The sequence below is a fragment of the Chelonia mydas genome, chromosome 20 (genome assembly GCF_015237465.2).
Source record: "Chelonia mydas isolate rCheMyd1 chromosome 20, rCheMyd1.pri.v2, whole genome shotgun sequence".
Lineage (NCBI taxonomy): Eukaryota > Metazoa > Chordata > Testudines > Cheloniidae > Chelonia > Chelonia mydas.
Genome location: NC_051260.2, coordinates 3989762 through 4500086, shown reverse-complemented (window position 1 = coordinate 4500086; position 510325 = coordinate 3989762). Strand labels below are relative to the sequence as shown.

Sequence of the window (510325 nt, the reverse complement as noted above, 5' to 3'; positions counted from 1 at the left end):
TTCATGTTCTATCATACACACTGTAACGAGAGTGATCACTTAAGATGAGCTTACACGAAAGCTTATGCTCAAATAAATTGGTTCTCATCTTAAGTGATCGCTCTCCTTACAATGTGTTTGATAACACCCATTTTTTCATGTTCTGTGTGTATATAAATCTCCTCAATGTGTTTTCCACTGAATGCATCCGATGAAGTGAGCTGTAGCTCACGAAAGCTTATGCTCAAATAAATTGGTTAGTCTCTAAGGTGCCACAAGTCCTCCTTTTCTTTTTGCGAATACAGACTGACACGGCTGCTACTCTGAAACCTGTCTTCTGACAGTAGCCAATGCCAGATGCTTCAAGAGGAATGAACAGAATGGCAATTATTGAGTGATCCATCTCCTGTCGTCCAGTCCCACCATCTGGCAGTGAGACTGAGCGGAAACCCAGAGCATGGGGTTGCATCCCTGACCATCTTGGCTAATATCCTCCATGACTTTATCTAATTCTTTCTTAAATCCAGTTATAGTTTTGGTCTGCACAACATCCCCAGCAGTGAGTTCCACAGGTTGACTGTGCCTTGTGTGAAGAAGTGCTTCCTTTTGTTTGTTTTTAAGCCTGCCAGCTATTCATTTCATTGGGTGACCCCAAGTTCTTGTGTTATGTGAAGGGGTAAATAACACTTTCACTTTCTCCACACCAGTCATGATTTTACAGACCTCTGTCATATCACCCCTTAGTCGTCTCTTGTCTAAGATGAACAGTCCCAGTCTTTCTATTCTTTCCTCATGTGGAAGCTGTTTCGTACCCCTAATCATTTTTGTTACCCCTTCTCTGGACCTTTTCCATTTTGAATGTATCTTTTTTTGAGATGGGGCGACCAGAACTGCACACGATATTCAAGGTGTGGATGTGTACCATGCATTTATATAGTGGCATTATGATATTTGCTGTCTTATTATCTCTCTCTTTCCCTTTCGTCACCCCAAATCTAGATTTCCCTCCAGTATAGCTCTGGTGGAAAATGGTATCACACCTGCGGTGGGTCGTTGGTGAAGAAGAACTGGGTGATGACTGCAGCTCACTGCGTGGACAGGTAATGGAGGCCCCAGTGGTTGGTTTATCTACCCATTAAAGAGACTTTTTAATCAGATGCGGGTCAGGGTCTAAAGCAGGAGCGGGCCCGGCTCCCCGCTCTGACTCGTTGGCTCTCAATCCTCACAAATTCAGAGCCCACCCCAGCATCGCATGAGGCGTGGGTTCACACGCAGGTGGGGCCCTCCCCCCACAACATCCCTCCCCTTTCCTGGCCCTGGCGCCGTTGGATGCAGGGTCTCAGGATTCCCCCTGCCTTTGGGACTCCCTTTCTCCCCCACAATCACCTCAGGATCCCCTTTCCCATTCCCAGGGAGCGCTGCTCAGGAGCCGGCAATCCCTGCTGGGACTGAGGAATCTAGCTCCACTTGCTGGGAATCACCTAGTGTGTAGGCAGGGCCCTCCCCCTGCTATGCCTTTGCCTGGCATGGCTGGACAGAGAAATTTCGGCGATGCGGGGGGGGGGGCCTAAGCCTCCTCTAGCCCTAGCCAGTGCCTGTCTATGCCTGTAGCACACAATGACACAGCGTGTTATATACGCACCCTCCTGTGTGTAATTCTGCCCATTCCAAGTAGCATCTGAAACGACCAACAATGCAGTGTTGTTAGTCTTCAACATGTCAGATCCGAACATGACTTAAGTAGCTCACCCTCCTTCCTGGCGGGGCCTAGGTGTGCCAAAACACGCACTTCCTCTCTCTCTCACCCCACCGCAGGGCAGAATCCAGCCACTGAATGTTTCCGGGGCGGGTGCTAGCTACAGCTGGCTGAAAATGCTAATTATTTTCCCAATAAATGTATACCGTTCTTGTTCTCCCCCCCCCCCCCCGTATTTTGTCAGAATTTCCCACATTTTCAGTGAAAATTCTTGGGTTTTCACTGGGGAAACCTTGTTCACCTCAAATTTTAGTTTTCGGCACACACAAAAAAAGCCACCTTTCATCCAAAGGGATATTGGGGAAGACTTTGACTCCTAAGGCTAGTGAAGCCTGAGCCCCAGCAAGTCGAACACCGGCCCTGGTGACCCCATGAAAACTGGGTTGTCTCCCACAGTTTGAGAACTGCTGGACTAGATGACCTCTTTAACCGGACATTTTTGTGATATTTCTGAGATTATGTTTCAATGGAAAAATTTCAGCCAGCTCTAGAGTTAGGCAGAAACCTGTCCATTGTGCAGTTTATTTCACTAATTGCCCATTATAGGGTTTCTTGAATTTTCCTCTGGAGCAGCTGGGCTCTGGCTTCTCAAACAGGACTTGGTTCCTTTTTATCATGCGGCTATTTAATAATTCAAGGCCCAGTCCTGAGGCCTGTACTCAACCTTCAGTGAATTCCTGGATCTGATCCACTATGGCGATTCCTATGTGATTCCTACTCGGGGAAAGGATGGACAAGTGGCTAAGGCACTAGTCTAGGACTTGGGAGATCAGGGTTTGGTTACCTGCTCTGCACAGACTTCTTGTGTGATGTTAGGCAAATCATTTAGCCTCTCTAGGTCTCCGTTCCCCATCTGTAAAATGGGGTCAGTAACAGTTGCCTACCCCCCCCCCCCCAGAGATGTTGCAAGGATAAAGATTGTGAAGATCTGGTAAGAAAGAGCTGTAGATGAGTTAGTTATTAACATTATGTTCAGCACCCTTCCCCTCAGAAGTAGAGAAAGGGGGGACTGGCTCATATTCCAATTGCATCACGATGCCGTCAGAACTTGGGGGCGAAGGGGGATTGATGCCAACTTGGCACCTTACAACACATCACAGCTTGTTCCTCTTCTCCACAGTTCCTTGACTTTCCGGGTGGTCGCCGGAGAGTACAACCTGAATAAGAACGATGGCACGGAGCAGTATTTGAGCGTGGCGAGTAAGGTCATCCATCCTAAATGGAACAGCAACTCTGCTGCTGCTGGGTAAGGCACCTCCTGTTTCACACCTGCGTGGCTTCGGATAAGGGATTTCACGTGAAAGGTCACAAAGTCCGAGCTCCTTACACGCTGGAGAAATAAGAATGCGCTGCACTTGGAGCTCCCTTCGTCTGAGCTACTCAGTGACGTACAGCCTGAGTTGGCCCCCAGTATAGACAGTTTTCAAAACCCTTGGGTGGAACCAGAACCCAAATGGATATCTTGGAGAAGGTCCCACTCAATAGTGTTCTTCGCTGGTACGACAGGTCGGTTCAGACCAGAGCCGGATGGTCCAGGGCCTAAGGAGGTAGAGTTGCACAGGCAGAACAAACAGTGTTTGGAAATGAGGAAAGCAGACTCCAGTTTGGCCAGTGTCTTCCTACAGCTCTAATGGGTACCAGGGTAGCACTTGGGTCTGCATACTTTTTCCATACAGACTGTCCTGGGTAACCACCAGGATCCTCCGGCCGACTAGCTCAGGAGTGGGCAAACTTTTTGACGAGAGGGCCGCATCTGAGTATGAAAATTGTATGGCGGGCCATGAATGCTCATGAAATTGGAGGTTGGGGTGCAGGAGGGGGTGAGGGCTCCGGCTGGGGGTGTGGGCTCTGGGGTGGGGCCAGAAATGAGGAGTTCAGGGTGCGGGAGGGGACTCTGGGCTGGGGCAAGGGATTGGGGTGCGGGGGGGGGATGTGAGGCCTTCAGCTGGAGGTGTGAGCTCTGGGGTGCAGGAGGGTGGGACTGAGGGGTTTGGAAGAAGGGAGGGGATCAGGGCTGGGCAGGGGGTTGGGGCTCTGGAGGGGGTCAGGGGTGCAGGCTCCGGGTGGCACTTACGTCAAGCAGCTCCCAGAAGCAGCGGCATGTCCCCCCTCCAGCTCCTATGCGGAGGTACGGCCAGGCGGCTCTGCATGCTGCCCATCCGCAGGCATCACCCCTGCAGCTCCCATTGGCCATGGTTGCCGGCCAATGGGAGCTGCGGGGGCAGCGCTTGTGGCGGGGGCAGCGTGCGGAGCCCCCTGGCTGCCCCATGTGTAGGAGCCGGAAGGGGGACACGCTGCTGCTTCCGGGAGCCGCACAGAGCCATGGCACACGTGGAGTGGGGCAAGCCCCGGACCCTGCTCCCCAGCAGAAGCTTGAGGGCTGGATTAAAAAGTCTGAAGGGCCGGATTCGGCCCCCGGGCCATAGTTTGCCCACCTCTGGACTAGCTGCTGGGGAGCTGGGTTTCTGATGGTACTGGGTGCTTCTGGGTTGGGCTGGCAGTGGGCTCAGGTATTTTTCTACCTTATCAAGCATCTGCTTAATAATACAAGGCCCAGTGCTGGGTCCTCGTCCAGTCCTCTGTGCTGTCCTTCGGTGGGAATGTGCCTGAGAGAGCTGACTTCTGAGGCCCTTCTTCTGTGCCTTCTTTAGGGGACATTACGGCTCGGTTGCTCAAAAGAGCGAAGAGTTCAGTGCTTAGCTCCAATCAGCTTTCAATCAGGGGTCAGCAACATGCCCATGGTAAAAAATTTTGAGGTCCATGGTAATTTTTTAAAAAATTGAATGACATAACCACCACCCCCGCCCCCAGTGTCCATCACCAAGTACGGTCATTTTGTCAAGTGACCGTCGCGCAACACGGTGGTCCCACCCCCTGCTTTCAATTGATTGGGGCTCCTTTGAAAGCCCCAGCCTCGGTTTTACCATCGGCGACAGCGGAGGTCACTTAAATGCAACCCCTTTGCCCGTGAAAGGCCGTTTGACGCGGTTTCCTTTGTTCTTCTGCAGCTACGACATCGCTCTGCTCCGTCTCTCCCAGAGCGCATCTCTGAACAGCAACGTGCAGCTGGCCGCGCTGCCCAGTTCAGGCCAGATTCTGCCAAACAACAATCCTTGCTACGTCACTGGCTGGGGCTTGACCCAAAGTAAGTGCCGGAATTTAGGAACATTCCAGAGGGGGCATGGGATGGCCCAGTGATTGAGGGCACAGACTTGGAGGTGGGTGAGGCTTGGATGTGACTAGCATCCCCACTTTGCCCCACACTTCCTGAGAGTTTGAACAAACCCCGGACCGTTCCGTGCCTCAGTTTCCCCCTGTATAAAACAGTGGTGATCGCTCAGACTTGTTGCGACCCATGGCTTTGTTAATGGTTTGCAAAGCCCTTTAAAACCCTCCCAATGAATGTGCTATAGAAGAGCCAACGTATCACTTGTTACACAAGACCTGTGGGAAATTCCGGCCCTATTGGGACTTTTGCCATTCGACGGGACCAGGATTCCACCCTGGTCTGTAGTTTGGTGCGTAAGATCTAAACCCTGTTTGCTCCCCCTCCAGAGGGAGCTTGGCCTCACTTCATTCCTCCTGGACAGTGGCGCAGCTAAGGGGAGGAGAGGCCGCTCCCGCGCTGAGCAGAAGTGGCGCCTTGTCAATGTCTTGCCGCCTTTTTAAATTTTCCCCTGTTGAGGGAACAGGGGGGAGAGATCCAAAAAGAAAAAGGCACCTGCCTCAGCACTTTTACTCACCCGGCGGCGCTCCGGGTCTTCGGCGGCGGGACCTTCGCTCGCTCCGGGTCTTCGGCGGCACCTCCGGAGCGAGTGAGGGCTGGCCGCCGGAGCGCTGCTGGGTGAGTGAAAGCGCCGCAGTGGGTGGGCGGTGCCTTTTTTCTTTTGGATCGCTACCCCCTGTTCCCTCCACCTGGCTACGCGGCTGCCCCTGGATGGTTTTGCAACACGACCTGACATGCAAGACCATGCCATTCCCGGCCGCACCAGCTAAGTGAGGAGACGCTATGGAGGAACGTCAGAGCTGCAGTCAGCTGCCCTTTGGAGATCTGCTCACTGATTCACACGAGCCCTGAGAACACCTCGGGGAAATGTGGGGTCATCCGGCACTCTCCCTTTGCTGTGGTGGCCAGCACCAGTGCAGCCTTTAGAAGCTCCCTTTTTTTCCAGAAAATGCTCTAGACTAAAACAAATTTACGAACTGCTGGGCCTCGTTCTGATCTTAACACTGGGCGTAACTCTGTTGAAGTTGTAATTTACACTCATAAAAATGAGCTCAGAATCAGGCCCAGCCAATGACCTATAATTTGGGGATCCCGAGACGTGCCCGTAACAGTCCAGACTGACTCCAATCCCTTGCTTTCGAGCGTATTGAAAGCAAATTCCCAGCCAAGTTTTATGGCCGTAACTCCATAACAGGGGAGAGATTAGCATAGCAAAGCTCATATATTGGATAAGAAGTTGGCCAACGAGTAAGAAAATATAAAGGAATTCTAGATCCCGAAGTTGGTTGTGTTTGATCCTGCAGCTCAGAACTTCACCCCAGGTGTCTGGGGAAAAACGGGCCATTTTCCTTTTAAACTAACCCCAGGTCTCTGATGTATTTTGCGCAGCTAATGGGAAGCTGGCTGAAATCCTGCAGCAAGCTTCGCTTCCCATCGTATCCTACAGTATCTGCTCCAGTTCCAGTTACTGGGGCTCCACGGTCAAGGACACCATGGTGTGTGCTGGAGGTGACGGTGTGCACTCTTCGTGCCAGGTAACTGCCAAGCGAGTGAACCAAGCAAGAGCATTCCCAGGATCTCAGCCGCTCTTGTCGCCTCCTTGGACGGGGGTGTTCTATACAAGGTTTACACTTGGGTATTGTTCCGAATTGTGGTCCGGTGGCACCTGGGTTTTGTTCCTGGCTCTGCTACCTAGCTGCTGTGTGATCTCAGTCCGGTCATTTCCCCTCTCTGTGTCGCCCATCAGTCAATTCCTTGCCAAAGCACTTTCAGATGAATAGCCCTTTAGAAGGGCTCTCCACCTCCTGGAAGGGAGGTGCTGTGTAGGGGTTAAGCTTGGGTATTGTATGTTATTTGGGTTGGTGGGTCGAAGCTGGAGATCATACACTCACAAGGTTCACTTGGCTGTGTCCCCTTCCCAGGGGGTTAGGGCTGAAAAAAATGATTTTCCAAGTGACCCGCTCGCTTTTCCATTCTCTTCTCCTGTGCTGACTTTCCAGCTCGACCTTCTGTCTTTGGAAGTCAGGCTGCCGTTGGTGCTTCGCCAGCTGCTGCGTTAGTTTGCAGTAACCCCTTACGAGGCTATGAATGGTAGATGTGCGGCTGCAGTGCTGCAAGTCTGGCCACCACCTTGATCAACACTCTGGGAGCTGAACGGGGAACCTCCAGAACTAAAGGGACAGGGTGCTGCAGCAGACGCTGAAGAGCCAGCGTGTGACAGCTGGGGATATAACAGACTCGTCTCCTCTGTGGACGGGCACAAAGGGAGACACCACGCTCGCCCGGGGGTTTTATAAGTGCTGATAGGAAATGAATTCACCGGACATTGCCCTATATATTGTGGGAAGAGGAGTTGTAGGGACCAGTGGATGGCCCAGGAGGAGTTGTCATAAGAGCAGCCATACTGAGTCAGACCAAGGGTCCATCTAGCCCACTATCCTGCCTTCTAATGGTGACCAATGCCAGATGCTTCAGCAGGAACAGAACAGGCAATCGAGTAATCCGTCCCGTGTCATCCACTCCCAGCTTCTGGCAGTCAAAGGCTAGGGCCACCCAGAGCAATGGGGTTGCATCCCTGACTATCTTGGCTAATAGCCATCGATGGATCTATCCTCCATGAACTTAGCTAGTTCTTTTATGAACCCTGTTACAGTTTTGGCCTTCCCAACATCCCCTGGCAATGAGTTCCACAGGTCAGGATGCCTGTATTCTAATGCTGGCTATTCTGTTCAGTCACCTCACTCAGAGATAGTCTACTTCACTGGGGAAGGGGAGACGTGGAGTCTTGAAGGCACTTTGAGGTTGTCTGTTGGAAAGTGCTAAGAAAGCCAAACATTGCTGTTCGTTGCAATATGTGCCAAGTTTTGTTGCCCTTTGGCTTTGCTCTGCAGGGTGATTCTGGAGGCCCTCTGAACTGCCTGGTGAATAGCAAGTACTACGTCTGTGGAGTGACCAGTTTTGGTTCCTCCTCGGGCTGTAACGTCTACCGGAAGCCCTCGGTGTTCACCAGGGTGTCTGCCTACATTTCCTGGATCAATAGCGTAAGTTGGCTTTGCACGGAAGGGAAGCTGCACTGAGGAAACACCCCGCTGCAGACAAAGGCCTCTTGCTTGTAGTTGTTTGGTTCTAATTATATCAGCTGTTCTGAGCCAGCTGCAGGACACGTGTCTCTTAAATGCGGCCTCTGCAGTCATGCCGAAGAGCGTGGCTAGAAACCCTCCCCATGCATGGTGGCTGCAGCATGGGAGCGGGCGGATAGATGACAGTAAGCATGTGTTTTTTTTCCAAAACGATCTCTTCTATGAGGCTGAACTTGCCAAGAGCTATTCTCCTAAGGGCATTGCTTCAGGGGATCTCTGTGGGACTGATTGCCATTCAGCATTCTTCCACTCGGGATTCAGTTTGCAGTATTATCATCCCTACGGAATTGCTATCGTTTATGTTCAGGTGTTTCCATCTGGGTGTTGGTTACCAGATCTGATCATTACCCTGCATGAGAGTATAATCTCACCTTAATGCGAAGGGATCCTAACCGTGTCTTCTCTCAATTCTCCCCCATGTGATGTTCTTACACACACACACACACACACCCGCTAGCATTGATGGAAAACAGCAAGGGAGGGAGAAAGTTAGGAAGCAACTTGATCACGGTCTAGACATATTTACACAGGAAGATCATATCTGAGGCTGGAGGATTCTTTAATCTAGCAGACAAAGGCATAACGAAATCCAGTGGCTGGAATACGAAGCTAGACCAATCAAAATGCATATTTTAACAGGGAGGGCAACTCACCATTAGAACAGCTCATCAAGGGATGTGATGAATTCTTCATTGCATGAAGTGTTTTAAATCAAAAATTGAATGTCTTGGTGTAAAAGAGATGCTCTGTTTCAACTGTTTGAACTAGGAAGCAAGAATCACTGAACGAGATTCTTTCTGGCCTGGGTTATGCAGGAGGTCCGACAAGAATGTGGTTTCAAGCTATTTACCATTGTGAGTTGCATCCAATACTACCTGTATGGCCCTGAAGATGTCCTCTGGACTGGAGCGCTGTGCTGATTGGGCCACAGGTTGAAAACCACTGGCATGAGATGATCACAGTGGTCCCTTAAAAATCTATGAATCTGAGGTCATGCAATGCCAGAGTAATACTTCTTTCTGGCCTTGGAATCTGTGAATCAAAATGGACCATTGTGTTCATCTGGTCTGACCTGCTGGATAACACAGGCCATAGAACCTCCCCAGAATAATTCCTAGGGCAGATCTATTAGGAAAACATCCAGTCTTGATTTAAAAATTGTCAATGATGGAGAATCCACCATGACCCTTGGTAAATTGTTCCAACAGCTAATTACCCTCCATCATAAATTTACACCTTATTTCTGGTCTGAATTTGTTTAGTTTCAACTTCCAGCCGTGGGATCTACGTTGAACCGTTAGAGTTGGGAGTTTTGCTTCTCTGAACCCTCTCCAATGTATGGTTTGGATCGTGTCTAACAGAAGTATCACACAGGCTTTATGAGATAAATAATATAGTTATGGAATTAAATAGCTGATCGTTAAAGAAATATATCATACCCAAAATACAGTATGTAATAGGGGAAGCTGAGCAGGAAGCATTTGCAAGGGAGAAAAGAACTTGAGTGAGATGAAGGCCCATTTTTAACTGTGAGGGTGATAAATCATTGGAATAAAATGCCAAGAGAAGTGGCGGATGCTCCATCCCTTGATGCCTTCAGATCAAGACTGGATGCCTTTCTGGTAAATGTGCTTTAGCCAAACACAAGTTGAGCTCAGTGTCAGGGTAACGGTGAGATTCTAAAGCCTGTGTTATACAGGAGGTCAGACTAAATGATCTCATGGTCTTTCTGGCCTTGAAGTCCATCAGAAGAGATGAAAAGTTGCAGAGGCAGTGAGGTTACTGGCAGCTGTTCCAGCCGGTCTGTGCCAGTTCCCAATTCTGCACATAAGAATGTATGTGCTGGAACCTTTTATCAGGAGCTGAAGTTTTAGCGTTGGCCACCTGGAGCCTTTCCGGCTTAAAGATTTAAGAATGTATAAATTTCATTCACGCTTCCATGCCTTCAATTGATGCCACTCTGTTGAAAACTCTTGAGAAACAGCCTGATGTGAATTTTTTTTTCCTCCTTTCAGATAACTAGCTGAACAGGCTGAGAGGATGGACTCAAGGTCAAAGAACAATCCCTTTTCCTAATCGGAATACACTCTCACGCTGTCCGTCTTCATCTTCTCTACTGCCCATCTGCTCAATTATCCCATTTGCTCTGTAGCATTGTACCTGTAACTCTAGTGCCAATAAACCTATGTTAAAATTACTCTCTTCTCTGTTCAGTAGTGATGAAACCACATACAAAGTCCCTTTCTTCTCCAGTCCCCAGTGAGGGTTCCTTTGGACATGCATGATGGAACGTTTTCCCCTCCTGTACCTGACACCAACATTATGGCAAAGATTAGTGTAGTGTGTTGGTTTGTGTTGTGGCAGTGATGCCTCCTTTGAACGGTCCCCGCTCCCTGGAGCGGTTTGATTTGAAGCATTAATGACGTTCTACAGTGATAATGAGAAGTCCTTTTGTGTAGCGATTTACGAGGGCTTTCCCGCACCATGGAAATCAATCAAATCATCTATCATAGCTACTTCTATGGCTCCCGTTAACTGAAGTATCAAAGCACCTCCAGCCTCAAGGAACAGCTTGTTGGGAGAAGGGCAGGAACCGAGCTCCATAAATTTGACACACGCTGTTTTGACCATTCACAAAAACAGGGGAAAGAGGAGGAATGATGGGTGACAGAGGTAACTTTCTTTCTCTCTTCCCCCCTGTAACCTTCAGCCCAGTGGTTAGGATGCTCACCTAGGATGGAGGAGAACCAGGTTCAAATTCCTGCTCTGGAACAGACCTGAAACAGACTCGTTCAATTTACCAAAAATTCAAAAAAAACCAAAACAAAATCTGATTTCAGCTTGACCTGAACCAAATTTACGTTTTTGGAACTGCCACCCAAAATCAGTTACCAGCCCAGCTCTAGTCTTGAGGCCTTTCCAAGCAGCTCACTGCTACAGTAACTACCAGGAAAGATCCCTGAGCATTGAGCCTCAAGATCTTGCAGAAAAATCCACCTTACAGGCATAGCTGGAAAGTGCCGGCCAACTTCCTCCAGAATGTAAAAGCTTTGAAGGAGCCAGGAAGCTCCCAAGATTTCCTCACTTCTTCCATAAAGATAATAGGGAGGGGTGTGAAAGAATCCCAGGTCAGGAATCCTTCCTGCCTAACTCCCTTCTATATCCGCCCAGGCTTGGTTATCATTTGCTGTAATATGGAATCCATAAGACTTTAAAATGGGGGTTGGAGTAGGAGGATGAAGTTATTATGGGGGCCAGAGGGGCTCAGCTCCCATTTATCTTAGAGAATCGTGCACAGAATTAGAACTCAGGAGACCTGGGGTCTATTCCTGGCTTTGTCACTGGCCTGCTTGGGCAAGTCACTTCCCCTCTCTGTAACTCTGTGTCCCGCGCTGTGTGCTGGAACAGGGGTGGCTAGGGGTCCATGGCCCCATCACTTTTAAAAGTGGGAGAGCTATGCCCTCCCACTTTTTACTGGCTGTAAGGGAGAGCGATGGGAGGGAGGCAGTGGAGAGGAGCGAGCAGGGGGCGGGGCCTCGGGGAGGGAAGGGGAGGCGGGGCCACAGTTCAGGTGCTTGTGGCCCCCTCCACATTGTGGGAGCTTCCATCGCCCCTGCTCTGTGCAATCAGGATACCAGTGCTGACCTCCTTTGTGAAGTACTCTGAGATCTGTGGATGAAAAGAGCTATCTTAGAGCTAGGTGGTGGTGTGAGATGTATGAGTAAAGCAAATATCTCTCATTACATTAAATGGGCTGGAATGTAAGGTTATAAACCCACATGCTTCAGGGCATAAATTAGCCAATAACAGTCCGGGGTTAGAAAGACTTCTCCTACCTGGGCAGATTATTCCGTAACTGTCCATTTATAAATATTCTAGCACCGAATTCTGAAGTGTCTGGTATTGGCCTGAGCTGGACCGTTGGGTATGATCTAACTTGGCATTTCCTGTGTTCCTGTTTAAAACCTGGCAATTGGACAGCGCAATGGTAGATGGAATGTGCACAAGTTGAAGGAAACGAACACACACGGGAAGAGACTAAACGACTCACGGAGAGGCACAGATTTTGAATGAGCTGCCACCTCTCACAAGAAAGTTCTGAGCATCTCTGTGGATGGTTCACTCTGCAATAGCTGTCAAAAAGCAAGGAGAGGTGCTGGGATGGGGGGAAAAAAGAGGGAAAGAGATTACTTCAATGGCAAACTCTTTGGGGCAGGGACTGTTTTTGTTCTCTTCATGAAGCACGTCACACAGTGAGGTCCAGGTCTGCGACTGCGGCTCCCAGGCACTACGATAATACAACTAGGGAAGGAATTTTCAGAAAATTATTTTTCCCAAGGGTCAGTACAGTCATACAGATACGAGGCTGGATTCCCAGCTGGTGTGAATCGCCCGAGCACCAATGGAGTGATGGAGTTATGCCAATTTACACCCATAGAAGATGTGGCCTGTAAGAGGGAAAACCAACCCTAAAAAGTCACATGAGCCATGCCGATAACAAAACCTACCAGGCTTTGAAATGTACACGGTTCATGTAGGACTTCATACGTGACGGGAACAATAGAACCTCATGAAAATTTGGAAATTGGAGCTCACCTTAGGCCTTCACTGTCCTTTTAACAAAGTCTTTTCCCCCAGGCATTTTAGTGACTATTTCACCCACCACCTTCAGTACATCTAACCCAAACAACTTCATTCAGGGGTAACATTTTATAGTCTTTAATTTAATGCCCACTGTGACCGGGGCCCTAGTGGGGAGCCAGCTGTGGTCAATCAATTAGGGCGAACTGCAAAGAATGAAATGAAACATGAAGCATGAAACAGCTTCTTTATTACCTTACTGGTTGCTCAGAAGTCCAAACAACACAGTTCCTTTAAAGTGATCCAGCCTCAGGCCTCCATCCAGGTACCCACATCAAATATGATGAACACTTCTGTAAATCTTATTTCATCATACAAAAGAAAAGGGTCTACCAATCCCAAAGGATCAGACACATTACCTCCCATGTTAATGAATGTTTCAGATCTTACCCAAATACACGCTACAGCCAATTCTTATAAACTAAAATGTATTAAAAAACAAGAGAGAGAGAATATGGTTAAAAGATCAATATACAGACAGACATAAGTTCAATTCATTGAGGTGCAGATTCATAGCAGAGATGGTGCGCTTCATAGTTGCAAAGAGTACCTTTAGAATTCAGTTCATAGGTCACAGTCCAATGTCCAAATCTCATATTCAGGGCATACCAGCATAACTGGGACCTCGGTCTTGTGACTCAAACTTCCCCTAATGAAGTCTAAGCGGATCTGAGATGACAGAATCAGGACTCGAGGCTCCTTTATACAATGTCATGTCTTTTGACAAGTTGGAATTTCTCAGGGAACAAAAGGTAATTAGGATGACTTTGAAGGAGGTCCATCACTGCTACTTAGCAATACGAATTAACATAAGGCCATTTGCTTGTTCCTCCACCATTCACAATATATTTCAAAGAGAGATGAATACTGAGATGTCCCGTGTTTACAATTCATTTACATGTTAAGCTGTTCTTTTGACCTCTGAATTATCAGAATACAGCACAGACAGGGACTGTTGATTACATTGTCCACCCTACTCAGACATATGTAAATACACAAAAACACAAACATTATCTCCCCACATGTCTTCTGTGGGTTACTTATCTTGTGGGATGTTTAACCCTTTCTAGCCAAGCATCATACCCCCAACATGAGACTGGTGTGGAAGGGCGAAATTAGAGCTCCTGGATACACCTTAAGGACCTTCCAATGTTGATATGAGCTGTGTTCCCATTTAATTTTTTTTAAGGCCAAATTATTGATGCATGCTTTGGCCCCAGCCAAAAACTTAGCGCATACTTTGTGAAACACTTTAGACCAAACCCTGGAATCACTATGTGTTAACTTAACATAGCTACTGGTGTTTTTTAAAGAGCACTTATTCTGGCATTCAGCCATGAAGGCTGTGAGGTGTTGTACCTCAGTTTCCCTTTGTGCACAGCAGTTCAAGCTTGCAGTGGTTTTTCTGCTGTGTATAGTTTCAAGATTAGATACAGGCACTAACTGAGAAATATCCGTATCACCAGGCCTTTTCATATAGTGTGTGTTATCATTTAATGAAACAGTCTAACCATGAAGGCTTTTACACCATGATGATTTCTTATGTATCACCCCCTAACATGTTTCCAAAAAACCCTGCACATTGTACATTTTTACAGTTCTTGGTATCAGCAACAAGTTAGTTACAATCATTAGCAATAACATCAGTTCTATCACAAGTGTACATTTACAATTGTTTTTGTCACACCAAGCCTTTGGTTTAGACAAATCAGTCTTTAGGTCAACTTGTTCAACGTCCCTTTTGAATCTTTGTAGCTTTTTCTTGATCTCAGAGTCTTCCTTAACATAGGCTTTCAGTTTAACCAATTCCTTGCGGTTTTGGTATTTTAGGGTTAACCTGTGGCTTTTATTTGCAAGGTTTAATCCTTTCCTTCCTCCCTGTCCAGTAGGGTCAAAATCCGAACTCTCTTGCTTAACAGAATTCATTGGCTGGCTCGGTGTGTCCTTTTTGTTACAGCTACAGGCAAGTATTTCTCCCCCCAGTCAGTCAGGTAATTTGCATCAACACAGACACTAGCTTGTTTACTAGTTTTCAGATCCTCAAGCTTTACCAATTTGAAGGCTGGACTCTGCCTTAAAGAGATTCCATCCATTTTCACAAGCATGTTAGACTCAAGGTTCTTTTGTCCTTCCCTTACCAACCTCTGCTTCCACATGGAATCAAATGTCAAGTCCACTAAGAGACGACAAGACAGATCCAAAATATCTAGAGATGAGAGTTTGCCTGCTCTCCCCTGCATCCTTGTAACCCAGTAACCCAATCTCTCCTCAGTTCCTGAGTCACAGACTGCTTACTTAAAGAATCAACATGGAGACACTAATGTTCCAATAACATCGTCTCCCCAACAAGCTGGTTAAGCTTATAGGGCTGTTTAAATTCCCTAATCGTTTTTATTTCATTTGAAACCTTTTCAAAGCTATCCACACTGGGTCTTTCTAAAGCAGAGTCAGTGGATCTACACAGGCCCTCCCAGAGGTCCAGAGAGGCCCGGGCCACTTCCAGCTTTTGAGGTCCCTAGCCATAATAAAAATAAAAATAAATGACGACACATGAAAACAAAATAAGGCACCAAAAAAAGAGTGAGACATAATTTGAATATTTTTTTTTTATTTAACAAATGCTTTTCTAGCCTTTTTCTGTGCAAATGCACTAATTATTGAGGAAAAAAATCTAGCTTTCATGCAAAAAGAAAAGGAGTACTTGTGGCACCTTAGAGACTAACCAATTTATTTGAGCATGAGCTTTCGTGAGCTACAGCTCACTTCATCGGATGCATACTGTGGAAACTGCAGAAGACATTATATACACACAAAGACCATGAAACAATACCTCCTCCCACCCCACTCTCCTGCTGGTAATAGCTTATTTAAAGTGATCATCAAGTTGGGCCATTTCCAGCACAAATCCAGGTTTTCTCACCCTCCGCCCCCCCCCCCCCCACACACACACACACAAACTCACTCTCCTGCTGGTAATAGCCCATCCAAAGTGACCACTCTCTTCACAATGTGTATGATAATCAAGGTGGGCCATTTCCTGCACAAATCCAGGTTCTCTCACCCCCTCACCCCCCTCCAAAAACCACACACACAAACTCTCTCTCCTGCTGGTAATAGCCTATCCAAAGTGACCACTCTCCTTACAACGTGCATGAAAATCAAGGTGGGCCATTTCCAGCACAAATCCAGATTTTCTCACCCCCCCAACCCTATGCACACACAAACTCACTCTCCTGCTCGTAATAGCTCATCCAAAGTAACCACTCTCCCTATAATGTGCATGATAATCAAGGTGGGCCATTTCCAGCACAAATCCAGGTTTTCTCACCACCACCACCACCCCCAACACACACACAAACTCACTCTCCTGCTAGCAATAGCTCATCCAAACTGACCACTCTCCCCACAATGTGCATGACAATCAAGGTGGGCCATTTCCAGCATAAATCCAAGTTTAACCAGAACGTCTGCGGGGGGGGGGGGGGGGTTGGAAAAAACAAGGGGAAATAGGCTACCTTGCATAATGACTTAGCCACTCCCAGTCTCTATTTAAGCCTAAATTAATAGTATCCAATTTGCAAATGAATTCCAATTCAGCAGTTTCTCGCTGGAGTCTGGATTTGAAGTTTTTTTGATGTAAGATAGCGACCTTCATGTCTGTGATTGCGTGACCAGAGAGATTGAAGTGTTCTCCGACTGGTTTATGAATGTTATAATTCTTGACATCTGATTTGTGTCCATTTATTCTTTTACGTAGAGACTGTCCAGTTTGACCAATGTACATGGCAGAGGGGCATTGCTGGCACATGATGGCATATATCACATTGGTGGATGTGCAGGTGAACGAGCCTCTGATAGTGTGGCTGATGTTATTAGTCCCTGTGATGGTGTCCCCTGAATAGATATGTGGGCACAGTTGGCAACGGGCTTTGTTGCAAGGATAGGTTCCTGGGTTAGTGGTTCTGTTGTGTGGTATGTGGTTGTTGGTGAGTATTTGCTTCAGGTTGGGGGGCTGTCTGTAGGCAAGGACTGGCCTGTCTCCCAAGATCTGTGAGAGTGATGGGTCGTCCTTCAGGATAGGTTGTAGATCCTTAATAATGCGTTGGAGGGGTTTTAGCTGGGGGCTGAAGGTGACGGCTAGTGGCGTTCTGTTATTTTCTTTGTTAGGCCTGTCCTGTACTAGGTGACTTCTGGGAACTCTTCTCGCTCTATCAATCTGTTTCTTCACTTCCACAGGTGGGTACTGTAGTTGTAAGAATGCTTGATAGAGATCTTGTAGGTGTTTGCCTCTGTCTGAGGGGTTGGAGCAAATGCGGTTGTATCGCAGAGCTTGGCTGTAGACGATGGATCGTGTGGTGTGGTCAGGGTGAAAGCTGGAGGCATGTAGGTAGGAATAGCGGTCAGTAGGTTTCCGGTATAGGGTGGTGTTTATGTGTCCAGGAAGTGGATCTCTTGTGTGGACTGGACCAGGCTGAGGTTGATGGTGGGATGGAAATTGTTGAAATCATGGTGGAATTCCTCAAGGGCTTCTTTTCCATGGGTCCAGATGATGAAGATGTCATCAATATAGTGCAAGTAGAGTAGGGGCGTTAGGGGACGAGAGCTGAGGAAGCGTTGTTCTAAATCAGCCATAAAAATGTTGGCATACTGTGGGGCCATGCGGGTACCCATAGCAGTGCCGCTGATCTGAAGGTATACATTGTCCCCAAATGTAAAATAGTTATGGGTAAGGACAAAGTCACAAAGTTCAGCCACCAGGTTAGCCGTGACATTATCGGGGATAGTGTTCTTGACGGCTTGTAGTCCATGTTTGTGTGGAATGTTGGTGTAGAGGGCTTCTACATCCATAATGGCCAGGATGGTGTTATGAGGAAGATCACCGATGGATTGTAGTTTCCTCAGGAAGTCAGTGGTGTCTCGAAGGTAGCTGGGAGTGCTGGTAGCGTAGGGCCTGAGGAGGGAGTCTACATAGCCAGACAATCCTGCTGTCAGGGTGCCAATGCCTGAGATGATGGGGCGCCCAGGATTTCCAGGTTTATGGATCTTTCATACAGCGTCACAGTTGATATTAAGCATGGCGAGCCCGTTCAAACGCTCTTGTCCCATAGCTGAATGACGATAGTTCTTTACCTTCTTCAACACGTTGGAGGTGCATTCACCTGGAGCCGCTGATGCAGACAAACTGACAAAAATACGCAATGCAATTGTGATATTAGGAAACACCCCAGAGAGTCCAAGTTTGAGTATTTCTTGAAGCAATCCCTTTGGCTTGCAATCCAATTTAAAGTTTGTGGAATATATTCGTTTGAGGAAGATGACCTCGTTACTGAGCTCTTTTGAGATTTCTTTGTTGTACTGTTGCTGAAATTGTTCAGCTGCACATCTTGATTACTCAGTCTGTTGAGCTGCCAAGGAATAAATTAGTATAAATTAGTCTCAGTGACTCAAATCGACGTGTGAGACCTGATTGAATAGAGTCAGTGACGACAAGGAAGACATTGACCCTATAACGTTGCTCGGCATCAGATTCCGTAAGTAAGTTGCAATTGGTGGAGAGCTCAGATGAAATGCCAATATTCTGTGCTACTAATTTGGACTCAGTTGGGATTGCATCCCATTGTTCACGAATCCGTTGAATGTCATTGATAAGACTTTCAGTGTTATCCCTCTCAACATCAAGTGTAGCATTGTGTGCTTCAATTACTAGATTAGTTTGATGGATCATTGTAAGTAGCTTCATCCACAAAGATGACATCAGAATGCATTCAAATTTGGACATGTGCTTCCGAACAGACTGAAGTTCCAATCAAGCCTGTGCAGTGAGATTGAGAGATTCAAGCTCATTTAAACCCTTTTTCACTTAATTCAAATGCTGCGCAACTGGCTGAACACCGTCAATCCGTGCAGACCATCTAGTTTTGGACATCCCATGCAGTGAAACAGGAAGATATTGCTTCAGAATTTTCCCACCTCTGTGGACTGCTACTGAAGAGATTGTATGTTTGCTGAACAGTTCCAAAGTAAGTAATTGCCTCCTTGCATGATTCAGCACAGTCAACACCTACAAGGTTTAGTGTGTGGTTTCCACAGCTGGAGAAAATACAGTTTGAATTATGCTCAAGCAGAACTGCTCGTCCACCTTTGTATATCCCAGCCACACTGGATCCCTTGTCATAGGCTTGACCAATGCAGACTTGAAAATCTAACTTAAAACCTTCTAGAATTGCTAGTACTCGAGCAGCAATTTCTTTTCCAGTTTTTCTTGTGAAACTATCAAACAAAATAAACCTTTCTTCAATTGAAAATTTTGAGCTGTCTACAATCTTAATGTATCGAATAACCATAGTAGTCTGTTCCTTGTGAGAACAATCTGGAGTGGCATCCACAATGATTGAAAAATACTTGGCATTTTGAGTCTCAAGAATCGTTGTTTGTACGAATGACCCACATAGCTCAATAAACTTGTCTTGTCTGCGTGTGGAGAGATAATGGACTTGCATGCGCTTTTGACTCTCTTGCGATTCTCTAACATGTTTAACATGCTCTGATAAAAGTGGGTCATATTTGCTGAGGAGCTCAACTATGCCTAAAAAGTTTCCATTTGCATGATCACAAATACATTGACTGGAACCAAAGAAAGTCAATCCCCACTCAGAAAGAAAAAGGATGACATTGAGGATGCGCTCAAGAAGTTTTTTTCCAGTTATTAGTTTCTGCAGAGAGTTCAGTCAGGAGTAAATTCTCAACTGAACTTTCAGCTGATGCTGCCCTACTGGCTGATTTCCATGCAACATAGTTTTCTTTGTGCAACGTTGAACTCTCATGTGATGGTATTCGGTCTTTCAACTTCCTCCAACCTCTGTTGATGCTCCATCCTGATGGATCAGAGAGAACTCATGCATTTGCAGCACTTTTGTTCAAAATGAAGCAGGGTGCACAGTACAAAGATTGTTTTTCCATACTCCAGCATAACCAGTCTCTTGTGCAGGTCTCACCGTTTGGAAGAGTTTTTGTCAGCAGAAGAGTAGGGAAAGCATGATTATCAGCATCTCGTGGAATGTTACCTGGAATTTCAAAACAACTAATTTGAAGAAAAGATTGCATGTGGGCAGCATTGCTCTTGTCAATACTTCCAATGTCAGTCCCAGTCAAACCTGTAGTACTCATGAATTGCTCTTGCTGCGTAATATCTACATCTTCCTGTAGCTGTTGAGTTTCTTGATCGTACACGGGATCTTCTGCTGCATCTGTTACTGTTGGCACATCTCCTTCTTGACTATTGTCCTCGTGTTCAGGTATTGGCATTGAAATATCACCTTTTGCAGTTGCGGAGTTTTCATTATCTGTAGCATTGTTTGTTGGGTAAGCAGTGTTTTCCAATGGTTTGAGAAATGAAGGTATTGGCTTTGAGCTCTTAGCAGCTGCTTCACTCATTTGTTTTTGCCGTCTCTTTCTTGCACCACTTTCAAATCTCCTCTTCATAGTGATCTATCTGGTCAATCTGTAACCTATCCACACTTGAAATATTCTTCTGTAAATAAGTAGCTTATCTACACTTGAATCTTCTACCGTAAATGTACACAAATGCTGAATGGTACACAAAAGCTGAAAAGACTTAAAACGAAGGAATACTAATTAAGAACACAAAATGAAACAGGTTATTATCCTTCTCACTGAATCAAAACTCAAGCACACAAGGTATAATATAACAGGCTGAGCTGAAGACAAAAGGATGACATATATATATATTAATTATAGTAAACACAGACACAGGGATAATGTCCAAAAATTTAAAACACGTGTCCCTCCGAAACTCACTGTTCAAGATTGTCCTCACAAATTTTTACCTTGAAGCTGGGCCTATAGACTTCAAAAGCCTATGATGATGGCTACCAAGCCCAGGGCTCAACCAACCAACCAGTCACCTCTCTTAGCTACTATATGAAAATAATAATGAGTATTCTCACACACAAATAATTCCTTAGTCAACTAGATGTAAAACTATAAGGACGCTAAAATGTAACAATTCTCTACCTTTCAACACTCACTTGATCCAGCACCAGCCACTAGTAGTGGTTTGTTTATATAATCAGCTGATCTGAGAGGACACGTTCATCACGGTCTAACCTTGTGCCACCAGAACCGATATATTTTAATTAATATTTATGAACATTTTTAATTCTTTAATATGACACAATCTATATCAGTTAACAAAATTGTCTTTTACCAAATCACATCTCTTATTTGCTTAAATTTGCAGCTCTGGGCTGTGTGTGTGTCACATTTTGGTCCGGTAAAGATGGGCATAAAAACAAGTTGCGAAACTTATCAAATGCCAAAAAATGAACAAGTGTCTAAATTTGAGGCCCCCTTTGAGCTTGAGGCCCAGGTCAAATGGCCCTCCTGGCCCCCCCTCTGATTGGCCCTGGATCTATATACCTCAGAAAGACTCTGGCAGTTAGAAACGGGAACAAGTCTCCCGAACAAACTGTTGCTTTCTCTATACAGTGATTCACCCTGCGTTAACTCAATCAAATCACTTCCAAACCCATCAGTTGCAAAATCTACCCTGAAGATTTTCCTCTTCATGAATCTTTCTAAGTAACAACTCATTTTTCACAGAAATTCTGCCCTTATCCTTTTCACCTAGGGCTTGCTCTAAAGGAACATTTTCCTGAGCAACAACAGACGACTTCTGGGTTTCACTTAAATCCAGAATGACTTCTGACCCATCAGTAGGATTTTCACAAAACCCCCTTTCAGGTAAACTGCTCGACTTCGTAGTCAAAAGATTAGAAGTATTCTCTTCCTGTTACAAGTTTCCATGCTGTCAGTGGGTAACATAGTCAAATCACCTTCATGTTTTTCTTGTGCCCTGGCTATGATATCACTGTGATCAGGCAAGATTGTCATATCTTTACCCAGCAACAGGCAAAATAGAAGCACCAGAATCACTTGGTCTCTGGGAACTATTTATGACATCAATTGGATGCAACCTAGTTGCAATGTCATCTTCCCTAGCAGACACAAATTCGGGACCACTTCCTTCCTGGGCTTTAGTTGTATCCAGAATCAGCCCTGGGTTAACAGATAAATTTTCAACCATCATAGGCTGACAAGCTTTTTCTGTCTGCTCTACAAACAGAAAAGAGATGGAGAAACATTCCCCTTTAACAGACAAAATACCTTGGGATATCCTTTCCTTTGTCCCAGCACACATGGCTGTTCACAGACAATTGCTTGGAGATTAGGGTAGCTCCCTTCATAGGCAAGTCATTACCCCTGACAGACACAGGACCGTTTCCTTCACTGTCACAATTCTCCACAGTGCTAACAGGTAAGGTATAGGGATACTCATGTTCCACTAACCTTGCCAACAATCCATCACTTACCAAGAATGTACCCTTTCCTTCCTCAGTTAGGGCTTTAACCTGATCACCAATTTTAATTTGCTCTAGAGAAACGTCTTCCTGAGCCTTATCTAAAGCCAGATTCACTTCTGAGATACCAGACAGACACTCAGAAATTTCTTCCACGTTTGCACTGCTTCTTTGCACAGACAAACATTTGGAGAAACCCTCCATAGGCAAATCCTTGCCCCAGTAGATATAGGTTCAGGAATATTTCTTTCCTGTGACTGATTTATGTTAACCTGACTGAACAAAGCTTTAATCTCATCCCCAGTCAAAAGATCCTTAGGCAATAACTTCCTTACACCAGCTATAACTTCATGTTTAACACCATTCCATTCGAGATGGATTCTGGCTCAAGGCACACTTACAGTAAACTCATAGAGGATTACAATATACGCACTCTTATCTGGTAAATAATCTTCCTCTTTGACAAAATCTGTTCTAACAGGAGTGATGTTAGAAGCTGTAATTTGCTCTAAACAGCTTTTTCCATTGACTTTTACATTCTCTGCACAAGGTATGGGGTTACCTTCACGTGAGCTCACAGTAAAAGCATTTACATAAAAGGTGGCAGTGTTGAGTAAATTTGGTTACACACAGACAACTGCTTAGAGTCAAACAAAGTACGAACATTCTTACAAACTGGATAGATTCTATCCCCAGCTTTGCTGTTGAGAGGAGCTGGCTTTCCAGAATGATACAGTTCCTGTTGTTCCTTTATTCTCTTCAGTTGGTGCTTAAGTCTGTCCACTTTTGCCTTAGCTTCCAGTTCCTGAAATCAAATATATGTCATTCTTTGTTCATGTTCAAAACACTGGTGTTCTCTTTCAGCAGGTTCTCCTTCCATATAAGCAATTTTTTCCTCATTTCTGGTTTCTCACTGCAAGCATTTTCACTGGGTCTGCTTCCTTATCACTGGCAATTAACAGATTTCTCAGTTCCTGCTCTGGGATCTTTTTCTTAAGACAACCCCCTCTGTGAGTACAATTCTTCCAGGCTTTTTCTGTCAGGATCTTGATCATGGGTCACTCACTGTAACTGATTTTTAACCCTTAAACTATCCAATATCAAAATAATATTTTGACAAACGTGTGGTTCTGATCCAAAAACCTAATTAACCTGTGGTAATGTATATCCAAGCACGACTATGCCACTGTGACCGGGGTCCTAGTGGGGAGCCAGCTGTGGTCAATTAATTAGGGGGAACTGCAAAGAATGGGGCAGACAATTCCCATAAAGCTGGTGGATATTCCAGTACTTAGATTTACCAAGCCAGCATGAAACAGCTTCTTTATTACCTTACTGGTTGCTCAGAAGTCCAAACAACACAGTTCCCTTAAAGTGATCCAGCCTCAGGCCTCCATCCAGGTACCCACATCAAATATGATGAACATTTCTGTAAATCTTATTTCATCATACAAAAGAAAAGGGTCTACCAATCCCAAAGGATCAGACACATTACCTCCCAGGTTAATGCATGTTTCAGATCTTAGCCAAATACACACTGCAGCCAATTCTTAGTAACTAAACTTAAATGTATTAAAAAACAGAGAGAGAGAGAGAGAGAGTATGGTTAAAAGGTCAATATACATCCACACATGAGCTCAATTAATTGAGGTGCAGATTCATAGCAAAGATGGTGAGCTTTGTAGTTGCAAAGAGTTCCTTTAGAATTCAGTTCATAGGTCATAGTCCAATGTCCAAATCTCATATTCAGGGCATACCAGCATAACTGGGACCTCAGTCTTGTGACTCAAACTTCCCCTAATGAAGTCTAAGCAGATCTGAGATGACAGAATCAGGACCTGTCACGGACTCACAGGTCGTGTCCGCTCTTGGCCTGGGTGGTCCCTGGAGGGAACCCCCTTCAGTGGGACAGCCCTTCTCGGGGGTTCACTCTCTCTTGAGGGTTAAGCCCCTCCACCTCCTGGAACTGCACCTCTCTGAGCCTTAGCACGCCTCAGGGAGAGTCCACTCGCTCCAGACCCCCGAGGCCTCCACTCCCAGAGGGAATAATGCAACCCTTTTCTCTAGACTGGAGTGACTCTCAGCCAGCAGAAAACAGCAGGGTTTATTGAGTGAACACAGCATAGGAAACTCTTGGGCCTGACCTCCCTCAGCACAGTACATCTAAGTCTCTCCTGCATCCAGGTGGGCTCTGCCTGCTTCCTCTCTCCAGCCAGAGACCCTGCGCTTTCCAGCTGGGCAGACGATATCACCCCTCGCCTCTATCCAGGTAAACAGAGTCACCTGGGCCTCTTCTCCTCTCAGCCGACCTTTGTCCTCCTCTGGCTGGAACCGGCTGGTCAGGTCACCGGGGTCCTCTCTTCGCAGCCCATTGTCCTCCCACTGGCCAGAACCTGCTGTGACTCCCGAGCTGGGTCACCAGTCACTGGGGTATCAATTCTCCAGGCCATTGGCTGGGGTCCCAAGTTCAGTCACTGGTCCTCTGTAACAACAAACTCCCTCTCCCATCATCTCGTTAAACCAGTAACGCCCAGGGAAACTGAGTCCCACCCCCACTGCATGCAACCTATTGAAAAAACCAAGAGAACCACCCACTTTGTTATAGGACCCAAGGATCTTTTATATAATTTCATGTATTTTGACAAGTTGGAATTCCTCGGCGAAGGAAAGGTAATTAGGATGACTTTGAAGGAGGTCCATCACTGGTACTTAGCTATACGAATTAACATAAAGCCATTTGCTTGTTTGTCCACCATTCACAGTACATTTCAAAGAGAGATGAATACTGAGATGTCCCGTGTTTACAATTCATTTACATGATAGGATGTTCTTTTGACCTCTGAATTATCAGAATACAGCATAGACAGGGACTGTTGATTACATTGTCCACTCAGACATATGTAAATACACAAAAATTATCTCCCCACATGTCTTCTGTGGGTTACTTATTTTGCAGGATGTTTAACCCTTTCTAGCCAAGCATCACACCCACCCAAATCCAACCAGCCAAACATACAGAACCTTCGATCCTTGGGCAGACCAGACAGTGGCTGCTCAGTATTCAGCAATGGAAATTAAACACTCCCTGATCTGATTTTTAAGCGGATGCTGAGCATGGTGGCAACTGACGGTCTGTTTACTTCCTCCCCCAGAAAACTTTAAAACCACAAGTTCATACTGAAAACAGAAACTGCATCGTGAGCTGCAGCCATGGCAGATGGCAAGACAGGAGGAGCTGGGCAGTTTGCAAAGCAGGTCCAAAAGCGATTTAGCCGAGCCCAAGAGAAGGTACGCTTCATTCATTTGTTACTGCTTTGTGCCTTTGCAAGGAAAGCTCAGAACGTAGCATCCCCTTTCAGTTGTCCAGCTGCTTCGGGAGCTGAGAAATCATGCTATGAAACAAAGTGAGTGAGTGGGAGGCGTGTTCTGAGCACTAGCCTGTGTGTGTGTGTGTGTGTGTCTAATTCCCAGTGCTTTTGCAATCGTTGCGGAATTTGTAATTCAACTGTATTATGAAAAAATGATGCGCAGAGACAGCTGCTTTGATGATAGCAAGAGTGATGTCCTGCTCTCAGTGAGCTTAACTCTATGTTGACTGGAGCTCTTTGTAACAAAAATAATGAGAGAGAGAGAGAGAGAGAGAGAATTAACTCCGTGTCTGTGTACCTGGCTTAACTTCCATGGAGTGCTACCTACCGTTACTAGAGGGGGGCTTCATTCGACCTATCTCCAAAGGTCTCTGAGGAGGTGAGTTGCATTGTTTCCCTCCAAACCTTCCCCCAAACCATCACCTTGTCACTCAAAGTGTCTGCAACAGATGATGATGCCGAGTGGCAGTTGCCCACAAGTACTGCGTGGCTGAGGGCAGTTCCTTTGGAAGGAGAGCAAGCCCAGAACAGGGCGGAGGGAGGGCTGGCAAGTGGAGTGAACTCCAGAAATGCTAGCTAGCCTAAACTCTCTTTTTATGAACTGTATCAGGAAGAGATGGGGGCTGGGCTCAGGAAGTGGGTAGAAACAGAGCTGGCCTCTGCTAGTTCCTCTAGTCTTGGTATTTCTCCCTTTTTAAGTGCAGCATCTCTGAAAGCAGAGGATTTTTGCCTGTTTCACTCTGGCATAGGATTAACCAAGCTGTCCTTGTCAGGACAGACCAGCACCATATCTCCCTTTGACCAAAGCACAGAAATCCTTAGCTGAATCTTTCACCTCCGTGTCATTGATGTTGAATCTCCCCCTTAGGTTGAGTGACATTTGATGGCTGGTGGTGGCCTGGGTGGAAATCAGTTAGGGGTGATCTCCAGCTGGTTTCCAGTGGACAACTGTCTTAGAAGAAGTTTCTATGGTGCTCAGCGTTCTGGGGCTCTGACCTGTTAAAGGCCTCTCTAGGTACTACAGCAGTAGAAATTATGGCTTAGCTCTGATTAGCTACTTTGAGCCTCATCCTATCAATCCTCTCATGTGAGCAGCCCTAACTGGCCTCCATCTTTCTATAGTATCTGAGTCTCATTGAATGCGACCTACTGGTCACAACAGTTTTTCCCAGCTGGTAGTCTCAGTAGGGAGCATGTACCTTAGATGAATTATCCTTCCATTCCAGTGGTCTGTCTACACTGCAATCGGAGGTGTTAAGAGGCAGCAGGTTTAAAACAAACAAAAGGAATATTTCTTCACACAACACACAGTCAACCTGTGGAACTCCTTGCCAGAGGATGTTGTGAAGGCCAAGACTATAACAGGGTTCAAAAAAGAACTAGCTAAGTTCATGGAGGCTAGGTCCATCAATAGCTATTAGCCAGGATGGGCAAGGATGGTGTCCCTAGCCTCTGTTTGCCAGAAGCTGGGAATGGGGGCCGGGGGTGATGATTCCCTGTTCATTCCCTCTGGGGCACCTGGCATTGGCCACTGTTGGAAGACAGGATACTGGGCAAGATGGACCTTTGGTCTGACCCAGTATGGCCGTTCTTATGTTCACTGCAGCACATGTAGACATACCCGAGCTAGCTTGGCTCTAGCTAACTCAGGTACCAATAGCAAGGAAGCCACGGCAGCATGAGTTGTACAAGCCCATCCAGGATCCTGGGTACATAACTTGGGTGACTAGCCCTAACGCATGCTATTGTAGCTTCACGGCTATTGATACCCAAGTTAGCTAGATCAAAGTTAGCTTGAGTATGTTGACATGTGCTGCAGTGATATCTCTGATTGCAGTGTCGATCTATCCAAGGTAAGAATAGAGGCAGGGTGGGGAAGGTTGTCCATGCTGTACTTATTCTCTGAGATAACCAGAAGGCTCCGGTCTCCAGGGCTGTCAATCTGACGCTAAACTGCAACCAGTTTCTAGTGCTAAATTTGCATGCATGCACACATAGGCATCTGGAGCACCGTCTGCAAAGTTATTCTGGGGAAGCGCAGTTTCAGATTTTTACCATCCTGTAAATCGCCTTGCCAGCTGGAATGATCTTCGTGGCCGTTTGCAACTTTGGGTAGTTGTCGGCCTTAGCTGCTGTTCGTCAGCTACACCCACGTAGCGTTGGCTCTGTGCCTCCAGAATTCAGATGTGTGAACATGCAGAAAGGCGTTTGCGCTTGTCTGACCACAAACGCAGCCAAGAAACTTTTGAGCGCGCCAGAAAGTGGTGGTGTGCTTAACTATGAGAACACGGATTTTCATTTGGTATCTAAGAGAAGAGAGAGGAAGTGGTTTGGAAAAGCCTTTGGAGACTAAATTATTGTGTATTGTCCCTTCTTAGCTTCCCTTGAAGTAGATTCCCTGCTCTTCCACAGAATTCCTGGGTGACTTTTGGCAAGCCCCTTATTCTCTCTGTGTCTTTAATTCCCCATCAGCAAAACGGGGATGCTAGCACTACTCCTAGGGGTGCTGAGGATAAATACATTAAAAATTGAGGCACTCAGATCATGGAGGCCACATATGCATCGCAGACGTTTGAATTCTTTCTGTGCTCATTGGATGGATCCCTCTTCTCTTGTAGATATTTCATGTAGTTCAATAACCTGGATAGAATTTCTACACATTGCCCAAAACATCCGGGGCCAGCTACCCTCTGAATAATATGTGCAGATCCTGCTGAAAGGGACTGTCTAGATGTGGTCCCTTCACAGGCTTTCCTGGGGAACCCTCTCTTCCTGATGAGACGCTAGGCACCTACTTGGGGAGCAAATATTTGATAATGGGCCCTTCAGTCTAGCAGAGAAAGGTACAACACGATCCAATGGGTGATGGTGAAGCTAAACAAAGTCAGGCCGGAAATAAGGCATACATTTTTAATAGTGAAGGTAATTAACCATTAGAAAGATTGACCAAGGGTCGTGGTGGATTATCCATCACTGGCAATTTCTCAATCAAGACTGGAAGTTTTTTGTAAAAGAGATGCTCTACTTCCAAAGGAATTATTTTGGGGCCGTTCTAGCATAAGTTGTACTTTATCCAGGAGGTCAGACTAGATTATCACAATGGTCCCTTCTGGCCTTGCAATCTACGAAACACACACATCTCTGATGCTTAAAGAAACCAACTTCTGCAGGTCAGCCTCCTCCTATGTTCTGTATTTCAAGCTCCTCACCATTTGGGTTTAATCTCCCAGAACTTCGCTCTTCGTCCAGTTGAAGCTATTTGATTTTGGGGGGGAGGATTCTTTTCAGGAGGAGGATGATTTTGTGAGTGATGATGGGAAACTCCAGAGGAGAGAAGCTCTGAGGTGCAGATGTTCTCTCAGAGGTTGGGCATGTCACTGACTGGCACATGTTGGCGTGGGGAGAAGTTAGCTGACCTGGACTCCAGATGGGCTGCTTCCCCTTTAGCAAGTACAGAGTGACTAGTTATTTCAATTCTTCATAATGTTACCAACCATATAGTCTTCTGAACCATCAGACAACACCGGGCTCAAAATGATTTAAAGAGAAAACTGAGTCACAGAAATGGCGGCCGGTGCTGGATATTTTGCTCCGGCTTGGCCTCAAGTCACGAAAACATCTCTGTTTACCTAAGCACTTATGCACGTGCTTAAGTCCCTATTTCTGAATGTGAAGGCTTAGCCAAGTGCAGTACACGTTCGGCTGAGCCCCTGAATGGATCGTCACTGGGCGCAGTGTGCCACGCTGGAATGGACACGTGTTACACACTTCTTTTGGCTGAGGAAGTCCCTTCTGAGCCCCAAGCCAGCTCAAATCTCCCTACAGGCCCCCACTACGTCATGCACCTGGGTGGGTTGTCAGTAGCAGGGATCAGACTTGGAACCTCCGGCTCTAAGAGTATGAGTTTCTACTACTTGAGCTAGCCAAGGCTGCAGCAAACCTCGTCAGTCTCTATGAGTGGCCCAGGGGGCGCACAGCACCGCACTGGGCACGGGTTCCATTTGTTTTGGCGTGTCGTCGATGCAAACGGAGGAAAGGGGATTTTGAAATTCCACGGCATGTTGTCTTCCCTGGGTGGCTCAGACCTCAGCGAGTTTAAGCTTTTGCCAAACAGAAGCCTGTTTTTCTTCAAAGATGAACTAACGTTGACCTTTTAAATCTGCATCCTCAGTGAAATTCATTTGGAAAATAATTACACAAGATGAAGATTCAAAATAGGTAGCAGGATCTATTCAGGAAATGCTGGGTAAAATTCTCTGCCTTGTGTTGTACAAAAGATAAGACTAGATCATCCCAATGGTCCTTTCTGGCCTTAATCTATAAACCTACTTGCAGAATTGAAAAATTACTAATAGTCGCATGTTCCAGTTGAAAGGAGACTAATTTTTAAATTATGAACATTCATACACTTAGTAGCACTTAGATGCCTCAGCTGAGATCAGGGCCCCTTTGTGCTAGGTGCTGCAGATAGAATGAGAGATTACAAGGAAATAGCTTTCCAATGATTAGTAATTGTTGTTAATTACAGTAGTGGCTAGCTTCTCCATCCCCCGTTGTACAAGGTGTTGCACATGCTCATCGTGAGGGATTAAAATGGGAACTTCACAGCACCCCTTGTAGTTTATTAAGAGTTTTTCTCAAGGAGATTTTTTTTTAAAAAAAACTTGGTGTCTTTTTCTACCCCCAGGTGTTGCAGAAACTGGGCAAGACGGTAGAAACCAAAGATGAGCAATTCGAGCAAAGCGCTTACGATTTCCAGCAGCAACAGGTTGGGTCTGACTGAAGGGGGCAGAGGGGAGAGAAGACAAGATCCTGAAAGACATAGGGGCAGAGGGTGGGGGAAGGGTCTTCTAAAATATGGGAGGGGCAGGGACATGGGAAGGTCATCTGAAATGTGTGGGGGAGGGTCACTGAACATCTGGAGGAGGGGGATTCTCCTGAGATGTGGAGCAAGGAGCGGTGGTGGGGGATCTCCCATATAGCGGAAGGGAAGTAGATCAGGAACTAGGGGGAGAGGGTGTCTGATGAGATATTGGAGAGTGGAAGTGGGGCGAGAGAGAAGCTGGTTTTCTTTCAAAGTCACTCTCTGGTGTAACCAGCCACTGCTTGAACTCCAGCAGGGCAGATGCAGCCAGCCCAGGAACTGGAGCATGAAGGTTAAATGGGTAGAAAGGCTCCAACAAAAAGAAATGCAGGTTTCTGATTGGCTAGAAACCTGCTCCATTGTCATGAAAGGTCAGGAACAGGAAATATGCCCCATGGATCCACACCTTCTTTGGAGCCTCTCATGCTTGTACACATACCAGTCTGGATACAATATGCCCTACCCTGCCCTGTCCAGCTCTAACTCATCTGCAAGGTTTACCTTATCCCACCTTCTTGGTTTCTCCCACCACCACCATCCGATGCCCCTTGATTACAAGAAGGAGGGAGAGAAATCGTTCTCCTTAACGTCTGAGGATAGGACAAGAAGCAATGGGCTTAAATTACAGCAAGGGCAGTTTAGGTTGGACTTTAGGAAAAACTTCCTGTCAGGGTGGTTAAGCACTGGAATAATTGTCTAGTGTGGAATCTCCATCATTGGAGATTTTTAAGAGCAGGTTGCACACACACCTGTCAGGGATGGTCTAGATAATACTTAGTCCTGCCATGAGTGCAGGGGACTGAACTAGACGACCTCTCGAGGTCCCTTCCAGGACGATTCCATGATTAGAACTGGCTGGAAACTGGATTTTCCGTTTTGTGGGAAATCCCGCCATTTTGAATTTTTTCTGTTCTGAAATGGAATGAAAACAAAAAAATTTCAAAATTTCCTCATGAAACAAAATTTAAAATAAAATCAAATAAAATCATGTCAGGTGCATCAAAAGGGTTTGCGTTGCTGATATTGAAACATTTCATTCCGGTTGCCACCTTTTAAAAACTTTTTCATTGGAAATGTTGGAACAGGACAAAGCCGCATGTGACGACAGCGTCCAAACGCTTTGTTTTGGGGGTTTTCTTCAATGAAATTTCGTTGAAATTGACATGTTCCGATCTCTACGATAATGGCATATTTTTTGTCTGCGGAAACCATTTTGACAAATGTCCAGCCATCTCTACCCTTGATTCTTCGCTGGATTTCTTTGAGCCTACTCGCACCCTTTGCTCCATTCACCTTCTCCACTGTGGCTGATGTGGCGAATTTCTGCCTCTGGCTGTTTTGTAATAGAAGTGCAGAGTAGAACGCCAGCTGCTGACGCAAACCCTGGCTGTTGCTCTTCTTTGCTTTACAGATTGAAGGCCAGAAACTCTACAAGGACCTTAAGGCTTTCCTCAGCGCTGTGAAAGGTATGAAACCCCAGTTCCTTCTTCAAACTTACCTTTTGCTGCTTGGCTCCCTGCCACATCGCGACTGACGCGCTATGTGGCCAACCACGAGCCTTGAAAAATCATCAGACTGGCCGAAAAATCGTGAGAATTTAAAAAAAAAAAATTGAGGTTTTATTTGGCTTCTGAATCTCTAGAGCCATGCTTGGATCACATTGTCAAGCCTTTCTCTGCAACCATGAGGTCTCAGAACATGCTTATTTTATTTATTTTTTTTGAGATTTACACCTAACCACATGACTCCAGGAGCTGGGGCTTTAGGGAAAATATCAAATAACTCAGGACGTGAGATAAAATTGCAAGAGTTGGCAACACTTGGGTGCCTTATTTGTGTTTGTTAGATAACTGTGACAGTTTTTTTTTTAAGCACTCCAAACCAGGTCTGGGAGCCAGGCCACCACCCTGTTCTAATCCAACCTTTTATACTAGCTCCCTCTGTGGCTTTGGACAGTTGTTTCTCTTCACTGACCCTCTCTGTAAAATGGGTATCTATCTAAGTTTTTATATGGCCCCCATCAATGTAGTTTCTGAGTGTTTCACTGCCCTTAATAGGCTTTATCTTCCGAGTTCCCCTAGGAGGTAGAGCAGTGCTATCCTCTGCATTTTACAAATGGGAAACTGAGGCACAGAGAGACTAAGTGTCTTGCCTGAGCTGGGTGTAGAACCTAAGTCTCCTGAGTCCCAATTCCACTACCAGACCACCCTTCCTACCTGTATTTGCCAGACCTCCCAATGTTGGACGGCTACGGTCTTGGGGCTAAAAGAAAAGGAGGACTTGTGGCACCTTAGAGACTAACCAATTTATTTGAGCACTAGTGAGCTGTAGCTCACGAAAGCTTATGCTCAAATAAATTGGTTAGTCTCTAAGGTGCCACAAGTACTCTTTTTCTTTTTGCGAATACAGACTAACACGGCTGTTACTCTGAAACCGGTCTTGGAGCTGAAATTTTCAAAGCCTTCCTAGGGGATTTAGCCACACATCCCATTCATTTCAGTGGGGAACTGTGCATCTCAGTTCCCTGGGAGGCTTAGAAAAGCTCAGCGTTTAGAAACGGCTTTTGAAGAAGAATTTTAAACCATTGGCATTGATTCTTGAAGCTCCCTGCTACCCAGTGGCCTCCCACCATCCAGTGTCTCTGTCCAAGACTGGAGAAGTCACTCCTGGATCCAGTCAGACAGCTTTCCCCTTATCCCAGACTTGCTGGCTCACCACGTTCACCTTGGGTTTTGTTCTCTTGGGTGCCTGACTTCTGTTAATGTCCCGGTCTTTTATGCCTATGGGATGTGTGTAGGTTTCACAGGGAGACTCCAATGGTAGCTCTAAACCTTAATGATGCAGCCGGGAAGTTGGCTTAAGGGGTGCTAATGACTCTGGGGTGGTAGCAGGTTTGCCACATGTTGGGTTGTCTCTTCCAGTGATGCACGAAAGTTCCAGGAAAGTGGCGGAAACCCTGCACGAAATTTACAATGTGGAATGGGATGGACACGGGGACTTGAAAGCCATTGCAGAGGTAAGAGATGGGATGAAATCTCCCTTGGGCAAGAAACACTAACTAGAAAATCTTCATCCAACTGAAGAGTGGAGGAAGAAGACAGCTCGTCCAGTTAGGGCACTAGCCTGTATTTTGGGATAACCAGGTTCAAGTCCTTGCTCTGCCACAGACTTCCTGGGTGACCTTGAGCAAGTCGCTTAACCTCTTCTGTGTCCCAGTTACCTGTCTATCCCCATCTTTGTTGTTGAGAGGAGCAGGCTTTTCAGGATGACACAGTTTCTGTTGTTCCTTTATTCTTTTGAGTTGGAGCTTAAGTCTGTCCACTTCTGCCTTAGCTTCTAGTTCCTGCAATCAAATATATGCCATTCTTTGTTCATGTTCAAAAAACAGGTGTTCTCTTTCAGCAGCTTCTTCTTCCATATCAGCTATTTTTTGCTTTTGTTCAAGTTCTAGCTGCTGGTTTCTCACTGCAAGCATTTTCGCTGGGTCTGCTTCCTTATCACTGACAATTAACTAGGGTGACCAGATGTCCTGATTTTATAGGGGCAGTCCCGACTTTTGGGTTTTTTCTTATATAGGCATTTATTACCCTCCACCCCCGTCCTGATTTTTCACACTTGCTATCTGATCACCCTACAATTATCAGATTTTTCAGTTCCTACTCTAGGGCCTTTTTCTTAAGACAACCCCCTCTGTGAGCACAATTCTTCCAGGCTTTTTCTGTCAGGATCTTGATCTTGGGTCACTCACTGTAACTGATTTTTAACCCTTAAACTCTCCAATATCAAAATAAAATTTTGCCAAGTGTATGGTTCTGATCCAAAAAACCCTTAACCGGTGGTAATGTGTATCCAAGCACGACTATGCCACTGTGACCGGGGTCCTAGTGGGGAGCCAACTGTCGTCACTCAATCAGGGTGAACTGCAAAGAATGGGGAAGCCAAACCTTAAAAAGCTGGTGGATATTCCAATACTTGATTTACCAAGCCAGCATAAAACAGCTTCTTTATTACCTTATTACCTTACCTTACTACCTTTATTACTGTACAGGCCTCCATCCCAGTACCCATGTCAAAGATGATGAAAATTTCCGTAAATCTTATTTCATCATACAAAAGAAAAGATTCTACCTATCCCAAAGGGTCGGACACATTACCTCCCAGGTTAACAAATGTTTCAGATCTTACCCAAATACATGCTACAGCTAATTCTTATTAACTAAACTAAAATGTATTACAAAAACGAGAGACAGAGAGGATGGTTAAAAGATCAATATACATACAGAGTTCAATTCATTGAGGTGCAGATTCATAGCAGAGATGGTGCGCTTTGTAGTTGCAAAGAGTTCTTTCAGAAATAGTTCATAGTTTATAGTCCAATGTCCAAATTTCATTTTCAGGACGCACCAGCATAACTGGGACCTCAGTCTTGGGACTCAAACTTCCCCTGACTACACCTAAGCAGATCTGAGATGACAGAATCAGGGCCCAAGGCTCTTCTATACAATGTCCTGTCTTTTGACGAGTTGGAATTCCTCAGGGAGCAAAAGGTCATTAGGATGACTTTGAAGGAGGTCCATCACTGGTACTTAACTTTACAAAACATAAGGCCATTTGATTGTTCCTCCACCATTCACAGTACATTTCAAAGAGAGATGAATGCCGAGATGTCTCGTATTACATGATAGGATGTTCTTTTGACCTCTGAATTATCAGAATACAGCACAGACAGGGACTGTTGATTACATTGTCCACTCTATGCAGACATATGTAAATACACAACAATTATCTCCCCACATGTCTTCTGTGGGTTACTTATTTTGCAGGCTGTTTAACCCTTTGAAGCCATGTGTCACAAGGGATAATAGCTCTGCTCTGCCTCCCAGGTGGGTTGTGAGGGGAAAAAGTACATCAAAGAGCTTGAGATGCTCAACTGATAACGGGGGGGGGGGGCATATAAGTACCTAAGATTTATAGAAAAGGAATAATAGGCAACTTTCACTTTGTTCTGGACTTTCCCTAAGGTAGCTGCATGTGGATGGAGGCGTGGGTGATGATGGCTTATGCAGTGACGTAAATTATTATATTTATATTGCAATAGCCTATCAAAGCCACACTCAGAGTGAGCCTTGTTGTGGTAGGAGCTGACTAGACAGGCGGTGGATATTACAGATAAGTGGTTAGAGAGACAATGTGGGTAAGGGGATCTCTTTTATTGGGCCGTCTTCTGTTGGTGAGAGAGGGGAGCTTCCGAGCTGACGCAGGGCTGAAGGGGAAAAAAGCCTCTTTTTCTTCACGTCTTGTGTGTGTGCGTGTGTGTGTGTGTGTGTCATATCCTGGGAGCAACACAGCTGCCCCAACGCTGCGTGAGACCAGGGGCTGTCCTTTTCAAAGCCAACTCCGAGGCTTAACATGAATAGAAGCTCTGTGGCTGGAGCCTCCAAATCCGCCTGGAACGTCTCGCCAAGTTTCTGTGCTCTAACGGGTTTACTGACTAATTGAAAACACAAATGCGCACACACACCAAGCACCTGCGCATCATTTGGAAGGATAATAGTTTGTTTTATAATGAAGCCTTCAGTGATCCACTGACTCGAAAGAAGAACCTGAGGCATTAATTGTGTCTAGTCATTGTACTTACTGAGCACTCACCACTCCAGTACCCGAGCCATCTTTAAGGTATTTATCCTCACAACGCCTCCGGGAGGTAGGCAACCGCCACTCAGCTCATGTGTAAAACTGAAGCACAGAGATGCTAAGTGACTTGCTCAAGGTCACACAGCCTGTGGCAAACAAGGGGACTGAACCTGGGTCTCACAAATCCCCCTCCCCCCAACTGCTGAACCATCCTGACCCGGACCAGTCTAGGGAATGAAGCGCGGAGGCGTGAGTCTAGGGACACAGCAGCCCTTCAAATGTCCCCCGTGTGTGTGTTTCCAGAGCAATGACCTCCTGTGGGAAGACTATGAGGAAAAACTAGCTGACCAGGCGGTGAGAACCATGGAGAACTACATGGCTCAGTTTGGTGAAATCAAGGTACCGGCAAGTGGAAACATAGGCTGTATTTTCAGAAAGCCGCACCCCAACCCCACTACAAAATAAAGTAGGGGGCTTTGCATTTATGGTAGGCGGCACGGGATAGGCCCTGGGCAGCGATGCAAACAGATACTGCTCAGATTACTGAGTACACAACACTCTGGTAGGGGCAATGCACCGTGTGCTAGACACAAGCTACATTGCTCATGGGGTGTCCCAGGGGTTCAAGGTACAGTATGACTGGGTGACGTGTGCAGCTATAGGGTACAACACCCTTGAGCAGGGCTGTGGATCGATTCGAAGGTACAGAACACCCTGCTAAGGGCCCTCTCCTCCTGAACTAACTCACCTTCCATGCGTTTGGTTTCTGACCAGGAGCGAATTGCTAAGCGGGGGCGGAAGGTGGTGGATTACGACAGCGCCAGGCATCACCTGGAGGCGCTGCAGAATGCCAAGAAGAAAGATGAAGCTAAGATTGCAAAGGTAAAGGCTAACTGTGCCGAACAGAACCTAGGAGGGCCCATGGTTTTTGCGCCTTCAATGCTGAATACTGGGTTAAGTCCCCGATAAGCACCTCACGGGGCCTTAAAGCGGGGCTGTTGCCAGTCTCTGAGACTGGGGATTGGCTCTAGCTGTCCAAGTGACTTCCAATTACCTAGCATATCTGGAGCGCCTGTGTGCAAAGATTCTTGCAGCTCCGAGTTCGGATCTCACCTCAACAGCTCAGCTCGTCTGTTTTGTTAATGCCTCCTTCGCATTGCTGTGTCTGAAGACAGCTGTCCCCTTCCATCACGCAGGCTGAAGAGGAATTCTACAAAGCGCAGGCTGTGTTTGAGGATCTTAACAAAGAACTTCGAGAGGAGCTCCCGGTTCTTTATAACAGGTAACGTCACGTCCCCACCAGCTAAACCAGCCGGAAAATCACCCCGCTTTAGAGAGCAGCATAAAAAGGGCAAGTTAAATCTAGGAGAACTTGCATGTAGTCAGGAGGACTCTGGGGAGCCAAAATGTTCATTTCCATGGCACAAGAGAGCATCTCATTCTTAATTCACAAGCAAAATGCAGCCTGCTGCTGCCCTGTGCTATGGCAGAGACAGATCATAGCAAGGGTGCAGAATGGCAGAGAAACCTAGCTGGGGAATGAGCTCCTTTATGCCACTGGTATATTTGCCTGATAGGCAATAGGGTTTAGTGTTAATATCTAGATTGGAGGAAAGTATGAGTAAATCTTTGACCTATACGCTAAACTCCTTCAATTCCGAGGTTCTTGCTGGGAATTAAGAAAGGCAGAGTAACTTGTCTACAAAAAAAAAAAATTAATCTGATGTGAGTTAAAAACCTGGAGTTCTAATAAGTATGGGTCCTTGTTATCCTCCTAGCTTCTAACCCTTAGCTTCTCAAATCTTCCCTGTTAAAACCACATCCTCTCTTCCTACCCCACAGATAGCTGAACTGGGTGGAGGGTGTTAATCACAGTTCTGGCTGCTGCCTGTTTTGGGGTCAGGGTGGATGGGGGAGACTAGATGAAGCAATTCCACAGCCAAGGCTAGTTAACGTCTTGTCAAGCCATGGAACAGTGTGATATACAATCCAATTCAACAAAGCTGTAGCACACAAGCAAATATCTCCTCGTGCTTTAACAAATAATTGTGTCCGAAGGAAAGATACTGGCCAAAATGTCGCGCTCTGAAGCTAGACACTGAACTCTGCATTAAGACTCCTAAAATTAAGTGTTCCAAAACCGGAAACCAAAATTCACGGCCAAATTTGGAAAACGTGCCCTTAACCTCACCTTCCTTTATCCCGCTGTAGTGGGAATAATAAGACACAGAGCGCCCTCCCGTGAAAGTGCTTTGAGAGCTGGGCCTGAAAAATTCGGATGATTAATGACCAAAAGATGGCAGTAGAGGTTCACAAACGAGAATGTGGCCAATGTACTTTGTAATAATACTATGAATTACATTTGTATGTTTCAGAGTAACAACTGTGTTAGTCTGTATTTGCAAAAAGAACAGGAGGACTTGTGGCACCTTAGAGACTAACCAATTTATTTGAGCATAAGCTTTCGTGAGCTACAACTCACTTCATCGGATGCATATTGTGGAAAAGATATGTATTTTCCACAGTATGCATCCGATGAAGTGAGCTGTAGCTCACGAAAGCTCATGCTCAAATAAATTGGTTAGTCTCTAAGGTGCCACAAGTACTCCTTTTCTATTTGTATGTTTCTTTGTTTGAAAGGGGGACAATAAAAGGTTACGCAAACTGGAGCGAAACCGTATGATCTATCAGTTAGCAAGAGCTCTTGTGCGTGCCCCCTGTCATCCTGCAGTGCCTTTTTGATACCCAACTCCCTGCCATACCAATGACTTTTAGAAATTATATTAATTTATCGACATGTTTTACTCATTTTAATTTGCAAGCAGTTTGTATTGGAATAGAACCAGGGCAAGAGCAGTTGTTAATGCTAGTTTCTATCATGGTCTTATGGTTACGACACTGCACTAGGTCTCAGACACTCTATTCCGTATAAGTTCTTATATTGTGCTCAGATGTTACAATGATGAGCACTGTATCAGAACCTATATAGAATAGAAATCCCAGTATTCTGGAGAATGACCATTCCATTTTGTAACAACTTTCAAGATTCCGAAATTTTGGGTTTTGCCCCACAGTGGAACAAAAAGAAAACCTTTCAAACGTGTTTGTGACAACGGAATTGGGTTGAAATGTCCATTTGGGATCCAAAAAAAGTAAGGTTCTGTCTCTCTTCTCCCCTGCGTCAGAAAGTCTACTCTGGACCTGAGCAGCCATTCCGTCGAAGGCCAGTTGAAATCATGGCGTTTTCACAAAAATGTTTCGGCTGCAACAAAATTTCATTTTTTGACCAAATTTTTTTTTTTTTTAAATTGACAAATTTTCCAGCCAGGTTCTATTCCTGGCTCTGCCATAGACTTCCTGTATGCCCTTGGGCAAATCACTTAACTGCTCTGTGCCTCGGTTTCCCTACCAGCAAAAGGGGAAGGATGATGTCTGTGATCTATATTCTTAGATTGGGGGCCATGCCCATACTATGCGAGTACTTCAATAACATAACCGCACGCCATACCTGTCAGGGAAATATTGTAATTCCCGTTTTACAGATGGGGAACTGAGCACTGTTACATGCAGTGTTGGTGAAGCCATGCCAGTCCCAGCACATTCAAGAGACAAGGTGGGGCAGATAAAAGATATCACCCAGATATTACCTCACCCAGCTTCTCTCTCACAGTGGACCAGTCAGATGTGCCATTTTACTTCTGCCTACCAACCAGTTCCACTGGCAGCATGTGGTAGCTTTTGCATGAGTGCTCTGCTCAGACAATCTGCCAGTTCTCCAGCTCAGTTCATTAAGTCACATGGAGGACATACCCAGCTCATGTAGAACCAAGTCAGCTGGGAAAGCCAGTACACTCGAGGGGTTAATGTAATGGACAGGGAATCAGGATTCCTGTTCTCTATTCTTAGCTCTGCCATACACCCACAAGACATTTCATCTCTCTGTACCCCAGTCTATAAAATGGCTACAGTAAAGCTGAAGCTTCATAGTGCTTTGGATGCAAAGTGATGTGAAATCTCGCACAAAAAGGATCGACAGCTGTGCAGAGTGATTAGCATTCCTAGCCATAGATTTAAAAGCCAGAAGGGATCATTCTGACATCAGGTCTGACCTCCTGAATATCCCAGGCCAAGGAACCTCACCCAGTAACTTCTGCATTCACTCAAACAGAAGTTAGGGTCTTAAAGCATCTCTTTTTAAAAAGAGAGACAGTCTTGATCTCTAGACTTCAAGTTATGGAGACTCCATCACAGCCTAAGGTAAGTTGTTCCGATCCTCGATTACCCAATCGTTATTCCAGCCTATTCTCTTCATTTCTTCACCTTCTGTTCCTTTCATTGCATGGCATGACTCAATTTGCTATTTATTTATTTTTGGTTTCTTTCTGAACAGCCGCATTGCTTGCTACGTGACCATCTTCCAGAATATTTCCAATTTAAGAGACATCTTCTACAAGGAGATGAGTAAGGTGAGAGACTGGTCCTTAAAATGTAAGCCTGTTAAATGACGCACAGAAGATGTGTTTTCCCAGTAATGGGGTCTCAATTGCTTTAAAAACTGTTCCTTTGAGCATTAGCAATAATTGCCCACTGCTGCCACCTAGAGGACAGTTAGGAAGTTACTAACTTCCTAGAGGACAGTTATTACAAAAAGTAATCCACCTACCTCTGGTCCTTTGTTTCCCCTCCTCCCGCCATGACTGGAAAGGTCTTAACAGACCTCTTAACAGTCTCTCTCACCAACAGAAGTCGATCCAATACAAGAGATTCCCTCACCCGCCTTGTCAGATTATCCAAGGAATTTGTGTTCCCTTGAAATGTAATTTTAAGGGAATCCATCTGATGTTGCTCTCTTGTTGGTCGGACGATCTGTGTTAACCAGATTAGTCCCTACCATATCCCAGTGCTGCCAGAAGAGCCTTGCGAGCTGGGTTTTTATAGATAAAGTCATAGATTTTTAAAGGGACTCTTAGATCGTCAGTGTTTCCAACCTTTCCAGACTCCTGTCCCCCTTTCAGGAGTCTGATTTGTCTTGCGCACCCCCAAGTTTCACCTCACTTAAAAACTACTACTTACAAAGTCGGACATAAAAATACAGAAGTGTCACAGCGTGCTCGTACTGAAAAACGGCTGATCTCATTTTCACCATATAATGATAAAACAAATTGACTGGGATATAAATAGTGTACGTACATTTCAGCATGATACTTGAGCCTGTTTTTCACTTGTGAGCCTTGTCTGAAGCCCAAGCCCACCACCCGAGGCTGAAACATGTAACTTAGTTTCGCACGGCTCCCTGTGCCATGGGGACCAGGAGCAATTGCCTTGCTTGCCAACCCTTAACACCAGACCAGTGCTTGTAACGCGCTCCCCACCCCCACCCCCCCAAACCTGTCCCATGACCCCATCCAGGGTGCAACCTCCAGGGTGAGAAACACCAATCTAGATGAGTTGAGTATCCCCTGGAAGACCTCTGCATCTCCCCAGGGGTACACGTACCACTGGTTGAGAACCACAGGCCTGACTCCTGCATTGCACAAGCCAGAGAATTTCACCCAGTTACCCCTGTACTGAGCCCAATAACTTGTTTGACTAAAGCATCTCAGAAAGTTTGACTAAAGCATCTCAGTCTTGATCTGAAGACCTTGAGATACCACTTCCTTGAGTAGTTTCTTCCAATGGTTCGATCACCCTCACCGTTAAAAATTTCTGCCTGATTTCCAATTTTAAATTGTCTGGCTTTAACGTCCAATCATTGGTTCTTGTTATGACCTGGTTAAAGGGAAGATTTGGAGAATGTGGGGGGCAGGAAATGCAGCCCCAAATGAAGGGAAGGGAGAAACACAGAGGGCTTCTCATGGGCGGCGAGTGAACCCTGGGCTCGGGGAGGCTAGCCCCCAGCCCGACCTGCCCCTCCTGCCTGAGGTCATGCCCCTCCCACCCCAGCCCAGAGAGCCCCCAAGTCCTGGAGCACCGGGTGTGGTGGTGGGCCGGTAGCACAGCCCCCCCCCCCCCCCACCCAGGAGTGCAGCACTGGGAAGGAGGAGATCTGGGGACAGAGCATGGACAGGGCCATGCAGGGATGTTTGGGGAGGCTCAGCCTCCCCCAGCCTTTGATACCCGCCCATGGGGCTCCTCCAGAAGCGACTTCCTGTCTTGAGTCATGTAGATCAGTGTTTCTCAACTACCGGTCGGCAGCAGTCTCCTTGCCGGTCCCTGAGATTTCCCTGAGACAGTTTAGGAAGGCAGTAAGCCAGTCCCTGGTATCAAAAAGTTGAGAAACGTTGGTCTAGGTAGTATATGTTACAGTGGTTCAGACAGTGGGTGAGCAGAAGTCCATGCTCACAGGGCTGTGAAGAGAAACCACGTGAACTAATTCTCCCTGATAAAAGAAGAGAAAGCTGTGAAGTATCATCTCATTGTAGGTTCTGATGTTTGCTTCTCTCCCATTGTTTCCAGCTGAACCACGACTTGTATGAGGTGATGAGCAAACTGGAAAAGCAGCACTCCAGCAAAGTCTTTATCATTAAAGGGGTGCCGAGGTAAATGGCTTTCCAGTTCTCACGGTAGATGAGGTCTAGAGGGATGCTAAATCTCAAACAGGGGAAGCGCTGGGTGCCATGTTAGATCACGGAACATTTCAAAAGTACCTCAGTGAGTCAAGTTCCTATTTCCCATTGACTTTTTCGACGGAACTTAAGCTTCTAAGTCTCTAATGCATCTACGCTGCCTCTCTGCTGACCCATCAACGTCAAATTAAATGCTACGCCTCTTGCAGAGGTGGAGTAATTAAGGTGACATTACAGGAGTGTTAGGTTGGCAGAAGGGAGCTGGTAAAGCGTAGACACATATGTTATTAGTTCGACTTAAGGTGGCTTCCGTCGGCCTAAATTTGTAGCGTAGACCAGGCCTTAGGAGCTATGGAGAATGTTCTCCTATGCCTTCAAGCCCTGATTCCCTGAGGTTTCCTGTTTCTTTAAATGAATGTAAATAAAATGCAGTAAATCAGAAAATAATGACGTGAACGTAAAGTTGACTCTGACCAAGATTTTCAAATCTAACTATGGATTGTGGGAGGTGCCTCAACCCTCAGAAGTCTGGGCTGAGGTTCCTCAATGGAGCCTGATTTTCAAACTGTGCTGAGTGCCTCGTCTCTGAAAATCAGAGCCCATAAATGTGTCTCAAATGTTGGCACCTCGGAATCATTAGTTTACTTCTTTTTTTAATCACCTCCTCTGTCTCTGGAGCAGCCTCCTCAGAACCCCTGGCTAAGATACCCTTGGGTGGAACTCCTGGCCAGTTGTACTTTGGTCAACGTGTGGGTTTTTGATACTGGTTTTTTATTCCTTTATCGCTGGGCAGTGAAGAGAAATCTAACTGGGTATAGTCATTGCCTCAGTGAGTCTTGGAGTATTTAAAATCCAGCCTCCCCAGGAGGGCAATCTCACAAATTTCAGCCAATATAAGCCACTGGTTAATATGTGATTTAGACCTCACACCCCTACCCTGGGCCTGACCCAGAGAGAATGAGTCTGCTGCAGTTCAAAACTAGGGAAGTTCGTCCTTTAGCTCAGGCTATAGAGGCTCATGCTTTAGCTGTGGAGATCCCTGGTTCAATCCCTGGTGAAGGCCAAACTGACCGTCACTACACTGGGATTAGTTAAAGACGTCTGGTATCTAGGAAACACGCATTTGGTTGTTGCAGTCTGTCTGTCTGGAGCCTATGGCCAGTCGTACTCTTGCTGGGGTTTCAGAGTAACAGCCATGTTAGTCTGTATTCGCAAAAAGAAAAGGAGGACTTGTGGCACCTTAGAGACTAACCAATTTATTTGAGCATGAGCTTTCGTGAGCTACAGCTCACTTCATCGCATGCATACTGTGGAAATTGCTGCAATTTCCACAGTATGCATCTGATGAAGTGAGCTGTAGCTCACGAAAGCTCATGCTCAAATAAATTGGTTAGTTTCTAAGGTGCCACAAGTCCTCCTTTTCTTTTTGCTGGGGTTGTATGCATTGGGGGGATTAATGTTGGGTGGAGTAGGTGCAAAGTACTTAGATAGGTGACATGTGTCACAGAGAGAACACCCTATGCAAGTAAAAGCACTGTCTTCTTTAATGCAGTAACAGGCGCTCGCTGGTCATCTCCTCCCCGGTGAGTCGTCCTCCTGTCGTTTTCACATCTCTGGGAAATTCTGCAGATGGGACCCCTGAGCTGCCTCCTAACGATTCAACGTGTCACGCGAGAGAATCTGTTTCTTCAGCAGCAGAGGGGGAGGCCGCATCCTCTGGTGGCAGCGAAATCCAGGATGAGCGACCGGCATCTCCTGCTGCTGTTTTGACCCCCGACAAGAAAGAGTCCATGTCAGCAGCAGAGGTGCAGTCCGGGTCCTCTGGTGCCAGTGAAATCCAGGATGAGACACCCACCTCTCCTGCTGTTCCGATGCATGACAAGAGAGAATCCCTGTCAGCAGCAGAGATGGAGTCTGGGTCCTCTGGTGCCAGTGAAATCCAGGATGAGACACCCACCTCTCCTGCTGTTCCGATGCATGACAAGAGAGAATCTCTGTCAGCAGCAGAGGTGGAGTCCGGGTCCTCTGGTGCCAGTGAAATCCAGAATGAGAATCAAAGTGGGACTCTGGAGGAACCCAGCCGAGTGACAGAGAGGTCATACCGGGGAGTTGAAGATATTGCAGCAGCTACGGCTGCAGAGATTCTATCTGCCGCTATAGCTGAGGCTGTGGGCAAAGCCAAAACGTCTCCGCCGCCCTCTGATGGTGCATCAGCCCAAACCCAGACTCCAGGAAGCCTGGAGGCCGACACTAGCGACCTGCAGGGGGGAAATGAATGCTCTGTACTCCATGCGAGCAATGAAATCCCATCTCTGCAAGCACCCCCTTCACCTGACTTGAGAGAGGAGGCCAACCCATCAGGAGATACCCAACCCACAGCTTCCCAGCAAGAATCAAGTCAGCCAGGAAACGGGATGCCCCTCGGTGAGGTTTTAGTTTGCCCTGAAAATGCCACGTACCCTCCTGACGAAGACGCTTCCCCTCCCACCCCAGTCCATGAAGTTCATCAAGACCCAGCCAGCACCCGTGGCTCCAGTCCACCCGAAGCAGAGGAACGGGCCAATGGCCAGAAGCAGCCGCAGCCAGAGACTGAGCGGACGATTTGCCAGCCAAGCCGGGAGGCCGAAGAGGACCGGGGCAGCGAGGGGAGCATGGAAGAACTAAACATTTCCCCAACGGTGGCTGAAACACAGGTAAGAGACAATAGAATGAATGTGGGACAAGGGTTTGGCTGCTGACCAGTGGCCTGAAGCAAAGTCATTGCAGGTATCTGCTGTAACATGGGAATAACAAGCAAGCGGGTGCATTGAGGAGATGAAAGGGGGGCTACTGGAGAAGCGGGGCGGCAGGTGCTAGGACCCAGAGAAGAGACCTGCTTGAATTGTACTTGTCCTTGCCAGAAATGTTACTGACAACCAAGGCCTTTACCGGGGCAGTCACCTGGGTCTGTTGCCTACACGAACCTTTGCGGCTGAAAAGCAGTTTGCTCGTGGCAAAATATATTGCAAGTTTCCCAACTTCCAAGGAACTTGCAGGGCAGTGGGGGGGAGGAGAGCAATTCCCAGCAGCAAGGAATTGGTCACTCCGTGGAGAATGCTCTCCATGATGTGGTTTGCTTTTTCACTGGGGATGACTAGGAAAGTATTTGCTGAATAAGATTCGTTTCCTCCTCCTTTTGTTCCAAACCCAGTTGTGTTTGGATAGTCATTAAGGTGTGTCTGAAAAACCCAACTTCAACCAAGAAACTGCAGGGACAGCAGTTAGTGTTCATCATTATTTCGACTGCCACAGGAGGGTGCATCGCATTTTCCGAATAGTTGCTCTTCTGCACGCCCAGCTTTTGCCACTCTAACGCTGGGACTTGTTTCTCACACACCGATACGTTCTCTGTGGCTCCCTTATATGCCTCCAGCCCTCCCAAATGGGAGGTTTTTCCCACACCCAGAAGTGCTCACAAGTGCCCTGAAGATCATTGTGTATTTTTAGCTTCTCCCTCACCCATCCATTTCCCAGGGTCATAGAATATCAGGGTTGGAAGAGACCTCAGGAGGTCATCTAGTCCAACCCCCTGCTCAAAGCAGAACCAACCCCAACTAAATCATCCCAGCCAGGGCTTTGTCAAGCCGAGCCTTAAAAACCTCTAAGGAAGGAGATTCCACCACCTCCCTAGGGAACCCATTCCAGTGCTTCACCACCCTCCTAGTGTTTCCTAATATCCAACCTAGACCTCCCCCACTGCAACTTGAGACCATTGCTTCTTGTTCTGTCACCTGCCACCACTGAGAACAGCCAAGCTCCATCCTCTTTGGAAACCCCCTTCAGGTAGTCAAAGGTTGCTATCAAATTTTGTTGCATGGTAAGGCTGAGATTTTCGCAGGAGCCTAAGGGATTTAGGTACCCAACTGCTGCTGGGTTTGTGCACCTCTTGTTCCAAAACCACAGCAAAAGGCGTTTCCAGTCAGCACGCGTTTAGAAACAAGCACGCTTGTTTGGCATGGTCGTGCTCCTTGTCATCAGCCATGAAAAGGGGAGAGCCTATCTGGGAGGAAACAAACTGCATCCAGGCGCTGTCATTGTACAGCACCTTGCACAGTGGAGTTCTGGCCCATGACTGGGGCTCCTAGGCACTATTTCAGTACGAGTGATATGATGATGATAAAGCAAAGTTTAACCAAAGTTTGTGGCTTTCCCCATGCGGGGCAAGTGAGCCGTGCTGTGTGCAAAGTTCCTCCCATGGACATGAAGCTGCTTAGCATTCTCTATTAGTGATCTGCACCTGTGAATCTCTTCCTTGATAGGAGATGATTGAGTTAATAGAGTGGAAATGTTGAAGGGTCAGCTTGTCCTATCCTGACATGCAATTGTTAGTGCTTCACTCTGGGTGTAGTCCAGGAGGGCTGCTGGCCATATCAGAGTAGCAGCATCTGGATCTAAATCAGAAGATCTGGGAATCCACTGAAGGAAGCAGGGACTCCGGGCTGAAAGGCCGGATTAGTTCCAGTTCCCAACTATAGTCCTACATTGTATTTTCTAAAAACTATTTTGCAACGTTGCTTTCTGTTTAGTCTGTGATGCCACCAGCAGCCCAAGAGGGCCAGCCAAAGGGATAGTTCTGTGCATGGGCAAAGAAGCTAGAGTAACCGGACCCATCAAATGTCTTTCTGATTTCAGATGATGTTTGCCTTCACTCCAAATGGTGAAACAGGCAGCAGCAGCCATGAGCTGCCTGTGGGCTTCCTCTTCAAGGTAAGAAGACAACTAAGGGGGGATACGATTGAGGTCTATAAAATCATGACTGGTGTGAAGAACATAAATAAAGAGGTGTCATTTACTCCTTCTCGTAACACGAGAACCAGGGGTCACCAAATGAAATTAATAGGCAGCAGGTTTAAAACAAACAAAAGGACGTATTTCTTCACACAACAGTCAACCTGTGAAACTCCTTGCCAGAGGATATTGTGAAGGTCAAGACTATATAACAGGGTTCAAAAAAGAACTAGGTAAGTTCATGGAGGATCGGTCCATCAATGGCTATTAGCCAGGATGGCCGGGGATGGTGTCCCTAGCCTCTGTTTGCCAGAAGCTAGGAATGAGCGACAGGCGATGGATCACTTGAGGATGACCTGTTCTGTTCATTCCCTCTGGGACACCTGGCACTGGCCACTGTCGGAAGACAGGATACTGGGCTAGGTGGACCTTTGGTCTGACCCAGTCTGGCCGTTCTTATGTTCTAAGAAACGCCAACTACCTGCTGTACCATAAGGCTGAGCAGATCTGGCCTAGTGGCTAGGACACTGGCCGGGGAGTCGGGAGACCAGGAATTCTGTTCATTGACCTGATGTGTGACCTTGGGCAAGTTGCTTCTTGTCTCTGTTTCCCCTCCCATCCTTTGTCTTATTTATTCAGACCGTATATTCTTCATGGACCATTTCTTCCTATGGGTGTGAACAGCAGCTTGCACAGCGGGGTCCTAATCCCAGTTGGGGCCTTTAAGTGCTCCTCTAATACGAATTCCCAATAATGACACAGCTGGGGTTGATTCAAAGGCCGACCTTGAGCAAAAGAATTGTGTGTTTCGCTGGTGCCCGGGGGCCTGTTGACACTACACAGGCTATACCAGCAGTGCCTCCTAGTGGAGACACTGCTTATACCAGCAAGAGGAGTTAGTTAGTTAAACTGCAACAGAAGCTATACCAGCAAAAGGACCCTCTTTCTGGCACTGTATAGCTGCATGTACGGGAGGTTTTGCCGGCATAACTGTGTCAGTCAAGGGTGTGGTTTTTTTGCGCCTCTGACTGACAGAATCATGCTGACAAAACTCTGTAGTGTAGTCCTGGCCTCTGTCAATATTAATACTTACTGTGATTAATCATGCATGAATAAGTGCCTAGGGATCCGGCCAAGACTGGGACCCCATTGTGGGAGGTGCTGTACAAACACAAAATAGTGTCTGCCAGGAAGAGCTGATAATTCTAGACAATGCAGATGACAGAAAGGGGAAAGCGACACCACACACAAGCAGAGTGAACAATGTGATAGCAATCAACTGTTTGATACAATCAGCAATTGCAGGAGGGGAGGTGGTTGTCCTCCTGAGATGTCACCAGCAGCAGCCCTTTGCATTCACATTTTAGGGACACACAAACTTTGGATTTGCAGGCAGGATAATCCCAGGGGATCCACGTTCTTTTCTTGCCTGCCTACTCCATCGCTACTTTAAAAAAATAGGTCCCAAGGGCCAAATTCTGCCTTCAGATGCATACTTCTTTGGCTTCAGTGCCCTAAATAATGTAAAGCAGCAGTTCTGAGCAGTATTCCCAGTCTGGGTCTATGAGCTGCTCCCTGGGGTGTCATCTGAAAGGGACCTGCTAATTAAGCAATGACAGATGGTATAGAATGTGGCTATCAAGAGACAATTGCACCATTCTGACAGAATCTGTGTATCCGAACTCCACCATGTACCATCTCATCCTGCTGGTGGGGAAAGAGTCAGTGATTCCAAGGAAACTAACTTCTCACTAATCCCATCTTTCACATTCCAGGCTCAAGCAATCCAGACTCACACGTCAGACGATGAAAATCATCTGCAGTTCAGGGAAGGGGAGATAATTCTGGTGGTAACCAACTCTCAGGCCCAGGTAACAGCGAGCCACCATCTCTCATTTCCGAGCGGGGAGGCGGTTTGTGGGATTTCTGACGCTTCCAAAATTTGGGTGAAAAATTGGTAAAAAAAAAATATATATATGAATAATTGCTTTTGTAAAACCCGGGAAAGTTTCAGTAAAAGTCGGTAAAAACTGAAAACAAAGAGCCTGACTATTTGGTAATGGGGGATGGGATGTCTTGGCAATTTCCTGTTGCTGCATACTGTGTAGGTGGGACCTGATATGATCCTGTTGCAGTCTCTTCTCTCAGTATGTAAGGGCTTGTCTACGTGGGAAAGCTTCACAGTCTAACTTTAAATTGTATCCGGTTAAAAAAAAAAAAAAGACAATTTAACTGATACAAAAGGCGGTGTGCGGATGCTTTTATTTTGGTTTAATTAAACCTGTTTCTAATTGACGAAAGCCAGATCTACACTAAAAACTTTTGCTGGCATAGCAACGTCAGTCGGAGATGTGGTTTGTGACCAATACAGCCAGCAAAAGCCCCTAGTGTAGCTACAGTAATACCAGCCAAACTGCACTTTTCTCTCACTGGGGTGGAGCGGGGAGGGGGCACTGGAATAAGTTACACTGGTGAAACCAAAGTTTTGTTGCATCCACTCTAGGAGCACTTTGCCAGTCTAGTATATTGGTACAGCTAGAGCAGCAAAGCCTTCAAGTGTAGAGCTAGCATTGAGCTAAACAGAAGTAAACCACTCTTAAACTGGATCAAGGGTTTATCTACACACAGACAAGATGTACTGCTTTAACTATACTAGTATAATTAAAGGAATACGACTCCCGTTAGGGTGAGTGCAGGTATACCGTACAGGAAGAGGAATAAACCAGATTGATAGAACTATAAGTCCACACTAGGGGTCATACTGGTAGAACTTTGGGTAAAAAACAAAACAAAACAAAAAAACACCACACCTCTAAGAGACATCATTTTCCTAGTAAAAGAACTGTGTAGACCAAGTCTAAAAGTGTCTGTGCAGTGTTTACTCCGATTTAAATTCATACCTTCAGTTATACAAGTGCAACTTTCCCATGAGCACAAGGCCTAATAAAATGTAGGCACAGTGCCCGCAATACACATGCGTCTGTTTATCATTTCTCTTTCACCTTAGGTAGGCCTTCAGTCAATCATTAACTGATCTCCCAGCTCCTTTCTCCTCTTGCTAAACTATTTCCTTGGTGCTGACAAGTCACTTCCTGTTGGTGAAGAGATTTAGAGGCAAATTGGTAGAGCAAGCTGGGAATTTTCTGATGAAATATTTTTTCCATCAGAAAATGCCGGTTCACAGAAACACATTTTTCACGGGAAAGGGTTGGTTTTGACAAATCTAATTAGAAAATTTTGGGGGGAAAAACTTTAAAATTGTTAAAATGACCTGTTTCAGTGTTTTCTAAATTAAGTGTTTTGTTTTCTGGTTCAAAATAACTTTTTGTTTTGAAATTTTCGTTAGCTTTTACTAAAAGCTTTTTTTTTAAAAGTCGAAACCTAAATTAAAAATTTTAATGGACTTGATGGAAAAAAATTTTTGGACTATCAGGTTGCAAAAATTTGAGCTTTTGACTTTTCAGCCTGATTTGAGGCAGGAAAAAATTTCAAAACCTCAAACTCACAAGATAGGAAAACCATTTCCCACCCAGCTCGTCAGTTGGTTCCTTCATCTGCACACTTGAATCTGTGTACTGTCTCTGTGATGAAGATGCTGTCGCAAGAGGGTAAAACTAAAGAGAGGTGCAATATTAAAGCTAGGTTTCAGAGTAACAGCCGTGTTAGTCTGTATTTGCAAAAAGAAAAGGAGTACTTGTGGCACCTTAGAGACTAACCAATTTATTTGAGCATAAGCTTTCGTGAGCTACAGCTCACTTCATCGGATGCAATACTGTGGAAAGTTTAGAAGATCTTATTATATATACACAAAGCATGAAAAAATACCTCCTCCCACCCCACTCTCCTGCTGGTGATAGCTTATCTAAAGTGATCACTCTCCTTACAATTTATATGATAATCAAGTTGGGCCATTTCCAGCACAAATCCAGGTTTTCTCACCCCCCCGCCCCCCCCCCCCCCCCCCCACCACACACACACAAACTCACTCTCCTGCTGGTAATAGCTTATCCAAAGTGACCACTCTCCTTACATTGTGTATGATAATCAAGGTGGGCCATTTCCAGCACAAATCCAGGGTTTAACAAGAATGTCTGGGGGGGGGGGGGTAGGAAAAAACAAGGGGAAATAGGCTACCTTGCATAATGACTAAGCCACTCCCATTAAAGCTAAATATTAAAGCTGAGATTTTTTCAGAGCTGTCTAATAGACTCAGAAACCCCAGTTAGAATTAGCGGGAACTGGGTTTCCACACCTCCTAGGTGACTTTAAAGCAAAGAACTCCTCTCTGAATCATGAAATGGAAAAGACTGGATAGGTTCCACCCAGTCCATCTCTCTGGACCCAATGCAGGATTGTTCTGTACTGCTGAATCTAATCTAGTTTTAAATGTTCCAAGCCATGTCTCCACCCTGCAACCTTTGGGAAACTTTCACAGTCCAACAGCTCTCACTGTCAGGAACATTTTCCTGCTACTCAGCCTTAGAAATCCCTTTCCACTCTTCCTACTGGTCCTGACCCAGGTTTGTTTTTTCTCCCCAGGAAGAAGGATTTCTGACCGGCTTCAAAGAGAGTGACTGGAAGGTGAACCGGGATCTCCTACAGAAGAGAGCTTTCCCCCAAGATCTCATCAGACCCATCTCCTCCAAATGAGTCTAGTGCATCAAAGTGGGTGGAGTGGGAGAGAAACAGGATCTATTTATGACAGGTTTCAGAGTAGCAGCCGTGTTAGTCTGTATTTGCAAAAAGAACAGGAGTACTTGTGGCACCTTAGAGACTAACAAATTTATTTGAGCATAAGCTTTCGTGAGCTACAGCTAACTTAATCCGAAAGCAGTAACGTTGCCGTTGTAACCAAAGAGTGCTTTGCCACATCCATCCGATTCAGAATGTAAGACTGCAACGGGGCATGTGGGGACGGGAGACAAAACCCGTCATGTTCATTTTGTTTTGAGAAAGTGGGAATTAATGGAGCTGTACCTTACTGGCAGGTATAGGAACAAGCTTCAGTTTGATTCCACAGTGCCTGCTGCATGCCCCTTAGAAAAAGCACAGAAATCTGAACACCCCCTCCCCGCCATAAATATCAGGGAATTTACTGTCACAAATTGTTTGGCAAAACCAATAGTGAAGCATTGGTTGAAGATACTGCAGCCTAGTTGAGGGTGTTTTATCCCTATGCTTCAATCCCCCTGCATTTATGCTTGGTGAAGGCCAGGTTCCCCAGAGCACATGGTTAACTTTAAGCACCTGAGTAATCCCAATGGAAATGTCTGCAGCTACTCATGTGCTTAGCTTTAAGAATGGGCTTCTATGCTTTGGTGGATCAGGGCCTTAATCCCTTAGCAACTAGGTTCCATGAGACCCTCCATCCAGCTCCTTCCTGCAGACCAGGTGAGCCCCTGGAAAGGCCCAGCTGCCTTGGGGATGCTTTTCAGGTAGGGGGCTGGCTCTGTCCACTCGGGTTCAGAATCTGGAGGGGCGGGAGTTATTTTGTGGCTCTGCTGGCCATGGGTGGCACATAGCATCAGCTGGGGAAGGCTGTGCCTCCCCAAACAGCCTGGCGTGGCCCCATCCTCACTCCTCCCTGAAGCCCTGCTTGGCCCCAGCCCAGGCAGGCTGCTCCTCTTTAGGGAAGCAGCATGCTGGGGCTAGGGCGGCTGCGGGGGGGGCGGGGGCGCTCAGGGGTGGGAGACAGGAGGGACTGGGGCTGCCCTCCCATGTTTGGGGGCCAGGGGGGGTGCGCATGCCCAGTGCTCCAGGGCTTGGGCGGGGGCTCTGGCGGGGGATGTGGGGGCAGGGTCAGCTGGGGGCTAGTCTCCCCCAGCCAGTGGTTCACCCGCCGCCCATGCTGCTGGTCCTGTAAATGCACCATTCGCTGGGGCTGAATCCACAAAAGATTAGCTTCCCTCACTTCCTTGGCAACGCTGTGACTTCTGTCTGCCACTTGCATGGTTACTGGTAATTGTCCCTAAGGCACATGATGGTGACCAGTGCTGGTGTTAGCCCGCTGGGGGCCCTAAACCAGAATATTTTTGCCCTTCCCCCAATACTAAAAAGCTAATGGGGGGCTCCTTGAGCTGCCTATGCCTAGCACAGGCTCTAACGTGACAGGGGTTGATCCATGGGATTGGCCTCGATATCCTGTTATTCCAGGAAAGGCGTTTCACTGGCCCTCCCCAGAGAGGAAATAGCAATAAATAACTCATGGCATCTTCTTACCACTAGAAATTTGGCCACCGTTTTAAATCCCAAGATATTTCAATAAAGACACCGTGCTGAATAATTCCTAACCCTTGCGTGTGCGTCTATCACTTGGTGAGAAGGTCTCACAACTGGTGGCCTCTCGTATTTGGTCTGTTTCTTGCCTGCCAATGAAGAGTTAACAAGGGCAAGGCATTTGGCTGACTATGCCTTTTATCATCAATGTGGGGAAACTGGAAAGGTGAGGCGGAAGGGAACGCCTTAGCCTCCCAGCGGTTTCAGGAGCTGTATGAGAATAGATGGTGGAAGGGAACTCTGCAAACACCTCACTCTGCTGGAGCGTTTTACTCTGATGACATGGTATCAGGTAAGGCGGGGCGGGGGGGGGGGGAGGGTTTCCCCCTGGCAGCACAGTGCTGTTTTGGGGATAGAGACTTACTTTCGCAGTCACTACTGGTTCTGATCCGCTTTACAATCCATGTCCACTCATCTGGGGTGTCAGTCAACTCCCAATCCAACCCTACAGCTGAATATGGTCTGTGGCGTAAGGGAGAGACAAACCTGGGAGACCCTGCTGAAGGCTTGGTTGGGGTGGATTAACTGCAAACCCCACAGGTACAGTTTTTTGAAAGAGCTTAGCTCTCATTTAGGCCCCTCAGTGCGAGCTGCTGGGTGCTTAAACATTTATGAGAATCTGGCCCATTGGGTCAAATCCTGACTGGTTACTGCCCTTGCTGGTGCTTACAGGAGCTCAGCACATGACTGGTCCAGGCCCAGAGTCAGAGAGAGGGTTTTTAACTTCTGGACTGTGTTGGAGCAGAGGGAGGATGCAAAAGCCAAAATGCTGCTCCCCCTTTGTCTCTATTCCTCTTTCAGAGTTTCCCTTTAGAAATTGCCTCCGCATCAGTGGTTTTAGCAAGGCGCTGTGTTTGCATTTGAGTTTAAATTCAGCAGACTTGTAAAAGCCTCTCGAAGGTGCGGTTGAATTGTCAACTGGCCTTCCCTAGGAAGGTGCAGGAAGTGAAAAATCCTCCCCAAATAAACAGATGAAACAGAGCATGTGGACTACAAAGAGCAGACGCTAGAACCATGCCAGAATATGATGGGCTTGTTAGAGTCAACTCTTTAGAGGGGAGACCCAGCTGTCTAGTGTCATTGGCAGCGAGAGATTGAGCCTTTAGGTCACTGGTTGGAATCTAGCTTAGGTTTGATCATCACATTGCTGTTACAAACTGAATTCCGGGGGTCTCCATCCAGCCCCTACTGTGCAGGCATCCCTGACCGTGGCAGCGTGACTTGGCTGGTAAGCTCTTTGGGATAGGGACCATCTTTTGGTTCTGAGTTTGTACAGCACTTTGCACAATGTGTCCTGGGTCAAGACTGGGGCCCCAGCTGCTTCTGCAATACAAATGAGGCTAGCAAGAGAAAATGACGCTCTGGGATGTGGAAGGCCTGAGTTCCAGCCCCTGCTCCAAGGAAAAATATATCGATATAAAGAAAGAGATTGAAACCCCCACCACGGCATGCCCTATACCCAGATGGTTCAGGCACTCATGTGGGAGGCTGGGTTCAAAGTCCCTGCTTCAGAACGGATTCAAACACGTGTCTTCTATGTCCCAGGTCGGTGCATGCTCTAAGCACTGGGGTAATGGTTATGGGGCGTTAGCACCATCATCCTTCCCTTTGTGAATGATTGCCTTTGCTTTGATTTTAAAAATGCCTGAAAACTAAGTGTTTTGGGTCAAATGAAACATTTCATTCAAACCCAAGATGACTTATTTTTTTACTTTTTCGATTGCAAAAAATGTTGGTTTCTTTTTCACAATGGCCAGTGCACCAAAACCTTGGTCACATGCACAGCCATTTGCAATGCCATGTTGCTTTAAAAACACTTACAGATGAGTAAATATCCAGTGTGTTAGGGAAGTGAGTCACCGGCTGGGGAACTACACCCAATCAGCAAGGAGGCTGGAGAGGAACCAAGCATTAGAGACTAGAGCCTCCCAATATCAGAACTGGATTCCCAAAGGAGTTGGTGGTGGTGTTCGTCCTTTCAGAGACTGGCCCTAAATCAGGACTCAAGTGCCTAGTCCCACTGATGTCAAGGGTGAGGGTGCTCCGCACCTTGCAGGACTGGAGCTTCAGAGAGGCCTGTCTGAGTCAGCACCTTTGTAAGGTAAACCCCTTGCTGGGTCTCTGCTTTGCAACACACTCTCTTGCCTTCTATAGCACTTTTCTCTTCCCTCCAGTGCTTGGACTGAGGTTCACGGCACAGCCAGCAAGCTGGCAGCATGCTCTCCTCACTGGGGTTCTCCTTCCACCCCTACAGCAAGGGTGGGCAAACTACGGTGCGTGGGCTGGGTCATTTTAAGTCGGCTCGCAAGCTCCCACTTGGGAGCAGGGTCTGGGGCTTGCCCCGCTCCAGCCAGGGCGCCGGTTCACGGGGTGCTCCACGTGGCTCCTGGAAGCCGCAGCATGGCCCCGTTCCGGGTCCTACACAGTCCAATGGGAACTGCAGGGGCGGTGCCTGCAGATGGGGCAGCGTGCAGAGTCGCCTGGCCATGCCTCCACTTAGGAGCCGGAGAAGGGACATGCCGCTGCTTCCGGGAGCCACTTGAGGTAAGCCTGCCCCTGAGCCTCTCCCCACGCCCCGCCCCTGATCCCCCCCACCCGCTCTCCAAACCCCTCAATCCCAGCCTGTAGCACCCTCCTGCACCCCAAACCTCTCATCCCCGCCCCACCCAAGAGCCCACACCCCCAGTCAGAACCTGCACCCCTTCCCGCACCCCAGCCCTGATCCCCCTTCCGCCCTCCGAACCCCTCAGTCCCAGCTTACAGCACCCTCCTACACCCCAAACTCCTCACCCCCAGCCCCATCCCAGAGCCCTCACCCCCTCCCGCACCCCAACCCCAATTTTGTGAGCATTCAAGTCCTGACATACGATTTCTATTCCCCAATGTGGCCCTCGGGCCAAAACGTTTGCCCACCCCTGCCCTACACTGACTGCATTATACACTGTCACTCCTAACTTCCCTGATTCACAAGGGCATCATGCTCCAGTACTGCCTTGTAGCATCTGAAGGCAATGGGTTCAATGGAAGAGAAAGTATACAAGCTTTGTTCACGGATTCACCCTGTTTTTGCAGGCATGGTGTACTTACCTTTAACTGCTGTCTGACTGTCATTCTGGAGGTAGAATTTCTTTCCAGCCTCTCACTATGGCATTAGCGTTTGCAGATCACAGTGACTCCTGGATTGCTCTGTAGCCAAGTTTTGTGTCTGTTGTAGCTAGGTGAGTTTTGTGCTCACATTTCAGTGTGCAGCTCAATAGGGTCCAAGCAAAATGCCCATCATGCAGGAGTAAAATTATAACCAACTGTTCCATACTTTGTTGTAACCACTCCACTGCATCATGCTCCAGCCTTTGCTAACCTTCATCATATTAACCAGTGCTTCCTCTTCCTCTCTGAAATCCCTAAATCAGGTTGCCCCCAAAATCATCTGACTGCCGCTGAAATGCCCTTACTCACTGCATTCCTCCATGCTAAACACCATCTTTAAAATCCACTGAAGACACCATGACTGAAAGCACAGTTGACAGTCTCTTTACAAACCCTGCGAGGCTTGTAAAATCACAAGCTACCTTTCCTGGCTTTCACAGGGGCAATTATCTTCAGGAAGTCGGTCACTTTCCCGTTGCTTGCTCAGGTGCATGCTCACATTCTGAACGTCCAGGGATGACATTTTACCTTCGTATAACTTGGCATCACACTATGGAAACACTTCTAAAGCAATGTTGTCGAGTGACTTAGACTCAGGTACTGACGTCAGAAACCTTTTTACAAAAGGTATGAGTATAGCAATGTTTTCATGAATCCAATTCACTAGAAAGGCTTTTTAGTTGGATTTCAAACGTTTGCTCTGTACTGTTTGCAGCTCTAGGTGGTAGCACTTAGCAGATGGCGGTGAGTGCAGTATAAACGCTTACAAAGAGGTAGCCGTGTTACTCTGTATCAGCAAAAACGACGAGGAGTTCTTGTGGCACCTTAGAGACTAACACATTTATTTAAGCATAAGCTTTCTTGTGCTACAACCCACTTCATCAGATGCATGGAGTGTATTTTCACTCCATGCATCTGATGAAGTGGGTTTTAGCCTACAAAAGCTTATGCCTAAATAAATGTGTTAGTCTCTAAGGTGCCATAAGGACTCCTCATTTTTATAAAAGCTTAGCGAGAAATGATAGTGTCAGTGACACTATGACCAGTCTATTTCTCGTGTTCAAATTAAGGAAGTGCGTTGTCTCACAATTTGGCCTGTGTAAGACAGTGTGGCGCTCTAAGAGCAGGTCATGGGACAAACTGTGACTCAGAGTCACAGTTCACTGGTTCCCCTTTTTTCTAAGAAGTAATCTGCTACTGGGCTAGACCAGCAGTGGATTACTTCCCGGCTCAGCTAGAATGCATTTTTGGAAGGGAAGAAGGGGCGGGGGGGGGGGGGGTTCCAAATGAAGTTTCTGCCCCTGCCTGCCTACCTATCTACAGGGGTATGAGAGAAGCTACTGGTCTTCACTGTGCCCTGCGCTGGGGGTTGTCTTCCTCTCCTTTACTCCCCTCCATGGCTGTGCAGCCTCCCATTAGGTGTTACAGTAAGATCTAAGTAAGAACAGTTAGATCCCTGAGTGATTGTACGAGGCACTGTACAAACATGCAGCAAAAAGGCAGGACCTACCCTGGACAGCTTAAAATGCAGGTCTAAAAATGAGAAAGAACAGGTGGACATAACACATATGGGGAGAACATAAGTTGATAATGAGCTGGTTAACAAGAAGATACCATCTGGCCCTAAGTCAACCACAGACTAAATTGGAGTGTAAATAGTGGAAACTAATTTAGATCTTTCAGTTTCAATAGAGAACATCTGGGTTTTCAGCCTTACACTGTGCCATATGCTCTTAAGTTAACAAGATGCTTTTAAATACAGAGACTGATACTGAAGTAGAAACTGTAGGACACTTCTCTGACCCCATTTGTGTGTTGTTGAACTGCTGTTTTAAAATTTATTTTAGCCTGACACCTAGTGGTCAGTTTCTGCACAGCAGCTGAGTCACTTGATTGGAGTAGGGAAGCTGCTGCTAATTTTATTGCAAGTACTTGCGTGAGTCATTTGCTATGAGGCAGGCAGCCTTGGGAACAAGGGGTGTGAGGCAGAGCCCTGCCTAATAAAATACACAGAGATCTAACTGCAACGGCCATTAAAACTAGACATGCAGATATGAGGGCGGGTCCACTGACAATGTAGCTGAGAAGAATCTTTACAAGAGCGTGGAAGTAATGCATGCAGCCTTTTCCACATGTTTAATTGTTGAGATCCTGTTTTTAAGTGTGGGGGGTGGCAATGTGAATGCCGGGCATTACTACTTTGATTAGCAAGACATTTGGACTTAAGCAACGCGAACTGCCGTGTAGCAGAATGGGGTGAGACATCTCCGCTTGCTTGGGGTAGAGCCAGTTGTCTAGAACTCTTTATTTTCTCATGTTAAAGGCTTTATTCTGCCTGTTCAGAGTTTGCTTATGCACGGAGATTCAGAGTTATTAGATTTTAGAAACCAATCAAGTCTATTAATTGAGCAAGATCACCAAAACCCCTGTCAAATTACGTGTTCTTGTAATTTGAGCCTAGAAGTTCTCACCTAACTTTTCAGTCTCTTTGTATACATGTACTTACCCACTAGGGTTACCAGCTGGCTGGTATTTGACCAGCCTGGCCATTTTTTTTAATGGATTTGCTAGTTACCAGAAAAATTTACTCTGCCGGGTTTTTTTACAAGGGTCTAAAGATTTGCATTATCACCACCATATACTGGGATACCTAATGTTAAAAGTTTGTGTCCAGCTAAAGATGCTGCAGTGTTCCCCACTTCCACAGTTTATGTGAGAACAGATCAGACCTGTTGAAAATACAGCAGCTGACTGACTGCCCCACCAACACACAAGCACACTTAGGGTGACCGAATGTCCCGATATATGGGGCTTTTTCTTATATAGGTGCCTATTACCCCCCACCTCCTGTCCCAATTTTTCACATTTTCTATCTGGTCACCCTAAGCACACTGCATGCGTGTGAGAGAGGGTTTGAGTCCTGGGAGAGTGAGGAGACCGGCAATGTTATCAATCTTATCTATACGGTGTTCTCTCTCTAGATAAGTGTCTGCTGAAGGGGGGTTGCAGAGTTGCCTTGTGGTTGGGAGTGCGGTGGACTTGCCTTGTGTGGGGGGGGGGGGGGGGGGGGGGCTGCATTTCAAAGATGGTAACCTTATTACCCACCCAGACAGCTCCATAAGAGTGCTCCTGATCAGGAGAGTGATGGCAAAGGTCAAATTGAAAACAAGAATCCCTAAGTCTAGCGGTATGAACATAGGCCCAGAAATTCTAAACTGACACTTGAATCCAAAGTTTTCAAAATAGCTTCCAATTGAGGGTGCCCATCTAGCTACACTTGGGGCCTTTTTTTCAGAGGGCTGAGCACCCACCACTCCCAATGAAGTCAGCAGAAGGTGTGGCTGTGCCCAGCACCCTGGAAAATCAGGTCCCGTGTGGCTGATGGGAAGCACTCAAAACTCAAGCCCCCAAAATCAAAGGCCACCTTTAGACATTCTGGCCTTAACATATCTGTGCCTCATTGTCCCCTTTTATGACAAAGAAAATTATATGCATAGCACAGAAGTTGTAAGGACTTACTAATTAGAGTGCATGGAAAGCATTGTGAAGGTGTAAAGTGTCATATGTGTCAAGCATCTCCCTCAGGGAACGGATGGGTAGGATCCCCTGGGGGACTAACATGAAGGGGAAAGGAGTCCAGGAGAGCTGGCTGTATTTCAAGGAATCCCTGTTGAGGTTACAGGGACAAACCATCCCGATGAGTCGAAAGAATAGTAAATATGGCAGGCGACCAGCTTGGCTTAACGGTGAAATCCTAGCAGATCTTAAACACAAAAAAGAAGCTTACAAGAAGTGGAAGGTTGGACATATGACCAGGGAAGAGTATAAAAATATTGCTCAGGCATGTAGGAATGAAATCAGGAGGGCCAAATCGCACCTGGAGCTGCAGCTAGCAAGAGATGTCAAGAGTAACAAGAAGGGTTTCTTCAGGTATGTTGGCAACAAGAAGAAAACCAAGGAAAGTGTGGGCCCCTTACTGAATGAGGGAGGCAACCTAGTGACAGAGGATGTGGAAAAAGCTAATGTACTCAATGCTTTTTTTGCCTCTGTCTTCACTAACAAGGTCAGCTCCCAGACTGCTGCGCTGGGCATCACAGCATGGGGAGTAGATGGCCAGCCCTCTGTGGAGAAAGAGGTGGTTAGGGACTATTTAGAAAAGCTGGACGTGCACAAGTCCATGGGGCCAGACGAGTTGCATCCGAGAGTGCTAAAGGAATTGGCGGCTGTGATTGCAGAGCCATTGGCCATTATCTTTGAAAACTCGTGGCGAACGGGGGAAGTCCCAGATGACTGGAAAAAGGCTAATGTAGTGCCAATCTTTAAAAAAGGGAAGAAGGAGGATCCTGGGAACTACAGGCCAGTCAGCCTCACCTCAGTCCCCGGAAAAATCATGGAGCAGGTCCTCAAAGAATCAATCCTGAAGCACTTACATGAGAGGAAAGTGATCAGGAACAGTCAGCATGGATTCACCAAGGGAAGGTCATGCCTGACTAATCTAATCGCCTTCTACGATGAGATTACTGGTTCTGTGGATGAAGGGAAAGCAGTGGATGTATTGTTTCTTGACTTTAGCAAAGCTTTTGACACGGTCTCCCACAGTATTCTTGTCAGCAAGTTAAAGAAGTATGGGCTGGATGAATGCACTATAAGGTGGGTAGAAAGTTGGCTAGATTGTTGGGCTCAAAGGGTAGTGATCAATGGTTCCATGTCTAGTTGGCAGCCGGTGTCAAGTGGAGTACCCCAGGGGTCGGTCCTGGGGCCGGTTTTGTTCAATTTCTTCATAAATGATCTGGAGGATGGTGTGGATTACACTCTCAGCAAATTTGCGGATGATACTAAACTAGGAGGAGTGGTAGATACGCTGGAGGGCAGGGATAGGATACAGAGGGACCTAGACAAATTGGAGGATTGGGCCAAAAGAAATCTGATGAGGTTCAATAAGGATAAGTGCAGGGTCCTGCACTTAAGACAGAAGAACCCAATGCACCGCTACAGACTAGGGACCAAATGGCTCGGCAGCAGTTCTGCGGAAAAGGACCTAGGGGTGACAGTGGACGAGAAGCTGGATATGAGTCAGCAGTGTGCCCTTGTTGCCAAGAAGGCCAATGGCATTTTGGGATGTATAAATAGGGGCATAGCAAGCAGATCGAGGGACGTGATCGTTCCCCTCTATTCGACACTGGTGAGGCCTCATCTGGAGTACTGTGTCCAGTTTTGGGCCCCACACTACAAGAAGGATGTGGATAAATTGGAGAGAGTCCAGCGAAGGGCAACAAAAATGATTAGGGGTCTGGAACACATGACTTATGAGGAGAGGCTGAGGGAACTGGGATTGTTTAGTCTGCAGAAGAGAAGAATGAGGGGGGATTTGATAGCTGCTTTCAACTACCTGAGAGGTGGTTCCAGAGAGGATGGTTCTAGACTATTCTCAGTGGTAGAAGAGGACAGGACAAGGAGTAATGGTCTCAAGTTGCAGTGGGGGAGGTTTAGGTTGGATATTAGGAAAAACTTTTTCACTAGGAGGGTGGTGAAACACTGGAATGCGTTACCTAGGGAGGTAGTAGAATCTCCTTCCTTAGAAGTTTTTAAGGTCAGGCTTGACAAAGCCCTGGCTGGGATGATTTAATTGGGGATTGGTCCTGCTTTGAGCAGGGGGTTGGACTAGATGACCTCCTGGGGTCCCTTCCAACCCTGATATTCTAGGATATGTGCTTAAATTGAATCAGAGAACAAATGGCACGTCTAGAGACAATTCCCCACTTCATCATTGGTCTGCTCTGATCCTGGCTTAACGAACAAATAGAACAGGACCTACTTGAAGATGCTGGATAGTCACCTAGGCTTTCCCAATCCCCGCTTTTCTTAACTTGCTCCTGGGTTGACCCTGGGCTCAACTATTCCAATGAGGTCTGCACAAATTAGACTGTTTTGTTTTCTTCTCAAAGTAAGTGCTGCTTTTGATCGTGCGTGACTGATCACAAGTTCAGATTCTACCATAACTAAGCATGAGGGTAATTAGCTGAGTTGCACTCTCCCTTGTGAGACACTAATAAATCTAACATCACTTTTCTGGCTGTTTTTGTAGTTCTAAAAGATCCCAAAATTTAAAGTGGAAGGATAAAAACACCTGCAACTCAGCTAGATCCATGGCATCTACTCCACCACCTCTGCTACCTACAGGTAAGAAGCGCTTGAAAGTTTGGCAGGTCGCAGACCTGGTAAGGAGTCAGTAAATCACAGCTTGGTTTACTAGCTGGCAAGGAAAAGCAGCACCTCTTGCATGATACAAAATGAAGAGGCAGGTTTATATGTGGCCTCATCTGCCTCTCCTGCTAAGATGTTGTATTGTAAGAAGTTTATAATAAGCCAAACTGTAGAAGCATTTGTGAATGCAAGTTTGTTAATGCTGAAGACATTGCAGGAAAAACACACGCTGTGCATGCAGCTTGCTTCTATTTTTTTCCTGGTTTCCCCTACCCAAAAGGCCCCTTTATAACTGTCCCACATGAAGACAAACCCACATCCCTAAACAAATAATCCCACCCACTCTTGAAGCAAAATGTAGCCAGAAGAAATTGTCTCAGATTGAGAACTTGTAAGACAATTTGTAACAGAGCTACTGCCAGACCATTCCTGCTGGTAGCACTGCAGCTTTTTATAACACGATGTGCAAGGAGACAGCCCGATTACATAATGCCATAGAATGATGGGAAAGATGCTGTTAAACCATGTCTTGGAGTCTTGAATTGAGCAAAACTCACAGATTCCAATAGGCATGTTGCACCATTAAAGTCCACAGATTTGACCAAAAGTGTCAATTGCCTCTGGGCTGCTAATGAAGGCCACTGCTCTAATCATTTAATTAAGGGGACAGCTGAGCAGCTGCATTACTGCAGTGGCTGCTACACATTGAAACCACATGTTGGTTTCAAAGTTTCCAGATTTCACTCTCATTCGAGGGTTCATCTGTGGTAAATGACAGAATTGGTCGGAAAACTGATTTTCCATGCTGTGAGAAACTGAAATTTCGGAACACGGAATTTCGGAATTTGACTCAAATTGGGACAAATCCAAAATTTAAAAAAAAAAAAAAATTCAAAATGACCTGGAAAAAAAAATCACTTCAGGTCTATCAAAACATTTAATTTGGATTTCAACCGTTTTTTAAAAAATATCTCATGAAGTAAGCTTCAAACCAGTCATTTTGCCAAGAAAAAATCAAAACTTTGTTCTAAAAGTGTCACACTGGGTTGTGTTTACATTTTTGAAACTATTTTTTTCTAAACAAAATTGTCAGTACAATTTCACTACCAAAAAAAAAAAAAAAAAACTGGTTTTGCCAAAAGGGCATTTTCATAAGAACAGCCATCCTGTCCATCTAGTCCAGTATCCTGTCTTCCGACAGTGGCCAATGCCAGGTGCCCCAGAGGGAATGAACAGAACAGGGAATCATCAAGTGATCCATCCCCTGCTGCCCATTCCCAGCTGCTGGCAAACAGAGACTAGGGACACCATCCCTGCCCATCCTGGCTAATAGCCATTGATGGACCTATCCTCCATGAACTTATCTAGTTCTTTTTTGAACCCTGTTATAGTCTTGGCCTTTACAACATCCTCTAGCAAAGAGTCCCACGGCCTGATTGTGCGTTGTGTGAAGAAAACACTTCCTTCTTGTTTTAAGCCTGTTTCCAAACCCAAAACTGTTTCAATGAAAAATTTTCAACCAACGCTACTAAACAAGTCTTAGCATAAGACCTATTCTTGTGTAACTAAGTGCCTTGAAGATGCTTCAATAACAGTGTCACTTACATTCTTTCCTTCCCTGGCGTTCTAAAGAAGAGCTGACCACCCCTTTTCTGAAGATAAATACGCCGTCTCTCCAAGAGGAAGCCAGCGTGGGTGTCATTGCAGGTAGGACATTACTATCATTGCATATTGATCCCAAGCAGCACATAGGCCATCACTCTGCTCTGTACCGTGATACATAGGGATATAGACACTTTCTGGGGAAAGCTCAGAGCCTAATCAAAGTAGCTCACTGTACACGACCTACTCATCTTTCCTCCACGCTGAGGCGTTAATGGTTCTTTTCACTGCTGCGAGGGGCCATATGGCAACTTGGATGACCTTGGCAGTTCCCAGCTAACGCACAAAATTTCAGCACTGACCTCGGTAAATATGTACGCCAGGAATGCACCATACCGAGGGGTTATAACAGCGCCTGAAGCTAGGTCACTTTTATCCAGCTGACAGCTGCTGAACTTTTCCAGGCGGAGGAGTTTAGTAGCCTCGCAGTCCCTTTTTACTGAGAACAATTCTAGATTGACCCCCACAGAGATGGCCTACATGAAGCTAAAGCAACAGTTTCCAGAGTAACAGCCGTGTCAGTCTGTATTCGCAAAAAGAAAAGGAGGACTTGTGGCACCTTAGAGATCAAGTGAGCTGTAGCTCACGAAAGCTTATGCTCAAATAAATTGGTTAGTCTCTAAGGTGCCACAAGTCCTCCTTTTCTTAAAGCAACAGTGCATTTTACCCAGCCCAGGTTCTAAGCACAGAGAGGAGACAAAAGAGATAGTGTGGATTTTCCTCCGGCCCTGAACTAAGAGAAAGAAGAGGAAATGGGTATGGAAAAAAAAAAAATCTATGGATTATACAGCTACTGACCCAACCAAATCAATGCCACCTCCATCTCTGTCCATGCACATAAGGTTAGTCTTGCCTCTTAGCCAGTCTCCAAGCCTTGTCATAGGCTGCTTCGATAACCTTATTTCCAGGTGTAACACTTTACTACAGGTGCTGTTGTCTGAAGCATCTCTTCAGGGTATACTGTGTTGCTGGTTAAGAGCGATCTGCCTGCTAATGGCTGAAACGCTGGGGTAATTTCCCGTAACAAAGAAACCAGTAGCCAGCAACTGCTGATAGAAAAAGCAGTTTATCACCTTAGCATACATCTCAGCTGCTTTACTAATATTCCATAAGCTATTCTATTTAAAGATCAGGAAAAAGAGGAGCATCCTAGATCATTTCTAGACACCACGACAAATCCATCTTGCTTCTGAAGTTCTCAGACATCAATTGTTTAAGCTTCTCAACAGCAAGGGAGATATTACTGTCATTTTATGGGTAGGGAACTGAGGTACAGAAAAGAGGAGTAGCAAGTCCAAGACCACAAGTCAGGCACAGAGCCAGACATGAAACCCACATCTTTTCCTGTGCAGTCCATGCCACACTGCTTTCCCAAATTCATGCATGAATATAGTAAATGATATTACAGTACTATATGGTCCCCATCAGCATAGTATCTGAGCCTGTCACACTCTTAACATATTAATTCACACAACACCTGATGAGGTAGTACTTTCCTATTCTCTCTATTTTACAGATGAGGAACTGAGGCATACAGACCAAGGGATAGATTTTTAAAAGGTATTTAGGTGCCTAAAGATTGTGGCAAAATGGCTGATGTTGGGATCTGTGCTTTTCTTGACAGGGAGGCTAGACGCCACCCCTTGCCCCTGCTCTTGGGGCACAGAGGGCCCTGCTAGTGGCCCGGAAAGGTGGTAGAGGAGGGAAGCGGGGAAGAGGTCTGGGTTTGCTCTGCACTCTGAGCCCCAGCCCATGTGGGTTTCTTACCCTCTTCGCCCTTGGGTAGGGTTACCCTTGGTCCTTGATGTTGGGGCAGGGTGTCCCTTCCTCCAGTTCTCTGGTCTTTCAAATCTCAGCAACACACCTCTAAATCCTAGTCCTCTCTCCTTCCTTGCACCAGGCTATCTGCCTCAAGCAGGGTGTTTTTATTAGGTTCCTGACATGGTCTTAATTGACTACAGGTGCTCCAATTAACCTGCAGTAACCTTCCCTAGTCTACAGGGAACCACACCTTAATTAGCCTAGGGTTTATATATCTCCCCTCTCCCACTGCTCCCTGGCCCTACTGTATGACAAGATAGGGACCTAGTGGGATTTTCAATCTGCATCTTTAGGAGCCAAAATGCCTTTAAAAATCTGTCCCCAGAGAAGGGAACGGAATCTAGACTTAAATCCCAGGCTAGCGCTGTACCACTCTGTACCTCTTCCTTGCCCCCTACAGTGAGTTATTTTTTAATATACACTTTTGTACTGTTTTCCCAGTTTGAAATAAATATAGACCTGCTAGCATCCCATTTGGTTCTGCTGCTCTTCAGACCAATGCTAGTATTATTACAGATCAAGCAAGCTTTCTAAGTGAGCAGCTAGAGGCTGACCTGGGCAAGGCTATATCCTAATCTGGCTTTCTTCTTCTTCTTCGGAAGGCGTCATCACGGTGGTTTTCATCACACTACTGACAGTCCTGGTAATCATCATCACATACCTGTACAAGAATAAAGGTAGCTACTATACCTATGAGCAACCAGAAGCAGATGTGTCTGTACAGATGGAGAACCTCCCTTCGAAAGGAGAAAAGGAAGAATATTTTATATAACCCATTCAGTGTGGCTAACAGCTTCTATGCCATACTCAGGTTTGACACTAAGTTACCCATGTTTCCGGGACTCGGGATCTAGAGACTTTTTCCCCCTAATTTATGAAGTTAATCCAAGAAGGAAAAGTGTAATACGTGCACAGTGCTAACCTCAACCATCATTCCACTGCGTAGAATTCTGGTTAAACTGAAGGCAAGGATCTCCAGCTTAATAAAAGTGATTGGTTTGAAGCACTACACTGTAAAAGTGCTAGCTGGGATGATAGCACACTTCTTTGTCTGGTTTGTAAAATGGACTACCAAACATCTAGAGTTTCTCTCCTCAAGCAAAGAATGTTAAGGAATGGGGGGGAGGAGACACAGATTAAAGGCCAAAGTTAATCAAGTTGTTATTTGTGTTACAATAAAGCCTAGAGGCCTCTATCATGCTAGGCTCTAATACAATTGCCTAGTGAGTCCCTGCCCCAAAGAATTTAGTTTAAAGGGCCACCAAGCAGAAGGGGAACTGGAAGCACAGACAGGGGAAGTGACTTGCCTAAGGTCATACAGCAAGTCAGTGGTAGAGCTGGAAGAGAACCCAGGGCTCCTCATCCCAGCCCAGTGTCTTAACCCTTGGAGCACACTGCCTCTCAAAATGAGGACAGCCATTAGCTGACAGAGGCCAATTAAAGAAACTTGCCTTAGGAGCTAATTATTCAGTGTTGTCCACTACAGGGTTTCTTGCACTTTGAGGTGTTGCATGTGGCACTGGCCAGTGTCTGAGACCAGACAGATCCATGCTCTAATAAAGCACAATAATTCCTATTACGTCCTTACAAGCAGTGAGGCGAGCAGCTTATTTCATGTAAACAAAAGTCACTCAGCATAATAAAGTCATGCCTCCTTGTGGTGTAGGCTGTTGTATCACTGTTCTGCACAGTGCCTTAGTCTGGTGTCACTAGTGCCACCACCAAAAGGAAAAACACCCATATTTAGGGCAAGTTACATGATCTTAGGCTGAATCAAGCACTAAAATTCAAAGCTCTTTACCTCTATCAGCAATAATTCCCTGTTAGGGATGGAAAAAAGGTGCCTGAAACTACATTGCCCTTATGTTTGCTGTAGACCATCAGCATTAAATGACTGAGCCCCTCTAGTCTAGATGACTCAACATGCCCTGTATTGCTTGCGTCTGAAGCAGTATGCCAGTGTCCAAGAGACTAAAAATCCTTCAGTTTGGCATGACCCTCTATTGTACCGCAAGTCCACTTACCCATCATGCCATTCTGTGATATCCTCACACAGCAACAGAACAATCTACTCAAATTTCCTTTCATCCTTCCCTGTGTTAGGTTAGACTAGTGTGAAATGCTCTCAGGAGATCTACAGGGTTCTCCTCACCTCTTAAGAAAAGTTCCCCTTTCACAAAACCTGTTTAAGATGAAGTTTGCAAGAAGGCAGGAAAGATGATGCAAGCCTTTAAAAAAAAACAAAAACAAAAAAAAACAACTAACCACCGAGCTGAGTAACAGTCAGGAGTTCTTTGTGAGGTCTAATGCAACTTTGTCACTTTATTCAAATTTTCAAAATAGTCTTTATTCTACTTTTTTTTAGTATAAAAAAAATCCACAAGTTAAGTGCACCACAGTGTATACAGAGAGAGACATAATGCTGAACTTCCAGAACAGTCAGTTGTACGGTTGAACACAACATAGAATACAGAGATTTAGATTCAACTGAAACCTCAAGATAAAATATATTCACCAAATCTGATTTTTTTCTTCATAAAATAAAAACCAAAAGATTGAGGATCCCTGAAATATTCTTCTTAACCCTAATAAGACTTCATTATACTCAAGTCATTTTTAAAAGGATGCATTCATAAAACAAGCCATTCACCAAGCTAACCTGTGTTGATTGACAGTTGCTACACACTCAAGCACAGATGGAAACCCGTCTCTCTGTTCTGAGTAATAGCCTTAAGTTTTGCTGTCAAGACAACAAGTTGCTTTTAAAAATGTGGTTTTGTTATTAAGCTGTAGTTTTAAAAGTCTAGTTTGCATTTAATGAAACGTTCGAACAGGAGTTGCACTGTGTTTCAGGCACCAAAGCATGGCTTTGATTAGATTCAACGTGCAAAGGAGTCCCAACGCTACTGGGAACGTATCAAAAGAACATCCCATATCACACCCAAGCTGCATACCTTCCTGGAGAAAAATGAAGAGCGAATGTGAGCACAGAGAGTGCTTCAAGGGATCCATTCTACTGTGAAGTCGCGAGGGAGAAAAAGCCCTATTTGGCCACCAGAGAAATTAATGTGCTGGCTTTCTATCCAGCACCATCTATGGAAGGAGAAAGAGGATGCATGAATCTCACTCCTATTGATAAGCAATAGATTTGAGATTGAGCTGCAAGAATTATAGTTTGATACTTTGAAGTCAGATTTCTTTCCGACCCTTCTCCTCCCACCCCCCACAATTTATAGACAGTTGATTAATAAAAGCCAAGAGACAGTGCTGCAGTATTACTCCAGTGGAATTAAAGGAAGATCTGTGGGGCTGCTTAGCTCACATTCATTTCATGAATTAACCCCTCTTTAATAGAGGCACTGCTACCATTACATGGTTTCTTATTAAATTTTAAAAGTGCCTGAAGGGTTGGGCACCAGGAAGACACCCCACCGTTATGTGTCTAAACTGCAACTTCAGGTTAATATGACTAAAGCAGTTACATTGTGAGAAGTGCTGACAGTATGTGATGTCTTTCCTTACACAAACATCGCCTCTGTGTTCACCAGATAGTGTAGCCACCATCCGAGCCCCCCATGAAGTAGCTTCCCTTCCGTTGCGTCACTAACACATTGGCACCCTGCATGGCTGCCAGCTGAGCTGCATTGGGAGGGCAGCCAGGAGGAGGTGGCTGAAAAACAAAGAGAGGATTAGGTAAGAGGATCAGAGGGCAACCTCCATGTCTTGGATTACAGTGAACCAGGCACTCCCTTTTGTAACACAGAATAATAATTACCATCAGTGCACCCACAGCTATCTACTGAACTGCGATCACCCGTAATAGTACACAAACAGATGGGCAACACCCTGATCACCTGGTTTGAACTAGTAGAGGAGTCGTCCCTGCTCCATTCATAGAAGGACAGAATGGGTGAGGCAACGGGACAGGAAAGAATTAAAACTATGAATGCCACCTTGGCTTTTTTTATCCACCCCAAAGCCAAGTAGAGGCGTGATGGCAGAAAAAGACGGCAGCAGAACACCACGAGCTCTACAAGCACAGGTCGCTCACACCGGTTCTCTCCTAGTAGCCGATTGTTCCTAAATAGGGACACAAGCACCTTCTGATAAATGTTTAGAGGTTGAGGAATAGCCTCTCTTGCCTATGCTGTCGGCCTCCCATGTGACTCTGAAAGTGAGACCTACAGGGTTTCCACAATACATTTATACTTACAGGAACACTACCAGTAGCACCAGCCCCAAACCTTGCTCCGGCATCAAAACCACCTTCAACAAGGACAGTCGACCCAGGAGGGTAGACGGGACCGACAGGATAATATGCCATTGGAACTGAAGAGCCCATTGGGCCAACAGCCATAGACTGTGCCATGGGTAGGTACAGAGAAGTACCAGGATATGCAGCAGACACAGTAGGTACAGTGGCAGCCCCTGGATGCACAAAGCTTGGACGATAGAGCTAGAACGAGAAACACAAGGAAGTTACAAGATTTTCCTCGCCCCAGAACCATTTACGCAGATTCTCTCTCAAAGCTCTGATAGTAAGTCATAGGGCTACCACCCTCCCCCAAGTACAGAGGTAGTCCCATTCCCTTCCCTGAAAGTACAACTCCATCTGGCAGGAGAGAGGAGTTTGTTCAGATTATGCCACTTTGAGGCACGGTGCTTCTCGATTGTCTGCCAGAATCGGTCCAGGAGAACCATCTTATTGGCTTTTGCCTATGCAGGTTAGCTCTAGTGGCAACTCCAAGGGAAGCTTTGACTAAAGTTTCTGGCATTTTAAATGGATTTGGGAAAGGAAATGTTATTTGTGGATTTCAGCCAGATCACAAAACAAGTATTTTTTCCCATTTCAAAACAGACATGTTGTTTGTATCCATACATGAAGCCTCTGTCAGACAGCAATGTCGATTCATTTTTACTCAATGTTATGCTTGAGCATTTAGCTAAAGCTATTATCTAATGCTTTACTGATTTCTGAAGGTGGGAGAGAGGGAGAGAGAGAAGGATTTTGAAACCTGAAACAGCTTCCAAAGTGCATAGAGCATGCTTTTCTAATTAGTAGTCAGAATGGCATGCCCTAACTCAGCAGATTTCTCACTAGACAGAGCTGCCAGACTGATTGCTGCCCAGTCTTGGGAGGTGCAAATGGTCATTCCAGGCTAACAAATGCAGGTATTAAGTATTCATTTGTAACCAGTTTGAGTTTGCTTTTCAGGTGTGGAGCAAGAATACAAAAGGGACATATTGCGTACCTCAGAGTAAGCAGGAGGTGCATCGGTATAAGGTGGCGCTTGAGGAAGAGGTATTGTCTGTGGGTACACAGAAGGATTACCAGGAGGTTGCACTGGGTAGGATGGCTGTGTCGGATATTGACCTAAGAAGCAGAAGAGAATTAAGAGAATGTTAACTGAATTGCCATTATGGAAATGGGACAGGAAGTTGAGTTTATGGAAAGCCCCTTCTTTAGGGATCTGAGAGAGAGGGGACCACAAGGGATTGAAATCATGGATGTTTTTACACACATAACCAGAGGCAGAGGACGTAAGAGGGAAGGGAATGCAGCTGTGTCAGGTACTGAGTAAAGTCCACTCAGTCATGTTCAGGCAATACTTGCACTCTGGTCAGAATTTAAAGCAAAAAAATAATTTCTGTACTATTAAAATCCTTTAAAGGAACAAAGCTACTGCAAAGTTAAATTACCTTCCTGGGCAGAGTTGCTTATTCAGAGTTGGGCATTCCACTGCTTAGACTAGCAAGTCACAAAATTTTGACTCTCTGCCACAGATCTACGACAATTACTGGGACCTCAACAATACTAGATCCTGTATCATTTGAAGCTACTGATAGGTTGTTATAAGTGCAATTTCCAGAGAGCATCTGTTAATTATCTTAATGTTTACAATTAAACACTGTCACTCTACGTGCCTCAAGTCGCAGAAGGCAGAGTTCACAGAAAAGATAACTTGGTTTCAACAAAAGAGAGGGGGCATAATACACACTGAAGTGAGAAACAGATATAGTCCCCAGAATAAGAGAGGACCTGCTCCCAATCCCAGGCTCTCCTACACTAATTACTCTTCCTTACCCCTTTATTAATTCATACAAAAGTTGACATTCCATTAAAGCGACATGCATCTTAATGTATCAAAAGTAAGTAGTTCTACAGTAGCATTGCTCTTAAAGTGAAGGCCAATAGGAAGTCCTGCTTAATATCTTGGTGAAATTTTGAAGGAATTACCTATTAATCTTTACTGCAGTTAGCTCTACAGTTTGTTTTTCTCATCAGGTCAACATCATGTGTTTAAAATAAATAATTTCTGTGTGTTTTTTCAGCTGCATGTAAGATAGCTAGCAATGGCAAGGAGGTGTGGCTTTAATGTGTCACCATCAGGTCAAAGCAGGACTCTTGTAATGATTGTTAAAAGCTCTATCACACCTAATGCCAATATCAGTGTTTCTATGAGAGTTACAGATTCAACACAGCATTAAAGAGGGGAGCAAGAGGGGGGGAAATATAGGGGCCTTGGAGGGTTTGTAACTTGAGTTTTAGTCAAGCTCTTATAAGATGCTCATCCCCACAGTGCCCCAGCCCCAGGAGAGCATCCAAAACTAGAGGGAGCCACTGCCCCAAGGAAAATTCAGAGAAAAGAAGCAGCTTTGTTAATGGCAAGTAACCAAGATTCTTGAAGCGATTTAAAGATTGTGATGATCCCTTGGGAAAAGCCAGAGCAGCTCACATTACTCAAGGCAAATTATGAACCTGATCAACTGGAGTTATACAAATGTGCATTAACCCCTCAAGTGACACCCATCAATGGCGCAGACCCCACCACAACCCCCAACAGCCTCCCTCCCCCATGACTGGCATATCCACCTCCAGGGTGCTGCTGTGGCACGGCGCCATCCCGCAGACACTGCAGCTCTCTTACAGGAAGCGTCTAAAGGGAGACCTCGTGACACAGTTTAGGGATTCCGAGTTAGCAAATCAAGGTTCAGGCATTGAACTGTTGAGCTAACCGTTAAATATAGGCCTTCCACCAACGCCTCAGGCTCCCTGCTTCTTCAAGACGACAAGGAGCCGCCACAACTGCCCTCACCCTCTTGTCCCAACCACCTCCAGCCCCCACCCGCCCCTGGTGCCCTCACAACTGCCCTACCTTGATCCATGACTACCGGCTCCTACAGCTACCACCACCGCCACTTAGCTGGGACAGGCATCCACCTCCAAAAAAACAAACCACCCCTCCCCCTCCTCATGGAGCACATCCCTCCCCCTTGGAGAGCACCCCTTCTCCTCCTCCCCCCTGCACTCCTTCCTCTCCTCCTCTCCCCCCCCATGGGGCGCACCCCTTCCCCTCCTCTCCCCCCTACACCCCTCCCTCCTGCACCCCTCCCTCCATGGGGCGCCTGCCTCCCTCCCTCCTGCACCCCTCCCTCCATGGGGCCCCTCCCTCCCTTCCCCTCCATGGGGCCCCTCCCTCCCCCTCCTGTCTCCACGATGCTCTCACCCTCCCCCACCTCCACACCACCCCACTCACGCCAGCCGCCCCCCCCCCTGGGAAGCACCCGGGCCTCGGAGCCCGCCCCCCACACAGCGGCCGCGCGGCACCCAAGGGGTTAACGACTAGGCCCAGGCGTGCGGCGTCATGGAAACCGAGCCCCCGCCCCCCGCCGCGCTCCCACTGGCCGGGACTCCCCGCCCATCACGGGCTCGGCCTCACGGTAACCGACGGCGACGCCCGCTCCGAAGGGGCCGCGGCCCCGGGCCCGGCGACCGGCGGAGAGGGGCCCCCGGGCTCCCCCCCGCCCTTGCCTTTGCTGTTCATGGCGGCGCGGGGTTCGGCTCGGGCTCGAGGACTCGCTGCGGCCGGTTCCGGGCCCGTCCGCTCCGCTCACTTCCTTGTTATTGTCACTGCGGCGCTGGGAAGGGGGCGGGGGCAGAGGAGGGGAGATGACGTCTTACGTTCGCCGCGTGGCGTCATGACGTAAGGACGCCGCGCCGGGGGCTGCGGGAGGGAAAGAGCGAGGGGTCATGGGGGGCGTGGCCTGGGCGCGTTTGGGCAGGGGCGGGGCTACCCCCGTTCCGAACGATGAGCCCCTGCTGGGGGCGGGAGTAGTTAGCCCCGGCCCGGACTCCCGGGTTCCTGGGGTGGGGGCTGCTTATCCCAGCCAAGGAGGGGAGGGGGAGCCGGGGGGGCCGCTTATCCCAGCGAAGGAGGGGAGGGGGAGCCGGGGGGGGCTGTTTATCCCAGACAAGGAGGGGAGGGGGAGCCGGGGGGGGGGCTGCTTATCCCAGACAAGGAGGGGAGGGGGAGCCGGGGGGGTTGCTTATCCCAGACAAGGAGGGGGAGCCGGGGTCGCTTATCCCAGCCAAGGAGGGGAGGGGGAGCCGGGGGGGGGGCTGCTTATCCCAGACAAGGAGGGGAGGGGGAGCCGGGGGGGGGGCTGCTTATCCCAGACAAGGAGGGGAGGCGGGGGGGGGCTGCTTATCCCAGACAAGGAGGGGAGGGGGAGCCGGGGGGCCGTTTATCCCAGCCAAGGAGGGGAGGGGGAGCCCGGGGGCGGGGGAGGCTGCTTATCCTAGCCAAGGAGGGGAGGGGGAGCCGGGGGGGCCGCTTATCCCAGCGAAGGAGGGGAGGGGGAGCCGGGGGGGGCCGCTTATCCCAGCCAAGGAGGGGAGGGGGAGCCGGGGGGGGGCTGCTTATCCCAGCCAAGGAGGGGAGGGGGAGCCGGGGGGGGGCTGCTTATCCCAGCCAAGGAGGGGAGGGGGAGCTGGGGGGGGGTTGCTTATCCTAGCCAAGGAGGGGAGGGGGAGCGGGGGGGGCTGCTTATCCCAGCCAAGGAGGGGAGAGGGATTGGGCAGGGCCTGCTTATTCCATGCATGAATGGGGGCTTTGGGCAGGCTGCTTATCCCAGCCAAGTAGTGGAGGGGAGCTGCTTATTCTAGCCAAGAAAGGGAGGGGAAACTTTGGGGGGCTGCTTATCCCAACCAAGGATAGGAGTGGGGCAGCCACCTCTTATCCCAGCCAAGGAGGAGAGCGGGGGCTCTTCCTTCTCCCCCTGTAAGTACCAACATGTGATAAGATTTTTGATAGTAGAGGGCTCTTTAATCAAGCAGACAAAGGCATAACAAGCTCCAATGGCTAGAAACTGAAACTAGATATTTTCAGGCTAGAATTAAGGTGTACATATTAAATAGGCTAATTAACCATTGGAATAGCTTTCCAAGGGAATGAGGCTGATTCTCCATCACGTGAAGTCTTTAAATCAAGACAGGATGACTCTAAATAATAGGCTCTGGCTCAGCCACAAGATACAGGCTTGATGCAAGAATCATTGGCTGAAATTCTCTGGCCTGTGTTATGCAGGAGGTCGGACGAGATGATCGTAAAGATTCTTTCTGGGCTGTATTTTCCACTGGATGCATCCGATGAAGTGAGCTGTAGCTCACGAAAGCTTATGCTCTAATAAATTTGTTAGTCTCTAAGGTGCCACAAGTCCTCCTGTTCTTTTTTTCTGGGCTTACAGTCTATGAATTTGTGCTTCGCTTTCCCTATAAGGAGAACAGGGACAGGATCACCGTAAAATGAGGTTATGAAGCGTAATCCTTCAATGTTTGTCAAGAGCTTTGAAGAGGGAAAGTGCTAAATATTGTTACTAATGAATTCTACCCCAATTGGCTAATGCAACCCTTTCATTTACACCCAATCTTGGGATACTCCTCTTTGGAGCATAGAAAGCCTGAACCCTGGGTATAGCACAGGGCTGTAAACGGACAGTTGAGCAAATCTGAAAAAAAAATATCCATGTAACCTTCCTTTTTTTTTTTTCCTTCTGAATTGGACGTAGAAAAAGCAGCCATTTCTAAGTTCATGCATAAAAGATCAATGGAAACAGCTGATAACCTCCAAATATTTTTAAATTTAATTAAGCCTTAAGGCTGGTAAAATTTCATCAGGCACTAAGTTCTGTTCATTAGCACCAGCTAATGCTTTATTAGTTATTTTGTCCTGAGCTTTAGGATATGTTAGTTATTTTAAAACATATCCTCTTCGTTGTTATAACAGGAAGTTGGTTCCCCAGACGCCTGTCATACACCCTCATGGGACTCACTCAGGAACTGTGACCCCACACACATAAATGTCCCCAACCCCTCTTTATAAGGTGATTGCAGAACCCAGAGGTGGAACACACTTGCGTCAATGTGATCGTACACAGGCAAATTTTGTGAAGGTAATTAATTATTTGAACAACTTACTTAGGGACATGGTAGTTTCTCCATCCTTTGCAGTCTTTGTCAAGATTGGATGTCTTGCTCAGTGATAAGCTATTGCTCAAGCAGAAGTTATGGGCTTGATGCAGAAATTATTGTGGGAGGTTCTTCTGAGTTATATAGGAGGTCAGACTAGATTATCATAATTGTCCTTTCTGGCCTTATAATCTATGAAATCCTGAATGGTTTGAGGGTGAGCATCCCATGGGAAGCAGCTATTCCCCAGCCAGTCTCTGCCCAGCTATGCCCCTTTATCGCACAACAACACAGTCTCAGTAGGGGCCGCTAGGAGATGATGCCTCTTTGATTTACGCCTCCTCTCCGCTTCTCACTAACAACAGGCCCATGTTTGCAGAAATGCAACAATTTTTGGTCCACATTGGAATTTTTCAAAGGGCGGGTCCATCCTACAGCATTAACTGAAATGATCCAACCTTGGATCACTGCCTTCGAGGTAGCCTATCACAAAAGAGAGTGGCCACACTGCAGTATAGCAGTTGGGTTCTGTAGGCATTGCTTAGATATTCTGCATCCACAGTGGCTCTGAATTCAAGCATTTGGCACCAAGACTTCTGGGGTTATGTATGAGCGTGAGTCAGTGGCCTGGTGGAAAGGAACAATTGGGAGCTGTAATACAAATGATAAACAATCAAATGATCTAGGAGGGAGAAGCTCCTTTCAAATGGTCCCAGATGACCACAGCTATATCATAAGGTCCCTCCAGTTTGGTTTTGTTATAGTCAAGCTAAAGAACTGCAACATGCCAGGAAAGGTGGACTCTCAATACCAACCATTCAGCCACTTCTTATCTCTTCTCCCAGCTTCCGTGTCCAAAGCCTTGATTATGCACTTGTCTGCATCTCCCAGAAATGTCTCTATGTTTTCTTCCATGCTGCTTCTTATGTATGGTCCAGAGCACCCTTGCCTGAATTGAATTAGGCCCTCATTCACCAAAGCACTTAAGGACCAGCTGTACTTTGCTGAATTGAGGCCTGAGACCCAGATCCTTTGGTTCTGAGTGCTTAAGGCCTGATCCAGTGCCCACTGAAGTCAATGAATGGACAGAGTCCCAGTTGAGTTCAGTGGGCTTTGGATCAGGTCCTCCTTTATCCATAAGGCTGCTCCTCTTTTGTGCTCCTGATCCAACGAAGCAGTTAAGCACACACAGAGTCCTGTTACCCTCAGTGGGATTCCTCATGTGTTTAAAGTTAAACATGCACTTAAGTGCTGTCTGGGTTGGGTCTTAATCACACTGAGATGAACCTTGGGACACGAGAAAGCTCAGCACCTTCAAAACCTAGAGAACTGAAACAAACCATGTGCTCTGAGGATCAGCTATTGTGCGCCTACCTGTTATCATAACTCTGGTCTGATAGTCACAAAGTCAAAGATGCTAGAACAGAATTTATAGTCAGAGGCCCAGGGGTAGGTGAAATAAAGGGCTTGTAACTATTCTCCCTTAATATGACTATTAGATTCCACAAGTACAAATCTTCCTCCTTCATAAATAGAACAGATGAATATTTTATATTTTGGTCATGAGTAAAAAAAATGCCACTTTCTGTCTTGACTCTTATATGCAAACTTTCCTGATGCAGTCCGCTTTGGGGTGAAACCCCCCACTCCGCCACGCACACAGCTTTTATCAAGCTAATTCTTAGGCATCTCAATCAACAATTGCATTGCTTTCTCACTGTTTAAGTGAACTTCTCATGAATAATGTACATGGCTACTGATGAATATGCACATCAGTTGCTATGCCTGTGAGGGCTTTATAAATAATTTATGAGCATAAAATGTTCTTCACCTTGTTACTGTACAGGAACTATAAAAAAATATTTACCCTTTAAAGTGGAGGAGAGATCTGTGTAGATAGCTTGAAAGCTGCCTGTATAAAATAGCCCCAGTTTTACAGCGCTAAAAATGTAAGCGGTGAGAAAGAGCGAGAGCAAAAGAAGGAATGAGCATCTCCATCAGGAGAAGTGGCAGATCGTTTTCCTGTCGCATACTAGGAAACGGTTTCTGAAATGGTGACTGAGTTTTGTCGTCTCTCTGTGAGGGCCCAATCCTGCAAGGTGCTGATTAGAGTTGAAAGTGATGAGTGCCCCCTATACACACTGAGATTAGTGAGAGAGCTCATCACCTGGAAGGATCGAACCCCAATTTATTTGAAAGAGCGTATGTTATTAATCCTGTTTCTGCTCGCCAGATTTCATTATAAAGGAAAAGGGAAAGTGTGCATTCTTTTGGAGGGGTTTTTGATTTGGTTGGTTTGTTTTGAGTAGCCAGATTGATAAACTTTGAGCCTGATGTTCAGACTCCAACTGATGTCACCCGCCCTATAAATCAGGCCCAAAGGGTTTTGAAAAACTGAAGCACTTAAAATCAGAGACTACTTTTGAACATTTAGCTGTGTGCCAGAGGACCATGCTTCCTGCCCTGGGTAATTCCAAATGGCAACAGGACAGTTTTCGTAGCACAATGATGATACAATACAAATAAAATGCAAAATAGATGAGTATAGGTTCCGTTTGGTTTTGGCAAAGGATAAGTCCAGACCTGAGCTAGAGTTACTTATCTACTTTACTGGATAATATTTAACACTGGCGAACAGTGACACTGAATTGGACTGTTTCTGTTGTTTCTACTTGAAAGAAAGAAAATCATGCCTGTGAAATCCCTGCCCCTGCAAACAGCCATGAGTGTAACTTTACTCATGTGAGTAGCTGAAGGTTAAAAGGAGTTGAGGATACTCAGTACCATGCAGAATTAGGCCCCTAATTAGTGTAAAAATAATTATAACAATACAAATTAATTGTCCATTGCCTTATGGCACCTCCTACTTCCAAAGGACAAAGGGCAAAATTCTAGCTCCATTTAAATCAGTGGGAGTTTTGTCATTGATGGTAATAGAGTGAGAGTTTCACCGCACATGAGTAAGCTTAGCCTCAAAACCAATGAAGTAGGGAAGTGTCTGAAACTGCAGTGCAAAATCCTGATCCTATTTACAGCCCTAGAGGAGAAAACTGAGAAGGGCTTGATTCAGCAAAGCATTAAGCACGTGCTTAACTTGAAGCATCTGCTTAAATCCCTCCCTATCCAGCAAAGCACTGAAGCATGTGCTGAAATAGCAAAAGTGCGTAAACCCATGGGATCTTTGTGTTTTGATAAATCAAACAGAAATGCTGGCTTTCTGTTGCTTGGATTTTGTGCTGTGGGGGGAAGGCAGGCCTCCCCAGAACCTCTGAGGGAAACGGGTTTATGGCATGATATTCATCACTTGTGGAACTGAAGGCCTTTCTGTAGAGAGTGAGATATATCAGAGACCACGTAGTCAGGTGCAAACACTGATCTGGTCCAGCGCTGTGTGTGGATAGGGAAGCTAAATCCTTAAGTCAGCGAGAAAGAAAAAGACAAGAGAGGTAGAATACTAATTTGGTCCTCTGTCATGCGTTCCTGTGGCCAGAGAAGGCACTGGAGGAAAGGGCATTTGACAATGATCAGCCAGACAGAATTTTATTCCTGCCAGCTATTCTTATCAAACATATGAATATCATTTTTTTCCCCCTCTAAACAAGCTGTTTGCCAAAGAAATAGTTCTGGAACTCGCAAAATCAATTCATCTTCAAAATAAATTAAAAATGCAATGTGTACCCTTTCCCCATATGTATTATATTAATAGTATGCCAATGTATGTAAATGAGTCTGAAATTCAACTAGATGGAAGTATTTAAATATTCATAATCACGGTACAGCATATGCAAACCAGATTCTCAACAGAATTGTACTGCGGAGTCTCAAATAGCTGTACTGAAGCAAAGCCATTTTAACATAACTGATTTGGTTATTTTAAAAAATGTTGTCACCATTGGTTGTGCATTTGTTAATATCTGTGCATTGGTATTAACATCTGGATCGAGCCTCAATTCAGGAAGCCATGTAAGCGTGTGCTTAATTTTAAATCCATCCTTAACTCCTGTTGAAGTCAATGTATTTAAGTGCTTTCTTGAATCAGGACCTCAGAGAAAACTGCTTACATAATATCATGTTTGCTGAGTTCCTCTACAAAATAGATTTGTTACTAATTAGTACTAAATATGATGTTATGCCAGTAGAGATGGGATAGTCTAGTTTAGCTTATTTTCATTCGAGAAACATTTTTGTATACAGAAATAGGATGCAGAATAAAGGGTAGCCCCCAAAAAATTACAAATAGTGTTTACACATTTAAAAAAATGAATGCATCTCTTGTAAGTTGTGATATATATAAATTCACGTATATCCTGAAATGTATTTTAGAGGCACATTTTGAATATCTTCTGGTGAACTCAGAAAGGTGCATTTTAAGGCAACAATTTAAAATTAATCCAATAGCTTCTCTGTGAAGAGAAACAGAAGCTGTAATTCTTTCTAATTGATCCTAGATGTGAAAGAATGAGGTAAAAATAATTCTTCATCGGACCATTTGTTGTTTGTTTTTAAGAGGCACCAGCAATTGAGACATGCCTTTTCCCCCTTACTTCTGCTTAAAGATAAGAAAGAAGTTATAATTTATCCAATTATACATTTTAAAACATGCACAATGCAAGATAATAATATACTTTCTGTTCTTTTGTAACGAGTCAAAACTAGCTGTAATTGGTCCATAAGTTGGCTTGTTTTGAAAAACCGCAAATATTGCATCTGTGCTTTTAATGAGGTATACAGTTAAAAGAGATCTTTGTGTTCCTTTTATCTGCCTCAAAATTGGTAGGTTAGATCTGAAATGGAGGTAGAATTCTTGTACAAAATTTGAAGTGAACTGGACAAAAGTTTCCTGAATGATCACACTCATAAAATACAGGTGCTCAATAGAATTCAGAAAGTCGTCTTTTATATATATATATATATTGCCACTTCAGTAAAAGTAATCAGTGCATCACTTTCCTGAGTATGATTATTATCTATTCACTTGATGATGCCCTTGTTGCTGAGCAAAACAAATAAAGACAGTCCCTGCCCCATATAGCATACAGTCTCAAAGTCAAAATTCACACCTAAATTGAATGACTGTGAAGTAACATTAGGAATGAATTTGGCTCCATGTGAATTAGAGGTAGCTTGCTATTTTACTAAGGTGCTTATATGGTCACCATTATCGTAAACATGCCACAATCTTTAATGTGTTACACAACACCTCTGTGAGGTCAGGTACTATTACTGAGGCTCACGGCAAGGAGACTTGCCCAAGGTTACACATAAAGCCTGTAGCAGAGGTGGGTGGATGCTGAACCCAAGTCTCAGGTTTGCAGCCTAAGCACTGGGCTGAGCCAAGCTATAGCAATGCACTGAGTTAACAACCCAATTCCTTATCCCAACAACTATTAATCCCTAGGGTCTAGCTCCAAAATCCTTGAAGTCAATGTGACTCATTCTACTGACTTCAAGAGCTTTGTCTCAAGTCCTAGGAGAAAGCAAGTAACCTGGACAGCTAAGGAATGCAGGGTTGTTTGGCAGGCACATGTCATAGAATCATAGAACTCGAAGTGACCTTGAGAGGTCATCTAGTCCAGTCCCCTGCACTCATGGCAGGACTAAGTATTATCTAGACCATCCCTGACAGGTGTTTGTCTAAGCTGCTCTTAAAAATCTCCAACAATGGAGACTCCACAGCCTCCCTAGGCAATTTATTCCAGTGCTTAACCACCCTGACAGTTAAGAAGTTTTTCCTCAAGTCCAACCTAAACCACCCTTGCTGTAATTTAACCTCATTGCTTCTTGTCCTATCCTCAGAGGTTAAGAAGAACAATTTTTCTCTCTCCTCCTTGTAACAACCTTTTATGTATTTGAAAACTGTTATCATGTCCCCTCTCAGCCGTCTCTTCTCCAGACTGAACAATCCCAATGATGCACAATGTTTAATTTCCTCGGGACTGCATTGCTTGCGAGGGGTTGATACATTTTATTCTCTTCACCAGGCTTTTTAAGTACACCCACAGATCTCTCCAACAGCACTCGCTGTGTTGGAAATCAAAGTGTGTATGAGCACAGGTCTGCCTCGGGGCATTTAGGCCTGTAGGTTGGTTCAAGAGGCCAGCCAGGATGGCCTTATAAATAATGGTACAACAGTGATACTCAGACAAGGTTCAGGGGCTGCAAGCAGTTCTTTAATGTGTCTCCTGCAGCGCTTTGCAGCATCTGATATTAAAACACCCCGTGCTTTAATTATTAACCAATCTAAGTTCTTAACCAATCAGGATGTTTTCACTATATTCTTGTTACAGTGTGTACGGTAACACCCATTGTTTCATGCTCTCTGTGTATATAAATCTCCCCACTGTATTTTCCTCTGAGCGCATCCGATGAAGTGAGCTGTAGCTCATGAAAGGTTATGCGCAAATAAATTGGTTAGTCTCTAAGGTGCCTCAAGTCCTCCTTTTCTTTTTACTATATTGTTAACCATGTGTAGGGTACTTGATCAGTCTATATAAATAGAGAGAGAGAGAGAGCGACTACTGTGGTTCTTTTGGGTAATGATCATGAATTTGGCTCCGGAACTATAATAGTCAGGGCAGGCCTTGTAGGGCTCCAAGTGGAGGGACAGCCAGGCCACAAGCTGCTTCTGGTCCCACTAGGGGTCCTCTGATTGACTTCAGGAAAGGATGATAAGAACCACAGTTCGTATGGAATGCAGGCTTCTTTGCATTCTGTGCTTGGAGAGTACTGAGAGTAACAGTACTACACAATAAAGTGTAGCTCTTGCAACATTACTCTTGCAAAGTGCGGAAGGGACCTGCAATAATTGTGCTATTCCTCTCCTAGCCAAACCCCTGCTTTAACGTATATCTTCAAGGTTTCCAGTACCGTTAATGGATGCCCTGACCCCCGACTGCTAACTAGGCTGGCCCCTTGGAACAGTTTTCATGGTACAGTATAGTTTTGTTTTTATAACAAGGGCGGTGGGTAGGGTTGCTACCTCTGAGGTACAAAAACCAGGACATCTGGGAAGATTCTGATCCCACAACACTGGACAGCTGGCAGCGTGTACTGAGGACCCTGACAGATTTCCCAGGACAGCTACCTTGAAAAAGGAACGATCCTGGGAACACCTGGATGGGAGGCAACCTTAGTGATGTGCAGATTTCCAGGTCCAAGCTATGCCCCACGAGAGAGCCAGATAAGGTGAGGAAACAGTCAGACTCCTTTGTCCTGCCCCCAGGCGGCTCATGTGAATGCTATTCTTAATGTATTAATTTATTATTATGAAATGCTGCATTAGGGTTTTGATGAGCTAGTTGAAGGGAGACTGGGAGGAACGAATCAGCAAGTCAGGCCTACTTCGCCCGGCTCTGTCGGTGGTGACTTGCTGTATGACCTTGATGGGGGGCAGTGATTTCACACCCCCCCCACCCATGCCTGAGATTCCCCCCACTGGGCGTCATGAACCAGCTCATGTTTGCCAAGTGCTGGGAGGGGAAACGCAAAGTGTCTGATACCAAAGGGGCACTTTTCAGGTTGGGGTGGTGGTGGGGGGGGGTTATACAGGGAGATTTGGGGGGCGGAGGGAGGGTTGTTACAGGAGGGGGGGGTCCCTGCGCCCCCTCGAGGCCGCGGCCAGCTCTGCAGCCTGCGGGATGCGGCAAAGGCCTTTGCATAAATTATGTTCATGACGCAGCAGCTAAAAAAAAATCCAAGTAACCAAAAAAATCCCCTTCCCCCGCCGCAACCCCCCGAGCGGGGGCCCGGGGCTGAGGCGGCTGCAAGCGGGGGAGGCCCGGCGCAGAGCCCCGGGGGTCTCGGTGCAAGGGCTGGGCTGGGCAGGCGGAGTGGGGGGGCTGCCGCCTCCTTCCCCCCCCCTTTGTGTGCAGCAGTCTCCGCTCGGCTGCTGTGAGATGAATTGTTAATTATTCCCAGCAAAAAAGCGGCTCGGAGCCCCGGCCCGAGCGGGGGGCGAGCGGGTGCCGGCGCGGTGAGTGCGGGGCCCGGGAGAGGGGGTGCGGTGGGGCGGGCAGGGGGGGCGGGGGGGACCCGGTTCGGTGAATATGCAATGGTCTTAATTAGCATAATTTATATATTTATGATAAAGAGAAAAACCGGGGCCGGGGCCGCTGCGAGCGGGGGAGCCGGGGCCGGGGGAGCCCGGGGAGACGGGGCCGGGGGAGACTGGGTCGTGGGGAGACGGGGATTGAGGGGGCTGGGGTTGAGGGGGGGAGACCGAGGAGCCGGGGTTAAGGGGAGCCCCGGGGGGAGCCCGGAGGTCAGGAAGCCGGGGTTGGGAGCCCCTGGGATCGGGGCCCCCGGGGGTCGGGAGCTCAGGGGGTTCTGGGGTTTGGGGGGGAGCCCCGGGGAGTCGGGGTGGGGGGGAGCCCCATGGATCGGAGCGACCTGGGCGTCGGGCGCTGAGGGGACCCAGAGATAGGAGGAGCCAGAGGCTGAAGGGGATTGGGGAGCCGGGGTTCGAGAGAGCCTCGGGGGCTGGGGGTGATCCGGGGATCGGAGGAGACAGGGGTTGGGGGGACCCGGAGATCGGAGCAGCCCCGGGGATCGGGGGCTGGTAGGACGCCCGGGGATCGGAGTCTGGGGGACCCCCGGGGATCTGGGACTGGGGGGGACCCGGGATTCGGAGCGGATCCGGGGATCGGGGGAGACAAGGTTTGGGGGGACCCGGAGGTCGGAGCACCCCCGGGGATCGGGGGCTGGGGGTACCCGGGGTTCGGAGGAGCCAGAGGCTGAAGGGGATTGGGGAGCCGGGGTTCGAGAGAGCCCCGGGGATCGGGGGCTGGGGGTGCTCCGGGGATCGGAGGAGACAGGGGTTGGGGGGACCCGGAGATCGGAGCAGCCCCGGGGATCGGAGTCTGGGGGACCCCCGGGGATCGGGGGCTGGGGGGGACCCGGGATTCGGAGCGGATCCGGGGATCGGGGGAGACAAGGGTTGAGGGGACCCGGAGGTCGGAGCACCCCCGGGGATCGGAGTCTGGGGGACCCCCGGGGATCTGGGGCTGGGGGGACCCGGGGTTCGGAGGGGATCCGGGAATCGGGGGAGACAAGGGTTGGGGGGACCCGGAGATCGGAGCAGCCTCGGGGGCTGGGGGGACCCGGGGGTCGGAGGAGCCAGGGGCTGGGGGACCCCCGGGGATCGGAGGCTGGGGGGGACCCGGGGGTTGGAGGAGCCAGGGGCTGGGGGGCAGCGGGGAAGGGACCGCGGTAGGAGCTGCCCGAATCGGGCAGCGGGGGCCGGGCTGTGCCCGCCCCGGGGGGCGCTGTGCTGTAGGCGGCGAGCGGACGGCGGGGCCCGGGGGTGGGGTCTCAGGCTGCACTGGGGGCTGCCGAGGCACCGGCCTGGGGGAGCAGCTGCCGGGGCCGGGCCATGGGGCTGAGCTGCCTGATTGGGAGGGAGAGGCGTTGCAGGGACTGGGGTACCGGGGCTTCTGCTCCCTGCCGGGCTGTGTCTCATGCCTGGCTGGGTGGGGTGGGGCTGCCCCCTGCCCTTGGGCCCTGGAGCCCCGCTGCCCTGGGGGCTGGAGACCCCTGGGTGGCTGGGGAGGGGCTGCCCCTGAGGCTGAGGAATATGTTACTGGGGCTAATTGCCACAAACTGGGGGTTTGTATTATCTCTGTCCAGGACCCCTTTAAGCATTCCCTGAGCTAGGTGCCCCTGTAGGGAGAGGGGCTCAGAGTCAGAGAGAAGTGCCTCCCGGGGAAGTGCCTCTATGCCTAACTCTGCTACTGCCATGCTGGTGACCTTCAGCGAGTCATGTCACTTCCCTGCCTCAGTTTCCCTCTCTGTAAAATGGGCACAAATGATACTGACCTCCTTTGTAAAGCACTTTGAGGTCTACTGATGAAAAGTGCTAGATGAAAGCTGGGTATTATTGCTAGTGCTAATTTGCACCAGAGCAATGGAGGATAATGGTGAATTTGATGGCACCCCAAACCCACAGGCTGGCAGGCACCCTGGACAGCAGTGGTCAGCACGACAGACACCCCAGTAGCTAAATATGTGTCCCTGATTTTTTACTGGGGTCTTTAGGCATTACTCCGATACAAATAAATACGAATTATCAAAGGGACTGGAAACAAAAGATTCTGGAGTTGTCTTAAGGCTGCATTGGCTGGGCTTTGTATAGGGAAAGCGGCGAGCTCCATGTTCTCATCCCCTCAGGATGCTAACCTGGTAACGATTGTACTTGCTAGTGACAAGGTGTTAAGACGCAGGCTGCCCTTCCCCCAGAGACAGCACTTATACGTTAGAGATGGAAAGAAGGAGCAGGCTGACCCAGAGGCGGATTGAGTAAACGGACTTCTTTATTGCAGTACTTGTTCCCCTCGACCCAGTTGTTGAGTAAGCCCCGAGTTAATCAAGTCACATTCTTTTATCTAAGTTAATATGTAAAACACCCACATTTACTACAGCGCCCCCAAAACCTTTATTTAATAATATGAACGCCCATATAATGAATATTAATAGTTATATACTGAATATAATTATACCCTCCCCTGTTTACTGTTTACAGCATTAAGCATATTGTACAGACATGTCTTTACCTTGAAGGTACGTTTCTTTGCAGTAATTGTAGCCACAAGTTCCCTTAATCAGCAGTTCCCAGGGGAGGGAGGAAGAGGTAGGGTGACCAAACAGCAAGTGTGAAAAATCGGGATACGGGGTGGGGGGTAATAGGAGCCTATATAAGAAAAAGACCCAAAAATCAGGACTGTCCCTTTAAAATCGGGACATCTGGTCATCCTGGGAAGGGGCCCTGACCCTGAGCTCGTTTATGTAGCTGGGAGAGGGGAGATAACACTTCTTCACACAAAGATCCTTCAGACAACCATATTTCTCATGCAACTGCAAGGCTTATCTATCCTTAACAAGCAGAAGGGAAGGGAAAAGGACGGCAGCTTTATCAAGCGAAGAATCAGTGCTTGCATGTGCCTCGCTCCCTATTACCATGATAGCGGCTACCCAGGTCTTTACTTAACCCTTCCATACCCCAACATTATATATTAAAGGCTTTAAATACTAATAGACCTTGGTAGTAAGAGTTGCTTGACCAGGAAACACCTGTTGAGACAGATATCCTGCCAGTGGGGGGGTGGGAGGGGCTCGATCAGGGCCATGGAAATGCCCGGCAATTCTGCATTTGACGCACTGAGCAGTATGACCTTCCATCCTTGTCTCCAAGGAGCTGGCTTTATTCTCTGTCTCACCTTTTGCAGTCAAAGTGACCAAATGTTTTTTGGCATGAAATATTAAGAAGAAACCAGCCGATTTTTCTCATGCATTCCCATCACAATGATGCACATGGTGGTGGTGGTTTTACCACCCGTACTACATAGGTAACGATTGGGGAGGGAATGTTAGGTTTCTGCAGGATTACTCAGGTGCCACCCTGTTGGAAAGCTGGGAGATGTGCATTTTTTTAAGTTAGGGTTGCTTGGTAGGTGACATATTTTTATGTTGGCAGGACCTGCCGGAATCAATATTATGAACTTCCTTCACAACTGATAGACTGAGTTTATGGTTAATGTACTGGACTGGGATTCAGGAGATCTGAGTTCTGTGCCTGGCGCTGCAGTAGGCTTCTCACCTGACCTTGGGCGATTCACTTAATCTCTCGATACCCTAGCTGTAAAACAAAGATAGTAATACTTCCCACCCTCTCAGGAGAAAGTAATGAATGTGCAGTCCGGAGATACTTGTAAACAAATACGGCTTCCAAGACCACACTGACCGAATTCAGGAAGATGTCAAGCAAACATATTATTAGGATTTGTATTACAGTAGAACCCTTTGTGCTGAGTGTGGTACGAACCCATAGGGAGAGAGTTTTTGCCCTGAAGAGCTTACAATCAAAATAGACAAAGGGTGGGGGGAAAACAAGCCACGGGGCAATTAAGTGATTTGCCCCAGGTCATCCAGCAGGTCGAGGACAGAGCTAGGAACAGATCTCCTAATCCAGTGGGTCGCACTGGCTCTCTAATAGAGTATCATCCTTATTTCGAAGGTTGCAGCGATTGTAACAAGGGAAAAGCAGGGAAAACAAACGTTTATTTTAAAGGTACTAAGAAGGTTTGGCAAATAACTGGGAGTTAAACCCAGAAATTGGCAGGAGTTATCGAGTCACGTCTGGCTTCTTTGTTTTTTAACGTATTTAGTAAAATGTTCTGGATGCAGATGAAAGCTCCCTGTTCGTTACTCACTGCTCCACTTGCCTTGAAACGGGAATGGCAAGTGTTTCGGTAAAGGGATTGGCAGGTTGTCTCTGGCTTTCCTTGAAGTCCCAGTTATGGCAACAGGTTCTGGAGTCTGCCCATGAGCAGTCGACTGCAGGATCAGGGCTAAAAAAACTGCCAACCAACTACTGGCAAATGCAAGTGACCTCTAGTTCCTTTGCACAGATGCCAGTAAGTACGTCAACGTAAAATAAGGCATTCTTGTGGGTGGGAGGTGCTCTTTAAAGTTTGCAGAAGCTGCACATGCTTTGCAGACATGAATTCCCTCTTGTGATTTCTTCAGTCCTGAAACTCAGCTTGAAGCCGTGGTTCATTACAGGCAGCCCTATGGCCCGCTGCTATTTGTCTCAAAGTACATTTAACAGTAACCAATTTGTAATTCGTTCTGCGGACGAAACTGTCATCTTAGGTCAGCCGAGCAGCCTGATCTGATGACAGCCCACTTTATAGCAGCTCAGTACAGATTTTCATAGCTTTACGGTAACGTTGGAGCGGCTGTCCTTTATGTGTCACAAATGAGTTTTCATTGGCTTGGCTGGTGGAGTTAGCTGGCCCAGCCCAGCCCTGGCACAAGCTTTCCAGGAAAGAGGCTCACTCCTCTTGTAGGAGATAGTAACCAAGAGCTTTGGGGAGCGGCCGTATGTTCCAAAGTTATCCTGGTGGCAAAAATCTCTGTCTTCGAAGATAGTATCAGAGGGGTAGCCGTGTTAGTCTGTGTCCACAAAAACAACAAGGAATCCGGTGGCACCTTAAAGACTAACAGATTTATTTGGGCATAAGCTTTCATGGGTAAAAAATCCCACTTCTTCAGATGCATGGAATCGAACTCTGATCAGAGGCTGTCTCTGATTTTTCATTACCCCTCCCCCCCATCTTTAGGAGTTTAAAAATAGCCATAAAACTTCACTCTGAAACGTGCCAAGCAGGGTGCATTCCCCGGGGAGCAAATGCACATTTTCAGAAACATTGGATTGGCCATTTTGAAGCTCCCAAGCACAGAACTGAAGTTTCCCCCTATTATATAGAGTGGATTTTGGTTGTGGTTTTATTTTTACCTTCAGAAGGGGGAATCCAGTTTTGTTTCAGCAAACAGTTGGGGGCTGTCCTATGATGATTACTCGTAGAAGAGTTGCACCCTATGTCTGATGCTCAGTTCTCTAAGACCGCTTTGCACTGTTCTGGTGCAAATGGGGATTTCAAATGAGCATACGTTACATTTACTTGCCTCCTTGGAGAGCCACAGTGATGGGAAGGGGCATTACTGTAAATGAGAATCAAGCCATGCCCGTTGCTCTGGGAATAACTCTTGTGCTACATTAAGGGATGGGTAAGGGTGCTGGAAGTTTGCCCTGCTGTTGCGCCTAGATGTGTGTGTGCATGTTTCTAGCTTTTAACCTCTTTGCGAATCCCAGTCCCGGGGCTCGTCTTAATCACGAGTAAACGTGATTTAGAGTAGTTGAGTTAGGCAACATGCTGCAGAGGAAAGGATGGGCATGCTGTCCACTGGTCATATGCTATTCTTGGCTCCGCCACTGGCCTGCTGGGTGACCGCAGGCAAGTCACGTCGCCGCCCCCTGCCTTAGCTTTCCCATCTGTAAAATGGAGATAATGATGCTGACCTCCTCTGTGAAGTGAAGATCTGCTGATAAAAAGTGCTGCAATATTATCGTTGTTTTATTATATTAGAGTGAGGCTGGAAAGGACTAATTGGATAAGTACCCAAAATGTGATTTCAGTGGGAGCTAGGTGTCTAAATACCTCTGAGGATCTCAGGCTTAAGTGCTGAAGTCACTTTTTAAAAATGGGGCTTGTGCTCCTAAATGACTTAGGAGCTTTGGAAATTGTTGCTCATAAATCCCCATTTATATAGACTGTAACTCACATGAGCATCTGCCTTGGAGCAAGATTGGCTTGTTTATTTTTATGAATATTTATTTAGAATTACACTAAACTGGGATTTAAGACTGAGGTGCTTTTTCTTTTCTACCTGGACACTGCTTCAGACTGTAAGAAACACTGTGTGATTCAGCCATACTAAACGGGGGCCTGTCCTCTAGGGGTCTGATGCTGTAATTGAATCTTTCTCTCTGGGGACCTGATTCTAGGATCAGAGTCTAGATCAGAACCGTAGGAAGAATGGGCGAGTGGATTGAGAAGGAGCCCAGGGTTTGTGTGCTCCTGAGTTCTAGTGTTCATTCTGCCAGTGATTCACTGTGTGATGCTAGACAAGTTATTCCTTCTGCCTCAGTTTCCCCTTCAGTAAATGCAGTTGGTAATATTTGCCTTCCTCTGAGAACATTGTGACGTTAATTGTGAAGTACTTTGAGATTCCCAGAGGAAAAGGTTTGGTCGAAATGCAAACAAAGGTTTAGTGTTTTGTGGGGGAGGCTGTTGGGGGGAGGAATTAATTGCAAAACCAGGTTGAAATGTCCTTAATATTCTGAAAACGAATATGAATGGAAAAGAGGGAGATTAAACATGAGGCACAACATTTGTGCTTGGACCCATGTGATGATGAATGGCTTTTTATGATTAAATGCAGGGTTTAATTTAATTAAATTGCAGTTTAGACCTTTATGTAGCTTCATTGGAAAAGCAAATGTTTGTGGTCTTTGTGAGTTCAAGTTTGTCCATTTAATTGATCTCTCAAGAGATACAAGTGCAACCAGTCTGGAAGATACAACAATCCCTGCAGACCACTTAAAGTCTTAAACAGTGAGAATAAGGACTTGTCTACAGGGAGAAACTGACCAGAATAGCTATTGTGACATAAACTACTCTACAAAAGCAGTTGTGGTCAGTTTCCTCTTGTAGACAAGCATTTAGTCACATACATGTGAAGGAGGGGAGGGATAGCTCAGTGGTTTGAGCATTGGCCTCCTAAACCTACGGTTGTGAGTTCAATCCTTGAGGCGGCCATTTGGGATCTGGGGCAAAAAGTGGGGATCAGTCCTGCTTTGAGCAGGGGGTTGGACTAGATGACCTCCTAAGGTCCCTTCCAGTCCTGATATTCTATGATTCTAAGAACCTTTAACTCCATGAATTTTGTGCTGAATGGCTTTACAAATTGGGAATACTGATTTAGTTGGGGATCGGTCCTGCTTTGAGCAGGGGGTGGGACTAGATGACCTCCTGAGGTCCCTGATGTTCCATGATTCTATGATACTACAAAAATGAGAGGCAGGTTTTCATTTGGCATGAGTCAGCATAACGCCACCGAAGTCCGTGACACAATGTCACCCTGCACCAGCCCTAATATGAGCCTGAGTGACTGTGAAATTGCTTAATGGGCTCGATCCTGCAAGATATCGAGCACTTTGTTCCCAATCTATCAGAGCGCTTCAGCACATGCTTAACTTTAAGCATATGAAATCACCCACCTTGCTCAACGTTAAAACCACGTGACGTTCTTAAGTGTTTTGCTGTATGGGGACCAGAGTGCATGATTGAACCCCTAACTCTGGATGGCAGAAGTGGGAGGCTCAGCAGTCTCAAAGCTTCTAATGCCTCATGTCTTAGTCTCCTCTTGTGCTATTAACCACTGGTGCAGATATCAGCACTGTAATTTCAGCCTTTTGTAACGGGTAACCTCTTTCCCTAGCCCCCTTAATACTGAGCCCCAGTGCATTGTGGCTGCCCATTTTCCATTCAGTGTGTGCGTGATCTAACCCACAGTTGTACTTAGGATACGCTCCCTGATGGGTTAGCTCTGGTGTAACGGGACAGGAAGTGGTGGTCAGCAATGGGGTAATCACAGTCTTGCCTTGGCCTAGTGAAATGGTGCAGTGTCCCAGAAGGTTGGGGCTAGTTGCCTTACAGTAGAACCCAGGGTCCATTTCAGATTGGTAGGGAAGATGGTTCAGATTCTCCATGCCTCAGTTTCCCCATCTGTCAAATGGGGATAATGGTGCTGACTTCCTTTGTAAAGTGCTTCGAAAGCTACGGCTGACAAGAACTATTATCATCATTAGTTACTATTCCCTTTGCTTGCAGGCTCATGGGCCCCTTCCGGTGGGGTCCAAACTTGCTCCCAACGAATCAATGGGAACTTTGTCATTAACTCCAACAGAAACAGAATTTAGTTGGTAATATTGACATTTCTGTGGCACTCCCCACTTTAGTACCTGAGCATATAACACACCTCAGTGCAGGAGCCCTCACAGTACTCCGATGAGGATGGGCATTAATTTTTCAAAAGTATTTAAGGCACCTAAAGATGCGGATGGGTGCTTAGTGGGATTTCTAAAAGGCTCATAGCACGTTACTCATCTAATTCCCATTGATTTCTCTGGGAGTTGGGGGCCCAATTAGCTTAGGCGTTTTTGAGGACAACACTAGGTACCTATCTGTGTCCGTAGATGCCTAAGCACCTTTGAAAATCTGACTCTTCGGACTTCTCACCTGTGGCATGTTTGTTCAAAGTGAGATTCCTACTGGAATGGTATCCAGGCCGTCACATCTCTGACTCATCAACACTAGTAATTAACACATCAGTTATAGTCACAGTGAGAACTGGAGCTTCGTAAATCATCTTCTCCCTCTCTTTTCCAATTCTTTTTTATTAGTAGTAGTATAATTTAGTGCATTTCAGTTTCTCGTCACCATCTGTTGTGAAATGGCTGTTTTCGTGCTGCATGCGCTCAACACCACCATCTGGGCACATGATTTGTCCCATTGATTGCAAAAATGTGCGAAGAAGCAAAATGAAATGGTACAACACACTCACAGAATATCTGCTCAATGAGCGCCAGCCCGTGAGGAAATCCAAGCCATGCCACGGAACTGCACTGAGCTTGACATTATGAAATGTCTGTTTAATCGTCCATCATGCTAATGGGTCTTTTTGCACCACACTGAGAGAGATCTTGGCTTCTCTTCTCTGCCCATTATTTGACTCTGCTGCACTGGGAAGGCCTGAAAAGATCGAAGTATCCTGCTCTGATAAATACAGTAGATAGAACCTGATTAGTGAGTCTTGTTCACTCTTGTTAGACTGTACCTGGGATTCTGAAAGTGGCTCTTCATCTTGTTTTGTTGCTGTAGATCTGTGCAGAGATAAACTTCCCATAAGCCGCAAGTATGTTTCCCGTCTCGAGCTGCTCTTTGCTGCAGTTTTTAGTGTTACTTTGATCAGCAAAACTCCAAGGCTCTGTTGAAAGAGGCCTTTTTTTTTTTTAATCCTCTGCACACTTTGAAGAAGGCATCTTGCACTGAACTTCATTCTGATTTACACAAAGTCCATTTTATACCTCTCTGGCAGGGCAAAGGCACCTTAAAGTGTGTGTAACTGTAAAGGCTTATGCTGCTTTTTAAACACTCCATTGTGCCCAGGTGCCTCCTTGGGAAAGCGCATGGGATTTTGTTTGTTTTTCACCGTTTCCTGGAGACGTTCCTAAAATGCACAAACAGGAGGGATGTGACTGGGGAGCAGATGAATAACCTTGGGAGGACCAAGAGAGCTGGGGCATTTTCAGCAGCAAGCTTTCTTATTTTGCAGCACAGCGAGTGAAATCATAGAAGCTGATCACGCTGAAGCATTTGCCCAGCTCCCTATGGGAGACAAGTGCACAAAACTCTCCCGACTCGTCCCAAGATTGTGCTTTGCCCAAAGCCGAAAAGCAAATGAGTAGCCAGCATTAGAACTCAGAATTTCCTGGGTTCTACGCTTGTGATTTTTCTAACAGACCGGCTAATAACTGCTCAGTCCCATCTCCTGCCAAGAATGACACTCACTCAGTCACTAGAGAGTGTGTTTGGAATTATACCTTTCCTTAAACAGCTGTTCCTGGCGTCAGCGTTCACTGCAAAGGAAAGTTGCAGTGGGGCACAGATGTCTGGTTATTTTTTTAAATATGCACTGGCTTTTTAGGAATGTGTCCACTGAATATCAAGCAGTCTCCCTGTGGGTGCCCAACACTGCCGCGATTTTTACCATTTGGTTGTATTTTAAAAATTATAGCCATCTTAAATTTTGAAATGAAAAGTCGTTTTGACAATTTCAGAACTTTTTAGTCGAGTGGAAAAATTTGTCGAGACGGGCCCCCCTTTCCTGTGAAAAGTTTTGGCTTCATTAAATGGGCAATTTCCGCTGAAAACGTTTTCCATCAAAAAATTCCCCATCAGCTTTACTGCGCTGTGAGATACACATTACCTGGCTCTTGATGGCAGACTCCCAGTGAGGGTTCAGTACATGAAGGAAGGCTCACCAGGAATCAGCAGCTGCATTTCTTTAGCCTCTGAGGGGGTGTCTACACTGGTATAATTTCCAGCTCCAGCAGACACGCCTGCACTAGCTCTGATCAAGCTAGTGAGCTAACAATAGCAGTGTAGCCATGGTTGGGAATGGGCTAGCTGCTCTAAATGCATACCTAGGATTTCAGATGGGATTGTACTCAGGGGGCAGCTACCCCGCCCACGCAGGTGTGGCTATGCTAAATGCTATTTTTCGTACGCGAGCTGGATCAGAGCTGGTGTGGGTGCCTCTGCCCAAGCTACAAGTTACATCTCCAGCTCCAGGGTAGACACACAATAAGGGTCAGTCCGCACACACGTTTTTTACCGATTTAACTATATCGGTTTAGAAACAGATGTAGGTAAAGCAGTAAAACCCTGTCGTGTGGGCACAGTTATACTGGTACAATGGTGCTAAAAAAGGACTTGTTCAGGCAGAAAAATTATGTGGCGTTATACAGGTATAATTAAAGTGGCACAACCCCCTTAATGTACATGCAGTTCTACTCGCATAAATGTGTTTCTGCCAGTATAGTTGGGTCCCATGTGGGAAGGGAACCGGGAGGCCAGTGTACACTACAAAAGCTCTGCCGTATAACTATATTGGCAAAGCCTTCTGGATGCAGCTTATACCGGCAAAAGGACACTTGAAACCACCTCCCCAAGAAACATAAACTATACCAGCAAAAGGACACTTGCAGACATGAGCTGCTTTCTACACAGGGGGATTGCTTGTGTGATGTTTTTACAGTCTTAATCAACAAAGATCTGTAGTGTAGACCTGGCTGGGGAATAGGTTATACATACCAGTATATTAATCAGTTTGAAAAAAAACAACCCTTAAATGAAGTAGTTAAATCAGTATGAAAACTGTGCGTAGAGCAGACCTAAGGTAAAATTACAGGAGTAAGCTTTACAGGTGTAAGCATCTTTATATAATTTTATGTATTTGTGTTACCATAGCACCTGGAAACCGCAGTCATGGCCCTGGACTCCATTGTGCAAGGTGCTGTACAAACACAGAAGGAAAAAAAGACAGGCTCTGCCCCAGAAGAGCAGACAATCACCAGTATAACCAGATCCCGACCCAGGGATGATACCACTCTAACGCTGTTGGTGCACAATCATGCCCCAACTCTAAAGAGGGAAACCGGTACGCCTGTATGTACACCAGGCTGAAGTATTGTGGAGGGGATTTTTAAAGGAATTCAGCATTGGATGGACCCCGATTCTAATTGAAGTCAGCAGGATAATTCTCAGTGGGAGCAGGTTGGGTGAATGCTGAAAATTTCCACTCTCTGCTGCTTAGGCTGATGAGGGATACAACATTTCAGGCTGCTTTTAGAAGGTATTGAACAGAAACCCTCCATAAACAGAATTTGTGCCCAGGCAAACAGCGAACAGCCCAGCTAACAACATCCTTAACCCTTTTATTTTTCGATAGCTAGCTAGCTAGCTCGATACAGATGTTCCTGCTGAGTTTGTTCAGAAACAGCTTGTTAATTGGTCTCTATATGCAGCAGTCTTGGTATTGCTCATTGCTGTTTATTCACGTCCTGCGTTTGCAAAGCTGGAAGATTTTACTGCAGGTTTCATTATGCCTGTGTGCAAAAGATGTCTCCGTCAAACAGTATTATTTAGTACAGCAGCAGCAGAGAAAGCCGGGACAAGGCTTGTCTTGGGTCTTGTCTGTACGAGCAAGCTGAATCTTTTTAACGAAAGGGGTGAATTTCAATCATGTTGGTGGTGCCAGTGCAAACCCCTGTGTGGACTGTGATTTTTGGTTGAAAACGGGCTTATTTCGGTTTAGCTTAAAGGAATTTAAGGAATTTAGACCAAACTGTTATAAACCACTCTGAAACCAAAACCAGAGTGTCCAGTTTAACAAACCAGTTTGAATTTGCGTGTAGACAAGGCCTGATAAAAAAGATCTCTCCAGTGGACATTTCTCTGCCTTGACTACCTCCTGGGACAAACCAAATTCAGCCCTGGTATAAACAGGCTGAGTTTCCATTGATAAGCATGAGAACTGTGCTGAGTTATTCTGTACCGGGACTGAATTTGGTCCGATGCCTTTAAAAACATTGCAGCTTTATTTATGAAACCTGTTCTCTAATTGACGGGGCGGCCGATGCTGCCCCCCTACTCCAGTCTCTCTATGCCTCTCCAGCAGCATGGAGGGGTTGTGAATGAGCCGCAAAGGGCAGAGGAGAATTCCCCCAGCAAAGAGCTGCCATGTGCATAATTATGCTGTTCCCCTCTTACCAGCTCAGGTGCAGGAGACAGAAAGGGGAAGGCGCCATAATGCTCAGTGCTAAGGTGTCCCGGGCGGTGGTACCACCTGAGAAAGGCTGCTTGAGGGTAGAACAGCCCCTGGGGCTGCTCCAACTTATCCAGAGAGCCTTTTTGTGGGGTCAACGGTTATTTACGATTTGCATTATAGTAGAACCTGGAAACCCCAGGTGAGATAGTGACCCTATTGTGGTAGGGTCTGTAAAGTGAAGGATAGTCCCTGCCCCAAAGAGCTTACAGTCTCCTCCCAGAGACACACAGCAGGTCTTACCACTGCCAGGAGACCAGCAAACCGGTCACTAGCCACCACCCTGTCCAGCTCACAGATCTTCCCTTCCTGGTGGAATGACTGTACATTCGGCTCATCTCGTCTCTTCGTCACAGGAGGTTTTGCAGCTTTAGTTCTCTTCTTTTTCTTCCCACCAGCACGTCCCTGGTGCAGCAAGTGTCCCTCGCTCCAACTTTTCCTGCCGGTTCCTGTGCTCTGGCTGTAGGAGAACTAATTAACTATTAATAACGCCAGATGCATCGAAGAGCTACCTGATGGCCCCTGACTCTGTTCTCTGTTGCACTGGAATAAATTGTTAATTAAAGCAGGCACCGGCATCCCATGGCGTTTGGCTACTCTGAAGTCAAAGCGGGATTTAAAAACTTTTATCAGATATTACAGATCAGTCACTCGGCTGATCTCAATCAGTTCAGTCGCTCAGGCAGCAGGGTCTAAACCTATTAAAAGCCACCGAGCGTAGCGGAGAAGACGGCATTGGTTCTGGGCCGCGCCCCCTGGGATCTGTTTGAATGTTTAGGTTGTGATTCTCAGAGCCAACTAGGGGGATAGTTTTAAAGGGAGCTGGGCAGCTACATTTACAGTTTAGTGTGTGCAGCAGCTAGGAGTTGCGTAGTATCCCTTTAAATAGCTTGTGAGCCTTCTAATGGCGCTCACTGGGTTTTATGTTTCAGAAGCCAACAGACTATTGCCAGTAGCATGTATATGTGTATAGGTTGCTTGTCGTATATAGTTAGTAAACACAGTTACTCGGACTCCGCTGTGTTTCTGTGAGGTTCCTTCCTGCAGTAATAATTCCACACACTGTTTAAAGGGATACTACCCAGTTACTACACACTGTATATTGTAGGGTTGTCATTTTGGCCTCATTGCTGTTAACGGGCCAGGATTTCATCCTATATTATTAAAACGTGAGTGCACGTCATAATAACATGCACACCCAACGTCTGCTCCAAGGTCCCAGTGCTAATCTTTAAAGCCACCTGCTGTTTGGTGGGCCCTACCGATCAGCTTCTCCCTTTCCCCCCAGCACCTCCCGCCTGCTGCCGATCAGCTGTTCGGTGGTGGGCGGGAAGTGCTGGGGAGGAGAGAGAGGTGAGAGGGTGGGAAGAGATGAAGTAAAGGCAGGGCGCAGGCAGGGCGTGCTCAGGGAAGGGGTGGGGCCTCGAGGGGAGGGTGCGGGAAGCGGCGAGAGAGGGTGAGGCTTTGAGAGAAGGAGTGGAGTGGGAGTGGGGCCTTGAAGTGGAGCAGAAGAACATAAGAACGGCCATACTGGGTCAGACCAAAGGTCTATCAAGCCCAGTATCCTGTCCTCTGACAGTGGCCAATGGCAGATGCCCCAAAGGGAATGAACAGACAGGTTATCATCAAGTGATCCATGCTCTGTCACCCAATCCCAGCTTCTGGCAAACAGAGGCTAGGGACACCATTCCTGCCCATCCTGGCTAATAGCCATTGATGGACCTATCTTCTGTGAACCTATCTAGCTCCCCTTTGAACCCCAATATAGTATTGGCCTTCACAACGCCCTCTGGCAAGGAGTTTCAGAGGTTGACAGTGCATTGTGTGAAAAAATACTTTCTTGTGTTTGTTTTAAACTTGCTACCTATTAATTTCATTTGGTGGCCCCTTGTTCCTGTATTAGGAGAAGGAGTAAATAACACTTCCTTATTTACTTTCTCCACACCAGTCATGATTTTATAGACCTCTACCATATCCCCCCTTAGTCACCTCTTTTCCAAGCTGAAAAGTCCCAGTCTTATTCATCTCTCCTCATACGGAAGTCGTTCTATACCCCTAATCATTTTTGTTGCCCTTTTCTGAACCTTTTCCAATTCCAATATATCTTTTTTGACATGGGGCGACCACATCTGCACACAGTATTCAAGGTGTGGGCGTACCATGGATTTATATAGAGGCATATATTACATATATTTATAAAAATATGATATTTTCTGTCATATTATCTATCCCTTTCTTGATAATTCCCAACATTCTGTTCGCTTTTTTGACTGCCGCTGCGCATTGAGTGAATGTTTTCAGAGAACTATCCACAATGACTCCACGATCTCTTCCTTGAGTGGTAACAGCACCCCCAGGAAAAGCTGAAGGTCGGCATCCATGCCGTCTTGGACCGTCGTAAAGGGACCCTGATTTTCAGAGAGTGCTAAAGGCCTCATTTTGGAAAAGAGGACCTTTTAGGTCTCTCATGTTAGGCACCCAGGAAAAAAAATCACTAGTCCTTTCAAGCCTTGAGGGTCCTGTGCCCAGGGAAGAGGCAGTGTTCTCTTTGGAAACAGCTGCTCTTTAAGGCTGGAATTTTCAGCGGGTTTATGGGAGTTAGACGCATAACCCCCATGGACAGCGGGAGAGGAAAATGCCAGCCTAAAGAAATGTGTTGGCATGAGTCTGGTTTTCCAAGGAGAGGGAGAATGGTTTGATCCTGAGGGGTGGGTTTCGCTTTTCTGTTGGTGGATTCTCATCTCCTGGGATGATTTCTCCTCCCAAAATCAGTAGACATTCTTGCACCGATCCATTGCTTCGCTTGGGGTGAGGTGGGGCTGGGTATTTCTAGTGGAATCTCCAGCGCCTCTTTCTTCTCTCATTGGCTGTTCAGCCCTTCCACTTTACTAAATGAATCACACTCACGCACAGACACACAGACACACACGCCTTGTGAGATACGATCAATAGTAGCTCACCCGCCTCCCACACCCAGCATAGAGAAGGGGACTCTGACATACCAACCCCTTCCCAAGGAAGTTAGTGGTAGAACTGGGAGTAGAACCCAGGAGTCCTGGCTCCAAACCATAGGCGCCAACGGCGTGGGTGCTCCGGGACTCAAGCACCCATTGGGGCCAGTGATCAACTGTTGGGCGGCTGGTGAGGAAGCGCTCAGGGGAGGGCGGGAGACCTCAAGCACGGGGGCAGAGCCGGGGTGGAAAGAGGTGGGGCAGGCCTCAGGGAAAGGGGCGGAGTGGGGGCGGGGCCTCAGGGTGGAGCCGGGGGGTGGAGCACCCACCGGGAAAAACGAGAGTCAGCTCCTGTGCTCCCAGCACTTGACCTTCCATTGCCCTGCGCTTGTTGCAGTCAGTGACCCGTCGCAAAGCGGAACTGGTTCGGAAGAGGAGTGTTTTAACACCCGCTTTGCACGGGTGTGAACGGCTCCGCAAGGTGTAGTGGTATGGAGAAGCCAGGCTGCCTGTGTCTCGCTCTGACAGCTACCCCACCGTGCAAAGGGAGGCTGGTCTCGGGACAGTTCCCGTGCGGCTACGGCGTGTGAAACGCAAGGGTGCATGTTGTTTCAACTCTTGCAGGTTGTTCCAAGATTTGACCCCATGGCGGGTGTGACACCGGTTTAGCAGCAGACGCTCTTGTGACCATTGTCTTCTTGCTTGCAGTATGTGGAGAGTCTGAGTCCACCCCACTCCGCCCAGCGCGCAGTGACCAATCATGGACGTGCAGCCCCAGGAAGCTTCTCTGACGGTTAACGAGCAAGTACGTTGGTTTCTTTCCACAGGTTTGTGGCAGCTGAGCCTGGCGTTGGGCTTGGGACTATCCTGCCGTTCTAACACTGCTGGCATGTGCAGGGCCAGATCCTCAGCGGGTGTAAATCAACATTGGCTCCAGAGGCGCGTCACTGATTTACACCCTTTGGGGCTTCGGCCCATTGACTTCAATAGAACGGTGCTGATTCACACCAGTTGAGGGGCTGCCCCGTTGACGTCAGCAGAGCTGTGCCAGCTCACACCAGCTGGAGCTGTGGCCCAGTGACTGATGGAGCTACAGCTGATTTACACCAGTTGGGGATCTGGCCTGGCTGTTTGTGACTAACTGCAATGGTGATGAAAAAGTTACAGCTGAGCCTAGTGTAATTAGACGGACAGACAGATAGATATGGGGGTGGCTGGATAGACAGACAGATGTGTATGGGGGTAGATAGAAATAGATAGAGGGGGTGCATGGGTTAGATAGATAGAGGGGGTGCATGGATTAAACAGACGTGTATGGGGATGGCTGGATAGATAGATTCGATAGATAGATAGAGGGGGTGCATGGGATAGATAGATAGATTAGATATGGGGATGGTTGGATAGATAGACAGATAGACGATGTGTATGGGCCTGGATGGATAGACAGACAGCTATGTATGGGGATGGATTATGGATGGATGTGTATAGGGATGGATGGATAGATAGATGGATCCAGTCTAGCTCTGCCTTTTGCTGTGGATGGAGAGTGTGAAGCCCAGAGAATCATGCCTTCTTCTTGTTCGTCTCTTTCAGGGTTTGTGCCCGTTGAGATCTTACTTACGCTTTGCTGTCTGCTTCCAGGTCATTGTGATGTCGAGTCATGAGACTATCCGAGTGCTGGAGGTGGGAGTGGACGCCCCACTTCCAGCAGAGGATGATGGGAAAGCTTTGGAACCAACAGCTGGAGAGGTCGCAAGCAGCTGCCCCGTGGAAACAAGTGAACCAGGAAGAGAAGATGTGCAGGCAAACCTAGAGACCACGTGTGGAGGGACAACTGGTACGAGGCCCTCTACGCTGTGCTGTTTCACTGTTCCCCCACCCCACACCCATTGATTAGGGCAAATGATTAGGAAAATGCCCAAGACCTAGAAAACCTCCTGAGTCGGCCAAAAGCTTCCCTGAAAAATATACTCCCAATTTCAATTCACTTTCTAATCCAGTCCCCAGCGGTGGGCAGCTCCAGCCACCCCAAGTCCCAGCCACCCTAGCCCCAGCGTGCTTCTCTGAAGAGGAGCAGCCTGCCTGGGCTGGGGGCAAGGGGGAAGGGCAAGCAGGAGGGGGCTTCTGGGAGGAACATGGGCGGGGCCACGCTGGGCAGTTTGGGGAGGCACAGCCTTCCCCAGCCTATGCGACGTGCCGCCCAGGAATACGTGGGATTAATACACGCTGGTTGTGCAGAAGAAAACACTTCTGCATACGATGCTTGCACCTTCCCAGGTTGCTGCCTGGCTCTTTGTGGAGATCCAAATCCAGTCCACCCCTTTGACAGTAACAGCAAGGAACGCTCCTTGATATAATCCATAAAAAGGGTTAGAGGGAGTCTCTTTTTCTCCATGTGCCATATTCTTTACCATCCGGACCTTAGAGAGGAGGGTGGGCTGCGGCTTCATTTGCATCCACACTGCAAAATGACAGGAATTGGACCTGAGTCACAGTGGGACCCAAGCAGGGTCTGCGGAGCTGTCGGTGTCCTGAGGGCTTGCCTGCCCAAACTCACACTGATTTGTGTGTGCACACAAGAGGGGCTTGGGCTTAGACCTGAGTCAGAGCCTGGGCTTAGTATGCAGTGTAGACATACCCAAATCAAATGGCTGAAGCAGTGTAGGGGTGCGGGATTTTTCTTCCCTGCCTGCCCTAGGATGTTCTGTAGCGTTGATATGTGCTGATATACAGCTTCTGCGTCCCACCCCAGAGGTGGCTGCCTTTCAATGGTGGGTGAAGTATTCTTGGGTTTCAGTTTGGTAAGTTATGATTTTGGACACAGCTGCAAAGATAGTGTTGTTATCCTACAATCGTCAGCTCCTTTGGGCAGAAAATGACTTCGGCCTTAGCGTCCAAGATGGAGGAGAAGGAGGATGCATGTAATGTAGCTGTGATGCAGTCTCTCTTACCCAGGGGTAGCAATGGGAGGATGGTGCTCACTAACGCAGTCCGTGCCAAAAAATGTCGCTGCCTTTTCGGAACTCTACTGCCGTCCCAGGTTCCAGAATTGCAATGCCTATGTCTGGCCACAAGGTGTCACCTTGACTCCATGCACGGCTGAGGTGGCCAGACCAGGGTGGTGGTGATGGAGACTCAGAACAGTGGGTATGTTAGGCATTACCAACTGGGAGGCAGGATGGCCTAGTGGATAGAGCGCCGGCATGGGACTCCGAACGCCTGAGTTCTAGTCCCAGTTCTGCCACTGAGCTCCAGAGTGACGGTGGGCAAGTGGTGTCCCTGCTCTGTGCCTCAGTTTCCCCATCTGCAAAATGGGGGGTAAGGATCCTGACCTACTTTGTAAAATGAAAACACAAGAGCCAGGGGTCACCTGATCTGAAATTAACAGGCAGCCGGTTTACAACAAACAGAAGGAAGCACTTCTTCACACCACTCATAGTCAGCCTGTGAACCGGGGGATGTGGTGAATTCCCAAAAGCATAAGTGGGTTATAGGACAAGTCCATCGATGGCTATTAATCAAGGCGGTTGGGGACCCAACCCATGCTCTGGGTGTCCCTAAACCTCTGACTGCCAGGAGCTGGGACTGGATGACAGAATAGATCACTCGATACATTACCCTGTTCTGTTCATTTCCTCCGAAGCACCTGGTACTGGCCACTGTTGGAAGACAAGATACTGGGCTAGATGGACCCAGTATGGCTGTTCTGATGTTCAGCTTCTTATGGGGTAGGGCAGGGGTTCTCAAACTAGGGGTTGGGACCCCTCAGGGGGTCGTGAGGTTATTACATGGGGGGTTGCGAGCTGTCAGTCTCCACCCCAAACCCCGCTTTGCATCCAGCAATTATAATGGTGTTAACTATATTTAAAAATGCTTTTAATTTATAAGAGGGGGTCACACTCAGAGGCTTGCTGTTTGAAAGGGGTCACCAGTACAAAAGTTTGAAAACCACTGGGGTAGGGAGAGGCTGCCACATTAGAGCCCCGCTCCATTGCCTGAGCCAAAAAATCCAGCTCTGCCAGCAGCGCTCATTTGTGCTATCACCCCTGGAGGGAGACAGAGAGCCTCGTTATGTAAGTAGGTGACAATGTGGCCTAGCAGTTAGGGAATGGGACTGCAACTTGAGTCCTGGGTTCAAATCCAGGCCCTGCCACTAATTTGCTAAGTGACCTTGGGCAAGTCATTTCCCTCCCCCCCCCCGTGCCTCAGTTTCCCCATTTGTGAAATAAGGGTAATGATGCAGCTCTGGATATCTGTAGTTGAAAAGCCCTATATAATTGTTATTATCATTACACTTAAGTGACAGGGTCACTTGACGTTGTGTTATTTCCTCCTCTCAAGGCGAAGTAAAGTCACTGCCTGGAATAGCTCCCGCCAGCGTCTCATCTGTCACCACCTTCAGCCCAGCAACGAGCCAGCCGACCCAAACCCTAACTCCCTTGGCAGTGCAAGCCGCGCCACAGGTAACTACCCGGCAGTCACGCGGATGGGCGTGGGAAGGGAGCAAATGCGGACGGCGAGCAGGGGGAAGAGCGCGGGGTATTTCTCCTGTGTCCTACATGTGGGAATCACAGACGCCCTTCCAACGCTCCCCGGCGTGTATCGGTTGTTAATGGTCCCTGAAACAGCGCTGTGTGTTTTGCACAGAGACTTGCCCAGTGGGATAGCACCCGGTGGTGGGGTGGGGTTTGAATGAAACAACCCGCCTAGGCATGGAGTGTAGGTTCTGTGTCCTGATCCATCCCTGGCCACTCCTCCATATAGCGCCCGCCACAGAAGGCCCCGTGGCGTTGAGCTGCTGCTGGAAATGATTCTGTAGGGTTGCACTAAGGAAAAAAAAAAGTCCCCCTCTGGTGGTGATTTGACAACCAGCCTCCGGGGGGCTCCACTCAGCTGGAACCCAGCTGCTAAGACGGGAGCGATCCCATGCCCACACATGGCTCAGGCAGGCTCCCCCTGGCTGGGGCAAAGTGTGCCTTTGGAAAGACCGCGTGCGCTCGCTAACGCGGCTGGTGCTGTCTGGAGTGGCGTTGATTTTTTTTTTCCTTTTCTTTTTTAAATCTTGTTTACTTTTGCAGGTCTTGACTCAGGAAAACTTAGCAACAGTTGTGACAGGAGTAATGGTTCCAGCAGGGGCAGTTACTCAACCTCTTCTTATCCCCATCAGTATTGCAGGTCAAGTGGCTGGTCAGCAGGGGCTGGCTGTGTGGACATTTCCTACAGCAACGGTCGCTGCCCTTCCCGGACTGACGGCTGCTTCTCCTACAGGGGGAATTTTCAAACCACCTATAGCCAACTTGCAAGGTAACGGCCACTCCTCTGCCTTAGAGCATCCCTGGTCGTGTCAAATGTCATAGAATACCACGGTTGGAAGGGACCTCAGGAGGTCATATAGTCCAACCCCCTGCTCAAAGCAGGACAAATCCCCAATTTTTGCTCCAGATCCCAAATGGCCCCCTCAAGGATTGAACTCACAACCCTGGGTTTAGCAGGCCAAAGCTCAAACCACTGAGCTATCCCTGTTCCATGGCTTGTGCTGAGTCAAAGTCCACCTGGCGTGGGAACAGTGTAAAGCTGCAAGCCCCGGGTCTGAGTCTGCTGTTCTTTTGCAGGCAAAAGCTCCCATTGGCTCCAGCTGGCTTTGCATGCATAAGGACTGCAGGCTTATGCTGGGCAAGGAAGGTTACACTGATTTCTCTGTGTCTGGGAGGAAGCGTGGGCCAGTGCTTTTGAGCACAAGGCCAGGATCTGCATTTAAATTCTGAGTCTACTGCTGGGTCGGTGGGGAAGCCATGCTTGCTCTGTGGGTGAAATCCACCGCGCGCAGGGGGCCGGCATGAGGTCTAGGCACCACTTCAGTCCACACGGCTCGTATACCACGTAAGCCAAAAGGCTTCAGCAGTGCCCAGGCCTCATGCTGCCACAGGGGTGAACGGTGCCCTCTTGGTTCATCTGGCGCAGAGCTAGGAGACTAACGCTGACCTGTCTCCTGGTAGAGCCGTGTTTAGCTAATGCGTCTAATTGCTTTGAAGCCCCGAAGGGCCGGCTCCCTCACGCTGCCTAATCCTGCAGTTGCCGCTGTGCGTGTTCGCGGCCCGGTGGCCAGTTTGGTTCCCTTTACAGAGTTAAGGGTGGATCCAGATTGGACCTTTCAGGTTCTGGGGTTGTTAGACAGACCAGGGTTTTTGATCTTTGCCAGCTCCCTTCCAAAAAGGGGTGCAGGGGGGATGAATCTGCCTCTCAACAAGAAGCTGCTCCTAAATGGTGGTCTGGCGGAGAAGGCAGCAGATGGGGACTCTGCGGAACTGGGTTCACATCCTGGTTCACTCATGGATTTCCTGTACCTTGGTCCCCCGACCTGTAAAATGGGGATAATAGTGCTGTCTTCCCTCAAAGGGAGTTGTGTGGGTCAGTGTGTTACAGATTGTGAGATGCTCTGATACTAGGCTGTTGAGGGCCATCTGGATGTCTGGACAGGCAGCACAGAGGGAGGGGAGGGTGGCGTGGATTGTGCCCAAGCCATATGCCAGTTTTGTTGGCCTTCTAGTCGTTAGAGATTTTTTTTTCCCCTTGCGTTGTGATGGCTGTGGATGGAACTCAGGTGCCCTGCACTCCTGGATATCCGTGCGAGCCCTGCCCATGGTCACACACAGGCCTTGATACAAGAACTGACTTGTGATATACCTAGAGCATTGGGCTGGGACTCAGGCCTCCTTGGTTCTTTTCCTAGCTCGGCCACTGGCTTTCTGGATGACCATGGGCCTGTCACATCACTGCCCTGTGCCTCAGTTTCCCCATCTGTAAAATGGGGGCGTGATGATCCTGGCCTCCTTTGGGAAATGCTTTGAGACCTACAGTGACAAAGCGCTAGGGATGTTTCCCAGCTTCTCTCTGCAGCCGCGGGGGCTAGAATCATACGTCCAGTTTCTTAGACGAAAGCTGAGATTCTTCCGTAGTTCCATGACCCCAAGAGCTGGGGCTCCATGAGGTGAATACCCTAAATCACGAGATGGGTGATAAAGCACCAGAGTTGGCAACTGGTCTTCTGCCAGCCGGCTCTGTCCTGGATTCCATGCACCCTTCTCCTTTGCCCGCTTCCAAAGGACGGAACAGAGGCCAGGGCTGGTGGGTGGATAAGAAGGGCTCGCGCGGGACCGGTGGGGGCTCAGTTTAAAGGCTCTGCATGAGGCTATGTATTACGATGATGATTTGTTGCAGGGACTGGCAGAGGGGGTGCAAAGAGAGTGGCATATTACGGCTATTCAGCGTCCATGTGTCTGCTCTGCTTTCAGCTGCTGCGGTGCTGAACACGGCAATGCCAGCCCCCGTGCAGCCTGCCCAGCCACTGCAGGCTCCGCAGACGGTCCAGCCGCGGCCCTCCATCCAAACGCAGGCCGTGTTCCAGCCGCAGTCCTCGCTCCAGAGCCCACCGGCCATCCTGCCCCAGCCCGCTGCCGCCCCACCGCCGCCCGCGGGAAAGCCGTTGGAGACGCAGACGCAAATCACAGTCCAGCCTGCGGGATTTGCCTTTAACCCTGGCATAGTAAGGAGCTGGTGTGACGCTCCAGAGAATCTCTGGGAGCCGAGCTGTCTGTCCTGCGTGGTCAGGAATCCCTGCCGGCTGGCCTGACGTCGGGCATTCTTTATTTACGGAGCAGCTCGCAAAGGGGCCTGATTCTGGCCCCTTGCGTCATCATTTATACCTGCCCAGAACAGGAGGCAGTGTTTCCTTGTGGATAGAACACTGGACTGGGAGGGAGGAGAGCTGCGTTCCATTCCTGGCTCTGCCACTGACCTGCTGGAGGACCTTGGGCAAGTCGTTTTGCCACTCTGTGCCTCAGTTTCCCCATCTATAAAAGTGGGGCTGATGATACCCCCTTTGTAAAGCACTCTGAGAGCTACTGGTGGTATGAGCCAGGTGTTGTTATTAATCATTCTGACGAGGATTTTTCCCATGTGGGTCGGGAGAAAGGACACGGGCTCTGGTAGGGGAGCAGCTGGTGGGTTGGGCCGGCTGCCGTCACTGACGGAGCAGAGGCAGGCTGGATGGCGAGACCTCCTTGAAGGATGGTACCTGGAAAAGGAAGGATGGTCTAGTGGTTATGGTGCTAGCCTGGGACTTTGCAGGCCTGGGTTCAATTCCTTGCTGTCTCCCAGGCTTCCTGCCTGACTGTGGCTAAGTCCTTGAGGGCACAAATGAAGCGGTGACTGTCAGCGTGCGGAGGTGTCCCTGCACTAGCTTTGATCTAGCTAGCACAGTAATAGTGAAGATGAGGCCGCGTGGCCTAACTGCCCAAGTACAAGCCCGCCGGGAACCCTGGGTACAAATTCAGGTCGCTTGCCAGCCCCAGACTCTGTCCCTCTGCTACGGTTACCTGGGCTAGCTAGCTTAAAGCTAGCCAGGGCTATGCCTCCTTGTGCTACAATTACATCTTCATTTGTGGTCTCTGGTCTCTCTGCACCTCAGTGCCCCATCTGTAAAGTGAGGATAGTAGCACTGCCCTGCCCCCCAGGGGTTTGTGAAGATGAGCACAATAAAGATTGTGAAGTGTCGAGATACTTCCATAATGGGGGCCAGATAAGTACCTAAGGCAGCTAGGCCATTCCTCCCTCTAAGAGGGAGCCAGAGTGGGGTTTCCCCACTGAACGAGGCATGGCTGAGTGCGTGTGTTTAACCTCCGACTCCTGTTTTCTCTACAGATCAGTGCGGCTTCTCTCGGCGGGCAAACCCAGCTCCTCAGCTCGCTGGCCGCCGCCCCGGTGATCGCGAACACCATTCCCAGCGTCCAAGGGATAACGAGTCAGATCCTGACCAATGCCCAGGGACAGGTACGTGGGGACGGGCTCCAGGAGACAACAGGAGGATAACCTTCCCTTGCCACTCGTAAAGCCTTCCTATGGGCATCCTCTCCCTTCCCGAGAGCTGTCACTCAGGATAGAGTTAGTCACAGAGTTCAAGGCCAGAAGGGACCACCAGATCAGCTGGTCTGACCTCTTGTGCATCACAGGCCATCGGCACCACCCAGCACCCGCACGCTCAACCAGAATTAGATCCACATGTGGCAGCCCACAGGTGACCCAACTATGCCACCAGTGCCCAGGGCCCATGCGGTGGCAGGGAACTGATTAAGTGAGGTATGCCCAGATGATCCTAGGAAGTGACCGGGCCCCGTGCTGCAGAGGAAGGTGAAATCAAGGTCACCTGGGGGAAATTTCTTCCCGACCCCTCATAGGGCCATCAGTTAGACCCTGAGCGTGTGAGCATGAACCAGCCAGCCAAGCCCTTGAAAGAGGAGTTCTCAGCACCACCCCCAGAGCACTGGCCCACCCCATCCAGTGTCCCGTATCCAGCCTCGGGAGGGGGGGAACTCCATCCTGCAGGACGGGAGGCAGGGAAGAGTATTGGTGTGCCACGCACCCAGCTCCCGTTCTTGTCTCCTCTGCAGGTCATTGGGACGCTGCCCTGGGTGGTGAACCCGGCTGGGATCACGACGGCCAGCGCCACCCCAGCTGTTTTGCCAGCCCAGAACCTGCAGGTGCAGGCGGTGACCCCGCAGCTGCTGCTGAACGCCCAAGGGCAAGTCATTGCTACATTAGCCAGCAGCGCCCTCCAGACGGCGGCCATCAGGAAACCCAGCGCCCCAGAGTCCCCAGCAAAGAACGAGGTGAGCTCCGAACGGCGGGTGACGGCTGTCTAACAGGCACCTTCTCGGAGAGCCAGCCGGCTGGTGTCTGTGGCTGGCCAGCAGCTCCCAGAAGCCTGGGGAGGTTGGTGACTTTACAGATCCACGTACTGTGCATTAAACAACATGTTGGAGCCTCCGCCAGGACCTAGCACCCTGCTGAATTCTCTGGTGCCTCGTTAGGATGTTCAGAGACTGAGCCTGACCTCTCCCTTTGGAAGGAGTCAAGGTGGCAGCTCCATCCAGAGGTCGCCCCAAGGGGGCAGCTCCCGGATCCAATGCCAGAGGTCACTGTTTAGGACACCAATTAGCCAGGTCAGGCGGCCCTGGCATGTTGGAATTGAAGAGACATCTGCTTTGGCTGCAGTTCACTTGTGCAGATTGCCTGACTACGGGCCAGATTCTGTCCTGCAGCCAAGCTCCATTCAGCCCAGGGGAAGACCAGAGATCCAGTCTGTGCCAGCCGTGACCCTGGCATGAGTTAGAATAGCATGGGGGCAGCTTTACATACGCCACCAATGCATGGGCCATATGCCAACGGGGAATCAGCGTAGCAGAGCTGTGCTCTGCCCCCTATGCAGAGGCAGGGTGGGTGGCCAGGGCTTTACCGCAGCGGAGAGCTTGCCAAAACACTCTCCATCCGTCTGGACTATATGCACTTATACGGCCCTCATCTGAGCCTTGTTTTTTGCTGTGTTACCAGATTCAGCCAATCCAGCCTGCCCCTGCTCTGCCCCAGCCAGCTGTGGTCATCGCAAACCCAGCCCCTGCTGCTAAGCCCTCTTCCGTGCCTGTTCCCATCACTTGCTCGGAGACCCCGACAGTGAGCCAACTCGTTTCCAGTAAGCACCTCTCGGGTCCTGTCCATTTCATGCTGGTTGCGGGGGGGGGCAGGCAGCTTGCACTCCCTTCGCAGGAATTGGAGAGTGTGTGATGTGACCCCTGAGGTTTATCCCTTCCCGGTGATTGTAGGAGAGGAAGCAGGTTCTATTGGTGAGAGGACACGGAGTCAGTGTTGTGCACACACACGCTGGGTTGTTATTGTAGGGTCACTGGCACGTGCTGGGTGAAACTTCCTATTTGTTTATAAAACGAAGCAAAGTGGAAGCATTTATTTTTGATGGGGAGGAAAAAGCCTTTAAAGAGCGAATCAGACATTGCGAAGCAGTGCAATGTTAGTATTGTTATTTCTGTAGCGACGCCAGTGCCCTGCATCAGGCAGATCCCAGCCTCGATGAGCTGCTGCCCAAGACACAAAGCACTCTGGAACAAGCCAAGTCGCATGTTGGACTTGCTTCCCCTAGCATGGCGGTATGGCCCTGCGGATGTGGTGCTGGTCTGAGCCTTGGGAGACCTGGGTTCTTTTTCAGCCTCTGCCGCTGGGCAAGTCACTTCCCCTCTTTCTGCCTCAGTTTCCCCTTCCACTGCTTGTCTATTTAGACTGTAAGCACCCTGGGGCAAGACTGTCCGTCAGCCCAGTGGGGCCCTAACCATAGGTGAGGCTACCAGGATGCCGCCAGTCATGGACAGTGTCTGCTCCCACTTTGAGATCTCCCTGGAGGCGTGAGGAGATGGACTGTGGCTGGAGGTGATGATACAGAGCGCACTGCGCTTCATAACGGTATTCCCCTCCCTACCCCAGAGCCTCAAACTCCAAATACGGGCATCGAGGAGGATGGAATCAACCTAGAGGAGATTCGGGAGTTTGCCAAGAACTTTAAGATCCGACGTCTGTCTCTGGGCTTGACGCAGACGCAGGTGGGTCAAGCTTTGACGGCTACAGAAGGACCTGCCTACAGCCAGTCTGCCATCTGCAGGTAAGTGGCTGTGTTCGGTGCCGGCCCTGTTACGGGGCTCAGGTGTTCGGGGCGGACAGTGGCTAGGGCGCCGCTCGGCTGTGTAGCATTTAGGTGACTCCCTCCCCTGAAAAAGCAAAGAGGAAACTGAGTCGGCCAAAAGGAGAGAAAGCGTTCCTGAACCCACTGACTTCACTGGGAGAATCCCCTGAGCCAGGACAGCAGCACCTGGCCCTGCCCACCCCAAAACCGGTGTTCATAACACTCTGCTTTCAGCCAAGCACTAATGCCCCCAATAGAGAGGGGAACTAGGCACAGAGAGATGGAGTGACTTGTATAGGTCGCCCAAAGCCAGATATAGAACCCAGGAGTCCTGACTCCCGGGCCCCCCTGCCTGCTTTAACCACTATACCCCGCTCCTCTCCCAGAGCTGGGAACAGAACCCAAAAGTTCTGTCTCTCAGTAATCTGTACACCCCAGGGCCCACACAAAGCTATGAATAGAACCCAGGCAGCCTGACTCCCACTCCTTTACCAGTCCTGGGAAATTAACTCAGGATTCACGACTCCCACTCCCCCTCTAACCTTTAGATCACACCAGGGACGCTGGGCTGGGGGGGGCGCCATGGCCCCCTGCTTTTTTCCAGCCATAAGGGCAAGCGACACAGGGAAGAGGGGGCAGAGAGGAGTGAGTGGGGGGTGGGGTCTTGGGAGAAGAGGCGATATGGGAGCAGGGCCTCGGGAAGGGGTGGCGCAAGGGATGGGATTCGGGGAGAAGGGGCGGGGTGGGGCCTCGGGGAAGGGCGGTGTGAAGGCAGGGGATCAGGGAGAAGGGGCAGGGAGGGGGAGAGGCATCGGGGAAGGAGCATGGCGTCAGGGGGAAGGGGCGGTTTTGGGGCGTGGCCTCAGGGGGAAGGGGCGGCTAAGGGGTAGGTGTCAGTGACCCCACCCCTTCTCAGAGCTGGTAATAGAACCCCGGAGTCCTGAGTCCCCATCCCCACTGCTGTGACCACTCTCCACCCAGAACTGGGAAAAGAACCCAGGAGTCCAGTCTCCCAGCGCCCTGCTTTGGCCCCTCTTTGTGGGCAGACCTAGATTCCTGAGGATCCCCCAGAACCATGCGTCCACGCCTGCATCCCGTTTCAGAGTCCTCTTTTCTCACTAGCCTCCGTTGTCGTGTTTGTTTACCGTACCACCGGCACGTGACCACATAACCGGCTTGATCTTATGCCCCTTCCACCACCCCCCAGAGTTTGGTCAGTGCTGCTTCTGTCTGTGCCGGACCCCTGGCCCAGGGCGGGACCCTCACGCCTTCTCTCCCTCCCCGCCGCCCTGCCTGCAGGTTCGAGAAGCTGGACATCACCCCCAAGAGCGCCCAGAAGCTGAAGCCCGTGCTGGAGAAGTGGCTGAGCGAGGCCGAGCTGCGGAACCAGGAAGGGCAGCAGAACCTGATGGAGTTTGTGGGCGGCGAGCCCTCCAAGAAACGCAAGCGCCGCACCTCCTTCACGCCCCAGGCCATCGAGGCCCTCAACGCCTACTTCGAGAAGAACGCCCTGCCCACCGGCCAGGAGATCACCGAGATCGCCAAGGAGCTCAACTACGACCGCGAGGTCGTCCGGGTCTGGTTCTGCAACCGCCGACAGACACTCAAAAACACTAGCAAACTCAACGTCTTTCAGATCCCCTAGGGGGGCAGGTGGGAGGAGAGAACCCTGCCCGGCTCAGCCCGGCCACCCCCAGGATCCTGCCGTGAGCACTTTGTGACTAACTGTTCCCTAGGCCTTGCCCCTGCCCACCTCCTCCCCCCGCCCCACTAGCCCAGCTTCGCTGACTGCAGCCGGGCATTATTTTCCCCCCGCTGTATGCATATATCCGTGCCCTTCGTCCTCACAGGATCTGACCATGTACACGTCGGCCATCACACGCCTAGCTCCTTCCTTCTCTTGCGCCTGAGTGTAACATGTAGTGAGTGCTAGAGCTGCCAATGTGAGTGTCCCCAGCCCCCCTCTGCCCCCAGGGGCAGAAGTGGGGCAGGGCACAGGGAGTGCTGTGATCTGTGCATTTCTGTGTCACACAAATATGTCAGCCAAACGAGCGATTTTCTTCTTTTCTAGAATTTCCTGTTTCTCCAAGGTAGCGTCAGGGCCTGCCAGGAGGCCGGTTGGGTCCGGGAACAGGCAGATGTGAAGCCTGCTTCATTTCAGTCCCTTTTTATTTCGAACCCTGGCTGTCCCGTGTGAGACACAAGCTCTTGGTATCTAACGGTATCTAGGCAGAGTAGCTTAATTTATATCCCCTTCCCTATGAGTACAAAGCACTATCCATCAAAAGACTTTAAAAGGAAGTTTCTGCATATGATTAGCTGCTAGGGCTTGGGATCACGTGTGAAGAGCCAGTAGGTAGCTCTCTTACTAACCTCGTTTGCCAGAGGAGAACCGGCCACCTGCGTCCTGGCATCTCCCCTGCCACCCTTGGGAAACGGAAGGTTCAGTTGCACTAAATGGGATTGTTTCTAGAGGAAGAAATGGACAGAACCAGTTGGGCCAGGCAGCTTCTTCACCAAAGTGAGGCCTCTGAAGGCGGACAGGGTGTGAGCCCTTTCATTTGCTCCATCCTCTTTCTTTTTTCGCATTGGCTCCTGTTGAAGTCAAGCGTTACACCTTCCCCTGCTAGGGCTCGAGCCTGGGGATCTAAAGCATGGGCCTCTGTTAGCTGGGAGGCACAAACCACCCTAAGTGGTCTCACCAGGAGAGGGGGACCAAAGAGCCATGCCGTGGAGCCGGGGCTCTACAGGGTACATTTACCTTCCTCCTGCAGGGTTCTACGCTTACCTTTTGAGTGTGGCTTTTCTGAAGGGGGTGATCTGGAAAACGAAAGGACGGGCCGACTCTTGCTAAGTGCTGGAAGGGGGATGGGGAAGTGGCAGCAGCTTTCCCAGCTGTAAGAGAAGAGACCATCAGCTGATTGTCTTGTCGACTTGCCAAGTGAAGGGGGGGCCGACTCCAAGCCAGCAGTGCCAGCCCTCCTCCCTGTGGGAAAGTGGCCAGGCAAAGGACTGAGACTCTTTACAATGGAGACGAACCAGGCCCGGGGGTGTGTGTGTGGAAGGAACAGCCTTCAGCTTTGAACTACAAAGTCCCTCCTTGTGCGGCTCAACAATCAGGGGACGCTCTCCAGGGGGCGTCAATGCCTTCTTTAACCAGCAGCCTTTTAGAGCGCGTCGGATGTCGCCTGAACGTGTCGTCCCCCGTCACCGCCTGTGTGGCGTCATGGCAAAGCGCGCCAGAGCCCAGCTCTCAGGCTGGATGCAGGCAGGTGGGATCCGTCCCGCGATCTCTCCCAGGTGGCCTCTTTCTCAGCTGGGTTCAGTGCAAAAGGGGAATAAGTGGAGGAAGCTGTGTGTATTAGGGTCCTGCAGGGAGGGTGGGGCCAGCCTGTTCCTGTCTGTATATGCACTGTGTGTCTTTAACATAAGAAGGGAATGGGAGGTGTGTTTTGATGTCATGTGAAAGCCAAAATATATATATATATACAAATGATTTCACAGTATCCCTTAACTGTAAACCCAGGAAAAGGTCCTATTTGGTGCTGCTTCTTCTGTTTATCTTAAAGAGACAGTGCTGGTTGCCTTGGGCCTAAGCGTTTAAAAAAACCAAACCAAACCAAGGTCTAAATTTCAGTCCCAAAGCAGATCATCAGAAAGTAGCTTCTGCTGCTAAGTGGAGTGGGAGGTTCTGCTTGCCTGCATGGTAATGAGAGATGGTATCAGATCCTGGCACAATTTCATCTGCAGCCAGGGGCCCACCTGCGGGCTAGGAAAGCGTCAGATAGCCCATTAGGATGAGAATCTGGTTTCGGTGTCAGCTGGCCCTATGCTTTATGGGAGCTTCCAGTGTCCCACAAAGTTCTCTTTATCCCAGGAGATATAGGATAGTTATGGGTCTGACATCCTGATCTCCAGGACACATCCCAGAGGCTAGTCGTTATTCCTAGAGGAATCTCAAAAGAGTCTGTGTCCTAGTTCATCGCCCACTTTCCGAATGGCAGCAGGAGTGAGCTTTCTGCTCTGGAAGGTGGCGCTGGGGGTTCAGCGTAACTCGCTGCCAGGCAAAATGTTTACACGTCACGTTGATTTGGGGACAGCCGACCTGGGCGGGATGGGGGCCAGTTGAGGGTCTTGCTGAACTCAAAAGCTGCTTCGGTTTTACCGCATTTTTATCCGGCAAAGACGGCGTTCCACAGATCTGCCTGCAGGCTGAATGGAGCGCGAGTGTCACCAGCCCAGGACCATGAGACTCAGCAGGGAGAGGAGGACCAGGGGAAAGACCAAGTCGATTAATTTGGAAGCAGCTGCTGCCCCCATAAGCAGACTTCAGTCCCAGCATCAGCAGGGCGATTCTGCTGTGCAGTAGAATTTCTTGGCACCTTCCCCTTCCAATCAGGCTTTCGCTAGCACGTTTGGTTGGTCCCCTGCCCTGAGTTGATGCTGCTGTTCCCAAGATGCTACAAGCAAAGCTAGCCATTCTGTTGGCTGCCTGGTGTGGGGGTGATACCAATGCCACACCGGCATTGCTGATTCCCCAAACTCGGCCCCGTTCAGAGCAGAACGGGGTGCTCGAGGGGCGCATCTGAATCTGTCCAAAGAAGGTTTCTTAGAGGGAGGGTTGTGATTTTTTGTTTTTCAGGAAGTACCTTTCCGGATCTGCTGTCCCTCCACCTCCGTTTGGAATAGCTAGGGCAGGGTTGGCAGGCAAATTCCTCCCTAATAAAGGTGATCCATCTCCCTCTCTTCCTGCCCTAAGAAATGAGTGTTTCAGTGATTTCCAGACATGGCCAGAGTGGTGGGCAGGACTGGGAGCAAAAGCGGTTTCATTATCATCCTTGGAGCAGGAGGTGGTTTAAACACCGCCGCCCTGGGTCAATCAGAACCCGACATGCTATCACCAGTCCTGTGTCTCCAGCTTCCAATCTCCAGGGCTCCCCGCACTTAGCCAGTCCTCGTTGGGCGGGCCATTCCCCTTTGCCTCAGTTAACACCACTGCTTAGTTTCAAGAGAAGCTGGTGGATTTCACAGAGTGCCGTGTGAGGTGGTGTAAGTTGTACAAGGAGGGAGGGACAGGCTCCATGAGGGTGGGGAGCCGGTCTGGGGTCTGGCTGTCTTGCTCTGTTAGACTGATGCACTTGATGTAGTTGTGTGAAATAAACAGTATTTTTTCTTTTTCTTTTTTCACTTTCTTTTGTAAAAATGTGTCGTGTGGCTCCCGGACGGTTTATTTATTTGCAGTCTCAGGGGAGGAGAAGGGGCATGCGAGGGCGGTCCAGGTGAGGACTGCATGGAGCAACTTCCAGCCATGCTGAGCTTCTTCTGCATCTGCCAGGGTGAGGTAATTGGTTCCTACCTGCTTGGTCCAGGCTGTGGTGCCCAGCTCACTGCAACTCCTACCGCCTGGGATAGCAGAAGTCAATGCCCAGTTCAGCCAGCTAGTTGGTCAAGAAACCCATGAATGCTGAGTGAGTCCTCAGTCAACTTATGGAGCCAATCTCCATTCTGTCCTCTAACCACAGGCATAACTCTTCAAGGAGTTAGGGTATGTCTACACTACGAAATAAGGTCGATTTTATAGAAGTCAATCTTTAGAAATCAATTTTATACAGTCGATTGTGTATGTCCCCACGAAGCGCATTAAGTCGGCGGAGTGCGTCCTCACTACCGTGGCTAGCATCGACTCACAGAGCGATGCACTGTGGGTAGCTATCCCAGAGTTCCCACAGTCTCCGCTGCCCATTGGAATTCTGGGTTAAGCTCCCAGTGCCTGATGGGGCAAAAACATTGTCGTGGGGGGTTTGGGGTACATGTCGTCAGTCTCCCCTCCCTCCATGAAAGCAACGGCAGACAATCGTTTCACGCCTTTTTTCCTGGGTTACCCATACAGACGCCATAGCACGGCAAGCATGGAGCCCGCTCAGCTCACCGCTGCTGTTGTGAGCATTGTCAACACCTCGCGCATTATCCTGCAGTATGTGCAGAACCTGGCTAAGAGACGCCAGCACGAGGACGATTGTGAGGAGGACGTGGACACAGATGTTCCTGAAAGCACGGGCTGTGGCAATTGAGACATCATGGCGGCAGTGGGGCTGGTTGATACAGTGAAACGCCGATTCTGGGCCTGGCAAACAAGCACAGCCTGGTGGGACTGCATAGTGTTGCAGGTATGGGATGATTCACAGTGGCTGCAAAACTTTCACATGCATCTGGCCACTTTCCTTGAACTTTGTGAGTTGCTTTCCCCCACCCTGAAGCACAGGAGTACCAAGATGAGAGCTGCCCTGACAGTTGAGAAGCGAGTGGCGATAGCCCTTTGGAAGCTTGCAAGGCCTGACTGCTACCCATCAGTCGGGAATCAATTTGGACTGGGCAAATCTACTGTGGGGACTGCTGTGATCCAAGTAGCCAACGCAATCACTGACGTTCTGTTATCAAGGGCAGTGACTCTGGGAAATGTGCAGGTCATACTGGATGGCTTCGCTGCAATGGGGTTCCCTAACTGTGGTGGGGTGATAGACGGAACGGATATCCCTATCTTGGCACCGGACCACCTTGCCCAGCAGTACGTAAACCACAAGGGGTACTTCTCAATGGTGCTGCAACCACTGGTGGATCACAAGGGATGTTTCACCGACATCAACGTGGGATGGCCGGGAAAGGTGCATGACGCTCACATCTTTAGGAACTCCGGGCTTTTCAAGCAGCTGCAAGAAGGGCCTTACTTCTCAGACCAGAAAATAACATTGGGGCTGTTGAAATGCCAATAGTTATCCTTGGGGACCCAGTCTACCCCTTGCTCCCATGGCTCATGAAGCCATACACAGGCAGCCTGGACAGTAGTAAGGAGCAGTTCAACTATAGGCTGAGCAAGTGCAGAATGGTGGTAGAATGTGCCTTTGGACGTTTAAAAGCTCGCTGGTGCTGTTTGCTGACTAGGTTAGACCTCAGCGCAGCCAACATTCCCATTCCTATTGCTGCTTGCTGTGTGCTCCATAATATCTGTGAGAGTAAGGGGGAGACGTTTATGGTGGGGTGGAAGGTTGAGGCAAATTGTCTGGTGGCCGATTTTGAGCAGCCAGACACCAGGGCGATTAGAAGAGCACAGCTAGGCGTGCTGCGCATCAGAGAGGCTTTGAAAACCAGTTTCATGACTGGCCAGGCTATGGTGTGACAGTTGTGTGTGTTTCTCCTTGCTGGAAACCCGCCCCCTTTGTTGATTTTAATTCCCTGTAAACCAACCACCCTCCCCCCTTTGATCACAGCTGGCAAAGGAAATAAAGTAACTATTGTTTTGAAATCATGCATTCTTTATTAATTAAAAAAAAAAGTGAGATAACTGACAAGGTAGCCTGGATGGGGTGGGGTGGGGTGGGGGAGGAGGGAAGGACAAGGCCACATTGCTTATTACTACAAATCAAAACCGTTTGAATGACAGCCTTCTGTTGCTTGGGCCGTCCTCTGGAGTGGAGTGGCTGCTTGCCTGGAGCCACCCCACCACGTTCTTGAGTGTCTGGGTGAGGAGGATATGGAACTTGGGGAGGAGGGCAGGTGGTTATACAATGGATGCAGCGGGGGTCTGTGCTCTTGTTGGCTTTCCTGCAGCTCCACCAGACGCCTCATCATGTCTGTTTGCTCCCCCATTAGCCTCAGCATCGCCTCCTGCCTCTGCTCTTCACGCTCACTTAATGCTTTCCTGGCCTCTGCCACCGAATGCCTCCATGCATTCAGCTGTGCCCTATAAGTGCAGGAGGACTGCATGAGCTAGAAAAACATGTCATCGCGAGTGTGGTTTTTTTCACCTTCTAATCTGCGATAACCTCAGGGAAGGAGATGATGGGAGAGCACAGAAATATTTGCACCTGTGTGGGGATAAAAAGGGAGAGTAAAAGTTAAGATGATACATTTCTGAGAAGAAAAGGGGGACTCTTTCACAGTGAATCAAGCAGTTCACAGCAGACAGCACATGGGCTTTAGGTACAAGGTCGCATTTTGCCTTTTATATTGAGCGCCTGCCAGTATGGTGCCACATCACACATGGCTGGGCAACAGAATTCGGTTTCCAGGCAGCCATGGTAAGCCAAAGGGTATGCGGGTTTGGGTTCTAATGCCTTCATAACTTGTGGGAATGTTTTCAAACTGCAGTGCCCTCCTTTCCCATAGCAAGCAATGGTGGTTGGGTTTGCCATTTAAAAGGAGCAGGGTGCAGTTTTCGGGTGGATGTGCAGCACACATCTCCCCGCACCCCTCCGTGTGGCTGTTTGGGATGATCCCTTCACCCTTCCGTGTGGCTATTCTCAGGGATGATCCCTTTTAGCCAAGTGCAAACAGCCCAGCATGAACGGGGTCCTTTTACTGTTCCCTTACAAAAATTCCCCTATTTCAACCAGGTGACCATGAATGATATCACTCCCCTGAGGCTAACACAGAAAGATATAGACCGAATGTTGCTTGAATGCGACCAAAACCCAGGACCATTCGCTGCCGTGCTTTGTGCTGCAATGAGTCCAGACTACTTGCTACTGGCTTGGCGTGATAAAGTGTCCTACTGTGGAGGAGGAAATAAGGCAGCCCTCCCCAGAAACCTTCTGCAAAGGCTTTCAGAGTACCTCCAGGAGAGCTTCATGGAGTTGTCCCTGGAGGATTCCCATCCCCAGACACGTTAACAGACTTTTCCAGTAGCTGTACTGGCCACGAATGCATCCCAAGTCTTCAGGGCAAATCAAACATTAAACACTATCGCTTTTAAACCCTGTACTGTAGTTACAAATGTGCACTCACCAGAGGTGCCTTGTCCACCTTCAGGGTCGGGGATCCCACCTTGGGAGGCTATTGGCTGCAGGGTGAGGAAAAGATCCTGGCTGCCGAGAACAGATTTCATGCTTGCCTGCTGTGCATTCTCCTCCTCCTCTTCCACAAAATCCTCCTCCGTGTTGTGTGAGACTCCCCCCTTGCAGGTGTCCACGGTCAGTGGTGGGGTAGTGGTAGGGTCCCCCCCTAGAATGCCATGCAGCTGATCATAGAAGCGGCATGTCTGGGGCTCTGACCCAGAGCGACCGTTTGCCTCCTTTGTCTTTTGGTAGGCTTGCCTGAGCTCTTTGACTTTCACGCGGCACTGCTGTGTGTCCCTGTTGTAGCCTCTGTCCATCATGCCCTGTGCGATTTTGGCATCTATATTAGCATTTCTTCTTTTTGATCGGAGTTTGGCCTGCACAGATTCTTCTCCCCATACAGCAGTCAGATCCAGTGTCTCCCGTTCACTCCATGCTGGAGCTCGTTTGCGATTCTGGGGGACTGCATGGTCACCTGTGCTGCTGAGCTCGCCACGCTGACCAAACGGGAAATGAAATTCAAAATTTCCCAGGGCTTTTCCTGTGTACCTGGCTAGTGCCTCAGAGCTGAAAGTGCTGTCCAGAGCTGTCACATTGGAGCGCTCTGAGATAGCTCCTGGAGGCCAACAACGTCGATTTGTGTCCACACTACCCAAAATTCGACCCAGCAAGGTCAATTTTAGCGCTACTCCCCTCGCCGGGGAGGACAGAAGTTGATTTTAAGAGCCCTTTAGATCGACGGAACGGGATTGCTTGTGTAGACGCATTCATTATAAAATCAACCTCATGCGGCTAAATTCGACCTAACCCTGTAGTGTAGACCAGGGCGCAGACACGCCCTGTCCCTGTCTTCAGGGCACAATCTGCCAGCAAAGAGTCTCTAGACCCCTTCTGCTGAAGCATGGAACTGGGGGTGGGGTGGGGGGTTCACAGTCTTATTTTTCATAAGACTTGCCAGCGGGCCAGGGGGCACAGACAGTGAGTGGTTTGTGTTGTACCTATCTCCCCATGCTAGCTTAGCCAGTAGGCTCCCACCTCTCAACACATACACATACCGGTCAAGAGAATACTAGAGATGACAGATGTTTGAGATAAAATTGACAGCAGGAACATAGCTGCTTTTGTTGAAATGTATGAGGAAGACCCAAAGAGCCATAGTACCACAAACATAAAGAATCCAAAGGGGAGGTTGATTCTGGATTCAGAGCCTGCCGTCTAAAGGCAAAATGCCCCTGAATTGCCTACCTGGAGAGGTGCTGGATCATTGCTGTTTCTAAAAAACAAGCAAAAAACACATACATTAACGTAGATTTGAGGGTGAAATTTGACCTCCTGGTGCTGACAGACAGCACAATGCCTATGCACCACTTAAATTCACCGAACAAACAGGCCAGTGTGCCTAAATTTCACCTGAGGGGAATTAATTTGCTGATCTTTCTGCCAAGGAAGGTGCCGCTGTGGTCCAGAGATGCACACGCAACATTGGCACAAACCAGGCAGCAGGATTTTGGAACCTGCTTTTTTATTTCAGAGTCCACTGATGATTTCCAAGCCCTTCTGACTGCAGGGCCTGGTGGCCGCCAGGTGGCATTGTTTCCCAAATGCTGCAGCTGCAAGTTGCATAATGGATATAAAATTAGGGCCCCATAAACACCAATTAGCAAGGGCTGGACCGGAGGGGAGGGGGAGAAGAGTTTGCACTTGCTTGATGGTTCATAGGCTAGGAGGGCCATGGGCCAGCTACTTTTAAGCAGGGGTCCTGTACTAAATATGTCAGAGGGCTGCCTCCAGGAACTATCTGAATTGGTGCCACTGATTGAAAAGTTCAAAATGTTCTACTGTTAAGAACAGAAAATGTTTTCCCCGAAGCTGTCGGGAATAGGGCTCGGGCAGTGTGTAAGGGAAATAATATGTGCTAATCCTCTGCTGTCATCTGGATGAGAGAAGTGCAAGCCCCATTTTTCTGGGAAGAATACGGCCCAAAATAATAGGGAACGAATTCTGCAGGGAGAGAAACTTTTATTATAAAGGATGGAAAAATAGAGAGACAGGTTGAGAGTGGAGGGAAATTACAATCTGCTAATGTGAGCACATGACTGAATGTAAACGCTTTGGGCCAAGGAGTGTCTTTTTGCTCAATGTTTGTACTGCACCAATAGTTTGTACTGCACTATTGGTATTGCCATAGCACCTATGAGCCCGAGCCACAGACTACGACCCCACAGTGGGGTCGTAGTCTGTGGCTCGGGCTCATAGGTGCTCTGGCAATACCAATCATAAATAATAGGTAGGAATTTCCAATGCATATTAATTGTATTTACTCTAGGAAAATAATACAGATGGCGTTAATCATATGTCCCTCCAGTTGGGGCTGAAAACTGATTACTAATGTAAACAAGCCTGACCCCATTTCCAGCAGACATTGGGCTGAGTTTTCATTGCAGCAGGGCTCTCGCCCACTTCCCAGAACAGCAATGCCGGCAGCCATTGGAAATCCACCCTATGAAAACAAGCCTCCCACCCCAGCTTGAATCTGTCAGTGCTGATGGTTCCTGGGAAAGAAACTGCCACCCAAATTGTAGGGCAGCAGCCAGCCTGCCATAGTGGTGGGAATGCCAGGCCCCCTGTCTGCATGCTGAGGGCTGTGTGGATGGAAGATTCTGTCTGTAGCATCTGGATGGAGTGGGGGAGCATTTCAGTCAAAGCCTTACTTTTCTCATTTGAAAAAAAAACAAGGAGTACTTGTGACTAATAAATTTATTTGGGCACAAGCTTTCATGGGCTAAAACCCACTTCATTGGATGCATGCACTGTTTGAGATGCATTTGAGTTCTAGATCTACCCTGAAAAGGGCATCCAGCAGCCAGATCACCTGGAGAGGACCAGCAGGGTGGGGTGGCGGGGGGAAGCTATGCACAAAGCTGGAGTTCTCCTCTGTTTGCTACAAACACTCAGCTAGCCCCAGGGTTATGTTAAGACTTAATTGATCCATCTGCAAAGTTGGTGTGTCGGACTGGAAGGATTTTGTCAGGTTTGTACCAAGTTATTTTAAGAAACTCGCTATTGGTTTACACTGGTTTTGCTTTTCCAGCCCATTGGATGTGAAAACTCAGCAGCTGTTCAGTACATATTTATTGTAATGCATGAAATAAGCAAGTGCACTATTTGCCTTTGCTCCTCACTCAAACCCTCTATTATTCTTGGAGTCCTCCAGCTCCACCAATGCCCTTTAGATCCCATCTGGCATTCCAGCCTGGCATTCTCCCTTCCTGCTAATGCCCCTCAGTCCTTACTTGCAGCCCCCTGCTATCCCAGCCCTGGGCTCATTCCCCAGGACAGTTCTGCCACTGCCCTTCAATCCCAATCCACGCCCCCCACTATCCCTGCCCCCTCCCTCCAGGTCTGCCACTGCTCTCATTCCCGACCCAGAGCCCCCCTGCCATTATCCAGTCCCCTAAGTTCCAGGCTGAGTTCACCCCAACTCATTGCACTTAGTAGCCAGGGACAGGAATCGAACCCGTAGCCCTCAGAGGCACTAGCCTGAGCCAATTCGTACAACTGTAGAGGGAGAGGAATCCGGACTGTACCACGCCGAGCGGTTCCTGAAGCCTTAACCCCGCTAGTCCCGCCCCGTCCGGCGCGCTCAGCCTATCGCAAGGGTGCTGCCGAGGCGACGGGCCCGCCGGTGAGAAGTGATTGGCTAGCGCTCGTTTCGCGTCTGGAGGGGTCTGGGAGCCGCTATTGGCCGCGAGTGAGTGAGGGGGCGGGGCTTGTTCCCGGCTGGGCTGGAGGAGGGGGCTGCGGCGCTGCCGCCGCCTCCATATTGCGGGGCCGGACGACGAGGTGGCGGGGTCGTGGGTCGCGCTCGGGGCCGGGCAGCCGAGGGGGCCTAGGTGCCGCTGAGCGCGAAGGGGGGGGGGACTCTGGGCGAGGGGTCCCTTGGGGGGGTGCTGTCCACTGGGAGGGGGGACTCTAGGTGAGGGGGTCCCTTGGGGGGGTGCTGTCCCCTCGGAGGGGGGACTCTGGGCGAGGGGTCCCTTGGGGGGGTGCTGTCCTCTGGGAGGGGGGGACTCTGGGCGAGGGGTCCCTTGAGGGGGTGCTGTCCTCTGGGAGGGGGGACTCTAGGTGAGGGGGTCCCCTGGGGGGGTGCTGCCCACTGGGAGGGGGGACTCTGGGCGAGGGGTCCCGTGGGGGGGTGCTGTCCTCTGGGAGGGGGGACTCGGGGCGAGGGGTCCCCTGGGGGGTGCTGTCCTCTGGCAGGGGGGATTCTATGTGAGGGGGTCCCCTGGGGGGGTGTTGTCCCCTGGGAGGTGGGGACTCTGGGGGGTGCTGCCCTCTGGGAGGGGGGACTGTGGGTGAGGGGGTCCCCTGGGGGGGTGCTGTCCCCTGGGAAGGGGGACTCTAGGTGAGGGGGTCCCCTGGGGGGTGCTGCCCCCTGTGAGGGAGTGACTCTGGGTGAGAGGGTCGCTGGGGGGTGCTGTCCCTGGGGAGTGGTGACTCTGGGTGTTGGGGTTCCTAGAGGTTAGTATCCCCTGGAAGGGGGTGACTCTGGCTCTCGGGGTCCTTGGGATGTGTGGGAGTAGTGGCCCCTGGAAAGAGAGTGTCTGTGGGTATTGAGGTCTCAGGGAGAGAGTATCCCTTGGAAGGGGGTGACTGTGTGTTGAGCCCTCTGGGAGTTGGAAATTGTGGGTCCCTGGTAGGGAAGCATCTCCTGGAGGGAGCTCCCTCACTATTAGGGTACTGTAGGGGGAGATTGTGGGTTTTGGGTGTGCCCGGGGTGTATCTCATGGAAAGGGTGACTCTGTAGTGAGTACCCTGCTTCCCACTGATCTCGGAGAGGGTGGGGGGTTGTACATTTGCCACGGGGCCTGAGCCACAAGCCACTGGGTGAGGATGGCGTGGGCTCTGAAGCTGCCGCTGGCGGACGAGGTGATCGAATCGGGGCTGGTGCAAGATTTTGATGCCAGCCTCTCGGGCATTGGGCAGGAGCTGGGCGCTGGCGCCTACAGCATGAGGTAGGTGAGAGTCTCCTGAACATCTTGTCCTACACCATGAATTGAGAAGGGTGATGAGAGTAGAATATGGAGGTTGTGTTTAGACCACCACGGGCTGGGAGACTGCAGAATCCAGGAGTAGTTGGATATTCCATTGGGCTGGGCTGAACAGACAGCACAGTGTATCACAGGTCTTGCATTTAATGGCAGATGACTTTCTGGTGGGCTGATTGAAGCCATCACTAGGTTGGAGCAGATCAAGGGGCCATTTAGTGCAGTATCCTGTCTTCAGTTGTGATCCGTAACGGGAGTAACGTAAGTAACGGGAGGACACCTTCCCCCTTGTTTGCTCTGCATGCTGCATTTTTGAATGTGAAAGATGAAGTGAAACCAGTGGCTGGGAGATTTGGACAGCAGTATAAAACGCGAAGATAAGGTAGAATTTAGAAATAAGATGAAAGTGTGTCACTCCCTTCATGAAGTTGGCCTGAGGAGTTAGTGGTTGCTGGGAGTCAGAGTTAAAATTTAGCCACATAACTCAATAGTCGAGATGGATAGTTTTTATGAGTTTTGTAAATCCTAAAATGGGAGTAATGGGGACTCTGTGCTTGAGAGCATCGTCTAAACTCAGGGTCAGGAAGGATTTACAACACCTGCCTTTCCTCCCCTCACGTTCAGCGTTGCACAGCTGGTTAGATTTGGGGCAGTTCACCCCCTCTAAAAATCAGGTATTGGCCATGGTCGGAGGCAGGTTCTCAGGTGGTATGGACTGTTCAGCTAAAGGGGATATAGCAAATCCATTCCTCTGGAATCTGTCCTCTTGCTGTTGTCAAGTTATGGATAAATCATCCAGACTTAGGGTATGTCTATGAATGTAGTGCTGCTGTACTGTTCTAATACAGCTACAACACGTCTGGTGAAGATGCTATATATACTGACTGGAGAGAGCTCTTCCGTGGGCATAAACGAACCACCTCAGTGAGCGGCATAAGTTATGGTGGAAGCAGCTCTCCCACCAACATAGCACTGTGCACACAAATGCTTATGTCAATGTAATTTATGTCGCTCCAGGGGAGTGGAATATTCACACCCCTGAGCAACATAAGTTTTGCCCTAGTGTAGATATAGTCTAAATCCTGTGCCTCCCATCTGTTGCTGATTAGGAGAGCCTGTTCCATGCTTCTTTGTTCTATGCTCCGTCAACTAATCGGGCCAAGAGTCTCTCTTCCTTAATCTTGCCCCGAATAATCACGCCCAAGGGGTAGGAGAAGCACCTTCAGCTCTCTGTGATCTGAGTGCAGGCATTAGTATCTTAATACTTTAATTCAAGAAGGAGGTTGATGAAGTGGAGACGGTTCAGAGAAGAGCCACGAAAATGATTAAAGGATTAGAAAACCTGCCTTAGGGTTGGTCTACGCAGGAAAATTACATCAGCATGGCTATGTCTCTTGAGGTGTGAAAAATTCACACCCCTGAGGGATGTAGCTAAACCCTCAGTGTAGACAGGGCTAGGTTGACAGAAGAATTCTTCTGTTGACCTAGCTGCCACCTCTTGGAACTCTTCCCATTGGTGTAGGTCGTGGCTACACTGACCTGTACAGCTGTGCCCCTGCAGCTTTTCAAGTGTAGATGAGCCCTTGTAGTGATAGTCTCAAAGAGCTCATTCTGTTTCACTTAACAAAGAGAAGGTTAAAGGGTGACTTGATTACAGCCTATAAGTATCTATATGGGGAACGAATATTTAATAATGGGTTCTTCAGTCTAGCAAAGAAGAATCTAATATGGTCCAGTGGCTGGAAGCTGAAGCAGGCTGGAAATAAGGTGTAAAATTTTGACCGTGAGGCTAATTAACCACTGGAACTGTTTATGAAGGGTTGTGGTGGATTCTCCATCACTGATCAATTTTACAGCAAGATTGGATGTTTTTCTTAAAACATCTGGTCCAGGAATTATTTAGGGGACGTTCTGTGCCCTGTGTTGTGCCCATGGTCTGACTAATCACAGTGTTCCTTTCTGGCCTTGGAATCTACGCTTCTCTGAAATTCTGGCTCTCTTCCTTTCTGTGGCCTTGGGGGAAGTCGCTTTCCCTACTTTGCAGTGGGGGCTGGGAGGGAGTTTAAGGATCATATGGTTAATATTAAAGTGCCTAATTAATACTTGTATTATGATAGTGACCAACAGCCCTGCTCAGGATCAGGACCTCATTGTGCTGGACACTGTACTGACCTGTTCTTGCTTAGAAGAGTTTGTGTTAACCCACAGCTGAGTGTCTCCTTGGTCCCTCTCTGTACCTGATCTGCAGGGGATAAGAGACTGTCACAGCCCCAGCTAAGCTATAGCAGCTCATGCTTTCAGCTCTAGAAGTCCTCAGTTCAATCCCTGGTGTGGTGGTCATCACCCTTGCAATCAAAGATGACATATGACATGCAGTGTCAGGGAGAATTTAATAGACACATGTAGGTTGGCAGTCTGTTTCCCCTCCCCCGCCCAATAATTCAAATATATAAAGTACCACCTATTTCCCTATATCTCTCCAGCCATTATTGACTGGCTGACTTGATGTGGCATTGAGAGGTGATCTGAAGATGATGAGGGTGGTGGCCTCACTTGTCGGGAAGGCATAATACTTAATAAAGCGCTTTGAGATCTACAGATGAAAAGTGCAGTATGAGAGCTCGTATCATGTCATGGATAAGGGGTGGTATGGAAGAAGGTGCAAATGAGTTTGGGTACTTTTTGGCCCCGCGGAGGAGAGGGGCAGGAGGACATTACAGTAAGGCAGTGGCAGGGAGGCACGGAACCATGAAGGACCTTGATGGGCAGGTTGGTGATGGAACAGGGGGAGCCAGTGGAGAGGTTTAGTTAAGGGGGTGTTGTGATCAGTGTGATGGGCAAAGAGGCATTCTAGAGATCTTAGGGTTGGTCTGCATGAGAAAGTTGCACTGGTTTAACTTAAGGTGTGATTTTTATTTTTATTTTAAACTGGTGAAAAAGTGTGTGTGTGTACATTCCTGTTTCGACTGAAACCAGGCTTCTTTCAGTCAATCCTAATCAACTGAAGCTGAATCAAAACAAAGCTGGTTTGAAATACAGTGGGGGAGAGGTGTCCAAGATGTCTCTTGATTACAGACACGAGTGCCTGGGAGGATGGTGGAGTTGCCAACAGTGATGGGGAGACAGCTTGGCAGGAAAGTTCAGGAGTTTGGCCACCTTAAACTTAACATCTGGGAGGGGATGTTGGAGAGACAGGCCAAGGGGTGGCATAGGGTGGAGGGAGATGGGTCAGGACTGGAGAGGTAGAGTTGAGTCACCTGTGGAAAGATCGTGATCAAAACTGTCCGTGGAAGCAATCACCCAGAGGGCGGGCATAATGGGATATGAGTGGGCCAAGGATGAAGTCCTGTCGAAACACTGCCCACAGAGTGACAGAGATGTGGCGGACCATTTGAATGTGACCCTGAAGGGCTAATCAGAGAGATGGGAGGAGAAGACAGGACAAGATTTAAAGGAACTGTGTGTGATCAATGGTGTCATAAGCAGCCGGGAACTGAAGGAAGCTGACGGTGGAGCAGGAAACTTGATGAGCGGTTTTGGAGAAGTGAAAACGGAGGAAGCCAGACTGGCAGGACACCCAGGATAGAGTTTGAGGAGAGGATTGTGAGGTGGGGAGAGATGGGGCAATAATTGGCAGTGTCCACGGTTTCAAGGACATGTTTGAGGAGAACTAGCCAGAAGAGAGCAAAAGGAGAGAGGGAGGAGGGGGAAAGCAAACTTCTTTTTTTTTTTCTCCAGGAAGAGCTTCTCCCAGGATAGGTTGACATGAAACTTCACCACCACTAAGTTGTTGCCATCTTAATGCCAGCATTTAAACCATCCCATTGGGTAGAGGTGCACTGTGAAAAGTTCAAGCAGGGGACACATAAGGTGGAGTTTGAAATGTGCTAAAAGTTAAATGACATTTCCTGGAGGAGGACGTGTGCAAATGCCAAGGTGCTTTAAAAGCAACAGGCTCGCGTTAATCTAAGGCTATGTCTACACTACAGTTTGTCGGCGTAATTTATATTCCTCAGGGGCGTGAATAAACCACCCTCCCCCATAGCGACATAAATTACACTGACCTAAGTGTTGGCGTGGCCAGCGCCATGTTGGGGGGAGAAGCTCTCCCGTAGCTACCGCCGCTCTCGGAGGTGGTTTTATTGTGCTGACGGGAGAGGTCAGCTTGAAGCATCTTCCCCAGATGTGCTGCAGTGTCACATCTGCATCAGTGCAGCTGCGCTGGTACAGCATCACTGTATGTGTTGACATGCCCTTAATCCAGTGGTTCTCAACCCGTGGCCAGTGGGCCGCTTGCAGCCAATCAGCACACAGCTCCAGCCTGTGTGACATCCTCAGGTCCATACTGGTAGTATATGTATTGTGTGGATGTAGCCCACATAACACACACACAGCTGCGTATGCAGCCCACAATGGTACATAGGTGGAGAACCACTACCTTAGTCCATTGTCAATAGGAAGTGAAGGGCTCCTTGCTTTCTGGTACTTCATCTCCTTTAGGGGACAGATGGTGTTAAATAGCAGCTGTTATTGTTCAGGCCTGGTCTTTTATTTAACCAGGTGATGGGGATAGCTAGAGCCTTCTCCTGGTTGCCTCTGAGTGTATGACTGAGACTACTATCAAGGCTATACAACACCAACGTATTCTTGTGGCGTGTCTTACGTGCAGACGGTACCTGCTCTGTTTCAAGCATCTGGGACACGCTCACGTTTATCATATATAACTCTTAAAACCAACTCCTTTAACTATCTTACTGATAACACCTTCAAATATTAAAATTAGATTGTAAGTTCTTTGGCGCAGGGACTGTCTTTGTTCTGTTTGTACAGCGCCTGGTGTAATGGGGTTCTTGTCCATGGCTGCGGCTCCTAGGTGCTACCACAATCCCAAAAAAACCCCAAAACGAACCTTACAAAGAGGTAACATTAGTTGGTGAGTGTGGCTTATTATTTATTTATATTAATTTGTATTCCCATAGTGCCTACAGACCATAGTCCAGGCTCAGAACCCCTTTGAGCTATCAGCTACACAGGTACATAACTGAAAGATGCTTCCTGACCCAAAGAGCTTACAGGCAAAGTCATGATGCAACATCAAGGGGATTACAACAGACAGACATGGAACGCAAAGCAAACAGATAATTTGTGATGAACGTAATAAGCAGCAGTTACAGCACTCCCACTTTCCTAGCTATTATCAAGTGTTTCAGAGCTAAATGGCCTGTCTCCTCCTGAGAGGAAATGCAAGCAGTGAAAATAGACTGGTCAGGTTTGCTGTAGCTCTTTGCCGTAAGTTTGGGCTTCAGACTTACAAACTAACACTTCGCTTATTTTATTTTTGCTAAAACGCTAGGTCTGAGCTTCCTACCATTGTTTAGTATTCAGAGTGACTGAGAGGGAGAGAAATAGAGAGGTGTAAGCAAATGGGGAGATGTTTTCAGTTAAAACTTGAAGTGAGATAGCGGAAACCTGTTCTAAGTGGCAGGAATGTTCTGGCACCAACACTCCCCTGCAGTGCGCAAGGAAGGCTGAGCCTAGATAGCTGGTGGAGGTGGATGAGATTGGGGAGTGGGGGTGGCAAGGGGCCTGACTCCATTGCCCTGCATCTTGTGGCACCAGTGCAAAGTGCTGCTGATCTGACCTGGTAATGTCTTGCACTTCAGTGGTGGAAACAATGGTACAAGGCGTGGTGCGGTGGAGAATTGGGCCTGAGGTCTGTGAAGTCAGCTGAGCAAGTGCACAGAGCATTTTAAGAATGACAGACTTTGAGCTGGCTCCTGGAATGAACAGCCAGCCAGGAGAGGGGTTTGAGAATTGGGAGTGACTGGCTTATACTTCCTACATGTCAGAGGGTGGGCAGCAGCGTATCTTGCCCATATTGAAAGTGGAGTACTGTCTTATCCCCCTTCAGATAGTGGACTTCGTAGGACTATTCCCACCCTCCCATCTATGAAGGAACATAAATGGCTATTCTGAATTGTAGACAGATTAGAGGTGTCCACAAGAATGTAGAACTCCAGCGTTACAGGATCAGGTCTGACGATGCCCAGATGAGATGCAGCGTGGTCCAGTGGCTAGAGTGCTGGTCTGGGAGCTGGGTTCTGGTTTTGCCTCCACTACTGACTTGCAGTGCGACCTTGGAAAAGTCACTTCCCTTCTCTGGGCCCCTTTTCCCCCTCCCGCCCCTCTGTCTGTCTTATCTATTTAAATTGTAAAAATCTGGAGGCAGAGATTCTCTCCCGCTATGGGTTTGTGCTGTTACGAGCATAATGGAGCTCTTTGCCTTGGTTGTGCTCTCTCGGTGCCACCTCCTGCTATTACTACTTCTTCTTCCTTTATAATCCCCAGTCATCCTCCTCTTTCTGTTCAGTTCAGATGCGTGCCTTTGGTTTATGTGCTTTGTCATCGTGCTGCTCGGTTTATGGAGTCATATGCAGCTTGTGATGTAGTTTCCAAACAGACAGTTCTGAACCTTTTTCAGAGTAACAGCCGTGTTAGTCTGTATTCGCAAAAAGAAAAGGAGGACTTGTGGCACCTTAGAGACTAACCAATTTATTTGAGCATAAGCTTTCGTGAGCTACAGCTCACTTCATCGGATTAGGTTCTAAACCTAATTTGTCAGCCATAGTGAAAAGAGGCTGGACATGAGGCTCCGGAACCAAACTCTGTGACTACATTTCAGCTCTTGTAATCTGGCAGTGCAGGCAGGCCCCCTCCCTTGTAATAGCAGGTGTTTTTTTCCAAAACAGAAACACAGAGAAATTAATATATTCAAGTGAAACCCTGTTGGCTGCATTTCAGAGCTTGCATTCCATAAAGGCGGCTTCGGTTAGCTTGCAAAGAAATGGGGGGAGGGGGATTTTACATCCTTAACTTGTAAAATGACCTTGGTGAAATGGCTTGTCTTCTCCTTCCTCTGTAAACCCAGCTGTGCACTTGATAAAAGCAGGGCAATAGTGCTGAATACCAGGAGTCTGAATGGAGTTTTCCCCAGGAAATAGATACCCAGAACACCTGGCTCTTCCATACCCTCCCAGCAACACGCACCAACCAGAGGCAGAGCTCTGCTGCTGAAATATTACCTGCAACTCCAGGGTAAAGAGCATTTAAACACCAATAAGTTTTCATACCAAGTAATAGTAATTCACTTAAGCAAACTCAACTCCCTTCTCTGTGGAAAGCATTCCATGCCTTAGGTCTGAACTCTGTTGGCCTCCTGAAACCTAACTCTCTTCCCCTGACATTTGTTGACCTAAGCTGAACATAAATAGTGCCTGTCCCACTGTAGGTAAATGCCTTCCTGACATCTGACATTTTCTCCTGTGTCATGGCCGTTCCACACGCCAGTCACAGGGAGGAAAGACTTCTGTAGCCATTTTGTTTCCCCGCGTATGGTTGTTTTTCCCCTCCATCACTCCTTGTGGTTTTCAGTTGCTCTTTAATCTCACTATGGAAGAGGCACAATGCTACCCTGGGAATGTACACTGGTAGATGGGTGTGGAGATGATCTTCACCCTCAGAGATGGACATTCTCGGCTTTACCTTATGGACATTCTGCAGTATAGGATCAGAGGATGTATTTCTAGGTATACTAAATCCTGCCTTGAAGCAAGGGGATGGAAGGCCTAGATGACTGCCTGAGATTGTCCCTTTCAGCTGAACATTTCTATGGTTTTGCTAGTGGATGCAATCACTGGTGTTACTAGTAGCTTTATATAACATAGCAGTTCTAAGAGGTCAGACAGCTTTGAAAGATTTCATTAGTAACTGACCATACATTTCCCTTTGAAGAATTCCTGGAACTCTTTGTTGCTTGTTTGACTCTGTCAACTGTACAAGAGGGTCTCAGTTGTGAATCACTAGTTGTCTAGGACCCGTTAATGGGAAGTATAAATTGGCTAATGGGGAATATAATTGTATGTTAGAGTACCAGCCGTGTTAGTCTCTAAGGTGCCACAAGTACTCCTTTTCTTTTTATGTTAGAGTAGTGGTTCTCAAACTTTTGTACTGGTGACCCCTTTCACATAGGAAGCCTCTGAGTGCAACCCCCCGTTATAAATTAAAAACACTTTTTAAAATATGTTTAACACCATTATAAATGCAGGAGGCAAAGCAGGGTTTGGAGTGGAGGCTGACAGCTCGCAACCCCACATGTAATAACCTTGCAACCCCCTGACGGGTCCGGACCACAGTTTGAGAACCTCTGTGTTAGAGCTTCTCAATTTTACCAAAATAAAACTTACAACTCATCATCTTCCTGAACTGAGCAGATGAATGGTGACATGAAAGGTCAGAGCATGAGAAGATGGGACTTGGCAGTGTACTGTGTCTTAAAGAAGGCTGGAGATAACACATGAGGTCACAACCTCTTGCTATCGCTTGGTAAGTCATTAAGAGTTTCCACTGGAGATGCTAGTTGTGAGTCCAAGCATTTTTGAGGACCTGTTGAGCTCTTTAAGCTCTGGCTGTCTTAATGATACCATTCCTATAAATATTTAAACTTTTTATTACACCATACAACATGTAAAGCTGACCCTACTACCCGGGTTGCATAGCACAGGAACGTAATGGCCTTTAAATGATTAGAACTCCCAGCCTAGGGGCTCTTAACATAATCCATGACTGCTGTGACTGAGAGGTGAAGAAAACTGCTTTCTTTGGATGCTGTTTGTGATCTTTCTAGTGAGGATAACTCCATGCAGTTAACCATATCAGTATGAACACTGGGCCAGAATGCCTGTCTGTATGTTCAGTTAGTAATCAAAGGCTCAGAAGGAGCTGTGCTTCTGTAACCTATACAGCCTTGTTAGTAGCTATTAGAGAAAGCACTTATCTTTGGTAGTGATGTATTGCTTGTTTTACACTTAGCTAACAAGTGGGTAACTGTAGGAATTCTGTGCTTGATTAGAGTAATTCTACCAATATGGCAGTACAGTGGTCCAGAACTGACTCTGTGTAGCACCTATTGGGATGTGTAATATTTCTAACAGAAATTCAGAGTCCAGGTTAAGTAGGGCCCCAAATAGCTGGGGTCCTAACAGCTTTGTCAGCTGCTAAATCGGATCTGTAGCTATTATAGACTTGCTAAATATTTGGTGCTGTGAAAAGCAGTCTGTGATGTAACAGCGAACTGCTTTACTGTCTCTTAACCTGATGTTAGTTCCAAGTTGTTATATAGAACTCCAGATGTTTTCCACCTGTTCTAATGCAGTGATGACTGGATGTTTCGTTATGTAGTGGTAAGGCTGGTGTTCTCAAGATAGGATGGTTGCATCCAGGGGAATTCTAGCTCAGGGTATCTTTCTGTAGGAAAAATAGCCATCACCATTTTCAAATGGGATGCCTGAGCTATAGCAAAGATCGGTTCTTCATCTGTCCGTTCTGCAGAGAAACATCAAGCCAAGTCTTTTAACTGGATTATGTAACATGCCCAGTTGTGTAAATTCTCTTGCACGTTCCTTGATGCAGCAATGCTGTGTTTCCAGCACCCAGGCGTCTCCCTGGTATGTCTAGCTGGTTGTGTGGGGGCAGATGACTGCTACAGCAATATATCCAACAGTTGATGATGATGTGGCATAAGTTTCTTATACACACTGGGTGTGAGAGAGCCCCTAAAATCTAAGAATTTACTGTAATGTCTTGTGCATGTTCCTGGCTCTGTTTTTCCCTGGTGCTGCTCCCCCATCCCCTTGGCTTTCTAGGGATGCTAAGTACCTTTCATTGTCTTTCTACTTTGTTTCAATGTGAGGGTTAGTATGTATGTTCTGTTGGTGTTTGGTATATTGGTGTTTTCAGTTCTCCCCTGATGCACTTACTAGGAGTGTGAGTCCATGAACAAATAGGCACCTGCCCAAGTTAGTTCCATAGTTGACTGGCATCGTTAAATATTATTTGCTTTCCTAAAATTGTCATCCTTTGGGGTTAAATGAGCTGCAAGCTTCTGTGGTCTCATGCTGTAGGGCTGACTCTTGGCACCAAGAGATGGGCTTGTAGCTGTTGGTCTGTAGCAGAAATATGTCGTCTATACATATAGGGCCATACCAAATTCACGGCCATAAAAAACTCATCATGGAAATCTGGTCTCCCCCCGGGAAATCTGGTCTTTTGTCCGCTTTTACCCTGTACTGTGTAGATTTCACGGGGAGACCAGCATTTCTCAAACTGGGGGGCCCTGACCCTGCGGGGGGTGGTCTCAAGGTTTATTTTAGGGGGGGTGCGGTATTGCCACCCTTACTTCTGCATTGCCTTCAGAGCTGGGCAGCCGACGAACGGCGTCCAGCTCTGAAGGCAGCGCCCCCCAGCAGCAGCGCAGAAGTGTGGGTGACAGTGCCATGCCACGCCATCCTTACTTCTGCGCGGCTGCTGGCGGTGGCTCTGCCTTTCGAGCTGGGCTCCCGGCCAGCAGCCGCCGCTGCTCTCCAGCTGCCCAACTCTGAAGGCAGCACCACTGCCAGCAACAGTGCAGAAGTAAGGGTAGCAGTACGGCAACCCTTCCCACAATAACCTTGTGACCCCCCCCGCCCCCGAACTTCTTTTTGGGTCAGGACTCTACAATTACAACACCGTGAAATTTCAGATTTAAATAGCTAAAATAATGAAATTTACGATTTGTAAAATCCTGTGGCTGTGAAATTGACGAAAATGGACTGTGGATGTCTAACTATATACATTGCTAATGGCCCTTGACTCTGTAGTATGTGAACATCTAGTGGAAGGCAGGGATGGTGATGCATGTAGAATGGATGATAGAAATCAGGGCATTTAAAAGAAATAAAGATAAGATGTCAATGCATCTTATAGTGAGGGGTGGCTGCAGCCAGCAACTGCCCAACTTGCCTTCTACATGGGTTTCTCTCTTTAAAAGCAGCCACTTCCTGTTATGATAATGATGGAATCAGATGGAGACTGGTTACTTTTGCAGCATTTTGGGGGGGAGGGGAGCCCATGAATATTTCATCTCCTGAAATCAAAGGGTTAAAACTTTGCTCAGGGGGCAAAATGGTAAATGTTTGACTAGTCCAGTTCTCCCTCAGCAGACTTAATGTTCAGCAAAAAAAACAACAAAAAACATGTTGACCTTTAAGGGTCTGGCTTAACCCTCCTTCTCTACCTTTCTTCCCCATACCCCCTACGTTCCCCTAAAGTAGTTGAAAAGTAAAGTAGTTGAAAGGGGTGTCAAGCAAAACTTAATGTGCTTTTAAACTGTTTTTAAATGAACTCCCAGTGTGGTGGAAAATTTCTCAGCCTCTCCGAAGCAAGGTCTGCAGTGGTGTTAAAATCTCCGCTCTAGAGCAGGGCAGCCCCCACCGATATCGATCTGTGTGTGTTGGGCATGGTGGAAATGTATGCCACAATGTTCCTTCACTCCTCCTCCAGGCTCCGTTTTTGTCAACAGGGCACAGGGTGAAACTCTAGCTCACAAAAGCTTCTGCCCTAAATGCATTCGATGAAGTGAGCTGTAGCTCACGAAAGCTTATGCTCAAATAAATTTGTTAGTCTCTAAGGTGCCACAAGTCCTCCTTTTCTTTTTGCAAATACAGACTAACACGGCTGCTACTCTGAAACCAAATAAATTTGTTAGTCTCTAAGGTGCCACACGGATTCCTTTTTTTTTTTTTTTTTTTTTTTTTTGCTGATACAGACTAACAGGCTACCACTGAAACCTGTCAAAAAGTCTCCTATCTTACAACCTGCCACATGACCACACCTGAGATAGGATGGTTCAAAACAATCAGAGCTTATCTCCTGAAAGCAACACATGGTCCCCAAAATCTCCTGTTCCACTAATAAGTAACACTGACTGTTAAATTGGATTAGTGACATTTATTTAAAAAAAGAAGTAACTCAACTCTCAGGCCCAGATCCTCAGTGGGATTTAGGTGCCTAACTCCAATTGAAATCAGTAGGAGTTAGGTGTCTGAAATACCTTTTGTGTATCTGAGCTTCAGACTCTTTGAAAAGTACAATGTTACATATGATTGGAAGGAACCTCCTGGCTTATCGCAGGCAACTCCATCATACAATCCCAATAATAAATTTACCAAGCCCTGTCTTAAAACAAGCGAGCTTGTTGGCCTCCACACCTGTGTTCTGTTAAGTACAATGACTTCCCTCTAAGAAGAAAAGGAGTACTTGTGGCACCTTAGAGACTAACCAATTTATTTGAGCTAAGGCTGTAGATATTTCTAAGAGCTGACGTGCTCATTGCGGTATGAGAAACAAATAAATTAGAGCTCTGTGTAAGATCGAAAGCTTGTCTCTCACCCACAGACTTTGGTCCAACAAAAGATATTACCTCACCCACCTTGTCTCTAATATCCTGGGACCGACGCTGCTACAGTGACACTACGTACATGAGAACCAAACAGACAGTCTGCCTCAAAGAAGTTGTAAGCTGAGATGCAGAGATAAGAGGAGATGTACTGGGAGACCGAAAGGAGGTTTAACTATGGCTGTATGCATAGACTTTTTTTGTCACTGGTCTCAAATGTAATGTTATCGTGGAGAAGGCACTTTGACTTGCATAGGTTCGTGGCTTGTCAAATTTGTCAGTAACTTAAATTATTCGAGCTGTCTCCCTGCCAGTGCAGGATTGTTCCCTAGGGTACAAATTCTGGCGTTCTTGAGCTGTAGACTGGACAAAAGTTACAGTAGCATCAGATGATAGATTCACATAGTGCACTGGAGATGAGATACAGGACACTGAGCTGGACCGATGCAAATGGCTGGGCTTTGCCTTGGGTTTATTTTGATTTCACTAGCTTTGTGTCCTACAGCTGCAATCTCTTAATGTGGGATTTGTCTGTGCCCAACGTAATCATCCTCCAGCCAAGGTAGGATGTCTGTGCTAAGAGGTGGCGTGTGTGTTTCATGTTTGTGGTCAACAGCATGCTAGGCAAACTGGAAAGAAGCATTAAATAATAAAAACTGTTGCATCCCGCAAGGCATAAGGAAAGTGTGTGAGCCATTGCACGGTCTCAATATTTGCATGGAAGCAAAGTTTTGGAAACTCTCAAATACAATTTAATTCAAAGGAAGAGGTGCATCTGACAGTGGGGCTTCTACAGATGAGCTGCCGTGTGGCCCAGTGGGCATTGGCGTGGGTCTGAGACAACCTTGGTTTTCATCTTGGCTCTGACATTGACTGTGCGACCCTGAGCAAGTCACTTCCCTTCTTTCTGCCTCAGTTTCCCCCCAATCCACCCCAGCCTTTGTCTTGTCTGTTTAGATTGTAAATTCTCTGGGGCAGGGACTGTCTTACTATGTGTTTATACAGTGCTTAGTACAGTGAGGGGCCTTGACCTCGGTTGGATAGCTAGGCATTTCTGGAATACAAATAATGGACAAAGGAGAGAAGAAAATAAGGGCAATCCCTCCAAGATTTTTACGCTGGAAAAACTCTCATCCCCAAGTTTGTCTGTGTGAATGTGACATATATTTTAATACCCAAAATACTTTGCTTAACCAGGAAATGGACTCTGTGTGTGCGTGTGTATGTGGTGTTTGTTCGCTCTGAACTGTCTAGACTATTTTTCCCCCCCTGTGTTTGTAATGGTATCAGTGACCTTAGTCTGAATAGGGCCTCGCATTCCATTCAATCTTACCCTTAGGGGCAAAGTAGTTTCTGGTTACTTTGCTAATCTAGCAAGTTGAAATTCCCTTGTCTCATCCAGTGCTAGGTGTGACGGGTTTGTCTGTTTATGCAACACTACCGCTGCGTCTTGTGAGCAGAGCTCTGCTTCTTTCATTGTTTGGTAAGACTTGACTTCCTCTGACCCATAGAACATTCTTTCTTGAGCCCTGCCTATGCAAGGACATTTTCTGGAAGAGCTATTGTGGAATGCGTGACTTTTTTTTTTTTTTTTTTTTTTGCCAGAATGAAGTATTCCCCACTTGGTACTGTTCCAAAACAGTTTATTCTGCACTAGCTATGCTGGTTGAGGACTCCGTATAGACAAGGCTTTGAGCAGCTGCTGCCTCAATTGCAGTATCTCCTCTGTAAGGTGCTATTCCTGGAGATACCAGTGTATCGCATGGTGGGCAGCTGGTGTTTGGCGGAGGGCTTGAGTGGCAGAACTGAACTGAAGGGGGGAAGCGTCTTTTCATTTTAAAAAAAAAAGGTCCCACTGTTATAGCTGCACTTCAGCGCTCTCCACCTCGAATGCACCATGGTGTGTGTGTATGCGTCAGTAACAGTCACGTATTGGCAAAGAATGGTCAGACTTCTCCAGCAGAGCGCTGTATCAGATTCTGAAACCAGGTCTCCAGAGCGCCCCTCCTGTCAGTGCTATGGACCGCTGATGAAGTCTGAGAGACTTTTAGCGACATCAGCTGGGATTTTCTAGAAGTGCTGAAAGCCTGGTTTACACCCCAGGTTTTTGTAGTCGTAGAACTTTCCATTAAGGGCGTATTCCCCCCCCACACCACACACCAACTGATGATAATTCTACCAGTACAACCCCTAGTGTGAATGCAGTTTTACCAATATAGCTTATTCCCATGTGGGAAAGGGAGTAAGCTATACCAGTTTACCAGCACTTTGATAGCAGTATAACTGCATCCCTGCTAGGGGCACATATGCTGCTGTAGTTCACTCTCCTTACAGTGTGTACGATAACACCCTTTCATGTTCTGTGTGTATATAAATCTCTTCCCTGTATTTTCCACTGAATGCATCCGATGAAGTGAGCTGTAGCTCACGAAAGCTTATGCTCAAATAAATTGGTTAGTCTCTAAGGTGCCACGAGTCCTCCTTTTCTTTTTGCAAATACAGACTAACACGGCTGCTACTCTGAAACCTGTAGTTAAAGTGATACACCTTTTGTGTGCTGACAAGGCCTTAGGGCAGTGGTTTTCAAACTTTTTTTTTCTGGAGACCCAGTTGAAGAAAATTGTTGATGCCTATGACCCAACAGAGCTGGGGTGAGGGCTGAGGGGTAGGGCCAGGAATGAGGGGTTCAGGGTGTTGGCTGGGGCTCTGGGCTGGTGCAGGAGGGGGTCAGGGCTCTGGGTTGTGGGTGCAGGCTCTGGGATGGGGCTGGGGATGAGGGATTTGGGGGGCGGGGGGGGCTCCGGCTTTAGGGGGTGGTCAGGACTGGGGCAGGGGATTGGGGCACGGGCTTACCTGGAAGCAGCTAGCAGCAGGTCCAGCTCCTGGGGGAGGTGCACAAGCCTAGCCATGCTGCTCTCACCTGCAGGCACTGCGACCCCTCCCCCCCCATCTCCTGTTGGCTGGGAACCGGAGTGCGGAGCCGGTGCTCGAGGTGGGGGCAACACGCAGAGCCCCGTGTGTTTTTTTTTTTTTTTTTTTTTTTCCCCCCCCATACACATCAGGAGCTGCTGCTGCCCACTCCCAGGGCGCAGTGTGGTGTCAGAACAGGTAGGGACTAGCCTGCCTTAGCCAGGCAGTGCCACTGGCAGGACTTTTAACGACCCGGTCGGCGGTGCTGACCAGAGCCGCCATGACCCAGTGCCTTCCATTCCACGACCCAGTACTGGATTGTGACCCGCAGTTTGAAAACCACTGCCATAGGGAGTTGGCCTGTTTAAAGTCATTGGGACTTGGGATACTTACCTTGGTATCCCTTGTGGGGTCCTACTTGAAATTATTGTTGTTGGTTTGTTTTTTTTGGGGGGGGGGGGGGGCGGGGGGAATCCCTGGCTTATTGTAAATCTGACAGGTCAGTGATGTACCTGGATGATATGTTGTGGTACTGTTGGAAAAGGTCACTAGCGCATGTTGCTTTAGACCCTTCAATGACCCAGCCCCTCGCAGTGGCATCTGAGGCAAACCAGATTTGTAAACGGCCAATGACAAATGAGGTGTAGAAATCGATGATCTAATAATGATTTACTGGTAATTTCTACTAATTGGAGTTAAGGGTGCTGAGAAATGTCACTAGCTAATGGAAGGTGCTGCAGTTTTGTTTTTAAGGTCAAAAGGAACCATTGTGTTGGTTTAGTCTGACCACCTGTGTAACAAAGGCCATAGGATTTCTCTGTAAATTAATTCCTGCTTCAGGTTCAATACGCTTTGGTTCAAGCACAGCTATCTTTTTGAAAAAACATCAGTTCTTGGTTTTTGAAATTTCTTGTGATGGAGAATCCACCACAACCCTTGGTAATTTGTTCCAAAGATTGATTATCGTCACTGTGAAAAATCTGCCCGTTATTTCTATTACGAAGGAATGTCTGGTTGGGTTGCCATCCTCGATTCCATAAAAGCTGCTCCATCTCCATGGCAGCTCGGTGGGAGGATCTTCTCTTCTAGTGACTCCTGGACATGCTTGCTTGCCTGGATGTAGGAGTTCAAATGCCTAGAGCCCTGCAAATCTGCAGAGATCTTCTTTATATCCGTGGACCATGTTTGTGGATCGGATGCGGGTACAAATTTTGTCTCCGCGCAGGACTCTACAAATGCCCAGAGCTCCCACAAGCATGATGGTACCATTCGCTCACATGGCTGGCTAGTTGGCGAAGATGGGTTGGTGATTTGCTGTGCAGCATTTATATTGTTGAGTGCTCCCGGTAGATCCAGACTGGGGCCTTGTGCTAGGTGATCCACAAACTCAGGCGTGGTCCCTGCTCCAAGGAGCACGTTCTAGGGGTTGTATTCATGTTATCATAGCTCTTGTTGGCTGTTCGTTGTTTGAACATAGCAGTGATGGCTCTGAATTTGAAAGGGATTGACTTGACTCAGCTCTCCCAGTGACGGGGCAGAGAGGGATGAGAAGTGGTTCAAAGACGCTAGGCCCTGAGGGAAAGGCAAGGTGAATCATCCCTGCCCTTCCCATCCCTCCCACCCCCAAGGTAACCTAGCAAACTGTCTAGCTTTTGAAAAAATGCTGCCTGCAGCAGATGTCAGTGTTGGGGAGTGGTTTGTGACCAAGCACGACTCCTTTACGACCTGTCTGCACATTCTTCCTTGAAAAATGTGATGGTGCGTGACAAGTGAGTTCAGTCCTCAGCCTGTCCGATGGAGACAGCTGTCTGTATGCACAGACTGAATACAGAAGCAAGAATTTATCTAACTTTTTGAGCTAATGGAAGGAGCAAAGTTGATGCTGGAGCTATGACATACCTCACTTCCGTGAAGGTTAATGGTTTGCTATAGGACGTGCCTTTTGCATGCACGCTATACGTTTTAAAATAAAAAATCAGAATGGATAAAAATCAGTTATTTTTTTTTAAAAATTAAATTTAAATACACTTTTCTTTTTTAAAAGAAAACCTGTTTAAAATTGAAATTGGCAATCTGTATTCAAGCTTTAAATTTACTGTAAACTATTAATTATTCAAATGATATTCAAGCAGTGTGTGTTTGGTGCTGAAGTTTCACTGAACTGGTGGTAGTTTGAGTGCTAAACTAGCTGTAGGCAGCAGTGGCGTTTTCTGCAGGTGCAGAGAGAGTATTTTCTCCCCTTTGGATTATTCAGCTAGTTCAGTTCAATAACTAGTTTGTTCTTGGTTGAGAAACCAACTGGGAGTTGAAAAAACAGGGAAGCTTGTTTTCCTCTTCCAATCTATGACTAGAAACAAGGTGTGAAAGGATGAGATCTACTAGTTTTAAGATCTTAAAAGACATGGTGATCGGAAACAATTCAGTTCACTAACTACAGATACTTATTCTGTTTAATAAATCAGTTTGTTTTAAATGCAAAACATATTTTGATAAAACTTTTTCTTGCCTATCTAACACATTTAAAGTAGTCTTATTTAATTAATAAACACAAGTTTAGAATTCAATTAAAAATGCTCCCAAAAAAATATAATTTCCATCTAAATGAAGTTAGACACTAATCAGTTGGTAAACTGTGAATGGTGCATTTCTTATTTTCTAATGCTATAAAAATATAAAAACTTCAAAATTTAAATTAAAGGTATGTTAAGCTACACAGGTGCTTAATAAATATGTATAGTTTGTGGTGTTCTCCTGGTTAGCAAAAACTACCAAATATAGTTTGAAGGCTTTATTTAGTTGCAAATCAATACAGTGTAGTGGTTACCAACCAATGAGAATCAGTTTGTCTTTAGGAAAGTTATTAAAAAGTACAAATGCAAAACAAGATTAAAATGGGTTGAAATCAAGGTTTCCTGGTTGCTGATTTTTGAATCCGTGATTGGAATCGGATTTAAATCAGCCCAACCTGAGATACACGTATATATCTGTACATAGTTCTTGTTTTAAACAGGGATCAGCACAAAGTGACCTTTCCAGGAGCAGCATGCTGAGGCATTACCAGTGATTGCTCCCTTGAAGCTCATGAAAGCTCAGTGTTACCAAATTAGTTTGGTGGTATGAGCTCTTGCGCCACGGCTTATAAAACAAACCAGTCACTGGAAGCTGGTGCAATTGGAGACCCAGTTTGGGTTGTGGGTAGCTGCACGGGTGGATGTTACAGCTGTGGAGGTGGTTACCTATGGCTCCTGAGGGTCAAGAGGGTGACTGGCCATTTTTTGCAGTATGACATTAATGTCTCTGTTCACTTACCCATCCTCCCATCTTGGAGAATGTGCGCTGCAATGTTGGTTGTGTGCCATGGGGTATAAAGGTAGTAAAATAGGCCTGCTGTTAAAGGGGATGTCTCTGCATTTAAGCCACATGCTGATGATGATTGAAGCAGGGAACTGATCGTATTTAGAAGGGCAGGGAGGATAATAATAATAAAAAAAACTTGCAAGAATCAGTCTTTGGGGCTGTTCAGGATAGTTTGCTTCATGCCCTTTTTGTACAGCCTGAAGATGGGCGTTAGATGGAGGGAGGCGTGAGGTGTGAAATTGACATCTCTGTGCAGTTGGAGCCAAAACCAACCTGACTGACAAATCTCTGTTGCAGTGATGTTCTAGCCCTGCCCATATTCAAACAGGAAGAATCAAGTTTGCCTCCCGACAACGAAAACAAGATCCTGCCTTTTCAATACGTTCTGTGTGCAGCCACATCCCCTGCAGTGAAACTCCATGACGAAACACTCACCTATCTCAATCAAGGTGAGGCTATTCTGGGGGGGCAGGTGGAAATCGGCTCATTGGCTCACATATATTTATTTATTAAGGGTCTGACTTTCATAACATACTCTTAAAAACTTTCACCCTTCACATGTGAACCATCTTTGTACTAAAACCCAAGCTGCTTCGAGGCTCCCGGCCTTTTCACCTCATTTCTCTCTACCCCAGCAGGTGTGGGATTAGCTGGTTTCCCCAGGTTCCACCACAACCAAAAGTCCTAAAGAAAACTGAGCCATCTAACCCCCCCAGCCTGATTGGCAGAAAATCTACTGCTAACCTTTGTGGTTCTTAGACCAGGGCTAGCATAGGACTGGTTAGTGTCTATAGCAACAAATACACTATATCTTACAGGCATTATAGACAATCTTCATAACCTAAAGCAGACTGTGCTACAGATGCATCTCCTGATCCTACCTGATGCATCAGAAGCATACCCCTTTCTCCTTACTAGGACTTTGCTCACCTGGCTGCCAGCACATGTTCTTGTGACTGGCTATAAGAGGAAGTAAGTTAGAGCAAGCATATTATTGGGGATAGGAAATTCTTCAGCATGTGTATTCTCTTGGAGGAGTGGGTGAGGTTTTGTGGCCTGTAATGCGCAGGAGATCAGACTAGATGATCATGATGGTCCCTTCTGACCTTACAGTTCGAGTCTATAAATTCCAATCACCTCCATAGGTGGGATTTTGGAAAGATCAGGATAGCTGCTGGTAACCCAATTAAGTCAACATAATGGGTTTCTTCTCATATTCGTAGTTTGCAAGTAGATGAGCTTTTAGTGTGGGCAATTCCTAGAAAGCTACATCTTGGTTCACAAGGAAGGACAGGAGCTAACATCCCAACAGGGCCCTCTCCCTTGGACAGTGTTCATCCAGTCCCTGATCAACATGTCACTTACACTTCTTGCCACTTCTGTCACTCTTGTATTAGATGGCAAATTAAATGCCAAAGAGCAAAACCCATGTGCGGCTAACAGTTGTTAGGCCTCTTCCCTAGGTCAGTCGTATGAGATCCGGATGCTAGATAACAGGAAAATCGGGGAGCTGCCTGAGATAAATGGGAAACTGGTAAAGGTAAGTGAACGAGAATGAGTGTCCTTTTTATACAGACATCCTCACACAGGGCACCCTGCCAACGCAGCAAAACACCAGGCAGTCTGCACGGAAAGGTCCTCTGGGCATAGGGATTGATAGGTGCTTTCAGGCACTCAATGCCACCAACCTGCACAAGGTGCTCCCCAGCAGATGTGGGCTTAGCTGCTCTCCCCAAGGCTCCACCAGAACCAAAGGCCCTACGGAAAATTGAGCCAGCTAGACTCCTCCACCTCCTTGGCAGAGAATCTGCTGTTAACACTTGAGGATCTCAGGTCCAGACTAAGGTACGACAGTCCAGTGCCAAGAAAAGAGAATGTGGTGGTTACACACGTCTCCTGAGGGGTATAGAGGTGAGGGAGAACTTTGCATTTTGCAAAAGGACCCCCTTTCCCCCACAGCTAATGCTTCACCTCATTCCATCTTTGGACGGATCTTTGAACCATTCCCCACAAGCACCCTGATAGGGAAGAGCTGGGATGAGAGGAAATGCTGACTTGGTGGCTTGTCACTCACCTCACAGGGCCTAGTTTAACTCCTTCTTTTGCCCCTTCAGCTTCTGTGTATGGCTCTAGGTCTCCCGTATTCTCCCTCCCTGCTCTTTCACTGAGCTGGGGAACCCTACCGCCTGAGCTGCTTAGTGACGGTTGTGGGATGGGACACACGGTGATTCTCTGTTCCCTCTAGAGTATATTTCGAGTGGTGTTTCATGACCGGCGGCTGCAGTACACGGAGCATCAGCAGCTTGAGGGCTGGAGGTGGAACAGGCCTGGGGACCGGATATTGGATATAGGTGAGTGTCTGCAGCAGCCCGGATAGGGCATGAAGAACAGATTTGCACGTAGTTTGTCTTAACTGATGCAATTCCCACTGATCCAAACCTCTTCTGTGCTCTAAGTAACGCAAGATTATTTTTATAGGCAAGAAGAGGGAATAATAATGCTTTGCCGCTCCTAAAATAGAGGGTAAATTATTGCATTTAGTAGTGACTCATGACTTTAGCTGGCAGTTCTGTTTTGAATATGACCTCCCTCGCCCTTAGCCCTTCAGAAAAAAACTGACTAACTCATCATTGTAGGTATTAAAGGGTTTAAAAACATTCAGTATCCCTTGTTCCATGTCCCCAGCGCAACAGGAGCCTTCACACCACCGTAATACACGTCTTCACCTAGCTGTGGCCGCCATATTGCTCTGTCTCCCTTGCCACTGCTGCGTGGCAGGCTAGGATTGAGGTGCATTATCAAGGCTGGGAGTGGGGAAGCTTGCACAGCGTCTGCCTGAACTATGTGGAGCTCTAGCCAAACTCCTCGATCCCTTGATTTCTTGCACACTGAACTTGCTCAAGAAATTCACTCCGATCTGGTTCCTGCAGGGCAAGTGAAATGGAGACGTTGCCTCTGTCACTGTACTGGTGCTAATACATCCAGAGGGTCAGGGACTCTTTCTGCCTTGTGCTTGCCCTCCAAGTGTGTGTTGTGCTTCCACAGATATCCCGATGTCTGTGGGTATAATTGACCCCAGGGCAAATCCAACACAACTAAATACAGTGGAGTTTCTCTGGGATCCTTCAAAGAGGACTTCAGTGTTCATCCAGGTAAGACAGGAGTTGCGGGGAACACCCAGTTCCTGCTGCTCCTTTGCAGCAACCCAGGGAAGGGGAGAAGTTGTCCTAGGAAAAGGGGCTCTTTCCTGGGTCAATACTCAGAAACAGCAGCCAGCTGGGTTTTACAGGAGCTGGGGAAGGATCTGCACAAGAGCTCCCCCTAGAGCAATGCATGAAGGTGGCATTGTCTTGTTACAGTATGAAATAGGAAGTGCCTCTGACTAGATATAAAACAGTGAAATTACCTGTGCATTTGGGCCAAATTGTCAAGGGTATTTAGGCACCAAGTGGGATTTTTTTGAAAGCATGTAAGCTAGTTAGTTGCTAATTTCCTATTGAAATCAATAGGACTTGAGTGCCTAACTTGCTTAGCCACTTTGAAAATCCCAGTGGGTGCCTAAATATATTTGAAAATCTGGTCCTTTGGGCCTAGAAGGAATAAACTGGAAAAAGTGTGGGTGGGGTTTGCAATCTGCTTTCAGTGTTAGTGATCTTGGAGCATCATTTGTAACAATAGTAGGTTGGAAATCTTGTAGGCAGAAAGTGAATTAAACACACACACTTCTGCTGGTGTCTCTTTAATGCCTTAATGTTCATGCAATGCGAAGCATTTCCATCGCAGCCCTGCACTGCACGCATCTCACTGGGATCTGTCCAGCTGAGTGTGAGACTTTAGGGGGAACATTTTGCCTTGAATGTTTACCAGGCATGTTCTCGTTCCGCAGTGTTGGCTCTCTACTAATGGTGCCCCTCCTGGGTGACTCTCCTCAGGTGCACTGTATCAGCACGGAGTTCACCATGAGGAAACATGGCGGCGAAAAGGGAGTGCCCTTCCGAGTCCAGATCGACACCTTTAAAGAGAACGAGAATGGGGAGTACACTGAGCACTTGCATTCTGCCAGCTGCCAGATTAAAGTCTTCAAGGTACCATGTGCGCTGTGGGCACATCCTGCTAAAGAGCTAGAACCAGACACACACGTCCCCCAGGTGAAACAATCAGGGAGCAGACCCCAGCTGACTCGGCTGCCTCAATGAACTGCAGGGACAGGGCCTTGCCTTTGTACGCCACAGAAGTATCTCCTTGCCTGTCGTGACTGGCTCCCTATAAATACCGGTATATAGGCAGAAAAACTTATAGGCTGGGAGTAACGTAATGTCACCCAAGTGGACTTTGCCTGTGCTCTCCTAGGGCTCCATATCTTGGCCTTGGGTAGTTTTCTCTGTTTTAGCTTCTAGTTATTGTGGGATAGGTGCTAAAAAAATTTGTTATAAATCTAGTCCCTCTCTAGCCCCTGGGTTAGTGCAGGCACGAGTGAAATGTGTGAATGTAATATGAGGTAAGGATCGGATCACAGGTTTAATGTCAACATAAGCCTGGGGTGTGACGATCTGATCTGTCCTTAGCTTTTGGGGGGGGGGGTGGTAAGAGGAGTAGGTAAAAGATCAAAGCCTAGGGATAGCCCTAGAGGAAAGGCTGCTTGCCAGCAGAACTGCTTGGATCTGGAATAGATGGCCGATGGCACCCCCAGGATGTTTGGGACAAGTGATACTGTCTTAGACAATTTTTGCTCCCGCATAATAATGCAAAACCCTGGACAACTTCCCTGGCTCCTCTCCAGCTCCAAAGGGGAGCCCAGCGCAGAGAGCTGTCAGAATGGCTTGGTCTAGTGGCCTGGGTGCTGCACTAAGACAAGAGAACAGAGGTTCTGGGCCCAACCCTGCCACTGACTTGCTGAGTGCCTTTGGGCGAGTCACTTCACCTCTCTGTGCTTGTTTCTCCCCCTACCTCTGATCTGTCTTGCCTGTTTAGATTGTGAGCGCTTTAGGGCAGGGACTGTTTCCTAGGCTACGCGTACACTACAGCCTGTGTCAGCAAAACGTATGTCGCTCGGGGTGTGAATATTCCAACCTCCTGAGCAACCTAGGTTACAGCAACCTAAGCGTTTGTGTGCACAACGCTGTGTCAGCAGGAGAAGCTCGTAAGCTTATCGCTTTTGCCATGCACGAAGGTGGGTTTTTTAAATGCCGACAGGAGAGCTCTCTCCCATCAGCACAGAGCGTCTTTACCACACCGTACACTGTACGTATAGACATGGCCTATGCTTTGGTACAATGCCCAGCACAATGGGACCCTGATCTCGGTTGGGTCTTCTGGGTGCTACTTTAGTACAAATATATAAGGTAAATGTAACCTCTAGCATCCTGAGCTGTGATATGATGGCCTCTTGGCCAGCTCACTCTCAAGAGCAGGATTTGCCACTCTGGTATTTTTTGCATCTGTTGCCATGTTTCCTGGTGTTAGAAACAGAAGCTGTGCAGAAGTTCAAATTCCCTTTGAAAACAGAGGAAGAACCACTCAGCTATTCAGAAGTAAAGTCCTGCTTACCAGGCTTCAAGCTGGTACATGTAAGGACAGAGGCATAAACCCTTTCAGAAGGGTTGGCTGGTAGGTAGGTCTGGGGGCATCTCCATCTAGCGTCAGAATGATTCATGATCTTCGTGCACTTGTTGCTCCCACTCTTACTGACTGTGTGAAAAGCTGTTACCTTGCAACAGGACTTCTAGCTGTTTATCCTACAGGCAATCTTTATATGCTCTGTTTGGGTTCCTGGTGGAAGTAGCTGCTCCCATTTTGAAGTGTAAATAACCCTTCCCTCTCAAGAGCTGATGGGTGACAGAGATCACAGGAAACTCTTTTGAACTCCGAGTGGCTGAGAGCTTGGCAGGGATTCCTGACTACATGGAATCAGGTTAATCTGAAACCTGTCACTAGATACAGCCACTGAACCTGTAGCACAAGCACTGTTTGGGCTGCAGATAACATCAGTGCCTGGGGTAAATCTGTGTGCGATCCTTTCGCTGCAGGAGATTCTCAGGACCTTCTTACCCGCAGGCGTAATATCGACTGTGGGAGTAGAAGTCCAGTGTGGCTGTGTTTTTGAAAGTGGCTTGTGAGGGCTTTTATCAGGTCTTTCCCCGTGTGGAGTTTGGGTCGTCTTCCCAAACCTTTGCAGAGACACTTGACACAGACCCAAACTGAAATATTGGGCAGAGCAGGGACGCAGGTTCTGTTTTGAACCAGCTAATGTCCTCTTTAAAGGGCCTTGTTGCTCTAGTCGCTGTTTCTAAGCCAGGGAGGGGAATCTGCTCTGCAGGCTTAACACTTGGGCAGGAAAGAAACTCCAGCTTTGCATTTCAGATCCTCAGTTTTGAGGAGTCTGGGGGAAAGCATGGCGCTCCATATGTCTGCATTAAGGAATCTGGTACCATTGTAACTACATCATTGCAAACCGTCCGGCCAGGTCTACACTACAGACTTATCAGTTTAACTACGTTGCTCAGGGGTAGCAACATATTTATACCAACATAACCCCCTGTCTAGAGAGCCTCTCAGGGAGGTGGATTAACTCTGCCAACGGGAGAAGCTCTCCGGCTGGCATAAGAGCATCTTCACTTAAGTGCTTTTAAGTGTAGACCTGCCCTTTGTGTAGACATGTAGCAGGGTTTACACCTGTGCAGCTTACTCTTGTATAGGCCTCGCTTTGCACTGTTGCGGCACGTCTACATTAGGGGTTTGCATCAATGCAACTATATTGGTGTAGTTGGGCCAGAACAAATTTCATTAATGCAGAAATGGCCTGAGGGCCATAGTCCTGGGAAGCACGTTAAAGAACCTCTGAATGCAAAGCAGTTTCTTCAGAATCCTGAACCGGAATTCCAGCCTTCATTTACAGACAGCTTGAGTTATGTTGTCTAACAACTTACACTGAGCTGTGAAAGGGTGTGTGCGCCGCTAACCAGATTACATAGATGAAAATCTAGCAAGGACTTTCACAAAGTGCAGGAGGTGCGATAAAACAAGTTATTTGAAGGCTTAAAAGCAAGCATGGAAAAAGAGATGAACTGAAATAGTCTGTGAAATGTTGCAGGGAAGAGCTTTGTAGCCAAAAGAACTTGGTGATCCTTTCAGTTCACTGCTGATACTGAGCTTATACCAGCACCCGTATGAAATACCGAAGTGTTGGAAAAAGTACTCTGGGTGTTAGCATGCAGAACCCAATTCACTGCATGCATCTGATGAAGTGAGCTGTAGCTCACGAAAGCTTATGCTCAAGTAAATCTGTTAGTCTCTAAGGTGGCACAAGTCCTCCTTTTCTTTTTGCGGATACAGACTAACACGGCTGCTACTCTGAAACAATTCTCCATCTCCCTTCCCTGATCATTGTCAGCTAGTCTATGCCAAGGAGCCAACACAGAATTATTCCCTACAGTAATTGCAAATCTAGCTTTAAATCTCTCCACAGGGGAGGTAGAAGGGGAATGGGGAATCTTACTACTCTCCTAAAGGAATAGTCTCCTTGAAGCCCTAAGTCGTAATCCCTAACTCTTTGGTGTTTTTCATCAGGTCTTAGAGCACTTTACAAAGCAGTTCAGTTCCATTATTCCATTTTACAGATGGGGAAACTGAGGTATAGGATGGTGAAGTGACTTGCCCAATGTCGCCCAGCGGGCCAGTGGCAGAGCTTGGAATAGAATCTAGGTGGTCTGATTCACCATCCAGGGCTCTTTCCCTTACGCTGCAGCAGACTTAACCCAGAACAAATCTGCCGCCACACCCCCCCCATGTCTTTGCCCTGTTAGAGCTCATTGGCGTGGCATAGCATCCTGGTCTGTGCCTAATTCCTTTCTGAAAGATTTTTCACTTTCTAGTTAAGACCTTTTGAAATCTTTTCCTGGGGGAGGACAGATCGGGTTAGTAGGGAAAACATCTAGTAATACGAAGATCTGTCACAGAGAGAGCATTATTCTCTAATTCTCTGCCCATACCAGCCGGGCTACCTTCCCCTAAGGCAGCAGTTTGGAATCTGTCCCCCAGCTCAGTAACTTGAAAGGTTCCCAAGCGCTCTGTCAGCTTTTCTATTCTGTTCCAGTTTCCATCTGTCTCTTTGTGCAGCCAGTGTGAATCTAACTCTCCTTCCTGCATTTGGCTAACTCCCTTCCAAGATGCCAGGCATTTGTGATCTAATAAAAATGTTGGACTTCCAGCCCAAAGGAGCAGATCGAAAACAGAAGACGGACCGAGAGAAAATGGAAAAACGAACTCCTCATGAGAAGGAGAAATACCAGCCTTCCTATGAGACCACAATACTCACAGAGGTAAAACATCTTGGAGGTGCATTTGGCTGCTGAAATCTGTGTCTTAGCAAATCAGCTTGGTTGGGGGTGACCATATCATTCCATCTCTTGAAGGGTCATTAAATTGTTCGGCTCTTGAGCCCAGATGGTGGGTGTGATAAATAGCTAACCCTATCAATAAGAGGCAGCTCTCTCATTCTTTGGACCCCCATGCTAAACTGATTCTATATCCCTTGGGAAGTGCTTCAGTAGAACAGTTTGAGTATTTGATCTGGTTAGAGTAAATTCTGGGGTATTCCTCAATTTCTAAATTCAGTAACAGGCTGCTTGGTGTGTGTGCACGCTCTGCAGCTGGCACAGTGGGAGAATATTAAGCAAACATATAAAATGCCCAGGAGATCTGACTCCAATCCAAGAGCTCACTGTTTTGAATATTGTAATTTGAAGACTGTCCAGTGTTTCACAGGGTCTGTACTACCCCTATAAATTGTAATGCAGCAGTAAACTAGCTCTTCAGAGTAAAGCTGCTTTTGCAGACAACTGCTATAGTCTGCATTAAACAGAGCAGATAACAATTTTGCCCTAGTTCATAGAAGCCAGCTTAAAGCTAAATCTAGAGAAAACAGCTTTGTAAAAGTTAAAAACAATACTGTGACTTTCCTGGGGATCTCACAGTTGGCTTTTCATTTCTAGTGTTCTCCGTGGCCAGAGATCACTTATGTCAACAATGCACCGTCTCCTGGCTTTAACAGCTCCCACAGCAGCTTTTCCATTGGTGAGGGGTAAGTGTGGGCAGTGAGAACTGCTTGGCTGGCTGTCATCCTCTTCTGACTTCCCTGAGGGATGGAAACATTTGAATTGTCTGTTGACCTTATCCTAAATGATTTCCTAGCATTTGAGAACCAGCAGCTAGAGCATCCTATTTAAAAAGCGCAAATGGCAGCTCCTGGAGATCTAGACTGTTGCTCATTTTGATCCCTAACATGTACAGCCAACTTTGCCCCTGAAATGAGAACTGAATGTGCATTTGTGTAGCTGTTCTGTCTGCATTCAGCCATCAGCCTTCCCCTGGCATGTCCATTTGCTCACATAGTGCCGTTCGGTGTTCTGCGGGATATTTCATTTCCCTGGCAATGATATTGACGTGGTCACGTTGCTACTTGCAACCAGCCATGCCTACAGGTTTCTGAGCCCACTTTCTAAAATGCACTGGGTGCCAGTCATTGTGAATCGTGATTCGCAATAGAATACGTGACGCCTTTTGTCAGTGTATTTTAAAGGCATCAGACTGGGAGGTGGGGAAGAGCAGATTCCAACCACGTTTTTGGTTTTGTTTTTTTTTGTTCTTTCTCAAAATCTAGAAATGGCTCTCCAAATCACCAACCCGAGCCACCTCCTCCAATCACAGATGTAAGTCCCACCTCAAATCTTATGCTTGTGGTAAGGATGGTGTTAATCCTATTTTCTAAATTTACTGTTGGAAGTTTGTGGGTTTCTAGGTGTCTATGTTCAGGAGCTTGCTGGTATGCTGCAGTATGGGGTCTCTGGGCTTGTCTACACAAGAAAGTTAATCCGGAATAAGGTAGGGTTTAACTTTAAAGTGGTTTAACTATTCCTGGTTAGCTCCATCTGTGGACACTCTTACTCCAGATTAATTTAATCCACTTTCAGATAACTTGGAATAAAACGCTCTGATTCCGGAATAAGAGCATCCAGATGTTAATCAGGAATAGTTATTCCAGAATAATTCCCCATGTAGACAAGTCATCTGTCTCTGGGCTGTCCAGACTTCCCTTGAGAATAAATTTCATAGACCATTTTAAAGCCAGAAGGGGCTGTTATTGACTAGTCTGACCTCAAACACAGGCCAAAGAAGCTCACTAAGTAACTTCTACATTAAGCCCATAACTTCTTCCTCAATGGCTCCTACTTGGCGAGAGAGGCTCTAGAGTGAAAACTCTCTGAAGCCATACAAAAACTATGACAGTGGTAATCAGCTGGCATGCTGTGACTTCTGCTCTGTTTTGCTGACCAGCATTATCTCATTGTGGTGCTTCTGCCCTCTTACCTGCCCCCCTCCCCCCCCAAGTCTGTCTGTGTATTTCACCTGCTGTCTCTAGTGTTATACTGAAATTGTAAGCTCTTTGGGATAAGGACCATCTTCATTCTATGTTTGTAGAGGGCCCTGATCCATGCCTTGGGGTCCTAGGTGTTACCATATTACAGTAGTAATCTAGCTGACCTGTGCTATACTTTTAATGCAAGTGGCTTGTGTGTTACCTAGTCTAAGGAAAGTAACCATTTTGTTCCCGTGCCACAGAACCTTCTGCCAACGACAACGCCTCAGGAAGCCCAGCAATGGCTGCATCGAAACCGCTTTTCCACGTTCTCCCGGCTCTTCACGAATTTCTCAGGTTGGTGATGAAAGCCCATCTCTGCTCACTCCTCGCCTCAATAGGCTCCTGCTGCATTCCCTCCTGAGGAGGTATCAATTGCTGGCAGTATTATAGTCTGTGCAAACTCCGCTGTGATGCGTTGTATGAAATTTACCTCCATCTTCTTTAAATGAACCATTCCTACTCCTTTTTTTTTTTTTCCCCCCCATGGTGATCTGTTGGCTCCTTGTTTTAAATTCCAGGTGCAGACTTACTGAAGCTAACCAGGGAAGATGTTATCCAGATCTGTGGCCCTGCAGATGGCATCAGGCTCTTCAATGCGTTAAAGGGACGGTGCGTATACTTGTAAAAGCTGAGAATGAGTGTTGATTTTTATACCCCACAGAGCAATGGCCATGGGATGTCTGCTTCTCTATCACTCCTGTAGTTCTGGGCCTTATCGACCCTAGAAAAGGTTGCCAGTATAGCTGTAGTCTTAGTGGAGACTCAGTTTCTCCCAGCAAACGGACTCTTTTACCCATATAACTACATCTGTATTAGGGCTCTTGCCAGCATAGCTATGATGGTCACAAATCCCACCTCATCGCACCCCTGACTGATGTACTAATCCAGCAAAACTTAAGTGTAGACTGGGCCTCTGGCTCATCAGTGCATTGCTGTCATGATGCCTAGTGCCTCCGTAAACCCAAGACAAAGGAGGACTTCTGTGGCATGACAGGAAAACGTTGTGGCAGGTTAGAAATGTCAGGGCTGACCTTATTCCAAAAACTTGCAGGAAAAAGCCAGGGATTCCATGGATTTGTTGAAAAGCCTAGCACAGTTAAAAGCAAAATCCTCCTTCAGGATCTGGCCTTAGAGTGATGATCATCCAGTTCAGAAAAAGCAAAGACAATACAGCTTGAAAGCCAAAGTTAAGTTACTGCTGATGCTTGGGAGCTAGAAGGTCCAGAATTCAGATTTAGGCACTTGTGAATTGCTTGTGGCAGAAAGAGGAAACCTGCAAGAAAATTGGTAGGTCATCTGGATGAGTGGGGAGGAAAGGATTAGGAATGATGACAGTGTTCCAGAGGAACTCGATGAGTTCTTTGCATCAGTTTTGGGGTATCATTGAGCAGTCTGCCGTGAATAGAACAAAAATAGAAGGGGTCCAAAGACAGGCAGTGAAAATGATTAGACGGGTCACTTCCAGGTGAGGAAAGGTTGGGTTTTGTTAAGAGAGGACAGCAAGGGGACGCAAGGTGAGTAAAACCTATGGAGTAGAGAAGCTAAACTGGATGCTTCTGTTTATCACTCCTTATAACATAAAAACTTGAGGGCATTCGGTGACATTGCAAAGCAACCAATGCATAATAGCTAATGGAAAATAGTTATACATTTTGGAAAATTAACTCCTGGAACTCTCTGCCACAAAATACCATCGAGGGCAAGAGCGTAGCAGGGTTCAGAAGAGGATTAGATGCTTCTAAGGGCACGTCTACACTACTGCGCTACATTGGTGCAGCTGCACTGACGAAGCTGTGCCTCTGTAGCACATCTGGTGAAGATGCGGTAGGCCGACAGGAGAGCATTCTCCTAGTGGCATGATTACTGTATCTCCGTAAAAGGCGGAAGCTACGTCAGCGGGACAGCATCTCCCGCCGACATAGTGCTGGTGTGGACAGCGCTTAGGTCGATGTAAAGGCTCGGGGGATGTCATTTTCACTGCCCTGAGCGACGTAAGTTACGTTGGCTCAAGTGGTAGTGTAGACCAGCCCTAAGAAATACTTTGTCATATTTTTAGGGCATAAGGCCAACCAGTAAGGGTCCAGATTTTCAAGAGCTCTGCATATTGGGCGCTGAGCAATTCTGAGATTCCAGACCTTTGTTGAGGTGCCTGAATAAGAGCTGAGCTCTCTAGAAAATTTGGACCGGATCATTAGTGCTGGACAGTCGCAAAATCTGGCCTCAGGTTACAGGGGTAAAAAGAAACTTCTCTTGTGGGCAAGTTCCTCCATTAGGGAGCTTTCCTTGCATCTCCATGTGAAGCCTCTGGTATTAGCTTGCGGTTCCAATCACCCTGTGCCTGAGATGGAGGATCAGCTAGTGGAGAAACTGTTGCAGGAATTGCAATCAGGCAGATAAGCATAGAGCCACCAGGAGTGTATTAATATCGGTGTGTGTTTTGGGAGAGCGTGGCTTTCTGATAAGGGACGGCAAGAGTCGGTGGTAGTGTGAGCATTCCAGGGAATTAATGTACCAATTCCGATGACTGGTGAGATAGCACTAAAACGTTGTCGCAGCTTTGCATGGGGGTGGGGGACCAGACATTAGTCATCTCATAGGTCACTCAATTCAGAAAATGCTGTGACAAGCTTCATCTGTTTCTTATGCCAGTGTTCTCCGCTGCTCTTGCCGCAGCCTAGTGTCCCCCTGGTTTAAACCCCAGCCCATCTACTCCCGGTTGCTATTAATCCCACTTAGGAGGGCTGAATGGGACACTTAGCAGCCAGTCGTCACCCCCGTGAGTCTGAATGCTGCCTGATTCCTCCCCCCGCCTCCTTTTGTGTGTGTTGTCTCCATGAAACAAAACTTGCTGTGATCTCCCTCTTATTTCTGCCTGAAGACAGGCCTGTGTGTCTGGTCTTCTGCATCAAGGAGCCTGAAAAGTGAAGCATGGGACCTGAGCATCAGGGAAACTGGAAACATGCTCATGGGTAAACTCAGTGGTATTCACCTGTCCCACCCTCCCTCCCGCAGGATGGTACGGCCCAGGCTGACCATCTACGTGTGCCAGGAGCCTCAGCAGCTGAGGGACCAGCAGAAACATGAGGATGGGGAGCTGGCAAACAGTACTTTCTTTGGTAAGTTTCCAGAAGCGGTGATGTGCTTCCTCCCTTAACAGGCTGCGTTCATGGCTCAGTGCTGTGGGGTCTCTACAAAAGCAGTAAGTAGGGTACCAGTTATCTCAGAGGAGAAGCAACATGGTCCAGTGGATAGAGAATGGGACAGGGACTCCGATGATCTGAGTTCTAATCCTGGTTCTTCCCCTTTGGGCAAGTCCCTTCCCTGCTGATGCTCTGTTTGTCTATTTTAAGCTTTTTAGGGCTTGATACTCTCTCAGTATGTGTACAGTGCCTAGTAAAATGGGACTTCAGGCTCAGCTGGTGCCTCCAACCGTTACCATAATGCACATAATCTCACATAGAGGCATACAGGAATCTTATGCAAGCTTGCCTCCATTTTCAGCTGCCCTTGCTTATGCTAGCCTTCATCATTCTTGCTTTTCTTTTGCTGCCAGAAGGTGGAAGGTTTCCATGGAAGATAACCCAGCATCAGCCTGAAGGCAGTAGGGCTCACACAGCCAGCACTTGGGGGAAGGTTGAGTGGGGTTGGAAGGAGGGCTCTGTGCTGACCTGCCATCGTTCCAGTCTGCTGGCTTTTTCCTCCCCCACCAAAAGTGTGGCTGCGGCATCTCATTGTTGGCACGGTGCCTGTGCTGGGCTGATAAATTATAGCTCGTGTGGGAATCCAGTGTGGCCTAGACGCACTGACTGACCTACTTTCTGGAGCAGCTTGATGCCAGTACGTCCACTTTCTGCGTTCTGGGAGGAAACTGCAAAGCCAGTGGACTCTGTCCTCCCTTCTTGTTATGACTCCATAACCTGTATGCTTCCCCTAGTCCCCTCCTAGGCGATGGCATTGGTATTCCAAGGGGGCTCGTCAGTTGCACTTTGATTTCTTTTGGCTGACTGGAAATAGCTGGGAATGGTGTGGAGTCACGTTTGGCCAGTAGTACTGAGATTGGAAGCTCTTTGGGGTAAGAAGTGTCATTCCGTTCTGTTTGTACAGCACCTAGCACAGTGGGGCCCTGTTCCATGACTGGGCTGCTTAAGCACTACCGTAATATTTACAGTATTCAGGAAGCTCAGACTCCGTCACAACAGATGATTTGGAAGCTAACTGTAATTGCTCTTGTCCCTGTTGCAGTATATCATGCTATCTATCTGGAAGAGCTGACTGCAGTGGAACTGACAGAAAAAATAGCCCAGCTCTTCAGTATCTCCTCCCGACAGATCAGCCATATCTACAAACAAGGCCCTACAGGAATACACGTGCTGATCAGCGATGAGGTAAGTGCCTCTTGGCACTTAGCCTGGAGGGATCTTCAAGTCATGGTGGCTCAACTACTTTAAGTCTGTTGCAAACCTGGTCTGGTTCTGTGATCTCTGACGTGGGGAAACGTGCTAAGGATTCCAAATGGACAGGGGTGGTTTGAATATTGGCCCTTTCTAGGTAAACGGCTTAGGGGCCCTACGTACCTGTCTGCGGAGCCCAAGGGGCTCGATTTTACAATTGCGTTTATGCTCTCACCTGTACTACTTGTTGCGTTCCTCAGCTTCAAAACATTAATCATGAACCACCCAGCCCCATGAGGCAGGTATTATCCCCATTTTACAGTTGCCAAAACTGTGCCCAAGGCCACAGAATTGGCATCAGGGCCCAAATAAGATCCTGGAGGGAATCCGGGCTCCCAGTTCTGTGCTTAGGCCATGGCACTTAAGATCTGAGCCACCCAATGTTGTCTGTTTTAAAGGGAAAGTTGGAATTACTCATTTAGAGTGGGTTTCCCAGATTGCTTTGTGTGCAGGGGGCCCAAGTCTTAGTGTAAATAAGACCCCTTTTGTACCACTCACGCAATGTAAAGGAGCCTTAAAGTTGGGCACCTTTATATTGCTAGAGAGCTGGGAAGGAGCCGTGGTGTAAATGAGAATCAGGCCCACTAATTCACCTAATACCTGGCCATTCTGTCTATGGGCAAAGTCCTGGATGATCGCCTAGGTGTCTCTAACTCCTGTGGGATCCATATAACCCTCACTTCCCAGTGCAACTGAACTGCTAGTAGAGGCAGTTAGCTGCAGCATGTGTGTGTCCAGCTGCAAGTCCGCTTGAGAAGAAGGGAAGTGAGATGTCCAGCCTCCCAGAGGGGCTTGCCGCCTGCTCAGCCCACTCATCTAGTACTGGCACAAACTGGTGGGGTAGGTGCTGCGACTCCTGCCATAAAGGTTGCAGAGAGGCCTCTAGAAAGGCGAACAAAGCTTTTAGTAATAGCCTCTATGCTGGCTACTGGGACTTGACTTCAGGGATGTGCCACAGGAAACAGCCTCTGCCTTGAATCTAAAAATAAATGCAAACGTCCTGAGCAAACGCTGCCCTTACGGGATGTAACAATATTGCCACTAACACTTAATTATAACCAGACTGTCACAGGGTGTCCGGCCCCTAATGGGGAGATGAGCCTCAGTCCATCTGCGACCAGCTTGTCTCGCCTCTCCAGGTGTGGACAGAGGGACGTGGGACACAATGAGGCACTGCTGGGGCGGGAAGGGCGCTCGAGTGGGAGTGCTGGCTGCAGTTTCTTAGGCTTCTGCCGTAGGCTTTTTCCACAGCTAGGGAGGCAAGTTAAGATGGGGGCCTATCTTTTCTTAAGGGGCCAGCCACCCTCTGAACTGTGCGCTCTCGCTCGCTCTCTCACATTTGAGGATTTGGGAAGGGGCTTCAATATCTGAGGCAGGAGTCCTAAAAATCTGTTCTTTTGTTTGATTGGGTGGGAGGGAGGAATAATTATTCCAGGTGGTGCATTTTATACATCCCAAAGCACTGTAGTGTGGCTGAATAGCTTCCAGCTCTTTCAGTGGGCCATGGCTAACTCCACCATTGATTGACTGATTCATATATGAAATTGAGCCTCGGTCCAAAACTTAAACACTCACTAATGGGTTCAACTGATCTCATGGCTTCTTTCAGATGATACAGAACTTCCAAGACGAATCGTGTTTTGTTCTGGACACAATGAAAGGTAACTGCATTCATTCAATGTGCCTTTATAAAACAGTGTGTGCTCCCCTCTCCTCTTCGTCTTCCTTCTCCCCCAACCACTTGTTTGGCAGTCTTGAGAACTCTTGTATAGAAAGAGGCACGTTAAATTTCAGCCGCTTTCCTTGCGGTTGGGGATGTCTGACGCTGCTCTGCTTTCTTTGCAGCTGAAACCAACGATAGCTACCACATCATCTTAAAATAAGAGGGAACTGGACTAGGAGAGAGCCCGTAGCCACTTCTCGTCTCACACAAAGACCCATCGCCTATTGCACAAGGATGCAAGCAGAGATCAGAAATTCATGGGAGGCTTCTGTAAAGATCCCGATCTTTGTTGTTACTGCGCTGTACCTTCTGGCAGGTGACCCCCCCCCCACCCCCCCGGTAGCTCTTCCGGCATGCAGCCTGCTGATGATGCTAGCGCACTGCTTAACCTCTGGAGTTTAAAATGGAAGTAGTTGCAGATGTGAGGCTAAACTTGCCAGGCTGTGTTGTCCTTCGCTATTGATAGAAACTTGCCTTTGTGTCTTGGGAGCTGCGTATGGGTTTAATGATAAGTGTGTTACACTTTGCGAGGTGTTGGCTCCTGTGTTGTGCTGGAGACTTGCAAGTGAACATCTGTTCTAATAACTCAACCCAGCAACCTCTCTGGCATACACGGCAACCTCTCAAGCACGCCACCCCCCCAAAAGACACCTTCCAACTGCACTGATGGAACTGGGGGAAAGCATTATTTTTTAAGCTTCTCCTTGATGTTGTCGGACAGCTGCATTGTAAAGGTGTTATTCTCATTCTCCCAATCCTTGTTGGTTTAGTTCCTGTGTGTGTGTGTGTGTGTGTGTGTGTGTGTGAGAGAGAGAGAGAGAGAGAGATTGATTGATCGTAGTTCTGTCCTCCAGGTCAGTGTCAAGACTGTCAGGAACTAACTCCAGTCTCATGGATTTATAAGGTCACCGTCTATATGGACAAATGTGGTTTTACTCTCAAAACTCACGTGACTTTGACAAAAAATGAAATTTGATGAACTAGCTAACTGATGATATGGTCTGTTTCCTGTATGATTTCTTTTTTTTTTTTTTAAAGAACTAAAATTCTTTGGGGTGGAGGGGAAGTGAAAAGCTTCGGCTGTACCTTCGGTGTAAACATGGGTGGCATTTTATTGGCATGTTGACTTTTATGTCTCATTGGCCTGAAACTCACTTTTGGAGCTGGAACGGTATGGGACCAGCACGGAGAGAGATTTACATAGCAAGAGCCTGCAGGCCGTGCTTAAAGCTACTGAAAACGCCATGGCGACAAAAGGGCCTCCATACAGATTTCCAGGACTGCAGCTGTTGGGTCTCTTGGGGGGTGTAAAAAAAAAAAAAAAAATCGGCTTTCTAAACCAGATGCCTGAGCACGTCCCCTCTTTGCGAGAGCAGCTATTATAGCCTGAAAGAAGATGTCCTAAATAAAAAGCATCTTATAATAAAACGAGGCCTGGATTTATATTTGCCCAGAACGTGAGGTTCTTGGGTAAACAGATGGTTTTTATAAACATACATGAAATACTTTTACAAGAAACATAATACAAAGCAGCTGTGTTCAAATGATTAGGTTGTGACAGTAACCAACACAAGGCAGGAAATGCCAGGTTCTGAGTTGGACCAGGAAAGGCCTAGCTGGGGCGGGGAGTAAGGCTGTGTATGTGACAGTCTGACAATCATATCTCCATAGTTCTAAACAGCTGGTAAGATACTGAATGCTCCTCTTCTAACCCTAAGAGGACCTGTATGAACTCCCCTCTGCCTCCAATTCATTCGAAAGCCCTGAAGATGGCAACCATTATGTATCTATTCCAATCTCTTCCCCCCCGCCCCCCCCAAAGATGATGGCTTCTGTAGATGCTATTTAGTGATGCGTCTGAGAGCCTTTCACCTCTAGACTGGATTTGAAATGATGAAACAACTCCGTGATGGTGCAAGAGTTGTTGGCCATTTGATGGCAGCTTGGTAGCCCCTGCGTGAAAGGCGATGGAAATCCTTGCCCCCCAGTTCCCTAGCAAATGCCTGTCAATGCTATATCATTGGCATCATTGTTGGCGAAGAACTGAGTGAGCCAGATCTAGAAATAGCCCCTCTGGGTTGATGGTGAGTAATGTTTTGCTGGACAATGTGGGAATGTGCTGTGCTGCTTTGTACCTGTTCTGGGGATAAATAGAGGACTTCAGGACAGCCTCTTCTATCCAGTTTTGTCACCCAGGGCTGAATTTGCTTCAATGCCAAAGCAGTTGTTTTTTCCTGAGATTTGCTTAAAAAGACTCTGAAAGCCCCTTTGTATCACAGCCTGATTTGTGGGCAGCAACCTGCCTTGTCCCTCTACCTGGCTTTTTGATGGCTTGTGTCATAACAGTTGTCACATTTGAATCTTGAACTGAGATATAAACACTCTGAAATTGCTGTGGCTCTATGTTCTTTCGTGGATCTTCGCCTAATAAACGTGGAGGCCTCGGCCGCTTAAATTGATGGGGCTAAAGATGCCAAGAAAAGCCTTAGAAAAAGCTGGAGCGATTTCACCTGCTTTCCCTGCTGAAGAACCGTGTGCGCTACTGGTGAATTGACAGGACTATGAACTCTGCATACAGAGGTGCTATTCTTTTGGCAGCTGGCCTTTTGTATCTGTTTTACTACATCAGCAATAGATTGGGAAGATACCTGTATTTTAATCTGGGGGGCCGGGTTCTCAGTATGCAAGAGGCGTAATAGAAAATGTACAATAGTGACAGACTTGTTGAATTTTTTGTATCCATGTTTCTGGGTGCGTACAGATTCTTAATGAATCCGTTGTTTGGAAACATAAACTTACTTGTGCGTCTGTGTTGTTGATCTACAACTGCTCGTTAAACAGTCCCTCAGAGAAGGGTTAGAGGGCAGAACAGCCAGAGGTTCGCCTCTCCTCCCCCTGAAACTTAATGGCCAGTACTGGAAATAAAAGATAAAATAAAGGGGAAATAGAAATCCTTTTGATCAACTGCTGCTTTGCCTAAACAGCTTCACTAAAGAGATCACTTGACTTCCTTATTATCTAATGTAATGGAGACGAAGACTCTCCCTTTGAATTGATACCCAAATTTGGATTTTTAGAACAACAGTTGTTTGGTGGTTCCATTCCCATCATCAGCTGGTCGAGGTAAGTGACAAAGTTATTGAATATGTGGGAAAAGCTGGTGGCAGGCTGTGTAGAAAATGCCTTAATTGAAACTGGGCTCTTGTTTGCCTCCTGGGTCCTGTCTAATTGCACTTCACATTTATATTGTGAAAAGTTTTCATACAGCACCTTTCAGACCGATTCCTACTGGATGGAAAACAGTGCTGCATGTTGTCTTTCTGCCTGCCCTTTTAAGAGCAAGCATTAGTAGTGTACTTAACAAGCAGAGCTGGAAACAGGATCCCTGGGGACAGAATACAGTAGATGTTAAGTGAATGGCCAGTAATTGAAACTTGCCCCATAGAAAGCTGTGGATTGAAAAGAAACTGAATTTAACGTGAGAATTGGAATCTGCTAGAAAGCTTTCTGTACTCCATAAACTGCTTCTTGCTTGATTTTTAACTAGTCTGGGGCTTAGATTTTCCAACTGCTTTTTGACTCAGTTGCCCTTTGACCCCCTACATCAGGCTGCAGCTGCTCACTATTTCTAAAATAAGGTGGTTTTGCCTGTTCCTGCTGGTTCTGGCCTTTCTAATCTCTTGTCTAGACTCCTCTGTAATTCCACTTCTGGCCACCTTATTTCTTCCATCTGGAGCTGTTTACACCCAGAGCTCAGCAGTTGGGCTTCTTCACTGCAGACATTGCACTTATCCCATTACTACCCTTACTAACAATTCAACCTGAAGTTCTGTTGATAACATATGGTGGTGGCTTATCTTAATGTAAGTGCTGATCTGGGGATTTGTTAACTGCGGGTCCTCTTATCTATCTTTCTAAGTTGATTTTGCTGGTCTTGTTAGAACTCTTCAATGGGTGGGCTGATTCCATCATCACTAGGAAATTTACGCTTAAAAGTTTTGTGGAGTTACTGTTTGAAATTTCAAACTTTCTCTTCCTTAGATCTGGCTAATCCAGCTGTTGCTTCTCAATTCTTGTTTCTTTTTGTAACTAGTTCATGATTGCCTTGGGGTTTAAACTGTAAAGATTATGTTTAATGATCTGTAAGGCTTGGCGATTGCTGTACATGGGAGAATGAGAGAATCGTTTCCAGCCTGGAGACCTCAATGACTGAAAATGCACAGAGGCTCCAAGGACCTTTCTGCTAAATGCATCTTTATTGCACATACTCCATCCAGTGGTGATCCAGGATATTACATTACTCAACATTTGTACTCTTTGTAATTGAAGGGTGAGTAATAATATTAAAGCGAAGCTAAAAACCTTTGCAATAAAGGGAATTCATTTTGCAATGCTGGAGACCACACCAGCCTTATTCCTATCAGCTGTCCGTGCAAGCTCTTTCTGCAGGCAAACAAAGAGCTGTGTGGTGCAGAAGATGAGTACTCAAGGACACAAAGCAGGTAGTGGGATGGGGTGGGGAGGGGCAGCAGAGGTAGTGTATATTTGGTGAGTTAGTTTTTGCCCAAATTCCTCCCTTGTTGCCTGCACTCTTGATACTTTAAATGTGTGGAATAGCAAAAGCTTCACCTTATTCCTCCCTAGGCCCTGCTCTGTGTTGCAAACTTTCACACTATGTGATGTTAAAACTGCAGCTCTGTGTGTGTTATGAATGTGACCGTTTACTTTTAGAAAAGCTTATGCTTCTCACTTTTGCTTTTTTAAAAACAAACAAAACAACGCCAAGCTCCTCGCTGTGGAGCAGCTGGAGAAAAGCCTGACCCTGTTCCTCTAAAGGCTCTACTAGCAGAAGGCAAAAAGCAGCGGTGGCTCTTTTTAACAAAAGGCATCTCTTCCTCCAAGCTCCTCGCCAGCCGGCTTGGTTTTTAACTAGCAGGTGCAATAGTGTGTTCTTCCCAAGGCAGCTGGGAAACCTGATTTTCCCTTGCAGCTGGGAAGCCTTCTGTCTTCCAGGCTTATCCCCCTTGCTTGGGGGCTAAGCATTGGCCTACACTTCCTAGCAAGCTCTTCCTTCCGGACTCCACTTCCCAGCGGCCATTGCGCGGGCCGGGCCCTCAGGACTCCATTTCCCAGGCTGCCCGGGCGGGGGAGAAGGTCACGTGCTCCGGGCTATATAAGGGGAGGCGCTGCGCCGGCAGCCCCATTGTTATCGCGGAGCGGAGCCGGGGCGGGTGTGTCCGGTTAGAGCCCGAGAGCGCCGAGCCGCCTCCGCCCCGCTCCGCCCGGCCGGACCCTCCCCCCCGCTCCCCGTGGCGCGGAACCGCCCGGGAGCCCGGGCCTCGCCCTGCAGCCCCGGCCCGCGCGGCGGGGAGGAGGGAGCGGCGGGGAGGGACCCGCAGCCGGTGAGTGACGCGGGGGCAGTCGCCGCTTCCCGCCCGGGGGGAGGGGGGGGGCGAGTGGGGGCCCCCTTGACCCCTACTGGGGGCGGGTGGAGCATGGAGGCTCTTTCCCTCACGTCTCCGGCGGGGGGGGGGGGCGAATATGGGGGGGCTCTTTCCCTCAGTCTCATTGGGGGGGCGAATATGGGGGGGCTCTTTCCCTCGGTCTCATGGGGGGGGTTTCTCCTCACATCTCCTGGGGGGGCTCTTTCCCTCACGTCTCCGGGGGGGTGGCGAATATGGGGGGGCTCTTTCCCTCACGTCTCATGGGGGGGGCGAATATGGGGGGGCTCTTTCCCTCAGTCTCATGGGGGGGGGGTTCTCCTCACATCTCCTGGGGGGGATTGGGGCATTTTCCACGTGGGTGGGGAGGCGTATGCGGCTGGAAGGGGTATGGGGGGGGGGCAGGTAGGGCATCTGCTCCCCCTTGGGTGGTCAAATAGTGTTGGAGGATAGGTGGGGTGACCCAGCTCCCTTGGGTGTTGGTATGGGGGCTGCATAATGGGGGGCGTCCCCTCTGGCTGGGATGGGGGGGCAGGTAGACCATCCCCTTCACCGCTGAATGTTCATGGGGGGGGGGGGGGGGCTGTCTTATGGGATTACCATTGGAGGGGAAATGTGGGGCTGTGGGGGATGTATCTGGAGGGGCAGGTGAGGCAGCGCCTCTCCTTGGTTGGGGTGTTGTGCTGAGGGTTGCAGTGGGGGGCTTTTGGGGGGGGAGGACATTTGGGTTATGGTCCTTGAGTTGGGAGCTGGGAGCGATGAGCTGTAGGGGTTATTGTGGAGCATTCCCTGGCCCAGCCTTACTAGAGACATTGGGGGGGGGGGGGGGTTTATAGGGGGGAGGGGCAGGATGGATGGAAGGTTGTGACTTTCCCCCTCAGGGAAGGAAGTTGGAGGTATTAAAGCATCCCAGAACGGGCTCTTGGTGATGTGATGGACCCATTCTCTTGTAGGAGGTGCTGGAAAGCATGTTTCCTCACAGGCATCCAGGCCAAGGGGTCAGTGTGGCATGGCATGCTCCTCTCCCCCACCCCCATTTATAGTAGGAGCTAAGGTCACAGAGGGGATAGAGCTGGCCCTGCTGGAGTCTTGCAGAGCCATGGTAACCTCCATGTGCCCCCTCTTTCCTTCTTACTGACATTATCAGGGGCGAGCTGCCCCCTCAGCTTCACGCTACTCTTTCCACCTCTGTCTGAGTGTGAAATCTTTCCCTTTTAAACCAGGTGAGGAAAACATCAGTAAAGCCCAGCAGAGCTAGCGCAGTTTCTGACTCTGTGACCTTACGCCTGTCCTGTTTGAAGCTTGGCTGGAAAGAAGGTCATGGATGAGTATGGATTCCCCTATCATGTTATCCAGCAGTAACCCTAATATCATCAAAGTCTTTGGAACATGACCTTGATGCCCATCAAGTCACCATTGGTGACTTGGGGCTGATCAAGCCTTAAAGGCCTGATTCTGATATTAAACGGGCCTCTATGAGCATCAGCATGTATTGGGGTCGCACTTTTTGCAGATGAGCTTAGCTGTGCAGAGGAGGTTCGGTAAGAGCTTTAAAAGGTTTGTCTAGCTGTAGCATTTGTGAAAGATAGTATCTTTAGGGTGCATCTACACTAGGAAAATTCAGGCTATGTTTACCTCTGGTGGTAGCAACCATATAAGCTGTAGTGTAGATGTGGGACAGGTATTTCTACCACTGTCATTTTGATACAGTGGTGAATATAAATAAATATGTCTCTTGAGTATGCTATAACTTTCACCATTGCTACCACCGGTGGAGAATGGAGGGTCTGTATCTTCCATGATCTGATGTGAATCTTGTGGCTCACCTGTTGTTTTAATGAACAGACAGACTGAGCCCTGATCTCTGGCATGTCAGCCCTACTAGAGTTAGAGCATGGTGTGTGAAATAAAATAGCCACAAATCTGAATGGCTGACAAAGGATGATAGCTGAACCCAGTGGGAAATCCTGACTGGTTTGTAAACAGCCTGGGCAATAACTGCTGAACTCTTGACATTTACCAGGAAGCTGTCACTTTGTGCATTTTCTTAGGGGTTGTCCCATCACAGTGGCAAGTCTCTAATCTGGTGTGTAATTAACCTATATTCTGTGGCTTGCTGACATGGGTTTTTGATGACACTGCCCTAGTCAGCTATATAGAAGCTATTTGAGGTCTTGACTGGGTTCTCTCTGCTCTCACTACACTTCAGAGGTGAAACTCATGGATATGCATCCAATCAGATTGTGATGGGAATCTTACTGGTTATTCACATTCTTGTTGCCAGCCTCTAGTTTGATAGTCTCAACTTCTGGAACCTGCGCAGAGCTTTTCATGCTTTATTCCTCCTCGCCTCCCCCAGTTGAAATGGTTACCAAACACACTGTTCTAGCCCTAGCTAGTTAAATAGAAGTTGATGATTGTACTTCAGAAGCAGTTCCCTCAATCAAACCCAATGCAAATCCCTTTACCATATGTATATCAAATACATTCCACAGGCTTCTTATTAGGATGCATGCCCTTGTAAAAGGGGTGGGGTGCTTTACTTGCCTTTAGGAGGAATGGTCGACATCGGGTTAGATTCTTTGTGGCTGCTATTTCTTCTCTGGCATTACAGTCATTTCATGGTGTTTGTTGTGTTCGGTATTGTGCCTTGGAGTGTTGTATAATCTAGACTCCCTGGTATGCTGGAGATGTGTAGACCACACACATTTGTCTGGCATTCGCTGAAGCAAGCCACTTTACATTTATTCTGAAACAGTTTAGAGTATCGACTACTCTGCATGCTGGCACAGGTATAGAATTGTTCGTTTTATATCTAATGCAGCTACTGACACCTGGCCAGTGAGAGCAGCTGTAGTAAGGGCTGCTCTAGTGTATGTGTTGCTTTGTGGCTTTCCCTGGTATTTGTGGAGGTCTCTAGATGTCGAGTAGTAGGTATTTACGGCTCTTTCCCAGACCCTCAGCATGTTTCACTGTTCTCTCTCTGACATCACCTTACATCAGTGGGGTGTGTTGCTCTGCAGTGATGGTGCCGTGTCATTCTGGGCAATGTTATTCCTGCTGCATAATTGGTAACGAGTGAGATCGTAGTCTGGGATCTTGGGTGAGCTTAACCCACAGCAGAGGGGTGTGAACCCCTTTCTCTGGAGGCTTCAACTTGGAGGAATGTGAGCCTCCCTCACCCATTTGTTTAAAAAAAAATAAATCCTCCCCCTTAAAATAGCTGCTGGGAGCAGCCTTGCTTCTCTCAAGTAAACGTGAAAGCGCAGGCTAGTTCCTGTTCTTATTGACTATTCCTCATGTCTTAAAGCTGCCCTGGCTGAAGAAAATTGGAGTTTAACACTTCACAGCATAAAATGGGGCCTTTCTGAATTTCTGGACTGATCTGATTGAGCATGATCCATTCTTAAAGGTGCCCTGTACCACCTAGAGCAGGAGTGTGGAGTTCATTCTGTGGATAGGGATGAATCCCACATCTAATTATGGTCTGTATACCAGACTAAACATTGAGGCCTGTGTGTTGTCCTTGAGCCGCAATGGGGCTGCCACTGATGTCAATGGCAGTGTGCACAACAATATGGAACTAAAAGTTTAGTTGTCATTTTATTGTTCAGTACCTTATTATCATAGAGAGCATCACCCTGTGGGAGAATATGCTCCCCTTAAGATCCCTGCAATTTCTCTTTTCTTCCTCTTCATTTCTCTTCTTCCCATCCTCTTCAGGGAACTCATCCTTTCTTCCCCCTTCCCCATCCATCTGCTAAAATGACCAGTAATGAAATAAAGTGCTGTCAGCACTGGCCTAGTTAACACTCCTGTGAGACTACTCTAGGGCAGGGAGTTCACACTTCTCTGAATCATTATTTCTTCTTCAAGTGATTGGTCCCTATATGTATTCCAAACATGAGTGCCCATGTGCACAATGCACCGGAATCAGGTGGTTTTCTTAGCAGTGTCCATTGACACCCCCTCTGCCCCCCACCAGTGTCCCCTCGTGCTCACATCCGAGGGTATAATAGGCCGTACTGGTTGATGCCTCTTCAGTTCCCTCTTACCACCATATGGCCAGAGTCTTAGCTTGCTAAGAGAGTGATCTGCTTTCTGTTTCCTGTATATAGTTGTACATAGCTGTTTTAGTGGTTTAGAGTTCTTCTTAGATAGTGTAGGTTTTCTCCCCGTTTGGGGAAACGGGCTTTAAGAACCGTGCCTCTTGCCCGTGCTCATTTTCTGTGAGCGACAAGCACCAGAGTTGCCTCTACTGCCTTGCAAGGCCTATATCACAGCCCGCTGTGCTGTTTGTAAGTCCTTTGCACCTTGAATATGGGAGGCTCAAGAGCTTAGCCTCTGGAAATTAATGGAAGAACCCATGCATCCCAGGGCGCACCCAGATCTGGGACCCGCAGAACCACCGGTACAGAGACCATCACAGGTGGTGAGTACCCTTCTGAGCACCTCCCAAGCTCTGGATCCATTGGTACCGAAGGTGATGGGCAAGCCTGCCATGAGGGTAAAAAGCATGGACACGGGCATAAGAGCAGATCCCCGTCCCAGATTGCCCAGCGGTTCCTCCCCGAACCCTGCCAGGTCAGGTAAGAGGTTGCATGTGGATCCAGCTGGACCAGCTTCCAAGCTGCACCACATTGAGAGCAAGGCAAAGCGCAAGTGGGATCTGGTCGTACTGACAACTGTCTCAATACCCCCGCCGGCACCCTCACCAGCACGCGCGCTGTCCGTCATGCCAGTGCTTCTAGGCTTATCGGATCAAGCAGCACCACTGGTGCTGTCTGGGCCCTCTGCCGTGTCCAGGGGGACACCATGCTCTCCTGGGCAGTTGGAGCCTCTGCTCTTGATGGAGGAGCTGCTCCTCTATACCTACTTTCTCTGCTCCTCTCCGGACCCCCACTTGCCACGGTACTTCCCTCTCCGGCGGATGAACCTTTGCTGCCACTGGAGGAGCATGTCCCGTTGCCATATCACAGCCCTCTGATACCAACAGTCCACCACAACCACCTGCTTGACCCAACCCAGTAGCAGTTGAAACAGCAGTTTTGACATGCAGGTCGAGAACTGCAAAGCTCCCCCAATATCTCCTGCGGCACCCCCTATTGTCATTGCGGGCCATCTTCCCCTATTTGCCCACAATTGGGGCAAGCTCACATGGACAGCTGGGTACTGGAGATCATCCATCATGGATACTCCATAGAATTCTTATAATTTCCCCCTCATCATTCTCCACCCAGGGCTTCCCCTGGGAACCCATCCCTTCAGCGCATCCTCCCACAAGAAACAGACGCTCTGCTTCTCACTGTACTTCCTCATCCCGAAGAAGGGTGAAGGGTAGCACCCCATTATAGATCTTTGGGCACTCAACGCCTTTATCAGAAATCCAAATTCCATATGGTGATGCTGACATTGATTATCCCAATGTCTGGGGCCTGGTTTGCGGTTATCAATGTGAAAGATGCCTACTTCCATGTCGGCATTCACCTGACCCACCGGAAATTTCTCTGCCTCTGCGTGGGCCACCGCCGTTACCACTTCTGAGTCCTCTTCCTCAGCATAGAGACGGCTCCCTGAGTCATCAACAAAGTCTTTGCCATAGTAGCAGCACAAATGCGCTGCCTTGGCTATTTGGTGTATCCCTACCTAAACGACTAGCTCCTTTGTCGCGCTATCCTGACAAGAACTCACCTCTGCCATCCTTGCCCTTTGTGCTCTCCTCACATCTCTGGGTATTTGCATTAACGAGGAGAAGGCAGCTGATCGACTCCATCGCAGCACGAGCCTTCACTCTGGAGGACCTCTTTGCAACGCTGACAGCTATGATTGCGGGCCTCTGCCACAGCCCGCGCACCATGGTCCACCATTCTCTCCCTCCTTGGACATGTGGCAGCCTATACCTCCGTGACACCACACACACTTCTACGTAATGCGTTGCCTCCAACTGTGGCTCCTCTACAGACCCCAGAAGGACCATTTGGAAGCTGGGGTTGTTGTCCCCCACACGGTTCTGGCCTCCCTTACCTGGTGGGCTTATGGCTCCTCCCTAAGTTCTTCCCAAAGATGGTGTCAGAATTCCACCTCAATCAGTGCATCCACCTCCCTGTCTTCTGTCCCAAACTACACAACTCCCTGCACTCCCTCAACGTCAGCTGTGCATTGGCATTCTACCTCCATAGAACCCGTGCCTTTCGTGCATCAATGAATCTGTTTGTAGCCATCGCTGACCGGTCCAAGGGCCAGGCTCTCTCTTCCCAGCAAAATCTCCAAATAGGTCTCTAGGTGCATCCGTGAATGCCACATGCTATTCAACATACTGCGACCTGATAGAGTTACAGCACGCTCCATGCGAGCACAAGCAGACACTTCGCCCTGCTTAGCGGACATCTCGTGGCAAGGCATCTGTTGTGCAGCAACATGGCACTCCATACACACATTCACATCCCACAATGCCACCGCCCCAGGGGCAGCTGTGGATGCTGCAGTGGGCCACGCCATAGTACAGACTGCACTTCCTCTTGCATCCTCACACCCACCTCCACAATGATCACTGCTCACTACTCTCCCGCATTTGGAATGCATATAGGGACCCTCAGTCGAAGAAGAGGAGGTTACTTACCTGTAACTGGAGGTTCTGCGAGATGTGTGGTCCTATTTGTATTCCAATACTTGCCCTCCATCCCCTGTACTGCGGACTGGACTACTCAGCAGTAAGAGAGTCACTGGAGAGGCGCCGACCCACAAGGCTAATCTACTCTCTGCTGCGAGCACGAAGGGATGCACAATGTGTGTGCAGGTTAACGGGCATTGCTAAGAAAACCTTCTGGCGCATGGTGTGAATGTGCACCCGCGTTTGGAATACTAGGGACCACACATCTTGAAGAACCTCCACTTACAGGTAAGTAACCTCTTTTTTTCGGATGCCCGTAGACTCTGAAAGGCAATGCAAGATTTGGGTACACTTGGATCTTGTTTCAAAGGTTTTCTTCTTAGACGTGGGCTAGAAACTGCCTTTTTTTAGCTTTAAAGCTAAAGATCCTGACTACCTCATGCAGCTGACATAAATGCAGCAGGTGGACTGGGTGTTTGACACTCGTGGCCTAGAGCAAAGATCTATTCTAGGAGTCATGCGAGAACAGATTTGACTTTTGCCTTTTATCCTTTACAAGCTGCTTATTTAAAGACAAAAAATTAAAAAGACCCAAAGTTGCCATGTTGGTGTGATCAGTGTCTTGTATTCCCACAGCTGCTTTATGTGTAAACATGACCAGGCCAGCCACTGCATTCTGCAGGGTGAAAATCTGCCCTAAGCAAAAAGGTTTTCAAAAATTACGCTGCTGTGTTTTTTGGTTTTGTTTTTTTTGTTTGTTTGTTTTTTAAGAAAGAAAGAGATGCTGTTACAGTATAAGCTTTCCAGGCAGTTGGGCATGGGGCAACCCCCAGAATCTGAAGCTTAAACAGTCCCTCAGCTGAAACTCTATGGACTGAGGGAAGGGAAGAAATAGTAAACTTTTTTTCTGAATTAGGAATTGGCACTATAGTGAGTAGCCAGATACCGATGAGGAGCAGACTTGAGGGATCTGGCTAAGGCTATTCCTACAGCCAGTGTGTGGGGGAGAGGACCAAATAAAAGATAGGAAATCTATCTGATGAGGAAATAATGAGCAGAGGTACCCAAAAGGCTTGGGGTTGTAAAGCGTTTCCCTTGAGTCACCCCAGGGGCTTGAAGGTTTGGAGCCTTCATTTCCACTACATGTGGTATGAATGAGATTACTCCATGGAAGTCTTGACTCAGGCAAAACGAGGTTCAGTGTCTGCCTTATAATGAAGGTTTAGAGAGTCTTACAGCTTGCCTACATCGGGAAATTCACCAGAATAGCTATTGCAGAATAAGCTATGGCTCCCCATGTGGACACACGTTTTTATTCCAGAACAGAAAACTTTATTCTGAAGTAATCACTGTGCTTCCAAAGATGAAGCATTGTCCTGAAATAGTCGTTTTTATTCTGGTATATTGTTCCCACAAGGGGCACTATTCCAGAGTAGCTTCTTCTGCAGGAGCTATTCTGGTCAATTTCCCCATGGAGACAGACCCTTAAGCAAGTAGGAAACCAGTCTGTAATTGTATCTCAAGTAGATTAGAAGCTCTCAACCCTTTGTTATGGATGTGCCTTTGTTATGGTCCTGGGTGTCAGCTATACCCAGGTCCCTACAGAACTACTCCATTTTGGTTACAGGAAGAATAGTTTCTCATGTGAACGTGGGAGATGAAGGAAGCAGGGAGGACTATGGACATGAAGCTGCTTTTCCTCATTAAAGGAGAAAGCGCTCCCAAGTTCATTCTGGAATCTGGTATTCATTCTGGTATTTGGTCCCAGCCAATGGCCTTAAGGAACAATAGTGATGCCTTTTTATGTGGCTAGTGTTGCATCTAAAAGAATTTACTCACCCGCTTTCCTGGGGATTTTTCTGGCATGTTGACCTGAGATCAGTGAGAATGGATGGATTGGGACTTGCTGTCATATATTCCTCCCCAGACATTGCTTGGTGGGAACCGCGTTCGGTATTTTCTGTACTGCTTTTGCCAATAGGAAGTCCTTGTGAATGAACTAAGCATTCTTTGACAGCTTTCCGCCTCCAATGGTGATCCGTTGGTGGAAGGATTTCTAATTGTGACTGAAAGCTGGAGTCTGGTAATGGGTGCTAAATTTATAATGGATTATGAACAAGTAACTAGCGTCTCCAGCTACAATGTGTTACTGATAGGGCCTCATGGATCTTCTGCTTATTAATCAGCCCAGTACTAACTAGCTTTGAACTGGTAGCCATTAGCTTTCTTGAAGACCTGGGACAAAAGAGATGCCGTGAGAAGTTCTGTGCAGCCTTTGGGCATGTTAGCCTCAAACTTCTTCCTGGTATGGACCACATGTTAATGCAGAGGCTACCTTGGAGACATCCCTGTCCTTGCATTCCTTATCATGTGGACCTCCATCTCCCCTTCTGTTCATGCTAACTACCCTGAGGCAACCACAGCAATTGCTGACATCGAAGACTTAATGTTTTCAGCTTCTTTGTATGCCATTTATTAAATGGAAACAAGAAGAGTTGATATGGTGTGACCAGCCATGGAACACAGTATGGAAACGTTTGTCCTTGGCTGGCTTTTCGTAGTGGAGTTCCCTTGCCAGTTGCCACCTTCAGTGATAGAATTCTTCTCTCATGTTGAATTCACCACCCAAAGAGCAGGCCACGCTCAAAAATCTTGGTGTGCTGGCACTAAGCTTTCCTCCTACTATCTCTCTGCGCATACCTGCCTATCCTCCTCTCCACCTCAAAGTTTATGGACCCCATGCCTTTTAATCTATCTATCTGTGCTCACCATCTTGTCCTGAGTATCAACCTTTAACTACATCAAGGGCATTGTCTTTGGTCCCCCAAAGTCCCTGCTCTGCAGCATTCTGCATCTGCCTTCTCTTCAGTGCGAAACGGGACCATTCTCGCCCCCTCCTCCGATCTTGCCTTCCACTGGCACTCTTTATTTTCTCCCTCTGAAAACTCTGCATGGATTTGCTCCAGCTGACCTTGTAGCCTTGGTCTTCCTGTGCTTTCCCGACTGCTTTGCGCCTTCACGCAAGCTCACCACTTTTGGCATAAGGGCCTTCACCATTGCAGCTTTAACTGTATCCAACTCTTAAAGCCGTTTGTCTTGAAAGTTGTTACCTAAGACGACATTTTATATTTTAAAAGCAGTCACTTTTGGGGTATGAATTGTCCCTTCTTGCTTCTGCTGGAAGTAGCACTTGTCCTGGTCTGATAACATACCAAAATCCTAATCCCACTGAATAGCCCTAGTGAATGTGGAACTAGAGTGTCTCCTAATAGAAAGATGCTATGGGAAAGTTTCTTAAATGTTTCCCTGGTGCCAGGTTTTGGCATACGGTACCTGCCAGCGCTGCCCGTGTGCCCATTCCCTGTAGAGAGATTAGCAGGTGCGTGTCTCTTGGGCTCAAAGGCTCCAGAGGTCTCTGTGCGACCTGCCGCGGTGTGTCTCAAATGTTTTTTACAAGTGCATTTTCTGTAAATTCACGTAGTTTGATACAGTGAATGAATGAAACTGGCCTTTTCCTCTATCCTGCAGAAAGGATGTGCGTGCTGGGCAGGGACAGCTGCCCTCCCCTGCGTACCGGGGAAAGGAATTGAGCTGATGAAGAACAAGCTTATCTGGGTAGATTGGCTAGTGTTCCAGGATTAGCTGGAATTCTCTCAATGCTCTCTCATCCTCTCTGGCACCCTCCTCAAATTCATCTTTGCTCCCCCTCCAAAGAAATTTACACCACCCCCCCCCCCCACACACACACACACACAAAGAATCTACTTTGGTTCTGCTGGCCCCTTTGTAAGGAGTCTTTCACTGTTCAGCGCCTGCTGCTCTCTTCTGCCTTTCCCATCAACACTTTGTTCCCAGCACCACGGGACTATTCAGAAAATACTTGAAATTCCTTCCTGTAATGAGAAGCAGGTGATCTAACCCACCATTGAACCGTGGATCTCCTTTTTAGGGGACAGCCTTAGAGCCCCCTTCTGTTTCTGCCAGGGTCTGGTGCTGCAGAAGGGTCCAGGGCATGTCACATGTGGTTTGCTATATTATTCCTTTTTTTATTATTATTATTATTAAAGGCCCTGTAAGGCGAGTCTTGGAGAATGAGTTGTAGGTTAATCCTTTCCACTGTGCATGGGCTTCTGAGTAAACCAGCAGGACTGCAAACAATGGCGTACCAGGGAGTAGCAGACAGGATGCTGCTGTTGACCTCTTAACCCCTCGGTGGAGAAACTCATTAGGATGAGAACCCAAGTGACTGACTTCTGTCAGGCTGTATGCCGGAGGAGGCAAGCTCCACCTACACTAATGTGTTGCTGAGGGAGGCTAATTCAGAGGTGCACTGGAATCCGGAGATTCAGTGGAGTTTATTGTTAGTTAAATTCTTGGCCGTTTGCTTTCCTTTCTCCCCTAAGGAGAAATCAGGTCACTTAATACTCAGCCGAGGTAACATGCTAGCACCAGACGTGAACAGGGCCATGTGGTGCAAAAAAAAGACTGTCTCTTTTAGCACTTGTTACCAGAAGCTTCTTTTCTTTCTTTTCCTCCCTGCCACCCATGAAATATTTTTCAGTGTCTCTCGCCTTCTGTGGGTGATGAGTGGAAAAGGAGGAGAGATGCCATTGGGCTCTGAGTACAGTTTCTGTCAGTTGATTGTGAGGAAGGGAGCTTGATCTGCTTCCGCTGTTGTCTTGTCCCACGATGATGATATCGGGGCACGAAGTTTGAGAATGAAGTTGGCAGTTCTTACGGCCCATTTGTAAGATCTCGATCCAAGGTGTCAAATCTGAAGAGCTTCAACATCCCCAGTATGGTTCTGGATGCCCATTACATACACATGCATGATGTCCTAGGGGGCAGACGCCTATCTGTTGACAGCTCTGCTAGAAACTGTAAAAGGGGATGGGTCAATTTCCCTGTAGGCAGTAGCATCGTGCTTCTGAACCCTCTTCTGCAACTTCGGGTGGGAATATGATTGCCAGAGCCCCATTAGCCAGAGATTTCTTCTGGAAACACCTCAGTATCACAATGAGGTGGGAGATGGATTTTACTGTTGAAAGGAGCTTGTTTCTTGGGGGTGGTGGTGTCCCCCTTCTTCAAACTCCACCTTATGGTTTTGACTTGACTACCTCTGCCCTTTGCCAATGTGTCTCTTTGCTCCAGCTGTCTCTGTCCTCCACGCATCAGTGTCATTGCCTCTTACTATCTTCTCCTTGCCCTGTTCCTCTCATTCCCCTTCCTTTCAATGTCCCCTCTTCATTCACTTTCCTTTCCATTTAGCCCCCCCATCCCCCCCAAAAAAAACTGTGGCACTAACATGCTGTTTGGTGCCATCCCATTGTTCAGTCTGCTGTGTTGTTCTACCCCTTCCCCCACCTCATTTCTGTCTTGTCTATTTAGACTGTGAGATCCTTGGCAGGGACTGTCTACTACTCTGTGCATTGCCTAGCACGGTGGGGCCCCTGTTCTTAGTTGGTTCTTAAGCACTACTGTAATAAAGAAGACAAAAAATAATTTACCAAATTTGATCACACCCAAGATCCATCTAGCTTGGTGTTCTGTCTGCCAGCAGTGGCCTGTGCTGTAATTTTCAGAGGCAGGCATAAATACCGCCAGATGTGGGATAATTTGCTCCCCCTCACACACTCCACATGACCTCTAATAGAGATTGGTTCAAGCCCTGAAGCATGATACTTAATATCCCTTCCAACATTTTTGTTGTCATTAAGTAAGATAACACTGGACATTCTCGTTATCCATATAAATTGTATCTCAATAGGCAAGATGGCAGGAGTAAGATTTTTGGGAGGGACCTGACTGAGATGGAGGTGGCTTGAAGGAGACGGAAGAAATTTCCTGTGTTGGTGAGAAGATGGGGGGGGGGGGGTCGTTAGCATTGCGAAGGGAGGTGGGAATGTGAAAGAAGATCAGGTCAGATGTAGGCAGGAGCTTTGAGATGCAGAGCTTTGGAGGCAAAGGCAGACCATGTGAAGGGGATGCGCAGTGCAAAGGGGAGTGGGTGGAGCATCTCCAAGGGGAGAGGTGATATTCTGGTCAAACAGGTGAGCAGGATGCCTTTGGCAGCAGCAGCAATTTGGAGGGATTCATTAGTCCCTTGGAAGCATCTGGACCTCAGTCCAGTTAAATCAGTGCAAACCTTTGTGTAGACACTGAGTTTTGGTTGAAGAAGGGCTTATTTCAGTTTAGCTTAAACCAGTTCCTAATCAGTTTCAGCTAAAATGAAACAAGCCTGGCTTAAATCAAAATAAGAGCATCCCAGCAGCCTTCGGCACTGGGTTAACTAAATCAGTTTAACATCCCACCTCTTCAACTGGTGTAACTCTGCTTATAGGCAAACCTGAGGATGCTACTGCTCAGCCTCCTGGGAGTAATTTGATATTTGCAAAGTGCTCGTTGACTTCGTAGCTTCTCCTTTTCTGCTGTGTCAGCTGTATGAGAATCGCAGGTTTTTACTCCGCTTGTTTTTGGGGCGGGGGAGCAGTCTCATTTCCTCTTGATTTTTGAAGAGGTTGGAGGCCCCCAGAACCCTGGAGCAAATCCATGCACTTTTAACCGTTCAGTGCAGGGAAGAGTCCGAAGTTGGAGGCTAAGGGGTGGGGCTGCTCCCCGTTTTGTTTGAAAGAATCGAGCGTGGAATCATTTGATTCCCCCAGGAAGCTCCGTCCTGCAGTCAGAAGCCTCTTGCCTCTCCTGCAGTCGGCTGACATGTTTTTCAAACCCATTTGTTCGACTTGTTGTCATGGGAACAGTTGCTAGCTTGTTGAAGGGAATAGACAAGTGCAGAGAAGACTGAGGGGAGGGGAAGGCTGGGTGGGTGGGTGTTGGGCTCAGGATCCCAACCCCGCTCTGGAGAAATTAGTTTAAAAACTATCCTGAACATGTGCAATGGTCTGGGCAAGGTGTAAAGGGTAAGATCGCTCACCTTGGCTTGTTCTGATACAGTTGTGTTATGGTTTGAATGGCACTTCCTGTAAACTTCAACCTGACTCTCTGAGGAGGAGATCTCAGCATTTGGCTGGCCTTATCACATTCTCCTGCCCGCCAGACCACTTCCCCATCACACCGCACCTCTGAAGACAAAGGTCTGTATGTCTGGGTCTCTCTCTCTTGACCCTGGCAAAGATGCCTTGTTAAAAAGCATAAAGACTCTCTCTCCTATCTAGCTCTGAGGAGACTGTCAGCTGCCCCAGGTTTCCCCGGGGTATTCTGTATTCATCTGCCTCCGAAGAAGGACACAGATCAAAGTCATTGTGGTCCAAATCATCCGTATCTTGGTGACCCATGCCTCTAAACATCAAGCACAAGAGAAAGGGTGCCTGTTTCACACTGCTCTGCTGTTTCTTGACTTGGCAAGTGAGCACTGCTTTTTAATGAATGTCTCTCTCCTTGAAGTGGGGATGAGGAGAGAACTACCCACTTTGAGTCAGTCTCTTCTCCCCACTGAGTTTCTGAAGTGCCCGGTTTGTTAACGAGGCTGGGTGTGTGGCCTTTCCAGGCTTCGCATAGCCTGGGGTCTGTGCCCTCCTGTTAGGGCATGCTGGTGGGAAGATGAGGGGGGAAACATGCATGAACCTTTTTTTTGGAGCAGAAGAAATACAGCCTCCTGTAGGCTCAACATCTTTCAACTCCTAGGATTTGGATAGAGCAGCTGATCTGACTGGAATTAGTTTAGGCCACACTCTATTATAGGTAGGGCTAGTTAGTGGTTTGTTCCTAGAACAGTCCCCAGCTCTGCTTTTAGTGTGGAAATCAGCTAGGAAGACCGCGCTGAAGCTGAGAACATTGCTGCTGATAGCAGCTGGTTCTACTTTTTCTCTGTGTTCAACTCTAGTCCTAGTGTTAATAGCAAATACAGCATAAACCTGTGACCTGTTACACTGGTCTTCTCATGAGAGCACTGGATCCTAAAACGAGAACTTGATATAATCATGGCTGCTTTTGTGTATAGGAGCCCCCGGCTTCCTGTGATGCCACTTCTAAACTAAGGCCTTGTCTACATGAGAGAATTGAATGTGTTTTACCTTAAAGGGGGTGATTTTAAACCAGTGTAGTTAAACTGGCACAAATGGCTGTGCGGACTCTTGTATTTTTATTTCAGCCAGGCTTATTTTCATTTAGCTTATGTCAATTAGGAATTGGCTTAAACTAAACCAATAGAAGTCACTCACTCTTAAACTGAAATAAGAGTGTCTGTCTATGCAGGGATTTATACCAGTTTAAATAGGTTTGATAACTGATCTAAACTTATATATAGGTGTGACTTTCTTACATGTACATCATGAGAAGAGTCACTCAAATTGCAGTAAGTTATTACATAGCTCATGATGTGTGCTGGGAATTGTGTTCTTGGGTATAGTAGAATCACGGTTTATCTATTTTTTTTTTTTTTTTTTGAACACCAAGCTTGTATACAACCAGTTATATGAACCATTTTTCCCAATGGGGGAAAAAATCACATAATGAAAGAGATGTCAGTGAAGAACAAGTTGACATCCCTTCACATCCCAGTGCCTTCAATGCATTGGAAATTGCTGTGCAGTGGTTTGAAGGACAAGAAGAAAACAATGCAGTGCACCAGATGGCAACTTATGCACTAAACCTACTGTAATTTTGAGATGTCCAATTCCATGAACTCCTCAATCCCCAATTATTTAGTAAAATAGGGGCTCTGTTGTATTTGTGGAAGCTACGGGCTCTTATCTGTGGGCTTGATATTCAGCTAAACATGTGCCATATGAACATAACAACCGCCATACTGGTTCAGACCAAAGGTCCATCTAGCCCAGTATCCTGTTTTTCGACAGTGACCAATGCCAAGTGCCCCAGAGGGAATGAACAGAACAGATAATCATCAAGTGATCCATCCCCAGTTGCCCATTCCCAACTTCTGGCAAACAGAGGCTAAGGACACCATTCCTGTTCATCCTAGCTAATAGCCATTGATGGACCTATCCTCCATGAACTTATCTAATTCTAAGCCTTTGCCATATGCCTTTCTTCCTACTGTGGAACTCATGTAACGCTCCATTTTTGTGTTAGCTTCACGCTTACAGTCTTCCCCTAGGCCTTGTTTTAAGAGTGAGATTCTCCCATAGTTACAGAGCAGAATAGACAGAGATGGTTAGATAAGAATAGGAAGAATACCTGGGCAGGGTTTGCTGATCCTGTTACCTCTTCTATGGAATACTTTGAAGTCTTTATAGCTTCTGTTCCTCCATATGTGGTAAACATTGTTCACAGTCTAACATATTAGTCGCTATTATGTAAAAGCTAGGTGACAGGTCCCTTCTCTCTGTGACAGTCAGTGCAGAAACTGAGTAATCCTAAAGTTAAGAACATAAGAATGGCCATATTGGATCGGACCAATGGTCCATCTAGCCCAGTATCCTGTCTTCCGACAGTGGCCAATGCCAGGTGCTTCAGAGGGAATGAACAGAACTGGTAATCATCAAGTGATCCAGTGATGGGTGGGTTAGTGCTACAATATGTCGAAGTCTCTTCTGAACCCTTCTTGATATGATTCCTCTGTGCTAATTTGGCCACCAGTTACATTCCATCACCGCAGTGGCTTAGGTCCAGCTGATTCTAAGTATGGAACCTGTTTGATTTAGGCTTCCGGTCCAGCTTCCTTTGGTGGTTTGTGGGCATGCCTTTTTCCTCATCATATCTTCATATGCTACACATAAAGCAGGAACAGACTTTTCTCCCAGTCAGCTGAGTGTATGGGACCACGTGTCTGACATGTAACATGTTGAGGAACAGAAAACCCAGCTGGCATCTAAAAGTGTAAATAACTTAAACTCCATGCAGGACTTCTGTCTTGGCAAGTCTGTAGCAAAGGAGGCATTCAACCCTCCCACGGTTCTGTTATGACAACTCTGTATGAGCTTTAGTGTAGTCCTCCCTCTCAGGCCAAGAACAAGTGGTGTGTCGATGGTCCAAATGATCCCTGTGGGCAGCAGAGTTTGCTGGAGTCCTGGCACAGAGAGTTCTCTTAAGCCAACACACAAGGCAATAGAAAAGGCTAATCATTTAATGCATAAACATCGCTGTAGCACTAAGGGTTTGCCACTGCTGCTTCTCAAACAGTGTGCTGTTACTGGGGCTTGTAACAGCAAGTTTTGGGGGTCTCGATGCCCCAACTTGGAAGAGCAACTGCTAGGAACTCAGCCCAGTACCCCCTTTCCAAGAAGGCGTTTGGCAGTCACGGCAGCCGTGCATGCTGTGGAGATATGGGGCCTGCTGTACAACAGCCTGTAGGTGCATCGGTGTAAGCTCAGGGCCGTAGTAATACAGACAGAAGCTTGGCTTGGTGCTGGTGGATTGCTGACTTTCTCTCCCCTATGCTCCCTGTTTATCCTCAGGTACCCGCTGAGCCTCTGCGATAGCCCTGGGGCTGGTGTTGGAGTTCTTGCAGCTGACCTCTCCTTTTTTATGCTCTTTGGCTCTCCATGCGAGCCAGAGACAAATGGATGCAATCGCCAGCGGCAGCCTCAAGAGGAAGTTCGAAGATGTGGATGTGGGCTCGCCCATCTCCAACTCGGACGATGAGATCTCCAACAGCGACAGCGCCGACAGCTGCGATAGCCTCAACCCGCCAAGCACCATGGGCTTCATACGTGAGTGGCTGAGCTGGTGGACTGGGGGGTGTTTCTGCAGAGCTGCTCTGTGGCGTTTTGTTTGTCTGACCTCACGGGTGGACCCAGCATATGGCTCGTTTCATGTCACACAGTTTGGTCTCACTAGCATGAGACAAGTGCAAATCACACCCAGGGGAATGCTGGTGTCCATGCTTTGTGGGCTGAAAACATAGTCAAATGGGTTCTGTCTGGACAGATCTGGTCTCTGCCCTTTCATCTTCTCACACTTGGCTCAGATAGATGACCTTGCCTGAAATTGGACTGCATGGATGCTAACAAATGGTGTGGGGGGGAAGCATGGATTGCATGACAAACTGTCTCCAACCAAGAGCACAGTTGAGATGCTTTTTTTAATTTCCCTGTGCAGCTAACTCTCTTCCCTGAGACTCTCTAGGGATGCTTTAACATTCAGCATGGAAGCTGAGAGAGCTTACCAACCTGACCCTAAAAGATGATCCCTGCTTACTGCTCCAGAGGAAAGTGGTAATGCTAGGAGTATTGTCAATTACCCACTGGTGGTCGGGAAGGATCGGAGGAAGTAGAAATTCATAATTCCCCATCAACCCCAAATTTACCATCCCTTTAAAGAAATCACTATCAATTTAGCTTATTTTAACACTAACTTTAAAAAAAATAGTTTGGATTAGAAATTCGCTTGCCCTGAATTATTATTAAAAAAAAATTGATTTTTAAAGAAATTTGGAAGGGATTTTTCTGTTTCCCCCCGTTTGGAAAGGTCTCCTGGAGGGGCCCAAAAGCCAAGCCATCAAGCCTGTTCAGCCGTGGCTCTCCCCTCTCTTCAGTTTCAGCCTCGCTGTTCCCAGTGGTAAACCCCTTGCAGTGTCAGAGAAGAGGGGCGTGCGGTCAAAAAAAAGCCTGGTGGTTCTAACTATAGATGAAGTAAATAAATTGATAAATATGAGCAAGAGTGAATGAGTGTTTCCAGTAAAAGGAATTTTAGGGCTTACTTGCCAGAAATCTTCAAATGGAAATGTGATTTTTCCCCTTGACACGCTCCCTCTAACCCTATCAGACATTTACAGCCAGAGAGAGGGTCAGTGTCCCTGGGACTGGCATCCCTTCCCCCACTCCCCAAATAGGGTCCTCTGAATGTAACTCTTGCAAAGCCCTAGGGGAGGGTAAGGCATTTCCACGCATGAATTCCTCCTCCGTGAGGTCCAGGGTATGGCCTGCTCTGGAAGTTGGCAGCCAGTCCTGATGGACGCAGACATCCCACTTATCCCTCTCCCTCCCGTCCTTGTACCTCAGATCAGCTGATCAGCCTTTTCAGGGGCCTATGCATCAGCAACTCAGAGCAAACCCGCCAGGGTTCGTGCGTCTGCTGTGTCATGGAAGAGCTGGGGGTGGTCGTGGCATGAGTAGGGTCCATCCAGAATCCCGTGCGCTCGCCCTGTGTCTGACGCTTCCTTCTCTCTGCTCTCAGCCACATCCATCTTGAAGAGGCAGAAGCAGCTGCGCAGGAAGAATGTGCGTTTCGACCAGGTGACCGTGTACTATTTCGCCCGGCGCCAGGGCTTCACCAGTGTGCCCAGCCAAGGGGGCAGCTCCCTGGGCATGGCCCAGCGCCACAACTCCGTCCGCAGGTACACGCTGTGCGAGTTCGCCCAGGAGCAGGAAGTCAATCATCGGGAGATCCTCCGGGAGCACCTCAAGGAGGAGAAACTCCATGCCAAGAAAATGAAGGTATCACTGACAAAGAGGGGGGAGTGGGAGGGGTAAAGGCGCCTAAGAACTCAGTGACTGCTGTGAGAATCCTCAGTCCAGGATCCTCTGTCTGGCCAATAGCAGCTGCTTTGACGGATGGTGCCTGAAACCCAGCAGCTGGGCAGGCATGTGATAAGTAGCCCCCAGAGGAAGTGTCTTCCTAACCCGCCCCCCACCCCGGTAGCATGAGGGCTTGACTTAAATCCTGAAGTAGGAGGGCTTAGATTCCTGCCAGAGATCTTTTAGTACTTACTCTTATAACTCCGGATATTCCTGTCACTGTAAATGTGCACTCCTTTTTTAATCCAATTTGAGCTCTTGGTGTCAATGGCATCTGATTGGAAAGGAGTTCCACCAGCTGCGTGTGGTGTGAACAGGATTTATTTCGACCTCCTTTTAAAGTATGCTGTCTTCCGCCATCACTTGTCTCTTGTCCTCACGTTCTGAGAGCAGGCGGATAGAGGCGCCTGGTTGCCCTTCTCCAGACCATGTTTGATCCTGCGTCATTCTGTTGCTGTTGGCATAGGGAAGGCAGATCGGACATTGCTATTCACCCCTTCTTGGAATGCAACTGCCCACTGGGGGGTGGATCTGTGACAGCCAGTTCTGGAGGGATTGGGACCCAAGTTGGGAAGAGCGAGATGCGGGGACGGGGATGATGACTGAGCTTCTTAGGGAGCAGCCAGAGGTAATTTTTTGTCTCAAGTCATCTACTTTTCTCTGTTGTGGGTATTGACCAGAGTGAACAAATCTGTGATGGGGCATGGCCTGCGGCCTGGCAGAGTTCTCCCAGTGGTGCGGCTGCAGCCTGGCACGCTAAGAGACAAGATCCTGGCTGGAGCTAAACCTCCTCCCTCAGCCTGGCACTAGGTTTTCTGAAAACTTGCCCAATTTCCATCCAGCTTCTAGAGATGAGGCACAAAGGAGACTTGATCAGTGGGGCATGCTATCCCCAATGGGTGGGTACCTGGCCTGTGCCCTGGGGGAAGGAGGATTTGCCTAGAGACTGGACTTCCCTTACTGAATGGACGTGTCTGTCTGCAAAGCTAGCCTTTCAAATCAGCCTCTTGCTGCCATGGCAACCTGCTTGGCAAACGGTCACATATCCATCCAGCCTTTAAAGTGCACGCCTCAAACTAGGGCTTTCCCTTACTGGGGCATGTGGCTGCAGGGTGGGTTATGTGGGGCAGATAAACAGGTGCAGAGAGACAGGGCAAATGGTGAGCTGGGGTCTGCAAAGCACCTGCAGCCAGTGCAGTCACGAGCAGGAAGCAAGTGGACTTACAGCCACAGGACTTGAACCAGACCCCTGTCCCTTGCCCCAGTGCAGCTACTGTCCCAGGAAAAAGGACTGTGATCCTGGGGGCCTGGCATGAGCCATCAGTGGGCAAGGGGCAGTGTCAGTACTTCCCCAGCGGCAAGCAGGGCTATAGAATTGCCATCTGTTGCAGGGAACCTCCTGGATTGCGGAGAATGAAGGTGGAGTTGCTCTGACTTCCATGGCTCCTGAAATGAGCATTATTAAGCTGGAGTTATTGCATCATGTCTCTCTCAGGAATTTTCCTTCTGCCTCCGCAAACCTGTGGCTTGTCTGATGAAAGCAGCAGCCTCTAGTGTATTGTCATGTATCCAGCAGCAGCTTCTCCATCGTGCCTGCATTAGGAACTCTGATTCTTTGCATTTAAAATATAAATGGGGACGAAAAAAGCCCCGGCCATAAGAACACACTGTATTGTCGGTTTCGGGGAGTAGAAGGAATGAAAGAGAAGCTGCTGCTCGGCTCTGTATTCCTGTCGGCCCGATCAGGGAGCGTCCTTCATTTCTGTAATGGCAGAGGATTGGGGGCAGAGGGTTCAGGTTTTCTTCAGCTGCTCTGGGGGACAGGCCTGGTGTATGGGTGGGGCCCGCGGCAGCCCAGGAGCCTTATCTGTAAGTCGGTTGCCCTGCTGAAGCCACACACATTGATATTCCTTTAGGATCCCGGGTGCCGGGTCGTGGCACCTTAGCTGCTTTTCAACCACAGCAAGCTGGGAGAGACTTCACTTGCCTGCTCTCCAACAGACGATGCCATGTATGCTGCATCTGGCCCATGGGGGTGCTGCTGCTGCTCCACTCTGCTCCTCTCCTGAGGGGCCAGATATTTTAAGACACGGTGGCCTCCTTTTATCTCCCCACTTGCAGAGGGTGGGGAAGGGCAGCCCGTCTCCTCTGACCTGAGTACAAATTCCTTCCCCAGCACCTCTCCAGTGGGTCAGCGCAGACGGTGCCCTGCAGGCTATCACAAGCTGAAGGGTTGACAGCTGGCCTGGCCTAGCAAGGAGCTGAGGAGGGGAAAACCTGGGGCCTAGTGGAGAATCCACTTGCGCGCGGCAGCTTGTTTGTTCATGCTGACTGGTCGCTCAGATCCCCCTGTGAAGCTGATGTCATGTGGAGGGCTGAGTCCCCTGCCTCTTGCTCCAGTTGTGTTGGACAGCTGAGTGAAATGGCATTTTGGCTGTAATGACCTTGGGGCGGGGGTGCAGGCCCAGTGGTACATGAAGCCTGTGCATGGGTGGGTGGGGATGAGGCAGTAGGTGACTGGGTCAGATGATGCTGTGCAGGGGGAAATTGGGAGGAAAAATCTTTCTCAGCATCTGCTGCTGCTGTTGAAGGTCCCTAGGTGCGTGGTCCCAACTGAGTCTCCCCTTTCCCGGCAGATCGCTTCTCCAAGAGGTAATGCTAGCGGCTGTCTCACCAGGCATGTGCTGGGGCAGAGCGCCAGGCCTTGTGCCCAGGGCCCAAGCCAAGGACTAACTCTGCCCGTGTCTCCCCAGCTGACGAAGAATGGCACAGTGGAGTCGGAGGAGGCGGACGGCCTGACCCTGGAGGATGTGTCAGACGACGACATTGACGTGGAGAATGTGGAAGTGGACGACTATTTTTTTCTGCAGCCGCTGCCCACCAAGCGGCGCCGAGCCCTGCTCCGGGCCTCCGGGGTTCACCGCATCGATGCTGAGGAGAAGCAGGAACTGCGCGCCATCCGCCTGTCACGAGAGGAATGCGGCTGCGACTGCCGCCTGTACTGTGATCCTGAAGCCTGCGCTTGCAGCCAAGCTGGAATTAAATGCCAGGTCTGTTGGGGCAGCTCTAGGTAGCACCTGGGTCTGGGCTGATCTGTGCTGGATTGCATTGGTGCATTTCTCTGGCTTGGTTTGTCTCTAGGCTCAAAGGCTGTGGGTTCAGTTTCTGTGCCAGGTCTCTGGCTTATCCCCAGTGCTGAGCTTGCAGGGCAGGATGGGAGCTACCCTTCAGAGAAGACCTGCATCTGCATGGTTCCAGGGGCTGCTGTGCAGGGCAGCTCCCGAACTGAAGGTGGTAACAGCCCCTTCTTGCAAATCAGAGGCATCCCAGGGTGTGGGGGAGCTCTTAGGTCTGCAGCATTGGCCTGCGCTGAGCGCCTCCCTGCCCTGGAAAGAGCTCTGGGGACCTTAGAGGAATAACACATCAAATCCCTACTCTGGTTAGGTGGGAAGAAGATTCCCCATTAGCTGGGGTGCCGTCCCTTCCCTTCCCTGCCGCCCCCGCCCATGGAGATGAACCCCCTGTTCAGTCTGACAGAGATGATGGCTGCAGCAAAGAGCCAGTAATCAGATCCTGATGGTGTCTGCCGGGTTGAGATCTGGGTTTGGGACCAGAGACTGCCCAGGTATGTGGCAGGAACTGTGGACTGCACTGGCTCCCCCTGCTGGCTGACTCATGTAGCACACCGATGGCACCTTCTGGATAGAGGGGAAACCAAAGCAGTGGGGGTGGGGTGGGCAGTTTGGCATTTAAGGGTCAGAAATGGTGACAAGGGAGTAAGAGTGGAGTGACCTCCCGCTCTCCCCATCACCACCAAACACCTGGGGTCCTTGCATCAAAGCAGGGATCCCCTGAATATACTCATGAGAATCCAGGGGTAAAGGGCCAGACCTGCTGTTAGGGTGGCCTGGCCCCTCCTGCTCACTGGGCATTTGAATCTCTGGTTGTTCCCATGATGGTGAGACACAGGGGGGTTGTTCCTGGTTAGCCACACTGTCCTTGGCTGGGTGCAGGGGGAGCAGTGCTGGCCATTGTCCACTGATCCCTCCCGTCTGATGAGAGCCACAGCGATGTGCCCTCCTCTGCCCACCCCCGTCACCTGCCAGCCCTTCTTAGCCATGTGCTCAGGTGGGAGGAGGCAGGAAGATGCTGCAGGGTCACCTCACACTCCCCAGGTTTGGCTGGGGATGTGGAGCTCCGAGAAGGACCAGGCATTAGCCTGAGGGGTTCTGGCAAGGTTAATGGGGGCTGCACTTATGGGCTAGTTAATGGTTTGTTGTAGTGCGGTGGCAGACACAACCCTGTACATGTTTCCTTCAGCTGAGGTCTGAGCCCGAGTGCTTTCCCTGGAGAGGTGCTCATGCCATGTCACCCTGTTGTTGTCAGCTGCGGTCTCACTGCTCTTCCCTTTACTCCCAGGTGGATCGCATGTCCTTCCCGTGTGGCTGCTCCAGGGACGGCTGTGGGAACATGGCCGGGCGAATAGAATTTAATCCCATCCGGGTGCGGACTCACTATCTCCACACCATCATGAAGCTGGAGCTGGAGAACAAGCGGCAGGTGAGCCGGCCCCAGGCCCTGGAGGAGGAGTCTCTGCATGGCTCCGGCAACGACTGGCTGGGAACACAGCCCTCGGAGACGCAAGACTTCCAGGAGTTCATGGCGGAGAACGAGACAGCCGTCATGCACCTGCAGACGGCGGAGGAGCTGGAGAGGCTGAAGGCTGAGGAAGACTCCAGTGGTGCCAACATAGAGAGCTTAGGAGTGTGCATCCTTGAGGAGCCTCTGGCCGTGCCCGAGGGGCTGTGCCCAGGCCTACCCACGCCAATCCTCATTCAAGCCCAGCTCCCTCCGGGCTCGTCTGTCCTGTGCTTCGCAGACAGCACCGAGCAGGCAGCCTCGGCTGTGGCCGACCAGTCCTACTTGAACAATGGGCCGGTGGTGTACTACCAGGTGGACCAAAGGTCCATGCTGGGGGTGAAGGGCGAGAGTGGCACGGAGGAGTCGGAGGTGCCCTCTCCTTACACAAATGAGAAAGATCTGAGCGTCTTCTCCGTCCCCGTGGCCTCGCTGGTGCCTTGCAGCAGAGCCGTGGCCCCGAGCAAGACGGAGACGGGGAAAGTAGCCGCCTTGTCTCTGGAGCCCTCCCTGCCCCACGAGAGCTGCAGGGCAGCTGCCTCTCCTCCGTTCCGTACAAACGCTCCGTCGTCTGGACCAGAGCAGGCCCCAGAGAGAGCGTGTGAGCTGCCTTCCCCGGAGGAGCGCTCCCTAGGGCCCGCCCTGGCCGTGTGACCCAGCCCCTGGCCCCTCCATGTGCTTTCTCTGATGTCTATTTATTGACAGATATTTTATCGAGTGGCAGTGGCCGCTGAGGATTATTTAAGTGGGGTGGGGTGGGATGGGGGAGCCGGGCTGCTTTGTACATATGATTTAAAAGAAAACCAATGAAACCAAGCGCTTGTGGCAGTCTCTTGAGAGGGTGGGGCATCGCGTCTAACGCTGGAGGTGCTGCTCCATGTGCCAGATGAGGGAGGAGGCTCAGCTGAGCTCCCTCCCATTTGTGGAACTGGGTGTCTCCCCTCCCCCCACACCCACAGGGACCATCCTATGTGAATCTGTGTCCGTCTCCTATAAGCAATAGTGCGAAGCTGCCTCTTGTTCCTCCCCTTCGAGCACCGGACTTGGTCTGTGGGGCAGCAGGGATGCCTTTCCGTGGTTGCTTCCCCCCGTGATCTCGAACGTGTTTGTGTGGCAGAGTCTCATCCTGCTTCTCATCCCAGGTGAAACTGACAACATTCCTACCGTACCGTCTGCTTCAGCACTTGCCCTTGGAACCTCCTGTCTGGACCCCTCCCCAGCAGCAGAACAGCCTGGGTTCTCCGCTCTCTCTCCTGGTAGCTGCCACCCTTACCTTGCCCCGAAGAGATGGCTTTCTATGGATCAATCATCCTCCATGACTGGTTACGTTTACTCTTTCGGCATGCAACCATTTTATAAACTAACACCCAGCTTAGAGTCTCCTGCTTCTCAGTAGCTTTGTCCTGGCCCCGCCCTTCCTGCCTCCCAGCACTGCATCACCTGCCCGTTATGGGCTTGATGGAAACCATTCATTTTTTTAAGGTTTTTTTTTAATGTGCTGAATGTTTACTGAGCCATTCTGTGACCCATTGCCTGTAACTGATACTACAGTCCCTGTGCTGGGCTGTAGGCTCCCTTCCCTATGGCAAAGAAGGGAGCTCCCTCTTTGGACCTGGACTACTCCAATGGAATTGATCTTCTCTGTGGAAGTATGAAGGTTGGATGGTAAAGACTGGTAACCTGGTGGAGACAGACGGGAGGATGCCACCTGACTGTTTCCTAATCAAGTCCATGTTTTCTGTTTTAATTGCACAGGAAGTGGAGTGGGGAGGGGGAAGACCAAGAACATGATCCACATGGTCACCTAATAAAAAGCTTCCCCCCACCCAGTCGCTTAATAGTGATCCTCTGTCCTGGCTCGGTCTAAACTGGAGGGCGAGAGGTTTGCATGCAATGGAATTGCAGCTTTGGGTGACTGGGTGAGCAGCAAATATTTCCACTCCTGAAAGAAATCGGCCCTTTCCCTACTAGGGCTGTCTGTGAATTCAGCAGAGATTGCAAAGGTGCAATACGTTGGTGGCAGAGAAGGTGCTGTGCTCTGGGCTTGCATCCCAGCCTGGTGCAAGGAGGCACATAGTCATCATTCTAATAAGCCACAGCATATTCCCCAGACTCCTGGGGGAAAGGCGAAATCTTCTCAAAACTGCCACAATTCCTGTCCTAACAGCCCATGAACCCTGCCTTCCAGGCAGGTAGCAAAAGCACTTTTCTCCCTAGCCTCACAGGCATCTTCCCTTCTGTGGCAAAAAGCTGGTACAGACCCTGTCCCCTAAGTCCCCTCATTCTCCTGGCCCAAGGAGAACACATCCAGGATCCAGTTGTATTTCTCTGCACTGTACTTTCTGAAAGGCCAGGACCCAGCACAACTGCAGTACTAAACTTCTGCGAAGAGCAGAAATACCTTTCCCTTCTCTTTCAGACTCATGGAACCTGCCGGGCTGCCGAAACAATCTCGTCCATTTCACTTTTCCATTACAGATTTCTCCCATAGTAAGTAGCTTCAGCACTTATTTGTGCTGGAAGGATACTAAGCAGTTGGTGGTGGGTCAGCTACATGTTAACGCCTTGCTGGATTTCTAGGGTGAACAGAGCTGTGTTTTGGTGACTGGTATTTAAAATTCCCTTGCTGCCTGACTTCTTCCTGGCGCAGTGAGCAGTTAGAAGTGAATGTTGTGTTCAGCAAACTAGCTTTTCCTCTTTGGTTTAGACTGTGAACCTCCTCTGGCCTCAGTGGCCATGTATCCTTAAACATCAAACACCCAGGCCTATCACCTGCCTGCTGGGGCTATGGCCACAACCCCATCAACATGACTGTGAGAAATGGACAACAGCTCACACTGGTGCAGGTGATGTTTCTTCTCTCCCCTGTTTGTTACAGGGGCACATATGAAATCACTAAATTCCCTATTTCCAAATTCCACGCTCTGAGCTATAAAGCTGGGTGCTGTAGAATAGATAGATGTCCAGCCCACCCCCAGGGCAGCTGTCTTTTCAAAAGTGGGTCCCTAAACAGGATGCTGAATCTTGCACTTGGTGCAGCCACAGCTGGGCATCTCCTGTAAACAGCCCAAACACGCTCCCTGCATTTTTGTTGCCTTAATTCCACAGCCAATCCCCTTCCTCTGGGACAGCAAGAAGCATAAAGGCTTTAAAAGTCATTCTTGCAGTAGGACAGCAACAGAGCTTGTGCTACTGAGCACTTTAAGCTTCACCCCTCGGCCGAACTGTAACCAGCAGAACGTGCGCTTGAGACTGGAATTAACCATTCACACCTTTTCCTAGCAGATCCCTTTGAAGCCTTTAGCGGGGGGAATTCTCCCCCCAACATTCCAAGATGGTGCTGCCAGTGAGTAGGAAGAGGCTAGTTGAACCCACAGGTAAAGACTAAAGCTCTTCTCCTCCTCCCCCCCCCGCATCCCCCATGGAATAACAGTCACCTGCGCCAGTAGGATGATAACTCCCTCCACTTCGCACAGTTAGCTGACCCGGCTGTGTGTGTTGATCAGGTGTGGAGTAACTGGATTGGCCATTTGCCAGACTGACACCGTGTATCCATAAGGGCTTTGGGCACGCGGTCTGCTCCTATGTGAAACAGGGCAGCCCTCCTTTGCGAGGGAAAGCAAGTGAGTGGTTCTGCCTGGTGACATTTAATAGGTAAAATCTTTGATACTAAAGTTCCCTTCTTGATTCGTATCCCAGCCCTTCCATGCTATGGAAGCGAATGAAACTAGGCTGGGGCCTTCTGGTGATGTGTGGAAATACACAGGCTGACCAGAGGCTGGACTGCTTTAAATGAAATTACAGAAGAATCCTAGGGCAGCAGTTAGGCTGGGGGCTCTCACACTAAACAAAGAACTAATAGGATTTACTCTATTTTTACAAAGATAACTATGCTGTTAATAGTGCAATGAAAGTGCATTTTGGCCTTTTCCCTCCCCCCTTCCCCACACACACTTCGTGACACTAATGCTGGTACCGCACTGTCTCCTCCTAAACCACTTTTGTTAACCATGTAGTAAACCCAACAGCCCATCTCACTTCTGGTGCTATTGAGCTGTTGCCTGTTCCCGATCTGAGACATTTTGGTTCTAGCCCTGCTCCTCTTCCTATTTAAATAGTGACTTCGCTACTTCTAACTTCTCCGGTCTCCTCTCACACACTGTATACAGGTGGAATTTTCAATGTGAATCCAAAGCTTGTCAGGTCCTCCGCATTTTTTTTTTTTTGGCCTTTTAGGTTCTTTTCATTGTGATAATGCTGTATTTAAAGAGAATATTTAAGTGTAAAAATAAAGAAATGCTCAAACTTGCATCCTGTGCCTTGTGTTCTCATCTCAAAGGGGATAAAAGCATATGGTTTAAGCTAGTTAGGGTGAGGCTACCTCTGTGCCACGGGGTAGGGATTCCTGTTGTGGCCTGTTAGACCCTAATTCAAGCAGATTAGAGAAGTGAGGTCTATTTGTGAAGTAACCATTGCACATCTCTGGAAATTGCAGTGTGGTCTGGGTCTATGCTGAAGGCATAAACAAACAAAGGCTGTTTACTCAGACTGCCGCTTAATATCCTCTGGTTTATTAATGGGACATAGAATAGTGGGGCTTTAACAGCTCACTTGATCCTCTGGGTTAGTCATCCTAGACATGCCGTCATGCTGCTTTAAAATCTGAGAGCAGGGCTCCAGTCTCAGCAATCTTAATCAGAGTTCCAGGTGCTGGGAGACTAATTGGACACCTCACACAGGATCTAATTTTAAAAATGCACCAGAGACCTTTCCTTAGCTGTTGTCTTTAATGGAATATTTATGTAAGGATACCACAGATTTAAGACAAACATTTCATGCATTTGTACTGCCATAAATAACTTAAGACACTAGTTATAAGTAACTTTTTTAAAAAATCCCTTAAACTCAACTTGCAGCCTCTGCCACGAGACATTCAGGTGCACAGGGATGGAGCTCCTGTTGACCAAACTTCTGGCTCCCAAATCCTCACACTGAGCAGAAAGTTCAGGTCTAAAAATTGATTAGGCAGAACTTAAATCACTTCATTGACAAAATGAAGCTGAGACTGTGTCCTTAACAGGTAAGTGCTGTTTAGCATTTATTTCTATGGCAATAGGCTCTAGGCCAGCATTTTCAGATTGGGGTACCCATACAAAGTGACCTGAACTCAGATCCTACTGATTTCAGGGGAAGCTGCAGATGCTCGGAAACTGAAAATCAAGCTAACTTACAGTGGAGCCAAGTTTGAAAGTGGGAACTGTTCCTATCTGGCCTGTATCTCTTTCCAGCAGTCAGCTAGGGCAGAGAGGAACAGCCACAGTTCAAGCACTAACAGGGCGCTGCTGTGAACTAAAAAGACAACTGACCAAATACATGGATCCTCAACATTAAGGCATATCACTGGCCAAAGGGGCAAGGTCACTTACTAAGCCCCAGGCAATTAGGATGCTCCACTCACAACCCCTCCTAGTAAAATTCACCTTATTCCTAAAACAACATAGTAAATAAAGCTTAACAACTTAACAGGAAAAACAACAAAGAGCACTGCTCCAGACAGGTGTCTCTTCACAGGTCCTGGAGAACAAGGAACCTAGCTGGCTAATGCCCACTGCTGTAAGTTACCAGTGGGAGCCTCCTGGGGAAGCTTACAAATCCAGGGGAGACTAGCCTTCTCCACTGGAGAGGATTACATTTAAAGTGCCACAGTTTGAGGCTATAATAGCAAAGCCAGGGCTCCTGGCTGCATGCCAACATGGTCTCTTTTGGAAAATGACAGGGAAGAGCATGGACATCTGCATGGCTCAGAATTGCAGAATCACTCCCAACCCCAGCAAGGGCCAGTCTTACACATTCAAAAACCATGGAATCTACCACCTAGTGACTGGGAGCCACAGCAGGTTCTTGCTCTCAGGGACTTGACGATGTAGCTAAGGTAAAGGAGCTTGCAGCTCTCATCGCTGGCAGGGCTGAGGAAGGGTTTTACTCTTCGATGCTGTACTGTTTAGAGGTGGATCGGCAGGCAAAAAGCAAGGTGTTTCTCGCTAAAGTCCAGCCCTCCTCCTGCAATGCAAGCAAAAAACTCTACCCTGCTGCAACCACCAGCACTAGAAATAGGTCGACAGTTGAAGGCGGTGCCTGTGCCGTCACTCCTTGGCCCCGAGGTAGTTGGTGGACATTAAGACCATGCTGTGTGCCAAGAGCGAGACCTCCGAATCTGAAAACACAAAGTCACGTTTACCTGACACCTCCAGAGCCAGCAATCGGGAGTCCCCATCTTGAGCGTGCTACTGTAGGCAGGCACCCCCTGGCCCCAGCAGAAGGCATTTCCAGAGGTGAGAGGAAACAGTGGCAGGTGCCAGCTAAAGTACCCAGCCCTTTTATCCTTCATTTACCGCAAAGGCTCACTGGACGGCTGGCAGACTGGGACGCAGCAGCAGCAGTTAGCAGCGTAGGCTCACACTTCACCCAGGCCACAGCACCATCAAGAAGGTCTGAATACAAGTTCTCCTGACGTCCGGCTCTGGGCTGTACACCTGTTCTGTAATGACCCCTACTACACCCATGAACAATGCAGAGGCTGGAAGGTCAGCCTCCTGTTTCACCAGCACTGTCTGGGCAGAGACAAATCCCTAGTTGGTTCTCGCATCAAATCCTCTAAAGAGGGAGGGGTAACACCTACACAGTGCAGTGATCACAAACCTGCAGCCAGGACAATCCCCCTCCCCACCCACACCACCCATTTAGAACAGTGCTGGGGACTAGCTGAGAGAAAGAAGCAGCATGTTTGACGAAAGCAAGAGTTGCCTACACCTGCACTAGCCCAAGGAGAGAACTGCAACCTCCACCACGGCATCTGGCCCACAGATGTATGCCAGGGACTCCACAGGTTTGCCCTGTAAATCTGCAGCAGGACCAGCTGACAGCACTCATGTTAAGCTTTTCTGTGCCATTCTCTGAGTGACAATCCTTGGCCAAGCTGTCTGTCATCTGGCAGCCCTTTTGGACACAGTAGCTCAGTTTTGCCCTGAAGAGTAGCTCAGTATCACCATGATACAGAGTCCTAAACCCTTTGCCTTGTTCCTTGAGGTTTTATAATTCCAGCTGTGCTCCCCAGAGACCTGACAGATTGTGAGGGAGGAGCTGGCAGCAGGTAACTGGGATTGGCAAACTCCAGCTGCCAGGATGCTGATAAGGGGCCAAGAAGAATCAAATGATTCCAGAAGAAAAGCTGTTCATTTGTTCGCACAGATTTCATGGGTTGAGATACTCTCTAGCCAGCAGTCCTGTCAGAATTTAGTATTTTAACTAAAGCCACCGGTGACACTCAGGACAGGCACAGGGGAGGGGAAATGTCAATCTCGTTCTTGGAAGCCAGGGCAGAGGCCAGCTCCTCTCCAGCTAGTTGTGAGAAGAGAAAGTGAGAGGTTAGAAGCTCCACCGAATGGGCTGATCCCAACCCATTAACTGTGGGGGATGCGGTTCCCCCAGGGAGCCAGCCTGGGAACATACTCCATTTAAACAGCCATTTTTTAGGTTAGAGACTGCAGTGCTTTTGGCCATGTGCTCCATCGCCGCTCGGCCTCCCTAGCACGCATCACGGCCAAATAAGCCCAGAAGCTGCAGCTAATGCACTGGCCTGGCCCAGTTGGCGCTGTTTGAATGTTTTATGTCTCTTCATATACTGAGAAACTCTTCTTCGGATATCTGTTCCTCTTTCCCCATGTACCTGCACTCAATCAACGGTGCCAAGAGGACACGAGATGGCAATATTATGATCTGCCTCTGAGAGTCCTGCAGCATGAACTCTTTTTTTCTCTGTTAAAACACACGCATAACCTGGGCTCTCCCGAGCCCAAGGATTTCAGTAAGGTCCCACTTCCAGGACACCAGAGCAAGACCATAACCTTATGGAAGGACACCGTGCTCAAGGTTCAAACAGACCAGCCAGAACTCAGTTCAAGGTCTCACCTAAAAGTAAATGGCTCAGAAATCAGCTTATCCACCTCCAAATGCAGAAGGGCCGGAATGTGAACCTGTGGCTGCAGGGAACCTAGGCATTTCAGACCTGAGGTTTGGACCATTATGCCCACCCCTCCCTATTGTGGGCATCTGTAGGGCTGCCATTCAGAAAGCCCTGAAGCTCCATTTGTTTTTAAATGTATAACCCTGTGTGACACGTAACTACAGCTTTGATGTTCACAACCTCGGGTGCATTGCCTGAGGTCAGCCCTATGGGATCTGCACCGCACACAAGAGGAAGAAGCCGCCAAGAGGCGGCCAGCTGGCTGAGCTCTGCCAGTCTTACCTTTCAGTTCACAGGACAGCTTCACCCACTGCTTCAGCCATTTTTGGCATTCCGATGGGCTGAGGTGGGTGGAGTTCAGGCCCCGGACATAACAAGCCTAACGACCACAGAGGAGAGAAAAGCAAGTGTCAGGGCAGGCGCGTGCAGACTGATGAGCTTTCATTTCAGTGGGGATCACTGAACACAAGGGGCCGGAATCTGGACTGAGACTCCCACGAAGTGCAGCCCAGGAAAGAGGGGACAAAAGTAGCTTTAAACCATGGGCTGCTCTGGTCCCCTGTGTAAGTTAGAGCAGCCCCATTGCTGCTCCACAGCCTAGAATGGCCAGAGTACTCCATCTGCTTCCCTTTTACCCCCAGCATGCCCCTACACTGGAGAGTGAGGTGCAGGAATAGCACAGGGCCATGTAATCCAGCCCTACTCTGGACCTCCACTTGAAGTATTCCCCCAGTGGCTGCTTTATACTCCCTCTATTCTGCTGGAAGTGAAGCTCAAACATTCACACTAAGGCAATCTCTTGTGCAGGAAGGATTGCAACTCTAGACCCCTTTAAAGTATATTCAGAGCACTAGTCAATTTCAGAGGCAATACACAGGTGTTACTCCTATGTCCCCTGTACACTAAATCTCTTTTGAATCCTGACTCCCTGCTGGAAGGTGTATTCACAAGGCAGCTCGTTTATTTCTGATGGGAAGAAACAGGCTTAATTCTCTGGCTCAGTTACTTTTTGGGGGCATTTGGATAAATACAGCTTTAAATGGACCAAAACACCATGTAGTTTCTCTAGTGCAATTGCTTCACACATGAGATGGCATGGGAGAAGCTTCCCCCTCCCCCCAGGAAACATGTATAACCCTGCCCCTCTCCTCAAATCCCTGCCCACTCCCTCTGCTGAGGAAGGCTTATTTGTGTGGCCCAGGCATGGCATAGCTATCCTCCCCCATACATACACTTCAAGCAGGGAAAGTCACTGATTCATGTATTTCTTCTTGGCTCATTGTGCATCTCTGGAGCTGAGCGATTTAAACTCAGTGACCCACTTTCCTCTTTTCCCCGGCGCTAGCTAAGCAGCAGAACAAACAACAGGGCCTAAGCCTGCAATCCTCCCTTGACTTCAACGGGCATTTTGTCTGAGACAGGAGTGCAGGATCAAGCCCCAAGTTATCGGCCAGGATCTGAGCCTGAATAGTATTTCTTTGATGTAGACAGAACAGGAGAAACCGTGACCGGTTCATAACACAGCAAATCATATTCCACCACAGAGACGCTGTCACACAAGGCTTTTTGCTCACGAGTGAGAGAAAAAACCAACTGTGTGTCTAGTTCTCCCCAACAGGATTCTGGGAGTCTCGTATTTTTCTAAGCTAGCCGGCACAACGTGAAAGGGGTGGACTCAGTCTTACCATTTTCACTTCCTCTTCAGTTAGTTCGCTCACTCCCAGCTTCAGCATGGCTCGGTCCAGATGCTGTAACTCCAACATGTGGCTCCGCAGCCGGTATCTCAGGAAGAAGATTGGCAAGTGAGGAGTCAGGAACAGGATACGGCTCAAGGCTTTCTGTGGCAGGGAGTGAAAAGCAGGGCAAGGAAAATCCGTGAAGTCTCAAGGAAACCTGCTAAGATTCAAGGAGGGTGGAACAGCCTTCTGCCTCACCAAGGAGGCCATATGGGATAGTGGGCAGAGCCCAGAGAACCCTGGGATCTAATCCAGGCTGAGCTATTGGCGATGATCGTCCCTGGTGGGTTCAGACTTGGAGGTGAGGTTAGCCTTGGCATCTCCCTTGACCAAGCCTTTCAGCCTCACAGCAGTGCTGAGAAGGCCTTCAGCAAGCAGTGGGCAGAGGGCGTCGTGAAACGGCAGCCGGCTGCTTCATGACCATTCAGAGTTCAACGAACTGCCTCAGTCCTCAGCACTCAGCTGTACGTACAATCCCGGCTATCTCCTTAATCACTAGCACAGACAGCCTCTGCAGGGAGAGGCACTTACCACTTGCCAAACGCGCAGCCTTTGCAGGCCCAGGGGATGTCCCGTAAACAAGCTTCTCACGGCCACAAGTTTCTCCACCTCTGGATGGGAACCGCTCTGCACCTTGGAGAGCCAAAGATTTTTTTTGCTCGTGATACTTCCCACAAACAGATGACTCGTCTGACCCCAGCTACTGAGGACTCAGCAGGACCCCTGGAAATCCATCTGGGCCCAAAAGGTAAGTCGCTGACCTTGTTCCCTCAGCATTTCTAAGCGCCAGGTATTGTGGCATTAGCATGCTGTGTGGTGCCATATTACTCTCAGCCTACAGCAAAGCAGAAATGCCTCTCTGCTTGGATGGTCTCCATTGAATTGCTTTGGACCAGCAACTCCGGGTAACCACACCCGCTCTCCCATCACCGTGGGTTTTCTCACCAAGCCAATGCGACCTGGGCACTTTTTTGCTTGTCATAAGAGGGTTTTACTTCTTCCACCTCCCAAACTGGGTTCCTACCTACCTATTAGCACAAGGGCAGCCTTTCAGCCTCTTAAGGAGCTTTGGATTCATCTCTGTAACTGCCTCAGGTGGAACAGATCGAGACTGTTTCCTTTTTGTGAGGTTAGAACAATGAAAATTCAGGGGAATTTGTCTGCCCATGGACAGCCAATAAAGCTGAGGAAGATTGGAGGGCAAGAAATGAGGGATCAGCCCTTCTTTAAAAGGATTTGAGACTTAGGATGACCCACAAGCATAGGCTCAATCCCCATCAGAGACAGAATCCTAGACCCGCTGAATGGGATTCCTATTCTAGCAGACAAACTCAGCGTTTCAGATGTAAACAATCCCTCCAAAACTACGGGCCAAATCCTCCTCTGACCCCAGTGGGGCTACACAGAGTGCAGTTCGGCATACAATTTGATCCCATGTGCCAACCAGGTTAACTCAGCAGCCAGTAAGGCTATAACCTAATGATGAGACGCTGCTGACCCTACGGTGTCCCCGAGGACCCGTCCCCATGGGGGCAAGGAGGCCCTGTGTTACTTACCTGGGTGCAGAGCTCTTGCATCTGACTTCGGAGCTGCTGGTCCGCTACAAAACGAGTCACCTGCTCTAAGCCATCAATGAGTTCTGGGTACACCTCTCTCCGCATACCATGATAAATGTTCAGAAACTCAGACTGCTGCTTTGGGGTCCAGAAGTGGCGTATCAACAGTTGCCTTGGGAACAAGTACCTTGGAAAGAAAAGGTCATCCACAGGTAACACACTGAGCTTCACAAGCAGGGACACTGCAGCTACACAAAATCCAACACTCCGCAGTCACAGGCCAGGCTCGTGGCCTAGCAATAGTGCCTTGCCCTGTCAAACCGTAGACACGCTGTGAGTGTTCTGGGACCTGACCCCATGGTTACTGCTCTGCCTGTGATGTGGCAAACCAGGGCTTGATTCCCAGTTCCTTCTGTCCAGATCTGGGAGCTCCACGGAAGTGGGATGCTCAGACCCTTGCATGGGGAAGAGCCTCCCCTTCTGGCCAGTTAAGGGGCAGCATCGATGAGCTCCAACTAGTCCCATCTAGCCCTCGGCTGTGACGCAGGACCACCAGTATGCAGGTATAAAGATCTCCAGAGCGCCGATGATGCAGAAACCTCACTGATAATAAGTCCTTAGTTTCCATTAAGATACTAGATAAATAATCTGTCAGTCATTTAGCTGTATCAATTAACCCACAGAGCACAACATAGTCTAGTCAGGGCTGTGCAAGGAGCTTGGAGGGGCATTCCAGGCGCTTGGGGGTGGAGGGTAGCATCCGGGAAGGGAACTGGATCACTTATCTGGGTGGGGTAGCTGGGAAAGAAGTATGGATCACATGTGAGGAGGCCACTTTTACAGTCAAGTGTCCACCGGACTGTTTACTGAAGACATACTCAGATGCTACAGTGATAAGCACCATATAAATGCCAATAAAAAGGTTGCACTGTTCTTAGGGTTAGAAAGAAGGAACTAATTGCATGGGGAGGTACCTAGAATGCAGCAGAAATCTCCTCAGACAAAATCAATGCTGTTTGGTTTGTTCATCTGGATTTTCTTTTTGCTATAAGGGGGCCCAGAACACGCACTAATATAGTGAGAGCAGAATGTCCCAAGAGATCCAAGGCAGTGGATTTTTACAGAGGTTAGTACAGAAATGGGAACTTTAATCTGTACAGAAGGGAGAAATCAGTTCGGATAGAAAACATTCAGATTCCATCTAGTTCGTGATGTCTAGGTGATGAATTGTCTACAGACAAACAAGAAGTTAATGATTCTTCCCTCTTGCGCTTACTCAATTTAGACAACTGGAAAACTACATCGGAAAAAACGAATCAGGCCCAGAATCATCATTTTCTATGAATATGAGTGTAGCTTTAACTGCTGCAAAAAATAGTCTCCAGAGGAACAAAGACAGCTGTTCTGTAGCAAACCCTCTCATCAGACAGCCAGGAATAGTACAAGTGTCAGCTGAGAGACAAGAGAAGAAAGGAGCCCAAAGAGAAAGATCAGCTCCACTGACTAATCGCTTCAGTTACCATCTAAGCCTCTGCATGGTGACTATTCAGGGCAAGGACTTGGCAACAGGATGTTCAACAATGTTTTAAAGGCTCGGTAAAAGACATACTTACATCAGCAAAAAGACGAAGTAGTTGGCAAAAGGTGGAAGGGAGAGAAGCCCAATAGGAATGGCCTTGATCAGGTCCCTGCGAAACTGACCAAAAATTAAAAAAACACAGTTATGACTTGATAGCAAGTTACAGCAATGCAGTTGAAAACTGATTGATAGACTGTCTCAGATCGGCCAGCAGCATTCTAACCCTGCTCTCAATAAGAAATGCTCTGTAAGTGCCAGGAACATTATAGGCCAGAGCAAACTGCCAGGCTGCCTTGGGTTAAATACCCAACTTCGTAAAGCCACCATGCTATGATGGCAGGTTCTTTAAAGTGTGTATCTTGACCCTCCCTTCACAGAAAGGATAGAGAGTCTACCCAGTGACAACAGCAGATCCACCCTCTAAAAGCAGGGCACTCTCTCTCTCAGTCATGGAATCACAAGAGGTGTAAGTCACTAAACAAGGTTGGCAGTTGCATGGGACAGTGTAGTAAAATGCTTGATCGTTTGAGAAATTCAGCATAATTTACAGATACCAGAGTAAGAAACAGGAACCTGAAAGGTGGCCCCCACCTGTCTTAATCTTTCCATCTCCCTGTATGGAAGCTGATGAAAATCGATCTTTTGAAGGGACATGTTTAACTTTATTCTTCTTATTTCTTTTGCTTCCGAAAACAATGTCCGAAATCCTGTACAGAATACAGATGTTACCTTCAGGCCTGGAGCTGTGCTCTGCCCCAGAGATCCCTTGACAATGTCCTTCACAATCCCTTACATCCTTATTTAGTCTGGCTACTGAGAGGAAAGAGTGCAATACAACACAACTTGATGCATTGTAGATTGTCTCATATAGGTTGTTCTCCACACAGAGTTATTCAGAGAACAGAAGAGGCTGAGAGTGAAACAAGAATAGAGGCTGGAAAATGTAGAATCTAACTCAAGCCATCAAAATTTCAACAGCTCTTCCAACTGTCGCAGCCATCTGCAGAATGCGAGAGCAGTTTACCTGACTGATCCAAAACCTTTAGTAGCACAGGCTGCAGACTGGAGTAGCCCATCAAGCTGTATTACAGGATTTTTTGGAGGGATGTGTGTGAGGAGGGAGGGCAGTTAGACACAATTACCTGCTTCCTCGGTACACATAAAATTCTGACTTCAAATCAAAACAGGAAGTGCCAGGGTAGATCAAACCAGCGGTCTATCCAATGTGATCTCCTGTTCCTGAGTCAGCTGGGGACAGATGTTTCAGAGGAAGGTACAAAACCCACAGAATGGACACTTCTGCATTAAGGATTCATGCAGCCGAGAAGTTTCTTCCTCTGCTCTAAAACATGAGGGCTAATATCCCTTACGGGCAAGATTTTTCAAAAGTGCCTAAGGATCTATGTCCCTTTAAAAAGCCCACCCTGTACACTCATCCTAGAACAGTAGGCATTCATTATCCATATAAATGCTGAATTCTTTTTTCTGGAATCCTACTAAGCTCTTGGCCTTAGTCTATTATGGCAATGACTTACATGGGTGAATTAAGCATTTTGTGAAGGCCATTAAAAGTATTAATTTTAAATCCGTTGCTTTTCAGGTAAAGAGGCTGACCCCTTGGTCTTGTATGGAGAATAAATAAGCTTACAAAACTTAATATCTGTCTATTATGTCAGCTTTTTTCTGTCTGCTCTCTAAGTAGTCTGAACCTTTTTATTCTTCCCCATATGGAATTGTCACTTTTGTTTCCCATCACTGAACGCTTCTATTTCTGCTTTATCCTTTTAGTGATAGGGTGACTAAAACTGGATCTTTTTTCAAGGGGAGGGAGCCTCCTTATCACCTCTGACTTGGATATACAAGAGGTCTTTAAATCTCATAGTTAATATCTAGTCCCAGTACGCTGGTCCAGCCTTTACAAACAACATATCATAGAGAAGCCCAGAAGATGACTATTGTGATCATCTTGTATGACACAAGCCATAGAATTTCCTTGAATTAACTCCTGTTTAAACTAGAGCACATCTTTCAGAAAAATATCCAATCTTGATTTAAAAATTGCCTGAGCTGGTGTATCTACTGCAACCCTCTAAATTGTTCAAATGGTTAATTACCCTCACTGTTAAAAAGTGTGCCTTATTACCTGTCTGAATTTGTCTAGCTTCAACTTCCAGTCACTGGCTCTACATTGGATGTTATTGGATATAGAGCAGTTTTCAAAGCAACGTTGTCTGGCAATTCAGATTTAGATTTTGTGAGAAAAGATTTTACAGAGCTTAATAGAAAAGTTTTCATTGTTTTAAGAAGTTTTTCGGGTTTTTTTTAAACATTTGTCTGGAAAGTGTTAATTACCCAAACAGCCTGAACCAACAGAGTGAAACTAGCTAGTCTATTTTCATTGTCCAAACTGAATGAAATGCAAAAAAAGCCAACACCCATCGTAAGTGATAAGTTAATGCTATGTTACGGCTGAGACTTTCAGTCAATTGCTTAAGGGACTTGAAAAATTGGCTTTGAAAATCCCACCCTAAAAATTCTTTCATGTGCAAAATTCTGAGGACTATTCATAAAACACAGAAAAAAATAAGCGATTTTTAGTCTTATAGTGTCCCTTTAGCTAACAAAAGATAGGCTACAATTATTGAGCCTGCCTTTTCTATAATCAGTCAAAGAAATCAGTTCTCCTACTCAAAACCTACCTTTCAGAAAAGTTGAATACAATAGATAGAAGCGGGGGAATGTCCTTTCCAAAAAGCTCTCATATTTCCCATTGGCGTATTTGAATTGTGATATGACAGCAGCAAGGAGGGCTTTGGGGTTTGTCTTTGTAGAGAGGCAGCATGCTGGGTGCCTGCAACAAAAAGTAACTCACAGAAAAATCTTATAGGAACCAGGTGATCTTTCCATACCCTGCACAGTGAGGCTGTAAAGAGGAAAGTACATGTACTCCAGCCAACCAGCAAAGCCTTGTGGGGATGTAGGGCTTGAGCTGAAGTGATTTGATTGGATGCAAAGCCTGAGTAGCTGTGAGGAGAGGGGGGGTGGAAAAAACCACCACTCACAATGAGGAAGATGGGACAAAACTCTACAGGGATTTCATTTTTGAAGTGTGCTGGTAACAAAGGTTCTGCAGGCCAAATTCCATTCTCAGATGAACCTATGTACCACCACTGCCTTCAGAGTCTGTCTTGTTAAATTTGTGCAGCTGAGGGCAGAATTTAGCCCAATAATCACACCTTAGTTAACAATTCTGTTACTGATGCCAGAGTCAGAATGGAGTCCAACTCTTTTTTATAGCGGTCTTGGCCACTGCAGGGCCAACAAAAATAATCAGATACTTCTGATTTACACTAATGTGAGTGAGAGAAGAGTCGGATCCATTGTGTCTGAGATGGAAACCTAAGGAGATCATGTTACAAAAGAGTCTCAGGAAGCTTCAGTAGCTCCTAAATGTGTTGGCTGAGGTGCCCATCTCCACAAAGTAGCCCTGAGCTAGCTAATGAGCATCCAGCAGCAGCCGCAGGGAGATGCAGCCAAGCAAGAGGCAAAGTCACCTCCAGAACCACCTGGGGGAAAAAACTGACATCCAAAGATTCAGACAATATCCGCGGGCAAACCCTCCCCTACCACCACAACCCAACCCCAGGGTAAGCAGGCACAGCGGGTGTGAAAAGGCAGGAGCACAGCTGAACTGGCAACAAGGATCCTCTACAACAGGTGTAGCTGAGCGGACAGTGGGGGGCTGTCCGCACAGAGGAGGAAGGAGTCAGTGGGCGCAGCTGGCGTGGGGGGGCTGGGCAACAGAGGAGGACTGGTCAATAGGCACAGGTGGCACTAGGAGCCATGCAGGGGGCACAGAGGGGGAAGGTCCCAATGGGCCCGGCTGGCAGGGGACAGAGGGGGAAGGGCCCATGGGCATGGCTGGCACCAGGACGCACGGCGGGGACGGCTGAGCGGTCACCATGGAGACCAGCAGGAGGCGGGGAAAGGCCAACGGATGCAGCGAGCACCGGCGGGGGGGGAGAGGGGGGGTCAACGGCCACAGCGGGTACCGGGGGGAGGGGCCAACGGACACATCTTCTGTCGCCGGGGGAAGCGGCGGGGGGAGGGGCCAACGGCCACGGCTGGCACCGGGGGGGAGGGGCGAACGGCCACGGCTCCCGTCACTGAAGGGGGGGCCGCGGGAGGAGGGACCAACGGCCTCGGGGGGGTTGCGGCCCCCGCGCCTCCCCCGGACACCCGGTGGCCGCACGCACCTCAGCGCCCTCCAGGCGGGGGCCGGCTCGGGAGCGCGCAGGACCCGGCGCAGGCAGCTGGCGGGGACGGTTACGGGCCCGACGCCCAGGAGCCCGCCGTGCAGACCTCCCCAGCAACAGCCCAGCCTGGACAGCGCCATCTTGGCAACGGCGCTAAGGTCATCACTAAGGGACAAAGGGCAAAGGTTATCGCGCGGCTGGAGTGGCGGGGGGGGGGGAGGAGCGGGGCGATGGACAGGCCCGAGGGCTGATTGGCTGGAACTTCCGAACAGGCGGGGTCTCCCCATCGATTCACACGTGACTATAGGCGGATGTGCTCCCGTGCAGGTGGGGCATGTGACTATAGGCGGAAGTGAGAATTGGGCGGGACTAGGTCTGTGCCTGGGCAGGCTGCGGAGCCTGGGGGTGAGTCTCCCCCCCCCCACCCGCGAGAGGGAGTGGGTAGGAGGAAAGGTGAGGCAGGCCCTTCCCCGGGCATGAAGCAGGAGCTGGGGCTGAGCCACCCTCCCTGCCACCCTCCAGGGAAGTTCCCCAGCTGTGGGGTGGGGGTAGTGAGGCAGGGTGTGCCCCCCAGCAGGGGGAGGGGTAAGCCAGACATGGAGCAGGGGGGTAGGGGGATATAGCCAGGCAAGGCCTTGCTCCCCCCGTCCTCTCATCCTACACAGCAGGAGGAAGGGTGAGAGCAAGGCAGGCCCCGCCCTTGGCATGGGGATGGGTGAGGTATTCTGGCCCGTATCCCCTCCCAAGACAGGAGGAGCACGAGCCGAGCTCCCTCCAGCATATGTGGGACCTGCTGCAGCAGATATTACCCCTGCTGAGTGAAGTGCCAGTCGCTTTTATTCACGTGACCCTGGGGTGCATTTGGGAAGAACCAGTCCCTGCCAAAGGGGCAGTGATAGCCTCCTGCCTGCGCATGGATCAGGATGCTCTTGTTGCCGGCACCCAGTGCCGAGAGGCAAAACAACAGCAGGGGTTCGCTACCCGGTGTGCGTCACCCAATAATCACAACGGGGTGGAGAAGCAGAAAAGTTTATTTGCAGCTGCAAACAAGGTACAGAGAGAATAGACTCTCCAATCCTGCACCCAGAGCAGGAAGTTACACAGGCTTTTATACATCCTTTCTTCAGCATACTTATCCAATAGCAAGCTGCCCTAAGTATCCATATAGCCAGCCAATTCAGTTCCCAGCTAGTTCCCTTGTTTTTTTTGTATCATTTATTAAACTATACATAAAGCTGCTTTATTCAGCATTGTTCTTCCATATCTGCCCGGTTTGGCCTTGTTTAGTTTCAGGCAGTCTGACTCTGCAACATATTGTTGCAGATCCTCAGCATAACTGCTGCGAGTGCCTCCAGGCGGGGGGGCCAAGGACACTTGGGCCTAGTGCGAGGGGGCTTCATCGACACTCGTGGTCTTCCATCCCCTCAAGTTACCTAGTGGCCATGCCCCAGTGTCCCCAACAACTCCCTCCTTTGAGAACACTCAACAGCCTTGGCTCTGAGTTTTCTCAATTGGGCTACTTATTTCTTTACAATAGGACTTTGCATAAGCACTTTGTGATAGCCCTGAAGAGAATGACTTATTAACTTTTGCAAAAGGGCCCTGACACATGATACTGCACAGCATAATACCATTAATACAAGCAATACAGGAAAGAGAAGTTTCAATAACAGGCTAAATAAACCACCAAGCCAAAACGACAAACCCCAGCCTGAAAACAAGGTTTGCAACCAATCGCTCTCTGGGGCAGTATAGGCAACCTGTGCTCCAGCTCGGGCATGGGCCTCAGCCTGTACCACCTTTTCATAGATCTCATAACTGCTATCATTTACATATACACAACATCGGGGCCCGATGAGGGCACAAACCCCTCCTTGGGATGCCAAGAGATGGTCCAAAGCCAGCCTGTTTTGGAGGGAAAAGGTCCTGAGCTACTATACCTCTTTATTTAATGTTTTTACTGCTGACCCTAAATCACTAACCGAGTCCTCTAACTCTAGGGCCACTTTCTCAAGTACCATTTGCAGCCTTACAGTATAGCGGCCTGTGCATGCCATGGCTGGCCCAATAAACAGTGGCGCTATTCCCAGTACAGAGCACCCTACAAGCTTCTCGGTTGTGAGGAAATTTTTCATATTGCCCTCCAATGCCGTAGTCAGTCGCCGCAGGGTCTTTTCTCGTGACTCAACAGAGGTATCTCGGGCATTTCTAATCTTTCCTTTGGGCAGTGTGGCAGTTATTGACAGATGAGGAACTCCATGAGCTATATAACAGCTACCTGTCCAGTTGGCTGGCAGCACCTTGTAAGCCTTTCGGCCACATACAAAATAGTGACCCTGTAGGGCCCAGTAAGGACTGTTTCTTAAGGGGATTCCTGGGATATTTAGGGCTGCTTTTCCAAACAGTTCACATGCCCCTAAGGGGGCATCCCATCCTCCTGATTGGATACAAGTGGGGGCATTTCTAATTGTGCAGTTCAAATTACACTCGCCATAGGGACCACTACAAACCCACCACTGGCTTGCTACATTGGAGATATTAACTGGACGGCAAGTTATATTTCCAAACCTTTCTTTTGTGGTAAGATTATTTGTAAGAGTTTCCCCCAAAGGGGAGGAACCATTACACCCACACTGCTGGCCTCCCCTTTTGGTCTTTATCCAATACCCATCAGCCCACTGTGTAATAACACAGGAGCTGTTTCCCACAGGACGCCCATAGTGATCAGATTGGTTTCGAGTAAAACATAATACTTCCTTAGTGAGTACTGCAACTGAATACTCCTGGTCCTGATAGGTGGCTTGCTGTAAAGAGGTCTTATTTCAGAACGGCGAGTCCATTCTTTTCTGCTCTTTGGTGGCGGCTAATTCTGCTAAGGTCAGGGGCAGCATGTCAAGGGGCATTCCCGTTTTGGGGGACAGTGGAGTCGGAGCACATACCCAGCAATCAGTCTGGTTTGTTAAAGTAGCAACATGGTGCGCAAGCGAAACAAAGGAGTTATGCTCCCGATATGCACAGTTTGGAAATACCAATACAGAGAATAACAATGTTACCCAATTAATTATCACCAGAGTCTTCCCAACCCAGGGTCTCCAGTACCTGGGTGGGCCCATTTTGGCATTAAGGTGTCCGATATTTGTGTCCTTTAAACAGTAGCTTTAGCCCAAGATCGTCACTAGATGAGGAGTCAGCAGGTTGGACGGTCCGCTGTTCTGCTGACGAGGGGGCGGGTACTGCCTTCAAAAAGAGTGATGGATCCAGTTCTTGTGTCCCTCGATCTTTGCCGCTGTATGGGAGATCAGCAGGACGGTATAGGGTCCTTTCCACTTTTCCTGGAGAGGCTCGTCTTTCCAGGTACGAACAAGCACAGAGTCACCGGGCTGTAAGGAGTGGACAGGAGAGTCCAAGGGGAGAGGCTGGGAATCCTTGGTATACCTGTGAAGAGACAAGAGAACAGCAGACAGGGAACACATATACTGTGACAAAAAACCATTACCCAACTCCCATTCCCCTGACAGAACCGGGGTGCCATTCATAGGTCATGCCCTTCCAAACATAATTTCAAAGGGACTAAGCCCTAATCTACCCTTTGGGAGAATGCGGATACGAAGTAGGACGAGGGGCAAAGCATCAGGCCATCGCAGTGAGGCTTCTTGGCACGCTTTTGAGAGATGCCGTTTAAGGGTCTGATTGCTACGCTCCACTACACCACTGGCTTACGGTCTCCAGGGCGTATGGCGTTTCCAGGGGATCTGTAAGGCATGTGAGATGCTTTGGATGATTTTTGACGTGAAATGTGTCCCGTTGTCAGATTCCATCCACAGGGGGAGTCCAAAGCGAGGAATGATCTCCTTAACAAACTTAAGGGCCACTGTTCTGGCAGTGCAATTATGGCATGGGAAGGCTTCTGGCCATCCGCTGAACCGATCCACTATGACAAGGAGATATTTGAACCCTTGGGTCCGGGGAAACTCAGTAAATTCTATTTGCCACACTTGTCCGGGGCCCGGAATGGGTTCTAGGGCAGCTGGTGGCACAGGATGTCCCAGTCGGGGGTTATTCTTTTGGCAGACTAAGCAGTCCGCCTGTACCTGGGCAGCCAGGGGTCGGAGTCCGGAAGTGATAAAGTATTTTCCCATTAGCTGGATAAGTGCTTCCCTGCCAGCATGAGTGGTTTGATGTAGTTTCTGCAGCACCGGCTGGATCAGGCCCTTTGGTTAGGAGGACCTTCCCTTCCGGGGAATGGAGCCATCCCTCCTTTTCCCGGAGACCGAGTTTGTCAGTTAGCTGTCTCTCCTCCCCAGAGTACTGAGGGGTTGGAAGCTCCCCTACTGATGGGATAAGGGCATGCATATTGGCGTTCTCAGCCTGAGGGGAAGGCAGGGTGGCAGCATGCTTAGCCTCTCTATCTGCCCGGGCATTACCTCTGGCCACATCTTGATCTTCCCTTTGATGGGCTTTACAGTGTACCACCGCCACTTCCGAGGGAAGTTGTACGGCTTCTAGGAGCCAGAGGATTTGGGGCCCGTACTTGACTGGGGAGCCTTGGGCTGTCAGCATTCCCCTTTGCTTCCATAGGCCAGCATGAGCATGCAGCACACCAAAAGCATACTTTGAATCAGTAAAAATGTTGACCCGCTTTCCTTTTGACAGTTCAAGTGCACGGGTCAGGGCTATTAGTTTGGCAAGCTGGGCAGAGGTCCCAGCAGGCAAACCTTCAGCTTCCACAGTGTCATGGAGGGTCACAACAGCATAACCCGCCCTCCTTTGCCCATCTATTACAGTACTGCTACCATCAGTGTACCACTCATAATCTGCATTTGGGAGGGGTACATCCTTTAAATCCGGACGGCTGGAGTACTGGGCATCTATGATCTCTAAACAGTCATGTTTTTGTTCCTCTGTTTCTGGCAAGAGGGTGGCTGGGTTAAGGGAGGGGCAAGGCTGTAAGGTGACTTCAGGGTTCTCTAACAGCTTAGCCTGGTACCGAGCAATCCGAGCCTGGGTGAGCCAAAGCCCTCCCTTTGCATCCAATAAGGCTCGGACCATATGGGGAGTATAGATTTGCATAACCCCTCCCAGTGTTAGCTTCTTGGCTTCCTCAAGCACTAGGGCAGTAGCTGCGACCGCCTGTAAACATGCCGGCCAACCCTTTGCAACCTGATCCAATTGCTTAGAAAAATAAGCCACGGGATGTCTCCGTGCTCCTAACAGCTGTGTGAGCACTCCTACGGCCACCCCCTTTCATTCATGTACATACAACTGAAACGGCTTAGAGAGATCCGGCAGGCCCAGAGCCGGGGCTTCCATCAACTTCCTTTTCAAGATTTTAAATGCCCTGTCAGCCTCTGGGGTCCAATAGAAGGGATCATGATCTGCTCCTTTTACACAGTCGTACAGGGGTTTAGCCCACAGTCCAAACTCTGGGATCCATATCCTGCAAAAGCCTGCCATACCCAGAAATGCCCTGAGCCGCTTACGGTTACTTGGGGTAGGAACTTGACAGATAGCTTCCTTTCTTTTTTTTTTTTTTCCGCTTGAAAGCTGACGCTCCCCTTGCCTTAGCTGTAACCTGATTCCGCTCTACCTCAGACAACAGGGTTCTCAGGAGGATATTACAGTCGTCTCAATCCGGCTTGTTACTACTGAGGCACCCCTCAAAGACTGAAATAAACCGGCTTGGGTTCATGGAGAATTCCCCAGCCTGTGTTTTAAAAGCTGCTAGGTCTATTGGATTGAATGGCACATAGGTGTAAACTTGCATAGTGGTAGCCTGACGTCCGTCTGCCCCTGGGCAAGCCACAACAGTCTCGGTAATCAAAGGATAGAGTCCCACCGAGGGGGCAATCTCTGTAACCCGAGGCATCCTACCCTTATAAGGTGGGGGTGTGGGGGCCAAAGGGGACACCGGCTCTGCCATTACAGTGGGGGTGGGGGTTTGGGGACTAACATTAGCTACTACCGAACCAGTCGGAGTCAGATTACAGCTCTGCAGAATTACAGCTCTGTTCTGTTTCTTAAAGCCATAAACGCTTGTGCATACAAATGTTCATTCCATTTACCCATTCACTGACAAAACAAAACTAATTGGAGGATCGTGTTGTAATTAATTGACCCTCCTGGTGGCCACCACTCCTGGTCCTCTAGTTGATATTGAGGCCAGTCAACTGTACAGAATCGTTTTAATTGGCTCTTAGTCATGTGATCCGCACCAAATACCTTCCAGTTTGCTAGAATGCACTCTAGGGGCGTACACTGTGCCCTAACCCCCGAGCTCTGTCCCTGTCCCAGACCTACAGGGTAACTCTGGGCATCCCCAGTTCCAACAGAGCATACAATCCGGATTTCAAAAGGTTCCTACCTCATCCAAGGGACCAGTTCTTCACCGTTTTCCACCACAACTGCTTCTCCACTATCTGAGTGCGTTGCACCATTGTGCCCTCCGGGGTCGATCAAATCGCATCTCCTCCGAGGTCCCCGATGAACTCACCGGTGCACGCTGGGCGTCGGTTCTCGCTGCAATCCTCGACCTCCAGGAGGAGTCCGGGCAAGGCTAAATAGCAGCCTCATCGCCCACCCAGGGACGCCAAAAGCTGTTGCCAGCACCCAGTGCCGAGAGGCAAAACAACAGCGGGGGTGGGTTCGCTACCCGGTGTGCGTCACCCAATAATCACAATGGGGTGGAGAAGCAGAAAAGTTTATTTGCAGCTGCAAACAAGGTCCAGGGAGAATAGAATCTCCAATCCTGCACCCAGAGCAGGAAGTTACACAGGCTTTTATACATCCTTTTTTCCCAGCATACCTATCCAATAGCAAGCTGCCCTAAGTATCCATATAGCCAGCCAATCCAGTTCCCAGCTAGTTCCCTTGTTTTTTGTATCATTTATTAAACTATACATAAAGCTGCTTTATTCAGCATTGTTCTTCCATATCTGCCCTGTTTGGCCTTGTTTAGTTTCAGGCAGTCTGACTCTGCAGCATATTGTTGCAGATCCTCAGCATAACTGCTGCGAGTGCCTCCAGGCGGGGGGGCCAAGGACACTTGGGCCTAGTGCGAGGGGGCTTCATCGACACTCGTGGTCTTCCATCCCCTCAAGTTACCTAGTGGCCATGCCCCAGTGTCCCCAACACTCTGAGCTCTCCTGTACCCTGATTGCCACCCTGCAATTTTGCTGATGTCAGACTGTGGACACCTCAGGGCAGATGCTGTCTCCTGAATGTTCTGGAAGATGTCCTGCATAAACCCATTCCGATGTGTGCGGAGACCCAAGGCTTCTGTCCTCTCTGGACTTTACCAGCACTTGTACAGCCAGGCGGGCCAAGACATAACTCATGATTTATGCCTGTGCCACCTGAAGCCACTAGAGGGGGTTATTCCTAGTGTTGTCTTGTAGTGGGATCTTTACACCCCATTCCCCTGCCTTCAAAAGATATGTTCTGTCACATCCACATAGGGTGACCAGACATCCTGGTATTAGGGGCTTTGTTTTACATATGCAACTATACCCACCTCACCAAAAAAAAAAAAGTGTTCCAACTTTTCACACTTGCTATCTGGTCACCCTGTGTCCACACAAGGGCGTGAGACTTTCCCCTCGTGGCACTGGGTGTGATACTGTAAGAACTGCTGAGCTAAATAAACTCTCCAGGAATTTCTGAGACGTGCGAGATCTTTCCACTGTCTAACAATTTCCAACCCACCTGTCAAACTCTCTCTTCTCTGGTTTCAGAGCAGCAGCCGTGTTAGTCTGTATCCGCAAAACGAAAAGGAGGACTTGTGGCACCTTAGAGTGCTGTAGCTCACAAAAGCTTATGCTCAAATAAATTTGTTAGTCTCTAAGGTGCCACAAGTACTCCTTTTCTCTCTTCTCTGTTTCTCCATGAGTCCCTCTTCCTGTCCAATTGTGCCTGTCCCTCCCTCCCTCTTTCTCGCACCCTTCCACCTTCCCTCGTTTCTGCCAGGACCCCTCGGTTACCTTAACTCTCTTTAGATGTGATTTTCTTGTTCCCTAAAGTGCCAATAAAGGGAATGGCTAAATGCGGTGGTACAAGTGCCTCGCCTGTAGTTGATGCTATGCAAATAATAACTGTATATCTTACCCACCAAACTTACAAATGTCTTGATGCTCCTGCTTTTTTCAAATGGGGTAGATTGTGCTGTTCTTGTACAATATCATTTGACCTGTTGGTACAGTTTTCAGGAACAAACTTGGAAGTGGCATCATGGGAAGAGTTTGGCTTTAAATCTTTTTGCATCATTGTTCTGGGATAGTATTCTTAATATCAATTAATTAGCACTTCAATAATATTTTGTTTTATCTTCAGTGAGCTTTACATTCACTAAGCAATTCACAGACTTCCGGCAAAGTTAGAGAGCGTTCTCCCCATTTTACAAGGCCGAGAGGGAAATATCTTGTCTGTGGTCACAGAAGAGAATCAATATCAGAGCCAGATGTCACAATTTCAGAGTAACTGTGCCTGGAACTCCCAATCAGGTCTCCAGCCATCACCTGTTTCTTGTCCCATTCCTCACTGACCCCGGGGGTTTTAAGGCTGTATTGCTCTCTGCCTTACTCTGTGATATCCCCGGCATGTCAGTCTGCCTAGAGACCAGCACCTATGCTTTGCTTTCTCTCTGAGTGTCATCACACAGCCCTTTCCAAGCAAGCACATTCATTCTTAAGTTAAAAGCATTATAGAGAAAATATAAAAAAACAATCAGCGTTCCTATATGCTAAAAGCTTACCAGAGGTCACCATCAGTTTTCTGGGGCACTAGTAGATCAAAGTCCTTCCAATCCTTCCCCAGCGTTGCCCCAACCGTTGGACAGAAGGTCCTGTCTGTTTGCTGGATCAGAAAGAAGGCCCTGTGTCAGTTCAAGCCAATCTTTTTATAGAAAAAGGCCCTTTCTTTGTCTCCTAGTCTATGGAAAACTTAGCTTGAGCCAGTGTATGAGGGCTGATCCCTCTCTAGAGTTGTTTAGTCTCAGTGATTTACCTTAGTGTTTTTTAGCTCCTGGAAGAGCTAAGATTACTCGCCCACATGAAGTAGAACACAATCAGACATCAACCATTCATAAATTTAACACAGTGTGGTATATTCATCGACTGATAAATTCAGTCTTTATGAAACTTTCAGATCAGCACTGATCAATGATACTTTGTATCATATTTACCCAGCTGATGCCCTATCAGCGCTGCGAGTATCGTGACACAGCAATGCCAGTTCTGGTTCTAAGCTGTGGGGAAAATGGCCCTGTCAGACCAGAGTCCAGCGTGTCTTATGCATTTAATTGCCAGAGACCTGCATAACGTTCTACCAAATGGCTTTTTGATTTAGTTCCCCATATTGATAACATTTGTTATCAATACAATGCCAATATCTGTCACAAGGTTCCTGGCTCCCTTTCCTATACTCAAGCCACTAAACAATGATGTCTGAAAGACTTTACTGAAACTGAAGGATGTTGGTTTAGTTTCTGTAATTTACAGTGGTTGTCACCCTCCCCTCTCCAAAAATTATTAATGGAAGACTGTTGGGTGCGATAGGAACATGCCCAACTATTGAGAAGGGGAAGTAAGAAAGGGAATGATCAATATTGCGTCATTCCATCTGTGACATTATCTGATTAAAATATGACCATGCAGATCATTGTTGCTATCACTGTTATATAATTGCAACAAATCTTGTCCAAAGTATGTCAAGTACGGTGTCTATAGAAAGGTTATGATTTGCTGAATATTATTATGCTATTTGTATGCATGTATCATTTTTGTATCTGAAGTTATGAATATTAACTATGTACCTGTATTTCAAATGTTTGCTCCTGTGGTAACAACAAGGTGTTTAGCCAGCACATTGTGAAGGAGCTATTCAAGTTGGATGGCCCATCAATGAACACTTAACTCACAAAAAGAAAAGGAGTACTTGTGGCACCTTAGAGACTAACAAATTTATTTGAGCATAAGATTTTGTGAGCTACAGCTCACTTCATCAGATGCATGCAGGCTTAACACTTGGGCAGGAAAGAAACTCCAGCTTCGCATTTCAGATCCTCAGTTTTGAGGAGTCTGGGGGAAAGCATGGCGCTCCATATGTCTGCATTAAGGAATCTGGTACCATTGTAACTACATCATTGCAAACTGTCCGGCCAGGTCTACACTACAGACTTGTCAGTTTAACTACGTTGCTCAGGGGTAGCAACATATTTATACCAACATAACCCCCTGTCTAGAGAGCCTCTCATGGAGGTGGATTAACTCTGCCAACGGGAGAAGCTCTCCCGCTGGCATAGGAGCGTCTTCACTTAAGTGCTTTTAAGTGTAGACCTGCCCTTTGTGTAGACATGTAGCAGGGTTTACACCTGTGCAACTTACTCTTGTATAGGCCTCGCTTTGCACTGTTGCAGCACGTCTACATTAGGGGTTTGCATCAATGCAACTATATTGGTGTAGTTGGGCCAGAACAAATTTCATTAATGCAGAAATGGCCTGAGGGCCATAGCCCTGGGAAGCACGTTAAAAAACCTCCGAATGCAAAGGCAGTTTCTTCAGAATCCTGAACCGGAATTCCAGCCTTCATTTACAGACAGCTTGAGTTATGTTGTTTAACAACTTACACTGAGCTGTGAAAGGGTGTGTGCGCCGCTAACCAGATTACATAGATGAAAATCTAGCAAGGACTTTCACAAAGTGCAGGAGGTGCGATAAAACAAGTTATTTGAAGGCTTAAAAGTAAGCATGGAAAAAGAGATGAACTGAAATAGTCTGTGAAATGTTGCAGGGAAGAGCTTTGTAGCCAAAAGAACTTGGTGATCCTTTCAGTTCACTGCTGATACTGAGCTTATACCAGCACCCGTATGAAATACCGAAGTGTTGGAAAAAGTACTTTGGGTGTTAGCATGCAGAACCCAATTCACTGCATGCATCTGATGAAGTGAGCTGTAGCTCACGAAAGCTTATGCTCAAGTAAATCTGTTAGTCTCTAAGGTGCCACAAGTACTCCTTTTCTTTTTGCAGATACAGACTAACACGGCTGCTACTCTGAAACTTAACTCACAAAGGACCATGGAAAATGCCTATCCACATGTAATGGACTTTCCTGTGAACGTTCTAACTGTAGTATGGGATGGCTTCTGCTATGACTAAGCGAAATCACACGTGGACATGTGACTCGGCCATGTGACTCCAAACACCATCTTGTTACTTGTGGTTTTCCACAACCTAGAACAACAGGTTTCCCCTTCACTTGGCAAAAGCTATAAAAGGCCCTAGAGACATCTCCATTTTGCCTCTTTCCTGCTCAGATCTCTGGACTATGAACTTATACTAATGGGAGCATTCTAACCAAGAGACTGCAGACCTTCCAAGGATTTGCAAGCAACCAGAGACTTAACAAGCCAGCAGTTTATTCCATCGCTGCTACAAGCCTGAACCAAGAACTTTGCAATTATTGTATGTATTTGATTCCTTTAGCCAATTTTAATTCTCACCTTTCTTTCTTTTTCTTTTTATACATAAACCTTTAGATTTTAGATAGTAAAGGACTGGCAACAGCATGATTTTTGGGTATGTGGCATGTTCTTTGGGATCAGAAGAACCCTTTTGTTTGATTAAATTGGTTTTAAATAACCACTCATCATTAAATCTAGTGTTTTTGGTCGTGATACAAGGATTGGAATGCCTAAGGAGACTGCTTCTTGTTAGTCAGTGTGGTGAAACGGAAGTTTACTTTTGTTGCTGGTTTGGTATATCTCATGGGAGAATAACCCACCAGTTTTGGGGTGTGCTTGCTCTATTTCTCAGCGGTTTGTCCTGAATTGGTATTCGCAGTTGTGACCCACAGAGGCACGGTCATACCATCCTATCCTTTCAGAAGGCCTGGTGGCTGCTTCACAGTCATCATGAGCCAAATACATTTATGTATTCTACCACCTTTGGGGAAAGGCTGAGGTGGCACGATACCTCCCATGCCCTGTTGGGTGATAAGTCTGTCAAATGAGTATATGGCAGCTCATGTTTTGCATGTTCAGCTTTTGCTTATCAGAAGAAATGCACAGAAGCTTTTATAGGCTTTACTGATAGCTTCCAGGTCATCGATTGATACCTTCAGTCTTTACGAAACTTTCAGATCAGCATCGATCCATGATACTTTGTATCGTATTTACTCAGCTGATGCCCTATGAGTGCTGCACGTACTGCGACACAGCAATGCCAGTTCTGCTTCTAATCTGTCGGAAAAGTGGCCCTGTCAGAGCAGAGTCCAGTGTGTCTCATGCACTTAATTGCCAGAGAGCTGCATAAAGTTCTACCAAATGGCTTTTTGATTTAGCACCCCATATTGATAACATTTGTTCAGGGCAGTGGATTAGCCACAGCCACTTGAACTAGGGAAAATCCTCTGGATCAAGGTTTCTGATACCCAATTAATGACCCATTAATAACCACCCTGTCAGTTCTTTTCACAACGATAAGAGGAAAGCCGGGTTAATTGTGTTTGGAAAACAACATTCCAATTGGTTTCTTAAGCTTCTTTCAAGCAGCTCTGCCCAATGCCAGCCAATTCCTGGGCATATCTGAAGTACCGTTATCTTATCGGAGGGAGACACTTGTATAAAGACAAGAGCAGAGTGGGCTCCGCTGCTGTGTCCCAGGAGCTACGGGATAAGTGGCAAACACCGCTTCGGCATAATGACTAAGAAATATATTCTGGACCAGAGTTCTTCGATCAGCGAGCTGGGTAAGTAAGCTGAAGAGAGGGGAAGAGCTAGGAAATCCATTCCTAATTATTGGTTTCCTTAACTCAGAGGGGAGTCAAGCTTCCTTGCTATGTTTCGCACCTGTAGAGGCGTTTATTTTCTCAAAGCAACGGAGCATTGTTCAAGTAATAAAGTGTTTTTGTCGCCCTTCCTAGGCGCTGTCAATAGCAGACGTTGTCTCATGGGCAGCACCCGCATGTTGATCTTTAACAAGGCTACTGGCAGCTAGGTCAGATTATCAAAACACAAAGCAACCCAAGAGTTTTGGAAGCAACATAAATCTTCCTGTTCCAGGGCATAAATTATTGCGGGTCAGGAAAAATTTTTCCCTGGGGGGTAGGCTACCCCATTACCGCCACTGCGGGGCTTCTAGTAGCTTTCTCTGAAGCAACTGGTGCTAGCCACTGTGGGAGACAGGATGCTAAACTAGATGACCTCGGATCTGATTGAGCATGATCAACCATCTATTCCTAAAAAGAAAAGGAGGACTTGTGGCACCTTAGAGACTAACCAATTTATTTGAGCATAAGCTTTCGTGAGCTACAGCTCACTTCATCATATGCATCCGATGAAGTGAGCTGTAGCTCACGAAAGCTTACGCTCAAATAAATTGGTTAGTCTCTAAGGTGCCACAAGTACTCCTTTCTTTTTGCGAATACAGACTAACACGGCTGTTACTCTGAAACCCATCTATTCCTAGTAGTTACAACTTCCAGCTCAGTTTGATGATGTCGTTTTCAACCTGCCGGAAGGGGGATTTATCTTTCAGGGTTGCAGACATACAAGGGAATTTTTCACTCCATTGGAAATGCACAATTTGCCCTTTAGCCCAGAGACAACCACAGGGAAACGAAAAGCTCCACACATTCGCTGCCTGGTTATCTGTGCTGGATTCAGTGGTTTTGTTTCCCTGATAACATGTGTAATTATTTTGCTCCCATGTGTTTTAAACAAAAGGAAAGCAGCATTGCAAAACTTGTCTGCTTGTGAAAAGTTGAAGCTTTGGACAAATATAATGAACTTTATTCTCTCCAAACCTCTACAGACATTAACTAAAAGCCAAAGATTAGTCTTGCTTGCTTGTCTACAAAGCTCTCTCCTATTCCAGGAGTACAAGCAAGCATATGCTATGTGCACTGTGGCATATAGTTTAATTTATTGAGGGTGACATTTCTTTATGGTGACTGGCAAGCTTTTCTCTTCTTCATCTGCCCTTAACACATAGCTTGATCTATCCGTCTTGCATTCCCTGATGTGTCAGGGTGAAACAGCATGTCTGTTTCGGTGGATTATAATGAAATTGTGGGGTGGGGAAACAGAGATAGGGGAACATGCAGTGTGCTGTGCACTTTTTAAATGGCCACAGTGATGCACCAGCCACAGCCCAATTCTGTTCTGATTGTATCACAAACTTGGGTGACAAAGGTGACAACATTTCTTTCTTTATTTTTGCATTATAGTTTTCAGAAAATAATTATTTCAAATATTTGATCTCTAGGTTTCCCTAGCCAAAAGTCATCGTGAAGCTGTGTGGGAACCAGAATTTGCCTCCCAAATAAAAGTTTTCATTTCTGAATAAAAATGTCCTTCTGTATTGCAACAAAAAGTCAGACATAGGAAATTTTCCATCGGAGGGACATTTAAAAAAAAAATCCCTTTGGGAAGAACTGAAATGGAACTTGTTCAAAATTTCTGGTCCCGTCTCCCCAGGTGAGCTGCCGAGGATCCAGGGAGGGGCAGGAAATCTGCTGGTTTCCATCAAAATTGATACATTATTGCAGCATTTTTTGAAAGAAAAATGTTCTGTTGGAAATTTTCCGACCATCTCTAGAGAACAGAGCACTCAAGCTGAACAGTCTATTTAATAAGGGGGGAAATCACTTATACTTTATGGAGTTAGGTAATAAACCAGTGAAGGATAAAACAGACTTTTACATCATGGAATGGATCTTTAATATGTTTTATAAGAACTAGAGTATTCTCCATTAGCCAATCTATATAAAATCCTTGTAGATTTTCTAAAAAAAACGAAGTCCAGGATACTGCTATGAGCACATATTATAATAGGTAGGAGTAGAACCTAGGAGTCTTGACTTCCAAAGTTCCTGCTCTAACCACTGGACTCCATATTTGTTATTCGGAGAGGCCGCGAGATCCAGGGATTGGGGTACTGGATTGCAAGCCGGGAGCTCTGGGTTCTATAGCCACCTTTGCCACTGACTTGTTGCATGGCCTTGGGAAAGGCATTACCTCTTTCTGTGCCTTAGTTTCCCCCTTCCATCCTCCTCTAAGTGTGAGCTCTTCTCAGGGATTGTCTGCCTGGCATGCTGGGGGCCCACATCTCTGTCGGAGACTCTTGATGCTACTGTAATACAAATAATCAAGCTAATATAAATATAATCACTTCTCAGTATTTCTCAAGACACTACTGGAACTTAAACAATAATGACATTCTTTTCAGTTCCACGCAGTGTAGTAGTCGGAAATAACGTCAATCTCATAAAAAAATTCTGCACAGAAGCCCCATTGCTTTGGAAGCAGCTAGGTCAGGGGTGGGCACACTTTTTGGCCCGAGGGCCACATTGGGGTTGCAAAACTGTATGGAGCGCTGGGTAGGGAAGGCTGTGCCTCCCCAAACAGCCTGGCCCCCACCCCCATCCGCCCCCTCCCACTTCCTGCCCCCCTCAGAACCCCCGACCCATCCAACCCCCCTGCTCCTTGTCCCCTGACTGCCCCCTCCCGGGACCCCCCGCCCCTAACCGCCCCCCGGGATCCCACCCCCATCCAACTCCCCTGCTCCCAGTCCCCCAACTCCTATCCACACACCCCACCCCCTGACAGGCCCCCCGGGACCCCGTGCCTATCCAACCCCCCCCCCACTGTTCCCTGTCCCCTGACCGCCCCCGCCCCCCTGCAGAACCTCCGCCCCATCCAACCGCCCCCTGCTCCCTGTCCCCTGACTGCCCCCCAGGACCCCTCACCCCTTATCCAACCCCCAGCCCCCCTACCATGCCGTTCAGAGCAGCATGTCTGGCAGCCGCACCGCCCAGCTGGAGCTAGACACGCTGCCGCTCTGCTCGGCAGGAGCGCACAACTCCGCCGCCCAGAGCGCTGCCCACGCAGCGGTGTAGCTGCGGGAGAGGGGGGACAGCAGGGAAGGGGCTGGGGGCGAGCCTCCCCGGCCGGGAGCTCAAGGGCCAGGTAGGACGGTCCTGCAGGCTGTAGTTTGCCCACCTCTGAGCTAGGTCCTAAAGATTATGCACCAAGTTGTCTTGGTCAAATTGTCTGTCTACAATAAAACAGAAGGTTTATTGGACAACAGAAACACAGTCCAAAACAGAGCTTGTGGGTACACCCAGGACCCCTCAGTCAAGTCCTTCTGGGGGAGCAGGGAGCTTAGACGCCAGCCCTGGGGTTCCCTGTGTTCCTCCACCCAGCCCCAAACTGAAACTAACCCCCCCCCCCCCCCAGCAGGTTCCCTTCTGCAGTCTATCTTCACATTCCTGGGCAGAGGTGTTACCTCCCCCTCCCCCTCCTGGCTCAGGTTACAGGCTCTCAGGTCTCCCATCCCCAGGGCACATTCCCAGGTCAACACTCCCCCCTCCCTGCTGCTTCACATCCTCACAATCATGCACCAAGTTGTCTTGATCAAATTGTCTGTCTGACCCCTGAGTTCTTGCATGAAGAAGGAGGATTCTGTTTATCAAGGTACTTTCATAGGTCCCATCATTATAGTATCTGAGTGTCTCCCAAATATGTAAATGAGCAATAGGCGACTAGAGACCTCTGAAGATCTGGGCCTTTATTCTCACAGCTCCCTGGGAGGTAGGGAAGTATTATCCCATTTTACAGATGGGGAAAGTGAGGCATGGAGAAATTGAACCCACATTTTTTTTCAAAAGTGGCCACTGATTTTAGGTCCCCAACTTGACATACTAAGGTGAAGATCCTCAAAAGTATTTAGGCATCTAACTTGCATTGATTTCAACCTTTGAGGAGGAAAAGGGCCTGTGTGCTTGTGTACCCTCTGCTATCACTATGCTCTCGGATGAACTCTCAGATCAAAAAAGATAAATGATAAAAAGACAAAAACACCGTATCACCCATGGGTGAACACTTCACAAAGCCAGGTTTCAGAGTAGCAGCTGTGTTAGTCTGTATCCACAAAAAGAAAAGGAGGACTTGTGGCACCTTAGAGACTAACACATTTATTTGAGCATAAGCTTTTGTGACCAACAGCTCACTTCATCGGATGCATGCAGTGGAAAATACAGTGGGGAGATTTTATATACATAGAGAACATGAAACAATGGGTGTTACCATACACACTGTAACGAGAGTGATCCGGTAAGGTGAGCTATTACCAGTGGGGGGGGGGGGTCGGGACCTTTTGTAGTGATAATCAAGGTGGGCTATTTCCAGCAGTTGACAAGAACGTCTGAGGAACAGTAGGGGAGGAAAATACATGGGGAAATAGTTTTACTTTGTGTAATGACACATCCACTCCCAGTCTTTATTCAAGCCTAATTTAATGGTGTCCGTTTGTAAATTAATTTCAATTCAGCAGTCTCTCATTGGAGTCTGTCTTTGAAGTTTTTTTGTTGAAGAATTGCGACTTTTAGGTCTGTAATCGTGTGACCAGAGAGATTGAAGTGTTCTCCGACTGGTTTTTGAATGTTATAATGCTTGATATCTGATTTGTGTCCATTTATTCTTTTACGTAGAGACTGTGCGGTTTGGCCACTGTACATGGCAGAGGGGCATTGCTGGCACATGATGACATATATCACATTGGTAGATGTGCAGGTGAACGAGCCTCTGATAGTGTGGCTGATGTGATTAGGCCCTATGATGGTGTCCCCTGAATAGATATGTGGACACAGTTGGCAACGGGCTTTGTTGCAAGGATAGGTTCCTGGGTTAGTGTTTTTGTTGTGTGGTGTGTGGTTGCCGGTGAGTATTTGCTTCAGGTTGGAGGGCTGTCTGTAAGCAAGGACTGGCCTGTCTCCCAAGATCCGTGAGAGTGATGGGTCCTCCTTCAGGATAGGTTGTAGATCCTTGATGATGCGCTGGAGACGTTTTAGTTGGGGGCTGAAAGTTTTCATTTCTGAATAAAAATGTCTTTCTGTATTGCAACAAAAAGTCAGACATAGGAAATTTTCCTAGTTTAGTTAGCTAGCGGCGTTCTGTTGTTTTCTCTGTTGGGCCTGTCCTGTAGTAGGTAACTTCTGGCTACTCTTCTGGCTCTGTCAATCTGTTTCTTCACTTCAGCAGGTGGGTATTGTAGTAGTAAGAACGCTTGATAGAGATCTTGTAGGTGTTTGTCTCTGTCTGAGGGGTTGGAGCAAATGCGGTTGTATCATAGAGCTTGGCTGTAGACAATGGATCGTGTGGTGTGGTCTGGATGAAAGCTGGAGGCATGTAGGTAAGTATAGTGGTCAGTAGGTTTCTGGTATAGGGTGGTGTTTATGTGACCATCGCTTCTTAGCACTGTAGTGTCCAGGAAGTGGATCTCCTGTGTGGACTGGTCCAGGCTGAGGTTGATGGCGGGATGCAAATTGTTGAAATCATGGTGGAATCCCTCAAGGGCTTCTTTTCTATGGGTCCAGATGATGAAGATGTCATCAATGTAGTGTAAGTAGAGTAGGGGCATTAGGGGACGAGAGCTGAGGAAGCGTTGTTCTAAGTCAGCCATAAAAATGTTGGCATACTATGGGGCCATGCGGGTACCCATAGCAGTGCTGCTGATTTGAAGGTATACATTGTCCCCAAATATGAAATAGTTATGGGTGAGGACAAAGTCACAAAGTTCAGCCACCAGGTTTGCCGTGACATTATCGGGGATACTGTTCCTGACGGCTTGTAGTCCCTCTTTGTGTGGAATGTTGGTGTAGAGGGCTTCTACATCCATAGTGGCTGGGATGGTGTTTTCAGGAAGATCACCGATGGATTGTAGTTTCCTCAGGAAGTCAGTGGTGTCTCGAAGATAGCTGGGAGTGCTGGTAGCGTAGGGCCTGAGGAGGGAGTCTACATAGCCAGACAATCCTGCTGTCAGGGTGCCAATGCCTGAGATGATGGGGCATCCAGGATTTCCAGGTTTATGGATCTTGGGTAGCAGATAGAATACCCCTGCTTGGGGTTCTAGGGGTGTGTCTGTGCGGATTTGTTCTTGTCGTTTTTCAGGGAGTTTCTTGAGCAGATGGTGTAGTTTCTTTTGGTAACCCTCAGTGGGATCAGAGGGTAATGGCTTGTAGAATTTTGATCTATCAGTCCTCATCGTCAAAGGAAACCTGTCCAATACTTTCAAAAGACGAGTCTGGGAGCGCAAAGGAAACCTGTCCAATACTTTCAAAAGATGAGCCTGGGAGCTTAATTTCATAACTGTTAGACACTAAAAATCATGACCTTAATAAAGACACTGGATTCATGGCTTATTTAAAAATTTTATTAAGATGATGTTAAAATAAAAAGAAAACAATAAAGAGTTTAAGAATAGAAGTTTCTGTTTATCAGGGACTAATGTACTGATTATCAAGGGGTGCGAAGTTCGGTTTAGGATCGTATGGCGTAAGGAATACATAATCTGCAATATCCCCAATTGCGGGTAAAATGTTAACGGGTCTATTACAACAACCTGTAACCCACTAACCCCCCTTTTTGTCCTACAACTACAGAGGTGTTAATTGGCCACTTCATCTTGAATGGTCCCTTAGAATATGTGCTAACTTCTTATGCTAAACAATCTGTTTGATCTTGTATTTAGCAGTGACTCATAGACTCATAGATATTAAGGTCAGAAGGGACCATTATGATCATCTAGTGTGACACTCTGGCAGGGCCGGATTAAGACCTTTAGAAGTCCTAAACACTGAAAAGATTATGGTCCCCCACCCCCTATGTAATTCAAAATAAAAACAATACTATACCGTAAAATAAAATTTTATTTTTTGAAATGACATAAAACTTACATGTATGCTGAAATTAAAATAGCTTCTTTCTAGATTTTCTGATTGCAAAATTCTGGATAAGTTCATCAAAGCTGATTCGACAAAGCATGTCCGCTTTCATACACAATAGGGAAAGTGAATCAAGTCTGTCCTGACACACTGTTGTTCCCTGAGGGTTTTTTTCAGCTGAGAAAAAGAGCATTCTGCGGAGAAGTTAGTAATCATCAATGTTAGAAAAGTACGTAGTGCAATCTCTACATTTGGAAATACACATTGTATTCCCAAAAAGAAAAGGAGTACCTGTGGCACCTTGGAGACTAACAATTAACTGGATACAATTAATTTAGGCTTGAATAGAGACTGGGAGTGGATGGGTCATTACACAAAGTAAAACTATTTCCCCATGTTTATTCCCCCACCCCCCACTGTTCCTCAGATGTTCTTGTCAACTGCTGGAAATGGCCCACCTTGATTATCACTACAAAAGGTTCCCCCCCCTCCACTCTCCTGCTGGTAATAGCTCACCTTAAGTGATCACTCTCCTTACAGTGTGTATGGTAACACCCATTCTTTCATGTTCTCTATGTATATAAATCTCCCCACTGTATTTTCCACTGAATGCATCCAATGAAGTGAGCTGTAGCTCACGAAAGCTTATGCTCAAATAAATTGGTTAGTCTCTAAGGTGCCACAAGTCCTCCTTTTCTTTTTGCGAATACAGACTAACACGGCTGCTTCTCTGAAACCTGACATTGTATTCCGTCTTTCAATATTGTGTCATGAAGATCAATGTGACTGAATTTCATTTTTCCTGTTTCATTAAACTTTGTGCGCATATAACAGTGGACAGGTTTCAGAGTAACAGCCGTGTTAGTCCGATGAAGTGAGCTGTAGCTCACGAAAGCTTATGCTCAAATAAATTGGTTAGTCTCTAAGGTGCCACAAGTACTCCTTTTCTTATAACAGTGGAACTGCCGTACTTCTCCACACAGATTCATGTTCAAGTCAACAGGGTATGAATCAACTAGCTTTTGGGAACTTTGTGAATATTGTTCATCAGATAAGTCCATATCGTTTAGAAAAGAAAATCTACTTGATACGTCTTTGTACACGTCACCTCTCCTCTTCATATGAGCTTCAAGTGTATCAATTATAGCATAGTAAGTAGATACGCAAAATTTGTCTCTAGCATTCAATGCTGTTTCTGTTGCACTGCTGTCATTTGCTTGTTTTTTCCTGATTCGCTTGCGGGACTGGGCTTCTTTGTAGTTAGTATCAGGCAAGATATCTTTTGATATGTCTTCAAATCTTTCGAAATCATTCCTCAAAGTGGGTAAGTGGTCTGCTAATGGTTGACAGAGGTCTGCACATGTTTGCAAATCCAATTCTTTTTCTTGGAGAGCTTGATTTGTGTGGTAAAAGTGTTGTAAAATTTCATTCCACATGGTCAACATGAATACAAACTCTAGTTGTTGCATCTTGTTTGCAATGTTTTCTCCTTCTCATATAGTTTCTCCCTTTTGTGATTGATCTTCAGCTATACTTGTTAATGCATCCACAATCTTTGAGTAGGACTCCAGAATTGCACTTGTTGCCACTGCATGTGCCTCCCAGTGAGTATTAGAAAGAGATTTCAACACACAGTCATTGCCCAAATATGTTTTAAGAACTGCCCATCGGTGTGTTGAGGCAGAGAAAAATGTATAAACTGGACTGTTGAGAAAAAACTTACTGCCACCGGATAACAATCAACAGCATTGCGGCCAACAAGATTGAGAGAGCGTGCAGCACATGGTGTGAATATGGCATATTTGTTCTGTTCTAAAAACTTTTTCTGCATTCCTCGATAATGCCCTGACATGTTAGCAGCGTTGTCGTAAGATTGACCTCTGCACTTTGAGAAATCTATTTTGCAAACTTGGCACAGATAATGCAGTACTTGATTTGCCATTTCTTCACCAGTGTGGCTTTTCAAATTGAGGAATGTTATAAATCGTTCACTGGTTTTCCAACTGTGGGGGAGACGTATCTTAGTACAATACTCAATTGACCAATATGTGAAAGATCAGGTGTAGAGTCGACAGATAAACTGAAGTACCCCGCAGTACTTATTTCATCCACAATAGCTGAACGAACTTTGTCACTCATTAGACCAATGAGTTCATCACATATTGTCTTGGGTAAGGATGATGGGTTACTGTATACAAGTAGTCTGTATTCGCAAAAAGAAAAGGAGTACTTGTGGCACCTTAGAGACTAACAAATGTATTTGAGCATAAGCTTTCGTGAAGTGAGCTGTAGCTCACGAAAGCTTATGCTTAAATAAATTTGTTAGTCTGTAAGGTGCCACAAGTCCTCCTTTTCATTTTTTTTGGTGCCCCCTGCTTTGCTGGTGCCCTAAGCATGTGCTTAGTCTGCCTATTGGGTAATCCAGCCCTGCACTCTGGGTACATTTCCCAAACCTGAAGAGGCGCTCTATGTAGCTCAAAAGCTTGTCTCACTCACCAGCAAAAGTTGGTCCCGTAAAAGATATGGGATTTACCCACCTTGTCTCTCTACTGTGGAAGTCAGCGGTGGCAGTGAGCACGCAGTGCCTTTGAAAGTCAGGCCAAGGCCCTTCACGTGGGGTTCCCAAAAGACAGGCAGCAGTTACCCCAAGTCCATCCTCCTACCCCTTAGGGGTAAATGCTGCTCTGTTGGTTACTTCAGATTTTCTGTCCACAGGGAGGCTTGGGTAATATTTTTTCTGAAAGGGGGCAGAGCTTTAAGGGAATGTCCTGCCACCGTGTGGTCTGTGAACTTCCCAGGGCAGAGATCCGTCTTCCTCTGTCATCGGGATGGGACCAAAAAGGGGTTACAGTCACCTCCTCCCTAGAGAGCTCCCCCTCTCATCGATCTCTGTTGATCACTAGGGCCAAAATGCTGTTGGGCTGGGTCTCAGGCGGCCTGGGTTCCAGTTTCTGCGCCACCCCTGCCCTGCTGGGCATTCTTGGACAAGTCAGGGCTCTCCGCCTCAGTTTCCCCAGTGCCGTACTGCACCAGGAGGCCTCGCAACCCCAAGGCGGAGCTGCCCTAGAAAGCCTTTTGGTCCCAGCACGGAGCGGCACTGGGAGAGGTCCCCGTCCCCACGACGGACCGTGCGGCTCCAGCGCAGAATGGTACCAAGAGGCCCTGCGTCCCCACGGTGGAGCTGCACCAGGAGGCCGTGCGTCCCCACGGTGGAGCTGCACCGGGAGGCCCTGCGTTCCAACCCCCCCCCCCCCACGCCGCAGCAGCTCGGCTACTCGCAGGCGAGCGCGCCCCCCCCGTCTCAGTTTGACGGGCGCGCGGCGTCAGCGTAACCCCACTACGTCAGCACGCAGCGTAGGGGTCAGCCGCCGCGGGGGCTAAAGGGGCGGGGAGCAGGGGCGGGGCCTGGCGGCTAGGGGGCGGGGCCGGGGCCGGGCCGGGCCGGGCGGCATGGAGCCGGGGCGGCCAGCGGGGCCGGGCGGCGGCGGCTCAGGAGCGGGGCGGTGAGCGCCGGAGCGGGCTAGGAATGGGGCGGGGCTGGTACCGGGGCGGGGGGAGAGTAGCCAGAGCGGGTGGGACCCGGGAGCTGCCACTGTGGGGAGTGGGGAGGGGGGAGGGAGGCGGACGGAGGCCGACGGGATTGAGACACTAGCGGGGTGGGGGGGGAGATGCCTGGGGGGGAGGGAGGAGCTGGCATGGGGGGGGGGGAGAGGTGCCTGGGGGGGAGGGAGGAGCCGGCATGGGGGGGGGGGAGAGGTGCCTGGGGGGAAGAGAGGAGCCGGCATGGGGGGGGGGGGAGAGGTGCCTGGGGGGAAGAGAGGAGCCGGCATGGGGGGGGGGGAGAGGTGCCTGGGGGGAAGAGAGGAGCCGGCATGGGGGGGGGGAGAGGTGCCTGGGGGGAAGAGAGGAGCCGGCATGGGGGGGGGGGAGAGGTGCCTGGGGGGAAGAGAGGAGCCGGCATGGGGGGGCAGAGGTGCCTGGGGGGAAGAGAGGAGCCGGCATGGGGGGGGCAGAGGTGCCTGGCGGGGGGGGGGGAGAGGAGCCGGCATGGGGGGGCAGAGGTGCCTGGGGGGGAAGAGAGGAGCGGGCATGGGGGGGGCAGAGGTGCCTGGCAGGGGTGGTATTGGTACCAAGAGAGTAGAGGATTCTAGTGGGGAGAGAAGCTGGCAATGGGGGAAGGCCAGGATCCCGGGTGTGTGTGTGTGTGGGGGGGGAATGAGGTATTAATTGTCACTGCAGGGGCCTCTGGAGTGGTGCATGTGCCCTGGGAGAGGGAGGTCAGTGGGGGGGTGGGAGAGCAGAGGTCACTGGCTAGGGGGATTTGGTGCAGATCCCTGGGATGGGGAAGCAGGTAGCAGCGCACTGGTGTTGCAGAGATGGTGTATACTCCTGAGGGAGTGAGGAGGTGACACCTTGGGGGGTGCAGGGGCTTTTGGAGGCATTGTGGGTGGGTTGAGGGGGTTGCCTACCCGTGTGGGGTTTGGTTAATGTATACGCAGGCCATTGTCGCAGGAGGCTTCCACTGCTGTTGCAGCAGCCATATGGGGGGGGAGGAGGAAGGTGACTTGTGACTCAAGTCTGTACAGCAGGGTATATTATATTCATCTCATTCTTATTCTCTCTTCCTAGGGCAGTGCCCCTTTGTGGTTTGCTGTATTCAGCACACCAGACACTGACCTTGCATAACAGGGCAATGGCAGTGCATGCATGGCTTGGCATTCCCCTACGTGCTCTGTGACCTTGTGGTGTCCCAGAGCCTGTAGAGTTGTTTGGGCTTATGGAGTTTGGATCTTGCAGCCTGCTTTTTTGTTGTTGGTGGGGTTTTTTTTTAAAGTGCCTAAAGTCTGCTTTAAGAAAAGGAGGACTTGTGGCACCTTAGAGACTAACCAATTTATCTGAGCATGAGCTTTCGTGAGCTACAGCTCACTTCATCGTATGCATCCGATGAAGTGAGCTGTAGCTCACGAAAGCTCATGCTCAGATAAATTGGTTAGTCTCTAAGGTGCCACAAGTCCTCCTTTTCTTTTTGCGAATAAAGACTAACACGGCTGTTACTCTGAAATAAAGTCTGCTTTGTGCTTTAAAGGCCATGACAGAGAGAAGATTCCTGGCCCAATGAGTTTATAATCTAAATAGCGTTAATTCTTACGTGCTGTGGTAATAAGCACTGTACAAAGCCCTTAGGGCCAGGCTGATGATATACGGAGAAATGTGTGCAACACGATATCAGTGACTGTGCCCTGCCCTTCTTCCCAGAATTTTTAATTTGGATCGTAATTTGATGTAAGATAAATAATTTTGCATCTCTTTCTTGGTCTAATCTTCTTTCTCCCCGCCGTCTTTACTTCACTTCAAGTGACTGTGCTGTGAAAATTCCTCCTTCCCTTGTTTGTCCTCCCTTACACTACTAATCCATCTTGGCTGAGTCAATATTAACTTCATTTTACAGGTGGAGAAACTGAGGTACAATGGGGATGTGGCTTGCTAAAGGTGTTTGCAGGGATTCAAAGGCAATGATAGAATCCAGGAGTCCTGACTCCAAGTTTCTCCTGCTCTGACCACCAGGCCACATTCTACCACATCCTAGTGGTAGAATAGAAACCCAGAAGGCTCCTAGTCACCTGTTCACACTTCCCCTGTTTGTTTTTAAATGTTTGATTACATTGTAAATCAAATGCAGCTTAAACTGTTTCGACTAGCACAAAGACAGCCACATGGAAACAGCTCTTCAATTGGATGTTGAGGGAGTAGGGGCATGCTTGTTCTTGCTGCAGTTGCAGTGGATGCCTCTGTTCTGTGAGAAGGCCGCTGCTACGAGGAAACTCATTCTGATTCTAATAAAAAGTATTTATGTGCTATACAATTGGTATCTTGTAGCAGGAGAAAGGTTCTCTTGAGAGGTGACTTCCCAGGATCCTATGCTTAGCTTGCAGGCCAAAATGTGGTTAGATAGGCAAGGGTTGGTGCTATATAAATACCTTTGTATTAAAACTGGGCACACTGTTTAGGGACACTGAGTAAAACTGTTGATCATGAAACGCAGGGGTAGTCAATAGGAAGACCACGGGCCAAATCTGGACCGCCAGACGCTTTTGAATGGACTGCAACATCTTTTTATTTACTTATTATTATCATCATTGTCCTTGCAATGTGAAAAACGTTTCTCTGCAATCTGGACCTTGACCAAGAAATCTGGACCGTGAAAAACAATAATTAACTACTCCTGATGTAATGCTTTGTTTGAAATGTGGTGACATCATGTATCTCTGTGCCTGTCTTCACCATGAAACATGGACTATTATTTGACTTAGTATTATCACAAAGCCACATCACGTGTCCAGGAGTCCAAACTCCAGTGTTCACTATGTGTGATGCAAAGTGGGAAGAAAAATTACATCCGTCTCCTAGTGCAGTACTTTTTGGCTAACACAATACAACATAATGCCAGGCTCAGCCCAGGACAGGTCACTGTAATCCTTCAAAAGTTTATATCCACATCTGGAACTCCTGTGCCTAACCTTCAAGAGCAAATAGTGAAGGTTCAGGTATAAGCAGAACTTTTGGGTGGAGCATTCCCATAGTGAAACCCACACAGGACTCCCACTAAGATCCAGATGCTTGTTGAAAGGATACTAAGATCAGAGAAAGAAAAGGAGTACTTGTGGCACCTTAGAGACTAACCAATTTATTTGAGCATAAATAAAAAACTTATGCTCAAATAAATTGGTTAGTCTGTAAGGTGCCACAAGTACTCCTTTTCTTTTTGCGAATACAGACTAACACGGCTGCTCCTCTGAAATAAGATCAGAGCAGTTTAACCTCTCCCTAAGTCCTTTTGGAACACATCTGGAGCAGGAGACATGCTCTCATTCATTTCCTGATCTCCTTGCTCAACAGATCAGCATCTATGTTTTTCCTCCAAAGCAGCCTGCAATCCTAAAATGAGCGACTCTAAACATAGGATGAGTTCTGGGTTATAACGACAGTTGAATCTGTATGAAGAAGCAGATGTTTAAAGCAGAAGAGATGCGTGCATCATATCTTCAGATACATCAAATGGTGGCCATGACTTTGTAGCTCTCTTAGTGATGAATACTGAAGCCATTGTTGAAAAGAGGGTTTCATAACTTAGTTCAGTGAGGGCATTTGCAGTGGGAGGGGCTTTCAACATAACTAAAAGGAAAGGCTAAATCTTAAAATTATATGTCATTACCCACTGTTCTTTTGAGACATGCTAGAGACCTGAGTGCAGAAAGGGTTTGGGATCATTGTGTGTCTGTGTCTCCCAACGGGTGTGTGTGTGAGAGGTGGATGGCCATTCCCCCTCTTTGCCCCGCTGAGCCTGGGTGAAGGGAGGCGATCTGCTCTGTTGGTGCTGAAATATCTAAAAAGGGATCATTGTGTGTCTGTGTCTCCCAAGGGGTGTGTGTGTGAGAGGTGGATGGCCATTCCCCCTCTTTGCCCCGCTGAGCCTGGGTGAAGGGAGGCGTTCTGCTCTGTTGGTGCTGAAATATCTAAAAAAGGATGATAATGGAAAGTGGGTTTCATTCTCCTATAGCTAAAATACTACTCAAGATAGTTAAGTCCTAGGCAGTGTGCGAAGATCTACAAAGGGATCTCTCAAAACTGGGTGATTGGGCAACAAAATGGCAGATGAAATTCAGTGTTGATAAATGCAAATTAATGCACATTGGAAAACATAATCCCAACGTTCAGAGTAACAGCCGTGTTAGTCTGTATTCACAAAAAGAAAAGGAGTACTTGTGCACCTTAGAGACTAACCAATTTATTTGAGCATAAGCTTTCGTGAGCTACAGCTCACTTCATCGGATGCATACTGTGGAAAATACAGAAGATGTTTTTATACACACAAACCATGAAAAAATGGGTGTTTATCACTACAAAAGGTTTTCTCTCCCCCCACCCTACTCTCCTGCTGGTAATAGCTTATCTAAAGTGATCACTCTCCTTATAATGGGTATGATAATCAAGGTGGGCCATTTCCAGCACAAATCCAGGGTTTAACAAGAACGTCTGAGGAACGAGGGGGGGGAGGGGGAATAAACAAGGGGAAATAGGTTACTTTTTATAACTCAACCATTCCCAGTCTCTATTCAAGCCTAAGTTAATTGTATCCAATTTGCAAATTAATTCCAATTCAGCAGTCTCTCGTTGGAGTCTGCTTTTGAAACTTTTTGTTGAAGGATAGTCACTTTGAGATCAGAAATCGAGTGACCAGAGAGATTGAAGTGTTCTCCGACTGGTTTTTGAATGTTATAATTCTTGACATCTGATATGTCCATTTATTCTTTTACGTAGAGACTGTCCAGTTTGCCCAATGTACGTGGCAGAGGGGCATTGCTGGCACATGATGGCATATATCACATTGGTGGATGTGCAGGTGAACGAGCCTTTGATAGCGTGGCTGATGTGATTAGGCCCTGTGATGGTGTCCCCTGAATAGATATGTGGGCACAGTTGGCAACGGGCTTCGTTGCAAGGATAGGTTCCTGGGTTAGTGATTCTGTTGTGTGGTATGTGGTTGCTGGTGAGTATTCACTTCAGGTTGGGGGGCTCTCTGTAAGCAAGGACTGGCCTGTCTCCCAAGATTTGTGAGAGTGTTGGGTCATCCTTCAGGATAGGTTGTAGATCCTTGATAATGTGTTGGAGGGGTTTTAGTTGGGGGCTGAAGGTGACGGCTAGTGGCGTTCTGTTATTTTCTTTGTTAGGCCTGTCCTGTAGTAGGTGACTCCTGGGAACTCTTCTGGCTCTATCAATCTGTTACTATACATATAAAATGATGGGGTCTAAATTATCTGTTACCACTCAAGAAAGAGATCTTGGAGTCATTGTGGATAGTTCTCTGAAAATATCCACTCAATGTGCAGTAGCAGTCAAAAAAGCTAACAATGTTGAGAATCATTAAGAAAGGGATAGATAATAAGACAGAAAATACCGTATTGCCTCTATATAAATCCATGGTATGCCCATCTGAATACTGCGTGCAGATGTGGTCGCCCCATCTCAAAAAGTATATATATTAGAATTGGAAAAGGTTCAGAAAAGAGCAACAAAAATTATTAGGGGTATGGAACGGCTTCCGTATGAGGAGAGATGAATAAAACTGGGACTTTTCAGCTTGGAAAAGAGACAACTAAGGGGGGATATGATAGAGGTCTATAAAATCATGACTGGTGTGGAGAAAGTAAATAAGGAAGTGTTGTTTACTCCTCATAACACAAGAACTAGCGGGTCACCAAATGAAATTAATAGGCAGCAGGTTTAAAACAAACAAAAGGAAGTATTTCTTCACACAACACACAGTCAATCTGTGGAACTCTTTGCCAGAGAATGTTGTGAAAGCCAAGACTATTAATGGTTAAAAAAAAAACTAGATAAATTCATGGAGGATAGGTCCATCAATGGCTATTAGCCAGGGTGGGCAAGGATGGTGTCCCTAGGCTCGGTTTGCCAGAAGCTGGGAATGGGCAACAGGGGATGGATCACTTAATGATTACCTGTTCTGTTCATTCACTCTGGGGCACCTGGCATTGACCACTGTTGGAAGACAGGATACTGGGGAAGATGGACCTTTGGTCTGACCCAGTATGGCCGTTCTTATGATCTTATGACTGGTAACAGTTAGCTGGCAGATTAACTGTGTCTGTGTGGTCTCATTATATCATAATTAAGGCTGAGAGTCTGTCACGGAAGTCACGGATTCCGTGACTTTCCAGGACCTCGGTGACTTCTGCAGTGGTCAGTGAGGCTGGTCCAGGGGCTGCCCTGGCTACTGTGCTCCCTTCCCCCTAGCAGCATCTTAATATTATTATTTGTATTGTATTTGTTGTGAACTGGGACCCCATTGTGTTACAGGCTCTACAAACACAGAACAGTCTCATAGGGGCAGCTGCAGACTACTCTGCTGAGTGCTAAAATCTGGTCGGTTCTGATTTCACGTAGAGAGAAACAGGTATTTTTTAAAAATAGTCTCTATCTTTCTTTCTGCAATAAAAGCACAATTTGGTTAGAACAATGATGAGCAAAATCTGGAACTACAATACAATAATCCCAGCCTAGGGGCTGGGTTGCCCCTTCGCATGGGGCCCATTGGTAATTAACTTATAGTTGTGGTGTTAATAGAAGAGCTCAGAGACCCTTGCTGTCATGGCCTTTGCTCTGAACTGGAAATGGTAGACGGTATTGGCAGTATTTTAAGAAGTGATGTAACGGCCAGGGATGAGGTTAATTTAACCCCCTCAAGGGCAATTTAAGCCACTTGTTCAGGAGAAGCTGATTTTACCCATAGTCAGCTGCCTAGCTGCCTTGCTGAATCATCTTTTCCACTCCACTCCCCCTTATCTCTGGTCATCAGAATGTCTTTGTGTGTTGAAACTGCCCAGATAACAAGAGGGAATGCTATAAAGAAACTGCTTTGGGAGGGCAAAAGCTTTCACAGAGAGGAAAGAGACAGTTCTGTCGTCAGGACATTGACTCTCTCACTTGGTCAAGAAGAACTGACTAGTGAAAACTTCTAGTGATGTAGCAGTGTCGGTCACAGGACATTAGAGAGACAAGGTGGGTGAAGTAATATCTATTATTGGACCAGCTTCTGTTGGTGAGAGAGACAAGCTTACACAGAGCTCTTCTTCAGGTGGTAACTGGCACAGAAAGTTGTAGGTGCTGGGAAGCCTCAGGAGGGCTGGAGAGGGTCACGCTATGGGGGGCTAGCTGTATAATGGAGGGTGAACGGCTAACTGGATATACCAGAGGGATTCGACTGTAAACTTTTGGGGACAGGGACCAGGAATTTTCCTCCTGGGCAGATTGGAAGAGGCCCTGGAGGTTTTTCGCCTTCCTCTGTAGCATGGGGCATGGGTCACTTGCTGGAGGATTCTCTGCTCCTTGAAGTCTTTAAACCACGATTTGAGGACTTCAATAGCTCAGACAGAGGTGAGAGGTTTTTCACAGGAGTGGGTGGGTGAGATTCCGTGGCCTGCGTTGTGCAGGAGGTCAGACTAGATGATCATAATGGTCCCTTCTGACCTTAGTATCTATGAATCTATGTTTTGGTCCTGTGTTTGGACAGGGCCTAGTACAGTGGAGTCCATGACTGGGGCTCTTAGCTGCTCCCACAGTACAAATAATGAGCCATAAAGAAGTGTAGCTGTTTCCCCCATGTAAGTGTGTAATGATGCTGAAAGATGGTGGGATACCACTGTGGGTGAGCACTGTATAAATGCCCAGATAGATAGGATGACCAGTGAGCAAGTGGTTTAAAATCGGGACAGGGGATGTGGGGAATAATAGGTACCTACATAAGAAAAAGCCCCGAATATCGGGGCTGTCCCTATAAAATCGGGACATCTGGTCACCCTACAGATATGGGTAAAATAACCATATGGCCCTGCTCAGAGTTCTGAGGAGGGATCCTCCATTCTGGCTGAAGCCATCTTAAAAACCAGTAACTGCTCCAGCATCGAGAGGTCACATGGCCAGCGCGGAAGCCAGGAAAGATCAAAGCCCAACACCAACTGCAAGAGCCTCTGAAACCCTACGTGCTGCTTTTGGTATGTTACTATACCGGGTTCCCCCTTGTCTAATATACATCCCCATCTTATGATAATGACTGGCTAGCAGTCATCAGCTATTCATGATTTCCAGTTTACTGCTGCTGGGAAGCAGCATTGCAAAACCCTAGAAATGCCAGTAAAAAGAAAGGACTCGCTGGACTGAAGTGTGTAACTTGGTAAGTAGTGGTTCAGGATTTGTGCAGGAGAATGGTCTGTTGTTTGCTGAAAGAGGTATTGGATGTCTAAACAAAAGAGGTACTGTATTTGCCTTGTGGACTAGAGCAGCTTCAGAGGGTATGGAGAATAATAATCAAGAGTACGACACACCTTCCAATTACCTGTTGGAACTTTTACAGTTCAAGGAGGCGTGCACACAGAAACTGTTGCTCTTCGTATTCTAGAGCAAGGTAGTTGGGATAAAAAATTATCTGAAGCAGAAATGCTTGATGGAGCTGTGTAACGTAGTAATCAGCCTCAAAAATGGATTCCTCCTTTTGAGGGGAGCTACAGGCTCTAAATCTTTCCTTGTCCGCCTGACACTGCCTTCCCTGTTGTATTGGCATTCACAGGCCTGACTGTCCTTTTGATTTAATTCCAGGGAGTTGTGTGTGATCAGCATGTGGATATGTTGCATTACTGGGAATGTCATACACAAAATAAAACCCACAAATTGTTACTCTGACCCAAGAGGGCAAAAACATGGCTTTCCCGCAGAGTTCCACAGGACATCACTAAGAATTGGGCTGGAGGGGCTTATCCAAACAAACTCATAGATTTTTAAAGCCAGAAGAGACCATTAGATCTTTTATTCTGACCTAAAAAGAACAGGAGGACTTGTGGCACCTTAGAGACTAACAAATTTATTTGAGCATAAGCTTTCGTGAGCTACAGCTCACTTCATCGGATGCATTGGGGGGAGGGATAGCTCAGTGGTTTGAGCATTTGCCTGCTAAACCCAGGGTTGTGAGTTCAATCCTTGAGGGGGCCATTTAGGGATCTGGGGCAAAAATTGGGGATTGGGGTTGGACTAGATGACCTCCTGAGGTCCCTTCCAACCCTGATATTCTATGATTCATTCAGTGGATAGTCTCTTAGGTGCCACAAGTACTCCTTTCCTTTTTGCGAATACAGACTAACACGGCTGGTACTCTGAAACCTGTCATTATTCTGACCTGTATCCCAGACAATAGAACTTTATCTAGTTATCTTTATATTGAGCCCTGGTATTTACTAAAATGTGCCTTTCAGAAACACATCCTGTCTTGACATCAACAGGCAGAGAATTGACCATTTCCCTTAGAAGTTTATTTTAAGGTGTTTCCTTCATGCCTTGCCTATTGTGGCTTGTTAGTACAGATGAATGGAAGTGGTCGAGCATCAGGTGTTGAATAGTATGTTGTAAGAGGTCAGGTTTCAGAGCAGCAGCTGTGTTAGTCTGTATTCGCAAAAAGAAAAGGAGTACTTGTGACACCTTAGAGACTAACAAATTTATTTGAGCATAAGCTTTCATGAGCTACAGCTCACTTCATCAGATGCATGCAGTGGAAAATACAGTGGGGACATTTTATATACACAGAGAACATGAAACAATGGGTGTTACCATACACACTGTAACAAGAGTGATCAGGTAAGGTGAGCTGTTACCAGCAGGAGGAAACCTTTTGTAGTGATAATCAAGGTGGGCCATTTCCAGCAGTTGACAAGAACGTCTGAGGAACAGTAGGGGAGGAAAATAAACATGGGGAAATAGTTTTACTTTGTGTAATGACACATCCACTCCCCGTCTTTATTCAAGCTTTATTTAATGGTGTCCAGTTTGTAAATTAATTCCAGTTCAGCAATCTCTCATTGGATTCTGTCTTTGAAGTTTTTTTGTTGAAGAATTGCGACTTTTAGGTCTGTAATCGTGTGACCAGAGAGATTGAAGTATTCTCCGACTGGTTTTTGAATGTTATAATTCTTGACATCTGATTTGTGTCCATTTATTCTTTTACGTAGAGACTGTGCGGTTTGGCCAATGTACATGGCAGAGGGGCATTGCTGGCACATGATGACATATATCACATTGGTAGATGTGCAGGTGAACGAGCCTCTGATAGTGTGGCTGATGTGATTAGGCCCTATGATGGTGTCCCCTGAATAGATATGTGGACACAGTTGGCAACGGGCTTTGTTGCAAGGATAGGTTCCTGGGTAGGTGTTTTTGTTGTGTGGTGTGTGATTGCCGGTGAGTATTTGCTTCAGGTTGGAGGGCTGTCTGTAAGCAAGGACTGGCCTGTCTCTCAAGATCCGTGAGAGTGATGGGTCGTCCTTCAGGATAGGTTGTAGATCCTTGATGATGCGCTGGAGACGTTTTAGTTGGGGGCTGAAGGTGATGGCTAGCGGCGTTCTGTTTTCTCTGTTGGGCCTGTCCTGTAGTAGGTAACTTCTGGCTACTCTTCTGGCTCTGTCAATCTGTTTCTTCGCTTCAGCAGGTGGGTATTTTAGTAGTAAGAACACTTGATAGAGATCTTGTAGGTGTTTGTCTCTGTCTGAGGGGTTGGAGCAAATGCGGTTGTATCATAGAGCTTGGCTGTAGACAATGGATCATGTTGTGTGGTCTGGATGAAAGCTGAAGGCATGTAGGTAAGTATAGCGGTCAGTAGGTTTCCAGTATAGGGTGGTGTTTAAGTGAGCATCGCTTATTAGCAGCGTAGTGTCCAGGAAGTGGATCTCCTGTGTGGACTGGTCCAGGCTGAGGTTGATGGTGGGATGGAAGTTGTTGAAATCATGGTGGAATCCCTCAAGGGCTTCTTTTCTATGGGTCCAGATGATGATGTCATCAATGTAGCGCAAATAGAGTAGGGGCATTAGGGGACGAGAGCTGAGGAAGCGTGGTCAGTGAACAATGCTTTCAAGCTTTCATACTTAAGCATTTGCTGTCAGAACAAAGGAGGACAGGCATAGTGAATGAATGTGTCATGAGAGTTTAAACTGGGCCAGGGTTTGTAGCTTGACAGCAGAGATAGGAGGGAAATGGTTTATCTCACACCCAAAGAGAAATGTGTTTTGCAAGGAGATATTTAGGTCAGTGTCTTCCTGTAACGAATGTTTGTCATGTGATCATCTTCCTTTTTGCCTTTATTAACCTCTCTGAGGCTGGTGTTAATAGAACTTGCTGCAGAAATAAGTAGTTTCCTTCTGGGGACCTTGTTTTGAGGGAAACACAATGTATTGAGGAATCCGTTCTATTAGGTTTTAGAATTAAGATTTCATCAGAATGGCTTCTAAAAATAAATAAATCTGTAAAGCTTTAAAATTCAAAGGGAGGATGTGTGAGGATTGTGTTCCGTAAATAGGCTTCTGTAGAGCAATGGATAAAGTTTTCAAAAGTTCCTAAGTCTCATTGAAAGTCAGCAAGACTTAGGCTTTTAAGTGCCTAAATTACCTTTGAAAATGGGACTTCAGAAGCACCTAAGTGACTTAGGGAGCCTAACACTTTACCCATAGTGACTACATCTACTCCACTGTAAGGTAAACTGTGCTGAAAGCTGTCTCTACTATCCTGTAGAAAATCAGTCAAGATCTCTCTCCAGCTGGTCTGGATGGTTGACCTGACCTACCTGAGCAACAGCGAGCTTTATACTCCGGTAAATCACATCCATTGTAGTCAGTGACCCTCTCTAAGACAGAACTGTCCTGGCCAGTTTGGGATCACTTGCACATCACACAGTCGCCTGTTTAGCCTCTCTGCCCTGTTCTGGCAAATTACCATGGTACTGGAGTTTTTCAGACTGCTCTGTAGGATGCGCTTGCATTTGTTGCTGGCTTTTGTACACCAACAAAGAGAATTGTTTTGTCGGTGGTGGCTGCTTAAGATTCTAGTATAAAAATCATTTGCAGCTCTTGTTCTGAAAGAGCAGTAAAGAAGACAAGTCACATGCTCACATAACTAAGGTGGGTAAAACTTTGATCTAGCCTTGAAGATGGGTGTCCATCTGGTAGGGAAGTGCTTAGGCAAACTAACAACGAAGTCTAAGGCAGAACTACTGTACCCTTGATCTAAAAGAATCTCTTTGGCATCAAATCTTGCTGATGCTATATCCAATCATTCAATCTTGGTGGTGCTGTTGAAACTGCTGCAGACTGTGGTAGTTTCCACGTCATTGGATCAAGGTGATTATTTCACCTAACTATTTTAATTACCACAACAGCATTCATTTCTGTAACGGATGTGGGTTTCTATGGAATTCTGCTGCTTTTAAGACTCCAAGAGTATATGGCATGTGTAACCCACACACTTCCTGGGTGTGGTGTTCTGTCCCATCTAGTGGCACCGAGACCACTTAGAGAGAGATTGAGTCTGCTCTACAGCCTTAGCTAATAGGAAGTTGGCTTTTAGCTCATGCGGTAGAGGCTCATGCACTAAGATCCTGAGGTCCCAGGTTCGATCCCACCTGCTGACGACCGGGGTCTGTTGGCGTTACAAATGGGGGCTCATCCGGGACTTCAACTGGGAAGTTTCTGAAGCTTGGGATGTGCTTCCTTAGCTAGGGAAAGTATGTACCCCACACACCTTCTGGGTGTGGTGTTCTGTCCCATCTAGTGGCACTGAGACCACTTAGAGAGAGATTGAGTCTGCTCTACAGCCTTAGCTACCAGGCAGTTGGCTTTAGCTCATGCGGTAGAGGCTCATGCACTAAGCTCCAGAGATCCCTGGTTTGATCCTGCCCACCGACGACCGGGGTCTGTCAGCATTACAAAACAATAGCTTTCAAACTAGGATCACCAATTGTCTGGTCCTCTTGTGCCTGCAGAGTTGGAAGAGGTGATGATCCATAGGAGGATTTTTTTTTTTTTTTCCACTTGCAGAACAGGTGAAAGCTAAAGCATTGCACCAAAATATTGCAGCCTTTGTACATTGCAAATGAAATCTGAAGTGCTGTGCGAGGCACTGAAACAGACAGTCTGAACTTCTGTAGGCCCTCATCTAAAGTGAGCAAATGTGTTTGTTAGTGACATGAAGAGCAAACAACTAATTTGTCCAAAGTGGCGCTAGCAAATTTCATTGAGAACCGTGAGGTGCATAGAGCTCACAGAACAGTGTTTACTTTGCATTAATATGTTGTTCTAGAATAAACCATTTAAAATCTTGAGCATATTTGGGTAGATAAGTAGTAGGGTTGCCTTTCCTACAGAAAAGGAACGGTGCCATTTCAACTGAGCAAATTGCTGTGAATGAGCTCAAGTCTGTTCTTTTACAACGTCATCTACACATTAGCTGTGCTAGTTTGTTCAGAATGGAATGTATGAACTGTAATTATGCTTTGAACACCTTAACTTTGGCACAAATTCACTTAATGTTAACATCCAACTGGCATTTTCCTTGTATGCCCACATTAAGATGGAATTTAGGAAGATAACATTGCCAATATATGGCATTGTCCCAGGAGCAAAAATACCCTGTTACTACATAACAGGCTTTGAGGACATTAAGTGCTTTACATACCATGCTTAGATGTTATCGGGACTTGAATATATCATTGAGATTTTTTTTAAGTTGACATGTTAATATTTAGGGAGGATGCCAGCTTTCATCTGAAACTCTGCACCCAATTCTGGCCTCCTTCTAAATCTCCTACATTTTCATTTTTAAAAATAGGCACAGGAAGAGGTCCTGACTGGCCATTTAGTGCCATTAGAAGAGCATTCTGATGCCATGGTGATGAACATGATCTCAATCCTTAAACCACAGCCCCATAGCGTAGGATGTGTGGTTGCCATTTCTACACATAAAGGAATTTCCATTCTTTCCTGCTTCCCTGTTGTGGTTTCATTGTTTGTAAGTGTCACAATTCAGAGCAACCGCTTCTGTGTTTCCCTTCTGTGATCCATCAAGTGCACGCATTCTAGGCTTCTGGGTCCTCAGCTGTCACTCTCTGGGGTGGCTATCCAGGCCTCTCTCCCTCCTGACCACGGTTTCTCCAGGCTGCACCATTCCCTGCCTACACTGTGACATTCCCAGTAAGCCGGACTGCCTAAAGAGGCCAGTGTCTGCTCTTTACTTTCTGTTTGAAGGCTATGAACAATGTATTGGCCAGCAGTTATGAATTACCACGCAGCTCTTTATAAGTAAGCACATTGCTTCTTAAGGTAACAGCATTATAGAGAAAACATTTTTAAAAAAACCAAAACACTACATGCATGCTAATAAGCTTACCAGAGGTCACCCGTCAGTCTTATGAGGCCTTTGTAGGCCAAAGTCCTTCCAGACCTTCCCGGGAAGGATTGTGGGCCCCCCTTGAACAGAAGCTCCTGTCTGTTTTCTGGATCAGAAAGAAGACCTTGAGTCAGTTTAAACTCAGGCTATTTACCCAAAAGTGCTTTCTTTATCTGTTGGTCTCTGGAGAATCTAGTTTGAACTAGTATATGTGAGCCTTTCCAGGAGGTAGTACCCCTCTCTGAGGGGGGTTACAACCTGGTTAAGTTGCCTTAATCACCACCCACTGTTTTAAGTTCTTGTAGGAGCTGTAGTATTTCTCTTCCCCCTCCGCCCCCAACCCCCAGAGTAGAACACACAAGCCATTCATTTAAAACAGTGGACCCCAAAGATGGGGTTGAGATGTCTGTCACAAGCAGCACTAATCTGGGAGCTGGCACCAGAATCTGCAAGAACTAATGTCCATGTTGATTAGTTTCTCTAGGTGGTCTGCTCACTCACTCCCCCCCTAATTCTTGTTTTAAGTTCCCAAGGGACTTGTTTTCTTTGTTCAAGCAGGCTTTTTCTAAATCAGGTCCACATGAAAACGTCTATTTCTAATATTTGGTGAAGCCCTTTTAAAGCCGGGAAAGGGCTGTATAAATTCTAAGCATGCGGCCGTTGTACTTTAATCTGTCTGTTGGAAGTTGCTAGTTCTATAGCCAATACTGTAGCCTCTCTTTTTTGTTTTTTCTCCCGGATTCATGCAGTCTCTGTTTGATGTGTTCTTGCCCTAACTATGCCTTTTTCCCTTCTTTTTTGCAGTTAATGTGACCTATTCTAAGGATTCCCCCTCCAGTCAGAGGTCTTCCACCATGGCACCTGGCAAGGAGCGGAAAATATTATATGGTAACACTCCACACTCGTGTGCAAGTTAGGAACACAGGAATTGCTATACAGGATCAGACCAGTTGTCCATTTAGTTCAATACCTTGTTTCAGGCCAGTGGTTGGTACCAGGCTCCTTAGAAGAAGATACAAGAATTCCCATAATAAACAATTATAAAATAGTTTTAGGCAAAGTTCTTTCCTAACCTCAGGCAATTTCCATCCTTCTCCTGTGAACTGGCAAGGTTATAGATTGGAAACCACTTTAAAATGGGAGAACCAAGGCTGGGATTTTTCAAGACCCTAAGGGAAGTAGGTGGCCATATCCCACTGAAATTTCATGGGGTTTGGGTGCTTAACTGTACTAGGCTTTGGAAATCCCCGTGCAAATTCTTCCCTTTCTTAATCAGGAGATTGGACTGAATCCAGTCTTAATCGTTATTTGCATGCTACTTGCAGTAGAAAGCAACAGGTTTTGAGATTCCATGAAAAGAGTGTAACAAATCTCTAGACAGATAGGACTATCTGTCCAAGTGGTCTGGTTACCATCTTTCCAGTTGCACCGTCTGCCACTCTCAAAGAATTACAATAGGCAAGAGGGTGCCTGGCTGTGAGCAGGGAGTTTCAGTGTATTGCATAACATATGTTGAGAGGTTACCTGGGAAACGACAATCTTACTGCAGTGCTAAAGGGGCCCCCTGCATTGTGGATTGAATTTTAGAGGATGGCTTCCTCATGCCCCCTTCCCTTGCTGTGCCACACAGAACATCACCGTCTACACTAGGGGAAACTACTTGGTTTCGACCATGGTTGTCCGCTTTGAGGGGGTTTCCTCCGTGAAGACTGTAAGAAAACAAAGTGGATTTCAGCAAATAAATGACAAAGATGGTGAAAACTCAATCAAAGCCCCCAACTGTCAAAGAAGGGCAGAAATTGACATTGGTAAAACTTGGTTGGACAGGCTGAGAATTCTGTCCCTGTTTTCAGTTGCTTCAACCATGGCAGAGAATGATTTGAAGTAGATAGGATAGGGCTGGGGCCTCTACAATCCACTTACTATTTGTATTGTGGTAGCACCTTGGACCAGGGCCCACTTGCGCTAGGCGCCAAGTGAACACGGAACAGAAAGAAAATCCCTGCCCCAGAGTATTCACAATGTAAGACTCATTGTCTTTCTCTGGTTGCCTCAGCAGAAGGAGTGGTGGGTGAAATTCTGTGGCCTGCGTTGTGCAGGAGGTCAGACTAGAGGATCATAATGGTCCCTTCTGACCTAAATATCTATGAATCTATGAAAATCATGCTTAGAATATTGTGTAGGTATATTTAATCCTGCCTCAGCACAGGGGGATGGACTAGATGACCTCTCGCGGTTCCTTCCAGCCCTATGTTGGCTGCTGTAGATTGCTGTCCTCTGCGGCTAGCTCGTTCTGTGTGTCATTTCCTTCAAAAGTGGGATGGATACTAGAGCGTCAACACCATAACCTGGGTACTAGTCTAGTCAATGGAAACCAGCCTTTATAGTAGGAAATGGTCACTGTTGAGGCAGACAGGCCTGACAAGACCTGTAATGCTAGTTTTGGCTTGCAGGCTGGCCTGTTCTGGCTCTCCAAGAGCAGTATGTGAAATACAATAACCAGCTCATGGAGCAGAAGAGTGGCTCAGCAGCATTCATGCTTGTATCTGTGCTCACAGAGGAAACACTCTAGACTCACTATTGGTGGCTCTCCCGGAACAGGAGCTGATGTTACAGCTGCTCTGTGGTCTTCAGAATCCGGTTGCTTAAAAATCTAGATGGCTTTAACTTTAGTCCTGTCAGCATTGCCTGTGAACCAGTTAGTGAAAGCAGTGGATAAAAGAGGAGAAACCAGACAGTAACTTTAAATCGGTTTCAGAGTAGCAGCCGTGTTAGTCTGTATTCGCAAAAAGAAAAGGAGTACTTGTGGCACCTTAGAGACTAACAAATTTATTTGAGCATAAGCTTTCGTGAGCTACAGCTCACTTCATCAGATGCATTCATACCATTTAAATCCTGCTTCCTTAGTCTAATTAGAGTAACATTGATCTGGGTTTTGTGCAGTACTTGCTTTGGATAGTGACAGTATCACAGTTGGGTGCAATTCACTTTTAACCTTTGAGTGTCCCAAAATGCTTCTGGTATTGCGGCTCCCTGCCTAGGACTTACACACAGCCAGCATGCTCTTTGTATGCTGTACAGCTTTGATTCAGTCACTTGGAATCCAGCAGTCTGCCAGCAGTTATCCCAACCAGTTTTGTCTTTACCAAACTTGGTTAATGTTAGGAGGTGATCACAGCACACCCCTAGTCCCGAACTTCCCTAGACCCATGTACTCTGCAGCCTCCACCCCTGTTCAAAGGAATAAGATCTGTTTGCTCTTTTAATGAGACAAAACACACCAGTTTGCCCCATTAACTGGAGTTGACATTCACTTTAGTACAGTGCTTTTCAACCTCTGGTCCGCGAACCCCTGGAGGTCTGCAGACTGTCTAAGATTTCCAAAGGGTCTGCATCTCCATTCAAAATTTAAGGGTCCGCAAATGAAAAAAGGTTGAAAACCACTGCTGTAGTACAAACACAGTGATATTGGTTTAGATTAATAGTAAAACAAGTTTATTAACAAAAGAAGATAGGATTTGAAGTGAGCTCAAGTATAAGATAAAGTTAGAAATGGTTACAAGCAAATAAAAGTGAAAACACGCATCTAAAAGTCTAAAACTTAATCTAGCAAGTTTTGATTCAAGGCTTTGTTCAAAATGGCCTTTCTCACCCGTAGTTTACCAGCAAGATGGTGACTGACCCTCTCCTCAGTCAGGTTTCAGAGTAGCAGCCGTGTTAGTCTGTATCCGCAAAAAGAAAAGGAGGACTTGTGGCACCTTAGAGACTAACAAATTTATCTGAGTGTAAGCTTTCGTGAGCTACAGCTCATTTTTGCTAGTCTCTAAGGTGCCACAAATACTCCTTTTCTTTCTCCTCAGTCAGGATCTCTTCCAGAGGCCTAAAGGTGCTGGTGCCTTTTTCTGCTTAGCTGAAAGAGAATTTGGGGTTCTCTGCCCCTTTCTTTTATAGCCTATTGAATCTTTGAAGTGTATTCTTCTGAAGTAAAGTTTCACTAAGCTCTGAGGAAGGTGACATGGAGTTTGGTAGAGCATGGAGCTTCCTTCACCTTCTTCCCTCCCCATTGTGTTTGCTAATGTGTGGATTGTTCTACTTCCTGCCATCTCCTCCCCTGCTGTCCTGATGATCCTGTTTACTTCTTACATGTATATTGAGGTAAACACATTCCTTTGTTTCGGATTGTTCTCTTTGGCAACTTCTGCCCAAGCAGGGCTGTCTAGTTTTGAACATGTGCATCATATGGGGGAATTCATAACTTTCCATATAATGTTGCTACGTATATTTCACCATATTATTGCCCAGGGAAGTATTAGTTTTTAAATGATACCTCACAAGGCATATTTTGTACAAAGATTGTTACAGTACTTTGTAGGGAGTTACTAAAGGGGTTCTTTGGGTCACTCACAGGTAGAACTAAGACATTCTGGCTGGCCTGTTTTGGTATCATTTACACCTTTGAGATTAGCTGTTCCAGATGGATGAAAATTGTGGCTGAAGCCAGTTCTCAGGCTGTCACTTTCCAGCACCATTAAGCAACAGATTGACTGTTCATATAACTTCCTTAGTTTAGTTGAACTAGCTCAGCAAGATATTGTGCAACCAAAGCCACTAGGAAAAGAGACAAACAGGTGCTGTTGCTTTAAATCTATTATATAAACAGATCTGCTGGCAGTCCGGTCAGGTATTTAGGAGGCGGGGAAATGAGGAGGAACAACCAGCTTCAGTTTGCTTTGATGATGCAACTGGAAACTGTGTAAGAGCCCAAACCTTGCTTGTACTTCTCTGGTTATAAATGGTTACTTTTGCCTTTAGTAAAGGAGGCAGGATTAATTTGGATGCTGCTTTTCCTCCTCTGAAACAAAAGCATGCCAGGAGGTGGTAGCCAGAGTGAGTATAACATGGGGGCTGGAATTGGCTTTTTGTTCTGGGCCGGTGCTGGGAGGAGTGGAATGGAGTTAGAGGACTTGATGTGAAAGTTGTTGGGAGTTATAATTCTGTCACTGGACTGACCCTGTTTACCTGACTTACAGCCTAAAATTACATACTGTCTAGAGAATTCAGCAGGACTGGGTGTCTGCTGTGTACTCTCTTTCAGATCTTGGGAGTTGGGAAAATGATCTTCTAGTCTCCTTTAAAAAGAAAAGGAGTACTTGTGGCACCTTAGAGACTAACAAATTTATTTGAGCATAAGCTTTCGTGAGCTACAGCTCACTTCATCAGATGCATGAAGTGAGCTGTAGCTCACGAAAGCTTATGCTCAAATAAATTGGTTAGTCTCTAAGGTGCCACAAGTACTCCTTTTCTTTTTGCAAATACAGACTAACACGGCTGCTACTCTGAAACTAGTCTCCTTAATGTCTCTTACTCCTTGCTTCCAAAGATCTAACAAACTGTGCATTGTGCCTTCCTGAGGCTGAATTCAGTGCATTAACAGCATCTTCTAGGGGCTTAAACTGAACTTCCAGGCATGCGGCAAAAGATGGTAGGGTTTTTGGAAGGGCTAAGGTTTGTTGAATGAAGGGTGCGGGGAATGCCTGTAGGTGTTGGCCCACCTGAGTTGCACTTTCAGCAAAATCCCAGCAGCAGTGAAGTAGTAATTTCATTTATTCTATTGGTAATGATTTGGTAATGAGAGTTTGGGCAGGCATCTTAATATTTGAAATAAAAAATAAACTAAAAAATAAATTTGTCTCGCTCGCATGTGAACACGAGAGCTGGAGAGTCTCAAGTGGAGAACCCAGTCTCATTGCAGTAGCTTCTTTTTGTGGATTTGCTGCTCCACACGTTTCATTCCTCCACGTGTTTGAAAAAAAATGAAACCCCCAACCAACCAATCCTGGCAAGGGAAGGCAGGGGGGCTAGAACACTCGCTTTTTGCTTCGCCTATGGCACTTGCTAAGAACGTGGCCGGTTTAAAATGGAACTTGCATCATTTCAGCACAATGACTCCTCCCTTGTTTTACACATGGCTTTTGTAAATGCAGAAGATGTCGCAGAAGATGTCTCTGAAGACCATGAGGAGGTCATCAGCACGATCTACAACAGACCGGTCCCGCAGCAGTCTCCGGAGTCCAATGGTGAACCATTCGCCACCTACTTTGATGAGAAGATCCCTATCCCTGAAGATGAAAAGGTCAGTGTGGCTGGGCCCCAGACTTAGCAAGCTCACCTTGGTGGGGAAATGGCTTTAATGGAAGTGGTAGTAATCTAGATGACTTGTTTCCCTTTGTGGGCGCTGGGTCCCTTTTCAGTTTAAATTGAGGTGCTAGGTAGGAGAGCTGGCTGCTTGTTTCTAACTATGGAGAGCTACGTTGAGAAGGGGGTGAAGCGTCTGCCATGCTTGCATGGGATTCAGTGACCCAACTAAAACAAAACGAGTGACTGTCCGCCAACTAACACAAACCAAGTGACTGCCAGGTTCACTACCTGCTGTGGATGCCAGTTACCCACATGGCTATTGCTGCATTCAGAGTAAACAGGTCAGCTTAATCTGAACAGCAGACGCTCCTCATGCTGCCTCTATCAGAGTTGGCAGACTTTTACAGAACCTTCAAAGCAGTTGTCTGTTTCAAGTGAATGCACACTCCTAATGAGGATCGGTGTAGCACTCACCCCAGAGCCACATTGCTGTCTTTAGTTATGTTTCCCAGGACAGCAGTTTCTGCTTCTGCTAAAGAGCAGAGAGATGTCTAGTGTGTGATTCCCAGGTGAAAATTGGCTTTGCTCTTACCAAGAAAAGCAAGTCAGAATAGCTGTTTCAATGCTAAGCTGGGCCCATCAGCATAATGGCTGAGCCATATGTCCTTCACAAGGAGCTCTGTAAGGGATGCAGTTGCTGTCCTCTCTGTAAAGAGCAGGCAAGCCAGCACTTGTCAGAGGACTGCATGCAAAGTTAGCTTGATATCATCCCGCAGCTAAAGTGCGGGTGACACTGAAGGTCTCGGAATAAAGGGCTGCACTTTGGATTTCAAAATGAAGAGAGACTGATGAGGGAATGGAGAGATCTTGCCAGGGGCTGGTTATTATTTTGCTGGCAGCTAAAAAAGCTTGTAAGCGCCTCTTACCAATTTTTTTGTCTTAAAAATGGACTGGTTCCTGGAGGCTGAGCTCTGTTTTGTTTGGAACCCACACCAGCCTTTGGTGTAGAGCAGAGTCTTAACCTCTCAATCTTCTCTTCCATTTTAAAGCACTCATGGTTTAGCTTCCGCAAACTCTGGGCCTTCACAGGGCCAGGTTTTCTCATGAGCATCGCCTACCTGGATCCTGGCAACATCGAGTCGGATTTACAGTCAGGCGCTGTCGCAGGGTTTAAGGTCAGTGTGAAGCTTTCCAAGCTGTGAATCAATTTTAGGCTGTACCTCCAGGCCCACCACCTCTCCTATCAGGTGCCTAACACCACTTCCAGATGATAGCGCGGAACCTGTGTTCAGCTAAGTGCCAAAGGCCTCATCAGTGCTGTTGTGCTGAAAGGTTTGGCCAAACTCCCAACTGCAAGGGGTCTAAAGGTCTGCCCCCTGCGTTGCTTGGAAGTTACCCTCTAAGCTTTTCACTGATGACACATTGACTCCAGGCTGGTGTTACTGGTGAGGAGTGGGTTTAGCAAATCTTAGGCTTGCAGTATGCCTGAGAGTGAAACCGGGCAACAAAATGGCTTGCAGGTTTATTTGCTTGCAGCCCCTTGTGTATGTCAGTGCCAGGCTTATAAAACCAAGCATGGAATCTCAACAGGACTGCACTTCCAAATGGATTGACTACGTTCCTGGCTCCTATTAACAAGAAGGCCTGCGGAGAGAACTGTAATCTCAGGAGACCCAGATGCTCTCCAGTGCAAGTCCTTGTAATGATGCTGGTTCTGCTGGGACCCAACTGAGAGTGCCAATTCAGGACAAATTGCTTAAAGCAGGGCAGTTACAACCCAAGGCTGGGGTTTCTATGCACACCAAGGCAAACCAAACCAGCCAAACAGAGAAGACTTTGGTCTTACCCCACTGGCTCACCACAAATCACACAAGCAATTCCCTTAGACGCTCCAGTTTCCAAGTATCACCACCAGTGCCACACGTTATGGGGACAGATGGTTATGAAAACCAATACCCCAGTAAAAGAAAAAAGGTTCTCTCGATCCCAAAGGACCCAAGCCCCAGGCACAGGTCAATATACAAATCAGATCTTACTCACAAATCACGCTGTTGCCAATCCTTTAGAATCTAAAATCTAAAGGTTTATTCATAAAAGGAAAAAGATATAGACAAGAGCTAGAATTGATTAAATGGAATCAATGACATACAGTGATGGAAAAGTTCTTGGTTCAGGCTTTTAGCAGCAATAGAATAAACTGCAGGTTCAAATCACGTCTCTGGAGGACATCCACAGCTTGTTTCATTCCTTTGTTAAGGGCTTCCGTTTGTAGCAAAGTCCCTCCAGAGGTATGAAGCAGGACTGAAGACAAGATGGAGGAGTTGCAGCAGCTTCTTATATTCTCTTGCCATGTGGTCTATCTTTCTTTGTTCCAAAGTCAAGCTGTCCATCACGTGGCATAGAAAAACATCAGAGTTCTGTCCATGGGCATGTCCCTGCATACCTTGCTGAGTCACAAGGCGTGTCTGCCTTCTCTCAGTGGGTCATTTGTATAGCTGATGGTCCTTAATGGGCCATCAAGCAGGCTAGGCAGAGCTGACACCAGCTTGTCTGGGGTGTCACCCACAAGCATAGCACAAGTTTGAAATACAGACGGTATAAAGCCAATACTTATAACTTTAAATACAAAAATGATACATGCATACAGATCGCATAATCATAACCAGCAAACCATAACCTTGTCTTGGACACCTTATTTGACCCCCGTTATACAAGAGTTGGTGCCACTACAGGACCTTGGTTGCAACCATGTTCTATATGGTCCCAGTTCAAGTCAATAACGTGACGGTCCTGACTTGTTCATCTGCCTCCGAAGCACCTCATTACTCAAGGTTACTTACCGTATATTGTTGCATCTCTTTCAGCTGCTTTGGGTTCTGCTGCTGGCCACTGTCATTGGTCTCCTCCTGCAACGTCTGGCGGCGAGGCTGGGAGTGGTAACAGGACTGCACCTTGCAGAAATGTGTAACCGGCAGTATCAAAAGGTGGGTGACCTAAAGGCCTTTAGATTTGAAATAGTGACTCTGGATGCTGTTCCCACGTACTGGGCTGCTTTGCTCATCTGAGATCTTAGTCGTGTCACTGAAAATAAAGCTTTCTGAATGGCTGGGACCCAGGAATGTTGAGGAATTGAAATGCCAGGAAGGGCTGAGAGGGAGAAGAGCAGACGTGGAGCCTCCACTTCCAGACAGTGCCTTCAAAATGGTTCTGAACTGAAGGGCTTGGGGATGGTACAGGTGACACCTCCTTTGGTCTCCACTGTTGGTTCAAAATTGGCGTGAATGGTGCTTCCTCCTTTGTCTGAGAGCTAGTCAGCACTAGAATCGCCGCAGTTTGCACCAATTGAGCTGCAGCGCTGCTAGTGCAGAGACACTGTTCCGACGGGAGCTTAGCTACCACCGCTCAGGGAGGTGGAGTAATTAAGCCAACGGGAGGGCTTCTTCCACCGACATAGTGCTGTCCACACTGACACTTAGATCACTGTAACGTACGTCGCTCAGGGGGGTGGTTTTTCCACACCCTTGAGTCATTCAAGTTATACCAAAGTAAGCACTAGTGTGTGCTTAGTCTAGGCAGCCTCTTAGGGGACAGATTTTTAAAAAGCCAAATACGTCTCTTTAGGGAAAGAGTTCTTGCTTTTCTGCACGCAAAGCAATAAAGGCCAGTAGAGACACGGTCCATCTCAAAAGCCATTCATTGAGTGTGTGTCAACTCTTCCTTTTGTACAGTAAAGCACAATGGGTTCAAAGAAAAGCCTTGCTCATTGGTGGGCAGGGGTGTGTGTGGAAAAGCAGCCTTGGTTTCCCAGTGACTAGTCTGAAAGGTGGATTGTTGCTGGGCAGTGGCTGGGGGATGAAAGGAAAGATTAGACATGAAGCCCAAGGGTAGATTCAGTGCATCCTCTGAAGGGATAACAAAAGGAAAGGGATAACAGTAGTTTAAATGCCTTTGCTGAGTTTACATTGGTCTTACTCCAATTTCTAGCCTTCGTTTTACAAAGAAACTATCTGACGATCTTGTGGGTGTGTGTCAGTTTGTGACTGTCTCAGGCAGTCTGCACCTCTCTTGTGGTTCATGTGAATGTTACTATTGATCAACATATGTTAAATCAGCCTCTGACGGTGGTGTTTTATTTCTAAAAATAGACTTGTGAAGTTCACTTTTGCATAATGCCCATGTAGCTAAGGATTTCAGGATTGACTTCTGCAATGGCCTGTGGTTGAAAGAATGGCAGGGTTACGTGCTGATACGTGGCAAACAAATGCTAATGTTACCCCGGATTTAGCACTAACAAAGTCTCTGGATCTGCCTCACGCTAGCTTCCTTTGATATAGGCTTTATAATACAACTTTACACACACATTTGAGGGTGTTGATGTACTTTCCAAACATGAAACCTGACAGCATGCCTGCCTACCGTGAGGTTGGTGGTATTGTTCCCACCTAGAAAGGAGAGACTGGGGCACAGACGTTGAATGATTTTCCTGTCATCTCACAACATTGGCAGAGTCAGGCATAGAACCCAGGATTGTCCTGACTCCCTAGTTTCTGGTTCAAACCACTGAATCAGGTTTCCTCTTCAAATGACTGGAGAGACTTAAAACTAGTCTTTGTTTTAAAAAGCACGGGGGGGTGTCATGAAGAAAGAACGTGCATTGCGGTTGGCTGTTGAGGAAATGCTCGTGGTTGTGTAAGGATATGGTTATGACTTACTTTTCAGCTGAAAATGAGTAAAGCCATCCGGTGGAAAACATGGATCTCCCCTTAACCAGTATTTCCAGTAATCTTACACAAACCAGTTTAAAGGGTCTGAGTCAGACAATCAAGGCCATAAGGTTGGGTTGCCCAAATCTCTCATAAGAAAAGTCATGACAACTTGATTACATTTCTGTTGGGAGGGCATTTTGGGGTGTTGATTTAAACCTGTCACAAATGCACACCTGCCATCCTTGCCGCTTATATGCTGCAGTAAACGCATCTGTCTAGTTCACTATCCAAACTGAGCAAGGAGCAGAAAATAAACTGTAAAAGTTGATGCGCATAAGGTCTTCAAAACTCGGTAGCAATGCCTGATACAGTATATACTGAAGTCATGGGTGTCTTCCGTTGTCTTCAGTGCTGGAAGAGGAGATGGGTTTCCTAAATGGTGCTGTAAACCTCCATAAGTCCGGCAGGAAGTTGGGGAAAAGAAACATTCCCTGTAATAATCTATTCATTATTTCTGGTTTTAATTTCAAGTATCTGAAGCTCAGTGTTTGTATCTAGGTCCCTCGAATTATGTTGTGGCTGATGATTGAACTCGCTATCATTGGGTCGGATATGCAAGAAGTAATTGGCTCTGCAATCGCTATAAACCTCTTGTCTGCTGGGAAGTAAGTTGGCTTTTATCACCTGAGAAACAGGAAATGAATGTCATTCTCCATCTGCTGCCCATAGCCCATTAGAAAACAACACTCTTTATGCCAAAAAGGACCATTCTATTTCCTGTAGTTGAGAATCTTAGCAGATCACTGCCCTGTATGAGCTCCCTCTTTGCATTGTGTATTACATAAAAAGCGTTTGAGATTAAAGGTTTTTAAATAAAATGGGTATTTCTGAGCCCACAATTGCCACCAGCCATTGCTGACGTGACACATTGAAGAACTGTAAATAAGCTTCCCTTTGGCTTTTAGGCCTCATGTTAAACCAGAACCTTACTATACATAACACCGGAGGAGCTTCTGTTAAATCCGAACTAAAGCTGGAAGGAAATTGGTGTAGAGCAGGGGTCAGCAACCTATGGCACATGTGCCAAAGGCAGCACGCGAGATGATTTTGAGTGGCACTCACACTGCCCGGGTCCTGGCCACCAGTCCTGGGGGCTCTGCTGCCAGTCTGGGGTCCTACCACTGGCCCCTGCCACCCAGGGTCCTGTCCGCTGGCCTCTGCTCAGCCCGCTGTCGGCCCTGGTCTCAGGCACTCTGTTGCCATCCTGGGGTCCCGGCCGCTGGCCCGGGGCTCTGCAGCCGCCCTGAGCTGTGGCCCACTGGCCCCAGCCTGGGGCAGTGAGGGGTGCAGACAGGGGCAAGAGGTGGCGCAGCTCAGCATCCCCACCTTAAAAATTGTTCCAGCACCACTGTACTGGGATATTTTTAACTCCTAATTTGCTGCTTACATCACTATCACATCACGTGGAACAGCACATTGCTTTTGACATTGTGTGTGCCATCTGTTGCGATCTTTTTCCCCACTGTAAGTTGAGGGTACATTTGACAAAATGTCAGCTCCTAAGAAAGCAAAGTTAGATGTCCATTCATTTCACTGCACAGCAACATTTGGTGGCTAAGTCATGGCAAGGCTTTGGTGTGCTTTGTAAACTGTTTTGATGCAATCAAGGCCTTTTTGTCAGAAAAAGGACAAAACTACCCCGAATTGGATGATGACAAATGGCTGTGTAAGCTCATGTTTCTTAGTGACCTCACCAGTCACCTAAACGAACTCAACCTCCGTCTCCAGGGTGCAGAGCAAATGGTTCTGGATCTTTGTGAAACCTGGAAGGCATTTGTTGTAAAACTAGCAGTTTTTTCTCAGGATATATGAACTTCAACTTTCCGCTACTTCCAACACATAAAAGAGCTATCAACATGTTGCACGGTCGGTGTCGATGAGATTGGAATGTACATGCAAGAACTGGAATCAGAATTTTCTGACAGATTTCAAGATTTCCAGCGATTTGGCCCAATGCTTTCTTTTCTAATTAAACCTGAAAAGTTCAAAGAAAGCGACTTGGATTTGTCTGTATTTCAGTGGATGGATGTTGAAGATTTCGAAATGCAGCTCATTCAGTTAAAAAGCTCAGAATTGGGGGCATCAGTTTTGGAGATCTGCGGAGTGCACTTAAAGCTACCGAGAGAGATCATGGGGCCTCTATTCTGACCTGCTGAACGTCCCTGCCAGTGAAATTTAACTGTTTGTAGAAAATTGCTTTTGCAATGCTTTCAGCATTTGGATCCACATACCTGTGTGAACAGGTATTTTCACACATTAAATCTGTCCTCTGTCCCTCTTGGAACTGGTTAACAACTGATCATTCAGAAGCCTGTGTGCATCTTAAACTATCCAAATATGTGCCAGACATTGGAAAACTCAGCAAGGAAAAGCAAGGGCAAGGATCACACTAAAATGATAAGATCTGCATTTTAATTTAATTTTAAATGAAGCTTCTTAAACATTTTAAAAACCTTATCTACTTTACATATAACAATAGTTTAGTTATATATTATAGAGAGAGACCGTTTAAAAAACGTTAATGTATTACTGGCATGTGAAACCTTAAATTAGACAGGTTTCAGAGTAGCAGCCGTGTTAGTCTGTATCCGCAAAAAGAAAAGGAGGACTTGTGGCACCTTAGAGACTAACACATTTATTTGAGCATAAGCTTTCGTGAGCTACAGCTCACTTCATCGGATGCATCCGATGAAGTGAGCTGTAGCTCACGAAAGCTTACGCTCAAATAAATTTGTTAGTCTCTAAGGTGCCACAAGTCTTCCTTAAATTAGAGTGAATAAATGAAGATTTGGCACACCACTTCTGAAAGGTTACCGACCCCTGGTGTAGACTCTTAGCCTGGAAGTCCAGAGCCCAACTGTGTTTTAGCTTGGGTGTTCCCTACAAGTTAGCCACTTCCACCAGGCAGCACAGAAATGGAAACTTAATCAGAAACTACAGGCTCTTTGCCCTACAGTAGATGAGAAGTATGTCTCGCTCCAGAAACTCTTGGCTCTCGCTGTGCAGAGAAATGTAGGCATGGTTTAAGGTGGAACTCTTCTATGAACTGTTTATGTAGAAAACAGAGTTGTCTCTTGTCTTAAGTAACCAAGCAGCGTGTCAGATTACAAATAAAACCTTGAGATAAGTGTTTGATAACAGCACACAAAGTGGCCATGATCCCTGCCCTGAATATAGGGAAGCTTGGACTGACATGGCTAGAAGAGCTTGTAAAAGCACGATTCTAACTAACCCTTGTTGTTCTGTTGCAGAGTCCCTTTGTGGGGTGGAGTGCTCATAACTATTGCTGACACTTTCATGTTTCTGTTCTTGGACAAGTATGGTAAATTCTTTTATTTTCCTTTTTAATTATTTTTAATGTCCCATGAAAGTACATGTAACCAATTAAATCTGATAGCTGCCCCCTCAACATTATGCCTGAGACTTGTCCTCCAGAACTTGCTAATGGCACGTTTCTTCCACAGGCTTGCGAAAACTGGAAGCATTTTTTGGCTTTCTTATTACCATCATGGCGCTTACATTTGGATATGAGGTAATTCTCACTTGAACATCTTCGAGCTTTACTTAGCAATTAGGGTGACACTCCCTCTCCCCCTTCTTTCTGTTGAACTTGTGTCTTCATTCTCTTCTCTCAAACATTTTAGAAACCAGACAATCTCATTTCTTCCTCTGAGTTTTGTCCTCTTCTGCCAGGCCCTTGTGAAGTCTCCTTCGCCCATGGCCCCAATTCTGGAAAGCACTTTAAGCCCAGGCTTAAAGATAAGCATACCAGAGCTGATCCAAAAAAAAAAGTTTTTCCCATGTGGCTTCTTGAGGTTTTAGTCAAAAACCGAAAAATTCTGGTTCAAAAAACAAAAATTTCCATGGAAAGCAGTTTCTTTGGAAAATTTTAGACCAGTTCTAAAGCACGTGCTTTAATGCTCTCCTAGATTTTTTTTTTTTTTTTTTTTTTTGAGGTGGGGCCCACTTTAACTGCCCTGGGGCTCTGTTTGCTTCCTGGCTCAAATCTGGTTGGCACTGAAGGTTAGACCTTCCCAATGATTGTTAGCTGTTCATCTGCCTCCAAATAGCTACCTGGGGGCGTACAACACTCCTGTTTCAGTGCTAGTGGGTAACCAATATCTAAGTTTTTTAAAGGTGGAAGCTATTACCAAATTACCGTAACTTTTAGGTGGGGCAAATCTGGGGCCTTCCAAGTTGCCCATCTAAGCAACTGTGTGAACTCTGCCAATCCAGAGGTACTAGTGGCTCTCTTGTATCTGTGCGCAGTATGTAACAGTAAAACCGGACCAGGGAAAGCTGCTGAAGGGGATGTTTATACCTTACTGTGACAAGTGCGGTACCCAGCAGCTAGAACAAGCTGTGGGGATCGTGGGAGCGGTCATCATGCCACACAACATGTATCTGCATTCTGCTTTAGTCAAGGTAAGAGAGGACTGAGTCCCATCTCCCTTCTAGTTCACTCTGCAGGAGTACAATGAGACTATTAGAATGTGATCATGAGGGTTGAGAGGAAAGCGCCTTGCAAGGCCTGGTGTGTCTGAATCGTTGTGACTGCCCTTTTCAGAGTGGGTGTCGTCAAGGAAGTCAGTGGCAAAACTCCCATTGATTTTAAAGGCTGTAGAGTTAGTCCAAAGTCGGTGGGAGTTTTACCTCTGACAAGTGAATGCCAATGCTGAGCACCTTTGAAAATCCCCTCTATAGTAGCAGTCCCTGTAACCTTTGCGGAGAACTCTCCATAGTTTGGAATCAGTTCAGTAAGCGGATTTCGATGTTGACTGTTCTGTGTAAGTTTTCAGAATTAGAATATGCCACGTGCACCTGATAAAGAAATACGGTATTTATTACGTAATTAGCAGGGTAAATTGAATACATTGGCTGAACACACGTTAACTATGTGTTTGTGTGACAGAACCTGGGGTCTAGATTAACACTTGGCAAACACCTGAAAACATATTTCAGACATCTGAACAGTGTTTCCCAGTCTCTCTGCTTTGTGGGATTCATCCATATTTAATTCTGTTGGGGACAAGATGACCAACCCAGATTAATTTTAAAACTGAAGGGCAGCAGTCTGTCCTGCAAACAAGATGGGCTTTTTTTCTCTTTTCCCCCTCCCTGCAGCAGCATATGTTTAGAGCTCAGGCTGAGGCTGCCCCTTAACTTACTGTATTTTCCACTGAATGCATCTGATGAAGTGAGCTGTAGCTCACAAAAGCTTATGCTCAAATAAATTGGTTAGTCTCTAAGGTGCCACAAGTCCTCCTTTTCTTTTTGCGAATACAGACTAACACGGCTGCTACTCTGAAACCTTAACTTACTAGCTCCTGTATCTTGGGGCACATCCCAACATTACAGCAGAAGGCTGGGCAGCCTGTGCGCGCCAGGGTAAGCTGGGAAGCATGTCCAGCATAGTGACATTTCATTTGGAGCTGCAGTTGACCATGGGGAAATCCAGTCTGCTGGAGCAATGTGCTCACACGTGGTGTTGCTAGTGCATCCTGTGGATGGGTACTTGTGTGAATGTGGTCAGCCACAGCCCTGCTTCTTGTATGTACCCCACAGCGTTATTGCATTAGCAGCTGCTCTTGGCTAGCTGGTGTCTAATGTCTCATGGTGTTTGCTGCTGTATGTAAGGCCTAAAGAGGGATCCAGTCAGGGGCAGGGCTCAGCTCTTAATATTTGCTGTCAGACAGGATAGATGTATTCTGGCCAAAGTTCAATAACAATCAGAGGAACCACCTGTTGGAGATACAGCTGGTCCATTGACTAGAGGTTCTGAAACATTTTATCATAACTATCTTTAAATGTTTTCCCTCCAGTCGAGGCAGGTGAATCGTGCAGACAAGAGGGAGGTGCAAGAAGCCAATAAGTATTTCTTCATAGAGTCCTGCGTTGCCCTCTTTGTCTCCTTCCTCATTAACGTCTTCGTCGTCTCTGTTTTTGCTGAAGCTTTTTTTGGGAAGACGAATGAACAAGTGGTGAGTCTGTGGGGTTTGTTGGGAGTTGTGTGCTTGTGTTGTGGAGATTCTGGATTACTGGGAGTAATATACACAGTGGGTATATCGACACTGCAGTCGGGAGGTGTGATTTCAGCACATATTGGCATACCCTTGCTCGAGTAACAATAGCAATGAAGCCAAGGCAGGCAGGCAGCAGCATGGGCTAGCCCTGCCCACATGGGACCCCAGGTACCTAGTCAGGGCTAACCCATGCTGCCACAGCTTCACTGTTGGTTAATCAAAGCTAGATCAGGTATGTCTACACATACTTCAGTCGCACCTCCCAGCTGCAGTGTAGACACCCTAAAACACTGTGCACCTGGGTTAATAATAGCTACTGTGTTAACAGTGGGCCTGAGTGTTGCATACACTGTGGGCCTGATTCTCATTTACACTAAGGCCCCTTTACAGTGCCCTGGCATGCATAAATGTAGGCACTGATCTCACCCTAGCCTGCAAGATGCACCCAACACATTAATGCTACTGCATTTCATCTGGCCAGCTCCTCTACCCCAAACTCTACCAGCCGTGGTTTCTGCTCTCTGAAATCTGTTTACAAAAATGAAACTTCCTAAACTGTCTTGTCCTGTTCTAGAACAAAGTCTGCACAAACAGCAGCAGCCCCCATGCCGGACTCTTTCCAAATAACAATGAAACCTTGGAAGTGGATATCTACAAAGGGGTGAGTGGCTTTATAGTGAGGCCAGGCAGTGTGGTCTTCTCTGAATGACTTTAACATCCTTGATTGAGTTATATGCAGCTGCTTCTTCTGAATAAATGGAGACTATTCAAGGCTTGAACCTTTAAGACTATAAGAGTTGTCCTGTTGGAACAGAACAGCGTTCCTTCCTGTCTCGGCCCATGATCAGTCTGTTGGAGCAGCTGGCTCCAAGAACTCTGCTTTTGACTGAGCATTTAAATCTAGGATTTAACACCAACTGACTTGTGACTGGAAACCCTCTGTGTTTCAGGGTGTTGTTCTGGGATGTTATTTTGGCCCTGCTGCTCTTTACATCTGGGCAGTTGGGATTCTTGCTGCAGGTCAGAGTTCAACAATGACTGGGACCTACTCTGGGCAGTTTGTCATGGAGGTATGTGACTCTACAGCTGTGCCGGCTTATGTCTGTGTTTTCCCTCTTCCCCTTGTAATCCCCTGAAGTTGAGATGGTCAGTGGAGGCCTAGGTTCCTTTCCTGGTCATGTAGTTTGCCGCAGGATCAGACTTTCCTGCTATTGACCCACGTGCCAGACTCTTAAGTCCCCGATTCCCCCTTGGAAAATTCCAGCCTAACTCAGGTTTCTTTAAGAGAAAAAACTCACCCAGTAGTAGATCATTCCCTTTAACTCTGTGGAATGTTGCACTGTAGCAACAGCAGCTCTTCCGTTTCTCTCCTCAAAGGGATTCCTCAACCTGAAGTGGTCGCGTTTTGCTCGAGTGATTTTGACCCGCTCCATTGCCATCACTCCAACCCTGCTGGTTGCCATTTTTCAAGATGTTGAACACCTGACTGGGATGAATGACTTCCTAAACGTTCTTCAGAGCTTACAGGTGAGCGGCTGTTAGCTACTAGCAATTCCTCGTTCAGAACCAACCTCTTAGTCACTACTGGTGTTGGCTTTAGGGCCTTCTGTTGGCCCACTTATAAACATTTTTGAAAAGTGGTTGGCTGAGGGGTCCTGAGTGCAGAGAGCTCAAGTATGGAGGGGAGCGGGAGAGACCTGTAAATGGCAGCAGCTGCCATCAGAATTGGGTTTTCCAGCAGCAGTGAATTTAGGATCTGCCCCTGATCTGTAGCTGCTTGTGGACTGTGGCCAACATTGGTAATAGCAGTGGTTCTCAACCAGAAGTCCGGGGCCCCCTAGGGGGCTATGAGAAGATTTCAGGGGGTCCGCCAAGCATGGCCAGTGTTAGACTCACTAGGGGCCCAGGGCAGAAAGCCGAAGTCCTGCTGCATGGGGCTGCAGCCGGGGGCACCAAGCCCCACCACCTGGGGCTGAAGCCAAAGCCTGAGCAACTTAGCTTCAGAGTGCCCCCTGTGATGTGGGGCCCCGGGCAATTGCCCTGCTTGCTACCCCCTAATGCCGGCCCTGGGTTTTATATGTAGAAGCACAATTGTTGTGACACAGCTGGGCCGTGGAGCTTTTATAGCATGGTGGGAAGCCCTCAGAAAGAAAAAGATTGAGAACCCCTGAGTTATAGAACAGGTAAATTACTTCTCGGCTCTTATATGCCTCTCACTGGATTATCTGAGCACCACTTGAATATTTACAAAGAGCAAGAACCATATTTAAACAGGGTTACATTTACACCTTGTTTACATTTAAAAGTCATAAAAAAATAACAAGTTTCCTGGCTGGTCCAATTCTCCTCAAGTTTCCAGCTCTGCAACAACCTAGATATGTATTTATGGTGCCTTGTTCCTGTTGTAAAATGGAGAATGGGAACTGTCGAATTAAGTTCTCGGAGTAGAAGAATTTTAGCTTCCAATGGTTCTTGTCTGAAACTTGCTCCTCGCACTCAAGAATGATACAGTCCATATCCCAGCATAGAAAAAAACTCCTATTTCAGCTGGACTATGAAGAGAGAAGGAAAAATACTGTGGGGTCATGCTTCTTTAAATAAAGCTTCTGGATTCTTTCACTGAAGAATCTCTTTGTTGAGGGGAGGTGGGAAAGCACCATCTGTGGCTTTAAACTGCTTCCCATTTCTAGCCGTGAGAGGTCTCCTAGGTGACACACTTTCAATAGCTAAAGAGAAAAATTATTGTGTATAAACAAACTTTGGGTGGGTTTTTTACGTGAACAAAGTCCCAGCCCTAATCTCCTGCATCGTGTTGCCTTATTCCAGCTTCCCTTTGCTTTAATCCCAGTCCTCACGTTCACCAGCCTGCATCCTGTGATGAATGACTTTGCCAATGGACTGTAAGTATGAAAAGAATCCCACCCGCCTGACCTTTTCCTGATTTAAAACCATTTGATTTAGCCCTGAATACTGATGTCTATCTTGGGTGCTTGGTCCCAACAAATGTGATATCCGAGCCCAATTTTGAATGTATTTATTCTCGCAACACCCTCTGAGGTGGGGGGAGTTTTATCCCCACTTTACATATGGGGAATTGAGAGGCTAAGTGACTTGCCCAAGGTCACATGGGAACTTTGTGGCAAAGTAGAAGAACCAAGTCTCCCAAGTCCAGGCTGGCACCCTAACCACCAGGCCTTTCTTCCTCCCTCAGTTCAGTTAAGCAGGGTTAGCTGTTCACAAAAACGTGTGAATTGTTTTTATTCCCCAAACAGTATTAGAGTTTTTCTGCTTCTAAGCTTCTTATACATAGCCCAGTCTCCCCAAGACCTGTTTGACAACTCACTCTCCTTGGAGTGGTGCCCAATATGTCACTGCTAGAAACTGGTGTGTGTGTGTTGCTTCCTGAGCTCTGTCTTTACATCTTTTCTTGTCCCTTTATCTAGTCTGTGTTTTGAGTCTAAAAGTAGCAACCCTATTAGAAAAGAGTCAGTGCCGTTCAATGAAAGTTTTTGTTCTGGTGACTTTATTTTCAGAGTCTCGGCATTTACATTAGAAGAAGTGTTCCCTCCAAACACCATGGAAAATAGGAACATCCCTCTCCCCCCAAATGCCCTTGTAATCCCGTTTCTTTTGGCTTCCCTTTCAGAGGCTGGAAGATCGCTGGCGGTGTGCTCATTCTCATTGTCTGCTCCATTAACATGTATTTTGTGGTGGTCTATGTCAGCGCATTGGGACACCTTGCCTTGTATGTGGTTGCAGCCGTTGTCTGTGTTGCCTACCTGTGCTTTGTTGCATATTTGGTAAGTATTGTTCTTCCACACTCTTTGGCAAGACCACTGCTGTATAAAATTGTGATTCCAGTAATTATTGGGCTGAGGCAGCTTGTAGGCAGGACTGAGACAATGAACTTGCTTTCCCAGGAGCTGGAAACTTTTTTGTTTATAAACCATAGAACTCTTACAAACACTAAGTAATCCTCACCATCCACGGGGTGCATAATTTCAGATATGTGCCTCAGTTTCCCATAAGTCAAGATCCGCTCAAACTCCACTCAGCCAGGAATTTGTCTCCCCATTCTGTGCTCAGTCCACCACTCCTTGCAACTTCCTCCATCCCAGTTCCTTTTGTGACTCATCTAATAATCTGATGGGGAGAGACCTTCAGAATCATGCAGAATTCCAGATCTGTTTGTGTGTATTCAAATGGTAAGAGGAGACAGTTATGCATTTGTTTAAAAAAAAAAAAAAAAGGGGGGGGGGGGGACGTCTGTCACCGTGCAGTTTGACTTTCCTTCCTGTGACTGCTCCTGTATCTCCAAGTTTCTACTGATTGTGAAAAGTGTGCCAAAGTTTAGAACAGCTTATAACCATGCTCAACCATCTATTTAATAGCTTTCACAATCTCAGCAGGCTTAATGTGCTTTAACATCCTTAACGTTCTCTGTAGAACTCATTATGAAGAGATTTGGTAACTTGACTTTTGAGTAATTATTGAAAAATAGCACCTAGTAATCCCTCCATGTCTCCATTCAATAAAGTGTGGCTGCTAAAAAGATTGTAACTTGCAGCAATGTTTCTCATAGTCCACTCCTTCTTCTTTAATTCCAGAGCTGGCTGTGTCTGATTGCTCTTGGGATTTCCTTCCTGGCCTGTGGGCAAACGGTAAGCGTCACTAGAACAGGGCTTACTGAAGAACCGCCTGTCACTCAAATTAACTAAACACTGGGTCTGTCTGAACACAACAGGTAGCCATCAGAGCCAGTGCGTTTCTATGGTTTACTGTGTGAACATATCCAAATGTATGTGCAATTTGCACAGAGAATACTTGTGTAAATTTGTTGTATAAAAGCTCAGATGTACGTACTGGGAAATATTTTATTGCTAAGGTAATTAAAGAGATGAGTAAGTTTCCTTGCTGACCCCCTCTAATCACAAACATAATGTTACCTTGCTGCTGGAATGTAGGAACTGCCCGTAATTTACCTATTATCCAGACACTAACCAGTTTAACAGACTGGCAAAGAGACACTATGTTCCAAAATGACACTTCCATTTAGCTAGTTCTCGGCCTCTGAAGTCTTCCAGTAAATCTGTAATACAAGCTAGTAAACAGAAATCAAGCTGCTTGGACAGTATCTGAAGTATTAATCCTCCTTCTCACAATTAGACAAGCAACGTGTAAAGTCTGTGACACTAAGTGATACAATCTACCTCCACAGATCAGAACTCCATTGTATTCCATAATCTCAAATTGACCCTGTTTATCTCACACTCTAAATGCATTAGAAAATAGTTACTGGTTTCAGTTAATCAGGATGAATTTGGGGTGCAGAAATTCCTTCCCAGAGGTGGGAATTGTGTTGGAGAAATCCTAGCTCACAAACACTAGAAGTCTAAGCATTAGAGCTGTCATGTTTTTTTCCTACCTAGTATGTGATTCTGGTGATCAGCAAAGGAAAAAAATAAATCCGTGTTTACAGGTTGTTTGATTCTGTGATTTATTTTGTATGTATGGCATTAATAGAAATGTTCTCTGTATTTTCTGCAATTTGCTGTATCATGACTCATGGAGTGTAACGTAACAGAATGTGCTAAAAGCCTTCCATGATTTGGGTCTCCATTTTTTTTAAACTTGCTTACTTTCACTTCCCGTCTGGCCCTTTTATACTCCAAAAACTTTCCCCATTGTACTTCCTGCTTCTTCCACCTCCCAAGGCAGTCTTAAATCTAGTATTGCAAAGGTCACAGTGAGAAATGTGCATTCCTTTTCTCTGTTTGGAAAAGACTGCACATTTTGTCCTAATTTTATCATGAATCAAGTGGTTATATCCTTGGGGATATAATATTGTTTTTAGGGGAGGGGGCAGGGGGAATGTGTGTTCATGAGTGGATCCTGTAAAGTGACCCTGTAGGGAAACTGAAGTCCTGGATCTTATTGAGTAAGATTTTTCTTCTGTTACTACTTGATGAAGTTTTAGCTGATAACTCTGTGTGTAAGCATTTGTGTTTGCGTTGAGATATTTTAGTAGGTATTTTCACTAGAATTCAAATGATCTCAATTCTGTCCTTCATCTCCTGTGCCCATCAGATATTTTGATCTTTACTAAATTTTAGTTTGTGCATTAGTTTTTTCACCTTTTTAAGAGAACTGGGTGCAAATCCTGACATGGGTCACAAGTGAAAGTGGCTTCCAAAGGACTTCTCAGTCCCTCTGTGTGAACCTCCCAAAAGCATGGCATGATTGCAGTCTGCTCAACAGAGGGTAGGGACTGGAATAGCCAGGGTATTACAAGTCAGGATTGGGGTCCCCTGGAAGATCTGTGTGGGTTGCACAACATCTCCCCTTGCTTTGCCTGATTTAACCCATGCTATTAGTCCTCCACTCTCCTGATCACTAAAATTAGTCCTCTTTTTTTTTTTAAGTGGGAATATTTTATTGAGAATGGCTAATGTAGGTATGTTTTCAAGCTTAGTTTCTGTAGTTCTAACTGGAGACAAGGTTTTCTGAGGTAATTCATTGTCTTAGTGTTTATCATGCTCACCACAAGAGAGGTGATTCTTCTGTGCAGATGAAGGGGGTTATCCCTGGCTTTCAGAGGGTTGGAGAGACAGATTTCACAATGGAATGGTAGCTTTTTCTTTTTATTGTAATGCCTCTTGTTTGGACAAACTTCAGACTGTAAGGGACATCCATCAGGTTGATGGGAGGTGAAAGATATGTCCAGACTAAGTGTGGAGAATGCCTTTAAATATTTTCCTGTATGGAAATGGGATGTGGTTCTCACTAGGTGGTGTGAGAACATTCAGTTTAGTTCGGGCTTGACCACTTCCATCTTCCTGTCTGTTGTAGCAGTCAGAAACAGATACTGAATGTTACAATTGCTGTCTTGCCAAAGCAAAGGCATACAGCCTGATTCTCCCATTGCCCTGTGACTTGCCGTAGTCCATTATATCTGCTTTGCACTGGGGTCAAAATGCTACAGAATCAGAACAGTAGAAGTTTACAACTGCTTTGCCCTAGACTGCACAAGGTGCAGGACAATGGAGAGTCTAGCCCATAGTCTCAAATTGCTAGAGTTAAGCATAAGCATAAGTTTCTCATAGTAGTAAAGAACACCTACATGTGCGGCTCCTGTTATGATAATAAGTGCAGACGTACGGGAAAGAATAAACTCCCAAGTGCATAAATGAGTTGGTATCATAAATTTGGTAAGGAATTCAGTGTTAGGAAGGCTGTAACTGTGAGCAAGAGACACGATGAATTTGTGATGGCAAAAATTAAAGCTGCTAATCTTTTTTTAATGATCGTTTTGACTAAGCCTACAAAGTTGGCTAATGTACTCTTAAGATAACTGACAAAACATACTTGATTTAAGTATTAATGCTTGATATAAAGAAAAAAATTATTTCACTTAGGGTTTTAGTTCAAAATTCCAGCTAGAAATCTTGAGTATGCATCCTACTTACTGCCAGGGTTTGTAGTTTTATATCTAATTCCGCTGATTTGTGTGTTAATCTGTCTTCCTTTGGCTGCAAAATTATATAGACTGTCTAATCAAAGGCATGTTTATGATCTAGAACTGCTGTTAGGCTAGAATCTAGCTGGTTTCATTCATTTATAAATTCCTGTAGTTTAATTTATATGCCTTAAATTTTCATGCATTTTAAAAATTTCTGGTTTGTAAAAGTGTCAAAAATGCACGACCACTGTGAACATGCATGACTGTCACTGTTGGATATGATGTGAACTGTATATCAACATCACCGCTATACGCAGGAGCTTCTGTATAAAGTCCTCTCAGTGTGCTATAATTTAGCACCTATTCTATTCTTTGTGAAACTTAATTTTTTTAATTGACCATGAATCAATTTGTATTTACTACATTTTCAATTAAAAGGATAGACACTTTTTCAACTTGGTTTCTTGGGTCTTTTTTTTTAAAATTGCGACACCCAGTATGTTGCTTTAAAAGAAACTCATATTGATGCCCAAATGATTGAGATGCTCACCTTAAGTGATCACTCTCGTTACAGTGTGTATGGTAACACCCATTGTTTCATGTTCTCTATGTATATAATTCTCCCCACTGTATTTTCCTCTGAATGCATCCGATGAAGTGAGCTGTAGCTCACAAAAGCTTATGTTCAAATAAATTTGTTAGTCTCTAAGGTGCCACAAGTCCTCCTTTTCTTTTTGTGAATACAGACTAACCCGGCTGCTACTCTGAAACCTATAGAGTTATTGGCCCTGTATGCTAGATTGCATGCAAAGCTTAGTATTTCTATACTAACTCTCTCCAAGCTGTGCATAGTAACGTCTCACTAACTGCTGGTGCCAGAAATTGTCACTACAGTCCTTGTTCGTGCAAGACATTCAGCCAAGAAGCTATCTTTGCTTGATATTCTCCACTCCCTTCAGGGCAGTATTGAGTGCTTCTGCTCCCAGCAATAGCGAAGGATTGATATGCTGTTAGTTTATGCAGCCTGACTACCTGAAAAAATTATTTCTAGGGTACAGTTGAGCATTTTTATAGGTGTCTTTGGGTGGCTCTATATGGAAGACAAACTTACCATTCTACATTTAGACCATTTACTGCTATATTTCTGCATGTCTTTCCACTTCCTGATCCTCAGTCAAAATAGCAAATGCACTAAAACAATCTGGTTTTAGGCTATCTCGCCTACCCACTTACTAACAAAACGAATCAAATGCCAACATGTTTTGGCCAGGAACAACCTTAATAGGGGATAAACTCGGCTTAGTTAGAATAGGAATGAATACAGGTAATTGGGTGAAATTCTGTGGCCTGATCTTATTCAGTTCAGACTCGGTGATCCAATGGTCCCATCTGGCCTTAAAATCTATTTGGGAGTGGGGAAGAAATTCTGATAGAAGCAGGCATTGCACACTCCTTTCTTGTTTTTCCTTTTTTTCAACAAGCCTGAACTTTTGCTTCTGTTTAGAAATTGATCTTTGTGATATGGGAACTTTCTTTCCCGTTTTTTATTACAAGCTTTCCCTATCTGCTTTAAGTGAACTGGAAGCTGTAAGTAATGCATATTATTTATTTCTCTTAGAGGAAACACTGAATTTGTAAGCTCACTACAGGCCTTTAATTAAATTAATACCTATTTAGTTTCTTTGTTTCTACCTTGTAAGAAACACTTTTGGTAAGTTTCAGTCCATTGAAAATTCTTGTCTTGCCTTTTGATTTCTAACTGAATTTAACAAATTTTGAATAATTAAGCATGAACTTAAGAGTCACAGAGGAGAATAACTATCTCCTATATACATGGAATCAGTCAAACTTGCATGTTGATGTAACAGGAAATTGTAACTGAGAAAAATACCATCCAGAGTCCCCCCAACAGAAACAGTAACGGGATATTTCATCTGTATCCCTTACATGTTTTTGTAATATGTATTGTGAAGTATTGTGTCTATTAAAAAAAAACTTATCAACAGCCATTGCTCTCATAAGCTAACTTGTAAATCAGACACAAATCTCTTTTAAAGAGAGTCCTCAAACTACTGCAGCTGAGACATAAACTGGATACAAAACAGGATTTTATAAAGATGTAACTCTTGGGTCCTAGAGCATAGCAGCGTATTCTTTGGCTGGCCACTAACGACTGAAGCCTGTCCCGATATAAGATAAATTATTATCTCTGGCTAATTGAGAGTGCACCCTGGCATTGGAAACCTGGTGCACTGAAACAACTTCCACTGTTTGGTTAACTAAACTTTCTGTAACGAATCCACACTACTTGAAAAGGGTGAATCCTGTGTTCTGATAAGTGGAGACTGGGTTTTCCTGTTGGATCACACTCTGCTCCTACTAGTAATTAATGTACAAGATCTGCTGAAATAAGTGATAATCAGCATGGAAAGAAGGAAAAATTTGTCTCCTGTCTGTTCTACCAGCTGAATCACTTTTGTTTTTTAATCAGCTGCATGTGGCTTCAATCATTCCAATGACACTTCTTCAGATTAATCAAAATAACTTTAATAAATCTGTTAACTATGGTACAGTATTTATTTATCAGATTTATAAGAAGTCAGATTTAGTGCTGCTGATTAAAGAATTAAAAATTGATTTAATGCTTTGGTTTTAACATCTAACAGCCTCACAAAACTTGATTTTATTTTATTTTGTATAAGGAAAGTGGCAGGACCAAAGAATCAGTCACCTGTGTTAAATACGATTCTTACCTATCAGATTATGGTGTAGATGACCTTTTGAGCTACAGTAGAACGTCAGAGTTATGAACATCTTGGGAATGGAGGTGGTTCGTAACTCTGAAATGTTGACTCTGAAATGTTCAGATGCATCTGAAGAATGGGGGTTTTTACCCACGAAAGCTTATGCCCAAATAAGTCTGTTAGTCTTTAAGGTGCCACCGGACTCGTTGTTTTTGTGGATGCAGACTAACACGGCTACCGCCTTATATCTGAAATGTTTGTAACTCTGAACAAAATGTTACAGTTCTTTCCAAAGCTTACAGCTAAACATTGCCTTAATAGAGCTTTGAAACTTTACTGTGCAGAAGAAAAATGCTGCTTTTAACCATCTTAATTTAAAGGAAACAAGCACAGAAACAGTTTCCTTATTTTGTCAAATATTTTTTAAATTTTGCCTTTTTTTTTTTAGTGTTTACATTTAACACAGTACTGTACCGTATTCACTTTTTTCGTCTCTGCTTCTGCCTGTTTGCATACTTCCAGTTCCAAATGAGGTGTGTGGTTGACCAGTCAGTTCATAACTTTGGTGTTCGTAACTCTGAGGTTCTACTGTACTGTGTGGCTTGGAGCTACTTGGCCTTCTGGCAGTACCAGTTCCTAAGGGCTTGTCTATATTGCACTAACTAGCCACAAAGCCCCTGCTTCCGCGCACTAAAAATTCCATAGTGTGATTTGACATACTGCTGTTTCAAACACCCTGGCTTGCTGTGCACTAAATCACGGTGTAGGCAAGCCCTTAGTGAAATAAAACTGCAGGGTGTGTAGCAGTTAGGAGAGAATAGCACTTAACTGCTGGAAAAGAACTTGGTCTTGGTCACGCCTAAGTACCTGTGGCATGCAGTTGTCTCAAAAACTACCTGCCCTGGAGGAGTATTCTCTACATGGACTCCAGGCGAGCCTGCTTGCACTTCTGGATTGTACAAGTCCTATGAAACTCATTGTCTGAACAAAATAAGATGTTTCTGTATTACTTCAGGATTTGAAGCATTGATTAAGGACTTTTTAACAAAGTTTTAGGCTGAAGAAAGCCAAAGCACAAAACCCTCTGTTTAGTGATTTCAACCTAATCACCCTTGATTTCACTGTCTTTGGCTTCTGTTTCAAAGTGGTTTCCCTAATTTTCTTCTTTGCCTTCTCTAGTATCGGCTGGGACTTACTACTCACCCTGAACAATTCCTTCTGAACAATGTTGATGCAGACTCAAATGTGACTAGATGATTCCCTGAACTGCAGTAGCAAGAACAAAAACAATCTTGAAGCCCCTTTGTGCTGCGGAAAAGGATTTTCCTTACTTTTGGTTAGTTCAGAAACGGGTATGGTCAAGCATCATGAATGATGGAAAGATTTCCTCCAAGAAGGAGCACGGGATAAAACTGACATCTGCAGAGGAGTGTCAGATGGAATCAACAGACATTGCACTTGACATCAGCCATGAAGGTTCTCATAGGACCAATGAAGAGCCAGAGTCAAACCAGTTCATAATATCACACACCCTATGGGTTTGTCTTCCCTTTAGGTACTCAAAATATTTTCTTTAATCCTTTTTTTAATTGTAAATTATTTGGGGAGTAAATTATAGATATTTGAATATCTTATTGATTTAGATCTAAACTTATTCTGCTTGGTGTTTCTTAGGCCAACTAAATGATGGGACACTAACATGTTTTCCAGCTTTTGGAAGATTGTCCAAATGAGTAATATTAAGATTTTACATTTGATTTTGAATCTCATTTATGAAGTACACTAAGGAGACTACACAATGAGAAATAATTAACTCAAAAGCATGGGCAGATTCTGAAGTGTAAATCCATTGGAGCCTAAGGAAGAAGCGTACAAGGCTTCTGTAAAATGCAGAGTATGTTCTCAAAAAGAAAAGGAGTACTTAATGCAAGGTAGCCTATTTCCCCTTGTTTTTTCCTCCCCCCCCCCCCCCCCCCGACGTTCTGGTTAAACTTGGATTTATGCTGGAAATGGCCCACCTTGATTATCATACACATTGTAAGGAGAGTGGTCAGTTTGGATGAGCTATTACCAGCAGGAGAGTGAGTTTGTGGCGGGGGGGAGAAAACCTGGATTTGTGCTGGAAATGGCCCACCTTGATTATCATGCACATTGTAGGGAGAGTGGTCACTTTGGATGAGCTATTACCAGCAGGAGAGTGAGTTTGTGTGTGTATGGGGGTGGGGGGGTGAGAAAACCTGGATTTGTGCTGGAAATGGCCCACCTTGATTATCATGCACATTGTAAGGAGAGTGGTCAGTTTGGATGAGCTATTACCAGCAGGAAAGTGAGTTTGTGGCGGGGGGGAGAAAACCTGGATTTGTGCTGGAAATGGCCCACCTTGATTATCATGCACATTGTAGGGAGAGTGGTCACTTTGGATGAGCTATTACCAGCAGGAGAGTGAGTTTGTATGTGTATGGGGGTGGGGGGGTGAGAAAACCTGGATTTGTGCTGGAAATGGCCCACCTTGATTATCATGCACATTGTAGGGAGAGTGATCACTTTGGATGAGCTATTACCAGCAGGAGAGTGAGTTTGTATGTGTATGGGGGTGGGGGGGTGAGAAAACCTGGATTTGTGCTGGAAATGGCCCACCTTGATTATCATGCACATTGTAGGGAGAGTGGTCACCTTGGATAAGCTATTACCAGCAGGAGAGTGAGTTTGTGTGTGTGGTTTTTGGAAAAAGGGGGGAGTGGGGGGTGAGAAAACCTGGATTTGTGCTGGAAATGGCCCAACTTGATTATCATACACATTGTAAGGAGAGTGATCACTTTAGATAAGCTATTACCAGCAGGAGAGTGGGATGGGAGGAGGTATTGTTTCATGGTCTCTGTGTATATAATGTCTTCTGCAGTTTCCACAGTATGCATCCGATGAAGTGAGCTGTAGCTCACGAAAGCTTATGCTCAAATAAATTGGTTAGTCTCTAAGGTGCCACAAGTACTCCTTTTCTTTTTGCGAATACAGACTAACACGGCTGTTACTCTGAAAAGAGTATGTTCTGGGCATTCTCTTCCATTTCTGCTTCCTTCTCTCTAAAAACACCCTTCCTATCTGTCCAGGTACTTAGGTGCTCGGTTACTATAGCAATGAGTCCTATCATCTCAAACCTCTCTAGCCTCCACTGTGGCTATCTCAAGAGGTCTCCTACCAAGAGCGTGGCAATCCTCACTTCCCTGCCCACCTCTTCTAAGCATCTGGCCAGTTCTTCAATACTGAGCTGCTCTAGGATTTTATTTCAAGTGCTTGCCTTGCCCCCCCACAACTACATTGCTGACTGCTGCTTAGGAGATGGTAACTACAGTGTAACTGAAATGGGAGGATAAAAAGAGTTGTATGTTTGTGCATTCAGTCTAACTTTGTTTTCTTTGTCATCGCATCCCAGCTTTTATTTGACCGACAGTGTGTTGAATTGCTTAATTCTCAATTTCAAAATACAAACAGTTTGCAGAGGCACTGCAAGTTTAGGTTTTACTCCTGACATCAGAGGTGGGGATCTATAGAATCCTTGGTTTAAGTACCTGTCTATACAGTTATAGGAGTGGACACTGCTCTTTTAAAAGTGCTCACCATGGAAAGTGCCTGTTAACTATTAAGTCCTGAAGAGGGACCGTGAAGAAATTCTTTATGTAGTTCTTCCAGCCATAAATGCAACTGAATAAATCCAAAAACCACAGAATGGGGGTAACTTTTCCTGGGACTAGCTTTACACAAATGGCATTGAACACGAGCTTTGCATTTTCCTGCCATTTCAAGAAGTCTTGAATGATTAGGATAATTTCTGAGAATTGGATGGTTCCAAGCTCAGAGCTTGAGGCCATGATATTCTGGGTGGGAAAGTGTTTTGTTTTTGTTTTGTTTTTAAAAGGATAAATCTTTTGCAGTTGTGCTAAGAACCCTGAGGCAGGAACTGCCTTCTCATGGAAGATGCCCTGAATTATATTTTTATATATGTCTATGTGGGCTCAGTTCTGAGGCATCTTATTTCTGTTTTTTAATTAAATCTCTTACACAGGGACAGAAATGCTTCACGGGTATTTGGCACTAATTTATTAAATATATTGATTACACTTTGACTTGAGCAAGAAGTTGCTCAGGTACATGATGGGGTGGCTCCCCCCCCTTTTCATCCTCCTGCATTAACACTGCCCCCAGACCCCTGTCTGAGGTGTCGGTGAACACCATAAAGGGCTTGTCAAAGTCTGGGTTTGCCAGAACTGGGCCACTGACCAGAGATGAACATGATGGAAGTCCAGACTGTCAAATAAATGTGTCAAATTCACTTTAGCTTTTTCTGTTCAGGCTTCATTTGCTTAAGAAATAATGCTGATATTCTTCAGATCAGATTTCCCAGAAAGTTGTTAACTTTCACTGGCTATTTTCTGTACAAGAACAGACTGTACAGTATGAACAACTGCAAAAACTTGTGGCTATTACATGTGAGGGAAGTAAAACGCCCCCGGTGTGAGTACTGAATGCAATACACCAGAGGATATTCTCTGGCTCCAAACTGTAGAGAGACCCTAAAGTTTGGATTGAAGTGTAGCATGGGCAATGGTGTCCAAGTTTCCACCAGTTAATGTGGAAACACATGCTGTAAATGTTTTTGCAAAATGAGTCTTATTCGGATACTCTCTCTCACACTAAAGTTTTGTCTACACTACCACTTTTGTCAGTAAAACTTTTGTTGGTCAGGAGTGTGTAGAAGAAAAACCACACACCCCTGACCAACATCAGTTTCACTGGCAAAAGTGCTGGTGTGGACAGCACTATGTCAGCAGGAGAGCCTCTCCTGCCAACATAGCTAATGCTGCTCATTGTGGGTGGTTTAATTATGCCAGCAGAAGAGCGCTCTCCTGCTGGCAAAGCACAGCTACACAGGAGACCTTACCACTTGTACAGCAATGCCGCTGTAAGGCCTGTAGTGTAAACATAGCCTAAGTCTATTGCAGGTGGTACTTGCCTTTGTTTTTAGTAAATCCCATTACAATGTTACCTTGGCCAGTGTGGATTAGGCATCTAGCAAGCTGGCCTAGTGTCATTTAGATACTGGGCTTCTGCTTGCTGCTGTAGCTACATACAAGGGACACTAAGGATCTTGGTTTAAGGCTGAGGAATAGTACCTCCTCAGCTGATTCCCTCTATAGGCAGGCTGGCTCTAGCCTTGGTCTCTACCCCAGTTGGTGCTAGCTGTAATTTGTTGCCATCTTTCCATGTCAGGCAAGTCTCAGCCTGTACAGTAACTGAACCAGGAGTCCCTCTAATGTGTTATCTCTGGGGAGTTTTTAAATAGCTGCCAGAGCTTTTGTTTGCAAACACTTGCTTTAGTTGGAAGGAAGAGGCTCTTGTTGTAATCTCATTACTTGTATCACGTTAATCACTGCTGTGGTTTAGAGAGAATCTTTGTTAAACCGAGTCCGGCAGGTGAAGGTCTCAACAGCAATGACATGAGATATGCAGCAGGCCAAAGAGCAGTGACCCAGTATTTCATGGTGAGCACCTGTTCAAAATCTACTTATTGTAACAAACCATTGGCTTCAGCAAGTTGAAACATGAGTAGTGTATTGTAACCAAGTGGGTTACACTATATATAAAGATTTAATAAATAAAACAGCATAAACAAACAGCAGCCTACTAAATATATTTGTACGAAATATTTAGACAACCAGCAGTGGTACAAGACATTCGACTATTCAGGTCTTCTGTTAACTGTCTACTGCCAACCCCAAAGAACAATCTTGTAATGCTCTCTTACCATACTGTAGCCCTCTTTCCTAACTAGGCTGCATGGGAGGAGTACTGCAACATTCTGAGCTTGATGTAGGTCGATGGCTGCCTCTGCCCTAGATAACAGTTCTCCTCCTTGCACAGTACTCTAGCTGGCAGGAAATGCTGAAACATTGGTACTGACTGTGCTGTCAGTCACGCTGAGTCTATTGCCTCTAGCATCATAGACATGGATATTGTGAGTTTAGGTATTGATCCCAACAGTTGGCTTTAGCATAGAGCAGCCATTCAATGGCAGAGCTAACAGAAGTCCTGGTGGTGATTACTTAAAATTCTTACAATGTTTACATATAGAAATTCTAAATAAATAATTCTGAACATATGCTTTCCTCTCCTGCTTGGTCCTATGGAGTTGGTTCACTTTTTGGCCCCATTCTTGAACTGAGGTTTAACGTAATCCTTATACATAGAGAAGAGAACACCTAACAAAAGAGAGCAGATACTGTTATCTATTGGTGTTTTTCATATGAAAGATAGTTCAGCAATTACTCTTCATGCAAACAGTTTTGCTGCTTTTCATTTAATTATAGTGTCTGCAAAGTAGCACAGGTAAAATTATGCAGCAGTAAAAATGTCTTCTCTAAATATCCTAAAAAATAAGTGGTGCAAGGAGGTAACAGCTGGACATTAAATGGTCCAAGACATCCCAGTTTGAATAGCTATATCATGAATCATGAGCTATAGTGATTTACAGAAGATATAGCTGTGAGCTTTGAAATGGGAGAATACTTGCTGAAAGTAGAGGTAAGTCAAGCAGCCTATGAGTAGGCTCACTACAATATGGGCAGAAGACTAACCCATCCGCCCCCCAGAAAGAGGCTCATCTACGGCAAAGGTATCTTAAAAAGGTCTCTGCACAAATCAGTATCTTACCTATTGTTATTGCTCCTACGACAAAGCCTTGTGCTGCAACTCTCATGTGAATGAGATGGACTGACATTTTCTGATCTCCTCTGTGTTTTAGCTTGTAGAGACCATAGCCCACGACAGCAACAAAGCCTGCCATCCCTATGCATTCAGAAGGAGGGGGAAGTTCAATAAATTTGTACAACCAGAAAATGTAACTTTGGCTTAAAGAATGTCAGATATTATTCTAAGTAATACATGCCTTAAGCTAAAATCTACCAAATAGTGCATAGGGTGAGGAATCAGCATATTAAGGTTTGCAGAATCTGCCCCTTCTGACTTAAAAAAAGTAGTGTTTACCAAATGCTAAATTGGACATGCTGTTTGAACAAAGCATCCAACTTTCTGTACCAGGAAATGGTGGTTTTGTTCCCAAAACCATCTAGTATAGCTATAACCACACTCATATTATCTGACTTCTTTTCTTTCTGAAGTAGGGAAGGAAGCATCAGTTAGAGGTTTAATTTTATCTCTACCTTTTTTGCTTTTGAAGTGAAGTCAGGGCCTATAAATCACTTTCAATTACTTTTGTTATTTGGTATATAAATTGAACAACAATTATTCTTTTATCTTTCAATTAATCACCCCCACACTCTGCAAAAAAGCAAGCTGTGTCCTCGCAACCTGCTAAATTGACAACAGTGTATACAGATTAGCCTGTGTTCATTTAGTCTGGTACATACAAATCACTTTACGGTTTAGAAGAGCTTCTGTTCTGACAGTCCTGCTGTTGCTGCTAAATGTTAGGGAAGCCTAATGAAGTTTGATGGATGAAACTTTGCCAGGCTTCTCCTTGCCTTTCCAGGTCTGCACAGTTCCTGAAAACCTAGTATTCTGGATGTGATCCATCTCTCTTAGTTTATTGGTTTTTAAAGGAAGGTCTGATTCACTGGTGTGTGAATATGAAAACCTGTAAAGCTCTGTTTCTGAGGGAAGAACCCCCATGCAGAAGGTACTATAGGAAGCTGCACAATTACACCTTTTAAAAAGACACCTTTTAATGAAGGTTATAACAAGCTTCCATCAGACTACTGATAAAGTAACAGCCACTTTTGCAACAGATCTATACTCCAGTCTGGCCATCCTATTAGGATAGAGTAATGCTGTACGATAGGTGACAGTGGAAGGAGAAAAACCTTTTCACACTATCAATTTTGCTGTTCCATGTTTAACTAGTGTAAATTTTAGCTATTTCTGGAAAAAATCCATTAATCTCCATTACTAACTGAAGAGATTATTTCTGAGGAAAAACAGGCCAGAATTATTACAATAAAACCCTGTCCACAGTACTCTGTGTGCACAGAAAGATTCAACTCACCTACAGGAACAAATGGAGAGTCTCTGGCTTTCCGTGTCAGTTTAGATACTTGACCGTCCTCTTCCTCTGCAGACCAGTGATCATCAGAAGACATTTCTCACGTCTAAAAACAAAACGGGGCTGACAATTCAAATCCAGAGATTCTTTCCTTCTCCGGTGTTTATTTGCTAAGGCACCACTTACTTATGAGACTCTCAGGTGTCAGAGCAGCTAACTTGCAAACTGATCCTGGTCGTACGTAAGCAGATTCTCTTTTTCTAGTTGTCGTTCATTTAATGCAATATCATCTGCTGCTTAATTTCATTTTAGAGGCCCTCTGGTTCCCTGTTAAGGGTTTTATTTTGGCATTACAATTGGGCTGGGTGAAGTTTGTCACTTATACCTGCTCAGTTCTCCAAAAGATAATTCAGCAGGACCTGCTCGGAAATGAAGCTTCCCCTTCGTAGCTGTATCTGTGGAATAAACACATACTTCATTCAGAAAAAAATTGGATGTTCTAGAGACCCATTTCCCCTTCCCTAGAGAAGAAGAAATGGGCAAATATAGTACCGAGCTGTAAAAAGGGGAATAAGGACAACCCAGGGACTTATAGACCAGTCAGCTCATATTCTGTATCTGGAAAAATAATGCAGCAAACAATCAATTTGTAAGCATCTAGAAGAAAACAAGGTATCAGTTAACATGGATTTGTCAAGAAAAATTGTATCAAAATGAACTTAATATCCTTCTTTGACAGGGTAACAAGCCATGGGGAAGGAGTAGATGATACCTTGACTTTAGTAAGGTTTTTGATACTGTCGCTTGACCTTCTGATAAACAAACTAGAGAAATATAGCCTTGACAAACCTATGAGGTGGGTGCACAACTGGTTGGAAAATCGTACTCAGGGAATAGTTATCAATGTTTTCACAACCAGGCTGGAAGGGCATATCAAGTGGAGTCCCACAGAGATCTGTCCCAGGTCCAGTTCTATTCAATATCTTCATAAATGATATTACCAATGAGATAGAAAGTACACTGATAAAGTTTGTGGACAATACCAAGGTGGGAGAGGTTGCAAGTACTTTGGAGGGCATGATTAGAATTCAAAATTATATTGACAAACTAGAGAAATGGTCTGAAATAAACAGGATGAAATTCAATAGGCATAACTGCACAGTACCCCTGTTAGGAAGGAATAATCAGTTGCACAAATAAAATATGGGAAATGACTGTCTAGGAAGGAGTAGGGCAGAAAAGGATGAGTGGTTATAGTGGATCACAAAGTAAATAAGTCAACAATGTAATACTGTTGCAACAAACAAAATAAAAAAACATTGTAAGCAGTACATAAGAAGTAATTCTTCCACTCCATTCCACACTGATAAGGCCTCAACTGCGGTATTCTGTCCAGTTCTGAGCACCACAGTTTGGGAAAGATGTGGACACAGTGGAGAAAGCCCATAGGAGAGCAACAAAAAATATTAAAGATCTAGAAAACATGACCTATAAGGAAAGACTGAAAAAATTGGATTGGTTTTGAAAAGAGAAGATGGGGGAGGGGAGGAAATGATAATTTTCAAGTAGGTAAAAGGTTGTTATGAAAAGGAGGGTGATAAATTGTTCTCATTATCCATTTAGGACAGGACAAGAAGGAATGGTCTTAAATTGAGCAAGGGAGATTTAGTTTAAACATGAGGAAATCTTCCTAACTGTCAGGGTAGTGGAACAAATTACCTAGGGAGGTTAGATTTCAAGAACAGGTGAGACAAACACATGTCAGGGATGGTCCACATAATACTTAGTCCTATCTTAGTGCAGGGGCCTGAACCAGATGACTTACTGAGGCCCCGCAGTACCCTCCCCCTATTGCCCTTCCCCCCTACAGCCACCCAGCATTCTCCCCCTCCCCACATTGCCTCTTCCCCTACAGCCCCTACCCTGTACAGCCCTCCCCAGTATCCTCCTCCTCCTCCCCCTATTGCTGTCCCCCTTTACAGCCCCCCAGTACCCTCCCACTATTCCCCCTTAGTACCATCCCCCTCCCCCATTGCTCTTTCCCCCTGTACAGCCCCCCCAGTTCCCTCCCCCTATTGCCCACCAGTACCATCCCCTCCCTCTATTGCCCCTACAGCCCCCCCAGTATCCTCCCCCTCCCCCATTGCTCTGTCCCCCTGTACAGCCCCCCCAGTTCCCTCCCCCTATTGCCCCTACCGACCACCAGTACCATCCCCTCCCTCTATTGCCACTACAGCCCCCCCCAGTATCCTCCCCCTCCCCCATTGCTCTGTCCCCCTGTACAGCCCCCCCAGTTCCCTCCCCCTATTGCCCCTACTGCCCACCAGCAACCATCCCCTCCCTCTATTGCCCCTACAGACCCCCCAGTATCCTCCCCCTCCCCCATTGCTCTGTCCCCCTGTACAGCCCCCCCAGTTCCCTCCCCCTATTGCCCCTACCGCCCACCAGCAACCATCTCCTCCCTCTATTGCCCCTACAGCTCCCCCCAGTATCCTCCCCCTCCCCCATTGCTCTGTCCCCCTGTACAGCCCCCCCAGTTCCCTCCCCCTATTGCCCCTACTGCCCACCAGCAACCATCCCCTCCCTCTATTGCCCCTACAGACCCCCCAGTATCCTCCCCCTCCCCCATTGCTCTGTCCCCCTGTACAGCCCCCCCAGTTCCCTCCCCCTATTGCCCCTACCGCCCACCAGCAACCATCTCCTCCCTCTATTGCCCCTACAGCTCCCCCCAGTATCCTCCCCCTCCCCCATTGCTCTGTCCCCCTGTACAGCCCCCCCAGTTCCCTCCCCCTATTGCCCCTACCGACCACCAGTACCATCCCCTCCCTCTATTGCCCCTACAGCCTCCCCCATTGCTCTGTCCCCCTTTATACCCCCTCTCGTACCCTCCCCCTACTGCCCCCCAGTAGCCTCCCCCTCCCTCCATTCCTCTGCCCCCCTTTACAGGCCCCCCCCTTGTTCTTTCCCCTCTCCCCGGGACCATCCTACACGCCCCCCCAGCCCCGCCCCATTTCGGCCCTTCCCCTGGCCCCGCCCACCAGCCGCACGAGCATGACTCAACCACCCGGCTCCGCCCAGCCGGCCGCACCTCCGGGCCAAAGCCGCACCCGCTTTGGCGTACGTCACACGAGGGCGGCCAATGGCCAGCGAGGCGGGGGAGGGGGCGACGGGCGCTGTCGGGCGGCCGCGGCTCGCGCTGCCTCAGAAACGGCGGGAAAGGCCGAGCCCGGGGCCGCCCCCGCCCTAAGGCTCGAAGCTGCCCCAGTCAGGGGCCTCCCCTACCCCGGGCAGCTCGTCACGGGGCAGGGCTGCGCTGGCCAGGCCCACCTGAGAGCTAGACTAGGAGCCCCCCCGCGCCCTGTTATAAGGCTTGGCCCAGCTGCGCCCTCACACAGACAGCAGCAGCTGGTGCAGTTAGGGTGACCAAACAGCAAGTGTGAAAAATCAGGACAGGGGGTGGGGCGGTAATAGGAGCCTACATAAGAAAAAGACCCCAAAATCGGGAAGGTCACTATAAAATCGGGACATCTGGTCAGCCTACATGGAGTCCTCACCTTAATTTCCGGACCCATTTCTCCCCCAGCTGATCACTAGGTTTTTTTATGTCACAAAAACCGGCTCCTGTTATGGAAGATATTTATAGGCCCTCCCTCCCATGACTGTAGGAGCTGAGCCTCTCGCTGTCCTGAATGCATTTAATCTCACAACGCCCCTAGGATGTAAAAAAGTGCTGATTTCACAGGTGGGAAACTGAGGCACGGGAATTCTGGAGCAGCTTGCTCAAGGTGAGGCAGGAAGTCTGTCCAGGCAGGGAACTGAAAATAAGCCTCCCCAAGTCCTCTGCTTGCTCCCTAACCACTGGGCTGTTCTCCCTTCCAACCCTTAATCGCTTCCACCTGGCTCAGCTGTTTCCTTGCCTGCAGGGAGAGCAGGGCTTGTATTGAGCTAGTGCCCTGTACCCATGCTCACCACCGGTGCCTGCAGTTTTCTTTTGTGGGCCCTGTGGGAAGAAGATAAGGAAGCAGGCTCTTTTGTGGCTCCCGTGGCATCCCTGAGATTGGCTGAAAGGCTGTAAATATGCGAGTGGCTGGAGCATCCTTCCATCAGGCAGAAAACATCTGTGTATGGCGCCTGGAAAAAGTATGTGATTTTCAAAAATGGATATGGGTTTTTTTAAGGGGGGGGGATGACAGTTTGGTTGTGGGGAAGAATAATAAAAATAACAGGAGGAAGGGAGCGTTTGAGCTGATTGCGGCTCTGTTGTATGGGTCAGGCCGCAAAAGATGCGGGGCTTTTTTGTTTGACCAAAGAAACCATTTCATGTGGTGGGAACCTTTAAGGAGAGGGACACAGCCCCCAAAATAACACAGCAGGGAGCTGGAAATGAGCTTTGTGGTACACCAGGGGTTGTCAAACTCCGGCAATGTGGGCTACCTGTTAATAGTGAAATAGTTAATAGTGAATGCATCCGATGAAGTGAGCTGTAGCTCACGAAAGCTCATGCTCAAATAAATTGGTTAGTCTCTAAGGTGCCACAAGTACTCCTTTTCTTTTTGCGAATACAGACTAACACGGCTGATACTCTGAAACCTGTTAATAGTGAGGACATCTCCCCTCTCAACACCATCCCATTTGCAGTCAGGCATCAGCCCTGTGCAACTACTATAATAGCTTATGTGGAAAAGTAAAATGAGGAAAGTATTGAGGTAGAGTTAATATCTTTAATGCAATGTATGTTTGGTTTTTTGGTTTTTTTTTTTTTTTTAAACCGATCACACCTCAGTTTTCACTCTACACTTCTCCCTTTCTCTCACCTCTGGTACCTGGCATATAATTTTCTGTAATCAGGTCCCTTTCTTCTCCACTCCTCTGCACCAGCTGCCCGATTCCCTTCTGCTTTGAACATTCCTTTCCCTATGGAGGTTTCTGGTCCCATTGGCAACTCCTAGTTCCACTCCTGATGGTGGCTGGTGACTCCCCTTTCATCTCATCCTTCTCCTATGTAGCAGTCTCTTCTAATAGAGATGGCTAGGCTGGCTCCTCCTCCTTGTTTAAGCTGCTTTTATAGGCATTCAGGCAATGGGAAACGAGGAAAAGCCAGCACCCTGTGACTTTCCAACTCTCCGCAGATTACCAGCATGGACATACTCCATTTTACTTAACCAGTTTCACCATCATGTTCTATAATAAACAGTGTGATATAAACACTAGGGTAGGAGTGTGGGGGGTAGAAGTAAATTTGGTTATGATTGAGAGATCAAGCCTGTCTGGCTTAAATGTAGCTTTAGCCCATTCTTCACTGTCACTGATGATCCAAATAGTTGTTAAGGATAAATTTGGGTGATATTATGCCTGGTTTTACTGTTGGTGCACCTCCAGCAGGACACACATCAGTCACTAAAGAAAGCCCATTCACAGTGCTGTTCCAGCTGATACTTAAATGTCTGAATGATGTATTTAAAATGTTAACATGAACAAGATGACAGCAGTACAAGGAACATTCTGCCGGTAGTGATGATGGGATAATTAGCAATAACTCAGCAACCCAGAAGCAAAAAAACAACCACCCCCCGAATTTATTTTATTTAAAAGGCCTGAAAATGTTACCACTCCATATATATAGAGAGAGAGATACAATAATTAAATATTATTGAAGAACATTCACTGAACCAGGAAAGATGAGTTTGTCTGACACCTTTGGGAGTTCTCAGATTTAAGTACCACTCTAGATATATCCAAACACAGCAGCTGAAAGCACAGAAGTTATCCATATTTTACAAAGATAAACGTATTGCAGAAAGGAAGATGTCCAGGAGGGGGAGCAGTTGACAAAGAATAGAGAGAAGAACATACATAGAAGAGAATCCTCACCTATGATTAATGAAATATTTATTCTCTGCCTGTGAACCATATGCTCGCACAGCTTCATCCTCAGAAAGCAGAGGAATTCGGTAGTGCAGATACTAAGAGGAGCTCTCTCTGTTATTATGACTTCCTAGAAAGTATTTCTGGCATAACTAAACACCTGCTGCTGTACCACCTCATGCTGTGATTTTGTCTGCTCTTACAAGCGCTATCTTCCTCAAGGATAATGCTGCAGGAAGTGGGACTGGTGATTCAGCAGGTGTCAGTCTTCCCTCTGAGTGAGTACTGACCCAATGTCTCACCATGATGTTAGGGGACAATGCACTGCTGGATATGCTGTTTTGGGTATGATGTACACCCAAGATCCTGATAGTTTGTTGTCATTAAAGATGACATGGCACATTTTTTTTACAGGAGCAGGTATGTGAACCCCGATGTCTTGTCTAAATTCCAGTGCAGCTAATTGAGAACATAAGAACTGCCATACTGGGTCAGACCAAAGGTCCATATAGCCCCGTATCCTGTCTTCCGACGGTAGCCAATGACGAGTGCTTCAGAGGGAATGAACAGATGAGGTAATCATCAAGTGATCCATCCCCTGCGCCCATTCCCAGCTTCTGGCAAAGAGGCTAGGGACATAATCCCTTCCAATATTGACTAATAATTAGATTCTGCCTGCCTAAATTTCTCTTGCAGTTTAGAGTAATGGCATTAGAATCAGACCCATAGGTATTTCACCCAGTGGTACACTGGTGAATGATATAAGAAACTGCACCAGCCACATGGTCACATACATTTCCTTTAATCAAGGGCATTTTGTGCTCTTATGCCAATGGATTTGGACTGCAAATATCTGAACCATGAGGGGAATCAGTTGCTGGATGCCAAATATCTGAACCATGTGGGTGGGGTTTAGAGGGATGTGTTGTTTTCCATCGGAACTAAATATGGTCTCACAGCGGAAACACTACATTGTGCCCCTAGAAGGACTGAACCTGTGATCACAGCTGAAATTTCTGTTGAGTTTGAAGACATGAAAATATGAGTAGTAATAATTTTAGAGAAAAATATCTGAAATCTGCCAGTCAGGTTAGAGGTGGCTAGGTGGTAGAGTGGAAATTATTTGAATACCCCTTTTAAAAGATTTTACAGCAGGTGCCCAGCAGGTGGCATCATCTCCTCAAACAGACTATAAAAAAATGGAATGTCAATCTGCTCTATTTACCCAAGTGCTGCTTTGTTGGTGGTATTTTATGTAATTCCCCTCGTGTTCTAATAAACTGGTTAATGAGAAGAGAAAAGTAATGGCTTTGGATCTTCAGGTTGTTATCCAGAGAATGAGTAGCAAAGGGTTACTGAAGCAAGCAATACATGATTAAAATACAAGTGTAAAAAAAATCTCAGAGCGTTAGAAATCTCTAATTTCTTAAACTCCATGTGTTGATCCAAAAGAAAATATGTAATCGTTTTGTAGTAGCTGGGACTGACACCTGCCAGAAGCCACAACACACATCTGAACAGGTAAGGCACAGATTCCATATCTAACCCCCAAGGCTCTAGGGAATGAAATAGAAATACAGTAGTTCCAGATTGCTGGCATGGCCCCTCCTGGACTTTTATCCCTGTTACACCACCACCAGATTGATGTTCTGGATTTGGCAGCCTCTCTGCAAGGGAGGCCCAGAATGGGAAGGGTAGAGATGTTACAAATCAGGAGGAGAGGGGACTCAGAAAACTTTGTTAAATGCTGACTCTGCCTAATCTGCATCAGACCATACCAAATACAGTGTAATTGTAGCTGTGTCAGTACCTCACCCTCCTTGTCTCTCTCATACCAAATACAACACAGTCAAGCCAAAACTTCTTTGAGCGCTAAGATAAACAACAACAAGAAACTCAAGAAGGATAAAGAGGAGGAGAGGAGAAAGGTTTGAGAAACCTTTTTGTCCTACTTAGCTACATACCGAGGCTTTATTAGGCAATTGGACTAAAATCTAAAACAGGTACGTAAATCTGAATGAGACAGAATTCGAAAAAGGATAACTTTATTTCAGTTTCAGTAACACCCAGGAACCACAACCAAGATTGGGACCCCCAGTGCCAGGTGTTTTATCAACACATGAGGTCAGGAGCCCCATCCCAAAAAGCTAACAATGTAAGAAAACTAGCAAAATATGAAGGGGGGGAGGGATACAGTCAAATCATTGTAAAATGGGCTATCTGATTTGATTTTGACAGCCAGTCACTGCGGTGGTGTTGGGGTTTTTTCTTTCTAAGATACTGTTAAGGTGTGGAAGGGCCAGAATTTCCCACATCTATTGTTTTTGTCTGTCAATAATCTATTCTAATCAAGTTCTTATAGGGTCCCAGTTATTACCATTGTATGAGAGTGGCTGTGTACAGTACGCATATAATTATTTTATTCAAAATAAGTACTTGAGTACTTATTTAAAAATACAGTGCCAGCATTCCAGCACAAAAAGCAGTCCCCAAATTAAAAAGGTGCGTATCCCCGCACTCCTGAGTTACCGTATAGCCACGAACCAATGTGTGCAGCCCAACACTCAAGCAACCCTACAACAGCAAACCAGTTTGTGCAACTCGAATGCTTATAAGCTATCATGAAGTAGCGAATCACTGTGCTTATGCAGCTGAAAGAAGCTTTTGTAAGGAAGGGTTTCAGTTTCAAATTTGCAGGTGGTGTTATAAATGAGGAACATTTATTTAAAAATTATGAACAGTAACATGACCGTGCCCTTTTAAGTATGGCCGTGTCAACTGTACATCTGCGCATATTTCCTCTAACCTAGTGCGCACACACACAAAAAGACTGTGTGAATGAAAAATAAGTTCAGCATTTCAAAAATGCCTACTAATGAAGGGGGACAGGAGGGAAATGCCTAATCCTTTAGAGAAAATGTAAAACACTAAATCCCAGTTTGCTAGTATGTTTTAAAAAAAAGTGTATATGCAATGCTGTTGAAACTCAAGCCAGATCATATTCACATGCTAGTTCCCCAGAACAGTGTAACAAGTATAGCTTCATCTGATTTTACATTAAAATATGAAAATTTGAAAGTTGTGTTGCTATTTTTATAAGAAGTTTTTAATTTTATGCCCTTATTTGACAGGATAAACACAGCTGCTGAAAAATAATGTAATTGCATACTGCTTCAGTGACATGTACTGATACAGGCAAAGCAAAATCAACTGCCGCTTGCACACTGCCAAACCCTGTCATTGCTATGCACAGCTCCACTCAGGTCAGCCATAAGCCCTTCCTTCCCAGAATAAACAAGTCTCTTCACACTCACATTCCTGCCCACTTGTGCACATGCACAAATACACAGGCACACACACCATTGTCTCTACCACAGACACACTCCATTCCTGCCACATGCACCACACTTACATGCCTTCCCTCACATAGCAACACAATAATTTCCCCTGCATACACATATGCACTACTTCTCCCATGCACAGAACACACTCAACACCATTTCCTTCCACATAGAGATTTGCGGCACTCTCCCCCATAGACCCACATGCTCTCACTGCCCTCCTCTGCTGTTCCCACATCCCTCATAAGTTCACATCACTTGCTATTAGTTCAGTTGATACTGATGTGACTAGTCCTTCCCTGAGAAGCAATCTACACCCTACCCTACGAACCTTAGAAGATAAATTTAAAGTTGAATAGAACAGACTAACATCCCAAGATTTACCAAGATTTATCAACAGATTCCAAGGCACTGCAATAAATTACTGTATTTATTGGGACTGCCATATTCTTTTCTGGTGTAACTCATCTGATTTAGTGGAATTACACCAGAGAAGAATTTGGTCCAAGGTGTCCTAGCATGAGATTCGTCACAGGTAATTTTTAAATCCAACAACAGTATATCAGTTTGGGTCAGTCCTGACCTTGCTGTTGTGGTGTTTGTAGTGCCTGTATTACCTGGTATTCTTTCTATTGATGCTACATTTGTGAATCAAGGCTACTTACCCCTTCCACGCCCACCACACTACTACTGTGGGGGCTGACACCTCTAAAATTTACAAGATACCGTGTTCACAACTGACAGCAACTCTGGCATGCTGGTGGAGATGGTGGTTGCCTAGGAACAGCAAAATATTTGGTGACTTTCTTTCAGAGAATTGTAAGCGGATGGACCCCTTCAGTGTACATATGGAAAACAAACAAAAATAACAAAACTGTTCATAGCTTTCCAAAGAAGTAGTTCTAGGAGTAAAGGTGGAACTAGAAAGTTTAAATGGGTTTAAAATGCACTTGATCAGAATCTCCCATCCCTAATTAAAATTTTGGTATTTTCCAGAAGATGTCTTTGAACACTTGCAGATGACCTCTATCTGTTTGAGTGAACAAGTAATCCATCAAAGCAGTCTTGATGCAGACTCTATCATAGAACTGCCCCTGTCAGCGACAGAGCAATGAGTGCACATGATTGTGCTTTTCCCCAATCCACAGGAAGTTTCGCCTTGTAGGAGCAGGATATTCTTTATGGCAAATACTTGCAGCATGTGGCATTGTGTATATAATCTTCCTGACAACATTGATGCTATTACGATATAGAGATCTGAGTCCACATTCAGCCCAAGTAAGCAGGTGTAATGTCAGTGAAGCCAATAGAGTCTTCCTACTCCAGGACTGAACTTGACCCAGAATTTTTATGTCTGCTACCTGGATGATGATGTAACAAAGAACAAAAGAGGAAATACTTGTGGGAGGAAAGGGTTTTATATCCCATGTTTTTAGAGTGTTATGAACTTTTATATCTGTGGAAGGATTTTAGCCATTTGAAAAGTCCTGTTTCTCTCTGTCCCTTTTCAGCTTGCTGATTCCCCCCCCCCCCCCCCCCCAGGTAATACAATGTTCTGTGAAGCCCAGCTGCTTCATTATTAGTGTCAGACATTGTGAAGTGTTGCATAAAATAATTCATTATCTCAAGCATCTTGCTGGTTTTAATTCAGTACAGTTACAAATGATATACATTCACCTTATGTTGATATATACAAATTAGTTTCCACTAGGGCTGTCAAGCGATTAAAAAAAATAATCGCGCAATTAATCGCACTGTTAATAATAGAATACCATTTATTTAAATTTTTTTGATGTTTTCTACATTTTCAAATATATTTCAATTACAACACAATACAAAGTGTACAGTGCTTACTTTATATTTATTTTTATTACAAATATTTGCACTGTAAAGAACAAAAGAAATAGTATTTTCAATTCACCTAATATAAGTACTGTAATCTCTTTATCATGAAATGTGAACTTACAAATGTAGAATTGTGTACAAAAAAAAACTATGTAAAACATTAGAGCTGATTTTCTTTTTTGGTGGTTTGGGTTCTGTAGTTTCTGCATCTGAGTGTTGCTCTTTTTAGACTTCTGAAGGCACGCTCCACACCTCGTCCCTCTTAGATTTTAAACCTTGGGTTGAGTGCTGTAGCTGTTTTTAGAAATCTCACATTGGTACCTTCTTTGCATTTTGTCAAATCTGCAGTAAATTAAACAACATGTGCTGGGTCATCATCCGAGACTGCTATAACATGAAATATATGGCAGAATGCGGGTAAAACAGAGCAGAGGACATACAATTCTCCCGCAAGGAGTTCAGTCACAAATTTAATGAGCACATTATTTTTTTAACAAACATCATCAGCATGGAAGCATGTCCTCCGGAATGGTGGCTGAAGCCTGAAGGGGCATACAAAAGTTTAGCATATCTGGCACGTAAATACATTGCAACACCAGCTATAAAAGTGCCATATGAACACCTCTCCTCACTTTCAGGTGACATTGTAAATAAGAAGCAGGCAGCAGTATCTCCCGTAAATGTAAACAAACTTGTTTGTCTTAGTGATTGCTGAACAAGAAGTAGGACTGAGTGGACTTGTAGGCGCTAAAGTTTTACATTGTTTTGTTTTTGAGTTCAGTTATGTAATAAAAAAATCTACATTTGTAAGTTACACTTTCAGGATAGAGATTGCACTACAGTACTTGTATGAGGTGAATTGAAACATACTATTTCTTTTGTTTATAATTTTTACAGTGCAAATATTTGTAATCAAAAATAATATAAAGTGAGCACTGTACACTTTCTATTCTGTGTTGTAATAGAAATCAATATATTTGAAAATGTAGAAAAACATCCAAAAATATTTAATAAATTTCAATTGGTATTCTATTGTTTAACAGTGTGATTAATCGAGATTAATTTTTTAATAGCAGTTAATTTTTTTGAGTTAATCATGTGAGTTAACTGCAATTAATCGACAGCCCTAGTTTCAACATTAGCACCCCCTCCTTAAAATATATAACTCCCCTACCCACCCAAAAAAAAACCTTGGTGAAAAAATACTTCAGCTTTTAAAGAAATATTTTTCTGCAAATGTTAAAGTTTGTCCATTTCCTCTCAGTTTCTGCTTTGTTTCTATGAAAGAAATTAGCACTTGCTCCTCATTTTATTTGTGACAACACAGCATTCACTGGAATGTGGTCTGAAATGCACAACATGACAAATGGAGAAACAGTCTTCTGGCTTCCCGTGGTTGCCTCTTCCTAAGTGAGTCCACTCATCTATAAGTCTGCATAGGATGGAAAGAGATCTTAGCACTAATATAGGTGTGTCATACAGAATGAAGGGTTGTTGGAAAACTTCCTAGAAGGACAAGAGGCAGAGATTTATCTGTCTTCTAAAACAGCCACTGGAGACTGAAATGAACATCACAGGTGACACCCTTTGCTCTTTCTCACAAACCCAAGGGCTAAGAATTCTTAGCATATCACCTTCAGAGTGCTTTCCAAAATTCGAGCCAGCTTGCCAACTCTTTCTATAGAATGGTTATTTGCATGTACCTTACTTTTGTAGATAATAGCTTTCTAGGTTTGCTATTTGAGACAAGTTCCTGTTTCTTTTTAATAGTTTCTTTATCAGTGGAAGCTGAATGTAACCTCCGGACGAATGTAACCATCAGATTTGATATATCTATGCTCGTCTGGCTGGACTGACTCACCACTTTATTCTTCCATGGTAGATAAACTTGAGTTTCATTCACTTCACTGTACATGGGTCTCAAAAATCAAGGTGTTGCCTGCTTTAGGTTGACTTTAAAGATCCTGTGGTGCTTTCTTTGAAGGAAAATGTTTGCCTCAGTTGCCAAAATTTCCCTTAGCTGGTAGTGTGCAGCGTGTAGTTCCCTAACTGTCAGCTTTCACCACAGTTGTGGCTGCATTTCAATGAAGTTGTATATATAGAGCTTATGGCATGCCCTGGGATGTGTGTATTTTTTATTATCACGGCTGTGTCCTCTCCTTGCATCAGAAAGTGGAATCTACTGACTTATTCTAATACTGATAAAAAGATCTTAAGGACCTCTCTCCCTGTATATGTGTGTGACACCAGGACTGAGGCCTGTCTTTGAAATGGCCGAACAAGACTCTTCCCTGAAAAAGAGACCCTGTGCCTTTAAATCCCCAGCAAATAGAGAAAAACAAGCTGTGATTTATATAAGCTGGGTAATCATGTGATTTGCAGGAAAGCTCTATCCCTCTGCCCCCTCCCCTTCCCTGTTTCCCCTCCCCACACTGGCCTCCAACTGGCATGCAGCGCAGTTCCAAGAAAGAGGCACCAGCATTGGGGCCTGAGCAGGGGGCGGAAAGGGGAATGGGGGGGTTCATTCAGAAAGAGAGAAAGCAAAACAAACAGAAGCGAGGCGGGAAAGAAGAAGGAGGGGAGGCGGGAAACGGGGGCGGGAGGGGGGGATAGGGGCCTCCGCATTGTTTTCATTTCTGCAATTCTTCGCCCTCCATAGAACTACATATGGGCTATCAGAAAAGCTGGTTTTCCGTCTCTCAGGCATTTACCACAACTCCAAGCCCAATTCACAAACTGATCCCACCAGCAGGTTATTTATATTCATGCTAGCAGGGGTAAAAAAAAAAAAAAATCTTAGACTGTTTACAGTATTCTGGTAGTATCCAGCACCCGTACAATGCAAAAACATTCCAGCTACCAGCCGTGAAGAAAGGAGAGACATCTTCATGTCTTCTGCATGCCAGCATTCATGTGTGTGTATATGTGTAAATATCCCATATTTACCCTTCGATTTATTTTATTCATTGCGGCCCAGAGACATTTTATGTCATTTAGTAAAGATAAAAAACCCAACTCCATGTAACCAAGAGCCAAAGCAAGTAGTAGATAATTTTGTACTGAAAAGTAGGAAGAAGTGGCCATTTATAGAGCAGAAAAGACGGTGTTGTTCTCTTTTGTGATTAGCACACAGAGTTTAGCTTCTGGTGAATTGAGCATGGCCTTTTAGATCAGTGCCAAGAACAACAGAAACTCAGATTTTTAGATGCCATTAGCTAAAGGGATCGAACGACCCTTTGTTTTACTTCAGCAGTTCTGGTTGGGCAGAATAAAATCTACATATTTCCTGCAACATTTTAGCTCATCTCAAGCATTCTTTGGGCTTTTGTTTGTAATTTTCTCTCCCCACAACTCTCAAGATGCATTTGGTGATGAGAATGAAGTACGTGGCAATGACCTGGGGAGGTATCACTGCGTGATATGCTATCAGGAGATGCTGTACCATCAAAATGTCTCTCAGTCTCATGCCTTTTTTACCCATTGGAAACACAAGCTCAAGTGAGATGATAAAATGTCTGTGAAATTCACAGAAGCATCCCCACATTTGCAAATGGCCTGTCAATTTAGCATCAGGAAATGCAGCGTATGTACAGGTTTCAGAGTGGTAGCTGTGTTAGTCTGTATCAGCAAAAAGAACGAGGAGTACTTGTGGCACCTTTGAGACTAACAAATTTATTTGGGCATAAGCTTTCGTGGGCTAAAACCCGCTTCATGGGTTTTAGCCCATGAGAGTATGTACAGCAGGGGTCCCCAACGCAGTGCCCGCAGGCGCAATGGCGCCTGCCGGGGCAGTTGTGTGCACCCGCAGGATACTGCGCCGCCGAAATGCCGCCGCTGAGCACGGCCGCTGGAGAACCGCCCGCCGAAATGCTGCCGAGAAGCGTTGCTGTTTCTCGGCGGCATTTCGGTGGCGACGCTTCTTGCTGCTGCCGCTTCTCAGCGGCATTTCGGTGGCGACGCTTCTTGCTGCTGCCGCTTCTCAGCGGCATTTCGGCGGCCGGGTGTCTGGCGCCCGCCACAGTCTTCTGGGAATAGGAATGTGCTATTCCCACAGAAAGGTTGGGGACCACTGATGTACAGTATGCCTCACTTGCTGGGTACACTGACTCATTGCAGGAAATTAGTATTGCTAGTTTCTCAGTTCTTTAGGGAGAGAGCAAGTGTCTTTTTTCTTCTGGTTTGTTTCTGCGAACCTTGTAGGAAAGAAAGAAAGTGAGTAAGGGGGAAATCCCTAAATATAGAAAAACAGAGCTGCTGATTGCTTATCGGAGGCTCCTCTGAGACATGTTTTGCAGGGCTCCCATCTGCTTCAGTCTGTTACTTTAAGCCCCTGCATTTTGTTTTGCCCTCAGGCCCGTAGGGCAGCCACATCATAGATGTCTTTCCCTCTCTCACTTCAGGGGCCATTTTTCACTCATCTTGGAGTTTGCTGCTGCATATGTTTGTTGTGTTCTGCCAAGAGCTGTCCTGCCAGTTTGCTTTGTCCTGCCAGAAGTTCCATCCCTCAAACTGTTATTTTTTTAGGTGTAAGCAGTATGACTGAGGGCCCAGCATGGGAGATTGGGGAGGGGTGGGGGGATAAAAGCATGTAGAAAATTAGTATTATGGCTCAGGAAAAATATGGAGGGTGCTTGAGGTTCTGGGACAAAGCGGCTCCCCCCTTTTATCTTTCTACTCATGTAACAGGAGGAAGCACAATCCATAATTAGCCTTCAGTGACCTCCATTTGAAAAGCAACAGTAAGAGCACAGCTGTAATGTGATACATAAGCATACTGGTTACTCCTCTCCTAACAGTAGTTGAACTGAAAATCTCATGGCGAGGTACAAGGCCTTTAGAAAATTCCAGACAGATGGTTCTTTCCCTTCCTACCCCCCACGGTTTGTAACAATTAGGGGTCTTTCTTCCTCCTCATACCTGACTTCAAAGAAATACCCACAGCCGCTTTTCCTGTTGCATTGCTCAGAGATTTGCAAAGGCCAAGAGCATGAGGCCTTCTTGGCCGGTACATGGCGTACACTTCAGAAGCTTCCAGGGCTACAGACAGCTCAATAATGGAAAACATAGACCAGTGAGAACACTGTCAGAAATCACCTTTACTTTTGGATATGGGGCACTACCACGTGGAACTAAAGCAGGTACACCAGCTAAAATACTGCCTGGCCATGAATCACATTAGCAACTTGCCAGGAGCATAAGGACCGCACCTAACTGGTATAAATGGAGGAGATTGGAGCCGCAGGAGAACTGGTGAAATTAGGCATGTAGGAAGGAGTTGCCATATTGAATCAGACCACTGGTCCACTTAGTCTGTTATCCTGCCTCCAACAATGGATTGTGCCTGATGTTTCTGAGGACAGAGAACCCCCCATAATACATTGTTATTGGTTCAGTGTTATACATGGAAGGTGGAGGAATGTGGATTCTTTTCTGCTCCTTGAAGGTCATCAGCTGATGTCTTGAAGCAGAATAGTTGATTACTCTTATCATTATCTTAGCATGCACATTTATAAATGTTATTAATGCCCATCCAATTATTCAGCCCTAATCTAAAGTTAGAGACAATAGAAGTTCCTTTGCTCCACCCCCTACTTGCACCTCTTGCTGCTGTTGTTGGATGCATTCTCCTGAATGGAGAAACGTTTTCTTCTGCCACATGAAAGTGTTTCACCCAGAATACACTCCTGCTCTGAGAGGAGTTTGTAAAGAGACAATGAACATGTTCAGAGTAGGCTGTCAGTAAATGACAGGAGAGAATTCTGTCAAAACAACACTCAAAGAGAAATAGAGAAGTGTGCAAAGAGATTCAGAGCTCTAGCAAAGCACAGTGGAGTCAGGTGTCTAGTGACACTGCCATGTCAGCCAGCCTCACACAAGGAACACAGCTCTGCCTCCTGCCAACTTTTTCTTGCATCTTTACTTTTATATTTTACAGTTTCTTTTATCCTTGATTTCTTAGCTTGCATTTTCCTCTTCTCCCAGATAGCCATATCAGAGAAGCAAGGAATTAGTAAATGCTGGCTAGGACTCTGGAACTAAATGGCACAAGTGAATTGTTAATGCACTGGCCTTTCACCTTTCAAGGGAACTCTCGCATCTGGGTGAGGTTACAACTGAGATGAGTTTAGGGGTCCTCCATTGAATCCCTAGATTTGAGTAGAAAAAAAACGTTACACAAAAAGCACAGTTAGCAGTTTCTGAGTTTTTATCAGTTCCCTAAAAATACAAGAAAATAGTTCCAGTGATTTGGCTGTTTGCTTCACAAATCCTTTTCAGCTGGAATCCAGAGCAAACACCCAGCCACATGAAATACCCCTAAATCCAACATTTTTACAAAACAAAAAAGAAAATATTAGCAACCCATCTCCAATGTTTGGTAGCTCACATAATCATTAGTGCAAAAATTAGGTGGTGTATTAACATTGGGAACTATGTTTAAAGCACCCCCTTTATGTTTTGGTTTGTGTCTCTCTCCCTTTCCCCTCCTCCCATGCATATCTATTCTCCTTCTCTCTTTCTCCAGTTAACTGGAAAAAAGCAAGCAGCTGCACATTTTAGCCAGCTCCCATCTTGGGCAGGTTCCAGTTTACTAATCTTGGCCATTTGATTTAGGGTTAAGAATTGTACAGGAAGTACTTCTGTTTAGATCAGGCCCCTCTCAGTCTTCTCTCTTATGGCACCTCTCCTTGTTTACCTTGAATCCAACTGTGCCGTTTTACCATTGTTAACTTTTATTCAGCAACCTGCTTCTCCAGCATGTATTTTACAGGAAAACCAAATGACCAATCTAGGACAGCGTGTTTTTCCCATTAATTGTATAAGAGAATAAAACAATGTCTGTGCGATGTATGGAACTAAATGTTTAAGCCTTATCGGTGGTCTGGAAGCTCACCCCCAAAGCATCAGGTGTGACATGACACAGAAGGAAAATTTAAAAGAAAAAATGTCCAAAATGTTGTGGGTTATTTGCGTCTGTGAAAACCTGAGTCCGATTGCACAAGCAGCACTTGCAAGCACTGTCTGGATACAGCAGTGCCATTTGTGCACTCAGAGTCAAGCTTTTCAAAGTACATGTTGTGGATTCAAATTTGGAGTTTGGTTTGAGGCCTCTTTGAAAATTTGGTGCAATGTGTAGAATTGACCCTTTTCACTGTTGAAGTCATTTAGCTTTTTATCCACAAGAAAAGAAAATGTGTAAGAATGCCATTACTGCAATAGCTATTGGTTCCATAATTCCCTGAAAGAGAACCAAAAGTCACCCAGAAATTAATGGTACACTTAAGCATCTACTGTTCAGCAGTTTAACAGGTTTCAGAGTAACAGCCGTGTTAGTCTGTATTCGCAAAAAGAAAAGGAGTACTTGTGGCACCTTAGAGACTAACCAACCTATTTCCCCTTGTTTTTTCCTACCCCCCTGCCCCCCCCACACACACGTTCTTGTTAAACCCTGGATTTGTGCTGGAAATGGCCTACCTTCATTATCATACACATTGTAAGGAGAGTGGTCACTTTAGATAAGCTATTACCAACAGGAGAGTGGGTTTGTGGGGGGCGGGAGAAAACCTGGATTTGTGCTGGAAATGGCCCACCTTGATTATCATACACGTTGTAAGGAGATAAGCTATTACCAGCAGGAGAGTGGGGTGGGGGGAGGTATTTTTTCCTGCTTTGTGTGTATAAAAAATCTTCTACACTTTCCACAGTATGCATCCGATGAAGTGAGCTGTAGCTCACGAAAGCTTATGCTCAAATAAATTGGTTAGTCTCTAAGGTGCCACAAGTCCTCCTTTTCTTTTAGCAGTTTAACAGTTCACTTGGGTGTACAGTAGTTCTACAACATATACAAGGGAGAGACTATGCAATTCTATTTTAACAAAGTACCTTTGTTTGGGAAGCAAAGTGTTCTGGTCTATTTTAAAGCTATTGAAACTTAGGATCCACATCTGGTGACATGCTGTGCTGCAAATTTGTTTTGGGTATTAGAGCAAGTAAAGTTTAGGTAATACAGATCATCAAAGGCAAAATAGCAATGCTTAAGTAGCCAGAGAGATTCTGTAGATTGTAAATATACCAAAGACTCCTTATGTCAACTAGCACTGATGGAACAGTCTAGTTCATGAAGGATATGCCATCTCAGAAGAAAAACAGGCTTTAAAATCTTTACAATTCTGCTTTGTTTTAGTTACCTTCCTTCTTCCCACCCCCAGGCCAAACAACTCAATGCCACTCCCGGAGAGTGGGTAGACAAATTCTGGTTTGTCCCTGCTAGGAAGAGGGCTAATTCTTGGAGGGAGAAGGTTGCTAGTGGTAAAGGCTATTTAACCACAGTGCTTTCTAAAATTTCTCCTTGTTTTCTCTCTTCAGTGTGTAAAAGTAAAATGTGTGGTAATTCCAGAGCTTCAAGAGATGAAACTAAACATCTGACTCCCTTGTAGCAAAGGGGCCCTCAAGAGGTAAAGCTGCTCCAAGCTCAGGACAGAGAGTCACTCTCTAATTCTCAGGGGAACACTCTTGTTTCACAGCAACCCCTGAAGAATTTCCAAAGCTTTTAACCAGAAGAATCGTGAATCGAATATCTGCCAATCTCCTCTGCTGCACCAAGAAAGCCTCTCATTATTGGTGTTTGGTGACTGGGGGCAAAATACATCCTCTTTCCCCCGCCCAATATTCCTTTCTGGATAAGCAGTAAGGAGAGACGAAGCCGCTAGTGAAGACTGGACTTTGGCCGAACCCAAACACACATTCAGTGTATATTATTTCACCTCTATCGTCCATGGAAGAGACATAATCTATTAGGTCCCTTCCATCTCTAGTTTCTGTGAGTTGATTAACTGATTTCAGCTCAGAGCTTTAGGCAGGCAAGTAAAGTTTAACTAGTTTTAAAGTACATCTCTGCAGTGCCAAATTCCACATAAACTTTGCCCAGCTTCTCTGCCAAGCTGCATAGGCTACCTGGTGTTCCAACTGGGCAGTATTCTGCCTGAAGATGCCCATACATTCCTGAGAATTAGAAATACAAGGGCTGATATTCAACTGGCAACGTTTGCCTGCCATCCGTCCATTTGAAATATATCTGCTAAAATTATCTTCCTGGTCCATTGAGCTGAACTTGCCACTCCCGCTCTTTGGATCCCTCCATTGGCTTACGCTTGGACACTGCATCAAGTTCAAGCATCTCTATTCTGATTTGATGATGTTTTTGCATCCCTTCATGCTCGAGTAAACAGGTACACAAGGAGCAGAGCTACAGAAAATCAGGTCCCCCATTGTCTCTGTGTCTCTGACTGTGTCTGTGTGACTGTGAGCTCTTCAGGGCAAGGACTGTCTTTGTGTCTTGCACAGTGATGAGCACAGTCAGTGCTTAACTACTAATAAAATACTGATTGACAATAATTACCATAATCACTACATCTTATTGAAAATATCACTGAATATAGGTAACAGTCATGTAGGATATTTTATAAGTTAAATAGGGCTTTGCTTCCTTCCTCGTCTCTCTCCCTTTTTGTCTCAGTGTTATTTCACAGCTCTCAGCAGCTGATTACAGCAACATTACTGTAGAATTTGTACTTGGCTCAGAAAAGCTATAAATCTTTGGCATTTGAGTGGCTATTGGCCTTCTTACTCACCCTTTCCCCGGCTCACATTTTAAAGTATATTTGCTTTGATAGTTGTTAATACCTTTAATCATAAAAATTATACATAGGTAAATAAATGAATAAACTGATCCTCAGACTGAGATTCTATTAAAGGGTTTTGCCATCCAGATGTCCAGAGAGGGAATATTTAACATACAGCTGAAAAGCAGAGGATTCTTTCTAACATAGCTGTTGACATGATGGTAAATTTTGCTGCTGCTGTAATTAATATTTCACATTCAGCTGCCATTTTGTTTTTCCTAAATTATCCAGAAACGCAGAACATAACAATGAATAATTAATAAAATGTAATGTGGGTGCTGAGGCTTGGCAAGCCTGTAAAAAATGTCTGCTTCAGTCACAGGTTCTCTGAATCTATCAATCTGTCATAACTCAGGTATGGGCTAGTTGACAAAGCATTCCTCAGATAGTTTTCACATGAGTAGCTCACCCAGCCAAACCCTGTCTACTCCAGCACATCCTTGCAAGCACTGCACACCTGCGTGAGTCCTGTACATCTGAGCAATCACTGCACAGCACGACAAGCCCTGCCCACTCAGTCAGACCCTACAGAATTGGTCAAATTCCAAAGACCCGTGCAAGCTCTCCCTACAAGGTTTTTCCCTAAACTGCAGGGGGAGATGATGACTAAACCCATACACAAAGTGCTTTACATGAGAGTGGTAATGAGAGATTTGTGTTTGACTCTTCCTGAGGTTGGCAGTCTGCCATTTTTTCCCCAATTACATGTATAGTTGCTTAATGATCCCCTTTTGTACAGTAGAGGTGCAAGGGGGTGGGAAAGGGGAGGGACAGAGGGAAGGGACCTCCATTGTCTTTTGAAGGATTAAGTAAAGAAATATTTAAGGGCGTCAAGTTTTCTTTGTGTAGTTTCCTCCGCTCCAGTGGCAGAAAACACAGATGTCAAGGCTGTGCATGACACAGACAGTCCTAGTGTCTCTCTGATGTAATCAGACTGAATAAACAGCCCTGTTTTTCCTCTCACACCATGGTATTCTCTGTCCTTAGCATTTTCATATGTTCATGGAGCTGAATCTAAATCTGATGTGTTATTTCAGGATCCTCAGAAGAAATGCTGAGTTCACTACAGATGGTTTGACATACACATTGAGCCGTGTTCAATTTGGACCATGGATTCTGGCAAACGTTAACAAAATTGAGGTGCCACTGATCTGTCCTAGGTTGGGGGGCTACCCTGTTGCATGGCACTGCATTACTCCTTCCAGTGCTTTCTGAGGCACTTTGTATTGCTTTCATCAGGGGGTCTAGTGGATAGAGCACTGGACTGGAACTGAGGAAACCTGGCTGCTATTCCTGCCTCTGCGACTGTCCTTCTGAGTGACCAAAGTTCAGTTGAAATGAAATTAATTGGCAGCAAGTTTAAAACAAACAAAAGGAAGTATTTCTCCACACAACACACAGTCAACCTGTGGAACTCTTTGCCAGAGGATGTTGTGAAGCCCAGCACTATAGCAGGGTTCAAAAAAGGAACTAGATACATTCATGGAGGATAGGTCCATCAATGGCTATTAGCCAGGATGGGCAGGGATGGTGTCCCTAGCCTCTGTTTGCCAGAAGCTCGGAATGAGCTACAGGGAATGGATCACTTGATGATTACCTGATCTGTTCATTCCTCTGGGGCACCTGGCATTGGCCATTGTCAGAAGACAGGATACTGGGTTAGATGGACCTTTAGTCTGACCCAGTATGGCCGTTCTTAAGACCTTGGGCAAGTCACTTTCCCTCCATGTGCCTCAGTTTCTCCATCTGTAAAATGGGGATAATGATACTGACCTTACTTCATAAAGCACTTTGTGATCTACTGTTGAAAAAAAGGCTATATGAAAGCTAGGTGTTATTGTTTATCACTATTCCTTGGCACTTTTACAAGGCAATAGCAGATGAATCTGCAAGTTTAGAGTTAGAGATTTTAGCTCTAGCTCAGACTTGAAAAACCACTCTAGAAATTTTACAAGGCCAGGGTTTTTTCCTTTGGTACTACTGAAAATAATTGCTTTTTAATAAGGAGTTTCTCCATTACTATATAAGATCTGCAGAGGGCGACTCCCAGCTGAGACAAGCTACATATAATTCTTACCAGCAAGCTGATAGAGCTCAGCACAGCACCTAATAGCTCAATCCGAGAAGGTGATTTCCAATAAAGACCAGTTCAACACAACTCCTTCCTGTTCAGCTAGAGATATGTGACTCCCACCTGAATGCAAGGCCAGTAGGGGGTGACTTCCAGAGGAGACTATCTCGTTCCAGCTTCTACCAGCTCAGGCAAGCGTACACTGCCTTCTGGATTACTTCCTATAGCTGCTCCGTACAGACCCACACCAGGGTCCCAGTTTGAGTCTTGGCTGTGGTAACACAAAGGCCTCGATCCTCCAAGTCCTTACAGGTTGTGCAAAGTTGTTGGGCTGCAGCACAAGTGTAAGTGGAGGCTATGCATGAGCACAGGTAAGGTGAGGTGATGTGCATAGTCCTTCATACAGACAGGAAGTCAGTCCCAAGTCCACTCCCTCATTCTCAAGAATGCAGAGTATATAACATGCAGGGTGTGGAGAAGCTATGGGCTTAAGTGCAGTTCTCTTAAGTGTGAGTTACACACTCCCATCTTTTACCTTGCACTTGTGCAAGCAACAGTCTGAAATTGTGGTGGATGAAGCCCACAGTGGACTGGTCCTCCAGATTAGATAGGGGACTCTATTGGTTGGTTGTCTGCTCTAGCATTTGTCAACCCTCTGGCAATATAGCATTTTCACAGCCCACCTCGCCTGAAATCCTGCACTGAAGTAATAATCATCACAGCTGGGAAATGATTGTGATGTGAAAAATTCAGTAGCATGATGTTGCTTTCAGGGTCAAACAAGAAGAGCAGAAGGCAGCCTGAGTTCAAGCCTACTTGAATCATACTCACATGACTGGGTAAAAAGATAATGAAAAGGGGAAGGTTTACACTTAGATTCGATCAGTTAGAAAGTTTTCTCCAGTATGCAAAAAGAAAAGGAGTACTAGTGGCACCTTGGAGACTAACCAATTTATTTGAGCATAAGCTTTCGTGAGCTACAGCTCACTTCATCGGATGCATTCAGTGGAAAATACAGTGAGGAGATTTATATACACACACAACATGAAAAAATGGGTGTTATCATACACATTGTAAGGAGAGTGATCACTTAAGATGAGCTTACATGAAAGCTTATGCTCAAATAAATTGGTTCTCATCTTAAGTGATCACTCTCCTTACAATGCGTATGATAACACCCATTTTTTCATGTTCTGTGTGTATATAAATCTCCTCACTGTATTTTCCACTGAATGCATCCGATGAAGTGAGCTGTAGCTCACGAAAGCTTATGCTCAAATAAATTGGTTAGTCTCCAAGGTGTCAATAGTACTCCTTTTCTTTTTGCGAATACAGACTAACACGGCTGCTACTCTGAAACTTCTCCAGCATGGAAGCACTTTAAAAAACAACAACAACAAACACTTGTTTTCTGTAATTTTCAGTATTGTAACATCAGCCTCCAGTAAGGGGTGATTCAGTATCATTGGATCAGCTTTTCAACAATGAACCATCCCCTGCACTGACTCTCGTTCTTTTTGGAGATGGTGTATCTGGGATTGACATTCCAATCTGGCCAGGGTGTTACCTGCTGTGACAAAGTTCCTCCTCTACCTTGGTAGGTCCTGCGCTTATTGGCGGATTTTGCTCGCCTCAGAGATTCACGGCAGCCCTCAGTTTGGCCACTTTCATGGCTCAAATCTGCCGTTCACTCAGATAACCTCATCACTGGCCAGCATGGGCAAAAAGAGTAAGAACAATCCCTGCAGTTTCTTCTGATTCACCGTGTGGGTCGGGGACCAGCTCAGAGAGCTTCATCTCTGGTGGAAGCGCCTGTGTTGGGTCAGGAGTTGGGAGATTTGGGGGGAACCCAGGGCCGCCCTCTACCCTGGGTTCCAGCCCAGGGCCCTGTGGACTGCAGCTGTCTAGAGTGCCTCCTGGAACAGCTGTGTGACAGCTACAATTCCCTGGGCTACTTCCCCTTGGCCTCCTCCCAACACCTTCTTTGTCCTCACCACGGGACCTTCCTCCTGATGTCTGTTAACACTTGTACTCCTCAGTCCTCCAGCAGCACATCCTCTCACTCCCAGCTCTTTACACACACACATACCTCACTAACTGGAGTGACAGCCTTTTTAAACCAGGTGTCTTGATTAGCCTTAATTAATTCTAGCAGCTTCCCAATTGGCTACAGGTGTCCTAATTAGCCTGCCTGCCTGCCTTAATTAGTTCTAGAAAGTTCCTGAGTGTTCTGGAATAGTCCCCGTTCTCTTACCTAGGGAAAAGGGACCTGCTTAACCTGGAACTAATGTATCTACCTTTTACCACTCTCTTGTAGCCATCGGGCCTGACCCTGTCACACCACATAGATTGGTTAGTGATGTAGTTAATAGAATGTCAGCTCTTACCACAGCTGGATGAGCAGCTTGGCAACCCTGTGTTTGGGTTAGCTACCCACGTCACAGTGCCACTCTTAGGTCTCTCAATGAAACTAAGAAAAATTGAATGCTGCCATTGTTTCACATCAACTTCTGGGGTTTGGATTTCAGGCTGTGTCCACGTCCAAAGTTGGTACTAAATTAGGTTGCCTGTTCATGGCATGTTGCATTTGACTTGCAAACAAAGTAGCAGCAAGTTCACTAGGCATTAAGGTTCAGAGTGGGTCAGCTGTTCAGTGTGACCTTAGGCTACATAAGGCTTTGAAAATCCATTATGTGAACTGCTAGTAGTTTCTCAGATGAAAATAATTGTATGTCACTTTAAATATTCAGTCAGCAGCTGGTTATTCATCCTTTTGGATGCATTTCACTGTTATGGCTCATTATGAGACAAAATCAGTGATCCGACCGAGTGACAAAGTGATGACCCTACCAATAGAAATGCAAAAGAAAGTGTCTCTTACTTCTTTCTATTAGGACTTTCTCAAGCTGAAAGGAAATGGCCGGTTGCCAAGTACATGAATGGGACAGGTGAACAGGACACATAGCGGTCCAGAACCGGACTTCATACCCTCTAAATATCTCTTGGAGAAGCAGTTATAAGACAAGCATCATGGGTGTTACAACAGCTCGGTCCAAACTCATGCAGCAGCGGAAAGCGGAGGAAGAGCAGGGACTCTGACTTCCCTGTGGTTAATAATGTTGTGGTATGTGTGTGTTTAAATTTGACTTTCCTCTGCTGGCATTGAAGAAAAGAATAAAAAGGCTCCCAAAGGAACTATAAACCTTTTTGTGATCAGTGTTGTGATGCTTGGGGAGAATAGGTAATATTTGGTCACTGCCCTTCAGGCTCTCCCTTTCCCTGTGTGGGGAAGGTGGGGGATGGTTCAAGTTAGTACAGCAGTCTGTCATAAAGACCAGGTTTTTTGCTCTCTGTTTATATCTGTCCCTTACTGTGTCTGCCAATCACTCTGTGTGATTTCAGTACTTTTTAGTAGGCTTGGTCTCTCCTAGAATGTTGTTTCATTTTGTCAGTCTCTTTATAGTTCACAGAAACACTGCAATAAGTACTCCCTGACCCCAGGTACGCATCCTCTTATGGGATCTTTAAGCAAGGATCTCATTGTGATCACCCCCGCTGCCATATGCTCTCTAGACTTCCTGCCTCCTTTTAAATGGCCAGAGGTGCAATCATTTTAATGGAAGATGGGTATCTAAATCTCCTGCACTGTTTTGAAAATCTCAAACCAGATTATGGTCATATTCTACCTTGTAATCCTGGCCTCTCCTTCTTATGGGAAAAGGGGGAAATTCAATCTTTGATAATATAATACCTTGCTCTTTTATAACGCTTTTCTTAAAGCAATAAGGCAATAAGGAGAGATGGAGTTGGGCAAGAAAGGACTCAGATAAACATTTTATCTCTAATAAATATGTCACAAGTGAAATTAAAGACTGGATGTGCTAGGATCAGCTCATTCCATCCTAGATTATATTACACATCATCAACATTAGTATTAACAGAACTACAGTTGCACCCCATCACAATGGGGACCTTATTGGAGCAATGATACTGACCTCCTTTGTAAAGTGCTTTGAGATCTATGGATGATAAGCGCTAGATGAGAGCTAAGGCTTATTGTTACTATTGTGTTGGATGATGTACAAATGTAAAATAAAATACAGTCCTTGCCCCTCCCAGCTTACAATTTTCAACAGGACAAAATGTAATTGGGTATGGAAGGAAGAGGATGAGGATGGCAGCAATAGGAACACAAGAACTCACCAGTCTTCCAGGCATGATGGCTCTACCTTTCCAGCAATTACTTGTACAAAAGTAACTGCTGCTTTCAGCCATCATCAGCCTCTCCATCTGTACTAGGCATGTCATCAGCTATTTGAACAGCTTCAAACCACAAGTTATGGTGGAGATACTTTTCATAAAACATGTTGAAACAAAAGCTGCACATGAATAAATGTATATTGGTGCCTGACAAGGCTTAAATGGAAAACAATTTTACAGAGAGGGATTCTATTAGTATCATCCACTCCTGGGGATAAATACAGCTTCTTACTGTCTGCTGAGGGGGAGCCAAAAGATAAGGAGATGACAAAACACAACTTTAAATGTTCTCTGAGAAGGTATAAATATAATAATGAGTCATTGGTAAAACAAAGTTTCAGCTGGAAAAAAGGAAGCTGTTGTGATTCTTCGGTCTTAATTGTTCAGAGTTTCTTTGCAAAAAATGCAAAGTATTGGGGATTTGAAGGAGATTCCAAATCTACTCTTCCATTAAAGTCTTGCAAGTTCCATGCAAACATCTACCTGTCCCTCCCTTTTTTTGTCAGATCTCAGATACATGTGTGCAACCCTCATTGGCTTCAGTGGGAATTCAGTCTAGCTGAGAGTATATTTTAGCCCTGGGTCTCTTGCCTTTCTTTACTAAATATTTGCATCAGAAAACGTGGCCATTTCTAGAAGTGGAGAGACACAAGGCAGCAACAGATTCTCAAAACAGAGCTCCCCTGATTAGACACAGACCAAAGCCAGGGATAAGTACTAAGTATTGGACTGGGATGTTAATGATAAGCTCAAATTCTCTGGGCCTGAGTCTGGTGCAAGCAAATCTCTCTTCCTTTGCATTGATATTTTGGAAATCTGTGGTGCTATAGTTATTGGAATGAGGCACCGTTGCGTGAAATGTGGCAGCCTTTACCATTAGGGCAGCAAATGTGACTTGGAAATGGATCTCGGCTAATTTTATCTCACTTCTGTTGTAATGATATTTCTTTCAGGCCCCTTGGAGGCCAGGAGGAGTTGCGGGTCACAAGGGCAGGGGGTCACTGGTGTTACCTATCTTATTTGATGCCCCATAAAGGTTTGAATTGTGGTCTGTGTTCTCCTCACGCTATGACAGAAGCCTCTGGGGTTACAAAGTGCTAAAACTGCCTGGCAACAGATGAGAGGTTAGTGAAATCACTGATGGCAGACAGGGAAGCATAGAGGATAGGCTAACTCATACTGTGTTCTTGCAAGTTAGGTCCCTTTCATGTTTTTTGTCTTGGAATGTAGGATTTGCCATACTCCATCAGACCATTAGTCTATCAAGACTGGCCTCTTGTCTTCAGCAGTGGCTAATACCTGATGCTTCAGAGGAGAATGGAAAACCCCCATCATGCAATTGGCCAATGTACAGTTCTGGGATGGCATGGGGCCCAGCGATATTCTATACCTCTTTGCAATATGGTGAAATGCTTTGTAGTGCATGCCATACCTACTTCAACACTACAGCCCCTGATGGGTCCTGCCTATGGCTTTGTGCATAATGTGTATTGCTTGTCTACATTAGTTCAATCTGGATTGGATTCAGAACTGTTTTCCAAATACAAATTGTACAGTAGATTTTTGGGCCACATCGTCAGCTGGTGTAGACTGTCAAAACTCCACTGAAATCTGTGGAGCTATGCTGGTTTACACCAGCTAGGAATCTGTGGCCCTTAACCTCTCAGGCCTGCCTCTAGAGAGACAGGTTGGGAGGTGGAGAGGAACCACATGCTGGCTTTTGCAGCTGAAATGAGACTTTGGAGGGAAACTCCCAGATTTATATGAGGATTTGAGAGGTCTCTGGTGCCCGGAACTCAAGTGGAATATCAGAACTTAGTCCCTCTTCTGTTCCTAAAAAGTATTTGGTATGCATTGCACTTGCTACTGCATTTCCTTACTCTAAAGACTCTAAAATTCCAAATTAAAAAAAGGTACAGTGAAAGCGAAGGCAGGATAAATAGCCGCAGTGATCTGAGCTGAAGAGCTGGAAGCTCTATTCATGTATTTAGAAAGACTCTGAAGGTTCCTCGTAGCAGCTGCAGCACAAAGCCTAGCACATTAATTCGGAGACTGCCAGAAATAGGACTGTCAGGCCTGAAATATCACTGCATTTCATTATTCTTTAATGTACATTACCATTGCCACTTTATTACAGACTAGGATATGTTCTCTATAACTGCTCTGGAGATACAAGGAATCCTTGCGCTCCAGTGAAGTGAGGCAATAGGAGGGGACCCTATGGGCTTTAATGGACATGTGGACTAATCTGCAGTAGCCTGACCTATGAAGTAGAGAGGTTATATTGTATATTTATTACATTGGGAAGGGAGAGGAGTGGGACCCAAGGATCAGAGACTTAATGGCTAAACTGAAGTGATCTTAAAGGGCAGCAAGAAACCCTGGGTCAGAGAGAGTTGGGGGCTTTGAAGTGCTGGGCAAGCAGGTGCTTTGCATAGAGACAGTGGACACAGTCTAGTGAATTCAAAGTGTTAGCACCCTGCTGAAATGAAAACCGAGTATGGCACTGGCTGGAGCAAGGTGTTAGGTACCATGAGTACAGAGTGGACTTGGAACAAGGTCTGGGTATAGGGAGGAGGGGAAAATAGGAACAAATGCAGGCAGAAAAGTCAGGAGTAGAGAACTCCGCTATCGATCCTTCCCCTGCAGGGGAAAGCATGCTGGAGTAATCTGCATGTATATAATAAAACTGACACTCAAAGCTGCCGTGAATAATTCAGTAGGAGCTGTGATCTCAATTACAGTGCATGTCCCAGAGGTACAAAGAGAGAGAGAGCCTCAGGACCATCCATCCCATTCTGTGCCATTCTGAAAGGGGCATGACAGATGGGGGCTTGCATCACTGTAATCAAGTCACGCTTCACATGGTTATTGGTTTTAAAAAGAGGGACCGGGTGGGTGAATGAATCCAACTTGCCGCTTGTTGCTTTCAGATGATCCAGCTTGTTTCAATCAGCCAGCCTGGTGCTTCTGTGTGAATGAGGAATTAGAAAGTGGGCGTGAAACAAGAGAGGTGAGTAACCCCACTCCATGTGATCAGTTCATCCACTCACCACAGCAGCACACTGAATAGCACTACAAATGCATTATTTTCCCAAAGTGCAGACACTTTATTTTCACCTGTAGTTTGTGGTTGAGTTTTACAAATATTGCTGCCAAGCTTACAGAAGTGACTCTAAAAATGGTATGCCGCTGTTCCATATCTTTCCCCCTCAGTGATTTTCAGATAAGTAGGCTGCACCATTTATAAATCAAAATCTTCCAGCTGGTGTTGCAAGCTCAGCCTCATCTCAGAAAATCAAGCTGTGCTGTACCTACTTCCTACATCATCTCCAACAGTAAAGATTCTTGGATCTGAGCTTAGCTGACAATGTATTTGAAAACAAGGAGGGACACAACAGACTCCAGTTCGCTCCTTCACATCTTTATTGGCATTGAAGCAATGGTGAGAACAGAAATTTTGCTTTTGTGAATAAATTAAGCGGATAGGACTCAGGAGATATGCAGGGAGCAGATTTGTGTGGAAGAATTTTTCTAACACTAAACCAGCATCAAAGCTCTTTTGGAATCTCTCTCTCTAACACTACCTGCCTGTGTTTCAACTGATGTCCCATCTCAGCAGTGTAGTGGTAACCAGCAAGAAACTCAGAAATCTCAGTTTGAATGAACGATTAAAAATCCCTCTCCTGCGTTGCAAATGCATACCTACACCCAACTATGGGATACTGGCCTTCCTTCTTGCATAGCAGTAATTCTTTTAACTGAATACTATGTAGTCCTTAGATAGAATAATCACAGCAAGCCTAGTATGTATCTGTCTCCTGGTTTCATACAGAGCCCTGAAAATATAGCAATAACAGAGGAAAAGCCCTCTTATCTTTGTCTCCAGTCGTTTCAAGGTCATTGAAGACACCAAATTATACCAGCAGTTTTTCACAAGACAACCAGATCATTCTTATCGGTGAAAGAAGAGAGGAACTGAATAGGTGCATTTGGCTGACTACGGTGTGGCATCACCGTGTGCTTACATAGCTGGTCGGAGTTACAGTCCCTTTCTTGTGCAGCAGTCACACCATTTCTTCTGCATAGTGTTTCAAATCACATCCTGGACACCACTCTCTTGGGCTAGGACTGTTCCAGACAGATTCTTCTATAGAATAATAATAATAATAATAATATAATAATATAATCCAAAAAGATCAGCAGATTCCTTATGAATGAGGACAGGTCAGTTTCTTGGATGGAGAAGTGTGTGTTCCCTGTTGTCTGAGGAATTCAGATCATGTTTTAATTCTATTTTCCATTGATGGTTTTGGTGAAATGCAAGTAATTAGTCTATGTTTCTTATACGGGCCTTATCAAATTTGTATCTGTGCCTCACAAACATTAATACATTTAACACCTTTCAACTCCCCTGGGATTAAGTTTTATTATCCCCATTTTACAACTGGGGGAAGTGAGGCATGGAGAGAATAAGTGACTTGCCCAAGGTCAAACCAAAAGTCTGAACCATCACTTTATGGTTCCAGTCCAGTGCCTTAACCCCAGTGCCAGCCACTCACTGGAATGTCTGTGGTGCTGGTCAGGAGGATTGTCCAGTTGAGAAGAGTTTAATGCATTAATACAGACTTTTCCTATAATGAATGTGTTGAAAGATTGCCAAACTAAAATGCAAGATCTAGAGCTGAGAGAGTGCCTCCAATGCCTCTTCTAATATTACATCTCAGCTTCCTCTTCCTGCTTCCAGCACTATCCTGCACAAGCTCCTTGTGCATGATATATTCAAGTGTATATATTAGTGATGGAGAATATGCAAAAATTCCAGTTATGATCCAAATGTGGCCAGAACATGTTATCATAGGTCTGTGTTTTACCATATCTTACAGAATAGTGGTTATTCGTGAGAGATGTAGGTTACCAGATCTAGGGGAGCGGTAAATCTATGTAGATTTGCATGTAATGGGAGCAGGAGACTTTCTCTTATTCAGTGTTTGTACAGTGCCCAAAACAATGAGGGCATCAGCCTGATTGGGGGTGTAACGCAAATTTAATTTAATAATTTGTGTCCTAGGTTACCTCGTTTTTCCCTTAAACATGCAAGTAAAGTTTATTCTTATAGTAGATAGTATGATATTTCAATGCATATCAAAAGCAGGTGAAATAGAAGGAAACATTCATAATATACTGTATAGTGCTTACCCCTTCATGGAACCTAAAACATAGATAGTTGTCCTGCAGAAGTTACATATGGGTAATACCCTTGATTCTATGCATGGAGATACTTCCTGAAAGGCTTTGAGAATCTTACATCGTTGTGTATTTTACATGACTTACTTTTGTGAAATTGTGGCATTATGGGGCTATCCTACATGGCTGTGTGCCTATATGATTGGATATCTTACAAGATTGTGTGTCTAGCATGGCTGCAAATCAGTTTGAGAGGGAGAGTCCAATGAGACCAAATTAAAGGGGAGAAGAAAAGGTGACATTTTCTTTTCAAGGAATGCCATCGCCATTTTAGATAAGTTGATAACTAAAAGGTGGGGTTTTATGGAAAGTGTAGAACCATAAATTCCATTATACAGTCCTGCTATACTGGCAGGATTATGGTGCCAGGTAGTCTAAGATCCAATGGTGAGTATTTTTATCATGCCAAGAAAATTATTAAGATGCTGCAGACTATAAAAGTCTCTGCACATTTCTCTCACCACCACCCCTTATAACTGTCAGTCTGTATTATTCAGAACATGATTATTTGAGGTTAATATAATAAAAAATCATCAGTTCTAGGAATTGGAAACATGCAGTCTTTCTAATACTTTTAACACGTTATATATTTCATTTTCAAATTTGAAATGTCTTTTGTGACTGGATATACAAAGCCCTTTACCTCACAGGGTCATTTTAATCTCTTTGGTAGTTTAGTGGAGTGGCACAAAGGGAGTGAGCCAAAGACCAGGAACTGGTCCATTGTTTTTAGAACCTCCAGGCGAGACACTCCAACTTACAACGGCTCACTGGTTTACGTTAACTGATTCAGTAAATCAGAGTGAAAAGGTTACACAGGGATTTCCCGGCCCTGGCCACGTTAAGTACTTAGGGAAAGCAGAAGGATGTTATTCATTGCATATTCCTTCCCCCCTTCTCCTGATGCAACTCAGTATGGACTACGTCCTTATGACTAGTTGATTAAATGGAGAGGGCCACGGTTCCATGCAGTGTATTTTACGGACTTTAGCCACTGAATTACTAAAAGGCCTAATTAGCTCTGGATGGGGCTCTATAATTGTATCTTTAAAAGTAGAAGAAATAAATACATAAATTTACCCTGCAAATCTGAGCTAACTTCAACAGCATGACATTAATTAGCACTCCAGCTCGCTATCTACACTCTGATAGCAGAGTGATTTAAGAGGTGATCAATAATAATATCGTGGCTTTCTTCATCACAGTGTACTTTACAGACCAAGGGCAAGATTCATTCATTGGCCTCTGGCCACAGAGAGTCTGCTGGAAATGGGGGCTCAATGGTGCAAGCTGCCTGTGAGGATTGGGCTGGAACTGTACAGTGCAGCCTATCAAGTTGGTAGTGCTTGCCAGTAGAGAGAAAGGATGGGAGTAGGCCAGCTTGGAGATGCCCTTATTCAGGGCTTTTCCCAGACAACCTCCAGGGATTTTAATGCTGCCCTTCCCCAGCCAAATCGACCTGAAGAAAGACAATGAGGGTACAGCTATTTGTGATTCACACAGGTGGATCCCTTCTAGCAAGGATGTTCCTGTGGAGGCAGGGGATGAAGTTTGTGCCACCCCGTGCCTGCAAGTCTGAATCTGGCCTTAAATGTGCAGCAATCCTTTCAGCAGCTTCTGAGTCAGAGGGAAGTGCATCTACTGAGGCCATGTATACACTACACAATTGTGTTGACCTAACTTATGTCAGCATACAGCCAGCGCAGTTATCAAATCGCTTGTGTGCGCGCACACTTGGCTCCTTGTGTCAGCGGTGCGTGTCCTCACCAGGAGTTCTTGTATCAATTGTCAGTGTGGGGCACTGGGGGACAGCTCCTGAAAGCTTGTAACAATTGACATAAGCAATGCAGTGTCTGCACTGATGCTGTGTCGATGAGGTGCGTTTACTGGGGCTATGTTTACACTACTGTCTATGTCGGCAAAACTTTTGTCTCTTGCAGTGTAAATATTCCACCCCCGGAGCGACATAAGTTACATTGACATAAGCACTAGTATACACAGTGCTGTGTTGTGACATAGCTTATGCCGCTCGCAGGGATGGTCTTTTTATGCCAACAGGAGAGCTCTCTCCTGTCAGCATAGACCATCTTCACCACACATGCTGCAGCGCTGTACGCATAGACGTGGTCTTAATTGGCGTAGAGAAGCACTTACATCAGCAGAAGACAAATTTAAGTGAGGACACTTCCACATTTCGATACAAGGTATTTTATGTCAACCTGTGTAGTGTGGACCAGGCCTAAGTTACCAATACCACTTTCTGAGACTCTGGAGTGTTCCTTGGAAGTCTCATCCAATGCTACTTAACTTCTGATATCAGATGAGATCATATGGTATGGCTAATGGTGATATCTGACAAGGCCACGATAGTGTGGTTGCAGGCCATATCTTCTGCCATAGATTTGAGTCTAAGAGCTAGGTTTTAGGATGTTGCATTAATAGGAAATCTATTTAGAAAGAGAGAGAGAGAATGTAGGAAGAAAAAGGAGAGAGATTTCAATGGGGCCTATGCCCCTAAATCCATTCGTTACTTCTGTACATCTCCATGGTGTTGAGCTGTCCTGCTTTTGGTAGATTGACACTGCATCAACATGTAAGAATAATTTGGATGACTCTTTTAACTAACTGTGATGGAGTGTCCACCCCACATAGGACTGGAAGGGGTTAAGATGGCCCGGCAGGCCAACTAACTCCACAGCGTGCACCTGGAGGAAGAGCCAGGGAGCAAGGAACTAATTGAAAGCAGGCTCAGCTGGACAGGAACTGTTGAGTCCTGTATAAAGCCAGGTAGCTGGCAACAGAAGGGGGCTTGAGGGAAGTAGGCTGCAGTCACTCCCTGAAAGCAGGAAATTGGGAGGCCTGCGAACTCAGAGAGTGTGAAGCCAGGAACATAGGAGAAGGCTCAGGGGAAAGCAACAAGGTAGGACAGGGCAGGCCTTGGCTGCAAAGAAGGATTATTATGTAAAGAGAAGGATCAATTTCCGCATGGAATATTATCCACATGGGGATGGCCAACTTTGCTGAAGCAGACCAAGAGGCAGCGTGGGTGGGGAAAGTAGATCTCATTTCCTTATGCAGCAGTTGCAACATTTAAAATCATACCCTAGGCATCTCTAGGACTTCCCCAGATAGATTCTTCTATAATCCTCCTCTTCCAAAAAGATCAGCAGATTCCTTAAGAATCAGGACAGTCCAGTTTCTTGGATGGAGAAGGCTAAAGGATGTGCCTCATTCATACAATACGGAGATAGGACTACGTGTCAAAAAGCATATGAGAGGCACTTGGATTTGTTAATGCAGACAGTCACACAGCAAAGCCACAATGAAGCAATTAAATGTTAAACATTTCAGAAGAACTCCCCTACTTTAAATTTACAATTCATTATAATTGCCATACTTAGGATGATCCAAATGCATATAAACACATTGCCAGAATCAGGGAATTCCCCAGACTGGAAGGGAAATGAGGAAGGCAAATGTATTTAAGTGGCTAGCCAGCTCTTCCTCCACAGCCTTTGAGTCAGAAAGTGGTGAGGCAACTCCCTGGCCATTATGACTGAAATCTCATAAGTACAAAGCAGATACCAAGGATCCGTCCAAAAGGTAGGCAAGAGATACTGTGGGCTGAGCATAGGATTGGGACTCGGGAACTCTACATTTCTAATCCTGCCCTGGCACTGTTTTTCCTCAGTGGCCTTGGATAAGCCACTTTTTGCCTCAGTTTAACCATCTGCAAAAGGAGGATAATATTTACCTAACTCACAGGATGTGTTTGTAAATGCAGACAGTGTATAGAACTTAATAGGTGCTGTGATACAGCATGGCCAGAGGGCAGCAGGAGAGTGTTAGAAGGGAGCCTTATTCCCTGTAGAGGGAAGAAAATTTGCTATAGATTAATTAAAGCACCTGAAGCCACTCACCTGATAAAACCCCCCTGCTTCAATCAGACAGGAGGAGTTGAAGCAGAGTGGTTTGGTGTTGGAGCAGAGAGCAGTTTGGAGGGAAGCAGAGGAGAGTTTGGAGAAGTGCTGCGGTGGGCTAAGAAAACGAAGACCCTAGGTAAAGGGACACCTGGTTTGTGCAGAGGGAGGGCAGGAAGCCCTACAAGCTGAAGGGCAGGAGAGGGAAGTAGCCCAGGGGTTTACCGCTATCCCTAGGGCCCCTGGACTGGGACCCAGAGTAGAGGGCAGGCTTGGGTCCCTCCCTCTCCCCTCCCCTCCTCCAGGACACTAGTGGGGCAGTTAATACCCCAGTTCAGGGGTAAGAAACGGTGCCCTGAACCTGCGCCCCCAAGAAGAGAGAGCGAGACCCATCATAGTTGTGCCGGCAATTTGCCACAGTGCTAAGGAAGAAGGATTTCGCTGCTGTTTCCAGTCATCTTGGAGGTGAGAAAGGAGCCAGTCCTCATAGAGGTTCATCGACAGAGCAGCAGTAGAAACAAGGATTGCCACATTTACAATCCTGCAGATGGGAACTACAGGACAAAGAACAGAGAACAGGCCATTTTCTTGCTGTCTCATTCCCATGTCCAGTTAATCTCAGCAGAGAATAGCCATGGTTTGAAACCAGAAAAACATCCAGAGTCCTCTTCAGGCTATTCTTGCTACTCAGAGTATATAGATTTATGCGAGGCAGTACTAAATTTTCACCAGTGAAGATCCCAGTTAAATTCCAAGTTAATTATTTGTGTCTTGGAATAATCCTAGATTCTCTCCAAAATGGCAGTTGGAGCAAGAGAAATAAATTATTTGTTTCTTGATGGATTGTGCTGTGTGTGGATACTTAATTCTACAGTATGACACACACACTAGAACTGATGCTGTGTACTAATTATATAATGATTCTGGAGGTGAATATTGAGTTTAAATCATTGAGGCCAGCATGAGCTTGTTGCCTCCTGGGCAGAACCCCAGTAATAGTCATACCAAAACTCATAATCAGTTTCTAATCCCAAAGTTAAAACTCCTCATATGGCCCCCAAAAAATTAGTTTAATGCCTTCTTTCCCAACATATGCCCCTACCAACCAATATAAAATGGGCTTCTTTCAGTTTTCTACTTTTTGTACATATTTCTACACACCCAGGACCAGTCAATATAGCACAATATGTTCTGGAATTCCAGCAAGTTCCTTCCAATTTCTTAGGGCTGGGCCATTTTGACATAGGTTCTGATATAAATCTACTATGATAGAAATATGAGAAGCACATAATGAAAAGCCATTAAACTCCCAGTAATAGTTTCTGTATCAGCACAAAGGATTATTTGTATGATCTCCGTGTTAGTTGCAATTTTGAGACACCAGAAAAAGTTGTGATTTCTGTAGATAGTAACTCAGAATTATCAATGAAGCTCATTCAGGCTCAAGGTATAATCGGAAGTGTAATGGTATTTTTCCATTTTGACCTGCGCAATGAGCTGTAAGTCCGTAGCATTTAGCAATCTGCTACAACTCCATAACATCTGCCTATGGGGGAAAGCTATTGCTCAACGCCCAGGAATGCATAGCCAATGTGACAGCAATAGGAAATAACCTCAGAGATTATAGTGGGGGCCACGAAGGGGCAACGAATTCAAAACACAGACTGAATGTAAACAACATCTTAAGTGTGCAGAATTCCTGCTTTGAGAGGTCTCCGAATAGTGAGACCTCCGATCATTTAAATAAGTAAATAAGATGATTGTTTAAAGATTTTTTCCAGATTCTCCCCCCCCCCGCCCCCGAACAATGAAAGATAACATCATTTCAAGTCAGTTGCTAATGGCCAACAGTAAAAATGCAGTTAATTGAGAGCTTTCTGCAGAGGTTACTGCTCAGTGTTCATTTTGTGTTTGTGTGTGTATGCCTGTGCAGATGTGGGGGTTTCTGTGTGTGTGAAGTGTCTTCCTGTATATTTTTGAGTGTAGGGTGACCATAATGGGCGAGTGAGTGTGTCCAGTTTTGTGTCAGAGGATGGGTTCTGATGCACTGACCTGATAGTCACCCAATAATGAAATCTGCACCAGACAGGTTTTTGGATTTTTGTTTTTTTTTAAAGAAAAAATCAAAGGGGACGAGAGGGAAATATTTTCCGAATAGCAGCACTGAGTGTGTCTTTCAGAATGGAAACAAGTGATATAAAGTGGTGATGTCTCATTTAGATTCCTCTTTCTTTCAGCACATATTCTCTGGGCCAAACGGAGGGTGAATCTAAACTGGTCTGACTAACATGTAACTCTGACTCACACCCATTTACCAGCATGCAACTCTTCCCAACACCTTCCACAATTAGTGGGCCAAACTAAGAGGTAGAGTGAATGTCTGGGGCCTTGCTATTGCACAGACTACTTCTCCTTTAATGATCCAACACAACAGCTGTGGCTGTAGCTAATGAATCTCAGAATAAAGTTCTTGGGAGTCAAGTGTTTTCAGTGGCAGGCTCTCAGCTGAAATTCTCTACTGCTGGAGACCACGATGAGCCAGAATCTTTCCACTTTGAGGGGACTTTGCAAGATGCATTCCTTTGCACAGGCCTTTCTCATTAACGGTGTATTTGGAATGCTCAGCAGCATCTTTCCTGGAGACAAAATGAAAACAAACTAGTGAAAGAAGCTGGATCAGTGATGGAGGGGCAAAGATCATGGTGGAGATTGATGCCTTTTTATCTGTGTATATGGCATCTAGAGAATATGGTGATGGGTTTATTAAAAATCCAGTTGATAGAATCCATACATTCCTTAGTTCCATTGCTAAACCCTATCCTTACAGAAAAGGGGTGGAAGAGATAGAGGCCCTGATTCTCTGCTATGTCCAGACTGTGCTCTCTGCTGCTTCCCCTCCCCCTTCCCGAACAACCCTCCTCCTCCCCTTTTGTGCCAAGTGGGAAGGGCAGGGCAGCTGTAGGAGGTGGCTATAAGAATGGGAATCTCTGGCCAGTTTGAGGCCATTTTTTACTGCATAAAAGTGCAAAGTGGCTTTAGTGGACTATATATTCCAACTCTTTAATTTCTACTCTGAATTAAAGCAGCCATTATAATCTGAGAGAATGATTCCCCAGACTGTGACACAAAGTATTCCTTTAGATTCTTGTAAATGGGATCTGTTGGGGAAGGATGACATGTTTTTCCAGATCTGATGGCTTCTTAAAGCTCATCACTTATTCTACTGATACTTGCAGAGAGATGACACCAATCAGATTCAGGATTCTACAACATCTTTGGCTTTTTCCACCCGTGTGAAGGTAATTGCCACGTCCAATGTGGACAGACAGGGAATTTGTAAATTTTCACTTGAATATGCAGAAGAGGCCTTTGACCACAAAGAGGTCATGACATATGTTGGTTGCCAAAACCCCTGAGTTCTGCCATGACTCGCAAGTTATCCACAGAGGACAGTTGGCCATACCTCTGAAATACAAGCCAGAAAGTTTTGAATGGCTTGTTAGTGAGAATGTGGCAGGCAAAAGCAGAGAGCAAGAAAGGTTGCCCAACCCTCTATTCATCTTTAGCCATTTTTATTCACAGGAGACAATGGCTTTCCATGGGAGCTGTTGCTCCCAGTGACCCTATCCATCCATCTGGAGAGGAACAAGGCAGCAGGCCATGCACCTCTGCTAATTCCCCATGCAGTAGTTTGCACTGAGCATGCATGTGTCTGTTACACTCTTAGAAAGCATTCAGTATTTTGGAACTCTAGCCCTGTAAGTCTAACAATAAACTTCTCTCTTATGTGGGATTGTCAGACAAATTACAGAATCAAGAATGCAGACTGCCTCATCCCTCGGTTTACTGATACATGCAGAAAAGTGGTTTGAATGCAGTGTGGCATCCAATAATACTTATCAACCATCAGTAGCTTTGTCATACTAAGGGTTCATCTCAAGCACACTTTTGCTCAAAGTGCTGTCAGTCGTAGCAGTGGGCTAAAACCAGTGGAGGGAAAGATTTTCAAAATACAATGTGTAAATCTGCTCACTTTCAATGGTATTAGAATCTAGGTGTTTAAGGCCATTTCTACACTACAAAATTATGTTGACCTAACTTACGTCGGCATCCAGCCACCACAGTTATTAAATTGCTTGTGCGTGGGCACAAGTTGGCCCCTTTTGCTGGCAGTGCGCGTACTCAGCAGGAGTGCTTGTATCATTTGTAATGTCAGTGCAGGGCATTGTGGGATGGCTCCTGAATACCAGTAACAGTCGATGTAAGCAATGCAGCGTCTACAATGACACTGCATCGACCTAATTACATCGACCGTGACTCTACGCCACTCAGGGAGGTGGTGTTACGAAATCGGTGTAGAGAGGCACTTACATCGGCAGGAGCCAAATTTAAGTGAAGATGCTTCCACAGGCAGGTTGATGCAAGGCCACTTACATAGACCAGGCCTAAGAGAAGTCGATACCAATTTTATGGGGAAGCCTGATGCATCAAGTCGTTATATTGTTCTCTAACATCTGGATGTATCTGAACAATGAAGGTGAAAGGAAAAGAAATCAGGGAGTTCTATACTTCATGCTTTTTTACTGTTAGTGTATTTTCATTGGTTTCTGCCTTTTAACTTTCTGAATAGGGCTAGTGGGTTTTGCTTTGTGGCATCAGCTAGTCTCAGAGTGTGGGTGGCTGTCTGACATCTCAGCTTGACCTGGTTGTAAGAAGAATGCTCTCCACGCCTATTTGGTAACGGGCCCTTTTCACGCCAAGCCAGCCACGGGTAATACATTGTCTGTGTGTTTTTGTTTTAATGCAGGCTGTTGAAAACTCCAAGAGAAACTTTGCTGCCCTCCCTTTCACATTGGGAAAATGAGGACAGCTGGTAACACAAACAGTTTGTTACCAAATTAGCAAATACTGACAAGACCAGTTAAAGACATTCAACTGTGCAAAAGACCAGTATTCCTTCCCTGGGTCTGTTCCTTCCTTGGGTATTTGATAAAAGAGGGTGTCGTTTGTTTAAATATAGGATTGGTTCAGAACATGTGTTCCTTTTAAAAAAGGTCAATTTCTAGGGCATTTCTCTCTTTAGTTTTATTATTTGCTCTAACAGATATTGATTGAAAAGACATTCCTTCTGTGTCTATGTCTAATTAGGGTTAAGTCAATGAAAATAAGCAACAGCTACCGTTATTCTTATGTGGCTTCCACATGAGACATTGAGCTCATATCAGCACAGGACGCTCAATTGCTGGTCACGTGTTCCAAATGTTCAGTGACACTGGATGTGATGAATGAGATCAAAACAAGGAACTCCCCCCGCTTGTTTCTGTTCATATCTGTTCTGCCTGCCCTGGGCTAGAGATAAAACTGGAACTCATCACTTCGGGACAGTCTGCATTGTGAAACCACCTCTTCGATAGCAGGCACCTCTGTGTGAGCTTGGGCAAATTGTTTCTTCTTTCTGTAGTTTTTCCCGTCTGCAAAATGAAGGTGGTGAACCTGCTTCTCTGATGGATCATGGGGATTACATTCATTTATACCTGTAAACAGTGACACAAGGCCTGGAGGAACGACAGCAAGCTGCATGTGTGAGGACAGAGGGATGCTGTAGGGCTAGAGATGCAAAACCCCAGTGGATGTTACTGAGCCTGAGGCATGCTGCCCTCCTTGGGCCTTTTCTCCTTGAATTTTCTAATGTCTCCTCACTTTCACTCCCTCCTGCTCTGTGCTCAATTATTCCAGTGCATGCCAAGTAGGCGTGACGCTCATATTCCTAGCAGGTTGCCAAAGTGGCCCATCTTCTGGGGCAAAGTTTGGGTGCATCTGAACTGCAGCACAGGAGCTCCAAACAGGAGCTCTCGGGGCTCAGGCTCTCCTCTTCAAACTCTGGCTGTCATCCTGGGTATTTGGATGTGGTGTGACTGGTCTCCAGAACAGGATCAATGCAAACCAAAATCTGCACTGGAGCCTTCCTCCTTCCCATGTGGCTGGCTGCCTGGCTGCTTGTGAGAGCAGCTGTCTCCAGGGCACAGCTCTGGCTCCTTAGACTCTGCAAAGCGAGAGGCAGCAGCTGTACTTTTCAGGAATAGCTGCAGCGTTCTCCTGGCAGAGCAGTTCTGACTGATTCCGTGTCCCAGGCTTTGAAGTGCTGAAGCTGTCAGTGTTTCCTTTCCCAATCCTGCAGGAACTGTCACAAAACCCTTATGGAAGAGTGTGGTGAGAGGAGGCTGGGTGCAGCTGTTAGCCACTGCAACCTGAACTAGGGACCAGATTGCTCCAGTGATGCAAAGCATCCATAAACCCAATAAAACCAGCATAAAGTAGCCCTAACATATCGATGAATCTGGCCCTACATGTCTAATGACTCATATGATGAGGGCTAGGCTCCACTCCTTTCACCTGTAAACTACTTGGAATCATTGTCTTGATTGCTAAATTAGCTTCCTTTATAGGAATTCAAGATCCCAGTGCTGCTGGAAATATAAAATGCAAAGCCACCCCTCCTGTCTGGCTCTTTTTTTCAAACCCAAATTCCTTCTGTGGCTGTGATACCTTTTGTGGAACTGACACCGACATCCCCAATCTCTCCTCCAGAATCAATAACGAGCTCATTGGTACCAATCAACACAAAGTCAGGGCTGTGAGGAGCCAGTCCATGTGAAAAATATCAGCATCAGACCCAAGAAAGGGCCTTGTGAAGGTACATTTCTCTAATTTCCATCCCAGCCTCCTTGAGAGGGAAGCCATTCTCCTGGCAGTCTGGTTGCATAACAATGACGCTGGATTTCAAGGCCACACAAACAAGTGAGTCCTTTGGTGAACCCACCTCACAGTGGGAAAATTCAGACCAGCTGCTTCTTTCTTCCCCCGCCGCCCTCCCCACCCTCGCGCAGTGCACACAACTGCTCCATCGCCAAGATCTTTATCCCAACTCATGGAATCAAAACAAAAGGCAGAGTCCAAATTGCTTAATGACCTCTCTGAATATGGGCTCAAATCTTTATCTCTGAATCCTAAGGGAAGTGGGCCCTTCTCCTCCCAGCCTCCATGATTCTGTGCAATTTTTCTGGGGACAGATAGTAAAGGAAGTGGCCTCAAATGGCCCCTTGTGGTTTCATAAGAGAGCCGAAAGACTGAGAAGGTTTTTAAAATGTAATTATTCTATAGAGTAAATCCAAAATATAGAGGGCTCCGTCAGAACAGAGAGATTAACCAGATTGACTGTGATTCTCATACCAATGTCATATATATGAAACCTATTAGAATAGCTCCTGCCACCTGAAAGTGTGAAATGGAAAATGCTGTTCACAGGCCGGGTTACCATGGACAGACTTTGTGCAATACACTTCCCTCCTGCCCCCAGCACCGCCTGCTATTCCTGTTGTGGGACACTCCTTAAATGCAAATCTACCATTGAACCTACATCCTAATCTGCAGACACCCCACTAATCCAGTCTCTGAACCCTCCTGAGCAAAGTCTGGTTGTGTCAAATCATATTTTTATTGTGCAGCAATGGGATAAAGAGGGGACTCAGTGAAGTCACTTAATGTGTGACCTGATAATCTATATTCAAATTAAGACAAACAAAGATAAAAGGCTCACCAACTCTCCTCCTCAAATAGCCCCAGTTTGCACAGCACAAGCCAGGAACAGGCCAGGTGAGAGGAGGGTTGTTACTTTTGTATGACCCCCGAAAATTCTGCATTCTCATTAAAAGGACTTTTACACTCTGGTTACTGAACTCCCCAGGTGCCCATCATTAGTCTACTTGAGGAAGAATATCTGAGGCAGAAGGTGACCCTAACATTACTGATCACTTTATTGCCTTAAAGGTGGATCTTGCCACATCCGCAGGGTTAGAAACAGTTTCCCAATGCTGTTTCCCTAGTCATTGATTAAACTGCATATTTATTCAGTTCTGAATTATACTAGGGAAACAATAGTTGCTACACTCATGTCGCTTGGAAAGAGGGCCGGGGGAAAAAGCCTATAGCAGCTAAGAAATACTGAGATTTTCTTCTCATTAAAAATAGTCTAGTCACTCCCAAGTGCTTGAGTTCACAACAGAGGAAAAACAGGGAGCATCTTTAGTTTTGATAGCCTGGTGTTTGGTTGAAGGGAGTGTAGATTTATAACAATAATACTTTGCCTTTTCATGCAAGGATCTCTAAGCATTCTCTAAATAGCAGTTAAGGAAGACTCACAACCTCCTAGAAGATAGGTAATTGTTGTTCTCTCAATTTTACAGATGGGGAAACTGAGGCATAGATGATGAGTTGCTTAAATCCAAACAGCAGGTCAGTGGTTGAGCCAGGATTAGGATTTAGGAAGCCTGCCTACCAGACCTCTCCTCTAAGTGGAAACCCATGGTAATTGCCAGCTGGGACTAGAAACTTGAGTGCAAACTTCCAGTCCTCTGCTCTTTCATTTTGTAGTCCATGCTGAGGTTGTAAGGGCAGGTTGGAAACCCCATGTTCCCAGACAAATGCAATCCCAGATAAACCCTAGGACTGGGAGACTTTTTAAAGAACAGAATCTAAACTGTAATTTGCAGACCTGCATTACCAACCCCAATGCTGGGGACCTGTATGATTCAACAGATAGCATGGCAAGAATCACATGTGAAATACAGGGTCCATTGTGGGAACGGGATTCTCTGCCCTAAAAACCCCCCCACTCTCCTCTGATTTGTGATGGTTTCAGTGACTGGTAAACTACAATCTTGCCTCACTTCCAGGGTTTTTGATTACAGAGTGTGGGTGTTTTTTTAACAGCAGATTTCAGTGCCAATAACAATAGTTTTGGGCTGATTAAAGGGGCAGTTTGCCACTTAGAATTTGTGGTGTGCTTGCCCAGTTGCTGGGCTCACCACACTGCTCACTCTTCTCTCAGTCTCTCTCCCTAACGCTAGCTCTAGAGAATGACTGGGGAGATTTGCCCCAACAAGACTGGCTTCAGGCAACCTTAAGTCTCAAAGCTCTGCTCTATCTGCTTCAGCCCTGGGACTTGCTGGAGATTTCGTACCCTGAGCTAAGCCAAGCTCTGGGACAGGAAGCCAGAAAAATCTAACTGGCAAGCATTTGAGTAAGGCTGTCCCCTGGGTCCAAGCACCTGCAGTGCATTGGGTAACCAGAATCAGCAGTCAGGCCAGAGACCAGCTGCACTCTGCGATCTACAGCTGTGACCAAGTAAGGCACTGGGAATGACTTGAGGAGAGGAGATTGGATAGAGTGGATGAGATGGCTGGTGACCTAGCAGCAGACCTGTTGTCACTTCAGAGTCATCAGTGCTTGAATCAGCTCACTGCCTAGGAGTAAAAGATACCCAAAGCAACTGGAGCTTTGAGAAGAGGCATTGCCCAGATACTCCACTGATGGGCTCACTAGAAACACAAAGCTAGATCAGAGTCCTTTACAATTTCCTTTTTCAAATGTTACTTTGTTTTGTTTCTCTCCTCTATTTAGCTGCCTTGGCGGGATGATCTATCAATGACATCTGCCCTGTGATGAGTTGGAGCTGTCATCCAGTGCATTTCACGTGTCCGTACCACACGGTTTGTCTGAGCATTAGGTTGTCAGCCCTTTGGGGCAGGGGACATATTTTATATGCAGATTGTGTGCACAGGATCAAGCACTGGCTCACTGATTATCAGTTACTGGTTAAGCATGGACAGCATCATGCTTGGCTCTGTGCAAAACACAAACACAGCAAAAATCCCTACCCCAAAGAGCTTGAAATCTAAAAGACAAACACAGAGAAAGCAGGTGGCACGGGACAGCCCAGAAAAAGGAATAAATTAGAATAGTTGTTTTCTTATTTATTATTAATTCATTTAGCTAATAATGCTTCCCCCATGGGGCAATGGGTGCTGGTCAGTAGCTGAAATCAATCCTGAACTGGTGACATCAGTTTGGGGAGATCAGAGCCATCATTTAAGCCCCAGCTGTACCCAGCCCATGAGAGGAAGCTGCTGCTGCTGCTCTTCCAGGTCAGGGTCTTAGAGCGTTAGCAGGGTTGTGAGGGGAAATGCAGGCTCCACAATCATTCTACTGAGCGGAAAGCTCGGAGTATCCTCACTGGCATTGAAACTCACCGTCCAGCCCTGATCCGTGCAGTGGTGACATGATAGCAGAAGGGAGGCCCACTAACCAGGCTGGCTTGGCAAAGGTAGGGACGAGCAACTCAGCTGGAGAAGCTGGAAGTGCGATCAGCCTGTTTTGCTTTGCTGATGTAACCCGTAAACACAGTGCTTGGTGAAACCCTATCTGCTCCTGTCGTTTCCCTATTTAGGAGAATACACTGGAGTTTGCTGCTAAATTAACTCCTGACTCCTGGGGTATGATGTCACATGACCTTTATGGTATAAGGTTATCATACATTCCAGAGATGTATCCAATGGGAAGACAGGAATCTGATGTCATTTCTGCCTCCCTTTCCTATTTATTTCTGTTTGCCCTTATCTCTAAATAACAGTCAAGCTATAATTTCCCATTTGACATTCTATTGTAGAGGAAAAGTTTCAGATCTGTTTCCTTCCCCACTTCTCTCTCCTCATATCTTATTATTATTTGTTATTTGTATTAAAGTAGCAACTAATCAAGATTGGAGCCCCCTATTCTACACATACATTGTAAAAGACAGTTACTGTTCTGAAAAGCTTCAGCCTAAATAGACAAGTGAAATAACTGGGAGATCTTAAAACACTTCAATTGGAAGGTTTAAAGGAGATTATCGATAGGGCCCACCAACAAGAAAAGAAGATTCTAAACCTGACCTGGGGAAATTGGAGAGATCACTATAAAGGATGGGCGTTAGCTCACAAATACCTAGTTGTGTGAAAAGGCAGAGAAGGGGTTCAGCCAGGGACCTTTTTACAGATACCCAGCCTGCCATAATCACAGTTGTTTCTATCTATATCTTTCAGAGAACTAGAGTGTTACATGACATGTGACCTCTTTGTTTAGCATCAGCAGAGTCAAGGCACACACCCTCCTGTAATATGGTATGTGTATGGTAGTATAGGTCAGGCATACAAAGAAGAATAGTACTACATAGCGTGTACCTTGCTAACTTACAATGAGCCAATGTTTAGACTTTGCAAATCTGCTGAGTAGAAAGGACAGACTGCACTCCTGTCCTCTCACCTCACAGACGCATTCTGGGTCCAGCCAAACTCTCCAGAAGCCGGAACTGTCCTCATCATTGTTGAGTCCGCTGCCCCTATACCATGTAATTATAGCTACAAGCTTCTTTTCCTACTGACTGTCAGTTCAAGTATCTAATGAATTCCAACCACCTGAGCCAGCTCTTGTTTAGCAGAGCAGCCACTTCCCTCATGTCCCAAGGGAATCCTGGTTTGTTCAGCTCTTGGAAGCTATGGAGTTTTACCAGTCATTCCTGCATGTCAAGAATAGAAAGGGTGTGGAGTGAGGGAATGCGGGGTGTGAGAGGAGAAAAAGGGCGTCTCGTGATTGGTTAAAAGTTCAAGCACTGCCCCAGCTGTGTTCCTGCTTTTGATCTTTGGGAATTGTAATAATCCTTCCCTACTTGTCTCTTAGGGCTCCTTTTCACCTCTTTGTAAATACCGCACAGGGAAGTGATTTAGGCCTTTAGGAGCACAAGCCCATTGACTTTCAGTAAAAAGTAGGCTTCTAAGTAACTTGGGCAGCTTTGAAAATTGTCCCGCGGTCCTTATGATTGACCCCTGGTTGATCCTCCTGAGTCTTGGGAGGCAGTGCACAAGCAGAGGAAATCTCCTATCAGTACAACTCTTAGGCTTGGCACCGTAGGAAGAAACCTCAACAGGATGTTAGCTTCCCGATCACCACCTTCCTAGCTGCCGCTCCGTTAAACCACTCGCTGCTGTTGTACCTTAGAGGCAAAAAGGCTTTCCTGAAGTCCTAATAATTCTCCCTGGAAATCCTTTCAGGACTTGCAGGCCCACACAGCATGTGCAAAGGGGATTGTGAGTGACAGGCCTGGCTGGAAGACCCAGGCTCACCCATTTCTACCTTCCTTGGATAGTCATTTTGCATATCTGTGCTCTTTATTTCACTCACTGCAGAGCTGTGCTCACTCATGGTGAACTTGGATGTGCTGGTGCTGTTTATAATGAAGCAGGATGAGAGTTCTGGTTTGTTTCAATGTATTTGCAAATTCTCATTCTAGTGACACTTATTACAGAAGCACCTGAAGACCCCTATGAGTATGTAAAGCTCCATATGAAGCAAGAGGTTCTGTCTTGAGGAGCTTACATTCAAGACAGACAAAATGGGAAGCATGATTATCCCCATTAATTCTAAAAGGCACGCAGATCAGGAGTATGAGATTAATATAAGAACCTATCTCTACAGAATAGAAATTCTAGCATGACGCCTTCACTACAAGACCCTCCCTCCCTCTCTAACATCAGCTGAAACTTCCGCTTAGAGTCAAGTATTCTGCGAAAAGAATGACTTAATTGTTAGAGAGTCCTGCTGCATATGAAGACTAAGCACACAAGAGCTTGCAAATAGAATCGACACAATATATATTGCGTGTTTCAGTATATTCTATGTTGTGCTGCTGTCTCTTATGCAAAAACACTACATTATTCCACTGCAAATACTCCAAAGCCTGACATAAGAACCCTGTAGTATTCTGGACATACTGAAATATATATTATATATATGCACACAAATTACGTATGTGTAGGCATATCACATGTTGTGGTCTAATTTCTTTCAATATTGCATAACTGCTTGGGGAAAAGTAGGTCAAAATAACAGTAAACCTCAATTGGAAAAAGACAGCTATTCCCAGTAGAAATGTTATCCAAATTAATGAAAGGTTCATGCTGGATGAAAAATCAGACCCATCATCTTTTCCCTTCTTGAATAGGATCCACCATTTTACTGCTTTCTTGTGCTCTCGAAATGATATTAGGATATAGCGCATGTCACTTAGGGGAAATGCTGTCTAAACCTCTAAATGCCAGAAGCTAGGATTGGATGCCAGGGGATGGATCACTCAAAATTGCCTCTTGGAAGCATCTGGTACTGGCCACTGTCAGAAGACCGGATACTGGGCTAGATGGGCCATTGGTCTTACCCAATATGGCCATTCTGACATTCTTAGTGGATACTGCAGTGGGCTGGCAGTCAAATGACCTGGGGTCTGTTCCTGGTTCTGCCGCCGGGTGACCTTGGACAAATCTCTTTGCCTCAGTTTCCCTGTCGATAAAATGTGATTAATGATTCTGACCTCCTCTGTAAAGATCTACAGCTGGAAAGTGGTAGGTATTATTATATGGCTATGGCCGCTGCTGAGGATCCCAGTTTATTTTGCTTTCCAAACTATTGGCTTTCCTTGTCCTTTCTGCTCCTCTCTTGCTGAGCCCACACTTCGCCTCAGAGATGTGAGCCAGGCTACAGGGATGATGTATTCACTATCACACAGCAATAGCCTCATACTTGGAACTGTGTGCTCGTCCCAAGTCCTGCGCTATCTTACTCAGTGACCAGTATATGATATAAACACAAGAGAGAAAGAAAAGAGAATGCCATTTTATCCTGCTCTGGGAGATGAGACCTGAGTTTCTACTTGTCTCTCATCATCATAAGAACTCTCTCTTTCTATATGCTAAGTTGACAGACAATTAACAAGAAACTATATCCCTCACACACACACAAGTTTACCAGCCACATGCAGGGATAGCTGGAACCAAAAGGAAACATGGCACTTTATTGCCCACAGCTCTTGGATCTGCATCAAAACTGTTTCTGGGGCCTTTCTGCTCTGACTTGCTCGAGGAAAGGCCAATATCCAAAGGTGAACTGTGCTGAGGAAGGAGAGCCCTGGCATGGGGGAGATTACATTCTGACTTACACATCAGACATGAGGGGAATTGTTCTTCTCTTTTTGTGGTTGTTGTGTTGTATTTTTACATTTTTTTAAGGGAAGTTAATGCTGGTGAACGGTCCAAACTTGATGGGCCTGGAGGTTTAAACCCTTCTCTGTTTGTTCCCAGAATAGGTACAACATGAGCAGGGTTTGTGTATAACCCTCCCCAAACTATCCTGCCAATAGGCTTCAGCCCTAACTTGGAGGGACACCTCGACTAGGAATTATTCTCTGACCCATTTCATCCTTGGCTTTGCTGCTGAGACTGCCAGCAAGGGGCCCAGTCATGGTAGTGCTGGTTTTGTGATGTGCTTTCTAGAAACAGGCCTACAACTTGCCAAATAATTTCTCACTGGCAACCAAATTGCCTTCAGATGAGGGCAACCTTTGGTTGCTACTGGATCTGGGATTTCTTTGAACCAACATCCTAGATGTTACTAATGATACAGGTGGCATTAAAATGGGGGAAGGGATCAGCAGAGAGAACGGACTTGGATGTAAATTAGAGGACCACCTCCATCAGGCTGTCTTCTTGCTTCTGCTAGCAGGGACTGAGCTCACCATTAGCAGTGATTTGATGTGAAGTTGGGTGCCCTTTGCAATTTTACCCATGTGCCTCAGATCTACCTATAAACTCACATACAACCTGCAGCACTCCATAGTGTTGGCAAGTCCATCTTCATCTCCTCCTAGAAGATTGTCCTGTCTCCATTAGTTTGTCAGTTCTGTGCTCACAACCCTTAGGGGATGAGTACTCTGCTGAAGCACGAGTGCTGCTGCTCAAGTGCGTCTGTAACTGAAAGAGCCACCATGGGGTAATTAATTCAGCCTAATTTATCATCTGCAATTACAAGTTCATTATTTACCGTTCGTTTCTGAATGTGTGTACAATCCAATGTTTATTAAGTATTGTTTGTGTTGGAAATCTCCCATGTGTGTCTAATTGCCCTCTAACGTATGGAGATGAATTCTCCTGAATCTCCCCTGAATGCATCTGAAGAACCAAATCAAGCTGAAACAGGGATTCTTGGGCTCAGATAGAAGCTGTTAATCTACCAATGATACTGATGTCTCAGCAGTAAAATCAAACCCTGGCAAGCCAGAAAGACTGGAGCAGAGAGGTCCCAAACATGCTGTGGGCCAGTGGTCTTAACTAGCCCAGAAAACAGAGAAGAGCCGATAACCTCTCTCCTCACAGAATAATCGTGACTTTATTCTGCAGCACACACAGGTCTCTACTTTACTGATCTGACTATTAACCACGTCCTGCCCTGTGTTCTGTAACATGAATAAACCCTCCTGGTACCTTCTTCCTTCAAACTCCAGTAGCTGACATGGACCTCTGTGGCTTCTCTACACATACTCCATGGCTCTGGGGATCTGCACATTCCACCCACCCCCTGCATTAACTTTCTCCCTCAGCTTGCAGCTACCAGCCATCTCAGCCAGCAATGACCTAATCAGCACTGGTCTTTAATTAACAGAAGGGGGCACTGTGAGGATATGGAACATGCCCTTCTGTAACTGGGTGTGTGGATTCTGGAGCTAACTCAGCACCTGGTCACTCAGGTCCTCTCCAGTGGTGGTTAAAGCACAATAGTGGTTAAGAAGCCCTGGAGTGCTTGTGGTCAGTGACTGAGGCTGGAAAGAACTCTCAGGGGACCAACACCACCCCATGACTTTCTGGGGCCTTGTCCAGGATTAGCATCCCTCATCTGAGTGGGAAGTTGAAGAGGGAACTGGCGCGAGGTTTGGTGGTCAGGGAGAAATGGAAGAAATCCATAAAGGGTGGGTAGAACAACAAAAGGAGCTGCAATGGCCCATGCAGCTCTTTCAACAAGCAGAGCAACGGTCCAGGAGGGAGTGGCAGGCAGAGCAGGAGAAGGCTCTCCAGGAATTTACTAAGGAGCAGATGGCAGCACAACATCAGATGCTGTGGAATCTGATGTGTCCTGCGGCCGGGGGCGGCAGCAGAGCCCAGGGAATCTGGCTGTGTGCAATGGCTCTGACAGACAACTCTGAGGCCTTTCTCTGACCTTTTGAGAGGATGGTGCTAGGTTCTGGCTGGGATAAAGCATCATGGTCTTTGCGAATGGCTCCCTCTATGACAGACAAAGCCCAAGCGGGCCCATGTGTCCCTAAGTGCCAAGGACTACAGTATAGCCAAGGCAGCCATCGTGGATAGAACGGGTCTGTTGTTGGAGTAATGCTGACAGAAATTTCGAGCTGTGAAATGGACAGAGGGAATATGGCCCAGAGCTTTCACGCACAGACTGTTGGGCTGGGCTGCCTGCCGGATGAGGCTGGAGGAAGAGATGGATGCGGTGAATTTAGAACAGTTTTTGCAAAGTTCCCCCAAGGAGACAAGCTTATGGGTGTGCCGGTACCAACCCTCAACTTTGGACAATGCGGTGAAGCTCACCAAAGAGTTCTTGGAAGCTGATTTACCCAGGAGAACAGTCTATCCCTTGTGCAGATAGGGAAGAAGACTGTAGATGCCCAAGGGGGGAAAGGGACCAAAAAAAGGTGGGAAGAGCCATAAGGGGCAGAGATGACCCGTGCCAGCTGATGCTAGCCCCAGTGTTATTGAGCATGCTTGGTACAAGCCAAGCAGCAAATCTGAGGAGGCACGTGACCCTAGATGTCCCCTCCATTCATCGCCTCTGCTAAGGGGCCCTCCTCTTCTGCAAGCAGAGGGGTGTATTATCAATGCGGACAGCCAGTACATAGAGAGAGACTGTCCGTAGATGGATGGCTGTTGGCAGAATTTTGTGGATGGACTGGGATGCCCGGGGGAAACGAATGGCTACCCTTACGGTTAATGTTGGCAGGAAATGGGTGAAGGTTAGTAGATTTGGCGGCTGGCTGTTCACTCATGCAGAGGGATGTTTTAAAACCCTATTGGATGATAGCCAGGAAGGGCATTAAAGTTAGAATGCCTGCATGGGGAAAGGAGACACTGCCCATTAGTGAAAGTCCCCTTAGAGGTCAAAGGACTGTTTAAATGGAAACTGGTGGGGATGGCAAAGGCTTTGACCCATCCAGTCATGTTGGGATTTGACTGGAAACCCTTCCCCTGGAGTGAATGAGGAAATTCCAGGAGACTATGGGGTTAGTTAGGGTGTGGGGGGGAAGGGGTGATCAAGAAGAAAGATAGATTACAAGCCAGGAAGTTCAGTAAGAGAAGAAGGAATCCTGGGCAGAGTTGGAGATGGTAGAGAAGGAAGGGAAAACAGAGGTAAAACGGGCTAGTGTCTGAGACCTGTACCGCTTTAGCCACCGAAGAAGGGAGACCCATGTAGTCCCAAGAACAGACCAATATGAGAATCAGCCTTTAGACAAACAGGGGACAGAACAAAATATCCTGGAGAGTGAAAGGAATACAGAACCAGGAGTAGAACAGCGACAGGTTAAAGAGCGAGGTCAGGTAATGGAAGATCCTGCCTAGCGCCCTCAGTGTGAGGATAGATGGGCCAAGACCGAATTGTGAGGCTGGCTCCTACCCACACATTGTTCTTTGTGTGGGTGGACATCAGAGAACACCCATCAAGGGGCTAGGAAGAGACCCAAAGGTGGGGTCCCACACCGAGCAAGGAATGATAAGAAGAGAAAAGCTCAGACCAAGAGAAAACAGAGCACGGAGAAGAGGAGACCCTGGCTGGGAAGAAGGGGTTGGGGGGAAGGTGCATAACAGGAGGTGTGGACTCAGGAGCTAACTCAGCACCCTGTCACTCAAATCCCCTCCAGGTTATATCAACTGTTTGAAAGATGGGCATTTGGCAGAAGAGGCCAATTAAATGAATGGAGGTACAGCTAAGGGGCTAATTGGATGGAAGTATCCCCAGCAGCTAAGCCTATATAACCAAATGGAAGGAAGTTGTGGGATTAAAGTTGGGACCCTTAAGGAAGGCAGAAGTAGGCAGGACTACTCTCTCGGGGACGGATGAAGTACCAGAGCAGACCTTGTGACGCTTTGGAATTCCTCTCCTTCAGGGAGGTATTACTAATGGCTATTAGCCAGGATGGGTAAGGAGTGGTGTCCCTAGCCTCTGTTTGTCAGAGGGTGGAGATGGATGGCAGGAGAGAGATCACTTGATCATACCTGTTAGGTTCACTCCCTCTGGGGCACCTGGCATTGGCCACTGTCGGTAGACAGGATACTGGGCTGGATGGACCTTTGGTCTGACCCAGTATGGCCATTCTTATGTTTTAGAATCTCTACTAGGATGGAAAATCCCCTCCTTTTCCCCCACTGCACATTTTAAAATTAAATAATAGTTGATGGCTCCAAACTGCAGAGGACTGATGACTTTTTGTCAACATTTAACACACAACTTAGAATTGCTTTAAGGCAGAATTTTATTTGTAGCTGATAACTAGTATATTAGAGATTCTTAGTGTTGGGACCAAGAAGAGTCTCCTTCAACCCTGGTGTAGCTAAAACAACAGCCATTAAGTTGATCTTCACCCGTGTATCCCACATTGCTGCCTGCCCTGGAGCGGATCTGCACACGCCAAATGTCCACACACAAACCTTTTTCTACTAGGAACACCGCAGACTAGATTCAGATGTCTGCTGAGAAGTAGGATGTTTTCAAATAGCCTCAGTGAACGATGTGTTTGTTCTTCGTGGGATGTGGTGTTGGGGTTTTTTTCCTGGTTCTTTCCAGGGCTTGTCACTAGAAATCCTAGTGAAATTATACACAGAAGGATCCGTTGATTCTGTGTGCAGGGAACAGCTACTTTTAAACCGATCCATAAATGTCTCCACCCTTATTTGTAAGGCATGATATTAGTCTATAAGCCAGCAGAGTCAAACCATGTGGACCAGCAGCAAAATTCTATCACAGAGAGCAGCTTTGTTCTCACTTGCTTATTGTCAGATGTTTGAGTTAAACAGGTGTTAGGGGAATTATTTTTTTTAAATGTTGCAACAAAAGTTTACTAGCCCTTTATAAACTAGTTTGCCAGCCTGCCTCTTCCACAGTTCCCAGGATAGCCTGCTCTCTGCTAATTTTAGTTCTGCTTCCATTTTAAAGGTAGGCTTGGAAAGACTAGATTTTTATCAGTAAATGTTGATAAATGTCAATTTCCCCATCCATGCACAAACTGAGGAAAAAGTATTTCCATTGATAACAATAGAGAATTACAGATAGACAAGTAAGAAAAATGCTGTTTGAGAAGTTATTAGAGTTTGATTTAAGGATGTTTTTACGTTGTATATTTTGACATGTGGTGGTGACAACTTGTCTTTTACCAATTATAAAGCTTTAACTTTTTGAAATCAAAGTCTACTGTCATTAAATAATTGGCTGACCTGGCCTGTCTGAACCCCCACCCCATAATTTCCTGCAATTGTGAAAATTGAAATTGATAAACAATGGGGGGGAAGCTTAAAAATTGATATCCCTTGAAATTTTTTATATATATGTAAAATCAAATTCTGACAAGCCTATTTATAGGGCTTAGCTTCTGAATGCATCGTCAGTGTCAAAACGGCATTGTGAGGTTTCAGTCACACAGCAGAGTACCCTGCATATCTGAACTTGTGGCTGTCAGCTGGGAAAGAGGTATACAGTATGAAACCAAATTGGTGGCTTCCTCACCTTAGTCTCCTACCCTGTCTCTTGTCCCCAGGGCCTTCCCATTGCCTGGCATCCAGCCTCCTCTTTCTCTCTCTCTCTCTCTCTCTCTCCCTGCTCCTGCCCTGCTGTCTCATTTCATTCTGTTGCTGGAGAGCATGCTTTCCCTGTGGACATCACTCAGAGAGTCTGCTCTGCCAGAGACACAGTGTTCATAGTGCTCTCTCCCAGCTCAGAGATTTTCCCAGCATTCATTTCAAGGAGCAGTTCATTATTGAACGTCAGCCGAGGCTTTAACAAAAACAGATACTCTCCGCCTTGGAGAAGTCTGCACCTTTCGGTCTCCTGAGCCTCACCCTCTGACTTCCTCTTGCAGCCTTTTCACCTGGGCAACCAAGGTGAACAAGACGTGGGCCATCATCAAGAAAGAGAGGGAGAGAATGCTGCTGTTCCAGCTAATTCCCAGAAAGCAGAGTTCCCTCTTTGTTGTGTGATTATTACATTGAGCATGGGAAATGCTCTCCAGCTCTGCAGGATGCAACAGTAGCTGCAGATAGGGTTTATTGCCATGAAATGCTAATATACTGTAAAGATTGAAACATAGTCCTTGCCATCTCTCCCTTTGCTTCTTCTTTCAGCTCTGATTGTGGCTTCCTTTTATTTTCCTGATCCCAGACTCAACTGATTGTATCCCTACACCCTTGACTTGCCTGGCCTGGCAGCCTTCCTTTACACCTGTTTTAATTAAATCGGGAAAGATTTATAGGGTGCTGGGTTGGGTCAGGGGTCCCAGGGAGTTTTGATACTTATCTGATAAGTAGGATTCTAATTCAGATGCTGTGTTGGAAGCTGTCAGATATTGTGTAATAAATCCCTGGTGCTGCTCTTAGGGAAAGTGAAAATGTCATTTTTCTTTTGCCCTTTTTTTAAGGGGCTGTGGGGGGATTTTTTTTGACCATAGATTCATAGATTATAAGGCCAGACAGACCTGTTGTGACCATCTAGTCTGACCTCCTCCATAACACAGGCCATAGGCCTTCCCTTAATGAGTTACTCTTTGAACTAGAGTGTATCTTTTAGAAAAAACATCCAATTTTGATTTTAAAATTGCCAGTGATTGAGAATCTGCCACAGACTTTGGTAAATTGCTCCAATGTTCCATGATACTACTGGAGTAGTATTCCAGGTGCTCCTTTCAAGCAGCTTTAACCAGCCTAATTCAATCAAGCTGGGAGTTATTGAGACACTGCTTATGATCAGGAGTTAGCAGAAATCATGGAATAACTGCTCAGTGTCAGAGAGAGATTGTACCCAGAAGGTAAAGTCTGGTTATACTATCTTCAGATCAAATTTGGTATATTGGGAAAATTTGAGATAATAAAAATTATTTCTATGAAAGAACTATCATTGAATTAGCACAGTGATTAGCAGGTGTCAGAAAAGCATTTCATGAAGGAGCCTGTAGTTTCTGCAGGGTTGCGTCTCTGTATTTAATATGAGTGTGGCTGTTGTTGCTCTATTTTATCCAAATTAGCTGTGGCGAACAGCTAGGAAAAATTTGGGCAGTTGTTTATGGGTGCTGTCTCAAAAAAAAATTATTTTTATAAACGTACCTAGGTTAGGAAATGACAGAATTAAGGTCGCACAACCTTATATTCTTGTTCTGTGTTTGTACAGCAGGCACTACAATGATACAATAATTAATAATTATGGTAGTCTTTAATTATGTGATCATATATTCATTCTCTGCCTAATTCCATGCACAGTGGGTGAGGTAGTTGTAGAATATTTTCTTTTATCCTTCTCATTGAATGTGTGGCTCCACACTGTATATGCTGTGCGCCATCTAAATACTGCACTGAATACAGCTCTGTAAATTTCAGTCAGTGAGTACTGTGTATCTGTCACCTGAATGAGGTAGGGGGACAAGTGGAAAAAATAGTGCCATTCTAGTCTTTATCATAACAGGGATCCAAGACATCCATTTTCTGCAGAAAAACACTGAATTTGTGTTTTTTAGAGAATGTTTAGTTTTTATAGTCTGTGAAAAAATAAAAACATATACCGTAGAACCCCGTTTTATCTGAGCCTCCATTATCCGGCTCTCCATATTAACCTGGCTCGGGCTGTCAGTTCCCTGCAGTGGGGCTCCCTATTGTGGCTAGGGAAACTAATGTTCAGTGTTTCATTTTAATTGTGGAAAAACTTTTTTTTTTTTGTTTTTTGTTTTTTTAATCAGAGAGTGGTGGTGGTGGGGTTCATTATGGATAACTAGGATCCCTGATCATAATGCAAAGTACAAGGGGGCCAAATTAAGGTTGCTTGGGCATGCATCCCTCATAGCGATTGTCCTCTTCTGGAGGTAAGGGGGCGGAAGCCACTATCATGCTAGAAAGTGTTGCATAAAGCTTTTATCCTTTATGGTGGGCTACACCATCCTGCACCTTGACCTGACCTGACCTACCAGGTCTTTCTCTTGCACAATCAGGGGGGTGTATTTCCCCCACCCTGATCAGTGCAGGGCGAGCCTTGGCCTTGCACGGATCACTGGGGTAAATAACAGGTCTCAGAGTAGCAGCTGTGTTAGTCTGTATTCGCAAAAAGAAAAGGAGGACTTGTGGCACCTTAGAGACTAACCAATTTATTTGAGCATCAGCTTTCGCGAGCTGCAGCTCACTTCATCGGCTGTAGCTCACGAAAGCTGATGCTCAAATAAATTGGTTAGTCTCTAAGGTGCCACAAGTCCTCCTTTTCTTTTTGGGGTAAATAGGGGCACAGCCACAGACAGCAACAGCCTCTGGAGCGAGAGGCGTGGCCGCCCCTGCCCACTCCCTGGTCGGCTGGAATGTTTGTTAGGTAAACAGCCCATAGTAAGCGTTCTAGCGCCGCCCACTTCCCCGGCGGCCAATGAGAGCCCGGGAGCAGTTTCAAGGTTTCCCCTGCACTGTGAGCGCCTCTGGACCGACACAAAATAACAAAGCTTCGAACGTTGCAAGAAAGTCACGGGGGGCGAGTCCCCCCACCCTCCTCGTGCGCCGCCTTGGGCTGGGGGGTCTCCCCCACCCGTGTGCCCGGGGTTGGCGCTCCGCAGGTCGGGCTCAGCCTGCCTCGGGGGCCTGGGGAGCTGCTGCTGGTTGTTTATGGAAGAGCGAGGGGGAGCCTGGAAACTGCGCCTGTGTCCCATTTCCTTTGGTGTGTGTGTGTGTATGTGTGTGGGGGGTTGGCTTTTTTTTTTTTTTTTTTTTTTTTGCGCTCCAGCCCCGGATTCTCCATGTTGGACCCGATCTGAGAAGCCCGGAGCCGCTGCTCGGCTTGCATGCATGCATGCAGCCTACTCCAGGGCATTTGCAGCTGAGGACCACCCCACACCTCCTACACACAGCACCCCCGCCCCCACCTCCCTGGGCCTCTTCCCTCCCCCAACCCCCTCCCACCCAAAGGATCCCCTGGATCTGTGGGATTGTTAGATGGAAAGCGGTTCTATCATCACCCAAGTGCAGAGGGAAGAAGCCCTGGTGCTTGCAAAACAAGGTAAGGGAGAGAAAGTTAGAAACTTTGCAATAAGAAACAGGAGGCATCTCTCTCTCCCCACCCCCTACTTTCACCCCCACCTCCCCAATCTGTGCAATGGTGGGGAGTTAACTCCTGATCTAGGCAACGTGGGGGCGAAGGGGCTGTTCCTGATCTGTGTAATTGGGGCGGGGGTGTCTCTTACACCCTTTCCCACTCGGGTTCGGTGCAATAGCGATGTTTAGCGACCTGTGTATGGGGCTTTGCTCTTCCATCTCTGCAGCTATGCGGGGCTCTTCGCCTGCCGTCACCCCTCCCCCCTTTATTAATTTTTGCAAAAAGAGCCTTTGAAAGGGGGCGACTCAACCCAGATGTAAAATCCTCACTTGACCCTTAAATGTGGTTGCGATTTTCTGCCTTTCGCCCCTCGCCGGTGGGTTTGTTTTTGTCGGTGTAATCGGCTCCCTCCCCTCCTTCCTCTTCTGTCCTGGGCGGCTGGGATTTGGGGAATTTTCATAAACATCCTAGTTATGTGGAGAGGAAGGAATGCCAGGGGCTTCCATGCTTTCCCACTCCCACCCCCCTTTCTGCTGAGCCCGATGCGTTCCCACTCCCACCCCCCCTTTCCGCTGAGCCTAACGCCTGGATTTTTTTGCATATGAAACGATTTATTTTATTTGCATCTGAGATCTTAAAACGTTAGGTTTGAGCTACATTGCTTCCTACTAGCTGTTGTTTGTTCTGCCCTGCATACAAGTAGGGTGACCAGACGTCTTGATATTAAGACCTTGCCTATATAAGACAAACTTTCTCTCTTCTCCCTCCCCCCCCCCCCCACAACAAAAAGTGTCCCAATTTTTTCACACTTGCTATCTGGTCACCCTATCTACAAGTGGGCGCTCTCACGTTGGGCTACGGGACTGGATGTGGCTCTGCACTGACACTTCCAAGCTGCCTTTTACCAAACCTGGCGTTTTCCTAGTTGGTATAGGAGATTGGCGTGAGGGCAGTTCAATCCCAATCTGTCTCCTGCTTTTGCCATGCCCCAGGCTCCTAACTTTGCAGGCTCCCCAGCGTAGAGTGCCATGGTTTCATCATGGAAAAAACAAGGCTGACCCAATGGGCTTTGCCAGTTGCAGGACACTACGATTTTAAAGATCGATCCCTCTTCGGCTTATGTATTGAAAACCTAGCTGGAAACACGAACCAGTTTAAATGTGCCCCTTATTGGTAGCTCTGTAGTCCAGTTCTGCTTTGGTTTTTTAGTAGCTACTAGTTTCATCTACCAGCAATAAAACCTGTAAGGTGGCTTTTTTTTGAGGGGGGAGGTGTTTGGGGGGATGAGATCTTGAAATCAGCTGTGCAAAACTGTACTTAGAGACAGTGAAGTGCTGTGACTGGAGGAGCAGGAATAATTAGTCCATTGTTTATTGGGTGTTTCTGATTGCCCTGGTGATGCGTTTGTTTGTGTGCAACAGAACATGGAATTGTCTCCTTTTTTTTTTTTTTTTTTTTTTTTTTGAATGCTCTGGGATTGCATGCAGGTCAATTTGGGGCCTCAGTTTTTCTCCAGGTCCTTCTTCCCAGTTTCTCCATGTTCTTAAAGAGGCAATGTTATTCCTTCTAGGGCCAGAACTCTGAAAAGGCTCAGGGGTTGATTTATCTCCCTCCAACCCCATCATCGCAAGTGCTCAGGATCCACAGTTGGGCGCACGTTTTCCAAAAGAGCTTTGCTCCAATTTTTAGGCAAATAAATAGGGGCCATTTTTTTCAAAGTGCTGGCCACCTGGCAGCTCCTGTTCACTTTTTTTTTTTCTTTTCAAAAGAGCCAATCAGTCCATGCGCCAGCCACTTCTTATGCTGCCTAAATGAGAGCTGCATGCATGTTGGGTGTGCCCAGTGTTTTGAAATTGGCGAACTGTGCAGAAGTCCAGTAGATTTTTCCCCACCATGAGTGAAGGGAGTTTGTTTACCACCATTCCCTCGAGCTGATTGGGGCCTACCTACGGATTAGCTCTTGGCAGGAATGCCAGAGATCTTGGAGGTGGCATTGGCTTTGAACTTGCGTTTCTGTTCTCCCCCGGCACCCCTCCCCCTTCTTCTTGGTGCCCTGGCTGATACAGAAAGGTTTAATTGAGTGCCAGCATCTAGTTGCTACTCTGGCTTGCCTTGTTTCAGGGAAATGGAGGCTCATGGCAGTCGCCCAGAGAAACACTAATTTGGGTGGAGAAATCCCTTGCAAACAAACAAGTTGGCTCTATTTGGAAGTTGGTCGTGAGGAGGCCTGTGTGTTCTTTTTCCTTTTGTCTCAGTGGGTGGCACAGTGAAGGAGATGAATAATTCTTAAGTATTTTACTAGTAAAACTTAATCTTGATAAAGAAGTGGGAACAAGTGTGTTTTTTGGAGAGTGATTAACTGCAAGTCTGAGCGTGGGGTGCATGCGGTTTTGGATCCCCCCTTTTTGCAGTTTGCTGTTGGACCCTGGCACAACGGGGTACTGTTAGCAGTGCTGAGTTTGGGTTTAGTGCAGACAAAATGGGTCCTTCCCCATTGCTGAGCCCCTATAGGTTGTGTGTGCTGATCATCCCTTGGATTCTTGTGGACCCCAAATGACCACTTCAAAGAGAAATTTCCTTAGTGTCTGAACTCCCTATTATCTGCTTGATAGGAACAATACAAACAGTTTGTGTCGTTGGCTTTTGGCAGTGTAAATTCCTCTTAAAGTGGAGGTTTCTCTGCTTCTGTGTGTGTGTGTGTTTGTTTTTTCCTTTTGGAGTTTGCCCTCAGCAATTCATTAGCAAGGTTTCAAATAACTAGTTGTTGGACCTTCACAATTGCAGTTGTAGAGAGATCCCTCTTGATATTTGAACTGAGTTTTTTCCTCAGACTCCAGTCCTTCCTCCAGTGATCAGCACGGAAGATGGTTTGACAATCCTCTGACTTTCTTACTGGAATTCGTTTAGAAGAACACCACTTAATAGAAAAAATGTCATTAAGTCCATAATTGTCTGACGAAATAAATGATCCTTCAATTTTAGAGGTTTGGAATCTCTGCAGAAGATTTTTGGGGTCTTTTCTCAATTTTTTTAATCTTGAAAATATAGACACAAATTTTAAAAAGGCATTCTCACTGGTTGTGGGTGAGATTTGTAGTTAAGGATAATTTATTGACTCAGTAGGAGCTGCTCCTGCTACCTTTGGGATGTTTTCAGAACAGCAAAGTTTTAATGGGTTTTTCTCTTCTTAGAAACAGTGATTTATGTGTAAGTGAAATTCTCCTTTCTATAGGATCTCTCTCCACTCTGGCTCTAAATGTTCAGTAACTTCCCAGCCAGAAAACGTATTTCCTCCTCTTCTATATGTTTCTTTGTGGTTTGAACACAATATTACAACGTTTAACTCAGTGAGCAGTGCTGGGACTTCGTGTGTGTGTGTGCCTTTTCCCCTCATTTCTAGGAACTTCCCAAACAGATTTGCTTTAGGCAAAAAAAAAATAAAAAAAATTGTGCTGAAATGTCCCCAGAGCAGATCCTCGGGGAGGCAAGTATGTGTTCCTTCCATGTGTCTTTAGGGAGTACTTTTCTTCGGTATCATTGAGGTGAGTACCAGGTGTACACATGCCACCCCCTCCCCGGGGTGGTTGGTGTTCCTAAAGGCTGGGTGGGTTTGGGCGGGATTGCTTTTCCTGTTGAGTTATTCTCAGAGCTGGATTTTGATTGCTGCAAGGGATCAGGATTTCTGGTCGTGACAGCCATTTTTGGAGTCAGATCAAACAGCAACGTGCTATATCGACTCCTCTGTTTTGAAAAATGCACTGCAAATTGCAGTGTTCAGGGAGGTAACTGACTGGGGTGTGTGAGGCCATTTTAAGATGCATTTTAACCAGCCCTTTCAATCCGTTTACAAAATAATGGATCGGGAGCAGCGTTGGTTGATCCCTCTTCCCCTAATCCCACAAAACAGCTTTTCTCTCTGATTTTATTTGTTGAAAGAGGCACCAAAAACCTTGTTTATCGTGAATCTGATACTAAAATGTGCTCCTTGCTGATTTTTGCAGAAGATCTACAGTTTGGAAATGTTTCTTAATGCCGTTATAATTTATAGCTGTATTTGCCTGGGAAGGACTAGGGGCGTAGAGAACACGATGCCAAAATGTCCATCAAGAAGAATTGTCTAGCGGTTAGAGCGGTAGCTGGGGACTTGGGAGACCCAGGTTCAATTCCCTGCTTTGCGACAGACTTGCTTTGTGACCCTGAAGTGGGACCCACTTAGGCATCTACACCCCAGATTTACATGCCTAAATCCCAGTTTTGCCTCCACTGCGATCCTCAAAACTCCTGCCGAACCCTGTAGGTGCCTAAACTGGCTCAAGTGCCTAAGTTTTCAGGATAACAGTTCCCTCGAGGCCTATGTCCTGCCTTTATGCAGGCACACCAGTGTCTTCTTCTAGGCTCCTGGACGCTTATGTCCCGGGATTTCCTACCTTTCCGGAGAGTGCTCTAACCACTGAGCTAGGGGGTATTCTGATGTGGAGCTCCCTGAGGCCATGTCTACACTACAGAGGCACAACTGTGTCGCTCTAGTGCTGTAGTGTAGACGCTTCCTACATCAAAAGAAGGGGTTTTCCCATCAGTGTAGTGTATCCACCTCTCCAAGAGGTGGTAACTAGGTTGACGGAAGAATTCTTCCTTTGAGTTGCATCTACAGTGTGGGTTAGGGTGACCGAACTGTGTCGCATAAGGCCTGAAATTTGTTCACAGCCCTGAACGACGTAACTAAGTCGATACAATGTTTAGGCATAGACCAGGATTTAGTCTCTCCTGTTAAAGCTGTTCCACTTTGGTTAGATACTTAAGTCATTGGGCCAGAGAGAGTGATATATAGTCCAGTGGTTAGGTGGGAGACCCTGGGAGGTGGGGCACCTTGGGTCCAGTCCCCTTACTGCGAGCTGTCCTTCATTATTTATCCACAGTGGAACAGCTTCAGCAACAGAGATTGAGTCCTCCCCTCCAAATAGCCCATAGCTTAGTGGTTGGAGCACTCTCCTAAGAGAGAGGATTTGACCAGGTATCTCCCTTCTCCCTCTCTGGCAGAGAGGGGGAATTGAACCTGGTTCTCCCACATCCCGGGTGAGTGCGAGGCAGGCAAGAAACAGCTTCAGTGCCTAAGCTGCTGGACTCCAGGAGAGGGGTTCCCATGCATGGCTCGCTAACAGCGCTAGGTGCCTCCTTGCAGCCTGGATTTAGGTGCCTATCTCTACGAAAGGGGCAAAGGCTTAGCACGCCCCCCCACCCCCCCATCATCAGTATCTCCCATTGGCTGGCGTAGGTGGCTCCCCACCTACCATGCTGGCTTTGCCCATCGTAAGGCACCCGTCTCTCCCCATTCATTGTCTTTGGAGCCTGGTTTGGGCTTTGCGGATTGTGGGGGTTGTTCCTGTGAATTTCTAGGTGCCTAGAAGTTAGGCGCCGTGAGGTTGAGTGTTGCAACACCTAATTCCCTTTGTGGATCCCACCCTTAGTTGCTTTGTCCTCAGTTCTCCTACTAGCGCGGCTCTATCTCAGGAGGGGCGGTGAAGATAAGTGTGTGTGGTACTTGGATATCATGGTAAGGAGGGCCATATAAGTAGACAAGATAGATCTTGCCAAGGACTTGTGAATCCCCACACCCTTAGACCTTGTCTTACACCTTTAAGCCTTGTTTTACAGATTAGATCATCACAATGGTTCCTTCTGGTATTATAATCTCTGAATCAACGCTGGGATTTCCCCACAGATGTAGCCATGCCAATGTAAGCCCCCTAGTGTAGATGTGACGTGCGTCACTGCAGGGTGATGGGCATCAGGGTATATGGGGGCAGGGGGTTACACCAGGAGTTTGCATTGGTGCGTCTACGTCAGTGGCAGAGATTCCAACATAGGCTATGTATTGTCGTTTGACATATATATTGCAGCTGCACTTAAAAAGTCACAACCAAGTTGGGGCCTGTTTTGCCGAGTGCTATACATGTGATAAGTGACCGCTCCTGCCCTAAAGAGTGTATAAACTAGACCACAGCATCAGCCTCACAGAATAACGTCCCTCTGGGCAGAGGCTTCTGGGTTATAATTGGATTTGCCTTTTACACCTTGTCATGTGCTTGAAATAATTTGGGATTTTCCTTCTGCTTTGCTATAAATGGTGCTTCCCTTAGAGAAGCAAGACCCGCTGGGTATTGATTCAGTGATATAATGCAGTGAAAGGCCATTGTTGTTTTTTAATAGAGATGCCCATTAATTAGGCAGTGATTACTATGAGCTGATGGGGAATCTAGCGTGGTGCTCCCCACCCCCGTAACCTCGATCTGCAAACCCAGCCCCAGCGGTTTAAGAGGGTCACGCTTCACCGCTCTTAATTGGCCTCTTCTACACCTAACTCATAAACAAGGGCACTTTGCATAGGCAGTGAGAGGCACAAGGACAGCATGGGCTCGGGTACCTTTGGGAGGATTGCAGAGGATGTGTGATAAGAGCTCTCTGGTTGTAGAACAGAGAGGCCTTTTCCTCTTAAATACATGATTGACTCCCTCCCCCATTCACACCATGACTCCTGGTTTCTTCCCGCAAGAACCTGGAGTGGCCTTGGGCTGTGTTCCCTTTAGCCTTCTCTAGGTGGTTATTTTGTGCTGTTGCGGCACCACTGATGGGAGCGCTAGTGTAGAGAAGGCTCCGGGTGACCATCAGCGTTTTTCATGCCCTAGGGGCGTGAAATGACAGGCTTAGATGACCCAGTGTTTAAAACACAGACTGGTCCCTGATGCCTTGTCTACGCTATTGCTTTTCCCTCCCCTTCCTTTCCCCCTTTGAAATTGCACTCGCATTAGCGACGGGAAATAATTCAGAAGGAAGGTTAATGTAGGTACGGCCTCTGTGCTCTTGGGATGAGGAGCAGTGTCTTTTGTTGGGAGAGACCCTGGTTTGCTCTGGAAGACTTAATAATCCTTAGCACTTACATCACACTTTTCAATAGTGCAAATGCTCACTAGGTTAACCCTGACACTTCCCTTCCTCACGCGGCAGTTGCGATCGTCCCTGTTGAACAGAGAGGTGACTTGCCCAAGGCCATAGCGGGAGCCGGTGTGCTCTGGGATTATAACCCAGGAGTTCCTGGATCCCAGCTCATGCTCAGTCCACTGGACCTTATGTGTCAGGACTTAAATGCAATAAATGGCAGCTGCATAGATGAGACCAAGGGCTGGGATTCTCCAAATGGGAGCTGGGTGCCCCAAATCCTGGCCAGGATGCTCAGCCAAAACTCAATTGTTCTCAGTCACAGACTAGTAAATTTGACTCAACTTCTCTCTCCTTAATGCAGCTGAGGAAGGGGAGATCTGCGACTTGGATTTTAAAGGCCCTGTATCCCAATTTCAAATATCTGTCACAGTTATGGTGTCTCTTTACTCTGGCTAAGGGCTGGTCTACACGAGAACTTAATAAGCATAGCTTCTTCGCTGAGCGAGGCAGCTATGCCAGCCTCACCCCTGGCATAGACTGTGCGAGGTTGATGGAAGAATTCCTCCATCAACCTAGCTGCTGCTGCTGCTTCTTGGGGCAGGTGATTACCCTACACCAATGGAAGAACCCTTTCCATCAAAATAGTTAGTGTCTACACTGGAGCTGGACTGCTGTAGCGTATCCAGTGTAGACAAGCCCTGAACATCTCCAACCAGGCAGTTCGGCCTTACGACCGTTAGTGAAGCTGTCCTTGTCCCTGCTCCTCTGGCTTTGGGCACCTCTGAGTTCCAAGGAAGACTTTGTGAACTAGCGGGTTGGGGTGAGACGGCATGTTGTCCTGAAAGACTGGCCCATCTCCTGGACTGTGGCTGAGGTTCAGGAAAAGGGATAGGGAGCGGAAGAGCATATTCCTCACCCAGTTTCACACGCTGCTCCTAGAGACCGTTGTGTAACCTTCCAGAGCTGGAAAAACCCTGGGTCATCAGTGTCTCCCCAAATAGCATTGAACCAGTTTTGTGATCTCCTCTTAAGGCGAGGCTGGACAGAAATTATATAGAGGAAGGGGACCCGTCCACTGTCTTGTGGAGGAGTGGGAGATCATATCTGACCCAGGGGACATGACTGAGGCCTGGAGTGTTGGCTGTGAGCATTAGCTCATCTGGGCACCTAATGGAAGAAACTCACCCTGCCCAACCACCGACCTCCTCCCGTCAGTGTGTGCAAGAAGGAAGTCCTGCGAATCAGACTTTGAACAAGCTGGTGGGTGGGGGAGGGTTATGCTGCACGTCCCAGCCCAGGAGGAATTCCTGTCTTTCTGCTCTGTTAGCCTTTGCTAAACAGGTTTAAGCTGGGGGAGAGCCTGTGCTGCCTGGCTCATCCTCACCAGTTGCCTTGTGCTAGGTGGATGATTGAACTGGCAGCTGCTCAGCCCCAGTGACTGTAGCTGTGATTCATAGGGACCGGACCAGCTGTGTGCCAGGCAAAAGCCATGGCTTCTCCTGATTTAACTTCTCTCTAAATCTGGGTGGAGGCTGGCATGGAGGGTGGGAGGGGCTGGGGCATCACTTGATGCTGGGTCACTCTCCATGTGAAAGTAGGTTTCATTTAACTCAGATGGCCTGTGACGGAAAGCCGTTCCCCCGGCCCCACATCTCTGCTCCAGCAGGAGTGATCCCTCTTCAGCCCTGCTCTTTGCTGTCCAGCAAACCCTTCACCTAAGGTTCCAGGGGCTGAGCCCTGGGGTTCCTGTGTTTTGGGGGAGTGATGACACTGAAGTGAGATGTGAACTTTTGCGGTTTGAGGTGAATGTGTCGCTCTGGAGTCCACTGGTTCCTGAGATTTTTTTTTTCTAGCTAGGGCTAGAAGCAACGTACCCTTTTTTTTTTTAAATCTAACGATTTTGAGGAGATGATCCACTTGGACTTATTGTGGCCTTTTTTAAAAAGGAAAACCCAACAAGCGTGTGCTGCTGTCTTCTGTAAGCGCAGTCACCTGCTTGGGGGTGGTTGAACTTCAGTGTTGATGGCTGCCAATCTGCAGTCTGGGTGATTGTGCCATGCATTGCCAGAGACGTGGGTGTTTAAAAACGGCTGAGCCCATCTGAGGTTTGTCTGTCCCTCAGTTTCCACTGGGGGTGGGAGTTACAGGGCTAAAATCGGAGGCTAAAATCCTTCGTTTCGGAGGCTGGCTTCAGGAAACCCCAAGCGTATCCTGGAAGCATCTCCAGTAGTGTCAGAAAACATACAGAACTGCATGGAAGGGTTTGAATTATGTTTCAGGGCATAATCTCCTGCCCAGGGGGTATGGACTTTGGCACACAGAACGCCAAAGTGTGTTTATTCCGTGACTTGAAATCAGTCAAGCTGTGTATTTATCTCCAGCTTCCAGCCTCCTCGTTCAGTGGGTGTTGCAGGGTTGTTGTGGGATGTTGGATATTTTACTCCTACACACAGCCAACATGCTGCTAAGATCTTACATCTCTCTTCTTCCTGTGCCCTTGGCCCCGCTTATGCCGTGCAGGTGATTGAGACAAGTTGGAAGTTCTCCCTAGGGCAGATGGGAGATGGTGTTGGGATGTTTAACAAATAAATGGTACTTTTTACATGTAATTTCTTTGCTTTGACACCTTAATGACAATTCCCTGGATAGGGAATGCACTGGGATTATTGCAGAGCAACTCCCTTTGTACCACGCCCAGCACCATGCCTGTGCGGATGCCTCTAAGCACAGAAACACGAGCCGCCTCCCCCAGATAGCCCTAGCTCTCCCTCTCCACGATCCCCTCTGTGAGAGGAAGCTGTCAGCGGGAGGCAGCTGTGGGCTGCCTGGACAGAGTGACTGGTCTTTGTTCTGAAAAGTTGCATTGAAATAACATTCAGGGTCTGGCTCACGCCAAGGGATTTGGAGTTGAGGAGCGGGGCTGGGTACTTGTCACAAGGGCTGGGCTCAGGGTGAAAAGTATCAGAGGGATTGCAACCGATTGAAGCTCAGAAGCTGCACCGTCACTTGGCTAGGGTGGGCTTAGGGTCTGTTTAACCCCCCCTCCCTGGTGCAAAGGGAGGGTCCCTTGGTTGTGAACTCTAAATCTCCCCCCTCTTGGGAGCTGCAAAATCTGTGCAAGGGGAAAGTCTCCTGCCCCGTCCAGGGGGTTCTTAGTGCTTGCAGTGGCCAGCCCCTTGGAAGTGGTGACACGATATAATAGGGGCTCTGGCATGTGAATAATTCATATCTTGGAGCTCCCTGCCTGCTCTGAAGGGCTCATCTGCTCTGGGACCTATCATAATTCCTTTCTGCTCTGGGGCCTCCTCCCTTACTGCTGTGGATTAACCCCCCCTTTCCCTCTCTTCTGCTCTGCAGCACCCCAACACCCCCTGTCTGACCTGGGACCCCACTGCTTGTCTTGGGAGTAAAGTTGCAGAGAGAGGAAGTAAGGAAGCTAAGGAAGGATGCAGCGGCTCCTTTGGAGCACTGCAATCCCGCATGTTCTGGGAGCAGGGGGTGTCGGCTTTCCCTTGGCACTGCTTGTTCCTGGGCCAGTGTCCTCACCGGTCAGGCAAGCTGTCAGGAGCCAGAGACCCTTCCTCCCCTCTGCGTCTTATCCCAGGGGATCCCTCTCTGCTGCCTTACCCTGACCTTCTCATGCTGGGAACAGGCTCCAGACAGAGGGAGTTTCCACTCGGGATTCCTAGAAGGAGTAGCTAGTTCCCCCTGACCCCACAAAGAGAGACGATCCCAATCCCTTCCTGACTCTGTAAGCTCGTCCCTCCCATCTAGCAACCCTGCTGTACGGGGGCCCCGGGCCAGGTCACTGAGACATGCTGAGGATGCGCTTGGTGTATTTTTGACACTGAGTAACTGCTACGTGCGTCGGCAGCAAATGGATTAAGTGTGGGCCTGGAGGGGGGGAGGATATGTGGGGGAGTGACAGAACGGGGGGTTCCCTTGTGAGCCTCATCGGAAGTAAATCACTGTCCTGTTGCACCAAGAAATGGGCTCCCCAGGGGCTGAAGTAGGAGGGTGAGTCTGGTTATGTACAGGGACAATTGGGTGGGAGTGCTACACTAAAGCCCCCACCCCCAGGGTACAGAGTGGTGGCACTTTGGTTCCTGAGGTAAGTTCAGTCACCAGCAAGATGCGCCTCTGCTCTCCCTGCAATGGCTGGGCCTGGCCCTCCCCGCGGTCATGCCTTACCTTAGCCCAGGATTCTTGCCTCTCATTAACCTTCAGCACTTAGGCCCGGAAATCAAGGGAGCAGCTACCTTGAAGACCCACTCCCGCACCCCGCTCTGAATGATGGGTCCCCAAACAGCATGGCTCGGGAAGGGAAGTGGCGAGCACCCCACTGCTTTCAGCATCCGGCTGGAACTGCCACCATGGAGACAGAAGATCCGGAAAGTAAAATTTGAGGTGGACAAATGAGATGAAGGCCGCAGTATGGCAGCACCCTCTGTGCCAAGATACTATGGTGATGGGTGCTCTAGAGATACCGGGATTGGCAGGGGCTGGTGTTCTCACTGCGGTGACTTGTCCAATTTCTTTTTCCATCTCCAAGTGCAAAATCTTTTTAATCTCTTCTCCCAAACCATTGTTGCTGCAATTTGCATCCAAAGCTCTCTGGACAGGAACCTCTGCTATGACCAGTTGCTGCTGCTGCTCTGTCCTGCCGTCCAGCTCCCAAGTGTCGTGCCTGATGGGATTTCATGCTGGCAGACTGAAACATCACCTGCTCTGTTCCACGGGCTGCAGAGACTAGCCTCCCTGGCGCTGGGCTGCCGCTATTGCAGAGAGCTCCGGGACCTGCCCGGCAATGTCCACCTGGAAAACAATGAGGAGAACTTCAAGCCAGATCCGTTCTTGCCCTGTGCTGGGAGCCCATGAGGAGCTGGAGCTGTTTGGGGAAAGGTGTTTATTGGATAATAGAAGAAATTGGAGTGATCCATGCTGTGGCCAAGGAAAAGGTCTCCATTGACTTTGGATTCTTCTCACAAATGGTACTTGGTATCCCTCAAACCTCTCCAGTTCACTCCCCCTCTCCTTGTTCCTGATCCTGGCTCCCTTGGCACAGATTTGCCACCCTTTATGAGACCAGGGGTCTGTCGCGGCCTGTCTTGGAGAGCAGCCATCCCAGCTCCCTGCTGGGTGTTGGACCTGTGACAGTGGTACCCAGGGTGCTAGCTCAGGAGAAGTGGTTGGATACCATATGTACCACGTCCCCCTGTACCTTTGCCTCTGGCTCCTTGTCGCTTGTCTCTCCCTCTCAAGAGCTGCGTTGGAAACTGGGTTACTATACCTGACGTCAGTCTTGGCTATTTTGAGAGCTGCTGGCTGACCCATGCATTGACCTTCGCCACCATGTCCCCAAACGTTGGTGCGCCTTGGCATATACAGTAGGAAATACAGGATTTTCCACTTAGTGTGTTTTGGCCCTTAAAGGACCAAGTGATGCTGGAAATGTTCTGGAGTCTCCATTTGGGAACCATATGGTAGCTATGTCCCTGACCCTGTTATGCCATGGGTTGGGAGCTGGCCCTACGGAACCCACTACCCATCTCTCTCCCCCTTTAAAACACATACATGTGTTCTCAAGCCGCTGGTGACCCCCTAGACAAATTTGCATGTGACAGAGGTGTTTGATTAGCAACAGTGAGGTCAGATCACAGACTAACACATAGTGGAAATTTGGTTTTAAAGTAATGCAACCCCCGCGCCTGACACACAGGGTCTGCATCGCTCTCTCCTCTTCACAGCATCAGGCGCTCAATCTATTTATCTCGACAAAGAGAGGGTTAAGGGGTGGCTTGATCACAGTCCGTAAGTACCCACAGGGGGAATGAAAATTTGCTAACAGGCTCTTCAATCTGGCAGCCAAAAGTCTAACAGAATCCAATGGCTGGAAGTTAAAGCTCAACAAATTGAGAGGGGAGATTAGGCACCTGTTTAACAGTGAAGGGAATTAACCATTGGAACAATTTTACTAGGGTTTGTGGTGAATTCTCCATTACTGGTAAACGAGGGAATTCAGGGGCGTCCTATGGCCTGCATTACGCGAGAGGGCAGACTAGATGATCAGTGGTCCCTTCTGGTTTAGGAACCTTCTAATGTGCTTTGGGATGGTTTGGAGCATTCCCAAGCTAGGGCTCCTTGCAAAAACGCTTCTCTCGGTACTGCCCCGGCAGCCCGACCCAGCACGGAAGCTGATCTCAACTTGCCTGCTGTTCCTGGAATGCACGTGTGAGCCACGTTGGGGGAGAGGTGTGTGTGTGTGTGTGTGTGTGTGTGGAGGAATCCCATGGGCCGGTGACTTGGGGCTCTCTCTCTCTCTGGGCTGGGCAGGAGAATTATTGAGAGTGAATCAAAACTTAACAAGTGCTTCCATCATGGAGTCTTGCTGGTATCCAGGTGCCTCTACCACCTGCTTCTGTCTTCCTCGTGGCCGGCAACTTGAATCCTTGCTCATACTGCCTTAGGCAATGCAGCTGGGTCATTGTCTGCCTCAGTAGCCCCAGCCTGTCCTCCTAGTCCTGCTGTGGCCAGCTTTTGCAGGAGGCAACTGTTGCAGTTGCTTCTCGGGCTCTGCACCGTCACTTTGCTAATAGCACCGTTAAACATGGTGTGCAGCTCATGCCTCTTCCTCGGCTACCGACTCAGCGGCAAGGACCAGGCAAAGCTGTGGGAGAGGACGATAGCTGAGAGGTTGGTTCTGCAGGCAGGTGCCATGATTTTGCTGCAGCTAGCTCCCAGCATGGGATGCGCCATTTTCTCTGTCGCAAGGGTCTGCCACCGCTGCAGATGGCTGTGCTGGGACTGCTGCTCTTTAAGATATGGACGCGTGGGGTGAAACCTCCCAAAGTGGTTGGGCTGCTGGAGCCTGGTGGCTGGCCCTGAGAGAACAGGGGTAATTTGGAAGGCCAATTGAGGTAATAAAGTTTAGGATCCCCTCCCTACTTTGCGCATACTGTCTTTATCATCAGCTAACAAAGCCCCCCTTGAGCCTCCTTGCCTGTCTGCAATTGTCCTGCTTGCTTTCTGGTGCATCAGATGGAGATGCAAATTCAGAGAGGGAGCTAGGTGGGGTTATGTTAGGGTTCAAGATGAGCATAAAGCTTGGAGAGCGGAGAAGGCGTCTTGAACTGCTCATTGGCTAGTCTGTATCAGCCAAGTCGCCTCCTTCCCCCTGCCCAACGTGAAAATAGAAAACCGCAACCTGGAAAGATTCCCCCAAGGTGGGAGTGGATCTATGGGTCAGGCGCTAATTGCAGGAGAAGGGAAAGAACTGATTGGGTTCCAGGGTGGTCTGAAATGTCCCCAGGAGTGAGAGAGTGAAGCCAACTGGACACAGGACACTGAAGTCCGTACTTTAAAGAGAGATTTTTTTAAGGCTTGTCTCCACGGGGAGTTACTCCAGAATAGCTATTCCTGATGTACTCCAAAATAAGATCAGCACCCGCATGTGGAGGTAATTGGGAATAGTTAAACTGCTTTATATTCACACCCTACCTTAGTCTGGATTAACTTTCATGTGTAGACATGCACTTGGTCTTTGGGGTTCCCCTGCCATGCCTTCTCCTCCATTTTCATGGCTACTTTTTGTTTGCAATTGATTTGTTTTAGAGGTGATCAGATTTCCTTACTGAGGGGGCAATTTACCCTGCCCTGAATGTTCAGCATGGAGTAACTGGGCAGGGAATATTCAGTAGCATTTAGTAGCAGCCGCTACTGGAGCTGGGATACTGGACACATTGGGCCCACGGGCTCCTGTGATGGCAAATCCTCTGTTCCTATATCTTCTTCGGCGGGGCGTTCTCAACGTTCATTCCCCTAGGGACACGTTCCTGGCACGTTTGGGTTTGGAGAAACCCCAAAGAGCAGTTAATGCAGTGACGGGGCTGGGAGCATCTGATCTGGAGACCTGAGTTTGAATGTGACCTGGGGGTTCTTGGTTGCCGGTTGCTTTGGCCGTTGAGCTTCTGCAGCTGGTGGAGGAGCGAAAGGTGCTTCCTCCCTCCCAGTGCTTAGCTCAACGTTGTGAAGGAGACGGGGAAAGAGTTTCAGCCCAAAATGGACGTTTTAAAAAGGAAATTTCAGATCCGCTTGTGAAGAGATTCTCTGACCAGGGGGGAACGAGGAAATGCAACAGGCATTAGAAATTAATCTTAGCCCGGGAAAGGTGCTGGGTGTGTGTGTGTGCACGCGTGTGTTTGTTTGGGTGTGTGTGGGCAGGGTGGTGGGGACTGTTTTGTTCCACCCTTGAAGGCTACCCCGTGAAGGGCAGAGCGCCTGTCAGTTTCCACCTCGTACCCTGTGTGCCTCCTGCTGCCTCCAGGAGTTCTGGTACCTCCCTCAGTGCTCTCCCAGCACCCCGCAGAGCCTGTCCCTTTGGATTGTCAGCAAAGCAAACAGCAGGTTTATCATTAACGATCCCAGCCCTGAGCGTGTTGGGCTCAGGCGGGGTGGCCAGAGGTTCCAGCCCTGCTTCTAGCTGGCACATCCATTGCAATGGTTCTTGTCACGATTGGGAGCGAACCACTGCATTTGTCTCTGTAAATGGGAGGTGGCTGGTGCGAGGAGACCATTGGCCTGTGATCCGTAAGACTAAAGTTTTACAGACTCTCTGGAGCCAGCCAGTCGTCTGCCCAGTTGCCCCCTCTGTGCTGTCCTATAGCTTCTGCACCCTGACCCGGAGAACGGCTCCCTTGGTGTGAGGCCAGGGCTCTCGGGAGGGGAGCCATCGCCAAGTGCGGCTGGGGTGATTAACGCCATTTAACCTCGTCTGCCAGAGCACGGCGCCAGAGAAAGAGGAAATGCTGCTGCAGTTATCGTAGCGGGATGGGGACACAGCCTGATCTTTCTCGCTGCCAGGAGCCGGTGCAGGGAGCTCTAGACACAGATTATTGATTGGTTGGGGTTGCTGCTGGCCCCACGTTCCTCTCCCCAGTTACAATCCTGGGGACACTCTGCTCAGATCTCTCCAGGATGGGACAGGGATGAAGCCTACCAGGCGAGGCACCCCCGGCTGCGTGCTGTGAGCATGCAGATGCATGAGGCACTTTCAGCCCCCTGAAGAAGGTACTGGTTGCAGGAGTGGTGATGGGACTTGCCCAAGGCTACACAATGAGTCGGTGGCGGAGTTTGTGGTGGGAGAATCTTTAGCCCTCAGCCCCCTGTGCCTTGCTGTGGCCGTGCTGCTTTCCCGTATGTGTTGGGGCTTCAGGCAGGGTGGCTGCACAGGGACGCTGATGTGAAGTCTCTTCACATGGGTTTCACTACAACTCGCCAGCCTCTCTGTCCGCTCCTCTGGCCCATGGGCTGTGTCTGCCTGCGCTGCACTGGGACAGGGAGATGCCAGGGCAGGTGGGGCACAGATAAGGAAGGGGTGACTCTCCATTAAGACATTTACTCAAAGGGCTTCGTGTGCTCAGCGCCCTTGAAGGACTCCAGGCACTTCTGGAGCCCTGGGTGCAAATCCCGGCTTGGGTCCCAAGAGCAGATAAGCCCCACATCACCTCCATGGTGCGTGGTACAACATTTGGCCTAGTGGGCAGCCTGTGTTCAAGAGAGACCAGCGTGGGGTGGTGGTGGAGAGTTGGAAGAGTTGGCTGGTGCCTGGAGTTGGCCCCTCAGTCCTGTCATGCCCAGGTGCCCACTTGTGCTTGGATGCTGCTGGGCTTTAGAACCTGGTTGCTTGGAGGTGCCCATGCAGTGCTGGTGGCTCGGGTGGCATGGAAGGTGATGGGAATTCTTCTCATCTGACTCTAAAGCCCAAGATGATATGGTGGGACTGGAGGGGAGCAAAACCTGGGGTGCAAAATGACAGAGGAGGGAGTGGAGCCAGAGATTGCGAGGGAGGGGCCCTTTGGTGCCCCGGGGCAGTGGAGTTATGGCACCAGGATTATGGTGATGGACGGATGAAGTTTCCAGAGTTTCCAGTTTCCAGAGCTAGGCTACGGAGCTGCTACCTGCTTTGCCGCTCCTGCTGGTCTGACCGTGCTGACTCCCACCAAGTTACGCTGCTTTACACCAGCGTTAGCGAGGAGATCAGGCCTTTCGTTTGTGGACTCCTTTTTGGGAGGGAGGGATAGAGCGTCTCAATTGCACAATGGTCCCAGAGACGCTGCTGTTCCTCCCCAGCCCAGCGGCTCAGAGCCCAGGATGGCCTCTCCGCCCTGTGAACAGCTGCCTGGTTTTCTTGGGGGAAAAACCTTGCAGATTTTTTTTTTTTTTTACTGCCTGGTGCCCAAGAATGGCTGGATTTCCCCTCGGAGGCTACAGTATGTGTTGTTCCCAGCTCACCTTCCATCCAGGCTCAGTGACCGTCACTTGGCTAACGATCACTCTAGGGGGCTGTGAAACATGCCCCCAGGCTGTTTTCCCCACCGTTGGCTCTGAGCCAGGGGCTATTTATTTCACCCCTTGCACCAGCCTGCCAGCTCCCCCTTCTCCTGGGGGCTCCCCCTTCCACTCCCCACCCTTGGCTGCAGCAGCTCCCGGACATGACTGTACTTCAAAGGTGCTGGGGACTTGTGGGTCTGCAGCGCCACCTTCTGGTTGCTGCTCAACATTGCAGTCCTGGGTCCCTCCCAGTTTGGGGCTGGGAGGGTTGTAGCCTTCACGGCTTTGGCACAGGCTGGGGTAATTGGGAGGGATGCGTGGTGGTGGGTTAGCAGATGGATGAGTGAGGACTGTTGGGCTGAATCAACTCCTTCCTTCAAGGAATTTTGCCCACAGTCCTTTGCTTGGATTTCTGCTATGGTTTGTTTTTCAGGGGCTCACTTGTCCCCTCCTCCCAGCCTGGTCCTGCCCTTTGGGGCCCATATTCCTCCTTGATTGCAGCCCTTGTGTTGAGCTGGTCCCCAGACACATTGCGGTGGACTGGATCTCTCCCGCCAGACCCTGCAATACCAAGCGGTTGGTCTGTATCCTGCGTGGGGAGCTGGCTTTGTGCGGGTGTCCGTCCTGCTTACGCTTGGCTGTGGTTCTCTCCCCTTGTTCCAGGCTTGGTGTCCAAGTCTTCTCCCAAGAAACCTCGTGGCCGGAACATATTCAAGGCCCTTTTCTGTTGCCTCCGTGCACAGAATGTTGGTCAGTCAGGCTGCGGTGGGGAGCATGCACTGCACAAGGAGGAACCCAGCACCATCGCTAAGGTAAGGGGGCTGCAGGGCAGGGGGACCTGGAGCTGGGCTACCGACCCGCTAGACCCCTACGTGGGGTCAGACACACCGGACATGCCTGTGTCTTAAGAACAAAGCTTGTTCGTCATTGATCATAGTAAACCAAAGGGCCAGGGAGCCTGGTGCTGTAGCCTTACCATAGACATGAATGGAAGGAACTCTGATCCAAGCACAGCCCCCTAAAGTTGCACCCATCTCCTCCAAAGGTCATAGAGCGGGTGTGTGTGCAGGTACCCCCACTTGCTGTGATGGGGATGTTCCACCAGGTGGCAGCACTGGGCCCCTTCTCCATAAACAAGTCACCATATGCCACTGCATGAACGTGTGAGAGAGAGAGAAATACCTGCTGCAGTTTCTGTCTCTGAGCCCTTCCCTGCTTGATCTGTCTTAATTCTCATGTTCTCCAGCTGACCCAGTGCTTGTGCTGATATTCATTAGCCTTTGATTATTTCTTACCGGATTTCTCTCCCCTTCTCTCGGATGAGAATTGCTGTAAGCACATGGCAGCAGATTGGAGGGGAGTTCTGTGCTGTCCCCGGAGGGCGAGGGCTAAGGGGCGGGTTAGTCCCGCAGCTCAGTTGGGGCCACGCTGTCTCTCTGCTGCTGCCGGCTGTCACCCAAATACCTGTGTTTCTCCTCTTCTTTCCCGCTGTAGTCCGATCTGCTGCAGTGTCTTCAGTTCCAGTTCTACCAGGTAGGTGCTGAGCAGCCGCCGGGTATTTGTGTGGGTGGCTGAGATTTCCAGCTCCGATCTCCCAAGCATTTGCCCCTTCTTCTCCTGTGGAAACAGGCCCTGATCCAAACCCCACAGTATCAGTGGGAGTCCTGTAGATTTTGCTTGGGTGTTGGCTCCAGCCCAGAGTGAACTGCCTTCCCAGGGAAGGTGGAGAAGCTTAAGACTGTAACATTCCCTTACTCGCCCTCGCTTCAAAGGCCAGTTCCCCACTCGTCCCTGAGCATTGTGGGATGGGGACAGCTCCTCCACTGGAGAAAAGGTATAAAGGTCACAATCTCTTAGCGCCACCATCTCGTTGCCAGAGGGTGTTGTGAAGGTCAGAAGCATAGTTCAAAAAAGAACGAGATAAGTTCATGGAGGATAGGTCCATTGATGGCTATTAGCCAAGATGGGCAGGGATGCAACCCCATGCCTCTGACTGCCAGAACCTGGGACTGGACGACAGGGGCTGGATCACTTGATAATTGCTCTGTTCTGTTCGCTCCCCCTGAAGCACCTGGCTCCAGCCACTGTTGGAAGACAGGATCCTGGGCTAGCTGGGCCATTGGTTGGACCCAGTCTGGCCATTCTTATGTGCCACAGTCCATGCAGCTTTGGCATGAGGTCTCTCCCCAGTCCCTGGCTGCTCCCAGTGGGAATTCAGGATGGTCCAGATGAGGATCAGGGAGGACAGTAATTCTGTACAGGGCTCCGGGTCATGAGGCAGTATCGCCCAGATATCTGGAAGGGATGTTTAGAGCAATGGTTCCCAAACTTTTGTACTGGTGACCCCTTTCACATAGAAAGCGTCTGAGTGCGACCCCCGTCCCCACAATAAATTAAAAATTCTTTAACACCATTATAAATGCTGGAGGCAAAGCGGGGTTTGGGGTGGAGGCTGACAGCTCGTGACCCCCCCATGTAATAACCTCACAACCCCCTGAGGGGTCCCGACCCCCCGTTTGAGAACCCCTGGTTTAGAGTCTCCCTGCTGGTCCCCAGAGGAATTCTCTCTAGTGTCAGGACATGGATGGATCCCGTGTGAGGTGGGGGAGCTGCTGGAGGTGAGGAGCCTTCTCCAAGGTGTGTGTGGGGGAGGTGTCTGCTAGTTAGTTCCACGGGCCCTGATCTCCATGGAGAAGCCCCTCTTTGGGGAGGGGCAACTCAACGTGTGACCCTAATATGAGCCGGGGCGAGGGCTGCTCCACGAATCCCTCTGACAGCCGGGTGTGTATCTGCTTGCAGATTCCCGGGACGTGCCTGCTCCCCGAGGTGACTCAGCGGGACCAGGGCAGGATCTGCGTGGTGATCGACCTGGATGAGACGCTGGTGCACAGCTCCTTTAAGGTGACCCCACGTGCTTGCTCAGGGAGTAGGGTGGAGGGATGGCCCAGGGAGGCTGCTGGTGGGAAGAGACGGTGCTGCGGGCAGGAGCAGGTGGACCTGGCTCTCAGGAGCTGGGTTCTGAACCACTGCTAGCCATGGAGAATACTTAATCCCAGATCCAGTGAATGCCCAATGAACGGGTGACGCATCGTGGGCGCCGAGGGCTGGGAACGAGGCGTGAGATGTTCTTGGAGGGGCTGGGGCAGCAGCAGAGGTCGGGATCTGCTGCGCCCCCTTGGCGGGACAGCAGAGCACCTGGGGTTTGGAGCGGGTCCTGGAGGCTGTTCATGCAATGCTCCTCCCCCGCCAAAGCAAAATTCTCTGACACCATCTTCCCCCAGACAGAGCCAGATGCATGTGGAGACACCATGGCATGCATGTTCTTGATCTGGTTTCCTGCTGCCCCTCTGGGGCGCTGGGGAACCCCCTCTGCTTCTCTTGTGCTAACAGACCCCTTGATTCCTTTCCCCCTCAGCCAATCAACAATGCTGACTTCATAGTGCCTGTGGAGATAGAGGGAACCTTGCACCAGGTAAGCGAGTCCCTCTGATGGGGGGGGTGGCGCTATGATCAGGATCCGTTCCAGGAGCGGGGCCCGTCCCGTCCTGTGTGCGAGGAGGCCCCGTTCCCCAGAGCCGTGAAGGATCTGCGGAGGCCGCAGCCCGGTTCAAGTAATCCAGGATAGGCTGTTACCAGGCAGCACGGCCTATTCTTGATTACTTGTTTCAGGAGGCGGCTGCTGGCGCCGGAGGAAGATGGACTCAACGGGGCTGGGTTCGGTGACGGGTGTGGCTGGGGGAGGGGACCCGGGCTGAAGCCCACGCGCGGGCTGCAGCGATGAGCATGGGGCAGCCCCTCTGTGCTGCTGCCAGTGCCGCTCCAGCTGGTTCCCAAGGGGCAGCTTGGGCAGGCGGTGCTGGGCACCAGGCTCCATCAGCCTGAGAACAAGCCCCAGGCCAGTGCTGGGGGTCCTCCCCCCGCACACTTGCCAGCAGAAGCAGGGAGCCCGAGCACTGCCCCAGCGTCTCTCCTGCCCCCTGCTGATGGCCCCTCCCCTCCTTAGGTCTACGTGCTCAAAAGGCCCTTTGTGGACGAATTCCTGAGGCGAATGGGGGAGCTGTTTGAATGTGTCCTCTTCACTGCCAGCCTGGCCAAGGTAAGGGAAACCGGGGGTGGGGGGTGCTCCCCACGCTGCCAGGCAGAGGGGACGTGGTTGGGAGAGGTTCTCTGTGCTGCTGGCCTGGCCGTGGGGGGTCTTCTGAGCTCGCCGAGCCGCTCCCTGGCGCTGGGCTGCGGGGGATGGCGGGGAACCGAGCCGCTCCCCCGCGTGCCGGCGGAGCCCACTCTCAACAACAGGGCGCTCTCTTGCTCTCGCCAGTACGCCGACCCGGTGACGGACCTTCTGGACAAGTGCGGGGTGTTCCGCGCACGGCTCTTCCGGGAGTCCTGCGTCTTCCACCAGGGCTGCTACGTCAAGGACCTGAGCCGCCTGGGCCGGGACCTGCACAAGACGCTCATCTTGGACAACTCGCCGGCCTCCTACATCTTCCACCCGGAGAACGCGGTGAGCCCCTCGGGCCATGGCTGAGCGGAGCGGAGACAAGCCGTGCCCCTTTGAGGATCTGAGCCCAGCCTCTCTGTGGGGCTCCGGCTGACCCTCCCCTCCCCTCCCCTCCTTGCCCCCCTGCAGGTGCCTGTCCAGTCCTGGTTTGATGACATGGCGGATACGGAGCTGCTCAACCTCATCCCCGTTTTCGAAGAGCTGAGCGAAGCTGAGGATGTTTATACCAGCCTCGGCCAGCTGCGGGCGCCGTAGAGCCTCCAGTGCCCTGGCAGCCCATTTCTGCAGGGGACTTTCACTCAGTGCCTTCGCTAGCAGCCGGGAGGAGGTGGTCGGGCAAGGAGTCAACTCCCGGGGCCCAGTGGGAGTGCCAGTCGCCCCTCGGACTGGGACGCAGGGCGGGATGTTGGATTGCAGAGCGGGAAATCTCTGTAGCCCCGGGCACAGGTCTGAGCCCATCCCCTGGTAGCCCTGGGGTCTCCGCACTGCGGGGTGCAGGGCTCCCCACGCTCCGACTCGCAAATGGGGCTCTGCTTCCTGTCCCGCTCACCTCCCTGATGCACAGCGCCTGTGGCCAGGCTGGGAGCAGATTCCACATGGAGGGTGGGCCTGGCTGGGCAATTCCTGCCATGGGGGGTGGGGAGGATTGTGCATCCCAACGCCTCCCCCTCCCCGCACGTGCTGCTCTGAGAGCAACTGCCTAAGCAGCCGGCCAGCCTCCCAGGAGGACGGCGCTCTAGCTCTCCAAAGGGCAAACGCCAGCTGCCCCCGGCCCCAGCGTCCCCGGCCCATGGAGGCGTTCCGCCCGGCGGGGTAGCTGCTGCAACACCTTTCCTGTGGCTTTCTCCTAATCTTACTCCCTCCAGTGCGGTGCCTCCAGAGCCCTGCCTTTGCCATCCCCCCCTCCCAGTCTCATCCTCCCACTTGGAGCCACTGATCCCATTCCCTGTAATTCCATCCCCCATGATGCATCTCCTGAGGCTGCTGGAGCTGGAGCCAGGCCTGTCTGGGGTCAGCATCCCACTCCTCAGTCCCCCCTGGTGAGGTCCAGCCCCAGGGGGAATTGTATCCTGAGGGAGCCTCTCCATCCTCCCTTGTCCCTTAGCCTGCTCCTTCCAGAAGCTGGATCTCCATCCCGACCTGATTCCTCCTCCCTGGCCTGGATCCCAGCCTCTTGCCAGCGTTGCTCTGAAGGATGTTCCTGGAGCAGCCCCGGCTGGGCCCCGTGACTCCCAACAGCTGCCGGTGCCCAGTGAAGCAGAGATCCTTGCCTCGTACCAATTGCCACTCCACTCCAAAGGAGAGGGGAGATATCGAGTTAACGGGTAACTTTAAACCAAAGCCACACTCCACCTCCCTAGCTGGTTTAGCCCAAAGTCGGGGCCGGGGGGCACGTTTGAGCTGCGGGGAGACGGTCACATTGGACTCACGCATCTACAGTACAAAGCAGCACCCTCCATCTAGGGGACCACGCCCACAGGCCTGCCTTAACCGCTGCCCTCCATCCGGGGAATGGGGCCGACGGGAACGCACTGCTTCCTCCACCAGCAGGCTGCCGGGGCGAAGATCGTAACATCCCCTCGGGAGCCACCTATTTAGTGCGACAAGCCCCCCACTGAAGTCCCAGTGTGGTGACATCTTCAGCTTCAACAGCTCCTGCGGGTGGCCTCAGGAAACGCCCATTGGAGCTGAGCCCCTTGGCGATATGAGACTTTGGCACCAGCCCCCCCCCCCCCAGGTCTGCATTGTGCTGCCCCACTGGCTGGCTCCCTATTTCTCTCGGCACAGCTTGACTTCCCAAGAGCAGCCTGGCGAGGCAGGGCCCTTTCTCTGATCTCCGGCTCGCTGAGCTCCCAGCATTCCTCGTCGGTTCCACAACACAACCCCGCAGGGCCCGGCAGAATGTGCCCGGATGTAGTTTGTGGCCTGTCATTTCCGTGGCCACCCCGACGAGCGGTGGCTGCTCCAGGCATCTCTGGCATTGGCAGCCACCCCTCTCCATCTCGTTGCCTTCCCCCTCCTGCTGCACCTTCCACTTCGGCATTTCCAGAGAGAACCAGCTCTTCATCCAAGCCAAATGTCGACTGGGTCACAGGCAGCATCACCTCTCCTGGGGGGTGACCACTGAGGGGGCTAACGGGAGGGCTGGGCTGTGGGTGTCGCTCTTCCCGCATGGCGTTGGGGCCTGGCGCTCAGTCCCTCCGGGCAGCAGGACGGACTCTGCGGGGCTGTTACACCGTCAAGTGCCATTAGGACGTAGGCCAGTGCCTGCGGTGCCAGGGGGCACCCCTGTCTGCCCTGCTTCATTTCCGTGGGCAAGATCCAGAGGCAGCTATGCCCGCGGCACTTGGCTTTAACCTGCCCTGGTGGGCCCCCACTGTGAGCTTTGTGGGTCACAGGGGACCAAAGCGCTGGGCCCTGGGGCAGGCCGACCCCTTTCTTGCCCTCGTGGGGGCGTTGTTCTCAGGCCCAGCTAGGAAGGGCTGGGACCTGTCAGAGTGACTAGAAGGAGCAGGGCTGACAGCTAGGCTTGGGGTCGGAGGAACCTGGTGCAGTGAGTGGGGCCAATGGAAACCCCCTCCCTGTGCAGGTCTCCCCTGCCCCTCGCTGTCTGAGTCCCCCTTATAGGGGAGATCTTAGTAACAGGCCCATGTGTGCCGGGCGCGGGGACTCTAGCTCTGCACATTGTAGAGGGGAGAGCAGCCCGGAGCCCAGCAGCAAGCAGTGAAGCACTGGGACAGATGGGGTGGCGGGGGGACACCCCGACTTATAATAAATAGAGGTTTCCTCTCCCCCCTCGAATTCCCTCCCTCCTGGGGAATGCAACTCTGTTTAAATCGAGCTTCTCAGGACCCTTCCTCCCTGACCTCTGATGTGGCTTGAAATGCCCTTCTAGGATGTGAAATTGGTCCCTTGTTTGCTTCCCGTCCCCCCAGGTGGGGGAACCACCACACTCCTGTATCGTAGAAATTTCCCAGCAGTGGTTACGGCATCTGACCTGTTCTCCCTGCCTTTCCCCCTTCCCTACCCCCCTACCCTACACACACACACCTGGGGGACTTCCCCCAGCATCCGGTCCAGCCCCACTCTTCTGTTGACTCAACGGCCTCTGGTGAGTTACCCCAAAATGCCTATTGCTGTGGGAAATCCCAGCCCACCCCCTTGTGCCGCAGCCAGGAGCCCTGAGGATGGGGGAGTTTAGCTGCAGATGCTTTGGCAGGTCTCATGCCTCTGACGCTCCAGCTGGCAGCAGGTGAGCCCCAAAATGCAGCCCGGCCAAGGCCTCGGAGCTGGGCTTCCCCAGGCCTCCTTCAGCATGTGCATGGTCACCTGCTCTCACTGATTTGCCTTTCATATGGGGCCGTGTTCCCCTAAACCCCACGGTTCTGCTCAGGTCCCCCCTCATTGTAATGGGGGGGGTGCCCCCATCTCCCATGGCAGGGGTCCGTACACTGAGCACAAGGCCCTGGGGTTCCCTCCCCCCCGCCAAGGGTGTAAAGACTTCGGTTGCTTTTGGGTCACTTCCTTTTGTTTGTTACATTTTTGTCTTATTCAAATGAAAAAACTTGAAGCCGGCGCCACTGTCTCGGTCTCTTTCTATTTTTGGAATCTTTGTATTAACTGCGATTAAAGCCAGGAAAGGAAAGTGAATCGGTCTGGTTATTGGCTCTCTTCTGTGCTGGCCAGGGGCCGCCTGCTGCAGCGGGTAAGGGCCTCGCTTTTTTGTACTAATTGTCTGACCATGCCCCCCTACAGGCTCAAACCAAGACCGAAGGCCTGGTGAGCTGAGTGCTGCATAGACAGACAGACCCCACCAAGAAGAGCTTAGGCCCAGATACTCAAAGGTATTTAGGCTCCTAGCTTCCATAGACTTCAAGGAGTCGGGCCCTCCCATCTAAATATGAGGCAGATGAGGGGAAACTGAGGCACAGAACGGGGACGTGACTTGCCAAAGGTCAGCAGCAGAGCCAGGGAGGGGGTCTACCCTCTAGGCAATGCTACCCGTGCTGACCAGAATGCCGGCAGAAGCCCTGAAAGTGGGGTGTTGGCGTGGAGCAAGAGACGGATAGAGAGCAGGTGCCTAGGACGCAAAGGTGCAGCTTTGGGCTGGCGGTGGGCCAAGCCTCTGGCCCTGGATGGGGTTTGCTAATGAGGCCCCATGGCGGGGGGAGGGATGGGGGGAGTGGCGGGAGCTGGGAAAGGCCTAGAAGCTCCTGCTGAATCCCCACGGCCTGTGGCTGGGGCTGCCCCATTCCAGGCCCTGGGCCGAGCGTCCCTCCCCGCTCCGTGGGATCATGGCTGCCGAAGCCAGGTGGGGGAAGGATGGTGCTGGATCTGCGCCCCAGAGCCAGCGAGCGGAGGGGCAGGCGGGGATGCTCTGTCCCTTTGCTGGGTCAGCAGCTTCTGCTTTCCCAGAGTTGTCCCTGCCCCAGCGGCCGCTAGGTTAATGTGATCCGCAGCGTGAGCCTGGGAGCTCACCCCGAGTGTTGCTAATTTCCCGAAGGCTGCTCTGTGTGCTCCCCCGCCCCCCCTTGCAGCAAGGGGCCAGCTCTGCAGGGAGCAGAGCAGGGAAGTAGCCCCACGGCTTGGGGCCAACGCCGTTAACCTCCTGGCATTGGGGTAGCAGGAGCTGCTCCGGCTCTGGGGATGGCCACGCACGGCCCAGGACACTCAGTAACCTACAGCTGCAGGCCTGGTCTGCTCAGAAGATGCTTGACTTGTCACCAGCGAGAGCCCAGATTTTTGGCACTGGGATGGGCCCTATGCTCCGGCTGCCCCTTCAAAGGGGGGCAGGAGGGGCTGTGGGGAGTGTCCAAGCCCTCCAGCGAGGGGAGGATGGAGACACCCTGGGGCCCCCTTTCCTGGGCCTGCCCCCTTTATTAGTTGCTTGTCTTGCTGCTGCTATTCCACCTCTCCTGTCCTTCCCCCCACTCCTCCAGCCGTCACTGCTGCCCCCTCGAGCTGCCCACTTCAGGGCTTGGCTCCTTCCCCTTCACACACATCCCCCACCCCCCCGATCTCCTTCTGCCTCGATTCTGTGCACGTCGCTCGCATGTGGTTAATTTCCCCTTTCCTCTTTGAATTATTAATCAGCCCGAGCACTTTAGAAAAATCAATGGGAAGAGGGCGTGGAAGGAGGAGAGCCAGGCGGTGCTGACCTTAGCGTCCCTGTGGCCCCCTCCCCCCGCCCCTTCCCCCCGCCCTTCAGTGCTTCAAACAGGAACAAATAGCTGCTTTCCCTCTGCTTTGCCTATGTCAAGCGTGCGGCCAGGCTAGTGCTCATTGGTCAGGGTTGCCCAAAGATGGCTGAGATGCAAACTCAGGCAAATATAACGCCTGGGTCCAGGCACGCCGGGTGACTGGGGCTCATGCCAGCAGCTGTTCCGGGGTCTCCTCAAGAGCCATTTGCAGAGGACAGCAGCGAATTCAGGTGAGTTCCAGCCTGACTTTGGGGTGGCCGAAGACCTAGATGAGTGGCCTTAGGGATCAGTCCTGCCTTGGGCTGGGTGAGGGAGAGGGGCTGGCTGAGATGGCCCCAGATCTGCGGGGCTCAGAGAATGAAACTTGAAGCCCCTTCATTCCTGTTGGGCTCCTGGTGCATAATGCCACCACGTGGCTGTTTAATGAGAGAACTGGCAAGTGCCCTTCGGTGGCAACTCAGGGAGGGAAAGAGGAGTGAAAATTAGTGAATCAAGGTAGATCTAAACGGGGTGGTGGGAAGAGATCCCAGCTGAGGCAGGAACCGAGAGCGTCCATCACTTGCTCCTCAGGCAGGAGGAACTGATGCCAACCAAGATGCATTGGATTGGGGAATGCCATGTCAGGTTTCTCAGTACTGGGTTAGTCGGTGCCACATAGGGAGGGGAAGTCCGGCCCTGGTGTTTCCCCCCGAGGGGCTTGGCATGAGCAGACGCCTGCCCTGCGGCTAAGTGCAATGGTAGGAAAGGGCTGGCTGTGCCTGTGTGAACGGAGAGGAACAAACCAGTGTGAACGGCGTCTGCAAACGCAGCCGGGCCCAAAACCAGCACATTCCTGGCTGATCAAACCCAGCTGATGGTGTCTCACCCAGCCGACTCTTTCCTAGGGCTGTGGCTGGGCCGGCTCCCTGGGTCAGGTTACGCCATCTGGCTTCAATGACTGAAAACTGGGGGAGACGGGGGGGGAGCGGTTACGGTTTGGGCTGCCGTGAGCCCGGCCCCTCTAACCCATTCTCCTCCAGAGCCTGCAGTCAGGGCGTGTCCCTCCCTGCAGTGCAACGGGCAGCGTGGCTAGAGCAGGGTCCGCACCCCGGCTGTGCCCAGGCCAGCGTGCTGAGTAGCTGGACCCACCCCAGGCCGGGCAGGCAGGGAGCACCCAGTGGGCAGGAGAGATTCCTGCGGTGTTCGTAAGTATCCGCAGGGTGCCCTTGGGTCTGAGCCCTGGCTGCGGTGGTGATGCCACTGACCCCGGTGAAGCCAGAGGCGCCCAGCCCAGCCAGGGCAATGGGGCTGCCCCAGGATCTAGGGCATGGAGAATGGATCCAGAGCTTAGAAAACCCTGCTCTCTGCTGGGTGCCGTCCCCGCTGGCGCCGGGCGCGGGGGACGAGGCTGCTGGGCAGTGTGAATGCGCAGGTTGGCCTGACTCTGTTCGGGGTGGCATAAGAACCAGCTGGGTGGGGCCCACATGCCCTAACAGCTTCCATCTGCTGTGGGGGGCAGGCCAGGCCTGGGAAGGAGAATTCCTCCTTAAAGGGGCCATGGAGTCTTCCCAAACCCTGGCTGGCGTGACTCGGGGGAATTATCCTGAGGAGCTGGTGAGCTGTGGCTCCAAGGGAAAGCCCCAAATCCCAGGCACCAGCCTTTAGCATCACTGGCTGGAGGGGGGGGCGGGACACCTGCAGGGGTGAGCCCCTGAGATGTGGGGCGGGGCAGATCCCCAGTGCTGTGAGACACGTGGGGGTGGGAGGGGGGAGCTTCTCCCTGGGCGTTGGCTGCTGATTCACCCTGCACGTGCCACCCATGACGAACTTCCACCTCTCCTGGCCCTGGGTGTGTGGGGGGGGGCGGGGGGCCAGGGGGAGGGTGTCTCATCCAGAGAGTGCCCCCTGCTGAGCTGCTTGGGTTCCATCTCGTGCGATTTGGGGGATCCCCTACCCCACATCCCCTCGCTTCACCCCTTTAATTCCCTCCCCGCCCAAAGCATGCAGCATCTGGGCAAAGCTTTTGCAGAAGCTTTTTACACCTCTGCCTCGCTCAGCTGGGACGTGTGCGGCTGTTCTCAGGCAGGAGTGTCGGGGGTGGGCTGCTGCTCAGGGCTGACTGTCTCCTCTTGCCTGGCAGCTCCCCGGCGAGTCCCCGGCGCAGGGCGCGATGGCTCTGACCAGCGCTTTCAAGGCGGTTAACAACATGCCCGGCGTCATCGTCTGGAGGGTTGAGGTAAGTGGGGCGCGTCTCCCGTCTTGGGCTGGGATCCCCTTGGAGCTTGCAAGCTAAGCAGTGTCTGGCCTGGTAACTGGGACTTGGCTGGGAGACCTCCAGGGTGCAGAAGGGGTATGGGCAGTTGGCTGGCGAGTACTTCCAGTGGGCCACTCGTCTTTTCCCACGGCCCTTTCATGGGGGTTGGGCTGGGGTGCCCTGGCCTGATTCCAACTCTAGCTCTTTATGCTAAAAGAAAAGGAGGACTAGCGGCACCTTAGAGACTAACCAATTTGCGCATCAGCTTTCGTGATGCATCCGATGAAGTGAGCTGTAGCTCGCGAAAGCTGATGCTCAAATAAATTGGTTAGTCTCTAAGGTGCCACAAGTCCTCCTGTTCTTTTTGCGGATACAGACTAACCCGGCTGCTCCTCTGAAACAGCTCTTTATGCCGTGCATCCCTAAAGTCTCCAGTCTGGCCTCTTCACTTCCTGTCCCAAATGACGGTGCAGCGCTGCTGGCTGTTGGCACAGCTGCCCCGTGCCGCCCCAGGGGTGGCTGCATCTGGTGACCCATAAACAGCTGCCACGCCCCTCCCCAGGGGAGGATACAGTCCAGTGGTGGATGTGCAGTACTTCCATAAACAGCTGCCACTCTCCCACCACAGAGATGGCTGAATCCAGTGGCGTATATGGGGTACCCCTATAAATAGTTGTCGCCCCTCCCCAGAGGTGGCTGCATTCCAGTGGTGGATGTGCAGGACTTCCATAACCCGCTGTCATTCCACCCCCCAGAGGTGGCTGCATGGTTGCTGATCAGCAGGCCGAAGCTCACCCCCAACTCCCTAGGCTTCTGTCCAGATCCCCAAAGGCCCAGCTGGCTCCCTCCCTCCTGGCTCTTCCTTTTGCCAGCCCTGCCCTGTCTGGGGGCCCTGGGCAGCCCGTGGGCTCTGGCCGGCCCGCTGGGGAGAGTTTGGCTGGGCGCGGTGCTTTTCCCCTTGGGCCGGAACACACCCAATGCACCATTTTGGCTGAGCTGCTCCGGGGGTGGGGGGGAGGTGAGGGACGCTCTGCGGGGGGATGACTGTTGTGTGCCCCATGGCTGATGCCAGGACAAGGGGGAGGCTGCGCTGGTCTCAATGCACTTCTGCCTCCCCCCAGAAAATGGACGTGGTGCAGGTGCCTCCGAAATCCCATGGCAGTTTCTATGAGGACGACTGCTACGTCCTCCTCTCGGTGAGTGCCCCCAGGGCTGCAGCAACCCCTGCTGGTGGGGCGGGCTCATTAACCCCCAAAGCCACCGACCTGCTGGGACTCGCTCCAGGTGCTGGTGGTAGAATCGGCTCCAAAGGGTGACGTGTGGTGCTGGGAGTGAAGCATCCGGTACTCACCCCAGGGCCCCTCGCTTTGCTTTAATCCCGGCGGGTGTGGGACAGACAAGCAGCTCGGGGAGGCTGCTTTGCAAAGCTGATCTCTTCCATTTCCTCCCTCCGCCCCCCGTCTGCCTTGGAAGAGCAGCAGAGAAGGGGGGGGAGATAGCACTGATGAAAGGCAAAAGCAACAGCAGTAGATTTAAGCCTGACAAAAGGAAATGCTCTGCACGATGTCCTGTTAGCCTGTGGGACTCCCTGCCACATGATTTGGAGGCAATCGTTCCAGTTAAGATTAGCGGCCTGAGTGAGGATACAGCAAGGAGGGCTTCTCTGTTTCGGCTCCCGGGCAGGCATTGACAAACTGATCCCCAGTTGTAGAGGGGCAGGGTGTCAGGAAGATTCCCTCCCTCCCCCATGCAGTGGTGGGGGGGGGGCATTTGCCAGCTGGGATCCAGGAGCACCTAGCCCCCGGCAGTCCCAATGCGGGATCAGCGGGGCAGAGGCTGGGTCACTCCTCGGGCTCTGTCCCTGCTGCAGACCCGGCGCTCGGGCAGCGTCCTGGCCCACGACATCCATTGCTGGGTCGGGAAGGGCTCCTCGTGGGACAAGCAGGGCTGCGCCGCCATCTACACCACCCAGCTGGACGACTACCTGGGCGGGGGCCCCGTGCAGCACCGGGAGGTGCAGTGCCACGAGTCGGACCTCTTCAAAGGCTACTTCAAGCAGGGCATCATGTGAGTAGGAGCCTGAGGGGCCCTGGTCCCGGTGGGCGTGACCCACCAACCCTCCTGCTTGGAGTGAGATCCTGTCCCTCCATGGGCTCCGGCTGCCCACCCCAGCCAGCCCCCACGCGGGGACATCCAGGGCGTGTGGCCTACAGGCCGTGCCCACCCACCCAGCCCCCCCTGTGGGGACATCCAGGGCGTGTGGCCTACAGGCCATCCCCACCCACCCAGCCCCCCTGGGGGGACGTCAGCCTGCAAGCATTGCAAGGAGCTGTGCCCGCAGCACCTTCTGGGCCTGGGGGGTGACGGGGCCGTGTTTGCCAGGGTGAGGAGGGTCCTGGCGGCCCCCGTGCGTGTCTCCCCTTCCTCCCTGCTGGGTTGGCCCCGGCCCCCCTTCCCTGCTCTGGGCGCTCACCCTTCCCCACCCCTCTCCCCCAGCTACAAGAAGGGCGGGGTGGCCTCAGGGATGAAGCACGTGGAGACCAACGTCTACAACATCCGGCGCCTGCTGCACGTCAAGGGGAAACGGAACGTCACGGCCACCGAGGTGAGCCCGGGCTCGGGCACTCCCGCCCCTGGCCTGGGCCCCCGCCTGCCCTATGGCAAGGCAGCCTCCCTTCTCCCCTGGGCCCCCAGCCCGGTTCCCTGGGGCCAGCGCAGCCACTGCCTTCTTGGCACAGCCAACGCTCTGCCCGCCCCATGCCCCCGGTGCGCCAGCTGCCTTCCCACCCTGGTGCTGGCGCGGTCCCTGCCTCCGTCCTCCCCATTCCCCCAGCATGGGGGCTGCCCCCCTGCCCGTGGCTGCCCTTCCCACTCTAGTGTCACTACGGCCATGCCGCTCGGTCCTGCCCACTTCCGCCCACTTCCCAATTCCAGCACGGCTTCCTGCCCCCACTACTGTGCCAGCCTCCTCAAGGCCTCTTCTCCGTTCCCCCGCCCCCGGGCGCAGGTGGAGATGACCTGGGACAGTTTTAACCTGGGGGACGTGTTCCTGCTGGACCTGGGGAAGGTCATTATTCAGTGGAACGGCCCCGAGAGCAACACCAGGGAGCGGCTGAAGGTAGGAACCCCGCCGGACCTGCCCTGCCCCGCCTGCCATTCCCATTACTCCCGCCGCTGTAGGGAAGAGACGTTTGGAGCATTCCCCTCCCCCTGGATCTGGACCGGAACCAGTGCCCTAGAAGGGAAAGGCCCTGGACCCCACTCCCTGGCCCTACTGGGCTGGCTTGGAACCAGCGCCCTAGAGGTGGGCATGCTCTGTACGATACCCAGGAAGGGTATTTGGCGAGCGCTGGTTCCTCTCTCCAGACCAGGTGAGCGTGCGGGGTGCTGGGCTGTGTTTGTCATCAGCCTGTGATATGCCCTTCACCTGTCCCCTCCGTATCTGTCCGTCCTGCCTTTTCAGACAGCACAGGCTCCCGGGTGGGGTGGGGGGGTGCCTGGTGCCTTTGCGCAGCGCCCTGCAGGGAGCCGACGATCGTTTTCTTTGGGGGTCTCGTCCAGGCCATGCTCCTGGCCAAAGACATCCGCGACCGGGAGCGTGGGGGGCGGGCGGAGATCGGGGTGGTGGACGGCGACCAGGAGGGAGCCAGCATGGAGCTGACAACGGTGCTGCAGAGCGTGCTCGGGGACAGGCCACGGAAGATCAAACCCAGCACCCCGGACGAGGTGGTGGACCAGCAGCAGAAGGCCACCGTCCTGCTCTATCGGTAAGCGGGGTGCAGTGCAAAGCAGCGAGTAGTGGTGGGGGGCGGGGGGGGGCACATCACATCTCACCACACAGAGGCTTCCGCATCTCACTGGCGTTTGCCAGGCCTCATTCCCCATCCCTCGCTAATCCGCATCTCCCATGCAGGCTTAGACTGATCCAAGTGCAACGGAGCCGGCTGGGTTTTGTTCCTCGGGGATCTTCCTCCAGGGACGGCACCCCTGCTCCCAGCACGGCTGGCCAATTCCCAAACCAAGCCGGTCTCCTTGTGCCTGGTGGCTCCTAGATTTGCTGCAGCATCGCTGGGATGGGCCCTGACGGCCCCGTGCCCGAGAGACCAGTAGAAAGGGGAGCAGGTGGAAACTGTCCCAGAGACCAGGGAACATTCCCATCGGCTTGCCCTGGTGTCTGCTCCCCTCCTGGGCCCTGAACCCCCCCACATCCCCAGCGCCCCGGGAATAAATCCACCCCCTCCTTTCTCTAGCGTCTCAGACTCCGGAGGGAAAATGCAGGTGCTGGAAGAGGCCGCGAGGCCGCTGGTGCAGGAGCTGTTGAGCCATGACGTGAGTGAAAGACGGGGGCTACTGGTGCATCATCAGGGCTTTCACCAGGTGCCATTTAAAATCCACCCCTGCGCCCTGGGGCTTTGCTCCCGCCGCGGCACTTCCCCCAGAGCTCCACTTCCGCCGGCCCGGCTCTGCCTGGCTCCCCCAGGGCACCAGAGCCCTCTTTGCAGGATGGCTCTAACTCTGAGACCGGAGGGGACGGATTATCCCGCAGCTGCTGGCTCCTTGTGCCTTCCTTGGCGCTGGTCACTGTCAGGGACAGGAGACGGGGCTGGCCGGATGTCGAGGCTGATCCAGTCTGGCAGCTCCCACGACTCCTTCAATCCGGGGCAGGACTGAGCACTGGGGGGTGGTCCGGGAAGCTCCCGAACCGGCACGTGGTGCATTGCAAAATCCCCCCCCCTTTCTACGGCACCCTGATTGGATCCCTTTTGCCCCATTTTAAGCATTTTACAGGGCAAGGCAGGGGAGCGTGGCATGGGGCCAATCAGCAGCCCCAGGAAGTGGTTTGACCTTTTCCTCCCCAGGACTGCTACATACTGGATCACGCCGGGACCAAGATCTACGTCTGGAAGGGGAAGGGGGCTACCAAGGCAGAGAGGCAAACGGCCATGGACAAAGCTCTGGTAGGACAGAGGTGGGGAGCTAGGGGGTCTCACTAACAGTGATGCACGTGCAGGAAGGGGGAGGAGCCGATCTGGACCAGGACCGAGTTGCGGGCCTGGAGTGAAAGCTGGATTCCTGACTCCATGCTGCCAGAGGGTGGGGGCCTCTTGCGGGGCATCCGGGTCGCACCACTGACCAGGCTCCTTGCCGTTTCCGCCCCTGGCCTGGCAGGAGTTCATCAACATGAAGGGCTACCCCTGCGGCACCAACGTGGAGACGGTGAACGATGGTGCCGAATCCGCCATGTTCAAGCAGCTGTTCCAGACGTGGACCGTCCGGGACCAGACGGTGGGGCTGGGCAAAGCCTACAGCGCTGGCAAAACGGGTAAGGAAGAGCCTCCTCTCTCCTGGAGCTCGCAGGGTGCAGCCGCCGATCTGTCTGCAGGGAGACGTGGGGCACACAGCTGGTCTGCTTGTTTCCTAAGCTAGCCCCCTACCCCCCATGCCGAGGTCTTCCCCAGGGTGCAGGGATACAGCGTATGGGGGTAGATGCTGTAGGGTATGGGATACACATTGACCGCTGCAGCCCTGATGCCCGCATCTGCTGCCCCCCTCTCTCCAACTAGGCTGTTGACCAAACCCCGATGCTCTTCTTTTTGGCAGCCAAAGTCAGCCAGGAGAAGTTTGATGCCACGCTGCTGCACGTCCGGCCCGAGCTGGCCGCCCAGGAGCGGATGGTGGATAACGGGGAAGGGAAGGTGGAGGTAGGAGCCGTGACTCGGCCTCGGGGCACTAAAGCCAAATGCTCTGTTGGGTGACCCCTCTGCCCTTTCCCTGGCAGTGCAGGTGTCTCTGGCGGAACCCCCCCTGCCCTGCTGGGACAGGGGGATCCGGGCCCCTCCGCTCGCTGGGGGGCAGCCTGGTGCCCTCACGGCTGTTGCAATGTCCAAGCTGCAGGCGAGTTCAGCACCTGCGAGCAGCTTGGGAATCCTTGGCCGTCGGGACTGGCTGCACACAGAAGACGCCTGAGTGGCTCGCGGCGTCTCTGGGCTGAGCTGTCCAGCCCTGTTCGGGCCCCTGGTGCTGATCAAAGACCTTCTGAATGACCCCAGTGCAGGGGCGTGCACAGGAATAAAAATTTGGCCACTTTTGGAGGGGCACTGTGTGTGCCCCCCTGCGGCCGGAGGAGCTGGCTCTCCCCACCGCGGCGCTGGGGCCGGTGTACCTAGCTCTCCCCTGCACCGGAGGATCTGGTTCTCCCTGCTGCAGCCCCAGGAGCTGTCACATCCCACCCTGGCTGGGCTGGAAGAGCTTGCTTTCCATGCCCTGTCCCCGGAGGAGTTCTGTACCCCCACTGATGGAGGGGGGCCCAATGCCCCTGCTTGCTCCCCCCTTGTGCATGCTCCTGCGCCAAAGGGGGTCCTGCATCTGGCCGATTTCCCACGGCCCCCTTCCCTTTCCAAGTTTTCTGCAGGGAATGGGGCGTGGGGTGGCCTCCCCCTGCACTGATGCTCCCTGACAAAGCTCCCGATGCTATGGGGCAACAGTTTGAGTCTGGGGGGGGAAACCGGCTCTTAACGGCCCTGTTCCAAAGACTGCCCTCGTCACGGGCTCAGCATGGACCGATCAGCTGCCTGAACGGCCCAGCGCTATGACTCGCGCTAATATCGCTCCCGGCACGGCTGCGCTCATTCTAGGTCTGGAGGATCGAGAATCTGGAGCTGGAGCCGGTGGAATCCCAGTGGCACGGCTGCTTCTTCGGCGGAGACTGCTACCTGGTGCTTTACACGTACGGTGTGAACCACCGGCCCCGCTACGTCCTGTACATCTGGCAGGTAGGCCGAACCCTGCGCCATGTCTCCGCTTCACGGGGCATTGCCTCGGCCGCAGGCGCGGAGACTCCTCCGGGCTGCCGTTCCGAGCTGGTTCCTCTGTGCGTGCCCAGGGTCGCCACGCCACGCAGGACGAGCTGGCTGCCTCTGCGTACCAGGCGGTGGAAGTGGACCGGCAGTTCAACGGGGAGCCGGTGCAGGTGCGCGTGAGCATGGGCAAGGAGCCGCGCCACTTCCTGGCCATCTTCAAAGGGAAGCTGGTCATCTTCGAGGTACGGCGTCGCCAGCGGGAGCAGGGGGAAGTGGAGGCCGGGGGCAGGAGACGCGGGGCTGGATTTTCCAGTCACCGGGGCAGTTGCGGTTTCAATTCGTGGCCGCGGCCAAGATCAGGACCCCTTTGCGCCAGGGGCTGCACCAACACAGTGCTTTTCAGGGTAAGGGCTGCCTCCAGCTCTATCTAAAACGGACAAGGGGCGGGAGGGGAAACTGAGGCACAGCACGGGGGAAGGGACTTGCCCAAGGTCACGCAGTAGATCAGTGGCAGAACTGGGAACGGGACCCAGGTGTCTGTTCCACACTGCCTCAATTACAGGGCATAGACTCTCCCCCCCACCCCCATCCCCCCCCTTGTTGCTGGAGTGAGGTAGACGCAGTGTGGCCCCGGAGCAATAACTCTCCTGTGCAGGAGCTGGGGCTGGATCGTTTCACTGATGAGTTTCCCGTCCCTCCTTCCTGCCACCGGTTCAGCCAGCACCATTCCCAGCTGTTGTGTCCTCCCTCCAAACCTTCTGCAGCATGAGGTTCCCCCATTAGCTCTCTTCTTCCCTAGCACAGACCCTACCCGTGCTGGTCCTAACCCAGCTGGAACCCCTAGGCCATGTTCTCTCTCCTGGGGCCCCATTGGGGCTCCTTCTCAGGCACCAGGGCTCAGTTCCCCCCCCCCCCCCAGGGTGGGACATCCAGGAAAAGCAGCAACGAACCGGAACCGCCCGTAAGGCTCTTCCAGATCCACGGAACCGCCCAGTCCAACACCAAAGCCGTGGAAATCCCGGCGTTTGCCTCGTCACTCAACTCCAACGACGTCTTCCTGCTCCAGACCCAGGCCGAGCACTACCTGTGGTACGGCAAGGTAAGGGGCGGCCTGGCACCGGCTGGGCAGCCAGCGGGAAGTGAACCCCCCGCGAGCGTTCCTCCCCCGTCGCTGTGCGCCACGGACAGCGAATGCCAGCTTGTCTCCTTGCCCGCCAGGGCTCCAGCGGGGACGAGCGGGAAATGGCGAAGCAGCTGGCTGCAACCATCTGTGAGGGCACGCAGGAAACCGTGGCTGAAGGGCAGGAGCCAGCAGCGTTCTGGGAAGTGCTGGGAGGCAAAGCCGCTTATGCCAGCGACAAAAGGTACCAGGGCACAGAGCGGGTTGCGCTGACGGTCTCAGCCAGGGAGGGTTGCTGAAGGAGCTGTGTGTTGCAGGCTCCAACAGGAAGTCCCAGATCACCCGCCCCGGCTCTTCGAATGCTCCAACAAGACGGGACGCTTCGTGGTGACGGAAGTGACCGACTTCGGCCAGGATGACCTGAGCGAAAGCGACGTGATGCTGCTCGACACGTGGGACCAGGTGCGCCGGGAGAGCAAAAGCCACTGGATTCCCCACTTGCCCAGCCCCAAACAGGATCTACCATCAGCCAGCAAAATCCCTGGGATTTGGGTATTCCAGGGGGCTTTTTAATTGAAGACACACCAGCGGTCCCGTGTGAGAGTTGCCCAGGAGGAGGATAGCGGAGGGGTGGCTACAGGTCAGGGGGTCCTGGTAGAACTGGGTGTCTGGGGAACTTGGAGCTGGACTAGCAGGGGGGGCTGTGGGTCAGGATTGAGGGGCATATGGGGGGGGGACCCAGAACTGGACTAGCAGGGGGCCATGGGTCAGGCTCGAGGGGATGTGGGTTAGGATCGAGGGGCCGCACACACACAGCATCTGTTTGTGCTACCCCAGGCACTAGCCTCTGCTACCCCGGCTGATCAGTTTCATGAGCACCCAATTCACCCATTCTTGAGTGCTGGGGTGAGTGCTTTCTGTCCCTCTGCTGGCCTGGATCTAGGAAATCCATGAGCTCTAACTCAATCCCAGGCTCTGGGCTTGATGCACAAATCCCGGCTGAGGTTCTTTGGCCTCTGTTATGCAGGTCGACCAGGTTATTACAACCATCCCTTCTGGCCTTAAGCTCCAGCTCTAGGCCCATTCCCATGCCTGGCCAATTTGCATTTCCCCGTGCAGGTCTTCTTGTGGCTTGGGAAGGATGCCAACACGATGGAGAAAGAAGCAGCGCTGGCCACTGCTCAGGAATATCTCTGCACCCACCCCAGCGGGAGGGACACTGACACGCCCATCTTGGTGGTCAAGCAGGGCTTTGAGCCACCCAACTTCACTGGGTGGTTCGTAGCCTGGGACCCACACAAATGGAGCGTGAGTATAAACAAGGTGGAAGCCTGGGCACAGCAGGCGGGTGGGAGAAGCCAGCCGGGAGACGGGGCAGGGTTTATCATGCTCCTCTGCCGCTCTGGATTAGAGCGCACAGTCCAGAGGCATCTGCCTCTCAGGGCCTGGCCTCGAGCAGATGGGGAAATGCAACTGATCCTTAGACTAGCAGGGACCAGTGAGGGCTTTTCTGGTAAATCTTGATTGCAGATAAGGAGCGAATGGGGGAGATTGTTGAAGGCACACAACAATCAGGGGAGTCAGCTGCCCAGTATCCACTGCCTTTCCCAGGAGGCTGGGGGCCTAGCTGCCTTTGGGCTGATTTCCACCCTCAAGTCCTCAGTTTCATCTCTCCTCTCACTTGCATGGGACCAATGGAAAATGTAAAGACGGGAGGAGAAAGTTGAGGCAGCCCAAGGAGTAAGGCTGGGCCAGAGAAGAAGACGGGTCACTGATTTCCTGCGGCCTGGAGCGCTTGGTCAACTGAGTGCGAGCAAACATCATGTGTTTTAATACAGATAAATGTAAATATCTAGGAACAAAGGAAGTAGGCCATCCCTATGGCGTGGGGGGCTCTCTTGGGGAGCATGATGGACAATCAGCTGAACACAAGCTCCCAGTGTGGTGCTGTGGCCAAAAGATCTAAAGCGATCCTGGGTTGTATAACCAGGTGAATCTTGAGTTGGAGGAGAGAGGTTATTTTGCCTCCATACTGGGCACTGGTGCGACCAACAGCTGGAATCCCGTGTCCTGTTCTGGTGCCCACAATTCAAGAAGGATGTTGATAAATTGGAGACGGGGCAGAGAAGAGCCACGCGAATGACTAAAGGATTAGAAACCTGCCGTATAGTGATAGACTCAAAGAGCTCAATCTATTTATCACCATCTGTAAGTACCGACATGGGGAACGAATATTTAACAATAGGCTCTTCCCTCTAGCAGAGAAAGGCAGAACTTGATCCACTGGCTGGAAGCTGAAGCTAGACATGTTCAGACAGGAAATAAGGCGTAAGCTTTTAATGCTGAGAGTAATTAACCACTGGAACCATTTCCCCAGGGTCATGGTGGAGTCTCCTTCACTGACAGTTTTTAAATCAAGCTTGGACGTTTTTTTGAATGATCAGCTCTAGGAATTATTTTGGGGCAGTTCTCTGGCCTGTCACAGGTCACAATGGTCCCTTCTGGCTTTGGAGTCTCGATGACAAGGGATTCACTCAAGCCCCTCTCTCCTCCTCTAGTTGCATCCTCACGCTGACTGCAGGTGTTCCAGGCTCTGGTATGGTAAGAGCTGGGCAGTCCAGCACCCACTTGGGGCACCTCCCCGTGAACAGGGCAAGACTCCACCCACCCTGTTGTTATAACTGTGGCTAAGGGGCGAGCTGTGAGGTTCTCAGCTTTGTGTCCTTCCAGGAAGGGAAGACTTACGAGCAGCTGAAGGAGGAGCTGGGAGATGCTTGTGCCATTGTCAGGATCACAGCTGTGAGTTGTGTTTGTGGTGTAGGGAGGTGGCCGGAACTGGGTGGGATTCGGCTCAGGTGGCCAAAGACAGGGATGACTTCCAGAAAGCAAACTGACCACACGTTTCCCCCTGCTGCAGAGCGGGACATGTCACCTCCTGCCAGGTTAGGGGGTGTCTAGCCCTCGGGGGAGGCAAACACTTGAGAATCTGCACACTGCTACTCCCCTATCTGGGCTCTCATTGCCCCACTGGGCCCATACTTACAACTTATAGCTAGGCCACCTGCCCGGCTAAAGCGCTGAGCACCTGCCATGCCCGTAAATCTCCTCACAGCTTCTACAAATCAGCCACCTAAGCGCCTAGACAAACTGCTGTGTTCAGATGGAGCGTTGAAGCAACAATCTACTAAGTTTACCTAGCACCTTCCACCTAGAGAGAGCCCAAAGCACACTGCAAATGGCACATGTAGGCATGCTTTCCCCTGCCAGAGAAATGCAGCCACCCCTGGGGTAGAACACAACAGCTGTTTAACAGTGCACAGCAAAACTAGCCCATTTCTGGGCACAGGTGATGTGGGATCTTGTAGCTACATGAAACTGTAAGGGAACCTGCAGGGAGGCTGAATGCAATGCAAGGGATCCCAGCAATAACAGCTGGACCTTTTATGAACAGTACCCGGGGCTCCTTCATGCAGCCCCCTAACTGACTTAGGAGCCAAGGCTCAGCAGAGAGGGGCATGTCTCTCCTGCGCTAAACAACTTGACGTGCTCTGGGGTGTTTCTCCTTCCACCCGCACTGCGTAGGATCTGAACAGGACAGCTCTCTCCCCCAGCTCTGGGGCCCAGAGTGGTGGCGTGGCTCAGTTCTACCCTCTAGAAGTGCTAACCAACCAGGAGGAACTGCCAGGAGATGTAGACCCTGCCAAGAAAGAGGTGAGCTTTGGGGAACAGGTGCTTGGGCTCAGATCCTGCAGGGATTTAGCCCCCCAACTCCCACTGATTTCAACAAGCACCTCAACCCCTTTGGGAGTCCGGCCCTAGCTCACTAATGCGGAAGGTTTTTGAAAAGCTTTCCTCCCTCCGACAGCACGCTGGAGGAGGAGCTGAGGGTTTATTAGAGAGGCCTGGGGGGAAGTTCTCCTGTTCTGCCCCCTGCACTGGCTCTTGCTACCTCCCGGCACTGGGCTGTTCCACAGGTTGTTGGGCTTCCACTGAGTCAGTGAATTTCTGTCTCCTCTTAGTAAGTGTCCAGCGTGCAGCCCCAGCTTCCCTGCGTACTGTAACCAGGGGGAGCTTTTGTGGGCAGCCCTGGCATCGCCACAGAGCCACTCAGCTTTCTGCTGCTGGAGGCAGAGTCCCAGCCCAGCGCCTCTTCGGCTCTACAGAAAAGCAGCCTGGCCTCCCTTCCTACCTAGTTGTGCCCCCTTAGGTTCCAAAATGACCTTCCCAAGGCCACTGCCGCCTGCCCCCCCCCCCCCCAATAATCTGCCCCGTGTTTTCTCTGCCAGAATTACCTCTCCGAAAGTGACTTTGTGGCAGTGTTTGGAATCAGGAGGGAGGAATTTGCTGCTCTTCCCAGCTGGAAGCAGATCAACTTGAAGAAAGAAAAAGGGCTCTTCTAATGAAGAGAACGGAGCACCCAGTCAACAGGCGGAGAGCAGCTGGAGCCCCATATCCTAGGCGTGGGCTCTGGCTTACCGGGGCTATACCACACCTGGGACCGAAGCAGTAAGGGACGGGGGGGGGGAGGGGGTGTTTTTTTTACTCTTGCAAGTGTACTTGATTAGCTGATATTTTAGCTTTTTATACACATTTATCGTCATTGCCTTTGTGGCTGTCGGGGATCCGCTGCACAGCCAGGCACGCAGACTGCATTTCCGCTTCACTCATTTGGCCAAGCGCAGGAAGCTGGAACACAAAACACTACGTATCACTCGCTACAGCTTCCGCCATGATCTCAAACCTTTAGTGCTGTTGGCAGGACAACTGTACCTGCCGGCGTCTCCTCTCCCGAGGAACGCTTCGTGCAGGCGATGCTAGTTTGCAACCAGCAGAAAGTCCAGTTCTAGCCAGTCTTCTGCCTGTAGCCCCTTCTCCGCCTGGGACTTCTTCAAAAAATAAAGATGTATCATATGAACTAGATGTTGTGCTTTGATGCTTACTACCAAGCAAGCTGGGTGGACAAATGTGTGGGTGAGCCATGCCCACCGGCCCTGCGGCTGGCACTTCATTCCCTAGTGCCCAGGTGGATTTCTCCTAGGACCTGCCAAGAAGTTCTTTAACCCCCATTTCTTCAGCTTTGCCTCTGCCCATGTTGAGTCAAACAGAATCAAGACCCACCACTCCCAGCCTGCTGCTAGACCTCAGCAGCCAGGCATTTAACTGAGTCACCTGTGTACTGTAACCAAGTTACAAGCTCCCCAAGGCTGTGATGTCACAGCTGCAGCCGGTAACAGATCAGACTCCCCCTTGGACACACCTGGCCAGAGATCTATTACAGGCTGAAAATTTCCTATATACAAAGATTATGGCCCCTTTATCACAGAGGAAGGTGGCAGTCCTGCATACAGGCCAAATAACTCACTGGTGTTTGGGGGTGGAAGCTTCTCCAGCTGGCTAGCCAAGCGCTGGGGCCTTGTTCCTAGTGAGCAGCGTACATGGCCCTGGTCACCTGCACCTGCTGAAGAAACAGCTTGTGCCCCTTGAGACATCACTCAGTTCCTGGTGGGACAGTGGGGGCCCAGGGGAAGGAACTGTTCTTCGGGAGGGTCTAAGCAACATGAGGCAACACCCCTCCCCTTGGGGAAAGAGAAGCTGCAGCCCTTTACTGTTATTGTCCAGGGGAGGGGATGTGAGTGAAGGGGCTAATCTGGTTTTGTGGGAATAGCTTAAGAGTAGGAGAGTCTGGGATCAGCAGATGGATATTGGTCTAAATGGTTAAACCTCAGAGGGTCTCTATCCTGGCCCAAAAGGGTAAAGATTATTTCAATATATACTCCAGCACATCTAGCCTGAACCATCAGCCGAGATACAACACTCCCTACTGACTTCCCTAGAAACAAACAGGCCAGCCCATTTTATATAAAATGCCTGCAGATGCTTAGTACAGGACAGTTACCAAGGTCCTTTAATGCTTTGCAAAAAAAGTTACCTGTATTAAATGTCCAGCACATGTGAGATTATTGATCCCGTCTCATAATTATTTCCTTACTGATCCAATATGTAAATGCCCGGCCCAAGGCCGCAGAGGTGAGATTACGAAGAGTTTTCTTGTGCGAGACGTCGCTGTGTCTACTCTGCTTCTGGTATCTCTGTGTCCTCTCCACACTCAAACCGCACAAAGTCCAGCACAGACACACCTTGGGGCTGCACATACTGGCCCAGGGTAATGCTGGGGTCCAGCAAGAAAGGTTGGGCGAGCATTTTGGTTTCCGTGTCTCCGCCAGGTTCATCCTCCAGAGATCCCACCGATAGAGGGGCCATTCCCACTACATGCTGACCCAGCCTCCGGCCCAGATCAGCAAGGTTTGACTTCTGGCTCTGCTCAGATGCTTGGCAGATCACTAAGGCACCGTACTTCCCAAGCACCATGTTAGGGAGGGAGGGATTATCTGCTGGCAGTGCCCCATGGACGTAAGAGCCAATGTAGTAGGTCGCTGGCACTGCCACCCACGCAGCCCTCTTGATAGCCATGTTCTCCCCTAGTTTGCCTTTAAAAACCCAAAACAAGAACAGGTTTTATTTCACTTTTAAAGGTACAGATCGGGCTGAGTGTTCTGGGGCAGGGCTATTTGCTGCAGCTTTCTGCCCTCTCCCCCACACCCTTAAGATGTCAGTTTCCTTGGTCGTTTTGCTGCTCAAGGAGCGTAAGGCTGGAGAGTTGTTTCAATATAGGTACTAGGCCTGTCCCCCTCCCGTGTATTTAAAAACGGAAAACCCCTTCCTGTAAGAAAGAGAGCTTGGCTAGCTTACTGCTTATTGGAAATGTTAGGCTATTGCAGTGGTTCCCAAACTTGTTCCGCCGTTTGGGTGGGGAAAGCCCCTGGCGGGCCGGGCCGGTTTGTTTACCTGCCGCATCCGCAGGTTCAGCCGATCGCGGCTCCCAGTGGCCGCGGTTCGCTGCTCCAGGCCCATGGGAGCAGCTGGAAGAGGTGGTCAGTACATCCCTTGGCCTGCAGCGCTTCCAGCAGCTCCCCTTGGCCTGGAGCAGCAAACCGAGGCCACTGGGAGCAGCGATCGGCCGAACCTGCGGACGCGGCAGGTAAAAAACCGGCCCGGCCCGCCAGGGGCTTTCCCCGCGCAAACGGCGGAACGAGTTTGGGAACCACTGAGTTATTGCAATGTACTGTAATTCTACAGGGATGCCCCACCTCAGAAAACTCCCTCTGAACTACTTTGCAGCAGTACTAGTTCTGAGTGCCTGTGAGTGGTTATAGGACAGTTCACAGAACGTAAAGGTCCCCAGTTGAGCCTCACTGCATCCTCAGTGCTGTCAAACACTGGCACAAGCAGTTTCCGTGAGGCTGGAAACAGACAAGATTCATGCCAGCCAGCCCCTCTGAACACAGGATAAAAGGTGGAATCCTCTCAGCGGAAGGGGTTTCTCAGCCGATCCCACACAAGGATGATGGAAGCCACACAAACAATCGCCTCCCTGATTTCTATCTTCTAACCAGCCTCTTATACTAGAGCGCTCACCTATAGCGAGAGCCAGCTGGTCACTGAGCAAACATCCAGCAGGCCCGGTCCGCAGTTGAGAAAGCTCAGCTGCCTTCATGAAATGCTGAAAGAGACGAGAGACAACAGATTACGCTGCAAGCCCCCTGACTCTAGGAGAGTGGTAGCCCCCACCTAGCAACTCCACAGCACTGCCAGACGACCTCCTACTCAATCGACTTCTGTACATTGGAGATTACTCAGAACAAATTCCTCCAACACTTCAGCACTAATTCCAACAAGGATTTTGAGACAGGATAGCTGCTTAACCCAGCAAAGTGGCTTGGCCAAATACTCATGATTGGGAAGGACATCTTAGTCAGGCTAGCATCCGCGAGAATTCCACTTCAGTGAGATGCATTTAACGTAGTAAATCCACCTTCCCAAGGTCGACAGAAGAACTACTCCGTCAACCTAGCGCTGGCTACATGGAACTTAGGTCATCTTAACTATGTCGGTCAGGGGAGTGGCTTTTTTTTTTATGCTCCTGAGCGAAGTAGCTGGGTCGATCTAATTTTCTCGTGTAGATTCACTCTAAGCCTACACTCAAAGTTTTGCTGATATAGCTATGTTGGTTAGGAGTGTAAAAAAAGTCACATCCCTGAGACAGCATAACAGTAACATCAAAGTCTCAGGTGCAGACCCAACTGCACTGCTAGAAGCGTGTTTCAGTCGGCCTACAGTGTGTCTCCACCAGGGGGCTCTGCCAGCATTGCTATATTGGCAAAGGCATGCAGACAAGGCCAACGTATCTTTGTGGCTCAATAGCACTTCCCTACCTCATGGAGGTGTTGGGAGGAAAATATATTATTCAAGAGTGAGAGGTGGTCAGGTAACAGGGAGGATATAAGTACTTTCGATAGATCTCTCTCACCTTGGTGTATGTGGTTAACTGGTCTTTAGCGCCTTGATGGTGGAACATTGTCCCAGTTGCTGCTTGGTGAACTAACTGTTGAAATTTGGCATTTCTGGCCACAAAGTCTGTCTCACAATTCACCTGGTAGAGAAACAAAGCTGATTATTCTGAAGTCATTGTCTGACAGCTGCCACTCCACTTAAGGGGTGGCCGTTACAGCAGTCAGAGCTGCTATCCGGGAAGTCAGCAACCAGCAGTCAGCGACAGAAATAAGCCCTCCAGCTTTTCAGAACAGGAACTCCCTGTGGCTATTACTATTCTATTTAGGACAGACTGAGGGTTTGTTCCTGTTTCTGCAGTTTAAAGGAATCCCTTTAGTATCATTCATGCCAGACGTTCTCTATTAATCATGATTTGACTAGACAAATTTGTCTATTTAATATTTTAACCAAGTTAAATTCCCAGCTGCAAGATTTGAACTTATGCACACAGGCCAGCTCAAGGGATAGGGGAAGCGGCTCACTCCATCCCATGAGCCCAAGGAAAGGGTCCCCCACACACTAGTGGAGGAGCTTACCTCCACCATAACTGCCGCGTTCCCCTCCTGCAGCAGCCCGATAAGGCCTTCTTTTGTCTTCCTGCCCTGTAGTTTGGAAGCTTTGCTCCATCCCTCCTTTTGGGCCTGCTCATGCAGCCAGGCTTCAGCCTTTGAAGACAAAACCAAGATGAACCCAACAAAAGTCAGTTCAGAGACTAAACTCTCTCCTCGACCTAAGCTTTGTAATACTGAAAGTGGAAAAGTCACCTCATAGGAGAGACCGTAATGGTCAGACCATGTCCTAATGGTTCCACAAAACAGCAAGAAACACAAGCCAACATGACACTGACCAGCTGTGTGGTGCTGTCACATTTGGGATGATTATTTGCAGTGCCATTATAGATATGTTGGTCCCAGGATATGAGAGAGACAAAGTAATATCTTTTATTGGACCAACTTTTGTCGATGGAAGGTACAAGCTTTTGCGCTACACAGAGTTCTTCAGGTCTGGGGAAGAAAGCAGAGCGTCTGAGCTAAATACAAGTTGGGACAGATTGTTAAGCAAGAGGAGTAATGCATGTTGGAGGTGTCTCTTGAAATGAAGTGGGCAACTAGGGGTTAGATTCTTATGTATAAAGGGTTTGAAGTGGGCAATTAAGGGGAGCAGCAGTGAGGTGTGTTACAAATTGTTGCAATGAGCCATTATACCAGCATCCCTGGTAAGTCCATGGCTTTTGGTGGCTAGCAGAGTTATGAATTTAAGTTCCCAGGCTTGCCTTGTGAGGGTGTTGGGCAGGTTTCCCTCGGGGACAGTACCGAAAGATCAGATATGGAGTAATCACTTTGTAACAAGTTGTCCAGTGGCACTTTAAAGACTAACAGATTTATTTGGGCATAAGTTTTCGTGGGTAAAAAACCACTTCTTCAGATTTCAGAGTAACAGCCGTGTTAGTCTGTATTCGCAAAAAGAAAAGGAGTACTTGTGGCACCTTAGAGACTAACCAATTTATTTGAGCATAAGCTTTCGTGAGCTACAGCTCACTTCATCGGATGCGTACTGTGGAAAGTGTAGAAGATCTTTTTATACACACAATGTATAAATTATGCTTTGTGTGTATAAAAAGATCTTCTACACTTTCCACAGTACGCATCCGATGAAGTGAGCTGTAGCTCACGAAAGCTTATGCTCAAATAAATTGGTTAGTCTCTAAGGTGCCACAAGTACTCCTTTTCTTTTCACTTCTTCAGATGCATCTGAAGAAGTGGTTTTTTACCCCCGAAAGCTTATGCCCAAATAAATCTGTTAGTCTTTAAGGTGCCACCAGACTCCTTGTTGTTTTTGTGGATGCAGACTAACACAGCTACCCCCTGATACTTTGTAAAAAGTGTTCACCCACAGGTGATATGGTGCTTTTGTCTTATACCATTTTTCTGGGCAAGTTCATTCGAGAGCTGAGTAATTGGTTTCAGCCATCTAATTGTTAGGGGGGTATTTGATGCACTGGATGGGGTACAGCAAATGTTACAACAGGCATATGTAGGACCCATGAATCTTGAAAGGTATGTTGGGGAGTGTTGATCATTGTAGCAGTGGAGATGTGTCTGCAGATTTTGCACCTGTTGTTCTGGCAGGGTCTGGTGCTGCTTTGAGTTGGTGTGTCCTGGTCTGTGGGGAGCTTGCTTCTGATGAAGAGTTTGCCAAGGCTGGAGGGTTGTCTGAAGGCCAGAAGAGGGGGTTCAGGAAACATTTCTTTCAGGACATGGTCCCCATCAAGTATGGGTTGTACTTGTTTGATGATAACCTGTAGCAGTTCCAGCGTGGGATAACAGGTAATTAGGGGGGTGAAGTCAGTGCATTTCTTTTTCTTGTATTGATGCAGGTTTTTCCAGGGTATGTGGGTGGCCCTTTCCATGATATGATCTACTTTGCTGATGAAGTGTTCTTGTTTAGCGAAGGCAAATTTAAGTGTGTTTAGGTGCTTATCTCAGACTTTCTCTTTGGAGCAAATTGTGTGGTAACTGAGTGTCTGGCCGTAGATAACAGATTCTTTTGGAGTGTCTGGGGTGGTTGCTTTGCATGGTGATCAGTGGCTTCTCGTATAGAATTGTTAGTAGGATCCCACTGTTGAAGCTGACTGTGGTGTCCAGGAAGCTGATGTTGGTGTGGGTGTGTTCTAGAGAGAGCTTAATGGATGAGTGGTGGGTGCTGAAGTTGTGGTGGAAATTAAGGGAATTTAGATCTTTGCCCAGAGGATGAAAATATAATCCAAGTACCTCAGGTATATTGTTCGTTTTGTGGTGCATTTTTCCAGAAATTCCTCCTTGAGGTGGTCCATGAAGAGGTTGGTAAAGTGGGAAGCCACACCAGTACCCATGGCTGTTCCCCTGGTTTGGACAGTGTTGTTAAATGTGATGTTCTTGGGGGCGAGGATGACATCGATGAGTTTGGCAATATGTTTTGGGTGGATTTCCAAACATCCCCAATACGTACAAGATAATGCACAATGTCTTCTTTCTGATCTTCTGCCCCTGATCTACTTATGCCTTGAGAGCAGGAAACTAAATTTCCCATGCATCTTTCTGTGTCAGCTTGTACAGCTATAGAGATCACATTATCCAGACCTTTCTAAAAATCAAGACCTTGATGATCAATTTCTGTTGGAGAGAGTCCTACATAATGATTACAACAGAAACGCAATTAAACCTATTACCTTGGTATCTATGCACCATCTCCTTTACTATGGACTGAGGTAAGTAAGAGAAACCACTCAGTTTTAAATATATCCTTCCTTTGTTTTTATACACCTGCATGCAGTGAGTTGCCCTCCCTCTCCAAAGTAGAAATTCCAGTCTCATCTCATTCAGATTGACATTTTGAAAGACGCTAAGGGAGTTAGGTACCCAAATCCCACTGAAATTCAGTGCAACGTCAGGGTGAAGTTCAAGCAGCTCTCACCTGTTTGGAGTCGCCATTGAACTTCTCTAAGGCGGTCTTACAATTCACGAAGGAATAACCGGTTTTCTTCCTGAGCTTCACCAGCAGCTCCTTATCCGCTGCAAATGCACGGAGACCAGTGTGAAAGAGACAAACCAGCCGCCGGGAAACGACCTGCCAGCAGGGAGGAGATAAGGTTGAAGTCACCTGCATGCTAAAGCAAGGGGGTAAGGAACAGCCTCATGCATGCGATCAAAGCCCAGCCCCGCTTTCTATCTCAGCGTTGACCGAGGTCAGCCCCCTGCCCTGTAACCCCTTCCTCTCATTTGCTCCCCAAGGCTACATGCGCCTCACTGCCTCCCACCCACCCTGCTGCTCGTTGATGCCCAGGCTGAGGAGGGGCCCGCCCAGGGCCCTGGGGCTGGGGCAGCACGTGGCTGCAGTGACAGCCCCGGGACGCCTCATCCCAGGGCTCTCCCGGCGCCTCCCACTCGCGGGGGGACGGGGGAGACCCCCACCCCGAGTCGGGAACCCAGGCGTCCTGCCCCGCCCCGCCAGGAGCCAGGATAGGCTAGAGGGGGAGGGGAGCCGAAGGGCTGGGACCAGCTCCTGGGGACAGGGGAAGGGCAAGGCCCCGGCCCCTCACCGGCCGCGGTCGGGCCCCCCCGCGCAGGGGGCCGCAAACTCCGGTCAGCGCCGCCCGCTGCATCCCGGGGCCGGCCGCCACGGCGCGCACGTTATACGTCACACGCCGCGCAGCCTATAGGCGCCGGCGCGAGCCGCCAGCCCAAGGGCGCGTGCGCAAGAGGGGCCTCCGCCGCCCCACCGATCGCGTCGGCGCCGTGAAGCCTCGCGGAGCCGATTGGCCGTCGCGGAGGGTGACGACGGAAGCCAATGGCAGGGAGGCGGGGGAAGGAACGAGCCGTTTCATTGGCTGCTGGAGCAGGGAGGGCGGGACAACAGACCTTCTGTTCATTTACATCTCCCACCCCCAAAGGCTACCCTGCCCCCCTCCTCCCTGTACCTCCAGCCCATGCCCCTCCCACCTGGGGAACCCAGGAGTCCTGCCTCCCCTCCCCCAGCCAGGAATGGAACCCAGGAGTCCTGCCTCCCCTCCCAGGATTGCCCCAAAGGCCAGCCATAGAACCCAGGAGTCCTGCCTCCCCTCCCCCAGCCAGGAATGGAACCCAGGAGTCCTGCCTCCCCTCCCCCAGCCAGGAATGGAACCCAGGAGTCCTGCCTCCCCTCCCAGGATTGCCGCAAAGGCCAGCCATAGAACCCAGGAGTCCTGAGGCCCCATCCTCTAGCCTGCACTCTCCTTCATGACCAACAAACCCTAGAAAGGGAGGGTGCAGCAAAGCCTGGCCCATAGCGTGCTGGGGGCCAACTGCTCATTCCCCTGGTGGAGTCGTATCGGCCCCGTGTAACACACTCAGGCTGCCTGCAGGGTGGAGAGAATCAGTGCAAGTCCTCTTGCCTCAGCTCTTCCCGTGTGCGCTGTGACAAAACCCACCTGCTATACACACAGACATGCCTGTTTGACAGAGCCCCAAGGCTTTCTCCCAGAAGGGAACATTTCTATGTAGTTACAAGGTAGGTAGTCAGGTTCCAGAGTAGCAGCCGTGTTAGTCTGTATTCGCAAAAAGAAAAGGAGTACTTGTGGCACCTTAGAGACTTGGAAAGCACCACCCATGCGGGGTAAAAGTGAAGGGTGTACACAGGGGTAGCTGACACTGATCAGCAGCCAAGAAAGTGCCCCTCCTCCCTAGAAAGTGGCTGGGCTTGGGGCAGAGGCTGAGGGCAGTTCCTACAGCACGTGCAACCTTTAAGACACTGAGTGCTCACGCATCCATTTCTACTTAAATAAAACCCAAGGGAGAGCCTTCATTACCTCTTGAGAGAACCAATGTATCCTGCACATAAGCAGAGCTGCAGTGCCACCTAGAGGTCCAGAGCCTAACCCAAGACAACATGTGGTTGTACAAAATGGTTTGTAGTCATTTACAGTTTGATTTTAACTCTTTTTCCCATCCCCACAATTCCCAAGGAGGAGTGACACATGAAATACACCTTTAATTCAAATATGAAAGCGATGAAAAAAATATATTTAGCCAAATTATAGGAACAAGGCACCGTGGTGTCTCTTAAGAGACATTTAATGCTCTTGGTGGTTACTTCAAGTCACTTGGCCTGCTTCAGTGGCAGAAGGGAATTTGGCTTGGAAGGCCAGGGTTCCAGGGATGGGCCTAAAACAGCCATCCTCTTAAAGATCTTGGCTTTTAAAACTCCCACTGACAGTAAGAAACTCTGTCTCCAGGTCTGGGGCAAAGCTAAAACCGAGCTTCTCTCCCCAGCTTGAAGGTGGTGGTGGTAACATCTTGGGTCCATATTGCTGGCAGAAAGGAGGAATCTGGCCCTCTGCATCCTTAGCTAGGCAGAGTCAGCACCCACGCTGTGTGCTCCATTTTGGCGGCTGGTGGCTCACTCAGCTGGGATCATGGCTCTCAGTCTGGAAAAGCCAAAGGCCATGTTGTGTCTGTCCCTTTCCAGCCAGGGAGAAAGGTCTGCCCTAACCTCAGCTATTCTGCTTGCTGGTGACTCTATATATGTTAATATTCTCATTTTCATCTCTATAGGCCAGTTCTGAAGTGAAGTGCAGCGGGAGCAGCGCCTCGTAGAACACATCTGTGCTGTGCTCCTGCCGCATTTTGGAAGACAGGTAGATGGTTGAATGAGGGCCACAGAGGTGTTGGAGGGTCTTGATTAGCAAAGGGTACGTGTCTTTCAGGTAGACTATGTCTGCACCCAGGATGAAGTCGTAGTCTCTCGGGAACTCCTCGTGGTCCAGACCCCAAGACAGAGCACAAACTTTGGCCCGAGCCGAATGCTCTGCAGGCACATTCTTATGGACGTTCTCCTGTATCTGCTCCAAAGCCAGAGGGAGATCTGTGATGGTTACATCTCCTCCTGGAAAAGACAAGAGCAACCCAGAAGGCGTGGGTGTTGGTTAGGAGAATCAAACCCTCCCGGTATGCATTATCCAGACATTGCACGATTTTCACTGGCTTCCCGGATGCACGACCATGCAACAGATCCATTTGCCCCATCCCCAGGCTGTCTATACATACTAGCTAACGCAGGGCTAGAGGAGGCCCAGCACGCTGAGCCTGCAGCTGCCATCCTCTTTAACCTAGAGGCTGTACTAAATATGGGGGCAGCTGTAATCTTTGCCACCCTGTACGCAGATGAGGCCCTTGGACTTCCACGAAGCTGCTGATTCCATCTTTATATGAGCAAAGTTGGGCACACCTGTGAGCTTTCGCCAGCTGGCCAGTTAAAAAACATCAATAGGTCTCTCTGTACAGCGCGTCTGCATCAGGTCCCATTTAGGGAGTTAGACAATGGTGATAGGTAGTTTAGAAATGGCACAGATCAGATGCATGACTCCCCCCCCCCCCCGCCCCCATGCTTCAGCTCCGCTGTCAAGCAACTGTACCTACCGAGCAGGGTGGCAAGGATGCCAACGATGCCCGTCCCAGCGCCCAGCTCAATCACCTTCTTGCCCCGGAAGTCGAGCTTCTGCTTCTCAAAATATTTACACAGGGTTAGAGCCTTCAGCGCAGAGACACAGATGGAGAATGGGGCCATCCGGTGATAAACAGGACAAGAGAACAAAAGCATAAGGGAGACAGATCCTCTTGCACTGACTCTTAATTGACAGATTTAGGGAGAAACTTTCCCTCCAGAGTGGTTATTTCTTAATGACCTGTTACAGGGCTTCTTGCACCTGTCTTTGAAGTATTGGCCACTGACAAAGATGGGATTCTAAATTAGATGGGCCACTGGTCTAACCTTCCATGGAAGCTCCTAAAATGGACAAAAAGAAAAGGAGTACTTGTGGCACCTTAGAGACTAACCAATTTATTTGAGCATAAGCTTTCGTGAGCTACAGCTCACTTCATCGGATGCATATGTTGAAGTAAGCTGTAGCTCACGAAAGCTTATGCTCAAATAAATTGGTTAGTCTCTAAGGTGCCACAAGTACTCCTTTTCTTTTTGCGAATACAGACTTAACGGCTATTACTCCGAAACCTAAAATGGACAGGATTTGCAGCTGGAGAACAGGAACTTTGGGGTAGACAGAGGAACAGTTGAGAGGCTACAGCTTCCCAAGGCCAGGGACATCTCCGGAGCCACACAGAGAGCCCCCACTTTATCTGATGAACCTGCTGCTCCCCATGAATGGGGGCACCAAGACGCCCTACAGGCACTGGGGGACACACCTCCACTTTGTGCAGAGCCCCCACCAGTCCCCGCTCCATGTGCTGTGGGATGCCCCATCCCCAGAGCTCAAAGGTTTCCAGCCAACTCCCACGTTCCAGCTCTCCCCACCTCCTTGCCAAACATCCTATCTCCCCCCCCCTTTCCCCCTCCATCCCTGCTCTCACCACCTCCAAGCCAGCCCTCCCCAGAGCCTCCTAATCTCGCAGCTAATCCTCCCCCTGTACTTTAGGGCATCCACCCCCCACCCCCACTGCATCCATCTCCCAATCCCCCCTGCACCCAGCCCCCACATTTCACCCGCCCTCCCCACCGGGCTCCTCTGCACCCTGCCCCTCACCGCCTCCCAGACGGGCGCTGCCACCCCGAGCCGGCCCCCGTGGTGCTGGGCGATGGTTAACACGTGGCCGCAGAAGCTGAAGCAGGTCTCCTCGGGGAAGTCGTCGGCGAAGAGCCCGACCTCCCGGGGGAACACGGCCTCCAGCCCCTCGGGGGCGGCCTCCAGGGGCTCCCGGCCCGCCACAGCCACCGCCCCGCCGAGCTCCACGTGGCAGAAAGGCGGCTGCCTGGACGCAGCCATCTTGAGGCGCCCCCGCCCCCTGATTGGCTAGGCGGGGCCAACCTGCTGCTCCCATTGGAGGATGGGCTCTGGGGGGAGGGGCCTAGCCCTGCTCACCTGGGGCAGGTGAGTGGTCCATCATGGGCTGCTGCTGTTTCTAGGCATTTGTTTCCATGGGGCGTCATCAGTAGCATCCAAGTGACTTGGGACATCGAAGGGCCGGGCCTGGCCAGCCCCACTGCCCCGAGAAGTAGCAGCTGAGTGGGGCACAGAGAGGGGAAGGGCCCCTGCGACATTGGCATCCACTTATTATTAATTATTATCATGGTAGCGACCAGGAGACACAGACCAGGATCGCATTGGGCTAGGTGCTATACAAGCACCGACCAAAAGACGCTCTTTTCCCTAGGGAGCTTACAATCTATTTTCCATCAGCTGCACGGTCAGCCCTGAATGTTCAAAAATCATCAGTCACCCCTTCCCTGCTCCCCCAAAATCATGATATTGGCTTAAAAATCACAAGAATGTTTTCACAAAATACAAAACATTGGGTTCTTTTTATTTGCCTTCTGGCTTCTGAGTCTTTTGGTTACTCTCGGAGCACAATCTCTGCAGCCAAAGGCGTTGGAAATTGCTTTTCTCAGAATCATAGAATTGGAAGGGACCTCAATATGTCATCTAATCCAGTCTCCTGCACTCATGGCAGGATTAAATATCATTTAGACCATCCCTGACAGGTGTTTGTCTAACCTGCTCTTAAAAATCCCCAATGATGGAGATTCCACCACCTCCCTGGGCAATTTATTCCAGTGCTTCACCACTCTGACAGTCCAACCTAAACTGCCCTTGCTACAATTTAAGCCCTTTGCTTCTTGTCCTATCCTCAGAGGTTAAGAAGAACAATTTTTCTCCCTCCTCCTTGTCACAACTTTTTATGTACTTGAAAACTATTATCATGTCCCCTCTCAGTCTTCTCTTCTCCAGACTAAACAAACCCAATTTCTTCAATCTTCTCTCATAGGTCATGATTTCTAGACCTTTAATAATTTTTGTTGCTCTTCTCTGGACTTTCTCCAGTTTGTCCACATCTTTCCTGAAATGTGGTGCCCAGAACTAGACACAATACTCCAGCCTAATCAGTGTGGAGTAGAGCGGGAGAATTACTTGTCGTGTCTGGCTTACAACATTCCTGCTAATACAACCAAGAATGATGTTCGCTTTTTTTGCAACAGTGTTACATTGTTGACTCATGTTTAGTTTATGATCCACTTAGCGTGACCAGATGTCCCAATTTTATAAGGACAGTCCCGATTTTGGGTCTTCTTCTTATATCGGCTCCTATTACCTCCCACCCCCTTCCCGATTTTTCACACTTGCGGTCTGGTCACCCTAGATCCACTATGACCCCCAGATCCCTTTCCACAGTACTCCTTCCTAGACAGTCATTTCCCATTTTGACAGGTTTCAGAGTAGCAGCTGTGTGAGTCTGTATCCATAAAAAGAAAAGGAGGACTTGTGGCACCTTAGAGACTAGCAAATTTATTAGAGCATAAGCTTTCGTGAGCTACAGCTCACTTCATCATATGTGTGCAGCTGATTGTTCCTTCCTAAGTGGAGTACTTTGCATTTGTCCTTATGGAATTTCATCCTATTTACTTCAAACCATTTCTCCAGTTTGTCCAGATCGTTCTGAATTATAATCTTATCCTCCAAAGCAGTAGTTCTCAATCGGGGTCCGGGGCCCACTAGGGTGCCTCAAGCAGGTTTTTTTTTTTGGGGGGGGGGGGTGGCTCCAAGCAGGGCCAGCATTAGACTCGCTGGGGCCCAAGGCAGAAAGCCGAAGCCTCACTGCATGGGGCTGAAGCCCTGGTCCCTGAGCCCCGTCACCCAGGGCTGAAGCTGAAGCCTGAGCAATGTAGCTTTGTGGGGGCCCCTGCGGCATGGGGGGCCCCAGGCAATTGACCTGCTTGCTACCCCGCTAATGCCGGCCCTGGCTTTTATATGCAGAAAACCAGTGATTATGGCACAAGTGGGCCGTGGAGTTTTTTATAGCATGTTGGAGGAGTGGGGGGGCTCAGAAAGAAAAAAGTTGAGAACCTCTGCTCCAAAGCACTTGCAACCCCTCCCAGCTTGGTATTGTCCGCAAACATTATAAATGTACTCTCTATGTCATTATCTAGATCATTGATGATGATATTGAACAGAACCAGACCCAGAACTGATCCCTGCAGGACCCAACTCGTTATGTCCTTCCAGCATGACTGTGAACCACTGATAACTACTGTCTGGGAATGGTTTTCCAACCAGTTATGCACCCACCTTATAGTAGCTCCATCTAGGTCTTCTCTCCCCCTCTCCCCCGTCCCCCGCAGTGAAAGCTGAATGTCGCCTGCAATCTCTTGATTCTAGTAGTTGGAAGTTTAAGACCAACACCAAGTATCATGAGACTCATGATTAAATTGCAAGAGTCGGCAACGCCGCACCTGCAATCGCATTAGAGGCATGAGTACGCCGATTGGCCCCGGATGTTCAGTTTGCAGGGACCAAAATGCGTGTGTAAATTGCACCTGTGAAGAAATGGGGATGGTGGGGGTGCCATCCTTTTGAATGGCCCCCTTAAACACAGGGAGTCTGTAGCAGCACCAGGAAGGAGCCGCAATCTCCTGATCCCACTCTACTGCCCAATGCACGAGACCTCCTACCTTTCTCATACAGCAGAGAAGAAGAGGAAACAGAGGGAGGCAAGGCTGGTTTTGCCCTGTTTTAAAGCACGGAGTGGTTGGCAGAGCCAGGAATTGAAGCCTGATCTCCCCAGTCCCTTAACCACAAGGTTGTCATTCCTTTCTAACACTGCTGCCAGCTCACGCAGGTGATGTGACTGTGGTTTTGCGGCGATGTTAATCCAAGTATCAGAGGGGTAGCCGTGTTCATCCGTATCCACAAAAACAACGAGGAGTCCGGTGGCGCCCTAAAGACGAACAGATTTATTTGGGCATAAGCTTTCGAGGGTAAAAAAAACCCCACTTCTTCAGATGCATGGAATGAAAATTACAGATGCAGGCATAATATATACTGATATTTATATATTTGTAATATATTTATGCCTGCATCTGTAATTTTCACTCCATGCATCCGAAGAAGTGGGGTTTTTTTACCCACGAAAGCTTATGCCCAAATAAATCTGTTCATCTTTAGGGCGCCACTGGACTCCTCGTTGTTTTTGATGTTAATCAACAGAGTCTGCGGGGTTCTCCCTCTGCATCCTCCTCTTGAAATTCAACAACATAGAGACTCCGAAAAGGCAGGAGGCTCTGGCCTTGGAGCTGGGATGAAGGTGTTGGCCTGGAGCTGACAGGTATCTATGCTAATGCGTTATGGCTGAGATTTCCAAAGCTGTCTTGGGAATGTGGCTTCTCAAGTCCCATTGGCAGGGGCACTAGTGGAAGAGGGGGGCCTCACCTTGTTTAGGGATACATCTGAACTTTGGGATGTTTATCTGAAGCGTCATTCGCGGTCCTCAGACCCATTTCTGTGTGACTCGGATCAGAGAGCAGGAACCGCACACTACCTGCGACATCTCATTCTCCAGGGGAAGCCACCCACGTCCTCTGCTGAGCCATGGCGGGGGATGATGCCACCACTCGACGCAAATTGCAGTTAAATGTTAACCCAGCAGGGCAATGCTTAGGGACCCCTGCTTCCAAACAGCCAGCCCGGCTTGTTTGGGTGATATAATTCGGTCAGTTAAACAGCCAGGGAGCTAATGATCAGCTACCCTCTAGGCCTCTAGCCTCATAGTAGATCCCACGTGGCAGCTGGATCCTCATTGTTTTCCCATGCTTACCAGGGACGTCTGTTCCAGGCTCAGCGCACACTCTCACAGCATCCCATGTCTGTCCAGTGAGGGACACACCCACAATCTCTGCAGATCATGGTGACGCTAATATAGCTACCCAGGGCTAACTACATTGGGGTGCTTTCCCCATCTGCAGGCTCTGTTCCCGTCACACATCCCAGGTTCACGGTGCAAATCACTTCCTGGTCTTTATGCCACGGAGAGTGCATCCTAAATCCCACATGCCAGCACCAAACTCATCTTGTATCTGGTGAGGACATTTAGTTCTGTGTAATGAGATCTGAATTAATGTTGTCTAGTGCTGGGAAAGTGGCTTGATGGGGGCTTATCACGGAAGGAATCAGAACTGGGGATGGGGTCGGTGTCAAACTCTCCGACTGGGAAACAGGATTTGCTGCTTCTTCAAGAGAGGACACAGCCCTGGGCATCAGTCCCGGGAACAAGAGACCTGGATCAGACCCCTAGTCCACCTAGCCCCGTAGCCTGTCTCTGACAGTGGCCAGCACCGGATGCACCAGAGGACGGTATAAGAAACCCACAGTAGCAGATGTGGGCTAATCTGCCTCCCACATTAGGTCTTATCCTGATCTCTATAGCTAGCGGCTTAAGCCTGAAGTGTGAGGTTTGATATCCCTTCCATATTCTTGTTATGAATTCTTGTTGAATCTTGCCAACTTTTGGCCTCAACAACATCCAGTGATCAAGAGTTCCATACGGTGTGAAAAAAATTATTTCTTTTAATCCGTGATGACATTTCCACCTTTTAGCTTAATTAAATGTCTCCTTATTCTTGTGCTATGAGACAGGGAGAACAGCAGCTAGCTCCCAATCTACCTTCTCTAGACCAGTCATTATTTATAGTGTCCCCTTTTATCTAAAGTAAATAGAGACCAGGGACCAGTTTGCAGGCACATGCCTCTGGGCAAGCCAACAGGGTTTACAATTTGCAACCCAAAGACTTCCTAAACTCTCATGTGCCTCTTGCTACGCCCACCAGGTGTGGCTGAGCCCGAGAGCCGTCCAAAGTGGGGAGCAGTGGGGAGAAGGAGCTGAATTCCCCATTCTTTCTTTCCCTGTGTAGAGCTGGGGAATAGCAACGGCTGAGCGAGACCAGCCCAGGCTTCATCAGGTCAGCGTTGAGAGCAAACAGAAGTCCCGGTACTGTTTCTGCTAGCTTGCAAACACACCGACGCCGTCACTGGAGAGACCCCTGCCGCCCTTGTGTTCGCTCACCCACAGCTTCTTGGAGCACACGAGGCTGCTGGTCGTACGAGGGTCCGTTACTCTTTAACTACGTCCTTTTCGCTTCTTGACGGAGGAGCCAGGCTCCTTATTCACTGGCCCCGAAGTGCGTCAGAGCCACGGGTCGCTGGAGTGTCCTGCAGCAGCTCTTTGGCTGCTAACGCTTCCGTCGCTAATGTGGGTGGCAAGCTTGTGCCAGTGGCCACGGCCATGGTGCCAATGAAAAACCCACGTTACAGGAAATCCAGGACTGCCAACTTCTTGCAGGTGCTGTGATTAGGCAGGGGAAAGTTTCCTAATGTTCCCTGGGGATTCTGCAGACTCCATGAGAAACACAGGCTCAAGGCGCCAGGTGCCTTTCCTTGTCAGTCAATGGCTCAGGGCTCTCCCTGGCTACATTAGCAGCCTGAGTTTAGCTTCTTGTGGGCCACCCATGCAGTTGGGCTCCCCGCATTTGGGTGCCTGGAAAGCCACTGTGTGGTTTGCCTGTGAATTATGGTGTCTGCTCAAGGGAAGCTGGGTTCAGCACAGCAGATGTTGTTAAGAAGCGAGGTGCATTGTGGGACATGCTGAGAAAGTGACTCTCTCGTCACCGGCAGTGTTCCAACAGGGCTATGGGATGGAGTGGGATGGGATTTGGGCGAGTCTCAAGGGAAACTCCAGAAAACTTCCAGAACCTCACAAAGAGTGTCCAGGCCGGAGGTTGATCGCTCATCGGCTCAAGGATGCGAAAAGGAAGCAGCCACCTTCTCCATCACGATTCAGCTGCTTTATGGGGGTGCAGGGGTGGGGCAGCGCCTGCCTTCCCAGATTTGCCCAATCTGATGAGCACTCCATGCCTCACTGCCCCGTGTTTCTACGTCGGCACAGGTCCCATGGCCCCCGCTTCCTCTGCACCTTGTGCAAGGAGCATTTCCCGTAGAGGGTGTGCCTCTTCCACGCTACCATGGGCCCTTTGCCCAAAACGCCTTTCTCTGAACGGAAGCCCTGCTTTCGAGTCCAGCAACACGGACAGCCGGGAAGTGCCCCACATCTGCACTGGATTCTAGGATCTCGCAGGGTCTGTGAATGCTCTCTACCCATGAGTCACCTCAGTTACCATGAAGTAGAGGAGGATACCATTTTGACCACAAAGGCTTGTTGCACAACCCCACAGCTGGTGAGTTCCCGTTCCTGTCAATATGTCAGGACTCCTCGAATGCTGAGGCTACCCTTCTCCTTCCAGGAAGCCCCAAGAACTACAGCAAAAGACCTCGGACGAAATTCTGAGAGAGGAAGAAACTTCCCGTCTGGGTCCCAGCAGAGAGATCACAAGAAATATGCGGGGTTATGGCAAAATCCATCCCATGACAATGTGGTTCTCCTGGCAATGGAAGGCTTGTGCAAGGACCCCGAAAAGGAAGACCAGTTTGGTATAGCAACCAGGTAACTCCCTTATCCACAGTTAAATGTTCCTGTCATACACACACACAGAAATGATCGTCTTCAGAGCATCCCAGGCTGGGCTACAAGTCTCTCTGCTGTACAGTGCACCTGTTTGCTTCTGCTACAATGTCATAAAAGCTGCTCAGGGTGACAGCCATGTGGGGAGGAGAGGGATTGATGGGGAGCCCCTATATATCCTTGGGAAAGCAGAAAGAGAAATTTGTTTCTTCCCATATCCATCAGGCTGGAGCAGCCCCATGTATCGGCCCTGAGACACCTGAGAGGGGAAATGACAGAGCTGGGAAGATGGCTGGGGAGATAATTTCAACCTGTTCTCAAATGCCTACCTACTTCGGAGCTGGTACTTCCCCACAGACATGGGAACACTGAATTTCCCCGTTGGATCAGCCCACTGGTCCATCTAGTTCAGTGCCCTGACTCTAACCATGCTTAATACTTGATACCACAGGAGAAAGTGTCACACACATACAAAATGCACCTAGCCATTTGTGCAAAATTCCTTCCTGACCCTGCTGTGATCAGTCTGTGCCCCACTGAAGCATGAGAGTTGGTTACTCCACTCTTCTCACAACTGCAAACTTTGACCTAGCCCACAAAATTCTGTCACATCACCGCTGTTAGTAATGAGAATCCTAGATCCTCTGTGGGGGTTTCAAGAGAATATTGCAAAAGTTGCTCCATCTCAAACACTTCCTGCTTTAGGAGCCAGGATATCATTTTTGTGCCCTGTGCACCAGTATTTCACCATGGATGAATTTGTACTGGGACTGATGAGAAATAATTGGGAATCACCCAGTTTGAGCCCTGCACCCTGCTTTGGATAGAACCAGCATTTAATTAACTTTGGAGCCAGGGTGGTATGGAACGTGCCATTTCAGGATGAAACGTCCAGCGCAGAACCATGCAGACTACCGCAATTCCTCCTGCCTGGATTCCCAGTACAGTGGTGTGCACCAACCCCAATGTGTATTTGTGTCCCTCTGACACACCAAGAGACACTCAGCAGGTTGCTTTTCAGAGCCTCAGAGGGCAGAAATGAGCTCTGTCAGATCCTGGTTATTTAAAAAAAATTAAATAAAGCTGCTTTCGAGATTGTCTGCCAGGTATATGGCACATCTGGGCTCGGGCAGTGAGTGACAGACTGAGCACGCAAATCAATCTGCTCTCCCCGGCAGCGCTGTCCTGGTTCATTGCTGGCTCTGCCACTTCCTCACTGTGTGAGCTCCCATCTCTGGGCCTCAATTTTGCCAGGGGAAGCTGTGAGGTTTGATTCATTAATTGTTTGTAAAGTGCTTTCAGGTGTGAGGAAAGGGATCCAGGCCATACAAAGAGCTATCAAAAACGAGGCAAGGCAGGAGCCGGTAGCCTTTGTCCTTTGCAAAATCCTACCCAAATCCCCCATTTCCTCCAAATTCTTATGCATTTTGCTAATTGCTCATTAATTTGAAAAGAATTGAACAGCCAAAAGCCCAAGGGCCATGACTCATAATTATCTTCAAGCCCAAAATTCCCCCTATGGATTGGTTTCCAGTAATGTCCTGGCCACATCCCATGTGTCAACCAGTGGGAAGATGTGTGTGTCTGTGTTTGTGTGTGTGTGTGTGTGGAGGGGACGTTCCTTTTAATTGTATCTCTTCCTCTTTTACTCTCATTGTATATCTCTGTTCCTCACCCCTCTGTGGGCTGGTTCCCAGACCTAGGCCACATCCAAGCTGCCCATTGTCAGACCTGATCTGTAACTAAGCTCCAGCCCTGGTTGCCTGCATGAGCAAATTCTGTAGCTGTGATTCACCAGCTCGTGCAGCTTCGCCAGTGGTAGCCAGATGGAGCAGACGACATGGTGATAAAAACACATGTACCTTCTTGAATCTACAGCTTCCTCCGTTGCTACCTTCGGTGGAGCTGCAGCTAAGGGCTTGTCCACACCGGCAATTTACAGCGCAGCAACTTTCTGGGTCAGGGGTGTGAAAAAACACCCCCCCCCCCCGAGCACAGCAAGTTTCAGCGCTGTAAAGTGCCAGGGCAGACAATGCACCCCTTGTGTAGCTACACCCGCCACGACCACACAAGGCACGTTGAAGTGTAGAATGGCCATACTGGGTCCGACCAAAGGTCCATCTAACCCAGTATCCTGTCTTCTGACAGTAGCCAGTGCCAGGTGCCCCAGAGGGAATGAACAGAACACGTCACCATCAAGTGATTCAAGAGTCAGGGGGCTCACTGGGTTTGGGGTCAGTAAGGTAAGGGTCGGTGGATCAATGGATTTGGGCTGGGAGTCAGTGGGGCTGGCAGTTGGAGGTCAGTAGGATGGAGGTTGGAGGGTCAGTGGGATGGAGCTTGGGGGTCAGTGGGATGGAGGCTGGGGGCCAGTGGGGTAATGGGGGGTCAGTAGGATGGAGGTTGGGGGGTCAGTAGGCAGCGTTGGGGGTCAGTGGGTGGGGCTGGGGGTCAATAGGATGGAGGTCAGTGGGCAGGGCTGGGGTGGGGCTGCGGGGTCAGTGGGGTGTGGGTTGGGGGTCAGTGGGATGGAGGTTGGGGGTCAGTGGGTGGAGCTGGGGCTCAGAGGGGTGGGGCTGGGGGTCAGTAGGATGGAAGTTGGGGGTCAATGGGCGGGGCTGGGGTGGGGCTGCGGGGTCAGTGGGATGGAGGTTGGGGGGCTCAGTGGGGTGGGGCTGGGGGTCAGTGGGATGGAAGTTGGGGGACTCAGTGGGGGGGGCAGTGGGGTGGAGGTTGGGGTCAGTGGGCGGGGCTGGGGTGGAGGCTGGGGGTCAGTAGGATGGGGGTTGGGGGTCAGTGGGCAGGGCTGGGGTGGAGGCTGGGGGTCAGTAGGATGGGGGTTGGGGTCAGTGGGTGGAGCTGGGGCTCAGAGGGGTGGGGCTGGGGGTCAGTAGGATGGAAGTTGGGGGTCAGTGGGCGGGGCTGGGGTGGGGCTGTGGGGTCAGTGGGATGGAGGTTGGGGGGCTCAGTGGGGTGGGGCTGGGGGTCAGTGGGATGGAAGTTGGGGGACTCAGTGGGGGGGGCAGTGGGGTGGAGGTTGGGGTCAGTGGGCGGGGCTGGGGTGGAGGCTGGGGGTCAGTAGGATGGGGGTTGGGGTCAGTGGGCGGGGCTGGGGTGGAGGCTGGGGGTCAGTAGGAGGGGGGTTGGGGTCAGTGGGCGGGGCTGGGGCTCAGAGGGGCGGGGTTGGGGGGTCAGTGGGCGGGGCGGGGGTGGGGCTGCGGGGTCAGTGGGATGGAGGTTGGGGGGCTCAGTGGGGTGGGGCTGGGGGTCAGTGGGATGGAAGTTGGGGGACTCAGTGGGGGGGGCAGTGGGGTGGAGGTTGGGGTCAGTGGGCGGGGCTGGGGTGGAGGCTGGGGGTCAGTAGGATGGGGGTTGGGGTCAGTGGGCGGGGCTGGGGCTCAGAGGGGCGGGGTTGGGGGTCAGTGGGCGGGGCGGGGAGACGTCAGGTGACACCGGCCCGCGTGGCCAAGGCCCGGCTGGGCGGGGGCGAGGCTGTGCCGCGCCCTTTAAAGCAGGCGCGCGCGCGCGGTAGTGGCGCGTTTCCTGTGACGTTTGGTTCCCGCGACTCCAGCTGTGGCCGCGCTGGCTCCACGTGGGTCGCGGGGGCGCCATGGCGGGGGCCCCACCCCAGAAACGCTTCTACCGGCAGCGGGCTCACTCCAACCCCCTGGCGGACCACACGCTGCGCTAGTGAGTGGGGGGGAGGTCCTGAGACCCCCCAGGGGGCTCCCCAAGTCCCCCGACCCCCATACATCGAGCCCCCATCCCGGGAGCCCTCTGACCTCCTGCCCCATTGAATCCCATATGCCCCGGGGAGCCCCCCAAGTCCCCTAACCCCCATACATCGAGCCCTCACCCCCATCCCGGGAGCCCCGTGATCTCCTGCCCCATTGAACCCCATATACCCCGGGGAGCCCCATTCATCCTGTTCCCCCTTCCCATTTCGGGGTCCCCTGATCCTGTATTCACTGTGCCCTGGGGGAAGCCCCTGATCTTACCCTTCCTCATCCTGAGGCGGGCGTCCTGAGCTCTCTTCCTCTGTAGGAGCCCTCGTGATTCCCGCCCCCCACCGTGGGAGATCCCCGGAGCCAGGGGAACTAATCTTTCTGTCCCAGCTCCCAAAGGGACCAAAATAAATATTAAATGGGAGAGAAGAGATGAGCTGCTTCCAAATCCATAAAAAGAAAAGGAGGACTTGTGGCACCTTAGAGACTAACCAATTTATTTGAGCGTAAGCTTTCATGAGCTACAGCTCACTTCATCCGATACAAGTTCTCCTTTTCTTTTTGCGAATACAGATTAACACGGCTGCTACTCTGCAACCTTCCAAATCCATGCGTTTTCCAGCTGGCATGAAGTGTTTGCCAGAGTGCAAGTGGCGTAACCCAACGGGGTTTGTCTGGACTAGGATGTGCAAGAATGCGTTAGCTGACTTTTTATAAATCTGCGTAGACAGGGAATGCTCCCGTCAGGTACTCGCTGGTGGAGCTGAAGTTGCACCTAGGCTAGCATGTGTTTAAAAGGTTACCCTGAGGCTAGGTCTACCCGACCCAAGCTTGTGCCAGCACAGTGTGTCTGTTAAGGGGTGTGAGGAGCTGTGATTCATGACCGACAGTCCAGTAAAAGCCTGAATGTCGTTAGACAGACAAAATCCTGCTTTTATCGGTATGGCTTGTCTTGCTCGGGGAGGCTGAAACAAGCTCTATCAGCAAAAGGGCAGTTTTGCCCATAAAAGCAATATTTGCTTCTAGGGCAAAGCTTTCTAAGTGTTGACCTGACATGGCTTTATTGACTCTCTTGTTCCAACAACATGCATTTAAAGCCTACTTGGGAGGACTCCTAAGAGGTTGCTGGTGATGTCCATGTGTTAGTATATTTACGTACATCTTTCAGAGTGTTTAAGAAAACACTGTAGATTTGTTACTTCCTGAAGCTCCTCTTTGATGTGCTGTCAGGTTGCAGGGTAAGAGATAGTTACTGCCCAAAGAGCTCACAAGCCAGAGAGGAATTGGGACAGTTGGGTGGAGAAACACCATTTAATGCCAAGTTAGATTAGCTCCACCTGACTCATTCCCTGGGGGCAGGATTGGTCCCTGAAATCTTTCGATGTTTGTCCAGCTTGAAATGGTCCAAGCAGGACATATTTTTAGCCCATTGGGAAGTTATTGCACAACTTAAATCTCCCCACTAATCGAATAGCTGCTTTCCTATTCTCTCTTTTAATCCAGCTTTGTCCCTGTTCCTCTCTTTTAGTCCCACGAAACCTGAGGAAATGAACTGGGCTGAGCACTATCCTGAGTTCTTCGCCCCGTTGACCAAAGATGACCGTCACGATGACCCGAAGGACTCCGAGGAGAGAGTGAAGCCAGCGGCGCAAGTTGAATTTGCTGATATTGGCTGCGGTTATGGGGGCTTGTTGGGTAAGTTCCCAGTGATGCTTTTCCGTCGGTCTGGACGCAGCAGGTTCTAGGTGGGCAGGTGTGGTCAAGGCTGCCTTGGAGGGACAGTCCTGAGAGGGGTGCGGGTTTGCTCAGTGAAGCCTCTTCCTTCTCCAGATTCGGGTCCACGCCTGACTTCACATCTCGGGTACGTCTCTCTCTGTTGACAGCTGTGTATCCCAGAGTACGTGGTGTGGAACTGTGCATGCTTAGCTGAGGACTAGCGCTGACTCACCAGTGCAACTAGCTCCTTGGTCTGTTCTGTGCAGAGCCCAGACTTGATGCGGGAAATCGGAAACCGGTTGCACTGTCGGTCGTGTGGGTCAGAGAGAGCTGGTGACATGGGCTGTCTCACCCTGGTTTCCCTATAGATTCTGTGGTGCAGAAGCCGCTGTACCCATAACTGTGCTGCTCTGGTTAAGTTTAACATGCTGTGATGAGCAGGGGTTGCAATCCTGAAAGGTGGCAAGTTGTTGGTCTCAGCCCCAGGCTGCTGCCGCTGCCTCTCCCCAGGCAAGTGGGAATGACCTGTCTGATACCCTAGCTCCCGTCTTGGGAGGCAGGTGAGTTGTCCCCAGGTAGCCGCTCTGGGGTTTATTGTTCTGAACAGTTGCCTCTGTCTGGGATTCCCCGGCTCTGAGAGCAGATGGTAGTTCCTCTTTCATCTTTTACAGTCGAGTTGTCTCCCCTCTTCCCCAACACCTTAATGCTGGGCCTGGAGATTCGAGTGAAGGTCTCGGATTACGTCCGCGACCGGATCCAGTCTCTGAGAGCATCCCATCCCGGGCAGTACCAGAACATCGCCTGTGTCCGCAGCAATGCCATGAAGCACCTGCCCAACTTCTTCCACAAGGGGCAGGTGAGGTGCCAGGGGCCTTGGGGCTCCGCCACTGATGTCCCAGGCAGTCATATAACCTCCCGCTTTCAATCCTTGCCATCCTTGGGGAGCATGCAGCCCTCACTCCCCACCCCTCGAATCCTGGAAAGATGATCTATAAGCTTCAGTAAGAGCCCCATCACCGTGGTGTCTGGGCACCCCTTCGTCTATTCCCATTTGAAGGAAAGTCGCTCTTGAATGAAAGGCTCTTTAGTTTCCCACTTGAAAAGAGGAAACCCCAACCCTGAATGTGCTTTAAACAAGCTGTAACTCAGTGGGGAAAAACCCTTCTCCCAAATTGGTCCCGGAGACACTGATGCTGGCTGGGGGCTGTTCCCATAGCTACAGTAATACCCCTCCTGCCTGAGGAGGGATGGATGAGGAGGGTGCTCTGATAGCTGCAGTACTGATAGGGTTAACGGTCCCAGGAGGATGGGGCTGGTCAGCCAGAGAATGCATCCATGGCCATGGTGATCTCAGTGGGGCGAGGAGGCGTTGGCTCTGCTGGCTACGGAGACTTGTAGGGCTCACCGTCTCCACCCTCCCGGGGGTGCCCCCGATGTTTGCAGCTGGCCAAGATGTTCTTCCTCTTCCCGGACCCGCACTTCAAGAAGACTAAGCACAAGTGGCGGATCATCAGCTCTACGCTGCTGGCTGAATACGCCTACGTCCTGCGCATCGGGGTGAGTTGGGATCGGTCGCTGGTGGGGGGGTGGGCGGAGGCTTTCATGGGATCTCTGGTTAGGGGAAGCCTCTCTGGCTGGGGACTTAGCCACGGCTCAGCAGGCAGGAGCATTCTGTCCTCAACCAACAGAGTTTGTAGGTCAAACCCAGCAGTGCCCCAAGGGCATGGTGAGTAAGCCCCACTTACTGCATGGGTCCCAGCACGGAGGGGTTGGCCTTTGCCCTGCTTCCTGCAGAGCTGTGCTGGGAGGACTTCCTGTTGGCAGAGTGAGCCCGTTGCCTGCCCTCGGCAGCTCCCACCTGCCCATTCATGACTTAGCTGCCTCGGGCAACCCGTCTGCTCCTCCCTGTGCCGTCACCGTGGGTTCGTAACCAGCAGATCAAACTGGGGCGATGAATAGGCGTGGGCCCCACCCAGCCTGGCTGCGTGAGTAACAGGCAAATACGCTAACATCTCCCCATGGTGCAGACCCCGGGGGCAGGGCTACGGTTGCCAAACCTCGATGATTTTCCTGGAGTCTCTAGAAATGAAAGATGTCGTATGATGAAACATCCAGGAATATGTCCCACCAAAATTGGCAACCCGGGGGGGAGGGGGCAGGGGCGGGGGTGGAGGCGGAGAGCATAATTGCCTTGGCTAATTAGAGTTGGCATCTCTAATAGTTAGGGAGGAAGTCCCTTGACCACAAGCTGCTCTGTACAGAGATTACCCTCCTTCCCATCCGGGGCCCTGAGGTTTTGGTAGTTGCGGAAAGTTTCCTTCTATGGCATGAGCCATTTGGGTTCTTGGGTTTTACTGCCGCATGGCTGGGATGGGGCCATAGGTGTCCCTGCATAGGTATCCAGTGGCCCCTCCACATCCTCTCTTTGATGGGCTGGTCCCAGCTACCTGGATCCTCAGGCTACCCCCTCCCTCTTGCGCAGGGCCTGGTGTATACCATCACTGATGTGGAAGAGGTGCACGAGTGGATGGTCGGTCACTTCAGTGGGCACCCGCTCTTTGTCCAGGTGCCCTTGGAGGACTTGGTAAGAGCGAAAGTAGTGGGCGCCGGGAGGGGAAGGAGGCCGGGAGGGGAATGTTTGCACTACCCGGGGGCCCTGCACCCATCCTGGGCTGACTCAATCTGCAAAAGTTTCTTCCCTTGTCCTGGGGTTTCCAAGAAGCCCACAGAAGCTGGAAAGTGAAACCTGTCCCACACCAAAACCTCTTCTCTCTTTTCACGTTCACACGCTGGCTGCTTATTGCATGGTTGAGTTGAGGGGAGGGGGTGTGCTGTTGCTAGGGAGCCACCCTCCCCCCCTCCGTATCTGTCCTGTTGCTAGGGAGCCCCCAGCGATGGACTTGAGTAGGAGACGCTGGATTTCAGGACCCAGCCAGTGTCCCCTGCTGCCGCTTGCCTGGTGCATGGACCGGCTGCCCACAACACAGAGCCAGGCAGGGCCAGTTGCCGTTGGCTCACACGGTTTGATGCCTGCTCGGGTCTAATTTCCCTGCAGGGACAGGGGGCTGCCGGTCTGCGTGCCCGTTACGCTGGAGACGAGCCAGGCCGATGGGGAAGGGGAGGCATTGGCCGGTCGGCAGCTCACGCGGTAACTGCCCTTTCTCCAACAGGGCAGCGATCCCATCGTGGGGCGTCTGGGCACCTCCACCGAGGAGGGAAAGAAGGTCCAACGGAACAGTGGCAAGACCTTCCCCGCTGTCTTCCGGCGCATCGAGGACGAAGCCCTGCAGGAGGGGGTTCCAGGCACAGAGCAGTTCCAGGGGGCTCCAGACACGTGACTGTGGACCCGAGAGACAAATCCTCATGGACCGTGCCGTGCAGCGTTCCAGGGAGACCTCTCCCCCTCCCCTGGTGCTGTTGGGGCAGACGGGCTGATTGCTTGGCCTGGAGCATGACGCCCACGGGAGCCCCTGATGTCTTGAATACGGAGAAGCTGGCGCCTCTCCTAACGAGAAACGCATAAGGAGTGTCCCAAGCATCCCCTTGGGCTCTGCCTGCTGGTGCCCATGAGCTGCTGGCACCGTTGCTTTTACCTCTGAGACTCTGCCAGGCAGGGGCAGGCTGCAGCTTCACTCACACTCGATTTCTGAATAAAGCTTGAGCTCACAGTCCCGGCCGGACTCTCTGTGGGTCGCTGCGGGGCGGTTGGATGGTGTCCCAGCTCCTGCCAGGGATCTAGTGGTAAAGAGGGGTTTGTTGCCCGGGCTTGGAAGTGGCACTAGGTGTCAACCCTGCGGCCTCACCCTGTTCCCGTCCTGCAACCTGGCTGCTCCTTGAACCACCTGATGCGGTGCGGCTGCTGTGTCTGTTCCCAGCCAGGACTCCCTCTGGGCATCTCCCCTCCAGCCCAGCCACTGGGCAAGGGGAACCATCCTGGGCGAGTGCTAATGGTGATTTGCTGCCTTTAGGCCCCTGCCAAGTGAGACTGTGGGGAGCCATGCGGGTGTCTCCTGAGCCCTGCCGGGGGGCTGCGAGAGGGACAGTTTCTATGAGAAGCGGGGTGGGGACACGAGCTTAATCCACCAGGGGATCCTAGCACAGCCAACCGCTGTGGAGATGGAGAAGCCCACTTAGGCCTCCTCTTGCTCAGACGAGGCTCTTTGGGGCGAGGACTGTCTCTGTTATGTGTGTACAGCCCCTAGCACGGGTGCCTCCTGCCCTCAGCCTAGGCCCTGCTATTACCCCCAGCTGAACCTGTGACCAGGCCTCAGTTTCCACACTCCTGGGGTTTTCTAACTGTCCCCCTCACTGGTGCAGGTCAGATGTACGCCCTACCCACACAGGCTTAAAACAACACAGTTCCACCAAGGGTCCAGCAAGCCGGTCTTCCCTGAGGTCTTCCCCAGAGAGCCGCCCCCTATGTTTGCCCACGCTGGTGGAGTCGGAGGTCCCATTCCCCAGGCTACTAGGGAGTGATCCTGGCTAGCTGACCCAGCTGCAGGGCCAGGTCCATCACCCGGGTGGGATAACACAGCCTGGGTGGGGCTGAGCTCACCTGCTTTAAAAGGGCCATTAAACCTTGTAACAATCCAACTCTTGTATTGTGGATCTTCCCCATGCATGCCCGAAGGGTGGCACCGGCTACTTCTTTCTCCTCCCCCCCAGAACCAGTACTTTGTCCAGTCTGTCTGTGCTTCACCTCCCTGCTGGCTGATGCTGTCTCCCCTTTTGCCTGCCCTGGAGCATCATGCCAGTCCTGGTTGCTAGACACCGACTCCCGCCATGGCTGCAGCTTTGGTCTCTCCAGCCATGGGCTGCGGGACCCTGTTGGGGGGGAGGAGGGCTGGGTTGCAGTCCCTAAGGGGGTGAATTCCATTGTTTTGCCTGCGCAATGAGCGTAGCTTCCTGTGTTGCAAGTTGGGTAATTCCCAAGGATCTGGCCGGGAAGGTGGGCCAGGCAGGGTGGGTCGGGGGTGGAGCCTGGAACTTCCCAGCCAGGAACCTTCCAACAATCAGCCTGATAAATACAGAAACTGAGCGAGCTGTTGCCTCATGCAGGGAAAACCATGGCCTGGAAGCACTTAAGCCCATGCAGATCTTCTGGGGCTGGGGTGAGGGGCCTTTGCTCTGGAAGGGGCAGGGGGGAATTATCAGCTGCCCAGTGAAAGGGGCAGTCACTGATTGCAGCTCGGAAGGCCACGGAGCGTAGCCACGAGAGGGAAGTGGCCCCGGTTGGCTCTGCCTGGCCTGGCGCTTCCCGAATGTGGTCCCAGTGGGCTGCATCCCTGGGCCACCGCCCCTTGCATCAGGCGCCTGGCTGAGAAGCAACCCAGCACCTGGTTTGCGGGGTCCCGGCCCCAGACAGATGCCGGGGGGCTGCTAATAGAGGCTGCACTGCTAAGGAGCAGAGCAAGCGTCTCTGGAGCTGTGCTGCCAGCAAGCCAGCTGCAAACTCCCCAGCGCACCCGAAAGGGTAAAAGTTAAGAAATGTCCCTTAATGGAAGGCGGGGAACGGAGTGGGCTCCGACTGAAAGCACCAGTAATGGACCATCAAGTAGAAATGCTTTCTATTGTGCCTGGGGAGAATGCCGGTGCGGTGAGAAGGACTCGGTGCCTGGCCTCAGCACGGCTCCCCGCGCCTCTTCATGTCAAGTGGCCGTGGGCTGCTCGCTCTGGGTCATGGTTTCAGATGCATTTTCCCGGCTTTGAATGGGGAAGCGGAAGGGGACTGCAGCCTTGAAGAGAGATGGGCCCGGCTCGGAGTGGAGACGACATACACGTGGAGAGCCACGCAGCGTGGCCAGCGCGCTGGCAGGTTGTCGCTGTCGGCGTTTGGGGGCTTGGTGGGGCGGAGTGGTTGGTCACTAAGTCAGCGCTGTGGGAAGGGGCAAGTTGTTGGGGGGGGGGAATTAACCCTTTGGGAAATCAGGCCAATGGCTGTCAAGTTGGGCCCCCAACATCGCTGGCCATGTAACGAAGCCTGCAGCCTGTTACAAAAGGCCAGATTCTCCACTGTAGCTTGGGCAGCTCTTACACCCGTGCAAAAGTGGGGTGAGTTTTTCTCATCCTGGTTTAGCAGTGTCTACACTGGAAAGTGGACTCGGATTAAGGGAGGTGTGAATGTAAAGCACAATAGCTATTCCTGTTGGACAAGCCATGGTGTCCCCCCCACCTTGCACTGATGGAAACGACTCCACCAGGGGAGAATTGGGGCCCAGAGCACTGGATCCTCACCAGGTGGATGCTTTTCCGTTTAAATCCACGATGCTGGTTTTGCTGTTTGCAGAGCTGAAAGACTGCCGGCTGCCCTGAAGTCTTACTAGTCCAGCCCCGAGACAATGTGCTTCCTCGCTCTAACCGGCTGTCCAACAGCCACCTGAGCTCTTGACTCTTTCACCATGCCACGGAGAAGCAGAAACAGGAGTGACTTTTATTGGTCTTTCTGCAGTTGTTGCTTTGGTCCCAATTGCCCTTGGGCAAGGTCCTGCTGTCAGGGTCAAATTAAGGCACTCTGGGGCCCTAGCCATCTCCTTCATGTAGTCCCTCACAGCCCTGTCCCCAAACTGTGGCTGTACCCCTCTTTATGGAGGTGGGTTTCAGCATTAAGACGAGTGAGGCAATTCACGCTTCCTGGAGCCATTGTTTCAGGCTCTCTGCAGACTCAGGCAAGCAAGAGGTGCTGGTTTGTGGAGCCTGGTCTACACTAGAAAATTAGTTCGGCATTACCACATCACTCAGGGGTGTGAAAAATCCACACTCCTGAGTGGTGTAGTTAAATCGACCTAAGTCCCTGTGTAGACAGTGCTAGGTTGATGGAAGCATTCTTCCAGTGACCTAGCTATCACCTCTCGGGGAGGTGGATTACCTAGGCCAAAGGGAGAACCCCTTCTGTTGGCATAGGTAGTGTCTACACTGAAGCTATGCTGTTGTAACCTTTCACGTGTAGACAAGCCCTCAGGCAGGCATCGGTTGCCCTTGGATCAGGTTTTCGAGCTTTTCTTTTGCTTCCGGCGGGGAGGGGGGAAATGGAACATCTGGAGAAACACAGCTGGCAAACTCAAGTCATGACCTCCTAGCGCTGCATGATCTGCAGTTACTCACTGCGCTGGGTTACTCACGGCTGCATGGATCGTAGGGTGCCCAAATACCCTCGGGTCTCCTTGACAGCCTGTTCGGGGCTGGATTCTGCTCTCAAATGGGCAAAGCCCAGAGGCTGTCAACAGAGTTCCTGTTGATCTGTTCCCTGTGCGACTGGATCTGGCCCCCTGCCGCTGTGCACAGGCGGGCTCCTTCTCAGGCATGGTGTAAGAGAGGAGACTGGTTTTCCCACTTCCCCCCCCGTGAAAGGAATTGGGTACACGGTGCCCAGAACTGCAGCTCTTGCCACCCCTGCTTTTGGACAGGCAACTCGGAGTCAGGGGGTGGAACTCGGAGTCAGCTGCTACCCACCAGCTGATGCATGGGCCTCCCAGGGGAAGAGGGGCTTGGACTGTAATGGCAATGTGGTCTAGTGGCCGCGGGCACAAGACTGGGCAGCCAGAGAGGCAGTTTGTTTTCCCAGCTTTGCCACTTGACCGACCCCCGTTTCCTCTCTGTGCCTACTTCCCTTTGCCCGACTTTCCTATTCCGACTGAGAGGGAAGGGATTGTCTCTTTAGCCGTTTGTTCGGCACCCAGAACCACAAGGCCCTGATCTCTGTTGGGGCCTGTAGGTTCTGCCATCATAGAGAGGAGAAAACCCAGACGAGCCCGTTGCTCCCGCCCTGGCTGGGGATGGGGGAATAGACGGACAAGCTGCGACCTGATGTCTTCCCTGAGTAGCAATTTCTCGCCCACCACCTTCCTCTGCCATTCATGCGCCAGCCGTTGCTGTCGTCACTACCTGACATGCCCGGAACGCAACGGATATAAAGACAAGCTCAGCTCTCTTACTTCAACTCGTTTGCACAGCGGCTAGGTGTGATCTCTGCCCTGGGCTCCCTGTCCAACGGGTCATGCCCAACGTCGGTGCTCGTCATGCTGTGAAGGGAAGAGCCTGATGGCAAAGGGGTGGCACAGAGTTAAGTAGCAGGCTGGTTGGCACAGCTGGTTTTTACATTGGCATAGCCAGTCGCTGCTCCCAACAGGGCAAAGCCCTGGAAGTGAAGCTATCAAAGCAGCAGCCAGGACTCACTCTGTCGGATTAGCTCTTTCAACATCAAGTAAGCTTGGCACACCTGCTTCTCTGCGCTCATATGCAGGCCTTGCCCATGCTGGCATTGCAGATGCTGCTCCAGACCTCAGCGCCCGCCCCCCTCCCCGGCTCTAATAATGTGGTGAGATGAGTCTTCACCATGGGCCTCATCCCCTCTGATTGCGATGGTCACGTTATTGCTGAAGGGAACCGATCCAGGATCAAGCAACAACCCATCCCAGCCCCGGGCATCCTGCTCTCTTGTTTCCTGAGATCTAAAGGAGGCGTGTGCATTCCTGAGTTTTCATATCATCCTCGTTCTTATTTATCCAACTCTCCTCACTTCCCGACAGTGGAACGGCAGCTGGAGCCATGGGGAAATCTCAATTTGCTGCTGGCACAGAACAAGAAAGGGATCAAGCCCCCTTTTCCAACAGGCCGTCCCCTCGGCCTTTGAATAAGTCACAGTGGCAGGTGTCCTCAGCTGTTTGGGACCGTTCCTGAGCTCTGTAGGACTGAACCCCCGGTGCCTCATTCATGGACCAGGACCCCGTTGTGTCAGGCGCTGTACAACAGACACAGGGGGAAAAAAGATGCTTTCTACCCCAGACAGCTTCCAGTCTACAGAGCAGCCCCGCTTCTGAAGTGCACCTTGGGAAAGTACACGAGCACACACACGCACGCACACACACGCACATGCATGCAGGCATACACACACACTCGTGCACACACACACTTGTGCACACACACACGCATGGCCGTTCAGGCACCCGGTCAGCCTCTGTGGGAAATGGAGTGAAAGAAGTGACTCCCCTACCTTGGGGCAGACCCCCCCCATTTTGTACACACTGTTTTTGTGGGGTGCAGCTCCTTGTTGGAGGAGCTGCTGCTCTCTTCCTTCCCCATGGAGCCTGGGGAGCGGAGCAACACAACTGTAACAAAGGTAAAACACTCCCGCCCCTGTTTGTGCCTTGAGCTCATTCATGTGCTCGGTTCACTGGTCTGAACCCTTGGACGGGGGGAACTTTTCCCTCTGCCCTGTTATGAAAGCAGCCCCCCCCATCCCAGTCATTGAACCAGAGTGAATGAATCGGCCTCTCCCTCTGCCTTTTAACCCCCAGCCTTGCAGCCGCCCTGGAGCTTGCTGCTTTGCGCGTCATCCGCTTGCCCCGTCCCTGCGTCCTGTTCGCTTTCATTCATAGATTCCTAAATTCCAAGGCCTGGTGTGATCATCTCGTCTGACCCCCTGGATAGGACGGGCCAGAGACCTGCCCCCCGAATCATTCCTAGGGCGGATCTTTTAGAAAAAACATCTGGTATTGATTGAAAAAAATTGTCCGTGATGGAGAATCCACCACGACCCTGGGTAAATGGTTCCAATCGTTACCTTCTCTCACTGTTAAAAATTTACTCTTCCCTAGCAGTGGGACGGTCCCGGTGCCAGTGGCCCATCTCCCCCTCCCTACACCATATGTCCCGTCTCCCTCCGTGCCCATCTCTCCTCCCCACCCAGGGTGCCCATCTCTGCCTATCTCCCTTCTCTCCAGGAGCCCATCTCTCACCCCCTGTATGTACCCATGTACCCATCTTTGCCCTCTCCCCCAGATGCCCATAACACTCCTTGATGTACCTAATACCCCAGGTACCCCTCTCTGCCCTCCAGGTACCTATTACCCCAGGTACCCTCCTCTTCCCCCCAGGTACTCCTCTCTGCCCTCCAGGTACCTATTTCCCCAGGTACCCCTCTCTGCCCACCAAGTATCTATTACCCCAGGTACCCCTCTTTGTCCCCCCAGGTAACTATTACCCCAGGTACCCCTCTCTGCCCCCCAGGTACCTGTTACCCCAGGTACCCCTCTTTGCCCCCCACAGGTAACTATTTCCCCCAGGTACCCCCATCTGCCCCCCAGGTACCTAACTCCCCTGCCCATCTCTCCCCTCCTGCGTTACCCACCCCCAGATACCCACTCTCTGCCCTCCCTTACCACCCCGGGGCCCATCTTTCCCCCCCTCCCCTTCAGAAGCATCTGCCCCTTCGCCGGAAACCCACGTGGCGAGCACATGGCTTGCTTCCGGCACCCCCTTTTCCCAGCCGAGCCCACCTCGCGCTCTGATTGGGCAGCCGGGGCTCCTATGTAAACGAAGAGAACGCTGACGCAGGTAAGGGAGGGCGGGGTTTGGTAACGAGGATGCAGGGGGCGTGGCCTCCCTGGCTCCATGTGTCCCATTATAAATAAAGCCAGAAAGATGCTCCAGGACTTCATCTGCTCCTCTGCTTTCTTCCTCCATCCACTTTCCAGCTGCCCTGAGCCAGGATGCCTCAGACCCTCAAGCTGGCCAGCAGGGCTTCCCTGCTCTCCAGGGGCTTCCCAGAGATCTGGGCTGAGCTCGGCTTCAAGGCACCAGCCAGAGTGACCAAGCCCCACAAGACCCTGGAGGACATGCCAGGACCCAGCGCACTGGGCTTCTTCACGGATCTCTTCTGCAAAAGAGGGCTGGCCAGGCTGCATGAGCTACAGGTAAGGAGCTTGCCTCCGTGGCTACTTTCCCACCTTGCTGCTCGGCACACGACCTCTTACTTTCTGCATCAGACTAGTTGGTCTTGTTCTATAAAGGGTCTACCAATGTATGGGGTGCGTGGAATTCCTGAGCTTTAAATAGATCCTGTCTTTAGTGAACATCGTCATATAGGATTTAGGACCAGGTTTCCCAAAGGGTCTGGAATCTACCAGCTTCCACTGGAGAATTTCCCGTCACTGCCACAACAGAAACTGCTGGACATTTAATAAAAAAAAGTTCTAGCCACGGTTTTCACCTAAGTCAATGGGAGTTGGAGGCTCAAAATTCATTGAAATTCAAGCCCTGTTTATAAATCCCAGACTAAACACATGAGTCAGGACATTCAAAGGTGGCAGTCCCCATAAATATGTACAGTTGTAGTTTTGGTTACTTCTCTATGTCATTTCAATGTGTGGCTTGCAGTGAGGGAAACAATAGGTGTACAGAGATGTACACAGATTAAGGTTTCAGAGGAGCAGCCGTGTTAGTCTGTATTCGCAAAAAGAAAAGGAGGACTTGTGGCACCTTAGAGACTAACAAATTTATTTGAGCATCCGATGAAGTGGGCTGTAACTCACGAAAGCTTATGCTCAAATACATTTGTTAGTCGCTAAGGTGCCACAAGTCCTCCTTTTCTTTTTACAAATTAAGGTGTACATGAACTCGGGCTTTACCCCATATGTGTCCCCACAGGCTTGCAAAAATCGATTGACGTAACATAGGTTTACCGGCAATCAACCCATTCACTCGTTAGTCTAACCCTGTGTAAATTGACATTGATTCTGGGCCACACAACTCTTACTCACTGGGCTGCGGAAACAGTGAATTTCATTTGCAGCGTAAATTAATGGCACCCTTTAATAGTGGCTTTGATACATAAAGGGGAGCATTGTATCGCATATTGCTAGTTCGGCTGCAGACGTTATGCAAACTTTATTTTCTCTTTTTTTTAAAAGACCCACAGGATGTGCAATATAGCAGGGCTAACCTTGAGATCCGTCATATCAATTTTCTGACCCGTGTGTGTTTTACATTGTTGGTGTTGGAGGAGGGTGTTTTTGTTTTGTATTTAACTCTTTTTTTTTTTATATGAAAGGAAAGAAAACAAAAATGGGGGGAAAGACCGTTGGGTAAACTTTATTCACGGAGAGAATTTGTGCTATTCAGCCCCATACCGTCTGAGTAAACTCCCTATAGAAATCAGTGCTTTCTTAGGATTCGTTCACAAAGTTCCCCAAAATTGTGAATACGCCCCACTTTGGGAATAATTTTTAAATGAATAAACCAAATCATTGCATTCTTTCGCCTCTTTGCGACCGCACGTCTCCTGCTTGTGTGGCTCCGCAAACTTGCGTGCAGATATCTACGGCTTTTAAAAAGTTCTGGTAGTCGAACGGCTCCCCGCGTGCACTGCGGCTCCTTTTTAACCACTTCCAAACTTAGCGAAATGAATATTCCCCCCCTGAGGATGAGCCATCTGCCGAATGATACACGTGAAAGCTGCGGTCTTTGAGTTATCCACGTGCAAAACCCATTTCTTTTAAAGCCTAAAGCTATTTAATCTTCCCCTCACCCCAGCTCATAACCCCAAAGGGGCTGGGAGTGGGATTTTGTGGAATAAGATGCAGCAAAATCCATGTATGCCTCAGCCCGAAAGCTAAATTTTCCAATAAAGGAGTGGAAAACAGAGGGTCAGAATGGAGAGACTGGCTTCAGCAGAGCATTGATTAAGTTCTAGGCAGGTGTTCCAGCTGCCTTTGAACCTCGCGCGGCGTATTTGCAAATCCAGATATTTAAACAGACAAGAGCAGGCTGGTTTCGCGGCCGCTCTTGGTTTGCCCAACGGCCTCATGGTGCATAGCATGAGGAAGCTGGACAGATAGCAATAAAACCTGCCTGTGTGGGAACTAGATCAACCCTCTTCCTGGATGGAGAAACTAAATATCCTCGATTACATGCGCTGACTGCATCCAGCCCTGATTGCATTCCAAGCAAATGAGGCATCGTTTCCCTCTCGACTTTCTCTCTCTCCCCTGCTCAGGGGAACGAATCCCCAATGGAGTCTCATGGCTGAGGCTGGAGGGGAAGGAGAGCTCTGAATAACGGGGGCTCCTGCAGGGCAGAGTCTAGCCGGCAGATCACTGACCCTCTCTGAGCTCGATTTCTGACCACGTCTGCCCAGACGTTCCTGTGAGGTCCCGATCCCTGGAAGCCCGGCTTCCCCAGGTCGAGCTGCGGCGAAACACAAAATGGTTTCATTGGAGTCAGTTGCAGTTCGTTGCGGCCAGCAGCCAGGGAATGATCCGTCCTGGAGGATAGCAGGAGGGGGTGCAGGATGGAGCTGGGTGTATAGGCTGCAGATGGCAGGGGAATAGATCCCTATAATGCACCATTGTCTCATGGCTCTGTCCACCCTGCCCTTAAAGCGCCCACATATTCGCGTTGCTGACCGGTGACCACTCTGCTAGGGCAGCCTGGTTCTAACCAGCTCTGCCTGGCCCAGCTGGTGACAAGAGCCCAGCGAAGGCTCGGGGCTTGCTTGACGAATTGTCTCCTCTTCCCTCCTAGATCGAAGGGAAAGCCAAGTACGGGCCGGTGTGGAAAGCCAGCTTTGGGCCTATCTTGACCGTCCACGTCGCGGAGCCCAGCCTGATCCAAGAGGTGATGAGACAAGAGGGCAAACACCCCGTCCGCTCCGACCTGTCCTCCTGGAAGGACTACCGGGTGTGCCGCGGCCACGCGTACGGGCTGCTCACTGCGTAAGTCGGCTACTCTGCCACCCTCCGACGTGGGCGTGGGGGCCACGCTGGGTCGGGGCGGGGCCGCAGGAAACATCCTAGGACCCACCGGGTCCTGGAGACACCAGGCAACGCCATGATCCGCTGCAAAACACACTGATATTTAAGGCTTGGATTTTGCCCAAGGGAGTTAGGGGCTCAAATCCCATTGACAGTCACTTGACTCCCTGAAAATTTCCCCCCTCAACTATTTGGGTTCTGGGTAGTACCTAGGAGCCCCACCCCTGGACCCGGTGCCGTACAGAGAAGTAGCAAACCAGAGCGCTCCCATTGCGGGTGTCAGACAAGAGCGGAGGCGAGGGAGGGTGCGGGAACCAAACGAAGCGGGGCTTAGCAGAAACTCAGATGTCTCTCTGCCTGCCGCTCGCCTACCGGTGCCAGGCGGAAAAGGAGCCAAAAAAGAGCCCCAAATGGGGAGACTGTGGGGGTCACCCCCTCTCCTGGGGGATCCGTCCAGCGCTCTTGCTGACTCTTCCCTCGGTGGCTCTGCGCTAAGTGGGATGCGGCTCCCTCCAGGCTTCCCCATCCCTGCGGCCTGATGCTGTCTCCGCGGGGCCCGGCAGGTCTTGGCCCAGAGGCACGGCACCCAAGAGCTAAGGCTTTGCGCAAGCCCCTGCAGAGGCGTGAGTCAGGCGAGAGGATTGTGTTGGGCCGTGAGTCAGCGGTGTGACTCAGGCTCCCGGGTTTCTCATCAGCGGGGCTGAGTAACTGGCAGAGGATGTGCAGGCCCGTGGGCTAGCCATGGGAGCTGCTTTCCCAGCACCGCAGGGCCCCTGCGGGTGGGCTTGCTGCTGGCTTGACCACCGTGGGAACTGACTAGCGGGTGCACCGCGTCAGAGCCAGCTTACCCCCTCCCCCCACCCCATGAGCCAGGAAGTGCGCCTCAGCCCTGCCTTAGGGGGGCGCTGTGTCTAAGAGGCGGCGAGATGTCGGCTCCCCTTAGCCGTCCACGGCAGAGATTAGCCCAGGGGTGGCGTGGGCAGGCTGGCCCTTGAGCCCTGCTTTCCTGGGGGGGTAACCGGGTCTCTCTGGCCCGACCAGGGAAGGCGAGGAGTGGCAGAAGATCCGCAGCACCCTTGGCAAACACATGCTGAAGCCCAAGGAGGTGGAGTCGCACACGGGGACCCTGAACGGCGTGGTCAGCGACCTCATCCGCCGGCTGCAGCACCAGCGGAGCCGCCACGGGCAGCACGTGGTCCAGGACGTGGCGGGCGAGTTCTACAAATTCGGCCTGGAAGGTGCATGTCTGGGGCAGTGCCTAGGGTGGGGACAGGGCTGGGGCCCCTGGGAACGGAGGGGCACATTCTGCTCAGAGATCGGAGACGGATCTGCCTGAGACCCACCCCCCCTGCTCCAGAAACTCCGTCCCCCCCTCCGGGGCCTCATGTCTCTGACTCTCTCCGGGTTCGTTTCCTTAGGCATCTCCTCGGTGCTCTTCGAATCCCGCATCGGCTGCCTGGAGCCTGAGGTGCCCAAGGAGACCGAGGCCTTCATCCGCTCCATCAACCGCATGTTCGTCATGACCCTGCTCACCATGGCCATGCCCAAGTTCCTCCACCACATCTTCCCCAAGCCCTGGAAGATCTTCTGCGAGTCTTGGGACTACATGTTCGCTTTTGGTGAGCGCTGCTGGGGCCAGGCAGCCTGGGTTGGCTGCTTGGGTGGGTGTGTGCGTGCCCGGGCCCAACTCCCTGCCCGAACTTCAGGCTCATTTCCCCTGGGGCAGGAATCCGGGCAGAAGATCTGGAGCAAAGATCGGGAGGCAACTGCAAAGAGATTCCACGCCCTGCACCGAATCAGTCGTTGCTCAGGGTGTTAGCTTTAGCATTAGCAATTAAACCGGAATTGACACCGCCACCGATAAACCGCGGTTGAACCGGGGGCAATTAAGACTTGGGGACTTTCAAAAGGGAATTAGAGGCCCACCATTCAATTTTGGTGGGCTTTGGGCACCAGAATCCCTTGGATTCCTCCAAAGAAGCCCAGCCTAGCGCTGCTTCTGTTGGAAAGCCAGGGAAGTGGGGAGAAACTCTCAAGCCCAGGCTGTGGGGCTCACCTGCGTCCGTTCCCTTCCAGCTAAGGGCCACATCGACAAGCGAATGACCGAGGTGGCAGAGAAAGTCTCGCGGGGGGAGACGGTGGAAGGCAAATACCTCACTTACTACCTTGCCCAGGAGAAGCTCTCCATGAAATCCATCTACGGCAACGTGACCGAGCTGCTGCTGGCCGGGGTGGACACAGTAAGCGCCGCGGGAGTGTCCGGCTCGAGGGCTCGGGGCAGTCGGGGCAGGAAGGCAAAGGCAGCTCTGTTGCTAGGAGTTCTGCTTATTCTCGGGGATTGAATCCCTGGGGAACTGGGCTGGGGGGCCATGGCGGCTGCGTGGAAGTGATTCCGGCGCCCAGAGCATAGATGGATCCCAGCTGGGGAGGCCCCGTTTTCCCTCCAGCACCGATGGCAGGGATCCAGCCTCTTCCTAACCCTCTCTTGCTCCTCTGCCCCTGCAGATCTCCAGCACCCTGTCCTGGAGCCTGTATGAGCTGTCCCGTCACCCCCGGGTGCAGGCAGCGCTGCACAAGCAGATCACCGAGGTGATGGACGGCGGCGCCATCCCGTCGGCCGCAGACGTGGCCCAGATGCCCCTGCTGAAGGCGGTGGTGAAGGAAGCGCTGAGGTGAGCGCCGCTAGGAGACGGGTCAACCAGGGCTGGCTCTGCTTTCTCGCCCAGGGGCTGTGGAGGGACATGGTGCATCTGCTGGGAGCTTGCAGGCTGCCTGGAGCGCTGGGATCCCCGGGTTCATCCGTCCCCCCTGGAGCTCAGCCCCCAGAGCTGGGAGGCTAGTGCCTGGAGTGGGGACAGAGCAGCTGCCCAGCCGTTCTCCTGCTGGAAATGAGCCCAAGGCCGGGTGCGGGGCTTGAACCCGCAGCTGGTCGGCTGCAGCGTGAGGCTGGATCACGGCTCCTGTGACTCACCTCCGGCCGTGTCCCCTTCTCCCCCGGCAGGTTGTACCCGGTGATCCCCAGCAATGCCCGTGTCATCTCCGACCGAGACATCCAAGTGGGAGAATATCTCATCCCCAGGAAGGTGAGTGGAGCTGACTGCCTGGCTAACGGGGTGGGGAGGGAGTGGGGGGGGCTGACCTGGAAGCGGGGACATCTCCTCCCCAGCTGTGACTTGCCACCCCCGAGTTCCCTTAGCGGGAGGCAGTTTGTAGCTGAGGGGATTTCTCCTTGGGGTGGGGGTGTCTCCTCCCGCACCCCGCTCACGTGGCATGGTGCCCACAGTGCCCACGTCTCACCCTGCAGCCTCTTCCTCTCTGCCCTCCCCTCGCAGACCCTGATCACGCTGTGCCACTATGCCACCTCCCGGGACGCCCGCTTCTTCCCCGAGCCCGACTGCTTCAAGCCGGAGCGCTGGCTGCAGAAGGACGCCACGCACCACCCCTTCGCCTCCGTCCCCTTCGGCTTCGGCAAGCGCAGCTGCATCGGGAGGCGCATCGCGGAGCTGGAGGTGCACCTGGCCCTGGCCCGGGTGAGTGCCGGGGCCGAGCCGCCCCTGAGCGTCGCGGTGGCAAAACATGGCTCCTGGGGCCGGGGCGGGGCCTCCTAATTCCTGTTAAACTGCATCAGTACCAGCCCCATAGTCCCCCTCATTGCATCGGTACCAGCTCCATTGCCCCCCTCTCCCACTGCATCAGTACCAGCCCCATAGTCCCCCTCATTGCATCAGTACCAGCCCCATAGTCCCCCTCATTGCATTGGTACTTGTCCCATAGGCCCTTCCCCCACTGCATTCCTACCAGGCTATAGCCCCTCTCTCCCACCACATTGGTGCCAGCCCCATAGTCCCCCTCTCCCACTGCATCAGTACCAGCCCCATAGCCCCCCTCATTGCATCAATACCAGCCCCATTGCCCCCCTCTCCTACTGCATCAGTACCAGCCCCATAGTCCCCCTCATTGCATTGGTACCAGTCCCATAGGCCCTTCCCCCACTGCATTCCTATCAGGCCATAGCCCCCCTCTCCCACCACATTGGTGCCAGCCCCATAGCCCCCCTCATTGCATTGGTACCAGCTCCATTGCCCCCCTCTCCCACTGCATCAGTACCAGCCCCATAGTCCCCCTCATTGCATCAGTACCAGCCCCATAGTCCCCCTCATTGCATTGGTACCTGTCCCATAGGCCCTTCCCCCACTGCATTCCTACCAGGCTATAGCCCCTCTCTCCCACCACATTGGTGCCAGCCCCATAGTCCCCCTCTCCCACTGCATCAGTACCAGCCCCATAGCCCCCCTCATTGCCCCCCTCTCCTACTGCATCAGTACCAGCCCCATAGTCCCCCTCATTGCATTGGTACCAGTCCCATACGCCCTTCCCACACTGCATTCCTACCAGGCCCATAGTCCCCGTTTCCCACTGCATTGGTACCAGCCCCATAGTCCCCCTCTCCCACCGCATCGGTACCTGCCCAATAGCCCCCTCCGCCACTGCATGGGAACGAGGCCCATAGCCCCCTCCCGCACTGTATTCCTACCAGGCCAATTGCTCCCTCTCCCCCCACCCCCGTGCACTCCTCCTGGGCCGACTGCATACTCCCCTCCCCTCCCACCAGCCTTGGTGCAACTGGTGCTAATCTGCCCTCCTCTCTCCTGGCAGATTCTGATGCACTTTGAGGTGAAGCCGGAGCCAGAGGGGGGCCCGGTCAGGCCCATGACCCGCACCCTCCTGGTGCCCGAGAAGGACATCAACCTGCAGTTTGTGAGCCGCTAACGCGGGCGGAGATGGAACCGCTGGCCCTGGGGGTGGCCGGGCCCCCCATGGGGTGATGGGCCCCGTCCGAGCGGTTTGGCCCCAGATCAGAGTCAAGGAAAGGAGGGGCTGGTGCCTCAAAGCGCATGCACTCATCCCTGCTCCGTGGGATGGGAAGGGCTGTGTGACACGGCCGGCCGTGGCATGGAAAAAGAGCTGCGTAACAAATCTGGGGGGGGCCTGGCGTGGCTTCCTACCCACCCTCCGCCCGGGCTGTCCTCCCTCCTGAACCTGGAGTTCCCCTGAACGCAGAGCAAGGCGGAGCCGGAGTGGCATTCCCAGAACCAGCGCCTCCTCCAGGCAGCATTCGGCAATGCAATTCGTGTGTGCGCCTGGCTCTGCTGTAGCCAGGGCAGCAGCCCTGCAGAGCACGGAGCCAAACTGCCCAGCAACCTGCCTCCGCTGGTTCGAATCCCCAGGGCAGCCCCAGGACCCCGTCTCGGCCTGTGTACGTCTGGGCATGTAACGGGAAGGAGCAAATCTGGACCCAGCTGGCCTTGGGGGAATGGTTCTGATGCTGATCAGTGACTCAGGTCCGCCTCCTCCACCGGTGTAAATCAGCATAGCTTCGCTGATTGACACCGGCTGAGGATCAACTCTTGGGGTCCTGCAAAGAGTTGAAAGGGATGTGCTAAGGTTTGTTCTCCTTAATAATCACTTGAAACACTCCCCTTTGAAGCACAGTGCCCCCTATTTATATTTATTGCCTGTAACTTATTCATGGTTCTCGGGAGCCGCAATGTCTGAAGCTGTGTGGGTTTTTTTTTCCAAGCCAGCCGCGAGGCTCTCTGTATTTAGGGCAGCTGCCACGTGAATGTCTCTCGCCTGCCGGCGCAGAACTGTTTGCCTGCAGCTGTTGCTGGTGCTTTGATATTTAACAGTTATTTATTATTCCCTGGAGAATAAATATGACTCTTTTTTTTTTTAAAAAAAAAACCCCACCGTTTGGTGCATTTGTGGGTTTGGGATGAAGATGCTGGATGGGAAAGGGGGTTGGGTTGGAATCCAGGCAAAAAGCACGGAACCCTTCATCGTGTGCTGTACAATTCCAAAGTAGCACTTAGCATTCCCAGCTGGGATCAGGGTCCCTTTGGGCCGGGCACTGCAGGGACTGTTCGTACGAGGTGGGAGGGGAAACTGAGGCACAGACGTGGCAGGAGGAAGCCACTCGTCCAACGTCATCGGCGGCAGAGCCGGGAATAGACTTCAGATCTCTTGCTGCCATTCCAGTGCCCTGCGTGCTAGGCCCATGCTGCGTCTCGTAACATAATACACTTCCTGGGTGGTTAAGCGCTCCGATTTGCTCCCTGGGTGGAAATCTCTTCCAATTAACTCTCTTGGCAATTTGGTTTTAAGGATCCACCTCCTAACTCCCCCAGCCCCAGCCCCAAGCAAGTGGCTGGAACCAGTTGCTGAGTGGCTGTTTCAAGGGCTGATGCGTCCCACCCCCGAGGTGGGCGCATTAGAGGGACAGTTGAATGGCTCCCGCTTTTCAGAAGTGTTGACGAGGCCTCACCCCCTCTGGCACCTCTACCAGAGAGCTGGAGGGTGCCAGAAGAAGGTGCCATCTGGCACAGCAGGGGCCCCTTGCTATGGGGCGTGGGGCTCATTGCAGTGGTCCAAAAACCGGGGCAGGTGGCTCCGTGTAGTAAAAGAAGGCTCAGGTGTGGAGAGCTCTCCTCTGCTTCTGGCCAGCCAGGCTGAGGAAGGACATGGCTAGCAGGGTGAGGGCAAAGATGCCCTGCACCAATGGTAGGTGGGCCAGACCCCGGGTCTAGCTTCACCAGCATCAAGGTCATCAGGCCACAGCTGCCCATTGAGTTCAAGGGGATGGGCTGGCTCCGAGGAAGGGGCATGAAGCCCCCCCCCCCCTCCAGTGGACAGTACTGGAATAACTTGCCCTGTGGGGCAGTTGCTTCCTCCTCTCCTCCCAGTGTCTGAAAGCTGGTGGGAGGGTGGTGGATTGTGCAGGGCGGATGGGGCATTAAGTCCAAGGCACGAGGCTGGCGTGCAAACAGCTGGGCACACTGCTGGCAGGGTGAGGCCCCAGCAGCCGCGCCACCGGGCCGAGCACCGAGTGGCATCCCTGCTCCATTGCTGAGCCATTCCTGCAGTGCTGTGATGATGGGACCTCCCCCCCCCCGCCAATGGCGATGACTAGACTTCCCCCGCCCCGAGGTGTCCCGAACACTCCCACCTCCTGGGGAGAGCCCTGCAGGCTGGCAGCTGCCTACGAGGAAATACCTGGAGGTTCCTCATTCTGCCCTAGCTGCTCTGACACCAGAGGCGTGAGGCGTTATCCGGCCTAGTGCCCGCCGCGGGCAGGGCAAGAGAGCAAAGAGACCCCCCCTCGCCCCGCCATGCAGGTCGGAAGCCTGGAGGGGGCCCGTCGATCTCCCCAATTCGCCAGGGCCCACCTGCTGCAGGGGACAAGGGAGCGGCTCCTCTTCCCCCTGGATCTTCCTGGGGCGCAGGGACCGTGCAGCATCACAGCTGTGCCAGGGCAGCCTCGCGGAGCAGTGCCCTTGGGGCGGCAGGGTGCCCCCGGAGGGCGGTGGGGAAGATTGCCGGGCCCTCTCGCGCCCGTAATGACTGAGCCCAGAGGACGCCCCAGCAGGGGAGGGGGCAGCTGCTGCACCTGTCAGGGAGGGATGGGCATGAGTGGTGCCCAAGGCAATGGGGCTTGGCAGACGGGGCAGCTGCAAAAGTGCAGGGGCTGTGGGATGGACCTGGCTGGCTGGGCTCAATCCCCCCCACGACCGCCCCATTTCCTATGCACAGGGAGCCATCCCTGCACTTGTGGACATGCATTTGTGACACACAGCTGTGAACACACGGGGCCAAGCCTTCATGCCCACAGTCCCTTGGCTGCCGGACCCCATCTCTGGGGCTGTGGGTGCCCTTGGCATGGGGATCCCAGCTCTGGAGCACCGGGGAGAATCCCCCGCTACAAATAGGGGTGGGTGCTAGTGGTTACACTCAGCCCCTGGTGGAAGTGATGGGCACCCACATCTCAGGGCCGGGGCAGCTGGAAAGGAGCAATTCTCAGAATCAGACTGCCCCCTGGTGTAACCCCCTTGATTTCCACGGCTCCCCCCATCGCATTGCACAGGGCTCACCAGCAGAGAGGGACTTGCAGCCCCAGCCGGGCACCGCCCACAGCAGGAAAGGGAAGGGCCCCGCCGCCGTTTCCCAGAAGGGTGGCAGTGGGTCACCGGTGCTGCCAAGGGCTGGCTCAGTGGATCAGTGAGCTGGGACTCAGCTGGCACCTGCTTGACGTTTCCCTCAGGGCTCCGCTTCCCCTGGGGCAGCTCGGGAAGGCCAGGGCTGGTCTGGGCCGTGCTCCCAGGCCTGGCGCTGCCCATCCCACCCCATCTCTGTGTCGTATTTACAGGGCAGCCCATATCCAGGCACTCATCACAACTGTCATCCGCGTTTGGTGCCCATTCCACACCCACCTAGTTCAAATCAGGGGGCCTGCTGGAAGGCTGCTCCCCCACGCAGCCCTCGAATGTATGATCCAGCCCTGGGCTCCCCCAGCTCTGCCAATGCCCCTCAATGCCAACTCGCAGCCCCCCCGCTAGTCACCCCTGGGCTTTGGCACGGCTGGCTGCTCCCAAGCAGCGCCCCAATCCCCGCTGAGTTGGCTGCTGTTTCATCCTGGACGTTTGCATGCCAGCTGACAGGCACATGAGGTTTCCCCGGGAGCGTTTGCCCCGGTGCCTGGTGCACAAGCGAAAAAAATCACATCTCCTGAGCCAAGGCTCATGTGTCCTCGCTCACAGCCGGCCTGACCGCAGCCAACAACAGGGGCCACTGGCTCCAAGCCCACAGGCACAAGAGGTTGGATTGAAGCCCGGCAGGCATCTAATCAACCCTTGGCCTCTTTCCACACAACTCCCGTCATGTGTGAGCACTCATTGGAACTGCTCACTGGCAAGGTGAGTAGATTTCCTCCCCCCCAGCCCTTTCCATATTCCCATGACTCCTGGAGCTCGAGGCTTTAAGACAAACACAAGACACAGCGGCACTTCTGAAAGCAGGGCCCTTGTTTAAACCCCCCTCCCCGCCCTAGCGACTGGGGCAGGAGAGCTAAGCTGCACGCACCACCTCTAGGCATGGCGATCTTGGCTGTCCAGTGCCCTGTCTGACCCACTGGGCAGCTTGCCCGCCAGGTCTCCCCGCCACGCCTGAACCCTGGGGATAGGAGCCTGTTACTAAATTCTTGGTGCTGCCACTCAAGGAGCTGATGCATTTAGCACAGCAGGGCCCACGTTCAAGTCCCCAGGGCAGCGTTACATGCAACCCAGTCTGAGGTGCTGTGTCCCATGGAAGATCAGGCCGCTATGGGGTTTCACGTGCCCCTGCCCCTCTGGCAGCTAGGGGTTTAATTGCTCTGCATCATCTCTGATTGCTGCATGGATGTTTTTCCTGGTAAAACATTCACGTGCCCTGGCTTGCTCTTTCTTAGGCGCCTGCCCCCCCGCCCCATCCCGTGCCAGACCCCTGTTAATGCCACACCAGGAGACACAACCGACGTCAATGGCCTGGGACTCTGGACCAGCCAGGGCACACTTGTGGTCTGGGCCCGTGACACAGCCGGGCCCCTGTGACGCTGGCCCAGCCGTGCGAGGAGAAGCTGACGTCGCCAGTGGACTTGGCTCCCCGCAGGGCCAGGGTTACTCGGCAGCAGCCCTCGCCCCACTCTTTCATCCAGTGCTTGGCAAACGCCGTGCTCCCCTGTTGGTAGCAAAAGGCAGCCCCATCACCTGGGGGGGATCCTTCCATGGGCTGGCACCAGCCGGGCCCGGGGTGGCCACCGCCCGACGCGGGTACCCCGAGGAAAGGCGGGATCGAGTCCCTCTGTACTCCAGGCCAGGGGGAGGCTGCACCTCTGGCTGTTTCCTGCAGGGGGAGCCCTGTGACGTGACTGCTCCCCAGGGATGCAAATACAAGGACACCTGGCTGAGCACCGGGTGCTCGGCGCTGCCCGTGCGGGGCTGGGGCTGAGGTGGGCACATTAAGCCCTCCCCTGCCACGGACCCCCTGGGCATTTGGCGCGGTCAGTGGCAGTGCTATTAGTTATCTAGCGCCAGTCAGGAGCAGCCCCCAGCCAAACACGGGGGAGGGGGGGGATCCTTTCTCATGCCCCCAGGTGTCCCCAGATGTGCTGCCAAGAGTGAGCCAGCAACAGGCACCTGGGGATGGGGGGTATCGGAGTCATTGAACTACCGTGTCCTTTGGCACGGCATCTCCTGGGGCTCATGCTCCTTGGAGTGCACCGGGCAGCCCCAAACGCTCAGCAAAGTCCCAGGGAAGAGCTGGCTAAGGGGCATGACCCATTGCACACCTGGGGAGGGGCTGGACAACAGGGTCTGCCCCCCCCCGCCCCCGGCGAGGCCGTGCCCAAAGGGTTAATGCCCCCTCCTACCCCGCTCCTGCAGGTGCACGGGGTGGGGTAGCAGTGCGCCACTGGCTGGCGGGTGGCAGCGGTGGGGCACTATGGGGCAGGGTAATAAAGACCCCAGTGCAAAGGCCTCTGGGTAACGGAGCGCCCTTTCACTGCTGGCCCACGCAACTTGCCTCTGCCAGCACCTCCTCGAGGGGGCAGAGGGCCCAGGTCGGCTGGGTGCCTGGGCAGCGCTCCCTGACTGCCTCTTCCAACAGGATTGAGCCGAAATATTTGTTGGGGGAAAAGGGAACGAGTTTGCTTGGCATGGAGGGAAAGTTCCACCGATGGCCACTAGATGGTGTTGCGGCTTCAGCATCAGCCCCATGGCAGGGGAATGGGTGTCAATGTGGCATCAGCTCCTGGGATGGGGGGGGGCACATGTGGGGGTTTAAAGGGCTCTGATGAGTCACGTTAAGCCCTTCCCACAAGCTCGCCAGCCCCGCAACCCGGGCCAGACTGGACTGGGCACCCCGAAGCCCCACAGAGCCAACCAGTTGCTCTCACTTGATCGCAGCCGGCACCCCCCTAGCGGGTAAAGGCCCCATATCCCAAGTTCTGAGCCCCTGAGCCAGCCAGTTCCCCCACCCTGAGGCCAGATCAGAGCCGGCGCCTCCTAGCGGGTAAAGGCCCCATATCCCAGTCCCTAAGCCCCTGAGCCAGCCAGTTCCAGACCCTGGGCTGGATCAGAGCCCACGCCCCCTGGCGGGTAAAGGCCCCATATCCCAGTCCCTGAGCCCCTGAGCCAGCCAGTTCCCCGACCCTAGGGCCGGATCAGAGCCGGCGCCTCCTAGCGGGTAAAGGCCCCATATCCCAGTCCCTAAGCCCCTGAGCCAGCCAGTTCCAGACCCTGGGCCGGATCAGAGCCAGCGCCCCCTAGCGGGTAAAGGCCCCATATCACAGTCCCTAAGCCCCTGAGCCAGCCAGTTCCCCGACCCTAGGGCCAGATCAGAGCCAGCGCCCCCTAGAGGGTAAAGGCCCCATATCCCAGTCCCTAAGCCCCTGAGCCAGCCAGTTCCAGACCCTGGGCCGGATCAGAGCCAGCGCCCCCTAGTGGGTAAAGGTCCCATATCCCAGTCCCTGAGCCCCAGAGCCAGCCAGTCCCCCGCCCTGGGGCCAGATCAGAGCCAGTGCCCCCTAGCGGGTAAAGGCTCTGTGTCCCATTCCCTGCCACTGTGAGCCAGGCAGTCTCCTTTGACTCCATTAAGTGGCGTCAGCTTGTTTCTCTGAAGCTCCCAAGCTGGGTGGTGTGGGCTGAGGGCGAGGTGGGGGGGGGGGGCAGCTGGGAATTAGCGAGAAGCAACAGTTCTGGGACTAGGACCTGGGGGGTGGCACGTTCATCCAGCAGCTGCTAACCCTTCGCTGCGGCTCCCACCCCCCACTTCACAGCTAACCCAGGGGCCTCCCGCCGCAACCCAGACTTGGAGCCAGGGAATCGGACACGATTCCTCTGGAGGTGAAAGGCTGCCAGGGCAGGAGACACATCGCCCCAGCCCTGAGCCAGGGCCAAAGGGGGAAGTGCTAGGGCAAGAAAGCACATCCGGCAGGCTCAGTGAACGGTATTACCCCACCCACTGTCTCACGCTCATAGCCTGAAACACCACTGCACCCCACGAGCTGGAGCAGACGGGGCCTGGGTGCCCCCCGAGGCTGTGGAAAGGAGGTGCGTCCTTGCAGCAGGGCGCCGGACACAGAGAAGGGCCGCCGAGGCGAACAGGAGCGAGCGCGGTGTGGGGGGAGCACGGCCCGTGGGTAGGGCTTTAACCGGCGCTTGGCGGAGAAGCCACAAACCCAGCACAGAGCAGAGGGCTGGCTGAGCTGGAGCTGCGGTGGACTGAGCGGGGCACGCCTGGGGTAGAGATTGTTCCCTGGTATTCTGCTCCCCTTCGCAGGGGGCAGGGAGAGCCTGGGACTCTCCAGTCCCGGATCGAAGCTGCCACAGGTACCGGCTGGGGGGCAGGAAATCTGAGCAAGCTCAATGGATGGCTCCTGCTTCACGCTCGATTGTAACGGGGTGGGAGCAGGGAAGAGGCAGGGAGCCGCCCGCTTAATGCCACCCTAAGCCCCCTGCTGCCCCCACTGCCCCACTCAGACATGGCCCCGCGGCCCCAGCAGCAGCCAGGAGAACCCGAGCTCCCTGTGTGGGATTGTTAGTCACTGGGGCTGCCTGGGCCCTGGGTTCTGGCTCTGAGAGCTGGAGCCAGATGTCACCTACCTTGGGGAGCTGGGGTGGTGTGGGCGTCTTGTCCAGGGACCTAGATGTGTGCTGAGGCCCTTGAGGGGGTGTTGTGTAGTTGTGGGGGTGTTGTGCTGTTGGGTAGCTGTGTTTAGAGCCTGGACAGGGCATCACACTCATGTGTATGTCACAACTGTGTGTTATGCCGTTGTGTAGCCGTGTGTGTATTAAGGCCTGTGGAGGGGGTGTTGTGTAGCTGTGTGTGTGGTGAGACGCGTGGAAGGGTGTTGTGTAGCTCTGTAGCTGTGTGTGTGTTGGGCGGTTGTGTAGCTGTGTGTGTGGTGAGGCCCTGGGAAGGATGCTGTGTAGCTCTGTAGCTGTGTGTGTGTTGGGCGGTTGTGTAGCTGTGTGTGTGGTGAGGCCCTGGGAAGGAAGTTGTGTAGCTCTGTAGCTGTGTGTGTGTTGGGCGGTTGTGTAGCTGTGTGTGTGGTGAGGCCCTGGGAAGGATGTTGTGTAGCTCTGTAGCTGTGTGTGTGTTGGGCGGTTGTGTAGCTGTGTGTGTACTGAGGCCCTTCAGGCGGTGTTGTGGAGTTGTGAGTGCGTCGTCCAGTTGTGCGTGTGAGATGTAGCTGTGTAGCAGCAGGGAGATGTCACAGCAGGCCCATAACTTGCATGTGGACACCTGGCAGGATGGGTGGGCGCAGAGGGCCAGGGCAAAGGGCCCCGAGCAGGTGGGGGGTCTGGGTACAGGGCAGGAGGAGGGAAAGGGCATAGAGCCGAGAGTAGGTGGGGTGGAAGGCAGAGGCTGGGTTGGGGTTCCAGGCCCAGGGCAGAGGGGGACACTCAGCACCCTGGGCACCCAGAGGGGCCAGGCGCAGAGCCGCGAAGAGCAGACGCAAAGGGCAGGGACTTGCGACGGAGCCCTGCGGCTGAGCCCACGCTCTGGCTCCTTTCGTTCGCGTCATTCATTTTCTGCTGGACGAGCTCTGCTCCCAGCACTCCCAGCTGAGAGCCCCGGGCCAGGCTGGGGCCCCGGAGGCGTCTTGCAGCGCGGCACGCTCAGCTGCCTGGAGGAAACCTCTGCCTTCTGGGAGTGAGTCAGAGCCCGTCTCCCGCACCGCGCGGCGAGAACAGGGATGGGGAAGGAACCTGCAAACCGAGCAGCGGGGAGCTGGAACCAATTCATGGTAACGGCCAGCGCTCTCCGAGGGCTCTTGGCTTGCACTTGAGTGCATTGCGCTGGCGGATCCAAGGCAAGACACTGCCACCGGGGGGTGCCCAGCTGAGCAGCAGGGCAGTGCCCCTGGACAGCGACGGGTTCGGATGGGGAGAGCCCATGCCCTGGACTGAGAGGGAGGGACACCCAGCCCGAACTCCCCGGTCAGTGATGGGTAAGGAGCAAGAGCGCCAATCAGCCATCAAAGAGCCACTGAGTCCTGGACGGGCGGGTTTTGCTGGCATGAATTCGCCACCCGGGCTCCTTCACCTGCTCTGGCTGCAGCACCAGCCGCAGCCACAAAACACCAGTGCCTTTTGAAGAGCTACTCGCCCCATGCTACGCTGCTCTCGCCTCCCCGGGGGATGGCGCTCTGCCCGGTGAGGAGCCACTTGGCACGGACCCCTTTGCACATGGCACAGTGCCTGCCACACATTGCCAACAGCAGCTGGTGCACACCTGCCCCACCCAGCCACTCATCCCAGCTGTGAAACTTTCATAGATTCATAGATATTTAGGTCAGAAGGGACCATTATGATCATCTAGTCTGACCTCCTGCACTCGCAGGCCACAGAATTTCACCCACCCACTCCTACAAAAAAAACCTCACACCTATATCTGTGCTATTGAAGTCCTCAAATCGTAGTTTAAAGACTCCAAGGAGCAGAGAATCCTCCAGCAAGTGACCCGTGCCCCATGCTACAGAGGAAGACGAAAAACCTCCAGGGCCTCTTCCAATCTGCCCTGGAGGAAAATTCCTTCCCAACCCCAAATATGGCCATCAGCTAAACCCTGAGCATATGGGAAAGATTCATCAGCCAGATACTACAGAAAATTCTTTCCTGGGTAACTCGGATCCCACCCCATCTAATAGCCCATCACAGGCCATTGGGCCTATTTATGAATATTTAATTACCAAAACCATGTTATCCCATCATACCATCTCCTCCATAAACTTATCGAGTTTAATCTTAAAGCCAGAGAGATCTTTTGCCCCCACTGCTGCCCTTGGAAGGTATTCCAAAACTTCACTCCTCTGATGGTTAAAAACCTTCGTCTAATTTCTAGTCTAAATTTCCTAGTGGCCAGTTTATATCCATTTGTTCTTGTGTCCACATTGATACTGAGCTTAAATAATTCCTCTCCCTCTCTGGTATTTATCCCTCTGATATATTTTTAGAGAGCAATCATATCTCCCCTCAACCTTCCTTTAGTTAGACTAAACAAGCCAAGCTCCCTGAGTCTCCTTTCATAAGACAAGTTTTCCATTTCTCGGATCATCCTAGTAGCCCTTCTCTGTACCTGTTCCAGTTTGAATTCATCCTTCTTAAACATGGGAGACCAGAACTGCACACAGTATTCCAGGTGAGGTCTCACCAGTGCCTTGTATAACGGTACTAAAACCTCCTGATCTCGACTGGAAATACCTCTCCTGATGCATCCCAAGACCGCATTCGCTTTTTTCACGGCCATGTCACATTGGCGGCTCATAGTCATCCTATGATCAACCAATACTCCAAGGTCCTTTTCCTCCTCCGTTACTTCTAATTGATGCGTCCCTAGCTTATAACTAAAATTCTTGTTATTAATCCCTAAATGCATGACCTTACACTTCTCACTATTAAATGTCATCCTATTACTATTACTTCAGTTTACAAGGTCATCCAGATCCTCCTGTAGGATACCCCTGTCCTTCTCTAAATTGGCAATACCTCCCAACTTTGTATCATCCGCAAACTTTATTAGCACACTCCCACCTTTTGTGCCAAGGTCAGTAATAAAAAGATTAAATAAGATTGGTCCCAAAACCGATCCTTGAGGAACTCCACTGGTATCCTCTCTCCAGCCTGACAGTTCACCTTTCAGTAGGACCCGTTGTAGTCTCCCCTTTAACTAATTCCTTACCCACCCTTCAATTTTCCTATTGATCCCCATCTTATCCAATTTAACTAATAATTCCCCATGTGGCACGGTATCAAATGCCTTACTGAAATCTAGGTAAATTAGATCCACTGCGTTTCCTTTGTCTAAAAAATCTGTTACTTTCTCAAAGAAGGAGATCAGGTTGGTTTGGCACGATCTACCTTTTGTAAAACCATGTTGTATTTTGTCCCATTTACCATTGACTTCAATGTCCTTAACTACCTTCTCCTTCAAAATTTTTTCCAAGACCTTGCATACTACAGATGTCAAACTAACAGGCCTATAATTACCCGGATCACTTTTTTTCCCTTTCTTAAAAATAGGAACTATGTTAGCAATTCTCCAATCATACGGTACAACCCCTGAGTTTACAGATTCATTAAAAATTCTTGCTAATGGGCTTGCAATTTCTTGTGCCAATTCCTTTAATATTCTTGGATGAAGATTATCTGGGCCCCCTGATTTAGTCCCATTAAGCTGTTTGAGTTTCGCTTCTACCTCAAATATGGTCATGTCTACCTCCATATCCTCATTCCCATTTGTCATGCTACCATTATCCCTAAGATCCTCTTTAGTCTTATTAAAGACTGAGGCAAAGTATTTGTTTAGATATTGCGCCATGCCTAGATTATCCTTGACCTCCACTCCATCCTCAGTGTTTAGCGGTCCCACTTCTTCTTTCTTTGTTTTCTTCTTATTTATATGACTATAGCACCTTTTACTATTGGTTTTAATTTCCTTTGCAAGGTCCAACTCTACTTGACTTTTAGCCTGTCTCACTTTATCCCTACATGTTCTGACCTCAATAAGGTAGCTTTCCTTGCTGATCCCTCCCTTCTTCCACTCCCTATATGCTTTCTGCTTTCCAAGGGCACTCACAAAATGCATGGCTCCTCCTCGAGAAAGGCAAGAGACTGGGTCATGGCCATGGAGGGAGGAGAACAACCCAGATTGCAAGACCTCCCAGCTCTCCCCCAAATATCGCCCATCTGTGCTGCAATTCCAGCTTCCTTGAGTTTTCTCTGACGCATTTGCTGACATTTCAGATGTCACATGTCCAGCCCATCCTACCCATGGTGAGCTGTCCCCACAGCCATTCATCCCTCCTGTTTCCGGATGGATATTGGCTGACTTGGACGCCCAATCCTCATGCTTCAGTGCACACGACGCTCCCCTGCCGGGGTCAGGAATCAGTCTCCTTCCAGAGTGGAGCTGGCTCAGCTCTTTGGCAGCATGTGGGGCTGACCACTGTTGGAATAGGAGAGTGGATCCTCCTTCCCTCTGTCTGGGCACCCTAATCTCTTCCACATAAGCCAAATGCTACCGCTCAGCCAGTGGGTGACTTTACACCCCTCCCGCCCCACCAGCATTACATAGATCTACAGATTCCAATGTGATCATCTAGTCTGAACAAGTCTGGCTTCAGCTTCCAACCACTGGGTCGTGTTATGTCTTGGTCTCCTGGCTTACATCCGTTCTTGGGAGCGATGTGGCGCCAAATGCCTGCAACTGGGCTGGGATGCGAAGGTCAGGCCGAGGGCATGGAGATGCAGCCCGTACATGGCTCCCTGCATGGGCTGACCACCCGCTCCTCTCCAGCTGGGCCGCACACGCAGACTCCAGCGCTGGGGTCCTCCGTGTCGTAGCTCCAGCAGAAACGGCCATTCCTACCCCAGCTGCGTCCTTGAGGCGCATCCTTCCTCCATCTCAATCCCTCCCTGGGCTGAGCCCGAGCTTGGCGAACGCCCTTTAGGCTGAGCCCCAAGCCAGGTCAGCTGGCACGGGCCAGACAATTGCCGTGTAGACACACCTTCCTCGTCCTGGAGCGAACATCTCTCGGCTTCCATGGGCTCGGGTGCACTTCAGCACCATGGACAGAGCTAGTGCAGCCTTGCCTGGGACCTGTGGCCTAGTTCCCTTGATCCGAATTCCCTTTCTCCAAAAAGCCCAGCTACCTGAATCCACAGCGTGTGTCCCTCCCCCAGCCCTATATCAGTGAATTACCCCTCTAAGAATGCCTCAATCATTTGTTTAGCCATTCGCTTGCCGACCTCCGTTCCCCATATTTCCATACCATGGAAACCGCAGCTCAGAACAGCACTTCCCTGTCCCCAAGTGCACTGGCAAATCATCAGCGCCCCACTGACACCAGGCTGGGGGAGAAGGTGGGAGGCTTTAAGCCCCAGGGTGAATAAGACCCTAGTTGGAAAGCTTGGATCCTGTCCACTGAAGGCCCCTGATATCTGCAGAATGGTGTGCGACGAAGCGGGACTGTTCTTAATGCGTCCTCTGAATATTGTGGGGGTGCCTCAGTTTCCCCTAGGCAGTTCTTAAGTATCTAGGGGGTGGGATAAGGGTGTGTGATCGTTGCAGAGCCCTAGAGGGCAGGTGTGTGCAGGGGTCTGGACACAGAGAATGGCCAACTCCCCGTTTCTTGGCAACTGATGGCCTGGCCCTTCCCCCCGCAAGGTGAGAGCTAAAGGGTTGGAGAACAAAGGAATCAGGTGCCCTCCTGGCCCAGGAAAGGGACAAAAGTCCAGAGGAGGAGGGGCTGGAGAGAGTTTCAGTTTGGGGCTGGCTGGGGACATGGAGTGAAGTGCAGACGTGGTTGTCTGGCTCACTACCCCACAAAATGGACCCGGCTGAGGGGTCCTGTTCTCTGTACCTACAAGCTCTGTGTTAGACCATGTTCCTGTCATCTAATAAACCTTCTGTTTTACTGGCAGGCTGAGAGTCACGTCTGACTGCGAAGTTGGGGGGCAGGACCCTCTGGCTTCCCCAGGACCCCGCCTGAGCGGACTCGCTGTGGGAAGCGCAGGGAGGGGCAGAGGACGCTGAATGCTCCGAGGTCAGACCCAGGACAGTGAAAGCCGTGTGAGCTGTGTGTCCTGCAGTCACAGTCTGCTCACAGAAAGGAGACTTCCTCAGAGTCCTGACTGGCTTCGTGGGGAGCAGTCCCAGAGTATTGCCCAGGGACTCCGTGACACGGTGACTGGAAATAAAGACGTACGGATGGGAAATAAAAGACCCTCCAGCCTTATAACCGACAGGACCTGCAAACATCCCTGCAAGGACCTTTAGGGTCAAGATCAAACCAGGGATTTGGGGTTTGCCAGCTCAACCCAGCCCACCGGGGCACCTTCCTCCTGCCTGGCAGCTCTGGTAATGCTTTTGGGACCGGATTTCCAGGGGCTGGCCCTGGCAGAGCTGTCCTGGGGCAAGGCACAGGGGATCTCAGAGCAGGGCCGCATCGACATTAGCGCTCCCATTGTCATTACCTAGGATGGAGCTGCATCGGCTGGGAGGGCACCGTGCTAGTCTAGACAGGACCTACAGGGAGATTAACTCCTGCTGAGACACACCAGCCCCGGGGCAATACTTAACATGGGGGTGGGCTGGGAATGCCGTGGCAGGTGTCTGGCTCCCCGAGACATGAGAGTCGATTGTCTCATCTCGGCTACCATTGGGCATCAAACTCTCCAGGCTTTCTTTGAGATTCAGCTGCGCTGAGCTTTGAGCTTAGGGAACCTCTCACAGACTGCAGGGAGGAGAGGGAAGGACCTGGCCACAAATGCATAGATTATAAAGCCAAAAGTGATTGCTATGACCATCTAGTTTGACCTAGATCCCATCTCATCCAGACTCATTTGACGACTTCTCAAAGCTGCCTATGGGGGGTGGGGGAGGCTCTTAAAATGACTGGGAACCAGGCATCCAAATCCCCTAATCTAAGCCTAAATGTCCCAGGCAACAGGTCTCCCACCCTTTCTTCCCTGGGCCAAGATCCTCCAGCAGCTGTTAGGAAGGTTCCCCCTGCCGGTCAGTCTCTATTCCCCTGTCCTTGTCAGTTTCCGTTGTGAGCCCCTTGTTCCTTTCAAAAGGCTCCAGGGTTTTTTTGTTTCAGAAAGTCGAAGGTCCCCCAAGCCAATGGGGCCAATGCCGTTAAGGCCCATCGGATTCAAAGCCAAGGGAGCGATGAGGTCAACAGCACGTCCGACTGCCCTAAGGTGAGGGAGTGGGTGCCCATTTGGCAGCTGGGGGGTGGCCTGGCAGAGACTCAACCCCACAACCTTCAGGCTTGGAGCCGGGTGCCTCAACTGCTCAGATCAATCTGGATATTTTCTTAATAGGTCCTGCCTCCCCTCCACCCCCACTTTCCTGTCCCTCTGGGGCTACAGAAGGCAAAGAGAATTCTACCTCTACCCCTTTCTCCCTGGTTAAATGCATGAAAATACAATCACCCCTTGGCCATTTCCGATGCTCAATAGGGAACTTGATCCTCTGCTTTGGCAGGGAACTGGAGACCCCCTGCGCTGGTCACAATCCACAAGGCACGATCCGCATCCTGCTGGGCCCGGGGCTGACAGCAACGCCTGGCCAGTGTGACGGGCGAGCCCCACGGAGCCTGCACGGAGGTCAATCGCCCAAGTCGGATCGCCTGTTGAATCTGTTCAGCAAAGCCCGTGGTTCCTTGGCTCTCCCTCCAAGGCTTCATTGGGCTGCCGATCCGCCGGCCAGGGCATGCCAAGGCTTGCAGCCCTCCCCCGCATGGTGGAAGGTGGCGACGGTTGACTGAACGGAGCACGTGCTGGGAAAGGAATGAAGCCGGAGCCGGGTGTGGAAGGAAGGAGGGCCGGCGGTAAGCGCCCTGTTAGCATTTCCAGCCTCTTCTCCCAGGAGCGTCCCAAGGGGCTGCATCGATCGGTTTCTTCGTCCGGCCTGAGCAAGAGGCCATCAGTCAGGCAGTCAGGCCAGCGAACCCCCATCCAGGGTGCACCCCTCCGCCTCATGGGCGCTGTCACCACTTCGCAGCATGGGCCAAACGTCCCCTTTGAACCGGTACGTGGCATTTCCCAAATGAAAGCAGGATTGGTGGCGGGGGGTGTTGTTCACGAGAGCCCCAAATTCTTTGCTGAACCGGGGTTTTATGTTTCAGGCCTTTTGAGGCTCCAGCAGCGAGATCTGGGTGGCAGCCCAGGCTCCCCTCTGTCTGGGACCATGCCCAGAAAGCATTTAACCCCCGCAGGTCCAGAAAGCCTGCGGACGCTGTTGGGGAAGAGCTGCAAATTCCTCCCCATGGAGTCCCTCCTCCCCCCAGTCCTGCAGCAGAGAACAGAAGCAAACCCCATGGCAGCAGCTATAGGGCGGGGAAATCTCTCCCCCCCCCCGCACAAACCAGTGCCCCTCCCTCTGCCCCCCCCGCAAATCCCACCCTGCAACGCTCCCCGAGGAGGTTAGCTTTTGAAGGCAATGATTGCAAAGATTATCAACCGACAGTGCTCACATGGTACCCACCAGTGTCTGAGCCCCACCCACGCTATCATGGTTTATCCTCACAACACCCCTGTGAGGTAGGGCCAGGCTGTTTTCCCCATTGTCCAGATGGGAAACTGCAGCCCCAAGACGTCACCCATCGTCTGTGGCAAAGGTCCCTCAAGAACCAAGCCAGTGCTCTAACCACTGGGCCGTCCTTCCTCCCAGCGATCCGGCCAATTCCTTCTTAAAGTCAAGTCCAGGACAGGCACAGGCCACCTTTCCCCTCCTCCCAGAGCCGAGCTGAACATAAACCAGGGTGGGGCTTGCAAGGGACGAGACAAGACAGACTTCTTGAGGACTGTTTGACAGCAATGCCCCCACCCCTGCACATCCTGGGGCTGAGCCCTTACGGCCCCCCTCTCCCCCACCAAGAATTCCCAGTTGGCAGGATTAAGGATTTTAAAGAAAGAGAGAGAGAGAGAGATGGCTTTGTAGCCGACCATTTGCATATAAATGATTCTTTATCCTCCCACGACAGGAGAGAAGGAAAAGGGGAGACAGATTCTCATGCATTAAATTAAAGATGAAATGTACAGGTATCTTATTGCCGGATCCCATTTTGCTTTAGAAACGTGTTTATTGCACCTTATTTGAGGGGACGAGGAGTTCAGAGCCTTTCCAGCTGACGTCCCCGGGGCGGAGACTCGCGTCAGGATGGGCGGGGAGTTGGGGCTGGGGAGGGTTGATTGGATTTTTGTTTGACCGATGATGAGGTAAGCACGTTCCTTCTTGGCCCCCTGAATCTGTCGTCGCTGGGGGGGAGGGTTTGATAACAATCTTCTCCCATCCCCCAAATCAGGGAAGGGTTGCAAGGGAAGCCAGCAGGAAGGGGCCAGCCCGGTCCCTTCCCCCGCAGGAATTTTCACATTGATGGGAGGTTAGCCGGGTGCGGGCCGAGACGCGGGGAGGGCAGCCCCCAGAGTAAGAAGGTGAGGTGGAAACAGTGGGGCAGAGACTGCTGGCATGCGCCCTTCCCTGGGATGCAGCCCTCCCGCAGGAGCGGCTCTCCGGGGCGTTCCTCGCGCCAGCCCCCCGCGTCCGCCGGCCACGCGGCGTTATACAGTTGTCACTCTCATGACCACCTCCCGGCCGGAGCTGGCGCCGCCCCGGTGCTCGTTCGGCCGCAGGTGACTGAGGATGTGCAAGATGGTGTAGCCACAGTGATGGTTCAAAATCGTTCTAACCCGCTGACCCCGCCGGGGGTTCCTTTCGCTCCCGGAGGAGGGGTTCGTCCGTGAATTCCTGCCCCCGGCCTTGGCCGCCCCGCTGCCAACGGGCTCCCCCAGGTCCTTGGCCTTGTCGTAATTCAGCACCTTCCACTGCTGGTTCACTGCCTGCCACCGCTTGAATATTCGATACACCGAGGAGCCCTCGTGAATGATCAGCCCTAAGGGAGAGAAGTTGGGGAGGGGGGAGAAGGGGTGAGACCCTCTGGGGCAGGCAGCCGAACAGGTCCCTCGGGATGGTGGTTGGGCAGGAACTCACTCATGCCAACGTGGCTCTGGAAAATATGCCCAGGCCCGACTATTTGGATCCCCTAATTCCCTTCAGGTTCCATGGACAACTGCAAGCTTCTGGGGGAGGGCGTGGGGAGGCCTGGTGTTTGGGAGGGGGAAGGCTGGGCGGGGGGGCTGGTTGCAGATGGGGCCTAGATTGAGAGATGTGACCCCTTGGAGGCCAGCGCTACCTTGGGGTTAGGCCCGTCGCCATAGAATCATAGAATCTCAGGGTTGGAAGGGACCTCAGGAGGTATCTAGTCCAGCCCCCTGCTCAAAGCAGGACCAACCCCAACTAAATCATCCCAGCCAGGGCTTTGTCAAGCCGGGCCTTAAAAACCTCTAAGGAAGGAGATTCCACCACCTCCCTAGGGAACCCATTCCAGTGCTTCACCACCCTCCTAGTGAAATAGTGTTTCCTAATATCCAACCTAGACCTCTCCCACTGCAACTCGAGACCATTGCTCCTTGTTCTGTCATCTGCCACCACTGAAAACAGCTGAGCTGCATCCTCTTTGGACTCCCCTTCAGGTAGTTGAAGGCTGCTATCAAATCCCCCCTCACTCTTCTCTTCTGCAGACTAAATAACCCCAGTTCCCTCAGCCTCTCCTCGTAAGTCATGTGCCCCAGCCCCCTAATCATTTTCGTTGCCCTCCACTGGGCTCTCTCCAATTTGTCAACATCCCTTCTGTAGTGGGGGGACCAAAACTGGACGCAATACTCCAGATGTGGCCTCACCAGTGCCGAATAGAGGGGAATAATCACTTCCCTCGATCTGCTGGCAACGCTCCTACGAATGCGGCCCAATATGCGGTTAGCCTTCTTGGCAACGAGGGCACACTGCTGACACAGCCATGGCATGTCTCGCTTAAATGTGCACAGGCCTGGCCCAGTGGCTGGGCTCAGAAAAGGGGCAGGGTCCTTCAATTTGAGCCCTGCTTGGCCTGGGTGGGCATATTGCTCCCATGACGGGAGTCCCTGTGACTGAACGGGCCCTTGGGCACGGTGGGCGTGTGGGTACCCTGCCCTGTTTCCGTGCAGAGACCTCCCCTCTGCCAAGGGCCAGGAGTGTGAGCGCCAAGCCAGCCAGGGCAAGGTGGTTCCACCGAGCCCCCAAGCCCGGGACATGGTCAGAACGGAGAGGCCGTGGCTTTGGAGCCGAGGGCTTGGAGAGTCACGGAGGCTCTGGATCTGAGCCTTTTATCACTGCAGGCTGGTTTGTTATTGTCGGGCTACCCAGGAGCGTTGGGGCTCTGTGTACTGGCTTATTATCGCAGAGTCTCCAGTGGGGGAGTCTGCACCCATTGGTCTGTTACTGTAGGGTTTTTAATAAGTGCCGAGTCTCCATACGCACGCTGGTTCGGTTTTGCAGGGCTGCTCATGAATGCTGGGGCTGTGCTTTCCGGTTCGTGATGGCAGGATCGGTAATGAGCAGAGACCTCGGGGCTGGCTGCCAGAATCCCTCCCTGGTGCTCCATGACCCAAGTGGAGCGAGCGCCCACAAGGGGGCTGGTTCTCCACTTCCCTGCGTGCTGTGCAGCGATTCACACCACCCACACCACAACAGCATTTGACACTGGCTGTGCCCTTGTGTGTCACACGAGGACCCGGGCAATGGAGAAACAGGCCCTGGGCTTGGGAGGCTGTGGACACACGTCCTTCAGCCAGCAGACCTGGCTACTACTTAGCCACGTCACCTCCCCGCAGATCAGAAGGCGAACAAGGGCTTTCCATCTCAGCAATCTGAGACCCTCCTTCGTACGCTACCGCTGCCCGTCCGGGTGACCTTGGGCATGTCCCTTCCCCTGTCCGTGCCTCGGTTTCCCTTGCCACCCATTGTCTATGTAGATTGTAAGTTCTTTAGGTCTCTCTCTTGCTACATAGATGTACAGCGCCTGGCACAATGGGGCCCTGATCTCAGTTGAGGCCCAAAGGCATAACAGTAATATAAATAAATAATCGTTTCAGAATGGGCTGTCTGACTATTCATTCTTATTTTTAATTCTACCTATTAATTATTATTCTAGCTATTAAGTGTTTTATTATATTATTAAAATATAAGTATTATTTTATTAAAATTATGTTATTAGTGTGTATTAATTATCATTCTAGCAATTTATAATGTTAATATTTTAATATTAAGTTATTGCAATATAAGTATCATGACCTATTATTATACTAGACTATTAGTCACAATTATTAGAATAATTATCACTTATTCTAGTTATTATTTTATTAGAGTATTATTAAACTATAATCATTGCGTTTTATTACCTCTTAATTATTATTCTACCATATTATTCTATCTGATAATCGTTATTCCTAATTGTAACAGGACCTATTACTGTAAATTTTTCGCACGTGGGGAAGGCACCAAATACATGCGAACATTTCTAAGTCGCATTTCTCCTGTTTCACTATCACAGGATACTGCCCATTGGCTGCGAGTCCGACCTCTCGCATTTCCTAATGAGGGTACAATGGGACACACGTAGCCGCTGACTTAATCAGAAATTTACAATCCATCCCTTCATTTGCAGCTGGCGGCTCGTCATTCCAGCCACAAAGCCCCAGCCGGTAATCGTCTCATCTCTGCAGCCTGCAGAGTCCATCATTGAACGCTGCCAGCCCTGAGTCCGCGTTATTCGCTTTTAATTAACAGGCGTCATCGCAATCAGGTGAGGCTTTATGGCCACTGAGGGATGCCTGGCTTGTTCGTTTACAGCACTAGCCCCTAGAGATCCCATCCAAGATGCCACTGAGCGAGGTGCTGTACACAGAAGAGCCTGTCCCTGCCCTGAGGAGCATACAGTCTTATAGAGAAGAGGTGGGGAAACCGAGGCACAGAGCGGGGAAGTGACTTGCCCAAGGTCACCCAGCAAGGCAGTGGCAGAGCCGGGCACCGAGTCCAGTTCTCCTGAGTCCCAGGCTAGCGCTCCGTCCATGGCACCACCCTGCCCCTCATCACCCAACACCCCCCCGCCACCGGTAGGTCCCGCTTCCTAGTGCTCTGTATTCCGATGCTCTCGCCCTACCCATCGCCACGGGAACCGAGCGTGGTGCACCTCAGAGCCGAAGGGGGAGGCCAGTGGGCAGCAGAGGGTGGGGGGATGAGGTGGATTCACCTTTCAGTTTCTGCTCTGGGTGAGCTGCTTAGCTCCAGCCAGAGGGGGTGCACGGGGGAAGCCAGGGAGCCCACGGCCGGGGTAGGGGGGACCTGACGGGCCGGGCTCTCACCTATGCAGACGATGTCCATAAAGCCGTACATGCCGTAGCAGATCTGGAAGAGCAGGTCCTGCCGCTGCCACTTGGCCGAGGGGCTGAGGGACGACCAGATGAGCCAGGAGATGCTGGCGATGAGGAAGAGGGAACCCAGGATGATGGCCGCGATCTGCACCTTCTCGATGACGGTCAGGGAAATCGCCTGCCACTGCAAGGGAAGAAGAGGCCGCGACGGGTTACCGGATCGGGTGCGGGGTGGGATCAGAGGGGGCTGGGCACCGCATGGGGCTGGGAAGAATGGGAACTGGGGACTGTGGGGGACGGAGACCCTAGCGGCTGGGCACACGATGCGTGGCAGGGAAATCATAGAGGCCAAGGGATCTGGTTTTTGGGGGAGGGGGCTGGAGCTGCAGTGGGTTGCGGGGAGGGAATCACAGGGGCTAGGGGACCCGGGGAAGGGAAGCTGCTGCCAGTGCACCAGGATAAAGTCAAGTCAGGTCTGGTCTGTGCCGAGTAGATTCTGAGGAACATTTGGATGCCGAGCAACTGATTTGCACTCTGGGGCCAGGGACAACTGCTTGTAGGGGCCCATTGGCTGGGGGGGAGGAGGGGGCAGGGCTGGGAGAAGGGGGCTGCAGGTCGGGGTTGAGGAGCATTGACAGAGCTGTGGAAAGGGAGCCAAAGGCTGGGATAGCCGGGGGTTGTCAGTTGGGATTTCCCCGCCCCGCCCCGGCTCATGCTCCTCTCCTGAGGCCTCAAAGCGGCAGCCGCCGAACGGGGCCCCGGAGGCAGGAGCAGCCGCCTCTCTGCTCCGCACGGCTGCCGATCCCACGCTCCTGGCAGCCAGCGCCCGGACTCCGGCTCTGAGGGGGTCCCCCGTGTCTAGGAGCGCAGCGGCCCTGTATCAGCGTCGGGGCGTGTGCCTAGCTTGTGTGCACACGCGTGCGGGCCTGTGGGTCCGCGTCCGTGCCTGCCTGGGCGCGCGCGTGTGTCCGTGCGCCGTACCGCCGGGGCGCCCCCCGCTCACCTGCAGGGGGTTCTTTGTGCTGATGGCTAGCACCTGGTATTTGAAGTAGCAGAGCTCGCAGCTCCAGGAGCCCCTCTCGCTAATCCAGCGAATCAGGCAGGGCTGGTGCGTGCAGCGGACGGACCCGTCGCACCGGCACGGGCTCAGCAGCTCCCCCTGCAAAGCAAACAGGCCCTGGGGTTAGGAGCTGGCGGGGGCCGGGGGGAGGGGGGGGGTAACGCTCCCCAAGGGGATGCTGGGTAACGCCGACCCTCCCCGCTCTGCAGCCCCAGCGAGCGCCTGGCAAGAGCCACGCTCCATTAGGCCGCTAACGTTTAAACAGCGGCTTATTAGCCTCGTCTGCTTGACGCGCTGACGGGGGGGGGAGCAATTAGCATAAATATTTCATGCCTCCTGACAGGAAGCACTAACGACGCATCATGGAGACACTGGGCCAGCAGAGCCCCGGCGATTCCCCTCAGCAGGGGTCACAGGGGTCATGGCCTCCCTCCCCCTCCCCAGAAAAAACCGTAGCGATCGCGGTCAGTCTTACGACCACAGGAAATTGGTGCTTAGGTACCATGGTGATGGCACGATAGCTAGACAGATAGTTAGATGGGGTGGATGGAGATAGATAGATAGATGGGGTGGATGGGGATAGATAGATAGATAGATAGATGGGGTGGATGGGGATAGATAGATAGATAGATAGATAGATAGATAGATAGAGGGGGTGGATGGGGATAGATAGATAGATAGATAGATGGGGTGGATGGGGATAGATAGATAGATAGATAGATAGATAGATAGATAGATAGGGTGGATGGGGATAGATAGATTGATAGATAGATAGATAGATAGATGGGGTGGATGGGGATAGATAGATAGATAGATAGATGGGGTGGATGGGGATAGATAGATAGATAGATAGATAGATAGATGGGGTGGATGGGGATAGATAGATAGATAGATAGATAGATAGATAGATAGATAGATAGATGGGGTGGATGGGGATAGATAGATAGATAGATAGATGGGGTGGATGGGGATAGATAGATAGATAGATAGATAGATAGATAGATAGATGGGGTGGATGGGGTGGATGGGGATAGATAGATAGATAGATAGATAGATAGATAGATGGGGTGGATGGGGATAGATAGATAGATAGATAGATAGATAGATAGATAGATAGATGGGGTGGATGGGGATAGATAGATAGATAGATAGATAGATAGATAGATAGATAGATAGATAGATAGAGGGGGGGGATGGGGATAGATAGATAGATAGATAGATAGATGGGGTGGATGGGTATAGATAGATAGATAGATAGATAGATAGATAGATAGATAGATAGATAGGGGGGGGGATGGGGATAGATAGATAGATAGATAGATAGATAGATAGATGGGGTGGATGGGGATGGATAGATAGATAGATAGATAGATGGGTGTGTACAGAGATGGACAGACAGAAGGGGGCTGGATGGATGATGGTGTTGCCCTGTCTCTGTGTATCCCTGAGCAGGTGCCTACCAGGAGGAGGGGTGAAGCCCCCACGATGACACTCTGAGTCCCATCAAGTTTTGCAGAAAATATTTATTTTTTTCTAACTGTCCCTGTTGGGTGCAAAATCCCGGCTTGATCCTCCCATGGCATGTGTGGGGAGGGGCACGGCTGCACGATAGTGCCCCCCAGGAGCCCCACCCCAGCCGCAGCTCCGCGCACCGGACTGCAAACTGCTCCCCCCAGCGGGAACTGCAGAGGCTGGTCCGACGGTGGGACCGTCCCCAGCTGCATGGGGCTGAGAGGAGCCCGGGCTGGCTGTGCCAGGGGCTGGGGACAGTCCCTCTTCTAAGGAGAAGTGACGACAGTCTGCAAAGCAGAGAGGAGGGCTGAGAGGCGAGGAAACCCCGGGGGCTTTGCTCTGTGCTGGCAGCTGCCTTCAGCAGCATCAGAGATGGGGTCATTGTCCTAGGAAGTCTGGGCTATGCTCCGTGCTGGGCCGGGGGGATCCCTTCCCGTTGGGGAACGGGAGGCCGGGGCAGCTGTTCAGAGATGCAACAGCATTACAAAGCGTCTCGGAAAAGAGCAGGCAATGTTCAGGGCAGCTGGGTGATGGGTGCTGGGCTCCCCATGCACAGCCCCTGCCATCCTAACCCTGCCCCCCAGCTCTGCTGGAGCCCCTCAATCCCGACACGCAGCCTCCCTACCCCCTCAGCCCTGCCCCCACAGCTCTGCCAATGCCCCTCAATCCTGATCCGCAGCCCCCTGGTATCCCAGCCCCACCTCTCGCCCTGTTCTGCAGTCCCGTCCCCTCGGCAGGGCTGATTCAGCGCCCCGACCCCGTCACCTCCTCTTTGCCGGGCGACTTTGGCATAGTAATGACCATCACTTGGCTTTTCCTTCCCGCGCTTCCCGCTTGGCAGCTGGTCACAGACAGACCCCGACTGCAGCTTCCCCGGCATCCCTGCTGCCCGCGCCCCCCCTCGCCAGCAGCCCCGTCTCATCCCCTTCCTCTCCCTTAATTAGCGTCTTTGCTATTCTGCCAGATCGGCAGACAGTGCGGGGCTTTCCATGAGGCTCCCCTCCCCCAGCCGCTCTACCCACGGCTTTGGCCCCCCTCCCGTGCACCAGAGAACCCAGCCCAGGGGCACAGGTGTGATGGGCAATGGGTGGCGCCCGTTGTGAGGCATTCGGCTGCTGAGCCGGGACCCCGCAGCAAAATTGCTGACACCCCTTCCCCGATGGGGAGGATAATCCAGGGACATGCAGCCTCCTCCCCACGGGAAACCCCAAGCCAGGACTCCAGCCCCCCGCACCCAGCCAGTCCCCCCAAACCGAGGTACCCGGGGCACTGCACTCAGCATGGCTCTGGACAGGCTGTGCGAACCCGGCAGAGCCCAGGCCGCAGAGGTGGGGGACAGACCCACAGACAGCGGCTGACCCAGAGGGGCCTCGGTCACTACAACAGCTAGAGAGGGATCACCGGCCCTCCAGAGGTCCTCTCCCCACTGGCCCCGTGCCACGAGGCAGAGGACGCACACACGCCAAGCTCGACTGGCTACCGCCTGGCGGATCACGCTCTGCCAGTTTCACGGCTGGGTGACCCCACACTGGTGCGTGCGTCCTGCCCACCACCCTGGTTGGCTGCAGAGAGACGGACCCAGCCAGGGTAGGGGGTTCTGATCCGTCTCCCCATTGGGCTGGCCCACACCAGCCCCTGGTATAGATCACCGGGGCCTGCTCTGGCTCCCCAAATGCCCCATCTGGCATAAAAGTCTCCCGCGCCCTTTCTCCCCAGCAGGCCCAGGGGCATTTACTCCTGGCATCCAAGGAGCACCCCCTGCCATACCTGTGTGATCCCACCCAGACTCCAGCTGGGGGTTAACCAAGGCCGGGTAGGCTGGAGAGCGGTGCCCATGGCTGCACAAACCGATGTCTGCTTCGGAGGGTGCAAAGAGTTGGATTCTTGGCGCCGCCCAAAGGGCCTTCAAGAGGGTGGCAACAGCCTGGCTGGTGCCCAAGCTGGCCTGACGGCTCTGCTGACACACACCGCAGCCCAGCCCCTGGCATAGGGGGCGGCTTGGGGGCCATGGCCAAAGCGCATTGCACTCTGGGTATTCTTCGTTCCAGGGGGCTGGGAAAGCAGAGCACAAATGAGAGCAGCCTTTAGGCTGCTCTAACTTGCAGCAAGGGCAGGGCTGGGCCTGAATATGGAGGTACAGATAGGGAGGGCTCTGGTGCCACAGGTAGCTTCTGAAAGGCATTTTTTAGGCCTAATGGTCATTTATTTTTGCCCACAACATTCCAGGCAAGCTGCCCTCTTTCAAGATGGCCACCCCTGCTCTTGGTTCCCAGCCCTCGACAGCCCGGGCTTCCCCGAGGGCCCCTGCGACTTCTGCTCCATGCAGAGCAATAGGAGACAGCAGCCATTTCACAAGAGCGCAGTTCTCGGGGGAGCTCGCTGGAGGGAAATAGCATTTGCCCGTCACTGCTGCAGGAGAAATGAAAAACCAAACGGCCAAGAATCACCAGCAGCCCCCAGAGAACGGAGCCTCAGGTGGAGCCGGCGCCCCGGGAGCTTTAGCCCCATGGGGAGTTTGGACAGCCTGCGCCGGTCCATTGTTAAGGCCACGTGGGACAAACAAAATGGCGCCACGCCCACCGCTCCGTTTCTCACGGGCGCTGTTCCTTAATGATCGCCCGACCCGCTGCAGGTTTGCTCTGGGCTCGGGGGGATCCGGGGCCGGAGTCATGGTTTTAGCGTGCGGCTCGGCTCGGCGCTCCGGACGGAACCACCCCGGCAGGGCCAGCACCTGAGGGCTAACCAGACACCAGGGGAATCCCCGGAGAACCGGGGCGCATCCCCTCTCCGCTCCAGGGGAACAATGGAGGACCTCCCCACATACACATCTGAGAATGTGTCTGAGTGCCCCCCACCCCCTAACCCCGGCCAGGATGGGGGTGAAGGCACCTCTAACTCAGGGCCGCTGGGCAGGGCCCCCTTGTACGTGATGCCTGGAGACGGCGCATGGGGCAGGCGGGTGGGGCTGTGAGCTCCAGGAGTCCCGGACGCTGGATTGGGACAGCGACCCATCCTGGTCCCTGAGGAGCAGCCCCTGAGCCACACAGAAAATCCCACTCCCTTAATGCATAAATAACACACAGAGCCTGGCGCGATGGGGTCCTGCCCCTCGACTGGGGTTCCTTGGTGCTACCGTAAAAAACCTAATAAATAACATACCGCACCTAGCGCAATGAGGTCCTGGGCCATGTCTGAGAACCCCACTGCCTCACCCCTCCGCTGAGCACCCCACGGCCCTCCTCCCCGCTGAGCACCCCACGGCCCGCCCCCTCCCCCGCAAGTCCACTCGGCTCTTACCACGTGGCACCAGCCCCCTCCTCTCCCTCCATCCCCCCTTGCCTGCCAGCTCCCACCCCAACACCTCCCCCACACGCTGTCCCCTTTGCAGGGGAGGCTGCCCTGGGCCACCGCGGCTACAGGCGACTGGCACCAGGGTGGGACATGGGGCAGCGAAGGATCCAGGACTGTCTGATGCTCTTGGAGTTTTTCCCCTCCTCAGGTGAACGCCTCCCAGGCCTGGGACTGCCCCTTGCCCAGCAGGTGGGCAGCGCCAGGCCCCTGGTGGGTGCCGCCAGGATACACACATTGCTCACAGCTCAGTGAGTAATTTCCTGTATTACGGTGGCACCCCAGCGACCCCAACCAGGCTTGGGGCCCTGTCGTGCCAGGCGCTGCACAGACCCAGAGCGAGAGACAGTCCCTGGGCCCCAGGGCTCGCACTTTGAGAAGAGCAGGTGAAGGGGTAGAACAGAGTGACAGAGGCCGCAGCAGGACGGGGGATCCACACGGGAGGATACGGACCCCGAGATTAGGGTTTAGTGGCTAAAGCACAGGAGGGGGACCAGGACTCCTGGGTTCTCTCCCAAGCTCTGGGAAGGAAGTGGGGGGTAGCTGGTTAGCCAGGGGGGTAGCTGGTTAGCCTGGGGGGCTGGGAGCCAGGACTCCTGGGTTCTATTCCCAGCTCTGGGAGGGGAGTGAGGACTAGTGGGTTAGAGCAGGGGGGCTGGGAGCCAGGACTCCTGGGTTCAATTCCCAGTGAGTGGGGCTAGTGGGTTAGAGCAGGGGGCCTGGATACCAGCCTACCCCCGAGTCCTGGCATAGCCTGTGGCGGTGCCTGTCCTTGGGCGATGGAGCCCGCATGGCACGTGCCGCTGGGGAATGTCTCACCCATCGCCTGGAGCCACGACAGGGCTCCAATTAAAGTGACATTTCAACGTGCACCGCCCGGGGCTGATGACTCACTCCCTGCCAGGCTCCATCCACCACAGAGAGCTGGGGAGGGGGCCCCTGGGCTTTCCCCCCGACCCTTCGGGCCCTGGCCAGAACCACCCTCTGGGGCTTGGGTCTGCTTCCATCTCCGCAGCCTCCTCCCCGCCCCGTTTCATGCCTCCCACTACATCCCCCCATTTCATCGAGGGGGAAACTGAGTCACGGAGACGGGCCGTGTGATCCAGGATGGCTTAGGCCTCCCTGCCCAGATCAGGGGGTCCCACCAATGGAGCATGGAGCCCAGAGATGAGCGACAAAGACAGTTTTGGGGAAGAATTAACCTGGTTCGGCTCGGAGACAGTTGGAGGATGAACCCTAAGACTGCGAACTGGCTCTTATGGGGAAGCCCCCATGGCACGGGCAGGATGCCCTGGAGATGTAGCGACTTGTGGATGGAGAGGGGTCAGCCCTGTGCAGGGAATGGGGGGGGAGGGCGAAGGGGCCGGGCCAGGAGGAGAGGAAATACCTTATCGACCTGATGGAGCTGCCCGGGGAGCCACCGCAAGGGCTGGGGCGAGAGCGCCCATGCTGGAGCCGTGGGACGGGCCAGAAGGAACCTGCGGGCGCCAGGTTTGTAGAATTTTTGGTGGTGCCCAGAACGGGTCCAAGCAGACCAGTCCCATCCATAGGACGGACCGGGGCAACCGCCCCGCGCACCACACTTTGGGGGGCCCCACACTACAGGGAGATGTGGGGTCCAGGGCAGCCTGTGGGGCCAGCGGGGGGCCTGGTGCCGGCAGCAGCGAGCGACCCGGTGGGAAGCAGGGCTGGCAAGAGGAGGGCGGGGGCTTGGGGGGAAAGGGTGGAGTGGGGGTGGGGAGAAGGCAGGGCAGGGGTGGGAAGAGGTGGGGCGGGGTGGGGCAGGAAGAGGCAGGTGGGGGTTTGGGGGAAGGTGTGGAGTGGGGGTGGGGAGGGGGCAGGGCAGGGGTGGAAAGAGGTGGGGCGGAGCGGGAAGAAGCAGGCGGGGGCTTGGGGGAAGGGGTGGGGTGGGGGCAGGAAGAGGCAGGCGGGCGCTTGGGGGAAGGGGCAGAGCAGGGGCGGGAAGAGGCGAGCAGGGCAGGCTGGGGCCGGGTCGCTTGCTGCTGCTGGTGCCAGGCCCCCCGAGAACCCCCCAGGCTGCCAAGGATCCCGCGTCCCCCTGAAGCGCGGGGCCCCCCATAGCGTGGGGCCCGGGGCGTTTGCCCCGATCCATCCTATGGACGGGACGGCTCTGAAAATATAAACCCAAACACCGGGGGAGCCGGGCCCACGTTCCTGAATATTGTGGAGCACGGGCCCCATGGGCCCATATAACTCGCCTGCCTGTGCCTGCAGGGGCTTCCCACGATCCCAACCCCCTACCCAAGAGCTGCCCGGCACCCAATGCTTCCCTGGCTGGGTTCTGGGAGTCCCTGCCACGCTGCCATCCCTCCTGCCGCACCAGCTGGCCCATGTGTTTGGCCCTGGCCCGGACAGCTCCTCTCTCAGACACCAGGACCTCGGGAGGCCAGAAAGCCCAGCCCCCTTTGTGGGGACTGGGCCGCCTCGGTCACCAAGCCCAGGGCGAGCTGGCACCGAGGCAGCAGGCCCGGCAGCCCCTAATGAGTTGCTTTGGCTTTAGATGGGATGGAGACGTGCTGGATCTGCCCGGGGTCCAATCCCTGGTGGTGTTTGGGGACGGGGTGGGGGGACGGGACTCCCTGTCTCTCCCACACGTCCCCAGCCCCCCACGGTGGGACGTGTCCGCAATTACACCCGTCCCGTGTCACTGAATCACCCTCTAGGCCAGATCTATGCACCAGGCCGAACTTTAGGGAGACAGAGCCGGGGGCGGAGGGCGGAAGTTGGAGGGCCCTGTACATCCGGCTCAGCGGTCTCACTTCCAGTGCCTCGTGCCACTGGGGGCCACGGGCATCCCTGCCTCTCTGCAAGTGAGTGCTCTATGCCCCCGCCCCGGCGCACGGCCCTGGCAGGCTGCAGGGGCACTGGGGCTATCCAGGCGGGAGCCCCCCGCCGGAGTCTAAAGAGCCACAAGCCCTGCGGCACGCACCAACACGTGTGTGAACGCACACCCATGTCACACGTAGGCACCTCCACACCGAGACGTGTGGGCGCACACACGTCTACAGGCACGGGCGCACACGTGTCCAGTCGCACACGTACACCAACCCGCATAGGCCCACGTGTTTGCCTAGGCACATGGGGCCACGCATGAATGTGAGCAGAAGCGCCCCCATGTCCCCACCGGCACGTTCTGGGGTATCCAGCAAAGGCAGAGACGCAACCCGCCCTGACACACACACACATTTACCTGAGGCGTTTACCATCCCCCGTTACGCCGATCGGCCAGGAGGGAGTTACGGGTGCATTAGCTCCAAATGACCCCAGTCAATATCCCCTCTCTCGGTACCCCCAGCCCCAGTGCAAACCCTAATCACTCCTTAAATCTCATCTTCAAAGCCATAAAAATCCCTCTGGCCTCATTCCCTCTTCGGAGTTGCAGGGGTTAAAATGCTCCAAGGACTTCCCAAGGGAGAGGGAGGGGGTTCCCACTGGGGTTCGCCCACCCCGGATCCCCAGCCCCACTCCTTTCCTCTTTGCCCCTTGAATCTGCCCAGCTCCAGCCGGGGGGCATGGACCCACGTGCCTCGCTCTAGCCACGCCTCGGCGGTTCCTAGAAAGACTTTGCTCCCTCCCGTGACTCCGTGGCCCAGGCCTGTTCAAATCCAGGAGTCCCCCTGCCCCGGGGCATCCGGCAGCACCAGGACCCGAAGAACAAGCTCTGCGCGGCTTCCGTGCAGGGGAGTTGGGAGCGGTAAGTACCGCGGCCGCCTGGTCTCGAAGGGGAAGGATTAATTAACGGTTCCCAAATCCCAGCATAAATATCCCGCCTTCCTCCGGCGCAGGCAGGTCTGTGTCTGCCAAGAAATGGGGCCAACAGGTGGGGACGGAGGGAGCCTCCTGTCTACCCCAGGGTTCCAACCTCCTGCTTTTCTCTCATTTCCCCTCCTCCCCGAGGCTCCCCCTGCCCGTCCAGATGAGGAGCACTCCCATCAGCTTGGCCCAGCGAGTTCAGCGCCAGGCCGGGCATCTCCCTTGTCTGCAGTCACACCCGGCTCCCCGGGGCAAGCAGCGCTTCCCCTCTGGAGTTACAGACACCGGGTCTTAAGCGTCTCAGAGCACCGCTGGCCAGGATCTCAGGAGATCTTGCCGGGTTAGGCCCGGGCATTACTCACATGGGAGACTTGCCAGGTTCCTGCAGCCAGCTGGAGATTCAGCAGGGGGAGATCTCCCCTGAGGCCCCCTGCCACAGAGGACTCTGCCTAGGCCCCTCTGCTATTGGGACGAGACACTTCCGAAGCCACTACCCGCCTCTGGCCATTCAAGAGCCTTCAACTCTTCTCACAAGAGTCACAGCGCCATCCCCAGCACCCCACTTCCAACGCAGGGAATTACCCGACCCCTTAGACATCCCGCTGCAGGGCCATTTCGCGCATCCACCCTCACGCACTGCTCAGCGGCGGTTGCGCTCCTCCAGAGGTGGCTGCATTTTGGTGGGGGGAGGGGAGGGACTGCTGGACACCGCATGCTCTCAGGGCAGCCGGCGAGCCATCAGTACGGTGCTCCGCGCCAGGCCTGCATGTGCTGAGACACAATGCTTCTCCGCCCCGGCCCCAAACAACACACCCACAAGCTAGGTCTGGCTAATGCCTGGGCATTATTGTAACCCCAGTGCAGCCCCTGAAAGCTCCAGAGTGTCCTTTATCCACCCGGGATTTCAGTGCAAGCTGCATACTCCTCCATCCCACTGATTGTACCCATCGGGAGACGTCACCCCAGATGCCCAGACCCGTCCTGCCAACCCACCCCCTAAGCAGCACTAAGTCCATCCATGGCACCCCAAGGGCGGGTATGACCCAGTCCCGGGGTCTGAGGGGGGAGCAGCGGGTGGGCTAGAGGGGACATGGCCCTGCAAGGAACCATTCTTCAAAATAAGGGACACACAGTGCCCACTAAGACCATCTTCATCTGGGCTTTGGCATTTCTTAAGAGGGACAGGAGGACAACTCAAATACCCTCCCTGGACATCTTCACCATAACAACCCGGCTCCCTTGCCACGAGGCACAGACCCTGGCATTGCCTGGCACACAGAACCTGTCACCCTTGCCACGAGGCACAGACCCTGGCATTGCCTGGCACACAGAACCTGTCACCCTTGCCACGAGGCACAGACCCTGCCTGCCCTGCCCCTGAGAATCCCTTGGCACCCTCATCCCCTGGTATCCGTCAAACCTAGTAACCCCCTGACCCCCTCACCCCTAGTAATCCTGGTAACCCCCGGCAACCCTCACCACTAGTAATCCCCAGTAATCCTCCTGACACCCCTCACCCCCAGCAACTCTCACCCCTAGTAACCCTTTTACACCCCTCACCCTTGTAACCCCCTGACACCCCTCCCCCCAGCAACCCCCCTGGCAACCCTTACTCCTAGTAACCCCTGACACTCCTAACCCCTAGTAACCCCCTGGCACCTCACCCCAGTAACCCTGGTAACCCCCTGGCACCTCACCCCTAGTAACCCCCAGTAACCCCCCTGACACCCCTCACCCAAGTAACTCTCACCCCTAGTAACCCCCTGACACCCCTAGTAACCCTGGTAACCTCCGGCAACCCTCACCCCTAGTAACCCCCTTGCACCACATCCCCCCTGGCATCCCTCACTCCTAGTAACCCCCTGGCACCTCACCCCAGTAACCCAGGTAACCCCCTTCACCCCTAGTAACCCCCGCGAGGCGCCGACTGACCTGCTCGGGCCCCTGGAAGCAGATCCGGCACTGCGGGGTCCTCATGCCGCTGTCCAGGCTGCTGCTGAGAGACACGGTGTCCAGGCCCCCCCCGGCTCCGGGCTGCTGGCCGGGCTGCTGGCCGGGGGGCGGCGGCCGCGGCTCCTTCTCCTCCAAGGCCAGGCTGCGGGGCCGGGGCTCGGCCACCCCCCCGTAGTACTCGGCCTCATCGTCCTGCCGGGCCGAGCAGTCGGCGAAGGGGGGCCAGCCGCAGCCGCTGCCCCCCAGCGCCCGGCTCCCCCCGGCTCCGGGCTCGGGCTCCGGGCGGCCCCGCCGCATCAGCACCAGCAGCTTCAGCTCGTTGAAGAACATGCGGATCCGGTACTTGAACATGATGCACCCCGGGCCCAGCGGCTGCAGCGCCTTGGAGAGCTGGGGCAGGGGCGAGGGGGCGCCCGGGGCGAGGAGGCGCCCGGGGCGAGGGGCGCACGGGGCGCTTAGCTCTGTCCCTGCGCGGCGCCCGCCGCACCGGGAGAAGGGGAGGAGGAGGGGGCCTGTGGGGGGGCCTCGAGGGGGCAACAAGGGGGAGAGGGGGCAGCACCGCCTGGGGGACACATCTCCGGGGGCAGCTGGTGATGGAGGGGGACAGGGGACCCCGGCGGGGCAGGGAAGGGGGGCGGCCCCGGTCGCTTTCCTAAGGCCGGGCCGGTTCGGTGGGTGCCTGGGCCCCTCCGCCGCCCGCGTCCAGCTGCCTCCCCCGGGTCATCGTGAGCGGCGCAGCCGGAGGCCGGGACCCCCCGACGGCGGCGAATGCGCGGACCGATCCCCCAGCGGCAAATCCAGCGGCGGCCCAAAGGGTCTTAAACCCGGGGGCCTGCGCCCCTCTCCGCCTCCTCCCCTCGGGGCGCCGGCTCCTTTGTCTGCAGGGCTCCGGGCATCTCCGCTCCTCCCGGCAGGCGCTCACCCGCCGACACGCGGGGCCCGCAGGAGCCGCATCCTGCCCGGGCGCCCAGCCCCGCGCCCCCCTCTCCGCGCCCCGGCTGGGGCTCGCCCTGCGCCGCGGGTATTGTCTCTCCAAAGCCGCGGCTCTGCGAGCAACAGGAGCCGCCGGGGCCGCCCGGAGCGCTCCCCCTCCTTCCGGGGGGCCAGCGCCCCCCCCTCGCCAAGCTCCCCCTCCCCAGCCACCGCCGGGAAGGCTAGGGCGCAGGGCTGGCCATGGCCGGGGCTGGCGGCGGCTCGGGGCTGGAGAGGAGAAATATGGCTTCTTCTTCCGGTACAGCAGCGTGTTAAATAAAACATTTCGGGAGGGGGGGGGAAGCGAGGACTGCTGCGCTACGCTGCTTGCCCCCCCCCAACGTGGGGAGCACGTGGGGGGAGTCCCCGGGAAATGAGAAAGTGACCAGAGGGGGTCCCCCCGTCCGGGAAGATGGGAGCCTTCCAGACGGGGAAGGGGCGAGGAAAGGTCCCACTTTCCCCCTCTCCAGGAAGGAGGGACCGGAGCCAGGAGGAGGCAGGTGTGGGGAGCCCAGCCAGCCCACGGGTCCCCTCCCCAGCAATCCAGAAGGAGCCCTGCCGCTGCCCTCCCCAAGCCGGGAGCGCAGAGTGAGTGAGTGAGGCTCTGTCTCTTTGTCTCTCTCCCACACACACCCAGGTCCCTGGCCGCAGCCTGGCTGGACTAGGGGAACTTTGGCTGTGAATTTCCCAGCCTGGCTACCCTCCTCCAAATCCCTCCCCAGTCAGGGCGCCTACACCAGACTCGACCAGGGTTTGGTGGCCTGGCTGTGAGCAGGTCACCTTATCCACTAATGTCCCATCGATTTCTTTGTGCCCCCTCCGCCCCCCCGTCTGTGTCATAGGATTGACCAAGACCCCATTGTGCTAGGAGCATCTCCCAGCTCCCTGGCTGGCCCCCTAAGCGCTGGACCACCCTGGCAGGGCACAAAGGTCTGCCCACATGGCGCTGGGCCTAATTTTGGTGGCCTCTGGCTGCATGCCCAGCTGTCATTCTTTCAGAAGCTCTGGTGACTAGTCGAGGAACCCAGTGATCAAGGCAACCTGTGGATGCTGAGTGAAGGCCAAAAGTATAACAGGGTTCAAAAAAGAATTAGATAAGTGGATGGAGGATAGGTCCCTCAATGGCTATTAGCCAAGATGGGCAGGGATGCAACCTCACGCTCTTGGTGTCCCTAAGCCTCTGATGAGCAGAAGCTGGGACTGGATGACAGGGGAGGGATTACTTGATAATTGCCCTGTTCTGTTCATTCCCGCTGAAGCATCTGGCACTGGCCACTGTCGGAAGACAGGATAGTGGGCTAGATGGACCACAGGTCTGACCCAATCTGGCCGTTCTCATATTCACATTTGTGCTGAGCAGTGTGCCTAGCCATACGTCTCCAAACACCATGGGTCAGGCCCCAAAATCGTGAGATTGGCTTAGAAATCATGAGATTGTTTTAAAAACTAGTCAGTTTGGGTTTCTTTTTAGTTTTCTTCGGGGTTTCTGAGCCTTTAGGGTCACACTCGGGGCAGGTTTTCAGGCTGACCTTTTTCAAATACGAAAGCTGGGATTCTCGTGTGAATGTCTGGCTCCAGGAGCTGGGACTTTAAGAAAAATCCCCAATATTGCAAGACTCGCAATCAAAACACAGCAGTTGCCAACCACCCTAGTGACACTTTCGTTAAAGATGAAAGAAATAGGCCAGCCTCAAATACAGTTTCATCCTCGTTTCCACTCTCTCTGGCAAAAGCTAAACTTGCCCATGTGTAGTCACTACTATAAAGGAGGGTTTTTAAAATAAAATCTGGGGTGAAACTGATAAGCCCTTTTAGAGTTGTGGGTCTTCCCCCCCCCCATTTCTTGTTTTAGGCTGCGTCATACCCTGGGGTGTTGTATTATGCTGTGTTGTGTTGCATTGTGCTGTGTGGAATTGCAGTGTGTTGTGTTGCGTTGCGTTGCATGGCGTTATGTTTCATTGTGTCATGTCACATGGCAGAGTATTGTGCTTCACGCAATGCAATGAATCAGCGCCACTCAATGCAATGCAACCCAACACCGTACAGTGGTTGGGTTGCATCGCATTGTCTGATGTTGTGTTTCCTTGTCGTGTTACATGGCACGGTATGGTGTTTCACCCCAGTGTGCTGTGTTGCATTGCATGGCATTGTGTTGAGTTGCACTGTATTGTGCTGTGTTGCCTAGCACTGCATTGAGTGGCATAGTGTTGCGTTGCTTTGTAATGACCCCCACGCATTAAGGACCCCTGCAAACCTTGGAATTCACACAATCCTAAATTGTCCCTCTATCAAATCTTGTTGTTTTTCTTTTGATTCCCTTGACACTTGGAATTTACATTCTGTCCTGTAGCAGGAAGGTCTTGGAGGGCAGGATTTGCATAGGAAGCCACCTCACTAATTTAGGGCTTGTGTCTGGAATTTTATAGTTACAGCCAAGAAAAAGGCCTCCCCAGACACCCAGCCATAGATAACTCTTCCCCCAGGCCAAATGACTCTGTGGAGGTATTGTTAGCCCAAAGTGGCCAGTTAAACCAGTTATATTTGCAGGTCATTAATTTCTCAATTCCCACGTATTATCTCAGGATAATATCCACAGGGTCACATGCTATGATTTCATTATGGGCCCAGCTAATATCATTTCCCTGCATTTTGATAAGGTAGTTGGAATAATTTCCTTACTTTCTATAAACGATTGATGGCTTTGACCTTAATTTGCCAAAAAAAAAACCCTATTGGAATCCGTTTGCTCTCTGCGCTTTAAACCCCAGGGCTTGGATCACAGCTTCCATGTCTTCACTTTGGTGTCACGAAGGAGCCCCCCATCCCAGGACTATATTACTGGCCCAGTAGCATTCTGGGAAGTTTGCATCCATCAGGGGATTGGCCAGGACACCATATTGGATGGGCCAGTGGGCGGGTCCAGTTTGGGAAACCTTCTGTCGATTGGGCTACGGAAATGACGAACTCGGCTAGTTTAGTCTCGCTGGCTCTTATGCTTTTGTGGGCTCACCGACAGAGCGCCCCCCCCATGGCCGGGCGTGGCACGGCAGCATTTTCCTCATCGAGCTGAGCTCCTCCGGCAGACGGCCTCTTCAGCCCTGGGATGGTCTTGCCTCTTCTCATGACTCAACCTTCCAGCTTGGGCTCACCCCTTCTGGGGTAACAGAAAGTCCAATGTCTTTACAAAAGGTCTTCAGCCCTGACTGGGGGCCCTGCGGTCCCCCAGTCCCTCAATCCTTTTCCCCTTCCCAGGGGCCTCCACCTGCTTCCCCAGTGGCTGGAGGGAAACCCAGGCCCTCCCACTGTACTGGGCTCCAGTCCAGGGATCCTATAACCCACAACCTGTCCCCAGACTCTCTCCTGCCATAGCCTGTCAGCAGGCCTCAGCCTTTTGCCGGTCCTGCCCTTTCATCGGAGCTCACTCCACCCCAGTGACAGCTGCGTTTCTCTCCTAGCCTCCCCACTCAGGAGAGGAGCCCCCAGGCCAGCTCTCCCCCTGGGTATCCTCTTCCCTGGCTCTGGGTTCTTTGCTCTCTACCTCCAAGCCAGGGACTGCAGCGTTCTCTCCTTCTCATCTGTGCTCCCTTTAGTCACCACCCAGCTCCTTCCCCAGCCAGGCTTCATCTTTAATTAGGCCTTGGCCACCCGCCAGGTTGGTTAATTGGCCTCTCAGGCCTGCATTAACCCTCTCAGAGCCAGGATTGGAGTGGGGAGTCTATACCCCATCACGGATGTTTTTACTTAAAGCCTGTGATCGGGGCGTGTCTCAAACAGAAAGAAAGTTGGGAACTTTGGCAGTTGGGAAGGAAATCTTGGCACCACGACCCCCTGGTGATAATAATACCATGGGGCTTTTGATCATTTGGGTTGCTCTGTAGTAACGTAGGAACGTCGTTTGAGACCAGGTCACTGGGGTGTTTCCTGTATGAAGATGTTGGTTCAGTTTTAATGGGGCGGCAGAGGGGTCGGGGGTGGTAAGAAAATCCCATCAGGAAGCGAAACAACTGCTCGACCTGCTACTGGGGGGTAAATGCTTCACGGTTGTTAAAAGACGCTGTCCAGGCTGTTAGCGGGGAGGATTCTACCTCTTTACGTAAGAATGGCCAGACTGGGTCAGACCAAAGGTCCATCTAGCCCAGTGTCCTGTCTTCCGACAGTGGCCAATGCCGGGTGCCCAGAGGGAATGAACAGAACAGGGAATCATCAAGTGATCCATCCCCTATCAACCATTCCCAGCTTCTGGCAAAGAGGCTAGGGACACCATCCCTGCCCATCCTGGCTAATAGCCATTGATGGACCTGCCTTCCAGGAACTTGTCTAGTTCTTTTTTGATCCCTGTTATAGTCTTGCCTGTCACAACATCCTCTAGCAAGGAGTTCCACAGGTTGACTCGGCGTTGTGTGAAGAAATACTTGCTTTTGTTCGTTTTAAACCTGCTGCCTATTAATTTCATTGGGTGACCCCCAGTTCTTGTGTTATGAGAAGAAGTAAATAACACTTCCTTATTCCTCCACACCAGTCAGGATTTTCTAGACCTCTATCATATCCCCCCTTAGTCGTCTCTTTTCCAAGCTGAAAAGCCCCAGTCTTATTAATCTCTCCTCATACGGCAGCGGTTCCATACCCCTAATAATTTTTGTTGCCCTTTTCTGAACCTTTTCCAATTCCAATATATCTTTTTTGAGATGGGGCGACCACATCTGCACGCAGTATTCAAGATGTGGACGTTACCACAGATTTATATAGAGGCAATATGATGTTTTCTGTCTTATTATCTATCCCTTTCTTAATGATTCTTTGCTCCAGCTGAGTTACAAAACTGGGTTTGGGTGGAAACCAGCAGAGCAAAAGGACATCCGGCGGGATGAATAGTGACACCCTTCCCTTTTTCAGAGGATGGCAGTGGGGTTGTTGATGGGTGGCTGTCCAGGCTAATACCTGCTGAAGAAGCTAGACCTTCCTGGCCCATCGTCCCAGGACCTTAGGGAAGGCAGATCTGCATAATTGCTGTTTGCCAATCCTTTCCCCTCTCACGTTACGCTTCATTCCTACTGTTAGAATTCAGCAATGCTTTGATCTTGCTGGCCACAGAGCGCTGCAGGGGGCACTGAGACCTGAGCCCGCTTGGGCCTGCTGGGAGAAGCACGGTGGATGCACAGGGTGGGCCAGCCCAGCGCCCGCTCTAGGAATTTCACCCCAGGAGAGGTGACGGCGCTTGTCGGGGGTGCGCTCAGAGAGGCCACAGAAGGGTCAGAGGTGCCGCCCTGCAACTGTGACAATAATTATCATTGGCACTAATTTAATAATACATCAGAGGAGGCCAGCCAATCAGCAGCCAATTTGTTTGTAATTAGCCATTCCAGAAAAGGACTGACGAGCTCTCTGGGGGCAGGGTCTGGCTCGGTGGTCACACGGCCGTACAGCACTGGACACAGCAGGGCCCCGTTTGGGGTCCCAAGGCGCTGCCATAACACACCTAGTTTATGAATCGTGAATAGAATCACAGAATCAGAGAAGATCAGGGTTGGAAGGGACCTCAGGAGGTCATCTAGTCCAAGCCCCTGCTCAAAGCAGGACCAATCCCCAAGTAAATCATCAAATAAAGGTGCTGTTTTGCTAGATGCTCATCTGCAGCCCCCACCCCCATGCGTGGAACAACGTGGGATGCACCGTCTGCAGCTGAGTTCTGCACACTCGTGACAGGAGTGGATGTTTGTCCTGTGGCGGGACCGGGGGTGGCAGGTTTGTATAATTTTTGGTGCTGCCCAGAAGGGGTCCAAGTCCCGCCCCCCCCCACCTGCCTAAGGCTTTGGGATGGAGTTTGGGTGCTGGGTGCAAGCTTTGAGCTGGAGCAGGGGGTTGAGGTGCAGGAGGGGGTTTGGGGTGCAGGCTCTGGGAGGGAGTTTGGGTGCTGGGTGAGGCTCTGGGCTGGGACAGTGGGTTGGGGTGCAGAAGGGGGTGTGTGAGGGAGTGTTGGGGTCCCAAACATTGGTGGAGCCAGGCCCCCCCGGGCCCTGAATTTGCTGGACCCCAGGCACCACGGGCCCATACAACTCGCCGCCCCTGGGTGGGACCCTGGCTGAGGACGCGGCCTCCACTCTGGTTCCGGCACAGGAGAGCCAGAAAGGAATCATCGGGAGGCAGCGTAAAACCAACTCTCTGCAGAGTCCCCAGGAGGGACGCACCCGTGGATGCAAACAAGCAAAGCACAGCCCTGGAACTCTCCAGCTATTTCTCTCCACTAGAGCCAGCCAGGGCCCTGTTCGTGGTGCTGAAAAGCTGGCCTCAGGGCGGTGGCAGGTTGCCCCAGCCTTATCAGCTAGCTCTTGGGACACCATCTTCCCCCCTGCCCCACTCGCCTCTTCTGGGGTGGAGCATCTCGTTCGATTGGGTCCAGCTGTGACCACCTGCCCCCCAGCCTAGGGGGATTGGGAGACACCCTGCAGCTGGAGCTGGGCGTGTAATTAATCATTGAACGCTCATGATTCATTTCAGAGTAACAGCTGTGTTAGTCTGTACTCGCAAAAAGAAAAGGAGGACTTGTGGCACCTTAGAGACTAACCAATTTATTTGAGCATAAGCTTTCGTGAGCTGTTTTGCGGCAGGGCCCGCAACGTGCCGGGCACTTTGCAGCAAGGACGGTCCCCTGTCCCCAGGGAGACCCTCAGCTAGGAAGGGGCAGACATGGAGGCAGAGGCTCCGGGAAGGGAGCAGCAGGTAGGAAGGATGGCCTAGTGGGCTGTGCTCTGGCCGGGGACCTGAGTTGGATTCCTACCTCTGCGGCTGACTCCCGGGCAGCCTACGGGCCCTGTCGTGTCAGGTGTTGCACAGCCACAGAATGAGAGACAGTCCCTGCCCAAGACTGAAGAGACAAAGGTTGGGAGACGGGAAGGATGATTACCCCTGGCTTTACCGCTGTGGGGCCTGCAGCTCAGAGAAAGAGCCTGCCCCCCCATTGATCCCAGCCTGGGCCAAAGGGATTTTCCACTATCCGTCCACCCGGGTCTTTGGAAAGCTCCTGTCCCTGAGGGGAGCAAACCGTGGTGCTTTGCTCATGCGATAAGGCTGGGGCGCGCGGCGAAGGAGAAAGCAGGAGGCCTGGCTGCTCGTCTTTCAAGGAGAACGGCTCCAATTCAATTTCTGCAAGCCCCCGATAGCCATCTCGGGCGCTCAGAACACAATCAGGGTAATGGATGGGGAAGGCGCTTGGCCAGAGCTGCTGTTCAAGTCATTTCCCTGGAGAAGAGCCGATCCACGAGCCATTAACCCTTCCGTGGGGGCGCAGAGGAAATTCTCCGCTGTGGATTTTGCCTTCTGTCATGCCTGATCCCTGTCTAGACGTGTCCTTATAAGGCCCTCATCACCCTGGCATCTGAGTGCTTCACAGCACCCCTGGGAGCTCATGGAGCATTATCCCCATTTTACAGTGGGGGAAACTAAGGCACAGTGCGACTAAGCTCCAGACCCAGTGGATCCAGACCACTGGCACTTTCCCGAGGGGCGTGGTGGATTCTCCACCAGCGGCCATTTTTAAATCAAGATGGGATGTGTTTCTAAAAGCTCTGCTCTGGGAATTATCTTGAGGAAGTTCTCTGGCCTGTGTTATACAGGAGGTCAGACTAGATGATCTTGGACTCTACGAACCCCCAGTGGGATCTGGGCTCCCAATTTCCATTGATTTCCTTGGAGGATCTGGGCCTAAGTGACTGGAAGTCAGGACTCCTCCCCCCAGGCTCCCCGCTCTACCCACTAGACCTTCCATCCTTATTCAGAGTTGCCCTCCAGTTGTGACCACTTATTATTCTGTGGCGGCCCCGACCAAGATTGGGGCTCCCGTTGTGCCAAGTGCTGCCGCAGATGGGGAGCCAGGGCCTGCCCCAAAGGAACTAACCAGACAAGGCAAAGGGTGGAAGAAAGGCAGGACTGTTCTCCAGGGGGGGATGCTGGGCTCAGAGTGGGCGGGATTTTGAACAGGGCTCCGCACCTAGGATTGAGGCCAGCTGAGCTCTTCTGACAAATCTGGTGATTTATTCAAGCACCTAAATGGGAGCAGGGCCGCCCTGTGGAAGAGCTAGCTCCCCGGGACTTGTCCAAGGTCTGTAGCACAGTTGGGAAGTGAAGTCCCAGCTTCTGCGTCCCCAGCGAGCGCATTAACCACAAGGCTGCCCTCCCTCACGTCCTGTGACTCTGGGCACCGGCCGCGGCTGGAACGTCAGCGCCACACGAAGGCTGGGGCAGACCAAAGGTGCTAAAAGGCAACTGGATGAGTTTGCCTCAGGATGGCGCCTGGGGGACCCCCGGCACAAAGCGTCTGGGGAAGCCGGCCGTGCTGGACGAGGGATCGCCGTGTAGAAGCCCCGGGCGGCGTGCCAGATATGGGCTCGGTGACGTGCCGCGTGCCAGCCCAGCGAGAGGGGTCATGGAAAGGGAACGCTCCCCTTCGAGCACGGCCCTGCAAGGAAACGCAGGAGCTGAGGACATTGCTCGCCTTCGTCTCCCGTGACATTGTCGCTCGGCACGTCTCCGGCAAGGTGGTGTGTTCCCTCAGGGGCACCCGGCCACATTCAAGCGAGTGGCGCTGCAACCCTGGAGGTTGCAACATCCCCCCACCCCCTGGCGGGGAGAGCCAAGCCCAGCCAGCCCCACAGCATGGGAGCTGCAGGAGCTGCCACTGTGGGCTGAGTGCCGGGCAGGGCTTAACCCCCGCCAACCAAGGGGGCAGGATCCTACCTAAACCACCCCAGGGCCTCCACTGCCAGCCTGTTTACTGGGTCGTGACAGGTCATAAAATGGGTCCTGAGCCCAAAGAGTTTGGGAACCACTGGGCTGGACTGAGTGGACTCCTGAGTGCTACACAGGCTTGGGGTGAACATCGCCTGTCTGGTACAGGGCTGTCATACCACGGTGCCTTTCGCATGCATGGTCCCCCGCAGCCGATGGGTGGGCCCCTGCCAGCCCCCCCACCCTCTGAGCCCTGCATCAGCCTCTCGTTGGTTAAACAGCGACATGGCGGCTTTCGCTTCCACGGCAGCCGGGCAGGAGCGTCAGCCCCTGAGCTGAAGACGAGCGGAGGAAGGGTCAGGAACCCCTGACTCACTGCAGCAGTGGGAGGTTGTCAGTTTCCTTTCCCTCCTCCCTGTGATCTCTCCTGCATGTGGCCAGCCAGTTTCTTTTTCTCTGACTCATTTAATTTCCCATCATCCTGTCTGGCTCCCAGGACAGCGCAGGCCCTGGCTGGGCGTCAGACCCCAGCACCACGCCGAGCCTGGGCGCTAAATCCATTCAGAGCAGCCGACAGACCCATCAGCAGAGCCTGGGGCTGGATCCCCCTCTCTTGGCCAGGGGGTTGAGGACTGGGCTGTCTCTGAATCTTCCCAGGCAGCCGAGAGGAGGCGCTGCGGAGGGGTTGCATTGCTAACAGTAAATGATGGAGGCCAAAACCGCACTGACATCCCCCTTTGCCATCTGCAGCCTGGCCTGCTACACATGATCCCAGTCTGTCTGGCTGCATGAAGCCGTGGACACCTGCCCCAGCTCCCAGCCGTGGGTGGATGGCGGGGACATTTAAGCCGTGTGCTTTTCAACTTGCCTGCCCCTTGCCCTCACCTCTCCCAGCACCGGACCTTTTAATTGGGCTGCCAGGTACAGCGCCAAGGCCACACACCCCAGCCAGTGGGGTCCATCTCAAGCCCCCGCCATACCCAACTCCCCATTGCTGGGACCTTTCTGCCCCCAGGGAGTCTGAAAGCTGTGATGGGCTGAGGTGTCCACTAGGGGGGCCCAGCGCACCATGAAACGCAAGAGACTTCAGGGTTGAGCTTTGCAGAGCTGGATCTCCTCCCCTTCTACTGTTCCCCCCCACCCCAAACTGGGGAACAGGGGTGGGAAGTTGTGGAGGGGAAATCCCACTTGATTGGGGATTAAGAGCGAGGATGTGGCTCTGCTGGAAGGGAGGGCCACAATCAGCTGCATCCCATGCAGCTCCCCGAATCTGCTCTGCTGCAAAGGCCTAGAGGGTCGGTGACGTCCCCGCAGAGCTGGCAGGCCTCTGGGGTTTAGGGTCCTGGCCTGGAGCTCATCCTCTAATGCAGAACCAGGAAGAGCCCAGCACCTCCTGCAGGGGGTTCTAGGAACTGCGAGCCCCATCCCAAAGCATGGGGCAGTGCAGAGACTGCAGCAGCCATTCCACGCTCATCAGAGGGGACACGGGGGTTAACCCCCCAAATGCCATAGGGCATTAGAAGCTCTCCCGCCAACATAGCACTGTGTGGGGTGTGACTTATGTCGCTTGCTCAGGAGGGTGGAATATTCACCCCCCCTGAGCGACACATGTTTCGCAGCATACACAGTAATGTAGACAGAGCCTTAGGAATGGGCCCTGAATTCACTGGATTCCTCTGAGCGGGAACCTTCCTTGTAACAACAGGACTCGATTCAACCTCGGGGCCAGAGGGGCAGCGCATAACGCTGGGTCTCTATTCCAGCCCTTCCTTGCCGTGACCTGTGTCCTCAGAAGCAGAGATTGCAGCGGGTTTATAAGCCACGTTAGAGCCTCGAATATTGGCGCGTGAGCCAAGCGGTGCACGGGGAGCCCAGGCCTGGAATCACCGGGGCAGAAGATCAGACTTGAGGTGCATCAGCAAAGCTGATTGTGGAGAGGCCAATGCTGGAAAAGCAGGAGAGGCTGTGGGCAGGGATGGACGGCCCAGGCCCTCCCCACCCAGTGGTGGTTAGGGTGTCCCATTGTTAGCCCCTCTTTCTTCTGAGCACATGCACTGGAAATCAAACAAACCCCAACCCCCCACATCCCTTTTTGGTTACAAAGAGCCTGGAATAATTCCTTGAGAAATAGCTGGGGACACCTTGGGAAATCTCCTCCCTGTCTTTCCTGCCACTCCCTACCTCCGCTTGAATCCGTGGCTAAAATCAGACTCCATGTGAAATGTACAAAGGCTCAGTTTTCGGTTCCGAGTCCCTAGGGTACTTGGGGTGCGCCAGGAGGTTGGCAGACAAGGGGAGACCAGATCCCTGCCTGGCACTGCTGATGTATGGGGACCTTTCCCCATTTCCCTTTGTTACTCTCAGGAAATGCCAGACACCCATTCAAACCACCCCAGAGCCCTGGCTCGCTGCAGTGAGCTCCACCACTTTGCCACCAGGTGGCACCAGCTTGGATCCCGCATGAGGGGGCATCTTCCCCTCCACCCCACTTTGCTGACTCTCTGGGCACATCTGATGCTAGTTTTGGCTCGTCCGCAGCCCTGGAGCCGAAGCCGCGTGGCCAGCCCTAAATAAAAACATGAGTCATGGCAACGGGCAGCTTCCCAGATGAAAGGAGCAGTGATGTCTTGAGCTGATTTAAGTGGCTTCAGCTAATCATACAGCTTAAAGACCAAAAGGCCGTTTACAGTCAGGTCCCCGAGCGGTCCTTGTGTCGGCCGCCTTGCCATGCTCCTTTGCTCCAGGCCGGGCTGAAGAATCGCCAGGGCAGGCATGGCATGGAGCATTAGAGCATTGCCAACCGCAGTGCCAGGGCGAGGATGGAGGGAGGCTTGCTGGGCTGCAGTTTGCATGAGCAGATGCTGCCATGTTTGGCTGCTAGCTGGGGGCTGCATTGCCCGTGGGGTTGGCAGGCGGTGGGGGATGCAAACGCCACTGGAAACTGCAATCCCCTGAGCTGGCTGATGGGAGGTTGAACGTCCAGGATCCCAGGGTGCAAGCCCAGATTCCCTCAGTTTAGACTCTTAGAGAGGCCGTGGCAGCACTTGCTCCACCCGGCAGGAAGCCTGGCAGGGTGTGGTTAACACTCTGGGACCGGCAGCCAGAGGGGCCCCACATCTTGCCAACAATACGGCAAAATCGCATGAGGCAGCTGAAACCAGAGGGAGAGGAGAGCAACCTGGCAGGAGCTGGTGGTGCGGTGTCCCAGCATCACCTGTGCACTGCAAAACCCCTCCGGTATGACACAGGGCCGCGGGCTGAGCCGAGTCCTTCGTTCCTGGCTGGGTCTGGGCTGCAAGAAGCCTTTGTTTTATGTGATTGTCTGGGCGACGCTGCTGCTGACCAGCCTGGCTCAGGCCCCTTAGGATGCTGTGGAAGGGGCAGGGAGCCACCTCTGTGATAAATGAAGGGCGGGGGAGGTTCCTTTTATGGACACCCAGCCAGCCAGTAGCTATAAAATCCCTCTTGATAGCGGTTCTCTAATTGCTCTACCTATACAGGGTTTAAAAGTCTCCCTGCGATGCAGAGGTGAAAGGAAGTGAGAGGGCACCTGGCCAAAAGAGCCAATGGGAAGGCTAGAACTTTTTAAAATTGAGAAAAGACTCCCCTTTTGTCTGTCTGTTGTTCTCCCAGGGAGAGGCGGACAGGGCAGAGCTGTGCTGTAAAAAGCTTGGGGCCAGGTATGAAAAAATCCTCAGCATCATACCTAGAAACTACTCATGTAAAACCCCAGCTATGTCAGTAGGTCAGGAAAGATCTAGGAAGGCGCAATTAGGTTTATTCCTTTTATTTCTTTATGGCTTGTGGATTCCTCTGCACTATCCCCAGGTGCTTTTGTTTTGCTTTAAGCCGAACCTCAAGAAAGCGATTCTGGGTGCTTAATCCTTGTAGTTGCTCTTTTAAAATCTAGCAATAGCCTGAGTTCCCAGATGTATTTTCTTTCTTTTTATTAATAAAATTTAGCTTTTTTAAGAACAGGATTGGATTTTTGTGTCTTAAGAGGGTTGTGCACAGGTTGTAGCTGGTAGCAACAGCTGATTTCCTTCCTTTTTTTTTCTTTCTCACCTCTTCCCAGGAGCGCGGGGGGGGGGGGGGGGGGGGGGGGGGGGGGGACACGACACGACGAAAGGGCTTGAGGGCAGTGATGAGCTGCCAAAACCTGAAGAACCGGTTTCTTCAATCGCCCTGGGTCTGCTGCGGCGGGCCCTTCACTCGCTCCGGGTCTTCGGCAGCACTGAAGGGCCTGCCGCCAAAGTGCCGCCGAAGACCTGGAGCGCCGCCGGGTGAGTAAAAATTCTCAGCCAGGGGAGCCTCCCCAGCCGGGAGCTCAGGCGGGCCGGACAGCATGGTCCTGCGGGCTGGATGTGGCCCGCGGGCTGGAGTTTGCCCACCCCTTTAACAACCAGTTCTAAACCGGGTTTAAAATTTAACAACCGGTTCGCGTGAACCGGCTCCAGCTCACCACTGCTTGAGGGTACCCCACAGGAATTCCCAAGTGCGCCTTCCCGGGCTCTCAAAGGGGTTCTGCACTTGCGTGGTGGCAGCATCTACCCATCCAAGGTCAGAGAAAAGATGTAACCTGGGGAGTTTAATACGAGCCTGGAGTGGCCAGTATTAATTTTTAGAATCCCTGTGGGCCCCCACCTTCCGCACTCGGAGTGCCAGGGTGGGGAATCAGCCTTGACAACCTCCATTAAATCACCACCACAGCAGCCACAATTAGTGACCAGCAGACAACAGAATCCAGGGGCGTGGGAATGGAAAGATGAGGCAGCAGCTTCCAGGGGTTCTCCTTGACGGGGTCCAGCTGTGGGCGAGACTGGGGTGTGCACCACGGCTAGGAAGCTGCGAGGACCCCCATCCCCGTGGGCTGGGATGCAGGGGGAGGTCGGCAGGACATGCAGCAGTGATTATGCATCCAGAGCTTTAGTGGCATGAGACTGAATCCCCGAGCTGGGATGGCCCAGGAGGAGAGAGGACCAGGGGGTGACACGGATCCCAGTCACAGAGGAATCTGTTGCTGCCAAGGGGCTGAGAGAAGGAAGAAAGGTCTGCATGGAGAGAGACAGAGGAGCTCCCTTGGGGCAGCCCCAGCCCCACCACGAGCTCTGGGGGCTGGGAGCAGCACCACGGCCCAATCACCTTTAGTGGCCTTGATTCAACAGATTCAAGGGAAGCCTGCCTGAAACACCCAGTGATGCTGGTGCTGTGACCTGGCACAGGCCTGTGCACAATGGGGTCCTGGTCCGAGACTGGGGTTCCTAGCTGCGTCTTCTCCTCCTCGGCTGGAGCACCAGGAAGATGACAGCTCACTACTGGGGCTAGCGATGCTAGAGGAGATCTGTGTCGGGGTGCTGATGATCCAGAGTTCAAGCCCACAAAGGGGATGGGGGTGTTACACCAGATAGGCGGGTCCCTGGGAGGCTTGTGCTGCTTCCTTGGAGACCCCCAAGGGGCGGGGGAAGAGCCTCAGAGTTGCCCTCGAGGGGCATGATGTGGGTGTTGGGGGATGCCAGGCTGGGCCCCTTCAGAGTAGCACCCTGCACCTCAGGCGCCAAGGACGGGTGGGGCTCTGGCAGGGAGGCCCAGATGGGTCATACCCTGGCTTCCCCAGCCGCCAGGGGACGTGGCTGTCAGCGGGGATCAACCTGGGGGCGGCTGGCCCCTTGGCACACAGAGCAGGCGGCCGGTGGCCTTATTGGGATCCAGGAAGTGGGCGAGTGAAGCCCGCCCACTGCTAAAGGATCCCTCCCAGCCTAAGGGGGGGTCCACAGGACCTGGAAAACCAAGTAATTACGGGGGACAACTAATGAACAACAGGGACAGGAGTGCGGTCAAAGGGTCAAACAAAGGGAACCGGACCGGGACACCGAGCAGAGGACCCCGGACAGCGCCCACTGCTCCTCAAAGGCGTCAAGGGAGTCAGTGGACGCCGCCCAGAGGAACTCTGCCCGGAGGCGTGAACGGACAGAGGATCGGAAATAGGCCCCGCAGTCGCAGGAGACTCCATCGGCCAACCTCCTCACCCTGATTTTATAGATGGCCACTTTAGCCAGGGCCAGGAGGAGGTTGACCAGGAGGACCCGCGACTTAGCGGAGCCACGGACAGGGAGTGCATAGTTAAGGAGGTGAGGGGAAAAGTGCAACCAAAATCTTAACAAAATATTCGTGAGGAGCCGGAATAGGGGCTGCAGCCTGGCGCACTCTAGGTTGACGTGCGCCAGGGTTTCCCTCACACCGCAAAAGGGGCAGGTGCCCGGGACTGCAGGTGGCCGGTGGCCCTGGGCTGGCAGCAGTAGTAGGGCTGTTATCCCGCCTTAGAAAGGGAGCGGGCCTGGGCCAGGGGGAGGGGAGCTCGGCCTCGTCCCACTCCGCCCCTCCTGGGAGACAGGGACCCTCGAAACCTGCCCAGAGCCACGGAACCCAGGAGTCCGGGCTCCCCCGCCTCCCGAGAACCAGGGAACCCAGGAGTCTGGACTCCCCCCATGGAACCAAGGAGTCCGGGCTCCCCCGCCTCCCCAGAACCAGGGAACCCAGGAGTCCGGGCTCCCCCCACGGAACCAAGGAGTCCGGACTCCCCCGCCTCCCCAGAACCAGGGAACCCAGGAGTCCGGGCTCCCCCGCCTCCCCAGAACCAGGGAACCCAGGAGTCCGGGCTCCCCCCAAGGAACCCAGGAGTCCGGGCTCCCCCGCCTCCCGAGAACCAGGGAACCCAGGAGTCCGGGCACCCCCCAAGGAACCCAGGAGTCCGGGCTCCCCCGCCTCCCCAGAACCAGGGAACCCAGGAGTCCGGGGAGGGGGAGCTGCTCCATCGACCTTCCGGCCGGCCCGTCTCGCTGGTTCCGGTCCTCCGGCCCCGCCCCCGCCCGGGCCCCGCCGCCGACACCCGCGGCCCCCGGCCCCGACCGCTGCGCTGCCACCTCGGGGTGAGTCCGCGCCCCCCCCCGGGGCCCGCCTCCCCCCCGCGCCCCCCCCCGCGCGCGGCCCCGCCAGCCCCCCCCGACCCCCCCGCCAACCCCCCCCGGTCTGGGCATTCTGCCCCCCCCACTGACCCCCCCCAAGTTAGCCCCTGCCGCGGGGGGACGGGGGGGGCTGGTCCGCATCGGGATTCCCGGGGCAGCCCAGGCTCCGTCCCCTCCCCCACAGCACATGGTGCGGGCCGGGGTGGGGGCAGGGCTGGCCGGGGCCGGTGTGGGGCCGGGGTGGGGCGAGCCCTCGGCCCTGAGTCTCGCCAGCCACCGGACCGGGGCCGCCCTCTGCCCGGCGCGGCCGGAGCAGGGCTTCGGCGCTGACATGGCCAGGTGGGGCGTCTGTTTTGGTAGGGTCGCTCGTGGGGGCCGGGCCCCACGCGTCGTGTGCTGCTGCCCAAGGGGTCTGGGGCCGAGGACGCTGCGGTTGTAGGGTGGCTGTGGGTTTGGGGGGCGAGGCCGTGGGGGGGGGGGTTGGTGCCGTTTTAGGGGGGCGTGGGACACCTGCAGTGTGTGTCGGGGGCGGGGGTGTCTTTGTGGTAGGGTTACTGAGGTTGTGGGGCAGCCGTTCTGGGGTCCCGGGCGCTGAGCAATTGTGGGGTCGCCCCGGCTCTGCTACGGGAGCCCCATATTGTGCGTTTCAGGGGTGGGGTGGCAGGTGATGCATTTATCGTGGGCAGGAGAGGGGGCCCCATGGTATCCGAGAGCCTGGGATGGAGCTGGGGGGCGGCAGGCTGGGTATCTGGGTCGGGGGAGGAGGGGGGAAGCGGGCTGGGCGGTGAGGTGAATCTGGGGGGCTGGGCAGTGGGGTGCAAGAGGGAGCAGGCGGGGTGGCTAAGAGTTCATAATCCCCTTTGCCGGCGTCGCCGCCTAACCTGCCGCCCCCTTCCCTCCTAGCCGGCGCGGTGCCAGGATGGCGAAGGAGATGCGGGCGCAGTACGAGCCGGTGGCGGAGATCGGCGTCGGCGCCTACGGCACCGTCTACAAGGCCCGGGACCTGCAGAGCGGCAAGTTCGTGGCCCTCAAGAACGTGCGCGTCCAGACCAACGAGAACGGGCTGCCGCTCTCCACCGTGCGCGAAGTGGCGCTGCTCAAGCGCTTGGAGCATTTCGACCACCCCAACGTCGTCCGGTGAGGGGCTGGGGGGCGGCTGTGCGGACGGGGCGGGGCTGGGAGGAAGCCGAGACCCCGGGGAGGAATTGCCCACGGTGCCCGGGCACGTGGGGCCGGAGGGCGCTTAGTTTGCGTTGGCGGGAGTTTGGTTTTGGGGACCCAACAGCCGCTTCCCTCTGCGCCCCCCTGGGATAAACATCCCGGGCTGTGCAAAAAGGGGAATTAGTATCCCATGGGGGGTGGGGGCTCCCCTTGACTCGGGGGTGTGGGGGGAAAGGGAAAGGGGGCTTGGGGTGCGGGTGGGAGGCAAGGAGTGGGGAGGGGTCCCCGCTCTGGGGTCTGTTTAGGAGACACGCGGCCAGTCCGGCCTGCGGGGTTGGAGTGGCCGTGCCGGGGACAGAACCCTGCCCTGCTCTCTGGGGCCTCTCTTCCTGTATGAGCTAATCCCTGGGAGCTGGAAGCAGCCCCAGGCCGCTCTGCGCTCGCTTTGCCAGCTCTGGGAAATGTGCGGCCGGTTCTAGGAATTGAGCCGCGGTCTGGAAGCTGCCTCCTTCCTGAGAGCCCTGAAACGCCAGCCGCGGGGAGGGAGAGCGCCCGGAGCTGGGCCGCGGGATGGCCCAGCTGGCAAAAGGGTGGGTTTCCACTGGCAGAGGGTGTCCGTCCTCCCCCCGCTGAGGGGCCCGCCTGCGCAGGGGGAGGAGGCGCGAGAGCTGCTCTGAGTCTTGCCCGGCCTTGGCCCCCAGGTGTTCATAGGCCCCTTGCCTTAGCCTTTCTCTGCCGGTCGGTTCCGCTCCGCTGGGGGTTCTGCCGACGCCAGCCTGGGGCACTGCTGGCTTTACAGAAACCCTGGGGTGAAGGCAGGAGGGTGGGGAGAGCTCCAGGGAAGGAGGTCACTGGTGGTGGGGTCCCCATCCTGCCCCTCTCCCGGCTGTACGAGACGCTCGGGGGTAAATGGAGACGTTTTAGGGAGCTTCTAAAAATCCAGCCTCGGTAGCAGGGCCTTGGGGGGAGGGGGCGGGGGCAGGGCTGGGGGGACGTGTGGCAAAGCATTGGGGAGGGGGGGTGGGTGCCTGGAGGCAGGGGGAAGCGGCAGGGGGTGCGCTGGGGGTTGAGGGCAGCTGCCTCTCAAGGGACTGTAGCTTTTTAAGCACCGTCCTGCTGCTGTCTGAACGCTCCCTGGCGGCCTCCTACGGTGAGAGGGGCTCGAGGAGCCGTCCCGACCCCACTGCGAAGGGTCTGGCCCAGGCACACTGCCCCGCAGTGATCTCCGGGGATGGGGACCCCGCTGCCCTCGGCGCGACGGCTCCCCCTGTCAGAGGGGCTTGCAGGGGCCGGTTCTGCTGGGCTCCGTCCCTTTGAGCCGCGGGCCCTGAGGGATGCACACGGAGTTTCCATTCTGTCTGCCCGTGAGCCAGCCCGCCCCCCCCCCCCCCCCCCCCCCCCGTCTCCTCCCTGCTACCAGCTTCACAGACGTTTCCCAGGCAGTTCCCAGCCCCTTGCCTGCCTCTCTGTGCCAGAGGGCAGTGCAGTGGGGGAAGGATCTCCGTGTCCTGTGCTGAAGCCGTGGGGCCGCGGGAATCGCTGATTGAGTTAGCCAGATAAGAGTCTGGAGCCCTGCTCTGGGCTATCTGGCGGCAGGATCTGCAGCTGGGGAATCGAATCAGCCCAGTACTGGCTGCAGCTCTGTTATTGGGCGGGGGTTTGATACTGTGAGCTCCGGGGCATGCTCACAACAGGGGCTCGGGAAGCCTGTCCCCAAATTACCATGTGATATAAAGCATGGGGGGCAGGAGAGGGGGCTGTAGGTTGGGATTGAGGGACACTGGCAGAGCTGTGTGTGAGGCAGGGGAGCCCAGGGCTGGGATAGCAGGGGGCTGCGGGTCAGGAGTGAGGGGCATTGGCAGAGCTGTGATCCATCCCTCTAGATGGGCCTGGGGGGTCCCATCGGTCCCGCGTTGGGCCCAGACAGCCTTGGTCCTTCGCGCTGTGTCGAGCCGGATCGTTGGGTTCCTGCAGCTGCGAGCAGGAGCCCCGCTTCCAGCAGAGCACGTGTCAGATCCCTGCCTGGCCCCTCCCTCCCGCACTCGGATCCCCAGCCCCCGCCAAGCTCCCTTTTCCCCCCCGCCGCAGGTTGATGGACGTCTGCGCCACCACCCGGACGGAGCGCGAGACCAAGGTGACCCTGGTGTTTGAGCACGTGGATCAGGACCTGAAGACGTATCTGGACAAGGCGCCGGCCCCAGGCTTGCCAGTGGAGAAGATAAAGGTACATGGGGAACCGAGCCCTTGGCTGTAGGGACCTTCGTGGTGCGCCCGCCCTGCGGCACCCCCTGCCCTCGTGACAGGGGCAAAGAAGGGCTAAGAGGGTGATCGGGGTGGGGAGAGCTGCTCGCCCAGAGGAGGCTCCAGGAGTTGGGCTCATTCAGCCTAAACACATCTGAGTGTTCTCCATCGGTATAGCCGGGGGAAGCCCAGGGGAGGGACGAGCTAGTGAAGGCAAAAGACAATGTTGGCCCAGGGTCTGCAACAGCCTCCAGTAGGGGACAAACGATCCAGCTGGTCCGGAGCTGGAGTTGGATAGCTCTGCGAATGGGATGACAAGACGAGCTCTGGGGCTGGACTCGATGCTTCAGGAGGGCCCTTCCCGTCCTGTGTCCCTGGGCCCCGCCCCACACGCACTGCTGGGGCAGGCGGGGAATCTGACCCTGCGCTCTCCCCTTGCTCGGCCAGGACCTGATGCGCCAGTTCCTGAGCGGCCTGGACTTCTTGCACTCGAATTGCATCGTGCACCGCGACCTGAAGCCGGAGAACATCCTGGTGACCAGCGGTGGGCAAGTGAAGCTGGCGGACTTCGGCCTGGCCCGGATCTACAGCTGCCAGATGGCCCTGACCCCTGTGGTGAGCGCTCCCGGCCCTAAGGCCTGTGCATGTGGAGGGGGTGGGCGGGGCAGCTTTTGGCTCCTGGAGCCTGGCTTTGAAATGCTGAGGGGCCTCCTCCCCTGCGTTCCCGCACTTGTGCCTGCGATGCAGATGCCCGGCTCCCTCCTGGAATACTCTGCCTTTGGCGCTGGGGCTCCTGCTGCCGTGGGGAGGGGATTGGTCAGTGTCTGACCTGCTGCCGTGAGTGGGGCTGGGGGCTGGGAGCCGTGTGAGCCTGAGTCAGCCTCCTCCTTTGCTGCAGGCATCTTCCCCCTGGGTCGGCCCCGAGCCCGAGATCCTGCCCTGGGCAAAGGCCTCCTTCCCCGGGCCGGCCTGGCCTGCTCTCGCTATCTGTGCTCCGAGCAGATGGGGCAGCAGCCCGCTGGGTCCCCTCTCTGCTCCGAAGGGGGGATTTCCCCAGGGTTCGGAGCCACCCAGACACGCGTGCTTTCCGGTTACCCCCATCAGTGGGATCTTCACGCAGCTTCTACAAGGCGCTGCCCCGAAGGGGACCTGGGGAGACCCCCGCCGTTCCGAGTGGCCCCCCTGCCGCCGATGCTGGTGGGAGCGGGGTGTGCCGGGAACCTGGCAGGGGCTTGGGCGCACTCAGACATCATTGGTCTGAGCTCCCAGGGCCTCCTAGGGGCCCTGGGCTGGGGGTCCAAGCACAGGGGGGAATGATATAGCTGAAGCTCATGGCTGTGTGAGCAGCAAAGGGGTCTGGCTCGGCAGCTCCTCCTTCTCTGGGAGCTGGAGATCCAGGCCCTATTCTGAGGCCCCCTGCCCTGCCAGGGGGCTGAGAGATTTTGGGGTTCTCCAAGCTGCTAACTTCCAGCTCTTCGGAGGGCCTGGGGCCAGGGCCTGGGGCAGCTCCGCCCGGGCAGGCTGGGTCTGTTGCTGTCGGGGGTTACCCCGTCACATCTCCACGGAGATGAGCTCCAGTGTGGTGGGTCCCTGCACTGCGGGGGGAGGAGGCGCAGCTGCAGGCTCCGGCAGCCCCCATGATGCTTCCCCCCAGCCAGTGGGGTGCGTGGAATCTGTAGGGTAAATATTGTGCCATAGGCAGGAAGTGGGACCGGTGGGTGGGGACACTCAGCCTAAAGGCATTTCCTGCCTAGCAGGGACCTGGAGCTCTGAGCTTCCAACCAGCCCTGGAGAGACTCACCCTCCAGGAGATGTGGGACTCGTAGGCTGCTTGCGGGAGGGGAGCCCTAAACCCCAGCAGGCTTCTAACCGGGGAGGGGGACACAGTCTGTGTCTGGGAAGCATCAGGACGTGTGGCCTTGGGGGCTGCCTAGCCAGGGGTTCTCCCTGCCCTGTGGGGGCCCCTCTTGGGTTGTCGCCCCCCTCGCTCCTGACGTGACTGTGCCCATGCAGGTGGTTACCTTGTGGTACCGCGCCCCGGAAGTGCTGCTCCAGTCGACCTACGCCACCCCCGTGGACATGTGGAGCGTCGGCTGCATCTTTGCCGAGATGTTCCGGCGGAAGTGAGTGTGCGTGGGGAGGAGCTGGGCAGGTGCCGAGCAGGGCCGGGGTGCGGGCACTGGGGTGCCTGCAGACACAGGGCAGGCATGGGTGGCGTGGGCATGTGCAGGGTCGCACGGGCGGGTCAGGGCGTGGCTGGGTGTGTTGCGGGTCAGGGCGTGGCTGGATGTCCATGTATAACTTTGAACCCCACCCATCCACAACCCCCCAGGGTGGCATCGCCCCAGCACCACTTAACTAAGGACCCCAAAGTGCTTGATGCCAGGGGGTTGGTCTTGTCAGGTCCCTTTTCTGGGTGGAAGGCGTCGTGCCCAGTGTCTCACGGAGCCAGGAACCCTGACTCCCAGGCTCCTGCTCCGACCAGTTGGTCACGCTGCCTTGCGGTAACATGGCCCTGCTGGGGACTAGGACGGGCACGGCTGGGTCGGCTCTGGGCTCCAGCTAGCGGCAGATCATGATGGGGAGCCCACCTGCTGGTCTCTGCCTCCCCCCTCCCCCACCTTGCCGTAGTTTAGCAAGCGCAGCTGGGAGACAATTGATTAGGGCTGAGCCAGGAACTACCCCCCTGCTTGGCTTATCGGCTCCGCTCTGTGCTGATAGACGGGGAGGGGCCCCTCGCTGCCAGATCTCCCCTCCCGGCCTTGTGGGCTCAGCTCTGGGCCTCTCCAGGGGTGGGGGGGGATGTGTGAGAATGAGCCTGGTGCCCAGCCAGCCCCTTCTGTGCAGGTCATGGCTAGCTTGGGGAGGGGAAGTTGGGCCCTGGCCTGTTACTGCCCTTGTTATTGGCCCCTCTGAGCCCCCCCCCATCCCCCCGCCATTGTTCAGCCTCTTAGGCCTTTGAGCCTGTTAAGTGGGGCGGGAGGATGATGTGGATGGGAGTGTGCGCACATGCAGCCACCTCTGGGTGGGGACGGAGCAGCTGAGCATGCCGCAGTGGAGGAGAATCCCGGCTCTGGTTCTGATATGGGTTCTGCCCCAAAGGGAGTGGGGATGGGGCTAATGGCGGGGAGCATGCCCCGCTCTCAGCTCAGAAGCCAGCCCTTCTCTCCCCTGCAGGCCCCTCTTCTGTGGCAACTCAGAAGCCGACCAGCTGGGCAAGATTTTTGAGTAAGTTGTGAAGCTTCCCTAGTGTCTTGCGGGATGGGGCTGGATGTGGGGCCGGGGGGCATGCTGGGATCTCAGCTCGGGAGGGGGATGGGACTCAAGCAGCTCTTGAATGAGGCACTAAGGGCCGAGCCAGGGTGACAGCTGCTGATTGATGGGACAGGGCGGGGCAGGGCAGCTGCTGCTGGAGGTATAAACACAAGAGTTTGTGGGGTGGGGGGCTGCTGGGTGCTTGTCTCCTTTACCCTGTTAACTCTCTGGGACGCTCAGTAAGCGACCCATCCTGCCGCGCTCCAAGATCAAGCTGGGTCCAGCCTTTCCCCCCACGGGTGGCCAAGGAAGGAGGCCACCGGCCACATGTTGGTCGAGGGTTTTTTTTGCCGCATGGGGTGCAGAATGTCCAGTGAGCTGCCTCGCGCAAGCGGCCCGGGGCCCAGCAGCGCGGGCTGCGAGCAGCTCTGTGCTAGAGGAGGGAAGGTGCATTTCAACCCTGGGGCCGAGGGGCAGGTAGCGGTGCTGGCGCCCGGGTTTGCCTCGACGAGGTGACGGGGCTTCGAGCTACCCCTGCCGGGTCTGCCCAGGATTGGAACCCAGGTTAGTTAGTTACTAGGTGTATTACGGTAGCGCCTAGGAGCGCCCGTCACGGACCGGGACCCCTTTGTGCACGGCGCTGCGCAGACAGAACAGAGACGGCCCTTGGCCCAGAGAGCAGCCGCTGTAAGGTGAACACGGGTTACCTGAGCGGGGGTTAAAAAGGCCCCTTTGTTCCTTGCAGATGCGAGGCTGGAGGGAGGTGGGAGATATCCTGCTGGGAATCGCGGGTGAGACTGCAGTCAGCCCTGGCCTCCCCAGAGATCGGAACTGCGCCGGGATAGGCTCTTGTCTGAAGAGGCTGGAGCCGTGTAGGGGGCGGGAGGTGGGACAGGGAGTCACCAGTGTGTCCAGGAGCCTGGGCTCGGCTCACAAAGGGCTTGTCAGGGAAACGGAAAGGTGGTATCCTTGGAATCCCAGGCAGTGTTAGCCTGTGGAACTCACTGCCACAAGGGCTCACGAGGCCGAGAGCTCGGCAGGCTTCAGAAGAGAATCCGACCCCCCCCCATGGACAATGAGAGAGCCAGAGAGAGAGAAAAATACCTAGTTTTTAAACAAGGGATCAGAGTCCTTTAGCCTCAGGGCCGAGGGAAAACGCTGGCTGGAGTCAGTAGGGCAGGTTGTTCCCTCGCACCCCGGGCAGGGTTCCTCTCTCCTTCCTCCTTCATCCTGCCCTTGACTGGATGGGACGGTGGGCTGCGTGGACCTCTGCTCTGCGCTGGCAGTGCCCATGTCCCACCCCCTCCCTGCTGCCCCGTCCCAGTCGTTCTCTTCTCTCCTCTCCCCCCGCAGCATGATCGGGCTCCCGGCAGAGGACGACTGGCCCCTGGACGTGGCCCTGCCGCACTGCGCCTTCACGGCACGCTCCCCACAGCCCGTGGAGCTGTTTGTGCCAGAGATGGAGAAGCTGGGGGCGCAGCTTCTCTTGGTAGGTCAGGGGGCTCTGGCAAGGACATGCCCAGGGGCATCGGCAGAGCTGGAGGGTGGGGAGCCCAGGGCTGGGAGAGCAGGGGGCTGCGGGTTGGGAAGGGGGGTATCGACAGATGGGACAGGACGCAGGGGCCTGTTAATTGGTCCTTACTCTTTAAACACCCAGTTGGCTCAGGTGGCCCGCAGCTGATCCACTGGGGGGGAGCCTCAGACCCGAAGTCCCTCTCTGTGGGGGTAGGGTGGGGTCCGTCCCATTTAACCCTTTCTCCTCTCCTCCGTAGGAGATGCTGACCTTTAACCCCTACCAGCGGATCTCGGCCTTCAACGCACTGCATCACCTTTACCTCCAGGACAAGAGCCTGGTGGAGGGGTAACGCCCCAGCGCCCCCCACCCCCACCCCGTCCCCGCACGGGGACCCAACGGAGGACTTGGGAGAGCGCCTGTTCTGCACCCGCCCCACGCCCCCGGGGGGGGCGCCGCCACCGGCACGCACACGGAGACGGACTCGAGCAGGGAGCGAGACGCCTCCCCCCGGGGGACGCTGGGATTCCGGTGGCGTCTCCCCCTCCCCAGGCGCGTGGTCCTGGGCAGGCCTAGCTCTGGTTAAGGTCAGTTTGTGTTAGGAAGGGGCCCGGCGGGGCCTCACCCCGAGTTCTCACGGACACTTTTGAGTCGCCTTTTGTAACCGTTTACAAGATAACTGTTGCTGCCTTATCACATTCCAGCCTCCTGCCGCTGGTCTCAGCCTCTCCCTCCCCCCCGCGCGAGGGGCTGAGAGCAGCGTGACGGACCCCTCCCGCTCCCCACGCTCGGGGCAGGTGGGTTTTTTTTTTACAAGAAATATTTGCGCGCGGTTTTTCTACTACCAGGCGGTGGCCAGGGCAAACTGCCGGATTCTTGGTGCACATGTGGGAGTTGCTTCCTTGAGGGTGGATTGGGGAATCCCGGGGGGGAAGGGGATCGACAAGTTTATATTTATAATGATTGTTCTTGGACACTTAACTTTTTTCTTTTATCGGCTCTAAAAATGGCCAGAGCCCAATAAAGGGAAGGCAGGGGGCTGGGAGGGCAGCGCCCGGACACACCTGGCTGCCCTCGCGTCCAGCCCCAGCCCAGCCTGCTTTGTCCCTTGGCTTGCCTGAACGTGTCTTGGGTTTGAATGGTGCGGCTGAAAAGCTGGGACCGCACCCCCTCATCATGTGGGGGTCAGAGGTCCCCTTCCTCTGCTCACTGGTGGACCAGTGATTGTGGCAGGTTACGGGGCAAGGTTAAGGGGTCGCTGGAGTGGAGGCAGCTGGGCATTGCCCCTCATTGCTCTTGATTGGCTTGTTCACCCTTGGGTCTGAGATCCGGAGTGGGTTGTCAACCCCAGGAAGCGGGCACCCCTTCCTCTGCAGCAGTGGACAGAACCATGCCCCCTGCTCCCATCCAGGCTGCAGCGGGGTGGCCGTGGTCAGAGACAGGACCCTGAGAGCTGTGTACGTGTTCTCACCTGGCATTCCCCCCCCCCCCCCAAGGGGAGGGGTCATGCTCATGTTCCTGCTTTCTGCCAGCTGGGGGTCTCACTGCTGCCTCTGGGGGGGCACTGCACCTTTACTCCAAGGGGGGAGGAGGCATGTCCTTCCCCCAGTGATACCGCGGAGCCGGAGGGTCACTGAAAGGTGTTTATTTGATCGATAAAGTAACAGATACACACAACAGTGAATGAGCTGTGCAGGTTCCAGCCACTCCGAGGGACACTGGTACACGGGTCCAGCACGGATCCCCCGGCCGAGCAGACGGGGGGGAGAGGCTGACGTCCTGCTGCCCTTCTGTTTAAACACAAGTCTCTGGGAGCAGCTTCTGCTTCACTAGCACCCCAGCCGAGTTCTGCCCAAGCTCCAGGGGAACCTGCACCCACGAGCGCTGCTGGGAAAGCACGCTCCGAACCAGCGAGCCCAGCTAAAACACTGAAACCTCTAGTACCACTGCCCGGGGCTGAGTCACACTGGAGTCCCCAGTGCCCCCGAGGGCCAGGGTGCGGGACCTTGCCCTGTGGCTCTGTTTACATACCAGCTGGGGCAGGCATCGCACAGTGGGAGACACGCAGGACTGGGGGCTGGTGACTTCCCCAGGGAGTGGGGGGACGTGCTGTTGTCATCAGCTGAAGCCTTGAGCTCCAGGCTGGCTCAGCTGGCAAATAATCCAAGTGGGTGCCAGAGAGGAAATTGACTCCTTCAGCACCCTGGTCTCCCCGCTGTGTTGGGCTGCGCCCAGGGGCCGGCTAATGGCAGCCAGCACCTGGTGTGCATTTAACACTGAGGTGTGGGTGCGCTCATTGGGTTCCCTCCAGGGGTTAATTGACAAAGGAGCCAGCAGCATTCTGCTGCTGCCCGCTGCTGTCTCCGGTGGGCATAGCCCAGAGGCTGAAGGGCAGACGGCCCTTTAATGAAGCGTGGATGGAGAATCAGGCGCTTTTGCTGGTTCTGCAGAAGGCCCCAGTCTCCTTGCCCCAAGCCTGGTGCAGGGAGGGCTCAGTCACACTGTGGGAAAACACCTTCTACTACAACATACCTAGAGTTTCCAGCTAGACTTATAAATAAATAGCATGCAGCCCCTGTGGGCTCTAACCACACTAGTCACAAGGGTGAGGGGACTCACAGAGGCAGGGCAGGAAGAATTAAAATGATCCAGTGTTGGTTCAGGATGGTGCTTCTCCTGAGGGGGTTTATCCAGCTCTGCCTGGACCCTCTACGGCCTGCGAGGGGAGTGGGAGCAGCCGGCAGCTTTTGGTGAGGCTCCAGCCCCACACTACGGGCAGCCTGAGTCCAGCCAAGCAGTGGCTGGGCCAGCGCTGTCGTGCCAGGGAGCTGGGTTCCGCCTTTTCCAGCTCGAGGAGGCCAGGGCCTCGCCCAGCGTGCCAGGGCTTTGGGGCCGGGGGCCTTGGTCTGTCCCAGAGAGCTGCGGCCTGCAGCGGGGGCTGTTCTGTGCCATCGGAGCTGGCAGCTAGGGCCGCTGGCGGAGACACTCCGTGCAAACTCGGGGGTGAAGGTGTCCCCGTCCCTGAACAACACATGCAACCCCTGTCCGACCCAGAGGGAGGGGCAGACGCTGCCCCTTGGAGACAGCGGGTGGATCTGGGAGTGTAGTGGGACCAGACCAGACCAGCCCTCCCAGTCAGTCTCTCAAGCCAAACTCACCTGCTGCGGGGAGGGGTAGCACCCAGCTCTAAGTAAGGCATCAGTCAAGCTGTGTCTAGCTGTTGGGCTAAGATCTCAGGTGGGGGGTGCAGCAAAAACCAAAGAAGCCCCAGCCAGGGGCTGGCAAAGAGAGGGATCCCCGCCGGCCCTGCAGAGATCACCTGGGCAAGGAGTCCAGGCAGGGGGTGGCCCCTCTGCAGCAGACCGGTCCCTTTATGGCAGCGCAGAAGCACGCTCCAGCTGACTGCGGCAGAGGAGGATGGGACCCCATTTCGGCTGAGGCTCTCGCCGTTCCGGGAAGGTGGCCGGTCTCTGCTGCCCCTGGGGAGGTTAGGGTCGGACAGCTGGGGGAGAGGGGGTGTGCGATGGCCCTGGCGGTCAGAGGCTTTGGAAGATGTTTTTGCAGGGGGGCTGAGGAGCTGGTCCAAGGCTCAGAAATGTCCCTGCAAAGCCCTTGGGTGGGGCAAGAGCAGGTGCCACCTGCTGAAAGGCTATAGCCTGGCTCTTAAGATTCTGCTTATTCTAAGGATAAAAATGCCAAATTTCCTGCTACACACCAGCCCCCCGGTACCTGTTAGATTCCCCCCGCCCCCTTTCACATGAACCTCTTCAGGGTATTTAGCACTGTGAGAGGCTGTACATTCTCCTTTTGGATTAATACAAATCCGAGACAAAGCCCCCTGCCCCAGCCCTTAAAGGAACGTAACTAACTTCCTAGATTACGGGGCCCTGGCATTTGGCTCTGGCTCCGGGGTCTCTAAGCTGTGCAAGTCCCTCCCTCTCCTCGTCGGGTCAGCGCAGCTGTGGCCAGGTTAGTTTCCACCAGGTAAATATAGCCCTGGAGTTTGCTCCTGGCCAGGCTGGCATGGCCGGTCTCAGCAAGGCAACATGCCTCTCCGCAATTGGCTACGTGCCAGGAATAGCCGGGGAACTGGTCAGAGCAGGGTACTAACTACAGGTTAGCAGCTTCACGTTTCTAGCTGTGCCCAGTGCTCCTGGCTGGCTCTGGCACGGCTGAGCCCGGGCTCTCGCGGCACGAGAACGGTCTCACACTGAACGCCAGCCCCACCAGCCATTTGCCAAAGGCTTCATATCAAGGATGGAGCCGCGCAGCTGCCGTTTCATCCGCTCAGCGCTTTGGTCACACAACAATGGCCCGGGTGCGGACAGGGGGGCAGATGCAGGCGTCGCTTTCCTTCCAAGCAGTGGAGGGAGATGGATTCTCAGGGCTAATGTACTAGCAGCTGGGGAAGGGAAGGGGTGGGGGGTGGACGGTCTATAAGAAGGCACTGGGATTTGCTCTGGGGTCTTTCTGGTTTCTGTAGCGCATGGCTAGCAAGACTCCGAGGATCTAGGAGAACAGAGAGAGAAGGGGGGGATTAGGCGCAATGGGGGCTCCCTGTGTCACAGGCTGCAGCTCCCACTGGTGGTGCTGGTCCCTCCCCGTTGAGTTACAAGGAGCTGCTAAGGACCACTGTGTAAGCGCTTTGCTGAGAGGTTACCTGGGGTCCCCCCCCCACCCCACCCCTGGCTGGAGGACTTACCTCCGTGAAGCTGAAGAAGAGTCCGACTCCCCCAAGGATTTTCAGGGCCTCATCCGAATGCTTCAGCATCGTCTCCCCGCACTTGGGACAGCTGGGCACGTGGCCCTTGGTCGTGTTGTCCTTACACATCTGGAGAGGATGATAAAGCCCCACAGTGAAGCTCCCCTCGCGGTCAGAGCAGCGTGGCTTCAGGGGAGCAGAACCATCCCCCTTAGCACACCACAACCCCAGCCAGGAGAGCATGGCACAGGCAAGGGGGCCGGGCGTGCATGGGATTCCCTCCCCTGACAGTCGTGCCTGATCCTCCGCCGGCCGCAGCGCGTACAGACTCGTGCCCAGCCGGGGCTTCTCCCTGAATTTAGTGCAGCTGGGAGGAGTCAGAATTACTGCCCTGGAACCCGAATGTCTCAACAGCCGCCCCTGAGAACCAGGCCCGAGATCTCCCAGCAGGTTTCCCCTGGTGGGAGAGCCGGGAAAGGCCAGAGACAGAAGCGCTGGGGTAAGGTGCTGCCCCGCCCTGGGACTCACGGCTGTGCAGCGGTTGTAGTCCATCTGGAACGTCTTGATGGCGACTGGGTCGTTGGTGTTGTTTAGCAGCCCGCAGCAGTTCAGATTCACCTCGATCTCGTTGCGGGTCTTGTTGCTCAGCATGTCCCAGGTGGCGCGGAAGAGACTCTCCTGTGGGCAGAGCCCCCAGGGTTATCCCACGAACAGCACAGCCAGCCAACGCCCTCTGGGCCAGGGCCCTGGCGGCCACAGTTGCACCCACCGCAGCAACTTGACCAGCCACTAAAGGACGCTGTTCCCCGCAGCCAGAGGTTTTCCCCCTTGCCCCTCCTTCGGTGGATAGGGGCAGGGGGGGACCAGCTTTACATGGATAGTGGGGGAGAAGCGCGAGAAGAGGGAGCCCTAGGAGGGGAGCTGGCCCACCTGGCAGACAGAGGTGGGGGAAGGAGCCCCCCTGTCCCCCTGCAGCCCCCAAGAAGACCCATTGCTCTAACTCAAGGGCTGGGTTGCGATCAGGCCTGGGACCAGACATCAGGGAGCCAAAAAATCGATGTGTTGGAAAATCGGGCTGATTGATGGACAAAGCAAGGAGGGGACAGGCCGTTCCGCCCCACCCACTGCTCCCTTGGGGGGGGAGGGGTCTGTAAAGAAAGAGATTGGGGAGAAAAATCAGCAAGCATCACCATCACAGCTGCCACCCCCACCAGCTCCTGGGATCTCAGCCCCCCATCAGCCTGATCCCGAGAGATGTCCCAGCCAGGCCCGGGGGATGCAGATGACATCGCCGCCTTCACCAGCTCCATCCCACATACCAGCTGGGATGAAACGGGCTCGGACTCGAACAGCTGCAGCAGCTCCAGGCAGCTCAGCTAACTCCTCTCTTCCCCGCAGGACAGTTCTTATCAGCGTTGATACCGTCTAGACAGTGTTCCTCGCCTTTTTTAATAGCGGGAACTGGCTTGCTGCCTTCCTCAACTGCCAGGGAGAGCTCAGGGACTGGCCCCAGTCCCTGGACCGGTCGTTGAGACACACTGATCTAAGAGCCTGGAACCTAAAGGGGTTTTTCCTTCTTAAAAACTCTCACCAGCTAAAGGGAAAGGGACCAAGGGTCGGGGCCAGCAGGAGAGCCGTAGTGAATACTTTATTGTTCAGAGGTTGGAGCTGTTCTGCCTTCTCATTTTTAATGAAAGGTTAAGAAGATTTTTAATGGTGTTTTGCCATGGTACGAAGCAGGCGGAGGTCTCTGCTCGCCAGCGCTGGACCTTGTTTAACACTGGTTAATGGTGGACAGAGAGCGGGTTATGGTAACATCTGTAGCGTATATAATCCACCTAAAATAATCCAACAGGCCCTTACTGCTCCCCCCCATCCCAGCATTGACAGCTGGCTTCGGGCTGTTTCCATGATGAGATGTCAGCTCCCGGGTCCCGTGGCACAGCGGCAAGAGGCTGAGGGTGCCCTCTGGAAGAGGGGGTGGGGGTAGCGTGTTGCAGAGGAAACAAGCCGTAAGACCAGCGTGAAATGGGTGTTTTGTGAAGCACTGCTGACGCAGCTCTTCTGACGTTACTACGATCAACCCAGCTCGGCAGGAATGGAGGAGTGGGACAAGGGGCAGAGCGAGCACGGGATGGTTTTAAAATCCGGAGTGAATGTGGGCAGTTCCCGAGAACTCAGCGCTGACCTACCTCTGCTCCGGGGTAAGAGTCCCAGCAATTCCCCGAGGAACAGAGTTAAACCAGCCCCCCACTCCCCCCAACCAGCCCCATCCTCGCTGCATGTAGAGTGTGTCTCTTGCACGGTCTCCTCTCCCCGCCCCCTTTCCGGTCTGTCCTCTTCCGAGTCAACCCGAGTTCTCCTTGCGCGTTGAGACCGGCCCCGCCGCCAGCCTGCTCCGTACGTCCAGACTCGGTGGGGCCTGGCCCTAAGACCACTGGGGGCACAGCCTGAGCCAAGCGCTCCAGTGAATTGTGGGCAAACATGGCTGTCTTTGCCAGCCACCCAAGCGGCATTGTGGGAAGGTGTTGAGGACTATCCGCCCTCCAGTGGAGCTAGCCACTGCCTGCACCACGCATGCTGGGGTGAGCAGGTGACACAGGATACTTAGGCAACCTGTAACCTCTCCGTGACAGGCCAGCCAACTTGAGTTAAAGCACCACCGCCCCTGCGTCAGGGGTTGGGGTGTGCAAAGGGGACTCAACGTGAGATACAACCCAAGGAGTGCCCCCGGGTCAAATCTGCAGTAAAGACAAGCCCTTGGGCTACGCTCTTCGGGGCAGAGCCTGGGATCTCACGTGCGTCTGGCTGGCCTGCAGGCCCTGATTCCAGGGGAGACAACTGGGCGCTGTAACTAGCCAAACCGGGCAGAGGATCCACCTCACTGCACTGATGGGCTGGTGAGACATCTACCAGGCCCAGAGCTTCGTAGGAAGAGGGTTTCAACTCTCACTAGCTGGGACAATCTGCAGCCTGCCAGTCACCAAACACCTTTGAACCCATTAGTTGGAAGCCACAGGGCAGCTGCCAGGGCCCCTTCCTGTTTCCCTGCGAAGACGGATGTACGGACTCTCCAGCGCATCTCGCTGAAGCCGCTGTGGCCAAGGGTAGGGCAGGGAGGCTGACTCACCTCTCTGCTTGTGTTAAGGGCCAGACATGAACAGGAGACTCCCAACTGGAAGAGAAAGACGAGCCCCAGAATGACCATGTACTGAGGAAGAGTCAGTGTTAAGGAAACATGGGGGAGGACAGACGCTGCCATCTCCTCCCAGCCTCCTGCCCCCTTACCCAGCCTCCGAGGTGGAACAGGACAGTGACAGCAACAGCACCTGCCCAGGCAGCTTCCTTTGCCAGCTGCCAAATCCCCTGCAGAAGAACAAACCTCTGCCACACTCTAGCGCCCTCTCGCCATAGCTCACGGTTATTTCCAAGGGAGTTGTGTGGCTCCCCCAAGAGGACATCTCCTATCTGTGCAACCAGTGCTTATGCTGCCAACTCCCCAAGCATGCTGGGTGCTTCCCACAGCAAACGTCTGAACTTCAGACTGGAGGGTGGCGCAGGAGGGGGTTAGCTAGACAGTGAGGGGGTCAGTTTAGGGCTGTTTAAATGTACAGAGGGGAACATTGGGGAAAGGAGGCTGCAGCTTTACAAAGAGACGGCGCTCGGCTTTGTCTCCATGGGAGCCTGCCGAGCAGTACGGCGAATCTGGAGCAACGCCCCTCTCTTGATACTATTCCACTGTAGATTTTATGCTGGAATTGCATCCACAGGATGGGTTATTCCAGAGCAGGCCTGTCGGGCGGGTCTCCCCTGCAGACAAGCCCTGGTGTGGGGGCTGTGCCAGCTCCATGGTACAGGTAGGGAACCTGAGACAGAGGAAAGTGAAGCGACTTGTGTAATAAGAAAACCTAGCTCTGATCTTACACCAGGCCAGGGCACAGCTGGAGTGGAACCCAGGAGTCCCCAGTGGCAGGGTCCTGCTCTAACACCCTGTTCAGGGGACAGGGTTGGTAGTTCCTGGAGCAAAGGTCTCTTTTTCCATGCAAGGAACCCACCGTCGCAGGTGCCTTGCGAGGAGAAAAGGGCCCATCTTCCTCTAGCCCACCCAGAGCAGCCGAGCTGGCAGCTTACCCTTCCCTTCCTGAGGGGTGACCATCAAAGGCTAATTAGGGCCCTTTAAACACAGATTATTATCCACAGGCGACCGCCTTGCCCCACCCACCGCCCACGTACATGTAAATGCAGAGCCCAGTATACAGCTGAGTCAGAGAAGGCAACAGACACAAAACCAGCAGCCTCAGCTTGCTGGTGCTGCAGAGTTTGTTCACACTGCTTTCCTGGGCCGGGCCTGGGGCCAACAGAGCCACCAATTAAAGTGTGTGTCTGGCAGGGGAAAGATTTTCCACCCCCCAGACCCTCCTCTTTCCCTCTCCTACAGCAGCCTGATCCCCCACCCCACCCCAAGCTCAGGGCCCCGCCTCCTCCAAACCGGAGTGAATGGCAATGGGACCCATACTGCGCCACTTGGGTTTGGCCAGGTCGGCGCTCCGAGGCCCGTGCTGAAACCTGGCCCCCCCCCCGGCAAGGCAGTTGCAGGATGAGGCTGATCTCTGGTTGTGCTAGGCAGGGTGCAAGCAGGACAAAGCCCCTCAGGGCTTCCACCCTAAGGCCTAGTCTCCCCTTCCCAGGCTTGTGGTCTAGCCATGCTGGCAAACGCTCCTAGGGGCCCCACCGCTTACACCTGTTGGCTGAGGGAAATAAGCTGTTCCAGCAAAGCCCTTTTCCACCAGTATAACTGCACCGAGAATAGGACCAAAAGAAAGGCCCCTGCCTACCCGACACTGGTCTGTGGCCGAGAGCAGCTTGTGCAGAACCTGGCCTAAGGGACTTGAACTCCTGTGTGGCCTCAGCCTTTCCCTGCTGGCCAGGGGAGAGTTAATGACCTCTGAATTCAGCTTTTCCTACCTTCCTCCTGCTGTGGCCCCCCTAAAGTCAGGGGTATTGCTCACCCCAAGATTGGAACGATACCCACCGAGACCTAGCCTTTGCCCTCTGGTGCCTAGGGAGCATTTGTCCCCCCACCCCACCTTGTTTAACAAGATTTTGGCCTTCACAGAGGCTGGCGGAGGTCCCCTCCCCCTTGCTGAGGTCTCCAAATCTGCTACAATCCACAGCCAGCTCAGCTGAATATTAGCTCCGTTTCTCAAAAGTTGAGGTTTCAAGTGGAACTGCGGTTTCCTCTTCGCATCACTTCCCCTTCGCTGAAATATCAGCCCATTTATAGGTGGCAATCAGCCATGCCTGGCCTTGGTCTAGGTAGATGCAGGTTCTGCCCCAGTCCAGGCCAAGGCGGGTCCCCAGGTCCCTTCTGGCAAGCGCCTGCCTGGTGCAGAGCCTGCGGCAGCCCCTAGCAACCAGCACCCGCTGCTGAAGTGCCCCAGTGATGTGACAGGCTCTGCCGAGGAAGAGAATATTCAGAGTGCAGCAGCTACATCTGCCAGCCTCATGACAGCCCAATGGAGATGAAAAACCCCACCCCCGCGTGAGGGGAGCAGAACGTCAGCCTGGCTGCCAGAGGGGGCGGGAAGAGAGATGTGCTATGGGTTTTATTTATAGATAAAAAGGAGAATCTGGAAGAGGGGCTAGAACTAACTCCCAAGGGTCCACCAGACACGACTTTCCTTCCCCCACCCCCCGGTACGTTAGAACAAGTCCATGGAAGTCCAAGTCCTACTGTGGACATCGAACGAGATCCTCTCTCAGCTGCCATTCCTCCCGCCATGAAGCTCTTTGCCCACAGCAGCTGGCAGGGCCAAACGGGGTCTCCGCTCTGGCAGACCGACCTGCAGAGATGCATGTTGGAGGAGTGGCTTGCTCTGGGACCCCAGCCTCCTTTTTCTTAGGGGGCATGGCAAGACAGACAGACACCCCAGTGCTGCTCCCTCTGTGAGCGCCCACGGGCCGCCCCATGCCCCCGAGTGGGAGAGCAAGGAGACTCCTTCCCCCGACGCTCCGCCCTTGGCCGTCTGCAGGGCTGTCCCTGCCACAGACTCAAGTGCTTTACCTAGTGAGAGTTCAAACAGCCCAGCCCGAGTTTACCCACAGCCAGTCTCGCTCAGATTCTCATGGCACATTCACTTCCTCCTCCAGTCCAGTCCAGACAACCCCACCTGTTTCACCCACTTGCTCTTAGCTACTTCTCCCGCCAAGCCGCCTCCCCACCTTTGGAGAGAACGGTCGCAGCATTCACGTAGTACCACGTGCCTCGACCTGAGCTGGGGGCGGAGGGGAATTCCAAAGGAAGGCCACGCCACCCCTTCATAGATGTCAGAGCCAGAACAGATCATGGCGATCATGCTAGTCTGAACTGCAGCATAGCGGGGGCCAGAGATCCTCACCCTAAAGCCAGGCCCACTACCTGAAGGGAATGTCCGGCATTCCCAGCAGAGGCTGCTGCTTCGCTGTAGCAAGCCAGACCATCTAGCAGGGTCCTAAGGACCAAACTTCTAGATTTCAGCCTCTCGGGCTGCGTTCCCAATCATTACCACCACCAGACTGGCTAGAGAGTTTGAACCACCCTTAACCCGGCTCAGAGAGGGGCCTGACAACAGCGGGGCTCCCCCTCATGGAGCTGCACAGCGATAGCAACAACAGGAGTTTCGTCAGCAGATGTAGCCGGGCCCTGAGGTTACTCAAGGCCACGTTCTCGCTCCAGACAGCGGCGCTTCTTGTGCCACAGAGAACCGGGAGATTATTAGCGGCATGAGGGTCACGGGGCAGAGTTGTGAAGAGCATGGCATGGCCCCGGCCTCCCAGGCCAGGCACAGAAGGATACAAAGAAGAGCATGACTTGGTGGTGGTTGATAGCCCCGATGAGGCCCACGATGGCAATGAGCAGCAGGAAGAAACCCACGGCGATGACTCCGCCGATGATGTGGATGCTGGAGACAATGCCAAAGCTTTTCCCCCAGGCAGCCACGCCTATCAGCAGCAACCCAACCAGCTGGAAAACAAGAGGAGAAGGTCAGCCTGGGATGTGGAGGGCCCTTTCCCCCACGCCACCCAGCACACCAGTTCCACGCCCCTCCAATGACCTCCGCATCCTGGCAGAGGCACCTCTCAGCTCCTGCACAGCACAGTAGGGGCTTCGATAAGATCCCAGCCCCCAAAGAACTGACAGTCTAAACAAACAGATAGGCTGCAAAGGAGGAGCGCTGGGGGCTTGTCATGTTACTGGGAGGGAGGGCAGGCAAGTGGACTGCAGAGACCTGGGTTCTGTTCCCAGCTGAGTGACACCTTCTGCCTCCCTGGGCCTCAGCTTCACCATCTGTAAAATGGGGCTAATGATACTTACCTTTGTAAAGCGCTTTGAGACCTGCTATTTGGTTTTGTAAACAGTACTGTCCCCTTCCTGGTCTGGGCTTAAAATCTATCCGCTAAACCTTGCCTACCTCTAGCCCAGCATTTAAGTGACAGTGAACTTTGCCTGCTGCCTAGCTTTACTCACCTGAGTAGCCCTGCTGATTGCAACAGGACTCTCAAGCAGGGAAAGAGAAGCGCGTGCTTAAGCATCAGCTGGACTGGGGCCTTGTTTTGTGACTTATACAGGACAGGCCTAACAAAGAAAATAACAGAACGCCACTAGCCGTCACCTTCAGCCCCCAACTAAAACCCCTCCAACACATTATCAAGGATCTACCCAACACTCCCACAAATCTTAGGAGACAGGCCAGTCCTTGCCTATAGACAGCCCCCCAACCTGAAGCGAATACTCACCAGCAACCATATACCACACAACAGAACCACTAACCCAGGAACCTATCCTTGCAACAAAGCCCGTTGCCAACTGTGCCCACATATCTATTCAGGGGACACCATTACAGGGCCTAATTACATCAGCCACACTATCAGAGGCTCGTTCACCTGCACATCCACCAATGTGATATATGCCATCATGTGCCAGCAATGCCCCTCTACCATGTACATTGGTCAAACTGGACAGTCTCTACATAAAAGAATAAATGGACACAAATCAGATGTCAAGAATTATAACATTCATAAACCAGTCGGAGAACACTTCAATCTCTCTGTTCACGCGATTACAGACATGACAGTTGCGATATTACAACAAAAAAAACTTCAAAACCAGACTCCAGCGAGAGACTGTTGAATTGGAATTCATTTGCAAATTGGATACAATTAATTTAGGCTTGAATAGAGACTGGGAGTGGCTAAGTCATTATGCAAGGTAACCTATTTCCCCTTGTTTTTTCCTACTCCCCCCTCCTCAGACGTTCTTCTTAAACCCTGGATTTGTGCTGGAAATGGCCCACCTTGATTATCATACACACTCTAAGGAGAGTGATCACTTTACATAAGCTATTACCAGCAGGAGAGAAAACCTTTTGTAGTGATAATCACGCATTTTTTCATGGTTTGTGTGTATAAAAGCGTCTTCTGTATTTTCCACAGTATGCATCCGATGAAGTGAGCTGTAGCTCACGAAAGCTTATGCTCAAATAAATTGGTTAGTCTCTAAGGTGCCACAAGTACTCCTTTTCTTTTTGCAAATACAGACTAACACGGCTGTTACTCTGAAACCTATCTTTTCTGGTTTTTATTTTCAATTTCTTGTCCAACCCCTGCCGTTTTCCCTTCCATTAACCATTGTTTATTCCAGCCCTGCGCCCCCACCCCAGCTAGCGGGCCCTCCCCCATTCCTTTCATGCGAAGATCCAAGCTCACAGTCCACCCACGCACCCCTGCAATTAGTTGGCTTCTTAATCACCCATTTCAAGAGATCAGATGTTGGAAGAATGGACGCCAGCTCCAGTTTTGCATCTTTGGGGGTGGGGGCGTCTCTGCACATTTTACATGGTCCCTATTGCACTTCTGTACCTCTGTAATCTATGATCTCTACTTTGGGAGCCTAGCGACTGCCAGACTGGATTGGACTCCCTGTCCAGTTTCCTGTCTGACAGCAGCCAGCATCTTTCAGAGGAAAGTGCAAGAAACCCATAATAGGTAAATGAGGGATAATCTATTTCCTGCCATCTAGGTCTCATTCTGATCTCTAGTAGAGCCTGCAGCATGAGGGTTAATATCCCTTCTAAATTGTTAGCATTAATTATAACTCCAGAGATTCTTGTTATCCACAGAAGGATCCAGTCCCTTTTGAAACTTGCTACATTTGTGGCCTCAATTTCCATTGTCTAACTACATGCGTGTGGTGTATTGGTTTTGAGCTTGCCACCTTTTAATCAGTTGGCTTGTGACTGTGAGTGGCTCATTATTCCCCACACTTCAGAGCCAAAAAGCACATTAGACAGCACGGATGCATTTGTCACAACATTAAAGTGAACCTTGACTACTTTGACTTCCTGTAAGAGTGTGGTCAATGCCCCTTTTCATCTCCTAGACCGACACATCCCAGAAAGATCCACTCACCATTTGAGCTCATAAAATGGGTTCCAACTGGGGGAGGAATTGGCTAGCTCTTGCCATCTTTTGGCCATGTTTATACACAAACGAGCATCCATTTAAACTAAATTGGTTTCTTAAATTAGCGCAAACCCCCCTGCAGGAGCTCAAAAAAACCCCCCAGTTTGAAGGGCTTACGTTGGCTTTGCAGTGTTCGATTCCTTACTGACTTGAGCTACATCAGAATAGGCCAATCGAACTGAATTAAGAGCACCTCCAGAGGGGCTCGCGCTGGCTTACCAAATCCAGTTAAAGAGGCACCTTTGTGCATTTGCACCTTCCAGGTCAGTCAAATGGCAACAAGACAGAGCAATGCTGTTTAACTAAGCAGCTGTTCAGCTTGTGCACATTAATGTGACCAGGTCAGCAATAAAATATAGACATTAACACAGGCTGCTTCTCTTGAAACTTCTCCTCCATCACATCATCCCTCATGGTGTCTCAGCGACCAGGCTCCAGCCTGAGCCCGAACATCTACCCTGCAACTTTATAGCCCCTGCAAGCCTGAGTCAGCTGCAGCTGTGCCATGATTTACTGGAGTACAGACATACCCACAGATATTACAGTGACGAGCAACAGAAATACCAGGTGATATTCTGGCCCCAGTGCAGTTGGTGGCAAGACCCCCGTGACTTAAACAGAACCAGGATTTCACCCACTTTTTCTGTGTTCTGGGTTGTGAACAATTAGGTTGCCTAGAACCAGAGGTTTGAATCCTGGCCTGGCTGATCTTCTGAGATTGTGCGTGGGACTTTCAGACACGTCTCACGTACTCTCTACAGATGCTCAATAGCCCCTAGAGTTTAGGTTTTCCCTGATCACCTTGAATGGAACAGTCTCTTTGCCAGCAGTCTGTTCACTGCCCACTTTTAAGATCCCCACCCCCAAAAACAACCACAGGCTGCATTTCAGTGATTAGTTGCTCCTAGGTGACTAGTTTGTGAAGCACTTTAGAACGACGTGAACTGTGCAGCTCTAAGATCTGTAGCGGCTTACTGCACCTCCTCTCCCAGCACGGAGAGCCTCAGCCACTAGGGACAGCTACCTGGCAGTGTGACAGTGCTTGAAGTCACCCCTCCAGAGAGTCGGTGCAAAGAGAACAGAGTTAGGGTGGCATTTGCACCTCCAAACGTCTCGTGTTTCAGAGATTCTGCAGTAACGTCAGCTCTTTCACTGACTTAAAAACCCATCTGGTCTGTGCAACCCTGCTGATTTCTGCACAAACTAATGCAGCTGGTGACCACTGAGTTGCCAGGAAAACAAGAGAACGTTGCAGGTGAACATTGCTCCTGGTCTCGCTCTCACTGAAGAGGTCTTCACACTGGGCAGGTGAGGGGGCACCTGGCAAAGAAGAGCATGAGACGTCCTCTAACTGGGCTAGTGTCTGGCACCATTGAGGATACGGATGGCTGGGTCGTGGGCATGCAGGAGCACTGGGATTTCTCTCCTGCACTCCTTCTTTAGCACAGCGACACGCAGATCTGCTTGCCGTTCGGCTGCTCAAGAGAGATGTGCTGGTCTCCTCTGCAGGAGGAATCCCGCACAGCTGTCGCCTGGGACAAAGGAAACATTAGGCCAGATTTCCCCTGCAGTAACTGACCACAGTGAGCTTCCATCAGCGATGAGTCCACTTCCTGTCAGCCGTGTTTCACTCTCTCCCTACAGCATTCCACCTCCTTATTTCCCATCAGACAAGGGCTGGGCCCTCTCCTCAGCCCAGTTTGGTTTCTGACCTCCCTTCCTGTCTATTTTATATCAGTCAGGCCCATGGAGCAGACCAGCTACTGCGGTTACCCACATTCAGACCAAGCTAATGGACATGACAAATTTCTCACGTCTGTGGGTGGGCGCACAACAGTGGCTTGAAGACAAGCTCTGCTACAGGCCAGGATTGTGGGACACGAGGACTTATTCCAATACAGTCATCCCCCGACACATGGCTCCCTTTCAGCTTGCTGTTCCTATGCAGTTCGCTTTGGAAGCACAGGCTCCAGCAGACACCCGACAGCTTGCCCTAGGGGTAGGGGCAGCGCTATTCCGACTCTCACTTCTCGACTGGATGGGATGTAAAGACTGAGCCGCGCTCACAGCCTGCCCCGCTGCGGTCCTAGTTCCCAGTGCTCTCGCCGTGTAGAAGAGGCACTAGTGTTTAGTGCTTTAAACCAACTATCCTTTTCACTAGGCATACCCCAGCCTGGCTGCACGGCCAGGCTTTCTATTCAAGCCATGGTCGCACAGATGCCTTCTGCTTCCATAGACACCTGGGGCCAGATTCCCTATTGCCCAGCATCTCATGTCATTTACACCCATTCCGCCCTGGTGTGAAGTGCAACAGGGTCAGACTGGTAGCACCATGTACTACGTGACTGCAGGGCACCAGAGAATTGGGGCCCCAGTGTAGTTTAACCAGGCAGATCCAGAGACCGCAGCTCACAGATTTGCACGCTAGATCACTTGTCAGGAGGGCTCCAACCATTTCTGTTGGCAGGCCTTGATTCATGGCTGCCCTCCCACTACTTGTCCATTTTCCAACCCCCTTCTCCCAGCGCGTTCTCTCGCTTTCTGTCTGCATTCGTTTCGCTCAACCCTGCCTGTTCCTACATACTGCTCAGGGAGGACGGCAGCCTCTCTGCCTTGATGCGTCAGGCAAACCCAGCGACTGGCAGAAAAAAAAACTTAGAGCAAGACTAGAGTCAGTATTCTTGCCGCCACTTTGTTAAAAAGCCAGCTCTGAGCCAGTCTGGTGAGGCATTATGGGCAATAAATGCTTCTGAAGACTCAAAACTCTACAGGACCTAAGGCAAAAATAATTGAGCCCTGGTCCACAAAGACACCCAAGTCTGGGGTTTAGGTGCCTATGTCCCAGATTTAAGCACCACTGCAATCTGCAAAGCCACACCTGGTGGCCACCTACCCCTGTAGGCACCTAAACTCCCCCAGCACTCAAGTCCTTGTAGCAGACATGGCCTAGGTGACTAAGTTTTGCCTCTGAGCCCCAGAAAGATCCATCAACTCGAAGAAGATCGGTATTTGCCTGCCTATCTTCTCTGCAGGGCCCAGTCCAGGAATCGTGCACAGAGGCTCCCTACAGGACAAGGGCCCATTGGAAATCGGGCTGGAGGCAGCAGCATAGACCACATCAACACTTTTAGCCCAGTGGTTAGCACACTCACGTGGGATGTGGGAGACCCTGGTTCGATTCCTCTCTCTACCAAAGGAGGTGACAAGATTTTGAACACGGGTCTCCCTCCTCTCAGGAGAGCACTAATCACTGAGTGGTGGGATAGTCTGATGTGGGGCTCCCTTTGCCAACTGAAGCGGATTGGAGCAGGGGGACTGGACCGTAGGTCCCCAACCCCAGCCTATGGAATCGCTTGCCCAGTGACCCCTCGCATATTTATACACGATGAGCAGCAGGAGAGACTGAGGGAGCCCCACATCAGAATACCCCCTAGCTCAGTGGTCAGAGCACTCGGGGGGGGGGGGGGGGAGAGGAGGGAAGAGATCCCTGTTCAAATCTTCTCCCCCTCAGGCAGAAGGGGGCACTGTCTCCCACGTCCCAGGTGAGTGCTCTAACCACTGGTCCTAAAATGGCCACAACCATCGTGAGGCAGGGGTTTAACTCATTCTCCCAACAGTTGAGGTGCCTACGCCATCCAACTCCAGGAGAGGGTCACTGGCTGGGGATCACGAGCCAGGACTGGTGCCTCCCTGCAGTAGGAAGAGAGCCTATAAGCAGGTCCTGCCTCATGCCAGGCCTCTAATACAAGACTTTATGTCTCAGGCTCTCTTCCTACTACACAGCCCAGACTTGGGCACCTGTCCCTGAGAGGGAGGCAGGACTTAACCTACACCCCTTCCTGGCTAGTTTAGGCAGTTCCCCTCCCTCGCCCCATTCGTTACATAGGGAACCTAGGCACCTAACTCAAGCTTTGTGGATCGCCATGTTATTCCTGTGATTGGCGCCGCGACACTGAACATCTCAAAGTGGATCCAGCCCTTGGTTACCAAGTTCACAGCAACCGTTGGGCCAACCCGCTTATTCCAGACCTGAGCTGCCCAGGCTCTGGGGCCTCACCGGGAGCCCCCTCAAGCCTTGATTTGAGAGACCCTCCTCCCGGGGTTAGAGTGGGATCTTCTGGTCTGTCCAGCATCCAGGGATCCTGGCCCAGGACAGGGGCTCTCAGTCACTACCCCAATACAGATGATGGCGGAAAGTCCGTGCTGTCGACATGATGTCATCCATGCTACAGACACTGCTAAACCACGCCAGTTTCTTTTACGCCAGCGCACTCCGTACTGCTACCGCTGATGGAAGATTTCCAAGAAAAGGCTCCGACAGCCCTAGAAGATGCATGTCAGTTATATGGGTGCAACCTCTCGCTAACCAGATTAGAAGAGTATCCCAGAGAATCAAGAGGATGCTGCTAAATAGGCGCTGAAATAATGGGCATTTACGTTAAACACATCAGATTACTGAAGTGCCTAACTAAGCTTCACCGCGCCAGCGCTCTGAAACTGGCTCTCATCAGCGTAAGATGCCTGTTACAGCAAGATGTTAGGAAAGAGCTATTGAAGTTTCACTTCCTTGTCTCACAGATACAATCACCAGTGAATAACTCTTCGGCCTGGCCCACACTAGGATTTTACATGGGTAGAGCTGTGTCTCCCGGGGGTGTGAAAAATCCACACCCCCGAGACGTGTCGCTATAGCAACCTAAGCCCCGGTGTCGACAGCACTAGGTCGATGGACGAACTCTTCCATTGACCTAGCTGCCGCCTCTCAGAGAGGTTGATGACCTAGACCAAGGGTACAGGCAGCATCTACATGGAAACGCTGCAGCTGCTCCGTTTCCGTATAGACGTGCCCCTCCAGGTGCATACAGGCCTGCATTATAAAGGCACTTAGAAGCATGAAACTAAAATGACTGCACGACTGCAGCTTTTACACACAGAGTGGGGTACCTTGTTTTTGGCTTATTCCATAGAAAAGCCATGGGCCACTCGTGAACCCGGCTGGTTTGGGCTGCAATGCAGACAGGCTGCTTTTTGGGTGTTCGAGGCACTTTGGTACGCCACTAGAAAGTTTTGTTACTTGACCTATTCCAGTATAGCTAAAGCAGCTAACCCCCCTGGAGGGGATAGAGCAGGATAGAGAGCTTATACTGTATGGCTTACTCCGGTTCAGGAAGGAAAATCAGCTCTATGCACTAGGCAGGGCGTAGATGATTAAAGAATCACACCCCTCACAGATCAATAAGGCCAGGCCTACACTTAAAAAAATTAGATCAATTTAGCCACCTCTCTAAGGGCTAGGTTGATGCACAAATTCTTCCGCCAACCTCGTTAGCATCTCTCTGAGGGGTGGATTAACAACATCGACGGCCAAACCCCTTCCATCGCTGCAGAAGCCGCAACACTACGGCATTACAGCCGTCGAACTTGTCCATGTAGACCAGTGGCGGCCGGAGAGCGTTGGATGCAGGCGTCAGGGCAGGCTGGGGGCCCGGGCGTGATCTTTGTACCGCCCGTGGCAGAGGATGCAGTGAAGTCCAGCCCCGGCCTGCATGGGGTCAGAGACATGTGGACTTCGGCACTAACTCGTGTTGGTTTGGGAGGAGGTGCGTGTCCCAATTCTCCACATGCAGCCCAGGGCTAGGGAAGATGCCAAGGCAGCTGCCCTAGACATTAGAGCCTGCACGGGCCCCAGAGAGCTTATAGCCCGAGCAGAGACAGGCCAAACACCCCTGCAGCACCCCCTGCCTTAGGGACCTCGCCCCCCGCCCCCGACAAAGGTGGGGGCGGCTCCTCCCCTCCCCCACCCCCGACAAAGGGGGGGGCGGCTCCTCTCGGCTCCTCCAACAAAGGGGGGGGGCAGCTCCTCCCCTCCCCCACCCCCGACAAAGGAGTGGACGGCTCCTCCCCTCCCCCACCCCCGACAAAGGGGGGGCTCCTCTCGGCTCCTCCAACAAAGGGGGGGGGCAGCTCCTCCCCTCCCCCACCCCCGACAAAGGGGTGGACGGCTCCTCCCCTCCCCCACCCCCGACAAAGGGGGGGCTCCTCTCGGCCCCGACAAAGGGGGGGCGGCTGGCTCTCGGCCCCTCCCCCGACAGAGGGGGGGGGCGGCTCCCCAGGCCCCGCGCGGGGCCCCTCCCCCCAGGCCGCCCCCCCCGAGCTGAGGGAGGCCCCGCCGGAGCCCCGGGCCCGCGCTCACCACGTAGACCACGTTGAGGGCGCAGAGCGCGTTGCGGGAGCAGGCGAAGCCGCCGCCACACACCATCTTCCCGGCCGGGGGCAGCGCAGGCCAGGCCGCTCCTGGCCCTTTAAACCCGAGCCCAGCGCCCAGCGCCGCACTGCGCCTGCGCACGTAGCCCCCGCCCGCCTCCTTGAGAGGCGCCTGCGCAGCCCTGTGCGTGACGACGCGTCCGTACGCCGCGCTCGCCCACACGCACTGCGCCTGGGCAGGACCTCCTTTTTGTGCGCCTGCTCAGCACTCTGGCGTGGTGCGCATGCGGTCTTCTCGAGCGCAGCTCACACACAGGGCGCCTGCGCAGCACTCCCACCTCCCGCGCCAAGCTCGTTTCCCGCTCAGAGCGCCTGCGCAGGGTAACGCGGTTTGCTGCTGCGCATGCGCGGTCGTTCCAGGCCGGGCTTTAGCTTCGACCCAAAATACCCGGATGAGAGTGGCTCACGGGTGGACAAAGACCCGGATGGAGGGGACAACTTCCTCTGGGGCCGTGCCCTGGTTCCCCTTGGGGGCCCTGTGTTTTCGGGCCCCCGGCCTAGGGCTCCCCGCCCCAGTGCCGTAGAGTCCTCCAGTGCCGTGTCCTGGTGCCCCCCCCCCGTGACTGTGCCCTAGTGCCCCCCCGGCCCTGCTGCGCCCCCCTGGCCCTGTGCCCTGGTGCCCCCCCGGCCCTGCTGTGCCCCCCCCGGCCCTGTGCCCTGGTGCCCCCCTCCCGGCCTTGGTGCCCCCCCCGTGATTGTGCCCTAGTGCCCCCCTCGCCCCTGCTGCGCCCCCCTGGCCCTGTGCCCTGGTGCCCCCCCGGCCCTGCTGCGCCCCCGGCTCTGCTGCGCCCCCCCGGCCCTGTGCCCTGGAACCCTCCGGCCCTTTGCCCTCGATCCCCCCTGGCCCTGGTGCCCCCCGGCCCTGCTGCGCCCCCCCCCGGCCCTGTGTCCTGGTGCCCTCCCCCGGCCCTGCTGCGCCCTCCCTGGCCCTGTGCCCTTGATCCCCCCCGGCCCTGCTGCGCCCCCCCCACCCCGGCCCTGTGCCCTGGAACCCTCCGGCCCTTTGCCCTCGATCCCCCCTGGCCCTGGTGCATCCCCCGGCCCTGTGCCTTGGAACCCTCCGGCCCTCTGCCCTCGATCCCCCCCGGCCCTGGTGTCCCCCCCCGGCCTTCTGCCCTGGTGCCTCTCCGGCCTTCTGCCCTGGTGCCTCTCCAGCCCTCTGCCCTGCTGCCCCACCCGGCGCTGTGCCCTGGATCTCCCCTCGGCCCTGCTGCGCCCCCCAGCCCTGTGCCTTGGAACCCCTCTGCCCAGGTGCCCCCCCCCCCAGCGCTGAGACCTGGATCCACCCCTGCCCTGTGCCCTGGATCACCCCTCGGCCTTCTGCCCTGGTGCCCCCTGAGCCCTGGTGCCCCCCCCCAGCCCTTTGCCCTATGCACTTGTCCATGTAGACCAGTGGCCGGTGGCGACCGGAGAGCGTTGGATGCAGGCGTCAGGGCAGGCTGGGGGCCCGGGCGTGATGGAACGGGATGGGGGTGGTCTTTTTACTGCCCCCCTCCCCCAGTGATGCCCCCATTATTGGATCTGTAACCCCACCCCCAACACTGCCTGCTACTCCACCCTCTGGGCCTTGTGCCTCGCTGCTCCCTTCTCCCGGTTTGTGATGAGCATCCTCAGTATTACGACTGGCCTTGTGCCTGGCGCCTGCCCGCCCCAGTGTGCTGCCCGTAGGTGGCAAGCGGTTGCTGTTTACTTGGCAATGAACGAACCTTTCCCTTTCCAGAAGTCTTGGCATGCTGCCCATTCCTTTCCGGTGTTACAAGTGCAAAAGCAGAGGCTGAAGAAACTCCTGAATATTTCATCTCGTGTTTTAACAGGCAAAGTCTCAAACAAGAAGTTGCATCTGTAGAACTGATCAATGAAATTGTTTTTAATTGTTCACTTTATTAATATAACTTCATCTGCAAAATTTTATGAATGAAACAACATTCATTCATAAAACCGGTTACTCCAATAACTGGCTAATTGAGTTTCACTTTCAATCCAATTGCTGCTTAAATCACTGAAACTTGCAGGGTTTCAACATTGTAACTTCTGCTCACTGTTTGCCATTCCTTACACCTGTCCATATTGTAACTCAAACTCCATTTTAAAATGCTCGCTCCATTTTGCAAAACCCGGCTGTAATCTGATTAGTGTAGTTTAGATGTGTGAATGGGGTATGTAGGGATGATGGAATCAGCCCCACCCCATCCGGATGAAATAAAGTGTAAACACCAACAGCTGAAGATGCAGACAACAGCCCTGACAAAGCAAGAAGAGTCCACCCTAAAAAGAAAAGAACAAAGGTACAATTGAAGGAACACCAAAGCCAGGTCCCAGGCTGAAAGTCATGTCTGCAATTGACAGGTGATCAATCACACCCAACCCAGAGGCAGCATGACACAGCAAACTCTATAGACTCTGGTTTCTCACAAAAAAGATGGGTGAGATGGAAGACTTTGGAGGGTAACATTCTGCTGTCAACGTGGAAGGGCATCGGTGGACGCCCAACAGAGACCCAGCCCTTCCTTGTGCCCAGCTTTCCTGGCCAGTTAGCCACCACAAGCTGTGAACCCAAGCCACAAACTCAAGCTACATTCAGGACTGGTAAGTGTCTATCAGCTGCAGAACAGTGTGTGTGTGTGTGTGTGTGTGTGTGTGTGTGTGTGTGTGTGTGTGTGTGTGTGTGTGTGTGTGTGTGTGTGTGTGTGTGTGTGTGTGTGTGTGTGTGTGTGTGTGTGTGTGTGTTATGCATTAGCTAGTGGTTACAGATCAAATTGTTATCATAATAAATGTGGCATCTTTGCCTTGTCCCCTAAAACGATCCTGTGTAGTTTTGTCTGCATAGCCCATCTATGATTTCGATCTCAGGTGTGCAGTGCACTCTTAGGGCAACACAAAAGGTAAACCTTTTCTTTCTTTTCTTTTTCTTTTTTTTTTTTTTTGAGCTGTGTGGCCAGTTTTTGTTACAAGATTAGGTTTCTCCAGGCTGAATTCTACCCCGAAAACAAAGTTTAATCAACAGTGACATTGCTCTGCAAAGGTTTGATTCACTGAGGACAGGTCCATCAGTGGTGATTAGCCAAGATGGTCCAGGATGCAAACCCATGCTCTGGGTGTCCCTCAGCCCCTGCCTGCTAGATGCTGGGACTGGATGACAGGAGATGGATCACTTGATAATTGCCGGGTTCTGTTCATTCACTCTGAAGCACCTGGCACTGGCCACTGTCGGAAGACAGGATACTGGGCTAGATGGACCATTGGTCTGACCCAGTCTGGCCATTCTCATAGGCGCCAACTTCTCCTGGTGCCGGCGGGTGCTCGACCCTGCCCCCGGTCCACCCCGGCTCCACCCCTGCCCTGGCCCTGCCCCCTCCCACCCCTACCCCGCCCCCATTCCAACCCCTTCCTGGAAGGAATTTTCCTCCAGGGCAGATTGGAAGAGGCCCTGGGGGGTTTTCGCCTTCCTCTGCAGCATGGGGCACGGGTCACTTGCTGGAGGATTCTCTGCTCCTTGAAGTCTTTAAACCATGATTTGAGGACTGCAGTAGCTCAGACAGAGGTGAGAGGTTTATCGCAGGAGTGGGTGGGTGAGATTCCGTGGCCTGCGTTGTGCAGGAGGTCAGACTAGATGATGGTAATGGTCCCTTCTGACCTTAATATCTATGAATCTATGGAAGAGCCGGAAGAGTGATGAAACAGCCTCCTGCCCGCACCGTTGCAATCCCTGCGCCAGCCTTCTAGCCATAACAAGAGACTGGCAGGTCTCCAGACAGACGAGGACCCCTTCCCGTGTGCATGGTGTCACGGAGTGTGGGGGAGTCAGGGCCCTGCACCCAGGGGCGGCTCTACCCATTTTGCCCCCCCAAGCAGTCGCCACCGAATTACCGCTGCTGCAACAGCGGCGGAGCTGCCGCCAAATTGCCACCGCGGCACACGGACTGCCACCCCCGTTCTGAATGCCCCCCCAAGCACCTGCTTGGAAAGCTGGTGCCTGGAGCCAGCCCTGCCTGCACCCCCACTTCCTGCCATTCACTCTGACTCTCAGCCAGCCAGTAAAATGGAAGGTTTATGGGACGACAGGAACACGGTCCCAAACAGAGCTTGTAGGTACAACCAGGACCCCTCAGTCAAGTCCTTCTGGGGGGCAGGGAGCTTAGACCCCAGTCCTGGGGCTCCCTCCGTTTCCCCAGCCAGCTCCAAACTGAAACCCCCTCCAGCCGTCTCACACTCCCTCCCCCTGGTTGCTCCTCCAGCCTTTGTCCAGTTTCCCGGGCAGAAGGTGTCACCTGGCCCCAACCCCCCTCCTGGGCTCTCATGTTACATGCTCAGGTATCTTCCCTCACGGAAAGTCTCCCATCCCCAATGCAGACAGTCCCAGTAAAACTCCCCTGCAACATTCCCAGGTCCATACTCCCCACTCCCTGCTGCATCACACATGGATCACGGGGCCTTGGCAGTCCAGAATCCTGTTAAACTGGAGTCCGCAGTCTAGACTTGCTAGCACACAGCACATGCAAATTCTCCTTACCAACTCTGTTCCATGGAGCCAAGTGCTAGGATCTTCCTACTGAAACAGAGCATATGTCCTCCGGAAACCGGGACCAGTTGGATCCTAAGGCTGGCTGCTTGCTGGGGGTTACCGGAACTGTTCCCTGCCCCCTCCCTCTCCACCCAGGGAAGAACTGTGCCAAACAGCTAGTAGACATGGTGTTAAGACAGCATATGTTACCCTTGGGGTTGGAAGCTGAAGGAAATCACCAAAGCAAATGGCCTGTTTCTTAGTATCAATGTGCAGGAACTCTAACTGTTCCTGCGTAGGGTGACCAGATGTCCTGATTTTATAGGGACAGTCCCGATTTTTGGGTCTTTTTTTTATCTAGGCTCCTATTACCCCCCACCCCCGTCCCGATTTTTCACACTTGCTGTCTGGTCTCCCTATTCCTGCGTCCCCAGGGATCCTCGTTTATGAAAGTGGTCCCGGATTGAATGTCGTACCTAGTCCACCATTCATGGCAGGAAGATTTCCTGTAGTGTGCGGGGGTGGGGAGCATGGAGTCAAGAGTTGGAGGAGCAGGAAAAGGAGGTGTGGAAGAGACCGATTTGGGCCCAGTCTAGGGCCCTGAACAAAGGGTGCCAGGTTTGTATAATCTTTGGTGGTGCCCAGAACGGGTCCAAGCAGAGCTGTCCTGTCCATAGGATGGACCAGGGCAACTGACGCAGGCCCCGTGCTTCGGGGATGGGACAGGTCTGAAAATATAAGCCCAAATATTTGGGGAGCCGGGCCCATATTCCTGCATATTGGTGGAGCACGGGCACCATGGGCCCGTATGACTCGTCGCCTATGGCCCTGAGGGGGAGGTAAGGGGAAACCAGGGCTAATTTACTTCCCCTTACTATCCCCCCCCACCCCTTACATTTCAGAGCATTCATCCAGCAAAATCCCTCTGAGACCGCAGTGGGAAAGTCTAACATAAGCAGCATTTGGTCACTTAAATATTAAACAAGCCCTTGAAGATAAAATTATTACGGTTCCCGCCTGCCTGTTGGACAGAAGGGTAATTTACCAGCTGAGTGGATTCTGCTGAATCCGGACGAGGGGCCTTGTTGGGTGTATTGGAAATCAAGTGCCTTCAAATGAACGAGAACTACCCCAAAGGCAGAGGGGTCAGTCCTTGCACGCACACAGTTCCTCTCAAGGCTGGCATGGGGTCTGAAGAGCGGTATAGCCTCGGGGTTGATTACATTAATGAATGACTCTTTAAGAATGCAACACACTTCCTCCTTTCCTGGCTTCTAAGTGACACAGCATCACCCTTCCTGCATCCTTCACCCTTCCTGCACCCGGGGATCCTGCCATTCCTCTCCTGAGTAGGATCAAAAATGTCAGTTTGGTCCCCTGTTTGTCCACAGCTGCTTGGCACAGCTTGCCTGCGTGCACCGTACCAGAGTGACCAGCCCTGTGAGGATCCCTTTGGGGGCGGTGCACTGGGCTCACCCCAGCTTCCAGGGGGCGTAAGAGATGTGAAGGCACCGTGTGGAGTTAAGATCGTTTGCATCTAAATTTAGCCATGTTGACAACTGGGCACAAGCAAATAGTTACACCGAATTGGAAGTGATTTCAGCTGTCCCTACCGCTAGTGCAGTGGAGGGGTGTGGGGAGGCTACCAGTGCTAGCATGCAACGTGCCATATTGATGGATCAGGGACCGTGCTGACTGGGGCCTCCGGGAGCCACTGCAATATACATATTGGATAACCTGGCTATCTGTAATGCAGGAATGCAGCACGGGCAGGCTCGGTCGAGACTGAGCCTGGTATGCTGAGATGCCTGGCACAGCCATTTGAAAGGTGAACTTGCTCAGCACTCCATTACAGAAGTCCCGGGGCTGGCTGTATTTGGGCTCCGAGCCACGCTTCCTTCACCCACAATCTGCCGGTACCGCAGAGCAGGGCCAGTGAATCTCCAACTTCATCCTTGACCTCAGACGACCAAACAGTCCGTTTCTCTGCCAGTAAAACACGTGCAGACGTCGCGGAACAATGAAAGTGAAAACCAGGAGGGTCTCCATTCTGTATCTGAATGGCCACAGGGTTTTGGCTAAACCGCGCTTAAGCGTCGAAATACGCTTCCATCTGGAAATGTGAAATAAGTGTGTCTATCCAGCCTCTGCCTGCCAATTGGAGATGATTAACGGCTTTCAGACTAATCCTAAAGGAGAATGGCATTAGCATATTCCGCTTGTGTCTGAGACCCCAGATATTTGATACTCCAATCCATCCCGGAAATAAAGCTGCGTATTTAGCTGCTGTGTAGATTTCATAGGAAGGGTATCCCTCCCCCAGGCTCATGCCCCGGAGACCTTCTGGTTTCCCACTGGCCCCATTATTCTTTTGAGGTTAGTACTTGGGAGATAATGCTGCCATTTACATATAAATATAAAATCCAGGAGAAGTGCATCTGCTCAGAGATGGGAAATGAAGAGGAATCAAAAAAAGAATTAACTCACAGTTTTCCCGGAGAGAGGTGATTTTATTTTTAATTTCTCCGACCCAAGGGCGGTTGAGACACCTTGACGTGTCTTGCATGTCCCCTCCCCCCTGGCTAAACAGCTGGATTTGGGAGCCTTGGAGCCTCCAGTCCCTAGGAGCTACCCTATCTAGCACCATGAGGATGCTCCTTGATGAGATCAGAGTGCCTGAGTGAGCCGATCTCTGGGGAAGCCTGACTCTTGCTACCAGGCAACAGAACCAGGCCTAATGCACGTCCCAGTTACCACGTGGGAAGCTGCTCCTTTAGCACGCTGGCTGGGGGTCGACGATTTCAGAGCCCGCAGTCGCGAGTTTGAGTCCTGTCACTGCTTGTGTGTGGTTTGGCTGATTGTGCCCATCCCCCTGCTGATTTGTGTGTAAATGGGGCGTCCGTTGTTTTGATTCCATAACGCTTCATTTACACTGGAGCCATGTAGAGAGCTGCCTTCCCTTCTGTCTGGGAGAAAACCTGTTTCTCCCTTTGTTTGGTCACAGACTTTAAAGCATAATATCAGTGAGTATCCATGATTCCTCATATAGTGTTAACACATTTCACAATGATATTGATCATAGAATCATAGAATATCAGGGTTGGAAGGGACCCCAGAAGATCATCTAGTCCAACCCCCTGCTCGAAGCAGGACCAATTCCCAGTTAAATCATCCCAGCCAGGGCTTTGTCAAGCCTGACCTTAAAAACCTCTAAGGAAGGAGATTCTGCCACCTCCCTAGGTAACGCATTCCAGTGTTTCACCACCCTCTTAGTGAAAAAGTTTTTCCTAATATCCAATCTAAACCTCCCCCATTGCAACTTGAGACCATTACTCCTCGTTCTGTCATCTGCTACCACTGAGAACAGTCTAGAGCCATCCTCTTTGGAACCCCCTTTCAGGTCGTTGAAAGCAGCTATCAAATCCCCCCTCATTCTTCTCTTCTGCAGACTAAACAATCCCAGCTCCCTCAGCCTCTCCTCATAAGTCATGTGCTCTAGACCCCTAATCATTTTTGTTGCCCTTCGCTGGACTCTCTCCAATTTATTCACATAGTGGATAAATCCCTTCAGGATACTCACTGATATTATGCTTTAAAGTCTGTGACCAAACAAAGGGAGAAACAGGTTTTCTCCCAGACAGAAGGGAAGGCAGCTCTCTACATGGCTCCAGTGTAAATGAAGCGTTATGGAATCAAAACAACGGAAGCCCCATTTACACCAGCGTGTCACCAGCTTTCATAAAAGACCTTACTCAATATACTTTTCTGCTGCAGTAATACTGTATACAGTCGCTTACTCTTTGGGGTTCAGACCCCCTGTTGTCACCCTGGGGTGTCTAGACCTTGATTGTCACATGGACTGCACAAGGACCTTGCGTGTCCCACATCGCTCCATAGAACCAGTGGGGAAACTGACACCTAGTGGAGACTTCTCAGATCCTGAGAACTCCAGCAGCTGTTCTGCACTGGACTCCTGACTATCTTTCAATACCTGAATTCTCTGGTCTTGCATATTATCCAACCCGCTCCCACCTAGCCCTGGCTTATCTAGCTGTGCAACAGCTGTGTCTGGCTTTATCTAGTTCTGCCAACAAACTTTCCATGTGTTCATTATCCCTGGGCTTTGAGCTGCAGCTCCAAACTTAGAGCGGTTTAATATTTCTCTAGCGTTATCTCAAGCGATACAGCAAACTGATATAAACCCTCAGTGCTGCTCCGGTGTCAGGTAGGTTGCGGCCCATCCAAGATGAAGGGCATTCTTGCGCTGGTCTGTTTCCTGCCCTGTTTAACATCTGGGGCCCAGCTCTCCTTTCCGGGTAAGAGCAGATTGTTAAAATATTTTTTAAACTAAAATGTATCCCGTTTGGATTTATGTGACGATAACAAAAAGGCGATTCAGGGTGAGATTTCTCTCCTGCCCAAGAGCCTGGCAAAAATTATGGGTTCAAATGAGCCATTTCTGAGTGAACGCAGATGCCCAAAGCTCTGATTTTGCAAAAGCGAAATTCAGCCCTGTATAGAAGGTCTAAGCATTGCTTACTTTTCACTTCTTAAGTGGTGCAGAAGGCCCCATGTTGGCCTCTTGCATAGGAGTGAATTTTACCCTTGTAGAACAATTTACCAACCAAGGGATGTGGTGCCTTCTCCATCCCTTGACAGCTTTAAATCAAGATTGGATGGCTTTCGAAAATACACGCTGTAGCTCAGCCACAAGACATGGGCTGGATGCAGGACTCATTGAGTGATATTCCCGGGTTTGTGTTACGCAGGAGGTCAGACTGCTCCTCACGGTCCCTTCTGGGCTTAACATCCATGACT

The 510325-nt window shown here is 50.0% G+C and overlaps 18 protein-coding genes, 3 long non-coding RNA genes and 1 pseudogene across 75 annotated transcripts; 13 read left to right on the top strand and 9 right to left on the bottom strand.

Annotated features, from left to right (window-relative positions):
* Positions 1–8121, top strand: part of LOC119564296 — a 9452-nt pseudogene extending 1331 nt beyond the window's left edge.
* A 17138-nt stretch (positions 8122–25259) lies between these two features.
* Positions 25260–53611, top strand: BIN2 (bridging integrator 2). 2 transcript variants are annotated; one of them, XM_037883942.2, is made up of 14 exons: positions 25260–25410; positions 30178–30258; positions 31766–31820; positions 33276–33370; positions 36292–36387; positions 36763–36870; positions 37185–37270; positions 40379–40454; positions 42445–42527; positions 44107–44461; positions 44564–45247; positions 47226–47300; positions 49097–49192; positions 51861–53611. In XM_037883942.2, exons 1-14 carry the CDS (start codon positions 25333–25335, stop codon positions 51969–51971), a joined length of 2079 nt encoding a protein of 692 aa, XP_037739870.1. In that variant the 5' UTR covers positions 25260–25332; the 3' UTR covers positions 51972–53611. The 2 variants fall into 2 exon arrangements, with proteins under 2 accessions (XP_037739870.1, XP_007067086.2); XM_007067024.4 differs by having other exon boundaries at positions 44107–45247.
* A 139-nt stretch (positions 53612–53750) lies between these two features.
* LOC102943442 (small cell adhesion glycoprotein) lies at positions 53751–68106 on the top strand. 10 transcript variants are annotated; one of them, XM_037883827.2, is made up of 4 exons: positions 53751–53889; positions 62830–62924; positions 64584–64655; positions 67034–68106. In XM_037883827.2, exons 2-4 carry the CDS (start codon positions 62891–62893, stop codon positions 67201–67203), a joined length of 276 nt encoding a protein of 91 aa, XP_037739755.1. In that variant the 5' UTR covers positions 53751–53889; positions 62830–62890; the 3' UTR covers positions 67204–68106. The 10 variants fall into 10 exon arrangements, with proteins under 10 accessions (XP_037739755.1, XP_027685060.1, XP_043389047.1 ...); XM_027829259.3 differs by having other exon boundaries at positions 64581–64655; XM_043533112.1 differs by lacking the exon at positions 53751–53889 and adding an exon at positions 53918–55698.
* A 622-nt stretch (positions 68107–68728) lies between these two features.
* Positions 68729–74423, bottom strand: DAZAP2 (DAZ associated protein 2). 3 transcript variants are annotated; one of them, XM_037883822.2, is made up of 4 exons: positions 74245–74423; positions 71684–71805; positions 70645–70887; positions 68729–70101 (listed from the first exon to the last, which is right to left on the bottom strand). In XM_037883822.2, the coding sequence occupies exons 1-4, from the start codon at positions 74255–74257 to the stop codon at positions 69973–69975; spliced, it is 507 nt and encodes a 168-aa protein (XP_037739750.1). In that variant the 5' UTR covers positions 74258–74423; the 3' UTR covers positions 68729–69972. The 3 variants fall into 3 exon arrangements, with proteins under 3 accessions (XP_037739750.1, XP_043389042.1, XP_037739751.1); XM_043533107.1 differs by lacking the exon at positions 74245–74423 and adding an exon at positions 73589–73753; XM_037883823.2 differs by lacking the exon at positions 70645–70887 and having other exon boundaries at positions 74245–74398.
* A 9929-nt stretch (positions 74424–84352) lies between these two features.
* Positions 84353–117118, top strand: POU6F1 (POU class 6 homeobox 1). Of its 4 annotated transcripts, none has more exons than XM_037883960.2 (11): positions 84353–84652; positions 101127–101223; positions 102012–102255; positions 104760–104881; positions 105497–105722; positions 107711–107961; positions 109119–109247; positions 109865–110083; positions 110805–110943; positions 111744–111918; positions 113239–117118. In XM_037883960.2, exons 2-11 carry the CDS (start codon positions 101179–101181, stop codon positions 113582–113584), a joined length of 1896 nt encoding a protein of 631 aa, XP_037739888.1. In that variant the 5' UTR covers positions 84353–84652; positions 101127–101178; the 3' UTR covers positions 113585–117118. The 4 variants fall into 4 exon arrangements, with proteins under 4 accessions (XP_037739888.1, XP_037739889.1, XP_043389017.1 ...); XM_037883961.2 differs by having other exon boundaries at positions 84355–84652; positions 102060–102255; XM_043533082.1 differs by lacking the exon at positions 84353–84652 and adding an exon at positions 88895–89087.
* A 7866-nt stretch (positions 117119–124984) lies between these two features.
* Positions 124985–163741, top strand: TFCP2 (transcription factor CP2). 3 transcript variants are annotated; one of them, XM_007067017.4, is made up of 15 exons: positions 124985–125785; positions 144654–144805; positions 145820–145896; positions 146602–146707; positions 147402–147508; positions 148289–148441; positions 152564–152674; positions 153347–153435; positions 154015–154093; positions 154974–155067; positions 155292–155382; positions 157786–157889; positions 159016–159158; positions 160834–160885; positions 161070–163741. In XM_007067017.4, exons 1-15 carry the CDS (start codon positions 125664–125666, stop codon positions 161105–161107), a joined length of 1518 nt encoding a protein of 505 aa, XP_007067079.2. In that variant the 5' UTR covers positions 124985–125663; the 3' UTR covers positions 161108–163741. The 3 variants fall into 3 exon arrangements, with proteins under 3 accessions (XP_007067079.2, XP_027685062.2, XP_037740000.1); XM_027829261.3 differs by having other exon boundaries at positions 125000–125785; positions 154015–154063; XM_037884072.2 differs by having other exon boundaries at positions 125164–125785; positions 145807–145896.
* A 2405-nt stretch (positions 163742–166146) lies between these two features.
* On the top strand, positions 166147–194379 carry CSRNP2 (cysteine and serine rich nuclear protein 2). Of its 3 annotated transcripts, XM_043532736.1 has the most exons (6): positions 166147–166349; positions 183372–183626; positions 185092–185351; positions 185899–186060; positions 188186–188482; positions 189852–194379. In XM_043532736.1, the coding sequence occupies exons 2-6, from the start codon at positions 183476–183478 to the stop codon at positions 190722–190724; spliced, it is 1743 nt and encodes a 580-aa protein (XP_043388671.1). In that variant the 5' UTR covers positions 166147–166349; positions 183372–183475; the 3' UTR covers positions 190725–194379. The 3 variants fall into 3 exon arrangements, with proteins under 3 accessions (XP_043388671.1, XP_037739996.1, XP_037739999.1); XM_037884068.2 differs by lacking the exon at positions 185899–186060 and having other exon boundaries at positions 188069–188482; XM_037884071.2 differs by lacking the exon at positions 185899–186060 and having other exon boundaries at positions 166149–166349.
* Positions 194380–194838: 459 nt separating this feature from the next.
* On the bottom strand, positions 194839–207510 carry LETMD1 (LETM1 domain containing 1). 2 transcript variants are annotated; one of them, XM_037884074.2, is made up of 9 exons: positions 207221–207510; positions 205664–205815; positions 203556–203671; positions 202999–203081; positions 201386–201572; positions 200361–200462; positions 199779–199931; positions 198376–198472; positions 194839–196284 (listed from the first exon to the last, which is right to left on the bottom strand). In XM_037884074.2, exons 1-9 carry the CDS (start codon positions 207505–207507, stop codon positions 196214–196216), a joined length of 1248 nt encoding a protein of 415 aa, XP_037740002.2. In that variant the 5' UTR covers positions 207508–207510; the 3' UTR covers positions 194839–196213. The 2 variants fall into 2 exon arrangements, with proteins under 2 accessions (XP_037740002.2, XP_037740001.1); XM_037884073.2 differs by having other exon boundaries at positions 194839–197468; positions 207221–207468.
* A 7858-nt stretch (positions 207511–215368) lies between these two features.
* Positions 215369–230251, bottom strand: LOC114021140. 3 transcript variants are annotated; one of them, XR_005223089.2, is made up of 4 exons: positions 229471–230251; positions 222986–223266; positions 222228–222342; positions 215369–216067 (listed from the first exon to the last, which is right to left on the bottom strand). It is a non-coding gene; the product is annotated as an uncharacterized LOC114021140 (long non-coding RNA). The 3 variants fall into 3 exon arrangements; XR_003565809.3 differs by lacking the exon at positions 222986–223266 and having other exon boundaries at positions 215369–215402; positions 215967–216067; positions 229471–230248; XR_005223088.2 differs by lacking the exon at positions 222986–223266 and having other exon boundaries at positions 229471–230247.
* On the top strand, positions 219895–273641 carry SLC11A2 (solute carrier family 11 member 2). Of its 13 annotated transcripts, none has more exons than XM_043532725.1 (18): positions 237364–237511; positions 243358–243480; positions 245510–245593; positions 250702–250838; positions 251893–252018; positions 253708–253827; positions 256108–256214; positions 258861–258931; positions 259074–259141; positions 259879–260034; positions 261432–261590; positions 262207–262293; positions 262583–262702; positions 263010–263159; positions 264459–264532; positions 265279–265432; positions 266240–266293; positions 273015–273641. In XM_043532725.1, exons 3-18 carry the CDS (start codon positions 245560–245562, stop codon positions 273090–273092), a joined length of 1695 nt encoding a protein of 564 aa, XP_043388660.1. In that variant the 5' UTR covers positions 237364–237511; positions 243358–243480; positions 245510–245559; the 3' UTR covers positions 273093–273641. The 13 variants fall into 13 exon arrangements, with proteins under 13 accessions (XP_043388655.1, XP_037739692.1, XP_043388661.1 ...); XM_043532721.1 differs by having other exon boundaries at positions 250690–250838; XM_043532722.1 differs by lacking the exon at positions 237364–237511 and adding an exon at positions 242418–242442 and having other exon boundaries at positions 250690–250838.
* Positions 273642–274844: 1203 nt separating this feature from the next.
* Positions 274845–283462, bottom strand: HIGD1C (HIG1 hypoxia inducible domain family member 1C). Of its 5 annotated transcripts, none has more exons than XM_043532733.1 (5): positions 283443–283462; positions 280274–280343; positions 279892–279994; positions 278541–278675; positions 274845–278089 (listed from the first exon to the last, which is right to left on the bottom strand). In XM_043532733.1, the coding sequence occupies exons 3-5, from the start codon at positions 279983–279985 to the stop codon at positions 278025–278027; spliced, it is 294 nt and encodes a 97-aa protein (XP_043388668.1). In that variant the 5' UTR covers positions 279986–279994; positions 280274–280343; positions 283443–283462; the 3' UTR covers positions 274845–278024. The 5 variants fall into 5 exon arrangements, with proteins under 5 accessions (XP_043388668.1, XP_043388670.1, XP_043388669.1 ...); XM_043532735.1 differs by lacking the exon at positions 283443–283462 and adding an exon at positions 283010–283066; XM_043532734.1 differs by lacking the exon at positions 283443–283462 and adding an exon at positions 282927–282944.
* Positions 283463–284038: 576 nt separating this feature from the next.
* Positions 284039–290847, top strand: LOC114021139. Its single transcript, XR_006286674.1, has 3 exons — positions 284039–287274; positions 287808–287908; positions 290091–290847. It is a non-coding gene; the product is annotated as an uncharacterized LOC114021139 (long non-coding RNA).
* Positions 290848–338490: 47643 nt separating this feature from the next.
* On the top strand, positions 338491–364559 carry CTDSP2 (CTD small phosphatase 2). 9 transcript variants are annotated; one of them, XM_037884252.2, is made up of 8 exons: positions 338491–338767; positions 357071–357219; positions 357902–357940; positions 359207–359308; positions 359823–359879; positions 360411–360503; positions 360726–360911; positions 361038–364559. In XM_037884252.2, exons 1-8 carry the CDS (start codon positions 338716–338718, stop codon positions 361161–361163), a joined length of 804 nt encoding a protein of 267 aa, XP_037740180.1. In that variant the 5' UTR covers positions 338491–338715; the 3' UTR covers positions 361164–364559. The 9 variants fall into 9 exon arrangements, with proteins under 9 accessions (XP_037740180.1, XP_007067083.1, XP_043388663.1 ...); XM_007067021.4 differs by having other exon boundaries at positions 338514–339106; XM_043532728.1 differs by having other exon boundaries at positions 338519–338767; positions 360411–360911.
* A 61-nt stretch (positions 364560–364620) lies between these two features.
* Positions 364621–381177, top strand: AVIL (advillin). 6 transcript variants are annotated; one of them, XM_043532715.1, is made up of 21 exons: positions 364636–364753; positions 366170–366339; positions 368229–368324; positions 369464–369538; positions 370213–370409; positions 370839–370947; positions 371350–371460; positions 371904–372109; positions 372593–372671; positions 373202–373300; positions 373512–373665; positions 373944–374044; positions 374978–375115; positions 375226–375384; positions 376062–376241; positions 376361–376506; positions 376580–376724; positions 377382–377570; positions 378993–379061; positions 379845–379973; positions 380549–381177. In XM_043532715.1, exons 3-21 carry the CDS (start codon positions 368259–368261, stop codon positions 380660–380662), a joined length of 2466 nt encoding a protein of 821 aa, XP_043388650.1. In that variant the 5' UTR covers positions 364636–364753; positions 366170–366339; positions 368229–368258; the 3' UTR covers positions 380663–381177. The 6 variants fall into 6 exon arrangements, 5 of the variants coding, with proteins under 5 accessions (XP_037740177.1, XP_043388650.1, XP_043388651.1 ...); XM_037884249.2 differs by lacking the exon at positions 366170–366339 and having other exon boundaries at positions 364621–364753; XR_006286673.1 differs by lacking the exon at positions 380549–381177 and having other exon boundaries at positions 378821–379061; positions 379845–379925.
* A 967-nt stretch (positions 381178–382144) lies between these two features.
* Positions 382145–388979, bottom strand: TSFM (Ts translation elongation factor, mitochondrial). 2 transcript variants are annotated; one of them, XM_037884250.2, is made up of 6 exons: positions 388732–388979; positions 388107–388259; positions 385190–385318; positions 384631–384753; positions 383739–383823; positions 382145–382750 (listed from the first exon to the last, which is right to left on the bottom strand). In XM_037884250.2, exons 1-6 carry the CDS (start codon positions 388792–388794, stop codon positions 382332–382334), a joined length of 972 nt encoding a protein of 323 aa, XP_037740178.1. In that variant the 5' UTR covers positions 388795–388979; the 3' UTR covers positions 382145–382331. The 2 variants fall into 2 exon arrangements, with proteins under 2 accessions (XP_037740178.1, XP_037740179.1); XM_037884251.2 differs by lacking the exon at positions 384631–384753 and having other exon boundaries at positions 388732–388882.
* A 1136-nt stretch (positions 388980–390115) lies between these two features.
* On the bottom strand, positions 390116–392980 carry EEF1AKMT3 (EEF1A lysine methyltransferase 3). Its single transcript, XM_007067028.4, has 3 exons — positions 392707–392980; positions 391586–391697; positions 390116–391052 (listed from the first exon to the last, which is right to left on the bottom strand). The coding sequence occupies exons 1-3, from the start codon at positions 392944–392946 to the stop codon at positions 390661–390663; spliced, it is 744 nt and encodes a 247-aa protein (XP_007067090.3). The 5' UTR covers positions 392947–392980; the 3' UTR covers positions 390116–390660.
* A 10009-nt stretch (positions 392981–402989) lies between these two features.
* On the top strand, positions 402990–408575 carry METTL1 (methyltransferase 1, tRNA methylguanosine). 2 transcript variants are annotated; one of them, XM_043532927.1, is made up of 7 exons: positions 403025–403156; positions 403765–403938; positions 404720–404886; positions 405579–405763; positions 406351–406464; positions 407390–407491; positions 408078–408575. In XM_043532927.1, the coding sequence occupies exons 3-7, from the start codon at positions 404739–404741 to the stop codon at positions 408243–408245; spliced, it is 717 nt and encodes a 238-aa protein (XP_043388862.1). In that variant the 5' UTR covers positions 403025–403156; positions 403765–403938; positions 404720–404738; the 3' UTR covers positions 408246–408575. The 2 variants fall into 2 exon arrangements, with proteins under 2 accessions (XP_007067084.1, XP_043388862.1); XM_007067022.4 differs by lacking the exon at positions 403765–403938 and having other exon boundaries at positions 402990–403156.
* A 6753-nt stretch (positions 408576–415328) lies between these two features.
* Positions 415329–424165, top strand: LOC102946801 (25-hydroxyvitamin D-1 alpha hydroxylase, mitochondrial). The gene is made up of 9 exons (XM_007067029.4): positions 415329–415598; positions 418207–418397; positions 419478–419674; positions 419855–420055; positions 420513–420676; positions 420942–421108; positions 421438–421519; positions 421769–421966; positions 423093–424165. The coding sequence occupies exons 1-9, from the start codon at positions 415395–415397 to the stop codon at positions 423204–423206; spliced, it is 1518 nt and encodes a 505-aa protein (XP_007067091.2). The 5' UTR covers positions 415329–415394; the 3' UTR covers positions 423207–424165.
* A 15717-nt stretch (positions 424166–439882) lies between these two features.
* On the bottom strand, positions 439883–456911 carry MARCHF9 (membrane associated ring-CH-type finger 9). The gene is made up of 4 exons (XM_037884236.2): positions 455694–456911; positions 445071–445226; positions 444059–444251; positions 439883–440712 (listed from the first exon to the last, which is right to left on the bottom strand). The coding sequence occupies exons 1-4, from the start codon at positions 456063–456065 to the stop codon at positions 440381–440383; spliced, it is 1053 nt and encodes a 350-aa protein (XP_037740164.1). The 5' UTR covers positions 456066–456911; the 3' UTR covers positions 439883–440380.
* Positions 456912–472176: 15265 nt separating this feature from the next.
* CDK4 (cyclin dependent kinase 4) lies at positions 472177–481650 on the top strand. Of its 2 annotated transcripts, none has more exons than XM_037883797.2 (8): positions 472177–472333; positions 473273–473506; positions 475619–475754; positions 476219–476386; positions 477785–477894; positions 478949–478999; positions 480380–480515; positions 480799–481650. In XM_037883797.2, exons 2-8 carry the CDS (start codon positions 473289–473291, stop codon positions 480889–480891), a joined length of 912 nt encoding a protein of 303 aa, XP_037739725.1. In that variant the 5' UTR covers positions 472177–472333; positions 473273–473288; the 3' UTR covers positions 480892–481650. The 2 variants fall into 2 exon arrangements, with proteins under 2 accessions (XP_037739725.1, XP_037739724.1); XM_037883796.2 differs by lacking the exon at positions 472177–472333 and adding an exon at positions 472569–472708.
* Positions 481651–482168: 518 nt separating this feature from the next.
* Positions 482169–501253, bottom strand: TSPAN31 (tetraspanin 31). Its single transcript, XM_043532655.1, has 6 exons — positions 500936–501253; positions 492077–492244; positions 488372–488452; positions 485770–485919; positions 485242–485370; positions 482169–485048 (listed from the first exon to the last, which is right to left on the bottom strand). The coding sequence occupies exons 1-6, from the start codon at positions 500999–501001 to the stop codon at positions 484974–484976; spliced, it is 669 nt and encodes a 222-aa protein (XP_043388590.1). The 5' UTR covers positions 501002–501253; the 3' UTR covers positions 482169–484973.
* On the bottom strand, positions 488622–492068 carry LOC122463377. The gene is made up of 3 exons (XR_006286661.1): positions 490914–492068; positions 489373–489382; positions 488622–488635 (listed from the first exon to the last, which is right to left on the bottom strand). It is a non-coding gene; the product is annotated as an uncharacterized LOC122463377 (long non-coding RNA).
* Positions 501254–510325: the final 9072 nt, after the last annotated feature.

Excerpts from the sequence above, each read along its gene's own strand:
- TSPAN31 (XM_043532655.1), bottom strand. The coding sequence starts at position 501,001 with ATGGTGTGTGGCGGCGGCTTCGCCTGCTCCCGCAACGCGCTCTGCGCC. Across the intron at positions 485,920-488,371 it reads CCCTTAACACAAGCAGAGAG|GAGAGTCTCTTCCGCGCCAC; the intron begins GTGAGTCAGCCT and ends CTCTGCCCACAG. Across the intron at positions 485,049-485,241 it reads TCTTCTTCAGCTTCACGGAG|ATCCTCGGAGTCTTGCTAGC; the intron begins GTAAGTCCTCCA and ends CTGTTCTCCTAG.
- TSFM (XM_037884250.2), bottom strand. The coding sequence starts at position 388,794 with ATGCAGCGGGCGGCGCTGACCGGAGTTTGCGGCCCCCTGCGCGGGGGG. Across the intron at positions 388,260-388,731 it reads GGGGGGCCCGACCGCGGCCG|GTCGTTTCCCGGCGGCTGGT; the intron begins GTGAGGGGCCGG and ends CCCTGCTGGCAG. Across the intron at positions 384,754-385,189 it reads ACGCGGCAGTTATGGTGGAG|GTGAATTGTGAGACAGACTT; the intron begins GTAAGCTCCTCC and ends TTTCTCTACCAG.
- CTDSP2 (XM_043532727.1), top strand. The coding sequence starts at position 339,043 with ATGGAAAGCGGTTCTATCATCACCCAAGTGCAGAGGGAAGAAGCCCTG. Across the intron at positions 357,220-357,901 it reads AACCCAGCACCATCGCTAAG|TCCGATCTGCTGCAGTGTCT; the intron begins GTAAGGGGGCTG and ends TTCCCGCTGTAG. Across the intron at positions 359,309-359,822 it reads TGGTGCACAGCTCCTTTAAG|CCAATCAACAATGCTGACTT; the intron begins GTGACCCCACGT and ends TTTCCCCCTCAG.
- TFCP2 (XM_007067017.4), top strand. The coding sequence starts at position 125,664 with ATGGCGTGGGCTCTGAAGCTGCCGCTGGCGGACGAGGTGATCGAATCG. Across the intron at positions 154,094-154,973 it reads CCTCAAATCTTATGCTTGTG|AACCTTCTGCCAACGACAAC; the intron begins GTAAGGATGGTG and ends CCCGTGCCACAG. Across the intron at positions 160,886-161,069 it reads TGTTCTGGACACAATGAAAG|CTGAAACCAACGATAGCTAC; the intron begins GTAACTGCATTC and ends CTTTCTTTGCAG.
- CDK4 (XM_037883796.2), top strand. Across the intron at positions 475,755-476,218 it reads TGCCAGTGGAGAAGATAAAG|GACCTGATGCGCCAGTTCCT; the intron begins GTACATGGGGAA and ends TTGCTCGGCCAG. Across the intron at positions 480,516-480,798 it reads TGGGGGCGCAGCTTCTCTTG|GAGATGCTGACCTTTAACCC; the intron begins GTAGGTCAGGGG and ends TCTCCTCCGTAG.
- LOC102943442 (XM_027829259.3), top strand. The coding sequence starts at position 62,891 with ATGGCATCTACTCCACCACCTCTGCTACCTACAG. Across the intron at positions 62,925-64,580 it reads ACCACCTCTGCTACCTACAG|AAGAGCTGACCACCCCTTTT; the intron begins GTAAGAAGCGCT and ends GGCGTTCTAAAG. Across the intron at positions 64,656-67,033 it reads CAGCGTGGGTGTCATTGCAG|GCGTCATCACGGTGGTTTTC; the intron begins GTAGGACATTAC and ends CTTCTTCGGAAG.
- SLC11A2 (XM_043532718.1), top strand. The coding sequence starts at position 238,425 with ATGGCCAGCGCGGAAGCCAGGAAAGATCAAAGCCCAACACCAACTGCA. Across the intron at positions 250,839-251,892 it reads CTATCCCTGAAGATGAAAAG|CACTCATGGTTTAGCTTCCG; the intron begins GTCAGTGTGGCT and ends TCCATTTTAAAG. Across the intron at positions 261,591-262,206 it reads GGAAGACGAATGAACAAGTG|AACAAAGTCTGCACAAACAG; the intron begins GTGAGTCTGTGG and ends GTCCTGTTCTAG.
- DAZAP2 (XM_037883822.2), bottom strand. Across the intron at positions 70,888-71,683 it reads CACCTCCTGCTTACTCTGAG|CTCTATCGTCCAAGCTTTGT; the intron begins GTACGCAATATG and ends TTCTCGTTCTAG. Across the intron at positions 70,102-70,644 it reads GTGCTACTGGTAGTGTTCCT|CCACCTCCTCCTGGCTGCCC; the intron begins GTAAGTATAAAT and ends TTTGTTTTTCAG.
- POU6F1 (XM_037883960.2), top strand. The coding sequence starts at position 101,179 with ATGGACGTGCAGCCCCAGGAAGCTTCTCTGACGGTTAACGAGCAA. Across the intron at positions 105,723-107,710 it reads ACCTATAGCCAACTTGCAAG|CTGCTGCGGTGCTGAACACG; the intron begins GTAACGGCCACT and ends CTCTGCTTTCAG. Across the intron at positions 110,944-111,743 it reads AGTGAGCCAACTCGTTTCCA|AGCCTCAAACTCCAAATACG; the intron begins GTAAGCACCTCT and ends TCCCTACCCCAG.
- MARCHF9 (XM_037884236.2), bottom strand. The coding sequence starts at position 456,065 with ATGTTCAAGTACCGGATCCGCATGTTCTTCAACGAGCTGAAGCTGCTG. Across the intron at positions 444,252-445,070 it reads GCACAAAGAACCCCCTGCAG|TGGCAGGCGATTTCCCTGAC; the intron begins GTGAGCGGGGGG and ends CTTCCCTTGCAG. Across the intron at positions 440,713-444,058 it reads TATGGACATCGTCTGCATAG|GGCTGATCATTCACGAGGGC; the intron begins GTGAGAGCCCGG and ends TCTCTCCCTTAG.
- LOC102946801 (XM_007067029.4), top strand. The coding sequence starts at position 415,395 with ATGCCTCAGACCCTCAAGCTGGCCAGCAGGGCTTCCCTGCTCTCCAGG. Across the intron at positions 415,599-418,206 it reads CCAGGCTGCATGAGCTACAG|ATCGAAGGGAAAGCCAAGTA; the intron begins GTAAGGAGCTTG and ends CTTCCCTCCTAG. Across the intron at positions 418,398-419,477 it reads GCGTACGGGCTGCTCACTGC|GGAAGGCGAGGAGTGGCAGA; the intron begins GTAAGTCGGCTA and ends TGGCCCGACCAG.
- HIGD1C (XM_043532733.1), bottom strand. The coding sequence starts at position 279,985 with ATGTCTTCTGATGATCACTGGTCTGCAGAGGAAGAGGACGGTCAAGTA. Across the intron at positions 278,676-279,891 it reads CTCTCCATTTGTTCCTGTAG|GGATGGCAGGCTTTGTTGCT; the intron begins GTGAGTTGAATC and ends CTGAATGCATAG. Across the intron at positions 278,090-278,540 it reads CGTAGGAGCAATAACAATAG|GTGTTCTCTTCTCTATGTAT; the intron begins GTAAGATACTGA and ends CTCTTTTGTTAG.
- AVIL (XM_037884249.2), top strand. The coding sequence starts at position 368,259 with ATGGCTCTGACCAGCGCTTTCAAGGCGGTTAACAACATGCCCGGCGTC. Across the intron at positions 372,110-372,592 it reads GCCACCGTCCTGCTCTATCG|CGTCTCAGACTCCGGAGGGA; the intron begins GTAAGCGGGGTG and ends TCCTTTCTCTAG. Across the intron at positions 377,571-378,992 it reads GGGACCCACACAAATGGAGC|GAAGGGAAGACTTACGAGCA; the intron begins GTGAGTATAAAC and ends GTGTCCTTCCAG.
- EEF1AKMT3 (XM_007067028.4), bottom strand. The coding sequence starts at position 392,946 with ATGGCTGCGTCCAGGCAGCCGCCTTTCTGCCACGTGGAGCTCGGCGGG. Across the intron at positions 391,698-392,706 it reads CAGCGCCCGTCTGGGAGGCG|GCTCTAACCCTGTGTAAATA; the intron begins GTGAGGGGCAGG and ends TCTGCGCTGAAG. Across the intron at positions 391,053-391,585 it reads CATCCTTGCCACCCTGCTCG|GAGGAGATGTAACCATCACA; the intron begins GTAGGTACAGTT and ends TGTCTTTTCCAG.
- CSRNP2 (XM_043532736.1), top strand. The coding sequence starts at position 183,476 with ATGGATGCAATCGCCAGCGGCAGCCTCAAGAGGAAGTTCGAAGATGTG. Across the intron at positions 185,352-185,898 it reads TCCATGCCAAGAAAATGAAG|GGAAGGCAGATCGGACATTG; the intron begins GTATCACTGACA and ends CTGTTGGCATAG. Across the intron at positions 186,061-188,185 it reads TTCTTAGGGAGCAGCCAGAG|CTGACGAAGAATGGCACAGT; the intron begins GTAATTTTTTGT and ends GTGTCTCCCCAG.
- LETMD1 (XM_037884074.2), bottom strand. The coding sequence starts at position 207,507 with ATGGGGAGACCCCGCCTGTTCGGAAGTTCCAGCCAATCAGCCCTCGGG. Across the intron at positions 203,672-205,663 it reads GTATTCAACTTTTCTGAAAG|GATTTCGGACATTGTTTTCG; the intron begins GTAGGTTTTGAG and ends TATTCTGTACAG. Across the intron at positions 196,285-198,375 it reads GCTGTCCTGTGAACTGAAAG|ATTCGGAGGTCTCGCTCTTG; the intron begins GTAAGACTGGCA and ends TTGTGTTTTCAG.
- METTL1 (XM_007067022.4), top strand. The coding sequence starts at position 403,077 with ATGGCGGGGGCCCCACCCCAGAAACGCTTCTACCGGCAGCGGGCTCAC. Across the intron at positions 403,157-404,719 it reads GCGGACCACACGCTGCGCTA|TCCCACGAAACCTGAGGAAA; the intron begins GTGAGTGGGGGG and ends CCTCTCTTTTAG. Across the intron at positions 407,492-408,077 it reads AGGTGCCCTTGGAGGACTTG|GGCAGCGATCCCATCGTGGG; the intron begins GTAAGAGCGAAA and ends TTTCTCCAACAG.
- BIN2 (XM_007067024.4), top strand. The coding sequence starts at position 25,333 with ATGGCAGATGGCAAGACAGGAGGAGCTGGGCAGTTTGCAAAGCAGGTC. Across the intron at positions 33,371-36,291 it reads ACTTGAAAGCCATTGCAGAG|AGCAATGACCTCCTGTGGGA; the intron begins GTAAGAGATGGG and ends GTGTGTTTCCAG. Across the intron at positions 49,193-51,860 it reads TAACCAACTCTCAGGCCCAG|GAAGAAGGATTTCTGACCGG; the intron begins GTAACAGCGAGC and ends TTTTCTCCCCAG.